The sequence below is a fragment of the Amblyomma americanum genome, chromosome 1 (genome assembly GCF_052857255.1).
Source record: "Amblyomma americanum isolate KBUSLIRL-KWMA chromosome 1, ASM5285725v1, whole genome shotgun sequence".
NCBI classification, from domain to species: domain Eukaryota; kingdom Metazoa; phylum Arthropoda; class Arachnida; order Ixodida; family Ixodidae; genus Amblyomma; species Amblyomma americanum.
This window is the reverse complement of record NC_135497.1, coordinates 158,199,874-158,605,355: the sequence shown is the minus strand read 5'-3', so window position 1 is coordinate 158,605,355 and position 405,482 is coordinate 158,199,874. Positions and strand designations below refer to the sequence as shown.

Genomic DNA, 405,482 nt, shown 5'->3' with positions numbered 1-405,482 from the left:
AAGTGCCGCGCGACGAGACCCCCGCCTCCTCGTCGGTTCCTTTGTGAGCATCACGCCGCCGGCGCGGCGCTGCTGCTCGCGTTACGCACGACGGTGAGGAGGGAGCGTCGCGAAAAAAGCGGTTCACTGGCCCACGCGCTCGACGGAAGCACGCTGGCGCTATTCTTTCCGGACGGATATGCGCGAATGGTGCGAGCCGGTGTGGTTCGCTGGCTCTCTTCCCTGAAGAGCCAGCAGCTCGTCCGCCGGCCACACAAACCGCGTGTTCTCACCGAGGGTGAGCGAGTATAGACAGTGGTGGTTTGCGAGCGCGTGGACGTAGGGCGTGCGAACGATGGCAGGGCTCGTGTAGTCGTGCCTGCGTAAGCGTGCAGTTTAGCCACGATTTGTTTTGACCACTGTTCGCGCTGCCAATCCTGATGGCAAACAAGATGATAGCCAGCTATTTGGAAGTAACGGAGTCACTTCACGTTCGAAAAATCTTCGTTAATCAGGCCCAAGAATGTATAGCAAATGAACCAGGGACTCTGGCTAACTACGAACTCACCTAGCTTGCGAAAAAAATTGCCGAATCTGCTTTCTCAGGGAAAATTATACCAGTGAATGCGCTCAATAGGTGTAAAGCGAATATACCCGTAGAATATAGTTTTTCTTTCTCTCGCACTACCCTTTTGTTTTTATGCCACGTGAAATAAATTTCTATTCTTTCTTCGCTCTTGTTTTTCCTCTTTCTCTCTCTCTCTCTCTCTCTCTCTTTCTTTCTTTCTTTCTTTCTTTCTTTCTTTCGCGTTGCATTTCACATCCAGCAGTCCTTCTGCTGACACAGTCAGGCCAAGTCGTCTTCCACGACGATTGAAAGGTTCTCTCGTCTCAAGACTAACGCCGAGAAGTTTTCTGCATGCGGCACGCTTTTAGTGTCTTCCGCAGGTCTCGTGCACAATGTAAACATGACCGTGACAGATGCGCTTGTACCTCGCCCACTGATCTCAGGATTTGACCCGGGGTCCGCTCTTGCTGTTCCGAGTCTGCGCAGAGTGGAAACGGCGCAGGAAAGAAAGGATATATTTGTTGAGGCAATTTCATTTAGCAAATTTAGGGTACCCTGATCCTCTATAATGTTCATGGAGGTACGTATGGCAAAAAAAAGAGGCAGAGAGGTATGTGTTATTCTCTATAAAGAAATTCAGCTGAGCCGTAGGTGCACCTGAAGTCCTCTTCAAAATAAGAACTTCATACCGTATGTCTGGTGCAAGAATTCCAGGCACCTTTTAGCCAGTTTGCTCCTTAAAGGCTTAAATCGCACTCACGGGAACGAAAACTGCGTTTGAGGCTCGAACCATTTTACGTCCACGTCTTGGCACCGCAGTTTCAACACAGAGAGAGGAAAACGGGTTCCTAGGCAACGGAATTAAGTCTTAATCATTTTGAAACTCTCTCCCCCTGTTATTCAGTTTCGTTCACCTTCTCCTTGTGGTTGCGAACAACACCACGGCATATCCGTCTTTTCATCATGTTTGCATTTTTCAAATAAAAGCGCCTTCACTTCTTTTTTTCTCACAGGCCCCGCAAGCCCACCGCTGAACATCACGGCTCGGCCAACCGGTCCGAACTCGATCAAGATATCTTGGGAGGTAAGATTCAGAATTGTCCTCATCAGACCTGAGCAAAAGTTCGACTTGCCTACGTTATTCAAAATATACTTTTCAAGTCTGGGCGTTCCCGTGAACGTATACACTAAAAATGTTGCAGCTGTGGATCCAGCAGCTCTTTCTCTACATATATGACCTTTCTACACGCTATGCGCGACTTGTCTCTCTGAATGCTTAGCCTCCATGGCTACTAATGGATCCATTTAAATACATGCGCCACCGAAAACTTATCTGCGCCGTATTTACAAATAATCTTGCGGTGAAGCAGCTGGGAGCAGAAATTGGGAGGCTTTTAAGAGTACCGCTGTGTTGCTACATACGCAGTTCTTTAAAAGGTGACCACGTGGGAGTACAGTGAGCACTCTGTGACTTCCAATGGGGCTTAGGCTCCAGGAATGATGTACTTAAAAAAAAAACGCCGTAAAAGGACAGATGGCCGTTAAGATGTACTTGGGGTCCGACGAGGATACGCTGCATATGCTCATTAGTTGTACAATATTTGGATGATCCGCATGTTATACTCTTACCCGAAAATTTAGCTTACGCCTTCCACAGAAACCTTTTGGTCTAAAATCGATTAGGAGCCTTATGCTCAGACGTGGGCAGGAATGTGGAAGAATTGTTCAGCTCCTGGTAGGCGTAGTGTGTAAAAGTAGTAGTAAATTTTTAATAATAATAATAATAATAATAATAATAATAATTATAATAATAATAATAATAATAATAATAATAATAATAATAATAATAATAATAATAATAATAATAATAATAATAATAATAATAATAATGGTGATGATGATGATGATGATGATGATGATGATGATGATGATGATGATGATGGTGGTGGTGGTGGTGGTGGTTAAAAGATTTTTGCTAACCCCGGCATCTGCCATCACTGTGGCGGCGGCATCTGAACTGGGGCAGCGGAAATAAAGGATAGCAGGCAGTTTGAAGAAGTGAAATGAAAGAGGTGAGGGGACAGAAAAAAGGACGCAGGGAGTGGTCATATATACACTATTTACAGGCGCAAAACAGACGGGACGTCAAGCCCGTCGGTTCGAGAAATTCACAGAGGCTCACCAAGGTTCGCTCACGGGTGCGCGCACTACCCTGAGGCCACAATAACGTCTTGAGCGAGTCTGGGAATATGCCCAGCGCACTGTAGGCCGCGAGCATATCACGACGGCTTAGTGTAAAACAAATGCGTGTTACGCGAACTACCTCGCTACAGTAATTTCCATTTGTCGTGCAGTTTTTCAGCACGGTTTGGCCAATATAAGCTGCTTCTTCACAAATATATTTTTTTGTTACGAATCTCTCCCGGCTCGCACCTCCTACTTCTTTATTACTTAGCAGATATGAGCACTTTTCAACAAAGCCACTGCTGTATTGTGTCCGGGCTTTGCCTCATTTTTACAGCTCAAAGTTAATTGACAAAAAAGCGAGCTCCTTGCCAAAAAGCAGTTTCGCAAACTTCCTGGCGATCATCTGAGGTTTATCTAGCGCACATTTCAGTAAACGTCGCAGCTGGTTGTCTTTGGCAGAATTCCCAAGCTGGGCAAACAACACGGGAGCGTGCAAGCCTTGCTCTGATAGAGGCAACGGGAATACAGACTTCGAACAGACGCAGTGTCGTCAAGAGCACTGCGATAGCGCTCGAATTTGCTAATGTCACTGAAACATTGTGAAATGGGCGCGTCATCTGTTCAAACTCCGACAGCCCGTAGCTTAGTTTCTCCTTCTTTCGACATCGCTTTGCAATGTCTGAGACTTTCGTACGTGACGCTTCCGTTGTGACTACTTTGGCTCGAACCCGGTAATAAAGCTCGTCAGGAATCCCCTCTTTCCTATAGCTGTTATCATTCCGATAATTGCGTATTCAATAGCAGAATACCGTTGTAAAAATAACCTGCTCGCAATTCCGTTTTCTCTGACTGTTCTACTTTTTTTACTGGCTATTCTCCCGAAATGCAGTCAGTTACGCATTCCAGTGACATACAGTGGCAGTGAATAGATTCAATATATATATATATATATATATATATATATATATATATATATATATATATATATATATATATATATATATATATATATATATATATATAAAAGGCAGTTTCAGTAGCTGTGGAATGCTGCAAGCTAAACTTCTATGGCAGAAAATAGCCCATGACATACTTATTCGAGAGCAGCGACAGCTGCCACAGAAAGTGCTCTTTTGTGGCCAAAAAAAAAAAAAGGCTGGAAGACGGTCAGCCATTAAAAATACAGAATTCACGTCGGGTCCAATTTTGCAGCCATGGAAACTCCAAGTATCAAAAGCAAGCAGGCACGTTGCCGCAAGATTATAGATGGCACTTCTTGTTTAATTCGCAAGTACTTCGTAGCTATTTATCTCCTCTTTTTTCTTTGCGGTGACAAGTTCTCTCAGCGTAGCAGCGCCATTCTCGAAACATTGCTTCATCCCATCTTTTGCTTTTCTTTTTGCCAAAAGTCATCGGGTGATAATTCTGTGAACGAAAGAATAAATGGTTTTTCTATCCGTTTTTTTTCCCCGCGCGCCTCGCATCAATGGTTCCGTTCCTAATTGAAGGCGCTAATTAGTGGACACTGGACAGCCATGATCGATACCGGAGAGACACGTTCAGCGCGCAGAGTGCAAGTTGGTCGCGGGAGGCTTTATTTCTATTTTTTTTCTTTCAAGCGCTCGAAAAGTTTTTCAGTTAGGGATTAGCACTGTCGGAAAGCGGTCGAAAAACGAGTCGCACTAGGGGCTCCTTTTGTCCAGTGCTTCAAGTTAATGAAAAAATGCAAGAAAGAAACGGACGCGTTAGCTCGGTTTGCTGAACGGAGTAAACATGAATTTTCGCGCATTAACATGGAGGATGGAATTTAGTCCGCGCATTGAAATGTCAGCGATTGCTGCAGGTGACTTTTCCTCTGAAAAAAAAAAAGACGGGGGGGGGGGGGAGAATTGGAGGAACGTACGTGCAAGAAGAGCTAGCTTCTCTTTTAGCGATACATTTACGTGTCTGGTAATCGACAGAAATTAGTGTTACTGCTGACACATTTGCTTCTTATGCTATACCTTGTTTTCAATCATTTTTATACACTGGCACACTGCGTAGAGGAGGGGGCGTGGCCGTCATTGTGAAAGATGCGTGGTCTGTATCAGAAATGGCACTTTCCTTTTTGCGAGCTTAAGTGGTTGCGTTGCAACTTTGCTCATCCAGCTGAGGTGTTAATAGTTGTATTGTCTGTTTACCGCCCCCCTTGTTACAACGTTCGGCTATTTCTATCAGAGCTTGATATAGCATTATCATCCCTTTCTCTCGACGAGCATGTGTGTATGTTAGGCGATGTCAACATTGATACCCTCCGCCCTACTCTGCCTCAGGTCACCGAATATCTCGATATTCTATCGAAATGGGGATTAGAAAGCTTAATTCATCAGGCAACACGTGAAGAATTTCTTTCAGGAAAGTTGGTCAAATACTGCACTGACCGTATTAATGTCCGGAGCTCCAATCTTGAAGCACAGGGAACTGTTGTAGAAACCGAGATCGCTGATCACTATTTCGTCTGCTGTCGTCTTTTAGAATATGCCAAACCTCTGATTGCCAGCAAAATGAAAAAGGAAACTTCCATTGTTTATCCCAGGCTCTTTGACGAATGCATCACACAACATGACTGGCACTTCCTTGTGATGTACGGTCTCTACAGCTAATTTATACGACCATTTTGTTCAGATACTCCGTGATTATAGGAACAAATGTGCACGCTCCTTAAAAGTCTGATTACGTCGCGAAGCGAAGAAATAGTTATCATCGCAAACATTAACGGCAATTAAGGAAAAATACCTTTTGTGGGCTCATGCAAAACGGGCTCCTAACCGTCCCGAGCTGCTGATGAAATTCAAAATATGTAGAAATCGAGGCAATTCCATGATCCGCTTGGCTAAGCGAAATCATTTGCGCGGCAAATTTAAGGAAGCTCGTTCAGACATAAAAAAAGACGTGGTCTCTCGCAAATGAATTAAGGGGCGTACACAAACGTGGAAGGAGCCAGCTATCACTCTTTCCACGTTTTTCTGCACACAGGGGAAGCGTTTCAAATGAACTTAACTCGTTCTTCTCACGCGTCTGTGGTACCCTGATTTCTGCACTTTAAGAAACACCGCACGTGAATCTGCTCATCTTCCTGCTCTCTCTCTCTCTGATCTAGATCTTAGATCAATACTTTTTAACTTAAAATCTAATAAATCACCTGGCGTTGATGGTATTTCCGTGGTCGAGCTACGGAGAAGTTTTGGTGTTGTTAAGTATGTGCTTCTGTCATTGCTAAACGATGGTCTATCTAGGCGTATTGTCTCAACAGAATTGAAAAAGGCCATAGCAATACCCCTGTTCAAGGGAGGTGCGCGAAATGAGCATGAAAATTACCGGCCAATTTCCGTACTGCCATGTATCTCTCAAATATTAGAAAAACACCTACTGCAAGTCATGACTAAGTATCTCGATGTCAATACCATTGTTTCTAGTGCGCAGTACGGCTTTATACCAGGCAAAGGCACACAGGCTCTTCTAGAGGACATTTCAGACCTCATAAATTCAGTTTTTGACACCAGTCAGGTTGTATGCGCTCTCTTCCTCGATGTTAGCAAAGCTTTTGACAGTGTATACCGTAGTCTTTTAATAACTAAACTTTCATTGATAGGGTATCGAGGGCCTATTTTAAAACTGCTTATTAACTTTTTAGAGGATAGAACGCCATTTGTTTCCATGGACAGTACCGTAGTAACGTAACAATGATAAAAGCCTGAGTACATCAAGCATCACTCTTAAGTCCACTTCTTTTTAACCTATATGTCAATGACCTCGCTGCTGCTATTCCTGCCTCTACTTTTCAATATGCACACCATACTGTTATCTTATCTCAAGGTTCCCGCTTCACAGACGCAATCTCCCACCTGCAAAATGCAAAGGTTAGCGTTATGAATTGCTTTCCTGAAAATGTGGTTAGTGTAAACGTCCCCAAAACACAGCTTACCTGTTTCCCCAATCCTTTGAAGAAAGTTAGTTTAACTATTCCACTACTGGTGAACGCTTCATCTTGTTCTCCTTGCACTTGTTCGCCATATGTCGCATTTATTAAATACTTGGGTGTCCTACTTGACAGTGACTTCGCTTGCAATTCCAACCTGGCCTATATATGCCCACGGCTACGTGCAGTGTCAGGCACATTATACAGCGTTAGATACTGCATGTCTTTGTCCGTTCGTAATATACAAGCACTGGGTTATAGTATACTTCGCTATGGGATTACTGTGTTCGGTCATTGCACGTTGCGATGGAAAAACAGAATAAACACCTTTGATCTATTTTAAATATTATTAGCTATGATTTAGGATTAGTCTCCGGCACTGACCTTTTTAAAGCCTTACGATTCTCGAACTGCAATGCCCTTCTCATAGCAAATGTTATCATGAGGCATTTTTGGTCTAATAAGTACAAACTATAATATGTTCCCGAGCGTTCTCTGCGGCCTAAAGACCGCTTTCGGGTGCCTCGCCGCTGTTCCTGACACGGACGGCGAACTCGTAGTTATTTCATTCCCTTTCTTAATCAGCTACCAGCAAGTGCTTTTCGCGCGAAAACGAAGCACAAACTTTAAAAAATTCTTCGTCACATTAACCTTTAATATTCCAGCCCTCGGTATTTTTTTTCAGGCCCATTAAACTCATATAAACGTATGAAATCGCAGTCTAATGGGACGATCGAAATTTCCGGAGCCCTTCACTGCGGCGTCTCTCATAGCCTGAGTCGCTTTGGGACGTTAAACTCAACTAAATGAATGAATGCAATATTTTTCCGGCCACTTGATTAAACAGTTACTGACTGAAATAATTTTTTTTTCATTTGGTTCTGTTGTTCTGTGCCTTGCTGATATCGTATGTAAACTCTTGCCTCGTTTTTCTTGTTCATTTCAAATCGCGGGCTCTTAGCACGATAAAAAAAATTCCAGGGTTTTAGTGTACATAGCAGCATGGTCAATTCTCGGTTGTTGTGCATTAGGAATGCTTCCTCATAGTGCATTTCAGTGTAAGTTACGTGGTTTGTTTTCCTTTCTTTCACCTCCCATTGCTGTTGGTGCTACTTCGTTTTGTATGTTTCCTGCTAAAAATGTTTTCATGTTTTCGCATATTTTGTAGTGTGACATTTCACATTGTGAACGCTGCCTGTTGGCTCTGCGTTTCAAGCCCAGTGCGGCTTTGGCAGGCCTATTATGTATTAGTAGTGATGAAACTCTCAAAGTGATAAAGTATTATTATTATTATTATTATTATTATTATTATTATTATTATTATTATTATTATTATTATTATTATTATTATTATTATTATTATTATTATTATTATTATTATTATTATTATTATTATTACGTCTTTTATCGCGCTTGCTATTTCAGAAACTACGGACGCATCTGTGATCAGTGCGTAAGCCATATTTAGCTCTGCAACTCCAAGGTATTCTGAAGCAGCGGATGGAATTTTACGGCGTGTTTAATGATTTAAAAGGCAGAAAATATAACTGCAGCGTTAACATTTTCAAAGCAGCGCCGATCCGGCTTGACGCGTGCGCTATTACAGATAAGTAAAAGAAAACGTGCTTCTCAGTTTTACGGTATTTAACGGTACATATTTGGCCCCACTTTGTGAACCACTGATGCTGGTTCATCACTTTGTATAGTTAAAAACACTGCATTTGTAGAGGACAGCGCTCGTGGGGGTTTCTACTCGTAGTAGCCAAATCACCAAAATAGCTTCAACGCTTGGAGGCAACGGTTTTCGCACACATTTTTTGTCATGTTTACTCAGAACTCAGTTAAGTCACGCATTTTGCTGCTTTTCGACATTGTCGTAGTGGAGGCCCAAAGCGCGATTTTTTTTCTCTCTTTCTGGATTTTCTCCGCACATCCTAGGAAAGTACAGTAGCTGAGCCACACAACAGCTCAATCTCTCCAGACCGCCACAAAAATTACCACACCTGTCCCTAACACAGACCATGTAGACATATATTAATATTAGTTTATGCCGCACCTTTATGTTCCTGGCCCAAAAATGTGACATCACGTTTGAGGAGAAATGTTTTCGTAAAGTCCTTCAAATGGAGCCTCAAAAGCTGAACCGCTAATGGTGCGCGACCTAGAAGGCTTATTACTGCTTTTTTTTCACCTGCTGCTCATGCGACAGTGAAGGGGCAACGCCAAAGCAGAGGTTCCTGTAAGGAGGGAAGGCGTGACACGCCGGGCGCTGTCAGGATCTCGAAGAAGCAAAGTTCATTTAACGCCAAGTTAAAATGCGCGCTTCATTCGTTTCCCGAGCTCGCTGGGGAGAAAGAGAGTCCGGTTTCCCTCAGGGCGCCCGCCGGCATTTGCAGAAGCTCTGCACACTGTCATTACTGTGGCGTGCGCTGGGCGTTGCGCCCGAGCAATGAACGCTGAGTTATCCGCCTGCCTCCGCCGGCGGCCGAAAGTAGAGTGCTCACGCGCTTCCCGCAAAAGAACCCCTGCACCTTGCCAGGCGGCCATCGATTTATTGAACGCTCGGACGTGTTCATGACTTCTCGCACCGCACCGACTGTTGGTCCCTCTGCCCAGCGCGTTTGTCAACTTCTGGTGTGTTTGTATACGCGAGTATCTGCTTTAGACTATATGGTAATGGCTCAGTTCGAGGATAGAGCGGGTCACAATGAGGTATGTGGGGTTTAACGTCCTGTTGATGCACCTGGGTAATGAGAGACGCCGTAGCAAAGTGGTGTGGGTTAATTTTCGACAACCTGGAGTTCTTTAACGTGCACTTACATCGCACAGAACACGGCGAGTTTATGCAGTCCTCCTCCATCAAAATGCGGATTCGATCCCGCGACCTCGTGCCCAGCACCAGAATGCCATAGCCACTGAGCTACCGAGGCGGAAAGGGGGGTCAATATGTCAGTATCGCTACAGCGGCAGCTTGTGTGAACTGTAAAAGTGTTCTTGAGAACCCACCTGTCAACGCCACGGACGCGGTTCGGCATGTTTGGCGTATTTCGTAATGAAGCTACAATAGAGCGCCTCTATATACGTTCTCTCCCTTGGAGATGCCAATGCTGCTGCTCTCCGGTCATTTATGCTTTGCTGTCTCGGTCTTATATACGTGTTTTCAGCGTGCCTGACCATAACAGCACTTGTAAACACAAGCAGTGAGGGCAGCAGTTAAATTATGTTTTCCCAAACATGAGTCCTTTTTCATGTTCTCTGTGGTCCACAACTTTGATAGCACCGGAAGGATGCGTTCAAGGCGAATTTTATTCTCACATTGGAACACTCAGAGAATGATAGCAGTGTCTGCCCAATAATACCAATTCTCCGAGTTACAGACGCACCAGGTTACGTTCGTAAACCAGCGAATCTGCATGCCCTCCAAGGGCTGGTCTCGTGAGCCAGTAGTGAACAGTCCTTGCGTGCGAACTGCTTTGAGAATTCTGCCGCTGATTTGCGGACGCCAGCTGTAAGCAATCGGCACCAAGGCAGAAACTACATATACCTTCGTTTCCCACAGATGATCATCTCTTTTGCCCTACCGAAGCTTTCTTAGCAATAAAAACAAAAGTCGCCTCGAGACACAGCCCCGCCAACGCCAGTTGAATGACAGCAAAATGTGCAGAACTTGCTGTTCATCGAGGTGGCTCAGCAGTCAGGTCTTTCTGCACTGGCGCCGCAGGTTATGTTCCTGGCCGTTTGCATTTCGTTGCAGTCCAAACGGACCAATTTGTTTCAGCAAGCGGTGAACAGGCCCTCAGAAGGTATCTCAATGTCAATAGGTCCCTAGCCATTCGTGAGAAGGAGCTCGATAAAGGTACGAAGTACTTCTCGCGGCGTCCCTGTCCCTTTCCTAATGAAAATTCAGGAGGGGTGGGGGGGGGGGGGGGGCACTTTGTTGACCTAAAGTGCGGTGAGGCGAAAGCCTTTAGCGCGGTATTCCGGCTTGTGTCACTGAAGTGTGGTTAAGATGTTGAATAAGTACCCAACTGTTTGTGAATCTGAAATGCTGGAGACACTGGAGGTCATTTGGGAGGCATCCGTCTGATTGGACGCCTTTCCGCACTCTCCAGCGTCCTAGACAAGGAGAAATACATATGCGTTGGCAGAAAGTAGCGCAGTCGTTAGCACGCTCGGCTGTGGAACGGGAGGATGGTGGTTCGAATCCCAACGGGCATAAAGATTATTTTCTTATCGAGTTCAAGAGCGTAACAGACGGACGGACGTGAGCATGAGCAATTAAATGCTTTCGCCTTAATATGTAGCGACCGCGACCGGTCACTCGAGCAAAGCGCTCATGGTGAGTACGACTTGATGCGCAGCCGCCCAAGGAGGAGGACTGGAATGGCCACCTGAAGGGCTACTACATCAGCTATCGACCGGTCGGCTCGAGTGAACAGCACTACCACAAGACGGTGGAGGTGCACAACCCACACCAGCGCCAGGAGATACACCTGACCAACCTGAGGTTGTCCATGTCGTACAGCGTGGCCATACAGGCTTTCACCGGCAAGGGCACGGGCCCCATGTCGCGCGAGGTCCTCGTCAAGACCCTTGACGACGGTGAGTGGCAACCACCACTTCCTCCTGAGCGAGGGACCAGATCGGTAATGACAGCACAGTTCCCGGCTCGTTTCAAGTAATGCTAATTCAGCTCACACAGCCGCCCATCCTAGTGGTGGCTAGTTGTCCGATGGAAAATTTCGCCGGTGTATAAATATTAACGAATGCGGTATTTTCTTTGTAGCTACATGCAAAGTGGGCACGCCGTAAAATCGTGAATCACAGATTATGTCGTACAGTGTCGCGCACCCTGTGCATTGAGCTTCCACTTGTGTGTTGGAGGCTTCCTAAGCGTACTCATCGAATAGTACGCAGTTATTTTCTTAGCACTTTCTCGGTTATTCTTTTAGCTGGACACTTATCGGTGCCCTCATCGGTTTTAATGGTCTCGAAGAGAAAGGCTATAATCGCGTATCTTTCATATTATGCAGTGAACGTCTTATTTCCTCTTTCTTACACCATCGACAGCCAGACGCACGCTTACGTAGCCTAGTACAAAAAGTTTTGCCTGCATGGGTCTCCTGTTGATAAGAGAATTAGGAAAGCTCGAGGACGTATTGAGAATGTTAATGCGGAGGGGGCAGAGTTGGAGTTTCCGAAACGTTCGAGATGACGTCAGCTATATTCAGTGAAGTATGCTTAGAGATACTCAGCGAGTGCAGATGAGAGAGCAATGCCGCAGCGGAGTAGCAAAGTTGATCTTGTGAAATCATCAAAAGCTCACTCAGTATTCTCGCGTATCTATGCCGCAACGTTTTGCTTCTATAGACAGTATACAGCCTTTTTAAGCTAGCACCGAGGATCTGGTTTTTGGTAACTGAATATGGTCGAGGTTATTTCTAGGAACAGGCTGCCGCGTGGCAACGGGCGCTCACGATTACAGGCAAGAATTCTTCCTTAATGAGCTTATTTGGCCATACGGTCTAGGTTCTGCTTGTTTCGTGTTCAGTACAAAGTATTCTCTACCACCGCAGCAGTTTTTTTTTTTGCGTTTATCAGTTCAGTGAGAATGACCCCTGCTTCACTGACCTAGCAGGGATAAAAAGGGGCCTCTTTCTTTGGTATTTATTTTCTCTCAGGATCCACAGAAATATGCCTATGGATTCCGTACGCGCCCTCTGGAACGCTTGGAGCATAGGCATCAATTAAGCCTTCTTAAAATCTCTATTTTTTTTACGGAGTAGGCGCTATGGCACCCCCAATGTGCATCAGGATCGAGTAGTATTCCAGCGGCCTTGCTACATGCACGCTTCCTGTAGCCTCACCGACATGGCGTGCCACTTTCACTGTATCTCTCCGCAGTACCACCGAGCCCTCCCAGCCTCGAAGTGGTTTCCGTATCCACAAGCTCCGTCACATTGGGATGGTCGCTGAAGACTTCTTTTGGGAACCCTGTGACAGGTAACCGCGCAATCTATCCTCTGGCGCAAAGGGCGCCTCTTCTCGAGGCGGAAAGCCGCATGAGCCACTGCGTCTCCCTTCGCCTTGGACGCAGAGTACGTGCTCCACCAGCGCAAGGAGGCCGACCACTGGCAGGAGACGCCCATCTCGACGACGCAGCCCGTGTACACGGTGCGAGATCTCGAGTGCGGCACCACGTACCAGTTCTACATGACTGCGCACAACTCACTCGGCCGCAGCGAGCCCAGCGACGTCATACGCGCCAAGACGGACGGCGCCGGTACGCAACGCTGCTCGGGCACCTGACACGGGCAAAAAGGATAGGAAGAGGGAGAGAGAAAGCCGTTCATGTATAACGAAAGGCACACGGCTGGGCTCGAAGGAGACATGAGGGGAGGGTCTTAAGTAGGCTGCTTTCCGTTCCGGTGCGACCTGTGGCTCCCAGATTCACTAAAACGGGAGAACCACAAAATAAAAAAAACGGAGCGCGGGTTAGCAACTCTTGCTTCCTGGAATTCTGTATTCTTACGCACTATTCATATGCATCCCCTGCGACGCACGTTTATATCAGTAGTATAAAAAAGTGGATTAGCTGGCAACTCTGCAAGCAAATCGTATCCCCGCCCGTACGTCTGCACTTTCCGACTCATTCCTTCACACTCTGCACCCAACGTGACTTGGGGTTGAAGCAGTGCAAGTGAGATAATATAGATTCCTGCGCATTTGCGCTCTCAACTTTGTTCTTTAACAGCTTAATATTACAGGTTCCTTGATCAGATCTGCACTGGTCACAATATTATGCGAAATTTTCAGTATAATTTTTCGGCAATGACCACCCTGCTCCCAGAGCCTTATGCATTTTCCCTCGTGCCGTATGTAGCGCTCAGCACGTTGCTATGACCGGTTCCTCTCTTACTTGCAAAAAAATAATCTTGCGCGTGCCAGAACGCTTTTGTCGCTTTCCTCACGTTTTTATTCGATATTTTATGTGCAAACAACCGGGCCTCGATGTCTCCCCAAGATTACCTTTTCGATATCTGTCCCAGTTGCTTCAGTGAGGAAAAAAAATTAATGAACGGATCTGCAAAAGAGCTTGTGGAGTTCGTTTAAGGGCCGACTAGAGGCACGTGCATATGAAAACTAAGGTCGCTTGCATTAGTAACATTCTAGAAAGGTTTAAGGGTATAGATTAAACTTTGATGGCTCTAAAAACATCAAACGCTGGAAAAGTGAATCGAGCCAGCACTTACTCCGCTATCACGACAGAATGAACCGTGAGCATGAGCAAATGGGCACGTGGCCGGTTACGAAGCCTTCTGAGGGCAAGGTTGTGCAACGACGGCATGATGCAAGTTTTGCGACCGCAGCATACGTATTTAGGGAACCGCATATACGTTGTACCTAGTCGAAAGCTCTCGCAATCACGCATGCTATTGCGAGCACTTGGGTGCACCGAGGGTGCACCGCCGTTGGCCTTTGATTCCAATCTAGCATCCCGTTTAACTTTTCTCGCTTTCTCGCTTGAATTCGGTTAGTTCGCCAGCACCGGACAAGGTCGCCCAAGGGCAGCGATAATCGACCACGTAATGAACGTATAAAAAGAAACGCTCCAACGCGCAAAGTGCGTAAAACGCACGCAAACAAAAGACTCCGAGCACACTTGGCTGTCCTTGCCTTTTCTTGAGTAACGACTAGGAGCACCGTCCTTCAGGTTTTATAGCTCCGCCGTTGGGGGTCTTTCTTTTTCTTTCCCACTGACGTACGATGTACGAGTTTCCCCTGCGGACGGGGGTTGCGGAAATCCAAATTTGGGACGACCTTCCTTCAGATGAAATCTGGAGAAAAGTGGGCAAACACGCACACACTGGTGAAGAAAGGGGGAAGGAGGAAAGAAATTCTGGAAATAGAAAAAAAAAAGAGGAGGGGGGAACCGATGAAAAGCGGCGCGCGCAGTCAATAATACAGTGCCTTGGAAGCCATAGCTGCAGCCGCGGTGGAGCCTGTCGCGTGTTCTCCTCGCAGCCACGGGCTGTGCTGTGCTATCTCGCCCACCCCCCACCCTCACCCCCACCACCCGCTTTGCACCGGACCGCGTCGCCACGAGTCCCCACGCGGCATACGGCGCGTCAGTCGCCACTGCTGTGTGCGCCAACCAATCTAGACTGTTGGGTCGATGGGCCCGCGCCGCGCGTCGCGAATTGCTCCGGGGACGGGCACAAATAAAGTACAACGTCTTGGAAGTGCTCGCGTTTACTTCTCTTTTCTGTCCTTCTTTTTCAGTAATTCTTCCTTTTCCTCGCCACTTGCTATAATCCGTGCGAGACAGTCGGACGCGCCGCCACGCCACGGAGGTTTGGGCTCCAGCCCACGGTTAATGTATAGAAAACTCGGTGCCCGTAAACAGACGTTGTTCGCCACCAGAGTTACTCGCGTGCACACCTTGTGACGTCCGCTTCATCTCGCTCGGTGCGCCGGAGTTTTCGCCGCCTTAATCTCACCCGGAAGCGCGCTTGACCTGGCAGCACCCGCCAGATGAGCCAAGACGAGATCGAGCAATGCAGCGATGTTTCTTTTTCTCGGTGCCGCTGATTCAATTATGAGCTGCGCTGATTTCCACGTCCTTTATCGAAGTCCTTCAATCTGCCTATAGATTTTCTCCGCCGGCGTTCCCCGCGTAGTTCTTCCCCTTCGCTCCTCCTTCCCGATTTCTCCTTCCGTTCCCGCGCGTAGTACGCCTGCAATAATGTCGCATTGGGTGCACGTGGACCGTTAATCTTGCGAACCTAGACGCAAAAAGTGTAATTGTTTCGAAAGAAACGAAAACACAAATACGGCATGTAACGCATTCAGGCAACGGGCACGCTGTTCTTGTATCCGGTTTAGTGGCAGCGATGTTAAGCGAAGGCCTTTGCCCCTTCCCTGCGCTTTCAAAAGGAGTCGCTAATTGAGATTTAATCTGCAGCACCTGCGCGGCGGCGTAACCAGCGAGAGCCTTTCGGCGTCATTGGTACGCAAGACGTAATGCGCCAAAGCTTTCACGCGCTCGCGCTGTCAGCGCCTAACAGCGCGGCATTACGCGGATGTTTCCATTGTTAACCCGTAAGCCGGCGTATGTTCTCTCTTAATGGGGAGTTATGGTGCAGGGAGAGAAAATGCCGGAGGTCTCCCATTTTGCTCCTTAAAACAAAAAAAAAATGAAACGAAAGGAATGGCAGAGACCAGCAAGGCAGGCGTGTCCTGTCATGACTCTTGTTGTTCTGCCATTACAGACGCCGCTCATGGCATATTACATTTTCCTTTTTAAAAAAAATACTCGTCCTGTTCGCATAGAAAAGCTCTCTATTCATTGCCTCGGCTGTTCTCGCTTCGAAACAGGTTGCGCTGCGGGCAAGTTTAAGCTCCGGTGCTCGTAATTACACGGTGGCCCAGACAAAGGTACGTGCGGCAACACAAGTACCGAATGGCATAAAATATTCTAAGAAGAAAATGAAACTACGCTGCGACTATCGACCGACGTAATCTTGAGTTGGAACTGCATTTCTTCCTTCCCAAAGAGGCAAAGCGATAGAATTTGCAAGCTCTGACCACCTCACTTTTGTGAGCGGGCTTGATATTCGCGCGGAGGTGAAATCGGCGCATGTGCAATGAACTATACGCTAGCTGCGTTCTCGCCCAAGTTTTGACCGCAAGTATACTGTTGACTTTAAGTGCGAAACACGCTTAGTTGACAGAGTCACATTTTGCCTACGGACGTACTGAATTCTTTCTTCTTCGCCGCCGCGGTGGCTCAGTGGTTATGGTGCTCGGCTGCTGACCGGAAAGACGCGGGTTCGATCCCGGCCGTGGCTGCTGAATTTCGATGGAGGCGAAATTCTGGAGGCCCGTGTACTGTGCGATGTCAGTGCACGTTAAAGAACCCCAGGTGGTCGAAATTTCTGGAGCCCTTCACTACGGCGTCCCTCACAGCCCGACTCGCTTTGGTACGGTAAACCCTCATAAACCATAAATTCTTTATTTTTATTTTTTCTCGCGAGCAGCGCCGCTGTCCCCGACCAAGGAGGAGTTCATCCAGGCCTCGCAGCGGCACGCCAGCCTGAGCCTGCGCAGCTGGAAGAGCGGCGGCTGCGAGCTGCTCGACTTCACGGTGCGTCTGCGCCAGGGCCCCGCGCAGGCCTGGTCCACGGTGGCCGAGGGGCTACCCGCCAACCAGAGCCAACTGCTACTGCGAAACCTGACGCCCGGTGCCACCTACAACGTACACGTGGTGGCCAGGTCCACGGCGGGAGCCACCGAGGCGCAATACGAGTTCACCACGCCGAACGGCACCGCTCGTCAGTATAGTGCACCATTCTTGGCTTTAATTTCTTTTTCTTTTTTACTCTGACTGGTATACGAGCATAGAAACAGAAGCAGCCAGAGCCATCTTTGTCGCTCACAGATACTATCTTCCCTACTTCCTTTAATTCCGTCGGGTTCATCACTGCAAGGAAAGAAATACATACAAACCGATTGTTCGAATTCATCTCTGCATAGCATAAGGCTGCACCTATTTGAGCGTCCCTTCGTGCTTCCGCTGCCACTTTATCTGAGGGCCAGGGACGCCTGAAGCCGGCTTAAAACTGTTTTTCCTTTGCCCCCCTCCCCCCTGTACACCTTAATGAATGAATGAATGAATGAATGAATGAATGAATGAATGAATGAATGAATGAATGAATGAATGAATGAATGAATGAATGAGTCACTCCAAGTCTCGTAAAGCACTATAAAACTCGTACAACAGACATTGCCTTGTAGTTAATGCTGTGACTCGGAGTACTAAAAGTCTATGCAGCGAATACACAGCAAGGAACCCACAAACTGCACCACAAGCAGTTCACCGACTAGTGTAACGAATGACGCACGAATAGAGGAAAACATGGCGATGCGTCATGAACTGCTTGCTGCTGAAAACCACCACCGCGAAAGTATTTATATACATAGCACATAATTCTGTTTCGTGTCATGTCTTCTTATTTATTGAACTATGTGCGCGCCGTCTGCTCGTGTGCGGGCAGTGCTTGATAATCAGAAAAAATTTGGCGTCGCTGACACATGTGTGAGCTCGCCGATAGCTCCGGAACGATTTCACGTTGCGTGACACTTGAGATTTGGCAGCGTAAGCCTGGGAAAAAGGAGTGCTGCCGCACTTTTACCCATGCTGAAGGAAAAGTCATTCGTTTGGACTACCAACAATCCTAAGCGGTAAACGTTTTACGTTGACACAGTATAGTACAGTAAAACACTCAGCCGTAGACCTTCCATATCGTATCCAGCTCACTTGCCTGCCTTACAACAAAACAAGAAATGAAGGAGAGAAATCGTGTATCGTTCGAACGGCACCATTCCTTAAAGAGTTTTCGGTGTTGTGTTGGAACTCAGGTAGCGTGGCCGGGCCGAAGAATGGACAAGGAAGATCGGAGACGTGGTTACGAGGAAGACACTGGAAAACTTTATACAACTGTTTACATCATGTACACGTAAGGAGCAACTAAGAGTGTCTCTCAGCAAAAGGGAACGTCTTAGCAGAAGGGAGTCTCAGTGAGAGAGAGCTTCTCGGCCGCATTCGCTGCCGTGTTTATAGAGATTTCCTTCCCTGAAATCCCTAGTTGGAGGCCGGGCCTGCCGAGGAAGGAGTATACTGAAGAGTTGAAAAGTTCACTGTGGCACTGATCACTCACTATCTCATTAGGGGATACGCCCCCGTCACGGGTTGGGCTTGAGGGTGAGGAGTGTGGCATCTATGTTGCGCAGACGCCGGAAGGTCCGCTAATAACGTTCCCGCGTTCTGAAGGTGGTCGCACGTGTGCCCGCACTTTTTCTTCATCAGTGTAAGGCCACAGGTTCAGGGCTAAGGCTACGTGGGGTAAACCGCTCGCCGGAAACTTCTCCTTTGACGAGGGATGCCGCAGTCAAACACGGTGACTGGACCCAGCTGACACCCGGGTCCACTATTGAACGTCCATTACGACTGGCTTTAGCAACTATCTTCGTCATGTAGATGACGGTGCACTGGCAGAGCTGCGCTGGCTGCTTTCAGGGGAGGCTTGCTGTCGCTGCAGCCGTGACTACGCCGGACGAGTCTCCGTTTTAATCCACTTGGGCTGGAGTGCATCCCGGGCATAACAGTTGTCCGTACACGAGATGCCGTGCAACAACAGATCAAAATTTGTCAATTACTTTTCTCGTGTCTGCGACAGTTTTCGCAGCTCCTGAGACGAGCCGGCCCTTTCGACTGCTGTTCTCAAGGAGACCTAACAGACTCTGCCCATCTTGACCAATATCTGGCATTCGTAGGCAGCGCAAGCCGTTTTAGCGCCGGTGCTAACTTTTCTAATTACGATTCCCGTGCACTAAGATGAGACGATGAGTTGGCCGAATATAAGATTGAACGGGCCAGTCTTCGCTGATCATGAACAGGTGTGGTGTGTCCATTTCCTTCTTGTTGGGAACTTCGTCTACCGAGACAACATACGCGCATCCGAACTTGGAACACATAGGGGTAGAGTAGATGCGCACGTCTAAAAGCCCCTTGCCCGAATGCGGCGCTGTCTTAGGCCCATGTCGACGCGTGCTCGCAGACGTGGCTTCGGTGGAGGCCACATCGTCGCAGCCCAAGCGCTCGTCGCTGCCCAGCATGACGGACCTGGAGATCCTGGTGCCCATCCTGGTCTCCAGCTGCGTCGTCCTCATCGTCATCGTGGTCGGCTGCATCCTCTGCTCCAGGGAGTCCCTCTGCTCCGACAGGCACTGTGAGCACAGCGTCCTCTCTCTCGCTCTCTATTCGCACCCCCTCTCGCTTTCGCTAAAAGTGAAATTGTCATGCAAAGGCTTAAGACGTAGCGTTCCTCTTCCTGTTTGCTGGTTTTTTTTTTTAACCGCGTAGTGGTGGCAACCGTGTCTCTTGAAACAGATCCGCATTTTGAGCTAACTGGTGTACGTTTTGTGATTGGGCAAATTGGGGCAAATGACCTTCGTAACCTGAGACGAAACGCCAACGGCCACGGTGGCTTTCAAATCAAGAAAAGGAAGATCCTTGAAAGGCGGAAAGCCGGTAAAAACGACGGCTATAGGCTCGAGCTCACTCTTGTAAGCTTCTGGCCCTTGCATAAAAATATAAAGAAAATGTATGAACCAGTACACGTTTTTGTTTCCAAACTTGCCCCCTGTGATCCAGGAAAACGCACTGATCCAGGTCAGTGTGCCCGTAGGATACTTTGCTGGCCAATGCTTCATTGGAAGCAGCCAGAAAAGAGAATACCTGGAACACATCGTTTTTCTGGTAGTATAGAGTTTCGATGAAGTGCCGCCACATTTTTGCTCCGCAAAGCCAAGACGAGCCCAAGTTCGCGGGTTCTATCCAGGCCGGTGAGGTGTGTCTGGGTTTCCGAGCGCGTTTGTGTATGGTCTATGAGACTCCTAAAGAGCTACCAAGTGTTGCGGCTCGACATCTGTCTTGCTGCGCTGTTGTATCTATCCACCCAGTTATTGTCAGCGAGCTGGGCAGCATACTCGGCAGTTTGCTGGGGGTGAGGTCAGAGATGCGAGCGCGGAGTTTGCGATTGTGTTTTTGCCGCCGCCATCGTTTAGTGAGGCTGCGCCGAGCTACCCAGAGGTGCAGCAGGTGGTTATCCACGTCCGATGCACGCTCCGTGAATTAATAATAATAATAATAATAATTGGTTTTGGGGGAAAGGAAATGGCGCAGTATCTGTCTCATATATCGGCGGACACCTGAACCGCGCCGTAAGGGAACGGATAAAGGAGAAAGTGAAAGAAGAAAGGAAGAAAGAGGGGCTGTAGTGGAGGGCTCCGGAATAATTTCGACCACCTGGGGATCTTTAACGTGCACTGACATCGCACAGCACACGGGCGCCTTAGCCTTTTGCCTCCATAAAAACGCAGCCGCCGCGGTCCGGTTCGAACCCGGGAACTCCGGATCAGTAGCCGAGCGCTCTAACCACTGAGCCACCGCGGCGGGTCAAATCGCTCCGTAAGCTGGATCTGCTTTTCGTGTGAACGGAGTGTTTGCATGAGTCCGTGTGTCCAAGTGGAGTAGTCTTGCTCCAAGAGAGAAGTTACTGGGACGGCCTGGCGGAAAGCATTCCAGTCGGGAAGTATGGCATGTGCAAGGGGGCGATGTAAGGGTCGAGTGTAAATGACAGTGTTCAGTATGCAGTGGTCGCTACCGAGGGTGTCCTCAGTGTTGATCCACTCTGCGTGTCGGATGTGTTTCGTGAGGGTAAGGTCGGGGCAGGTGTCCCGATTGACGGAATTCCCTCCATGTGTTGGGTGGGCAGGGTCGGTTAGAAGAGTGATGCCCAGCATAGATATAAGTTCCGCCAACTTACGACCACGCGGCTCTTCCTTGCGATAGCCCCATATGGGACAGGAGGCGTTAAAATAGCCCACTATCATGAGGAGGTCGCGACCCACGATCCTTAGCGCTGCGCTAAAGATGTTAGAAAAACAATGTTTTTGAGTTTCGGGGGCCAGTAGATATTAAGGATGTGTGCGGGGCTATCTGTTCGCTGCAGAAGAAGGGCAGAGACCATCACGTACGAATATTCCAGATTTAGGTCGAGATTAACCTCCTGCGCTGTGTAGGCCTTATGGGCTAGGAAACAGGTGAACGGGTCTCGTTGAAAAGCACTATAGCCCGGAAGCTTGACCGCATCCCCGGTTTCTTGCAACGCAAAGACTGCGGCGGGGTGTTCGAGGTTGTCGATGTGCGCCCTTAAGTTGGCGCGTTTGTTCCTGTCTTTGAAACCCCGACAGTTCCACTGTATACAAGGGAAAGAGCTTGCTGTCTTTGCGGGGGGCGGCGCCCTCTAGAGGGTTGGTTGGGAGGGGACGCAGCCATGGATGCTGATTTGAAGGGAGATTGCCTTGGAGAGCCGGCACAGGTTCCGGCACCTGCAGCGGGGGCGGTTCCGGCTCCTCCGAGAGTTCGGTTAGATCAGTGGGTCAGTTGAATATTGATGAGCGGTTCGCTTCTTTGAGGGGTCACATTCGGTGGAGAAGTCGAGGGTTTGGCTCTAGCCACGTCTTAATGTTGGCTGTCACGGCGGCCGTAACTGTGGCCGTGACTGCCTTGAGCCGGTTGTCTTGGATTCGGCCAAAATTGGACATCTGAGTCGTTAATTGGGCGAGGGCATTTTCGAGGGCGGTGAAACGCTCGTCAGAGCTAGAAGGTGTCGGGTGCACCGGCACTTCTTGCATCGGTTCCGGAGCAGCCTGGGCAGTGGGCGGGGAGGACCGAGCCGATTCTAGCGCGTGAATTTTGGCGTGGAGTGTAGCATTTTGTGCCCGGGGAGTCTCGAGCTCGCGGCGGAGGTCCGCGACGTCAGTTAGGGGGAGGGGGGGGAGATTTGGTGAAGGAGAAGGTAGGGGAGTATGGGGAGGCGGAGGAAGCCCATCTCGTCTGCCTACCTTGGACGGTGATGTCTGCTTTGGCGCGCCAGGCGGAGGGCCCTTGAGAGCCGGAAAATCACCGTTTTCGAATGCGGGGGCGCCTGGATCACGTGACGCCTTCTGGTTAGTTGATCTAGGAGGCTTGGGGGCACGCCCGGACAAGACGCCCGCCGATGGCGCTTGTCCCATTATGCCTTGCATTATCTTGTTGCTAGGCGGGGGGACTTAAAAACCCATTGACCCGAGCATCGCAGAAAGTTCGCTGCCATCCCCCCAATCAGCGACATAAAGGAGAGGGGAAAAGTTTATACACACCAAAGGTAGCTGTAGAAATCGAAATCTGCAAAAAAAAAGGGGGGGGGGGGGGGGCTTCAGTTTGTCCACACTCTTCGTTTCAGTCGTGGTAGTTGTGCGTGCGGTGTTCACACGTTTGGGAAACGTATTCGCAGGCACGATCGACCAACGGAGACTGCGCCCGTACGGCGTCCACAAAATGCGTTGCATGCCTTGTGTTTCCTAGTCAATTTCAAATCCCTACGCATAACGACTAAAATTTGCGCCACCGTATTCTATAGGTTTGCCTCCAAAATCTAGCGACTTCGATCGATGTGCGTCAGTCTGTTTACCTGCGGACTTGTTCTGTTGGTGGCAGGCACGCACCTCACGCTGTCCTCGTAGTGAAGTAATGCGGCTCGCTCACGCATGCACTGTCGGCGAATGAATAGTCCATCTTCAGGACGCTATTCAGGTGCGCCAACGAGTCATGGGTATTGGCATGCTAGTACAATAGTAGTCCGGGAATTTAACTTCCAGTAAGCGTTATTGCTTACCCAATGTAAAATGAGTGCGGTCTCGTGGCGTGACAGTCCCAAATCATATAGCTCTCAACGCGAGGCACATTATATTGACCGCCTTGCAATACAGCTTTGCGATGCGTAAACTATTTCGGCAAGAAAGCCCTTCTAATAGGAAATAGCTTAGTTGGAGAGGTACGAACCTGGCATTTCCATTTACGCAAAGACTGTTTTCTCTGTTCATGAGTGCTTTGTAAAGGCCACAGAGGTGGATGCCCTTCCTAGTAATGCACCGGGCAGCGAACTAATTAACAGCACGCGGTACCGAGAGCTAAAAGTTGTCGATTGCCAGTGAGGCTAGTTCCGGCTGTACGCTCGCACGATGTTATTTTCTTTGTATACAGTACTTTTTGATGAAGCCATCGCAGTAGACAGGCAGGAAAATATAAATTCTTTTAAAAAATTCTCTTTCATAAAAAAAACGCTTGTTTGTCAAAGTATTAATTGCCGTATGTTAACATGAAAAATTGCGCGCGTGCGAACAATGCTCCCTTGCAGCAAGAGCTCCTGGCAACAGAGTGCAAGAGCTGACAGCTCTCTCGAGGGTGGATCGGGGCAGTTAATTCCGTCAGCGAGGTCGGTCATTTCTCTGGAACCTTTAACGGGCTTCCAGTTAGTCCTTTACTGCCCCTTGCCTCATTATAATTCAAGCTATACACAGTATATGAAGTACCAACTCGGCCAAAATGCTGCGCTTCTGACATACAGCTGAGCCGGCGACGACAAGGGCGTATCGGCTTTTTTGCGACTGAATGAAGGAGGCACACCTTTCAGGGTTATTACCTCGGCGCCATAATATTTTCTTGCAGTTACCAACGCAAGCAAGAGATCTGCACGTATACTGGCGCCTTTTAAGCGGCACCTAGCGCATTGGCGACTTTATTAATGATCGATCTCTCCACATCTTTGAGAAAAATGCAAGCGCTTCACCAGTTTAAGCAGAAAGTTGTTCATTCATTCACGCTCACTCGATTACCCAGTCAGATTTAACTGCTCAGTGTGCTTCAAATGCTATTAATACGAATCACGGATTGCATTTTGATGTAGGTGCCTACTAAGAGCTTACTCCAGCGTCCTAGAGGTACGAGGAGCAACGAGGAAAGCAGAACACTGCGTAAAAGAGACGAGCCCATTTCGAAGTCCACGCTCTTCTAGTCTCGAGGCGACCGCGCAATGAGAAGATAAAAATTCAGCTTATAAACAAACAAGAAAAAAGGCACGAAGAGTTCTTTTGTGTGTGTGTGTGAAGCACGCACCGCTTCAATAAGAAATCTTATGGGCGGCTCACGCAAGCGTCAGATGCCTCAGGGATATGTAGGCGCCACCCTCAATGAAATGATTTCCCCTTGCGCGAATCAAGATTTCAAAATATACCATGGGCCTTTCGCGAGAATGAAACTCGGGTAAAACTCTTGGTGATCACCTGGCTCTATCGGTAGTATTTTTTCCTCCGTTTAATCAATCAATCAATTAAGACATACTGATCAACTTTAAAGCCGCTGAAGGTACGCGAACACTTTCACCTAGGTATAAGCGTGGAGCGCAGCGCAGTTACGTAAAAGTAGTTCTAATCTAAATTCTGCTTTCCTGCCTGCCCACCCAACGCGTTGAGCCACGCACGCGAAACTCATTGGTTGCCCAAGTTTGCGGCCGCTTGCGTGAGCTGATAGCGACTGCGACTGTGCCGTCGAGCGCGTCAAGGCAGAGGCCAGAAAAGGTGCGCAACCGGGTGCGGGATTTTAGAAGGCGCTTGATGCCCACATACGCCATATCCCCTCCGCTATCGCACTGCCAATATCCCTCACGATAATGCCTGGTCCTCGCAGGCGGCCGTCCCGACCTGCGCGCCACGTACTCGGAGGAAGTGGTCGACATGAAGGACCTGGCCAACACGGCCGAGTGCATGGCCCGCTGCGAGGACGGTGTGCACCACTCGGCCTCGCAGATGAACAGCCGCTTCCCCGCCGGACAGTCCATCTACGCGCAGAGGCCCGGTAAGGTCAGCACCACGCTTCGACCATACACGCGACACTCTCCCCGCGGAGCCGCCAACAAGGCTCCGGGATCGGATTGTGCCTTGCGCACTGTCTGCTATACCCCGTGCAGAGTCAGTGCGCAAACTATAAATGCCGCGGTGCGGTTAGTTAAAGAAATTCCGAAGCCCAGAAAGCGCTCCTCGGTGGTGTGTACAAAAGCCCGGACGAATGTGCGGCTGTCATTGAACGATGTTTTCTAGCCAAGTCAGTCACTTTCCTTCAGTACTATTTCCCCTGTAAGGCAACACCATCAGCAGCACAAAACGTGTGCGCTGTACATTTTCCTGTCGTTAAAGTCACTGTTTGTACATTTAATGAACTCTCCGACTTTCTACCCCAGTGCAAGCACTGCCAGTCGTCACTAGAGTAAAATATTCAGTCTTATTCCCTGCTCGGGAGGAAATGGTTCGCCGGACTTCTTCGCAACTTGGAAAAAAAACAATCAGGGCAATCCTTTTTCTTTTGCAGACAGAGATTCGTAACGCACTATAACTTTGTTTGAAACGTATTGTGTTTTGAAGAGTCTAGATGTTAATTGGTTAACCTTTACTAATAATTTAGATACATGTGAACTGAAGAGTACGCCTGCATGTTTTTGTCGACCGCTAAAAGTACTGTTTCAGTTTGTTTGTTTTTTGTCTGTTTTTCGCAGCATGTGCTAGTGTTAATTTCTTAATTCCTGGCTGTCATGTAGCACACCCGGTATACACAGAACATTTTTCCTACCTGTAACAAAGTTGTAAAATATACTGCTTTATTTTGCAAGAATAAAACTTGAGCGGTAATCTAGTGCAACAAGTAGCTTTTTTTTATTGTAGTCAGATACAACTCGAGAACTAAGCAGCAGATGCCTAACAAGGAGACCCTTCGGCCAATGGCGTCGACCGACTGTCATGTCGTCATGGTTAATCCTCTTGGACTTGTTAGTGTGACATCTCAGAGGGCGACAGATGAAAGGGGATTAACCACGGCTTAACTGGATTAACTGAGGTGCCGTGAAAGTCAGTGGACACCATTGGCTAGGGCCTCTTTTTAGGGTCATCTACCGCTTCATTCTTGAGTTGTAATCGATTATAGTTATCTAATTATTTGTCTAGGACTGCTTAAATCTTTTATTTATTTTTTTTGGGGGGGGGGGGGGGCGCTTGAGACGTATGACAAGATTCATTTAGAAAGTCATAAGTCGTCAAGAGAGATCAATAAGACAAACACCACTTAGCGTAATTTTAGAGAGCGTAGCTTTACACTAAATTTTTGTAGCGAGAGCTACGCTGGGCTACCAGTCGAGCATTTCGCGGTACATGGGAGAGGAAAGTTGTGCGCATGCGCCGTTACCATGGCAACCGAAGAGGAGCAAAGTGCGGCGTGCGCTTCGCCGTCGCCGCGGTCGCGCGCCCGCTCCACCGTCAAAGCCGAGCGTGACGTAACGCGGATGAGCAGTTGTGCGCATGCGCCGATACAATGGTAACCAGAGAGACCCCACAGCTGCGCCGCGTTCTTCGTCGCCGCCTCGCGGCACGCCGCTCTATCACCCCAACCCCGCGTCGCATGCGCAGGATTGCGTATAAAAGGCGGAGATGTAGTGGCCGTCTGTATCGCAACGTTTGACACGCATGCGAAGAAGGAGAGTCCAGCCGCTGCTAAACGCCGGTATAGACAAGAGGAGATTAACTCTTCCGATCCCGAGGTTGTCGTCTGGCACTTGGCTACGCAACAAAGAGAGAATGAGCGTAAGAAGGCGAAGAGAGCAGCCGAGACGCCCGAACACATAAATTAACGGCTTGCCAAACGGAGATGCCAGACTGCCGAGCGTAATAGACGGCGCATAGCCGCCGAGATGGAGCCCAATGTCTGTCATTGCTAAACATACAGCGACCACAAGCTCAGCCAGGGAAACGTACCTCTCGCTACGTATACCCTGGCATAGCCTAGCTAAGCCACTGCCAATTTTGTTTTCTTGTCTTCAACTGAGCGCGTGATACCCCTGAGGTGCCCTAGACTGAGACCATACCCGCACCAGCCCGCGCGCTAAATGAAGGAGACGGCGGCTGACTTGGGAGGGCCGCGGAATCGTGTAGTAGGTTTGTGCCGCGAGACGCAGGACTCAGTTTTGAAAGCAGGCGCTCATGCCGCAGATGTTTCGATTTTCCTGCACATTGTTCCCAGGCGCAATTTCTTTTTTCTTGCTCTGAATATATTGGCCGTTAACTATCAGGCCGTTCGGTGTTTCTTGTGACAGTCTAGAACTTCACTAGAGCCTTGTTTCACAGTGCAGTTAGAGTGGAGATATAAATGGGCTTTTTTAATCAATCAATCATTGGACTTTCTGGGTGGCAATTATTGCCACGCATCTCCAGGGATTCACTTTTAAATTAATTACATTTTATTATTTCTCGACTAAAGTACACATTTAATTAAGATATAACAAATCATTTTAAGTCCATCAGGAAATTGTCAGGAATGGCGCATTATTGTTTCTTTTTTTTGCGACATGTATTGCTTGGTTTCATGTGGTTCGCATTGCAAGCACCTGCAACGATCGCGGCGCTAGGCATTGTTCGCGCTGAGCAATCCACAGCCTGGCCGCTCGGAGCCTGAAGGTATCGCTTGACATCCTGAACGAATGCGGAAACATTACGTAACCAATGATACTATATATATATATATATATATATATATATATATATATATATATATATATATATATATATATATATATATATATCGTTTCGGACAGATGTTGTCTACTCTCAAGACTTTCTCAGGAGTCTTGAGAAAGGACAGGCTCTGTCCGAAACGTTGACTCAGAATAAGTCTCTGTCTAAATGAAGCGTTTCTCAACTTTGCATTTTACCTCTAGCAACCAATTATGTTTATCTTTATATATATATATATATATATATATATATATATATATATATATATATATATATATATATATATATATATATATATATATATATATATATATATATTGCGGGGAATGTATAAGCAGCAACGACAATGCTGGCAGCTGGGGCTGTCCCGTACACAGCCGAACGGCCGCTGACCAACACTCCTGGGCGTGAACCACCCGCTGCCCGTTGCGTATTGGGCGGGCTTCTTCATGACACAACGCTGCCCCAATTCGCACGCGCAGTAGTGGAAACCGAGGACGACCGGCACCCGTACGCGATGCCCTACGACGTGCTGCATGGCGGCGGCGGAGGCGGCGGAGGCGCAGCGGAAGGAGCCACGGCGGATGAGGGCACGGCTGACGGCGCCAGCTGTCAGAACCACCTCGATGGCAGGAACACGCTCAAGAGGCGATCGGATCTCAAGGATCACCGCTCAAACAACATTTACATCAGCCGGCAGGTGCGTTCCTCCTCCGTGCCTCTTTGTTGAAGTCGAGAGCCCAGATGAGCTTACGCTGTGCGCAAGGAAACTCAAAACGCTGACAAATCAGCGAAAGAGTTCCTCGCACATCAAGAAGTCAGTAAGTGCACTTTTTCGCCTGATTGTCGACGCCTTTTATTCTAGAGGTGTTCAAAAAGCTTGGTACAATTGAAAGATGTTAAATTCAAGCGAAAGCCTGAAATTCCTTGTCTGAGAACGTGACCTCACTATAGACGAAACTCTTCCGCTACTGGAGCACTAGAATCTGCAAGCCGTCGTAGAAGATTGAGGTTGGATGTGGACGACACCATCGGTGCACTGCGCTGGTGACCTCTTTGTCGTACAGCCCGTACCTTTCAGTTTCCTCGGCAAATACAAAAAAAAAGCTTTAGCATCCGAGACAAAGCTTGCTCAACACGTATCCCTCGCATATTAAGCAATACCTTGATATCCAATAGCTGTTTCATATTAGAAAAGAGTCCTGCGCTGCAACAAACAACACAGGCGAAACGATGGCAAATATATACACGCAGTACTAGCGCTCACGTACAAATTACTTTTTTCTGCTTCCTGCAACCGGTCCGTCCTGACACATATCAGTACGTCACTGTAATATCAGCACGGGGACACGAAAGAACAGCACACGACAAAACAGCATGCGTCAAAACAGCTCACAAAAAAAAAGCACAGCGAAAAAACAGCACGATTACAGCAACGGTACACCGTACTGCTCTGCGCTGTTTTGTCGTCGTGCTGTTTTTCCCTGCGCTTTTCTGTCGAGGTGCTGTTTTTTCGCTGTGCTGTTTTTTGTGCGCTATTTTGACGTATACTGCTTTCTCGTGTGCTGTTATTTCATGGCACCCGTCAGCACAGCAGTTCCAAACATGATATTCGAAGAACGATCTGTACAAAGGATTTCTTAGTGTATTACTGAACCGGCAATAACAATGCATCAAGTGCAGTTATACAAGCAGAGTGCGCGAAGTAAGTATGGCTGAGGTTTTTGTCCAAAATTAACAGGTAGCTAGTCAAGCAAAATGCTTAAAGATATAACAAACAGTTTTTAAGATGAAGTAGCATAACAATTATTTGCATCTCTACGTCTAGGCGCTGCTTCCTTTCCTTCTGCCTTTTAGTCGTGAACGTTCTTTCCTCTTGTGCTGAATGTGACGGAGCTGTGTCATTCAGTGACAGCCATACTAGTATTATAAGCGCATAAAGAATGCTACTTTAATATCGCTGACATTGATGCAGCTGTGTTAAGTTTATAGGAAGATCTGTCGTGTGGCTAATTAATATGGGACACTGAAGTACGTTTCTAAGAAGCAGCTGCTGTGAAATTTGACCTTTGAACTGCTGTGCGAGTAAAGCGAATGACTGTATAGAGGAACCAAGCTACAGGCATCTGTCTTCTTCTGATGTGAAAAAAAAATTACCGTTTGCAGTGCATTTATTAGACGGGAAACGCATAGTTTGCTGGCCGCTAACTGCTGTTTGTTCACAGGGGGCACTTCAGCCAAACCGAAGTAGTTACATGACAGAATCAGCAAGATGTCCTTACCCATTCCTTGAATTCTAATTGCAAAATAAAGCGACAGATGATACAAATCAAAAGATAGCAGTACATCCTGTCGACGCACTATCAAGATAAAGCATCGGAAAGGATCTCCTATCTTAATATCCCCACCCACTCTGTCCCATGATGGGGTACCTCGAGGCTCTAGTCTTATGAACTGTCCTTGTTTGCAAAAGACGGCGTAAGGGTGGCCGACAGTGTATCAACCCACAAATCGCTCGAGTTGCTCTGTGACAAGGTCACAGAGCCATTGATGCAGCGTGTCAAAAAATATATATCTATATATCCACGGACCAGATGCTGTCTTGCTGCAATCGGAGCGTGCGAGTCAATGGATCGATCCCGCCGGCTTTCACCGGCCTAGCCGCGGAGAAGCCGCCGAACCGTTAATGGGCGAGGCGCGATAGGCCCGCGCGTCGCACTCAGCCTCGCCCGCAGGAGCTTCTCGCTAATATATCTCGAAAGGTGAAGGGTGAAGGCTATATACCGAGCGATCATCGCGGGGATGCCGAAAACTTCCGCTCGGTTAGTAGCGTGGCACTGTTCCAAGTATACCACGGAGGTCCAGAGATTTTCTTTGTAATTCGTCACGTATGGAGGTAGCGGCCGTAACGATCTTCTGGCGACCTGAGTTCCCGCGAAAGCTGGGCATGGACGGGAGCTGACCGCAAGTAAATTGCTTTTGGCTGATATGGTACGGGGCGGAAAGTGAGTGCAGTGCAGTCAGTGCATCCCTTTTCTTGTCGGCTTGAACGCGCTCTTAACGGTCTTGGCTTCCATCAAACCCGCACCATTGCTCGTATGACTCAACTCCGAAGCTTCCAACACACCGCTTTCCATGCCCTGCTGCTTCTTTTCCCTCGCCTGCCGCCAAATAAAAAAAAAAGGCAAAGGGTTCCACGGAAAATTGGCATGAACTGTGTCGTAAGACTGAGGCCGGCCGGGAGCAAAATAAAGTATAATTTATCGCACCTTGGTTTACATGCGCCTTCTGTTGATTCAATACTGAGGTTCACCCATACCGCTCTTTTAAAGTTTCAAACCCTCCTACCTTTAACCCTTTGTAGGACAGCGGGACAACGTACCATATTTTTGCGTGCTAAACACTAGCGAACTATCAGACAATTCAGCGTGTTTTTATATTTTGCTAATTGGCCTCCTTGGCATTTTGTCTGTTTTTACAAGTGCGGATGTACAGTTCGACGCGGCCCGTGCTGGCGGGAGAAATAAAATTTTAAAAACTGTTCAGCTTTCGAGCCTTTCCCATCAGTGAACTGCCTCATAATAATTCTTTAAGCAATTTTGAATTCTAATTCAAGCTTTCTAATTCGTCAATAACGCTTAAGTACTGATATACGTACAACATTTGAGGTATCTTTTACGAAGTCATCGGTATAAGTATGTAAGCTTTTTTTTTCTACAAAACCGGTGGTCGAACCGGCTTGAAAGCGATGCCATGCAATTTCTTGAGTCACTCTGAGTGCTATTTTTTCGCCATTTGTATGTGTATATGTCAGACATGCATACAACTTAAAGGGCAAGGGCTTCAAAGGGCAAGCTGGCCAGCGCATGGAAAGCTGAAAGCTCTTTTCTGCAGGCTTTCTCGGCTTTCAACTTCGCTAGCTCGTGCAGGTGACCGCTAACACGTAACAGAGTTCCGCTGAAGTTTATAGTCCATCACTTCGCCTTCATCTCCAGTTCTCTCTCCATTTCCTCATTCCACCTGCTCAATTTACGACTTTTCGCTGCGTTGATTACCCACCACTAATTTTCATTTGTTGCTGTTCCCTCTCTTCCTCCTCATTTTCCCTCTCCGAACGCGCCCTGAAACGGTGCCTGGGTCCTCCGACCTGTACCGCCATCGTGTCACTGCCACCCTGTTGGGTGGGTACAGAGCCTGACCAGGACAAAGCCACGGGAGCGACCCTACGAGTCCCTCATGGTGAACATGAACCCTTACCCGGCGGATGGCACAACAACGTCCACACTCTCTAGGAAGGACCAGGAAGACATCCAAGTGTGACCCTGGGATGGACCCGGAATGCCGCTCTTGCGCTCGGCTGCCTCATCCCGCAGTTCGCTCAGGCCACTGGACCCATGCTCAGAGAAACAAGCGTCAAACGAACTCGACCCGTGCGAGTGAAGCGCAGCGTTATGGTTTTGCTCCCGTTGCAGATATCGCCATTCAGCTTCAGTTGGTTCCGTCCGTTGAGCAGGACAACAAAAAAAAAGAAAAGAGGGTGTCTAGTATTACACCCCGCAAAGAAAATGAAAAGAATCCTCAGGTCACTTCGTCGCGATTGTTTTGTAAATAGTTGCCAGCGAAGAGATCAGTTTCCTCTCCTGAACAGAACTTCATGTCAATACAAGCCTACGCGCTACGCATGTTCAATTTATTTCTAGCGGTGGCGTCGGCGTCATTGAAAGGGAAACTCAGAAAGAGTGAAATTGCCGCGCTCGCTGACTTAAAATAAGTCATCTTATTACACTGAAACTCATTACAAATATATGAATAATGAGGTGCGTTAACATTCTATCGAATGCCTGTAACTTTGAAAACAATAACAAAACAGGCTCATTTCCGATCGCACGCCTTCGCTGCGAATCAGCGATAGCTTCCCAATCCGGACCCGCATGTCGCCTTTGGCGCAGACAGCCTGTCGGCTGCATCCGCTCTTTGAAGGCCTCAGCCATTATTGGCTTTGTGGGTAGAAATTTGGGAGAGTTGTTTTTATAAGCCTGCAGCACCTTATTTTACGTAACGGAGTCAGCCGGGAGCCTTTTGTCGTCATCCAAAGAAACGTAGTTGTGGAACTATGAGGTATGCCTGGCGCTTCTTTCCTATTTGTACAGGGACCAGAAAAGTTCAGAAGTCTAGTTTTCCTGAAAGTTACTTCCGCGAGTAAATGAGTGAATGAGCAACTATACATACTGCACTATTAGCGATAAAAGAGGCACGAACGAAACTGACTCATTCTGGATGCTTTTACGAGACCCTTTTACGTCAGCGTTTCTGTACCCGAGGAAGCAGTTTGCCCTCTACTGTATAGTGCAACACGCTGAAGTTCTGGGGACGTGGAATACGTTAAATTAATGACAGAATTAGCATGAACCAAACATGCTTCAACAAAAGTGAGGCAGCACAACAGTGGATCATGATCCGACCTTTGTACGAACATTGCGCAAGCTCTTCAGCAACTCCGATCATTAGATTCGCATAGTTTCTGGAAAAGCTACGCTGTCAGCCTCTTCGAAAGAGTATACGTCCTGTCCGAAAAAATTTCGCGTGCGCACCGTCGCCGCTGCCATGAGCCGCTCTAATTAAAGCCCAAGCCTAACCTTGTACTGTACCCACCAGCCCCGGTCGCCAGGCTTCCACAAGGAACACTTGTCAAGTGGGTTGCACTTACGGACATAGTCGTGAAGCGTGCGCGTGCGTGGCGTCCACATTGCGTGCGCGAGAACCGTGAATCAATCCTCTGTAATTGGTGACTCTTGAATCAAAACAATATTTTGTCTCGAAACAACTGCTCTCCAAGCTCCCACCTGATGTCGTAACCCACTGCCATGGATTCCTAGTCTTTGTCTCTGACTTTTGACAGCTTCGTAGGTGACCCCTCGGAATTGTTGGAACAAAATAGCGCGTTTTTGTTTTTCACATGACCTGGCTCCGACCAACTGAGATGGACTGAAGAGTGCGTCAATCTGAGCGCGCCTGCGGATGAGCTACAGCGTCATGTTTTCCTGTGAAGGTGTCTCTGCCACCGCGAACTGTGATCTCGAACAGCTTTTGACGGCGCCTCGCTCCTTGTGCCGAGTGTGTCGTGCGTGTCGTCCACACTATCCAACGCTTCGTCTCGACGCCCGCCGTGTGCCGCGTACGCTGCCGAGGTCATCGGTGCCTGGACAGTGGTAGAGGTGAAAGCGCCCAGAGAACGTGGACAGAGAGGCCATTCGAATACAGAGCGCAGCCGTGTGCTTTGGTACTGTTTTGAGTTCGCTACATAGTTAATTTAGAGAAACTATTTCCTACCATTGTTAATATATTCCCGGAGATTGAAAATGGTTTTATATGCGGTTGAAATACCTAATAAAGATATATTGGACAAAGCGTTTATGCTTGTTTTAAATTATAGAGATCGTATAAGTTTCTGAAAGTGGCAAACCACTGAGTAGTTTTCCCTGCTTCCAGCTTCTTTCTGTTTTTTTCTTCCGGGAGAGGAAGGAAAGGGGGGGGGGGGCGCTTTCGAGCCTTCTTGGAGGGAAATAAAAACAAGAAAGATAACGCTCCACACGTTTAACGGGTTCTGCGTGCGTAAGGCGTGCAAGTGAAGGTGTAAAGCTACCTTCCGGTGCTCCACAAGTTTAAAGTGGATTGACACGATGCACCGTTGGCCCGCGAACCAGGCGTCACGTGATGTCCCACCTCCGCTCCCTGAGGTCAGCGCTCGGTCCGCGCAGGGGGAAAGGCTGCGCGCATGTCTAATCTGCTTACTCCCACCTCCTGCGACCTTCGCCTTTGAGGGCGCCGATAAGCTGATCAGGCATGCGCAAGGTCTTTCGCCGTGGCAGGCGCAGACGTCACGGAGCGGAAATGGGACGTCACGTGACACCTTTTCTGCTAGTCAATGGTTCGTTGTGTGGATCCATCTTTAGGCGCTTTGTTCGGAGTCTTTTAGCCTCGCTGCGCGTTACGTAAAGCATACGACACTAACAGGGCACTCGATTTCCTTCAAGATCTCGTATCTCGGTTACGGATTGGTATGCCCGTTTCGTAAGTCACAAGTCACCCCGTGTTTACCCTTTTCCGTCCACGGCAAACGCCCCGACTTAGCAAGCCATGACGACGTCTTACATCGCCGTATATGCGGGACAAGGGGCAACATAAACTCGCGCCGCTCATGCAGATCCTCCACAAGCATGCCGCGCCTCGTTCTACACGCTGTGAGCGGGGGGATCTCCTCCGCACCGTCGTGGCCGGCCGCTTTTCGTCCAACGAAAGCGGCCCATCCCCGGCCCTCTCGCCGACTTTCGTCCGGACACTGCGGCGGCGGGCCCCTTTGTGCACACAACCCACGCGCGCCACGGTGTCCATTCGCAGTGCCCCGGTTAATTGTACGCACGGCCGGCGCGCGCTATGCATCGCGGAGCAGGCTTCTGGGCGCAGCTGCAGCAGCGTCGCCGGCGGTCGCGGGGGCAACACCTTTAGCCGCCGTTGACCTCTCGGCGCGACCCCAATGCGCCCTTGCCCCATTGTTCGTCATCAGTGGGACGCACAGGTTGCTGCTCCCAAGACGTATATCGAGCAGCGAGGTTATATATAAAGCGGACCGCGCTCGGTCGCCTCTTGCACATTCATGAACGACCACTGATTCGGTGCGCCGCCGCATACTCGGGTGTGTGTCCGTGCGCCCGGTCGCAAGCGTGTCATTCGTGGCGACAACTGCTTCGGCCTCGGCGAGTCATGTGAACATCGCCTCGTCCTTGGATGCCGCTGTCGTACAGCGAAGAGAACCGATGGCTTTCCTCTGGTTACCAGTGAGTAGCCGCTGCGCTTGCTACGTATACCATTTGCTGACTATTCCACGTGCGCGCTCTGCCTGTTTGGAGCCTTTCAAAGACCGCTGAGAGGCATCAACCGGGCAGCGATTTCGTTTGCTTCTTTTCATTTTCCTACCTTTTATCAATCCATCCTTGAAGCCGTCTATCCCCCCTCTATTTTTGTATGCTTTGATGTGCGCTACGAAACATTGGACAGAAAGCATCTTAGCTTTATCAGACGAAAGCCAAACTAATGCATGGCACCCCATAGCTTTATTGCTCTTTGCGTGTGTCTCCAGGCGCGGCCATAGAGTTGTAACAAGGAGGGAAATTTTCTTGATCGCTGATTTAGAATTCCTCAGCTGTAGCATTTTCTCGCCGTCCGAATGCAAGACTGTCGGTGTGTTAGTGTACATGCGCACTATACCAGGTGTTTCAGGGAAGGCCGCCACTAAATTTTAAGACTTGGTTTTTTTAGGCAAAATGGCACTTTTTCTGGCATATAGTAATACCAGTGTTGGCGGACACGAGTCATGTTATTAAATAGTAAATTGATTAACTAAATTTTGACAGTTGCCAACCATTGCAAATAGGCGCCTGGTTGAAATTAGTGATTTGTAGCTAGCTATAAGTATATCAATATTAGCTTTTTTAAATACCGAAAACGCGATAGCCTCGCCGCTTTGGTTCAACAAAGCGTGGCCATGCATCTCTCGCGGAATTTCAAAAACCGCGCGCCTGCACACTGCGCACCCAGCGACGTCTATCAAACCGTGTGCGCACATGCCACGTGACATTCCCTGTCCCGCCTGCGCCGCGGACGTCGCTGTGCGTGCACCGCAGGCGCGCAGTTTCGAATTGCGCGAGAACTGGCCTAAATTTGATGACCCACGTACACAGGCGACGGTAATCGCGTTTTCGAAATTCTAAAAACTAACATGGCTGATATACGAATAGCTATAAATCCCCAATTGCGAGCAGGTGCCCATCTGCAATAGTTAATAAGTGAACTAATAAATTTGTTAGTCCCTATGCATGGCTCACCTGTTTTCTGGTGTCCATGAATACTCTCATTACTGCGCCTCAAACAGTGTCTCTTTACCTCAAAAAACAACCCGGCCGCGGCGGCTGCGTTTTTATGGAGGAAAAACGCTGAGGCGCCCGTGTGCTGTGCGATGTCAGTGCACGTTAAAGATCCCCAGGTGGTCGAAATTATATTCCGGAGCCCTCCACTACGGCACTTATTTATTCCTTTCTTCTTTCACTCCCTCCTTTATCCCTTCCCTTACGGCGCGGTTCAGGTGTCCAACGATATGAGACAGATACTGCGCCATTTTCTTTCCCCAAAACCAATTATTATTATTATTAAAAATTGGTGGCGGGCTTCCCTGAAACAGCTGGCACATCTATCAGTAGGCTGCACACGAGCTTATCCGCAGATGCCCACTGCGGCGTCTTTTTAATGTTTCAACGCTCCTGTGGTTCGCGCAGCTTTATGAACGTAGCGGTTTTTGCACACACTTTATTAGCCGCATTTTGATTATGTTGCTAGGCTAGAAAGATCCGATAAGTTGGTGCAGTACTTATTATATTCAGGAAATTTCAACAAAAGCAAAGACCTTATTTTTCTGTTTTTCAAAGTCTGACATTTACAGAAAAACAGGTCTTTGTTTTTAAAACCACTTCATCGTTATTGTCATTACAACCATTACCATCACTACAAATTTGTCTAACGGTGACTCATCATGCCTGGAAAGCACGACAGAACTGCCTCTCTAACGATCTTTTTTCTTCAACTGTTCTAAGTCATTCTGCGGATGTCTAAACGACCGTGTTCTAGAAGATGCATTTGTTTTCATTTCCTCCGTCAAACTGCTTCAGAAAGGCTTCATTAGTCTTATACTTCCGGTAAATTACATCAAAATAAGGCAGAGGCAGTAACAAGTCACTTCCCGCACTTAATCGGTTCTGAAGATCTAGCATGACATGGCATGGTGAGTGCGACATTTGCAATGCATCGTGTTATACGTTTACGATCTCGAAAGAGCTCAGCATATGTTGAATTTTCTAGAACTCGCAATAATAATGTGAAGTCTCGCATTCCGTGGCAACACATAAGGCTAATACAGGCACCACAGTTTGCTTCGATCGCCTCTTACAGCACGCTGAAATAACAGCGAAGAAATATAACAGAATTTCGCCCTGATCAATGCGCGCCTTCCATGGTCGAGTATCTAATTTACGACATTAAGCCGCCGCGGTGGCTGAGTGGTTATGGCGCTCGGCTGCCGGCCCGAAAGACGCGGGTTCGATCCCGACCGCGGCGGTCGAATTTCGATGGAGGCGAAATTCTAGAGGCCCGTGTACTGTGCGATGTCAGTGCACGTAAAAGGACCCCAGGTGGTCGAAATTTCCGGAGCCCTTCACTACGGCGTCCCTCATAGCCTGAGTCGCTTTGGGACGTTAAACCCCCATAAACCATAAACCAACCAATTGACGACATTGGTACGACAAATACAACGCCTGTTGTTTTATACCTATGGACACTGCGCATATGGCCATTTTGCTACGCAAAGCACAGTAAAGCAAAGTGAACTTTTTCTCTTTTTCTTCAAAAAAAGTTATTTTGCTTCCAACCAATAGCCAATTTTGCTTCCAAGCTTCTCCCAGCTTGGAACTGCCGAGAATCCCTTTACAGAAAGGTAAAAATGGTTTCAAGTTGATCGGGCGCAGTTAAAACTGAGCCTCTTCCTTAATTCAGCATAATGCCGCCAAAGGAAGATCACCTTCATCTGACTGCTTCTGTTGCAGCATAGTATATCCCTATTATTTTAACATCCTAAAATTATTTTTTAATTATTATTATTCCTGTTCCAAGCGAGCACTCTAATCTGCTTCATGTGTAATGTAAGCGTCACGTGCCGTAATTCGATATCTTTGCTATTAAGCTTGGCCTGGTTAAAACTATAAAAGCCCCAGCGCCTATTATTTAAACTTGTGGTCTTATCATCCAGTCGACAGCAAAGGAATAATTTTATACTTCTACGCCGAACATTACCCCATCCAGGCTCGTTCGTCAAGCATATGGAAGTTTTTGTTTGGCAGTGACAAAGACCGCAGGTTTTGGGCGGCAACAAAGCAGCTGAAAAATAAAAATGTAAGTGAAGGAGGGGTGTTCGGGCCTTTTAAATGCGCCCTGAACCACACAGCCCAACGTGGTGAGTGTTCAGATTCAGCGAATAGGCTGCGCCGCCGTGAAGGTATCAGCTAAGCTATGCGGTTCTACGCGGTGCGTTGCGCTCACTAAAAGAGCTCAAGAATGAGGTCTTCTCTTCTTACAGTTCCTTCCTTTCGTCATCATGATGTAATACGACAGCAGTCCTTGAGAGGTCAGCGTCCGCGCCAAACCGGGAAGGCACCAGCGCCGCCTCTCAAGCTACATCGCCGGATGCACGATGGGGGAAATGGAGGAAGGAATCCGGGGTGCTGGAAAACCCTAAATATTGCGCATTCAATTTATGCGCTCATCTCATGCGTGTAGAAAAAATTATTTATGGGCCAACGTCGCTAGTCAGGCGCCTTGTATACAGTCTCCAAGGCATTTCTCGAGGTCAGAAAAGGGTTGGGTCAGGGCATCTTTAATGTTTTACACGTGTTGGACCTATAAGCAGCGGAAGTTACGACCAGCACTAAATAAACGTGAGCTCCAAGCCGGAGCCAAAAGAAGATTTTTGCTAGCTGATATCATCCCCAAAAGCGCAACTCTTAACAACTTCTCAAAGATATTCTACAGCATGTAGTTCCGACCACAATGCATCTTGCATCTTATCGCCCTGATCACGGGGGATATGATGCTCTACTTCGTGCACATTACATTTTCATTTACAAAGGCACTGCGGTTTCTTTTTTTTTAAGCGAAAGCATTACTTGGATCATTGTGCGAAAACCCCGCCGTCATCAGAAACCAGTGGCCGAAACGCGGCACGCAAATGACGTCATCGACTGGGGTGTGTACTGACCAGGAGGAGGAGGATAAACTTTATTTACGTCGACCAAGGTAGCAGTTGGTGTGGGGTTATAGCCCCATCAAGTGGCCATGAGCCCGTGGCGTTCCGCGACATCTAGGGCTCTTGTCACAACCCGGATCTATGTGTCCTATTCGGAACTGAGCGATGCGGCCTCCCACTGGTCTGGATTCGAGAGCTGCAAACCTCGCGGAAGGGAGTCCTGAGGGCAAGCCCAGAGTATGTGGGATATAGTGGCATGTTGGCCACATAGTTGACAGGAGGGAGAGTAAACCCCAGGGTATATGCTGACCAAACTAGCCAGTTATGCGCCTTTCCTTCCCTCTGACTCAAGGGAGTCTATAAGCCTTCCATTGATTTTGGGAAAAGGAAAGGCGCATTACTGTCCAAATTTGTAGGTGGACGCCACCGCCTACTCACAGCGCGAGTGAGGCGAGTACAGGACGGGTGCTCCTCGGCTTTCTTTGTCCTGTCAAAACGCTACGTTTTTCGTTGAGCATAGCCCGTCAGTATACTCTGTTAAATGTGAAGACAGCATAACGGATGGTCGTTAAGGGTAACGGAGTGGATTCCAAGAGAAGGCAAACGTAGCAGGCGGCGGCAGAAATTTAGGTGGGCGGATGAGGTTACGAAGTTGGCGAGGATGAGGTGGCCACAGGTGATGATGATGTAGGAACGCTGTCAAGTATACTTTTTCGGGCGCCAGCTACGCCACTTTTGTCGCTGCGTTCTTCCACTGTCGCGTGCAGACAGAAGAGAGTGGAGAGATGGGAAAGCTTCGAAAGCAACGACGCGCGCGCCTCGCAGCAACCGCATCCGTTGGAACGGGCCACACATTGCCGCTCCGCGCAGTTGTTGCGCGTGGCACAAACATCCGCGGTCGGAAAGTTCTGACGCAATCGTTCGAAGTTATCCGGTTGCAGGAGCACCAAACATAGCCGGAACCAGTCCACCGCACGCCGGGTGCGAGTGACGGAACGGATTCGTAAGCATCTCACGCTCGAATTCACAGGTGGCGCTGTTCCCCGCTGTACACATTGGCTTCTTACCGCCGGTGGCGGTACGTCTCCCTCCAACGTTCGTCAACGCCGCTTCTCGTTGGCGCGTTCAACACTCCTCGGCACCCAACGGCTTCCTGCATGCCCTTACCATGACCAGGCAGTTCGGCAGAGGTCTGGACGCGGCTAAAACTTCGCGCATAGCGTCCGCACTGCCGCTTTCGACGTTCTCGCGCAGCAGCGGGTTGCAACTGATGGCGACGCTAGGTCAGTCCTCTAAGACGATAAAGCATCACGTTCGCCGCGCGCACGGCGAGATCTTCCCTGAGCAGGCGCTGACAGTCTCGCTGCTGAGAGCAGCGACGAGCGGGGACTGCCGCTGCTGCTTCCTCCACTTCCTCCGGTTGCTGTGTGTCTGTCATGGAAAGTGCAAATTGGTTTTTGAGGAAAGGAAATGGCGCAGTATCTGTCTCGCATCTCGCGGTGGACACCTGAACCGTGCCCTAAAGGAAAGGATAAAGGAGGAAGTGAGAGAAGAAAGGAAGAAAGAGGGGCCGTAGTGGAGGGCTACGGAATAATTTCGACCACCTGGGGATCTTTAACACAAACTGACATCGCACAGCACACGGGCGCCTTTTGCGTTTCGCCTCCATTGAAACGCGGGCATTGTTCGAGAAACTACTGCGCCAGCCGAACGCGCCTCGCGCTACCGTAGTAGTCTGCGGGTGTGGCGCGCGCTCACCCGTAATCGCGTGCTCACCTGCGGCGCCCCTGGTGTTAGGCGTGCGAAACAGCGTGACGAAACTACGCGTGCCTTCTTCGCGGAATGCCTCACATGTTCACTGTAAAATGCACGTCCGATTTCCTACAGAGTGCTTTGCTAAAGAATTTAAGGTGTGAAACATTTTAATGTGTTCTCGTGTTATGGCAACAAAAAGAATAGTATAGTATGAATCCGTCCAAACAACTTGCACTGAACGGAGCTATAACAAGTTGTTTTTTTTATTTTTCGGCATACAGTAAGTGCCAGTTCGCGTGCAATACAGCTGGCCGCAAGTACATTTGAAACATTGGCCTCGATAATGCAAAGGTATCTGGAAACTGTTTGGCTGGCCGCTTAAAATCTAGTGTGGCTGCGGCGACGAAAAAAAAGAAAAACTGCAGATTTTGCACCACAAAATAAAATGAAAGAAAGGAAAGCATGTACATCAGTCACTGTTTAGAAAATTCACAAAAACGCCGCCTAGCAACAATAAAAAGAACCTTCCACACCACCCTTGCGAATGTTGCATTAGGCAATGTCAGTAATGATCCGGAAGCTTTGGAAGTGCACCATTTCAGACGCGACAAGCAAGAATTCGCCAGGTCCAATACCGTCTACTATAGAATACAAGCCTCAGAAAAGGTGACATTGCTGCAATTTGACGAACATAATGCACATCATGGTCGTCTTTTTTTATTCATGTAACTTGTGGCGTTTAACGTCCGGAAGACGCACATGTGCTATGGGGACGCCGTAGTGGAGAACTTCGGGTTAATTTAGGCCACATAGGGTTCTTTAACGTGCACTGACATCGCACTGCACACGGGTGTTATTGCATTTCGCCTCCATTGAATTTCGGTCGCCGCAGCCGGGATTATATCCCGCGACCTTGGAATCAGCAGCCGAACGCCAGAGCCAATGAGCCACCGCGGCGGGTGTCTTCCTTTCTATATTTGGTGACAGAGCCACAAGGTCACATTTAAAACCAGTAAGCACTGCATCAAACGCAGAGAAACATAACCCAGCCGAAACGAAAAAGGAAGCGGTCAGTGTTTTTATCATGCACAGCGCTTATGCGCACCCTTGCCCCCTTCCTCTTAAGTTTCCTGCTAGCACAACCCCGGTCTCTGCAACTGCGCGCAAAACCTCCTCCAAAATCACGAATGTTGGATGAACCCCTGCTCATCTGCGTGCATCTTCTTTTTGCAGGTTGGGCTGGTCTGCATGGCGTTAGTGCAGCATTCACATGGCGGCGAACAACGTCACCCATCCTCGTTCGAGATGTCGTCGAGTGGTGTCAGCAAGAACCAGCTGGACCTGGCTAAAGAGTTGCTACGTCTCTTCAACCTTCACCATGTGCTCGCGTCCATGAACGTTTCCCGCAGTGCGCAAATGAAGTCGGGCAGCGAAGGCTCGTTCGTGCCATCGAACCCGTATTGGATTCTGATGAATCATACACAGCGACGGCAGCCAGCACCGCAAAGCTTTGTGTCTGCGGCAAACAGAACTCACGCAAACAAGCCGACAGGATACGACACAAAGATCCCCTCTCGTGCCGGGAAGAGGAACTATACCACCGGGGACAAAGCATCCCTTACATATTCCATGCTCAAAGCCCATGGACCGGAAAAGCGTCCCTCATCTGAGTACCGCCGCAACTACACTGCACCACGCGCGAAAAATCAAACCTTTGTTGCGCCGTTGCCAATGGAAAAATTCACATTCGAAGATGCTCCCAAAAGCAGACCTCTTTTGCATACGCTTCACAAGGAAGTGCTCGACGAGAAGATTGAGCGGGCCAAGACATCTTTCCCGACGGAACGTACCCACGGCGCTAGGGCCAAGATAAGAAGCAGCGAAATTGACAGCGAAGCTGCAGCGTCAGACTTCAAACTGCAGCCTGCCATGAGGATTATAACGTCTCCAAGCAGCAGTATCAAGCACGAGATACCCGTCTCTTTTAATCACGCTTTTATTGTCCTAGGCCAACCGGCGGAAAGGAAAAAGGCGCTGGCGTCTGATTACGAAGTGTCTGTACTTGGAGCTGTTTTGGGAGATCTAATTGACCAATCCGAATCGGGTCACAAGCGTGATAAAACACGTCAGTATAAACACGTGTTCAACATTGGAGACAAACCAGTCATTCAGATCACCGAGGTATCAAACACACATTCGGAACAAGCGTCTAAGTTGAACACTTCTGCTGTTAAGGAAGAGCTATCGATTAAGTCAGCAGTACACAAACACTGGTCGAGCCCTCGTATGCTCGCTCACAAGAAAGTGGCTGCGAGCGGTGTGCTGACACTGTCCCACTCATCACCCACCGCACCACACGGAGACAAAAAACATCACTTTGAACAACCCTATAGCAAGGTCATCACACCTAGAATGGGAGACATTTCCTTAGGTGCAAGCGCCTCTGAGCTTTTTCAGACGACGTACAAACCAATTAGTCAACATCCTTCTTCGCAGTTTGCGTACAGACGACTGAGGCAAGAAAGCGCCGGCACAGGTCCACACATATTCAACTTAAGAAGCCAGCACGATGCCCCACAATCACAATGGATTCCGCTGAAGAAAAGTTTCGTGAAACGAGACGTTTCTTTGAAGAATGACGCCATTGCTAAGGCGCCAAATGTAACTGCAGCTCTGAGTGCTCTCCTCGACGACACCAATACAATAAAGCCTGGAAAGAAATGGCGCGGAATTCTCAAACCGAGGTACTACGAGACGCTCAACTTCACCGTGCCGAAGCTGTTGCCCGAGGTCATTTTTACTCCCGACTTGCGTGGCACACCGATATCGTCCATATCACCTTTTGATGAATCGAACATTGGGAGCGTGCACCGGGTGGTGACAATATACGGGAAGAATACAAACCATAAGCCACTGGCACCTGTCACTGTTGTCGTAGCAGAGGGCTCCCAGCCGGCCTCGACGGTGATGCAGCAGACGTCCCTAGTCAAACGACGACACGACGAACCGGACCCGCCGAAACCAAAGTACATCCACAGCCTGTCGGACAAGTTTGGTGAGCGGCCGCCCCCTCCGGACCGCAAGGACGATTACCTGCTTCACAAGCGAGCTAAGGGCTTCCGAGGAGACGGCGAAGCCGGCCGGCCGCCACTCGGCGGTGGTCGCCGTCAGTCGCCGCTGGAGCCCAAGTTCGACCCGGAATTCGAAAGGTCGCGCTTCTTGAAGCCTCCGCCTCTGTTCCCAGAGAGGGACCGACCAGCCCACCATGGGCGTCACCCGCCAGATGATCACCCTCGTCACCGCGACGGGCCGCCTTTCACGGTTTACGGACACAGGCACCCGGACAAGCACTACGGGAACGGCGAGCCTCCCTACCGGCCTGGAAAAAGGCCTTACCACGACGTGCCAGACAGGAGCGAAGGCCTCCCTCCGAGGGAAGACGGCGACTTCGAAGAAGACCTGGACCCGTCCCGGTTCGACGACTACGAGGCCTGGAGGCACCTAACACGGCCGCCGCTGCCGGCCAGCGGCTTCCAGCCGCCCTTCATGCCAGGCTTCGGCGGATACCCGCCCTTCCGAGGCCCTCCATTCCCGGGCGGCGGTCCACCTTTCATGGGCAGTCCCGGCATCGGCACCATTCTGCCAGGAAAGAAAATGGAAAAATTCAAGTACCTCCTCAAGGGAGGCTTCCGCGGCTCCGGGGGCCTCCGTCCTTCCTTTTTTGCTGCCCCTCAAGGGTGGTACTGCCCGTGCAACTACTATCCTCCGGCAGGGCGGTTCATCACTCACGGTTACCCTAGCTTCTGGGGGACAATGCGAGGAGACTAGGTCGCTTTCGTCCTCAACAGATGGGCTTTCGTGCACGGGACTTTTTCTTTCCCTGTTCATTTACCTTATCCTGCGGAATTCCAAGCTTTCATTAGTGCATACGCAGGCGAGCACAACAAAAAGTGAAAACGGTCATTTCATATTACATAAGACGGAATACGTTCCTTTTCACCGCAGCCATTGAGAGCAATGAAGACCAATCATCTCCACCCTTGCATACATTCAGAGAATCTGCGTGCCTAATTTCAGGTGGCGAGAAAGCCTTGCATGTCGGCGATGCGCGAGAAATAAACGCTATATATTTTTACCTGTAACATACCGTGGACACGGCTATTCGCACCTTGCATTCGTGAAGACTCATGTGAATAAAGGTCATAACAGGACTGCTTGTTGTTTGACTTCTGTAAAAAAAATAATTAATGGAAAAGCAAGAAAATACGTTGCTTCGTGCATGACGTACTATATAACTAATATTGCCAACCTTTTGAGAGCTGCCACAAGGAGTGCTATATGGAATATTGAATTGCACATTTATTATGCGCTGAAAATTTTTTTTTTATCCGGGCTGCAGTCCTCGGAGACGCAGTCTTTCTCAGAAGTGTATTTGCCACAGCACGTCACTGGTACGTATATATCGGTCGAATGGCTTTCAATGACCATTGAATGGAAATCGCACGTAGTGCAGAAACAACCTTACGCCTTCTGATGATAAGGATTTTTTTATGGCGCAAGGGCATATGCGGCCAAAGAGCACCACGGCACAAGCCTATTTTCGTTTGCTCAAGGTGGGGTCAAAGACCCATTTCCCAAACATTTCACCCTGTTTAAGCCGAGCGCCATGCCATGGGAAGCTTGTGCCCATTGTATCACCGGTGGGTACCCGGCGGCACTGGGGATCGAACCCCTTACCTCCCGCATGCGAGACGGATGCTCAACCACTAGGCCACCGCTGCTTTTTTTTATTGCCAATTTTTACAACAGTCACATCACTCCACTAAAACACGCTGACCGCGCTCGGGTCAACGCAGCAATTTAAAGCTTCAGAGCAGCACGTTCATCCAACACGGGTAGCCATTCAGGTGGCTCTAGTAGGGCACGGTAAGCTCCCCGCACGTACATAACACTTTATATAAAATAAAGTCTTGCTGGGCAAGTTAGTAACTGTACTTCTTTAGTTACAGGCTTGAAAAACAGACAACACAAGGCAGAAAGACGGGACGGGCGCTCCGTCCCGTCTTTCTGCCTTGTGTTGTGTCTGTTTTTCGCGCCTGTGGCCAAAGATGTACTTTCTATAAAATTCTCTCTCACTGGCCGAACGTTCACATCAGCATTTCTAAATGCCACCCTTGTAGTCCATAAACTATGCAGGCCGAGTAGCATGATGAGGTCATAAGGGAAACCCCCTCGTCACCTATACAGGCAAAAACCGGATCCCATACGGTGTGATTGGCAGGTCTTTAACGTCCTTTGAAGGATGTCCCAATGAATGGTTTGGTTTAAGGGGGTGTAACGTCCCAAAGCGACTCAGGCTATGAGGGACGCCGTGGTGAAGGGCTCCGGAAATTTCGACCACCTGGGGTTCTTTATCGTGCACTGACGTCGCACAGTACACGGCCCTCTGGAATTTCGCCTCCATCGAAATTCGAGCGCCGCGGCCGGGATCGAACCCGCGTCTTTCGGGCCAGCAGCCGAGCGCCATAACCACTCAGCCACCGCGGCGGCTATGTTTTGACTGGAAGTGTGTTGCTATGGGGTTGAAAGAAAAAGCTTTTAACGCAGGGTTTTACTGGCATTCTTTTAACCCTTCTGAGAACATCCTGCCTGAGCCTGCACAGCTTAGCTGTCGGTACATTGGTATGGGTAGCATGGCATCCAATAAATCTTTATACAATTTCGTTTTTGTTACCGAACTTAAGTACTCTAAAGAAAAACGCAATTTCAACAAGCGAAAAGACCAAACTTCACGCCAAAATCCTTTTACCCTTGCACTTCTTTTAACAGAACATGACACGATGTACGCGGGCAGAGCATTTCGCAGATGTACATGGATGAATGTGCGCAAAAAAATCATCATTCTGGTCTCGAAGAAAGAAAAAACGCGACACAATTTGCCTCAAATATAGGTGCACAAGACCCACACCACCATTACGAAGCGAATGGAACAAATTGCTCCTGCTCGTACGTTCCCATGTGCTACGCCACACAAAAACAGAAAACACTATGTATTTTTTGTAAGGTCACACGCGACATAAATAATACCTGCAGAACATACCATATCTTTGCGACTAGAAAAAAATTAGCAATAGTTGCACGTGCGAACATGGAAAGATTGCGACCGTTCCATGCAAGCGTTTCATCCCGAGCACTTTCTATTTCATCCTTCCAGTATTGATCACTGTCATCATAGTGCTGGAGGGGCACACCAAGATATTTCAAAGGCAGCGCTGTCCATTTTACGTTGTCAAACACTTCAAGTTGTTGGTCCCACTCGCCATGCCAGAAACCTACTGACTTGTCCTAGTTAACGCGACATCCTGTTTTATCGCAGAAATCACCCGCCGCCTGAACAGCTTCTTGAACGCTGGCTCGATTATCGCAGAAGATAGCGACATCGTCCGCGTACGCAAGCACCTTAACTTCTGCTCCCTCGCGCGTGAAACCGCGAATCCTTTCATCACGTATCAGGCTTAAGCAAAAGGGTTCAAGATATAACGCGAAAAGCAAGGGGGACAATGAACAGCCTTGCCTCACGGAGGATTTTACAGTGATACTTTCGCTAAGTCTTATTTACAATGAGGTGCGCAGCACACTCAGAGTATGCCATTTTGACACCTTTGGTGATAATATTCCCAATATTGACATATTCTAAGAGCTGAAAAAGGATGTCATGGGATACTCGATCAAACGCTTTCGCCAGATCGAGTTGCAACATAGCAACTCGACCTCCGAGAGCGTCCCAGTACTCGAGAATGCTTCTCGCCACGTGTACATTGGTGGTAATGGTGCGCCTTTGAATGCCACAGGTTTGATGTGGACCTACCAGATATTTTATAACGCCTTGTGTCCTTCTTGTCAGCACTTTCATAAAGACTTTATAATCGACGTTGGTGAGGCTTATCGGCCGATACGACCCCACCAACAGTAGCCTAGTTGCGTCGTCACACTTCGGAATCAAGACAGCATGAGCCGTCTTAAATGTGGGTGGCAGTTGTTCCGTATCATCAGCCTCCTTGAAGACTCTATGCAAAAGAGAACTGAGCTCTCCTTTGAAAAATTTGTAGAAGATGGCGCCTAGGCCATCAGGTCCAGGTGACTTTCCTGCACTTAGCTGCTCAATCGCACATTCTATTTCGGTTACACTGATTGGCGCTTCCAATCTTTCTTTAACGTTGTCATCTAACTTGGGCATTCGCCGCAAAAAATCAAGTTCGAAACCTTTCTTTGTATGCTCCTTTCCCAGTACATCTCGATATTGGTCAACAAATGCGGCTTCTATAAGATTCGGGTCCGTGGTTTCCTTATTTCTGTACAGTATTTTGTGAACTTCATTTTTGCGGGCATAACTCCTTTCGTCACTCAGGGTTCGCTTAGTGGGCGTCTCTCCCAGCCATAGTCGCTCAGCGCATGCTCGCACCACTGCCCCTTTATACTTATCTTCATTTACAAGCTCGTTTGCTTTTCACTTCCTTTATCTGCTTCATACAGAAACCAGGCTGCGCACTTTCGATGTTCAGCAGTAACTTCAGCTGGCACTGCACACCCTTTTCTTTTTGCTTTTCCTTGTGTTGCAGCACAGTTGCTCGCTCGATTGCTTTCAGTTTTACGTTGGCTTTAAAGCCTTCCCAGCTGGCTGCAAAGCTACTATAATCATTCGCTGCAGTGTGCAGCAATTGTTTTACATCGTTTACAAAGAGATCGTCTTCTAAGAGTTTAGCATTTAATTTCCAGAGTTCCCACTTCAATTGCGACTTCCTTACTTTGGAACCCAGGCTGAACACAACGAGGCAATGATCAGAAAAAGATACTGGTATAACGTCATAGCTTTCACACAAAGTGCCAAGGTACAAAGGTACAGTAACACTTTGACCTCTTACTGGCCGACCTTTGGCTCGGTGCTCTGGCCTACAAACACAATTAAAATCTCCAAGAAATATAATACTTCGCTTGGATTTCAGACACGGCTCTAGATTTTCAAAAAACACCTTGCGATCACACTCTTTGTTGGGTGTGTAAACGCACACTACACGCCAAAGAGACCCAGTAAAGGCAAAATCTAGGACAATAAATCGGCCGTTTTCACAAACAAAAGCTTGTTCCTCCACAATTCCCACACTCCTGCGTATAAATAGCGCGCAACCTGCAGATGCTCCTACAGCATGAGAAATGCACACGCTGTAGTTGGCAGTGAAAGCCTGCACCATGCGGTCCGTCTGCTCTTGGCTGCTGACCTTGGTTTCTTGTACTGTACGGCAGCGATGTCAATGCCGTTTTCAATGAATAGGCGGCTAACCTGCATGGTACTACCTACGCCTACTTGCCAAGCCTCTCGTACGTTCAATGTGGCTACACGTAGGGCTTTCTTAAAATTCGCTGCCATGTTTTATCAGAGCAAAAGGGCCGCATGTGGCTTACCTCGATATGTAGTACCATAAATCATATACGTCGTTTACAGAGGCAGTCGACCGTCGCTCCCGCCGCGCAAGAAACGCCGACTCCCTGCCATGTTGCTGGGTCTTGAGATGCTGCCATGATGTACGCAAATGTTGGTTGCTTACGCTGAGGGACAATAAGCCCCCGCTTTACGTGGGCTCCTGGTTGACCGCTTTGCGGTCGGGGGGAACTGTCTGTTTGGGCTTGAAGCCTGGCCGCCGAGTCACAGCTGTTTTGGGGGGGGGGGGGGGGCGGTTCCACGCTGGAGCTGTCTCCAGCACCCTCCGTCTCCTCATGCACTCTTTTTGCTGGCCCTCCGGTCGTGGCATCCATAGGTTGCGCTTTTTCTTGCTCGTCCACCACCGAGATGGTTTTCGTAGCACTACCGGAGTCATTCTCAACAGCCTTCTCGCTGGGCAGGCTTTCACTCACATGAACTTGTTTACCAGTGGTAGCACCGTTATTTTCCTTTGCGCGGTCAGGTGCGTCATTGGCTGGGGCCCGCGCTGGTTCACCTGCCGCACTCCTGGAAGTCTCTTCCGCATCTTGAGCATCCATGACGTGCTCTGCCACCAAATCAGTCTTCGGTTGGCTTGTGATGGAAGCGTAGGTCTTGGCACACTGGGTATCGTCGTGCCCAAAGCGTCGGCATCGCGAGCACCCTGGCACCTTGCAGTCTCGCCTGATGTGGCCCGTGTTGCCGCACCGTAAACACAACGGAGCCCGATTCGGCACCACCACTAAGGCAACCTCACCTCCGACACGTTGCTGTTGAGGCAAATCGTCAATCGTGCTTCCCGGCCTCAACTTCAGGGCAACTAGCCTTGTCGTCGACGCCCTGTCGCTGATGCCGCGAACTCGCCATTTCTCTCGGGTAACTTCTGTTACCTTGCCTTAAGCTGCTAAGGTAGCCCGCACGTCGTCGTCGCTGACTTTGTGAAATAACCAATGAAGTTTAAGTCTCATGTCATGGTTATCCGGATTAAGGACAAGGCACCGATGCTCCTTGACGACGAGCTCCCCTTTAGCAAGCATGCGCTTTGTTGCTTCAGCTGTCTTGAGTGTTACCGCCCAAACATGATTCATTTGGTACGCCCCCAGCGTGATGACGCCGGGGAGCGCACCAGAATCAGCTAGAGCATCCCTGAAATCTTCGACACGGAACGGCCGAGCCCTCACATCCCCGTGCAAAAAGACGGTATTCAAAACTATCTGACCTGAGGGCAGTTGCGGTAGTATAACTTGGCAGTCCTGTTCAGCTTCATCAAAAACCCTGTCACCGCGGCCAGAAACGGCCGCTAACACCGCTCCGTTAGAGCACATGATAAGCACGTCCGCTCGCTAGCGCGGCCGGAAGTCGAATAGTAGGTCACCGCTGCGGTACTAAACTTTCGTCTACTATTGACGAAATCCAACATTTATTTGTCTAATAAATAAGCTGAATTCTTAATAAAAACTAGGCGAGCAGTGTGATACGGTATGGCCCGGTGACAGGACAGGCAACTAAGTGACTTCGCAAAACTACGACTTGGGATGGCAAAGCCAAGAGAAAAAAAAAAACTAAGCAAAGAGCGATGAAGCAAGATTTCGTCGCTAAATGATGTGCAGAGCTAGCATTAAGAAAACCAAATCCAGCTGCTCAGTCTGTTCTTCAATTTAGGAGTTTGATCTTGTACTTCACTTAACGGTCAGGTGTCCCGCATACAAATTAAAGATTTTGTGATCATTGCCCAAGCTGCTGGTACCTGTATCATCGATTTGCATATTGCTTGGCTTCTTGCTAATTTTTTTCGGAGACCAAACTCCACTGTATAGATGACCACTTGCTTTTTGAATTTCTGCGCGATTTTAGTCGCATTTAGGTTCTCTAGTGACGATGACAAGATTGTGCATCGTGCACATATGAATCCAACTTTATAGTCTGTATACATACAGGCCTTCGTTGTGGGCATTCATATCCCCTGACAGTACACTCACTGACTTGTCCCCAAACTTATCGACATCTTCACTCAGACAGTGCACTATACGTTTTCGCTTTCTTTGCGATTGTTACCAGTTCACAATAAGCGATGCCGAGAATTGTTTTTTTCTGTTTATTGCACCTGAGATCCAGAGATGTTCTTTATATGAGCTTTATGCTTTGCCATTTCACCTTTTCATTAATTATTATACGTCGCCCACCATTTTATTTCCTCCATATTTGCTGCAGCCTGCTCAAACATGCAACGTTTACTAAATGGCAGGTCTTCGAAGTCTGCTGGGACGTGCCTCCCGAACATCATACATATTTCTCTTCTTTTAATAAATGTCGCACGAGGATCCACCGCCGATGCGGTTACCCGCATAGCTTGCATCTGATACCAAGTCCGCAGCACAACTGCAAAGCTGTCCAACGCCGCGGCTCTACGAACTCACCCGAGCATTTCACAAAGATCAGCAGAATCCAAAACAGCCTGAGACAATACCATCAAATTATCAGCGACCAATAGTAGACCACCGAGGAATCAGCCTCCAATAGGGACAATCCTCATACAGCGCAAGGCACAGAGAATGACCAGTACGAACAATGACTTTCGCAGTGCCAAGTACAGCGCTTGCGTCCGCACTTGATGGATCGTAGTACAAGGCTGGCGCATGATGTTGTAGCGTATGGATGAAGTCCCTTCCTTATCTGGTGCACTGGAAGTCCGGTGGAAAAAGCCGAAAGCCATAAGAGCCACGTGGCCGGGGGTGCGAGTTCTCGAGGGAGGGTGATGTACACATAGGTTGCTTCTTCACCCGCGTGGATGGTGAGAAGTCTGAGCGTTTTTATAAAAGGCGTTTCAGCGAAGCTCGCAAGATTTTTTTTTTTTAATCGGCTTTTTGAAGTCTAACCAGTGAACTGGTGAACTAAATTTTATAGATGACTTTCAACTGTTCTGTTTAAGTGCCTGGTTGTATAATAAAGGATTTGTAGCTGGCCGCTAGTATCGCATCAGTTTTCAGAATTTAGAAAACGTTACTGTGGTCGTCGCTGTGGCTAAGCGAATTTAGGCCATCCTGCGCGCCATTCGAAAGCCGCGCGGAAGAAGCGGCATAACTTATATCACGTGACTTTTTGTCCTGCCCGCACGGTAACTGGTTAAGACGGTAACATTTTATTTCATGCAGGCTGCAGCATGTAGATAAAAAAATATATAAAGGCGTCCAGAGAACTCGCCGGTTTTCAGCAGGCCCTTCACTTCTCAGTAGGCACTGCAGCAGTAGTGCGGCCAAGCCAAGCCAATGGAAGAAGGGAGGCTGTCGTGCAAGTGATAAGGCTACTGTCGCTACTGTGGTAGCTGTGGTGCGTGTTATCGAGAAGTGGTGCAACTAGTATCTTGTCTATGGCATGTACCTCTGCGACAAGCAGGTAACCTAACCGCATTACGCTGTTTGTTACATTATTGATTGGCGGAGTGCTCCACCTTTAATTCAGCAATGGCGGCGCCAACGGACGCGGAGATGATCGCGCCAGTCGAGCAGCTGAACGTTGCCACCAGCCAACAGGCGACTGTCGTCTGCGGGGAGGCTTCCGAGTCGGACGACGAGGATCTCAGCGTTGCCACCACAACGGTCGCCAGCGACATGAGTGTTTCGTCTGTCCCCGAGAGCGTCACGTCGAGTGAACGCAGGTCCTCGGAGCTTGGCCAGCACAGGACGCTGCTGCACCGAAAGCTCCGCGAACGTAACGGTAGCTTACGGCGGAACTGCATCGAAATGGTGCGCCAGCCGTACCAGTACGCTGTCCGCGAGCTTGGTGGAATTTCTCAGAACCTTGTGCGCTCCCAGCAACTCCTACAGGAAGTTTCGGCTTCCCTCAGAAAACTGACGAACGAGCTCTTCCAGATTGAAGACAAAATCGACACAATACAACACTGCAATGCCATTCCGGAAATAACAATACCGTCGTCGAATCTTAGTGCGTCGCCGGAATGCCATTGATGTTATTCTTTCACCGGCACTTAAATAACCGTTTCAGATGTCAGTATCACACGGATGCCAAGGATTTTGCTTCCTTTACACTGGCCGAGTTTCGGTGTACTCAAAACGCTGCACGCAGGAACGCATGCAGCGATTTGTCGGGCTTAATGTTGCATGCCAGGGTTGCTTTTGCTTTAGTATTGAAGAATATTGGGCTCACAAACCACACATATGTGGCACAATCCCTGCAGCTGCTGCACTTACGACTCGTTGACTGCTTGCTCATCTGCTGTGAAAAGAAAAAGCTCCAGCTGCATTTGGCCCATCAGCCAGTGCCACACAAAAAAACTTTCTCCAAGCCTACTGAAAACTGCAGCAAAAATTGGGTCAAATGGCACAATCTGTAAAAAAATGTCAATTGCAATCACCAGCCACGCTTTGTCACCAGGATGTTGCTACAGAGAAGCCTGTACCACTTCTTGTGCAGGGATGGTCAGCGGTTAGATGAAAGCAAGTGCAGGAAGTCGTCTCTGCTCACACCAGTGCTTGTGAATTACTTTCAGTTGTGCCAAAAACAATTCTGTGCTCGCACCAGCTTTAGTGTGCAGCTCTTGCAGCTGAGTAAACTGCACATAGTTGTGTCTACACATGGCAACAGTGTGAATCCATTATTTGCCGACTTGCGCAGTCAAATCAGCATCTTTCTTTTGCTCTATTTGTGCACGAATAACGGGGCACCTCCCAATTTTTTTTTTTCTAATCCACTGACCCTAAAGTGCTCTATTAAATAAACTAAGCTACTGCATGTGAAAAATGGTGCCCATGGGGGTATGACAACTTAGCATTGAGAATGAATTCTTGATGCTGGATCTCACCTTCACTCAGCAGGTTATCCACAACTAATGATGTGAACAAGGTGCCTTGAAGCACAACTTCTACTACGAATTGGTTCACCACTGACCAAATGAAAAAAATGTGTTAGCACTGTGTGGCCACTTTATTTTTTTGCAGTTGCAACATCAGCATTTGATTAAGTTAGATCATTGCATCACTGCACCCATTTTCATGTCGTCAAAGCATTACTTACTCTAAAGGTTCTTCAGACGATTGAGAAGTGTGGTACAGCAGTTGCAAAAGGTATTCCATTATTGTGTTGCAAACTGTTGTGCAAAGGTAGACGTGTTATTTTTTAAAGCGAAATTTATTGCCCCAGGGCATCGATGATGGGTGAAGGTGTGATGAATGATGTAGTAGAGATTAAATGAATGGAAAAAGGTTAGCTGCTTTGATGAAGTCCAGTTGAGAACGATGGTATGGTCCCTGCGTCCAGGCAATGTATGAAGCAGGGTTGCTTGGATCCTTGTAGGCTTGAGAGCTGGGCAGTCCCACAGTAAGTGATGAATGTCTGCCTCAATGTCCTCGTGTTTACATATTGGACACCCTGGCCGAGGAAACGAATCTCGGTACTGAGGCCACTTCCGAGTGACGGCTGGTGTGAGGGCAACCCCGACCCGGATCCTCCTAAGCGCAACCTCCTCTGCACGGGTAAGACCACGGGGGAGGGTTACCACACACGAAGGGATGAGAGCACGTGTGTGGCCCTGGAGGAGTTCCTTTCTTGATGAAAGAAGGGTAAAATTGTCCAAATGAAGGAGCCGAGGTGGTGATGAGTTTGTATTTGCAAGGTAGGTCGCTAAATCTGCCTGGCTTTGATAGGTCAGCAGATCCCGTGAGACCCACTCAATACGTACTGGCTGCGGGATGCGTGCCGCGAGCCGGTGGATGTCCTAAAATATCGTTGGACAGCAGCTAACACGTCATAGCAACCGAACAACTTGAAGGGCGTCGGTGCGGATGGCAACGTGGGCCGCAGGGAGCATAGCTCTGTCGGCCACGGAGCAGAGTGCTTCTTGAACTGCAACGAGCTCGGCACAAAAGGACGAAGGGGGTTCCGTAAGCTGAAACCAAGAGGTTTGATTCAGGGCAGGTCTGGACGGGCAATAGATAGCTGTTGTTGCTTTGCAGTCTTGTATGCTTGCGTCTACGTAGACAACAATGGATCCTTCAGGCACGCAAGCATCTTGTTCCTCAAATTTCTGGCGAAGCAATGATGCCGAATTAGCAGATGTTAGCTTGTTGTCGCTGAGCTGCACAAACTTCCATGGGGGAAGAACTGGCGTTGGCGGCTGAAGAATCGAGTGTGACGTTGCATAAGACCTCAGTGCATGCATGGAGTGTGATATACTGGCCTTAAGGCTGCGTGATTCACGGCGCTGCTGCACCAGCTCATCAATGGTATCGAGCTGCGCATTCTCTTGTAAAGCTATGACCGGTGTGATGCGTGGAAGGCACGTAATGGTCCTCGTAGCCTCTCGGTTCATGGCTTCAAGGCGATCCGATTGGGCTCTTGTAAGATGTTGAAACTGGGCTTGATAAACAATACGTGGCTGCAGAACTGCCCTCACCAATTGCCGTGCAACGAATGAGCCTGCACCACCAGTTTTAGGGGCAATTCTTCTAATCAAACCCAAAGTCTGAATAGCTTGCCTTTTTGCCTGAGAAAGCCATGCAGTCGCTGATCCTGATTGGTGAATCATTAAGCCAAGGATTTTTACACTTGGGACTTTGCTGTAGTGGGGTGCCCGATAGACAAAGACGGATTGGACTTGCAAGTTTAGGGCGTCCCCAGCGGTTGGCAACTGAAGTGTATGTTGTTTTATGCATGGATAGCTAAGTCCGATGGATGATGCGTAATTACAGGTTACATCCAAGGCAGATTGAAGACTTGTGTTATTCTATGCAGCACGTTTGCACTTGCGTGCAGTAGTCGTGCCTTTTCGTAATGAATATTTTTATGCAGAAACAAGCAGGTAGATATGTGGTTAATGTCCCAAAATTGCAAATAGGCTATGGGGACACCATTGTATAGGGCTCGGGACTTAGTTTAACCAGCTGCAACTCTCTTGTGTGCACCAACATAGCACACCTTTTGCCTCCACTGAAATGCAACTGCTGTGGTAAGGAATTCACCCACAGCCTAGGGTTTGCAGCCGAATGCTACAGCCACTGGGAGACCACAGCTGGCTGAGTGGCTGTAACTTTGTATGTTCTTCCGTTACAGTCTGAAGGTTTCTGCTGCGTTAGGTTGTGCCTCTTATGTGCCCGTCCACTCCATGCCCAACTTGCATAACAAGAGGAAAGCATGTAACAATTATTAAAACGTTTTAATTGATTGTACAAGATCAACAGCTTAAATACAGATTTTTTTTGTGCGCAGTTTCCATGAACACATCTTTGGCTGAGCAAGACTAGCATCACAGTTGGCAGACACAAACATATGGGACAACACTATTGAGCTGTGTGTCGACGTCATTAAAAGCACAGAGCATGCATCAATAGTACCAGTGCATGTAGTCAAATGCCAGACATGTTTTGGGTTGGCAGTGCTGCAAGCTAATGTACAGTCTTGGTAGCCTTAGATACTTCTGTATTTTGCACATCAGGGAGATTGGAACACATGACACCATGTGCTGTAAGGCAGCTGCTTAAAGGGACGCTTAAGACAAAGAGACCACTACTGCCAAAAATGAAGCTGCTATAAGCTAGAAAGACGAGAGCTATGCTCTACACTGCCATTCACTTCAAAACAGCGGTAACCCATCCTTTTTCTATAAGGACATTACTAGCTTGAATAGACTGGTGGGAAGATTTTTAAATTGAATTTTCTCGGCAATAAAAGTGTCTTCTGCTGCCGGGCAAACTTCAGCATACCCAGAAAGAGCCAGCCTGAATTTTTACTGAAATCAATACTGAGCGGAGTAGTCCTTAGCATCCCTTTAAGTGTTACTACCAATGTGTTTCTGGCTTGAGGGAACTATCAGTATTGACTAGGGTGTTTTGCAAAGCTGGACGAAGCAACTGATAGGCCTTCAGCTTTTCAACAATTCTCTGAACAGCCTTGCAACTGTAGCTCTTTGTTAGAGACTGGCCTCCCAAATGTTTATACACCACTCTTGCAAGGCTTATGGTAGCGATTCCAGGTACTTGAAAGCCATTAGAACAGATGCTAAGCAGTACCCTTCCTCTCCAAGCATGTACCTGCAAGAAAAACAAATTTTAGCCACAAGCATCTAATGCTATGGTTGCACCTTTGAGAAAGACACTGCATCCAAGCATGACCGCAGCATAGAAGTGTGAAGCTGTGAAAACTGTTTTAGTATAAGTGTGTGAAATTTTAACAGATAAATTCCCATACTGGTGTCAAGCATCCACAAAATTCAATGCATAAAACATCACCCGTGCACATACAAAAATTTTTAGGCGGAAGGCAGCTTTCTTTTCAAGAATGCAGCATATTTGTATGTGGCAATTCACTGTGCTGTACCCTTGCTTGAAGCAATGCTGGGTTGGCATGTGTCATGCGTGCCTCAAGTTGAAAGTTTGGTTTTTTATGGTCTTGTGGGGCTTAAAAAAGCAACTCTCGCTATGAGGGACACCGTAGTGGAGGGCCCCGAATAATTTCGACCACCTGAGGTTCTTTTCAAGTTAAAAGTGATCCTGAGACCAATTTTCTCACGATAAGTGACAAGGATGCCACACACCAGCAGACCTATTTCAGCATGTATACTTTGCTAATTGCAAGGTGTTCACCATACGGTAACAAAATAATCACTTCCTCTGTGACAATGGAACACAAGGAACAAATACAGAAGAGACAAAGCCTCCGATGAAGACTGTAGTCTCCTTCTCTGTAGTTGACGTTAACCTGTATTAGCACCAGCCTGAGCCATTTCTGAGGCAACATTTGCTGTTGCTTATGACCACCAACATGCAGCAGCCTCGTAGAGCCAGTAGATGATGGCTTCAAGAGGCCCTGCTTCTTTGATACATTCAGGCTCCTGAAAGCTCGAACAGGACTCGAGGCATGGTTACAACAATAATGGAGCTGGCCCCCATACTTCCCAAGTTCATGAGTAAGGAAAAGTGGACAGCCCAAATTGCTTGCAGATCTCTCTGATGGGATTAGCTACTGCAGAGATGAAGCCAAAGTCGGTGCCCATCAGAAGGCTATGGAAGGCTCTACGAAACAAACATTACGAAAATTTTGCTGAGATAGTGACAATTTCATTTTGGGCAGTACACTTGCCAAGTGTTGGCTGGTGTCGGAGAACTATTTCAGATATGGTTACACAAATTCTGGAGCACATAAAACTGTTTCTGTCGTATAGCACATACACAATGAGCTTTGATGCCAAAACAAGAATTTTGCCTCTTTAATTATGGCAGAATATTACTTTGCAACAAATTACATGAATCCAACATTTGTTAATGATGTGTCCAGTTTCAAAGTAGCACTTGAAGGACATTAGAGCTTACCTAGAGTCCAAAATTTGCTCAAGTGCAAGGTACTCGGAGTACAGCTGTGGTACCTTTGATTGAACCAGGATATAACTTAATGCAGGAATAAGGTCATCGGCTCCTCTGCAAATAAGCAAAAAACAATGTGGAAGGTCAGCTTTACAGGAGTTCAGGTGCCCATCAATCTGCCTTTCACACACAACTACTTAATAGCTTGCAGTGACCACTAGTTTGGTCACAACCATGCAAGAGACTGCATGCACAATGCGCTGCAGCCACTAGGCATTGTTGGAGGGGAAAAAAAGAAGAAGAAAACGACCCGAAAAAGAAAAGACACAAATGAGCATTCACCAGCAACTGGATACATTTATTGCATGAGCACATTAAATACATGTGAAAAGGCAGGCACCGAAGCAAAACAAAAGCCACTCAGCTGCTTAGAGACCCAGTAAATACAAATAATCAAGATCAAATTTAACCTCAAGGCAAATTCTATACAGAATGAAAAAGATGGGTTGCTTGTTCCACTGCACTCACTTCACAAATTTTGCAGCAAGGTGCAGAGCTCTTAAAATTAAATTTAGTCAAGAAAATATTTTTGGACTGTACACCTATTCCAGCTCAACATGCCACTCGCACAAATACAAAGTAATATACTCCCAGCACATGTGCACTTTTGATCCTGACTGAAGTTAATTTCAAGCACGTGAGGCATGCAGCACTGCTATATGGTTCCGATTCAATCCTCTGAAACAATATTAACGGGTACACTGTCTCTTGTTCCTCCCCCACTACGTGCCCCTCACTATGTTTCACCAACTAGCCCGAACCACTACCATCACTGATCGATGCGGCTGCCACTTCGAAGTGTCGGAGATCGCAGGGACCTCTACTGGCAACAACAAGGTACCGAAAGTATGTCATACCAATCCAACTGCAGCATAAATCCACCTCAATCCAAGATGGCGCCTTTTGCGCTGGCGAAAAGCCAATAAGATGGCCGATCTTGAACCGCAGTCGACTGAAATTAGTCCGAAAAATCAAACTTTTGGACTTTCGAGGTCCGAAATATCCGTCACGAATATGTACGCGCTTCTATGGGGTGACTGACGGTGCCTCATCGAGGTCCGAAATATCCTACAAGTCCGAATTACCTATCGGCTACTGCAGAAAAGTCAAAAGGTGTATGTACATACACATACATACACACGCTTAACACATATCTGAGTGTGTGCAGCAACTTCTTCAATCACTGTTCACCTAGGTTGTGCTCCATTTTTACATCACAGATTCTGAATCATAAGTAAAATGTACTGCACTGCTTGTAATCTGATGATTTGTTCACATAAGAGATTTGGAGACTAATTACTCAGCTTTTATGATTCATATCTTCGCTTGCAAGAAGTTCTGTACAAACCAACTGCGTAACTTGCTCCCTCTTTCATATGCACACATGCGCACACAATAAATTGTTAGATTAGTAAGATTCAGGACAACTTACATCAGCTTCTTTTCGTGGTCATCTTCGCTTGCAAGAGGCTCTGTGCAAACCAACCGAGTGATGTGAACTAGCAAAAAAGAACAAAGAAAACAGACTATCAATGAAACATATTTCATCTTGCACTATTACCTTTAATAGCACAGGAGTTGCCACAACTAAATGTACATATGACAAATAACATCTTTTCTAATGAAACCAACTGTCTTTGGTTTGCAGAGAAGACTCATGTCATCAGCAACTTCTCCTAGTATACAACAGCAGTTAACATCACTAATTAGCAACTTTTTCAAGAATTCACCTAATGGTCGAGATGTCAATTACACAGTTGTAATGAGCATGGTGAAACACTCAACTGAAATGTTTTCAAAACTCCTCATGCATCATGGAATAGGTGTCACTTCCCATTTTTGCTGCTGTGTGTACAAAATCAAAAGAAAAAGACCAAGAAGGCCAACAAAACACAAAGCACTTTGTGAAGAAATAAATTAGTGACAAGGTAAGCTACATTCTTTCAGAGCGCATATGTAACGGCAACAAACATAGGATGCATATATGTAACACAGCAGCAAATTTTTAATTTCACAAGCTTTCTTTCAGCATTTCAACTAAATGTGCCTCGGCAGTCCATGCAAGTTGCTAGCCTCTATTAATCAAGCACAATAAAAAAATACAGAGAACCAGGATACACCACTGGTAAAAACACTCTTGGTTTAATGCGTGTAAAGCCCACTGTTACCTTGATATTAGATGGGCAGTTATTTGACATAACTACAAAAACATAATGAAGCTGCTGGTACTTTTCAAATGAATGCTTTAGAGAGAGGCGGACAGGGGAATGTGAAGGACAAACTTTAGGCACAAGTACAGTATGGTTTTGTTCAAGTACTACCTAAGTGCAAGTCACTGAAAGGACAATGAATTCAACTTCTTAGGATTTTATTCCTTCAGTGCAGTAAATCCTTAACAGCCAAAGTAGTGGGTATGTGCATTATATTTGTTCATTACGCAAGAAAATATGACAATTTTCACTGTAGCCCAATGTTTTTCTCACTTCGTCCCATAATTACAATTACACATGCACAAATTGCTGAACTGTTCTGTATTGCACTATGCTTGTTTTATTGTATCAACCATCAAACAATTGCAGAGCATCATGTCATTTTACTTTTTTTAGCAAAATTGTTTGGCCCATTCCCCTAAATGCTAGAGCTCTTATGAATGCTGAAGGAACCTCCATAAATAAGCTCTTTATGACATGACCTCGGTTGATCCAAATTTCTTAACAAAACTTGAGCAGCACAGAAATAGGATGGAGAAAAAACAACAGACTACGCTGCTAGCATGTACCAATCAGCCTGCATCAACACTGTGTTAACGTACCGAGCACACGCAGCTTGTGACTGGGGCCAAGACGAGGCACAGTGCGGAGCATGCCCACAGCTTCACCCAGGGCAGGGCTTCGACTAAGGCACGGTGAAACGTGCATCTCCTGGGCTGAAGCTGAGGCCAGCTGGCTCATCACAGTTGCCACACGCTGTTCACCTGAGAGGTTTTCCAACCTGCAAGCATGCAACAAAAGCTCGATGGCGATTACAATGATGAGAGCCTTGCAATACTGCAACAGCAAGACCCGAAAGCTTTTCAATTTTGATATGAAAGAGTTAAGTGATCAAATCAATTGCTAGTTGGCCAGCACCCCATCCATTTACTCAGTTCTTGAAATTTTCCAACCTCATCAATCTATAGTATTAAACACGGGTATGGAGCATTTCGGGAGTTTTAAAAGGTTTTCAAGGTGGCACGTTTTTTTTTTTTTTGTGTCAGCACCTGCACGCTACACAGAACAGCAACTCTAGTCTCTCCACAGTCTACCACTGCACACAGGTATTGCAACCACCAAAACACGCTTTCCTAAAACTCCATTGACTTGGTGTGGCAGCAGTAATTCCTGATTGCTTTACATCCAATTCAATGCTATAGGAGTGTTCAAAATGAAAGATGAACCAGAGCATTATGGCTTCTTTGACTATTTTTATCTGGACTACTCTCATTTGCATTGTATACCTGTAAGTGTTCATAACTAGAAAAATGCAGAAGTTTGGCCAAGTTGCTTGATTTCAATATAACCAAAGTATGAAAGGCAAACGAGGTCAAACAGAGAAAGCAGAAATACAACACACTTTGCCAAGAAAGCCAGCACTCCATTTGTGCTTTGCTCAAACAATGTATGCAGCTCTTTGCTACTGTTTGGTTTTGTCTTATGCACTGCAATTATTTTGATGTAGCAACAGTCCAGCATTTTCAGTAAAAATTAAATTATCATGTTGAACATGTATTCATAAATGCGGTTTTAATCTACCTTTTTCACAAGATGTGGTGCCCTTCGGGAGGGGAGGGGAGGGGGGGGGGGGGCGTTGAGTGAAAATGACTCCTACCCAAAAAACTGGTTGAAAACAAACACACATGGATGCCACAGGTGTGATCCACTTGCACAAGGTGCCAATTGCGCATGTGAAGTGGCAGGTGCGTGCTTGACACCTGCTGCCATCTATCACTTGCAACTGACATCAGCATGAACTGCGGCGCATGCTAGAACCTGGCGGCTTGTTTTCCACCAGTGCAACTCGGAAGAGGGCACACAGGAAGCAGCGTGGGTGCATGGAGTGGCCGTGTAAGAGAGGCGGATTGAAAACCATATTTATGAAAATAGTGTCTCACTTTAGCTCCTCATGCTCTGAACACCACTGCTAGAGTTAGTTGACAAAACCATGGCAGCCAGTCACTTGGGTACTTGCAGGGTATCACCCCTAGAGATTAGGCAAATTTTAAAAAGAAAATGCCTTTAATTCACAGGCAAGTACCTCATAATGTCCATCAACATAATGAAAGATATAGCAGAGCAAAAGCATCTTTTCTTTTTTGTACCAGTTCTTGTGCTCAACCATCCATAAAATAAATGCAGTCACACTGGCTTAGCCCACAGGAATTGAAAACTATGTCTTGGGAATGCAAGCTGAGTATAATGCATGCCATGCTATGCAACTTACATAACTGTATAACTGCAATAAATCAGGCTGCAAATATATCTTCTTGGTGTTCCTTTCAGAACAGGATCTCTGAAGGCCACTTGAAAATGATAATTTACAACTGATGCTCATCCCACACAATGCCATGCAGTTTAAAGCCACACCTGACAGTCGCCAAAAGATGCGGCCACAGTGGCCAGGTGAAGTGGTCCTCTAGTACGCTGTAACAAACTTCTTGAGCCTCAGGGTCTTTTAGAGGCTCAAATGTCAGCCCCAGCAAAAACAGTGCAGTTTGGAGAACACTCTCCACATGAGCACAGGCCACAGATCGGTTGCTACTGCCACTTGTAGGCTCCCTGGGTGCTGCCATGGCTTCCACCAGATGACTCGCGTTGTCCAGAGCTTCAGCTATTTCTCGCTGCAAGGCCACACGCTCCTTAGCCAGCCACTGGCTCAAGGGATGCTTGGAGTCTCTGCAAGCAAAAGCCAATGCTGCATGCCTTCAACTGCTCCCAAAATATTTTACCTATCAAAATAAAGCATGCAGCAATTATTTTATAGCAACTACAAGTACTTATGCAAAATTCAGCCACTGGAGCTGGTATCAGGAAGCCTTCCCAGGAAACTAGTGCATGCAGATATAATGCTAATAGGTGGGCAAGTTGGTGAAAGTTCAGTATTAACCACAGTGCACGAAAGGCACGGGTGACACAAATGAAAAGAGACGGGTTTTGTGCTGTTGAAATGTGCCTGATGCCACCACTCGGACAGCAAGAGCTTTGCTGTCCTTTGGCCGTGCCCCTCTGAAGGTTCCTTGAAACCACAGACAGCCAGCACATCAGCTGGGACGAGCCCATGGCTCAGGTGCCAGGGCAGAGCTCTTGCTTTGCAGACACATTTGGCACTTACTGACACGACTCCTGGAATGGTTAGGTCAATGTTAGAAAAGCTATGCAAGCCCGAAGTACTAGAAAAAAAAAAAAACTTGCATTAATGCTGACAGTTGGGCAAGTTGATGAAGGTTCACAACAGTGCTTGTCCAGTCTTTTTGTTTGTGTCACATCTGCCCACTTTGTGCTCTTGTTAATAATGCATGCAGAATGCCATACATGCCAGCAAAACAAAACGTTGCTACAGCCTTTTACCCACACACAGATGCGTGGGTTAAAGGTAACCTCCCGAGAGAGAAACCAGAAAAAGAAACACTCATCATACATCTGTGCTTCACTTACCCAAGAATGTGCATCACAATGTGTCTGGCAGCTTTTGGATTCTTTGGGTGAGATTCCAGCATGTCTTGAAGAGCTGATGGCCACTCCTGGTGAAAAAAGTAAGAAAGGCTTAGGAAAGGTGAACAGTTTATAAACCTACAAAGAAGAAAAAATGAATTCTTTTAATGCATTTTTGTTGAGCTAGCACATGCCAAACCAAGCAGCAATTTTAAATTTTTTTGCAATCTGCCCTAGGCACCTATATTTTCCATAACACCCAATTACAGGATTTCAGAAATAAGACTTACCACTTTGTAGACACAAATAAAAACCTTCCAGCAGAGTAAGCCTGCAGAGGCAAGACACCATTTCTTGTCTACTTAAGTCAGGTGGACGCTTGCCCACATGGTGTTGCAACTGCAGCATGCCATGGCACACGCAACTGCAATGACACATCATGACATAAAAGTCCAGTGAGATGGGCAGCACGTGTGTTGCTTCTGCAGGCTTATTCCACAAGCTATTTACTTTTGGTTCTACTTCTACAAAACGGTCTGTCAAGAGAATCAGTACAGGCTAATATTTACCCTTAGCCATGAAAATCTTGGTAAAGGTGCAGTGAATTTATTTATGGCAAGTCAAGTTTACTGAACAACAATAATACAAGCAAAATTATTATTTGAGGTTACAATTGAAGAGAGAAAGCTAATTTCTTACAATTCAGTACACAGGACATGACATTTAACTTTTTATCCAAATGTACACATATTCATGCAACCTCTAAAGTGTGCTCTACCCTCTGTGTCTCACAGCCAGTTATGCATGCAGTGACACCATTTAAAATTGCACAGAACAGGACACATAAGATGTTTGGTTTGGTTTATGGGGGTTTAACGTCCCAAAGCGACTAAGGCTATGAGGGAGGCCGTAGTGAAGGGCTCCGGAAATTTCGACCACCTGGGATTCTTTTAGGTGCACTGACATCGCACAGCACACGGGCCTCTAGAATTTCGCCTCCATCGAAATTCGACCGCCACGGCCGGGATCGAACCCGCATCTTTCGGGCCGGCAGCCGAGCACCATAACCACTCAGCCACCGCGGCAGCTTGCATAAGATGTTTAAAAAGTTTTAAATGCTTTAGATGACCAATAAACACATGAGAAGATGCAGGGAAAAGACAGAGGTAAAAGCTCACACGCTTGCTTTCATACTGCAGAATTCTGGCAAAAAGCTCTTGCTGTCGCTTCTCTTCTGCCGTGACACACACTCCGGAGCCCTGCAGTTTCCTGTACAGCAAAAACAATGCATTGAGAAGCCCTGTACACAACCACCAGGATTAAAGGAACAGCAGCTCACCTTGCAGCCATTTCAGCTGTCTTCTTCTCTTGCTCTTGAAGGTCCTTCAGGTACTAAAGAAAAAAAATAACAAGCCGCACTTTACTCTGTGCACATGTCCCTCAGAGAGGCATGTGGACAAATCCCATGCAGCTCCAGCCACCGCAGCTTTCTGTGCCAAGCTTCTGACCCCCACTGGCAAGAGAGTAACAGTAGAGGGCCACGGTAGCAGCTGATATCGCTGGAGCTTATCAGAGTGTGCTTTTCTATTTTTATTGACACAGACAAACAATGAAAGGGGAATACAGCAGATAGTGTCTTCCTTCTTCTTTGCCAACTGAAACTTAAGGAAGAGCGAATTATCCTGGTTTGCTGATTAACCCAGTAATAAGGCCAATCTCTCAGTCTGATGACGTCAAAAACTAGACTTTACTTTTTCTTTGTAACTGCAGCTTGAAAGATACACACAACAGATATACATGACTGTGTACACAGAATACAAGGTTATCATGACAACTGATGTGCTCACCTCGGCCTGCTTTTTCCTCCCTGCCATTAGATTATCCATAAGCCGACGCTGAAGTTCAAGACGCTAGAAAATAAGAACAAAAAATCACCAAGATGTTTTTGCTGGCTTTTAATAGAAACTGCATGTATGAATAGAATTACTACCTACTATTTAATTCCAAGGAGGAAATAACATCCCTGCTGTACGGGAGCTCTACCACTCAAGCCCTAACGTGCTATGGTGAAAAGCTATAAGTCAAAATGCACCCTCACCCTCGATACATGCATCACATAACGGCATAGCTGGCATTTCTCAGCACTTAGCAAGGTGACCAAACAAAGAAAGCCTATTTTGTGTGTATTTTTCTTTTCTCATCTGAATAACCTGGTAAAAACGAGCATTTTCAAAGTACCTTCTGCAGTAAGAAAATTATTTTGACACACATACATACTACAATTGATTAGCCCCACTTTCATAGACTTGAATAAGCGTCTTCACAAAATGAGTTAGGTATACATGAAATAATGTTATGGCTATTCTGATATCATATTCAGGGTGTGCTAGATAACATAAGCAAAGGGTTTAAAAAGAAAACCCCACATGTACTACAAATAGCATTCATTAACTAAAAAGTTTGGGTTAACCGCAAACGCACACCCAGGTCAAGAACCAAGCAATACCAGATTTTGTTTGGCCACTGGGTCCACAGCTCTTTGAATAAGAGCCTGGTAACGTCGGCACACAGCTGTGTTTTCTTGCTCCATCTGCTCCATGGGGGACAACACCCTCCTGCATGCAAAACAGGAAAGTGGTTTTATAATGCTGCCTTTGTGCAGTACTATGGGACTAAGTATTTCTATTTGTATCTTAAATACAGTGCAGCATACAATAGGCATTTTGGAAACAACCTGCAGAAACAAGTGTGCAAACAAAGAAAGCAGGACCTAGCAGTTCTTTCAGATGGAAATTGCTCTCAATTCCTTGTGCATTACACAGATTAATTTTCTGCTGGAAAAGTCGACAATGCTCGTTTGGACCTTTTTTCTTTTCGTATGTTGCAGAGTGGTCCCTTCTGAACAGTAGTATCATTGCCAGCTCGCCCTAGCAGGCACCTGGTGGTTCGTGTGTTCATATTATCTGCCACACATTGACAAATTGTTTGTATTACCCAGAACCGCAACATACTGTACATAATGGACTCTGTCCGTGACATTTTAAACATTGGTATAATCACAAAATTCGGATAAACTGTAATCATATCATGAGATTCTGCTGTATTTACAAGGTGCCATCTACGAGGCGTGTTCGAGAATCTGTTAACTTAATTTGTATACACTGCTGAAACATAGGAATCTCGACTTAACGAAATTTGCAATGTAACAAATTTTTCTGCTGCAAGCAGAACTTTGTTATACCCAGGTGCGACTGTATTTCAACAACAAGGAGAAAAGCCTGCAGTGGTGCAATTGTTTTTTAACTGCAACCTCATTGTGAAAGTGCCTTCCAAAATATGAACAAAATATGCAATATTTAAAACGTGAACAGAGGCAAATTTTCAAAATACGGCATTTAGATGTTATCACAAACCAGATGCTGATGTGCTGCACCAAAATTGAAGCAGCCACACTGGCTATAACCACATGCACAAGGCCCAAACCCTGCGCCATGCGCACAAGGTCACAACAGTGCACTCCTCTGCGGTGCAATTTTTTTAACTGCAACCTCATTGTGAAAGTGCCTTCCAAAATATGAACAAAATATGCACTATTCAAAATGTGAGCAGATGCACGTTTTCAAAATACGGCATTTAGATGTTATCACAAACCAGATGCTGATGTGCTGCACCAAAATTGAAGCAGCCACACTGGCTATAACCACATGCGCAAGGCCCAAACCCTGCGCCATGCGCACAAGGTCACAACAGTGCACTCCTCTGCGGTGCAAATTTTTTTAAAGGGACACTGAGGAGAACTCTATCATTTTTTTTTGTCAGCAAAATCTGATAGTTCGGCATTTCATGGCTTTGTTGCCGCTTGTCCGGGCACGAAAGAAGCATTTATTTCAAAGAAATTTGGATTCGAAGATGAAAAAGTTTTTCCCGCCGCTCTGATTCAAACTCAGGGAACTCTTATGACGCCACGGCAACTCTTATGTCTCAGAACGGAGTGACGTGATACGCGACGTAAACGCAGACTCCGTGATTTCTGCCGGCTAGCGGTGTGGTGCGCAACCTTCCTTTGCCAGCCTCAGAGATTCGTGGCTTCCATGAAGTAAGGAAAATTCCTCCAATGTGGCGCCTCTTCTCCTAGGAAGTCATCACGCTTGTACTTGCGAGATTGGCCTGTGGCGGCGACACCTGTATTTTGGTTCTTGCTATTTTCTACATTACAAGAGCTTTGTTTTCAGTAAGAGTGGCGTTTTTGTGATCAGGAGGTGCTATTCTATCGATACAAGCCAACTTCAATTTCTCCTCAGTGTCCCTTTAACTGCAACCTCATTGTGAAAGTGCCTTCCAAAATATGAACAAAATATGCACTATTCAAAATGTTGTGAGCAGATGCACGTTTTCAAAATACGGCATTTAGATGTTATCACAAACCAGATGCAGATGTGCTGCACCAAAATTGAAGCAGCCACACTGGCCATAACAACATGCACAAGGCCCAAACCTTGCACCATGCGCACAAGGCCACAACAGTGCACTCCTCTGCGGGTTAATGTGCTTTGTTCAGAGGGTGAGAAGAGAGGTCAGTCAGATTAAAGGCAACTTTTTAAAAAAGTAAACATGTCACACATCAATATTTAACAACCTGAAACTTCCCAATGAAAATTTTCTTATATCTCTAGTATCAGTTGAAAAATGTATAACTTCTGCCAAAAAATGAGGTTGCTACAAAACTCCAGTTTGAATGAGGCAGCTTTCAATGATTCCCACAAAGTGTCCCTAGTCTTTTTTTTTTAACCTTTGGCTCATGAACGGCTGCTAATCTCTTCTAGCTGGTTGTCACGAAGTCGCAAAACACAATCTGTATACATTAAAAGGGGTACAAAAACAGCACAGCGACAGGTGCCAACTGTGGGGGGCGGGGGGTTGAAGGGCTCGAGCCTCCTTACCCCAAAATTTTTCTGGGGGACTTCTAAAAGCACTCCGCTGCTTTTAGAAGTAATTGTAGCTGCCAAAAACATCAGCACCGCGTCAAGCGCTGCTACATGTTGTGGATGAGGTAGGGAGAGCCTGCCGTCATTGCTGCCGGACATGGGCCTCTCCAGCCCCGCTATGGAGTTCGATCACGAATGCTTGGGCCAGCATTCCTGAGGAGCTCACCTGTAGTTATTTCAAGAAATGCTAGATATCAAACACGCGTGATGGTACCAAAGATGTGTTTCTATGGAAAAATATCTGACAAGGACTTCTTGGAAGTCAGCACATTCAATAACAGTAATCCCTAAGGCTCAGATTACGGACACTTCTGAAGCACGTGCACCAGCGTGTATGCCGGAACTGGTGTGCGAATGCTCACAGCGCAGGACGTGGCACCTCTGTACCTGCCGCTCGTGCTACATGCATCGTATTGACTATTGAGCTGACTGGCTTTCCTTACTCGCATTATACGCAGATGAAAACTTTTTGCCATTTTTGCTAGCCCCAAATTACACTTCGAATTATATGCGGGCCCGTATTTACGCGGGTCTTTATGGTAACCTGTCTATAACTCTGCCCATTGCTTTTCGCATGACGGGTGCCTCACACAACTAGTTTTGCTATCTTATCCTCCGTTCTTGAAGCTCAGTAAAGGCTTGCTCCTGGGGACTAGAAAGACATAGTGCAACCTGTCCTAGACAAAATACATCAAGAAGGTCGTCGCTGCAAATGCTATCTAAAAGGAATTCACGGACCTCATGGCATTATATAAAGATTACAACAGTTTCTTTAGAGATGGATCAAAAAGCCCTGAACATGTTGGCTATGTTGCCACAGAAGAGAGTTTACAATTGATCAGAAGAATAAACCCAATTGCACCTATTTTGCCTGCAGCACTTTTCAGGTTGCTAACAACTGTAAACCATATAGCCCAATGCAAACACAGAAAATCAGCCGTGTTTACAGACTCGCTCAGTTCTGCGTTAGCTCTGCACTGCGTCACTTCTTGGAAGCACCTGCTTGTTACCTTGTTATGTAGAAAGGTTATTCATGCCCAGAAAAGCAATCTAGTCATTGTATTCTGTTGGGTTCCAAGCCACGCTGGAATAGGCGGCAACGAAGCCAACCAAGCTACTAGTTTTCAGTTACTTTTGTTTATTTATTTATTCAGTATCTTATGAACTATAGGGTCATTCTTTTTTAGTTTTAGCATATTCTCTCAACTCGAGACAAATAAAACTGATGTTTACATATACAGCCTCTCCACCAGTATATATCTCTTGCCGAGGAGCAGGCTCATGGAAAGTGGGGGGGGGGAGAGGAACGAATGAAAAAGAGAGTGTGTTAATTGCACTTCACTTCCAACCTTGCCAGAGATATTTGGTACAAATGATAAGATGATGAGAAGATACTAGAGCAAAAGTTACAGTGAAACGCATGGGCTTCAAAAAACTGCCCAAAGTTGCCCTTTTAAAGCATCACCCACTAGAGTCAAGCCATACTAAGAACAGAGTGCAAAAGACACCTTTTCGCCTTGGTTTCCATGAAAGTACTGGATGCTACATCGAACATAGGATTGGACAGCAGTGCAGCATCGGAAGTGGTATCCGAGTTCAGCTGCTGGGGCAACTGGCGGGACAGAATCCGAGGAGCCACAAAAGCCACAGGTGGCAGGCCTGCCCCGCCAGTTATCTCAGGCGTACACGGTGCTTCCAATTCAACAATTGCAGGAGGACATGAATATGTCTCATTGCACTTTTCTTGTTCAGCATAGAACTGGTTCAGTGATGCACCTGAAAATGAGAGAGATGTTCGTGTCATGCAAACAGCACTGCCTGCTAATGAGCTACAACTTTAAAAACCTGAAACTAAGAATTAAACTAGTGACCCACTTAAAGGGGCTCCCTGGCATTTTTTCCCAAGGCTGTTTCACGCACTACAAAGGGCTGCGCCTCCATTGCCAAAATCAGTGCCAGAGCAATAACTCAAATAGGCATGCACTAATCAGTTATTCTATTAACGAAATTCAAAACAGAAGCAGATGAGAGACTCACATTTCACTAGCCTAATGGCAAAATGGGTTACTACTAATCAGTGTGATACCTTCCAGATGAGAACAGAACCTGGCATGCCAAGGTTGCTTCGCCAGGGTCATCACACAACCTGTGCCACAATGGCTGCTCTTTGAGACAGAGTCATTCCGAAACTCAGGTGTAATGGCACTACTGCCTGGTCAGGTGCAAACCCAATGGTGCTCTCTGATCCCTGCCTATAACCCAGTAGGTACAAGTACAGTTGGAAGGCTTTGTCTCCCCATCCCAACCTCCACCCTTCTTTCACTTTACCTGTTTTTGACTGTGAAGCCTATTGACATTTTTTTTATTTTACAGCACATGAACATGCATGCACAGCAATAATAATGATAAAAATGCAGGCCCTATTCTATTAAATAATATTTTTTTTCTCTGCTTTCTACATCACTTCAATTTAGTGTGAAACTCCCCAAATCAATACATAGTGATTTTACACACTTGAATTCAAGAACAAATGACGGTGCTAAAAGTCAACTATTCATGATAAAATTGTTCAGTGCAAAAAATCTACTGAAATTATGTCACATATAGCTGGAGCAGCATTAGTATTAACTAAAAGGGCGATATTTTAATAGCGAAAAAAGCATCCATAGCTGTGACAACGTTCAGAAAAGCTCCATGCATTGCACACAGTGTTGCAGACCAAGTTTTGCAGACCAAGTAAATATTTAAACATGAGGAAAGCTCTAACAACACCTTCAGAGCATTTACACATCAGGATCTCTCCATAATCCTAACTACTGTTGTGGCCAAATGAAACATGAACAGGATAACACAAACAAAAATGCAAGGCAAAAAACTCAGTTTATGGGTGTCATATAATTGTCTAGTTGGACTGTTCTCCTTGCCAGGATCTAACTATGCCATTAATTCCTCTTCACAAAATAAAAACTTCCCTGTTTTCATGTCCTCATTCAATACTTTCCTTTTAATGTTATTTGTCAATAGCAATAGATTGAGATAAAAAATAAATGTGCCAACAGGAAAAAGAGCTGCACTCACAGAATATATAATAAGATAAAAATAAAGCACATCTGTGCTAAACTGCTCCTGCAAGAACATCATGGACAGGCAGACAGTGGGCAGCTTTGCAGTTTGCAATGGATAACACACAACTTTTTTTATAATTAAAAGAATATCCAGAAACATGTCATATTATCAGAATGCAAGCAACAGTATTTCCCGAACTCGTCAATTTCATTTACCAATTGATATGGATGCATGAGACATACCTAATATTTTTTCCACTCTGTCTAGGCATTGCCTTGCCACTGAAATCACTTTTTTGGCATTGTTTACAGGCAATGGAGTCTCTGGCACACCTGTTTCAGAAAAAAAGAAATAATTTAGGAGAAACACAGGAAACTAATATGCTGTGCACTGAAGCAAGTCGCAAAGCCTCAATTTCAAACGTGAACAAAAAAATTGCCTAGCCAAGCTAACTTTTTTTTTTTCGAAACTATTTACCATGTTATGCGGTCTCGTGATCTACCCACACTTTGTTTACCCACAGTAGTTTACCAAATGGTGTCATTAGAGAATTAAATCCTCCTGAGGGATACACTGAATGTCCACTTATCAGAATAAAAAGATGCAAAACACGGAAAACAGGATAGTAGCTTTCATGGAAATTTCTTCTCATTTGAACCACATGAGCACTAAGTCTAACAAGAAGCACAAAAATTATTAAAAAAACCACATAATTTCAGAACCAGAAACTTCCCAGGTAAGTAAAGCTAGATTTTACCCCTAACTACTTGGCCAAAAGCTTGTCTGCAATAATGCCAGAAAGGCATTACAAAGAAAGTGTGCCCATTCTGACTAAAGTGAAGGGGACATCATTACATTCTGCATCAACAAAAGCCACATGCTATTGCTGGCTGCGGCATGTGCGCTCTTAGGTACAAAAAAAGACTGATAGCTAATGCTACGTTGCAGCCCTGCAGAGTCATTTTTGGAGTGGGCACCGAAGAAAAAATTGGCACAAAAGCAGTCATTCACTTAATTTGATCAGAAAATCAAAATTATAATGAGCAATGAACTCAGCGCACTACACACAAGCTGACAACACACTTCTGCAAAAAAAAAGTTTTGTGACAGCTAAATGTTCTTGCGGAAAATAGTCATGTAGTTGAATATCCATTTATAAACCTGTAGTTTATACCAAATGGTGACAATAAGCAAATTCAAAGTAGGAAAGAGATAAAAGTGTTTTATGTGTGTGTGAAAAGTTTACAGTTCCTGCTACACCTTCTGATGTGCAAGCCTTCGTTTCTCAGAGCAGTTTTTATTAACATTAGGCTATTCCATTTCCATTGCAAGGCAGCCATTTAACAAGATCCAATTAGATTTGGTTTGCCAGTAATATGCGTTATGTGGCTAGTTGGTCCATTCTCAAGAGTTCTTGTTAGAGCACACAAAGATAACAAAGGACGACGGTGGGTTTTGGCTTCCTGCCCAGCATGTGCCGATGTATCTGATCATCCTTCCTCCTTTTGGGTACATAGGTCACCTGCTTTTTTCGGAATAAAAGTTGCAAGCAGTGCCCTGTCCTGTCTTCCTCGTCCTTGACTGTGTAGTTTTTTTTTGCACTGAAAAGAACTTAAGACATTTGGTTTGTTTAGTTGGTTTTTGTGGCACACAAGCAGCCAAGGCTATCATGTGCCAAAAACAGGGCTACAAATGTCTACTGCTCTGCTAAAGGACTTGAAAGTCTTCAAATAAGTTATAGTTTATTATCCAAAAAAGGTTGCACACAAAATTAACAACAGTGCTGAAGGGCCTAACTTTCAAAATAACTAGCATTTTCTCAATCGTTAAGCCAGCTAGCTTCATTGTAACGCTGCGTGCCCATCGTAATCAAAGAACAGCCAATGTTTAAAACAGAATATACCCATGTAGTGAGTCAGCTAAAAGATTTAGAACATGCCAACGTGGTTTGTGTGATGACAGTGCATTTATCTGTCAAACACTAGAATTTGTGTTCAGCACTTCATGTGCACCTGACCGCCAACGATGCTATTTCTTGGGCAAGATGCAATGCGAGAAATGACCTCATTAAAAAGAAATGGGTATACGTGCGGTTGTATATGGTAAGCATCACTTACATGTGAAAGTCTTTGCACAGTGAGAGGCTGGCTAGAGTTACCTCCCAAAAGTGTGCACTACAGTTCAAACCTTCATTTTACAGAACCAGTTTTGAACATGCCATCTTTGTGGTTAAGAAAAAGTGTGAAGTATGACTCACAAATGCTTTCAGAATTTTGTCGACAACAAAACAGTTTGACAACATGTTGATAATTTTATGAAAGTAAGCATGAAGGCGGTTTCCTCTGCCTTAGATGACTGTCTAGGAAGCAGAATACTGAACAAAATATAAAGTCAAAATGAGATGGTTTTATGGGGTTTTAACGTTCCAAAGCGACTGAGGCTATGAGGGACACTGTAGCAGAAGACTCCAGAAAATTTCAACCACCTGAGGTTCTTTTACTTGCACTGACACTGCACAGTGCACAGGCCTCTAGCAGTTTTCCTTCATCAAAATGTGACTGTCACGGCTGGGATCGAACCTCTGTCTTTTCGGTCAGCAGCTGAACATCATAACCAATGAGCTACTGCAACGGCACTAAAATGAGAATACAGTGATGCATAGTGCCTGTATTATGCTCAAACTGTTTTTAAGTTCCACTCTCTGTAATTAAGTTTTGGACTGCACTATGTGTGCGTGTGTGTGTATGTGCATGCATGCGTGTGTGTGTGTTTGGTTTATTGGGGTTTAACGTTCCAAAGCAACTCGGGCTATGAGGGACGCATGCACGCACGCGCGCACACACTCTCTCTTTCTCTCACTACTGTCCCAGGTCTTGCACACACTAGAAGAATTTTAACAGCATTACTGCCACACTTACCATGGGCATCATAGTCTTTTAGAAGGCTGGCAGCAATAGCATCCAGACTCTTGAGGTAGTTCACATAGGCTTTCTAAAAATATAAAAGAAATGCTCCTACATCTTAGTCAAGAATGTGTGTGTGTGTGTGTATGTAGACAAGTTTTTACTATGATGATCAACTTTGCTTTCTGAACGCAAATGGCACCAGTGCATTTGTGCATTTGCATTTGTAACTAAATGCACTTCAACAAAATGCCTACATACCAAAAGTTCTTTCAACATGCAGATGCATATAACTAAATCTCAATACTGAACATACAGTATTTTTCCTACAAGGTCAGGAAAGCTTGGTTGGCTTTCAAATAAACTGAACTTGCAGGAAAGACCATAATGACCACCAGTAAAGCCAAATTGAGTTAACTTGTTCTAATGCTTTCCTGGATTGGTTTAGAAGAGACTGAATTTTTTAGCCTAGGGGAGCCTTAGTGGCTTTCAGAAAGTGCCAAGGAACCCCACATGTCTTGGCTTCCATCCGTTCCTGCTTAACGTGCATGCAGATGCAGACGCAAAGCCTCTTAAAAGATGCCCAAATTAAATAATATTGACTGAGTATAGTGGAACAGTCTGCTTCAAGCAATTACAGTATGATCAGTCCCACAATACAGCCCAGCCTACTTATAAGGGCTCGAGATATAATGAATGCTCGCTCATTACAAACGAGTGAAGTGCTAAATATATATTAGAGCAACAGCAATTTGTCTGATACAATGAACAACCGTGGCCTCACCACTCGGTTATAGCAAACGAGGAGGCACCGTAGACTCACCCTCGAAGTTGAAAAACACATCCTTCTGCCCGGAAAGAACATGTTAACCCAAAAATTAAGAAAAAGGCGGCACTGAAACCGCACAGGTAACCGCCGGCCAAATGCATGTTGATGGCCTATACGGTCAATCATTGCCTGCATGTGTGCCGGCTGGGCGAAGTATCTCAAATGGAAGCAGAAGCGCGGTGGATGTGGGATAGTGACAGCATTCAAGGCAAACCTATTGTGCATGGTCATGCATCAACTAATGGCAGCGATTTGAAAAGTCTGAACGCCTTGCACTCTGGTCTTCTGGTATGCACTACCTGGCGAGTCGGCTTCACCTTTTAAGCTGCTACAGCAAAACCTTGTTACGAGACACACTCAAGGAGCCCGGTAAAGATGTCTCTTGTAAACAAAAATTCTGAAAGCACCAAGGAGTAGAACGAGATCATCTTACTGGACATCAGCATATAAGTGCATTTAAACACATTAAAAGGAAATTTCTCAGAATGTAGAAGTCCTTCACAGTAGTTTTTTTTTTCACCGCAAATTGTATCAGCTTCCTTCCCAACTTTGAATATTAAATATTGCACCTGTTTTTTTGTTACAACTACATATTTCCCTCACTTCAACATGACTTTTAGACAATTGAGTTTGTGACATCAATACGAAACTACAGCGGATGAATCATCAAAAACAGAACTGTGTCATGGAAACATGACGATAGCTCCGGCGTCCAACTACCGGCATACAAAGCGACCAGTGCCATGGGCACTGTGACGGAAATCCAACTCAATGGTATTCTGTCACAGAGTCGGTGTGGGAGCATGACTGTGATTATAGAAGCAGAATGACAGAAATTTCGGTGCAATTAGACAACAGTCACAACCATGCAAGGCATGATATCTGGCTGTGGAACGGAACAGAATCAAACCAAGGGAATGAATAGTGAAGCACAAACAGGTTGGTACAACGTCTGCCACGGTGCACGAGTGTATCTGGGTTTTGTCTCATCTAGATAATGAAGAATTTACTCAAGGGACCTAAAAAGTTGCTCTTAGTAACAATGTCTCTTGCAACGAGATTTTACTGTGCCATGCGCAGGCAGAGCCAAATAGCAGACAGTGCAGTTGATATGATCTTTGCGCACATGTGCTAAGCTACTTTCGTGACTGCTGCAGGGATGATACACGACGATGTCAAAAACATGTATGATCAGATGCATATAGATTTGCGCCAACAAGTCGCTGATGCACAGCTGGCTGGATGTGGCCTCTGAAGACTACGTTCGTGTGAACATCACAAAGCTGTGTTCTGACGAAGCCGTTGTATGCAAAGTATGAGCAAACCACTACCACTAGGAATCTGGGTCTCCACTTATTACAAATATGAGATAGAACGAACGCAATCTGCGTGACTGTCAGGTTCATGATAAGTGGGCTTGACTGTAATGTCATTAGAATGGATGGCGACGGTGATAATGGCATGCATGAATTTAGGTGCCCAGGGAACCCAAGGGTTACACGGAATCCACTCTGAGAACCCCAGCTTCAAACACAAACACAAGCAAGTTTCCTGTGGCACTCATCTGAAAGAAATGTGGTAGTTTTATCATGCACTAGAGTAGGAATATATTATGCACAGTGTGACACAGACCCTCAGAGATATCTCTGTAGGCTAATATTAGAATTTTCTGAATGATAAACCCTACAGTAGTTGTCACCAATACAGGTGGATGCACCTGTGCTACAAAGCATCCCATAGTGGAGGACTCAAGCTTGATTAAAAATTAAAATTGGTTTTTAGGGAAAGGAAAAATGGCGCATTATCTGTCTCACATATCAGCTGACACCTGACCCCACTGTAAGGGAAGAAATAAAGGAGGGAGTGAAAGAAGAAAGCTTGATTTCAACAACCAGGAATTCTGTAATGTGCACAGATATCTCAGTGCATGGACATTCTGCAAACCACCACTGTCAAATAAGGACTGACTAAAAACAAAAGTTGGCACTCAGCAGCCCATGCAATGCCACAGCTAATGAGCTACAGCAGCAGAGAAAAAAAAAAATACAACTACATATTTAAAAAATGCAAGTGGAAACCAAGCAAAAAACATCTGGAACCCGAATGGAACCATTTGGTTCCATTGGTTCCAAATGCACTTTTGAAACTGCTAGCTACTGGGGGTAATTAACTCTCAGCAACAGGATGTCACACCTGTGTGGAATTTGGATCGAAGTTTACATTCTGTGCAAGCAATTAGCAATGTTACCCCATGTCAGCTCAATTAAGCTGCATGATCAACTGACATGCCTGCTGTAAGCGCATATGCCTGTAAACTGTTTGCAAAATGTACAAATTATAGATAAAAACTGAGGCACTTGGCTTCACCACTACTGAACGGTCTACAATGCTAAACAGTACATAATTCTTTCCACTGTCCAAACTGAATGTTTACCCTTTTGCAATGAATCAGCGGATCCTTTTTGAGCGCAGGGGCACCTCGGCAATGGATCGCACTTGCATCAATACGACTGTCACTCCAACACACTGCACTTGGTACACATATTGATAAGGCTGTGCACCTGTGAACATTTTATTTTTCATTAAATAAAAACAAATGTAGTTTTTACCAGCTAATAAAGCTCGCTTAAACGCCGTGATTTTTAAGGAGTGAAGATGCACATGCTTCCACTGACAAGCGGTCACGCAGACTCAAGTGTGCGCCTTTCGCGGAAATATCCTGGCATTAAATTCACGCCTGTAGTGGATAGCAAAACCAAGGGTTATACAGACGATGCACACAGGCACAGCTGTTCGCATCAATTTTACGAAGAGTGCAGGAAGTGCGATCGTTCTACGAACGTTTAAAACTACTCAAAATTTTACACTTTCGAATGCCACACGAACACACACGCCCGAATTTAGGAGTCTGCACAGCACCGAATTGAAAGTGTAGTACTATATGCCTCGGAGCCTACGACGCGTGCACGGATAACCTGGTTCAGCCGCTTACCTCATACTCATTTCGATCGTCTTGGCCAAGTGCCTGCGATACAAGTTGTAACACTAAGCTAAATCGATCACACATTATAGGTAAAGTGGCCTGCACGCCCGTGCGATTTTGCTGCGTACGCACAAACGAAACTGCGAGGGGGAAAAAAAGTGCAGCCGTGGATTGACGCCCTGCGGACGCACTCGAGTGACGCGAGGCGCAAGTCCAAAGGCCAGCAGCCGAGGTAGCCAGGTGTTGCCATATAACAAGCAACGACTCGACGCCCGATCGTCTGCCGCACGCGAGGACACCGCCCACGCGACGAAGCTGCAAAATCGCAAAATGCTAAAAACGCCGCCCGACGTCACAGGCGAAGAAACCACGGCAACAGCGCGCACATTGTACCTTGCTGCTTTTTCGCCAGACGTCGCCAGCAGACGGCTGCTAGTGATTGTAGGCCCTCAAATGCTGTGCAAAATAGAAAGCACATGCGAACTGAAGTCACTGCAAGTGCATCAGTGTTACGAGGATGAAACGGATCGAAGACTGGATAACCAGCACATGCCCATAGGCCACGACTCGGACGGACATGGGATGCTGGATAGCAGCGCTCGTGGCGACGCCCGAAGCAACGAATCACGGCAACGAAAACGGGCTCTGGACCAAGCCTCAGTGGGACGAAGGCAGCAACGGCGAAAAATGGCGGATAAATCTGAAGTAGGACTGGATGGCAAAACACTGCATTCACTTCGCGTCGTCGACCTTAGATCTGCGCTCGAGAAACGAGGACTACCGAAAAGCGGAAGCAAGAAGGATCTTGTTGAGCGGCTGAAGCTGGTAAGTCGCCTGGCCTCAGTCAGTAAAGCTGGCTTTCTGGCGCGCGAAAACTTGTGGCCGCGGAGGAGATCCTACGAAAGCAACGTCGTTGCTACGTGCGAGTGAACCCGACCCATCGCCGCTGCAGCAGTCGTTGCAGCCCCTTTGCTGGCATTCAACAGCGTATGTGTAAAACAGTTTGCCTCCAGTTCAGAAAAGCACGTGCAGTCAGCCTTTGTAAACAAACACACCAGCGCCTCTGAGAAGCATCACTCAGTTTAGTTTCGGTAACACCTGCATCCTGTGTGCTTTACCACGCGCTAGCTCGAAGCTCGCGAGTAGGGTATGGGAAAACGTAAGACGTCTCTGTGAATTTTAAAGTCGCTAAAAGATTGTTTCGCTGCGCTGTAATAGCGGGCGACTTTGAAAATGCAGCTGTAATTTTGTTAGCTGCGTAAACTAAACGTGTGTAACTTTAAACTTTGCGCGTTTTTTTTTTTTCAGCAACTTAAGATTGAAAAACTACACGAAGAGTCTGTAAAAGCTGAAGGTGAGTTCATATGCCCCAATACCTTAGAAACTTCCGTTCATGTAATCATGCTTTTAACACTTGGTTCCCTTACAGATCGTGTCCCCAACCTTGATGTAAGTGCGCAACTTCACGCATCACTAGATTGTACATTGATTTCGCCTAAAATGCTGTGAAGTACCTTAGATTAATATTGTGGCTTTCTTTAAAAAAAATCATGGTCTTGACAGATCTTGACAGGTATAGATTAAAAATGAGCTCATTAAAGGGCTATAACTCCCAATATGAAGTCTCGATCAGTAAAGATAGAGTATGCAGATTTTACCAAAAACAGAGCTCAGAAAAGGAAAAAATGTCAAGTGCCCATTGCAACTTGCTACACACTTTTAGAGCATTACGACTGATGACAATTCTGCACTTAGCAACTTTGACTGGTTTAACATCCCAAAGTGACTCAGGCTATGAGGGACTTTGAAGTTTTGTTCGGAATAACATTCTAGAGCCAGCTAGTAAGTGGTCAGGCAAAAGAAGTGGACAGCACAAAAAGCATGAAAATGATAGAAAAGATGGTCACAGTGGTGTCCCACATGTGGCTGGCTCCCTTGTGGCTCAAATTGGCGATGCCTTGCTGACATCACAAGTTCAGTGGCTATTTCAGCCAGTTGCAAGTTCTTTTAAGGAAAAAAAAACTTTCTGCTTTCTGCCTGAATGAATGAAATATTGCAATGAAGCCACCTTTTTTGACTGCACTAAAAAAAATAAAATGGTCATGAAGAAAGTTTATTTTGATAAGGCATAACCAGAAGAATGAAATTCTGTAGTCTCTCCAGAGTTGACAGTGAAGCAAATATAATTGCATATTTCATCAAGGGGACCTATTTCAAATTTGGAATGCTATGAACCCCCCCCACAAAAAAGTATGAAGTATAGAACTACAGACCAGCCAACCATTACTCTTTTAGCATTCTAGCCCCCTCTAAGAATGTGTGAGCTTGGCAGCAAGAAAATTGCAAGCATATCAGGCAAGCCAGTTATGAACAGTATGCATTCACATTACAAAAAAAAGCAAATGTCAAAATATAAAATTTTCCAAAATAACATGAAGAATTTCAAAAGGAGTACCCAATGGGGCTACTTTGAAATTTTAATCGTGAAAGACGCAGCTTGATGCTGCAAAAGCCCGCCACAAATTTGCTTTCTTTTAACCTTTAGCCAGGTAGTAATCACGCATGCCATCACTTTCTTGAACATACCTCATCAGGCTTGTGTAGTGTGCTTGAATGGTGTGCTGTGGGTCATGGAAAGCAACATCTCTAGCAGCTGGATTGCCGAGAAAGTGCTTCCGTTCAAATGCAGCTGACAATACACAAGTCCCACTAAGCACACAGCGAGCTCAGGCACTCTAGACAAGCCTGACTAGGTATGTATGTGGTGAGTCTACTTTGTCACTTGTTGCAGCTTCAAGATGAGCTGGCTGGACAGAATGACTTTGTCAGGCAGTACTTGGCAGCCCAACAGCAAACGTATGCCATGCAACTTAAGGAGCGCAGACTGGCTGAGAAGCGTAAGTGGATAACCTAGTCTGAATGCATGCATCCAAGCAGTACGAGGAACAAGCTTACTTTTGCTCGTGTTGTTAGCAGTGAAACTAAGCTTGCATCTCAGCATCTTTTTCTTTGTTAATTAAATGCGCTAATGTCATTGGTGTTTGAGGCATCAGGAGAAGAAACGGCAACTACAGTTGACGCTTTTCCTCTTTTTGCACTTTGTGATTTCTGTCATGAGGAATGTGTGCTTACCCACAGATAACTGTTTTCATTGGTAGTAGTAAATTGCAATCGCAATTAATAGGCTCCTGAAACTCGGCATGTTAACTGGGAGTGCAAGCTCCACCTGCTACTGATCATCAACTTGGACAGAGCGTTATTAGTATGTCAAGCATGACAACTGTGCAGCATAATTAGCTAGGTTGTTCAAGAACATCATCTGAAAACATACCATGGCCAGGCAGTTTTGCTGGAAGTACTGTGTTGCTGTACAGGTCTTAAATGCATTCAATGGCAAAGACAAACAAAAAGCCAAATGCCCAAAGCTGCTTCTAGCTTTCTGCATTCATAGCGCTTGCACATGTATAGCACAGCTTGTTTACACATTTTTAACTAGTGCCAAGACCAACAAATGCACTTTGCAGGTGTGTGGTGTAGCATGCATGTAGCAGGCGACCACGATACACTTTAGCAAGTGCAATACGCCTGCCACACAGGAAATTTAATACCATTTTCACCGCAGCAGTGGCCTAGTGGTTTGAGCATCCGCCTCGCATGCGGGAGGTGCGGGATTTAATCCCCAGTGCCGCCGGGTACCCACTGGTGATACAATGGATACAAGCTTCCCCTCCCTGGTGCTCTGCTTCTTTAGGGTGAAATGCTTGGGAAATGGGTTTTTGACCCCACCTTGTGCAATGAAATCTATCTTGTGCCATGGCGCTTTTTGGCCACAGCTGCCCTTGTGCCATAAAAATTCATCGTCATTTTCATCAAATGACATTAGTTCAATCTAATGCCATTTTTTTACGGTCTGCTACATGGCCAAAACTAATGACGTTTGCGATGCACAAAAAGTGGCACAGATAAAATATTTTAGTATGCACTTTGGTATTTGCGAAAGTTGAGTGAAAACAGCTTAAAATCTTTACTGAACTTTTGAATGCCTTGTAAGCAGCTTGCAAGCATATTTGCACATGACTAGCCATCACGAGCCAAGCAAAAGTCAAGCCAGCACTCGAGCGGCAGGACCTTGAGACAGACAGTGCATCGCATAAAGTTGATTTCCAATTACGGCAGTGTGACTTTATTGCTGACCTTCTGTTTACAGACAGCTGCTGCAATGTGACAAATGACACGGGCACACTTCAACGTCACCCTCGACACTGCCACTTCACAAGCATGCTCACACAATGGAGCATATAAACAAACATAGCCACCCAGCCATTTGGTTGGCTAGTAGCAAGAGTGCCCCTTTTACAACGCTGTTTGGCATGTTTCAAATGAATAACTGAATGACTACAAAATTCTATAGCCAAATTAATATTGCAGTGCCTCCGATGCTTTCGTAATTTATTTTGGATGGATATTCTCACCAAGTCTCTGGTGTCGAGATAGTACAGTTGCTCGGAGAGCACAGGCAAATGGGTTATACAAACTCATCCAATCCGCAATGTTTTCATTGAATGTCATGTGATGGGAATGACATTGAATTTGCCGTGTGGCAGAGGTATTAGAGGCATATTGCACAAATCTACATTGTGTGAATCTGTCGCACAAATGATTAGTTCTGTTATATTTTTCAGTGCTTAAGTAACGGAGCTCAGCATGAGGGCAGACAGGCACAACCATCAATAAAACATAGCTGGCAAAAAGAAAAGCACCACCACATAAACAAACATTGCAGAAATTAATTGCTGAAATATGGTTAAAAATTCTACCATTCATTAATTATTCTTCAGCAACATTATGAACTACAGTAACCTCGTTAGAAGTGTTCACAGTGAACATTTAATGGTGCGAGAGGAATAAAGAGCACGTAAACAGATCGACACATTTGTTCATACTTCTGTCTCCCAACAGCCTACATTTGTAAAAGAGCACTACTGAATGCAACTCATCTCCATAGTCACCTCAGCACAGTCATGTTTTCCTCACCTACTCAGTTACTTCACAGCTTCTGTTGCTACTACACATTAGTCATCTGCGTCATACATAATGCAGGCTGTGCAGTGCAAACAAAATATTTTAATTATAGCAGTGGTTTCAACATTCATTCACAATAGGGCAACATTTTAAAGTAGGATACAACTCAAGAAAGAAGCAGCTGATGCCCCTCAAAGGAGGCCCTCCAGCCAATGGTATCGATAAATTTTCATGACACCATGGTTAATCCGATTAAGCCATGGTTAATCCCCTTTCATCTGCAGTCACCTGCGATGTCCCGCTATTGGGTCCAAGGGGATTAACCACGATGTCGTGAGGATCGGTCCACGCCATTGGCTGGAGGGTTTCCTTTGAGGGGCATTTGCCACTTTGTTCTTGAGTTGTGCCCAACTATAGACTAACCTGGTGCTTTCTACTAGTTGGCGAAAGCAAGAAATAGCCCTACAAACAATACATTTGAATGGGTCTGGCTAAGATAGATCCTTGTTTAGCTGGTATTGGTGTTTATTTGATCAAATTTATACCGTACTGTACACACCATAGATCGTATTTTTTGCTCATTGCATGACTGACCACAGAATCTCACTTTTAATAAAAAACTTGTTCTCCTATTTATGAAAACTGCAAACATTTACTGGTAGGGCATTCAAAACTCCTGACATGCCAATGCCATCCATTCAGAGGGCCCTGCAAGCAAATTTGAAGAAGCTTTTTTGCTTTTGAAGGGATACTGAGGACAACACCTAATTATTGTTCCGAGTAATGCCTGGCTTATTCTGGCTATGCTGACATTTGTGCGGTAGCAGACGACACATTTATTGCCGAGAAAATTGAAAAATCTTCCCGCCACTCGATTCAAACTCGTCATATTCTTACCGAAAAAGGACAGGTTGCCACTGTTTTGAGGTGAGTAGGGGTGTAGCGTAACCCCTCGGACTCGTGCTAAAATCGGTGCCGACGCATACGTTTTGCTTGCAAAATCAGTCAGTGAGAGCGAAACCTGTATTTCCGTTCTTGATCTTTTCCAGCTTATAAAAAGGTCCGTGTTCAGTGCGAGCAGTCTCTTTGTAATTATAACACGGTACCCTGTGGATACAGGCCAACCTGTCTTTCTCAGTGTCCCTTTGATATGATAGTTAGTGCCACTCCACTGTTTCCTGAAATGAAAACTTATGTGGGGTGGGGGTGGGGGAGGGGGTGTCTGGTCTTGAAAACAAAATTTTATTAATGTAGTCACAATTATGAAATCTTCAGGCAACATGTATTTTTGTGCGCTGATTCTAAATATGTGATTTAATTTCATGTGAAACAATTTCTTGGGCACTTATATAATTTTTATGGAAGTATTTTGTGAAGAGACTTCAAGAAAATTTGCTGTGGGAAACTTGCTGAAATGTATGCCATTGGATTCTCTTGACACCAAGGAATGCAATAAAGGTAAAATTATCATCCTGGGTATCATAGAACTTGAGTTATAGAGGGTATTGAAGCTGCCACTTCAGAAACGGGAATACACAGTTTTTTTGGCATTCTGAAACAACAACTGCAAAACCCTACAACTTAAGTTCTACGATAGGCAGGAATACAATTTTACCCTTATTGCATTCCCCTATGTCACATTTCAGCGTTTCCCGCAGCAAAATTTCCTTGAAAGCTCTTCACAAAATACTTCCATAACAATTATGTAAGTGCTCAAGGAATTGTTTTACATGAAATTAAATGACATATTTAGAATCGTCACATAAAAATACATGTTCCCTGAAGATTTCTTAACTGTGTCTACATTAAATTTTTTTTTTTTTCAGGACCAGGCTCCCCTCTAACTCGAGCAGATAAAAATGTGTTCTTTAGTGCAACTGTGATGGTGTGGTAAATCACAATTGCTTTTGTAAAACATCAGCAGATGATATCTATTGTATATGAAGACTGCATTGCTGCTACCCACATATGTGCAGAGGCCTGCTGCAGTGCCCCAGAACAGATGGACAGTGAAGAGACCACATCAAGGCCAGTGGTTTTCAGCTCAACTGGGGACGAGGAGGGCATCCACCAAGAGTCCTGGGAAGATCCGTGTGAAGGCCGCACCTGCCCATCCTCCATAGACCCAGGAGGAGCTGCTGGCCACAGCCGGACTCAAAGCAAGCCACCAGTGGAAGCAGCAGATCCACCAGTGGAGACTTGCAGGAGCCGCCTACGTCATCGGAGACCATCTCCACCAGGCTCTGTCAAGAGGGGACGTATCAAGCCAGCAGGACTAGGGGAGCCAAACCAAAGTGCCCAGCCTGAGCCCAACATTTCAAGTGGTCAAAACGAACCCAGCTTGGATATCAAGGTGCAAAGGGTAGTAAGATCGCCTCGAAAAGGTGCTGTGGCACCTGCCATTTCTCCGCCACCAATTGAGGGGCATTATGGACAGCGGTACCCTTCCAGAAGAAAGAGACAGCAGTCTGCCAGTGAAGAAAGTGCAAAGGCTTTACAAAGACCTGATGAGCACACAGTAATTACCATCACTGGTGAGGAAGTTGAGCATCATGTGGCAATACACCCTGCGACACCATCTACCGTGCAGCACGATAGGAAAGAGTATGCAAGGGAAAAGCGTGCTCGGTTGGCAAGGCAACCCAAAGAGCTCGGAATTGGGCATAGAACACGGAGAGCAACTAACACAACACCTGCTACACCAGTGACCTTGAGTAAAGACACCACTAATGAAGCAAGCAGCCTGACATACTGCAGTGAGAAATCCTCAAATAGACCAACTTCACCTCAGTGTTCCTCATCAAGAGTTGCAGAGTTGAACTATCAAGGGACCAGCAACCTTGTTCAGTGCCCTGTGGTAGAAGGAAGTGAGGAAAGGGGAAAGCCCTTGCGCATGCTTATAACAAGGACTGGTACAACAAAAAGCGGCATTTCCTGCAGCCGTGTAAATATGCAAAGTGAACTACTTTCAGAAAATGCCGCTAAAGCCCACCCAAACACCCTTTTTACTCAAGTGCCTTGTGATGCGCTAAGTGGATCAACATTACAATCATCTGTAACTAAAGACATCAAACAAGACCAAAAAATAACACCCAGCTCAAGCAGCTTGCCATCGGCTCAAGTTGCGGATGACCTTCATGAAACACTGAACAAATTACACATAACGACAGAGGCAACTGACTGCAAAGAAAACATCTCAGTGCAGCGTGGTGCGCTGCCAATGCAAGAAACTGAAGACATTGTACCTAATTCTGCTGAACTAGCCCCGAATGACGAAACCTTAATATACGGCTCCACTTTTAGAAAATGCACTATAAACACTGGGAAAGTTGCTGCATTTCAAAAGAAGGAAAGTGTTCAGCTGACAGTCGCTGCTACTCAGGAAGTTGAAGTAATGGCTGCAGAACGAGATCTGAATGCCTCTCCAACATCTCCTTCTGAAGGGCACAATGTTATTTGCACTGACAGCATCACGGCAGATACATCCACCATTTTTGCGCGACCATCTCCACGTAAATCCCCGACAGCCACAGAAATGACAAGCGGTGTAACACACACTAACTCGGTCTTAAAAAATGACTCTGCTATTGAATGTGCTGCAGACACCAAGGATACTGCCACATCGTCAGTAGAGAAAGAGTGTATCCACCCAGCAGCTATTACTGCACAAGAAGCAGAACTAGCAGTCCTACAACAAGAAGAGTTGAATGTCTCCCCAATATCTGCTGATGGAGGTAATGCCACTGGCACAGGCAACATTACAGCAGATACATCCACCAGCCCTTCACGGCCATCTGTACGGAGGTCACTGACAGCTGCAGAAACAACAAATGCTGTACAATCTATTCTTCAAACAACAGAAGAAATATTGGTGAGAAGTGAACACTGTCATGATGTCCTTGATGCTGAACCCAACTTAATTGATGAAGATGAAGTTGGTAGTGCTACTGACAGCCTTCTAAAAGAAATGAGCATTGGCGCTGAAGATGGCAATGATCTTCAGTTCACCACCACATGCCTGGAGACACCAGAACAAGTGAACACCGACGACATGAGTATGACAGGAAGAGAAGCAGAAGAAGCGGCAGTAGCAGCATCATCCTCAACCACAACAGCTCTATACGGAAGTGACAGTAGTGGGAACAGAAGCAATGCTATAGAAGACACAAAAACTCCGAAGTCGCCTGACAACACACTATGCTTCCAAAGAGAGCCAGGTCCATATAAAACACCCAGTTGTGTACCACCCACAGGAAAAATTGAAAACACCAGCATGCCTCACAAAGACGAACTTTTTGGTCAAGAAAGGCCACCAGAAGTGTCACTTCTGCGAGCAAGGAATTTGGTACAAGAAGCAGAAGTAAAGAAATTCAGTTATTTACAAAGCTCTGATGCTACAGGCTTTGTTTTGGAGGCCAATGCAACCGAATCCTGTTCAAGCTTAAAGGAAAGCACTTCCCAGCAAAATGCTTCTGAAGAAAGTATTTCAGAAAAAAGCATGAGCACAGCCTCTGCAACAGACTCCTTAGTAGTTATAGATTCTGCGAAACTATTTGAAGACACAAGCCGTATGGTCTCCAGTGGAGCTTCAGTACATACTGAAAAAAGGAAACCAATGGGTGGCACTGATTGCTTGGAACATGCAGCCTGTACATTAGAGGACCAAGGACTGCCTCCTGCCCAGAAGGCAAAAGAACAAGGAACATCTGCCAAAAGTTCACTTCTAGACACACCTGCTGCTTTACCTACCATGGCTGAATCTAAGGTGTGCCTGCCTGAAGGTCAACAAGCTATAGAGCAATTTGACACCGGGTGGACACAGAAGAGGAAACTGCGTTCAGATTGTCCTGCATCTGCATCTGAATCCAGAACAGCACTGGAAGCTATTCAGAATATATCACCTTTCAAAGTAGAAGTGGGGCTCTCAAGCAACCAGCCACCTTCAGACTATCCTAATGCTGACACGGCATGTGGCACTACCGCATTTTCTTTGAAAGGTTTGCAAGAAATGCACAACTTATGTGCAGATGCAGCAAAGAAAGATGCTCCTTTAGAAATACGAAGTGCTACATTGCACTTGAATAACACTGAGGTGACAAACTCAGAAAAGCTTTCTTCTGATGATGCGGCAAAATCGGCGGTGGCAGCGGAAACATCTTTACATGATGAGGACAGGCTCTGTCACAGCGGAGGAAAGCAGCCAGCCAAGAATGCAGAAGCAGTGGTAAAATTTCCCTGCACTGATACACACGTGACAGCAAGATATGAAGGTTGTTCAACTTGTGCCACAGAGCCCAGGAAAGACACACGAGTGGATACTCCTGCTCTTGCTCTGGAGCAATCAGCACTGCTCTGCAATAAACAAGATGCACACACAGACACCAGCCTACATCATGGCATAAACGACCAAAAGCTGCCCATGGAAGCTGATGCAGTAGAAGTACCATCACCAAGCGGCAGTGAAAGCATTGAATCCAATGGCCGATGCTTCAATAACTCAAAAGAACCGTCATCGCTGAAAAAAAAAAAGGATTTAAATGAATGCATTCAAGAGAGCACAGCCGAAACAGAAGCAGCCTCGGAAGCCTTTCCTTCAGTTTCCACAGGAGACTTACAAGTGAAAGATGAAGATTCGCTTGAAAGTTCAAAACTGCCAGAATGTAAGGAAGACGTTGGGCATGAGATACCTGAAAAGGCAGCAGTAGTAGAAGAAGGAGCGGAAAGTAAGTTCTGCAATGTTGTTGGAACATCAGATGACAAGTACCCTGACAAAAGTGGAATATGTTCACTCGCCTTGCCACAAGATACTGAAAAACAAGGTAAAATTCCGCGAGAAGCCACTACTTTGGACCACAAAATACTTCTAAAGCAGGAAAAACCAAAAGATAAGACTGCGATAGCCACATATAATTCAAGCCATGAAGCTGATCATGCCAGATCCGAGTACACTCAAATTCTTGATAAATATGACCCAGAATTCTCTCCAGCTTTGGCACACAACAGAGACGCCTATGTGAAGCTGGACAACTTGCATTGCACTTCAAACACAAGTGTTTCAGATCGTGCAGTCACAAGTTCAATGCCAATGATCACTACATCAGTGGCCCAAGTGGATTTGTCAGCAGAGTGCTCTGCCTCCGTATTATATGATGAAACCACAACACCTCATGAGTCAGATGCTGGCTTTAGAGTCGCAGAGCACCAACAGCAGTGTCAAGGCACTTCAAGTTTCGGAAGCTGCGATTCAACAACTGAGTCTTACACAGCATCACAGCAATCCAGGGCTACATCGCCCTCACAAATTAAACAATTGGTGGACACCTGTAATAGCACTAATGCAGTACTAAGAACATCAGAAATAGCAGAAAACTCTGGCGATATTGTTCCAGCACCTGACAGCACAGGGATAGAGGGCAGTCCACTACAACATGCAGGTTTTGCCGACAGCTGTGCAAATGCAGTCAGCCCAGCATGCTTACATTCAGCATCAAGCATCCAAGGCACCAATAGACCGACTGTTGACATTACACCCTGTTCACAAGCCGTGGAATCTGCTGCACCTTGTCAGTTCTCCCCACCACATACAGTAACAAATATGCCTAGAAGCGCTACAGCAGTACAATATGCGCAAGAAGACTCTCAAGTGCTGACAACTCCAGACAGAGGAGCTGTACCAAAACAAGAAAGTGTGGCTGCTTCTGTAAACAGCAATGAAGGGACTGTACACAACTCTCCTTTGGAACCACAAGTAGGTTTTGCAGGTGCACTTGGCAACTGTGGTGCTGTAGGGAGCACGTTTCAGGAAGAGAATCTCAGCAGTGCAAAAAAATCTAATTTATGCCTCGATGAAGATAATTTTGCTAGTACTGGGCAGAAAGTCCCTGTGATTACAGAAGTGAAAGAAGACCTAAAACGTTCTTTAGAAAGAGATAAACAGAGTCCCCTTCCAGTGCACAATATTTCCTGTGAATCATATGCTGCAAAACTGAAAGAGGCAGCTAGTGATGGGGCAAAAGAAGTATTCTTTGGTGTTGTGTCAGATGAACATGAATATGATGGCAAGGGAATCAAATGTGAACCAACAGCCAACACCCAGATGAATATAAGACATAGTGTCAAGGACAATGCCTCAACACATTCTCCAAAGGTAACAACTACAAGCGATGATGGTACCACGAATGAACCACCTTTAGAAAGGGAGGAAAGTGATCCTTTTCAAGCTGTAAAAGAACACGCAGTTGTTAACAGCAGTGAAAACAAACAAGTGAAGAGTAATGGTAGCCACCTCAGCACTGCAGCATGTGAACATCAGGTTTTCACTGAGCCTGTAATTATGGTCAATACCGTACATGAAATTGCTGCACCATCACAAGATCTTTTACAGAGATCTGTGGACAGTTTTCTACCTGAACACTCAAAAAACCTTAAAGCTAGTGGTCAAGAAAGTATAAGGGAATGTGAGAATACAAAAGATTGCACATTTCAAATTTTGTCATCAAAGCTAATCAGCATGTCAAATGAAGAAACGATGTGTGCAACTGGATTTAGCAACACAGCTGTGGACACCAGTCAAGCAATCCGTGAAGCGGTCAAAATAGGAATCCCTCTCGGTAATGCATGTAAAAATGATGATGCTTCAGCACATTTGCATTCAGCTGTTCCAGAAGATGAAAACAGGTGTGAAGAGATTGAAACAACTGCAGAAGTTTCACAGCTGATGGAAATAAAGCACAGCCATAGAAACCCAATGAATGTGATGACCACTGGTGAAGCTACATTTGGACTCTGCACTGAAGACTGCACTGGTTTCCATTCAATAACGAAGGCATGTTCTTCTCAGCCAAGGTTAACTCTGAGGCATCTTGCAGAAGATGAACTGCCTGAACCAAGCAAAATAGAAGCCAGCAGAAGTGCATTTGTTCTTAAGAACGGGGACAGCCAGAGGACTGCCGGTGAACTAAGCTGTGCAGACATTCCTGACGACAAAATATGTCTCGAAAGCCCTCCGAGAACGCAACCATCTCTTGCAACGGGAGCAGTTCAAAGAATTCTCGCCAGTGAATGCGCACTAAATTTACAACACGAAGACGTTTCCATTACCAAACAAGTGGTGGACAAATGCATTTCGAAAACGGCAGACAGCGATTTCACCTCTCATGAGCACAGTTGCACAGAAGTTACGAACAGCTCAGTTGATAACGTCAGTGCTAAAATGAGCAGTACCGATCATTGTGCAGTGTTAACTGCTGAAGATTCGGCACACGGAATACGGAAGATGCGGGATACGGAATGTGAAACAGGCGTGCCATCTGTCAATACGAGTACAGGAATTCACTCGGGCATATTCTGCCTTGACAGCGAAGGGGCAAGAGAAGAGACAGGTGAACTTAAAGGATGCAATTTAAGTGCACCAGGATTACGAGCAGACGACATGGTAGTTGACGCTGCTGCAACGCGCACTATGGAGATTCGAAGCAGAGTTGAGCCACAAGAGGACGATGCATCGTCACATACTAATGCTGCACCGAGTTCACTGACTGGTTCCACTGAAACCTCAGCGTGCTCGGAAAGCACCGCCGACAGGCTGAGTAACTGTGGCGTCTATGAGCCTTGCAGACAAGAGGTGTCCAACCCCTTCCGACAGTACAGTGGCACGCTTCCCACTAGCACGTGTCTTCTTCAGTGCGACACAGTAAGTATACACCGTACGCTACTTTTCATTACCTCCGATCTAGTTCAGGTGAACGCAAATGCTTCTGTAAGTAGTCTTGGCTAGGCTACCTACAAGGGCATATTGAACGCGTTGCTAAATTCAGATTAGCGGAATACTCACAGATTTTAAGAGCGCTTGCTCAACGTTTCTGTTGCTGTAACCAGTGGGCAGCACGTGCCTCGTGAGAGCGGTCTATCGTTGTTGTTGTCGTTCATGCTTCACGCAAAACGCGTTCTTCTTAGTACACTCATCGTTCTTTTCACTACCGTCACTTATGCGGCGTTCCTCGCTTCTAGAGAACGCTGTTCTTGATCGAATCTCGTTTACAGCCGCGTTGAAATCTCCCTCACAAAAAGGTCATGCACCGATTTCAGGGAGAGGTCTGTTGTTGCGCTAAGAAAAAAAAGTTCCGAGTATTGCGTCGGCGCTGCAGTATGGTCGCTTGTGTTGAGCATGTAGGCGACTGAAGTGTTGCTTAGGTGGCGCCACACGATGTATTGCCACATTAGGGTGGCTAGACTGGGAAGGCGTGAAGATCGCGGCGCTTTCCCTCGGCCGCGCGTGACCCCTCTGCGCACCGATGCCGTCAGGGGGAATGCGGCGCTGCAGCTAGCGGCGCGGTAAGCTCAGCCGCTCAGCCGCGTCGGCCTTGCACACGTCGTTGCAGTTTTAGTCTTTCAGTTTTTGCACACGTCGTTGCAGTTTTAGTCAGTCCTGTTCGTTTCGTCGCCTGTATTGGAGTGTCTATAGCAGCGTTTTTTTATGCGAGGGCGAGATGCCTTCAACAGCAAAAGTGGCTGCGGAAAAAGTGGATGTGGCTGTAGGCCATCACAGCTGTACGTTGAGCGACAAAGCGTGCGCGGCTGATATATTACATTGCAGGCTATGTGGCTAAGAAGGGTGTTTTGACAACTCATTGTGAAGCCTGCAGAAGCTCCAGGGACTCCGGAACAGAAGGGGGGGGGGGGGGGGGGACGGTTGCCCCCCAGCATTTCTCCAGAGGGGGCAGCGCCCCCCCCCCCCCCCCCACGTCTCCAACTTCTTGCACTCAGATGCGATTTCTGACAAATACTTCAATTTAAGGACGTCATAAATGTAAAGAACAGTGAGGCTGAGCTCGTTCGCTTCATACCCAGCCTTAAAACGTTTAATATCAGCAACCTAAACCAATCATGTCCCAGCAGAAATGGTTAATTGACTGAGCTCTGTTCATGAGCATGACTACTAGCATTGAACAGGTATGAACAAACTTTTTTAATGCAGTCGATCACTCCTCATCTGTACATTTTTATATATATGTAAACTTGCCCATTTCAATTCAGGTTTTATATGCATTACAAATATACTTTTGAACAGCGAAATATGATAATATTAACAAAAACGAAATAAAATAATTAAAGATTTAAATAAAAGATGGAATAAACAGACAAACAACTAAAAAACTCGAAGACCTGCCCACCACTCGAAAAAAAAAAAAAACTTCCGGAGTCCCAGCAGAACAGCATGTCTCTGTGATAAAGTCAGCCTACCCAAAAAACTTCCAGCTGAGGCAACTAACGAGTTGGACCCTGGGGGCCTTTTACATTCGTCAGTCTCATTTTACGATCTTGTCAACGTCCTGGAAAACAAACTTGCGTTCAGCCAAGCGCTCTTGCATGCCGAAGCTGCGGCAGAGATTCTACAGTCAATTGGTGATGTGCCAAAAATTGGTTGTTCTGAGCATTCTGTTGCGCTGACAGCATCAGGTGTACGTTTTTATTGCCTGACAAGTATTGAGCTCTTGCTTAAGGGTATGAGGATAGTGAGAAGAAACGGAAAACACTGAAACCTTGTGTGTTGTAGATCAAATTCTGCAAAAGTCCCCCCCCCCCCCGCCCCCGAGGTGAAAATTTGTTAATAGGATTCTGCTTTCTAATGGTTTCATCTGGTCCCAGAAGGAAGCCGTAGATCTGGTTTGCTGCTGGTTGAAATGGTCCCTGTAGGGCACCGAATGGTGTTTTACTTGTATCTACTGGTCCCAGAAGGAAGCCTTCTGGTTTTGAGCTGGGGTCTGCTGGTCCCAGAAGAGAGCCAATTCTGGTTTGCTGCTTGTTGAAATGGGGCCTTCAGTTGTAAATCAACAATTTCATGGCCAGATGTGTTGCTTCACTGTCTAGAATCGTCGGAGATTGCTAACAGCTTACATGAGCGTCAAGATGGCATACATGCTACAGGCGGCGACAAAAACTCGTTTGTGTGTGTTCGGGCGGCGCTCGGATACTGATCCGGAGTTCCCGGGTTCGAACCCGACCGCGGCGGCCGCGTTTTTATGGAAGCAAAACGCTAAGGCGCCCGTGTGCTGTGCGATGTCAGTGCACGTTAAAGATCCCCAGGTGGTCGAAACTATTGCGGAGCCCTCCACTACGGCACCTTTCTTCCTTTGTTCTTTCACTCCATCCTTTATCCCTTCCCTTACGGTGCGGTTCAGGTGTACAACGATATATGAGACAGATACTGCGCCATTTCCTTTCCCCCAATTATTATTATTATTATTATTATTATTATTATTATTATTATTATTATTATTATTATTATTGGGGCGCTTTCAACCAATGCGACTGCAGTTGCGAGGTCCTACGGCACGCGGTACAACGTGCTCTTCTCGCCGTAGTGGCTGCGTTTCGATAGCGGCGCAACGCACAGAGTCAGTGCACATTAAAGAAACCCAGGTGGTTGAAATCATTCCGAAACCTTCCACTACGGCGTCGCTCACGTCCTGGGCATCGTCTCGAAATGAGCACGCACAATACGCGCTTCAGTCCAGCTGCGCAACGCAAACTGCGCTTGTGAAGCAGCATATTTCACGGGAATAATGATGCGAGTTCACGAAACATTATTTTATGGTAAAGATTCATTCTTTGACACTCGCAGAAAACTCGGGATTAGCGAAACGGCCTCATTTTCGCCTCAGTGGTAAAAATTTAGCCTACGCGATGCGCTCATTTCGGCTGCGCGCCTTACCGCGCCTCTGCTGTCAGCGCCGCCACACGGCATCGGCGCGCTGCGGGGCCATGCTTCCCCGGCCGGTTTTCACACCTGCATTTTGGTTTTCTGCATATGCGGCTTGGCCAACTCGGCGCTGTGCATTGGTTAGGCTAAGTTGTCGCGGCGGCTCTAGCGTGTGTATGAGCTTTGCTTGTGTGCCTTTTACTTGAAGCGGAAAGAGTAAGTGTTTCAGCTTTCTTGAGGGCTGCATGCTCGATGTTTTTGTGGAACTGATTTTTCTTTTCATCGTGTGAATTCAAGAGCATTTGTGCCGGGAGCCTGCTTCGTCTTTGGTTTTCTTTCCTGGGGTAATCAACTTGTTAATTTAAAAGCTGGACACCTTTGGTATAACATCTCGGAGGCTGAAGGTGTGATTGAGTTGTACTGCACTATTAGCAGCGCATGTAGAGTAATAACAGCAATTAATAGAGCACTGTCAGTATCGTTCGTGTCTAATTGGACGGACGGCGTCCTTACTAGGCCTACCGCTTATTTGTATTTTTTGTGGCTTCGTTGGCTGTTTAATGCGGCTTGCCGCTGTTAAATCGCATGAGCGGATTAATTTTTCGGTAAGAAGATGTATGTATAGGGAGCATCCACTGCTTGGTTCTCTTGGCTTTGGCCAGCTTTGGCCAGGCTTAGCTTTGGCCATCGTGTACTTTTAGGGCCGACATGGTGTGATCAAGATTTTACCTGTGCGTATTACACAGGAATCGAAGTGGGAAGCAGACGTGATCCCAAGTGGGGAAATAACGCATATTTGTCGCGCGCTGCTTCATGCACGCGTCATAATGCGTTCCAACGCGCCGTTTCCCGTTCATCTGACGCCAGTTTGCTGGTTTTTCGAGTAATTACTGGTTATAACGACAGCTTTGTTGGGCTTTCAATCCGTTACCCTGATCGCTCCCTTTCCATTATCATTCGTAAGTGCGCAGCACCTATAGAACGTTAGCGCAGTAGTTAGCGTTTGCAGCCGTTATAGGTTTGTGAAGTGCATTTTCTCCTTGTATGTTTCTTGTTCCTTGCGTAGCGTGTTGCGATGAGCTTTGCAGTAAATCTGTGCATCAATATTTATATAGTGTAGGCAGAAAATGCGATCTGCTTAGTAGCAACAAGTGTGATCTGACCCAGCTTGTTGCTGTCAGCACTTGCATTTTGCATCGGCTGCTTTTCGTTTTGGAAAAGTTGCATGGGCTGAATTTTCATCTTTGGAGTAGTAAGTGTAAAGAAAAATGCTTGAAGCACATGTGATGTCAATTTTGTAATGCATAAAATTGATTTTTTTTATTAATTGATTGCAAGGCCCAGTGATGATTTTGTTAAGGAAGCAAGCTTTGCACCTGAATGAATTAACTTGATAGGATGAGTGCGAGGCACTGTCTGGCACATTCCAACAGTCGTCTAAACATACTTGTGGTGAATAAGCACTAGTAGAGGGCACAGACTTTAAAGTTCGTCATTTCGGTCCACTTATCTCAAACTATTATTTACAAAAGTTGATGCAATTTCTCATACATGCATCTTGTAATGCATGGTACAGTCGTCAGCACGCCTGTCTATAGCGCTCGAATGCTGCCCTGTCGCACAAAGGAAGGGAGATTTTTAAGGAGTACATAGTTTTAGAGAGACTGCTTGCATAGGCTCAGAATTTGCCCTGGTAGTTGCTTTGTATCGGCAATAGATGAGCTGAGTAAAGATTTCAGTTTGTGTTTGTTCCACAGCACGCTGCTCCAGCGCTCTGACAGGCTTGATGATTACTGTACAGACAAGGTGCTTAGTGCTTACCGCCAAGTGCTGGGTTGTGAGAATAAATCACGGCTCTAACTTGTTTTATTACTAGTGTATAGAAAATCTCTGAAGCAGTGGAAGTAGTTGTGGTAAAAAGTGTCAGTGCAGCTGAGGTGCACTATGCACAATTCTGTTGCTCACTGTGTGGTCTTCTGAAACTGGAGATTCACAATCTCAGAAGTAGGCCATGATCTCCAAGCAGTAAATGGTTTGTGCTAATGTCACAGCACCTGCTGTGTTATCAAATTGGAAGCGCAGCTAGCACCTGCACATTTCCATGATATGGTGGCTCAGTGGTTATGGCGCTCGACTGGTGACCCGAAAGACTGGTTCGATCCCATTCACGGCAGTTGAATTTCGATGGAGGCGAAATTCTAAAGGCCTGTGTACTGTGCGATGTCAGTGCATGTTAAAGAATCCCAGGTGGTCGAAATTTCCGAAGCCCTTCTCTACGGCGTCCCTTATAGCCTGAGTCGCTTTGGGACCCATAAACCATTTTCATGATCTGCTTATTACCACATGGCCCGTTGAAACAGCGACAATATTCAGGCTTCTCCTCACTACGTCTGAGCAGTGCAGAGAAAATCGGGATGGCATCATTGTCAAAATTTTAAATTTTCGTTGCCTTCACCCACATGCTACCGTGGGTCGCCCGACGCCGCCAGGCAGCATGGTTTTTACCTTCAATGGCATTGGCTTTCTTCCTTCAAGCAACCGTTCCTTCGCTGATAACGTAGTGTTTTGCATACATGGCATCATCATTACGGCCCCTGCCCGGAACTGTGTACTGCAGATGTGATTTCATTCGCTATTACGTCACTATTTCAAATGCTAGCGCAAAAAGACTTCGCATTCTTTAGTTGCAAGTTTCACAAATTCCCCTTAAAACCTCATCAGTTTCCCTTTAACTTCATCATTCCACCTGAGCCTCTTTATTCCTTGCATTCACTCTTGTATTCCTTGCATTCACTCAGCCGCTCCAGGAGACTGCTTACCCGTTCTGTGCATTACGTGCCCTGCCCCAAGTCCATTTCCTCCTCTTGATTTTGTCTAGAATATCAGCGTTTTCTGTCAGCAGACTTCTCATAAAAAATTAAGTCAGATTTTGTCTGGTCATATGGTCAAGTGCGTGAAGTGCTCAGCTACATGGAGGGCTGTCGTTTGTTCGAATTCTAATGGTAATTTTCTTTTTTGCTACTTTTATTTTACAGAAGGAAATGCTAGCCTGTAAGTTCCTAGTTCTGAATTTTTTTTTTCCAAGTCATGCTTTACCATCCCAGCATTTTGGTTTGTCATGTCCAATGCCACACTGGGCCACGAATCACACATGGAACTAGGACACTGGCTCCCACTAGTGCTTGGTTTTGCAGTAGGTTCCTGCAAGCCAAAAAGAATGCAATGCACATACACACACAGACAGAGCTTCTAAAGCATGCAGCAACGAAGCCTATGGAATTGCGAGCAAAGTCCTTGCCTCAATCTTTATTGGCACACATCGGGGGAGGCAGGCATGGGACATGCCTTGTTACATATGTAGAAGCACCTGGCTGCTAAAAAAGCGTTCGCTCTCACAACACATGAACAATATATGATTTTAAACTGCATGTGCCCAGTGACTTCTGCTTCAACAATCTCAGGAAGGGTGCACTGAAGGCTTCTGAAAAAAGGAAAATGCTAAAAATTTTTCCAGCACCTCAGCCTAGCGTCCAGCAGACACAAGGCAGGCTTGCCTCTCTGACGTCAGTGGTCAGATGTTGCCTGACCAGCAAGCTGTTTGCAAAACAAGCGAAAGAAATTTCAGTTTTTAAGCAAGTTGCACTGAATGAACTTGTATTTAGCAGAATTGTAATTTGGCTTGTGGGTAATATAGTGCAATGAGTAGTTTTGTGTTCAAAAATTGGGTGTCATGGCCCCTTTGACACTTCTTGGGCATGGAAATTGTATTGTTGCTCAAAAGGCAGTTGTGCCTGCTTGGTTAAAGTTATTACTTTTTTCTTTTGTTACTGGTACAGTGCACTATATAACTTCTCATATTGTATTTAATGGCAAGACAGCTATGCATGTAGTAGTCTATGCCATGAATGAATGGATGTGTTCGTTCACAGCATCCCTATCGTGGTGCCAACTGCTGTATTTATTCACGTATTGGTTGATATGTCACATACATCGACCGCCAAATTTGGCAGCCAGAAAAATAAAAGGTGGAATGGTGTATAAGTTCTGTAGACACCTCAATGCTGACGCTGTATGTTAGCAGTAGGAATCCTCCATAGTGCACCTAAAGCTTGAGATTGTTATTGCACAAGAAAAAGCACTCCTCGCAGTTTTCAGCAACATAGAACTCAATGGTGCAGCAGAGAAATTGTTTTTTTCGATGAGGTCACATTTGGCACAGTGACAGCACCACACAGCAGTGTTCCATGCTTATCGTGATACCACCTTTATCTGAGATCCTTGTGTGGTTCTGTTGAAAGACAAGGTATGCCTGAAACTTTTGTGCGGTAATGGTAGCAACTACCACACTTTGTGAAAGTTCAAAGGCATTTGTAAGGCAATTCTGCAGTAGCATTGTCGGCATCATTCTCCAATATCCTTTTCTGTGTTGTATCTGGATTTGTGGCTTACCAAAGCCATGATTTGCGTATTGGTCGACCCCCATGTTTGGAGAGCGCAATTCTGAATAAAGAGGTCGATATATATGCAAGTAAATATAGTAGCGACTGCTCAGGGCTCCCATGTGCTTACTGTGCTTTGTTTTATGAAAACACCAAGCATCCATGCTTAGATAGCAGTTTGTACTGCATGCGACAGGAGGTAGTTGGTAGACAGTGCACTGTATACCACTTAATGCATCTATGTTCCTGTGCAAAAGGCAGCCAGCAAAAGTAGGCTATTTGCGCTGGCTACTTTTGCACCCCATCATTCAGCATGTCTGGGAAAATGTTGTGAAGCTAAGTTGTTGCCTTCTCAAAATTAAGTCAGAAGCACGACACTTTTTTTATCATGCTTGTTGCACCAATGGGGCACCATCTCAGATTCAGCATTGCTTTAAAGTAAGAGCATTGAAAATATTCACAGCTGGTGACTCCGGGAAACAAGCTGAACAGTATAACATATTCTGCAGGGTGATTCCAGAGAGCTCTAAAGCTGTCTGATCGGTTTTTTAATTTGCCTCATTATTTTATATGTTATGCACACATTATTCAGTAGGCCAGTAGTGAGTTTAGTTATGTGAAAGTGTTAATATTTCAGGAGGCAAAAAAAATTATGAACAATGCCTTGGCAGAGGCAGTGTTTTCGTGCCCAGCTATTTCGCAACTTTGCAATGATTTAGAGATGAGTCAAGATCAGAGTTGTACGTAATTGATTACTTGTAATTAATTACATTTTAGTGCAATTTCGGAATCAGTTGATTACTTTTTAAATCGGTAACGTTTTTGGTAATTCAGTTATTGCTTTTCTGTGATTGGTTACCGGTAATCAATTACTTCTTTGCTAAAAAAGCCTGCCGGGATGAAGCATCCTTGACGATGTAATTAAATAGTTTGGCCACGCACGAAGGTGCGCATGGCTACGTGACGTGTTGCGCTTTCCACGGTATTCGTTCCTGGTGTAGCTGGCGCCATCAGTGGATGCTTCCTGCTATACATCGGGCCTAGATAATGCGTTTTAATAAAAAAATCTGCTTTTTCGTTGAACTCTTAGAAACTGTGCAAAGATGGTGTGGACGATGAGGAGGAATACTTGCAAGACGGGCACTTGCTACTAACTGATTCATTTAGCTTCAAAGGCACATATTTTATAGGTACAACCATCACCCATGCACAACGTCTATCACACGATCAAGCTATAATCCATATTTTTCTGTACAGTAATTGCTTACTAACAGCACACGCCACAGTTCTACACAGCAAAAAAACAAGAAGGTTGATGTAAAACTGGCTTATAACCAGGAATAAACAACAAATAACCTGTGTTTATCAACATAGAATCATATTCTCTTAGCCAGACTGTGTGAAAAGAGAAAAAGGGAAATGGTGAAAACAAGGAACCAGTGTAGACAAAACCATTCGTAGCAAAGCAGTGTCAAGCTAAAAAGACATCCCAGTCAAAGCGTAATCACGACCCATCAAAATCACAGAAAAGACTGCAGGAATCACCTTCCACAAAAAAACAGCCTACACGTGTACATCCAGAAATCGCAGCTCTTTATCAAGGAGTGAAACTAAGGGTGTGCTGACACACTTCTTTCCCGCTTTAGAAGTAAGGAAAGCTTGGATTATCTCTGGCTCTACTTTGTCTGACTTATGCAAGAAACTTGGTTTTCTTGAAGAGTGGCATACAGCCACAGCTGTTACGATGGTATGCCGCCAGATTTATTTTTATGCTCAAGTTGTGTTCTAAGGCCTTATTTTTATAGCATCTTCTCGTTTTTCTATTGTAAACACTATTGCAGGTGAGGGGTAGCTTATAGATAAGTTTGCTCCTGCATTTTGTGTACTTGGTGACGTGCTATTCAGAACATGACTTGTGCTTTCGATCACCAAGCATTGCACGGACCTTGCCAGATTTGTACGGGGCAGAGAAAACCACGTTGATCTGTTATCTATTTGCCATCTTCTTAATATTGTGCTACAGCCCGTGGAAATACGGAAAAATGTGGCTCGCTTCGTGCTTCGCTTTTCTGTCACTGTTTCTTAGCAGGCTTTCACAATGCTGGAAATAAATGTACTTGGATAACCAGCACTAATTAGGCAAGCCACTTGGTCATTGAAGCTTTGACTCAAAAGGTGCGGACAAGATTTATTGAGAGCTGGCTGAAGATTAGTACTACAGTATTTCCTGCTCAATTTAATCCAAACTCCAGAATATTTAATCTGAGTGCCATTCAATTTAATCCAGGTGCCACAGAAATTAATCAAAGCACCAAAGCATTTAATCAAATGCCAGTGAATTTAATCCTCATCCATTCTCACACTAGACCGCTCAAACTTAAGACGTGGTCTACAAATCCCAGACGCGTTATCGATGAGTTGTTACTGACGAAGCATTAGGCACCCAATGAGCAAGTAATAATAAGTTTTTTTAATCATAACAAATAAGGGCCGGGTATTTATACCACCCACCACATCAACCGAAGTACAGGGTGAACGCAAAGCATATTGCAGATATGCATCCCCAGTGCCCTGCAACTCGCATCATCATGTCACACCTTTATTATCCCACTAAGGAGATGACTAAGATAAACTCCCTATGATCAGCCAATAGTTCACTCACATGACTTCGCATGACTTGCAACATGACATCCCACATTCTCAATCAAAGTCATGAGGGGTATGGAACGAAACGCTACGTCGAATGTAGTGACGCTATCACTTCCACACACCTTTAGCTAGCACATCCAATGTGTTCCTACATGGCACTAATAAACTCCACAAAGATGTGCAATTCTTCCCGCCAAATAAAGTCACGTGACTTTCAGCAAAGGGGAGGTACTTTCGCGACCCAACAACATTGGTATCGGATTTCCCTGGACAATACCGCTGTCCTTTGCACTCAGTTATTTCGTTGCGTCCACTCTCCGGTCTCACACGACTTGCAGTATCATGCATCACATCAAGTCGCTATTGCAATGTTATCGCTAACTCTATAAACGCTTTCGCTGCGTCATTACAAATGAGGTCACAAGGAGCGAATTTCATCATGACGGGACATTATGGAACCCTGCAGTGATGGGTATCAAACCAATTGGTTTTTCCTGTCTAATAAGGCTGTCGTGAATATGATACATTTTCCCCGAGTCATCATCCGTGGTCACGTGACTTGCAGTACCACGATTCACGGCAGGTCACTTTGACAACCCTATGAAGTTGGGTGTCAAACCAACCGTTTTTCCTCGTGTAATAAGGCTATCATGAAGATTATACATTTTCCCTGTGTCATCATCGCGGGTCACGGGACTTGCAGTATCGTGCATCACGACAAGTCTCTTTGGCAACTCTGATGTTGGGTGTCAAACCAATCGGTTTTACTAGTGTAATAAGGCTGTCGTGAAGATAATACATTTTCGCAGAGTTCTACAGTGGTCACGTGACTTGGAGGATCGTGAATTATGACACTCCACTTTGGCAACCCTATGAAGTTTGGTATGAAACGTATAGGTTTTCCTAGTGCAATAAGTCTGCCGTGAAGATTCATTTTCGACGAGTCATCATCCATGGTCACATGACTTGGAGGATCGTGAATCACAAGGCGTCACTTTGACAACATTATGATGTTGGGTATCAAACCAATAGGTTTTCCTAGCATAATAAGGCTGTCGTGAAGAATATACATTTTCCCCGAGTCATCCGTGGTCATGTGACTTGGAGGATCGTGAATCACGACACGTCATTTTCACAACCCTATGATGTTGGGTATCAAACCAAACGGTTTTCCTGGCGTAATAAGGATGTCGTGAATGATACATTTTCGCCGAGTCATCATCCGTGGTCAAATGACTTGCAGTACCACGCTTCATGACACGCACGCAACTTTGGCAACCCTATGAAGTTGGGTATCGAACCAATTGATTTTACTTCCCGAATAAGTCTGTCTTGAAGACTACATTTTCACCCAAGTCATCATGCTGGGTCATGTGACTTGGAGTATCGTGAATCGCGACACATCACTTTGGCAATCCTGTGAGGTTGGGTTTCAAACGAATAGGTTTTCCCAGTGTAATAAGGCTGTTGAGAAGATGATACATTTTCACGAGTCAGCATCCGGGGTCACGTGACTTGCAGTATCATGTATCACCAGGGTTCCATCCCCAGTGCCGCTAGGTACCCACCGGTGATACCATGGGTACAGGCTTTTCCCTGGCCTGGTGCTCCGCTAGTAACGGGTGAAATGCTTGAAAAATGGGTGTTGATCCCACCTTGAGTAATCGAAAAATACCTTGTGCTATGGCGCTGTTTGGCCCTAGGCGCCCTTGCGCGATAAAAATTCATAATAATCAGTATCATGCATCACGACAAATTCCTTTGGCAACCCTCCAATGTTGAGCGCTGTGGGTACTGAATAAATGAAATGAATGAATCAAACATATCGGTTTTTCGTGTGGAATACGACTATTGCTACGTCTAAACACTTTCGCTTCGGCATTACGAGCTGGGACATCACATGGAGCAACTTTGATCCTGACAGGACATTATTCCGACCTTGCAGTGGTGGGCATTAGACTTCGGTTTTCCGAGTCTTATAAGGTTGTCGTGAAGATTATACATTGTCGCCGAGCCGTCATCCGGGGTCACGTGACTTGCAGTATCATGAATCACGATAGCTCACTTTGGCAACCCTGTCATGTTAGGTGAGAAAAGAATGGGGTTTTTGTGTGGAATAATCCTATTGCTGGGCCCAAGCACTTTCGCATCGTTTTTAGGAGTTGGCAGGTGACATGAAGCAACTTATCATGATGGGCATATTAGCGACAATGGAGAGATTGGGATGAAATGAATCGTTTTTATTTTTAGAGTAATAAGGCTGTCGTAGGGACGATTCGTTTTTGTAGAGTTGCAGACCCAAATGACGTGGTATCGTGCGCCATAATACGTCACTTTTGCAAACCTAGTATGCTTGTTATGAAATTAATCTGTTTTCAGAGAGTAAATAAACTGTTGACAGTTCTGCACCACAGCATTTTTGTGGAGGCAGCACAAATTTGTTCGCAATATGTATTGCCGGTTCGGCGCAGAGTGGATGATTTGAATGACTTACACACAGAATAATCAAGAATACTTCGCCACCAAATCAGCGTCATAGTGAAGTATTTGCCTTTCATGGATTCACAGGAGTTCCATAGCTTTTTTGTAAACCTTGTATATATTCATCTGCATGTGAATTTGATGACTGAGCATGCGCTCCGAAACTGGACAAATTTATTCGTGGGAGACGAGGCAGGACTGGCTCCTTAGCCAAGAGAGTGAAATTACTTCCATACGAAGAGTGATTTCATTGCAGTTCATAGTGGAGGTGTGTGGGTCACCTTGCACTGCGAGTTCCATGTCACATCATCACAATTCAGTGCGGGAAAAACGAAGAAGTTGTGCCTGTCGTATGCGGCGCACTCGGGAGTAATTTGCTGCAAGGATCCTTCCACGGCACTGGCCAGCACTGCGCCTATGGGCTTTCTTTGTGAGATTCGATGGGGTTGTCAGCAAATCGTGTTCATGCTCACGGAGGAAGCCTTTTACGGAGGATTTGAATTTTGAAAAAAATTGTGGGATTGAAAAATGGGCTGTAGAGGAAGCCGCCTCAGAGTGGTTTTCCGCAGCGAGGATTGAACTTTCGGCGTGGCTGTGCGCTGGCCCATTGTCGAATATGAACACTGCTTTCCTGTGTATTTGGGTCCTGTTTGCGTACTTTTCGCGAAGCCTCAGCAAGGAAGTCGTTGAATGTGGCCCAGTGAACTTTGTCCACTATGCTGCAGTGGAGCAGTGCTGACGACATGCAAACCAAGATATTCAGATTTGCGCCTTTCGTGCTTGGCACGAGTCGCACAGCTGGCACGCCACGCTGGGCTCTCTCGAAGCTTCGCGAGCACCAAACATTGTCGTTCGTTTCATCCATATAGTAGCGGGTCAGAGCGGTTCCTTGGTTCTGCAACCATTGCGCGTAATTTCTGCGGGCGCGCTTCACGTCAAGGCAGTTTCTTTCAGCTGGCCTTGGCGTTGCAAGATTCAGTGTCTAGCCGTGCCCGTCGAGAAGGTGATCAACAGTGGACTTGCTGATCTGAATCTCCGGGAACTTCTCAATTAGAATGTTTCTCATCTCATCCAGTGTCGAAACAGAATTGCTGTCAAAAATGTCGCACAAAGCCTTCTTGACAGTTTGGCCGAACTTTTGGGTTGAGCTACGGCGTTCCTTTGCCTCTTTTTTATCAGTCGCTGCAATCGACCGAACAGTCTTTATACCAAGTGCGGCATCGAGCTGGTTGAGGTCGCCACCGCGCCTCGACACATTGACGATCCTTGCCCGGTCTGTTGCGGACACCGGCCGGTAGTTTTTCTTCTGCTCTCCAGGCAGTTTTCTAGGTCGGCCTCGTTTCTTGACGCTCTCCATCTCAGTCGATTGTGGAGTGTGCTTTCTGTACTGTCGTGCGAACAGTTGGCTTGAAGCTTCACAAGAAGACCGCAACAACGGACAGTACAAATTGCGCTGCCAGCGGCACTTCTGTACGTCTGCTTACACGGGCACGCGAGAGAATCCGTACACTTCTGCTTTAAAAGGTCAGCACTACGGATGAGAATGATGAGAAAATATTACACTTTTCTTTTACTAAGTTTAATAGGACAACTTTAAGTATTGCCTTGTTTTGTGACACATCTCGCTTTTACTGCCTAAGCAGAAATCAGTTGTCGCTGTCATAGGTCATCTGCGAGTGAGAAGAAAGTAACGAAATGAAATGAAGGGGTGACGCTCGTCGTCTGCTTCTCGCGGCGCCATGGGCCAGGCCCAAAAGCACTTCGCGGCACTTGCTTGCGCTTCAAGTTCATTAACGTATTTGGGCATTCTGCTTGAGCACCATCATCAGGAAAGCCTGGAAGAGTGGAGCGATCAGATTCTATGGTGGTGTTAACTTAATATGTACGTATATTGTGAGCATTGCTGCATCGCCTTGATGGCTTTGGCAATAACAGTGACGAATATCTACGCAGATTCCCTCCCTCCTTCTCCTTGGTGCCTCGGCAGGACCATTTTTTTATTTCTTTATATTTGTATTTCATTGCAAAGGCCAAGCACTGCGCGACTGTCCTCTAGCACTGTGCGCTAATCTTGGTGGGTAACTAAAAAAAAGTGAAAAAGGAAGGAAAAGGTGTTGTAGGCACAGACAATGGCACCGTCAGCAGTGCTGCACATGCGCAGGGAGAAGAGGGGGTGAGATCAAGTTATAAAAGCCTCTCCTGTTTAAGTTTTGTATGGAGGTGATATTAGTGCCGTCCACTAACCATTTCAGGTTCATTTCATTTCGTTGCTTTCTGCTCAGAGCAGCAACTGATTTCTGCTTAGGCAGTAAAAGTGAGATGTGTCATCAAAACGAGGCAATACTTATAATTGTCCCATTAAACTTAGCAAAAAGAAAAGTTTGTAATCTTTTGTCATCATTCTCATCTGTAGTGCTGACCTTTTAAAGCAGAAGTGTACGGGTGCTCTCGCGTTCCTCGGTAGGCAGACGTACAGAAGTGCCGCTGGCAGCGCAATTTGTATGGTCCGTTGTTGCGGTCTTATTGTGAAGCTTGAAACTGACTGTTCACACGACGGTACAGAAAACACACTCCACAATCGACTGAGATGGAGAGCGTCAAGAAACGAGGACAACCTAGTAAACTGCCTGGCGAGCAGAAGAAAAACTAGTGGCCGGTGTCCACAACAGACCGGGCAAGGATCGTTGATGTGTCGAGGCGCGGTGGCGACCTCAACCAGCTTGCTGCCGCACTTGGTATTAATATAAAGACTGTTTGGTCGATTGCAGCGACTGATAGAAAAGAGGCAAAGAAACGCGGTGGCTCAACCCAAACGTTCGGCCAGACTGTCTAGAGGGCTTTCTGCAACATTGTTGACAGCAATTCTGCTTCGACTCTGGATGAGATTAGAAACGTCCTAATTGAGAGGTTACTGGATATTCAGATCAGCAAATCCACTGCTGATTGCCTTCTCGACGAGCACGGCTACACACTGAAACTTACAACGCCAAGGCCCATTGAAAGAAACCGCCTTGACTAGAAGCACGACCGCAGAAATTACGCGCAATGGCTGCAGAACCAAGGAACCGCTCTGGCCTGCTACTATATGGATAAAACGAACTACAATGTATGGTGTTCACGAAGGTTCGCGAGAGCCCAGCGTGGCGTGCCAGCTGTGCGACTCGTGCCAAGCACGAAAGGCGCAAACCTGAATATCTTGGTTTGCATGTCGTCAGAAGGACTGCTCCACCACAGCATAGTGGACAAAGTTCACTGGGCCACATTCAACAACTTCCTTGCTGAGGCTTTGCGAAAAGTACGCGAACAGGACCCCGGTACACAGGAATGCAGTGTTCATATTCGACAATGCGCCAGCACATAGCCACGCCGAAAGTGCAATCCTCGCTGCGGAAAACCACTCTGTGAGGCGGCTTCCTCCATACAGCCTGTTTTTTAATCCCACAGAAAATTTTTTTTTCAAAATTCAAATCCTTCGTAAAAGGCTTCCTCCATGAGCATGAACACGATTTGCTGACAACCCCAGTGAATCTCACTGGAAGTAAGCCCATTGGCGTCCAATGCTGGCCAGTGCCACGGAAGGATCCTTGCAGCAAATTACTCCTTCCGAGTGCGCCGCATACGACAGGCACAACTTCTTCATGCCTCCCGCGCTGAATTGTGATGGCATGTGACATGACACCTGCAATGCAAGGCGACCCACTCACGTTCACTACGAACTACAATTAAATCACTCTTCGCATGTAAGTAATTTGACTCTCTCGGCTAACGAACTAGTCCTGCCTCGTCTCCCACGAATAAATTTGGCCAGTTTCGGAGCGCATGTTCAGTCATCAAATTCACATGCAGATGAATATATACAAGATTTACAAAGAAGCTATGGAACTTCTGTAAATCCCTGAAAGGCTAATACTTCACATTGACGCTGATTTGGCGGCGAAGTATTCTTGATTATTCTGTGTGTAGTCATTCAAATCATCCTCTCTGCGCAGAACCGGCAATACCTATTGTGGAACAAATTTGTGTTGCCTCCACAAAAATGCTGTGGTGCAGACCTATCTACAGTTTATTTACTCTCTGAAAACAGATTAATTTCATAACAAGCATACTAGGATTACAAAAGTGATTTATTATGGCGCACAATACCACATGTCACTTGGGTCTGCAAGTCTGCAAAAAACGCATCGTCCCTACGATAGCCTTATTACTCTGAAAAAAAAAAAAGATTCATTTCATACCAAGCTATTGTTGCTTATGCCCATCATGATAAGTTGCTTCATGTCACCTGACAACTCGTAAAGATGATGCGAAAGTGCTTGGACCCAGCGATAGCATTATTCCGGACGAAAACCCGATTCTTTTCACACCTAACATGATAGGGTTGCCAAAGTGAGGTATCGTGATGTATGATACTGCATGTCACGCGACCTCGGATGAAGATTCGGCGAAAATGTATAATCTTTCCGACAACGTATAAGACTGGAAAAACTAAATCGTCTAATGCCCACCACTGCAAGGTCGCAATAATGTCCTGTCAGGATCAAAGTCGCTCCAAGTGACGTCCCAGCTCATAATGCCGAAGCGAAAGTGTTTAGACGTAGCAAGTCTTATTCCGCACGAAAAACCGATTCGTTTGATTCATTCATTACATTTCATTTATTCAGTACCCACAGCGCCCAACATCATAGGGTTGCCAAAGAGACTTGTTATGATGCATGATACTGATCATTTTGAATATTTATCGCGCAAGGGCGTCTATGGCCAAAGAGCGCCTTAACACAAGGTATTTTTGATTACTCAAGGTGGGATCAGAGACCCATTTTCCAAGCATTTCACCCCTTACTAGCCGAGCACCAGGCCAGGGGAAAGCTTGTACCCATTGTATCACCGGTGTGTACCTGACGGCACTGGGGATGGAACCCTGGTGGTGCATGTTACTGAAAGTCGTGCGACCCCGGATGCTGACTTGCGAAAATGTATGATCTTCATGACAGCCTTATTACACTAGGAAACCCTTATTTGTTTGATACCCAACTTCATAGGGATGCCAAAGTGACGTGTTGTGATTCGCGATACTCCAAGTCACGTGACCCCGCATGATGACTCAGGTGAAAATGCATTGTCTCCAAGACAGACTTATTCTGCCCGTAAAACCGATTGGTTCGATACCCAACTTCATAGGGTTGCCAATATGACGTGTCGTGAAGCGTGGTACTGCAAGTCACGTGACCACGAATGATGACCCGGCGAAAATGTATCATCACGAGCCTTATTATGCTAGGAAAACCGATTGGTTTGATACCCAACTTCATAGGGTTGTCAAAGTGACGTGTCGTGATTCACGATTCTCCAAGCCACGTGACCACGGATGATGACTCGGCGAAAATGAATGATCTTTATGGCAGCGTCATTGCACTAGGAAAACCGATTGGTTTGATACCCAACATCATAAAGTTGTCAAAGTGGCGTGTGATGAAGCGTGGTACTGCAAGCCACGTGACCACGGATGATGACTCGTCGAAAATGAATAGTCTTCACAACAGCCTTATTGCGCACGTAAAACCTATTCGTACAATACCCAACATCATAGGGTTGCCAAAGAGACTTGTCGTGATGCATGATACTACAAGTCACATGACCCTGGATGATGACTCGGGGAAAATGTGCCATCTTCACGACAGCCTTATTACGCTAGAAAAACCGATTGGTTTGACACCGAACTTCATAGGGTTGCCAAAGTGATGTGTTGTGATTCACGATACTCCATGTCACGTGACCCCGCATGATGACTCGGCGAAAATGTATCATTCATGACAGCCTTATTAAACTGGGAAAACCGAATCATTTGATGCCCATCACTGTAAGGTAGCAATAAAGTCTCTTCTTGATTAAAGTCGATCCATGTGACGTCACAGCTCATAGTGCCGCATCAAAAGTGTTGTCGACCTAACGACAGCCTTATTCCGCACGAAAACCGTTCCTTTTCGTACCCAACATCATAGTGTTGCGAGAGTGACGTGTCGTCATTCACGATACTGCAAGTCATATGACGCCGAGTGATGACTTGGCTAACACATATCATCATCATGACAGCCTTATTACTAAGGGAAAACCGATTGGTTTGATACCCATACTGCAGGGTTGCCATGACGTCCCGTCATGATAAAAGTCGCTCCTTGTGACGTCACAACTTGTAATGACGCACCGAAAGCTTTTAGAGTTAGTGATAGCGATAACATAGCAATTGCGACGATGTGATGCATGATACTACAAGTCGCGTGAGACCGGAGAGTGGGCTCAACGAAATAGCTGTGTGCAAAGGATAGTAGTATTGCCCTGGCAAATCCGATGCCAATGTTGTTGGGTCGCGAAAGTGCCTCCCCTTTGCTGAAAGTCACGTGACTTTATTTGGCGGGAAGAATTGCACATCTTTGCGGAGTTTATTAGTGCCATGTAGAAACACATTGGATGTGCTAGCTAAAGGTGTGTGGAAGTGATAGCGTCACTACATTCGACGTAGCATTTCGTTCCATACCCCTCATGACATTGGTTGAGAATGTGGGATGTCATGTTGCAAGTCATGTGAGTGAACTATCGGCTGATCATAGGGAGTTTATCTTAGTCATCTCCTTAGTGTGAGTCGCTCATCTTATCAGGATAATAAAGGTGTGACATGATGATGCGAGTTGCAGGGCACTGGGGATGCATATCTGCAATATGCTTCGCACTCACTCTGTTCTTCGGTTGATGTGGTGGGTGATATAAATACCCCGCCCATATTTGTTATGAAAAAGTTATTATTACTTGCTCATTGGCTGTCTAATGCTTCGTCAGTAGCAACTCATCGATAACGCATCTGGGATTTGTAGACCGCGTTTTAAGTTTGACCGGTCTAGTGCTGAGAATGCATGAGGATTAAATTCGCTGGAGTTTGGATTAAATGCTTTGGTGCCTCGATTAGTTTCTGTGGCACCTGGTTTAGATTCAATTGCACTAAGAATAAATATTCTGGCGTTTGGATTAAATTGAGTGGGAAATACTGTAGTTACAGCCTGTTTTACCAGCTTAGAATGAACGCTATCGAAAAGTAGTGCACTTTTCTTGGATTGGGGTGGTACATCCAACACACATGTAACTCAGAGAACTTAACGAGGGCATCTAAAAACTGCATCACGTTGTCAACAGGAAACTTACAGGTGAACTTCAGCCCACTTGGCTATGTGTTGTAGATGCATAGGATTTCATTAGTGGTAATCACCATGCTGTCAGGTTGCACCTGTAAGAAGGCAAGGTAGGTAATTGTCTATGCAGTGGTACACGTTGCTTACATGTAGGCAGGTTTTCTTCAATTCTTTGGTCCATCGCTGACAGGTATATCTCACACAGCACTAGAGCAGCTGAGAAACCTGTGCATATTCCGGGCTTCTGGACATGAAACTGATCACCGAAGCTGATTGCTGAGGATTCTAGATAGTTAAAGTATACCCATAAGTGACCCGAACGAAGTGCGGCGCTTTGTAGAGGACGTATAAACTAGCATCGAGTCATTGCGCAGCTACTAGTGCTTAAATCGAAAATGTTGTGTAGTGATTGATGTATTCATGAGGAAACGTTGCAAAATCAGCTACAACAATTTTGAAAACAACTCCTGTTGAAATTTAATGTGTAAAAAAACATCAAGCAAGCCACAGTAGTTTTTGTAGGTTGCGTGAGTTCATGTTATGGCAATAAAGTTCAAATAAAAGTAACGCAGTAGTAATCGATTACTGTTCTGTGATTATTCAGTTACTTTTCGGGTAGTAATTGACCATTGTAATCAGTTACATTTCAGGTGCAGTAATCGTAATCGGTTACTTATTTTCTGTAGCGTGTGCAAGACCGGTCGAGGGGTACAAGCCATGATGGATATATTTTCTGGGCTAAAAGTAAAGGTTTGCGGAAGTTGCCATTTCTAGAGGGAATTTCAGAAACTTCACAAATCCCAAGGGAGGCTATCTTAAGAATTTCTTTCCTTGCTGCCATGAGGCATGAGGCACACTTTCTAATTTGCAGAATCGATAGGTATCCATGGTTCTGCAAGAGTGTACCGATCTTAATTGTTTTACGAGAAAGGTAAGAATGAGAAACACTGTCCAAAATCTGGCAGAATATATAAAGAAAAAGGAAGAAAAAACACAGCCCTGATTTTTTCTAAAATTTCTAAAACAAGATTTTAGAGGAAGGCTTTAAAGAACACGAATGTACCTATTGCATATTTTTTTTCGACAGTGTTATCAACACTCAAACCTGTAGCTTCTCAGCATCGGCAAAAGCACCTAATTACGTTACAAAAGTAGCAAATGCTCCGTCGACTGTTCTAAATTTTCCCTCATTCGAAGACTGAAACCTTTTAGAGAACATACCTTATTACATTTTATGAACCACCACCGCAGCTCAGTGGCTCAGTAGATATGGCGCTCAGCTGCTGACCTGAAAGACGGGGATTTGATCCCGGCCACGGCGGTCGAATTTCGATGGAGGTGAAATTTTAGAGGCTCGTGTACTGTGCGATGTCGGTGCACGTTAAAGAACTCCAGGTGGTCGAAACTTCCGGGGCCCTTCTTTGTGGCATCGCTCATAGCCCGAGTCACTTAGGGACGTTAAACCCCCATAAAAACTAAACATTTTATCAACCAACACTGATCTGTGATGTAAGCAGGATGCGGTGCCACCCACTGTCACCGGATGGAGGTGAAAGCTGAGGGTGCAGCCTATAGTAATGCATGTAAACAAAAGGTTTTGATGCAATTATTTTACTTCACTGTACACTTGTGATGCCATGTGTGTCTGCAGGCTCTTCCTTTTGTCATTCCACTGCAGGCATAGAATGCCTCATTTTCTTTTCTAATTGGCCTTTGGTTTAAATGTATTTTTTTACCCATGCTCATTCATTTTTATTTGTTTAGGCCTGTGATAGCTATGGGGAGGCAGGCATTCCATCATTTTTTTTATTATCTTTTTGCTTTTGCCTATCACAAGGACTAAAAAATGAGCAAATGAGGTCCTGCATTGTTAACTAAAGCAGACTAGACTAGAGCACGTAGTGAAAGTTTAAAACGTCTCTGCAAGCACATTGGGGTGCTTTAAAAATACATTAGCTTTGAAATGACTCTTAACACTTCCACATTTTGTTATAGGATGTAGCCGGCATTTTTTTTAATGAAAGACGACCTCTTAGATACACTGTCAGATAGATCAGAAAATTACATCGAAGTTTTTGTGTACATGCATTCCTGTGGGCTGCACCCCCAGCTGTTTGTTACCTGCACCTGGTGATAGAGATGCTGCGCCACTGCATCCGGCTTCAGTCAGAGATAGGTGGGGGCTCTTTCTTGACGAAAAAGGTCAAGCATGGCAATGGGGAAAAGTCTGGAACAACAGATGGCGGATTTGCTGTTTTCGCATATTCATTTAGGCGCTTTTGCTGATGCTCAAGGAGCTACAGGTTTGAGCATTGATAACATTGTAGGAAACAATGCAGCATGTTCTTTCGTATTTTTTTTTCCTCCTTCTAGAGACTTGTTTCAGAAATTAAAAGAAAAATTAAGGATTTTTTTTTAATGCCACTTTTGGGACAGTGATTCTTCTGCTTAATTTTTGTACATAACAGTGAAAGTCTGTACACTCTTTTGTCACCTAGATGCCTATCTAATCTGTCACTTTGATGGAGGTGTGTTCACACTGCATCAAAAGTGAATCTCGACAGAATAGCGCTAACAGGGACTGAACCCAAATCCATAGTTCTTTCTCCATGACCTCCAAGAGTGCAAATGACGATTGCATAGACAACTATAGTATAAATGACTGCATTTACGGAGGACCTACCGCCGCAAAAAAGGAGGCCTGATCAGGGCAAAGGCTATCTTCAAAGTTTAGGAATGAAAGATAGAGTGAGTGCTGTATGTAGAAGGGGTGCAGGAAGCAGCAAAAGCACTAAGCAGACCCATAGCCTAGGCAGAAAACTGCTCCTGAAATTCCAGTGCCGGATACATGACAAGGTGCAAGGAAGAAAGTTAATTTCCTGGTGTGGCCGTTTCAGAAAGATTACAACGGTAACTTGCATATGTGCCTAACAAGGCGAGGACAAGTAAGGAAAGTACAGCTAAAACGTTAGTTCTGCAAGCTCGTCAATCTTCACCAGAATTCTTGATACTGTTTAGACATGCTGATACCTTGGAACAGACAGTGCATTTCGTTAAACAGCGATATTGCGTGATTATGGTCATGACTGAATGTTATGGAGAGTCCATACTAGATTGTGGTTTCCCGGGCATGTGCAGCATCCTTGAATACCTGCCTCGGTGCAAGTGAACTTTTCATTTCAGCCACGTGTATTTTTGTTCCGGTTCGCTATTTGCAGTTATTTACGCAATCAGTGCTTGTTTACTAAAATAAGACACCTAACTATATGATAAAATTACCACAGCCTCATTCCTCTTTATGGCTGCCCTCTTGAGAAATAGGCAGCTTAAGAGGCATCTTGTATTAGAGCAACATTTGCACAGTGTCCAACCTCAGCAACCTACTTTAATACACTAGCGTAAAACTGAACACCTCCTTTACATATGCATAGTCTTTGTAGCACTCGCGTGTGACATGTTCTGAGCAAACATGCACTCTTGGAGTTGGGGAGCAGTCAAGGCGCTACTCGTGGAGTGCTTTGTTGCTTCGGGAAGGCACTCCAGTTGTCTTTTCTGATTTGCGTGCATTCTGTAATCCATACAAAACCATAACTTGCAAACTGCCGGCCAAGGACTACAGGTGAACTTGTGAAACCTGTTCGTTGCCAGGAGCTGGGCCACTGTCTCGTCTGCTCCTTGCCAGGCCATGTCAAGTGTGATATCATAAATTGCCTGTTTGACAGAGGGAGGACTATCTTCAGAATTATTTTGCAAGAAAACTGGACTCTTAGCTCTATCATTTGTCTCACACAATCTTGACTTTGAGAAGCGCTTGCAATACAAATTTTACAAATGTGTTTTGAACCTTGCGTTTCAGGGGGAGACATTTAAAAATGTGCTAGGCCTTGGTGACTCGAGCAGGAGTAGTAGCAGTGATACCGATAGTTCCGAGAGTGAAGAGCATCAAATGGCTCGCCTACGAGGTCGTGGTGTGCGCAAACAGGCAACCACCCGAGCTACCAAGGAGCCTTCCGAGGCATCATCTGATGGTGAAGGCAATGAGGCCGGGAACCGGCGACTGCGGAATGGCCGCCGTGCGACACCAGAGGAGCCTGTTGTGACACGACGCTCATCACGCAACCAAAAGGTTGCCGCTGAGGGCAGCCCGAAGGAAGACTCAGATGCAGCCACCGAGCCAGAGAGCCCATCAGGGAGCCCGCCAGGGAGCCCGCCAGGGAGCCCGCCAGGGAGCCCACCAGGGAGCCCACCAGGGAGCCCACCAGGGAGCCCACCAGGGAGCCCACAGCCAGAGGAAGAACAGGAATTGAGCCCTGTGCAAGAAGAGGAACAGCAGCAGCAGCAGCAGCAGCAGCAGCAGGAGGAGCCGGAGCAGGAGCAGCATATGGGTAAGAAAGCCAGCTCAAGCTCGACATCAGAGTCTTCAGATTCATCGGATGGAGAAGAGGAGCCTGTGGGACGGAGGGGTCTCAAGGGAGTGTTGGTGTCATCCCCTGGGCGACACCAGCCAGCCCCTGAGCAGCCCTCATCGCCCCCTACCAGCGAACCAGTGCTGGAGATAGATACGAAGGAGCAAGAGGATGTCAACAACCTGGGAGCACCAGCTGAAGGGGACAACAGTCAATGTGACCAGTCTCGTGACCAGTCTCCACCAAAGTAAGTCTCTCCTGGGAGAGCCAGGTAGAAGTTCCTTTGGGAAGTGTTAAGTGTTTTAGTTTGCACTATTTCTTGAAATGTAAGTGTTGTAGCTTTCACACTTCTACAAGCAGTTTTTTTATTATATTTGTGACTCAACTTTGGCCAAAATTTTGCAGCATTCTCTTGGCACAAGCATTGCAAGTACAGCTGTCAATACTTCTTTGCATTGTGCCGCCGCGGTGGCTGAGTGGTTACGGCACTCGGCTGCCGGCCCGAAAGACGTGGGTTCGATCCCGGCCGCGGCGGTCGAATTTCGATGGAGGCGAAATTCTAGAGGCCCGTGTACTGTGCGATGTCAGTGCACGTTAAAGAACCCCAGGTGGTCGAAATTTCTGGAGCCCTTCACTACGGCGTCTCTCATCGCCTTGAGTCGCTTTGGGACGTTGAACCCCCCCCTAAACAAAACAAAACAAAAACTTCTTTGCATTGTGTTTTCAAATATTTGCCCGACGAGTCACTAGTATGCTGCATTGAAGATTTTGGAATGTTTTGAACACTATTAGCATATGTTATTGTCATTGCTACTACTTTCGAGTGCTGGCTGGAGGAGTGAGCATGGGCCACACACATAACATTTGATTCCTCATAGAGTACTTGCAAGCTAAAGCATTCGATTAATTGTACAACCATGTAAAACATATGCAACCAGCACCAGATTAGAGCAGTCATGGTAGTGGTATGCTGCAGTAACTGTATACCTAAAATGTTTGATTAGAGGTCATAACTCTACGAGAGTTATTGTACAGCAATTCTTGCTGCATAGTTCTTGGTGGAACGTTTTATTATGAAGTGAGATTAGATTCCATGGTTGCATGTTGTTACTTTGGTGGAAAATGTAGATAGAGATTAGCGGTGTGGGGTTTGAATTGGGGAGATAAGTATGTTCTCCCCACTCAATCGTGGCTGACACGGTTCAAAGCCGCCCGAACCCCACCCTGTGGTCGCGTACGCTACCGAGCGCTCGCCGACCACGGCGGGCCTTGCTCTGGGGGAACAAAGGAACGACACATTGGCTGACACAAACAAACATTTATTGCTACAGAAACAATAACGCCAGCTAGCAACAAGGTACGCTAATGAATCAAGGTCGTCCGACTCACCAGCAAGGTTCCGAGCGAATGTTCGCCCGCGCTAGGGCAAGGGATATAAACTCCGCGGGCCGGACGGGACGAGTACGGGAGCCTGTCTCCCCGTCGCTTCTTCGCCCCGCTGGTGAAGAGAGGAGCCGCTCGCGGCGATTATCCCAGCCGAAGACCCTCTCCCGCGCGCGGGCTTTGGCAGTCTCCGCGCAGCGATGCTGGCGCCCTCTCTTGCCAGTTAATGTAACTCACAAGGGATTGCGCTCAGCCTCGAGGTGAGACCGCCGCTGCACGGTGCCTCGCGGGAAAGCAAACGCAGGGGACAGCAGGGCAGGTCCTCACAGCCTGAACCCTACTGCACGAATGCCACCATGCGACCACGTCGCAGTGCTCAACCCTCCTTTCCGTGTGAACCAATTGTAGAAGCATGCTGTGTGGCGTTGTAGTGAAACCTCTGTTTTTGAAAAAGTCATAGAACAAAACTATGTCAAGCCATATTTGAGCTTCGTGACAATTATTCCAGAACTTTTTGAAACTTGAAAACATATTCGCTTTGTTTCAAATAATTTTGAAAATGCACTATATCGCTTGGTTTGTTTAGCACATCAAATGGGATGATTTTGATTGGTATTCGAAAGGTTCGAATATTCGCACACTTCTAGTAGAGATATAACACTATTCATACGCTTTCCATAGCCGATAATGCAAGTATAGCAGGGATTCGGAATTCTGGGCCACGTGTACATGCTACGAGTCTTCTGGCTGTGTGGAGCACGTGACTTAGTGCTTTTGCAGAGTTGTTACTCTGGTAGTGAATAGCAAATATGTTAATTTAGCCTTAAGCATTTGTATGGTGGCTGATGATTGCAGTGTGAGCTTTGGTTTCTTTCACATTTAGGGAGGACATATCAGCCAAAGAAAACGCCTCTGAAGATGTGGAAATGAAGGTGGGTTCTAGGGACTCAATCATGAATTGTGAACTTAAGTTTATTTTTGTGTCTACTAAGGATGAGGAAGAGAAAGAGCCAGCATCCGAGGCTTCAGCACCGAAGTTCAAAACGAGAAGGTTGTCAACTGCAGGTGAGCAGTTCAAGCTTTAGTCACAGTACTATCTGTTAGCTTGCATCTGGGACAACCTATAAACTTCTTTTTTTTCTGTCCGCTTATTGTTGTTGTTATTATTGAGAAGCAGTCACTGTGATGAATGTATAGATTCTTCTCCTACCTGAAATGCTCACTGCATTTGCTCAAATGTAGCGCAGTATGTTTGTGTACTTTTTTTTCTGTTTTAGGCCCATAAAAGAGATCCTCATATTAAGTTGTGGTTATGCTACATTAGGTTAAATATGGTACTTATATATCTTTAAGGTAAAGTAAGATGGTTTTCATATTTTTTTCTAAGGAAACAGTTCCATTTGTCTTTGTGTTTGTTGCATAAAATTTATCGAGGGCACACTGTGAGATACACACATTCTATGCAAATTAAGTGATTAGTGTGAAGTGTGTTTGAAAGCAGGTTATGTTTTATTTCAGCATTGAAGAAGGATTCTGAAGATAAAGAAGAGCGACCACAGCGGAAACGCAGATGGGGCTCTACGAATGTTGTGCTTGGTCCCTCACTGAGCATATCTACTGCTGCATTGAAGGTTTGTTTTGTGTAACTGTTGCACCATGTATGCAGTTTTAGTTCTTCCCTTTTCATTTGTAATTCTGAAATGTGAAGCATAAAGAAGTAGCAGCATTTTTAATATTTACGACATCATTGGCTGAAACATGGATACATTCACATCCTTGTGAGCACCATCTCAATTGAGCTCCATCCAGCACATGTGAATCTGTCAAATGTCTCACATATTTTCATATACATGTTATTTGAACCAGTGGTGCTCCAGTTGCACCTTTTGCACCATTTTGATACATTTACATTTTGCTGTACCAGTCTGCTCCAAAATCAGCAAATTGATCAATATTGTGCCTTAGCTGCGCCAAAAAGAAGACGCAATCATGGGAAAACAACTATTTTTGGAATCGAACCATTCAGGCTTCAAGCTGGCAACCTACAAAATGTGTCCGCAGTTAGCAACCTAAGGCGCTGGTGGGCTGGCTCGTAGTAGAATTTAGCAGCCAGTTTATTCGCGCTCATGGAGGAAGGAAAGAACTCGGGAGAGGCTGTTATGTCACTTTTGAAGCCGGCTTCCTTTCTACTTGGCCGCCGTCTCAGCGTGCTTGCGCATGCGCAGCAGGCCTTCTAGCGGACGACGCTGAGCCTAGCGTTAATAATGGCTGCGCTGTCAAAGACACCCAGTAGTAAAAAGCGCATGACCTGCGGCGCACTTTTTGGCATGCAGCTTGGATAGCGAAGGCCTCTCCCAAATTTTCCTTCCTCCATGTTCGCGCATCATGTCAGTTGCATCAAAAAGTTGCATCATGTCGGTCAACCCGGAAGAGGGCTGAAGAAGTATCTTCTGGGGTGAAGAACAAAAGCTTGGAGCAGGCCCAAAGAGGTCAAGCTTTGTTGGAACAAAGGAATTTCAGCCATGCTAATTTACTTTTCAAGCTTGATGAATTTGTAAAAAATTCGAAGAACCGTCGAGATACAGCTAAGACTGCATGTTAGCCGCCGCGGTGGCTGAGTGGTTATGGCGCTCGGCTGCTGGCCCGAAAGATGCGGGTTCGATCCCGGCCGCGGCGGTCGAATTTCGATGGAGGCGAAATTCTAGAGACCCGTGTACTGTGCGATGTCAGTGCACATTAAAGAACCCCAGGTGGTCGAAATTCCCGGAGCCCTTCACTACGGCGTCTCTCATAGCCTGAGTCGCTTTGGGACGTTAAACCCCCGTAAACCAAACCAAAACTACATGTAACGAAGCTCCATATGGCGAATTCATCTATATTACGAAGTTCCTGAATTCCCCTGCGCCGCCTCCATTGAAGAGTGTATTTCAGACCTCCATGTAGCAAATGTGTTGCAGCGGTTGACCTTGATGTAACAAGCTGGCTATGTCATTTACCGTATTTATGTGTGTAATTTGTGCACTTTTTATCCAGAAATTAGGTATCCAAGAAGGGGTGCACAAATTACGCGGGGATTTCGCAAGCGCGACTTGAAAAACTCCACAAAGGTCATAACGCGCAGTATAAGTATAGTATATGTTGCTCCATATACGTCAGCACCTGAACCCGCACCCCCCCTTCCCCCTTTGCGGGATGGCATGAAGGTGCATGCACGAAGCTCAACAAGAGGCTAAAATGGCGCCATTGCTTGCGGCCCAGCCAATTGTTCGGTAGTTCCGGATTCCGTAAGTTTGCTTTCGTAACTTCGTCCGGGAAAGCAACCACAAATCAATAAATCAATTATCACACCACACACAAAATGTACACCTGGCCAATTCTTTCACAGTACCTCGCGAGCGTCGACCGAACTGGTTGTCAGCCGCCGCGGTGGCTGAGTGGTTACGGCGCTCGGCTGCTGACCCAAAAGATGCGGGTTCGATCCCGGCCGCGGCGGTCGAATTTCGATGGAGGCGAAATATTAGAGGCCTGTGTACTGTGCGATGTCAGTGCACGTTAAAGAACCCCAGGTGGTCGAAATTTCCGGAGACCTTCACTACGGCGTCCCTCATAGCCTGAGTCACTTTGGGACGTTAAACCCTCATAAACCAAACCAACCGAACTGGTTGTCAGTGCCTTATCAGGGCACGGAGTGGCGAAGCCAGCGAGAATAGCCACGTACGCACAAGTTTGCCGACGCAGCGATTGTTGTCTATGGGCAAGCTTGTGCGCATGCGGTTATTCTCGGTGGTTTTGCCGTGATAAGGCGCTAACAAGCAGTTTGGCCGACGCTCGCGCAGTACTGTTAAAGAATTGGCCGGGTGTACCTCTTTATTGCACAAACAACCTACTTTAACTAGTCGGAGTCGCTGCTGGAAAAACTTGACTCCGAGCCATCGCTGACAACATCGCGGCCGTTCTCACCACCATCACTGGCGTCCCAAATAGTGTCATCCTCAGTTCCGTCGAGTGCATTTGACAGGCCAGTTTTCTTAAAACTGTATTGCACGATGTTGGGAGAAACCGTATCCTATGCTGCTAAGATCCACTTACAGACTGTCTCCAAAGGAGGCCTCTTTATCCTTCCAGCAGGTGTGAGGGAATGTTCTCTGCTGGCCATCCATTCCATGTACAACTTGCGCACATTGTCTTTAAAGGGCTTGTTCAGGGAAACGTTCAAGGGCTGCAGGACTGATGTTAGGCCGCCTGGGATGACAACCAGGTTTGTTTTCATCTCCCGTAACTTTGCTTCACACTGTCGACGAGATGACGCATGAAGCTATCGAGAACCAACATTGATTGCAGCCGCAGTAGAGCGCCTGGTCGTTTTCCCCACACGGTGTCCAGCCAGTCGAGCATTAATGCTTCGTTGACCCATCCTTTGTCGTGGACACGGATGTGAATGCGACCTTCACTTTCGGCAGCGTTTTGTGCTTAAAAATAACGAAGGGCAGTAGTTTTCACCCATCTGCAGTCACCGCCAGCATCACTGTGCACCTTTATTTTTCGCAGCCGGTTGTTTTCACCGCGACAGATCGGACCCATTTCTCGCTCACTGTAGTATTGGGTGGCATGCCAAAAGTCAGCGGCGTCTTTTATGCATTTCCAATCTGCGACATGGTGAAGTTTTTGGTCTTGCGCAGCGCAATCACGAAACAGTGAAACGGCAGCGCCTTCTCTTCATAGTCCGGGGGCAAATGCTGGCAGAGGATCGTCCTTCGTCTCGTAGACAGATTATGCCGTTTCGTGTAGTGTGTCACCCACCCTCTGCTTGCCTTGAATATTGCAGCAGGGACTCCTTTTCCAAGTGAAATTTTTCTTGCCTGGAACTGAAGTGTATCGCACGATACGGTGATACCGGAGGCCCGATGTTCTATAACATACTGTACGAGTTCCTCTTCAACAGCAGTGAATTTGCCTTCCTTAGGTCCCCTAAATGCTCTTCTTCGCAGGTTTGCATTTTCCAGCTGAGACTTTGCTTTCGCCAGTAATGAACGTGGCTCTCACTTTGTACTGCTTGTCGGCGGCGCGGTTCCCGTTTTCCTCCACAAGCTGCATTACCAGCAGTTTGAAACTTTCTGTGTAGTTGTGATAGCCCATCGCAAGACATGACCGAAGAACCAAACACAAGCCATCAGAGCGACCAACAAGAAAAGTGTAGCCGGAAGTCGAGTCACATGCATCAGCCAAACAAACAGTGGTGTTGGCTCTTTTATAAGCTGCCGATCCTCCGCGGGAAGCGCTGCCAGCTGTTCCGAGTGGCAATGCCACTGGTGCCGCCGCGATTGTAACAGCGGCCCCCGACGCCACCATGAACGCCCAGTGCACAAAAGATTTAAAAAACCTTCCGAACAAATACGCGGAATAGCCGAATGCTACTGGGTAGAGCCACAGAGTAGAGCCCGCGTGCATCAATCGTCAGGAATAGTACGACAAAATAACAAGCTCTGGTACACACAAGAATGCAGAGAAGCAAAAAAGAAATAAAACAAAGCCTGGGGAACTTTCCGAAGGTACCCCATACACAACTTCATAATAAGGCGAGAGCAAAAGCACGGTACGTACGTCGCAATACTGAGAAAACTTCATGGAAAAACTCTGTGTCGTCCATAAATAGTTCAGTTACATCGAAACAAATGTGGGAGCAAGTCCGCAAACTTAATGGCAGCTTTACTCCTTTCACAATTCCTTTCCTAACAGCTCCGGACAGCGAACAGGCCGACAAACTAGGGGAACACTTAGCCACAGTTTCTAGCTCCTCACACTACACACATTTTTGAAGTACAAGAACACAACTGAAAAACGACTGCCGACAAGTGGCAGTGCAAATGAACATTACAATAAATTAATTACACTACAAGAAATCTGTACAGTACTTTCGGCCGGCAAACAGACAGCACCAGGCCCAGACGAAATCCATTATGAAATGCTTGCTCACCTCTCCGAAGATGCTATGGAAGCTCTTCTGAAATTCTTCAATAAAATATGGCAGTCTGGAAAAATGCCAGAGGCGTGGAAAAGTGCCGTGGTTGTGCCATTCCTGAAATCTGGAAAACCGCCAACTTCGGCTGGTAGTTACAGGCCAATAGCACTTATGAGTTGACTAGCTAAAAGTTTTGAAAGTGTGCTTAATATTAGGTTAATGTTCATCCTTGAACCGCGCAAACTTCTTGATATCCAACAATGTGGATTTAAAAAAGCATTCTGTACAAATGACCATCTCGTCCGTCTTGAAAACACAGTCCGTGAAGCATTCATACACAAGCAGCACTGTCTGGCAGTATTTTTTTACTTGGAAAAGCTTATGATACCACCTGGAGGTTTAGGATTCTTCGTGACCTCACGAATCTAGGTATTCGTGGCAGGATGCTAAACTGTTTAAAAGACTTCCTCTCTGACCGTTTCTTTCCTGTATGTCTAGGATGCACGCTTTTGAAAAAATTAATCCATGAGAATGCGTACCGCAGGGGTGTATTCTAAGTACCACACTCTTTATTGTAAAAACGAACTCAATATGGCAAATAATTCCAAAGCTCATCATGTATTCCGTATATGTTGACGACCTTCAAATTTCATGCACATCTTCCAGTTTATCAACATGCGAAAGACAGGTACAGCTTACACTGAACAAACTAGCGACTTGGGCAGACCAAAATAGATTTAAGTTCTCTCCACAAAAAACAGTTGCCGCCCTTTTCTCACTGAAAAGAGGCGTGCAGATTGATCCCACCCTGCACTTGAATGAAACTGTTCTACAAGTAAAACGAGCATAAATTCCTAGGTTTAACTTTTGACAGAAAGCTCACATTCTTACCCCACATAAACACCCTCAAAACGAAAGCTTCCCGATCGCTAAATGTACTGAAGATACTCTCACGGAAACACTGGGGGTCCGATAGGCTATGCCTTTTACAGATCTGTCGCTCCGTAGTACGGTCCACTTTGGACTATGGATGCATTGTGTATGGGTCTGCAAACCATCATACCTAAAAAAACTGGATCCTATACAAAAACCTGGGTCTCCGTCTATCAACTGGTGCATACAGAACATCCCCCATAAACAGTCTATATGTTGTGGGGTTTCCTTGGGGAGATAAATACGTTCTCCCTACTCAATCGCAGCTGACACGGTTCAAAGCCGCCCGGACCCCACCCCGTGATCGCGTATGCTACCGAGCGCATGCCAACCACGGCGAGCCTTGCTCCGAGAGAACAAAGGAACGACACATTGGCTGACACAAACAGGCATTTATTGCTACAGCAACAATGACGCCAGCTAGCAACAAGGTACGCTAATGAATCCAGGTCGTCCGACTCACCAGTAAGGTTCTGAGCGAGTCTTCGCCCGCGCTAGGGCAAGGGATATATACTCCGAAGGCCGGACGGGACGGGTACGGGAGCCTGTCTCCCTGTCGCTTCCTCGCCCCGCCGGCGAAGAGCGGAGCCGCGAGCGACACGTCCGCTCGCCCTGACAATCCCAGCCGAAACCCCATCTCCCGCGCGCGGGCTTCAGCAGTCTCCCGCGCAGCGACGCTGGCGCCCTCTCTTGCCAGTTAATGTAACTGACAAGGGAATGCGTTCACCCTCGGGGTGAGACTGCTGCTGCACGGTGCCTCGCGGGAAAGCAAACACAGGGGGCTGCAGGGCAGGTCCCCACATCCCCCCAACCTTAAATAGACCCACGTGCCTGAAAGTACATGCTATGGAGGAGTCTCCTGGTCTTCATGTCCTTGAGGCATGTCTTGCAGCGGAGGTCACGCCGACAGCGTCCACGCAGTCTTCCGCGGTGTTCCGAAGGCAGCGTGAAGGTCTCCGCTGGGACGACTCGCATGGCCCGCGGACTACCGTGTCCGCAGGACCGCGAATAGAAGGCCGGTGGGAAAACTGCAGGCCAGGATTCTGCAGTAGTCGCCAGGGCAGCAGCAGCTGGAGGTGACTGCTGACTGGTCTCGCCACAGCTGCCCCGGATGGATGCGGCGAACAGGATACAGGCCGCACCGTCGCAGCAGGTGGCAGCGAGACGATGTGCACCGGACAGCAAGCCTGGGTGGCTCCACCGGATCTGCAAAATTGCCGAAACGCTCTCGGCGTGCCTTTAACGTAGGTCACGGGAGGGGAAACGGCATCCGCAAGGGTCTCGTGGCACAATGCCTAACTTGCTAGCAAAACATGTCGGCGGCTGTGCAAACGTAAAGTTCGAGTGAACAGAGCCCTTTCTTGAGTTGAACGAGACTGCTCAGTTCGTGCGAGGTTACAAAAAAAAAAGGCAGACAGCAAAGTGCGCCCCCTCTCAACACCACGGTCCGATGGTCGTACCTCTTCTGACGTGGTGCAGGCAACTCCGAAAAGCATTAGGCCTAACTACCACTCCGACAACGACCGTGAACACAACAAAGACGCGAAACGGGTTAAGTGTGCGCGGCCGCGAGGAGACATCAGCTTTGTGGGATGGTCCTACGCCGCTGACTGCACAAAGCAGCTTCTGAGCGGTCGGCGCCCACCGTATCGGACGGTGTCGGAGCGCCCGGTGCCGAGCTGCAATACCAGCGAGCTCATAGCGGCACCCGTGGCCCCAGGCCACCCGGCTCCCGGAGCCGCGATTCCCAGAGTCCAAAAAGAGGCAGTAGAGAAAATATATACAGAAACTCTGACCACCTACGCAGCTTCCGTACTTACTCGCTTCGGGCTCAGCGACTCGGCGGGCGCTAGGCCTCGCTCTCCCTCGATGCGGACCAAGTGATTCTCGCGAAGAAACTCCAGGGAAAAATGTGCTGAGCATGTCGAAAAGTTCAAACATGCTGCAGCGCAATACACCTCGCACTCAAGAAAGCATGCCGCAGGTCCTAGCGATCAAAATTCACTCTAGGCCTAGCACTTGTCAAGTCCGGACAAGGAGCGTTCCTCGAACCGAACCGACAGTCGTCCAATGTTCCAAGAGCGGGCCCTACGTTGGGCTGCCAGATGTGGGGTTTCCTTGGGGAGATAAATACGTTCTCCCCACTCAATCGCGGCTGACACGGTTCAAAGCCGCCCGGACCCCACCCCGTGATCGCTTACGCTACCGAGCTTACGCCAACCACGGCGGGCCTTGCTCTGAGGGAACAAAGGAACGACACATTGGCTGACACAAACAGGCATTTATTGCTACAGCAACAATAACGCCAGCTAGCAACAAGGTACGCTAATGAATCAAGGTCGTCCGACTCACCAGCAAGGTTCCGAGCGAATGTTCGCCCGTGCTAGGGCAAGGGATATATACTCTGAAGGCCGGACGGGACGAGTACGGGAGCCTGTCTCCCCGTCGCTTCCTCGCCCCGCCGGCGAAGAGCAGAGCCGCGAGCAACACGTCCGCTCGCGCCAACGATCCCAGCCGAAACCCAATCTCCCGCGCTCAGGCTTCAGCAGTCTCCCGCGCAGCGACGCTGGCACCCTCTCTTGCCAGTTAATGTAACTGACAGGGGAATGCGTTCATCCTCGGGGTGAGACTGCTGCTGCACGGTGCTTCGCGGGAAAGCAAACACAGGGGACTGCAGGGCAGGTCCCCACAATGTAGAAACAAATGAACCATCTCTTGCAAACAGAAGAGCAATGCTTACCTGTGCATATGTACTGAAAATAAGATCCTTACCAAAACACCTTTGTTAGCCCATAGTTACCAAGTGCACATCTAGAAGACTGTTCAATAATAAACCACAATCAATCAGACCTTTGTTATTACGCTTTGAAGATGCATGTCATGAACTGGGAATACTAGATGCTCTACCTAAAATTGCCCCGAGACATGATCCATTGCTGCCATGGTACTGCCTTCCCGCTGCATGGGACTTGACTCTAACACAGTTTCGTAAAACAAACATAAACACCTACTACAAGAATACTTGGCTTTGAAAGAGAAATTTACAAGCTATATGGAGTTTTACACGGATGGCTCGAAAACAGCGGTGTATGTTTGAAGTGCCGTAGTACAGGGGAAATCGGAAAAAATAGTAAGAGTGCCAAGTTATGTATCAATTTTTACTGCTGAATGTTATGCAGTCTCTATGGCTGTGGACAAATAGTACATGAGAACACCTAAAACACCATAATATACACAGATTCCCTGAGCCTGCCACAGCACTGCAGTCAAGAAATGCAATTGAACCCTTAGTAGGCAGCATCATACACAACAGAAAATTTCACAACACGAGGACATACGATAAGCTTCTGCTGGGTCCCGAGCCACATCGGCATAGAGGGTAACGAGAGGGCAGACGCAGCAGCAGTAAGAGCTCAAAATGGTGAAATAAAAAATGTGGACATAACTTTTAAAGACTGCATGAAGTTGATACATAACAAATTAAAAAACAATGGCAGAAAGAGTGGGATAATGAACTCAACAAACTACACTTCATAAAGCCCACCTTGGGGGAATGGATGTCATGCAGACACCAGGAACGTTTTGCTGGAGTAATCTTATGTCGTCTTCGCATAGGACACACACACACCTAACACACAACTACTTACAAAAGACAAACCTGTTTGTGAAAGATGCGGAGACGAGCTCACACTAAACCATATCTTATTCGCATGTTCAAACCTAGAAAAACTAAGGAAAAAGTATTTTACTCAATTTTATAATCAATGCATTCCGTTTTACTCAGTGCTAGTCTTGAGTGATAATGCAATTGTTGGCATTTCTGATGTTTAACTTTTTGCGAGAGGCTGGCTGTCTTAATAAACTGTGAACGCCTCACTTTTCTTTGATACACCTCAGCCACTTTCTCACTCCTGAGAAGAAGGCTAAGGCATGTTAAAATCAATTATATACTTTTTTTAAATTTTTTAATTGATTACTTTTTTGAAATAGCAACGTTTTGGGTAATTCAGTCACTTTTTTTTTAAAAACTAGGTGTAACCAGTGGTACAGCTTTGGGAACCTCCACCTGGTGGCTAGCACTGGTGCTGAAGGGAATGTTTCCTTCTTGACAGAGTGAGAACGATCGAATTGGCTGTAGAGAAGCATCGCACACGATCATGTCAAACTGCTAGCGGGTCACTACTGTCTTCTACACTAGTTCCTATCCCGAGAAATACCGTATTTACCAGAGTCTAACGCGCCCCTGATTCTAGCATGCACCCGATTTACGCAACCGAAAAAAAAACAAAAAAACTGCAAGACCCGATTCTAGTGCACACCAAGCTCCAGTCCCCGCTTCTAACATGCATGCAGTTTCCACAGAAGAAAAAAAATGTGCAAACGTTTTTATTTTTATATTTTCAGGTGGAAGTGGGCTGTTTATTCACCTGAATTTCATTCACTGTCGCTCTCGGACAGCTCCTTGTCACTCTGTCCACAACATCTCGTCCTCAGTGCTGTCCATAGCATTAGAAATTCTGCATTTCTTGAATGCCTACACATCCATAACAGATGAAACCCAAGCCAAGCTTTGGCCGCCCACTTGGCCATTTCCTTGATTGAGGCACACTTCAGCTTATTGCTAGCAGTGAAGGTGTGGCAGCCATTCGTTAGCCGCTCACTGTAGAGTGCCTGAATGTGGCCCTTCATGGGTTTGTTGATGCACACATTCAGTGTACATAGTTGCAAGGGCATTCACCACACAGTATCACCACAAGGTCCGTGGTGCAAGCTGCAAGCTTGTCTTTGACACGCTGGTCTAGGTGGCACTTGAAGGCATCGAGAACAAGCATGGAGTGGAACCCCAAGTTAGCGCCTGGCCTCTTGCACCTTACAGTCTATCCAGTCAATGACGAATTCCGAATCCATCCAACCCTTCTCGTTGGCGCACACTATAACGCCTCATGGAAAGTTCACAGACTTAGGGAGCATCTTGCGCTTGAATACGGGAAAAGGAGCCAACTTGCCACCAACTGCTGTACAAGCCAGCATCGCGGTTACCTGGGCCTTCTTGTTGCCGGATGCAAGCACGTGAACTTGTTTCACCCCTGTCAACTCTACTGTGGTACTGGCAGGCATATCGAAATAGACAGGAGTTTGGTCGGCATTGCCAATCTGCTCAAGTTGACACGTTGCTGTGTCGCAACAATAGAACGTATCACTGAAATGAAATCAGCTTCTCCTTGAATGCTTCTGGCACACACCAGTCCGCCTATGAAGCGAAAATCCTTTGTGCTTCATGAATCTTGTGATCCAATTTCGGCTTGCTTTGAATTGGCTTCTTGAGAAGCCTGATTACTAGCAAGCTCAAGGGCCTTCACCTTGTGCACCTCGGTGGTCATGGGCATGTGATCCACCCACAGCTGTCTCGTGAAGTCAGCCAGCTCATCTTCAAAATCTGGAAACCTCCCCGCTCGCAGACTGTGACAACCTTTGCTTGATGCCTTGCACTCGAAGATCGACTTTTTCAGTCTTCGAGAATTTGAGAATACCTTTTAAAACTAGTAAAGCACAGGGCACTCAACGCATGGTTGTGCCTCCGTTCCATGGAGAGGCTACAGTATTGGATTTTGCCTCTGAGTGTGGGTTGGCTTAAGACCGTTTTCTCAGGCATTTTACCGCAGAAGAGCAGAGCACCACGCCGGGGTAAACGTACCCATTAGAATATCAGTCGGTACCCAGTGGCGCTGGCAATTGAACCCAACACCTCCCAAACGTAAGGCAGATGCTCTGGCCACTAGGCTACCTCTTTGGCGCTCTCAGTGACCCAGGTATCCAGTGGGTTCTTCAAATGAGTACAAGCCATGGCCCGGCCTGATGCTCCTGGGTGCACGGCTTTAGAAAGTAGCCCGCGCCATCAAATTTTGCCGTTGTGAGCGATCCTCGTGCAAGCCTCATGCCTCATCTCATGGACGTTTCATTTACTGGCTTACTGTCTGCTTCTCAAGATGTGCTATTAAGCCGTTGGTTGGTTACGAGAGTCGGTTACTGTACGGGCTTTTGGCTTGTAGAGCGGAACTCTGCATAAAAATATTGCATTCCACGATGACTATTTTAAGAATATTGCAAGCTCTTTCACAAGTTGGAGCACGTTGACTCCAGCCCACAGCATTAACACACGATAAGCACACTCTTACAACCTCCCACATGTTCCAAGCCCAGGTAAACGCAGGCAGAAACGGACGTTAGCAGGCAGTATTACGGTGGCGTTGGTGATGTACCCTGCAGCGCCAGTGGTGGCAGCAGTTAAGCGAACAAAAAAACAAGTAAAAACAAAGCTGGCACATTAGCACAGCTCCTCATGATAAAGTCGCTCTCTGTTGTGGTACAGAGGGCAAAACAGTCAACCCGCTGTGGGCACGGAACAAGAATGGTCACATCGGGGGACACACACTGCGACTGCTACGGGTAGCAGGCGCGTCAGTGCCTGCGCCTCCGCTAGACGTAGCCTTGACGACAGCCATGCTGGAGGGGAGTGATGAGCGCACACACTGCTGCCTTCAGTCCGGCCATGCTTTGACGACATGACGACATATTACTTTGAAACCCGCATCCACAGCTGCATTTCGGTGAAGCACATCACCTCTGCAGGCACACACTTCAGTGGTCTGCAAGACACACCATAGACTGGTTTTTGCGCTGGGAGTACTAGAGCTGGGGCCCTTTGCATATCAAGCATAGGTATCACTCTGCAGTACTGCCCCATGGCTCTGAGGGGCCCTCGCTTCACCGGTTTGTGGCAAAATCTGGATCTGGTATTGTCATATAGCACCCCAGAACATTGAATTGATTAGGGCTGGTGCACGCCGCCGTTTCGAATTATTCTGTCAAATTACTGGGCTGTAGAAATTCTTTGAATATTTGGGATTCCGAATTAACTGAGTTTGAATTGTCGAGGTTTTACTAAATTCTTAGTTCGTTGAGCTGTTTTTGGTTTCGTGGATTTTACATGCAATCCATTAGTTCCACTTGCATAGAAGGCATAAAAAATAAAAGGAATCTGCAACCTTGTATTCATTGATGGTGGAATACAGTGGTGGGAATTCTTCACCATTCGTTCTTGACCGCACCATTGTATTCAACCTCCTCTTTGTGAAAAATGTGGAGACGAGCTGACACTAAACCATATTTTATTCTCATGCTCAAGACTCGAAAATCTCGGGGGAAAATATTTTGCTGTATTCTACAATGACCAGATCCCTTTTCACCCAATGTTACTCTTAAATGAAAGCGTACTTGTTGATCTGTTGCATGTTTTTAAACAAAGCAAATGTCTTAGACAAATTATGGATTTCAGAAATTATTACAACAGACTTTTTAACCTTTCCTTTGGCACATGATTGCCTTAGCTGCTTATGTTCCACAAAAAACAGCACATTCAGCCTGCTGCATGCTGCTGCAAATGGGCGATGTTGATCCACTTGTGGCAGTGCCACAAATAAAAACAATTCCAAGGTCCAATAGGAGCCACAACCAACATCTGGTGGCAGAGGCTACCACATTGTTCATGGTTACGGCACACTGGTTTCTTGAGTTGAAGTGGGACTGAAAGAATCGCTAATAGAGTTCAACCATATTTTCATTTTGTACTCAGCTGAGAATAAGGCATACGGCATAAGTACTCGGCACGTTCACACCTTTTTACTAGAATGCGAGAATTACTGTGTTCAGAGTGGTGCTAGCCTTTCAGTGCTTCATGTCCTCCTGCAGTGTCTGGCAATAGAGACAGTATTGAAAACATTTCCCGCAGATAAGCAGCAATCTCATTCCAGAACACTCGACATTCTTTGTAGGTGGCCATCCATATTTAGCTTTGAACATGTTTTATCCTTTTTATCTGAGGCTGTCTTTTTTCTTTTTCTAACACAGGCAGTAATTTTTTTATCCACATGACATACCATTGCAACATCAGCCTGGCCCTAATGACTGAGGGCATGACTGAATGTGACGTGTGCCCAGAGCCCCATTTTCATTTCCCTTGCCAAAGTAAGAGGTGTGCAATGCTGGGCAAACAACCTGACATCATATCTAGGGTTTCTGCCTTTTAACCTTTTTAGGGCCTATGCTTCCATTTCAGTTCTTTATATATGTCACATTACTTCATGCATTTCTGCTGCAGGTTTTAGATAAATTCACCACTTGAACATAGTTCTTGTGCTTTTGGGCACAGCTGCCGAAAAAATTCCAAATCCATCGTAACTTTCTGCCTGCTGTTAGTACATGCTGCGATCATCATATCTGGTTGTGTTTTTATGTGTGTCTGCGTTGCTCTGCCATCATATGCTTCAGGAGTTGTGGATTCTTCAAGGTTCCAATTTCCTTGGCTGTTGCCATTGTTCTGCACTGAAAATAGGATTGAATTGAAAACCTAGTTTGGTTATGTCTACAGGGATCAGTAACAGGACCTCAGACAAGAGGGCTGTGAGTTTAGTCTCAAAGGAAGGAGCTACAAAGTTCTTGGTTGCATCTCTCTTGAGTATTTCTTACAAGTAAGTGTAGATGCATCAGTGACAAAAAAAGCCAAATGCTCAGCAGTGACATGGGATTTGTACCATTTCTGAAAAGGCATTTGCCTAGCATCCTATTATGAAAGAATCTGCAAATCAGTATGCGGATGGTAAGCACTTCAAAACTGGTGTTTTTTTGTTTGTTTAATTTGCACATTAAACAAAATTGTTTGCTGATATAAGAAAAGGAGGAAATAGTGGTTCTACATCTCTCTCTTCTGTGTGCAGGATTTGATTCCTGATATTGAGGAACCGCTGTCAAAACCAAAAGATCCTGAAGAGGAACATGTCAGTGCATCCGTTGGCGAGTCCCCAGTCACTGAGATTGAAGAGGCATCTGATGAGCCACCACTTAAGCTGCAAGTTTTAGATGATGAGCCTACTAGTGAAGATGTGCCACCTGGTGATGACAGCACAGAAAACGGCAAGGAAAGAAAAGATGATGATGAGGAGCCTAGTCAAGATGAAAAGTCGGCCACAACTGAACAGGAAATTTCCAATGATGACGGGCCATCCAGGAGTGAGAGGTTTTCTCGAGATGAGGAGAGGCCCTTAGGCCGAGATGAGAAAGCAGTCAAGGTGGACAAGCCCTTGAGGGAAAGCGAAAAACCAGAAAGGCTTGATACACATGCAAGGGAATCTAAGCCAGCCCGGGATAAGGCATCACCAATTACAGCTCCTGGTGCCCCTGGTGCCGAGCGAAAGACACTCCGGGTGATCTCCGACAGAGCTCCCTTGTCCAAAAGGTAAGCATAATGAACTGTTGAATAATTCCTTTCAGGTAGGGAGCCTAATTTGCGAGTACAGCAAGTCCCAAGCGCCCAATGTAAGGGTTCTGGCGCTGGCGCAAGCAGCTGATATTTTTTCTGTGGCTTAATTGAGCAATATTTACATGGCCAATGTATCCCTCTCGCAGTGAGGTCGAGTGTGCGTCACATTTTGGGACTGTCTGACTTGAGAGGCGGCGTTTTGATGTAGGCTTCGGCAGTGGGAGGGGGGAGCATTTTTTTGGCCGGCAAAAATGATTTCCTTGCGGAGGATAGGGATGTTTTCTTCACGTGTCTTGCAACTTTGTGGTTCATGCAATGCAGATGGTAGTTCTTTTGATGGTAGTCATGTCCCTCTCTACTGACACCAGACGAACCCATGCAAAGGCCACCAGAACTGCTCTGCCCATTGACAATGTCATGCAGATCCCTCTCCCGTCAGGCTCACCCACATGAGTGCCGCTTTAGTGGTTGTAGTGTTTTTCTTTTTGAGCACAACTTCGCAGGTTTCTTCCTGGGCACACCAGCAACCCTAGGTGTTTAAAGTGACGTCAGAGTCTTGGACTCAAAGCCCACTGTTGCTTTAGCACATAAAAACTACCATACATATATACTTATGAAGGGAGCCAACAGTCACCGAAACCAAGCTGCATAGGGGAATGTTTAATTTTTTTTTAATGTGTAGTGCTGATCAGTGGGATAATAATACTTCGATTAATCTATCACTTAAAGAAAGTTACTTATAAAGCAGCAGAAAAAACAACCATGCCGCCGGTGGGATCTGAACCCACAACCTCCAAATATCGCGTCCGGTGCTCTACCAACTGAGCTACGGCGACGGCTGTCCAATCTGCTGCTCTCGTGGATATTTATGTTTATTGGGTGTAAACGAACCTTGAGAGTGTTCACCAGTGCCACCCTCGTCCATAGCGGCGGACATAGCACGTCTTCTATTACCGCGAGTGTGACGTGGAACATCATCTAACAGCGAGGGCGGAAACTGTGCGAGAGCCCTCTTATGGCACCTATGGCATCAAGACTGGCAGAACCGAGACCCTCGTTAAGCTATTAGCAGACAAAGTTAAGGAAATGAGGGGCTCGTTTGATAAACTTATGAAGGGAGCCAACAGTCACCGAAACCAAGGTGCATAGGGGAATGTTTAATTTTTTTTTTAATGTGTAGTGCTGATCAGTGGGATAATAATACTTCGATTAATCTATCGCTTAAAGAAAGTTACTTATAAAGCAGCAGAAAAAACAACCATGCCGCCAGTGGGATCCGAACCCACGACCTCCGAATATCGCGTCCGGTGCTCTACCAACTAAGCTACGGCGACGGCCATCCAATCTGCTGCTCTCGTGGGTATTTATGTTTATTGGGTGTAAACGAACCTTGAGAGTGTTCACCAGCGCCACCCTCGTCCATAGCGGCTGACGTAGCACGTCCTATATTACTGCGAGTGTGACGTGGAACGTCATCTAACGGCGAGGGCGGAAACTGTGCGAGAGACCTCTTATGCTACCTATGGCATCAAGACTGCCAGAACCGAGACCCTCGTTAAGCTATTAGCAGACAAAGTTAAGGAAATGAGGGTCTCGTTTGATAAACTTGTGAAGGGAGCCAACAGTCACCGAAACCAAGGTGCATAGGGGAATGTTTAATATTTTTTTAATGTGTAGTGCTGATCAGTGGGATAATAATACTTCGATTAATCTATCGCTTAAAGAAAGTTACTTATAAAGCAGAAGAAAAAACAACCATGCCGCCGGTGGGATCCTAACCCACGACCTCCGAATATCGCCATAGGTATGCCATAGATAGCATAAGAGGACTCTCTCACAGTTTCCGCCCTCGCCATTAGATGACGTTCCACGTCACACTCGCGGTAATACAGGACGTGCTACGTCCGCCGCTATGGACGAGGGTGGCGCTGGTGAACACTCTCAATGTTCGTTTACACCCAATAAACATAAATACCCGTGAGAGCAGCAGATTGGACAGCCGTCGCAGTAGCTCAGTTGGTAGAGCACCGGACGCGATATTCGGAGGTCGTGGGTTCGGATTCCACCGGTGGCATGGTTGTTTTTTCTGCTGATTTATAAGTAACTTTCTTTAAGCTATAGATTAATCGAAGTATTATTACTGTTGGCTCCCTTCATAAATTTATCAAGCGAGCCCCTCATTTCCTTAACTTTGTCTGCTGATATATATACATATATATATGGTATAATAATATACCATATAAACACATGTAAGGGCCGCACCCTGTTTTTCAGAAGGAAATATTAGCAAAAAATAATATCCTTGTAAGGGCCGCACCCAAACTTTCCACACGACCCACCCGGGAATAACCTTCAAAATGCACGCGCCGTGGCCTCCGCGATTAGCTCGGAGGCAACGCATGTGCACAGGAGCTTCCAGGTGCCGCCCATAGATGGCGCCAGAGGCCGTGGCTCAAAGAAAATATCTATGATAATTGTAGGGGAAGCTCTTTGTTGTTTGAGGCCAGGACTGGAGTTTTGCGGACTAAGACATATAGAGTCAGGTACCAAAAAATAGACACGTTGTGCGTTGCGTGCAGAGAGGCGGAAGAAACGGCTGAACACTTGATACTTTTCTGTAAAGGGCTTCACTCTACAGTGGAAAGCAGCAGGGCTGATTTATCCAAGGCATTGGGGTTTAAGGACAGCGAAAGGAAAGTAGATTTTAAGCGGGTAGAAGTAACCAAGCGAAGGTTATCTGATTGGTGGCTAAAATCAAGACGAGTAAAATTTCACAAGCCATGTCGAGGTGGCTTGAGCCACCGCCCGATTTAAAGGGTTCAGCCTTATCCATCCATCCATGATGATCATCGTCAACTTTTTCCTCCACCGCGAGCTCCCGCTATCCATATCGGCCTCAGTATCACCAGCTCCAGCATTTTGTGGCTGTCAGAGGAACGAGAGTTGTGGCCACCCTAGTTGTGGTTAGTTGTGGCTTTCGCGTGCTGCCGCCGAGCGTTGCAGTTTTAGCACGATGGGCAAGCACCTTAATTGCTACACGGCTGGGAGTTTGCTGTCGAACACGGCAAGCGCGCGGTGAGCAGGAAATTCGATGTGGCCGAGAAGTGCGTCCGACGATGGTGCAACCAAAAGGATCCATTGAGGAACACAAACTACAAAAAGTGCACTTTCTGAGGCAAGCCGTGCAAGTTTCCCGAACTGGAAGAAGAGCTGCTCTGCTAAGTGATGGAAGCACGGAACTACGGCTACGCATGGACTGTGGACGTGCTGCGCGACATTTTGTGGGGTGAGCGTGCACCGGAGCACAGCACCAGCTCGGAGTCTGAATACACCGCGAGTGTCGATTGAACATAGAATAAATGCCACCGAGTTCCTGGTTGGTGTGTTTCTACTTAAAAAGAATTTTTTTTTTCGCAAATCGCGTGTATGGGTCGCACTCCGAAAATTGGCCCTCAAATCTGGAAAGAAAAGTGCGGCCCTTACACATGTTTATACGGTATCGCATTTTCTCTATGCCATTCATATTTGATTTCATTTGAGTTATTTAGTTAATTTCATTCTATTTATTTGGGTTCATTCACAAGTAAATAAATTTGAATGGCGCAAGGGAAAGAACACAGGAAGATAGAAAGAGCGCCTATCATCTATTTTTCTGTTTTCCTGTAATCGTTCCCTTGTGCCATTTAAATTTATTATGAACCAACTAGTGCAACAGCAAGTACTTCTACTTCAGTAGCAAATGATGGGGACCAATATATAGGCTGCTAATTTTCAGCTTGAGTGGTTCATGCCCCCCCCCTTTACATATTGGCGGACTGGTGGCATAGAACACTTCAAGAAAACAATGTTATACCAGGGTGATTTAAATGGCATTTTTCATGAGAGATGAGTTCTGATGGTGTCAAAGTTTGGACGTCAGTGCCGACTTCTAGGTAATAATTTAATAGCCTTGGTGAGGTGTTTGCGATCATTTAATGGCCATAATTTGTGCATGTGAGCCTTGCTTTGTATGTTGTTTGTTGTGAGGTAACTGGTCTTATTTTTTAGTCAAGAGGCACTTTTCCATTGTCAGGTGCAAATTTGTGTTGTTTTATTTGTCTGCATCTGGCTCCTGCTACCAAACATAAGTCACTCCATATTGGTTTCTTGTCTGTTGCAAAGCCCGCATCAAAAAGCTCTTGGTCTCTTGCACAAAACCATCTATAGTGGGCTTGTTGTGCCGGTGCTCAATTCAGTATTTAGCTTCAGTGTTGCTGTGTCGTCTCCATCCTAATATCTACTGCAGCATATATCCAAATAGCTACTACAGTGCTTTTTGGGTTTATTTGCTGGGTATTTCTTGTAGTGTGTATTCAGTGTAAAGATGCTAACATGTTAAAGTGATGTGTGTGTCCTCAGGTCTGGTGCAGGCAAGGATGAGGCAGACAAGCGCAAGCTGCCAAGCCCACCGAGAAACCCCAAAAGTCGCGTCTTGTTCGTGCGCAATCTTGTGCGCCCATTTACTTTGAACCAGCTGAAGCAGCTGCTTCAAGAATTTGGAGACACTGTTGATTCGGAGTTCTGGATTGACAAAATCAAGTCCAAGTGTTTTGTGACGGTTAGTATTTAGCCATGCTGACCTATTACAGACATAGGCCTCTCAGATTTTAATGCCAAAATTGAAATCAGGATTTTGGTGCTATAATGCTTACACATGCCTTTATTTCTTATTTTTTCCAGTATGTGACAGAGGAAGATGCTGTCAAAGCTAGGGAGGCTTTGCATAACCTGCGATGGCCACTTTGCAATCCGAAAATATTGCATGTGGACTTCTCATCACCTGAAGAGGTATATAAAACTTATTCATGCTTTGCCATCCAGCGATTGCAGCAGGAACAGCAGCAGTGTTATGTGCATGAATGTTAAATATTTAGATTGCAAAGCAAATATAAATTATTTGTTTTAAACTTAAAGAAATACATTTAATACAAATAAGTTTAACAGAAAAGGCATTTTCGTTTTTTTTTTAAACAAGCCGAAAATCACCCTGACGACTGCCATCACCGCATCGTCAATGTTGTATTGGCTAGTTTAATGGAAATGGTGGCTTTGCAAAGGCTTGAGGGTTACGAGAAGACTGCTTTCTGCAGGAGTGTCATTTGCGATGTTCTCTGCCTCTTCTGTGTTTGTAGCCAGGTCTGCACCTTATCTTTGGTTTGATTCGCACTCTGGTCAACGTCGTTTAGAGGGGGTGTTTATGAAAACAGGTCAGCCTATGCGTGCATAAACATAGTAATTACATATTGTATGCAAATCCAGCTATAATGCATGATTTCTCTTGTTAGGCTGGAGGAACACATGTTAACAACCCTGTTCAGAAGGTAAACAATGCAACATCCTGGTCCATTTTTATTTCTCAAGATTTTGAGCATGTGAACCAGGAAATCATACAAACCAGAAAGAACAAGATTCTTCTGCATATTGAAAAGTGATGTGCCTTGAAAAAGGGGACATCCTGAGCTTTCATATGAACATTACGTGTTGTAACTTGATCACATGTAGTGCCAAGCATGAGGTTACTATAGTCCGATACAACTCTAGAATGAAGCAGCATTCTCCCCTCCCCAAAAGGAGGCCCTCCAGCCAGTGGTGTCGACCAGTAGTCATGACATTGCAGGGGCGGGCAGGTGAAAACAAATTTACCATGGTTTAACCAGATTACCCATGATGTCATGGCAGTCAGTTGATGCCATTGGCTGGAGGGCCTTTTTTAAAGGGGAAATGCTGGTGTTTTACTGACTATAGATGTTAAGGATCTAATTGCATTGCAATCATCCAGTGTGCGCTGGTACCCATCATAGACTTCAATGCACCTAATAAAGTGTACTTAATTTTTATTGATTTGCTATAATAAAGTGGAAACCTCAGTTGGTTCATGTCGGACACCTTGCAAGTCATATTGAGTGTGATAGTACCTGCAAGCTGCGCACATGTCTCAATAAGCAGAACACCAGTTTTGGGATTTATGAGCAAAGGTTGATGCGAGGCCTCTAGAGGGTGGAGCTCTTAGTCTAGGGCCCCATTTGCGTTAGCTATGTTTAGTGTGCAGTTTTTGGTTCAAGAAACGGTGCCTTTAAATCATATTTAGTGATGGCCATGCACATCAATTCTGGGCTTTAGTCAAAAACTGAGAAGAGTTGGCTGGAACATGGTCAACACTGCTCATGAGCATTCTATGTCTGTATGTACTCAGTATGGAGATTTTTCTGGCACTGATGTGGAGATCACAGCAGCTTCCAGCCAGTCTGGAACATATTTCTGTCAACTGTATCCCTACACACTGTTCACCCTTTGTGGCAGAGCTTTTTGAGGCTATTGGATTTGCTGAACAGCTTAACAATAAAAAATTGTAGATTTTTATTATTCGTAGTCACTACATTGTTGCTCATGAACGCCTATACAGCTAAGTATAGTTAAGTATAGGCAGTATACAGTATAGTGCCTATACAGTTAAATCTTTTAACGAAACCTGGTTTTACGAAGTTCTCGATCTAACAAAGAAATTTTGATTCCGTGGCAAGTACCCGTAGAGTACAGTGTGCTATATGACCCGATATTGTCACGGCTTGCTTGACGTAGAGGCCGGCAGCGAGCGCAGGTGAGCACAGCACAGCAGGAGGACAAAAACAGGCAGGTCCGCCAGCAGCAGCATCGTCGTCTGCACGCGGCGTTTGCACTTCAACTTTCTTTTCGCTACACTACCTCTCCCTATAAAGAAGCATCGTCCTGATGCTAACACGAGAGCAAAAACACGCGGCGGAAAAACAGACGGGCCCAGAAAATCCTGCTGGCCGATGTAAAAGGCAGTGGGAAATACAGGCGATTATCGCACGTAATACGGCTTAAGTCGGACTACGTGCACAATTTTAGGGTGGGGGGAACAACGCTATGACGGTCGCATTCCTTCGGGCAGCACCTCGTAGTTCAATTCACCGATGCGGCGAAGAACCGTGTGCGGGCCGAAGTAGCGCTTCATGAGTTTGTCGGAGAGACCTCAACGGTGTACCGGCGTCCACACCCAGACCTTGTCCCCAGGGTAAAAACATATGTCACGTCGACGGAGATTGTACCTACGACCGTCTGTATGCTGTTGGTGCTGGAGGCGGAGTCGAGCGAGTTGCCAAGCTTCCTCCACGCGTTCGCAGACTAGACGGTCATCATCGACTACGTCGACAGACAGCTCGTGTGGCAACATAGCGTCAAGCATCGTGGTGACCTGTCTGCCATGCACCAGTTTGAAAGGGGACGTACCGTATAAACACGTGTAAGGGCCACACTTTTTTCCCAGATTTGAAGGCCAGTTTTCGGGGTGCGGCCCATACACGCGATTTGTGAAAAAAAAAAACAAATTTTTTAAAGTAGAAACACACCAATCAGGATGTCAGCTGCATTTATTCTACGTTCAATCAGCACTCGCGGGTGTATTGTGACACCGAGCTGGTGCTGTGCTCTGGTTCTGGTGCACGCTCATCCTACAAAAAGTCGCGCAGCACGTCTGCTGTCAACGCGTAGCCGTAGTTCCGCGCTTCCATCACTTAGCAGAGCAGCTCCTCTTCCAATTCGGGAAACTTGCACGGCTTGCCTCAGAAAGCGCTTTTTTTGCAGCTTGTGTTTCACAATGCATCCTTTTGGTTGCACCATCGTCGGACGCACTTCTCGGCCACGTCAAATTTCCTGCCCGCCACGCACTTGCCATGTTCGACAGCAAACTCCCAGCCGCATAGCAAATAAGTTGCTTGCCCATCATGATAAAACTGCAACACTCAGCGGCAACACGTGAAAGCCATAACTACGAAGAACCACAACTCTCGTGCTTTTGACAGCCAACAAAATGCTGGAGCTGGTGATACTGATGCCGATATGGATAGCGGGAGCTCGCGGCTGAGGAAAAAGTTGACGATGATGATCATGAGCCCTGGCCTCTGGCGCCATCCATGGGCGGCACCTGGAAGCTCCTGTGCACATGCGTCGCCTCCGCGATCAAGCGCGCAGTTGCTCGCAGCCGGAGCTAATCGCGGAGGCCACGGCGCGTGCATTTCGAAGGCTATTCCTGCGTGGGTCGTGTGGAAAGTTTGGGTGCGGGCCTTACAGGGATGTTATTTTTTGCTAATATTTCCTTCTGGAGAACAGGGTGCGGCCCTTACAGGCGTTTATACGGTACCTCCTGGACAGCGGTATTATACGCGAATGTAACATAGGGCAGTACCTCGTCCCAACTGCGATGGGCGACGTCCACATACATGGCGATCATGTTGGCAGTCGTCTTGTTCACCCTCTCCGTCAGCCCATTGGTTTGCGGATGGTACGCCGTAGTTCGGCGGTGGCTGGTGCAGCTGAGACGGAGGATCTCCTGTGTGAGCTGTGCCTGAAATGCTGCACCCCAGTCAGCGATCAAAACGGCAGGGGCACCGTGACGGAGCATAATACCCTCAATAAAAAATTGAGCTGCCTCAACAGCCGTCGCCGACGGAAGTGCTCGGGACTCGGCGTATCTGGTTAGGTAGTCTGTGGCTATGATAATGTACCTGTTACCCGACTGCGACGTTGGAAATGGGCCGAGAAAATCCATTCCGATTGTGTGGAACGGCGCATGCGGTGGGTTGAGCGGCTGGAGAAGACCAACTGGTCATGTATAGGAGGTCTTTTCCGCCTTTGGCATGCTCGACAAGTTTTTACGTAGTGACGGACATACTTAGGAAGTTGCGGCCAATAATACTTTTCTCGAATACATGCAAGTGTTCGGCTGTAGCCTAGGTGACCAGCTGTAGGATCATCGTGACAAGCTTCGGCCACCTCGGCGCGCAGGTCTTCTGGTACAACAAGGAGCCATGACCTCGGGCTGCTGTCAGTTCTCCTTGTACAATATGCCTTGGAGAATTCAGAACGTTGGCAGAATACGCAGGAAAACGCGGGGCACCACGTCTTCATTGCCTTCCAGGTGTGCCATCAGGTGACAATTCTGAGGATCATTGTGTTGCCGAGCAGCCATATCTGCCGTGTCCAGTGCCCCAAGGAAGCCGTCCTCGTCATTATCGCCCCCTGGTGCCGGATTCACGGGGGCTCGAGACAAACAGTCGGCATCATGATGTTTGCAGCCAGATTTGTAGATGATGGTGACGTCATACCACTGTAGCCGCAGGCTCCACCGAGCAAGGCAGCCTGCGGGATCCTTGAGATTGGCGAGCCAGCACAGCGAATGGTGGTCGGTAACGACACGAAAAGGGCGACACGTACAGATAGGGCCGGAATTTGGTGATTGCCCAGGTGGCAGCGAGACGCTCTTTTTCAGTTGTCAAGTAATTGCCCTCCGCCTTCGCAAGAGCTCGGCTGGCATAGGCCATAACCCGCTCAGCGCCGTCCTGGAATTGTTTAAGCACTGCCCCTAGTCCTTTGTTGCTGGCGTCCGTGTGGAGTTCAGTGTCAGCGTCTTGATCGAAATGGCCTAGTGGTGCTGCGATCTGGGTGAAGTTGCGAACGAAACGTCTGAAGTACGCGCAGAGGCCGAGAAAGCTGCGGACAGCCTTCTTGTCGGATGGTGGAGGGAAGGATTCGACAGCAGCTTTTCTCTGGATCTGGCTTCTCACCCATTTCGCTGACGATATGGCCTAAGAACTTCAGCTCACTGTGTGTGAAGCGGCACCTTGAAGGCGTGAGCGTAAGTCCGGCGGTCAGGAGGGCTTGATGAACCGCTTCAAGGCGCACAAGATGGTCAGCGAAAGCGCTGGAGAAGATGACGTCATCCAGATACACGAGACACGTCTGCCACTTCAGTCAGGCAAGCACAGTAGCCATAACTCGTTGAAGTGTTGTGGTCGCTGTACACAGGCCAAGCGGCATGACCTGAAACTCGTAGAGTCCATCTGGTGTTATAAATTCAGTCTTCTCGCGGTCGCGCTCATTCACTTCAATCTGTCAGTATCCACTCTTCAAGTCAATGGACGAGAAATAATGGGCATGACGGAGACGGTCGAGAGTGTCGTCGATGTGAGGTAGTGGATACGCGTCCTTCTTAGTCACCTTATTGAGTCGCCTGTAGTCGACGCAAAATCTAAGGGTCCCGTCATTTTTCTTGACCAGCACTACAGGGGCGGCCCACGGACTGTTGGATGGCTGGATGACATCGTCAATCATATCGCGCACTTGCTCTTGTATGGTTTCCCTTTCCTTCAAGAAAACGTGGTATGGCGGTTGGCGAATCGGGGGCATCGCGGTATCGACAATAAAGCCTGTTTCACATGCAAGCGAAAATGCTCGCAATTCCTGTCGCCGCGGCATAAAAACCCGTTCCGACCCGTCGCGGCGGCTCGGCCGGACAGAGCGAAGGGGTTCCAACAAGTTGGAAATTTTTCGCAGCGACAGTACGGTAGCTCCGCCCTCTGACGAATGACAGCACGGCGGAGGTATTGGCGATGAAGAACGTGTGTGGAGGGTCAACTTGTTCCTCCCTACGTCGTTTACAGTGCCATACTCACGGGGAAAGTCCATGCCAAGAATAACATCCTAGGAGCAATTCTCCAAGATCACGCATGTTGCGAGACACGTCTCACCGTTAATCTCTACACGGGCGGTGCACTTGCCAACAGGGTTTACGAGGTGACCTCCCGCGGTACGTATGGGCGGGCCGTCCCACTCGGTGGTAACCTTGCGAAGACACCGAGAAAAGTTGCCGCTGAAGACCAAGTAGTCGGCGCCGCTTTCAACAAGCGCCATTACGTCACGACCATCGATTGAAACGTTTATATTGCTAGAGGCCACAAAACAGTCTTCGCTTCCAAGGGTGCCATCGGTCGAGCTGGGACATTCCAACGTAGGCGGAGGTTCTTTACTGCGTGCAACACCGGCAACGCCACCTCCAGGCGTCTCCGTACTTAGTTTTCCCGAAGTGGCGAAAGGCTCTCACAGCGAGGGCCGCGAGAAGGGGGTGATGAGCGGCGAGAGGGCAGCGACCGGGAGGTGCGAGGTGGAGCTGATACTGGCGATGGAGAGCGTCGAAGGTAGCCCTGTATCTCGCGGGGCTGTTCACCGTGGCGGGGGCACGGATCAGCCCGGTGAAAACCTCGAAGGCCGAGTTCTCGGTACGGACAGTAGTGGTAGATGTGGCCTCTGGTCTGCAGTCGTCCAGATGTCGGTTTTCCTGCGGCCCAGCGGTTCCAGGCGTGCATCAGACGGGGGGCACGAACTCATGGCGTCGAGGTCTGGAATCGGCAGCGTTCTGGTACTGACGATGGACGGGAGGTGGACGAAGGACGGCGGGGGCTTAGCTCAAGAGATGGCTGGTCGGCTGCAACTACAATGGGTACGTCTTCGACCGCCAGCGTGTGTCGCAGTTCGTCCAGAACAGCCGTCGCGATGGAGACAGATGCAGGCTGGTCAGGAGGTGGAAACAGCCTTTTCAGCTCCTCTCGGATGACATCTCAGATAATTTCGCGAGCATTGGCGAGGCCAACACCGCTCAAGCCAGACGAAGCTAGACTTGAGATGACGGGAACGGCGCTCAGTTGCTGAAAGTGACTGGTTCTTGTCGCCAGTGCATGCTCGATGTTGGTCGCTTCAGCGACAAAATCGCCTACTGTGGTAGGAGGATTGCGGATGAGGCCTCCAAAGATGTCATTCCGGACACCCCTCATCAGGGCCCGCACCTTGTTCTCTGCAGTAGCCCGAGGGTCAGCGCGGGCACTCAGGCGCAGTACGTCTTCGCCGAAACTTCACACGCTCTCGGTGGGAGCCTAAATACGAGCGTGGAGCAGATCTTCAGCATGCTGTCGCCGGTGCTGGTTTGCAAATGTGCGTACCAGTTCGCTCTTGCAAGTCTCCCATGATGTTAGCGAAATCTCATGGTTCTCGAACCAGTATTTCGCTGTGGTATCTAAGGAGAAGTACAGGTTCTGCAGTCATTGGTCTGGTGTCCACCCATTATGTCGAGCTACCCGCTACCCGTTCATAGTGCTGGACCCAGTCTTCAACATCATCAAGGCCATCGCCATGGAACGGTGCGACAAATCTTGAAGGGGCAAGAATAAGACAAAACGGAGCAATAGTGGTTGTCACAAGGTGATGTAGTGATACCTGTTTCTGTTGTTTCCCAAGCCACAATAGTATGCTAAGGGAAACAACAGAAACAGGTATCACTACATCACCTTGTGACAATTACGATTGCCACAGTATGCATCGGTATTTACTGCGGAGTGTTATGCCATTTTTTTAGCTGTAGAACAAATAGTAAAACAAAACAAAAAATAGCATCATTTACACCGATTCACTGAGTATGCTCAAAGCGCTGCATTCTACAAATGCTTCTGAACCCATAATAGGAAAAATCATACATAACATAGTTAAAATTACAAAGCAAAAACATAACATTATATTCTGCTGGGTCCCTAGCCATGTTGGAATTTTAGGTAATGAGAGAGCAGATGCTTGCACAGCACAAGCTAGAATTGGCCATATAAAACAAGTTAACATACCACAGAGGGATTTTTCTAAATTACTGCACAGTAAACTTGGGAATAAGTGGCAGATTGCATGGGACGAACAGACAAACAACAAACTACATTCTATAAAACCCGTTTTGGGAGAATGGAGATCATGTAAACATCAGGAGCGTTTCATAGCAGTTATTTTGTGTCGACTATGCATTGGACACACACACCTTACTCACAACTTCTTACTGACAAAAAAAGACAAACCTCTCTGCGAAATGTGTGGCGATGAACTCACGGTAAACCACATTTTAATTGTATGCACAAAACTGGAACAACTGAGGAAAAAATATTTCACAACATTGTACAATGAATACATCCCACTACACCCCATGTTACTTTTAGGAGATCAAGCACTGGTTGATTTTTCAAGCATTTTTAAGTTTCTCAGAGAAGCCAATGTTTTATACAAACTTTAGGTATAAAAAGCGTAACCTTTAACAAAAGCTCTAACCGTGTGTTTGGCGCATCATAGCCTCAGTTGCTTTTGCACCATTAAAATCAATATAACTAACTAGTAGTATGCTAAGTTGCGACTTTCATAAGCACACAACATGACAGTGAACATAAAAGAGCTTTAGTTTGGGTGAAATTTTTGTTCTTCAAAATTGTGTTCATCAGCACTGTAGCATGCATTGTTGGTTGCTGCTTTGTTCCCATGCAGATGACACGCCACAAGGAACCCCCCACACCGTCACCTTGGCCAACAGGTGCAGCTACAGGGGAGAGGGCTGCGCCTGCATTCCAGCGGACTGTTGAGGTGGATCCTCATGTGCCAGGTGGCAGGGAAGTCTTGCGTGACCCCCGAGAACTCTTGAGAGACCCAAGGGAGCCCAGGGATAACCGGGAGTCTCGAGAACCTAAAGACCCTAGGGAGGCGCGGGGTTCCTTATCTGGACCTCCGTCACGCACAGACAGGGGCATGCTGGTCGAGAGACAGGCAGCTGGCAGGCGGCCTGGCATGCCTATGCGTGAGTGGGATCGAGACAAGGTACGTCAAGAGACACCACCTCCACCACCAGCTGAGCGAGTACCGGCCCCATCTCGGAGCAGACCTCACTCCCCCCCTGAGAAGAGAGAGCGTCGAGACAAAAAATGTAAGCTTTTGTGGTGAAATGTATTTGGGACCATTCTGTGTAGAACTTGGGGCCGGGTTTGCTGTTGTGTCCATAATTTGCAAAGCTCCGCACAGTCTGGTCATCTGTTCATCCTCTGATTTAGGCTTGGACTGTGTGATGCTTCACAAGTTACAATTGTGCTGTGTACTATGCTGAGATGGACAGGTGATGCCATTTGGCACATACAGGTATGGCCTAGCACTGTAGGCAGTGCCAGCCTCTGTCTCATTGTTTCCCTCCCTCCGTGGCCGTGGTGACACCAAGCCACGTCGGCGTGTTCAGTTTTGGCTGGCCACCACACATTACCAATGCATGTGCTGCAAATTGTGTTTTTTATAGGCCAACAAATTAGTTACCTGGAGAGTGAGAATCACTTTGTTAGACAGGAATTTTCACTGCCGGGACATTAACTATAGTTGCATTCAAAATGCATATGAAAGATTGGAGTCTGGCGGGGCCCCATGGCATTCTGCGATATACAGGTCATTTTGTTGTACAGACGTTCGACTATTTCAACGAGAGAAAAATCCCCATTAATACGAATGGAAGATAGCGTGCAGTGGTGAATTCAAACACACTGCAGAGTTGAGTTGCCCTGAATGCCGAAGCATGACAATATGCTGCAGGTGGCCGCACGAAAGTGCAATAAACTGACCATGTTGTCTTGATTTTCCGCTGGTGCTATGTGCGTTGCTTACCATTGTCGCCTGTGGCTATCTTCTAGTAATGTACACCATTAACCACCAGCCGTGTTCTTGCAGCCCAGTGGCACTATCAGGAGCGCAGCAGATGCACAAATTGCGCCATTTTGATAGAATTGCATATTTCCACGCTTACCTGCATCAAAATGCCCTAACAAGCTGCAAAATTCTTCAGTTGCGCCAAATTTAGCGGAAAAATAATAGCCCCATTGGCAACCTGCAGTTTTGATAGTGTATGAGATGTTGCCAATCCAGTCTAGTCACGGAGACGCAACAACGAAAAGGCATGTGCGTGCATGGAGGAAAAAAAGCTTGGGAAGAAGCGCCCTGTGATAACCTTGAAGGGTAGTCTTAAAAAGAAGAAAGGAGAGAGTCTGTTGTGCAGAGATAGTGATCACTGCTACGTGCTCATATACGTAGATCAGCGCAGCAAACTGACTGTAGCTGCTTGTGACATTGGCTGCACCATCCATGGGCCACGCAGATGCGCACAATAAAGCATACAGACACAAAAACATTCGGGACTGACTTGGATAGTTAAAAACCATCAGCACTTGGCTTGCGAAGTCTGGCCACTTGACATCATGCTCTCTCCAGAGTTTTTTTCCTCCATACGTATGTGCTTTATTGGGACGCCGAGAGGCAGTTTTATTTGGAGTTTTTTTGTGTGTGTGGTTGTTTGACAGGTGCTGCAGACACTGACGCCACCTATTCGGTCTGGCATATCGGCTGGCAAAATAGACGGCGCCATCGTGTGCACTACTTAGTTGAAGCAACAAAGCAGACACACACGAATTAGTGGGTCGTATTAAGTATGAAATGCTTTTAGCTCTTGTTGTTGGTGTGCCACGGGCGACCTTGAAGCCAGGACGGAGGGAAAAAACAGATGCGAACCTTAGTAAACGGAGGTGAACCCTCGCGAAAGGTGGTTTTATGGTTCGTAGCTTTGTCACATTGCCGGGGTTAATTCTAAATAACCGCTGTAAATATTCAGCTTTCTTGTTCCAAAAGTAAGCTTTCTTTCATGTTAAACTGCTCCATAGTTGGAATTTGGTGCTCCAAAATGGAGTTTTTTTTCCCCCTGACGTGCTCAAAATGGGGATTTCCTGCTCCAAAAATAAGGTTATCCTCCTCCGAAAATTGGAATATTCCAAGTCCTACTTCAGCTGTTACTCCCCTGCACTATGCACAACAGTTGAACCTCGCTACAACGAAACTGACGGGGCGCGCGAGAAATTTCGTTGGGGCAAAAACAGCCAAAAAGCACTGTCAGGTTGGACAACATAATCCTAAAACATAATTTATTTCCGAAGAAGTGGGTCAGCTTCTTCTGCTTCTTTTTTTTTTTTTTGCCACTAGTGCCGTGGCGCGACTTTCACACTCGGTGAGCAGTTGCATCGCGACGTCGTCATCGTGAGCACCAATAAGTCTGCGGAGCACATCAAATGCTTCCATAACTTTTAGTGCAGATGGTGGTGCTAAATCCTCTGCGTCACTGTCATCATCCGCTGATGCGTCGCTGTGGCGAACGCCCTCAGTTATGGCTTCATCACTCAGCTCCTCGGAAGAAAGGAAATTCTGCTTCCTAGACGAAGTCGCCATGCTCTTGTTGATTGCAGTGCACAAGCACGAGTGAAAAAAACTAGGGCAAACGCGCTGCTGCTGTTGGCAGGCTGCTGCGTCCTTTGGCGGCGGATTGGTTGAGGCTCTGGCTTGGAAGAAAACGGGAGCTTGCACCCGCGCCTTGTCGCAAGGCAGCCAGCTCGATTTTCATCACCACCAAGCAATGGTGGTCTTCATGTATGTTTGAATGAGTGGAATAATTGGTTCCAGCAAAAGTTTAGTGAAACAAAGCAGCGTAGACCTACGGGAGTACACAGATGGGCCATGATATGCTTGTTTTATTTTAAGATAGGTTTTTAAACCCAGCTTCGCATGGTAAAAATTTCGTTGTGATGAAAAATTTGTTTTATTACTTTCAGTGGCGAGCTGACGGGAAATTGGAAATATTTCGTTGAAGCGACATTCATTGTAGCGGTGTTGATCTGTATTGTAAGGGAGGACAGGTTAATTTGGGCAGTTGCAAGGAAGCAGTGGTTGAGGAACACCAATGTGGTGTCACTCAACATTGAAAGTAACTCCAGATCCGTCAGTTATCCTAAATGCTAAGCAGCCATGTACCGTATTTGCACGATTGTAAGTCGGCCATTTTTGAAAATCTAAAGTTGAGGGGTCGACTTAAAATCGAAACCAAAGTATAGCACCGTAAATAAAGGTGAGACAAATGAGATATCAGGCATACTACAGCATAGTTGCAATTTTGCTGCGCGGCTCCGTTGCATCGCTCTTGGTGCTGGTCTCGAGCAGCTGCTACGTCAACGCGCAGAACCTGCATCCCCACCCCATGCGAGGCGGCCGATGGTGGCTGTCGATAAGCAGCTAACTAGCACCAGCCCGCTCCCCACATGTGGCCGCAGATTGCGGTTGCTGTTAAGCCGACGCCGCTCATGTGTAGTTTCTTTTTGGCTCTGACGCATTTGACTACTGCGGGCCGCGTTTCACAAGTTTTTAATGTAGTCCTTCATCTTTCGTTATTTGTGCTCCGGGTCCGGTAAGCGACCGGCGCTCGTTCACGGCTACATTCGAGATGGCTGTCATTCTTTACGCCGAAGAAACGAACAACTGCGTGCCGGGCTGTAAGTTCGACGTTTTCAACAGGTGATACAGGTGTGGCAGCTGCAGCGAGGCAAAATTTTCAGCTGTTCCATGCGATGTTGTGATGTGGCTGGTTGCGAAGTACAAAATTTCACTGCACGACGACGTTAAAACGACGAGCTGTGGGACCGCAGCAACGATCACGACAGCAGTGCTATTGAGGACGATGGCACAAGTGTGGACGAGTACATAGTTGAGTGACTAGTACATTTTCGTTTCGGAATGTGCCCATGGGCATGTCAGCACGCGGGAGCCGATAGTGGCTGGCGATAAGCGGAGGCCGCAGGATGGTGCTATCGTGTTCTTTTATTAAAGGCCAAGTGTAAACGACCTCCAAGGTTTTTTTTTTTTTTTTCTGAAATGTGATGTGGGGGGTCAACTTACAATTGTGTAAATACGGTACGCGTGAAAAGGCGTTGTTTAGATTTGAACAAACTTTCAGTTCCTTTTGCATTCGAGTTGTGAAGATTGGAGTTTAGTAATAACAGTGCTCGCCAAACTGAATGCAGTAATGTCTGAGTGGTCTCTAACCACCTTTGCTCTGTTTTTTATTAAAATGTTGTTTCACAGTGGCAAAGCGCAAGCCAGAGGAGGACACACCCGCTAAATTGCTTGATGACTTGTTCCGCAAGACCAAGGCCAGCCCTTGCATCTACTGGCTGCCTCTTACCGAGGAACAGGTGCGACATTATGGTTCATGATCTCATGTGGCCAGCATAATCTGGTAAATGCTAAACAAGGAAAAGTGCATGCATGAGTTATCAGAATTATGCTTAGCTTTGTATTTTGTCGAGGACCTTGCAATGTATCTCTTTACATGCCCAATTTTTTTGTGCTTAATGTTGCCATGTCTCAGTGGTCTGTTCTCCATTTATGGTTTCTTTTAGATGAGTGAAACGATGGTTCTGTTCAGTAAAGTGCATTTCCTGTGCTTGTAAGGAGAATGGCAGTGCAGTGTTTGGTATTGAAAACTTTAGTAGAAAGCTGTCTGTGAAAGGACGGCTGTAACCTTGAGTCGTGCAAGTTATCGTAGAATCTCGATAATACGGTAGCCGACAGTTAATTCGGACTCCAATAATTCGGACTTGTAGGATATTCCGGACTTCGATGAGGCACCGTCAGTCACCCCATAAAAGTGCATACATATTCGCGACAGATATTTCGGACTTTAAAAGTCTAAAGTTCGATTTTTCGGACTAATTTCAGTCGCCTGCGGCTCAAAATCTGCCACCTCATCGGCTTTTCCCTGGCGCAAAAGGTGCCATCTTGGATTGAGATGGATTTACTCTGCAGTTGGATTGGCTTGACATACTTTCGGTACCTCATTTTTGCCAGTAGAGGTCCCTACGATCTCTGAAACTTCGAGGTGGCAGTCGGATTGTCATCGCCGTCAACTTGCTTTTGTCGCCAACTTTGCCCGGGCGGTTATTGCTTGTTTCATACATTGAAAATTGAAATTTGGTTGTTGGGGAAAGGAAATAGCACAATATCTGTCCCGCATCTCGGCAGACACCTGAACGGCGCATTAAGGGAAGGGATAAAAGGACTGAGAGAAGAAAGAGGTACCGCTGTGGAGGGCTCCGGATTAATTTCGACCACCTGGCGATCTTTAGCGTGCACTCACATCGCACAGCACATGGGTGCCTTTGCGTTTCGCCTCCATCGAAACGCGGCCACCGTGGTCGGGTTCAAGTCTGGGTACTCCGGATCAGTAACCGAGCGCGCTAACCACTTAGCCACCGCGGCGGGTCTCATTTGTTCGCCATTCGCCATTTCGTCACTTTGATTTCTCCGACCGCGTCGACCGAGTGGCGCTCAGTCTTCACGAAGTTACATCCATTCACCGTTTTGTGATTATGTCCGGCGGTTTCACCACTTTGAGCGACAAGTGCCTTGTCTTTGCATGTGTTAGGCGAGCGGTGTGGTGCACACTCGGGTTGTGGACAACATGGCCCGCCGGTGCCGCCGGGTCCGTCAAAGAATTACACTACTAAACGCCGTGACCTTGCTGACTAGCGTGTACAGTGAAAGCACAACTTTGGCGCAAATACAGGCGCAAATCGTCGCTAGCAAGATAAATTTGCACAAGTCTGGGTACTCCGGATCAGTAGCCGTGCGCGCTAACCACTGAGCCACCGCGGCGGGTCTCATTTGTTCGCCATTCGCCGTTTCATCACTTTGATTTCTCCGACCGCGTCGACCGAGTGGCGCTCTGTCTTCACAAAGTTACATCCATTCACCGTTTTGTGATTATGTCCGGCGGTTTCACCACTTTGAGCTACAAGTGCCTTGTCTTTGCATGTGTTAGGCGGGCGGTGTGGTGCACACTCGGGTTGTGGACAACATGGCCCGCCGGGTTCGTCAAAGAATTCAACTACTAAATGCCATGACCTTGCTGAGTAGCGTGTGCAGTGAAAGCACAACTTTGGCGCAAATACAGGTGCAAATTGTCGCTAGCAAGAGAAATTTGCTGCAAGGTAAAATCAGTGACTTTTTAAAGCCGATTTCATCTCAATAAATGATTTTTTTTTTTGTACTTCACGGATTTTTCGGACTGTTCGATTATTCGGACCATTTTTCGGGCTCCTCGAGTCCGAAAAATCGGTCAGCGACTGTACAAATTCCACAGGGTCGCAGAAAATATTCGTATCATCCAGAACGAACAAAATTCATATGAAGAATTTGCACATGTTTTTGGCTGACAGGCTTTCCTTACGGCCACACGCCATCACTGACTCGCGATGTTGGTGCTGTGCTGCTCGTGCGCCGCCACTCGCAAGTTAGGGATGTATGGGCCGCATGCCACTGCTCTTGGTGAGCACCGCGTGGCTGGCGATCACGGCATCAGCGATGTATGGGCGCCATGCTGCCGCTCACTCCTCGCGGCGCGTATCGCGGGACTGGCGATCGCAACGTCTTGGTGTGTGAGCCGCAAGTACTTGGTGCTCAGAGGTGTGGCCGCAGCTTGCGCATTTGTATCGTCCGCAGTGGGGCGGGTGGTTGTTCTTAACATCAGAATTTCAGCCTATTGCACACAATGCACTTTGACCAGGGAATTTACGAATTCAAATCATCCCGAAATTCATATCATCCAGGATCGCATCATCGAGATTGTACATATTTATCAACACAAAACCAATGTGTAAGTTACAAGAGATGCAGGAGGCCGCTGCAAGATAAGTACACTAAAATCTTGATCATATGAATCTCAGGGGGTCACCAAAACTATTAGTGTCATCCGAAACAAACAAAATTCGTCGCACTGTAACATGAGTTTAGACGAGCAACTCCAAGAAAGCCAGGGTGGTCTGAAGCAAGTGTCGATGTTTCATGTTTCCACTTTGATACTCGCCCGCAGTAAACATTTTCCCAATCCTTCTATTTGATTTGAAGGCGACCCAGTTCTGTGGTAAATATAAGCCAAATCTGTGGAATTCTTTCATGTGCAATTGCACAGAGCTTATTCAGCAATTTTGCACACTGGAAATGGTGCACTGGTGTCGTTTTGTCAATATTGATCTAAAATCGACGAATTTTACATTGTGGTAAGCGCATGCTGGAAGCAGGAAGTGCCGATGCTATGCGAGGTCAGCAAGGCGACTGAAGGCGTGGCCGGGAGCACGCATTGATGTCGTTTGTGGAAAGAAAATGAGACATTTTGTGTAATGCAAATTGTCAATTATAAATTTGCTAAACGGATTGAAAATCAAATACAGTCGAACCTCGATTATACGACTTTGAGGGGACCGCGCAAAGCCGTCGTATAATCGAAAATGATGAATATCAGCAGTTGCGTTCACACTTGCCCGAAAAACTGGTAGCAACCGCCTGAATAAGCTTGGGCAAGAATCGACAACACTAAGAGAGGTAGGTCAAATTATTTTAAAAATGTCAACACTCAAGCATTTGTTCGGAGGAAGTGTGAGCAACTCTTTATTCTCACCTTTAAAAGAAATCTGTGATTTTTTTCTGGACATTTGCCCAGCTGCGACGCATTATTTCCTCTTGAGAGTTGCAACATCTGACAGCAGGTCGGCGTCTTCGTCGTAAGCACGAACAAACCGCCGAATGTTGTCAACGCTGCGCAACACATCTGCGTAGGTAGGAATAGACACGCTAGCTTCCGTAACATCGTCTGTGTCCTCCTCGTCGGAAGTGCCTGCAGCATCAGCGCACACACTGTCGATGATTTCATCCATCGAGGATGGTTTTCAGAGACGACTCGGGAATATTGAGATCGCGGGCGATGCTGGCGTTCATAGCTCCCTTCCGCTTCACGGCCTCTTCTGTTATTCGAAGTTTTTCTCCCAGAGTCGGTGACTTTCAACTCCTCGACATCGTGAGCTGCACTGGTCACAGCCGAAAATACGCCAAATTCCACGCAGACTAAGAAGGAAAGCACTTTGTCGGAACACTGCAGCACAGAGAAGCAGTGGCCCACGCCGCATAGAGCAAGTGGTGGCGCATTCCAGTGCACGTGTCAGTTTCGTATCTGAAAATAAGACTTATCTGTTTCCCATTTAATTTTTAATATTTGTAGTGATAAATGTGCGGTGATAAGCGGTGATAAATGTCCTTGCAGAATACTTCTTTGCCATCACAGATTTGATCCTGCTTTTTTTTTAATAGCTGAAATGCAGTAGTACAACATTCTTGCCGCCAGAGGGCTTGCCATTAAGAAAGAAAAAGAAAAAGCAGGCACGGTGCGCGGCTGGCGTGGCCTTTTTTTATGCCACGGCTACAGCTGTGGCTGACGGGAGCCGCCTTTCCGAGCGCTTTTGCTTTCTTTTTTTTTTTTTTTGCTTTCTTTTGGGGAAGATTATTTTGCATTCATTATCAGCTGGCTACAATATGCCTGCGGGACAGTCTGCGTCTGCTTAGAGCTTTTTTTTTTCCTGCACTGTACCGGAGCCGTCGTACGAAGCGGAATCAGCTTAAAGTTGCGTCGTATAATCGAAGATTTTAATACATTGTCTCTATGGGAGTTTTGCTGGGACCAGACAGATTCGGCGTAAAATGCGGGTCGTCGCGTAACCAGGGGCTGTATCGAGGTTCCACTGTATATTGGCTGTATCGCAGAATGAAAAGAGGTCTCATATACTGCATGGGCTGTGATGCACTTTTCAGTAATGCAATCGTATCATCAGTTCTTGTAGCATTATCGCACGATGAAAGCAAATCTTTTGTTGCTGCCTGTTGCTGCAAATGTCAAGGCATTGTTAACGTAAGCAGAATGCTGCTTGCATCTTGTATCAAGCAAAGAACATGCTATGGCTTTCCATGAGGGGGGGATGCTAGGTTGAAGAGTCGACGTTTGAACTGCTGCACCAATTTTGATTAAATCTTCAGGGTTGGTTGACCTTCTTGTAATTAGACTAGGTTTGAAATTTCATCACCCTTGCATTAACTAAAAAAAGTTAACTTCATGTTAAGTGATAAGGTGTGTCGGCTTAGGAAAACTATCATTTAAAAAATAATGAATATGTACTAATTGTTTTGTCATTTCTGTAACAATCTCATCACTTAAAAACGAACTTACTGTAAAAACCCACGTATAATACAGACCCGCAATAATAAGAGGTAGAATTTTGGATAGCAAAAACGAAAAAAAGTTTCCATTCGCATGTAATGCGAGTGAGGAAAGGCAGTTAGCTTGAAAACTTCGGAACTCGCAGAAGCCGAATGCCCTCCAATTACAGTCGACCGAAAATTCGGACACCTGATTTTTCGGATATGCTTGATTATTCGGACTTTTTCGCAGCACCGCGACATGGCGCATAGAGCCAATGTATAAGAGAGCTTGAAATTTCGGACGCACCGGAACTGACTGCTCGATTTTTCGGACCTTGTTCGCACTCGCCGCCAATACCCATATACCGTATTTACTCGCGTAATGAACCCACTTTTCTTCCAGAAAAGTTGACACCAGTTTGGGGGACGGTTCATTACGCGGGGAAAAAAAGTGTCCAACAGGCACGCATTTTGTACACGAGGTTAAAAAAGACACAGGATGGTGACGAGTGCGTAATGCGAATGACTATGCCTTAGCTTACAGTATACAACGTCTTGGCGCTCTGCCAAGTTCGCCAAGAGCGCCGCGCTCTCGCCTCCCGCCGCACCCCTTGCATTGCAGGAGCTCTCCTCAAAAAATAAACAAGTGGTGGTGTTATCAGCGGCAAGCAGCATCTTGGTGCGCTGCCCCCCCTCCTTCCGGCAGGAGCTCTGAAAAGATAAACAATTGTGATGTTACCAGCAGCCGGCAGCATCTTGGCGGCGCTGCCAAGGTCTGTGCTGTGGACGGCGCGAAAACTGAGGAACCAGCCACAAAAGGCTAAAGGCTGAAAAAAAAAAAAGTAAATTCTGACCGGCAAAAGTGGGAGGGGGGGGGGGTTCGTATGCGAATGGGTTCATTACGCGAGTAAATACGGTAATGCGTACAGTGGAACCTCATTAATTCAAACTGCGGGAGAGATCGAAAATTTGATCAAACAAAACTAAATTCAAGGAAGCCTTTAAACTTCAGATGCTGAAATTCTGCGCGAGTGAGTCGGTACACATTGCGCCTGCATGGTTTTGAATTCGTACTGTTTTTGAATGTCTTCCGCCGCACGAACTTGAACAGTAGTAGTCAGAGTTCGCAGGACTCATCTGCGCCTACTCTTTCGTCCTGGATACGGAAAGAGGTAGCAGCGAAGCGCGTGGGAGGCGCATGGCTGCATGGAAACGGCGAGCGCGGGAGGAAATGGTGGTGCATTTCAAAGCGAGGTCAGCGTACCCGTGCCAAAACGCACCGCAACCCTGACTTTTCTATCGTAAAACCGTCAACAACTGGCGTTTTGATGACAGGCAAGACTCCTCTCATTTACGTGAGCCACCGAAGAGCGCATATCGCTGGATACGATGCCGATTTCGGCTCTAGTCGCTAGGCCTAATGACGAAGGCCAACGCAACGCCGATGGAGTGCTAGCTTCGGCTGTTTCTCGGTTCTTTTATTGTTTCGCAATCTTCGGGTTCTCGTTCCAGGCCCATCGTACTGCAGGTGCAGCGCAGTTCCCGCAGCGGCGTGTTCGTTTTCACATTTAGACTTTATCCCAACCTGTGTTTTCATCGGCAACATGCCGCAGGCATTACAGCCAGGCCGAGCTCATGAAAGCGTCGCCGTCCTCGTCCGTGCACATGCCGCGCGGCGAAATTTAGTCACTAGGAGCTTTAAAATGTGAGCAATACAATTGATGCCTTCCTCCGGCATATTGGCAATAAGTTCATGATTTTTTTTCGGTGAAATTTTGACTTTCCTGACTGCCTGATTTTTCGGTCGTTTTCGTGGTCCCTAGAGAGTTCGAAAAATCGGTCGTCGACTGTATTTGTGTACGCCGGCGCACCGGATACGATGCATGTAGTGTGAGCGGCAGGTAGAGGTGCTGTGCTGGCGCCACTCAAGCCTTCTAGCATCCGGCGCCGTGAGCATGCGCAGACTGGTTCCGGCATACGCGCTGGCGCGCATGGTTCGGAAGTGGGAAGTGTCCGTAGTCAGGAGCTTTTGTGGTGATCTTCGCCGGATGTGCTGTCTTCCGAGAGTCCTTTCTCTGAAATATCTTTCCATAGAAACATGTCTTCGGTACCGTCAAGCACGCTCGATATCCCACATTTCTTGAAATAACCGGCGAGCTCCTTGGGAATGCTGGCACAAGCGTCCACGATCCAACTGCATGTCATGGCTGGAGAGGCCCGTGTCTGGCAGCAGTAAATGCAGGCTCTCCCGGCCTCATCCAAACCATGTAGCAGCACTTGACGCAGTGCCGATGCTTTTGCCAGGTACGATTACTCTCCTTTTAAAAGCAGCCGAGCTGCTTAAAAGCTGCTTTTGCGGTCCCCATACCATGCGAGGTGCGATCATACTGGGCATCGCGAGATCAGGCTAGCATAGTGAAATGGCATCGAAATCGAAACTACCGATGTACGCCACCACTAGATAGCGCCTCCTGTCGCTGAAAGTGTGATGGTGATCACGCTCAATAATGAAACCGGAACTGCAGATTTTGGCCGAAAATTGTTCTGATCCTCATATAATACAAGGTGGAAATTTTACATGCTAAAATCTGGAAAAAAATCTCATGTCTGACATGTAACAAAAAATTTACTGTAAAAACCCTCGTATTATATGAGGGTTTTTACGGTAATTTTTTATTATATGTCAGACATCTGAAAAATTTGTGTGTTAGAAAAGATTTAGAGGTCTAAAAATCTCTTTGAAAGCAGCTTTTTTAGTGTAGCAGTTTGGAAATAATAGTTTTCCTCGTGATCTTGTTTTTCCAAAAGTGCGAACTGAAAAAATAGGTTTAAAGATTTCAGAACGTGCTATTTAATTTTACGGCCAAAAATAAAGTGACCTGCTGCATAGGTCTGGCCCTTCTCTTCAACACAACGCTGTTCTGCAACAGTTGCTTCAAGTCGTCATCTTTTTTTTTTTTTTTTTCAGCTTTAGAGCTGTCTAGCTAGCGTCCTTGTCTGTGCTCGTGAAATGCTGTCTTTGGTTGCTTTCTTGACTCGCTTCTTCATTTGGAGTCCATATTCTAGCTCCAGCTTGTCGAGCACTCTCCAGATGCCACGTGCACCCTCGTTGAATTCTAGCACAGCCAAGGCTACTGCAGTCTCCACTGTTCTCAAGGTTGCAGATTCAGTCTTCTGGCAGCAGGAATAGGCCTGGCGAAAACATGAAGAGACGTCCACTACCTCGCGATCGCTCGGTGCTGCTTCGGCCTCTCAGTGCCTCTGTGCGTTTTCGCTTCCCGAAGCTTCTCCTTGTCGAAGACTTTGTTGCAGGCATCTTGCAATCACACCATCGATCACCCGGTCATGGCAGTAAAAACTCGCTGAGGGGACAAGAAAGGTAAAAATAATAATAAATACTGTCAAACACAACGAAAACGATGTCTGGTTTAGCGCTACTACTAATGGCACAAAAACAAGTTGGAAGGTCATGTGCTGGGTTTCTGCCACTCCAAGCTTCTGTTTCAGTTTGCCAGCGAGTCCGCAGTTGCCACAGCCAAAAATATGCCTTTTTTAGTGGTCTGACGTACTCTCAATAGCAATTCACCCGTGATTAGAAAGCGCAAAAGCAAACTTTCTGACAAAGGCATTCACTCCGCTTTTGGTTTCTTGCTCCCTGTGTGGCACCCGGCACCGTGGCTTAGTGGTTAAGGCAGTTGTCCACTGAGCTGAAGTACCCACGTTCGAACCCGACCGCGGTGGCCGCGTTTCGATGCAGACAAAATGCAAAAGGCGCCCTTGTGCTGTGCGATGTCGTGCACATTAAAAATCCCCAGGCGGTCGAATTTATTCCGGAGACCCCGCTACAGCACCTTTCTTCTTTCACCCTCTCCTTTATCTCTTCCCTTATGGTGTAGTTCGAGTGTCCACGGAGATATGCGAGACAGTTACTGTGTCATTTTCTTTACTCAAAACTAATTTTAATTTTAATTTTCGCTGTGTGGCCGTATCTTGAAACTTGTTCATAGGCGCTTTCGATGGCAAATGCACACACCACCGCCTGGTGAAAAACTTAATTTTCTTATTTTCCACATCGCAGATAACAACCAAACTTCGTGAAAAGTTTCTTTAAAGGGGCTCTGAAACACCTTCCGAGCAGAGGACATCAACTTGCTCAGTCAGTGCATTGTGTTGTCATGAACACCTGAGCCAATAATAAACTTCTACAAACAGAACAGCAGAGGACCCACAATCGCGCGAAAGTTGGCAAGCTTTCCGGGCGACTTTTTCGTGCTCGCACCCTCCTCCGTCGCTCGCATCTACATATACATGTTGAGAGATGGCTGTTCGTTAGATTCTTTCAGACGTCAGGCAGCTACCAAAGCTAATAAGCCGCGTAGCTCCGGTGGGTCGGGAAGCTCTCCGCCGGAGGTGGGAAAAGCACGAAGATGCTGAAATTCAAATTTTGAGTAGAGATAACTCTGTTTCTACAAAGCGCATTAAAAAATTCTTCCTGGACAATATTCGTGAAATGGCGTGCTTTAACATCCCAGGCATACAGCAGCTTTGTTAGAGCCCCTTTCAGAGCCCCTTTCAGAGCCCCTTTAATAAATCAGGAGCCCAAAACAACACAAATTAAAAAGTTCTTTTGATGAAAATCTCGATTTTAACCCCGCATCTCCCCATACCAAATGTGTAAACAAACATTCGTGCTATCCCTCTGAAATCCTCATCGCTACTTGAGGAGAGTGTGCTCTCTCTTGGTAGGAACTAATTCATGGAGTATTGCCTTTAAACATTTCTCCAGCTAAGTCACTATCTGTTTGCAAAGCAGATACCAACAGCGTTAGCTGCGGCATGCACAGAAGCTGAAACAGCTGTGTCAGCACAGCTGTGGGTGGAGCCAAGTCAGAGTCGATTCCTATTGGTCGAAGTGAACGGCAAGGCACAACGACGTCCTGTACTCTGATTTCGCATCGTCTGCTGCACTGCCACTGCCACTTATTTTTTGGTGCTTTGCTGAGCAATGAACGCACATGAGAGCATTTTCTGCTGCTCAGCTCTTCACGAATTGCTCTGCATCACTCGCATGTTGGTCACTGATAAGTGCACATGAAAACGTTGCTTCCCATATCGTTTCACCACACACCGCTAAGGTTTTGCGCATGCAGAGATCACTCGTGCAAAAGGCGGAATACCAAATTCGCCTGAGTGCATGCTGACGTGGAGATCGCCTGTTGTCTTCGGTGCCGGTAAACACGGAGCATAGTTTTTCTTTGTGCTGCTGCCTATTTTTTGCGCATTTTTTTTATTAACGTTGCTTTAACTTTGTGATTGTTCACGCAAATGTGACCAAAAGTGGCGGGAAATTCAAACCAGCCAATAAAAGGTGCCAATTTCGCCCCATGGTAGTCAAGTGCAAGGCTGCATCTTTTTTTGTTTTTGGCATTTTTCTTAGTTTTAAACAGGCTGAGCAGGTGTCTGATTGGTGCGAAAGAAAGCTGGCGAGCTGCACTGTGGAACAAGACCAAGCGGAGCACATTATGGCAGCTGGTTTTAGATTGCACAGGCACAGAAAACTGGCACATTTTGATGCACCTTGGCAAGTTCCGGCACCGTGGCGACACAAAAACTAAGCAAGTCCAGGGCTCCAAACTTCACTTGCCGGGAGAAAAGAACCTTGTGAATCCAATTACAGTAGAATCTCAGTGATACAAACACAGTCGATACGAATTCCTAAAATTCCCCGGCCGGAGTGCATTGTGTACAGTGTGCATAATTTCGGATGTTCCGAACTCTCTTCCGCGCCACTGGGGGGTGATACAAATGCGTGAGCCGTGGCCGCAACCTCGAGCACTAAGTGCTGTCCGCACATCGCCAACGTTGCGCTCGCTAATCATGTGATACGCATCGCGAGCAGTGAGTGGCTGTGCGCAGCCCACACATTGCCAATGATGGGCTCACTAATTCGTGCGGTACGCATTGCGAGTAGTGAGCGGCGGTGCGCGGCCCACACATCGCCGACGTTGCGCTCGCTAATCGTGCGGTACGCACTACTGCACTGACGTGAATAAAACCAGTCAGCCATAAACAGATCTGCGTGAATGCATTTTTCATGCTTCTGCCTACGAGTTTTGTTCGTTTGTGTGGTTTTTTCGTGACCTCTTGAGATTCGTATCACCGAGATAATATTGTATGACAAAATTGAAAAATCAATATTTTTCACAAATTTCTGGCTCTACACACCTATGTTCCCCCTTTAATCAGTGATTGAAAGCAGCCTTGAAATTTTGCATATTTTCAGGTAGCACGAAAGGAAGAAGAGCGGAAGCAACGACGGCAGGAGCGGGAACGTCGGCGGCAGCAGCAGCAGCTGCAGGAGGAGGAAGAGCGCCGCAAGCGCGCTCTTTCACGTGACGTCACTGCAAAGACTAAGCAGGTAAGGCTTTTATTTTCTTAACCTGCCAACGTGCAGTTCGTAGTATACTACAGTCGAATCCTGCTGCAACGAAATTCACAGGACACCTGAAAAACTTCGCTCAAGCGGAAGCTTCGTTGTCATGAGATAGGCCCAGACATACTGTATATACTCGTGTAAGGGCCACCCCTGTGTACGGGCTGCACCCCCAAGTTGGCAGCCCATAGTTTGAAAAAAAAAAAAAATGCCGGCCAAAAGAATTTCTTCATACATGCATGATTTCGCCCACATGGTACGTCTCGCTGGGACCTGATAGATTCTAACTGCCTGCAACACCCTGTACGACCACGCACGCGTCGTTCCGTGCACAGAACCCATGTTAGCAGCACGTTTCCTTGTGGCGGCGCACTGCCCGCATCATTGTAGTGTTCGCCCGGTTTCACTAGGCCTAGCGTGCTCCGCGTCGAAGCTGCAGCAAAAGTGCTCTGAATCTAATTACAGTTCATTATAAAAGGTATAACCTCGTTACTAGTTTACCATCACACAATAATCTCACATTAAAGTAAATGCATAATTGACTTTTGCAAGGCATTGGACAGTGAAACGCGCCAAAAAGCAGACCAGGCTAATGCCACCTCATATTGACGGCCGCTGGCTGCACGCATGGCGCACCGCTGCGGCCAAGGCATTATTACCTTGATTTGAGCGCCAGATCATCGGAAGATCTTGATCGTAACTTAGAATCATGTGACATTTGCCATTAAACTGATTTAGCAACCTGTCTTACTTATATGGGTAATTCACACTGGTTGTCGGGCATGCACAATCATTTGAAGGCTTAGCCGGGACTGTGCTAATTTGTCATAAAAATGCATGTTGGAGCATAAAAAAGGCACTCATAATCAGGGCTTCACTATAATCTGAAGAATTTTATGGAAAATGCCACACCCCATCAAAATCGAGGAAAAGTGCAGTTTTTACACAAGTATATACTGTAGCCCCACCCCTGTGAAAGCCTAAAAGTGCCCCTGCTTTCGTCCTTTGACATTCTGTGCTGAGACCACATTGCCTGTGGACATTTCGGCATGGAAAAAGACTCATTTGTGCTCACGTCACTGTTGTTTAATTAGGGGTCACATGCACTTAAATATCAGTGCTTTGTATGACATGTCATAAATGAGGTTGATCCGGTTTTTCAGACATTTCGTGATGCAGTGTACCGTATTTACACGACTGTACGTCGACCTATTTATCAAAATTTGAAAATTGGAAGTGTGGGGGTCTACTTAAAATCGAAACCAAACCATCCCACCATAAATAAAGGCGAGGCAACAAGACAAATGAGATATCAGTCATGCTATAGTGTCGTTGGATTTTTGCTGCGCGCCTCCGTCGCATCGCTCTTCGTGCTGGCCTTGAGCAGCTGCTATGTCAACGTGCAGAACCAGCATCCCCACCCCGCACGAGGCGGCCGATGGTGGCTGTCGATAAGCAGCAAATCGCACCAGCGCACCCCCACACGTGGCCGCAGATTGCGTCTCCTGATAAATGGTGGCGGCCCGATAACGCATTCACATTCTACTTTTAACAGGCATCGTCCAAGTTTTTTTTTTCTTCTTTTGTTTGCTTTCAACAGCGCACTTGGCGCTCCCTTGAGCGCCAATAGTAGATAGAAGGGCCGAAGGGCCGCTATTCCAATGGAAGCGACACCCCACTCGGAAACACAGTGGCGCCGGAGTGTCGATCGCCGACGGAATAGCCAACACCACTCACGCGTAGTTTCTCTTTGACTCTGACGCATTTGACCACTGCCGGCCGCGTTTCACAAGTTTTTAATGTAGTGCTTTGTCATTCGTTATTTGTGCTCTGGGTCCGGTAAGCAACCGGCACTCGTTCACAGCTACATTCGAGATGGCTGTCATTCTTTACGCTGAAGAAACAAACAACTGCGCGCCGGGCCGCGAGTTCGACGTTCGTAACGGGTCATCAGGTGTGGCAGCTGCACAGAGGCAAAATTTTCAGCTGTTCCACGCGATGTCGTGATGTGGCTGTTTGCGAAGTGCGGGATTTCGCTGCATGACGATGCTAGAACAACGAGCCGTGGGACCGCAGCAGCAATCACGACGGCAGCGCTAGTGAGGACGACGGCGCAAGTGTGGAAGTGTGGACGAGTAGTCCAATGACTAATACATTTTCGTTTTACAATGTGCCCACGGGTGATTCCACGCATGGCAGCCAATAGTGGCTGGCGATAAACGGAGGCTGCAGGATAGTGCTATCGCGTTCTGTTATTAAAGCCCAGCGTAAACGACATCCAAGTTTTTTTTTTTTTTTTCAGAAATGTGAAGTGGGTGGGTCGACTTAATAATCGTGTAAATACGGTACGAACATACTGGGGGCATGTCGTTCAGTTGAGACTCCGCCTAGAGCCACCGCCACTCTGCCATATTCGCAGCACTGCCTGTACTGGGTGCGCCATAAAAAAAAAAAATTCACGGTGCTCGCTTGTGGCTGAAAAGCGAGACGAGATTGCACCCATGCCGGCGGCATGCTTCTGCTGCATTCCGGCATGCCGGGATGCCAAACACAGCAGATTCTTGCACCTCTAATGATCACAGCGGTGGCCAAGTGGTTGAGCATTAACCTCGCATGTGGGAAGTACGGGGTGCGATACCCAGTGCCGCCGGGTACCCACCGGGTGATACAGTGGGTACAAGCTTTCCCCTGCTCTGGTGCTCGGCTTATTTAGGGTGAAATGCTTGGGAAAAGCAGTGTTTACGTAACGGAGAAACAAAAAAAAGGTAAAAACGAACGGGATGAGTGGCAAAATCACAACTATACAAAGCACGAAATGCGACAAGCAGGCGACAAACGTTAACTCATCCAACTAGGGGAAGAACAATGGAGGCATACAATAAATTAGAAGTAGAAATAGACAACATTACATAGGCAAGAAAAGGGAAAGTCTGGCGGACAGTCCACATACGGGGGCCGACGTGACTGACGACTCCGGTTTGGGTGGCTGTCGATGCGGCGATGGCTCGAAGGCGGCGGGCCTTGTGCAATGGAACGCGAGCCTCGACGCGGTAATTCGGACCTCAACACCCGCACGCAGACACACCTTTCGACTGTCCACAGCTTACCATAATCCTGACAGGCCGGTAGGGCACTTTTTCACTCCCATTATCGGGACACTTTCCTCGTCTTTCAACGCGCTGACGACAGGCATAAGGGACGCAGTAAGCCGCGAGGCTCCCCTGGTGCCCGCCAGAGAGCTGCACCGTGTGGGAGCGCAAAAGACTTAGGTTTTTCGTGGCAACTGTCGCTAAGACGGCCAGGCCTGCACGTTCAAGTTTCAAAAAACGGCACTCACCGCCCTTGAAATCGTTGAGTTCCAAGAGGGACCTCGACAGATCCCCCGCTAGTAGCCGTGCTGCGACCCTGTTATTATTGCTCTATGTAAACACTCTCTTCTGCTCTCTCCTAATGGGCCACGTCCTGTTGGTCTGTGGCATGCATGCATGCTAAAAGTAAAGGAGGGAAAGAGTATGTCCGGCTTATTGACTCTTCTCGGAGAATAGAAGTTTGTTTTTGTATGGAGCGCTGTCCTCAACGGGCTTTATCAGTGCACTGGATGTGCCAGAAGCTCTCAAGTGATAGCTTTCTTTTAAAGGCCAGTAAGTAAAGGTGCATAAATGGTGCCTTGAGGCAAACATTTTAGCCAGCTGTTTTTGAAGATGATCTGAAACTTCTGAACTGACTCTTGAGTCCCCAAAGCCAATATTTTAAATGTTAGTGAATCAGTCTTCACTAATTAACTTTGAGGAACGAAAAAAATGCTGCAGCTAGGCCACATGACTCTTAGTCATTCTCAGTTTCACTAGGCTAGGACAGTGTTTTGTTTTGCTTTTTTTGTTCGTTTGTTTTTTAAGCTTCTTAAATTAACAGCTTGCCCCACTGCGGTGGTTCAGTGGCTAGGGCGCTTGGCTGCTAAGCCATAGGACATTGATTCAATCCCGGCCTCCACGGCCACATTTCAATGGGCGTTGCTTCTATACGTTAAACCCCACAGTTTACAATTCACAATATTTGTAGAAAGCAAGCTTAGGTACCTTTAGTTGGGGGCATCTGGTTTAAGGGGGGATGAGGGGATCGGAACGAACTTTTTTATTTTTTAACTTAGAGTGATGAAATTTGGCAGACAGGTTTGAAATAGCATCAAAGAGACAGCTACAAAGTTTCACAATAATATCTTCAGTAGTTTTGATTTTATCATTATTTATATATTGCTCACATGTTGCTTGCTCGTGGAAAGCCTAGCGTGACAGCAAAATGGGTCTGTAAATGTTTTTAATAGTTACTAAGAAGTATAGTCTAAGTCAAGATTCTCTTGATTTCTTTTTAAATTTCTCTGCTCTTCTTCTAAACGACACAGTATGCACCTTCTCTTTATGTTTAGAATGTATCATGCTCCAATTATTGTGTAATAAAAAATGGTGAGCCTAAATGGTAAATCTGAGACTGTCTTGACATAAGGCACACTTCAGCAATTGCAACAAAACAAACAGGATTAAAATCCGAGCTCTCATTGCCGTGCTATGCTTTCCACGAGCGAGGTGATAAGCCCAAAACAAACTTTTGAGAAAACAAGCCTCAAAGTTCCATACTGGCACACACTGTCTAGAATGCTCCTGCGTTGTAAAATTTGGTGTCCTTGGCAGCAGGTGACTTCTTAGCCCTCTGTCCTTTCAGGAGATGGACTTTGTGTGCTTTCTTCATTCGCTGGGAATCTTTCTCGACAGCCCGCTGAAGAGAGAGGGCACCAGGGCGCAGGCCCAATGTTGTGCACAGGTCTGAATAAGCTTTCAGACTGCCCGAGTTGTACCTTGAAATTGCCTCGTGCACTGCTGTTTCCACGGCAAACAGTGAGGCATGCTGGTCTTTTGATATTAATGACCATATCACTGAATGGAGACTCTCAGCCGCGTTTTGAGTTTTGCCTCCTTTGCACCGGGCCAGCAACTGAGGGTCTGAGAGGCGCTGGTACACAGGCAGAAGTGCTTCAGCAACTTTAGCTGAAAGCTTGTACTTGTGAGCTGGTGCTGGCTGCCCTTCTGCCTCAGCTGATCGGTGGTTGCACCAGCTAAGGGGGCCAGGGGGACACAGCTCATGATGGGGCTCACCATCTGTTGATGTGATGTGGTAGTATGTTGCCATTACTGCCCTTTGCATTTCCTCGACTTCTGAATGGTTCCGCAGAGCAAGGCCATAGTAGTTCGTCAGTTTTTTGATGAGCTGCTGTGTCAGGCCCCCCTTTCCACCTAGTGGCTCTCCTTTCTTTGCCTTGGCTACCAAAGAGCGAAGTGCAGCCCCCATTCGTTTTTTCACATGATTTATGCAGTCTTCTTTAGACAGCTGCACAAAACCATAAACTTCTTCATCACACAAAGTGCGAAACATGCGGCTGTCCCCATCACAAACTATGTTTGTGTAGCGCAAATCATTTTTGCTCAAGGAGCGCCTGAAGAGTTGTAGTGCAGCCTCAACCTCCATTCTTCCAGAATTCACATCAGTGTTTTTCTGGCACTGGTGTTGCTGCTTCCATTCAGCATAATGGGGGTTACTTTCTGCTGGCTGTCGGCTGCACCCAAGGCAGAAGTTGGACAGAACTACGCAGTCCAACACAAGTCCTGTATGAAATTCAATTATACAGCCTACGCCAGTATGGGAGCTGTGACCGCGTGTCAACCATGTGCCATCATAAACTACTGTGATGTTCTTTGAAAATGTCCCCATTTCAATGTACACCTTTTTCACTGCCTCTACAGCATCTGTGAAGATGTTGTGTGCAGCTGCCGCTGCGGCAGGCTTGAAAATTTTTTTGAGGTGCTCATCATATGTTTTGTGGTGTAACCCACGATGCGAGACATTCATGGTGGCCCAGAAGTCATTAAGAGCAGTTGGTCCTTTCCCAATGCTCTTTATTGCTTGCATAGCTCTGATGTTGACCTCAAAAGCTCTAGAGCCGCTCTTCCTTTGCGAGGACCACTCTGACTGTAGGGTACCACAGGAAATGCATGAAAGTACCATCTTCACAGCTAGCCCCAGTTCAGTCTCGCGGTGCACTGCTAGGCCGGGCTGCTGACAAGTTGGGCAAAGCGTGGAACCAATCAGCGAGTTCAAAGCAGCAACTTGAACAAGCATAAACTCCTCTTCTGGAGGTGCGGGAATGGCATTTTCCTGTGAGCCAGTCAGCCCGAACTTGCGCTCCGTTGCTGAAACCGCGCGAAGCGATTCACGAACTCTCGACGCTTGCAGTTCTGCACTTTCCGCGGACACAAATCGTGTTTTTAGGTGAGCTTGAATAGTGCGACGTTCTCTGGGCGAACTGTCAACACTGCGATGAGCGGCAAGGACGGCCGCCGGCGCATCCGCGGCATCGAGCGTGCGCCCGCGTTGCAGCACCGTCGAAGCGCCGGAACTCGTCGATGGCATGGGACTGCCTTCACTGGCGGTTGTTGGCTGCGGAGACATCTCGGCGTGGAACGATTCACCGCGGAAGCGCGTCTTTGATGCTCTGCAGTCGGGCGGCGATGACCGCTGCAAGCCGACTCCGTTATCTGTGCTGGACGAAGTTGCGACGGGACACTCGCGTATGGTGGGACGCTCGCGCACGTCGATCGTCACCGGTGCAGTAACACTGCGCCCGCGCTTCGACGGCAAAAGATCATGGTTCGTCTCACTATCACTGGCTGGTGCTCGACTCGGCGGAAGATCCCGCAGCACGTTGGGCGAGAGATCGCACAGCACGTTGGGCGCGTACTCCGCCGATTCTGAACGGTCGCTTGGCTCGGCCGAACCACCAGCTGACAATAGCCGCTTCTTCCTTGCTGTGACGGGCTTGCGTTTCCGCTTCCCGTAGGCATGCTTCGTCCGGTACTTCTTTTCGAACGTGCGCGGATCCATTGCACGTGGTCGAACTCCTCGAAACACAACAGAAGGAAAGGCCAGAAAGGCTTCCCAGCAGACGCTCCTTGCCTCAACCGCCATTATGGCGCGGCGTCGGCCAATGAAGAGGCACCTAACAACGCGCCGCGGCGCAGAGCCAATCGGGGCGCGGCAGTCATTGGCTGCTCCGTGCTGCCACCCTCCGGTTTTTCTTTTTTTGTGCGCTTGCTGGCTGGCAGGGGAGGAAGGGAAGGGTTGGGAAAAAGAGTCGGGCTTTCCAACGATACCAAAATGGCGGCGCTCCGTGGCGGGAAATCCGAACAGTCGCGCCTTGAACTTCGCGACTTTTTCGCGATTTCGGGCGGATGCGTGGACGCCGGCACCGACAAATATATTTATTTTTAGTGCTTAGAGTTTGTTTTTTGGTGAAATATTTCAGTACAAGATCGAAATGATGCTGTAGATTCTGAAAAGCGTACTTTTCAAAAATCGATTTTTTTCGCGAAAATCGCGATCTGATCCCCGCTTCCCCCCTTAAGAAAGGAAAGCATAAGCAACATTGTTCCTGCTCCGGCATTTTTGAGTATTCTAGTAGTCTTTTTCAAAAATGAAGAAAAAAACCCTTATTTTTTCTTAATTCTGGAACAAGTTGCTACAAGGAGATGAAAAATAATACCGCAGAACACATTGCATTATATTATTTTCAAAATTGTTATCTAAGCTCAAACCTGTATCTTTTCGAGCATCTGCAAAAGCACCTAAATGAGGGTTCGAAAGCAGCAAATAGGCCACCCACTGCTCTAAATTTAACTTAAATGCTAAGAATTGACCTTTTCGGTTGAGGGAAAGTATACTGAATTGCTAGGAGTGTGCGAAAATCGAATGTTTTCTAGTAATTTCGAATATCATTGCAGGTAGTTTCAACAAAAGACACTTCCACAAAACACAGCGATGAAAAGAAACGAATTGCAAACAAATTTTGTTTTCTTCCACTAACGCTATTGTTCCTTCCATGCATGACTTTCCAGTGACTTCAATGCCAGAAATAGAAATTAATGCCGATGGAATAGCCAACTTAATTAACTCCCTCAAACTATCGTCGTCAGCTGGATGTGACCAAATTAGCACCAAAATGTTAAAGAATACTACCGCAATATCAAGTAAAATACTATACCTGTTGTTCTCACAGTCCCTAAGTACCGGCGAAGTTCCTTACGATTGGAAAAAAGCAAAAATAATTCCTATTTACAAATCAGGAGATCGGTAAAAACCAAACAACTATCGACCAATTTCGCTCACCAGCATCCCGTCCAAACTCCTTGAGCACGTAATAGCATCAAATTCAATCGCTCTTCTTATCTTAAATCACTAAATTACTTTTACCCACACCAACATGGCTTTCGAAAACTACTATCATGCGAAACACAGCTCGCCGAATTCACTCACGACATCCTTCAGTACATGGACAATCGCCTACAAATTGATGCCATCTTTCTCGACTTTTCCAAGGCATTCGACCGTGTTCCGCATAATCATCTGCTAGCTAAACTTGCTTTACTTGGAATCCCGCAAACATTACTTATCTGGCTCGAGCACTTTCTTAAGGGGGGATGAGGGTCTTGAAAACTTTTTTTTTATTTCTTAACATATCTTTCTGAAAATTGGCATGCAGATATATCTTTGAATGCTAATCCCAAATATATATTCAGATTTTATATATCTCATCTAGAAATGAAGATATGGCAAAATAATTTATGCCACTTAGGTCTTTTCTTACGGGTCATTATGGTGGTTTCTTAATTAAAAAAAACTAGTTTTAAAGTAATGCTGTCATTCTTAAGGGCCCATTGCACATCCTAAAGCTAAAGAAATTTTTAAAAAGTCATCACATAGGTCATGAATGAATAACAAAGTAGGAAAAAAAAAACAATGTGGGAGTAATTAGCTTACATCTGACCTAATTGCTAGTCTATTGGGTTTAATGAAAATTGGAAAGCTTTAGGATGTAGCTGAGGTGTTGCTGAAAAAAATGATACCTACTTCAATAAAATCAGTCGATGCAAACATTATGAAAAGTTCCGTAAGGCAAAGGCATTTGATCGAAAAAGCAAAGCTGAGAAAATTGCATTCAAAGTTTTGCTTACTCTGCCATCTTTGTTTACTGATCATATGGAAAAATTTAATCCTTTAGCATACAGCCCAGTCATCGCTGAACACAATAACACCAAATTTACAGAAATCTGTTCATGTAAAGATTGTGAAAACCTCTGTATTGCATTGGCACTTGACAAAAAAAAAGCTCAGAAATTCACTTGCTATTTTCTTTTAATCTGCCACACATTCACAAAAGTCCTGGGCAGTAGTCCTGGGTGCTGTCAGGCTTGTGCTTCTTGGCCATCCTCTTCTGCACCTTTTCAGCATTGGTGTGACCCTTATCAGACCTGCACAGCCTCTGTTTATCATTTTCAAGGCTCCTACCAATGAGGCAGCTCCCAGGCGTGTAACCAAGCTGTGCTGCAACAGCTCTGCTGGTTGTTGCCATTCCTTGGTTGAAGCGAGAAACTGCTTCTTGCGAGGTTAAAAACAGGACAGTGAGGAGTGTCTAATGCGAATGTTCAAGCTTCAGCTTAGAGCGCACAACGTCTTGGCGCTCTGCCAAGTTCGCCCCCCCCCCCCCCCCCCCCCCCCCTCCCTTCAGGAGCTCTCCTCAAAATATATATCGGCAGCGGCTTGGCGCGCTGCCAAGGTCCACGCTGCGCGTGCTTGTCGAAGCGTTGAGCACGCGAGCTCGGTTCAGCCGCGTCCATCTGCACGAAAAGTCGATGTTAGGCTTAGGTCAGCGGCTCGGCCGCTTCCGACGACACGGAATTCGAAGCGGCTTGCAGCGTATCAAAAGTCGATATTTTCCACGGGCTTAGTCCAGGCACATCCACCGGCACTGCAGAGACTTGCGGTAACACCGAAGTTGACGGCGATCGGCATTGTCCAGCCGCGTCCACCGGCGAAGCTGTTGTTGGCGAGCTCAGTCCAGCCGCATCCACCGAGGGTACAGCAGCTTGCGGCATCACCGAAGCTGCAGTTCTCGACGATGCAGCGCTCTACTTATTCCATGAGCGTCTCTTTTTGCCAACTGCTTTTCGCGTGCTTAATTTCAAGCGCGTGTCTCGGGCCATCGTGACACACGGAACAAGGACACCAGGCAGGCAAATACACGCAAAAGCACGAAATTCGAGGCTAAAAGAAGCGATTCAATAGCCAAAATATCTACAATAACGATAAGGAAAAAGGCAGAACGAAAAATACTAGGAAACAAAGAGGAGCGCGAAAAATGACGGGCGTGCAGGCGAAAGCAGACGACGGGAAGGAGCCGTACAACGCGGCCGCGGGGGGCAAAGCATGCGTCACGGCCAATCAGAGGGCTGCGCCTCGAGGAGGCGCCCGTTTTACCCAATCGGCGGCCGTCTCGCGACGCTTTCCCCCTTGCGAACGGGTGCTGATAGCTCCGCTGTGCGAGGGTCTACAGCATATTAATTCAATATGCTCCCAGGCCTCGCGCACTCTTGGTTATCTGCGACGGAACCTAACATCAGCACCACCTGAAATCAGACAACTAGCTTATCAGACATACGTACGCCCAAAGCTTGAATACGCCTCATCCATCTGGAACCCTTCACAAGCATACCTTACAAATGAATTAGAAGCCGTTCAAAATCGAGCTGCACGGTTCATCATGTCACAGTACTCGCGTGATAGTAGTTTCACTGCACTAAAACGAGCCCTTTCCCTCCCAAGCCTCCAACCACGTCGCATCGTATCACGCCTATGCCTCCTTCATTCCTTTTTCTACCGCCCTATTAACAGGCATCCTTTGCTGCAGCCGCCATCAAGAATATCCCCTCGCCTAAACCACACTCATCCCATAGCTCCCATTAAAGGCCGCACATCAGCTATGAATGTTTCATTCTTTCCAGATGCAATAGCCCGATGGAATGCCCTACCTGATAATATTGCTTCTTGCACAGATCGAGCAATTTTCCGCACTGAATTAGCGAATCACCTGTGTCTTACGTGATGTATTCAGCTTCATCAAGTAATCTGATCCTGTGTTACTATCTCCTTTAATGTTTTCGTTTCATTGCTTTTTGTTTTTGTTTTTGTTGAGCTGGTACCATATGTTGTACACACTGTTCTTGCCCCCGCCTTATGTAATGCCCACGGGCCCTTAAGGCTTCAATAAATGAAATGAAATGAAATAATTTACTATACCTGTAAAGGCCTACGGCATTAAATAAGGGAGGGAGAATCACATATTAGTAGTAACAGTAATAAACCTTATTTTGTAGACCTTGTCGATGTGACCAGTGAAAGATGCTTAAAAGCAAGGGCCGTTGAAAAAGCTGTGATGGTTGGCCGCGTCCTCAGATAAACAAGACATTTCATAATTTCCGAATATTAAGAGGAGACGCGGGTCTTGAGATGAGAATTTTTATTATTAAAGATATCGTATTGAAATTTGGTGCATATATGTGTTTCTTCCTGTTTTCAAAAATATAATTAGTTTCAGTATATCTCAGTTAGGTGTATATGTGTTTCTTCCCGTTTTCAAAAATATTAGTTTCAGTGTATCTCAATTAGTTACCATATGGTAGGAAAATAACTGAAGTCTAATATTGTTCAGATCGTTAGGCACTTTCTTTCTACAGACTTTGGTTTCGGTTGAAATGAGGCTGTAGCCAAATACCTACCCTCAGGAGCTATGCTAAGTATATTGTTGCTGAAGTATATCATCATAAAAAATGTTAAGTTTTGTCAAATACACATAAATATAAAGTATAGTTAGCTGACATTATGGTTCACAAAGTTTGAAATGTTTGACTCAGCGAAAGAAAAACGGCATAGCTTCAATATTTTAGTTCTTTCTGGATTCAATGGTATAAAATTAATTGAAATTGCGCCATAACTCTTTCGTTATCGCGCCACTAGGCATCGAACACCGGTGTTCGAAAAATTCAAACTGCTACGCCAGCGCGACTGCGGCCGTTACGGACTTGCCGAGTCATCTGGTTTGTTGTTCACACATTGAACTTTCATTTCCTGCGTAGCTTGTATTTTTGCCGCAAGTTGGTAATTTTTGAAATGCACTTGAAGTTGAGCGTGCGGCGTCGAACGCTCCGAGCAAGGCATCATCAAAGTGTGGAACGGCGCGCACTTGAAACAGCCCTGTTGCACGCAGTTCTGCTGCGTCCACAGTATTTATTTTTGATGCATCAAGTAGCAGGGACTCTGACCACGATGTTGCATCATCAGATTTTGTTTCCAAAGCTCAAACTGCGCAACCAGATCCCACAACGTTGGCCTGTTTGTTTATTTTGTTGTTCCCGGTCGCTTTGCGCAAACCAGAGGGCTCCTGTGGAGCTGCTACGTTGATGTTGTGCCTAGTCTGTTCTTCAGAAACTAGTTTTGTTTTCTGCGTAGACTGCAATTTTCTCATGAGGCCCGAATTTGTGAAATGCCCTTGGAGCGGAGGCTACGGCGTAGGGCACTCCCAACGCGGCGAAGGTGCGTTCTCTCAAAAACACCGCAGCACGTGATTCTACTGACGTCATGTCCCAACATGACCTACATGATGCAGTGCGGGGACCGCGCAGTGGCCCAGGGACCCAGCAGGGTCTAAAACTCACTTGCAGAAATAGTTTTCCTGTCTGTCTGTCTACTGCATCTGCAACATATATTTTCAATGCATCGAGTAGCAGGGTCTCTGACTGACTGTGATATCACATGGTCAGATTTTGGTTCAGTCGCTCAGAACTGCGGAAACAGAGCTCAGAATGTTGGCCTGTTAGTTTCGCTTTCGGTTTCCAGAACGCTTGTGCGAGCGGAGCGCTGCTATGAAGCATATGAAGGCTCTACAATGATGCGGTGCCATCTGGTTTATTTTTCGGAAGCTAATTTCACTTTTCTCTGTAGATTGCAATTTCCCCACGAGGCGCGAATTTTTGCAATGCCCTTGAAGCTGAGGCCACGGCGTAGGCCGCTCCAAGCATAGCGTCGAGCGCTGGGACAGTGTGCACTCACAAAAACCCCGTTGCATGCGATTCTACTGCATCAGCTTAAGATATTTTCGATGCATCGAGTATCAGGGCCTCTGGCAATGGGATTTTGGTTCGGAAATCATTTTGGAAATGATATTAGTTACAATTTGTATTTTTAAAAGGCACGCTTATCAAGCTTTATTTTGGCGCATAAAAAATACTTCCGATTGTTTTTTTTGTCACTGTAAATGTCATATCAAGGACACACTGAAGTCAGCCTTTTCAAAGGGCGTAAAGAAAAAATGTCTAGCTCAGAAAGTGTTTGAGTTATCACTTATACATTTTAGTGCCAAGTTATAAAAAAATTTGAATCATTTTGTAATTGCTAGAATTTTTAAATACATTATTTTGGAGAGTTATTGTCATGTAAATAGAAATTTCTTGTTCCTCCAGTTTTTTGCTGCGTTTCAGTATTTTTTCACAATATTAATATTAAGTATTTCTGTTGAAATAAATTTGATTAGAAGGTGCATTCCATTCCAATTATGCATTTTGTATAATTTTACCTGTTATACTTTTTCTAGAAAAAAATGTTTGTCTGAGACATGAAAAACAGTCCTTTTTCTCGTAACGAAAGAGTTAAAATGCAATAACTTCCGTAAGGCTAGTCATGTTGGCAAAAAACACAAATCTGAGAAAATCGCATTTGAAGTGCACGCGCCAGCCATTCGGAGGTTGTTGTAGAGGCCTCAAAACAACACTGGAATGCGGACGTTCCAAAAATATTTCACAGGAGTGAGCAACGCCAGGTAGTGGGGAAGGGGCCCAGCTTTTAAACAAAACCAAGGTGGCGGCCATCGGGGACGCGGTCGTGGAAAGGAACGGGCAGGAAGTCCTGCCAGATTTTGCTCCGAAATCGCCATTTTTGGGCTTCGTAGGCACAAAGTATATAGATGTTTTAGTAGTTGGAGGTCGAAATTTTCACATTTTTTGTTCATTTCAAAACCCGTGTCTCCCCTTTTTAAGGGTCCAGTACATCGGATAATAAAAGTGCAGTGCGAATCGGATAGCAAGCACCATTTGCAAACTATTCAAAATTTCAAGTATTCATCCATCCCTATCAGAACCAAAAAGCACATACTAGGTGAAAGATAGTGTAGCAATCGATTAGCAATCATGGCATCAATGATGTACTGGCAGCGCTTAGTGCTCGAGAGTGCAGTCGTGGTTCACACATTCGTATCACCCGTAGTGGAGCAGGACGGTGTTCAGAACATCCGAAATTCTGCACATTGTACACTGTGCACCCCAGCCATTCGTTCATATCATCGAGATTGTGCTGTATAATCCAAGTTTCTTGGTACCTTTGTTGAATACGGCTTTTTTGCATTTTTTTGTTCAGTGGTGCTTTTTTGCTTCTTTTTTTTGCAGGAGTCCAAGCGCAGTGGCAGCCGTAGCCCTGTAAGGCGGCGTTAAAAGGCACCCTGTATTTCCCAGTGGGCTTCAGCAGCCAGTAGTTTGCCAAGGGTTGTCTCTTGGCTTGCAAGTCCATGTGGAAAGCAGGCGGGGGACCCCCAGCGTCATCATCTTCGTCCTATCTGCCTGTCACCAGCATGTGCCAGGTAGTAGAGCTTTCTTGCGGCCCCACCTGTTTCCCCAGCCCACTCCTCTCCTTTTAGTGGTTTTTGTCCCTCTGGTCATAGTGCTTTTTCTTTTTCTTTGGGGTTTGTGGGAATGCATGATGGTTGCTTTTTTTTGTGTGTGAAATTTTTAGAACCATTGTGTGGAAGGTGACAAATGTGGACTCATGCTTAGTTGTCAATAGGTAGTTTCTGCCTGCTAGCAGATGATGGTAAGTATGAACAGGATGAGGTAGACATGTCAAAACCAGAGGGACAAGCTTCTTTGCTACTCCTTGCTTTCCCATCCCTCCCGTTTCCCACGCATTGAGTTTTGAGCTGCGCCAGAGGATTCCGGCCTTAGAGAGAACCAAGCAGCAGCAGCTAGGACCAGAGGGGCACACATCACAACATGGCAGTGTCTTCTTGCAGATAAATGGGGAGAGGGCCCTTGGACTGCTTACGTGCGGGAGCCTAGTTAGCTGCTGGCTAAACTTCCGAGGGTTCGATGAGCCGAGGCAGGAACACATCGCAGATGCACCACAATGCCCCAATGCCTGAAAAAAAAAAAAAAGCTGACCTGCGTGTCCTGTCATCGTCGTCATTTGGAACTGATCTCTGCTGCTCTGTTGAGGAGGATGCTACCTGGCAAAACGTCTCTGTGCTTTGAGTCAAGACCGCACCCAGGACTGCATCAGAGAACAGCAGCTGATGCAACACTGCTGCCTCTGCTTATAAAACTTGCAATGGATTACGTCAACTTTGTTTTGAACGACGTGGCTCTGTATTTGACATTTTCATTCATTCATTATTGCCCAGAGCTTTGAGTAAATGATTCCATGAAGCTTGTGAAGTTGAAGTTCCCATTGACTCTTTGTTCATTGACATTCTTGTTTTGTGCTCACAGAGTGAACTGTTATATCAATAAAACAGCATCAGGATTCGCCTTTGTGTGTGTTTTTTAACCTGTGCATCAAGGTTGTGAAACCTGCATGCACTGGAGTGACACACTAGCCTTGGACTAGGAAGTTCGCCATAATGGCACAACAAATTGTGTAAGAAGACTCAGTTTATTATATGATCCATCTGAGCATGTATAAAATAAAATGAAAGCCACCGGGTTCACATCACTGGCAAAAATGTGCAATATTATGCACAAGTAAATTATACAGGTTAATTCGCAAAGGTGTACAGAACAAGTTGCCCCCCCCCCCCCCCCCCCCCTTCCTCCAAAATGAAACCAGACTACGTAGGTTATAGCTTGCATAAAACTGAGGAAGCAGACCCAAACAGCTGTTAGATCTACTTGTGCAGGAATTGTCAATTGTCATACTGCGAAGTGGTCGTGAACAAGCATCAATATGAGGGCATCCACTTTGTGTTTGCTCGGCAATGCTGTAGCACTGTTAATGCCTAAAACAAACTACTCTGGTTGTAGTACTGCTGTAATCCCTGTAAACAAATTTCAGCTGCCACATCTTGCTGCTCTGCATACTGGCATACTGTTAACAGCTGCACATTTGGACACCACTGACCAAACAGAGATGGTACTTGACCTGTACACACAAGCTGTAGTTTCTCATTGTGTGCCTTATGTCGCTGTAGGCATCTAAGTGATGGTGAAAACTGGAAAGCAAAAATTGCCCTCTTTGTTCTCAAATATTCTGCTGCTTACCATTGCAGTGTGCCATATTGTGGACTGCAATTTTCTCAAGTTAGAGGTCGTGCCAACAGTTTGCATGCAACTATTACGATATGTACTGCCAGAGGAATATCTGGGTCACTGTTGTTTTGTAATCTATTACTATTGGCTGTTTGTGGGGACAATTAATGGCTTGGAAAAACCATGGGTGGCAAAAGATAAATTTCTACAACTGCATTTCTTCATTCGTTTTAAATACTGCAATGTAGCTTGGATACCAGTACGCTAGCTCAGCGACGCTTAAGTGAATGACTCGTCCATCTCTGCATTCAGTACACCGAAATCTGCATCGTTGAAAAATTATTTTCGTCACATTCTATCCCCCCATACTTCAAATTAACACTCAAATTTTAGGAACTCGAAAGTAAAGCTAGGCTACCATGAAGTTGCAGCTATGCGTCGGCAGATTTCATTACTACTTCCAGTGCAAGTGTGCTGTTACTGTGATGCATAGCTAAACTTCGTTGGTCGTGTACAGCACTGAACATAGTTTGTTGCTTCCCTAGTAATTGGCATAATTCTGAGTTCTTAAATATTTCTTGCACCTAGGGAGTAATTCTGGAGTTTCATATTTACCAATCTCTTGGCCCAGTAATAAGACAACTTCGTATTCATTAAACCAGTGCTAGTGACAGTATTTTGTTGAGACAACTATGTTTGGTGAGGTACAAAATTAAATGGCCACTACACCAGGAGAGATGCAGTGAATAGAGACGTCCACTGTTTTTGTGAGGTTTCAACTACTACTGAGAAAAAGTTGTCTGGCAGGTCCAGTAATCAAACAATTTAAAATGTTCCCATAGTTGTGCAGTCCATCTACTTTGGTTCGCACTGTAGCAGGTATAAAAAAGGGAAGGATGTTGCGTAACAGGATTGCGATTCTAATAACTGCATTCTGGGTAATATTCCAACAAAGTTATTTCTTTCGCCTTGAAAGTGAAGATGAAGGATGACTCATTGGCATTCACTTGCATATCTAGTGTTGGCTTTATATGTTTGAAATTTTGAAAAGGCAAGAGAACAACCACACCTCTTGCTGTTTAATGCACATGTGTAGAAGCTAATAAATCTGTGTGGTGTGTTGGTGTTGAAAACAATGCAGTCACATGGATAACTCCACAAAGCCCATTTGTTTTTACAGCAGGTGATGAGCATACCAACTGCATTATGACAGATACATGGCAAGCAGTGATTCCTCACTATTATGCATCGGTTCAGACTGCAGTGGTGGAACTGCTGCGCCAATTGCGCCAAACTGCGCCAAATCATAAATCCTGCTACATGCTGCCACAAAATCGATTTTTTGCCTACTTTTGCGCCACGTCTGCACCGCCGCTGAATAACTGCCGAGAGCAAAACCGAAATTCACTGTCGCGGAACCCGACATCTCTCGGCAACACTGTTCAAAACCTGTGCTGATTGGAAGAAAATGGTGCAAAGAATGTGTCCATCTTCATTCATGCTGGTCATCGCTGCTGGAGGTCATCGCAGCTCACGAGGTCTCCGCCCTGATAGATGAGTTTAGTCTTTGTGTCTCAGAATATATTAGCCAGACAATCCGAACGACTTGACTTCTGGCAAAAAATTTTTGAACTCAAGCAAGAGGATGGGGCTCGAAAATATCCCTTGTTGGCGGCACTCGTAAAAGCACTTCTGTGCCTCTCGCACAGCAATGCTCATTTGGAGAGGGGCTTCAGTGAAAATTGGCGAGTCCTAAGAGGGCGATCGTCCTTTTCAATACAAATTGTAAATGGGCTTAGGTCTGTAATGACATATTCCCAGCGTTTCGGCTGATATCCAGCTGCCATTCCTATGACACAACGATTAATCAGAGCGCTGAAAGTATCGCGGAAGTGAAAGCTGCAGTGGTTGGAGGCAGATGCAACAGAAGAGACACGTGCAAAACAAGCAAAAGAAGGCTGATGCACTGGACTAAGACACCCAGAAAAGAGGTCAGAATGAAGAGAAGGTACTGAAAAAGATCAGGCTGGCCAGGAATATGATCACCAATGCTGAGCTGCTTTTTGCAAAAGGCGTCAAGTCTAAAAATTTTGCAGTTGTTGCAAGCCCTTCTGAAGAATGGACAGGAAAGGCTCGCAGCAGCGCTGTCTGAGCTGGAGTCATCAAGGAAAGAAAAGAAATAGTACCTTAAATTTGCAGTTTTAAGAATGATATAATTTCTTATAGCTTTGTTGCATATCTTGTTATGTCGTCCATCTGAATAAAAACGGCTTTATTTTTAGCAAAATTTCCTGCTCGCATATTTTTGCAGCTTTTTAAGGAAAGAACAGACTTTAGACTAAATTTGGGCTTGAAGCTTGTTTTTGCATGGCTATGGTCGTCAGAAACATCTGGGCAATTGACTGTTCCAGAAATAAAACAAGCCTTCTTTATTTAGGTGCTTCGAGACATGAAATTTTGCTAAGAAAGTTTTTTCCTCCTACAAAAGCTCAAATATCTGCTGCAAAATGCCATTTTTCCTGCTACAAACTGCGATTTCGTCTGCTACAAAACCTGCGACAAGAAACCAGTTGTCAATTCCACCACTGAGACTGGGAAGGACAGTGTGACATATGGCAACTGCTCAACCTCGCGGCAAGTTAAGGTTGCTTAGATCCACAAAAAAAAAACTGCATTCACATTGCCCAATATGCCTGCAATACAATCGTGCTGCACGACAGCTTTTGTACATGAAAATGCCACTGGAAAAGCACTTTCCATTCTGCGCCGAATTGTGCTACCCTGCACTGTGCAAATCCAGCAGCATTTCTACCAAAGAGAGCACACAGATGACAGAAACCTAAACAAGGTGCACCTTATGTAAATGCACAAATCGTACATTTCTAATTTTGTGATGCAAGTTGATGGAGAGCAAAAGCTTGTGCTGTGTCGCCTGGCAATGCCTTGAGCTCGGTCTCATGGGCAAACACTTGCCACAGTTGCTCAAGCTCTCTCTCCAACTTCCTGAAATAAAAAAATATATATACATATATATATAGATGATTCAGTTGGAGTTTGAAGTTCAAAACACAACAAGGGGTAAACTGCTGAAACAATGCATATTTAACCTGGGATCATTTGGCACTGCTGCTGACTACTAGGAATCGAAAGTGAATCCACAGGCATTGGCAAGTTCTGTAGGGTACTCTGTAGTAAACTGAACTGTTAACACATTACAAAGCGTAGATTCCCAAACCTTTCAATGTTGGGAAAAGTGGGAAATTGCCAGTGAGCGTTTTCCTCTTCCTTTCATCGATTATTGCTGCCATATGTAGCGTACCGTAAATGCCTACATATAATACAGGGATACATTGGAATGCTAGGATCTAAAACTAGGTATTACACGGGGATTCAAAAAAATTTTCATTTCTGCATACACCGTATTTACACGAATATAGCGCGTTTGTTTCATTGGTTCTACAGTGCATCTTGCATTATATTTGGAACCAAGGTGCAAATGTAACGCAGTTTTTTTTTTTTTCTTGCTGCTCAAGACTGCAACCTTCACCGTGAGCTTTAGGGAAAGCCAACTTTTCGACGGCCTTAGGGCCGCGCAGTGCACAAGAGGGTGGCTAGGAAAGTGGAAAGAAGGCATTGAAAGAGTCTAGTAAGGAAATAAGGGCGAACTGGCACGAAACGCAAGGCAGCGGAGGCACGGCAGTGACTGAGGCCACTGCTGCTGCATAGGAGACTCCGCGCGTTAACGCATCTGAGGCTTTGCGGCTCTGTGATGTCGCGTGCATTTCTGAAGTGTTGGTTCTAAAATAATACCAACGTATCTTTTGCTTCCATATTTTTGTGTGTCACCACTGTTTTTTCCATGCCCTTGCCTGTAAGTTACATCTTGAACAGACTGGACTCCTATTATAATCTTAATACAGTACAGTCGTGTCTCGTTAATATGTACACTTTTGTTCCCAAGCAAAACTGTTCATAATAACGAATCATGAAAAAGAAACTAAGTTTTGCTTCTGTGCATTGTGGTATCAGTGAACTGGAAATCAGACGAAACCTTGGGAGCTCGAAGTGGATTATTCAGGTCACAAATATCTCTCAAATATTGCAGCGCAGTTTGAAGCCCGTAGTGGCGCATCACATGCGTGATGGCTTCTCGTGGCATGATGGCAAATCTACTATAGCTGCATTCAATTCAGCTGTGGTTCACTGCACTGCCTGCACCGGCTAATGGTGCGCTGCACCAGAGCCCTCGATTCACAGCGCCCTCTGCATGCCATCCGCTATTGATATGGGTGCAGCCATAGTGCCGCTTTGGTGCAAGGAACCACGGCACCAGCCGCCAAGGAGGTGCAGAAAAGTTGAAAGCAGACGACACGCAGACGATCGACGCTAACATGTTCGTAAATATTGAGGATGAATTGAGGGAGGTATTCGCTGTCGTTGATGGGTACGGTGTCATTTTGCTTGCAAATGGTGCAGAAATTATGCGACAGCAACTTTCAGTGTTTAGTGTTGTAGCTGCCATGTTGTGACGGGCAGTCTCTTGAGTATGCAAGTTCACAAAAACACTTTTTTTTTTTTTTTTTTCAGACAGCGCAACAATTAATGGTGTGGGGCTGTTGGCAAACTGCGGGCAGGGCAAATCCGAGCGTGTTTTGCTACAACCGGTGCCGGTACCTTTGCCTGCTGTGCTAAGCATGCAGGCAGATGCTGCTGGTTTGCCACTGCCTAGCCATTCTGCTGGGCTGTGGGGACGCCGGGGCTAGCGCTAAGCAGCGAGGAAGCCCTCTGGTGCTGCTGAATTACTTATATTTCTTATAAAGCGCTAAATGAGCGAGATGGGTTCTCTGCAGTGATTTGTGGGCGTCATCCCCTAGGCGTCGGGAAAATATACAAGGGCCTTGAAGCGCACCGGAAATTTTTCCAATGTCTCTCTAGAGGTCTGAAGGGTCTCGTGAATTCGAAATTCCACGCTTTTACAGTACTTTGGAATTCGACTGGTTGGTCCAAACAAGTGAGTTGCGGCAAAAGACGGCACAGAGTCGATTTTCTCACATTCACTGTCGGAAGAGTAGAAAACTCCATAACAAGGAACTATGCGATTTTGTCGTCGTCAACCATGGCCAACTCCATGGCTGCCTCAAGTCTCGTTAGGCACGAACGTGACTCCACACAAAAAATACACGCGAGAACTGAAAACCTCCATGGCAAGCAGACAAGACCTGCCTGCATGCGCTGCACCTGCACCACGGAACTGGTTCTGCACCGTGTTGGCACCAGCAGCACTTTTTCAGGATTGGTGCCTTAAACAAGCTCTGAATCGAATGCAGCTTATGCCTCTTCACCTCCCATGAACCGCTAAGTACATGTCCATACTTAGTCACTGGCAGCTGTTGAAAGCGGCTTCACATCAATTCATGAAATAGAGCTAACCATAAGGAACATCAACTGGGCACCTTGGCACTGTAAGATACGAAAGCACAAAAATAAAGGGCTGTCGCTAAGACATTTGCACTTTTGCACTGCCTTTCACTGCTGTTCTGCTTTCAAAATACAGGGAAGGAAACATCTGGTTGGGGCAGGCAAGATATGGCTCTCATCTCTGTCCATTTTAACACAGCAGAAATACATGGGCTGCAATGGGCTCTATGCATTTTTACGTTGTCCGGACAGCGAGTTTTCATATTAAAGAGGCGTAAATGAATTGAAAAAGTTTGGTTCCCAGAAAAATTGTCCATAATTCGAGTCCTTCACATTAACAGAGGTCATATTAATGGAGCACAACTGATTTTTTTTCGTCATTTTTGTGTGGTCTCTAACTGCCCCCTAACGTTATACTGATAGTCGCATTGTATACATGTAAATACGGTTATCTCCAGCACAGTGCGGAAGATGTCACCTCTAGCGGATAGGCAGCAAAGCACTGCTTTTTCAGATGACAGTGGAACTGCTGACTATGATCGCTGGTGCTTGGAGTGTCGACATAATTTTTCAGGAAGTAATTGTTTGCAGTTGCTTTATACATGCAATAAACTTTAGCAGTCGCGACAGGAGTGCATATTTTTTGTTTTTGTTTTTTCAGTATTTGTGAGCTTAAAATGGAGCCTAAGCTACATAAGTGCAGCATCTAAAAAAAATTGCAGGATTTTTTTTTTTTTTTTTTTTTTGCTGAAACTGCCTTCCTGAACCTTCCAAGATTATCTTCAGCCTCCTCAAGCAGTAGTGTAAGCTTTAACCGGAGGCCTTTTACAATAGCTTTTGCATGTCTATGTGCATACATGAAGTGTGGTTAGCCTGGTAAGCTGCTCTCCATGTTGGAAATAAACATGGAATGCTCTTGCTTCGACAGGAGATAAAACTTCACGCAAGCAGCAACTGCATGAAGAGCCAAGCCAATTCACATAGTATTTCACACCAATTGTTATTGTGCGTGGTGGTCTAATTTATGCCGTGTATCTTTCCTTTTCTTTTTTACACTGGCATATTAAAACTCCTAATGATTAGTTTACCAAAACTGGTCAGAAAAGCTGTTAAATTGTTTAAATTCGTAGCTCTGCCTACTGATCACCTCATAGAACTGCAAAAGCAAGTAGGGTAAGACAAGCACATTTTTCCTTTCGCTGCAAGACGCAGTATGTCATGAAAGGATTGTACTATTATGTAAGTTACACAACGGAACAGCATACTGGAGCCTTCTGAATTGATGTTTGTCGCCCGACGTTTCTTAATATGCATCGATATCTCGCTACACAAGCATTTTGCATTACATCTTTAAACCCGCTGCAGTGGCTCAATGGCTTTGGCGTTCGACTACTGATCCGGAGGTCGTGAATTTGATCCCAGCTGTGGCAGCCATATTTCGATGGAGGCGGAATACAAAAATTCCTGTGTGCTGTGCGACGTCAGCGAATGTTAAAGTACCCCAAGCGGTCATAATTAATTCGGAGCAATTCAGAGCCCTCCACTACAGCGTCCCTCACAGCCCATGCATCGCTTTGGCATATTAAGCCCCACAATTTACATATTTACATTTCGTCTTCATTAAAGTTTGGCTTCAGCAGCTGGGATTAAACCCATGAGCATGTAACAACATACCAGGTGTTTCAGCAAGCACATCTGAAAATTCCTAAAAAGAGGGAATTCCAAATAGAAAAACTTTTCAGGAACAAACTGTCAGCCGCAGCGGATGTCAGCTACCATAAAAACCATCTTGAAGTTAGCTAATGAACTTCCAATTAAATTAGCACAGTCTGATGGCTAGTGCTAATGGGAAGTTCGAAGGCATGGAAAAGAAAATGCCATATCAGTTTTTGACACAAATAAAAAGCTGTTCTCAAAAGCTCTGCAGCTGAAGGAAATGCGGCGCTTTTATACACAAAATTGAAACTAGGCACTACCACCAGACTTAAAATGGTGCTATTTTATTTAATTAGCTTTCTAACTAAATTTTTTAGCAACTGAGAGTTTATTCCTGAAAATATTTTCTTTCCTGTTCACACTCCCTATTTTTTTAAGTTTTTTTAAATGTTTGCTGGAACACTCAGTATAACCCGTTCAGACAAGCATTGTGTTCTACCATTGAGAAAAATCTGAAAATTTGTGTATGTATACCGAGAACCCTATATTTCACAAAAAAAAAAACACATGAATAGCTCAATAACTTGAATTCACGCACGCCACACGCTTTCACGCTCACACTCATGAAATTGCAGCCTTATTTTTCTAACACATTTATGCCCAATTATTTTCCTTATAATCAGAACCTGTTTCCACAAAGAAAACTTGGGTACAATGTCCCTTAGTAAATCATTCCACCGCGTCCTGAGAAGAAAGAAGTGACAACACAAAACCACTTCCTAAGTGCGCCATACAACTTGGAGACGTTTATCTCTATTTCTTTGTTTGGAAAAGCGATTCTTATTTCTTAAGCATGAAATGGCCCTGCCATTCTGTCCAGCAGGGATTTTAAATGTAGCCAGCATCACTGACTTCCTGAAAACAATGAGAGACAGATTGAGAAAATTTTTGAAAAGGGTTCCACAGACATGGATGCCATGCTGCAAGGGAACAATGCAGACTGGTTTTTCCCTTCTGATAGCACAGTATTACTGCCAAGATTGGCCTGCAGTATGAAGTATTGAACAAACAAATGTAAAGGAGATAATTTTGCTTGTTAGGATAAATATACAAAAGAAGCCAATAGCAGTAACAAATAGCAATTAGCCGATATGTGAGACAGATACTGCGCCATTTCCTTTCGCCAAAAAACCAATTTTCATTTTCAGTTGAGACCAAGGAAAGCATAGAAGAACATTGCTATTTTTGTGGTAGTGTTGAGTACAGAAGGACCTGCTGCGGTGGCTCAGTGGTTGGAGTGCTTGGCTACTGAGCCAGAGGACCCCAGTGAAATCCCTGCTTCGGCGGCTGCATTTCAATGGAGGAAAAATTGCTCATTGCAGATGCCTGCGAAATACAAAAAAATACCACGTGACATGCCCGCTTGCGCGAGCACTGCAGTCGCGGCGCGTAAGTGGACATGTCACGTGGTATTTTTTTTGTATTTAGCGGGCATCTGCAGCAAGTGAAAAAAAGCCGATACGTAACAGATGGAAAGTTAGAAACTGTTCAATCGGACCATTTCGCGGACCATTCTACAAGTTTCTCATTGGACTTTTTTGCCTATCTTCATTGCTTGCGAAGTTGGTTAATGAACCTCAACTAACGATGCAATTAAGCACGATACAAAAATTGTGCGAGTTGCTCCATACAATAGCCAGCAACATGCATTTGGTCGCGTTGTCTTAGAGTGCCGCAGCATATTTTTAAAGCCTGGCTAAATTTATCTGGGACACCCTGTATATTATTTTATAACCTTTGTATCTGCTACAAAGTGCACCTTTTGCATGCTCAGTCTTAGCAATGGAATCACCAGTCATATAATGCCTCTAAATGCACAGCAAAGCAACAGTTATAAGCAAATCAGAAGTACTGTTCTCCCACTAGACAAATGTCCAACATTGCTTGTGGAAATACATGAAAAAATTGAAACAACAAATAGCAGCACATCTATTGTATACCAGTATACAGCACATTCCATATTTATCGGTCCAGGTTGTAAAAAATTTCGCTCAAACTACTGGCTATTTGGGCTCAAACACTGACCTCAAGGCAGCTTATGAGGGCCTAATTTTAGAGTTCCTGCACAAAAAAGCGGTGTCCTATATGTAGGACGCTAAGCATATATGGGTTAATGTCGGTACGGCTCCGTAACCAGAGCGCTTTTATATTTATTTTGCCTCAAGCAGAATGTATGGCCTAAACAGACAATAAAATCTCCAATCAATGCAGTAGAGCTGCGTCAAAACTGGCAATAAGCCCCGTGGTTTGCAATAATTATCCTCACAAAACGGCTACACGCTGAACATTTTGCAATGAGGGTGTCACAACAGATAAACAATACATCGAAGGCACTTGTGCACTCAGCAGTTGAAAGTGATGTGAGCCTTTCTTTTTGCCGCTTCCACAAACAATGGCTATGCAGTTGTCTTCACGCCAAATGGCGAGCAGAATGACGGCGCTCATTGGGTTCCAACACAACTGCGAACCCCCGAAGCCACGGACTGAAGCAAAAATGTCAGTAGTGTGATGCAAAGCACAAGGCACAGCGATCAACGTCAAAGGCACTCGCAGCTTCTATGTTACGGTGTGAAGCCACTTACCAGGGCGACATTTCTTTGCCTTGTAACGCCCACTACAAATCTTTTGATAAATTTTTTTTCTTTTCAAGCTGGACTGTTCTGTGGACGAGTTCCAATTTTGCAAATAAACATTATCTCTAACACAAAAATTTAAAATTAACTGCTTTTGTTAACTAATTAACTCTTTCCTTAGCGCGCCATAGGCCATGGGTCATATATCACTTGGGCTGTGAACCTGGCGCTCCTAGACAAGCTGCGCCATCTAGTTTGCTTCTATAACACCATTTCTTTGGTTTCAGTTTTTTTTTTATTTTGTAATATGAGATGACGTGAAAAATGAAACTTTGACTGGATGTAGTCCGCCAGTTGCTGATCATGGTGTCCATTTTGCTGCGTGCTCCTCAAAGGCGAAAGGCTACATTGAGCACTTTTGTTGGTTCCTATGCTGTCTTTTTATTAAAGCAGTAGTGGTGAGTTAGACAACTATGTAGAATGGTTGGATTTCAGTTTCGATTGCGAGACTTCGTCTCAGAGGCCCAGGGCATCAGCGCATGCTCCTACGTGTTTCGTTATACCGTTCATGTTGTATTTCATGCAGTGTGCTTGATTTTTAAATGATGAAAGTGATTTTATTTGGTGCTTTAGTGTCTTTGCAACATACTGGCAAGATATTTTACCAAATGTGCCTCCAGATTTTTTTATTATGATGATGGTAAGGAAGGTCACTCCACCTTTTCACCTGTGGAACCCGTTCACTACCAACCAAAAAAAAAAAGCAGGGGGAAGTAGGAACTGCGAGCTCTGCTTTAAAAAAAACAAGAACAATGTGCAGCACATCCCACACCTACCTCCACTTCATGACCTCATGCTACTGCATTCTCTAGTGGTACAACGGTCATATTGCCAGCTTGAAAGGCTGCAGAAAGTGCAGTGTATTATGTACGCAGCTCGAAATTGCAAGAATGGTTGCTAAGAACATGTGCAACGCTTTGTATATTTTAATTTTTTTGCAGTCAATTTCTGGCTCACTGCAGTGGCTTATTTTTGTTTTGCTGGCATTCTTTTTTTGTGTGTTACCAGCATATTTAACCAACAGATTTTCGACAGACAACTCTGGCATTTTTTTTTTTTGTCCGGAAGTGTAATCAATAAGCTACAGTTTTATGTATTATAATGCTCAGTGCATTCAGCACTTCTTGAAAAATAATTTTTATTTTAAAACACCCAAATTCGGCCATTTCTGCACGGTAAGGAAAGAGTTAAATCATTCTGCCTCTTTCTGGTGACTGCCACAGCCCCCAATATAGCCCCAAGGCTGAAATAAATCTAAACCAAGTTACCTTTTATTTTAAATTCTGGACCGTCAAAAAAAAAAAAAGGTATATGTGTGTGTCAGCCCCACATCAAGGAAAAAGTTTACCAGGCCAACGTGTGGCCCGAATTTTTGTTTTGGGAAAATGGGCCTCACACACAGACATCCTGGTGCACATTCAAATGCTAACAAACTTTGTTTCAGCCAAAAAAAAAAAAGCACTCGAACTCCACACCCTCCCTGAAGGGTGAAAAAGTGACAGTGGTAGTAGTACTGCACCCCATAAATACGCCTGCTTCCGGGTCCACCTACCTATAGCATCACCACAGATGGCATACATTCGAGAGCACCCTAACCCCAGGCCACATCCCTGATGGCTCATTCCCACTCAGACAATGCTATAATTTTGTTACAATGGCCACAGTGATGCCAGTTACCATGGGGAATGTCCTGTACACAACTATCACTACAAAACTTCCACTCTCGGCTCTTAACGCAATACCCAGTTTTGACCCAACTGCACAGAAGCATACCAAATAGAATATGAGGAAAAAAAACAGCAAAAAATGAGTTGCTACAAAGAGCGTGAATCCCCAAGAAATCCTGTAGTCCACAAGATACACAGCACCTTTAGACCACACTTTCCCAAAAAAGCAACCAGCTGTGAATATGTATGTTTTTATTTAGAATGGCCCTGCTCCTAATATGAATGAAAACATAAAATAACAATAAAAAATGAAAAAAATCTATGAAACAATGTCAATTATGTGGGCATCACACAAGTAGTAGTACTTCCTGTTTGCATATTAGCCGAATACTTGGAAAGATCAGCGTGTCATTGGAGATTTGTAAAGGTCACACAGTGCTATAGAACAGCAAGGAAAACAACAGTAAAGTTACTGCAAATATATTCCCATATGAAAGGACATTTCTTTCACGGAGTTAAATAAATGTATTAGGTTCATACTGCCTCATAATTGCTGCACTAAGCAGCATCTATAACTGACTGCTGCCATGGAGTTCCCAAGATCAAACAGCTGTAGTTATCGCAATGTGTGCATGCAGCCACACGTTCATGCTTTGTCAGCATTTGGTACACACTGTTTAAAAGATGGAAAATAATCTTTCAGGAATCAGGCACCCTCTAAGATTACCAAGGCATGCTTCTTTCAATGTTTTTTTTAACATTTTTCAGTCTGATATAAAAATAATAATTCAGTTCATTAACAGATAAAAATTCCCATAATATGCCCACACATGTAATTTTCTAAAGCTTTGTCCTCTTGATTTGGTATGTGCTGTATATATGCAACATGGCTGATGCTATGAACTAGCTTATTTTTATGTGCCTATAATAGATTACAAGAGGCCTTCATCTTTTTCTCCGTTTATGGGCTTTTCTACAGTTCTGCAGGCCTCCTGGCTAAAGGCCTTTATGGTAAAGGTCTTAAGGCCAAATGCCGTTGGCACATACGGAACTAGTGCTACTGCACGATATTCCGTGCTTAGCCAAGCTAAATTGTCTGCTATTTTTTTTTTTTTTGCTCTCTGAGATAGCACCACACTTCTGAGCTGCAAAGAGAAGCCAATTTTTCGGCACCCTAGTGTTGCAGAGGCAAAGAAAGCACATGGCACACACAGGAAAAACAGATCATGGCTATGAACATGGAAAGAAGTCAGAGCGGACCGTTGAAAAAGGAAGGGCAGTGAAAGAGCCATGAGGAGTAGGAAAGGGGAAAAATTGACAGGACGGTTACCGCAGTGTAATGATTCAGCAACATTGTCAAGGAATTTATATTTTACAGTACTTTGAGGTAGAGGATATGATAGCGACTTCATAATTGTATAGTTCTAGAGCACTCTATTTAGTTTTCCCCGCATACTCGCTTTTCGACAAGGTTTTCTCTCCAGTCCGCCGCTCTATGCACACGGCGTCACCGATGAACCACTCAGGCGGCGCATTTCACAGCAGCTGCTGTAGATTAACCATGCTACATTCTTTCATTTTCCCCATACTCTCCCTCCTCCCTCCACAGCAACCACCCTCTGGACAGTTCCCGTGGTAACCACCCTCCGGTTACACAATCCTACACTCACACCAAACCCTCCTCATTCCACTGTAACCCTCCTGCTCCTCCCTTCAGGGTAACTACCCTCAAGGTAGCTCGCACAGAAACCGTCCTCTGCTTGCGCCTTACAGTCTCCCCATACCTTCCTCCTTCCACGGTAACCACTCACAGGTTAAGCTTTTCCATACTCTCGCCCTGCCCTCCTCCTTCCAAGGTAACTATCCTCTGGTTGGGGATTCCTTAGCTCTCACTACATCTTCCTTCTTTCAAGGTAACCACCTACCGGACGGTTCTTGTGGTAGCCACCTTCCGGTTACGCCTTCCTATGCTCTCGCCATACCCTCCTCCTTCCACGGTAACCATCCTCCGGTAGGGGATTCCTTCACTCTCACGATACCCTCCGCCTTCCAGAGTAACCACCCACTGGTTATGGATTCCTCCACTCACGCCATACCCTCCTCCTTCCTCGGGTACCCCCCCCCCCCCCCCCCCCCCCCACCCCCCCCCCCCCCCCCCCCCCCCCCCCCCCCCCCCCCCCCCCCCCCTCGTGTGGTTCCCATGAAAACACACCCACTGGTTATACCGACGATTACGACACACGACTACTACTACTACTACTATGATGCAAAACCCAGGACAGGTGCTTAACAGCTATCACTGTAAAAGGGCGAACACACAAACCAGTGTTTACTTGTGGGAGGCTTTGGCACTCGCGATTTTGTCACATGTTTCATATTGTTACCAGCCGAAAACAAAGTGACAGTCGGTGCTCTAGGAGATGACAAGCTGAGAGTGGGTGTTCATGAGTGTTCTCAGGTTCTAGAGTACTTCTCAGTGCTGCACAGCTCTTTGTGGAGACCTACCCGTAACATATGGTATGAGGTGTGGGGTAACGTCATCACCTGCTGTGCGCCCACTAGTTGGATCTACGTAGTGGCCGTCACCTTGGTACCGTTGCGATGACTACCGCAGCAGCTCCATCCACGCCATTAGCACCGACTGTCATCGTGATTTACCCCCATGAACCAAGCACCTTCTGTGGTACTGACAACATGGATATTGAGGACTGGCTCTCGCTTTATAGGCGTGTCAGCAAGCATAACAGGTGGGACGCTATGCTTGTGTTTAAAAATGCGATATTTTACCTTGCCGGAACCACACAAGTACAGTCCAAAACCCACGAAGATCTCACATCCTGGGATATATCAAACAGAAGCTCCGAGATTTGTTTGGAAAGCCTGTTGAATTGCAGCTCGCCGCTAAGAAGGAACTTCTATCGAATCCTAAATTTCCTATATTTAAGACATCTTGGCCCTGTGCAGAAAAGTTGATAAGGAAATGTCCGAGGCAGATAGGGGTCCGTATTCTGAGCTTGTGTCATAATAAAAAGCGTCATAATCTGCCGCAGCGGCCGCACCTCATTGGTCGAAACGCCTGAAGCAGATGTGGTGGTTCGGATGCAGCGAAAAGTGTCGAAGAAACCGGACCGGTGACGTCAAACACATAGCAGACCATGCGCTGCGGCAACCAAAATGCAGTGACATCCTGCCGCCGCTCACAGTCGCAACCGAACCTACATCCGCTTCCGGCGTTTTGACCAATCAGGTGTGGCCGCTGCGACAGATTGACGCTTTTTATTATGACAAAACTCGGAATACAGCCCAAGGTGTTGCAAATACTAAATGGCATTGCTCATGACGCCTTCAACCTTCTCCTCAGTAAAGACTACTCCACAGTTGGTTCCATTTTACAGGTGCGCCGATGCTTCGAACAGGCCAGACACAGGCCAAACACAGCTGCCAGGTGCTCGTGCGAGGATCTCCTGACCCTGCAGCAGCCCTCGAACCCTGAAACTTTGACTCGGATCATACACCATGAACTAGACGCCCTGACAACCACTGCCTCCACCCTGCCTTTGCCGCACAACATGCTGGCCACTATATCCCTCAATCAGGCCACTGTTCGCCAGGAGGTTGCAAACATGGGCATGCCCTCTAGCAGCACACTGGAAAACCCTCTTGTGGTCTCTACCACTACACCCACCAGCACCTTCACTGCACGTTAGCAGTACCGCAATCGTGCGGAGTTGTGTACCCCAACCACTGGCCCTTCTGTTTCACGTGCTTGCGGGTCAGTCACATCTCTCGCCACTGTCGCAGCCAACGGTCCCTCTCCACTCCTTCCCCTATGTTAATCGCCACGCCAACTATGGATCCCGCCTCTTCTCGCCTGGAGCCACCCCACTCTGCCAGCTCATGGATCCAGCCGTTCACCTTCCCCGCAAGCCCGCCATTCTCATTCCCCTCTTCCTCGCTGCAGCTCCTCCCATCTTCCACCAGCCGCTTTTTGGGAAACTAGCTGATGCAGCTCCGGAGGCAACGCTGCTTTGATGCCCCTGACTGCAATTCCTTTGCTGACCACTGCTTTTCCCTCTAATCTCCTGGACATCCTTGCAGATAGTGTTCCTGTCCCTGCCCTCATTGACATTGGTACTCAAGTATCAGTCCTCAGCTCATCTTTTCGCTGCCCCCTCAAGAAAGTGATGACTCCTGCCACTTCATCCATAGTTTGCGTCGCTGATGGCAGTACTGCTGCTGCTATTGGAATGTGAACTGGTCGAGTCACCGTTGCCAGTCATCACATCCCGGTTCTGTTCACTGTCCTTAACCAATGCCCTCACAACGTGCTCCTCAGTCTGGTCTTTTTAACAGCCCACTCTGCCCTTTTGGACTGCTCCAGCAGCCTTCTTCGACTGGACCTGCCCGTAATGCTCCGACGTCCCCTCCAGCCTGCCCACCTGACTCTGCTGTCTACCTCACTGTGTTGCCTTTTGCGCCTGTTTCTCACGGCGACTACATCACTTGCCCCATTACCGATGTTGTTCTCCACCATAACTTCATTCTCCCACACACCGTCATGCCCGTCACTCAGAGTAGCACCTACTTTCCTGTCCTTTTCAGCCTGTCTTACCAAGTTCTTCCTGAAGGCATTTCGCTCGCTGATTTGTCACTTCTGACTGACTGCCCCATTTCTGCCCCACACCTGCTCCACCTTCGGACGTTCCTCAAGCCCCTCCACCACCCATCTCCGGTCAAACTCCTATTTCCGGGATGATTAAGCAAGATCTGAGTACGCTGAGTACCAGTACGCTGAGGATCTTCACCACCTTTTGGTGTCCTACTGTAATATTTTTTACTTTGGTGCCCGTCCTCTGTGTCAAATGTCTGTTGTGACTCACTGGTCTGACACCAGCAATGCCAGTCCTATGTACCGGAGGCTGTACTGTGTATCTCTTTTCGAGCACCACTTCATCAAGCAGGAGGTCGACAAGATGTTGGCCAACGACATTACCAAGCCTTCGAACAGCCCTTAGGCATCCCCTGTCGTGCTCGTTAAGAAGAGAGATCAGGGTTGGCACTTTTGTGTCGACTATCTGCATCTGAACAAGATCACCAAGAAGTATGTCTATCCTCTTCCACGAATTTATGATGGCCTGGATTGTTTACACAGAGCCCGCTACTTTTCCTCCATGACCTTCATAGCGGCTACTGGCAAATCCCTGTTCACGAAAGGGACCGAGAAAAGACCGCTTTTATCACACCAGATGGTGTCTATGTATTTAAAGTAATGCCTTTTGGACTTTGTAATGCCCCTGCCACATTTGAATGCATGATGGACTCATTGTTCTGCGACTTTAAGTGGACAACTTGTCTATGCCACTTGTATGACGTGATTGTTTTCTCGCCCACATTTGAGAGCCACCTTCTTCGACCTTTGCCCATCCCTGTGCTCTTCTGCTGTGCCAGACTTCAGCTTTACTAAAAAAACGCAGTTTTGCTCGCCACGAACTTAAATTCCTAGGCCACTAGGTTAATGCTGCTGGCGTTCAACCCTACCCCAACCGCGACAAAGTTCACGCCATCAGTGCCGTTCCCATTCCACGTTTGTCCAGTGATGTGCGCAGTTTCGTTGGGTTATGTTCTTATTTTCACCAGTTCGCCCCCAGTTTTGCGGAAGTTACGCGCCCTCTCACCAATCTGCTGAAGAAAGACGTTCCCTTCTTTTGGGGCCCTGAGCACGCTGACACTTTCTCAAACCTCACTGCTATCCTCACCAATACACCACCTGCCTTAGCCCACTTCGACCCTTACAGAACTTCGCACAGACGCCAGCGGCCACAGGATTGGCGCCATCCTTGCTCAGCGGCAATGCTGCCACCACTGCATGATTGCCTATGCAAGCTGCCTCCTTTCTTCAATGGAGAGAAATTATTCCATGGGAGCGCCTGGCCCTCCCAATGCGAAATTCCACCCTTATTTGTTTGTCCGACCATTCACTATTGTTACCGACCACTACACTTTGTCCTGGCTCTCTTCCCTCAAGGGTCCTATGGCTGCCTTGGGCACTGGGTGTTGCACTTTCAAGAGTATACCTTTTCCATTGTACACAAATCCGGCCTGCTCCATCAAGATACAGACTGTCTGTCCTGTCATCCCGTTGATCCTCCTTCACAAGCTGTGACTCTGACGCCTGTTTCTTGTCTGTCTCGAACTTCTCTCCCACTACCGACAAACAGCGCATGGATTCCAACTAATCCATCATCGACCATCTCAACGCTGATCACCCTGATTCTTCGCTTGCCATGTTCGTAATCAACGGGAGCACGCTATATCGCCACAATATACGCCGTGATGGCGCTAAATGCTTGCTTTTCATACCCCAACACCTGCGCTCTGCCATCCTCGGACAATTACATGATGCTCCAACGGCTGGTCATCTTGAGGTCTCTTCGATTTGGCTGCACTCGCAGCAGTACTTCTGTGAAGTTCTGTGGCGGTGCCGTCAGCGTGCAGCGTCAGTTCAAGTGCTGCTTGGCACTGGCTGCTTCCAAAACGAATGGTCAAGTGCAGGCCTGGTCATCTGCTAGCCTTAGAGTTGCCACAAAATTACAGCCAACTACGTGGAGCCGACATCAAAGTGCACCAAAATCTCGAACCATGTGAAGAATTTTCAAGCAGCAAATCGCAGTGAAGTGTTGCCATGAACCAGTCCCAGGAAATATAGTTTCCTCACAGATAAAAAAAAAAAAGAAGTTGTTACATGTATACAAACAGACGATTTACGAATAGGCGCTGAAATGCTGCCCATGTGGCTTTGCTTTATAGTTATGATGCTAAGAACAGTTACTCACCACCTCCTTTCAAGAAAGAAATGTCATCAATTCCTTAAGAGACAAGTGTCATATTTTCTCAGCTTCGCCTATTTACATATGGGCACCACCACATTCCTGCACCACAGCTGCATTTCCACTTTGGAAAGTGCAAGCTAGCCAAGAACTGGTGCTGCACTAGGCTTGCACTTGTGCGAAATGAAGTCGGAAGTGCAGTGGGTGCACGCTGCACTGGCAAAATGAATGCGACAGTGCTGCACTCCTTGAACTAGTGCAGAAAGTGGAGCCAAATCGAAGAGACCTTTAGTGTCGCTCACAAGTACACCAGCGTTCACCGGTGTTCCTCCTAGCCTGGCCTCTATCACTCCATCCAATGCTATGTGGCCGCTTGCAAGCACTGTCAACACTGGAAGAAGCACTTGGCTCTGCCTCCCAGACACTTGCAGCTGGTTGCCACTCCGGCCTAGCTGTTTTCTAGTGTTGGCCTTGACTTGCTTCGGCCCTTTCCAGGCCACCTTGGGGAACAAATGATCGCTGTTGTCACCGATTATACCACGAGGTACGAGATCACGTGCACCCTCCCGACCTGCTGTGCTAGTGACATGGCTGACTTCCCTCCGCACAACATCCTACTCCACTATGGCGGCCCCCCGTCAACTGCTCACCGACCGTGGCTACTGCTTCCTCTCCTGAGTGGTTGAAGAAATTCTAAATTCTTCATTCATGCTCCGTTCGACACAAATTCACCTTGGCTTATCATCCTCAGACGAATGGCCTTACGAAATGTCTAAACTGCATGCTCACTGACATGCTTTCTATGAATGTTTTTGATCACTGGGATTGGAATGTTAGCCTACCATTTCTGACTTTTGCTTAGAACTCTTCTCGCCATGGTACTGCTGGGTACTTGCCCTTCTACCTTCTTTTTTAGATGAGAGCTATTACTGCTCTTCCATACCTTACCGCCCGCCGCCAACTCCGTCACTACTTATGCTTGTGATGTCATCGCCCGAGCCGGCACTGCCCGCCAGGTTGCTCGTCACCAAGTGCCTGCCTCCCAAGGTTCTCAAAAACATCGCTACAACAGTAACCACCATAATGTCCACTATTCTCCAGGCCCCTTAGTTCTACTCTGGTTCCCGTACTATTGTGTGGGCTTGAACAAAAAACTTCTGCCTTGTTACACGGGCCCTTACCATGTTTTACAAAGCCAAGTCACCGACGTGACTTGAGAGATCGCACCACTCCAACCCAAGACCCCATCCGCTACACCTCCTTCCAAAATAGTGCATGCTGTCCGCCTCAACGCCTATCATTCCCACTCCACTTCACTCACCTCGCACTCACTGGGACAGTGACTTCGACATGGAGGTAGCGTTACCAGCCAACAATGAAGTGCCAATCGGTGCTCTAGAAGATGACAACGATGCTGAGCGTGAGCATGCATAAGCGTTCTCCAAGCCTCAGGCCATAGAGTACCTCTCAGCGCTGCTCAGTTCTTCGTCGTGAACTCCCCGCAACAATATATCCTCTCACGAACTGGCAATAAAATATTTTTCCAATATATTGGACAATGGAATTGCAGATGTGACAGCCATGGAAGGAGGCATAGAGTTGTAAAAAGCTCTTTCTCAGTTACTTTTAGAACTTGTGCTGCTACTTAGCGAGTACAGACAAAGCTGTACTGGTTCCTTTCCCTTCAGGATCTATTAAAAAGATAAAAGTCAGTGACAGCCAAGAGAATCAAGAGGATTCATGTGCAGTTACAGGCAACACACGCCCTTAAGCACTTATTAACACTCGTAACAGTGCAACCAACCACACATGAGCACACACTGGAGTAAAGAGGCGACTTTTTCTTTGTGCTTCGGAAATTTCATAAGTGTCTCCATATTGGACATTTCACAGCACAGAGCCACAAGTCTGAAATGCAGCAAAACATATTTTCAAGATGTTTTGGAAAAAAAATGATCATATCATATCTTATGGAATCAAAAAGAATCGGTGACACAATTTACACTCAGAATCCAGGAGGATATGTTGCACTGACGGCACGGAAAATTATTCAGCGTTCATGCATAGCTCTAGGCTATGGTTGCCGTGAACAGGTTAAGATGGATTTATTATCATAACATTACTTTTTTTCATTTTCATAAAGGCTCAAGCTTTCTTCTCGTGCCACATTTATGGTCATGTTATAATCGTCCAAATATGTTAATTTAGCAAAAACAAAAAAAAATTGTTTTGCATGTCTCAAGGATGCATTCAATATGTCAGCCTTCTGCACCATTTGTGATTTTAAAATGTGTGAGCTGTACCACAGCCATGCCCAAATATTTTACAAAACTGAAAGTTCCCTTTCTTTCCCATTCGTAGGCAATCACCTCAGTGCTCCTACCAACTTAGGCATGCAGCAATGTCTTAGTGGCTTGAAACAACCACCAGCTCTTGCAGTAAATTGCTGTACGAGTGCCCAGTATGTCACCAATCATCACCACATGCCACAACTTTGATGGAACTTAATTCACTTCATCAGGACAGAACTGAATTATGCACAGGTTATTTACAAAATTAATGTCTGCGTAAAAGCGAGATACAGCCACAAATTCCTGGCTGCTTTTGAATTTGATATGCATTGTGAAAACGGTGTTGCAAATGTTTGTTCACGGTTAGCACAGAACTGCTGTAATCCAACAACATATCCAAGTGATCCATTCCTCATTTTCATGTAGACTAATTGCTGTTTCTATTTTTTTCACCTGCAGCCAGTTCAGTAAGTTCAGAAAGCCATGGGGCAACAAGTATATGACATATGTTGAACTCAATTGTGACACTAGATACAATGGTTTATCACATATTAAAAAATATTGGCTCAACTACATAAAGCAAAGCCAAATTGCATTATGCCTGTTAATTTCACCTCCACATTACAAATAGCTAAAGCAAGAAACAATATATTACACACAACAATCCATTTTCACAAGGTACCTTTGCAACTCCCAAGGGCACATTACAGTGCTGCAGGTTTACTAGTGACCAGCTTAATCTAGCCTTATCCAAACCAGCGCTGGAAGACAGACAGAAAGGTAACAGACGCACACACACACGACACCTTTGTGTCCGTGTCTTATAATAATTATAAGCACAAGTTAATAAAAGTTCAATGCAACTTTAAAGAGGAATGGAGTTTCTAATTATGTTGAAATGAAAATGTACTTTCTACAATCCATGGAAAGCCTTTTGTTGAACATAAAACATCAAAATTAAGTAAGCTTATAACTTTTTATAACTGAGAGACTGCATGTTTTCTTACACACTGAATTTACGACATGTAACTTACTCATGTGAGTTGTACTCCTCCTTTTTGGCTTGTGAATTGTGCTTTGGACCCAGCACTAGCCTTATAGCTACAGGTCCAAGCACCATTGTAGGTAGGGGTATTGTAATATAAATAAAAAATACTTAGTAACAAAAATTTAGTCACAGGAGTCATCAAACTGCCTGACTTAAAAGTGGCTGCTGAAAGTAGCTTTTGTTTTCAATTGAGCATTTGCTAAGTGCATGCCATGACTCTTGATCTCTAATGGCTTCTTTTTTTTTGCACATTATTTCTCAATCTTGGTATGTATTAGATTTTTGGCTGCAACTGTTCGTCACATTTTGCCCACTGGCAAATGCTTTTCAGCACATTCAGCACGTTTTTAATTAGTACTGTTTTTGCATTCCACTTGCTTGTATCATATTAGTTCACATGGTCTCTAGAAAAGCTAATGACAGTGATAGCTCCTGCGGTCATATACAGTATCACAGTTAATACAAAGCACTACTTTTCAATATATGGCAAGTACAGGTTCCATACTCTGCACAAAATAACAGCAGCTAAGCAGACCTTTTTTAACTAGGATGAAAATTTTAAATATTGCAATGGTGCCTAGATTTCCTGTAAATTACTAACATTGCTCAGGGACACATCTAACATTTCAGAGACAGACATAAAACACTGCTACAACACAAGAGCTGCCAAAAAAAGGCTACAAAATATTTTGTTAAACATTTTGTTAAAGAGATTCCACTGTCTTTACATCACACGGTTATTAGCTTACCGTTTCTCTCGGTGCACACTTTCTAGTTCTTGCTGTTTCTGCTCCACCTTTGAATGCAGGTGAGCAATCTGTTGCTCATACTCTTCTTGAAGGTTTCCTTCCACTTCTCGCCTTCAAAAACGTGAGAATAAGCTTTTCTGTAGCAATGCGCTTCTAAAGTATGCAAACTATTTTTCAGTTAAATCTTGCAAAGCACAAGATACATATACCAAAAAGAGTTTGTTTTGTCTGCACAAAATTTGGTGGAAGACTTGCAAAGAATTTATTATGCCGAGTGAAGTCACAAAATTTATCTAATCTTCAAAGCAAGGTTTTACACAATAAGCAGTTTACTTGGTAATTCTGGACAGTCTACTACTTCACAAACAATAAAACTCGCATAAAAAAAGTAACTTATCAGATCTGAAGCCTGCACTGAACAGGAAACAATTAATACCCCTCAGTACATGAGTACTGATCTTAGCCTTGTAATAAACATGATCTTATCCCTGTGATAACCTTGTGATCTCACCGATCTTAACCCTGTGATAAACTGTAACAGTAGTTGCTGCCCGGGTATTGTGACAGACAAAAGACACAAACTGGCCTCCTTTTACAGGGATCAGCACTGGTAGTGAGAACCCATTAAACATCTTAAATTGTAGGTACAAGCAGTACAGAATGCCAGTGGGGGTAAGCCTATGTCGAAAATGACCACAAATGCAGCAAAAACTTGTTAAATTGATCCCCGTTAATTCAGAAATCCAGATCATTCGAACCGCCGGCTCGGTACTGGCTAGCGCCCAAGTAAGTCTATGGAGTCACGCGCTCGCTAATCTGGACACTGCAGGTCTCGTGCCCGTTAATTTGAATGGGCTCCAAAAGGGAGGCCGCATCCAAGTGTAACTTGCACAGTAAAAGAACGTCAAAATAGCCCTACTCAAAACCTGAATTCCATGCTGCAGAGTTGCTCGCACACCTCTGACATGCGTGCAACGGGAGACATGATGACGAACGGACGATCTCGTCTCCGAGAAGTCCAACCACTTCGGTTTCGCTTTTCTGAGCTTCGCATCAGCCCGCAGCAAAGGCGGCTTGACCGGCCAGCATCAGCCAATCAAGCTAACCAGCTGAGCATATTTCAGATGCCATTTAGCTTGTCGCTGGTGTCTTCTTATCCCCAGCCCCTTTCCCCCCTTTTTTTCTCGCCCATTGGGCGCTGTTTGCTTCATTTTTGTCCGCGTGGCTCAGTTCTTCCAGTGGGCCAAAACTGCGCGCTCATCATATGCCATTCACTGTTTATGTGGTGAATCAATAAAACTTGTCGGGCTAGTTGGTTCATTTAGATGCTTTTGAACCATTTGCACAAAAGGAAAAGGACAGCGAAACACTAACGACACACACAAATGCAAACTACCAACTTTATTGTGTGAAGCCATACAAAGCGTATATATGTGATCTCAGCAGCTCATTTTCTATCTAATCAAAAGAGACCAGCATGAGAAAAGTGACAATCATGCTGAACAAAATACAAATCACGCAAAAAAACCTACCATCATGTGATGGTTGGTTCATGGTGATGGATAGATGATGGCTGTTTTTTTTTGTGCATGATTTGTATTATTTGTTCCACATGACTGTCATGCGTGTGCACTTTTCATGCACTGGTGTCTTTTGATTAGATTGAAAATGAGCTGCTGAAATGAGCTGAAAATGAGCATATATACACTTTGTATGGCTTTACACAATAAAGTTGATCGTCTGCATTTGTGTGTGTTGTTAATGTTTCTTTCACTGTCCTTGTCCTTTTGCGCGGCTGTTTCAAAAGCATCATGAGGTGAAGCCTTCTCACACACGATGGTGCCGCTTATAATGGGTGCGACGCAGTAGCAGTGGAGCTCCACCTCACTGCACCGTGAAGGATGCGGGAGGCCCTTACTATTTTGGAGCAGTTCTGCTTCGATGCTCCCGGCAATGCACACGCAATAAAGCTTTGATGGAAAATTGAAAAGCAGTAACTGCCAAGCTGTAATATCCAAATCAGGCAATCATTGCCCAGTCTTTCACTAAATAAATTCACCATGATGCATGCAGTTCTGCACAGTTTTTACAGTGAAAAGCTGTTTTAGCGAGCTCACCCACACCGGAAGTTCGGTACTGTCAGAGACGCGCTCACCCTGCCACGAAGGCACGAAAACATGCGAGCCTCCCACTGGTGGAAGACATTCTGCCGGCCATTCCACATGCCGAACTGTTAAGTGCGAAAGAGAGGGGATGGACATTGCAGTGCTGCCGCTCTCGGATTCACAATTCATACAGGTAGCGGGGAGCAGCCGAGAGGGACGACCAAAGCGGCCGGATTGCGGAGACAGAGCGCTAAAGGTCGAAAAGGAAAGAAGGAGCCAAAACAATACCCCCATTGTTGGGGACTGGGTTTTGCTGGTCTCAAGACAGCAGAGGCAAAAAAAAAAAAATACAGGAGGGAAAAAAACAACAGACCTACGAAAGGAAGGGAGATAACAGAGAAATGAAACCCAAACAGGAGGAAACAAAACACAGAAAGACGGCAGCGGGCCACCCTACGCATGCTGCCAAAGGCGAAGTACCGCCACATCTCCCGGCAAGACGGGGACTGACCCCATCGGCGGTGGCTGCCGGAGCAAAACTGGGAACTGCATCACCGGGAAGCCTCTGGAAGGTGTGATGTGTGCGCAGTCACTTAGAGAGGGATTCCATCACCCATGTGAATACCACTTAACTAACACCCCGACATACGCATTGGCCAGACTGGCACATCTCTGTATCTGCATTTCGAGCCTTACCCCCTCCTTCTCCCCACTCCCCGTCTTCCCCCCGCGGGAGGCTCTCATGTATTCAATTTGGAGCACTCCGCCTTCTGTCCCTGCCCAGCACCCTTGAAAGGGCAAATTCGGGAGAAAAAAGCAGCCTCGCCGAGCAGGAGTAAACAATGCGTGCTGCTCTGCGGTTGCTATGGGCTCATTTGCAGTCGACTCGCCGATGCCGCTGCTGGCTGCCTTGAAAACATTCCTAGAACCTGCTGCCCAGGAGGATGTGGGGTGAGACTCGAGAGCGGCTGACTGTGCTAAGTGCACCTGTTCACTTAGGCACCAAAATAATGCGGTTACCATGTCAACACTGTGCTAGATCTAGCGATAGTGTTGTAGGAATGTAGCCGCTCTCCGTCAATGTAGTAAAAACTATTGATCATCATTTAAACCTAACGCACTGAATTTAGTAGGGGCCACTTCATTCGTCACTTTTCAAATTCCTTCTGTGCAAAAAAAGGCAACGGGTCCCGGCTGGCTCTAGAAAGTCGCAACTGTTATGCAGACGTTGAACAGCAGTGGGAACGCCACCGTGGGGATAGCTTTTCACTGAATTGTTTGCTTTAAGGAACAGCATTTTTTGGGGTCATTTGATAATTACAACTTTCAGATAATTTGATCATTTTTTTCGGTCCCTTGTTGACTAAATTAATGAGTTTTTACTATATCACAAAAGTTAATAAATGAGCATAAGCAGCTTCAATGAGGCTAGTTACAGGTAAGTTGTTCATATGGCTTCATTTTGGGAGGAAGGAGAGGTGCAGTACTGAAAAGTAGGACAAAGTAAAATGATTTGTGGACAAAGTGCTGCATTCTGTCATCCCACTCAGCCCCATTTTTCAGCACTGCCACTCTCCCCTTTTTCATGATTATGCACCAACCAGCCCAATTCAACACCCTTCTGATGTTCACTCAGGCAGTTTTTTTTTCTTTTTTTGCACTGCAGTTCATGCTTGTTAAACTGTTTAACTCTACAAGCCTTTTAAAAGGCTTTACACCCTCCACCATGCAAAATTTTTTACTTTCTTGCCACCTCTGCTTATTTTTTGTTATTTTCTTGCCATTTTTGCTAACTCCATCTCCCTGTTTTGGGTCCCCTCTCTGGCTGGTGCCATGCACTTTTTCCTACAGTGTGCTCACTGTCTGAGCTTAAACTGATCATATACATCCATTGGTGAGAGTGGAGTGGCACTACAGTGACCAAATCCAGAGTGATGTGATTCCATGGAAGTGCAAGATTGTGCAGAAACCTGTCGATCACTTTCTTTAGACACTCAGCAATTAAGAAGTTCATATGAAAATTTTCCTTAGGGCTAAATTTGTTTCTTCAGGCTGCCAAATTTTTTGGATGCTTGAACAATTCCTGCTGAGCCTGAAAAATCAGCATGCGTGGCCTCAAGCAATAAGAATTTTATGACAGTTGATAATCGAATATGGAAATTGTGAAAGGGCACTCATGGAGCAATGGCAAAAGCAGCTCAAGCCGACTAATTTCTCAAAATTGTAACTGTTCATGCACAAATTAGTCCAATTTGTCAGTGCATTGGGCTAATCTCATAGCAACAGAGCTTCAATTTCAGTTAATTTTCTGAGGAAAAACTGGTACTATGTCCATGCGATACAAGTAATTATTTTTTTTCACTTTTGCAAATGCTTTATCTGCTTAAAAACCCACCTCAATTTTGCTTTGAACTTCTCATCCTCTGTTTGGTCCTGCATGTTCTGGTAAAGAAACAGAAAATAAGAACTATCAGAATCAGGGCAGCACAGATAAGGCAGATAGCTTTTTGCACTGCAGCAGCTTTCATTGAGTTTGAAATATATGCTACAGCTTAAATGCTGAAGATGCACATTAAAGAGGTCCTGAAGCATGGTAACTTCTTGAACAAGGTAAACAAATCAACCAAATCATGTAACATGTGATCAAATGTTGATGAACATCTTAGCCAAATGCAGCTGCTCTATGTACAACAAAGGCCTAAATGCTTCCTCCAAGAACTCTTTGCCATTCCCTATGTTTTTTCAAATACTCATCTTTTTTCAAAGAGCAAGGAAATGGCAGCCATTGCCAGTTTTCAGCTTCACAAACAGCATGTCCCAATAGCAGAATGAAAACAACAGAGAAAGCAGGCAATGCTAACAATGCAGGCTGCACATCTAAGCTGGCTGTGCAGGCTGTTTCGCACTTAAAGGAAAGCTGGCAGTGCGTGGCCACCGCGCTTCGCGAAGCGCTGCCGCCGACACCAGGGGAGAATCGGCTGCAAAGACGCATGCGCAAAACAAGCACGGCCGGTTGCTCTTTCCGTCCATGCGCATTGAGGCACCAATCTCGCCCGCAGCATTACTCGAAGTGCAGCGGCCACGCGCTCCCAGTTTCCCTCTAAGTGTGAAAGAGCTTGTACATAACTGTATTACGTAGATGAGGAAAAGAAATATATACAACACACTGAGTGGGCACGGCATTGCTGAGGGGAATTACTGATCACTGATAATTCTAATGGCACAGGTTGCCCTTGAAAAATTTTTGCAGTAGGTGGTTTCATAAACAGCCACCCTTCTTACTGACCACATTGTGCAAGTTTGATAAGAGATGTTTCAGGGCTGCTTTAAGTGTTAATCCATCTGCAGCACAAAGAAAAGAATTTAAGCTTTAATCTGTATCCTCAGTCATGCCACCAAGTTGCCCATTAAGCTCATGCTTAACATGCAAGTGCAGTTTCAAAAGTTTTCTGACTTCTGAGCAAATGAATGGGATTTGGTTTATTGCATGAACCTGTATAAAAAAAGCAAAGTGAGTAATAACAGAAAAAAAACGTAAGCAATGAGCAACTAAAGGAAATTTTCTTTGCCAGCAAAATTAAATTTTATTTCCTCACGGAGGAGCAGCATCAACACATAGTACGTGTCAATTCAGTTGTTAGGATTCATTCATCAACTTTTAAACCATTGGAGATATGTGAAGCGAGGAAATCATAAAGTTGTACAGCATTAAAAAAGACCACAGGTGGTGTCTCTTTCACTACAGTAGCATCATTGCTGAATTGGTGTCTGCACTGCAAACACAATGTGTAATGTTTGTAATTTTCAAACAGAAGTTCCGATTTTCAGCATCCCACACCCAGCAGCACTCTTGTACTCACCATGTCATAGACAAGTAAAAGAGCACTTTTCATTCACTGCAGTCCAAATTTATTCTAGCTAAACTCGAAATTCTCGGCAACTGTCCTTTTAATTAAAGTGTGGTCTAAACAGCTCCAATAAAGGCATGCACACAAAGCATAATACAAAACTGCAGCCTCCTAAAATAAGTGCAAGGAAAACTGCAGTACACATGCACAGACATGCAGACACGCACTGATATACATAAAAGCTATTTCTGCTCTGTACAACAGTGACAGCATATATCAACAAGTGAGCTGCTGCCTCAAGACAATGCCACAATGCCAGCTGAAAATTATTGCTACTGCAATATAGTGCTCCCAGAGTTGCATTTCCGCATCAGTACATATATAATATGGTGGAGCTGCCATAAAAAGAATGTAAACCAATAAGCTCCTGCCTGCACAATCCGCATCAGTACAGTAAAAATCGTACATATAACTGATGCAGGGAACACTGAGATATCAGGCAGTCCTATACAAAGCAAGTGCTTAAACTTCTAGTTGCCGCCAGTGTTGCCACACCACACTGCCATGCAGTTCCAGCACTGTTCCCCTGTTGTGTTACCTCATGAATGTAGCTGTATACATACAGCACTTTTTGGGTAATAAAACCATTTCACAGGCCTCATGCTGAAGCCTCTCTGTGTCTTGTCAGCGAGTTGTTCAAACCAACTCGCCCAGTTCGCAGCTTTAATGAGTTGTTCAAACATCCATGCTATAATTTGTGCACTACAGAATATGGTTTATTGTTTATGGGGGTTTACATCCCAAAGCGACTCAGGCTATGAGGGACGCCATAAAGAAGGGCTCCGGAAATTTCGACCACCTGGGGTTCTTTTACGTGCACTGAGATCGCATAGTACACGGGCCTCTAGATTTCACCTCCATCGAAATTCGACCACAGCGGCCGGGATCGAACCCGCGTCTTTAGAGCCACCAGCCAAGCACCATAACCAATGAGCCTCCGCGGTGCCTTGCACCATGAAATAGGAGCCACCTACACATCACATTACTTGCCCAGCAATACGTGCACAGCAGTGGCTCAAGCCCTACAATGCTCTACCACCACAAAAAAGCCGCAACTTCTAAGTGTATGTACACTACACCATTATACATACCACGGTATCATTTACATCTCTCAATATGCAAGCAGTCTGAGATGTTGAATTTTGGTTGCATTTATCCAGAGCAGACAATGTACCCAATCTTATTAACCAATATATATTGTGCTATGAAACAAGCCCACTGGAATTGAGTAAACGTTACACATATACGTGGGTATTGCATCCTCTGAAAGAAAGATAGAAAGAAGTAATATACAATAAAAGCTCATTAATTCGAACTTCAAAGGACCCAAAAAAGTGTTTGAATTATTCAAAAACTTGAAATATCAAATGACCCCGAAAAGACCGTCAAGAACTGCTTGCATGATGATAAATGTACTTGGTGAAGGACTGAGCAATGGGTGCCAGCTTTTAAGATAAGAATGGCGCAGCAATTACTATTTTTCAGGTTTCCACCAATGCTTTGTTGCGTGCATACTATCGAGAGCGTCGAAGCAGCACTGCTACAAAATCGTGAGGTCCTCCCCGGCATCCTTCATGGTGCGACACGGTGGAGACACACCGCTACTGAATCTCACCGCTGACAAGCAGCACTGTTGCATGTGTCAAGATTTCAGCACATGAACTGAGAATGGCACATGGCAAGAGCGCGCAGTGGCACACTGGAAGAACGGAACCACATGGACAGAAGTGAAGGAAATGCTCAGTGGTGCCAAAGCAGGGAGAAGAGAAAAAAAAGTATTAGGGGGGGGGGGGGAGAGAGAGAGGATATAGGGGCAGGAAAACACCAGCAACACGCCAATCAATGTTCTGAACAGAAACGAAGCATTCAGACTGTTCTCGGAGATGGGGTCGTCTGTTCGTCATCACATCTGCTGTTGCGCACCATAGTCACAGGTGCGTGGCCCGCGAGCAACATGGCTGCATGGAATTCCGGTTTTGAGTAGGGCTATTTCCAGAAGCTTGGAAGAATGCTAACATTATCTTAATCCATACGAAAGGAAGTGCCAAGGACTTGAAAACTTACAGACCGATCAGCTTACTGTCCGTTGCCCATAAGGTCTTTACTAAGGAAATCGCTTATAGAGTCAGGACAACCTTAGGCTTCAATCAACCAAATGATCAAGCAGGCTTTCATAAAGGGTACTCAACAATAGACCATATTCACATTATCGATCAGGTGATAGAGAAATGTGCACAATATAACCAAGCCTTCACAGATTACGAGAAAGCATATGACTCAGTCGAAACCTCAGCAATCATGCAGGCATTGTGAAACCAGTGTGTAAAAATACTGGAAGATATCTATAATGGCTGCATAGCTTCCATAGTCCTTCATAAAGTCAGCAATAGAATTCTAATAAGAAAGGGTGTCAGGCAGAGAGACACAATCTCGCCAATGCTATTCACCGCCTGTTTACAGGAGGGATTCAGAGGCCTGGATTGGGAACAGATTGCTGATGACATTGCCTTGCTAAGTCACATAGGAAATGAACTGTAAAGCATGATCAATGAGCTATACAGTCAGTCAGTACGGTCAGTCTAAAAATTAATATGCAGAAAACCAAACTAATGTTGAACAGTCTCGCAAGGAAACAGCAGTTCACAATTGGTAACGAGGCACTCGAAGTGGTAAGGGAAGACGTATACTTAGGGCAGGTAGTGACCGCAGATTCGGATCACGAGAGAGAAACAACTACAAGAATAAAAATAGAGTGGAGCGCATTTGGCAGGTTCACTCAGATCATGAATGGCAATTTACTAATATCCCTCAAAAGAAAAGTACATAGCAGCTGTATCTTACCTGTACTCACCTATGGGGCAGAAACATGGAGGATAACGAAAAGGGTTCAACTTAAACTGAGGACCACACAGTGAACTATAGAATGGAAAATGATAGGTGTAACGTTAAGAGACAGGAAGATGGCAGAGTGGGTTAGGGAACAAAGGCAGGTTAATGATATCCTAGTCAAAATCAAGAGGAAGAAATGGGTGTGGGCTGGGCATGTAATACGAAGACAAAATAACCGGTGGTCTTTAATGGTGTCTTCGACTGGTCGCTCCCGCGATCCGGTTAGGATCTGGCAGAGTGGAAGCCGCTCTCGCTCTGAGCACATAGCGAGACTAGTCAAGCCGAATGGTCAGCGAGTTTTAGAGCGGAAGCGCATGAGGCAGAAGGGGGACGCAACTTCCGGAACCACTACGCGGTACCGCTGCTGATGTCAACAGTAGCCGCACGTAAGGTCCCTTGATTACCTTTAGCCGCACGTGGTCGCAAACAGTTTGCGTCGCGGTCGCCGCTTAGCCTGTATAGATCGCTACCCCAGCTTTCCATCCCACGGGACACTCATTTTTCAAACATCACCTTGTGGAGAGCACTGTCGTCCTTGTCTGAGCTGCTGCTGGAATCGCTGTTGTCATGCGACAGCAACACAGACCACGTTCCTAGCGTAGTTATCCGGCCTCTCTTGGACATCTTGCCTCACACAGCGTGGCACCCGCAAAACACAACACAGCAAGGACGCTGCTACTGCGTCAAAAGCCTACACTTGCTTCTGCCTACGCACAGGGGACGCCGAGGCCTCGCACCGCTTTTGCGAAATGGCGGAAGTGGCTCTGTCACGTGGACTCATCTCGGAGCCGCTCCGACTTTTTTCTTGGAGCGCTCTGACGCGCTCCGAGCTGGAGGTGAGCGCTCAGAGAGAGCCAGCCGAATGTAGTCAGAGCGGCCAGTTTCGACCAGCCGAATGTGTGGTCGCCTCTCAGAGCTCTCTAGAGCGATCTAAAGCGACCAGTTGAAGACACCATAAGAGTAACGTAATGGATTCCAAGAGAAGGCAAGCATAGCAGGGGGAGGCAGAAAGGTAGGTGGGCGGATGAGATTAAGAAGTTTGCGGAGACAGGATGGCCACAGCTGACACAGAACACGGTTAATTGGAGAGATATGGGAGAGGCCTTTGACCTGCAGTGGGTGTAGTCAGGATGACGATGATATTTTATATGATCCCTTGCTGCGCTATTCATACATGGACGCAGCCTCCCTTCAAAAGTCCACTCAAATCAACTGGTGCAAGACTTGTAGCGTATGAATTAACGAGTGTATGATGCCATAGACTTAAATGGGCGTAGGCTAGGACCGAGCCAGCAGTTCAAATTATTCACATTTTTGAATTAATGAGGGTCAAATTAATGAGCTTTTAAAGAATGCTATTATTAAGTACTAAAAGTATACTAAAGCACTGTTCTGAAACGCACCTTGAGATACTTGTTCAGCTGATCTATATCCACATTATGCTGTCCCAGTAGTTCTAGCATCCGCTGGCACTCTTTCTCTTTTTCTTCATTCTGCAACAAACAAAAATCATATGAGAAACTTGAACCCTCTGAAGTCCTCATTGCACTGGATACGCTGGTGGTTTTCACCAGGGAAAAAGTGATAAAATGAAATGTACAGGTACTTACTTTCCTAGAAAAACGAACAGCACAATGTATTCTGCATATTCTGCATTTTTTTTAAAGCATTCACCTGATATGGCTTGTGACATAATACTGTATGAACACCATGACCATAAACAAAAGCTTACACGATGGACACTGGCAGAAGAAAATTTATTTCTGCACGATCGGGCCAACCAGTTGACTGAAAAGCCTGGAAATGTGAGGGGACGTGTATGCTACATTCATTGGCATGATTACCAGCTGGCTGGATAGTAGACAATGCAGAAATCACTTTTTTTTTTTTCTGCACAACTACATCTTGTAACATCCCGTCCATGATTGTGCAGTACACAGTATCCAAACATTGCGGTGCCCCTGTTTTGTTATTTTATTTTTATGTCCACTGCCATGCCACAGATTTGGTTTTTTTTAGAGCTACAGCATCATTATATTCATTCCTGCCAATGGTTTACTACAATCAAAACAACACAAAAGTCAGCACATCTCAGCTGTGAGGCACAACAAAATCTCGAGTGAAGTTTATTACCTTAGAAGCAAAGTGTTGAGTAGAAGCCCCAGTAACTCAATGATGCCTAAATAAATAGGTGTTTTCTTTTTTTAGGGTTTAAGTGCACATTACATGTGAAAACTTGAAATTATTAAATATGACGACAGTACCTTTAACTACAGCCCACAAGACTACCTAGCACATGATTTTGCAACACTATATTGTCTGCAAAACTGCCATACTCCATGTTTTCACAATTTTTCTGAGCATAAACTTGCACAACTAATTACATAATTTTCTCAATACAAAACCAGGATTGGCAAACAGCAGTGATACATCTAAGAACAAATATCCTTAATTAGCTTAATACACCAAAACCCTTCACTCACTTTTATCTCCAAGCTGTCACGCTCAGACACAACTTGGTGAGCCTGGTAATAGAAAAGAAGAAAATACAAGTTTGCTTTACCTGCAACCTAAATAGCGATTCTGTGCAAATTCAAGAAACTGGGCACCTGGTCAGATATTTAAATTGTGGCTTGGGCACCTTTCACCATAAACTGTCATAACGACAATGGCCAGTCACGGCCCACCTATAGCATGGCCTGCTTTCCAAGTGCTTCACTCATGATATACCCCACACAGTAAGTAAAATTTCTTAATGTTCTGAAATAATTAAGCAATAACTAAAGATGGCCACAAAAGTATCAACAATAAAATCCGCAGCTTCCATCTCGCCACACCACAAGGTCTTTTATTTTTAGACTCCCTTTCTGGCTTTTCATATACTTTTAACCTCCTACTGTCAAGCTATAACAACCCACCGTGGTGGCTCAGGGGATTTGGTGTTCTGCCGCTGATCCCAAGGTGACGGGTTTAATCCCGGCCGTAATCGCCATATTTTGATGGAGGCAAAATACAAAGATGCCTGTATGCTGCACAATGTCAGTGCACATTAAAGGTGCACTAAAGAGGAACCTGAACTCGTCTTTTTACCACGGGAACTCTATCTACATATTCCGGGCATTCTTAGAAACTTCGAATCACTGTCCTGTGTTGTGGCCGATTGCCCTAATTAAATCCGATGAAACATCCCGACTCCAGCCTTTTTTTAAAAACTCAACGCAGTAGGTAGGAGTCAACCAACACGTCAGCCAGTCCCGTGGCGGCTTGCCGCTCTGCCATCAGCAGAGTGATACGTAAATCAGAGTCCACGTTTATTTTTATTTCCGTGGGCCTAATTTGCGGCTATATGGCCTGTGACTGAAACTGTTTATTCACAGAAAGCTAAAAAACAAAATAAAAGCGAAAGCGAAGCCGCCACTGGACTGGCTGAAAAGGCACTCCACGCGTTGGTTGACTCCGCCTACCTACTGCGTTGAGTTCAAAAAAAGGCGGGAGCCGGGACGTTTAATCCGATTTAATTAGGGCAATCGGCCACACAGGACAATAATTCGAAGTTTCTAAGAATTCCCGGAACATGTAGGTAGAGTTTCCGAGGTAAAAAGACGAGTTCAGATTCGTTTTTAGTGCACCTTTAAAGAACCCCAGATGGTTTAAATAATCCGGAGCCCCCCACTATGACATCCTTCACAGCTCATATGTATAATTTTGTCATGTTACAACAAAAGCACCTGAATTGTTCATATATTTGATTTTCAGATAGTTTGCAAGCGTCAACATGCCAAGCACTCTGCATGCATGCGTGTACAAGGTGTCCCATTCATGAATGGCTGAGCACAAAAACTATGAGGCACTCCATCATATAAGGCAGCTAAGGGGGTGCTGCACCATTTCTGCAGAAATGATCATCAAGTGAGAGGTATTTGCTGCTGAGAATGCTTTTGAGGATGCTGTTCAGGATGCTCTACAGTATATGTGTGGCACAACTGGCATGCAAGTAAATGAACCTAGTTCATGTGTGCATAGTGAAATTTACTTGCATGCATGTTCTGTTGCAGCATCACTGCTTTGTGGCCACTAAATTACTATGTGATCACTGTAAAGTTCAGAGAGAATGGCCCCACTAGAAATATCGCTCACCATCTTTTAGGGTGAAATATCTAATCTACTAAAAGACCCCAAACGTCGCCCACACCCTAAAAACCGTGTTAGCTTCAACGCCTTCAAAAGCCCGGGAAGCTCCTTCCGTGAAAATGTGCACCATCCTGCTACTTGTCCGATTTCAGTGGTAAGATGAGTGGGGGGGGGGGGGGGGGGATATTGGAAAGTTTATAGGGAAGATAACTGTCCCGGTAAATGATAATTTCCGAGAGCCGGGATAAGAGGGGAAAGGTAGTATGGGAAGAACAGAATAGCGGAGAGGTAAGGGGAAGATAAGGGCAAAGTTCATATCCAGGGATGGATGAAGCCGTTTAAGGATGCCCTGAGAAATCGCTGGTCCTCTTTCTTGTGGGAAGGAGCAGTCACCGCTGAAGGAAACCTTAAGAACTTGTTGTGCCAGAATGTTATAAGCTTCTTTTCCGAGGCTTGGGCGGCTCTTTGAGAGGATACCTCACTGGTGCCCTTTAAACAGTGCAGCATCTGCACACGTCTTGGTGACTATGAAGATGGGGAATTCGACTACCGTCTGGCCTCTGTAAGCAGCGAATCAGTGGTGGGCCTATAAGCTCAGGTAAGCATGGCGGATGAAGCGCTGCAGCTCCTATTTGATACCGACAGCGATAAATGCATCTCTCAATGGTTTCAGAGGTGATGAGTGAGAAAATAAACACGGATGTACCGCTAATGTGACAATCGGGCAAATTTTCTGGCTTTTGGCACTTGAACCAAAGTTCACCCACTGCGTATTTTTTTTCTTCATACCTCTTTAGTTTGGGTGAGCATTCTCTCGGAACTTTATGATCCAAGTAGTCTGTCATAAATGTTCCATAGTAAAATGGGAATCTTCTGTAGGCAGGAAAGGAGCAAGGGCATAAATGTGAGGGCACGAAGTGCAAGGGCGAAAAGAATAAATGCATCATCAAGAATTCTGCAAGAAGTGTCACAAGCAGCTACAGCTATTAAAAATATTAAATGCCTTCTCTAAAGATGGGCGCTAAGCCCTTAGAGGTCTTGTCAATCATGTAATAGTTCACATTTTACATTGACCAGTAAGCTAACAAGCATTAATAAATTTATAAACTACTTAAAAAAGGTCACCATTTTAAATCTGGAAGTTGTATTATTTTTTCAAGTTTGTGAAGATAACTAATCAGAAAAAAGCAGAGTGTCAGGCAGAACATACGATTATAAAATTTTCAAGACAAGATTATAATTGCTGAAGTTCAATCCATACTAAATGGCAAAAGGAAGGAGAAGACCGGCCACACATGTGAGTATGCGAATGAGTAAGCTTACTACACACAACAGTCAGATGCTTTACCTTCACACGCATTATACCCAAACAAGGCATATCCATTTCTCAACGTTCTTCAGTGTCTATGAAAGCTCTTCCTTCAAATCATCACAGCCACATGTTTCGTGAATGCTTTACAGAATTACGGTAGACCTTCTCTGTCTTTTATCATTATTTTCAAAGGTGGTTAATAGATTTGTTTAAAAACTAAACTAAAAGTTTCATCACCACACCACTGCAAACTTGAACACCACCCGCATTTTTATCGCTGATTTGTGGACTCTAAATTAGAGGAGGCATTCAGAACCAAAGATCCTTTCATTTTCAGACAACATTTTGCTTTTACGGCCAATTCAAGCAACCCAAACTCAACAGCAAGACTATGTAAGTCATTATTAAGCCCAGAATTTTAGAGATTTGCACACACAGCTGAACCTTGTTAGAACGAAGTTGAAGGGGCCCACTGATTACTTCGTTATAGCCATGGCTTTGTTATAGCCCTGCCGACCAAGCTTCCAAGGGGTATCATCATTCGTTCGCTATATCCATTATTTCGTTATAAACCATTTCGTTATGATGAGCTTAGACTGTAAATGCCTATAAATACCAAAATAGTGCATACTTTTCTAAAAAAAAAAAGATACTACCCATCCGTGCAGATTTTGGGAAAAATTTCTTGCACTTCTCCTCAACCCCTCCTATTGGAGACAAAATGGCAAACATGACAAAAAAAGTATGGCACTAGCGATTGCAGCAGTAACAAGCAGCGAGCAAACATCTGACTCTGCAGCAAGCAACCCCTGCATTGCATGCAGGCAGCAAAGCCAGCAAAGGTGACTGTGGATAAACACGTGAACTTTGCAGGCACAGTAGTCAGGAGACCGAGATTCGAGGCCGAGAGTATTAGCAATAGTTGATGGAGAAAATAGAGACCTTGTGACTGTTTCGAACATCAGACGAGTGCTATGCAAAGATTATATGGTTGCTCAGCACAGATCAGTCGAATCTGTGCCGAGCTTTAATAGCTGCCCGTTAACTCAGCATTCTCTTCTTTCATGTTCACACCACAGACCTTGTGTGACATGAAAAGAATTTTTTAGAAGAATAAGGCTATGCTTCCAGAGGACAAAAGAAGTGTCTAATCTGGGAACCAATTAGGATGTCAGTTATTTTAGGGCACATTCAGGAGTCCATGCTATACTAACGTAACAGTCAAGCACTATTCTTTCATAACAGTAGAATAAAAATACTGACTACCGAATTTTCTCTTGTCATTGCTATTTCAGTTTCCTGATAAAAAATAGCAAACATTGCTCAAGTAACCCTTTTTGGGTATTTAAGCACCCATTTTTTTATCCTTTGTAGCCTAAATGCTTGCTTATTCTGGACTCCTTTTGCTGCCTGGATTTCCAGGCCCTAGTCATTATCACCTCGCTATTATCACTGCAGGCACATATGTGAGGATAAGTTCAAGAATTCTATATACCACTACCACAAGCATTTTCACCTTTCATTTTTAAGGTGTTTCAGATTGTGAACCGTGCACATAGCTAAACGCAGAAAAAACAGACTGCATAGCACCATCATGTGAAAGGAGGTATAATGCTGTCCTGGACCTCTGGCAATTTTAATTCGTTTTTAAAAAAGCTCAAGGCTTGCTTTAGTTATTTCAAATGAATATTCATATTATGCTGGGTGCCTAGATTCAGCTGTTTTCTTTTTTCTGAATTACAGTTATCAAAACTCAAGAAAAATTCTCAGAATCAGAGTGCTTAAATCCGCCTTAATGTGGCACGGCACAGCGTCCTATATTTTCTATGCCCGGTCATTGGTGCTAAGATCAAAGGATACCAATCATTGTGCCTAGTTCCAGCGCTCACATCCCACACTGCCCGCTTGCGTGTTCTGCTTGGTTGTGCGTGTGATCCCAGCTTTTCTGGGGTTCGTGCACTTTAATGGCTGGAATCATACCTTACGGCATCGGTGTGAGGAAGTACATGAAGACAATTCAGACAAATGTAAAGGAATGCGTTTCGCGTTCCGGCAATGCAGAAAAATACACAATATAGTGGAAGCTCCTCAACAAACTCGTATTATGACGGACATTATGAATTATTATTGAATTATGATGAACATGGCATTACAGAGGTCAATAGGAAATAATTTCTTGCTAGACTGCTGGATTATTGCTCACTTAGGACATCGCCTTCGTCTTAAATATATTTTCGCCAGGTTGCTTTTTCCTGTCTCCAGCACACATCACAAAATTTGTTAATGTTGGGCTTAAACGTCGTTAAAAGCATTTCCAAAAAGTTTTGGTAATGCTCAGGCAACGAAGATTTTTATATCTTGTACTTTCACAAGACTTCAGCCATGTATCCACCGCTTTCTTAATGAGTTTATTCAACTTTCTTCTTTTTGTGCTTTTTTCAGATAGTAGAAGAAGACAGGCAGCTTTTCTCCGAAGGACTACGGAAGTCCTCCTTTGTCTTGGCACTTGACCAGCGAGTCTGACAGTGCGACTAACCTGAAACACTGCTCACAGCATGTACTTTTGAAAACAACTTGCAATTTTTTTATGTACACTTCCTGCAATCAGCCGATGCATCTGACCAGTACATATGTCACCTCTCACCATAGCCTTGTCAGTGCCATTCATCATCAGCTTGCACCTAAACCCCTCTTCTTTGGGCAACACATTAAACCATTTTCCCGCCGATGTTGCCGTGACAACAGATCACTGCTATTCAAAATTGACTGTCAGTCACTACCATCGCCATCCATAATCATGTCTCCATTTACAATCATGTCTTTTGAAGCTGCCACTTCAGCCAGTGCAGTGGCTCAGTGGTTAGGTGCTCGGCTATTGACCCCAGACATAGGTTCGATCCTGGCCGCAGCAGTCACATTTCGATGGAGACGAAATGCCAGAGGCCTGTGCATGTACTGTGCGATGTCAGTGCACGTTAAAGAACCCCAGGTGGTCAAAATTATCCGGAGCCATCCACTACGGCACCCCTCATAGCCAGAGTCGCTTTAGGACGTTAAACCTTATAAACCAAGTTGAAGCTGCACTGTAAGATCCACTCCTCATGTATAGCCATGTGACAGGCCCCTTGGGAGAACACTTAAAATTAGAGGGGCAGTGCAAAAAAAATGTGGTCTTATTCAATCAAGTTTTTTCATTCGTCATTCTGCACTGACTGAAGAGCTGCACTGAAGTTATCTTAGTGAGAAAGGAAACATTTGAAGCAACACCTCAAAGAACGGCGTCGAATGCTGCCGAAGTCTTGCATAAGCATGAGATATTGAAATGTCAGTGCCACAACAGCACCAAAAGTATATAGGGCTCTGCTTTTAATGGTGTTTTCCCATCCCATGTTCACAAATTTTGCAGTGCAGGTGACAGATGTGGCAAAGATATTTAACACGAAGCCATTCTCCCAAAAGGTGCGCAAGCTGTGAGCAATAGCCTCACAATTAACTGATAAATTGCTTCTTGTTGGCCTCTGCAATACCGTGTCAGTCTTGATCTCTACATTTTAATCATAACTGCTTATTTCGGTCCTCTGAGGTCCTTTCAGACCAAATTTATTTGGCAATGTATTGCACACCTATATATGAATGCCTTTTATATATTGAGTAAACGTTGCTCTGAATTGGGCAGCTGTAGAGGGGTGGTAAGCATTTTCTGACCTGACTGCTTTACTTCTGGGGCCACAATCTATATGGCAAACTTTACTCACATTGAGCTAGTTCCCCTGAAACGGCCGGCTGCATAGACAATGAATACCCGCTCCAACCCAAAGGGAAATAAATCAAAACCACCCGTCCGTCCTGCTTGTCTCATACATACTTCACCTTCGAAACTCTGTAGGCCGTGCACTAGCAATAGCAAAGTCGCACTCAGATCATTTTGTTCCCTCGTAAGCATTTGGTATTCATGTTCATCCACTGTAAATGGTTCTTCCATACGTGCTCCTTCCCCATAGCTGCACACTCCATCATTTTACAACGTTCTGAATATTGTATGCTAGCGAAATAGGTCTGAACAGAGAGTTTGTTCCGTCCTCGTGTTTTTTCCGTGCTGTTTTACCATGGATTGGAATAAGAGCAAACCAGAATGTGCCCATAGGCACACAGTGAAAACCATTTTGGGATGCGAGTGCCCCTTGCAGGAGAGGTGAGAGGAGGTCAGGAGAGGGTGTTGGACGGCTGGACAAGATCAGATACCCCAGCCCTAAAGAAAAAGTTTAAGGCTATGGATGCATGTATAGGTTGACATTCAACGAAAATGCATCACTTTCATCCACATGCAATGCACAAGTCTGCTTTAAAGGGGTCAAGAAACACCCTTTACCAAAGTTGTAAAATATGTATGGTGTAAAACCCTTGTGGAATAAATTATGGCAAAACTTTTTCAAGAAAATTTGCACCAGCGCAGTGCACTAGTACAAATTGCAAGAGCGTCACCCAGGGACTACACTCTACTTATTTTTTTTCTTTGCACACGTAATCCCATTACTGCCAGCTTAGGCATATGACTTAGGTACTCATCAGCCAGTTTTCTCTGGTACTCTGTTTCCACTGGCACCTGCCATTCATGGCACTAAAGCAATCTAACAGTCTCCATTTCTCTGCTGCGAGGTGACAGCGGCAGAAATAATGAAACAGTAATACAAAATAGGGCAGATATTCAAAATTGTGCAAGAATTAGCAAGCAATTTTCAGCATAGATTGACAGTCCCCTGCTGCATGTGAAGCAGCCATGTTTGACTCAGATTTCCATCAGTATGTATTTGATTGATTAGGCAGGATTATTTATCATGATCAAAGAGCATTCCATGGCTTGTTTAACCCCCAACGGACACATTTGTTTTAAAAAAACGGCACAAAAATGGTGATTTAGCACCTGTGCTGCCATATGTTGGGAAACCAAAAAAATTCTTTGGATTAGCCCTACCTGCCATAGACCGGACACAGTGTACCAAAAATCACACGACAAGCTGGGCTCGTCATGAGCCAGGAATGACGGTCAGCTTACGATGAGCCTGGGTAATCCAAGTCCGCTGGGGGTTAAAGCAAGCTTGTGCATTCTATGAGGATGAAGGTTTACTTTGTTGGAACGCCCTGCATACAACATATTGCCAACGAACAATACCTGTTACTGCTGAAAAAGTTTCTTTAGTTCAATGCTTTGTTCGAGTCTCCTGTATCCGTATTTTTCGTCCCCGAGCCATTTTTTTTTTGTCATGTGCCAACTCTCCCAAATTTCTGCTTCAATGTGCTTTCGCTTGTTCATATTCTAATCTTGGCTTGATAGCTTTGTGAGCAGTCATACTGTGCTTGATGCTCACACATTACCTTGCACTTTTTTCACACATGACAGCTTCTGGAATGCATTACAGGATACTTCAGCCTAAACCTCCCAAAAACTCAATAATGTAGATCCTTGGTTTACAAGTCCAGAAGCTCTAATTTGGCCTCATCTTCACCATGCCCTAGTATAAGAGGTATTCATGTGACATCAGGGGCACCATTTTGTGGTAAAGCGTGCAGCTTCAGCAGTGCAAGCCGGAGCAGCTGGCAATAAGCCAATTAGACATATACGTGGCTTTTCACCAGGTTCTATGTACCACCAAATGGCGGCCACTGCGATGTCGGTGCAAGCTCCCGATAGCTCAAATAGTAAATTAACAACTAAATATTAGGTGCATGTATGAGCACACAAATATGCATGTATTAACCACAGTAATATTTTTCACTAAAAAAAAAATCAGAGCAAGTAATATGACCAGCTCTCAGTGAGCATTCCTTTCTACCTTTCCTGGAGCAGCTCATATGACTGAGTTTTCAGCCACTCAGCTAAATACGCTTGCAGTGACGGGCTGGTGTGCAAGAAGGGTGTGGACAGCACTAGCAAAGCCATGACCACATGCAGGAGCATCCACACCATATGTGTAAGGTGCCGAGTTTGAACCCATGCACCGTGAAAACCTACCATTTTTTTCTTTTTTTTAATAGGCATAAGCATCCCCCAGCTTTGTGCTTGGCTGTCCCCAGGGTGGAAATCCTTGGAAAAGATGCCAATCAAGCTCTGCAACCAATATCTCAACCGTTGTTCTGAAAGCCCTACAAAACTGTTTTCTCGCACTGTAATACCAATTAGGCTTGACACCAGCTACCGAACTTGAAACTTTTTGATCACCTCTAGCTCGTTATTGCAATTACAAATGTAAGCATCTACTAATCCACTGCCCAGATTTCATGGCTTTGCTACTCAAAAACAAAATTAACAACCATTACATCCTCGCAAAGTCTTCAACATGGTGCTTTAATAATCTGTTTCCACTATATGTATGATTTAGGCTGCCCTTCACAAAAAGTTCTCATATACAGCCCTGCCTCATATGAATGGTTGAGGGCAGCTACAGAATTTGCATCCAACCTCTAAACTTCTAATTTTACTCACTCCTGCATTATACTTTATCTAGCAATTTTAATTATTACAAGCAGCTTAGTCTTGTTAGTCATTCACGCAGCTTTTGTCAAGTTTTCCTTATGGTCTGCTATCCATAAAAGCTGAAAACTGACGTACAGTGACAAGAAGTGATGACAGGAGTGAATGCATCTCGGAGTCATCATCCTGAAGTTCGCGGAGGTGGGTGACCAATGTGTGGTTTTGGCGCACAGCTCGGCGGTAGGCACCTGACAGAGCACTGTGGTCACTGCGCAGCCATCCCACTTCTTCTTCCAGCTGAACCAGTTGCTGTTTCAGCTCTTGCCTCTCCTGCTCGGCTAGCTGTGCAGGGAGCAGGCACAAGACATCTGTACTGTCTGCACAAAGCAAATGACCAATGCGGTCACAGCCAAACTAGTAGTCAAGCTTTTGTCAGGTGGCACAGAAATAAGCATGTGGAACAGACGACCAAGAAATATATGAATGTGGTGGAGGGACGTGGCGTCAGACTGGACTATCTCGCTTTGAGAAGTCATTAACGTAACTTTTTTGATTTCAGAATGAGTTAATGAAGCTTGTGTTTAACTAGAAGAGCTTTTTCTTTATTCACTGGCTATCATATTGGTTAAACACCTGGCCCTTAACAACACCTGCCATTTAAAAATTTTTCCAAAGCTTTTGTTGCATGGACAGCTATGTGTGCATCTAAGCAGCACATGCCCACAACACACTCCTGCAATGGACACATTTAAACATTCAGTAAACTGCAAATCATTAAATCAACACCATCAGCCAGACTACGCCCACTGCAGGGCAAGGGCCTCTCCCATATCTCTCCAATTAACCCTGTCCTAGGCCAGCTGCAACCACCCTACCCCCCAAACTTCTTCACTTCACCTCTATGCATCTGTCAATCATATGGCACACCCAGAACCACTAACAAACACGTTTTCAGGCTGATTTGTTCTTGGTGTTCACCTTATTTTTAAATTATATTCTAGCCTAATGCAAATCTTCTTGTTCTGCCTCCTATTGTCAATGCTAACGAGGACACGGTTTTGGTAAAATACCACACCAAACTGTCCCTCTAGTCTGGCCTCAAATCTTTTAACAGAACAGCCTATTCCACATTAATAATGCATACTTTATATTTTCCAACTATTTGTGTACCATGCTCAAGCTAAATGCTGTTGTAGAAGAGGTTATGAATTGCATTTTGCACACTCCTTCCTCTTGTCACTTAGACCATTCCCTCATATCAAGAATCATGCTTTGCCTTCACAGCCACCAGGTGATGAGATGTGCATTAAAACTGGGATGCTTGCACCAAGCCTTCTTGCTCAAAGTCGGTGAGCAGTGCAGCAGAAATCACTAATTACATGCTTCCATATTGCAACATCCACAGCCCATCGCAGCATTTTCAAAAGCAGGGATGACTGTGTGGTGTTTCCTTAATGACCTTTTGTATGGCATTCAGTTGCCTCGAGTACAGTGTGCAGTGAGGCAGAGAGGCATGAAGCAGAGCTACTGGCACCAACTCACCTGGACCTTAAGCGTAAGATTTTCCTTGTCATTCTGGTACTTCTGTTTGAGCTCTTCTAGTAGCCTAGAAAGCAGAGAGTAGAGTCACAAAGTTACCACACAATGAAGACGAAGGGGCCCATTTATTGCTAGGGGCAGCTGTACTCCAGGCGGGGGGCACACCTCTTGACTTCAAGCATGGCTGTTGTGTGGAACTGAAAGGAGACCGAGTTTTGTGTAGAGATCAGCAGCTGGTCATGCTCCTGCTGCAGCTTGGCAAGGGCTCCCTCCAACTCCTGCTTCTCCCGCTCCAGCTGGCTCACCTGCTGGCTCAGGTGGTCCACTGCACAACACAGCCAGACAGCACAACTGAACACATCATTCCAAGTGCATCTGAGCCTGAATGCTGTCACAGCTGTGGCTCACTTTTGAAAACCAGCCAAGGAGGCCACAAAACAAGCCAAGGAGGCCACTCTACACCGCATCAGTTAAAAGCAGGAAGTTGCAAGCCCAAAAGGAAAAAAAAAATGGGAAAAAAAAATGGGAAAAAAACTGATTCTACGCTCTGGACAAAGTATGCATTATGTAATCAGACCTCTCTGTAGGGTGCCTTGAAAGAGGCCTTGATATAAAGTAGTAGTAGTAAGTGGTTTTATTAAAATAATAATAAAAAGGAAGGAAAAGGTTTTTGCTAGTAAACCTTACTACAAAAATGCCACATACTATACTGTCCAACTACTCTCATTTCCAGCACTCTTTCCCACCAATGCTTACTGTACACAAGTAATTATTTTTACAATAGGAACTCCAGGCTCTGAAGGCAAATATGAATTCTGCAGAATAAATGAAAAAGACAACAGAGTCAGCTTGACAAAGTCACAGGTATTGTATTTCGGGCTTCATACACTGAGCAAAACAGCAGAACCATTAAAATAAGGAATGCAACACAGGAAGTAGAAGAGTAGCACTGGAAGAATAACGGCAGTTGCACCAAATTTTACAACGAAGGAAGAGATGCCCTTGTCATAAATGCACCCGCACTGGCTTGAGCCATGCTCTACAAATAATTCTTTCTTGGCAAGGATCACAAAACGCAGCTTCTTTTACTGCCACAAAAGGCCCTTCCAAAGGCTTTAGTGTCCTAGCAGCAGCAAAGTGAGAGGACGAGATAGCTTTTTAACAGTCCTACTGCAGAAGTCAACAAACTAAATACAACACAGCCACAGTCATAATAAATTCCTACCTTATGTGTTATGTCCTATATAATGTCCTGAATAAGGTTTCAACAGATGTTATCTTAAATAGATAACCTTAATGCAGGACTTGGCAGCACTCACCATCATACTTGTACTGTGATTGTGCATCTTTCAGCTGCTCAAAAAGGTCATGCTTCTCCTGTTCCGTAGTCTTTGCCTCTGTAATGCTAGAAATATATACATAAATAGATACCAAACGTTAAAGAGAAATTTAAGCTTAATCATTACGGCTGGCACTTTGCACATCAAACCTGACAAGAGGAGACGACACCATAGCAGGCAGAATAGAACACCTCACAAAAAATTAAATTGCAGTTTACATTCAAGATTTAAAAGGCTGTTTAACCACCTTGAATTTCCTTTGTTTTTAACGTTTTCTCTCTGCTCAACATAACTAGCAAGCAGAAAACTATACTGGTACATACCGTATCTACTCACATAATGAATGCACTTTTTTTTTTTTTAAATCACTCAAAACTTGGGGAGTGTGTTCATTATGCAGAGTAAAACATTCAGAAAACATTTGAAGCTGTAAAAAAGCAGGACAGAAAGTAGGCTGGCAAAATAAACATTTCATCCGGTACGATTCACCTTCTAAATAATACAAAATACACTCTTCAGCATGGCTTCTGTGTTCAAGAGCATGGTCAAGAACCTTTATCTTACTTCCGCATGTTTCACTGAAATAGCAGCCTGCATGCTGTCCAAAGAGAGTGCCACTGGAGTCCACTCTAGCACAGCTCACACCATTTAGCGTGAAGCTTAAACGTTACAAGTTGTCACAATCCTGGCAGACCGAAGACGAAAACTCTTTGTCACTAGGCGTGGTTACTATTGGTTCTCGAATACCTCACGAAACATTCCTACTGACTGTTCATCCCATGGGGTGTAGTATAGAAGTCTTCACATTCGGCAGATGGTGCTGTTGTTTCGGCAATCAAAAAGGGTGCCGGTAGCATTCACTATCATCACCAACCAGGGGCTGAATCCACGAAACGGTTCGCTTTGGAATCAGTTCGCTTCCCCACTGACCGCCGCCGCGCGCGATTGGCCACGTGTCGGCACCGCCGGCGTGGTGACATCCCGCGAAGGCAGGACCGCGGTTTTTGTACACGTCACACCAGCTGTCAATCAAATGAAAGTGAACCGGTGCACCATCCGTTCGTGGAACTGAGACGCTGGCGTTTGCTTCATTGTAGATGTGATTCCTCCGTTTGCCTCCTTAATGTGCGCGCTATTGAGCGATGGTTATCGACGGCCGAACGTACTTGAGGATCTCTTCAATATGCCTGATGATGCTTTTAGGCGACATGACATGCTTTCTAAGGAATTGGTAGACCGGCGGTCCATCTAACAGAGGATCAACAAGGGCCGCGATTATGGAAGAGAAATATCATCGGCGCGCTTTCGTTTTTTGTGACCCCAGTCTACCGAGTGGGCGTTAGCAGGAAGACACTGGGCATAGCTCGGCGTGAGCATGCTGACAGCTGGCTTATACCTGCGATACGTGCAGAAAATGGTGGAGAAGGGCTGTTGAAAATCTGCCTGTGCCTCTTCGAATGTCACCACGCATGCTTGCTGAGTGAAGAATGGATAAGAAAGCGCTGTCATTAAGCTCTGTATCAATACAACGCGTCGTCATGGCACGTGTTATAAGTTTTCTTCAAAAACTTTTGCTCTTTCGCTGCGGCGATAGCAGAAGAGTCCACATCGTTCTACTTATCATGTAACACTGCTGCTTTTCTCTCAGCCGTACTCCCTTTCTTTGCCAAAATAAGCATGAGACGTGGTAGGTACCCTGCGTCTACGTGGTTGTAAACGAGCTCCCTTTTTTTGCAGTAAACTTTACCAGCATCAGTTGTGTTAACATTAGTCTCAGGAGTGCGTAAATAAAAGGATGCTCCATGCTTGTAGCTAAAACTAGCATTTTTTATAACCAAGGGGAAGTTTTACTCGCGAGCTGATAGAGGAGTACACCATCAGAAAAAGTAACAGTGAATGCTTGGTTTGTTTTATGAAGTTTAACGTCCCAAAGCTACTCGGGCTATGACGGACATTGTAGTGGAGGGCTCCAGATAATTTCGCCCACCTGGGGTTCTTTAACGTGCACTAATATTAATTAGTATGTGGGTTTCTATCATTTCGCCTGCATTGAAACATGACCGCCGCGATCGGGATCGAACCCACGCATTTTGGGTCAGCAGCCAAGCACCATAGCCGCTGTGCCACCGCGGCGGCTGGGTAGCGAAGGTGGCAGCCAGTCATCCATAGTGGACAGCTACTAGGTGCAATTTGTGGATGCTATGTGAGCTGTAATGCCGCGCTACTTTGGGTGCTGTCTCCTGCTCGTCTGTTTTCTTTTTTCATTAGGTGCCATGTAAATATTCTGTGATATCCATATTAATATCTTGTCCACGCGGGTCTTCGTCCCACATCTGTTTACGAGCACCGTTTCTTCTGCATTGCATGTTCGCCAACTAGTCCAACTTAACTATACTGCTCCATGAACTCAATTAGCAGCTCCCGCTGGCGCATCGAGTTGTGCCGACCCAGACAGCAACCTCTGCGTGCCGGTACTGTCACCGTATCACACGAAAACGACAGCAACGAAAGTTCTGCGATATCACAAGCTTCCCGCGCAAGTTCAAAAATGAGTGGCACCCTCTAGTCAATGCAAAAAAACCTCGCATGATCACCGATTGGCTGCGGTTTCCCACCGGTCCTCCCACAAGGTTCGCCCCACCCATGACCATGTCAAAATGACGTAGCAACAAAGCGAACTCGTTCCAAAGCAAACTGTTTCGTGGATTCGGCCCCAGTAGACTGTGCAACAAAAGAAAGGGTGCGTTTATTAAGCAAGGAAAAAAATAGATTGTACTTTTTGACAGCCAAAGTAAGAAGTCCATTCATTATGTGGGCACGTTTATTACACAAGTAAATACGGTGTAACCAAGTATGTGCAAAGCAAAAAGATCAAAAGTCAATTTGAGCAGAATGTGTCCTCTCATACCCATATTTCATTTCATTTCATATCCTCATCAGATCTAGCATATATTGCAGTGTACATCTGCTTTAGTTTTATTAAAAATGTGCCACTCCTGCAGCCTACATGCGGTTGTAAATCAAAGTGCAGTTATCGTATTCCCCGTTGTAACATCAGGGGTGCTTGTAAAAGTCTCCCAAGTTAGTTGCTTCACCTAAACAAGCTTTCAACTAATGGAAGGCAAGTCAGTGCCAAGTTAACACTTCACAATGAGAAAACCTGTGATTGTGGTTTGAGGACACATTCTGCCAGGTATGCTAACTAAGGAAGTCCTGCAGATATGTGCACAAACTGGTACTGATGATGGCAGGTGAACGCGTCCCCAGAGGCACAGAAGAACTAAAAGGATTCAGGGCAACTGAAGGCGCTCGTCATTTTTTTGTAGAAGTACACTGATCTGTACTGAAGCAAAGGTAGAAATGAAAGTATACAGTTTTTTCATCAAGAACTAGATGAAATGATCTCTCTCTATTGCTTTGCCTGCATATGGCCAATTTATGCACTGTTCTCTTAGTAAAACACTATTTGCATAAACCCGCACATGCTGTGTAGAGTCAGACATTCATGAAAAATTGAACTTCTAGTACGCTGAGCAAGCTTTTATGTTCAAGTCTGTATCAAAAGGAGCCTCCTATGTTTCTAAATAATAAGCATATGCCTCTCCTATCTGCTCATCACATCAGACATATCTAATAAGCTGTACAAATTTATACAGCACATTTCACTTCCAAAATCATAACAGCCATTCCAGTGCAACTAACATCAAGTTATTGTTAATGCTCAAAAATTTACTTTCCAATAGGTGGTCCCAATATTTTGCTTATAGCGAATATAATCTACAGCCATCATAAGTCCACACTGCCTCTCACCCAACCACAGAGCACTTCACATGGCTTACATGGTAATAAATTGTTAACACATGCAAACTATCAAGATATAAAATGAATTGATCACTTTCCTGCCAATATGATAACTTTACCTGTTCTATCGCACTGCATAAAATGATTAAGCACGTTGATGATGTTGGTAACTAATCAATAACATCCTAATTCTTTACATGTGTCAGTATAATGCTGTTCTTACATGTTTTTCTAGTTACCTGGTATATGGCTTCATGATCCCAAGAGTTGTATCATTTATTTTGATATAGTCTGTTACACTTTGTGCCATTTCCTGATCCACATTATGTATAACTGCTCCCTCTCATGTGCTGTTCCAATTTCATAGCCTGTGAGGTATATCAATAGGGTGGATAGCTGGACTCCTTGGCACGTTCTTCAGATTCAACAGCATAGAATGATACAATAACAAAGAAGCAACAGAACAGACGAAGACAATACTGCACTGGCAACCTAAATTTTATATGAAACGCCCATGCTTCGAATTTTCAAATAAAATAGAATTTCAGTTGCCAGCACAGCATAATCCCTGTCTGTTCCTTCTTTATTGTCTGAAGATTGTGAGGTATGTAAATAAATAAATAAATAAATAAATAAATAAATAAATAAATAAGCCTTTTTCAAGGCTTCAGCTAATGTTAAACACATGTAAGCATTCCAGGACAAGCCTTTAAGAAGGCATAGCACAAAAGTGCATTATGGAATCTAAAGCACAAATCACAAACCTGACCTGTTGCAATTATTGTGAAATTGTAAAATGAGGCAAGCATGCATTATAACCTAACCTTGCATAGGTGCAGAAAATAAATTACCCTACATGCCAAGCCATAATTAAAATTATCATTTTGTAAATATGCAATGTGTTCTGAAGCATAGAGTGTTCCCTTCTATACTCCATTTCATACCTATTCGCACAGGCGAAGTCCGCACCCAAAAAGCAGTTTGTCAGTAACCACAGACAGTGACCACTGCTGACAATTACACACTATGTAAAAAACAAAAAGTTATACTGGTTATTTCAAGCTTTATCTGAGACTCCTACCCATATATATGACAACTATATGACAGATCCCCCAATTAGGGTTTAAATATGATAGTCAAATATGATAGCTAACACTAGCCCGAGTTGTAAAAGTCTTGCACAAGATGCAAGTTCATGCTAGTCATTTACGTGCTTAAAAACTTATTTCATCTGCTTTATTAAGAAGTGCATTCCAACTGAATAAAGCTTGAAACTGGACTCTTCACAATTTTTTCTTTTTACAAGCAGCCTTAGGTGGTGATGGTGCTCAACTTTACTCACAGGTTGCCTCTGCTATAAATATGTGGTGGCGCACAGAAGAGAACACAAATATGTGCAGCGTATAGTACTTGGCAAATTCCTGCACTTTGGCTTTTTTTTATTAATCCCAAGGAACAGCATGGATTGATGAGAAAATACTATAAAATAATGTAGATAAAATTGCAGGAATTTTCCAAACTGCTGCAGGCAAAAAGAGCCCAAAATAGAGATTTTTCAGGTCTAAGTAAAGTAATATTTCATTATGGCATGAAACACCACTGCAGTACTTACTACAAAACACTACAAGCAAGTTAGGAACAATAAAAGGGGGTCACACAAAAAAATGCCAGTTAAAATGTACAACAAACGAGAACAGGCTTCCACAAAAAACTTACCACTTTTCATACTGCTTGAGCCTTGTATTTTCTTCAGACACCCTCTCAACACTCAGCTGCAGGTCTTTCATTACTTCCTGCAACAACACAAATGCACGGTTAATGTTGCTTAACTTTCTTTTTTTTTTCACTTCTAAGCAATGTAATTACTGTAGAATCTCGATGATACGAATTTCAGGATGATAGGAATTCGTAAAATGCCTTGGCCAGAGTGCATTGTGTGCAATAGGCAGATATTCAGACGTTACGAACGACCGCCTGCCCCACTGTGGATGATACGAACACATGAGCTGCGACTGCACCCTCAAACACCAAGTACCGTAAAAACCCCCGTATAATACGAGGTTTTTTTCCCATAATTAGCGTCCTAAATTTGCGCCTCGTACTATTTGCGGATCCGAAAAAAAATTTTCGAAGTTGCTCGAAGTTTTGGTTTCATTATTGCGGCGTGGCTACGGCTTGGCTTCGCTACTTTCGACAAACGACGTCACGATGTCCTTTCTTTGTTGGTGATCCGTTGGGTGTGCCAGGGGTCGTGGTGTGCCGTGTGCCTGTGACAATGCGCGTGCTCGCATGTAAGCCACGCTTCGTCGAGTGGATGTTTTTTTGGGAGCAAGATGTCAGGGCCTCGAAAACAGTACTCAGCTGCTTTGAAGCGAAAAGTGATTTTAGTTGCGGAGAACATCAGCAACAGAGCGGCCGGGAGGCAGTTTGGTGTCGTCAAGGGAAGCATTCGCGGATGGCGACGACAGGAAGAAGCCCTTTTCGCGTGCAGCGGAACACGACGAAGTTCGTGGCCCGAACAATGGCGCATTCCCAGAAATTGAACTTGGCCTGACGGAGTTCGTACGGCAACAGCGAGCCGCACATCTAGCTATGAGCATGGCAGGCAAAAGCTAGAGAGCTTGCAAAAGAAAAAGGGATACCGCGCTATGCCTTCAAAGCGAGCAAGCACTACATGTGCCGCTACATGTATATATCACGACAACATCGCTACATGAGCCGTGCAGGCTTTTCACTACGCCGGCAGACCTCGATTTCACAGAAGCTGCCTGAAGCGTTCGAATCTGCTTGCGAGTTTTCAGCGCCATATTATTTTTTTGCGCTAGTCAAAGAACTTTCTGTTGGGACTAAATACGCAATGCTGATAAGACGCCGGTTTACCTGGACATGCCATTGCCTCTCACCGTGCACGAGAAGGGGTCTAAACAAGTTAGCGTCCGGTCCACTGGCTACGAGAAGACGCGAGTTACAGTCATCATGCACGGCAGATGGCTGCAAGCTCCCCCGTTACGTGATCTTCAAGAGGAAAACAATGCCGAAAGGTGAGGAGGTGCCGAAAAATGTCATCGTGAGATGTCATGAGAAAGAGTGGATGAATGAGGATCTAGTCTTGGACTGGGTAAAGTCCGTGTGGTGTAGGCGACGTGGTGCACTGTTGACTCTGCCGTCCATCCTTATGCTGGATGCATTTCGTTGCCATTTGGCCGACTAGGTGAAGAGGCTGCTACGTGACTGCGGCACTGAACTCGTGATTCCGGGTGGGATGACGTCACAACTACAGCCCCTTGATGTTTGTGTAAACAAACGCTTCAAGGACGCAGTCAAGTGTTGCTATGCAGAGTGGATGCGCTCAGGTAGGCCTGCAGTGACGCCAAACGGGCGGCTGAAGCAGGCTTCGCCAGCCACGCTATGCAAATGGATCATGGACGTGTGGGAGGCCATCCCAGATCTTGTGCGTCGTTCTTTTAAGAAGTGTGGGATCTTGAACGCCCTCGATGGCATGGAAGATGGGTATATTTGGGATGATTTGTCGGACAAAGAAATGTCTTAACAAAGCAATGCTGAAGATGAAAGTGATTGAAGTGAACAGCGGGATGTGATTTGAATGTCTTCTCTGAGCTTTCGTCACTTGTATTATATGCGGGCAAATTTTTTTCCATTTCGCGTCTCTAAAACTTCACCTCGTATTATATTCGGGTTCGTATTATACGCGGGTTTTTACGGTACCTGCTGCCTGTACATTGCCGATGCCGGGATCATCAGTCACGCGGTGCGCACTGTAAGCAGTGAGCCGAATTCGCGATCGCCGAAGTCGCGACCAAGAGGCCTATACGTCGCTGAAGCCACAATTGCCAGTTGTACGGTGCACACCGCCAGTAGTGACAATTCGTGTGCTGCGAGCAGGCATGCGCTGCAAGCAGTGAGCAGCAGCACGTGACCAGCACAGCACCGACATCGCGGGTCAGTGGTGGCACACCTATAAGTAAACCCCCATCAGCCGAAAATAGATTTGCGTAAATTCTGCATACTCGTGGCTTGTAAAACATGCACACCATGTACCTGAACACTTCCTCCCCTCAGCTCCCTCTTTCCCAATATATTCACAGAACAAATGCACTTACCGAAATTCCTTCAAACTGCTTCAGTTTGGTGGTAAGTGACTTTATCCGATCCTTATATGTCAGGAGTTCATGCTTCATAGCATAGTTGTCTTGGAGTAATGATGCCAGTTGCTGACAATTGCACCCTATGTAAAAAACAAAAAAGTTAGACTGGTTATTTCAAGCTTTAACAAGACTCCTACCCATTGTGCAAGGCATTACAAAATAATAAAATATATCTGGATATGAATCGTACTAAATATTAAACATTAACTTATTTCTTTACATTAAATTTATATACTCAATTAAAAATCAGATTTCATTACAGGCTTCTAGTGCTCTTGTAAGCCATATTTATATTATGACAAATCAATCACCAATTAATATACAATGACCTTATTTCAGTAAGATTCAATGCCAGCACACCTTGTGCAAAATTGTGCAAGTAGCACCTTCTCCGCACAGCTGGAACACACCCCTATTGAAGAGCAGCACTCATGCAGGTATAAGGAAGTGCATGCTGCTCTCACCTAGTCACTCTCGACTCACAAGCCATAGCTTGATTATTTCAGTAAGCTCAAACACCATTATTTTACAGGATAGAACAAGAATTGCACAGAAGCCTGTTAGCAGTTTCGTACAGGTTATAGCAGTGTGAAAATTTTTTCAGATGCAAACACACAATTTAGGCTGTGCTACTGAAAAAAATGCCACACCAATAAGGCTCCTAATAAAATATCAATAATTTCAGGAACTTTGGCATCTAACTTAGCTGGCAGTGTACGTTATGCTTGCAGGTTTTTTTAATCACATTTGTCTTCTTGTTTCTTCAGTTGTTTTTCATGTGCTTTTTGCTATTTATTCTGTACACTTCCCAGTAATAAATTTCAGTTGTGAGACAGCGCTTGTCTGTGTTCCCTTGCTTCTGTCCCATTCTTCTTTCACGCTGGTTTTTTAAAACATGCATCCTCTCCAACTTGCCCAATTTAGCATTTTTGTGCAAGTTATGCTTACATGGTGGTGGTGCACAAGTAAGCTCGTGCTGTTATTAGACAATTTCAGCTCAAAACCAAATACCGGATATCATCATTTTCATAGAGAAAATTACCCCCTTACTCCTGTGCCACTTCCAGACTCCATGCTAACTGTGCCTAGCAACTGTCATTTGTTCGCAAACGAGAAGGTCCACATTACTGTTAACTGCTGATTCATCACACAAAGCACAAAAGCCCTCAGCAGTATCCAGTACAAACAGGCACCATTTCTTGTACGCATTAACGATGCCCCTACTACATATACACTGGCAATGAACAACGAAGCATCTGCAGTAAAGAGGAATGAGTTTTATCTTACCAACAAGAAAAAACGATATTTTCACATTAGTTGCTTCGCATAATTTTAGTACATATTTTGATGAAGGTTTCTGATTGTGGCTCCAAGATACTTTTAATTACAATGCCTAGCTGAAATGGCTACCCTTTTCAATCAGTTACAGGAAATTTTGGCACTCTTGGGAGTATTTACTTCATATTGCTTTGCATAAATGGAAACTTCTGCTAACACAAGTGAACTGTGCACAAGTCTAAAACTAAAGTGCACTTCATAGCCCTTGCAATGGCTTTAAACAGAAGAGAAGTCGCTCAAACACACCTCTAATAACAAAAAATGTAGGGCACACAGAGTAAACACAATGCAATAGGAGTACAAGGGCCATCTCCTTTCTATATACACAGATGCAAGTGTAAAATGGCACAGTAAATCACTTACACAACAACTAGATGCAAAGCAACCAAAACAAATGTTTTTTAACGCAACATATACTTATAAACATGCTGTACTCAATTCCACACCACGGTACTTACCAGAACTCTGTGAGGGCTTTGGAGGACTCTCCTGTGATATATGCAGCTTCCACAACTGGGGACCATCTCCTTTGCCATCTCCAAAATCCTTTGAGCCTCGGGAACCTTCCCTCGATTTTGCCTTCTTGGGCTAAAGAAATAAAGAACTTTGCTACACATTGCAAACAGGGATCTCCCCACGGTGGGCAGTCGTGGATTTACCGCCCACCACTCCGCCTGGCCACCCATGTCTACGATCAGCGCCCACCACTCGATTAGGTCATGGCTGAACAGGAGGGCGCCTAACTTGACAAGTGCAGAACTGTCCTGCTTAGTAGGCTCGCCCGCCATCGCACCGGCTGCGGGACATGCAGGAAAGGATTTAAGCACAGCCACGTCATCGGTCGCGCTGTTGCCGCGCTGTTGCCGCGCCTCTGCGTGTGACGTGAGAAAGAGCAATCTTTTTGTTTTTCTTTTACTTCGTCCTTGTTTCTAGCTTAGAATTTAGGTGCAATCGCCCTGAATAAGAAAGCAGCAAAGACAGCAATTAAGCTGCTGGCGCTTCTTGCGCACTCTCCACAAAAACAAAACTATGCAGCAAGAGACTGCGTGCGGGCACTGTTGGAAGAGGTGCTGCAGCACAGGCTGGCTCCGAAGCTTTGGTTTCTTTCATCCACTTTTTCTTGGTTCCTGTGGCTTAGATGACATTCCCGATTATGAAAGATGAGAACTGTGTGGGATTAAAACAGTTGTCGCAACAACAGCGTAGGAGTGTGCACGTGTGTTGCAGCTTCGCTCCCTCCTGCTCTGGCAGCTGCTCTAGCAGACACGAAGAGCCATCACACAACATTCAAGAAGTTTGGTGCATGCAGAACTATTGCAACCAACAATCGCACGAGCCAAAAGAGTCTCAGAAATTTTAGAAAAGCATATTGCCGCTAGCAGCAAATAGTAAAAAAAAAAAAGCAGGAGACAATGATGTACAACTTTTTCAGGCTCTGAGACAGAAATGACCTTGGGTTCAATCCAGTCCTAGAGCTTCAATTTTCAATGTGTTTGGCTAATCTGTTTCACAGCTCTTACGTACCTTTTTTCCCCCTGGGACCCATCAAGAGTGTAATAGCGGAGTTCTACTTTATTATTGCTGTTTTTAATAAGAAATTGAGTCCTCACATAATTTTCGCATAAGTAAAGCGCCTAGATTCCAGACCAAACTTAAGAATAAAAGGTGATTCTCCTCCCCCGGTCAACAAATGTCCACCTTTCAAGAATGACTGCAATCAAAACTACCTGGCCAAAATGGTCATGTGAAATCCTGCATGTCAAACAAAAGAAACTTGGTGCAAATACCACTATAGTTAAGTCTCCTAGTTTTCCACAATTCCGAAAAAAAATCGCAGGTTTAGCAACCAGGTTTTAATTTTTTGATGATATTTTTTTTGTGGACATAAGTAAAAATAATATAATGATAGAAACAAGATCAATTAAATTGTCTATATTCTCTTCACAGGTAGAATCTGTTAATGAACATAGTTGTTCTGATGCCTTGACATGTTTGTTTCCCCATCCGCCCAAACGAGCTAGTGCGTCACGCGTTGTGGTTCTGGCGGCAACACAATCACACGGTTGTACGGGAAAAGTTACGATAGTGGTTCCTGCAAAAAGCGATATTACCGTTTTTGCACGTCCCCTTGCCTGTTGCCTCTCCTTTCTGTATGGGCCATCCTGACCTCTTTCATGTGGTCTGGCAATGCCAGGCCATCCCTACAATCTCTTCTATCCCTAATCACACTCATGCTTTGAGAGGAGAGACCCACACACTCTACTTGATCAACCAGGCAGACTGGGTAGCCACCACACAGTACTCCACCCAAAGGTCAATAGACATTTATTTACTCATTCATTCAAGTATAGTCGTGCCTCGTTAATGTGGACATTTTGGTTCCCGAGCAAAATGGTCCTTAAAGAAAGTCTGTAATAATGAATCGCGAAGAAAACAAAATGTTTAATAAACAACACACTATAATTAAAGTCTGCTAGTGTGCATAGTGGTGGCCAGTGAAGTTGAAATTGGGCATAATTTTGGGACCTACAAGCCCATTATCCTGTCGCCATTATGCCTGAAATAATGTGGTACGGCTTGACGCGCCTAGTGATTTATGTTCGATATGCTTGATGGCATCTCAGGGCTAATTGACCTAAATCCTACTACAACTGTTCACATCACACGAACCACTCACTACTACACATCAGCACTCAGTCAGCTAACAGCTGCTAAATGCAGCGTTCTGAGTGGCACCAGCTACAGAGTTTTCTTCGCAGCGATTCATGTAATATGGGAAATGGTAAGATGCATCGACTCGGCAACTTTGCACTGTAAAGCATGAAACCACAAAAGAAAAGGGTTATCACTCTGTCATTTGCATTTTTGTTCACTGCATTCTTCTGGTGTCCTGCACTCAAAATGCAGGAAATGGAACACCTGGTTGGAGCAGTAAAAGTTTGTTGTCATCACCATCCATGCTAATGCTACAAAAATACATGGGCCCCAACGGGCTGTGTGCATTTTCCCTTTGTCCATTATCCACACAGCGAGTTTCCACATTAACTGAAAAAGTTTGGTGCCCAAAAAAACTTTCCATAATTCAAGTCATCCATATTAACTGGGGTCATATTAACAAGGTACGACTGTACTTCCCTTCGTTATTCATGATCAGAGGCAATTCTGATAAGTTTTGTGACATGCAATCTCAGGCTGCTGAATACCACATCCTGCTAGATCACTGTCCACCCACAGCTTCTGCCGACTGTCAATTTGAGGTATGAATAACACTTGAGTTTGCTCTCCCAGTCAATTAACTGCCTCTAAGGCAAAAATATAAGCCAAGATCATGTGCTCACTCCTCCCCACCCTTTCTTTTCTTTACTCTGCACTGGCAGCAATGAATGAAACGCGAAAAAGAAAACTGAGGTGGCAACACAAAAACACCAACATATTAGCTCATGGAGAGGAAATACACGCGAGGTAAATTGAATAACACTTCTGAATAAAAGTCTTTGCACCTTCAAAGTCAAAATAATAGGAGCTAGTATTGAGCTTCCTCTGGCTAAGAGCTGTGTATTTTGCTGTGCGTGGTTCAGTTGTCTTGCTCGCGTTTCATATCTTGCTGATAGTACACCTCCCACAATGCAGTTTCCGTCCGTTTCAACCAAGGCAGTTGCATTTCCTGTTCACAAGACTCCTTTGTGTGAGAGCTGCTGTACTATTAGTAGCATGTGTATACTTGTATCTAACATTGACTACCTAAATGACTGATATACTCATTAAATGCAGCAATCGAGGCCTCAATATGTCCTCAAAATATATGGAGAAGCAGTAATGTCATAGCCAAAACAGTGAAAAACTTCTGGTTCATGACAACAATGAAATAACATATAGTAAACCATTATGGCTAACACAGTGCTCTTAAATCAATTTAATTACTTTCTACTCTAAATATAAAGTTCTTTTCCAACTGGATGTACTACAGAAGATAAAATATTTAATAAATTACTAGCTTTCAACAGCTTTCTAAGGTGGTTTATGAGTCAAATCTGAAAAAGGCAAGATTAAAAATTGGCCAGAAATAAATTAACTGTAGATATAGCATTACAGAACTGCTTGACAACTGAAATTATCAAGATCTCTGGAACATGCTTAAAACCATTCAAGGCGCTAAAAATGCAGCAATTAATCTAGTTAAAGCCTAAACTAAACAAGGCATTTATGGCAACACATATGCCCGTCATCAATAACCTCAAAGCAAAAAATGTAACTGCATCAATTGCAAATGAAACCTAAACATTCCATTAAGCAAAAAGTAAAACCCACAGCTACAATTCTGGGCAACAATTTGTGATACCTTGTTGTGATGCACAAGTACTGTAACCTTAACAGGTGGTACTTCCTACCTTAATTGGTTTGGTGTAAAGAACTTCAAGCTGTTTGGGAGGCAGAGGAGGAGGTGGCGTTCCAGGACTAGATCCACACTCGTTCTTTGGCTGAATTGTAGAGTAGCTGCATTTGTACAAGAGTCCCATGAAATTGCATGGCCCCACATGTCATCCAACAGTGCAATAGAAAAGCCACAAAAAGGAGCACTTACAGAGCTTCCTCCGGAGCCTGCTCCAAGCCGCCGTCAAAGCTGGGGTTAGTGACAATGTTTATGGCTGAAGTCCGCCGCTCTGGCGGAATTGGAATGTCCACAGCAATGGGAAAGCGAGGACTCTTGCCCGGCGAGGGCCCTGACATGGCTGGGCGAGCTGGCTCCAGGCTGGCTCCTGGCACTGCCAGCAGGCTGATGGCAGGTAGCAGGGCACACGCCACAGGTGAGCGCAGCAGCTGCACACAAGACAGAAGGCCTTAGTGAACAAAGCTGTACCAACAGCGAGATGACTGCAGCCTAGCTGCTACTTTTATTATGCCCTCAAATTTCATGTTGCCTGCGGGTAATAACACTCCCTTTAGTCTTTCAGGGTCATTTAAAATAATGGCAGCTGCTGCAGTCAGATCGCGGTAAGATGCAAGAATGCTGGAGTAAGACTTCAGTACAAGCTAAAGAACCCCAGGATGCTTAGCTTGCTCCAAAGTAGACAATCTAGATTAATTTCAATCAGCTAGGTAGCTAAACATATGAGAGGTCAAACGAGGTAAAGCACTTGTGACCCATATAGTTCAAAACAACAAGGTGAAATGAATCAACAAAAAATTTCGCATTTATGCATACTATGCTGAAGAGCATAAGAAAACAAATTAACAAGTGTGCTATGGAATTAAAACCTTCCTCACAAGCAAAGCTGCTCAGATGTGATGTATAAAGTTTTAACAATGCATAAAACATGCTTTGTGCACCAGAGTACTAAACACATTATGAGTGGACTCTAAATGATGACACTAGTCGAATGACTGCTGAATTATATGTGTACAAAGTTCATGTTCAAATTTAATTAACAACATGGCACTGAAATCCTAATTTTGCTGATAGCAGTGCATCAGTGCTTTGCACATCAAGCAAGAAATGTTTATTTCAACTTAATTGTCTGTAGGACTTGTGAGACCTCACTTCGTTTTTGGCAAGAAACAGAATCACTCCCAAGTGCTTGCAACCCTGACCAGTTTATCGTGTCTTGTTTGCCACAGCTAGCCATTCATTTCAAGCACTCTTGCGCCCATCTAGCCAGATGGTGTGCCTCTGATTGCGATTTGCTGGATATGGTTGCATTATAACAAAGCCTTGCAGCTAATTCTACAAATCAGCACACTTTGCATTTTTCACACTGCCATTTTTTAAGAAGCGTAAAGGATTGGGAAAGTTGGTCAGACATGCTTAACGGAATAATGGCGCAGATCAAGTGACAGGACAGCAGGAGATGGCGCTTGTGTGTGTTTGTAATCTCCTGCTGTCCTGTCACTTGATCTGCGTCATTATTCCGTTGAGCATTTTTTACGCTCTCGTTCAATATTTTTACTCGGCTTACATTGCAGTTCTCAGTCTACATCAATATGCACATTTCTTTCGCATTCTACTCATGCACTCAAAGAGCTGGTGCGTGCATTTAAAACCCAGCTTTTTTTTTTTTTTTCAACCCGCCACAGTGGCTCAATGGTTAGGGCGCTCGGCTACTGAGCCGGAGTACCCGGGTTCGAACCCGGCCAAGGCGGCCGTGTTTCGATCGAGAGGGAGAGAGGAAAAAAAAACATTTAAACGGGGCGAAGCGCAAAAGGCGCCCGAGTGCTGTGCGATGTCAGTGCACGTTAAAGATCCCGAGGTGGTCGAAATTATTCAGGAGCCCCCTCAACTACGGCACCTCTTTACCTTTCTTTCACACCCACCTTCCTCGCTTCCCTGACGGCGCGGTTGAGGTGACCACCGAGAAGTGAGACAGTTACTGCGCTGTTTCCTTTTCTCAAAAAACCACTAAAAATTTTGTTTCCATTATGCCACTCTGCATATCAATAAGTTTACTTAACTGTGACTACTCGCACCCAACTGCATGCAACCAAAAAACTGAACACGATCTTCACATGGTGTGGCGGAGTACCAAATGTGCCCTGAACCTCTATCAATCGCGGCACTTAATGAGCTCGTAATCGATGCAAAGTGATTGACAAAATCGTTGTTTATTTTTCGGCTGATACTGGCGCAGAAGCGGAATGTAAATGCAAACCGCCTGCGGCAAAAAAAAAAAAAGATCGATATCATTCATTTTTCTGACGGAGAGGCCATCCGCATTAGCGCAGTCGCGTGAAAGCCGGAGAGGCTCCACGGCAGATGTGCGTGGAGGCTCCAACCGGTGACCGCAACTCGATGCGGACCAACTAATTGATTAGGAAAACACGGTTTAATTACACTGCCCAACATCCGCTCTTTTTTCCTGCGGAAGTGATGGCTTGGAGCAGCAATTGGCAGTAAAAGCGCATCGATCGAAACTGTACTTCCGCATCACCGTCAAGGTGCTGTGCTGCGGACGCAGAGGCTAAAAGCATAGTCCATTACTGCTCCTGCAACCCATGCGTACTTCCACAAGTTTCATGAAACGGAAAAGTTCTTCATACCTTTTCTTGTGCGCGCCTTTTCTTTTTCGATGTCAGCGTCGGTGTGCAATAAACAGCTCCCTCCTCCATCACACAAATCCATCACACCACCTCGGAAGCGTAACCATGACGACGAAAACAATAAATTAAGTTTACAAGAAAAAATCCTGTCGTGATCCTCCCAGCAGCCAAGCAAAGAAAATCTCTTACTTAAAATTAGAAAATCATCATTACTCCACTTTTTTTCTACAAATTTAGGTCAAGTTTTGAATCACGCGGTGATGAAACGAATGACACACGGCATTTGTCTATGCGTGCCTGTTTTCTCACGGTGCGGGATTTCACTTTCGGTTTTCAGACACTTCCCCAGCCAGCCCCAGAGGTAACGAAAAAAAAAAAGCGTTTTCCGGTGTAGCTTACCTTGAGTATACTTTGATTTCATATACGTATTGACGGAGTAAAATTGGTTTTTCAGGAAAGGGAATGGCGCAGAAACTGTCTCATCACAGTGGACACCCGAACCGGGCCATAGGGGAAGGGATAAAGAAGGAAGAAAGGTGCTGTAGTGGAGGTCTCCGGTATAATTCGACCACCTGGGGATCTGTAACGTGCACTGACATTGCACAGCACACGGGCGCTTTTGCGTGTCGCCTCTATCGAAACACGGCCGCCACGGTCGGGTTCGAACCTGGGTACTCCGGATCAGTAGACGAGCGCCCTAACCACTGAGCCACCACGGCAGGTTTGACGGTGCACATTGACTTCAGCTACTTAATTAAGCCAACGTTTTTTTAGATACTTAAGCTAAACGTTGCTTGAGCTGGCATGCGAGGATTTTAGTGCGCTTTACTATTCGAACATCCTAAACCAACGTTTATATATCTATAAAGGTTGTCCTAAACATTCAGAAATCGGGAAATTTTTGTTCACCTGAACGCGCGGCGCGCGGTTAAACAGCAGCATTTCCAAATGGCACTCACTTCTTTCGTAGAATCAGTTGCTAGCACGCGGCGAAATTCAGTGCACGCGCAGTAACGCTATAATAGTAGTACGCTGAAAGAACGGGCGCCTCTGCTTAACGCCGTGCTGCTATCGTTTGCAGTCACTACAAGAGACGCGCACGGAAACGGGAACTCGCGTGCGTCGTTTCGCAACGACGGCGTTCATCCTGCAGTTCCCACGCTAGAACCTAGAACCTGCGTATTTTGAGGCACAAGTGATCATGAGACAAGTTGTTGTTGTTGTTGAAAACTTTTATTGTCCAACAGAGAAAGACCACACCGCCTGGGCCGCTCTGTCTCACCCCCCTTTACAGGGGAGAGGACAGAGGACTTAGGAGCGGCCCAGCCGCACGGGATGGTCGCATTCGATGCTGGCCGGGTTGGTTTCGCCGGCAGCCTCTTCTGCCAATTGGACGGCGGTGATTTGGAGCTCAGGGTCCGAGCTCCGCAACAAGGTTTCCCAGGCTTCCCTACTGCTGTTTTGCGCCCTGCCTGGGGAGTAAGCGCACTCCCAAATTATATGGTCGAGGGTTCCTCTCGCCCCACACTTTTTACATTTATCGTCCTCGCAGTTCGATCGGATATGTTTGTTTAGTACTGGGTTTGGGTATACTCCAGTCTGCAGGCGTCTCCACGCCGTCGCCTGACTCCTATTTAACGCCGTGTTTGGTGGGGGAAAACACCTCCGGCATTGCTTGTAGTGTTCTGTAATCTCTTGATACGAGATTAATCGCCCTTCTCTATCATGTTCGGCCTGAGCCGACCCATCCTGTACAGCACGGAGGTAGAGATCTCGAGCTGCACTGTGGGCCGCCTCGTTACCGCTGACAGATTCGTGCGCCGGGGTCCAGATGATGTTGATCGTCCTATCAATCACTCCTTGTGTTAAAATTTTGGTGGTGAGGGGGTTTGTCCTCCCTCTGCTGAAATTTTGGATTGCAGTCTTACTGTCACTAATAATATATCTAGCTTTGGTGACAGCGCAAGCGATCGCTATCGCGGCTTCCTCCGCTATCTCGGTTTCTTTCCCTAGTATGGTGGCCGCCGTGATGAGGGTGCCCTCCCCATCTACCGCCACTATGGTCATGTATCGACTATGTCTGTCCCCTGCCGCATCTACGTAGGCGACTTCATTTCGGGGTTTACCCCGATATATTCTTTCTATCGCTTCCGCCCTTTTCTGTCTCCTTTCCTTATTAAACTCAGGGTGCATATTCTTGGGTAGGGGAGGGATTCTTAGGTGCGCCCTGATTTCCCTGTCAATGTCGACCCTTTCCTTTTGCCCCCTGTCTGTGGCCATTCCAAGATTACTTAGCGTAGCTCTTCCCACTCGCGTCGTGCTGAGTCTTTCAAGTTGCGAGGTTTTAACCGCCTCCGCGATTTCTGCAATCGTATTATGCAGTCCTAGGGCCAGTAGCTTCTCCGTCGATGTACAGATTGGGAGCCCTAGGGCCTTTTTTATGCATTTCCTCGTCTCGTAAAAATAACTTTTGTTCCACTCTCAGCCCCCCTCGCTGGGGCTTTTCGGTATTGTGGCAGTCTACCAGCAGGTCTCGCCCAGCACGTTAGTCGTGCTGGACAACATCCCGAAGTAGGATGATGCACAGCCTCGGAGTGAGCCCTTGCAAGTACATCTTGCACAGAGCGGCCCGTGCAACGTACGTGCCTTGCGGCGTACTTTCGCTTTCAATGCCATCTGGGCTCGCAACGCGGCGAAATTGATTCGCAGGGCTAAGCGAACTGAATCTCGTCGAGAACGCCACGTCTGGGGCGGCAATCTACACAGCCCACACTTCGCCTTCAACTGCCGCGAAGTAGCCCGGAAAATTTGATCCCGCTCGCGTTCTATATACCTGAAGCTGCCGCTCTTCGTTTCTTTCGCGAGCCGTCGATCTCTTCGCGTCCAGACAGCAATGCGCCGTGCCGCTCCGCTCCTTATTCCACGTCCCTCTACCAGCAACCCAGCACGGAAATATCGGGCAACTCCAGAATGCATCAAATTATAACCTGCTGTATGCATCATGTATGCATCAAGTTAGTGGTATATCAATTTTTTTCGCTGAAGTGTGCAATATGTATGTTTTCATTGTGTAGTGACAATTTTTTTGTTTTTAGTTTAAACTACATAGGTACATTCTATTCATACTCGATTCGATTCGCAACCAATGTTTGTTCTTATATTCGCTTTGCAGTTGCAGTTATCCACAGCACGCGCCTTTTCGAGAACCGAGAAATAACAGCATGAAAGCTTCAAATGTCCACTAATGAACTCCCAACCTCCCAACACTTCCTGGTTTAAGTGTGCAGTACAAGCAACGAAAGCCGGTCGTATTAAAATATGCCTGCAGCTCCTTGTGGCATCATGCGAAAAGACCTCAACAAAGCAAAAACTGGTTTCAGCAGGCCCATGCAGTCAGATTAACAGAAACAAAATGTATATAATTATAAACTTCCCAAGACGCAGCACATGCCTCCTTACCTACGTTACAGTTCACTGCATTGTAGGGCGTGTATATCACAACCAAAACGCAGCATGAACAAATTCTGGATTATTCGACTGTCTCACCTACCATTGCAAGGTCATTTACTGCACTTTTTATTTTTGGCAAAGGGCCAGCACTATGGTTCCGAGTAAAAATTAGGACATAGCTACATTTAAACACAGCTACTATTACTGCAGCCATGTCACTCACCTTCATTTGCTACCTTTGATCAACAAATGCGTGACGAAGTAACAAAAATAGACGCCCGGCCCTTTATGATAGTAGGATGCTCTACTGCAATAGGGTACTTTTTAGGGCCCACTTTATTACCTGCAGTGGGGCCTCCCTTTAGGCCACTTTGGTGACTTCTGTGGCATCAAACTTTGACGCACCATCGCCATGTACACATGCACTTACTGCTGCCACTGTTGCCAGTGCAGAATTTTCATGGTAACCACACTACTTTGATTGCAACTGTGCACTCAGGCAGCGTCACTCTTATTGTTGCAAGAATTAAATGAGAGGAAAGGCGCAATAATTGCCATGCCAAGCACAACCCTTGCACTCAGGCACTCAAGCTCAAATTTGGTTAAATTGCTTTTGAGGACAGGACAGATGCCGTAACTGCCTGATTTCTTAGAAGCCCAAACCACGCTGAGAAGGAAGGAAGAGAGAAAGAGGCGTTGTAGTAGACTGCTCCAGATAAATTTTGACCACCTGGGGACGTCACATAGTTTCGCTTCCACAGAAATGCGATCGCGGATCATTGCGAGGTGGTTGTGAGGTAAGGAAAAGTATGGTAACTGTCACGTAAGGTACTCCATTTCTCCTCACACAGTGCTTCACGGAACAACTGCTAAGAGCTTGAAAGTTCTGCGGCACCAAGCGAAATGACACACCTGACATGAAATCCTGTGAGTGTAGGCCACACAGCTATTGCTGTAAAACTGTTTTTTAGAGGTCAATGCATATTTGTTGCAAAGTAGGCACATCTCAGTGTAGGCACTGCTGTATTGCCATTTATTTGTATGTACACACAGAAAACCCAAAATGCTTACTTCTAAGAGCCAGCAGAGGCACATGCCCCACCATCTTCACTCTCATCATCACCCTCTTCATCTACCTCCATGTCTTCAGACTCTGAATCGGAGTCATCTGACCCCAGCCATTCCTGCATTTGTGGATCCAATGGAACAAGCACCTTCCATTTGTCCAACTTGTGCAAGTCGAGTGCATACATGTCAGAAAGTGTGAACTGCCGGTCATTGTCTTCAAACATTCCACCGTACAAGTAGAAGATCCCATGCTTGATGGCCAAGCAACTGCCCATACGAGGGACTGGAATGAAGGATTCCTTAGGTGCTTCTGAAGTTGCAGCTTCCTGACTCATGGCATCAGTTGTTTTTTCCTTTGATAGCCCAATCTTAACAGTGAAGACGCCATCATCTGATGTCACAACCTGAAAAAGTGTTTCAGTAAAGAACAATGCTTTAAAGCTCCAGCATCACTCTATATCAGAATCTCCACTAGAGCCAACTGGTCCAACAGGCTGATTTTGTGCAAAGAACTAGGGCAAATAAAAAGTGCATTTGTTGTGTTTTAGAAAAATAAACTTAGTAGGTTTGTGCTAGTCCTGATTCTCACCTTCTGATGGTTTACCCTTGTCACCTGTGCTGTGTTCCCAAAATGCCACTCTAGCAGGCACATCTCAAGGCAACTTTATTTTACCAAACAATCATAGCAGTCCTTCATAGCCTGAGTTGCTTTGGGACATTAAGCCTCATAAAACCAAACCATCACAGCAGTCATATTGTCAGCTCTATTAATTTCATTGCTGCTGGCTGTGTAAAACTGGTTCAAATCACTTGAAGACAGAATCAAATGGTGTCTTGGAAACCTGCATGAAACAGTGTTCTTGCTCACTAGAAACATTTGATGGTCTCTTCTTATACTAGGACATGGGCGATGAATTAACTGCCTTAAAAGATCAATAAGCACTCTCAAGGTGAACTATTTTTGGTTCAGGCAGAGCCGGAAATACTATAACTGAGACAGGCAAGCGGGCACAGCTGCCAGCGGAGTGCATATATCAGCTGCTGCGGCACTCGGTAGTTCAAATCCTTAAATGCTGCCTTAAGTAGCACCATACTTACAGGTTCATCGATGTGGAGCTTATGCAAGTCCTCATGTGGCCCTTCCTCCTTGGTGCCACCATCGCCCAGTTGTGCATCACTCTTTTCCCCAGAGGCGCGCAATGTAACTGGCCGCCAGAAACCCCTGTCCATGTCAAGGCACAGCAAGTCATTAAAGAAGTGGCCAACCAGGGTTTCCTCCTCCTCCTGATCTTGGACGCCTCCAAAGAAATAGGCTCGGCAGCCTTGTGGCTGGACAGCCACCGACATGCCACTTCGAGGACTTGGCCGGCAGCCTGACTGCTTCACTGTGGACCACTTCCACCTACCAGGGCTATGCACTGCAAATAAGGAGTCCCTTTACAGGCGCCCACTTACCACTGCACAGTATCTCAAAGCTGCAAGTTCATACAAATCAGCAGTTTTCAAAAATTATACGAGGCACGTGCAATCAAGGTCAACCACCACTGAGGCAAGTGCCACATTCATCAACAAGTGTTTCCCAGGCACTTTCGGGCCACGAACAAGCTCTGCTTATCTGCAGTTATTTGATGCATTTCTCTGTGCCATGGTTAAAACAAGCTAATTTGTACATTTTTGACATGAACATGTATAGCAGCATGCATTCTCGTTTCTTAGTTGCAGCACTCCCAACTGGTTTCATTTTGGCTCACTGTCTTCACAGCTAGGGCATAGCAAAAGAATTAGGCACTTGAAGTCACATACTGAAACTATGAACTTGAGAAATGAAGCATCTGTCAGCAACAAAAAAAATGACCAACTGGTATTAGCTTTGTGAGTGCATCTCTGAAAGTAATCTTTCATAGCGACATCTACATTACTTTAGGCTCTATTGTGAGCCTACCATTCACAAAACTGAGTGCAAACAGTGCAGAAAGTGTTTAACATGGCCAATTATGTGAAATGCCAGCACTTATGGCCAAACTCAAGAGGTAGTCAGGTCTAAGAACTACATAACACTGCTAGATGCAGCATTCTGTTTAATGATCAGCAGCTCACTAACAGCATGTGAAACTTATCCACAAACAGTGTTGCTACAGGTGAAATGCAATTTGGAGCACTTTGGAGCACAGGAACACCAATTTACGAGCAGTCTAGAGCACTAAATTTTCCAATCTGGAGCAGCAGTTTGGAGCAAAACAACAATTGATTTAGAAAACATGTAGCTTTCAATTTCCAAATCCCTTAGGTTGGCAAATAATGCTGCTAAAAGAATTCGAGTGTGATGAAAAGATGTGCTACACCTGAAATGTTTTCAGGTATATTTGAAGAGGAGATATCTTTGCCAAATATATCACACAATGTTTACTTGAAGAGCACATACTTTGCATACAATCACAAGCACAGCAGCTCAAATGTGCTGATATATGGTTCTCCACTTTTCTTTACAAAGCTGAAAAGGCTGTTTTAAACCTCCTCCACATTAAAACCCCTCAGATTTTTCATTTATGTCAGCCAGTTCTGTCCCATTTCCTTGCACACTCGTGCTTGCTCACTTAGAAGCAATTAACAGTCGCCTCCATATCCTTGTGAGCCAGACCAGTCTAGATCAGTTCCTGTGCTGGCTGAAGCATCATCTTTGACAATTCTGTCTGGAATGTGCATAAAACCTGCACTAATGTTGCATTATGTAGTATAACGCTTCACTTTACAGCGAAAGCCAAGGACTCCAGAACTTTTTTTTTCAGTGGAGAGGCAGGACTTCGAGTTTGTTCAGTTATTCCATGTTTTATTTACTGTATTGTTGAACTTCTTATATTTCAGTGTTCAGAAGTGTATTTGTTGACGCATATAAAACTTAAATTGAAATGGGCAGCTTCATGAAGAGTAATCAACGAGGAGTAATCGACTACATTAAAAACGTTTGCGCACGGTCTGTTCCAATTCTGCTAATCATGCTCATGAACAGGGGTCAGTCAATCAAATGACCTCTGTTGGGACATGATTGATTTAGGTTACGCAAATTAAATGCTTTACGAATGGCTATGAATCAAACTAGCTCAGCCCGACTGTGGTTTACATTAATAGCACCTTAAAATTGAAGCATGGCCCCCTGCTCTGAAGTTCCTGAAGAAAGCATTATAGCTTTGGTTTAGCCATATAGCCCTGCATTCTTCTGTGGAATCTCTGCTATAAGACCTTAATTACTTGGATAATTAATTTAAGTTAATGGAATATAATTTAATGCAATTTGATTGCCAACTGCCACGCTTGGCAGGTGGCAAAATGGGAGAGGGCATCTGTGAGAGGGACGAGAGAGCCAACAGGTGGCCAGAGCAGATTGCGCTAATTTGCATTAGTAAGGCTAGGCTCTCTATTATGGCCGACTATGTAGATTCCACGACCAAATGCAGGGCTACATGGCTAAACCAAAGCTATAAGAGCTTTCGCTGATTAATGCACTAAGCCGGTAGAGCTAGAACATTTTTGAAAACAAATAATGGAGTGCCGGGGTCACTATGTTGCACATTTGAAATGAATGGCAGAGTGCAAATAAAGCAACTCGTTGTAGTTGTGCCCATTTACAACTAACGCTGGCCAAGTACAAATGACATCAACGCGGCACTAAAATGCGCATTACGGCTACTGTACTCCGCCTTGGATAGAGCGAATGCCTCCGGACGCAGTGCTGGGTTGCAATGAAGACGCAGGCACTGGAAGTCTACATGCAGGAACAGGCCGCGCAGCTGCCATCTTCATCGCGAACGTACATACATAAGAACAAAAAATTTTCCGTGCACAACGTAAAATGATGGGCATTGCATGTATGCCACAGAAAGCAAGAAAAAATCCTCCACGTGAGACCAGCAATGCCCTGACTCGCAGACACTCCGCTGTGAATCTCGGAGGACAGATATGAAGTGGAGCCAGACACTAACGTAATGCATTGTCAACGTTTTTTGTCCTTCCCTATCACCCTCCCACCCCTAAAACAGAAAAATATGCGTGCTATTTCACAGCACAGGCAATAAAAGATTTGATAGTGCTTCAACCGAACTGCTGGCTATATTATTTTTTTTTAGCGCATTTGTCAGTACCGCTAGATGCCACCCGAGCTGCACACACTGGTCGCGAATCACTTGGAATTGAGATGAAGCATTACACAGCTGAAAAAAGCTTACCGTCGCACCTCTGCAACTGCATCTTAGCCTAAAGTGGACTGGGGGAGCGAACTTCGCTGCCATTTTCGGCACAAGCCACGCTACCTCGGAGATTCTCACAAGCTGACTTTACAAGAGTAACTTCCACTAATTTTACCCAAAAATATGACTGCACAGCGTGCAATGCTGTCTCCACGTCACCGCTGTACCATAGCGTCAGTACGGGCTCTTCCTACGAGCTCTCGCTCATCAGCACTCGGCAAAGACCATATTCTGGCAGAGGCAATGTGCCATATTCGCATAAGTCGGCATATCTGCACAAATGAATTATACTACCAAATGATATTTGCATCATAATTAAACTCAACCTTTGATCATTTGACAACTTAGGCCTAACCGGCCAGTCAGTCGGAACTGTGCCGACGAAAGGTACGTTCTAAGGACAAGCAAGCCTCAGGACGTCGATCAGTCTCCATCTGGACGCGTGTGGGGTTGGCGCTTTCTAAGCGAGAGAGAAATGGGTGCCCCAAAACTTCGCCAGACTGAAGGTGGCTCGCGCATATGTCATAAAAAGTACACCACGGAAGTCAGCGTCGCGACATTAGTTTTTGTGAGCCCATTTACTACAAAATTTGGGACATATGGAATGAATGCCACGTGATAATCATGATCGTTATAAGTGGGCTTCAACGGACCTTAACATTTTTAAATGGCAGCGGAAAAGATTATTTTTGCCCGGATAGCTCGTGCAAGTCGCCACCCATTTCGAAAGCAGCGAGTCCGCAGTAGTTTGGTGCAATTTTCCCAATTTTTATCAGTATGGCACATCTTATCTGGTTTGGAGCAGTTTGACGCAATTGGTGCAAGGGTGGGGTCACTGCATAAACTACATTATGCATTACATTTTCTCAACGGCTTAAATTTCCTTAATGTCATTTAGTCAATGCTAACAGAAATAACTTAGCACAACACCTTTCCATGTATGGGACCAATGGCTATAGGGTTGCATTCAAGTAAAAGCTACCAAATTGCAGGCTTTTCTCTCCTTATGCCATTATCCAGTGATATTTGAATGCTGACTACAGAAAAAATTGGCTGTGGTTTAGCTCTGGTTAAACCTGGTTGAATTGCGAAAGCGGCGATGGAATTCGCGTGTAGCTGATGCCAACTGAGTCACTTATTTGCACAGGTTCTTCAGTAGAAACACACATTTTCCCTCCTCCGCTTTTCAAGACGTTCGGCCCGTTGTTCTTCTATTTCCTCGGCACGCCGTCATCTCAGTTTCATTCCGTCTAGCACGACTAGACTCATTTTCTAAAGTGGCTCGCTCGCTTAGCTGCTTCGGCTTCTCGTCGTTTTCGCAATCGTTCTTCTCGTTGTTCCTGTTTCCTGGGCACATTGCAACCTCTTTCTCTCATTCTTCCTAGCTTGCTTAGCTTTCGCCTTAGAATTTAACTGTTCCGAAGCAGTAGAGCAACTAGATTCAGATATAGACTCTTCGCCGGTAACTTCCATGGCGAGACTGATCAACCAACGCGTAGCGCACCGCTATATATCCCAGTGAAGCAGCCATGGAGCGAGCGCAAGGCGAGGAGGTCGTCATATCAACGAAGAAACCACCTGTTATGTGCGGCGCCGGCTCGAAGGCCACGGCACACGCGACGAGCGGCTCCCTTCTAGCTGCGGCGGGGAGCAAGCTGACGTCACGCGTCATCATAGCAGCGGAGAGAGTTGACGTCACACCACCTGCTAAGCGCAGCGCCGGGTCTGGGGGGGCCACGGCATACGCGACGAGCGGTTAGACCTGGAGTAGTATTGCTTTCGCAATAAAACCAGAAATGAAATCAGCTGATCCTATGTCACAAAGAGGACGCCTTCACTGATAGCTACAATAAAAATCTTAGCAAACTCTTTTACAAAATTAAAGGGGTACAGACACAAAGCTTTTTGGTGTTTTTTTTTGCCTAGAAAGAGGCCTACAGGCCTATTAATCGTGAAAATGAGCTCAAAACACCAGTGCACAGTGTTAATAATTACAAACTATTTTGTACCATCACTTTCGGACTCAGTCAGCACCAGCGCTGAAGTGCACCATGATGTCAGTTAACCGGCCAACCACCTGGACTACTACATTTCTGATGACATCAGCATCGCCGAAAAACAGTGGCTGTTCCTGTGAACAACCAGTGGGTTCGGTGACGTCAAAATAATTGCGGCAAGTGCACCTTGACCTCACCCTATGTGGGTGGAAATGCAGAGTGGCTCCTTGGACAGCATTCAAAATCACGGTAAACTATGTTTCTCTTGTGCGCACCTAATACTTGCACACTGTAAAACACTGGTGCTGAACAAATCGAAGCAACCAGGAAGCAGGCAAGGCTCCACCTCTGCCAGCAGTCTGCAGCAATGTTGAGCACTGAGAACTCACCATCAGCTTGGAGAAGGAACATGTCAGTGTGCGCCTTTCCCTGGTCCAGATCTTTCTTGACCTTTTCACGCGAGTAACCACCGTACAGGAGAACCTTTCCCTCAGCTACCGGCAGCAGCTGGCAGCCAGAACGTGGTGAAGGACCAGAGTTGCTGCATTCCACTTTGGTCCACACTCGGTGATCCAAGTCAAACAAGTACAGATCATTGAAGTAACGATAGTCCCTGTCAACATAAAAGCAGAAAGCACAAGGTTGCATTGTTTCGCTATTGTGGAGCAGCACAAACAATTTGAAGACACACAAAATACAAGCATTAAGATTGAATGTCTAGCATTCTGAGATTAAAGATATATCACTTTTACTGAGAACAGTTTTATTAGGCCAAAAAATAATGTAAAATTGAAGAGGTACCTGTCCAATGCTGAACTCGGGAACCAGCTCACTTCACATACAATGTGGCCAGTCACAATTCGCCAAGACTACCAAACCGTCGAGGATAAAAATGCAAATCAAGCTGAATTTAAATTTTCCTACAGAAATAAAAATACAAGAACTTACAGCTACACCATATTTTGAAGGGCCCCTGACTGCCCTATTGCTGAAAAGTTGTTATTCCTTGGCAGTTGTCAATCATCACCCCTGGGACATGTGCAGGGGCCCTGGTACAGGGGGGGGGGGGGCTGCTTTCCAGAGAAAGCAGCCCCCCCCCCCCCCTTGTCTCCAACTGCTTACACTAGGATCACATTTCTGGCAATTGAAACACTTCCGTTCTAGGACTCTTTTAATGCAAATCACAGTGAGCTACTTGGCTTCGTAGCCAGATGTAAAGCATTTCGTATATGAGTAACCTAAACCAGTCATGTCCCAACAGAAGTCGAGTGTCTGACCCGTGTACATGATCGTGATTAGCAGAATTTAAACAGACTATGCACAAACCTTTTAATGCACATGATCACTCCTCCTGCATAAAGCTTCCCATCTACAAGGCTTCCCATTTCGTTTCATATAGCCGTGAATCTGCACTGTTTGTTCGTTCGCACTCAAAACAACCGGCATGTGGCTTTAACATTTTGGTTTGTAATGCGAGATGCGACCAGACTTATCATTGATCGTGGCCACGTGCAAATGCTTCCACATTTTTCAATATTGTTGTAGCTGCTTTTGGTTCTTTATCTAGAAAGTTCCTTGCCAGCTTTAAACTGAGAATGGCCAAGAACTGCAGGCTTTCATTTCGATGACCGCCGAGCACGCTTGTGGCTATCGCCGCCATCGAGTCATCAGTTCTTTTTTTTTTTTAAGCGAGATTTATTGCCACAGGGCATCAATGATGGGCGCAGGTGTGATGAAAGATGTAGTAATGATTAAATTAATGAAAAAAGGCTAGCTGATTTTATTAAGTCCGGTAGAGAGCGATGGTATGGTCCCTGCGTACCGGCAATATATGAAGCAGGAGGGTCGCTCGGTGAAAGACCCGCTACCTTCAGGTGCCGGATCCTTGTAGGCTTGAGAGCAAGGCAGTCCCACAGTAAGTTGCGAATATCGGTTTCAATGTTCTCGTGTTTACATATCGGACACACAGGCCGAGGAAAGAAATCTCGGTATTGAGGCCACTTCCGAACGACGGCAGGTGTGAGGGCAATCCCACCCGGATCCTCCTAAGCGCAACCTCCTCTGCATGGGTAAGACTGCGAGGGAGAATTACCGCACACGGAGGAATGAGAGCACGTGTGTGGCGCCGGAGGAGTTCCTTTCTTGATGTAAAGAGGGTAAAGTTGTCCAAATGAAGGAGCCGAGGCAATGATGAGCCTGGAGTCACGAGGCAGGTCGCTAAATCTGCCTGGCTTTGAGAGGTTAGCAGATCCCGTGGGACCCACTCAATACATACTGGCTGCGAAATGCATGCCGCGAGCCGGTGGATGTCCTGAGATATCCCTGGGCAGCGGCTAACATGTCGCAGCAACCGGACTACTTGAAGGGCGTCAGTATGGATGACAACGCGGGCCGCAGGGAGCATAGTTGTGGGGGCCACGAAGCAGAGTGCTTCTTGAACTGCAACGAGCTCAGGAGAGGGCGATCAAACACACGAAGGCGTACGAACTGGTTGACCAGACGGGCGTTAGGTGTGTTTTGTTTCGTTCGCTGTTGTTATGTTCCGTTCGCGCACGAGATGCTTTGTCCTCCTCGAGCGTACAAATGTGGTTGCGCTACAATGCATATTTCTTATGTCTGTAAATAAGTGTCAATACAAGCAAATACACAAATTCTAGAAATGTAAATGGCTATAAAACAAAGTTGTAATGTATATAGCAGCAGACACATGCAAAGTATTGTATATGCTATTGCTGTAAAGAGTTGTAAATATATATGCAAATAAATGCACGTGTACGTCCCCCTCTTTCCTACTAACGAGCTTAAAATTTCCCACACTTCACACAAAACTTAAAGCAGCAGCCATAATTAACTGGTGCCATTTTAGTGCTGCTGCGAGGACACCTCGTCAGCGTCGCGGACCACACCATTTATCCGTGCCAAACAATTTTCGTTAATCATGGTGCCACGAAACGAACAAACGTAACAACTTACAACGCTCTATTCGTCTGGCAAGGAACAGCATTCTCAAGTGATAGGCAGAGCGAACGCCTGAGCACACCTCTGCAAACGGCGAGCAAAGCTGCTGCTCCAGCCTATTGTCATTAGAAAAAGCGCTGCACCGCGGATGAATTGAGAGCTACGCAAGAAGGGGTACGAAGCAGGAATCTGACAGCCGCGTGGTGTAGGTCTGTTGCATAGGAGCCGGACAGATAATGCAAGCACCGAGTGACCGTAGGCACGCATGACGCAAGCAGTTCAACCATCTGGGTAGCGCCGCAGCGCGGCTACTAACTGAAGTGGGGCGTACCGGCGGCTCCCATTGCGAAGCGGGCAAACTGGCATTGTAAAAATAGAGGAGGCGCTGGCTGGAGTGTCGTTACCACAACGCGACAGTTTGTATCAACCTGTGAACATCAAAAAATAAAATATAAATATAAAATTTACTACACAAATAAGCATTAAATAAATAAATAACAAAATAAGCTCGAAGTCTTGCCTCCCCCCCCCCTCAAAAAAAAAAAAAAGTTCCGGAGTCCCTAGACATGTGGCTACAAAATTTTTAACAGTGGAATTAAACCTGTCACCATAAAGGGCTTTCGTCACACTTATCTACTATACCCCCCCCTGAGGCATTTTCCTTCACATGCCGGATGAGCAGCCTCTGGAAACGAAATTTTTCTGTTGCTATCAGGCGGAGACGCAGAGTATGCGAGCTGCCAACATCATAGCCCTACCTTGCTAGGTATTTTTCATGCGTTTTGCTATTCGCTGTTTTCCCAATGGCACTTCCGTGCTCCTTGTTTAAGTGGTGGCTAAATAAGTTGGTCATCCCTGCGTAACTTTTAACGATCATCCTCTACATTACAATCCTACATTGCTACTTCCATTTTCCAACCAAGGGCTACCAGAAAAAGGCCTTACAAATTTACAATGCTACATTTCATGGGTTCATGTGTGTGCAATTCTGATAGCTTGGAAGCTAAGAATGTGCACTGCTATTTGCAGCTAGGATAAGCGTTTTAATAGTGAGGTTAACTCATTCTATCACGTGCTGCTAGCACCATTGCTAGCACGACAACTCATTCTTGTAACACACATAATAACTGATGCTTTGTGAATACTCAGAAGCATTTTGGTGAAATAAAATCAGTGAAGCTCAATCCAGTGTCCTTGGCAAGAGTTCAAACTCCAGGGGCAAAAATGAGGTCCATCATCACAAAAGCGTCTTTGTGAAATGCACAGCACAGTTTCAACCCCTTCTGCTTTTACCATGTTCTGGCATGGTATCCCGATTGCTTGAAAGACAGCTGTGTCTGTCTGAGCAACCTTCCTTCCTCCATCTGTGACACCTTCCAATTCACTCAAAGCAGTGGAAGCTAGTACATCGCAAAAATGGTGTAGCTGCAACCACAGTGCAAGGGTGACTGACTGAACTGGGGAATAAAATCAGGATTTTCCTTCGCTCTTTTCCCTGCCACAAAACCATCTCTTTACTCAAAAAAATAATGCTAAGATGCCATGAAGGGTAATCTACCAACATAACCCAGTGTCTCACTCTATGCACTCCAGCTGCATGGCAACACAAAAAATTTAAGAGCACCATGTTCCTTTAAATCAAAAACACGCGTTTTCCTTCAAGTCGAGACTCATCACAAAAATTCTTATAATATTGTTATGTGGCGGCCAGCTGAAGAAAGAGACGCGATGATCGATGGCAATGAGGTGATTTTAATGGCCGCTGGCCTAGCGCGAGCGCTCTTGCTCGCGCCACCGCACAGTTTGCAGTCTTCTTCATCACACTACTCGGGGCCACCGAGCGATCGTCGCGATCTGTGACAAAGAGACACGCGAAGTGGCTACGGGATTAAGAGAATGGTTGGACAGGAACGAGGAAGTGGTGAGGTGCTGGCCGCCACGATAAATGAGATGGTTGAATGAATCCTGGTCTACGAAGCTTCCGGGCCGCAGGTCGCCAGGAGCCGATGGTCGAGACCCCAGGACGCGCTGAACGGCCTGGGCAGGGGAACGGTGTCTTCCGATGTAAGCGGCGTCTCGGGTGGGTGGGGTCGGTAGGTCAGGTCCTTGCGTCGAGTTCAGTTCATCGTGTTGAGTGGTCTGGGCAGGGGACGGGGCGGGGGGGAACAACGGTGAGGTCGTTTCGGGTCTGAAAGGCTGGGGCAAGGCCGAGTGACGCAGGCCAAGAACTCACGGCCGACGACCATGGCTGACATAGGACGCTGAAGCTCCTGGACCAGGATGTCGATGATCCCCGGCGTCTCCACCAAATGTTACGTGGTGGCCAGCTGAAGAAAGAGACACAATGATTGATGGCAATGAGGCAATTTTAATAGCTGCTGGCCTAGTGTGAGCACTCCTGCCCATGCCACTGCACAGTTCGTCGTCTTCTTCGTCACAATATGTTTTGTTCTTCAAGTGCACCTGACAACTGACGCAACAAGGCACTGCAGTCTAATTGCTGTTTCATGTAACATTGCAGATGACTGATGGAAGAAACTAATGACTCAGTGGATCTAGGAAGACAAGTGTATGGTCGAGAACGTGAAAATACAGAGGACAAGATGCCAGCATAACTGTGAAGCATTGCAGCATTAGAAAGCTTTTGTAAAACACTAAGTGCTGGCCCATAAGGCACAACCGTAACCAACTGCACATAAAATTGACCTTCCACACCCTGCTCTTTTCATTAATCTATACTCCCTCTCATCACAATATAGAAAATGGAAGAAGTTGGGCAGGCTTCTAGCTGCGGTCTAAAGAGAGATATCCCGTTCAAATATAGTAGTTAACATATATTGACTATTTTAAATGCAGCTATTTGTGCATAAGAACTTTTTCCATTTAATGTTTATTAATAAACAATTTTCTTGATTAACTTCACTTAATACGATACTAAAAAGGGCCCTTGACCGACATTTAAACATGGGTTACTGTCTCCTGCATAGTGTGCAGCAGCGCTGACAAATGGGACACAAAGCCAGGCTCTTTTTGACTTTCTTATAGCAGCAGCCTTTCTAGCAGTTTCCCACCAGCAAGATAAAATGAATTCACAGCCATGGGCATGGCTACGCACCAACGATGAGATACACACAGAGGCCCCTGTGCTCCTTCCACTGGTCAATTGTTCAGGTGTCATCAGCACGAGATATGCACACCAAATATGCTCACTTGTACTAAAATCCCATGCTCTACTCATATTAATAAACAAAATTTGTTGAAACAACAGTCCTCAAAAACTTGGGGGCCTTCTTAACCACATTCTTAAAGGGGCTCTGAAAGGGGCTCTAATAAAGTTGTGGTATGCCTGGGATGTTAAAAGCACACCGCTTCACGAATATAGTCCAGAAAGAATTTTTTAATGTGTTTTGTAGAAGCTGAGTTATCTGTAGCCAAATTTTAATTTCAGTGTCTTCGCGCCTTTTTCTCTCCTCTCGTCACTCTTTGCACGCTGGAACATCGGCGCTCCTCCACCGGCCCCACACCAGGGGGCGGAGCTTCCTGGCTTGCTGGAGCGACGCGGCTTACTGGCGGCGACCATGGTAGCTGCCTGACTTCCGAAAGAATATAACCAATAGCCAGCGATGGAGGAGGTTGCGACCATGAAAAACTCGACGGAAAGGGCTCACCAACTTTCGCGCATGATTCTGGGCCCTCTGCTGCGTGTAGAAGCGTATTATTTGGCTCAGGTTTTCATGACAACACAATGTGGTGATTGAGCGAGTTGATGTGCTCTCCTTGGAAGGTGCTACAGAGCCCCTTTAAAGAAGAAATGTGACAACATTTAGGTTGCCTGCTATGGTGTCTAGACTGAATGCCTAAAGTTCCTCTTGAAATTTTCCCGACAAAACTATAGCTGAAACCGGTTTCATTGCCTTTATATGGTATACACAAGTCATCACCTTCTAGAATGTTCAAGTATAACTTCCACTTGATTATGTGGGATTACACTAATCCTACCCATCATACCATATAATACTAATGCGCACTAATCTACCTTAATCCATTTTCTGGGGTGGGCCTACTCCCAAAATTTTGGATGTCCTTTGGAATTTTTGAGCATGGGCAAACTTCAATATTTTGGGGGTCCTCAGATTTTCAAATTTGGCAGTGCCCTATGATTCGTCCACAGGCGGTCATGGGGCGTTGATGATGTCACGACCCTCTCAACTGCACTCAAAGATCACGGGGATTTCTCATACCACAAGTGGAGCACTGGTCCAGCAGTTAAGTGATGTGACACTGCCCCAACAGATGGCTGTTTCAAAAACAGCCACCAATGGGGTTTGTAAGACCAAGGTTGCTCTTCCCGAGCTCCCTTAAGGCCCACGCACAGTGCCACGGGGGGCATGTAGCTCACAACCCAGTGAGCAGGCTGCCATGTGCCATGGTGGCCAGGCTGCAATGACATTGCAAGGTCACATGGCATCTCTCAACGAATCACTAATTTAACTGCCACCCGCCACAGTAGGCAGTTTGCCCATAGCCCGGTGGGCAGGTTGTGATGATGTGACAAGGTCACATGACCTCTCTCAACCAATCAGGAAATCTCATGGCAGAGAAGCCGGAAATTTTTTGCGAGATGTTAACCTTATATGACAACATTAATATTTAAAAATGATGCACTTTTAGTGCGTTAGCACTTATACTCAGCATTCCCCGCATTTAGCACATTTAGCCATCCTGTTAGTTTGTTAGTTTGTTTGCTTGAAGCCTGCTTTGTGACAGGCTACTCACCTGCTCGCCAGGTGGTGGTCAACCTGCCACCTGCCCACCGGGCTGTGGGTGACCTGCCCAGGAGTGCATGCGTGTTTGCACACACGCACGCACACACACACACACACTAGCAGAATGCCCACTGTGGCAGGTGGCAGTTCAATTAATCGCGAGAGGTGGCTTGGAAACAACAACCTTCCTGAGCAACCAGAGTCTCAATTCAACCCAAGTCCCTCCAATGGAAACACCTGCCACAGAAGGGCAGTGGCGCATCGCTTAACTACTGCACCACTCCACGAGGAGTGGTATGAGGACTCCCAAGGATCTATGAATGCAAAGGAGAAAATGACAAATTCCGCATATATGGGCATTAACCCATTATCACTATCTGCCATCAGTGAACACTAGGTCTGAACACTGGAACTGAAGTGAAAACTGAAGTGTTAGCGCACCTCATTCTCATTTGGCCTAATTACACAAATCCGCCATTTTTTGCAGCATGCGACTCTCATCGTCTCAAGCCTGCTTGAACGTGCCTGCCCTCATCCTCTTGCCACCATGCCTGCCAATTTGCTGGCACAGTGGCCAGTGAGTGCACCATACAGCTATTGTTTTGTTTCCCAATTTCACCAAATACAGGGGTTTTGCATGCACTTAATAAGCTCTTTCCTTCCTTACTGCCGCTGCCAGCCTTGTACTTGGTGGTTTTGCATGCACTGCAGTAAAGAAGGAAAGAGAGCTTATTATCACTAGGTGTCACTAAGGACAACGTAACTAGACGAAGCTATTTACATCAATGTACTCGACCCACAGGACGTGTTTATGCTGTCTTGCCATGCTCAAAGGGTGGTTCAGGGTCTCTTCAAAAAATGCCAGTACTAATGAACCTCTACTGGCTTCAACGTGCTCTCCCCAATTTGAATCAGCTCTTTTCCGAGATGGAAACTTTAAGAAGTTAATTTGTGTGAAAGGCACCTCTCAACTGTGCTTTAATGACGCATAGCATGGTCATGGTCAAAATCCCAAGCCCAAGTGCAAATGCCAGCATCCAAATATTTGTAAACACCATGACTATGCTCACATTGATGCAATGAAATAAAGCTACACAATATTCTATAAAATGATCACAAGGACTCAAAGAAAGCAGCCACAGACTCTTGCAGCCTTGCCGGCCGGACGACATGCCACGTTCTCAAAAGAAATGCTTACATAAAACATTCATACTTCGCCACTCAGTACAAAAAGAAAATGTTCAACACTGTTGCTAGACGGGCAATTTGATGACACATTATTAGGGAACAGTGCGAAAAATGTAAATGAGAGGAAGATAAACAGTGCTCATCCTGTGTTTATCTCCCTTTCATCTACGTCTTCCGTACTGTTCCCAAATAAAAAAACATGACGGGGGTAGTAAATACCCAAAGCAAGCAAAATGAGGCCACTGAAATACGCACAAAAAGGCCATATTTACTGTTTACATTTCAATACAAAACTCTGTTTATATATATCTGTTCAGGAATTCTCATGCATTCAATGCCCATAAAAATATTTAGTTCATCAGCACAAATGCCAATAGGTAAGTGCAGTTGGCATGCAAATTATCTTATCAGTGAGAAGCAAGGCTGAGCAGCTGACCTGACACTCTCGTGGAAGCCACCAAAAAGCAGCAGCTGACGGCCCACATGCACCATGCGATGGCCGCTGCGCGAGCTGGGCCCTCCGGGTGCATTCACGTGTTCCCAGCTCCTGCTCACCACATGGTAGACCCACAAGTCCTTGTAGTGATAAAACTGGGATCGAGTTGGGCTGGCAAACTCTCCCCCAAAGAGCCACATCTGACCCCCTCCTTGAGGCACCATCACAGCCTGAATATATGAGACGAGTGTGGACAGGAATTTTCAGACAAGAGGCCCAGATTGCAGTCCTCTCCCACAACACACATGCAGCTGAGTAAATCACTCTTTCGATTCAGAGCTACGCTGACTCGGTGCTGTGTAACAGTGGATACCCTTCTAAGTAGGACAAAACAATTTAGAAAGTCCTCTTACAATTCATGACCCATTCTACAAGTGGCAACTAGGAATATTGCAATGTGATGCCCATATCATGCATAGCATAGAGGTTACAAAGGCTTTTTTGAAATTACAGCTCATATGAATTCAAACATTCACATATTAGATGCAAAAGTTACCTGGTGAGCACATCGCGGTGGTGGAAGGTTTGGGGTTTTTACAAGAAGCCAGTTGTTCTTCTTGATGTTGTACACATAAAGCTCATTGTACATAAATGTCTGGAAATAAAATGCAAAGAAAAATTCGCTGGGTGCAAAAAACATGTCAATCACCAACAACGCCTACCATCATCAAATGTACTGTAATTAGAAGGAAGCTATCCCTTGATTGTAATTCTAGCTGAATTTCCCGCCTAAATCTGTCATGCATAAAAACTCTCACAGGAAGCCACTGCACTGATACAAATGAGGCTTGTTGCATTGAAGCAAAGCAGGACAATTCTATTCCATCTGCTGATGAAAGAAGAATTTTGCACTAACTCTCTGATGGCTCATAAAAATATCTAAAAATGCAATTTAAAAACTTTGTGATGCTTACAGCAATCCAGCTGCATAACACAGGAAGAAATCTAAATTTTGAATAGTATGCTTGTTTGAGCATATCATATAGACCGAACTGATGCCCTAAATATTAATCCGTACACCCATTAGTGTACAAGAGACACTTCGCAATGTTAAATGTTCTGTTACAATGCTAAATAATATAAAAGTCTTATTTTTATCAACATGCAGTTTTCACAATTTCTATCTGTTCTGGTTGCACCACTGCAATGCTGCTTAAGAAGAAAAAAATGGCATTCTCATGTTTTCAAATTTCATGGTTCAGAATTATCCACAATAATATTGTAAGACTGGCCTTCTGCTTTGGAATCTTCAGAGGCTGGCGCTTAACGAAGACGACGACGAGAAGCGCCGAACACTCCGTCCCTCGTGCGTGCTCTGGACTGACCACTGCCTCTGGTCTGTACCTGGACTGTACCGCTGGTTGTTCGTGACGCAGTGCTTTGCAAGACGTTCCTTATTACAAGCGGCGGAGGTGCCAACGATCCCCTTGCCCTGGAACTTCACACCCGCCCATTGCCTACCGCCTCTGCAATGCCCGAGACCGTCACCCAAACCGCTTCACTGCTTCCGTCGGCCGTCTTCTGTTCCGGCGCCGCGTGGCAGCGTGACCCGGCCATGTTCAGCGGCACAGATGACACGGATGTGGAGGATTGGTTGGCCTCCTATGAACGCGTAAGCGCATACAATAAGTGGGACGATAGCGTGAAGCTCACTAACGTTATCTTTTATTTGAGCGACGTAGCCAATCTCTGGTTTCGAAACCACGAGGCTGACATCTCAAACTGGGCAGCTCTCAAAACCAGTCTGACAGAAGTCTTTGGCCGCCTCGCAGTGCGTAAGCTTTGCGCCGAGCAATGCTTGCGAAGTCGAGCCCAGCAAACAGGTGAAAGATTCACCAGTTATATAGAAGATGTCGTCAACCTCTGCAAGCGTGTCAACCCTTCTATGAGCGAGGCCAACAAGATCAGACATATTATGAAATGCATTGAGGATGATGCCTTCCAGATGCTCGTCGCCAAAGATCCCCAGACTGTCTCCGGTGTCATCGGCTACTGCCAAAGCTTCGATGAGCTGCGCAAACAGCGCCTTTCTACCCGGCGTGCTGGCTATCAGGAGGCTACACTTTCCAGCTTGGCTCTCCCACAGGACGGTGCTCTGGACCAACCATTGCTCCTCCAGCGCATCCAGCAGTTTGTACGTGAGGAAGTCGCACACCAGCTATCTTTGTGTGCCTGCCCGCCTATGCCTGCACCATCGCTCACTCCCAACCTACAGCATGTCATTGAGGAGCAGGTTGCTGAAGTCCTGCCACCTCCTCCTCAGCCACCCCTGATCGCGGCGCCTCTGAAGTACGCCGATGCCGTGGTGCGGTCGCAGCCTTCACCTGCTTCCCCTGTCTACAGGCCACCTGCCCGGCAGTTTGAACCCCAGCAACCTGCAACCCCACCTTAGCGTCCAGTTGCCCGCCCCCAATCACAGACGCAGCCACTTAACCCCTGGCGCACACAAGACAACCGCCTATTTGCCCTATTTCCCCTGATCATTGTCGCCGAGGCCGCACCGTTGTCGACACGACCCGCCTCAAACCATACTACGACCCTGCCGTCGCCACATTGCCCTAGGCCGCCAGGATGGCGCCTTTTCGCCCGGGGGAAATTGTAAGACTGGCCTTCGGCTTTGGAATCATCAGAAACTGGCGCTTAACGAAGAAGACGATGAGAAGTGCCGAACACTCCGTCCCTCGTGCGTGCTTTGGACTGTACCTGGACTTTACCGCTGGTTGTTCGCAATGCAGTGCTTTGCAAGACGTTCCTTATTACAATATCAAGGTTCCAAATTGAAATTCCACTTTCATGGGTTGGAACAATTTGTGTTACTTTAAATATAACAAACTTTGTACAAATCACTATGAAAGATCGAAAGTAAAGCCATATGTGCAGTCATATTTTGAGGCAGGGGTGCCAGGGCTGAAGTTTCTCCATAGACACAATACCATCAAGGTTCTAGAGAGCTTCAGAAATCAGGACCATTAAAAAGCAGCAGGTATTTTATCTTGTGTCCCAAGCTGTATGGTAAGTCTGAAGGCTTATACTGGCACATTTAAGCATAACATCAGCAAACATAACTGCCGACTTCACTGCAGTGGATGCTTTACGTGTGACCGGCTTCCATCTGTTGCTTTCTTGTTAGCTCAAGATTTCTTTTCTTTTCAACTGTTAGTTTGGTAACCAAGAACTGCTTCATTACGTTTAAGTCGTCATCGATGTTAGAATGAGAGGTGCTGAATCACAGCGGTCCGACATCAACACACGTTACGTGCAGTCAACATTACGTGCAAACGGTGTGGTACCGTACTTGCGAGATATCATTTAGCTTTAACTTGGGATTTTTATAAGTGCCAAATCTGCAAGTCTTTGGCGAATTGCGCCAATATAGCCTTGCAGTGCTGTACGGGGCAACAACCCTTGAAACTGCAGGCATTTTGAACTGTGGGTACATCATTACCTTTTGCCCGTTGAAGTATTCTCCGCCGAAAAGTAAAAGCTGATCTTTTTCAGGGTGTACACACAATGTAGCACCACTCCTACAGTAAAAAACAAAAGAAATACGAAGATACACACGAATGTCAACCTTAGCGAAGCACACCACAGCCAACTATATTCTACGAAACGAGCAAGTTCAGTACCTACAGGAGGGAGGTCCCACGAGCTCTTCAGTTACAGCTAGTCTTTTACGATCTTCTTCGACAAACTGTGAGATCATCTTCTCAATGTCTTCCTGGAAAGTAAAGAATAACAACTGCCTAAGATTGTCAGCGAAAGACATGCAATGCGGCTTAATACGCGACTCGTACAGTACCTCGCCCTTTGCAGCCAGTTCCTTTTTCAGCTTTTGCACTGCTTTTTTCTCCGTTTTGGCGATGGTTTTTTCCGCACCCTTGCCTTTCTTTTTGTCCTTTTTTCCCATGGTTTCCAAGAGGTTAGACTGACTGTCAAGCACCAAAGCTGTGCGAGGTCCGCTACAAACTGCTGCAACCACACCAACCACACGTGAAGCGGAACGTTACTAAAACGCACCTCCAGCCGACAACCAACATACCCATGGAGGAATGACTGATCAGCGAGGCACTGGACTGATCTCAGAGCGAAGTTGGAGATCAGTGCTTCCCATGCATTCCCATGTTTCCGTGTTTCCACTGAGCGATGCGATGGTTCGCAGAAACCTTGTTCTGCTGTCTAATTTCACAAGTCGCGCTTTGCAGCATTTTGTTTTTTTCACTTGACAATAGAAATGGATAGCGGTAGAATCTATTAGCCTTATTTTAGCAACCAGCAGAACCATCCAGAATTATCGCCCAAATTTAAAAAGCGAAATTCAAATTTCCCTTTTGAATTTTCTTGGAGTGCGATAGCTTAACCAGTAAGATCTTTAGCTAGTGTGCTAAACTTAGTCTGACTGGTTAAAAACTCTGCGATGCATGGAAAATTGAGAGCTCATGTAATGGACTGTTCCTATGGCAACTGCGCGCACACACGAAACACTTCCAGGCGCGAGCTTTCTGCGGAACGCAGAACGTGTGTAAAAAGCTGTACTTAACTCCCTGCACATCCAGCTGTCTGCACTGCGCAATCTGGCTCCAGGAGGATGGACTCACGACCGACAACGTCGACCTCTAATAGGCCTCCATCTCCTAGCATGCGTTCATTCACGGCAGCCACACAACGCAGCAGCCTCTTAGGTTCGGTTAGCCGCCTCAGCGGGCGACCCAGCACGCGCACAGGTCCTCCAACTGCGATGCTCTCGCAGATGAACATCCTGGATCGGCCCGTGACTCAGCACGGCCTTGTAGCCCCAAAAACTGGGTTAAAATCTTCGCAAAGACACGTCCAAGACAAAACTTATTTTATTGGCTTGCTGAGAGCAAAAATGGCTGAACTGAACGCGGAGACTAATCGTCTCCAGCGCGAAAATGAATCACTTGCACAAGAGCAAGCTACTTACTCGTCGTATGAAAAGAAAGCAGAAGCTTTGGCTGCCGAGTTGAAAGAACTGCAAGGCGAAATGGCAGACTACAACCTGCTGGTGGATAAGCTGAATACAGACGCAGACATGGAAGATGTTAAGGAAGAGTACAGAGAACTTAAGGTAATGATTTTTTTTTTCACCTAGCCTGCAAACTTAATTAGGCCACTAAGTTGTCCTGTAACATCCACAGCTGCCTTGTTCTCAATTGTAAGCCGCATTCATTTTTTTCCCCCAGTTATTACTCCTTGTGTGTCTCCTATTTTATTAACATATTTTATAAGCAGTGGTGATAGTATGTAACGTTTTCCCCGGTGAAGATCACATGCTGAACAAGATTGTTTGCAGTTTAAGCCATGTACATTGCATATGTTAGCTACAATCATTTAATAATATATATATAGCCAGCAATAAGCACAGAAATAACATGACTTCTGTTGCAATAATCAGTCATGGCACAAATAACTGCCAAGTTTTCGTTAGTATATATGCATAGTTGAACGTCAGAATCAAAGTCTAGAATTGCATATCATGGTCAAAAGCTAATGTGCAGTACTGCATGAACCAAAGTGAAAACTAATATCGCACTGCAGTTTCCTAAAAAGTTCAGTAATGGTACTATTCAATAGCTTTAACTAAGTTTATGTGAGCTCCACATGTCATTTTCCTGCATATTTTTCAGAGCCAGAATGACCAAGAAGCAAATAGTGTAGAACTGCTCTTTGAGCAGCGGCAAGACCGCGAACGGCAACTTCGACAGCTTGAAGAGGAAATTGAGCAAGAAAGGAACATGGCAGACAACATAATAGCAGCAATGCAACCAGAGCTTCGTCACAGGTGCAAATGGCGATGGCATGAGATGGGCTTTGCTTCAGTATTTATCTTGGAGTTAACAGTTGAGTGTTTAGTTTTGAGCAGTTAAATTTCACAAAGAGGGCATAAGGTGAACCTAATTGTTTATGTGAAAGAAATCATTAAAGCTTTTAATAGCTTTTCTCCCAATTCATTAGTACCAAATCCTGTCATAGCCTGTCATGAAAACATTTCACCAAAAATCCTTCCTCCTTTGTGAATTCGTGTTGACATTAAAATCTGCTTAAAAGTTCCAAGGGAATTCCTGTGGGAAATCCTCAAACATGCAAAGCATAGTGACCCATATTGATTAAAAGGAATCATTTATTATCAAGGCCCTTCGTTTTCAGGTAAAACCTGACTTCACCCTATTCTTGAACCCCGAGCAGATTTTGAAAACTTGGGCTAAGCACAAATTATACCGAAAATGCATCATCAAGAACATAATTTGTAAGAGCACAAAGTTGAAGGTGTCATATGGGTACTAGCAGCTGTCTTGTACATTCTAGAGTAGTGGTCCTAAAAAATTATTTTACAGTTTTTTTAACATTTGCTATTGGTGTATAGTCTGAAGATGTTCAAAAAGCATGTTTCAGAAGTGAGAGGCAAGAGCACAAGTACTGTATGGGAGTCTTACTAACACCACAATATGAACTTTACTCACACTAACGACTGCCTGCTGGCGATGAGAAATAGGATTGAGGAATGACAGGAAAGTTCTCCAAGGCTACTGTGCATATAAAATGGCCACTTTGGTTGCAATTGAGTGTTTATCTGAGTACAAACAAAAGCAGGCAATATCCGATTTGGCAGAGAGTTTCTTGATGTAATTTTGTTTGGTTAAGAAAATTGAACAAAAAACAGAACATTTCATGGACCGCTTGGAAATGATCGAGCACCAATATTAAGTGATCATTTCTGGAAAAAATTACCCGAGAAAACCGAAATCATAAAACTTTTGTTCAATAACTTGATTTGTACTTGAATTTGAACATGCAACATAGCACTTGATTTTTACCTCCCAAATTCAGAAAAAAAAATCTTAAAACGAAGGGCACCATTTATTATGCACACAATGGCTACCTGCCTTCTTAGCAATGTGCACACTGCAAGCAATGAAGGAAAACGGAAAAATTTACTGATTGTTTTAATGTGGCACACAGCAAGCATGAAATTGCTGTGCATCTTGTATCATCACGGTCAGATTTAAAGTGGGGTGAGGAAAGGTCAAGTGAGAAATTTTGCACATAAAAACCACATTGGTATCCATTTTTTTCGATTATTATAATAAAGTTCAAGAAATGCTCTGTGCGAATATGACCGCAAACTCCCACCTCCCCACCAGTCCCCTCCAAGGGTTGCGCATAAATCTGCCCCTGCATTTCATCAGTGTTCATAGCGCCAGATGTCCCCTTTCGCTTCTTCACAGCAAGCCCTTCCTCACTGGTCAGCTTATGCAAGGCATAATGGAATGTGACTGACTGGCTGACCGGCTGACTGAATGACTGACTGACTAACTGATTAAATCCTTTATTCAGCCAGAAATTGTGGTCTCTTGGGTCTACCCATCGGACCAGTTTAGAAAAGGGGAAAGGGGATGTGGGTTAGGGCGTTTTGTCAGGAGGTGTCCAAGGTCTTTGGGATGGTGAAGGAATTCTAGAAGTGGGTCCCAGAGGAGCTTCTGCAATTGTGGCAGATGTCGTCTTGGTTAGAATAGAATGGAATATGTGTTAAGACCGAGAGCGTAGACTTGCTGCACTTCACTCACTGTGTGAAAAAGAAGATAAGCCAACGAGAATTTTAAAATGCTTTTAAAATGTGCTTACAATTCGACCAAGAGCTTACCACTCATCAGAGAGGTGTAAACTGGACACAGCAATGGAGTCATCTAGTGGGAAAATGTGTACTAACACCTTGAGATATTTGTATTATAACAGGAATTACAGCCATTCTTCTGGACCATACCACTACCATAAAAGCCTGTGTAGTCAGCATTCAAACTACAAGAGGATTTTCTTCACGCGATCAAATGCACCCTAGCTGGCTAAAAGATATGTCTGTGAAAAAAAGAATCAGCTCTGGAGCTTGTCGTCACATCATTACCCATTTCTTTATTCAGTCGATCCACATCTCAGCCCTAGACTACTACCCAGTCTTCCTCGTCACCTAGGAACTATTTATCATCGACTCGAGTGAACAGTCTGCACTGCAACAACTACGGCTCAATCGAAATAATGCAGCATATTCTGTTTGAATGCTTGGCGTATGCCGACGAGCATGCGTACTATGGAGTCGACCCAAGAGTCTGTGCATTGCCTTATGCGGCAGAGACGTGCAATGAACTTTTTTTTGCCTACTTAGGCAACGTTGGTCTACTCGACAAACTGTAATACTCTAGGAGGAATGGCGCGACAGGGAAAGACATGAACGAAAGAAAGAAAACACACACTGCTCAAACTCTGATACCTCCTTGGATCTCATCGTTATGCACTTTCTTGTGGTGAACTTTGTCACCTCTTTTGTAGGACACTGTACTTCGCAATTTAATGCCTTCTGACATTATTCACTGGTGCACCTCAGCCCAAAATCAATACCCATTTTTATTAATATTATTATTATTTTACTTTATTGTTTTCTTTTTCTTTTTTCACTTTTACTTTTAACAATTTCTGCATCTCTCTTCTTGATTTATTCACAAATGAAAATTGGGTCACTGACCAAGTCGAAAGATGAAAAATGACGTTTCGGGTCCCATACGGGGCCCTTGTTCTCTCTCTCTATGTATTAGCATTAATGGGTTCTTCTTGTGTTTTAAGAACTGCAGTAGTCAATTAACTACTTTATGTAATGCATTTACACTTTATATGGAACAAGGATCTGAAAGGACACCCATACATCAACTTCATTAACAGTAAACAAGGGAAAAATGGCTGTTTAAACAAATTTGAACAAGAGGATCCATGGTAGAGACAGTGCAGGAAGATGGAGTTCTTGACAAGAAAAAACAAAGTGAGAAAGGGTTGAGGGGGAGCTTAGTGTTCTTAGCCAAAGTTTCGACAAGAGGACTTCTCTTCGTCTGGGCAAAGCATTCTTCATAGCCGGGGGTTAAATAGGGTCATTGCTCTGAGGAGGAAGCCCCAGTGAGGGGAGGAGGGTGTGATATAGGAAAGGTACGTAAATAGTGGGGTGGGGAGCATGAACTTGAATCTGCTGTCCAGGCAGGATGGCTGCTAAAGAGGATTAGACTGGTTGACCTGCAAAACTGTGATAAAGAAAAATGCCAGCGCAGCTGAATGAAATCATGAGTGGTGCGGGTGGAGAGATAGTGGGTGTGGACTTGAAAGGCTGTGTGTCCAGGAATGGAGAGCTGTGACCGGTGGCATGGTATGTACAGGGTGGACCTAGAAAAACTAGGATGAAGCATTTGAGCAACACAGCAGAAAGAAATACACAGAAGTAATAAAAAAAAGGAGAGAGAATGACACCAAAGGAGAGGGGAAGGAACGGCATAGAGAGGCCTGTTTCGTGTCAGGGAATCTTTAAAAAAGGAAGGGAGGAAGGTGGAGAAACAGTGGAAGAAGTGGGGGAGAGCACAAGAGCCATGGGTCCCTGAGAAATGACAGTAGAAGGAGCCGCAGAGGGGGTGTAAGGTGAATAATAAAAAAAAGGGGGGGGGGGGGGTAGGATAAAAGAAATGATAAAGAGGGGATATGAAGTACTGTGAAGGCCGGTGCAGTGTGTCTTTCTCTTGTGTTATTTTTGCTCTGACCAGGTGCAAGATCTATTTGAAGGATTACGTCAGTGCTGGAATACCCAATAGATTCTGAGTTGCTTTTGGAGATGTTTATCCCTTTTGGTTGTAAGGTTTTAAATCTATGGATTAGGAGTGCCTCTTTGTATCTACCTCTTGCAGACTTGAAGCCTGATTGGAGAATGAATAGTTTAAAGTTCATCAAAATTGTCAACATGTTGATTAAAATTTTACGAAACTGCCTTTGGGGCATTCTTTCCCGCGTCAGTATGGTGGCCATTCAGTCTAGCGCTTATTGATTGTCCTGTTTCTCCTATATAACTTTTCTGACAGGAGAGATTGAAGCATGTAGATGACATTGGACGACATGCAGTTAAAGCTAGTCTTTATATTGAAGATGAAGTCGCTTGCCATGCTTCTAACAGTAGTGTCTCTTTGTAGATGCGTGAATCTCTTACACATTGGTTGAGAGCATGGGCTTATTGTCGGAGGGTTTCTTCTTTTCTTCTGGTTTTTCTAGGCCTTCCCAACGTGTACATACCACACAGCTGTTGCACCTGAGTTGAGTTGAGGTGTTGAATGCTACAGGTGGGATTAGCCTTGCTTATTCTGCCGGCAATTACTCCACCGTAGCATCACTTCTATGTTTAATAATGCCCTAAAACCTGTCGGATCTACTCCTCTATGCGCACAGTCACTCATAATAGCACATATTCCACTCCCGCAGTCACCATCTATGCACACAATCCACACAGTCCACATCACAGTCCACTCCAGAAGTCACCATCTATGCACATATTCAGTCATAGTAGAACATAGGCCATTGCAGTGCCACAATCAATACACACATTCACTCACAGTATAACAATATAGTCCACTCCAGAAGACACCATCTATGCACACATTCCATCACAGTAGACCATAGTCCGTTCCTGCTGTCACCATTTAGAAACAAGATCAGTGTCCTGCAGAAATGTTAAAAGAAGGCGTGCAGCCTCCCTTCTGCCCTTCTGCATGTCTGGTTTCCACTCGGGTAGACAATGTCCTGAACTGTACTTTGAAGGGTTCCTGTCTTGAAGGAGGTGAACATCACATACCTTTCCGCATTGTACTCTGGGCGGTACATAATATAATGTTCGATATTCCCGCACACACCACATAAAGGACATAGTGGAGACGATGCCATGCCCGTCTTATGCATCCAGGCAGGAGTGCGAGCAGAGGCCATGCGAATTCGATGTAGTAGAGTGGCCTGGGATCTTCTCAGTCCCTTGGTCACACATGGCTTGTGGGGCGCACTCCACAGGGTACTGAAATGATTGAGCACCGTTTTCCTGTAGAGACTTTTTCCATCTTGAGGTACTTTTTTTGATGGATTGTTTGACAGAGCTTTATGGGCGAGACTGTCTGCCACCTCATTGCCTCTGACTCCTATGTGAGGGGGCACCCATTGGAAATATAGAGTAAAGCCTCTGCTGTGCAGATTCTGCACCAAGCGTAGAGAGCTTATAGACAAGGCATCAGTAGGGAATCCGCGTTCTGACCTCTGAAGGGCAGATTTTGAATCAGGATGACAACAGGTTGAGCCGAACAAGACCCTAACTTCCGTAAAGCCGCCTCAATAGCAACACTTTCGGCCATTGTGGAGCATACGACAGCAGTAAAGCGTACAGACCACTTACAGTCCAAAGAAGGAATGTAAAAAGCCGCTGCGCTAGCTTGCTTGGCCTTGTCCACAGAACCATCCATGAAAATTTGAAGATGGCGGGCATACACATGGCCTTTCAAATCCATGCTCGCCATCTCTCCACCCTCCCCACCTCCCAGATTTCATTCTGCAGAGCTGGTCTTTTTCTTTATCACAGCTTTTCAGCTCAGCTGTTGTAACCCTCTTTACCAGCCATTCTGCCTGGACAGTAGAATTTCAAGCTCACACTCCCCATCCCACCACCCTTCCACATCACACCCTCCTCCTTTAACCGGGGATTCCTCCTCGGATTGAAGGCCCCATTTAACCCCCACCAGTTTTAAATGCTCTGTTTGTTCTGATGAAGAAAAGTCTTCTTGCTGACACTGAGACCCCCCCCCCCCCAGCTCTTGTTCACTTTGCTTTGTGTTGAACAAGACGAAGGAGGGATGCCTCAGTCTACTAATCAAAGTTTCAACAAGAAGGCAATGTCCTCTCACTGAAATGTTGATCAGCAGTCTTGGGCTATCTTTCCTCTCCTTGTTCAAGTTTGTATTCAATTTCATTAATATATCTTTACTACCACTTGCTCCTTCTGCAGTGTTCTGTTCTATGAAAGTCCAGCCACAAAATTGGCATCAACAAAATCGGAGGTGGTTTCTCAATGTCATGTAAAAGCTCTGCAGATCCAACTGATTTTGTGGTCAGTTGCTATCTGTGATAAGTGTGTTATCTGTTATGACTTGAGCTAAAGCAATTTCACCTAAACACTTGCGCTGTTTTACTAGAGCAATTAGACAGATGTGTACTTACAAAATATAAAATGCCATAAGAGGCATTTTTTCTGCAAGCTTAAAACACCAATGCTAGTCATTTTGTTATTTGCTCAGCATACATACTGCAATATTTTTTGCATAAACTTACCTCTTTTCTTGCTGTTTTTTAGGTATGCTGAGCAGAAAGAACTCAACCAATCACTTGTGGACCAGCTAGATAAACTGCAGCAGCAACTTCAAGGCCTGCAGTTGCAGAAGAGTGCCTTAGAAGAAGACATTTCGCTGTCTTCGGTAAGGTGTGTTATTGGTCACTGCGATTTATATTTGACATCATTGTGGCCTATTTGGCTAACAAACTAAGCAGCTGCTCTGTTTGATGGTGCATGCTGCATGAGGCTAAATAGGGCTGTACTTAAGTATTACAGAGCACATGAACTCTCTGAAAGGTGCACCCATATAAAATTTTTCTGTTCATTGCATGAAGTACAGCCTCCCTGATTTTTAATAATATAGCACGAGTATTGACCAAATTGCTGGTCAGCGCCTTATAACAGCGATAAGCGTGCAGCACAGCAAGAGTTGGCGCACACGCACGAAGGGAGAGCGTCGTCTGCTACACTGTTACGATCACGAGGACACACGTTCTGCCACAACATCTGTTCGCAAAAAAAAAAACGGCGGGCAGTAGAGCGCATGTGCATGACTGAGATGTGACACTGAGACGTGCTCCCTCTTTTTTTTTCTCCTGTTATGGTAGGCCACTCTGGCGAAGCAGAGTTGAGATAAAAAAAAATGAAAGGAAGGAAATACAGCAGCACGTGGAAACCATTGCCTGGAATGCGAACCTTCTGGTGCCCCTTCTGTCGTGTTCCCACCTCGTTGAGGGCTGCTCAAATCAGAAGGTTCGCATTCCTTGAGTACATACCTCTTGCGTAAGCTAGAATGATGTGTACTGACATGCAGTGTTGATTGTATATCAGTATTTATCAATCACTTGGCTGTTTGTAGTTCCTGTAATATGCCTTCCTGCCGGTACATAGTTATGCTTTATTTATGAATCCATACTGCCTCACCTATATCTTTCTAAATTATTGTGTAGTTATTCAAAGTTGATCTTGTCAGGTGCTGAAGGCTGGTCACACTTGGAGCGTGCATATTTCTTAACTATGTACATTTATACCCACCATGATGTACATATGTAGTAATATTTAGCGCATGTATTGCACTGGTGGGTCACACTGTTGTACTGCTTCAACTAGGCCATTTTTGTAGTGTTGGAATGGCATATTTCAGAAAAATAAACTTAAGGGAACACTATTTGTGCATCTGATTTCACGAGAAACAGCCAGTTTATGTGCTTGGTAGAATAGCAGTGACGGATTGGCAGCTTTTTACTGCTATGCATCTAGGGTAAACAAGTGCCTCACATAGGAAAAGCAAGCCCACACACTGGGGAAGGCTATCCCTAGTAAAAATTCTGATAGAGATTTCTACAGGTCCTATAGGAAACTCTATACAGGACCCATAGGAACCTCTCTAGGTCTGATAGAGGGTTCTACAGGTCTAATACCTCTCTCTATGAACATAAACACAAAAATTGAAGACAGTGTACAGGTTGTGCATCTGTCAATACATGTATCCGCCCAAATGAGGTCAGAGTAATGGTTTGAAGCCATCATATTTTACCTTGACTGACCATGGAAGCCATTCATGCATATATCATGTGCTTCAATGCAGGGTGCAAATAGAAGCTCTCCAGTAATAAATATATATCTGCTGCCGCGGAGGATCAGTGGTTATGGCGCTCGGTGGCCCGAAAGACGTGGTTCAATCCCGGGAACAGCGGTCGAATTTCGACGGAGGTAAAATTCTAGAGGGCCGTGTACTGTGCAATGTCAGTGCACATTGAAGAACCCCAGGTGGTCAACATTTCCGGAGCCCTTCACTATGGAGTCGCTTATAGCCTGAGTCCCTTTTGGATGTTAAACCCCCATAAACCATAAACCAATGTCCAACCCACAATCACAGATACAGCAGATGGTATGCAACATCTTATTTGAAAAAAAGCTTTGGAATTTTAGTAATTTAAGGATCTTTCTTTTCTCAGAAAAGTGTTGTGGACGTACCTTCAGTATGCCACACAAAACATATATGAGTTGAACATTAGCTAGCATTAGTTGGAGGCTCAGTGCACTGCCAGCGCTATCATCAGCTCAGCATATAAAAACATTAAGTTTCAAGAAAAAAACAGTCTGTCAATATTTGTTTGGCGAGAGGTGCGAAGTGTATCACCACTGGGCCACCAGTGGGTCACCCTATTAAGCCTTGGGGTTGCTGAGAAAGCTTCAAGCAGCATGTGCATATTACCACAGAAAAGCAGCTATAGGTGGTTACCTACAGGTGAGTTACAGCACACGAGAAAAAAAGCTGGTGACTAACCAGTGGGTCATTATGCACGTGGTTCAAAGCCCCAAAAGAGCTTGTGAAGTTAATGTGTTGACAAGAAAAAGCTTGCGAAGTTATTGTGTTGACAAGGAGTGACCACTCTGGTTGTGCATCATCTCCACTGCATATTTAGCACGACTCAGTAAGTTAGGTGGCACATTTATTATTGCTTTCAGAATCAGGTTGCTCCACTTGAAGCTGATCATTATTTTACCATAACCTAGTGCCATGAAATAAGTAACTAGTCAGTATAGCTCTTCTCCAAAAAATATTCTCATTTCTGCTACCTCATTCCAAAACAGCATGCTGAAGAATGCCAAAACCCACATGTTATAGCTACAGTAACTTGTATTATACACCAGGGCTCGCACTGGTAGCAAGCACTAGCCCACTGGGTATCAGAAACATCATAAATGGTCATGGGAGTCAATCAGCAGTGATTTATGCTTTTTAAATATGATGCTGCACTTTGATGTGCTAAAGGAATTTTCCCAAGGCTGAGTAGAGTTCAAGTTGTTGACTTATTCAGCTTTGCCTTGTGAACTGCTGACCATCCTGGTTAGCTTAGTCAGTATACCAAGTGGCTGAACCCACTGCCCTCCACTGCAACATCCCCCATAGCCAGCATGCTGCTAATAAATGCATAGCACCATCGAACTGTTGAATTGAGTACACAGGTGGCTCAAATATATTATTTATGTATGTGCAATGTAAGTGCACTTCATTAAGCAATTTCCAGTGAAACTTGGATGACAGAAAACATAGCACAACTGCGATGAGACACCTTTATGCATGTAGTTGTTCCCCAGAGGGGGGCGTCTGCAGCTTGCAAACGTTGGTGAGTGGCGACACCACGGCTTCCTGAGCATCTGCAGGGACATGCCTACAGGAGGATGATGGTGAACAGTGCATCACCACGGACCCGAGCACCCGCGCTTCGCCGTGCGTGGCATCACCGTGTCCGGGGAAAAGGGGATCCTGGTGGTTGAGCCGATGCAGAGCGTTTGGACCTTTAAGGCCCCTCGGCGGAGGCAACACACCACTTTGGCCCCAGCTTCCTGTAGACGGCACCTCCGGCCTGACCCAAACGGGGGAAATCGGCAGTCGCCTTTTCTTATCCTCCCCTTAATCTTTCACTTTCCTATCTTCTTTCTCACAACTCTCCTATCTCCTACTCACTTCTTGGTTTTTCCTTTTCTCCTGGCGGCGAGGGTTAACCTTGTGTGGCGAACTATCCTGGATTTCGGCATATCTGGTTATAGTTGAGGTGTATAGCTGGAGTGGGCAGGGCTTGCTTGCAAGTTCCTGTCCTGCCCCCTAATTGGGCTCCATGGTGGGTGGCTAGCACCGCGACCGAACTGGAACTATATTTGATGGCTCATTTTTTACTTTCCGCTGATCGTTCTCTAAAAAGAGGGCGCACCGAAGTGACTGCTCAATTCTTTGGCGCAAAACAAATTTCCCGCGCTGCCATGTAGTACATAGCGAAGACTCTGAAAAAACTGCTCGACTTGTGTCACCATTCTTCGTTTCAAGAACCCTAACTGATGCCATAGGGCAAGGTTACAAAATCAAAAAGTTAGCTAGTGGAGACCTGCTTCTGGAAATTCTGTACAAGCATCAACACAAGAAACTCTCAGATATTACATCCTTTGGAGAAATTCCTTTAACAATCAGCCCATACCAATCACTCAACACTGCACGCCAAGCTATTCCTCAATCCCCTGGAATAGTAAAACAAAATCACAAATACTGGTACATAAAAGAACGTAAAGAAGCAAAAAAGAAACAAAACAAAGCTTGGGGCACTTTTCGCAGATAGCCTACACAGGAGAATTTTATAAAATTTAAAAAGACGAGAGCAAAAGCCTGGTATATTCGTCGTAGTGCCGAAAAATCTTCTTGGAAATATTATGTATCGTCGATAAACAGCTCAACCACATCAAAACAAATGTGGGAAAAGGTCAGAAAGCTAAATGGCAACTAGTCTTTGTTTAAGTACCCCTTCTTACAGCTCCCGTTGTACAGACGAGTCTGGAAGGACAGGCAGATATTTTAGGCGAATATTTTTCTGGAGTTTCCAGCTCATCCCGCTACACCGATTCATTTCTAAAATACAAAATCACGGCAGAGAAGCAAAGACTGCCGACAGGTTGCGGTACAAATGAACCGTACAATAGTTTAATTACAAGACAAGAACTCCAAACAGTACTTTTAGCCAGTAAACATACTGCGCCCGGCCCAGGCCAAATATATTACCAAATGCTAGCCCTCTTTCTGAATCTGCTGTAGAGGCACTTCTAAATTTTTTTAACAAAGTTTGGGTATCAGGAAAAATACCCAGAGCTTGGAAAGAAGCTATTATTGTACCGTTTCTTAAACCCGGGAAGCCACCAATCTCTCCTAGCAGTTATAGACCCATAGCCTTTACCAGTTGCCTCGCCAGGTCTTTTGAAAGTGTCCTAAATATAAGATTAAATTTTGTCCTTCAATCCTGTGAACTTCTCGACAGCCATCAATGTGGTTTTAAAAAAGGATGCTGCACTACAGATCACTTAGTCCGCCTTGAAAATACTCTCAGAGATGCATTTATACACAAACAACACTGTCTTGCAGTCTTTTTTGACTTAGAAAAGGCATATGACACAACCTGGAGATTTGGCATTCTTCAAGACCTTGCCGAGCTTGGCATCCACGGCAGGATGTTAAATTGCGTAAAAGACTTCTTGTCTCACCGCTCATTTAATGTATGCCTAGGGTCAACCATTTCAAAGAATTTTATTCAGGAGAATGGGGTACCTCAAGGATGCATTTTAAGTACAACTCTTTTTGTCGTAAAAATGAATTCTATTGGGAAAATAATCCCAAGGTCCATTATGTATTCTGTGTATGTTGACGATCTTCAGATAGCATGTACATCCTCCAACATATTCACATGCGAAAGACAAATACAGCTAACAATAAATAAACTGGCAACATGGGCAGACAGAAATGGTTTCCAGTTGTCTCCGCAGAAAACAGTGGCCTTACTTTTTTCACTGAAACGGGGCGTGCAGACATCCCACTCTACACCTAAACAAAGCCCAGTTACCTTAAAAAACTGAACACAAATTTTTAGGTATAACTTTTGACCGAAAACTAACTTTCCTGCCTCACATAAATGCATTGAAAAAGAAAGCTTCTCGATCACTGGATATACTCAAAGTCCTTTCACACAAACACTGGAGTTCTGACAGCGCAAGCCTTCTACAGATTTATTGCTCTGTGGTATGATCCTGCTTAGACTATGGTTGCATGGTGTATGTTCAGCAAGGCTATCCTACTTGAAACGACTAGATCCAGTGCATAATTTGGGTTTGCGTCTTTCCACTGGCACATACAGGACGTCGTCCATAAACAGTCTTTATGTTGAAACAAGCGAACCATCACTTACAGATAGAAGAAGCACGCTTACATGCTCATACGTTCTAAAAATCCGTTCCCTACCAAAACATATCTGTTACGAAATAGTTACCAAGTGTCCATCCAGAACACTCTTTAACAACAAACCGCAAACCACCAGGCCACTGCTCTTGCGTTTTGAAGAGATTTGCCAGAATCTCGGCGTACTGAACACATTACCTAGCATTGCGCTAAGACGAGATCCACTGCCTCCATGGTACGATTTTCCTGCATTGTTCGATTTAACTCTTACACAGTTCTGCAAAAAGCAAGTTCCACAACAACATATAGTACAAGAATATCTTGCACTTGAAGAAAAATACAAGGGTTTCACAAACTTTTATACTGACTGTTCAAAAACGGATACGTACGTAGGAAGCGCAGTAGTGCGAGGGATTTCGGAGAAAACAATACGACTTACACAGTGCGCATCCATCTTCACTGCAGAATGTTATGCAGTATGTATGGCCATAAAAAAAAAAGCTAAGCGAGAACCTCAAAAACGCTACTATTTACACAGACTCTTTACGTGTACTTACAGCCCTCCACTCTAGAAACGCTATCACTCCTATACTTGGTGACATCATACACCACATAGTAACAGCCACAGCTCGAGGACCAAACATTAAACTCTGCTGGCTCCCGAGTAATGTCGGAATAAAAGGCAATGAGAGAGCAGATTTCTGTGCTGCTTAAGCTCATGGCAAGGAAATAAAAAAGTAAATATACCCTTTAATGACTGCATGAAATGAGTACAACAGAAATTAAGGAAAAAATAGCAGTCGGCTTGGAACAGCAAAGTGAATAATAAACTACACTTAGTAAAGCCGGTTTTAGGTGAATTTAAGTCGTGTGCACCAGGAACGTTTTAAGGAAGTGATTTTATGCCATCTCCAAATAGGCCACACGCACCTTACGCACAACTTCCTGCTAACAAAACAAGATAAACCTGTTTGCGAAGAATGCGGAGATGAACTTACGGTTAACCACATTTTAATTTCATGTGTGAAACTGGAAAAACTAAGAAAAAAGTACTTCTTAATTTTATCATGAATGCATTCCTTTCCACCCAACATTGTTCTTAGCTGATAACGCCATTGTTAGCATACCTTCCATTTTTAGCTATTTAAAAGGAGCAGGCTTACTTGAAAAACTAATTTTTGAACCACTGGTTCGCTTTATTACATGATACACCTCAGCCACTTTCTCATTCCTGAGAAGTTGGCTGAGGCTTTTTATTTGATTGGTTGGGAGCCTCAGGATCCTTGCCTAGCCAAGGATAGCCGCTAAGGCTGCCTGACTTTCTTTAAGGCTTTTACCATTAGCCATTTCCAAATTTCTTCTGCTACGTTATTACTAGCCAGTACAATCTTTTTAGGTCATCTACACCATCGACGATTTTTCATATTCCTAAACATTCTACAGAAAACCAATTCTATACCTTGAGCTTGTCGCATGATGGCCTTAGCTGCCTATGTGCCATAGAACCCAACACAACACAACATGCATGTAGTTGTCATTTCTATCTCATTTGTGTGCATGTGTTGATGCAAATGCAGTCCCTTAAATCTGGTTCACTGATGGTATTGCCTTGCTGAGTCACTCAGGAGATGAACTGCAAAGCATTATCAATGAGTTAGACAGGCAGAGCAGAACGGTGGGTTTAAAAATTTATATGCAGAAAACAAAAGTAATGTTCGACAGTCTAGCAAGGGAACAGTAGTTCACAATTGGTAGCGAGGTGCTGGAAGTGGTACAGGAATATGTCTACTTAAAGCAGGTAGTGACTGCTGATCCGGATCATGACAAGGAAATAACTAGAAGAATAAAAATGGGGTGGAGCGCATATGGCAGGTTCTCTCAGTTCATGAATGGCAGTTTACCAGTATCTCTCGAGAGAAAAGTACACAACAGTTGTATCTTACCGGTACTCACCTACAGGGCAGAAACGTGGATGCTAACGAAAAAGGTTCAGCTCAAGTTAAAGACAATGCAGCAGGCTATGGAAAGAAAATTGATAGGTTTCATTAAGAGACTGGAAGCGGGCAGAGTGGGTAAGGGAACAAATGCAGGTTAATGACATCCTAGTCAGAAGCAAGAGGAAGAAATGGGCTTGGGCAGGGCATGTAATGCGAAGGCAAGGTAACCGCTGGTCCTTAAGGGTAGTGGAGTGGATTCCAAGAGAAGGCAACAGTAGCAGGGGGCGGCAGAAAGTTAGGTTGCCGGATGAGATTAAGAAGTTTGCATATGGTGGACACAGCTGGCAAAGGACGGGGTTAATTCAAGAGACACAGGAGAGGCCTTTGCCCTGCCGTGGATGTCGTCAGGCTGATGATGATGATGATTCTCTCTGCTCTGCTTTCTTACTATCCCTCTTGTATTTATTTCATCCTACCTATTACCCTTGTTAGCTCCTTCATTTTCACCAGTGTCCAAGTAACAAGTGGCAGTTTCCATGGCATGGAAAACATCTTTTGGTTTTCTTGTTGGTATTGATTTAAAAAAAAAAAACAACCACTACCACCACTTCATGCATGTATTTACCTTACGTTGTTGCGAGGTCAATGCATACAAAACCGCCTGATGATGAGCTTAAAACTGAGATTTCCTTGGTGACGCAGGTAAAGCAGGAAGCAGTGAAGTTGTATGAGCGATTGAGAGAGCTCGGAGAGAAGAAAGCAGCCTTGGAAGAGGAGCAGAAACAACGTGGCACCCCAGCCCAAGAAAGGGAGCGACTGCTGGCTCAGGTGCGGCGAAGTATGCTGTTGTATCCTTGTATAAACACCCTAGATCACAGTTATTGCATTCCAGCTCCACTTGCGCAGATTGCCTGTTGTGAGCACAATGTGTAGGCATGAAAGTGTCCAAGTGGAAAGTGAAAATTTAAGTATGTTAACTTACTATGCAATGAATGCTTTCATTTAGTGTGAAAATAAGCTCATGAAGACGAAACTGTAGTCTTTTGATTGCGCCTGTCAGGCATCAGTTTTTCATGCTGTCACTTACCCAGGCAGAGTCAATAGAGAAGGGTAGAAATTTTCATGGCTGTAGGAACTATATCAAATGTCTCCAGCACTCAGTGGATTGCTTCTGCCAAGCTAGCTAGGGAAATGAGTACAGATATTTCGTGTTGCATTTTAATGTCCTCAGTTCTAAGCTGGCTAGGCTAGAGCTGGTGAGCTTGTAGTAATCGCTACAATTCTGTTGCAGTTTTTAATTGTATGGAATATATTTGCATGTTTATGCATGTGGAGATAGAGCAGGTGGTGGCCTGCTATGATGCCAGCTTTGTTGGTGCATGTGGTTTTCATGTGGCATTATGTATTTTTGAGTAAGTTTACATGCAGTTCCTTGCTTGTATAAACTGAAACCACGAAGTAAATTACTCGGGACATTGTGGTGCATATGATGACTGGATCCTGCTGTTTTTTTGAAAGCCTACATGTTGTGCAGTCAAAGAAAACTATGTCCCAAAAATTTCATGCTGCTGCTACTTCAAGAAATTATAAATTTGTACTTGAGCTTGCACATGTTGCCATTTAGCATCTGCGGAAAATTTATGTCCACATTTTTAAAATTTATGCATTTCTTTTACTGCCTGGGGAGAACTTACAATGTCAAGGATGTGGTTCTGAAAAAAGCACTAATAGGTGTTTTGTTGGATGTTATAAAGCTTTGATGAAACTTTTGACTCTAGTAACAGGAAAATTGTTGGTAACTTCAGGTAATTATTTGGATAATGACAAAATAAAAATATGCTTCTGCTTGCATGAAATGGCCTCCAAAATAAGAGTATAAGTTTTAATCTTTATTAAGTTTATTCTGTACAGTTTTCCTTTGTAACTATATTGCTGTGCTTGGGTAGATGTTAATGAGTATAATTACTCCTTTATTTCAAGCTTTATTATTGCAGAACGTTTTTTTTGTTCCTCACAAGTTCGGTCATGTCCAGCTGGCACACCCTATGTACACGTGTCAGTCATCAGTTTCCATGATATACATGATACACCTTCTGCATTATTTGTGGTGCACTTTGTACAAAAGTGACTAACTGACAGTAGTCAGATTATTTGCTGTTTCCTAGGGGGCTGCTTCCACCAAGCTTGCTAGGCTTGCAAGACAATGGACAGCAGCTTAGTATAAAGAAAAAATGTTGCAGAGCCACTGGGGAGCTTTGCAGTGCTGAATGCTAGCATGGTCACTCAGCAGGAACTGTGCTATCCAGCAGTACATGCAGTTCACAGAAGAACAATTGAAAAAGCAGCAAATGAGAAGCAGCTGTGTCAGGAAATTTCAGTGATGACAGAGAGAGTACAGGTCATGAATGCAACATGTGACGTCCTGTAGGCCACTGAAGTTGGCAGATGTTGAATTCACCGTGCGGCAAAAACAGTCAAGTTGTGCACTGATTTAGACCCTCTCCAGAGGCACGCAAGTCTTGCATGAACGGAGAGTAAGTGAAAGGAAGTGAATTAAATGTTTTTTCGAAGAATTCTTCAGGGAACACATTTCCTGGGAAGTGCCTGAAGTGCTTAAGTTCCTCCTGAAACATTTAATAGGCATCCCCGAAGGTCACACATGTTTCGACACACTATAAGCTGATTGCCTGCGGCTTACTGATGCAAGTGTAAAGTTGGGAAACCCATGGAAAGCTCCATAATAACTGGACAGCAGAGTGTGTCAGTATTTTATTAATGCCAAGGGTCGCAGGTTAAAGAAGACAACAGTGAGCTGTCAAGCATGGAGAGGCAAGCATCTGAGGCACGGGAGCGCCTGGGAAAACTGCAAGAGGAATTGGCTCAGCTTGACCAGGAGTTGGAGGAGCATAATGGAGAGCGACGCGCAAAGTATCGGGAGCTCCGCAAACGTGAGGAAACTATGGATGCTTTCCTCGAGAGCTTCGAAGGAGCTCGTCATGATGAACACAAGCGCCAAGAGAAACTTCAGGTTTGGCAGCTATGCACTATACTGTTCTTTCTTTTTTGCCTACCAACTCCTAAATTGTGGGCTGCACCTCCCATGCAAATTAAGGCACTTTTGTACTCTGAAATATGGTATTATTGAGTAGTATCTGAACATAGCTTGAACAAGGGCAGGGGTTTTGTGGAGATGATGTTGGTACAAATTTTTATGATGCCCTTTTATTGCAATGCTTCTTTGTCACATTTCTTTATGGTGTGGTTTTATTTGTGCACCTTAGTGCAAAAGTGATTCTCGGTTTAACAAACTTTTTGAAGCCAAGAATACTTTGAATGCTTTTGGTATGTTGGCTGCACAAAGAAAGGCCTAAAAATGCTGTTGTGGTAATGTGCATAGACTGGTGCAGTGGCTGCACTGGTGGCTTTTACTGCTCAACTACTTTTACTTTGACAGCAGAGTGGATAGATTTACTATGGAGGCACAGAGTGTCGCCACCCCACTGCTGAGAGATCTCCAAAGTTACTGCATCATTAGCACTGAGCAAGGCCACCTAATACTGTTATGGCATGAAACCAGAGTGCTGTACAAAAGTTTGGTTGAGCAAGAGCAGCTACAGCTGTTTGCAGTCAGCTTTTTTTTCCCCCATTATTTAACCCATGCATAAACACATTTGGCTGGAATGATTGGACCATGGACTTAAAAAAAAATGATGGACAATTTAGCATAGTTAGCCCAAATGCTAATTTGGTGATCTAGCACTTTAGTTCTCACTTCGCGGTTTCACTTCATTATCTACCGCCTTATTATAACTCTAATGACGACCACCTAAAACTCCAATCATACCTTCACCTTAATAATGACTGGTGCAACACATGGTTAATGACCTTTAATGTATCAATGTGCAAAACCATCTCGTTCAGCCACAAATTTTATAATTCTAACTACACATATGTACCATATTCAAGATGACTTAGTGTGTCACATATCCTATTACAAATACATCAAGGTTAACCTTTTTTCAGATCTTTCTTGGTCCTTCCATATCACATCCATATGTGCTGTCACCTCAAAGTGTTTAAGGTGCCTATGCCGTAATCTCAGAACTTCTGCAAATATTCGTAAACAAGCTTACCTTACATTTAATGCGAAAGCATTAATTGCTGGTCCCATTATGAGAAAAGCCGGCAGTGTGCGTGTTCGTGTGTGCGTGTGTGTGTGCGCGTGCTCGCCAGGTGGAACAAAAAATCCATACAATGGGAAGAAAAATAGCGCAACTTCATCAAGCAGCCGTATGGTGCACACAGCAAGCCGAGCACCGCCATTTCAAACAACCATATGCATGTTGTTCCTCTATATATACTCCCGACTGGCCAGCCTCAGAATGGCACCAGTTTTCCAGGCAACAATTGTACCAAAATTGTGATACAACCATTAGTCATACAGCGTTCCAGGTGGTGTCATACGATTTCTCATTGCATATAGCTTACATGTGCTAGTCAAGTTCGACGTTAGCTTGTGACAGGGATTCGGACCAACGACATATGCACCTTCAATTATACACCTTCCCAGTCTCCTTACCTCTTCCCTTAAGGTGTGGTTGAGGTACCCACTGAGATGTGAGATGGTTCCTGTGCTTTATCCTTTCCTCAAAAACCGATTTTTGTATATAAATTGTGATGCAAACGTTCATTGTACAGCATTCCGGGGGGTGTCATACACACGTGTGTGCGTGTAAGCAGGAGTCAATGCACCCACTGACAGTAATGCTTTCGCATTCCCACACATAAGCAGTCTGAAGTGTCTCTACCGAATTTTTGTTCGTCCACAGCTTGAGTTTGCTTCTCCCATTTGGTCCCTCTATCATAGCAACATGGTCACCATGTTAGAATCTATCCAAAACAGAGCTGCACGATTCATTTCAAACTTAGTTCAAGTGTCACTCAGATTAAAACTGATCTTTCGCTACAATCTTTAGCCATACACCGTGCCATCACTCTCTTAACTCTACTTCATAAGTATGTTCACTTCAATAGATAATGTCCACTTCAATAGATCATATTTGCTGGACCTTGATGTTCCATCTCGCATGACTAAAAGATGGCACAATCACCTCAGTTTTACATGAATCTACGGCGATCAATTAGCTTTCAATTCACTGGCATTTCTTCAGCCCATCAGATTATATAATGACCTACCATGCAGATTCATTCCATCATCAACTCATCACACATTTTACTGTAGCCGTTGCTTAACATGCCTTCGTTCACATCTTTTTATTTTCCGTTTTGCTTTGCTACAGCTGTTAAGTGCCATTTTGGTGCTATGTATATTTTGTATTTATGTTTTCATTTCTTTTTTTTTTTCATATTTGTAGCATTTTGCTTGCCATATCCTGAATTATTATTGTTATTATTCATAATAAAATAAAAAAAACGGAACGAGAAGATATTGCTAGCCGCGGTACCTGCCATCAAAGCCTGAAGCACCTCAGCTGTGGCTAGTAGAAAAAAAAAGGGAAAGGGAGAGCGCAGGGAGGGAAAAAGAGCGGAAGGATAGAAAGAAAGGACAGGGGTAGGGTGACACTGTACACAATATATAAAAATATACAGGGATATCATGAACTGCACTATATTGTGATTCGTTTGATTATGCACTGATAATAACATGAGCCACACGCATTTTATTTTATTGGTGTGCTTTAACCTGTATAGTGTATTTCTCTTTTTATTTTTCCGTCATTTGGTTTCCTCCTTTGTACTCTAGTCATGTGTTCAAATATTTTTTACTATGTATTGCTTTTTTTTTTTCTCATTCTGTATTACTTAGAGTGTTTTCAAATGCACTGCTCAAAATTTAATGCCCCCTTACACAATGCCCTATGAGCCTGTAAGGTATTTCAGATAGATAAATAGACAGACGGACGGGACCAGACCGGTCCAGACGGGACGGGACAGACGGATGGACGGACGCGACCACTAATGTATAGTCATATACTTTGTGGCCATGTATAGGGTAAACTTTGGTTGTTCAGGGTTAGTAATGTTATTGCTTTGTTTAAATTAGCCTTAGACTCCTCTGTATATGCACCACCCTTTGTTGAAAGGTGGAAGAGTTCTCTTCTGCCAATATTTACACCCAGAAAAGTTTTTGTAGTAAACTTAGGTTAACTCTGGGTTATCCCCACCAACTTGCATTTCTCAAAAGAAGCTGAGGGCACGTGCAGCGGCTAGTAAAAAAAAGACTGCTTTCAGACTGGGAAAATTTTTGTAATAAAATCGGGACCACAGTTTAAAGTCTTTTGATAAAGATAAAAAGTAGACATTTCAGTAGTCTTCTATTGTTAACAGAAATTTCTTTTATACCATTCTTTATTATCTAATTCTTTAACTTTTGTGACCACCAGTGTACATTCACTGCAGAGTAAGTTCTAAAACAACAAGTCAGAACACAGTTCTCGAGAAACGTGTGTCATGTCAGTATGCTTCCCATGACTACGGGCTAAGCTTAAAGGGACACCAAGGACAAAAAAAGTTGGTCTATGGACAGGGTACCCAGTTCTAATCACAAAGAGACCACTTTCACCGGAAACAGAGCTTTTACAAGGTAGAAAAGGCCAAACAGTGAAATACAAGTGTCAGCATCAGCGATCAATTTCACAGGCAAGATGTGTGTATGGATACCAATTTTTGAGTGCGGATCTGAGAGGCTATGCAACGCCATCATTCACTGCAAATCGGTGGCAACCCATCCTTTTTGGTAAGGTCACGAGTCTGTATCGACTGGCAGAAAGATTAAAAAAAAAATCAGATTTTCTTGCCAATAAATGCGTTTTTTGCTGCCAGACAAATGTCAACATAGCCAGAAAGAGTCAGAGAATAAATTTTTACTGAAAACAATGATTGGGTGGAGTTGTCCTCAGTGTCCCCTTAAAGAGCACTTTGCTTCTAGTCCATACTGCAAAGAATAAGACCATAATTGGATGATGTTCAAAGTTCATCGTCATCATCATCAGCCTGACGACGCCCACTGCAGGACAAATAAACATCCTAGAATTTCAGGAAGTTCTTTTTTACATCACTCTGGCTGTCTTTGACGACACTCAGTTATGACATTAAACAATTTTGTGTCCCAACAAGAACTGACACTAATACAGACTATTGTGCTATTAATGCACAAGAACACACTGAGGAACCCGAATTTCTAACTGTTTCCAGGACAGCAGAATTTCTCAATTGTCATTTTTTTACCATCTGAATACTAAAAGCCCTAAAACGTACGTACTGTAGAGTACATGACTCTGCATGCATGCTCACTGTAGAAATAAAGGCTTGGGCGAATCACCATTGGTATGACTTTCTTTATCATTGCAGGTGGAAATTGTACAGCTTCTGGAAAGTTGCTCACGCTCGTTACCACATTTTTTGGCTTTACCAAGCCAAGAAGAAATGGCTGTACTCAAGGACGACCTGATGTAAGTTTATATATATGCAAGAAAAACTGACTTATGCAAGAATTCAATTCATAACCTAGTTGCATTATAAAACTGCACTTGCTGCTATATGTGCATTCTGTATGTAGCAACGATAATTAATGCATCTGATGAAGTAGAAACTGCATCAGCCAAAATTTTTAATTTCCTTAGGGAAATTTTCGATTTCCTTAGTCGGTGTGCCTAACATTGTCTGTTGACAATTCAGCATGCTATGGTGTTGTGGTTTATGATATTGTATTCAACCTGCAGCAGAGTCAACTTAAAACGACTGCTTAAATGAACTGCCAACTACCATTAACTCTTTTGAACTCTGATGTTAGCCAAATTCTGTTAATTCGCCTTTTCCTAATTATAGATCATGTTCAGAAGTTCTTGCAGGTTGTAGGCTTTATGGGAAAAAAAAAAGGTTGTTAATCTAAATTTGAAGTGTAAAATGTCAGATAATTCAAAATAGACAGAATCACTGGCATATAAATTACAAGCACGACTGACTATGCTGCTAGAAGTACTAACAGAGATATTTCCTATTGAATTAAGTTGTGGGGCATGTGCCAAGAACGGTATGTTTGAACTGGGTGCTTCAAGCATGTTTCAGACACTCGCAAAGAAAAAGCTGCAGCCACAGAGAGGGGAAGGATTCATAGATGGAGCTGATGAGTTGGTGTTGCCAAGGGCGGATACATGGCAGGTGTAACTCTGTCTCACTAGTGCAGTGTTGTGAAAGCTGTGCCTAAGGTCAGCTTAGTATCTGGCCCAATTTAAAATGTTTGCATATGACAGCTGTATGTGGCTGGCTGCCTGTGTTGTTGTGGGTTGTCGAGATTCATCAGCATATGAGTTTTGGCCAGTGAAGTGGTGTTTCTAATTGCAGTCTCTTGTAAGCTTGGCACCTGATCAGATAAAGCACCACTAAGCAGTTTTAGTGAAACAGCAATGGTGACATTGACCAAGATGTCCAGGTATCACATGTGACCGTGGCTGAAGTGGAAGCTTGTTCATTGTGCAGAATAGTTCTTTGCATGCAAATATCAGCCTGCCTGCCAGGTTTTACACTGCATTAATACCATAAGGCAATTTGCAGAGTGCTCATTTCCAAGTGGGAGTGCATATAGATAACAGCAGGTGTTTCAAGTAATTGTATAATTTGCTACAAACACTTTGCATGTCTTTTATTTTGAATTTCAAATATTTGAATGGAAGTTGCGTGTTATAAATAGGGTAGAATAACTGAAGTCAACTGTATTTAAAAAGACAAAATAGCTATATAGATCTTAAATTTAGTAGCATGCATCATCTGTATGTGCTTTTTGCAGAAGCTTTCATAATTATGTGCTTAATGTTTAATGAAAGCTATGCCTAAAATGTTGAACTGTTTCAGATTCAAGGAAAATGAAATGGAAAAATCAAAAATGACTTTGTCTGCTCTGGGTATGGAGCAGAAGAAGTTGGCAGTAGATTTACAGAAGGTAAAAGGAAGCACCTGCACCTCAGTGTTATCTTGGAGCATAACCAGGCGCTAAAGATGTTTCGCGAGTCTCTTGGTTTAAGGAATGGCACCAGGATATTTGCAGTGGTGTGGCGAAGGAGGGGGGGGGGGGGGGGGGGGGGGGGGGGCATTTTTGGCCGGCATGATGCCTTCATAGTGTTTCTCCTCATAAAGATCGACACCATCTTCATACATTCTCTTACCAGCCATAATTAAATGCAGGAACCAAGATGTTTAGTGCATTTGTTATCAAATAAAAACTGATTAGACTGAAGGAAGCACTTGACAAATTTTTGTGGAGGCACCCACCACCCCTCGCCTCCCCTTGGCGCCGTCACTGCTAGGCTGGTAAATAACATTGTAGTTATTTCAGTCCATATATTTTATCCAGCAACAAGTTGTCTTTGTGTATTGAGAATGCTGTGAAATTTTGCTTCATAAGACTAAAAGTTGCGGTTTGGCATTTCAGACAAGCAATCTGATTAGTAGTAATTTTGCTGCCGCGGTAGCTCTTAGGCTATGGTGTTCGGCTGCTGACCCTAAAGATGTGGATTCGATTTGGCTGCTGCGTCACATTTTGATGGAGGTGAAATGTTAGAGGCTTAGGCACTGTGCAATATCAGCACATGGTAAAGAACCCCAGGTGGTTGAAATTATCTGGAGCCCTCCACTATGGCGTCCCTCATCACCTGAGTTGCTTTGGGACGTTGAACCTCATAAAACAAAAACCGATTAGTAATTTATTTCTGTATCCTTGAATTAGCTGGACTAATTTCTCAGTGCATTCTTGTGTATCTATGATTCATTTTTTAAATTACTTTCACATCAACTAGCCAATATCAGCCTTGCATTGGCAGTGGCACTTGTGGGCAGACATTCTATGGAAGTTGTCAGGTGGCGCAAGTATTATGCAAGAATGCGCTGATTTAAAAAGTTTAGATGAGCGTGAAGTTGGACTAGTAGTTAGTTTATAGCACATAAAATTAGCATGAAAAATTATGGAGGGCACTTAAAACTACTATGGTTTGAAGGCGAAAAATTTTATTTTTTTCATTCCTTTCTAAAGACACACCTACTTATTAGCATGAAGTAGTAAGGCAGTGCACTAGGTTCACCTTTATTCACCATCAAGCAATGTGCTTTTGTGGCCTATAGGTTGCACGATCTCCTTGCAAAGGTATTTAGTTCAATTCCCTGCACCTTTGAAAGAAATTTTTTTCTTTGCTAATGATGCCAGTGAGGTTTTGTGACCACTTTTTCTGGAAGCCGGGTTTCATTGCTGATGAGCCATATAAGGCTTTCACCTTAATAGAACAGGACTAAAAGGTGCAAAGAATACGAGTGCTACTAGGAAGTGAAAGTTTACTGCGAGCGACGCAATAAATAGGAGTGTTCAGAACACAAAAACACAACGGCAAAGATAGTGGACACGAAGCACCAAAGACACCTGAACACTTATGGTGTTTGCTATACTATAGCTGTCAAGGTATGCAATCTCTCTTGCTAGCCAGGTGACAGAGGGTGGAGGGTGCGCTGACATAACTGATGCATGAAATAACTGAAGCTTTTATGATCAGCAAGAAGTTCCAGATTGTGTCAGCCCTTATTGTGCAGCTTCAAGACATTAAACTGCACATATCATTGCCATGTCTGGAAAACTGTGCGTTGCTGTACATGCAAGCTCTCTAGAACATGGTTAAGTCTCGTCAAGCAAAAAGTTAATTGTTTAAATTGGCAGGAGCCATGCCCTTAGGCTGGCAACACAATAACTTCTGTATTTTGTGCTATGCGAAATGACAGCAATATGTACAGGGAACAAAAGTTATAAGGTCAGATTGGCTCTGCCTGAGGCAAGCTGTAAAAGGTAAATATTACCATGATGAAGAAAGAAGAATGCTGGGATCAAACTTTCCTGCCGATGTTCATTTGTTTGTCAGTACGTACTGTGGCCTCAGTGAGGCTATTGCAGTAGTGGGTAGGAAAAAAAAACAACAGAAATCTCAAACAGAATTCAAGCACAAAGATCAAAATATTAGCAACAAACAATGGCTTTCAGGCGGCAAATGCCAGAGTTAAATGATGAAATAAAGAAGCTGTATTTATACATGTCAGTGTGACAATAAATAGGAGTAAAGTTAAGGCTGTGAGAACTTATAGTGATGGCAGGCTTATTAAAGATCAAGTAAGTACTATTTAGTGGTACAAAGCATTGAGAATGAACCAGTGTGTGTAATAATTTTGGGAATTCTGTGCGGTTACAATGTGACCTAAAGTTGCAAGACCTAAAGCTGCATAATGGGAAGATGGGGAAAAATATCTGCCATAGTTGTGGGAGGTGGCATATACTGATTTCTTCTGAACTGATTCTAACTTTTCATTATTGGATTTCTTATGAGGGTTCCAGATGACACAGCTGTAATCAGAAATGGGATGGACGACCGTTTTGCATACAACAGTTTAGTTTCCTTTCGGGCCTTGTGTAATGTGCACTGCAGGTATCCGACACATTTTAAAGCTTTGCTACATGCGAGAGCGGTATGTTTTGACGATTGCGTGCATATCCGGGAAAAGTGGGAGTATGCGAATGTTGAAATTTTCTAATACAAATCGAATGCGAAAATGAAAAAAGAATGCCTTCAACTATTAAATCGAATATCTGTCTAGTGTGAAGAAAAATTTCAGAAAAAGATATGTAGGCAAATGCTGTTTACCTTTCTTTTTTTTCAAGATATTGGGTGGTCTTTGCACCTGAAATAAAAAAAATCGATGAATGACACATGACTGCCAAACAAAAATAACGTGATGGGTAGCAAAACCTCGTTAATTCGGACTTCAAGGGACTTGAAAATATGCCCCAATTATCCGAAGGTCGAGTTACCAAATGCCCTGCCCTTTGAAAACAAAAAATGCCAAAAATTTGAAAATGCGGTAAAGCCTTGTGAGGAGACCCCATCGCACAAACAGTGGAAAGCCCGTGACGAGTGCAGTTCCGGCGTGCTGGAAGAACAACGTGAACATAAGAAAAGAAAGCGCATATTGTGGTCGGAACAGTGAGACTGCTTCTAAAGAGGAAAAAAAAAATGCTGATGGCCTAGCTCTGTTAGGCCAGGATGTACGTAGCGAAAGCACGCCGACTTCTGGATCAGAAGAGTCAATATATGAAACCCGTGCATTCACTAGATGCGCCTTTTTCATGATTAAACCTTGAGCCATCGTGGCCGAGTGGTAGCGTCTCCACCTCAAACCCCAAAGGCCTTGATTCGATTCCCAGCCTCGACACAGGTTTTTTGTTATTCAGTGAGTGTACGGGGGTTTCAGTGGCTCCCATAGATGCCGCCACTGAGTACGTTGGTTAGCGGTTAAGCCCGTAAAGGCGGGTAAGGGCGGTTCTGTGGCGAGGCGCACGGCGTCCGCACAGCTGCGGCAGTTGCTAGGCAACGACTCAAGTCTGTCTGTGCCTCCTCGGAGCACCGCCACAGCGAAATCGGAAGTTCGTGGCCAGTGTAGCTTTCGCTACAAAAAATTATTATAGCGATGCGCCAGTAGGTGTCTGAAAGTGGCGCGCAACTGGATTCGGACGGCTGGCGGCTAAGCTCAGAAATCGAAACTACGCGGCCAAGATATTTTTTAGCCTAGCGAACGGGGCCCTCCTATCGTCGTCACGCCTGCCATTAAGCGCACGTCAAAGGTTCGCGGGTACAACGCACTATGCAATAGGTGGGATTTTTACTTGATAACTTACCGTGCCGGTGACACCTTGACTCGGCCTCTCTTCAGGAGTCCGATGCAAACATCCGCAAGCGGGCTTTCCCGCATATCATAGCTGACCAAAACGAGATGGCAGAGCTCACGCCAGAAGCATAGAGTACAGTAAGAAACTCTATGTGCCAGAAGAGTGTGGGCTTTACTTATGTAACACATTATGGAAGGATCAAACAAAAAACTGCGCACTTACGTGTTGCGGTTGTCTGAAGCGGGTAGTCGGCCATCTTGTTCTCATCACGTGGGGTATGTGGGAAAGCCCACTTGCTTAATTTCGCACGAGGTCCCAACGTGTCAGCATCCGAATGTGACCGGTCCACGCGATAAACGACAAAGAAAGCGAAGAGGACGCATTTGTACTGTTTAGCTTTAAACTTGAAACTCGATCTTCGGATAATTTTCCCACTTATTGTGGCTTTACCACGGTCGGATTCGTGAAATTCATCGCGGTATTCGATCGCGATGCCGAATTCCGAATGCCGAATTTGAGCAGCATGCCGAATAATACGAAATTTTCGAATATTTGAACGTTCTTGAATATTAATTTCTTGAATTGGATATGAACTGCAAAACAAATATATTTGATTCGCATTCGAAATTTTGAATACTCGCGCACTCATAGAGAAAAGTAAAGCCCGAGATATTTATATTCTGATACTCTTTGTAAATCCTGACCGCGAAATGAGTATGTGAAAAGGGAGGGAGATGTGCATCAAGAAAACGGCATGAAAACAGTTGTAGAGAAATTGATGTTAATTTGTCATTCTCTGCACCACCTACAAAATATAGCAAATGAGTCGAAGCCCGTGTACTGTGCGATGTCAGTGCCCGTTAAAGAACCCCAGTTGGTCGAAATTTCCGGACCCCTTAACTATGGCGGCTCTCATAGCCTGAGCCGCTTTGGGACGTTAAACCCCCTTAAACCAAACCAAATGAGTCGAAGATAACGTTGAACACAGTCATCTTTTTACAAAAGTTGTGTCAGTTGAGAACTGGAAAACCTGTTATATAAGGAATAATTTCTACTGCAAACGCCTGTCCCATTTTGGAATTCGATTATGAACAATTCAAAAACAAATGCTGAAATCATTAAGCATAGATATATTAAAGCATTGAAGCAAACAAAATAGATGCCTCTAGTTGCACTATAGTTATACTCGTGAGGCCATAATTTTGCAACTGCTACTACTGTTAAGCCTTCTGTTTCCAACAAATCATGCAGAATTCAAACAATTGTTTAACTAGGGTAGTAGCAAAAATTAACTATCAAGTTTTTCTAGTTAACTGATTAATTGGGACGTCTGATGTACAAAAATTTTTGACTCATGTAACTGAATGCAAACTGCACAATTGTTTTTTCACCTTTGAGCTAGCTGTTATGCGAGTTCACAATGGCCAGCTTGCTGTTGCAAGACTGCTCTCTGAACTTGTAAATAAATCCTAGCCTCCCAGAGTGTATGGGTCATGTTCTTTGTGAATTCACCTCTCTATGCTACACAGCCTTGGTTATACTGCAGCAAGCGTAGCATATTTTGTAAAGAATTTGATCTGTTTCTACGCCTTCCGCACTGCATATCACATTTTAAGCCAGGAAGTGTGCCTATTGTTTTTCTCAAATCACTTTTCTTACTGCAGATAGCACTTGCATGTTTCTAAATTAGGTCACATGTCCAGAAAAATGTGCAGCGCTATTTCTCGGCTGTCTTGTGCTTATGCATGCCCCTTTTGTCTTGAAAAAATTGAAGAATGTGGCTGAAATCTTCTCAGCTTTAATCTTGGGCTGGAAGCATATCAGCTCCACTCCACTCATATGGTTTGAAGAAAATGAATTTTCTTTGCAGATCGAACAATTAGAGAGCAAAGTTCAACAGGAACTGGACACCCTCAGGCAGAAAATCAAACAGATGGAAGAAGACATGGTTGTCTTCAGTGATATAGACAAACTGAGAAGCTCTTCAGAGCACAAAAAGCAAGAACTGATAGCCGAAAAGGAAGCTCTGCAGATAAAGAAGGGGCCAACTAGAAAGGTAAACTGCTTTCAAAAGTTCTTGAGTGCTTTCATATCAGGGTTTACTTAGGAACTGTCATACACATGTGTGCCAGCTAAATACATTTGAGAGATTTACATAGTAACCAGGCTCGCTTTTAAGCCTGTTTAGAGGAAAGTACCTCAGGGTCAGCATAATATAGCAATTCCATTTTGATTCCATTCTGTGTACTCCTTTTTCGTTCTTTGCGATTGCCCCAAGCAAAGCCCCACCCCTACCATCACTGGGCTTGAGCCAATGACGTTGATGGAATGCAGGGTGTGGCATAAAGTCAGCCACAAAGAGCAAAGAAAAAGGGGGCAGGGGATAATAATGGAATCATTACAGTATATCAGCCCAGGCTTGGTAGTTTTTTTCCACAAGTTTAAAATTAAACTTGGCAGCTGTTTCTGGTCACCAACAACAATACTTTTGAAAGTCTGAGGAGACCATGCTCTCAGTTACGCTGAGTGAGGATCTAATGCTTATCAGCACACTAAGTCTGCCTTTTTTTTTTTCACTTCAAACTGTGTAACACATTTTAAACTTCAAACTTAAGGCTTGTCAGTTAAAGGATGTGAAAAGGGTCTGTATTTTTAGAGGACCAAAATGCGTTATTTACAAATAGAAATAGCTGTACTTCATGTTTGTTGTAGGTAGGAGTGAGAAGGAAAGCCCTCATTGGCTTCAGGTTTTTCCTTGTGGCTTTTATCTCCTAATTTCCCATGCATCCTCACTGAAATCAAGAGTTGGACGAAAACTCGTCTGGTCGCGGTGAATCATAAAAAGTGACATTAAAGACGCCGACCACAACAAAGAAAAGAACACACAAAAGACGTTTCGGCTCCCATGCGGGAGCCTTGTTCACAGTAAAAAACGTGAAGTGGGTGCGCAAGCTTATGTATGCTTGAAAAGGGGGCGCAGAGAGCGTGCGTAAGCAGTTGTCAGATTGCCGCAGTTTCGGTTCAAGGTGTGACCGGTCGTTTGTATAATGAAAGATTCCAGGTGAAGGCGAGAGAATTTCCTCTTTTCTGCCGCATGAACTTGTGCCTTGTCCCAGTCGATAATGTGCTGTTTTGATATGCAGTTTTCGGCGATAGCACTGAAATCCACTTTCCTGTTTTTAACGTCGTTTTTGTGATCTTTTAGGTGCCTTTCGAAGTTACCAGTTTCGCCAATGTAGATGCAGTCGCAGTCGGCGGGTAGAGTGACTGCAGTCGATGACGAGCGAAAAAGGCTTAATTTTCTAGGGCTGTCAGCTTCTGTTTGCACTCAAGTATCCTTGCTTGAAGAAGGGAACGTTCAGCTATGGTGTGATAACACTGTGTCCGAAACTTGTGCAGACAGGACGAATCAAGTGAAGCGAATGAGGAATAAGGGCTAGAGACTTGCAGGTGAGATTGAACTGAAGGTGGCCTTTGAACGATGCCACGATGCCTCAGTCATTAGTGCTTTTCGGTAGAGGGTTACGTGCCAGGTTTTCTCACTATTACATAAGCTTGTGCTTTGAAGCATCCATTTATACCACTCCAAATGATTTAGCACACACAAATAGTAGTACCCTTTAGCATTCCACTATTGCTGAAAACTGCTCTGCTTGTGCTGTGCCATAGCTGCGCTTTAACCGTCTTTCAATTTGAGCAGTCTGTACGCATGCCACAAGGATGGAAGAAAAATATCTGGGCAGTAATAGGTCACAAATTCAGTAATACCTGCCCTCATAGGTTTTAATAATGTGCTCCATGAAACATTTTCATCTGCAACCTCTAATTTACAGCTTATATGGGCATAATTATTGAATAGAGAATGACTGAGATATTAGTTTACAGGCGAAAAATTCCCGTTTCAGAACATTTATGATACGGTTGCTGTAAACTACTGCCAAAAACTTTCATGAAGCAGAAGTAGGGCCATCAAAACAAGCTAAAAGTATAATGTTTACCTGTGTCATTGGTGCCCACAGCAGCTTTAGATAAAAATTTAAATTTCTCCATTCTAAACAGGCAGCTTTAAAAAAAAAACATCTATTAGATTTTTACTAGAATCCAACATATGGCAGTGACAGTTACATTGCAGTTTTTTTTTTACAATGGCATGCACTATGCCACACCTAAGATGTTCTGCAGTTTTTAAAAATAGGTTTTAGAAGAGCGCTTTTTTTTGCATAGCATTGTCAATGCTGTAGTGCATCAGAAGACATGCTAACTAGTAGGCTGGTTAACTAATATTGAACAGTTAACTTTTTAACTATTGCTGTTAATCTCCTTTCTTATTGAAAGGTGTGTGGCCCACCATAAGTAATATCCTTATTAGTTTTTAGAATTTAAAAAACTCAGCTACCCTCGGCGCTATTTTGGCTATTTCGAAGAGTTACATGCATTGGAGGGCTAGCTTCGCCTGCAAGCTTTTTGAAAGTGCATGTATTTTGGCACGATGTAGATATGCCAAACACCCAGTATTTTCTGGTCTATGGGTCACGCTATCGTCCAAGGCCTAAACTGCCCTCTTCCATGAACTATTGCCCAGCAGACATTTCAGCAGAATACTCCTTGGCATCGATGCCCAAGTCCAAGAAGTCTGGCCATCTTGCACAGTTTGCTCTGGTACTTACAAAAGGCATACAATCCACAAGCTTGCTGATGTTGTGCCAACGAATATTTCAGAGAAAAAAAAGCACAAATCATACACCTTAGTGGTCATAGGAATGCTAAGAAAAAGCTGGTTCCCATCAGATGTGTAGAGAGTTCTAGAATGCCCTCTTTACATTTCTGTGTTTTAGTAGTTAAAATGCAGAGCACCTTTCTCCGTCACTGATGATCTGACACAAAGCAAAAGCTTCCCTCATTGTGAGAAACGTCTTGATAATTGTGTTTTGTGCCTCATGATGAAAGGCAGAAATATGAATAAGGTTTGATGCGTGCCTGTTTACCTTCTACTCAGCACCACAGGATGTTGTGTAAAAGTACTCTTTAAATATACCCTGCCTTTGAATATCAAAACAGGAGGAGCATGGATGATCATATAGCTCTGTTTGCCCAAGCAAGCTGAACAAGCTGGAAGTCCATTCACTATTAGGCAAGATTTACACTTAGTACAATGCTGCCAAATGCTGGTGCTTAAGGGTGCCCCTGCAATCATCATTGCTTGTGCTGACCTCAACTGAACAGCCCTTCACAAAAAGCACAGTTTTTGCATTTCATCATTTATCTTACTTGCCCTTATATACTGCTCCTCTCTCTCTCTCTGGAAGGTGGTGGAAGAGTTGCAAGCTCAGTATGATGAAGCAAGAGCTGTACTGAATGAGGAAGAAGGCTACACACGCTTAGTCAACCTGGAACGTCGTTGGCAACATCACGAGCAGAACAACTTTGCCGCACAAGAGTATGTCGAGGCTAAACTCGCCGAGTACAACTACCACCCTATCAGACAAAATGTGCAGGCACTGCTGGAAGCTTACAATGCTGCATTGCAGGAAAGCCTAACAAAGGCATCTTATAGTTGAAATTGCTGCAGTCATGTTGTTAAAGGGGCCATAAACCACTTCTTGAGGATAGCTAATGAACACGTTTGATAGGTAGAGTACATCGCTGTAAACACCTCTGCCAAGTTATAAGGTCCAACACAGCACATAACGTTTGCAAACGAAATGAAAAGTAAGCTGTCCTTTGTCTCTTAGGCTTGCTCCTTCAACTAATTTATGCTGTCATAGAGCAACCACTATGCGATGTTAACAACAGTGGGCCCCCCAGGTGGCCATAGGTGCTATTCATCAAGGTAATAATAAAAGCAGGGTTGCCACCGGCAACATTCACCAGCCACAGCCTTTGTAGGTAGTACATCACTCCCAGGGGTAGTTGAGAGAGATATAATGGAGGAGAGTTTAAACTGAGGGAATTGCAAAAGCTAACTACTGCACCTCTGATTTCTCCGCTTGTGTAGCTGACTTGAAGCGTTCTTTTGGAATGACATTGATTGCAAGGCACTCAACCGATCCCCAAACATTTCTCAGTCAGCCGAGAGGTATTTCAAGTCTTGCGTAGGGGTTTGCACATGGGGGAATTTCAGCTTAGCTTTAAATTAAGCAGACAATTTCACTTACTACAGAAGCAGAAATGCAGGCTAGATTAATGATGCACAGCAAACATTGACTGAAAGAATGAAGACTGGTCAGGAACCTAACTGCAGACAAAAGTGTCCTCAACACTTTGCTTGCTCTTTTTAGTTCCTACACAAACTTTTGTTGAATATTTTTCAGTATTTTCACTTTCCAAGATACAATGCATGAGAGTAATTTCCCTCTAACATGATAAAAAAGAAGAGAATTATTTAGTTTATGTAATACCAAGCTGCAATGCTGGAAAATACTAGCAGGTGTCCACACTTGAAGGGGCTATGAACAAACTCTGGTATTATCACCCCAGTCATATACACTACCCTACATGGTACATAGCATTCATGGAGTTAACTATAGGCTCTGCTTCATTTCTAGCAGAAAAAAGGTTAGTACTGCACAAATGAGACACGACAGGACAACAGGAACACAAATGACAACACTGCGCCTGTGTTGTCGTTTTTGTTCCTGTTCTCCTGTCGTGTCTCATTCGCGCAGCAATAACCTTTTTTCTGCAATGAACCAACTAGCCCGCAAGATCGTTCTACTTCATTTCTAGCTCTGGGTCTTTCGATTTGTGTCGTAAAACAATTGTTGGGGGCCATCAGTGCACCCAAACACTGACATTCTGCTTAACAACCAATGTAATATGAGCAGGTTTACCATTGGCAATAGCAGATGGATGCAGCCTTGTTAAATCCAGCGCTGCTCTCGTGAGAAAAGGGACAAAAGAATCTGAGTGGAGGGTAACACAAAAGAATAATGTCATACCCTGAATTTCTCCACGGTTGCTGGAAGTTTAGGAAAAATAGTAAGCATTCTTTGTGATCAACAAAAAGGCGCTCATACTTTAACAGTACACTCATATTTAAGTGATGTTTAACAGTGAGAGCACAAGATGACAGAAATGATGGCCAATTTAGTGTGGTTGGTCCAAATGTGAATTAGGTGCGCAAGCACTTTGGTTTGGTTTCGGTTCAAGGCTCGCTTTTAAAGGTCAAGCAGGCTTCAGACAAAGATCGGCGAAATTGGACTTCATCTCCGCCTTAAGGGCACGATGCAAAAGCATTAATGCCTATATATACAGAATTGGTCATTCACTTTACATTTACAGATCGCTGGCAGTCCTCATATGACTTCTGGTGCAGTGGTGCAGCAGTTAAGCAATGCGCCACTGCCGTGCAATAGCAGGTGCGCCACCAGTGGGGCTTGTGAGACCACCTCTCATGACCAATCATTAATTAAACTGCTGCCTACCGTGGTGAGCGTTTGCTCACAGTCCGGTAGGCAGGTTGTGATGACATCATAAGGTGACGTGACCTAGGGCCTCTGGGGGGCCACCCAGGAAGAGGCTTTGGACAAACATCAGCGATATCCGAGAGTGGGAGTTATAATGCTAGCGCACTTAAAATTATAGGGGACACTTAAGATATGCCTTAAGGGTATGACGCGATAGCGTAATGGGTTAATGTCCATATATGTGGGATTGGTCATTCTCTACTTTACATTCATAAATCCCCGGGAGTCCTCTAACACTCCTGGCACACTGGTGCGGCGGTTAAGCAATGTGCCACTGCTGTGCGATGGCAGGTACTGCCACTGGCAGAAATTGTGCGACCCAGGTTGCTCTTCCCGAGCAACCTCTCACGACCAGGCATTACTTGCCACAGTGGGCAGTTTGTCCACAATCCAGTGGGCAGGCTGTGATGATGCCACAAGGTTACGTGGCCTAGGTTGCTTCTCTGGGGATTTCTTCATGGATGTTTCGCTTACATCCAACGACGTCGATGATGACACAGGCGATGACACCTGCTTTTAATCCAGTGGGCACACAGAGGGACTGTACAAACTGCTAAGCGGCTGAGTGGAAGCTTTAGTGAAATCTGCTCCGGTCTCCTTTTTTTGAAAAAGTTTATTCTCCCTCTCTGCGACGTGGGCTCCTTAAAGCTATTGCACTAAAAAAAAAAAGAAAAAGGATGAAACATGCAGAATTGGTTTCCTAAAGGAATATGGTGCAACAAAAGAAGATGTCACAGCCTCCAAGGTTGCAGAAAAAAAAAAAAAACTAGAACCACACGCCTGAGAGGTCACATAAGTATAACTATGAAGCCAACAGTCACCGAAACCAAAGTACACAGAGGAATGTGTCTCTTTTTTTCTTTTTTATAATTTGCAATGTTCACCAATGGGAAATTAAAAAATAGTTTTTTAGGAAAGGAAACTGCGCAGTAACTGTCTTACACCTCGTTGGACACGCTGTAAGGGAAAGAACAAAGGAAGCAGTGAAAGAAGAAAGGAAGAAAGAGGTGCAGTAGTGGAGGGCTACGGAATAATTTCGACCACCTGGGGATCTTTAACGTGCACTGACATCACACAGCACACGGGCGCGTTTTGTGTTTCGCCTCCATCAAAACGCGGCCGCCGCGGCTGTGTTTGAACCCGGAAACTCCGGCTTAGTAGCCGAGCACCCTAACCACTGAGCCACCATGGCGGGTAATGGGAAATTAATAGTGTAATTATTTTATCATTGAAAGATAACTGATTACAAAGTAGAAGAAGAAACAACCACATGCCGCCAGTAGGATCCGAACCCACGATCTCCGAATTTCGCATCCTGTGCTCTACCAACTGAGCTATGGTGGTGGCTGTCCAATCTTCGACGTTTGGGGGTATTTTATGCTAAATGTTGCCTAACCTTGAGAGTGTTCACGAGCGCCACCGCCACCCTCGTTCATAACGGTGGATCCCACCAGCAGCATGTGGTTGTTTCAGTTATCTTTCAGTGATAAAATAATTACGCTGTAAATTTCCCATCGATAATACCACAAATTAAAAAAGGAAAAAATGAATCAAACATTCCCCTATGTGCCTTAGTTTCGGTGATCGTTGGCGTCCTTCATTTCTGTGTCATAACGAGCCCCTCATTTCTTTACCCATGTCTGCTCGATAACAATCATAGGGTTTAGATTCAAAAGTAAAAACCTGCACTCCCATACATAACACAATTCCCCAATACAGATAGTACACACAGTCAGGCTATTTGGGTCATCACTGCCACACAGCTCTGCCTTGCACTTGTGTATATGTAGTTTTTTTTTTCTTTTTGCTTCGAAAGTGTGCCTCTGGTAAATAAAATTTTTGATTTGCTAAGTGCTTACCCATGATCCTCTGTGTTCACCCCATGTTTCTAGCACTAAAAATAAAGGCTTTAAAAATGGTTCCCCACCCTTAGCAGCAGATGAGCAAATTTCTTTTAGCACAATGCAGCTTGTTATCTGAGCATAAAAAAACTAAAGAAAATAGCTAAGCTACTGAAGCTTTAAGACCTGACAGATGCCTGAATCTGATTCGGGTTACAATCTTTGGGTGGTACACATTTCACTTAAAGCTTGCTCACTGACAAGTTGTTAGATATGCACTTCACAGTCAGTATGTCATGTAGATCATACACAGTGAAAAATTGCTGAACTGCATCAATAATGAAACCGATTTAATAAAGAGTTGCACTTCCCTTTTCTATGCAAATCAAATCTTGCCTTAAAATCTAAAAGGCATTCTAATCCAAATGAAAGTGCTAGGTGTTCCAGTTTGCACCTTAAGAGCAGAGATTATTTTTTAAAAGTACTTTCTTCACTTCATGGTTACACAACAGAGTAGTTCAATCCTTTCAGCAGGTGCTTACCATTGAAAAGTATTTTTTTTTTCCCACTTGAACAGTCTATGCTGGCCTCAAGAAAGCCAATTAGTCAGGTTTCCAATGCAGAACACCAACAGTTAAAAAGTGTCACAATGGCTGGAAATTGTAACATCAAAATACTGGTATTTGTGAAATGAGTACTCTAGATATCAGGGAATCACTGTGCCCTTTTTTTTTTAAATGCACATGATGCAGAAAAAATTATAGCGGGTGAAAAATCTGCCTACATGAGTATGTTGAAGGATTTGCTACCAAGCTCACTGTTCCGAGAAATATTATTTACCGTGTTCGCTTGCAAATGTGAAAAAGCACCCCAGCTGCGATATGAAAAGTGCCAAGTTCATCTGAAACAAAAAAATTACTGCTAGCTACAGAACACTTTCAAATATGAGCTGCGAATTTGCAATGTAAACCATACTGAGCAAAGTGCCTGGGAGGTTAAATTGTGATCTATTGACAATAAAGGTAGCCACGACCTTTTTCATTAAAAGGAAACCGCATGGGATTTTTGGACACTGAGCTGATCACATTATATTTCTCAGACCTCCCTTCTTTAGTTGAAATAATTTTTTTTTTTATGAGCAAACCAATTTCAGACAGCAAAAAAATCAGGAAACCGAAAATGGAGTCTAGTGATTACAATGACCCACATGACACCACAAATGTTAGCAAAATGGCTGCGTGCATAATTCATAATTAATGGCTAAGCTGGCAACTGTAGCAATAACCAAAATCATGAAATGTCTGCAATGATTGAAAACAAGCTTGAATAACACACTTGTTGAGCCGTCATGTGGATTGCATTCGTTGTATCCGAGGTACGTAGTAAGTGGACTTCTCATATTACACCTAAAGATACAGTTCCCAGACAGAAGTGGCATTCATTTCTTAAAGGAGTGTGTTATATGCATCTATTCCTTCAAAGCAGACATTATCGTGGCGCTTTACAATCTTCTCAGTATGGTCATGTTCTTCTAGCCGAGACCCTCACCACAAACCAGCTGCTTTAAGGATGATAAAGCTAAATGCGGTAGAAATATTCATGGCAGCTTGTTGCTGGTAGGTCTTTCTAACCAGGTTCCAGGTGGTCGCAAAGTGCTCGTACTTCGCGCATGATGTCTTCACCAAAGCACGACAATGCCATATTGAAGTATGCACCAACATCTCAGTTGGCATACACCCAGATGTGCATCAGGCACGTTGCCACAAACTCCTTGTGACTAATCGCGTGGGTTTTTCGCCGTGTAATGTGACTAGGCATTTAAAGAATCAAATGGCAGCCCTATTCTCGAACTGACCCGGCGTTGCAGCATGTGCACTTTCACTGTACAGATATCTGACATGGCCACATATCAGCGCCGAGTCCGCGTCACTTAGGGCGGGCAGAAAGACATGAGAAGCTCCTGCTTGTATAGCTGACAACAGCCACGCTGCGGAAGGAGTGGTATAGAGAGAGAGCAAACTTTTATTTATGTGATTAATTTGCAGGAGCCGGGTGGTTGGGGTCCCTAGTCCAGGGCTCCGCTGGCGGCAGCTGACTTGAGGACTAGCTGATAAATCCAGGTTTGCTGGTCCAGGTTATCACCGGTCAGGGCCTCCTCCCACTGCTCGTGTGTTGGGTGTGGCACTATTAATTTTTTCTCTGTTTGTCGTGGCATTCCCAAGATGTGTGGTAGAGTACGGGGCTTGCTCCACACCAAGGACAGCAAATGTGAAGACTTGAATATGTGTCTGTTTGTATTCTCCTCCAGTCAATGGCATTATTTGAGGAGGACAGTTGTTTGTGTGCTGGTGAGAAATGTCGTCTTTCTAGCTTAAGGTGTTCTAGCCTGTCACCATACGGTCCTAGGAGAGGGGTGGCATAGGGATGGGGATCCACCCGGTTTGTGAGAGCTCGAGCTAGATCATTCGCTACCTCGTTTCCGGCTAGGCCTTTGCAACCAGGTGTCCACAGAGTGGAGTTGTACAAGAGTGAGAAAGGTGGCCATATGCTTTCAGAGCCTGTGCCACATGACTAGCCAGCTGGGCACCTTTGGTATGCGTAATGCCATTTGGAATGGTAAAGAAAAAAAACATACAGTGGTTGCTGCAGAGGGGAGGGAAAAAGACCGCAAAAAAAGAAACTAGACCAATGCTGTTTTCAAATAGGATGATGTGAGCTCTTCCACACACTCACTCTTAAGCTCTCTTCATATATAATACTCTTTCACTGCAAGGTAATTTTATTAATTCTTCTCGTGTAAAAAATTTCTTGACGCACCTAGCATGCTCATATAGCCTTTTTGGGGGACACCCCTGACAAATTAACTTCTGATAAGATGAACAAATTTTCATGGTCCCTTCAAGTTCATCTTTAGGGGTTTCAGTGGAGGTGAAATGCAAAAGGCACCTGCATACTGTGCAAAGTCAGAACACATTTAAGAACCCCAGGTGGTCTAAATTAATCTGGAGCCCTCAACTACAGTGTTCCTCATAGCCTATGTGTTGTTTTGGAACATTAAAGATGGCAATTTACAATTTTTTCAAAGGGCGTCTACAGGAATAAGTGATGCCATCTGAACCCATTCAATGGTCAAAAAACAATTTAAGTGCTTGTTTTTTCAATGACATGTGTCATCATTGTTAATGGTGAGGTCAAAAGCTCCACGGTGCTCTGTATTGCTTATATGCAAGACGCGCACTGCTTAGATTGACAGACAAAGTTAAAGACAACAACACGAACAGTTAACCATTCATGTTGTCGTCTTTAACTCTGTCTTAGTCAATCTAAGCAGCGCACATCTTGCATATAACTGTTCCAACAGCCCAATCTTAAGCACTTCTTATCTGCATTGCTGTTTAGCTTTATAACAGTGCTTGACTGTATACAGGGTTCTTTTGACAAAAAGATTTTTATACTAATATAGTACAGCAACAGCATGGTGTACAGAGCAAGAGCTCATGCATTCCTACACCCTGCAAGTCGTACGTTTACACATTGCTTCTTAGCTTTCTTATCAGACTAAGCTGCAGAAAAGCAAATGGGACATGGACTCAATCAATCGATTCCTTTATTGAGTCCCATGATCGATTGATCAATCAATCAATCATATTGCTTCCATTATTGAAAAGTAAACAAATTTTGTTAGTCACAAGGTAGTGGCATATAATGCTGGTCCAAGCAGGTAGTCAAAACCTTCACGCATCTCACCGATCAAGGTCTCTGCAAGCACCAGTACTCAAAATTGTTTCTTTAGGCACACTATTAGCTCATTATGAGGGCTGGTGTTTCCTATGAAAAAACTGCAGTTGCTATAGGCATGTACACAGTTTTGCTGCGCTCACTACATTCAGTGAATTAATGGATACCATGTTCCTCTCCATATGGTAAGAAAAAAAAACAAACCACAACCCTAATAATGGTTGTTTTCTATAGTTGGATACAACCTAAGTCTGCAGTGAAACTCCGCCCACATTCAGGACCGGCGCACAGAATTCCTCCACGAAAAAAAAGTAGTCTGTTGTTAGAACTTTTCTTGTTACTTAAACAAGAAGCTAATCACAAGAAAAAAATTTACTAGCTCTACAATTTTGATACCGGGCTTGTTTAATAAAGTGAAACACTAAAAAGCTGATTTTGTTTACTTTTGTGACTGGCTAGCGGAGTAATACAGTACGCCGCGGACCATGGCCCTGTGTTAACGATTGCTGTTTTTTTAAGTTGTATCCTACTATAGAGAATGTTTTCATTTTTTTCTCATAAATTTTTTTTTTTTTCAGCAATGAAGCAGTCCTTCCTACTAAAGACCTACAATTTAGTCAGCAGTTACCCAACATTTGTCGACACTAGAAATGCTAGAAACTTGCAGCTTGCAGCAAAAATTTGCTGACAGACTGCTAAAATTTGTTTGATTAACGACTCTGGTACCTGGAAATTTTTATGTGCATTTATTTTATCAGTAAATTATGCATATGCTGCTATGTGCTAAAATAAATATTTATTCAAAGGCACATGCAGAAATTAGCACGGTGTATACCTGTACAACATGATGCACTGACTTCCATTCCCATGACATCATGAAGGTGAGTCACTTCGTAAAATAAAAATTACCTTCACAGATTCTTCATCATAACCCATGGTCATGGAAGCAACTGGATAAGACTTCCGTGGATAGTGGAATATAAGCAACTTAGATATTATTTGTCTTTGAGAAAAGATCTGTACAGTTTTTCATCTTCAGGCGTGCTGAACTTAGGAACAAAGTTGATTTTTACAATTTCAAAGAATCCCTCGGACAAACATGGCTCTTTGAACTTGGACCTGAAAAATGATGAGAGAACACATTGCCATCGCAAGCAAGTTCTGCTTCATTTTAACAATTTTGAGACTTGTAACAGAAACAATGAATATGTAGCAAGATTGTAGCAGATTTTATCATAGGTGCTGATATAGCTGAGTGATGACCAGAATGCTTAACAAACCCAAGTGAGGCCCAAAAGTTAAATGTGTACACTAGCACAAAAGCAATAAAATCCCTCTTTTTGGCTTCCAATAAGGGAATGAATACAGCTAAAGTAAATGTCATTAGCAAAACAGGAAACTAGCTGGTTCTGTCCAAAAGTGTCAAGAGGTTTAATAAAGGTACTTACCGATGACTGTAGAGAACCATATCAGTTACAGAAATATGAGGCTGTCCTTTTAGTTTAATTTCTCGAAACTGCAATTATAAAAGCCACAGTGAACAAGTGAAAAAAGCATTCAGAATGAAACAAACCTGATTATTATGCTTCGCCCTCTCCAAGGAGCAGTCAAATACAAAACATCTGCACTCACAGCCATGTTTCTTCGCAATGTCTATAAACCTAGAAAAAAAATAAAGATTGTGTTGGCAGTGAAATCATTAAAAATATGCCCAATGCCTTTCCTTGAAACATTTCACACAATGAAACAATGCTCACTTCATATTTCCATATTGAGAAAATGAAAACAAGATTGATTGGCCAATTGATTTGTGAGGTTTAATGTTCCAAGGCAACTCAGGCTATGAGGGACACTGAAGTGGAGGGCTCCGGATAATTTCGACCACCTGGCGTTCTTTAATGTGCATCGACATGGCATAGTATATGGGCCTCTAGCATTTCGCCTCAATCAAAATGCGAGTGCCACGCCGCGTTTTTCGGGTCAGCAGCTGAGCACTACAACCACTGAGTCACCGTGGCGGCTTTGAAAACAAGATCATACAATGTAAATGCAACGAGTTTTTATGGTTCAGCTAATACGCACCTGGCGTCCACAGCAACTCGATAGCAGGCCGCAGCAGATGCGCACACGAACAAACTGTTTATTCAAGTTTGTTATGTTACTCAGCCTGATGTTTATGTTTTCAAGAAGAAATATTTTAACAAATATTTTATTTTACAAATTCCTTTTTCAGCTATACTACACTAGGGCCATTAAGCAAGAAATGACAATAGTCACTAGTTTGCTGTAACCTCCAGAGCAGTTTACTGTTATACAGTACAATCACTAACAAGCCTAACAAACAATGACAAAAACTGGTACACATTCAGGAAGTACCGACACTAGGCCAAGCAACTAAGGAGAACCTCAGAAGTAAAGGGCAGTGTTACAAATGGTCCTCTCACATGCAGCCTTTCCTTGTCCTCTCTTTCTCCTGCCATTTTTCCCCTTTCCCCCTATTTTTGAATTTTATTTTGTTTTCTTTTTCATTTTTATTTTATTTTTCATTTCTAGATTTTATTTCATTACATATATGCTGTTTATGAACTATTGCTCAATAAACTTTTATATTTTTGTTTTATTTACCATACAAATTATACTGGCATTTCGTGCAGACAACTTCCGTCCACAAACTTCTGTCAACAAGTTCCATTCACGCCACTCATCAGCCGAGAAAGGCTTACGCCTTAATAATGATCAGTGCACAATACAGGGTGTCTCACGTAACTTGAACCAAGGATTTAAAAAAAGTGGTGTACCGGAGCTGGATAAAACCAATGACATACTGTTTCCTGTCATGTGGCGCTCCTCAGAGTATTTTTTAAATTCCACTTTATTAGTTAATTAGCTAGGATCAATTATGCAAAATTTCTAATATTCACTTTCGTGTCACGTTAGTTTCATGAAGTTTTTTAAAGGGGGTTAAGAAAGAACCAATAGTTTTTTGTAGCAACATACCTCCTACGTAGTCCTTTTTTCCGGCATTTAAAGAAAGCCTGTGAAATAGGGAAAAAAAAACCACATGACTGCGCTCATGCACTACCATATTCCAGCGCTCAACTGTGTTTTAAACGAAAGAAGCGTGCATGCTGACCGTGCCCAAGTGAGCGGCCGCCGTTCAGTTCTGCGGGCTACAAAATGATAAAAAAAAAGGTGGCTACCTTGAAATACAAGACTTCACTGTTTTCCCTTCCGTATTTGTTTTGTCTGTGTAATGGCTCAATAGAAACCCCTTCTGAATAGGGGTTTCTATCACTTATCACAGACCATGACGCGTGCTTTTTATGCTGAGGAAGAATGTGCTGACACACTTTCAAGACTATGCTAAGAGCGGTGTCGGCCGCTGACTTCGAGATGGTGAGCGTGCACGCTATGTTCATTCAAACCGCACTTGGCAGCGCTACAATATGGTAATGCAAGAGCGCAATCATGTAGTTTTCGTATTTTGCGGGCTTTCTTTAATGCTGAAAAAAAAAAATACCACGTAGGAGATACTTTCTTACAAAAAAAGAAAAGTGCATTGGTTGTTTCTTAACACCTTTTACAACTTAAGGAAAGCATGTGACCCTAAAGTGAATATTAAAAATGTTGCATATTTAAATGCAGATAATTAACTAATTAAGCAGAATTAAAAATACACTCTGGGTATTGCCACACAAAGGGAAACAATATGTCGTTGGTTTTACCCAGCTCTGCTGTAACAATTTTTAATGCAAGAGCATTTCTTGACTTGCTGAGTGAAAACTCCGCTGTTGCCAGAAAGCCATGGCAGGCACACACGGCAGAAACGCAGCCCATGAATGACGCCATCACCCCTCCTGGAGCAATAGGCCATCACAAGGCACGGGTAGGTCGAGAAAGGCAAGTCGACTTTAGCGGTAAATAAAAACAGGATTGGAAACACCTCTCCTCCTTCCTGCTATGGCTATACAATACCCTCTCAGCTGGATAACAAAGCAGACTGTGCTTAAGAAGGGGGCGATTGGACTCCTCCCTTGCGTGCACTGGGCCAGCAGTCAGACCTGATGTGGTACATGTACACAGTGGTGTGCCGGCTGTGTTAGATGCACTAGGAAATACGATGCCCACTGTCATATTCATGTAAACGCAGCTTATAGAGTCTTCATCATCCGAAGTTGAATCGCTCGCATCTACATCATCAGGCGAGACAGCAAAGTGTGGCAGGAGGCAGCAGTTCACAGCCAATGAAGTACGAGACCATCGCAACGCAGCAAAACGGGTGAAGCGAGCTGCTGCAGCGAAACAACGTTCACCCCCAAGACCCCAACAACTCAGCGACAAGTATAAATGCTCTCACATTTACACATCACAAGAATTACTTAGGTGCCCCCATAATTTTTTTTAACTCCTTGGTTCAAGTTACGTGAAATACCCTGTATAATGATGACCCTCAATGGCAAGGCTACATATTTCAGTGACGCAATATGACAACTAGAGTTAATTTAATGAGTCTTCAAAAATAACAACGTGCCAGCCATGAAGTACTACCAGTTTTGATGTTGCATTACACACTCCTTTATCCTCAGGAGAATATGCTCAGGACAAATATATTTGGTCCTTCTAAAGTCCTAACAACACAGTGGTTAACAAATTCTAGACAAATAATGAGAGCCTGTGAATACTGATGATTTGTTCCTGTTTTTTGAGTGGCACTAATTCAAGATAATGCTGTGATCACTGTAGCATCAAAGGTACTGCTTAAAATAACGCATTGCCAAGATATGATGCAGAAAAAGAACATAAAAACAGTTGACTAAGCGCTAACCATCTATTGAACAGAGCCTTGAGCCACTCATGCCAGCTCTTTTATTTCAACTCATGCCATCCTTTCAGCACTAGCATGCCACTGGTAGAGCTGTGAAAAAAAAAAAAAAATGATACTAACACTACTACCCAGCTTCACAAGAGGAAAGAGAATGCATCTGAGGCAAAAAAATAAAAATAAAAATGACAGCTTTGATGACAGGTGGCCGTATCCCTTTAACCCCCTAGCAAACATGGACGAGCCACACAATCTGGACTTGGGACACACGAGCTTGTCGTGTGTTTTCTGGCACTCTATGTTCGGTTTAAGGTGATTAGGTCGAGTCCAAAGCAGTTTTTTGGATTGCCAATGGATGGCAGCATAGGTACTGAATGGACTATTCTGGTGCTATATTCGGAAAAAAAAAAAATGTGCCCATTGCGGGGTTAACTCCATCTAACTGCCACTTTACCTTTTTCGGCTTTCAGGATCTGGGTTCGTATTGTCTATGACTGCACTTCGGTCACGCTCCAGTGCTTTTTCGCATTCTTCTACACACTTCTGCCACGACTTTAACATGTCCTGGAAGCACATAAATTAAATGTGAGCTTCACTTGAGCCTTGAATGGGCATTAAAGAATAACCAAAAATTTACTTACACGGTTAATGTGAACATACTGCTTTGGCACAAGGTACTCCTTTGCAAAGTGGCTCTTACCAGCTGTTGGGAAGGCACAGCAAACATCACATACCATTCTAAGCAATAAACAGTGGTACTTGCATTCAGCACTGGCAGCCATTCAGGCACACAAACATAGGTTCATTTTCTTAACTAGATTTTAAGCAAGCACACCACCAGAACTATACTTTCTCATGTATTGCTTTGGTTTCACTCGCTATGTACAGTATGCGTCACCCTTGTGTAGAGCGCTCGAGCAACCCACTCCTCTACAAAAGGTGACATCTCGTCGCATCTAATTAGTTGTGGAGGCAACCATTGCTCAGAATTGGAGCCGCACAGACGTGCAAGCAACGTGGGCGCCAGTGCTTTGCTTGGAAATCATAGGCTGCTGTATAATTTTAGCCATGACAAAGAAGTAGTCTGCTGTCAAAGCTTTTCTTGTTACTTAAACAAGAAGCTAATCACAAGAAAAAAACTTACAAGCTCTAGAATTCTGATACCTGTCTTGTTTTATAAAGTCAAACATGAAAAAACTGATTTTGTTTACTGCCACGACTGGCTAGCAGAGTAATACAGGACGCCACGGACTGTGGCCCAGTGTTAACAACTGCTGTTTTCTTAAAGGAGTATAGACACTGGGTGCGAGTTTTCTAGTTTGTAATGATGCGTAAGGCATTATTATATATGGATTACCACCAGGTATCCTCCTACAACTGCTAAATAATTTATAATCAAATTTATTTCTCGTGCCGTTTCGGTTTCAACAGCTGAACGATGACTGTGACGTCAAAGAGCGGTTATACGTCACGTGAGGCATGAAAAACTGCAGTATGATCGCTTCTTCCTCATTCATCGTCATTCCGGCTCTTGAGGAAGGCTGGCTTCAGCACTGCACCGTAGTGAATTCAAACGATGCAGCAGCTATTATATAGACATTTTTAGATGCCTCACGTGACATAAAACCACTCTCCGACGTCACAGCCACAATTTGGCTGCTCAAACCGAAACAGCATGACAAAAAAATACGTTTATAAATTATTTAGCGGTCATAGGTGAATACCACATGGTGATTCATGCTTAGTAGTGTCTTCTGCATCATTGTAGAGAAGAAAACATGCGACCAAAATTAGGTGTCTATACTCCTTTAAGTTGTATCCTACTATAACAATCCCCCCTCCCCCACAAACACATATATAAGTGTGTGTGTGTGAAGGAAGCCAACAGTCGCCAAAACCAAGAAGCATAGGGGAATGTGTTTTTTTTAATATGTGGTTCTAATGAATGGCAGGTTAAGTGTAATTATTTTGTCACTGAAAGATAATTGATTAGAAAGCAGAAGAAAAAACAGCCACGTCCTAAGTGACACTCGTGGTAATACAGGATGTCCTATGTCCGCTGCTCCAGGCGAGGGTAGCGCTGGTGAACACTCTTGTGGTTAGCTTACATGAAACACAAATACCCTCAAAAGCAGATTTGACAGCTGACGTAACTCAGTTGGTAGAGCACCAGAAGCGAAATTCAGAAGTCATGGGTTCGGATCCCACCAGTGGCATGTGGTTGTTTCTTCTGCTTTCAAATAAATTATCTTTCAGCGATAAAATAATTACACTCAACTCACAACTGATTAGAACGACATATTATAAAAAGCATTCCCCTATGCTCCTTGGGTTCGGGGACTGTTTGCTTCGTTCACATATACATCATAACGAGCCCCTCATTTCCCCTTCCCTTGTGTGCCCCCCCCCCACACACACACACAGTCGAGCCCGCTTATGAGCCTGACGGTCACACTAATTGTGTTCGTTGTACTCGATGTTGGTAGTAAGTGGATGTGGACTCTTCATATTACAGCCAAGAAAACAAAGTCTGCCAAAAGTTGCGTTTATTCCTTAAAACTTTGCCATGCACGTCCATTTCTTCAAAGCAGACTTTACCACTGCGCTTTTCAGGCTCTCCAGGCCAGTCATGTTCTCCTCGCCCAGGTCCTTGCTGCCAACAATCTGCCTTAGGGATGGAATAAAGCTAATCGTGATTGAAGAGTGTAGGCAGCTGGTAGTAGGATGGCCACAATAATCAGATTCCTAGTGGCAAGGAAGTGCCTATAGTTTGCGTACAAAGGCTTCATCAGGAAATGGCTCTGCAATGTTGTCGTCCGCACAAACGTAGCCATTCAAGGCCACATCCGGCCAACTATGCATTAATGACTCACTGCCACAAATCTACATACGTTTGATCATGTGCATCTTCGACAGCGTCACTTATTGTTCCTGGGCCCACACAGCGACGAACATAGTGCAGTGCACGTGCACAAAGTATGTAGCTGCTGCGTTGTCAGCTATCTGGCTTTGCCTCCACGTGGTAGCAGCATCGAAGTTGAAGCCAACTGAGCAGGCGATGCAGTATACCATGTGACCAACGTAGCCAGGAAGGCATTCAAACCTTTCAAATCGCTGCTGTTAGTTGATCCATGAACATGCACCGTGTCTTCACTTTCAACGCTCCACTGTCTAGCAGCCGCCGCGTTTCTGCTTCCATTTGGGATCTTCACCCAACCGTTCTACATGCAGGCAATCACTGACCTTATAGGACACTGGAGCACGCTTGGCCAGTCGTTACCTATAGTTTGAATGCTGCATTTTTCTTGTTTTTTTTTGGAGTTGACATGTTTTTTCTGTGTGGTATCACACAAGCCTAGAAACACTCTTCGCTTCTACTAAGCTGGAAGTGCGTATTTCACAACTTTGAGGCAGAGTTTATGGCCCCTACTTGTTCACTATAATCAAGTGGTGCAGCCACAGTTCTTCGTCGTATCCGAGACGAATTGTCATTGCCCTAATGAATATTTTGACAGTAGCACTGCACTTGTTCGTAATAATCAAGCGTTCATTTTATCTGTGGCCGTTATAAGTGGGCTCGACTGTACACACGTCGATTACTTTGTATAGCTGCTATCTGCAAAGTGGTAATTCCAACTGAGCAGTGAATATAAACAGTGAACACTCCCTGAAGTGAGGAACGTACACACGTGAGAAATCTGATTTCTTCCCAAAAGAATCAAAATGTATGACCAAGTAAAGAAACATACAGTGCAGCACGCGGTATTAAACATAAACAATTACTAAACAAAAAAAACTTGCGAAATTCACTACTGTGCCAGCGCAGCTATCATCGTAAATTCTTTTGACCAGGAGATGACAATAAATCTGGAGAATTCCCTTTTTTTTGTTGTTGCTGTTCACAAAATTAACAGATCAAATCAAGTTTATTTTCAGCACTGTGTACAGTGTTGACGGCCTCCCTGGCAGAAAGCTACTGTTCAAATGTCTTTATGATCTTAAAAATTCATAATCTTCAAATTTTCAGGAACTACCACTACATGTTTCAATTAATGCTGTACTTCCTAACAAAATTTTTGTCCTGTTCCAAGATTAACAGCACCTGCCACGATTAACAATGTATAACTGTAATTAATTGCTTGAAGTATAAAAACACTCATGAGTGTAGGAGGATGTTCGTTTTAATTAGAACAGACAAACTGAATAGGAGGTGATGTATCCAAAGTCACCAAAGGTGACTTTGGTTACATCATCGGTTATGCCATCTTCAATAAACATGCACTGCAGTTGCCCCGAAACCACTGTGACGCACAGGGGTCCATGGTAGTGAAGCCCTATGCACATCAATGCAATTTATCAAATACAAATTTGCGCGCCGTTGTGGTTTATGCTATTAAATATGTTCACTGCATAACCACTTTATGGCCTAGAGTGACATACACAAGTTTAACCAGGGAAAAAACAAGTACTTACATGCAGGATATCCAACAAGCACCACAACCTTAGGAGCAAGAAACGGGACAAATGTTAGCGAAGAGAGCACAGTTTTTCTCGTCTATTTGAAAGTACTGTGAGCTTGGAACACGTACCTCAGTGTGGCCTGCTGAGAGATCATCACCATTCAAAAATTTACTCCTATTAGGCCCTGTAGTGGCTACAACTTCTGCAAGCGGCAGATCTGGCACTTGACGCTATAAACACAAAAAAAGGAAAATTGTCAATGGCAGTGAAATTCTGTGAAAGCAGGCACTGATAGCAATCAGCGATGTTACATTCATGAAAATTTTCAATACGAAATTGGGCCTATAGGAAAAAAGGGAAGCAAATTAGCAGGGAAATGAGAATTTTTTCTAGGTCAAGATATTTTTGGCTAAAAGTAAAGATTATGACCAGTGCAAACAAAAAAAACCTTTCTTTCAGGTCGCCTTCTAGCCTTCTTGAAGTACACAGTGGTTACCACTGCTACTTCGCAAACGTTCCATCCCCTCTTTTAGAGACAACCGCTGAAAGGAATCCGAGATAATGCTGGTACAGCGATGAGCACCAAGTCCCACTCTGCCATGTTCTGGCTGATAATGCATCCATATTGTCATCGATTCATTTTTCAATAATTTACTAACATTAACATAAGACTGCATTGACAATCTGAACTTTTAAGTTGTTTGCTGAACATAAATAGAACGAAAGGTAGGCTGTTCCATTTCACATATATCGTTCTCTTCTATATATTTCATTCTTACACTTGTCTTCGTGCTGAGCACAAATACAACGCTGTCTCCACTGACACGTTTCTCACAGTGCCGCTGCAACAGCGATATGCTTGCTGTGCTGGGCACTTTAACTGCATATTTGCAGCTTAGAGCTCTCATTAGGCAAGCTGTCCTGCATTCCAACCTCAATTTTATATTTTTCCAGTTTACGAAGCTAGGGAGTCAACCATTATGACGGATCACCAAATTTGGGAGTAAATATGGCAGTCAGGTTAACCTGGCACTAGCTAAAATTGCAAAAAAGTCGCGCATGACATACGTGTTCACGCTAGTCATTTATGAGCGTGTTTACTCTGGTTTTATTAAGAAATTCATTCTGAATGAATAAAACTAGAAAATGAATTTTTAGCCACTTTTTCTCTTAACAAATATCTTTAGGTGGTGATGACAGCCAATTTTTCTCACTGTCTGCCTCTGCTTCAAACACGTCGTGGAGCTCAAAAAAGAAAACACTAATGCACAGTGAGTAGTATTTGGCAAATTCCTGCCCTTTCTCCTTCATTAATCCTGACGGATTTCAAGGATTAATGAAAACAGTACTTTAAAGTAACACAGGGAAAAATGCAGGGCTTTTCCAAAGGGGTCAGGAAAAAAGTGCCCAAAATAGGGACTTTTTGGCATAAGTAAGAGAATTTTCAGTTTTGGTATAGGATTGGTTTATTAGGATTTAACTTCCCAAAGCGACTCAGGCTATTAGAGACACCGTGGTGAAGGGCTCCGGAAATTTAGACCACCTGGGGTTCTTCAACGTGCACTGACACCGCACAGTACACGAGCCTCTAGAATTTCGCCTCCATCGAAATTTGACCGCCGCGGCTGGGATTGAACCCGCGTCTTTCGGGTCAGTAGCCGAGCGCCATAACCACTGAGCCACTGCGGCGGCTAGTTTTGATATAGAACATCACTGGTAGTACAGTAGACTCTATGATACGACCATGGCTGATACGAATTTCGAATGATATGAATTCATAGAATTCCCTAGCCGGAGTGCGTTGTGTACATGTGCAGAATTTCGGACATTCCGAATACTCCCCTGTGCCACTATGAATGGTAGGAATGCACAAGCTGCAACTGCACCATCGGCTAATAAGTGCTGCCCGCATATTGCTGCAGTCATGAGTGTGCATTGGCGGACAGCCCACACATCACCAACGTCGTGGTAGCCAGTTGTGCTGTACGTACCCCGAATATTAATCAGTGGCTGCGCAGCCGTAAATACATTCTGTCAGCATAAACAGGTCTGCATGAATGCATTTCCCATGCTTCTGCATATAGATTTTGTTCATTTTGGATGATATGAATTTTTTCGCAACCCCTTGAGATTTGTGTCACCGAGGTTGTACTCTATTACATAAAGCAATTGATAATGCTCAATATTCTACAGAAGTCACATAAAATTAAACAATGGAAGAGCGCGTTCTGATTCAATTGCTTCTGCTGATATCCTTTTAAGCACCCACCTCCAACTATGTACTATCAGGAACAAAGGACTCCAGGATGCGTGAAGAGCAACCAAAGTCGATAGCTCTATCAATAACCGGTGCCTTAAGACCATATTGGCGGAGGTGAAAGTCTGACTCCCTTGCTTCAATGTTTGGGAGTAAATAAAATGACTGTGGAAAGATGGGGAACCTATGTGTCCAGGTTCCTTTTTGTGCATCGAGAAGGCTTTTGTGCCAGAAAGTACACGAACAGCACTAATCTCCATGACAGCTTATTTGCATTCAGGAGTACTTGTGCATGGCATGGACGGTTTTGCACACTTGAAAAAGACAGCTCCTAGAACTATTCATGGTATTGTAAATCATAAGATAAAACTTCTCACCAGCATGCATAGCTCATGGTGTGACAAAGGTGCCTAAACGTCCCTCAGTTTGTTTTTTTTCATCACTGCAGAATTTGAGTTAGGCCAAAGATCAGGAGCAGACTTATGGGGAAGGGAGGGTAATTTTGCAGAGGAAAACCATGCTGAACCCTACTTTCTGATGAAAAAGTCGAAGAAATACATGGTTAACTGGAACTGCCTCCCCCCAACCACACTTCCTCCAAGAGTGACCCATAAATCCACCCCTGCCAGAGATATTATACCATTATATTCCAATTCGAAAACAGGCAATCGCAGTGAAGTTTAATGCACTTTGCTTCACTCTTCTATACTTCACAATGGCCAAGCACAGAATCCTTGGGCACGCGCGCATGCACGTGCGTGTGTGCGCGCACACGCGCACACACACACACACACACACACACACACACACACACACACACACACACACACACACACACACACACACACACACACACACACACACACACTCACAAATAAGTATTTCAGCGCTGAATGTGGTGCTGCAAACATAATTTGTTTGATAAATTCATTAAGCAATGAACCAAAGACTTTTCAACACAGAAATCAGTCAAGCATCACTGCTACCAGCATGTTATGAGAATATATCAGCATATTATAAAACCGAACCTCATTTGAAGACTGACGCCTAACAGCATTGTACAAAACATTACAGCACGCAAAAAGGTACAAAAAAATGTTCTCTGAGGCGACATATAGTCAACTGTGCATGCTGTTAACCATTTTTGTCAGTAATAAGCGTTTAGTCAATCACAGATGGTTTTTAAGTAACAACCAAAATTAATTTTATAACTGAGCATTCACACCATCATTTATTTTAACAAGGTTACCGATAAAAACCGACAAAGGCTTGTTGTCTTCTGTGCTGCGAAGCATACAGCTATACTTACGGGGTCGAAAGCTGGGAGCTCAAACTTAGCTGCAGGGCGCTTCAAGAAGAACTCTTCTGGAGTGTAAAATGCAATTCCAATATTCAGAGCAAACTGAAATAAAACACAATGCAATTCTGGCAACTTTAATTCTGCTGCAAGCACAATGTAAATAGTGTCAAGTCAACAATGCATAACATTAAAAAATATACAATATGGCGCGAATTTTACACTGGGCTTACAGCACTTATCATAACGCCGTGAATGATTCCCTTTAGTGACACTGAACAGTTCATGATTGATCTCTCCTTTTTATTTTCCATGTACAGCCATTTAACACAAATTATTTGTGTTTATGACAAAAACTCGAAAGTCGTGACATGTCCTCTACGGCTAAAATGAGGTATATAAATGCTGATAATTATGCTGAAATCAGCATGCAGTATGCTGGCCCGGGGTAATAGGTATTGCTGAAGAAACAAATTGGTTGGACATGCAATCAATATATATGTTATGGATAACCACTCCTGTCCATGTCCACGTCAAAATAAGTGGCCGAGCTCCTGTAGAGATTCTTCAGTACAGATGGGCAAAATAATATGAGGGCCATTAAGCTGAATATTGGTGATGGGTCTAAATATGCTTCAAAATACACAAGTTTCACATGGTGTAGTATGTGGAGTTAGGTATCACGCAAGTGTGCAGAGACCCATGACCCTGCACTTTTCATTTTCATGTCACCCTGTATGCTATGCAATTCAGCCAGTTAGCCGAGTCTTTACATTTTATCCAATTATTCATATGGTTTATGGGGTTTAACATCCCAAAGTGACTCAGGCTATGAGGGATACAGTAGTGGAGGGCTCCAGGTAATTTTGACCACATGGAGTTCTTTAACGTGCACTGACATCGCACAGTACATGGGCCTCTAGCATTTCACATCCATCAAAATGCAACTGCTACGGCCGATATAGAACCCGCATCTTTCAGGTCAGCAGCCGAGCACCATAACCACTGAGCCACAGCGGTGGCCCAATTATTCATATGTTCAGAAGAGTGCTCACTTCATGAAGTTATACAACCACAAGGGTTGAATCTCAGTAGTGGTCATAGCATATTTCAAAATCAGTAAAAAAAAAATGCCATGTACTATAATTAGCGGTTGGACTTGCCAGATTAAACTGAAAAAAAAAAAAGATAAAAGCAATCCGAATTCAGTTTTCAAAATTCAGTTTTAATAAAAAAAAAAGTAAGTATTCTTGGCACGCAAGGTACAGCTGGCTGTCTGTAGAGTTTCGCCCAGTCAAAGTTGAAAACTAACTAGGTAGGAAAGCCACGGGTGTGATGCGATGGCAGTACTAGATAAGCAGCGCAGTTGTCTGATTAGAGATATTGCTCCACAAGCTTACATGTTTCAGAACGTAGACCAGCAAGCACCACCTCCTTGCACCACCTACTAGCAAAGCACTGTTTGTTCACTATCATCACCCACTTAGATCAGTTAGCTGGTTAAGTAGGTTTATCAACTGCATGCATAGGACACTGACACGAAACCATGCATGAGTGTCATGAAAAAGTATCACATTCTGACTACCACGACTATTGGGCGGTGGTTCCATTGCTGCCATCAATACGTAGACCACAAGATGCCCTGCCCTCTCACCCAACCGAGCGTGATTATCCAATGATAACATGTCAGTCTAGTTTTTAAAAGTAAGCTTCCACTTGAATTTTTGTCTGCCAACTATCTCATTTAACTTGCGTTACTTTTAATGACAATAGATATGCGGCGGCGCTGGCATCGCCAGCAGCGCTGATGAAGAAGATCTGCCTCGCGCATCAGAGAACGCTCTCATCAACTGGGGCCTAGCCAGCCACGTCAACAACCTGCTCCGCCGGCTCACCAGCTGCGGCTACCGGTGCGTCAAATACATGTGGACTTCCTACCACATCTGGTGACACCGGACGTGATCTCGGACGCACACAACACCGCTCCCACCAGCTCTGCGCTCCTGCCCGTCCTGTTCCTCCACTTGGCCTTGCCGCTGCACGGCCGCAGTTCGCACCCGGCTTTCGGCAGCCTCTCGCCGCCATGCACACACCTCCCATCACATCCGGTGAGCTCCTTCAGCCATATCAGCGCCCCTACCTTCCTCGGCTGCCTGGCCTGCCCGCTTTTTACGCCAGGTACCCCGTTTTGTGGCTGGCGCTGCTGGACTCGCACTTCCATATGAACAACGTGTCCAGCCAGCTGCTGCGCTATCAGCACGCCAGCCACGAACTCCCACCCCGTCTCCTAGCACAGCTGCAGTTGCCGCCTCCCGGCGCCAACATATACGCCGATTTCAAGAAGGGCCTGACGGCGTATTTTGGCTTGGAGCTCCCACTGACTCTCTACACTCCTGTTCCCGACTCCACTGCGGCGCCACTGGACCCACCACCCCTGGCCGCATTCCCTACCTGAGCTGTTTCGGTTTTTCCCCCGACCGCTCCTCCGTCGGCGCCCCCTCCAGACACCGGTCTCTCCACTGTCGCCGCACCAAATGAGCACCCATCCACAGTTTGGCAAGTGCCACGTGACCACGCGTTGGCCTCTTGCCCACCTTCACACCCAGCTGTCTCGTACTACACCCCCGTCTCTCCCAAGATTGCTCCAACGGCCCCTATGGACGGCCATCCACCTGTGAGCTCCCGTCCCTGGGTGCTTCCTGTCCAGCCCTGCTTCTCAGCTGTGGCGCCTGCCGTTGGGCCATCACCGGCGGCACCCTCTCTCGACCCGGGCCTCAATTCGCTTCTAGTCCCAAGTTCGCCTGCTACCTCAAGCCCCACCACAGTGAGCTCAACTGCCCTTCCTGTCGCGCGGCACGCATGGACGCCTCCCCAGGGCTTTGTCGCGCCTAACGCGCCACCTGAAACGCCTGCCGCACATCCCTGCCCACCTGGCGCCTTTTCCAGTGCCTGTGCCTCTGCGACAGACGAGACAGCCTCAGCAGGTGGTGGCATGCTTGCGATGCATTGCAGCGTGCCCCATCCAACACCTTCTATGGACTCGGCCCTACCGTATCCTTCCCATTCCTACAAATACTCCCCTGATTTGCTTCTTGTGCCCCCAACAACCGGTCCTAACGCCACAGTGAGCTCACTTTTGCAGCCATCTGGTACACCCCGTCGCCCGTTTCGAGTACTACCTAACAAGGCAGCACGTGCCTCACGCCGCAGACCTCACGCTCAGTGCCGTCCGCCGTTGTTTCGTCATTGCCCGCGGCCGAGGCATCGGCTCCACTTCTATGTCTTCCCCACGCCATATCTCCGTCCGTACCAATTGAGCCAGCGCAAAACTTCCCCCAACCGCCGGCCTCACCCGTAGGCTGTCCGACTGAAGAACGCCTAGCTCGCCTCCCATTCCTCGATGACTTTTCCCACCTTGCGCTTCCGTCATCCTCATCTTTTGGCTCCCCTCGCCCTTTGCGAAGCAGCCAGGCTCGACCGCCAGAGCTCTTTTCTTCCGCCCGACAGCCTTCCCCAGCTCTGACACGGCCTTCACGAAGCTAACTGTGTCCTGGACTTGAGAACTTGTACAAACTTTTACATACTGTTTTTTCTCTTTTATCGCGCATAGCGCTAGGGGGAGAGCATCTGTAGCGGTGCTGGCATCGCCAGCGGCACTGATGAAGAAGATCTGCCTCGTGCATCAGAGAACGCTCTCATCAACTGGGGCCTAGCCAGCCACGTCAACAACCCACTCCGCCGGCTCACCAGCCGCGGCTACCGGGACGTCAAATACATGTGGACTTCCTACCGCAGATATTCTTTCTACAAGCGCAGCTTCAAGCAGTACCATTTTCACTTTGCTTACTGGTAAATAAATTGTTCATGCTGACAAAAACGCCGAAACAGACTCCAAGTGACTTTTGACCCCACAGGATTGTCACTTTAGATCACCCAAAAAACTCAGTAATCATTCATCAAAAATAATAATTGCCGAATAAAAACAGCATTCCGAAATAAACACAAAAAGTCAGCCAAATTTTAAAAAAGTTAAGCCGAAAAGTCCAAGCCCTAACTATAATATGCTCAGCCAAATTGCAGTGTTCACTCATATGTTTATAAATTTTTTGGAAGCTTTTTCTGAGCAACACTTTTCAAAATGCATGGAATACTAAATAGATAAGAAAAACCTCAAATGTTTCTAGACCACACAACACTATGAGACAGACTATTTCAGAGATGACCTCAGTACAGTGGTACACAGAATGGGCTTACAGCACAGCAGCTTGCACAAAAGAAAAGGTTAAACATAACAATATGAACAACTCTGAGCGTGAAAAAAGGAAGCCAAGGTGAAGACAAAAGGTACCATGGAAGCTAGCAAACAGGAATATACAAAATAAAAATTCTGCACTACTGAAGGCAAGAGCTGTTACTAACCAGCCTGTCTGAACATGAAAAATCTTTCTTGCGCTTTGGTTCCCAGTTTGCTGGTCTCCCTGCAGCATCTGAATAACAGAAAATCCAAAAAATATGCACACAACAAGAATATCTTGTATCTTTCAATAATAAGCCAAAAATAACACTTTCCAAAAGTAGTCATTATGCCACTTCTGTGAGAACAAAAGTACACTCTAAGAGTATGGCTCTGGCAAGATTAGGCTTCAATGATTAAAAAAAATACTAAGAGCAGTACACAAAATTCATTATGGTAAATGGGTTATGCAGCCAAGCGGACACAAACTGTGAGAAAAATTGTCATCATAACCTCAGTAATTAACTAAAATTCATTACCTAGCTTTTTATTTACTGCAGTTAGTGTGTATGTTTATATTGAAAACTTAGAGGCAGTGGTATTCAAAGACTATTCTATGTCGTTAAATTATAGTAACGCATTTGTGTCCTGAGATATGCACGTCTAAATTTTCAGCCCTATCCGTCTAATTACGCATGCGAGATTGTGGCACTTGGCATGAAGCTCCTCCCTGATGTGATGCAGATGATGCGTACAGCGCTTCAACTAATAAGAATGTGGAGTTACAGGCAACGGTTATAAATTTTTGCTCTTCGCCAGCAGTGTGGTATCGCTGCACTTGACTGCATGTGAGGTCTAGAGCAGCACCACGTCTTATCATCCGCTCAAGAAACAATTGCTCAAAGAAACAACGCTTGCCCCACACTGCTAGCACAGTGATTCTTTAGTTTTGCTGGCCAAGAACAAAAAATTATCACTGTCACCTGCAATTCCACATTCTTGTCAAGTGGAGTGCCATATACAACAGCTGTATCACACCTGGGTGGAGCGTCATGCCGAGTGCTGCGGTCTTGCATGTATAATTACACGGATTGAGCCAAAATTCTAGATGTACATATTTCAGGACACAGGCGCGTTGCTGAAATTGATGATGACGAATTTTTATGGCACAAGGGCATCTGTGGCCAAACACCGCCATGGCACAAGGTTTTTGCTTTTACTCAAGGTGGGGTCAAAGACCCATTTCCCAAGCATTTCACCCGAAAGAAGCCGAGCACCAGACAGGGGGAAGCTTGTACCCACTGTATCACCAGTGGGTACCTGTTGGCACTGGGGATCGAACCCTGCACCTCTCGCATGCGAGGCGGATGCTCAAACGACTAGGCCACCGCTTCGGTGCGTTGCTAAAATTGTACAAAACAGAATAGTCTTTGAATGCCACTTTTCAATATAAATATGCACGCTAACTGCAGTAAATAAAAAGTTCATCAATAAATAACAAACAATTACTCAACCTAGGACAACAATTTTTTTCACTGTATGCGTCTGCCTGGCTGCATAACACATTGGCATAAGCCATTGGTATAGTTTTTTTTTTTAAACATTAAAGCCTAATTGCGAACACCCTCTACACACAATGGCACCTAAACAACTTCAAAAGTAGAAGGCCAGAGTATACAGTCATATGTTAAAGTAAATCTTTCATGAAAATACCTGTAGCATGTACAATTCTAATAACTACTGGTGCATGTACCATGTTGCCCAGGTCAAACGAAAATGCTGGTCAAGATGTTACACTTGTCACATATGCGAGATCATGCGTTAACCCTTTTCAAAACTCCTGGCACAGCTTTTTGCACCATCTAACCTTTCCTTTCTCTCTTTCTCTATCTGTCTCTTTTTTTTCTGCTATGTGGAATCATATGACTCTACTAACGTTCCTTCCCAGACTGGCTTGAAATTACCACTTGACCATGCGCACAAAGTATACCTACCTCCAACATAAAAAGACTCCTCCAACTTCACAGGGATGCCTCCATTTCCTTCAGCTTCCAGGTGGCGCCATATTCCTGGTGCTGGCTTGCGATAGAACCCATGGCCAACAGACACATAGACTTGAGCTGGCACAGCCAGCTTCTTCAGAATATGCTCCACTTTGGCCTTGAAATCTGCTTCATGGCTGTGGCCCTTAGCAAGTCCTCTTTGATTCGTAATGATAACAAGCTTGTAGCCCTCTTCTATGAGGCTACGCAAGCGTGCCTCACACTGTGGCAGCAGTATACTGAAAAAAAAAAAAAAAAACGGTACAAACCTTTAGCGCTACACTACAATCTGTTTCCACAAGCAACTACTGTGGGCTATTCTCATTTGATGAAAATGGATATGTTATTCAACAGCTTTTATAATGAACTAAACAATCTACTCATGCTTGCCAAGGTAGGCACAGGAAAGGGACCTTGATGTCAACAGAAAATGGCATTTTTGAAAAACAAGAAAACTGTTATAAAGTTTCTCCATAAGAATTCCGGTGGCTAGGCGCACAGTATGCTAAAAACTTCTAAACACGCCCTAAAGTAACACACAAGTTACATACAGGAGCACGAAAAAAGCAGTGAAGGTAATGAATGGCACTGACAAAAGATCATATTTCAAGGCTTCAGAATGTGCAAGCTCACATGGATTTCCAAAAGAATTGTAGCAATAAATACAAAAGAAATTAGTACAAGACCAAACTTTTGTTTTGCACAAGCCACAGGAAAGCATTATAACAGCTGTGCTTTGAGTGGAGCTGTAGCATTTAGGTATTCACTAATTTATATTGTGCCACAGTGATGCCCTGCACGATGAAAAGAACACAAGGCGGATTAACCACTCATTCTCCAACTTGTGATAAAGTGTTATAAACTTTCCTTTCGAGAAATCCAGTCACTGTATGCACTGACAAGAACAATTACTGCACCAAAATTAATCAATACAACTAGAAGGCAAGCCAATATAATATATAGTTGCAGTGCACCATTAAGCACAGACAGAAATTCGTGAAATGCACTGAAGGCATTGTTTACGACATCCCTCTCTCTTGTGGCAAGCGGTATGTTGGTCAGTCTGGTCGGTGCTTAAATGAGAGACTTCGCGAACACAATAATAATTTGAGAACATTTACTGGCAGCAATCTGGCTTTACACTGTAAGGAATGTGGTTGTGTGCCATATCTGGACAAGTGCTCGATCGTCGCCAGACACGGGGATCAGTTAACTCGCGAGATTATAGAAGCAGCTCGCATCGCTGCCTTGCAAGATAAATGTGTCAGCAAGCCGTCTATCTCCTTGTCGAAAAGAGAGCTGGCCTTCTTAAAGATTAACTGAGTTGTGCATGTCCGTTGTTCCTCATTCACCTGGTTTTCTTTACCTTTCCGAGCACATGCGCCTGGTTCCCCTCACGGTCCACGTTCGTTTTGGTCGCCTAGGTTTCTTTCAGTCGGAAGTTAGCGCCTGTGTTGTCCGTCTTTCTTTGTCCCTTGTGCCATTTTTTGCGCTCCCCATATACCATGGATCATCGTTACCGACTCGCCCAAGTTTCCACCCTTGTGAATTACGTTTCTAGTTCTTCGGGCGTCTTTCTACGTTTCCCAAGGCCCTTGTGCGACCGTATCTCTTATTGCTGCCACTGTGTGCAAAGCACGTTCTGCTGCTTTTTGCCTCCGCTCCGGTATTCTACCTGACGACGTCAGAGTACTCTTTAATGGTCTCAACCCATCCATTGGGCATTCGCGCAGAATATGCAAGATTGTAAAATCTGAATGTCATCGCTATGCACGTCTTCTGAGGGAGCACTTAGCCGTGCAACTCCAACAGGCACTGGAACCTGGGGCCGCTCTTCATCAGCTGCGAGCGTATCTGCTGCTGGCGGACCAAACAACTGAAGCCATCTGGCAACTCCAACTCAGGAAATTTCGATCCCTCTGCCCACCTAAGGGGTCGAGAAAATGCTACAGCATGGTTGTCTCCGAAGGAGTCATCCTCCCCGAGCACGTCAGCCAGGTGTTGGCCCTTGGACCCAAGTTTGCAAGGGAGACTTCGAAAACTCCGCATGAGCTGCTTTCCATGGTGCGACGTGTATCTCGTTTAGCCGACAAAGAGGACTCTGGCCGGTGTACCTCCGACGGCGTCGACGTCCTATTGTACTGTAAGCCTCGCCTGTAAGCCTCGCCCTTCAAAAGTCAGTGTTGATCGTGTCGTGTCCTACCTAGCTGAACGGTCTCTTTGCGTCATCCCCTCTGACAAAGAGGGCGGTTTTACAGTCTTTCCCCACGGTGTATTCAACGAAAAAGCCAATCATGCCGTATCAGAAGTGTTTAAACGTGGAAGAAATGTTTCACTTCCCAAACTTAAGGCGCAAGCCAAAAGACTGTGCCTCAAGCTCAATCTCGAAAGAGTAGTCAGTAGCATTGAAAACAGTAAGCACCTCTTCCTAGAAGTGTTCTTTAGCGCAAAAACGCATAAAACTGGCGTACCCTTAAGGGTAATCATATCGGAACAGGACACTAGGCAAAAGTCAATCGCTGTGCTTCTAAATGAAAAACGAATTGTTGACGATTAATGACCCATTTCTAGTACATAGTTCAGACGAAGTGTTAAGTGCTGTGAAATCGCTTTCTGGTTTCTCAATTGACGTGAAAGATCTGTATTATTCATTGCCCCATCACAACCTGCTTACAATAGTTGAGGATTCCATATATCATTTTGGCGCGGTGTCATTTCAGAATGAATCCGGTCTGTCCGTCAGCGGTTTTTTAGAATTGCTAAACTTTTATCTCCGCTCCACTTTCATTAACTGGCAAGGCGATGCTCACATTCAGAAACAGGGAATATGCATTGGGTCTTGTCTGGCCCCTGTACTTAGTGACCTGTATTTGGCTCATCTTGACAGCAGTCTCCAAGAGAGGCTTGCCAGCCCTCATGTAGTCAGGATTTTCCGTTTTGTTGACGATTTCCTTTTTCTGGTTGAGTGTACGCCATCGTGCTTAGAGTAGGTTGCATCCGGTATTTTAGCTAATGTACAAGAGTGTTTTTCACCGCTGCTATTGACTAACGAAATGCCTACCAACAACGAAATTCGCTTCCTTGATATCCGGTTTAAATTCCTAGAAAACCACGTGTGTTGGAGCTATTCACCTCGAGCCAACAAACCTTTACTTCCCTACACATCTGCCCATTCAAAACTCATTAAAAGAGGCATTATCAATTTATGCTTGAACAACGCTCTAGAAAAGTCATGCCCCCATCTCATAAGCGAGAGCTTTCACAAACAAATCGCAAGGTTCCATGAAGCAGGCTACCCAGCCGATATTTGTGTTTCCGTCGCCAAACGAATACTGAAGAAGAAGCACCAGGAAAGTCTACTACCGTCCGGGCCCTCAGAAAGAAAGAAAGAAAGAAAGAAAGAAAGAAAGAAAGAAAGAAAGAAAGAAAGAAAGAAAGAGAAAATTGCTGTTATTCCTTACATCCATTGCCTGTCCCATAACCTCAAGAAAATTGGAACAAAAGCTAATGTTCGTGTCGTTTTTTCTGCCCCTGACAAACTAAGAGCGCTATCCAAAAAAACTTTGCCCGCCGATAAACGTCCCCAAAAGATGCAGTGCACCATTAAGCACAGACAGAAATTCGTGAAATGCACTGAAGGCATTGTTTACGACATCCCTCTCTCTTGTGGCAAGCGGTATGTTGGTCAGTCTGGTCGGTGCTTAAATGAGAGACTTCGCGAACACAATAACAATTTGAGAACATTTACTGGCAGCAATCTGGCTTTACACTGTACGGAATGTGGTTGTGTGCCATATCTGGACAAGTGCTCGATCGTCGCCAGACACGGGGATCAGTTAACTCGCGAGATTATAGAAGCAGCTCGCATCGCTGCCTTGCAAGACAAAAGTGTCAGCAAGCCGTCTATCTCCCTGTCGAAAAGAGAGCTGGCCTTCTTAAAGATTAACTGAGTCGTGCATGTCCGTTGTTCCTCGTTCCCCTGGTTTTCTTTATCTTTCCGAGCGCATGCGCCTGGTTCCCCTCACGGTCCACGTTCGTTTTGGTCGCCTAGGTTTCTTTCAGTCGGAAGTTAGCGCCTGTGTTGTCCGTCTTTCTTTGTCCCTTGTGCCGTTTTTTTGCGCTCCCCATATACCATGGATCATCGTTACCAACTCGCCCAAGTTTCCACCCTTGTGAATATATAGTTATTTCCAAATGGCAATTCCACCACAAGGACCTAAACAGATTCCTGTCACATTTCTACATTTATGCACGACGCTTAGAACAAAGATATCGAGGTGAAGCAAAATGAAATATTGACCCTTACCGCCAATCACGCGAATTGACAGGAAACACCTTGCCAGACTTGGTAGTGATAAGGGTTCCATCAAGGTCGAATGCAGCAATCTATATGACAAAGAATTTCATTTAACACCCTCTTGTCTGCACAGTTTATGAGATATTTTAACACGCAGGAAACTAACCAGGTAGCATGCACTAACCGTAACTCATTTCAACAGAAAAAGGCAGACGCCGACCAAGGGTTTTTGTCAAAACGGACGTTTCAGCCTCCATACGGAAGCCTTGTTCACTAAATTTTTATTGTAGAACCGCGACGCTTAAATTTAAGCGTCGCGGTTCTACAATAAAAATTTAGTGAACAAGGCTTCCGTATGGAAGCCGAAACGTCCGTTTTGACAAAAACCTTTGGTCGTCGTCTGCCTTTTTCTGTTGAAATGAGTTACTTACTACCCGACCAGACAAGATTTCGTCAGACCTTAGATTTCATGCACTACCCGTGTTACAACAAGCATGGCGTCCTCGGCCTTACTCAGAGAGACAGAAGTACTAGGCAAGAATGTCTTCCTTTGAGTAATATAGGCTTTTGTTTAACACATACAATCATCAGAAAATTAATTTAGCCTTTATAATATACTTCAATGCAAAGGTAGGTTCCTGTAATTCTCTCATACACAGAAGGAAGTACAAAGCTGACATCTCCATGCTGAAACATGCTACAACTAGCACAAAGCTGTAAAACCTTTCCTTACTGCAAAGTTGCAGCAATTTGTCTAGCGAGAGATCCAACCTGAAAAGTGGCTCAGGTGTAACTACTTGATTATCAGTCACCATGAGAAAACAAAAGCATCCGCAGCTATAAAACGTGCCATACATTTTTACCAAACAGCTTTGCTTGGTTAATGCACATGGATGGAAAACTTATTTCTGATATTAGAAGCATGGTGTACATATATATCACTATATTTTGCAATCGAATGCAACTGTAAGCCAGTTAGGTAATATCTACCAGTTTTTACTCTAGCACTGTGAAGGTTGAGACAACCAACTCCAATAATTGCAATCGGCCTGATGGCCTTGCTCCGTACTTACCTTCGACTTTTGTTCAAGTCCATCGGAATTATACATCAAAACATGATGGTCTCTCAATTCCACCCATCCACTCTTCACTGGGTTCACTGGAGGTAGGGTACAGAGGCTCGAAGTTGCACCTTCATTCGGTTTAACCGATTTCTCATGGTTACGGCGTTCTTTGAAGCTATTCTGCATGTGTTTTAATTTCTGAGAAACTTCTTTTACGTGCTCGTCACTCTCATCACGCGCGTCGGCGTTTGTATCTGCAAGTTGAGACAAATAATAAAACAAAGAAAAGGCACTAAGCTACTTCAAACAAGCTGTCATCTACTTACGTTTCTTAGGTAGCGGCATATCTTCGCCTTCAGTTTTCCTCTTCGAGCGATGCTTTTCGCCACAGTTTAGAGACTTTAGAGACTCAGTATGAGTAGCCGAGGACGGTATGCTATGATCAAAAGACTTTTCAAACACCACTTCATAGGGCAGCTCCTCCGCCAGTAAATCAAACTGATCGCCGTTATGAACCGTCACCGTCTCCCTTGCGGCTAGACGCCTGCCCGATACCCGGCATGAATTTTCTCCAAGTTGCGTTACTTCAATCGTGCCGCTGTCGAAATCTGCTCGCAGTTTGACTGCAAAAAAAAAAAAAAACCTTACTTCCTCGTTGGTACGGGCACCGAGAGAAATGTTTTCCTGCTGGGCTTTCTGTGAAAACATCCTTAATACATGCGCTCACCTTGACATCTAGAGCAGCGCTTGTTCCGAATTTGAGTGCTGCGGCTTCTGCCAACAACGGTGTCTTGGTTATGTGGTAGTATAATGTTAGGCAGGGTAGCAGATTTGCTCCGGAGCATGCAATTCGAGTAACGCATGCCTTCGGCTCAAAGGCTGCGGTCGCAGTGAACGTTAGACTCTAACGGATTACAAAGGCTATGAATGCATCACAATCAGTTTCGACCACGGTAAAGTTGTCACGTTCACTTCTACCAAGGCGCTGGTTTCGACTCGCCTAGGCTACGGCCGGCCCACTACCGGGCTACCGGCCTCGTTATTTCCACCTGGGTCGTAATAACGAAAGCGTTATTTTCACCCATGGATTATGAATTGGCTTGGCGTCATTTGTGATTTGTGGATCGCGGTCGCGCGGGCGATTTGCGTCTCTTGCTTGTTCGATCGGCCTCTGGATGCTCTGGATGTGTGGGGTTGGCAGTGGGCACATTCGTTGTGAAAGGACTCTTGAGTGCTTGCGTGGTTTGTGTGCTCGCACTTGTGTAGTGCCTGTGCCTTGCCGTAATTAATTGACCATATGAAAATACGCTTTCATTTCGCGTAATTTATAGGTTCGTCGAGTGGGCATATGGGCATTTTCCTCGTTGGTGTGCGCTCATCCGTTTCGAACCTGCATCCAGATATCCGCGGCAAGTTAGTAATGTGAATTCATTACAACGTGTTGCAATGGTCAGAAATACGATCAAGCACGGTGGTTCTGCAGTCCCCGAGGCATTGGTCAGTCGAAGCGAGCAGCGGTCCCATACGTACAGGGTCGTCCACCCTGAACACGCGAGTGCGTGGCTACGCTCTCTGGAGGGCCGCTCCGTCCGACACGGCCACTCATCGCGGCCGAGTGGCGCAGAAGTTGGACCTGGGCGTGGCGCTTCGCGCCATCTGCCACTTCGCTTCGATGCACAGCCATGTCGGACGCAGTGGCCCTCCAGAGAGCGCAACCATGCGCTCGCCTTACGACAAGAGAAGAAGGTTCCTAGTGGCACGTCGACAGGACCAGATGGTATTCTGATTATGTCAATAAAAAAGCTGGGACCGAATTCCAAGCAAACATAAAAAGAGGTAGTGAACAAAATGGTAGTGGATGGCAAAGCCCCCAATGAATGGCGATAAAGTAGAATGAACATGATATATAAAGGAAAGGGGGACAAAGCTGACGTAACTACCGACCTATAACAGTGACGTCTATGATCTACAGCCAGGGTGGTGATGCAGATTATAAAGGACAGACTGCAGCCTTGGGTGGAGAACGAGGGGGTGCTAGGGGAGCTATACAAAATGGGTTCCGGAAACAGGAGGTTGGAGAAAGGAACACAGACCCCTATGGCTAGCATTTCTGGATATCAGGGGAGCCTACAGCAACGTTATTCAAGAGGATTTGTGGGACGTACTGGGCATATTGGATGCGGAAGATGGAGTAATTAATCTTTTAAAAGGTATATATAAAAGTAGTGGAGTGCTTATAAAATCTGAAAAAAAAATACAGCGGGGGCTTGGGCAAGGATGTCCTCTGTCTCCTTTGTTGTTCATATTGTACCTTCAAGGGTTGGGAGACCAAACTAGAGCTTTTTTCAAGCAAGGAGAATGGATTCAACAGTCATTACCGAGACTAATGTATACGGATCGTGTAGTGCTAATGTCAGATAACAAGGAAGATTTGCAGAGGTTGATAGACATTTTTGGTGCAGAGGGATATAGATTAGGCTTCAAGTTTACTAAGGAAAAATCTGCAATCATGATATTTGATGAGGGCGGCGAGCATAGAATACAAGAGTTCACACTAGAAGTGGTGGATGAGTACACGTATCTTGGGGTGCGGATAGATAACAGTGCTAAGTATCTGACAGACCATGAAAAATATGTAATGAATAAAGCTAGTAGGAATGCAGCTGTCATGAAAAATAGGGCTCTGTGGAATTACAATAGGTATGAAGTGGTAAGAGGGATCTGGAAAGGGTTGATGGTTCCTGGCCTGACTTTCGACAATGCGGTCCTGTGCACGAGACCAGATGTTCAAGCAAGGTTCGAAATCAAACAACGCGGCGTAGGGAGGCTAGCTTTGGGAGCGCATGGTAATACACCAAATCAGGGAATACAGGGCGATATAGGATGAGCGTCGTTCGAGAGCAGAGAAGCTAGCAGTAGGATAGCATTTGAGGAGCGATTGAGAAAAATTGGGGAAAAGTGGTGGGCTAGGAAAGTTTTCAGATACCTGTACGTAAGGAATGTTGACACAAAATGGGGAAAGCGAACTAGAAAATTGACAAGCACATATCTGGACAGCAGTCGGGGGGCCAAATCAGCAATTATCGGTTAAGAAAAAAAGTTTAAAAAAAACAGAGCTCTGTGGAAAACGGGGATGCTGACGAAATCGGCACTGGGAGCATACCGGATTTTTAAGCAGGAAATTGCCAAAGAAAATATCTAAGATAATTGCAGGGGAAGCTCTTTGTTGTTTGAGACCAGGACAGGAGTTTTGCGGACTAAGACTATATATAGAGTCAGGTACCACGAGATAGAAATGTGCATTGTGTGCGGAGAGGAGAAGGAAACGTCTGAACACTTGATACTTCTCCGTAAAGGGCTTCACCCTGCAGTGGAAAGCAGCGGGGCTAACTCATTCAAAGCATTGGGGTTTAAGGACAGTGAAGGAAAAGTAGATTTTAAGCAGGTAGAAGTAACCAAGCGAAGGTTATCTGGCTGATAGCTAAAATCAAGACAAGAGTAAAATCTTCTTCACTACTGGTGCGATCCCACAGCACGTCGATCCAGCATCATCGTGCAGCGAAATCCTGCACAAACAGCAAACAGTTGCATCGTATAGCGTGCATGGTGCATGGACTACAATGCACTATGCAATAGGCGGGACTTTTACACAACAGCTTGCACTGCCAGTGACACCTCGACTCCACACCCCCCTTTCCCTCAGACACCCCATGCAAAAGTCAACAAGTGGGCTTTCCCGCATACCTTAGTTTACCAAGAGAAAGTGGAGCTCTTGCTAGAACTGTGAAGCCGATGAGACGAGTGCTGCGAATGTGGGCATTAAGAATGTATCACATTATGGATAAAACAAGAACTGTGGGCCTTCGCACTGCGATTGTTCGAAAGAGGTGGTCGGCCATCTTATTCTCATCACAGGACATATGTGGGAAGATACACCAACAGAAATGCGCAGGAGGTGCAAGCCTAGCAGCGTCTAAATGTGACCGGCCCACATGATAAACGACGTGAAGGCAATGCCTTTGTAGTGTTTTCCTAACATTTGCTGCTTGACTGATTTTTTTATTGACTGTACAGAGGGCAAAACACTCGTCTAGAACGACTGTACTGTGTTTTTCATCTCCCAAAGGCTCTGCGATGAGGAAGGCAAAAAATGACAATGAAATCCTACGAGTTTAACTGCACACAATGTTTAACTGTTCACACCATTTTTAAACAAATGTTATCAGTAGATATCCCGTGCTCAGCCCGAAACACGCCCAGAATGTATTCTAGGGAAGTGTTTTGCCCTCTCATCTGCTCAGGTATTGTGCTTTTTCCACATCTGTAATATAACAAAAAGCGACTATCTTTTCAGTGTCTGTCAGCATTGCAATGATCCACCAGCTGAAAGCCTTCCAGACCATATCAGCAGTTCCATGATTCACTGGAACAACAAAGCTCTCAACTGCACAGAAGTCCACTACACAGAGCAATGCCAGGCTCTGCACATGCAGTCGAGCAACAAACGGTGATGCATGAGTGCACCTCATCACACTGCTGTCACTCTAACAAACAACAATGCGCATCCACTCCAAAACTGTGCTGCATCCATGTGTCATCTGCTTGTTGACTTTGCACCTATGGTCAAACCTGTCCCAGAACATGGTGAGCATTGTGCACTATTACACCGCAGTATATTTCACATGCAACCACCATGGCGGTTCAAGGCTAACAACCTAACAGCAAAATCCCTCTCCTGTAGTTCTGCTGTGTAAGGTATGTAGTGGTATGCGTGTGAGCACTCAGTTAACATCACCCATGGTGATGATGCATTTCAAAGTTGAGAGGTGTACGCTAAAAAAAGTCACTCGTGCATTGTGTGGAGTCAGAAACGATTCCTCTCGTGTCGAAATTTTAAAACAACAAACGGGATCCCTGTAAGAACCATGACCATAATGATGCTGCATACCAGCTCTTTCTCCTAACATGCAAACTTGAGCCAGCAGAACTCAAAAGCACCCGATTTGCTTTTTATGCACTCGGAGAGGGCATGGTGTGTACAGAGTTGGCACTGTAACTAGTTTATTTTATGGGGGTTTAACGTTCCGAAACAACTCAGGCTATGTGGGACGCCGTAGTAAAGGGCTCCAAAACTTTTGACCATTTGGGGTTCTTTAGCGTGCACTGGCAGCAACAAGTACACAGCCCTCAAGAATTTCAGCCCCATTGAAATTGGACTGCCGCAGCGGGGATTAAGTCCACGTCTTTCGTGTCGGCAGCCAAGCACTATAATCACTAAGCAACTACTGAGCCACCATGGCGGCGGCTCAGTAATTGCGATGCGCTTTGTAATCATTCTTTGAGTACACAAGCTATAAATTCTTTGAGTACACAGCTTAACTTGTATATGCCGAAACTTCAGCGATCTGAAAGCAATCAAATATTTTTCAATACAACCGTTTATTTCACTCCCAAATCAGAATCATCCTTTCACTGGCAGAAATATTTTGATGAACACCAACTTTCCAGCTGTCCTACAATGCAGGATATTCTGCAGATTCACAACCTGTCAAACATTTGACATAGACTCTAAAATCGCATTTCTCATCATACGCGGTGGTTTCCTTATGACAATGGACAGAAATGATTTGTTTTTATTGCAGAATTACAATGTATTTGACGGACTCAAATTTCAAAACTGGTGTCCAAAGAAGACTGTTCGACCTTTCTGAACATCAAAATACATAAAGTAAACAAACTCAATACAACCCGTGCACAGGAGAAGGTTACACCCTCTTGAACCTACGCTAGCCAGCACAAGTTTTTGGTAAATAAACTTTCAAAGTTACTCCACACGGTGTCCTGCATGTAGGACGTGAGGCATATATTGGTTAACTGTGCTTGAACTTCAAAGAATGCGAGTGCAAAGCATGGGGAAGACTGCACAATGTGTGAAAGAGAAGAACAGGGGTTATTCATTTGAAAATCACCTAAAAGTTTGCTCATTGATCTTTATTAGAACGAATGCATGCAACGGCAGGTAAATGCACAGTGGTTGAAAAAATGAGAATTTTGAACTTTTCGCCAAAGCAACCAACAAAACAACCACAAGTTCTTGTACTATTGGTAATGCAATGCTATCAGACAAAATAGCCTTGTCGTGGGGAACAGCACTGAGTGCTGAAGAGGGTCCTGACAGCAATCGAAATATAACACTAAAAAAATGGGAGAAGCAGCTTTTATGAAGCAGGCTAGCCAAAGAACTACACTGCTTTTGAATTTTAATGAAAACTATGTCAGTTAAGCAAATTTTACAAATATCCAGAATGCATTCAACATTTTGCAATAGAAACGAATAAAATACTAATGTGCACTAAGCAGTTTCACACAACTGACCTAAATTATGAGCTTTATTTACACTAAAAGATTACAATGTTTTTCGAAGGCACTAATCAAAGTACTTTTTGTTTCAGCAGCCACGACCCTTGTGGCTTATCATGAGCACCTTATGTAAATAAAGAAGGCTTTCTCAAGTAACACCAACATAACAAAGAAGCTAGTGCAATGTGAAATGGTCACAAACAGCTGGTATTCTAACAGACAAAATAGATTAAAGATGGTGAGAGAACAATGCTCCATAAATATTGTGCCATTTATATAGGGCAGAGACAGTGCTCTAAGAAATGGTGATGCAGATGTTAAGTGAATTGTTTTGTCGGCTCTTGTTCCAAAGAACACACAACTCCAAGACAGCAAACACAAGACACATCATTTTGAGGCTGGACACCTAATTGTCCTCTCATTCCTGCCACTAACACTGCTTTAAAAAACACACAAAGATTTTCACAGCAGCAGCTTTTTCTGTGTTGTCATAAAAACAGCAATTTGTTCAGTGATATTAACAAGTGACCTTATAGTTAAGCTCACAAAAATTATCTTGCTCAGGCTTCAAGACTAAAAGAAATTGTTGTGTGACCTTCACCCCCCAAAATCTCTTCACTGAGGCAGGGTGACTAGTGCCAGAAAATTCCTCAGTACGTTTTTGAAAGTCACTCTCCAACAAAAAGTGATGCCATTTATGCATGACTGCGATTTCATTTCCATTATGCAAGTTTAAGAGCATAGCAGGCTCACTCTCCATTTTCAGGAAAGACTTGGAGCGACAGCGTGGGTGTTGTGCAAGGGCAGAAAAAATGTCATTTTCCGAAAAGTTTGTCGCAATAAACAAAACTTGCTAATGTAATTAATGATGAAGGTTAGTTACCAGCACCTTTCATGGGGTATTCAGTTAGAACCTTGTTAGCAAGTATATCAATTGGTAGCAATACACATATACTAGGGGCATCACAGACTACTGCCATTATTTATGAATAGCCTCCTTGTGTTGTTTCAAAGCTGACCTCCGTGCAAATGCCTTTTGGCACAAGTCACATTGGAAGGGCTTTTCGCCCTTATGGGATCTCTCATGCCTCTCAAGGCCTAAACGCGTCGTAAAAGCCATGGGGCACAGCTGGCACTGAAACGGTCTTTCACCAGTGTGGGTACGGATGTGTAGCACCAGGTTCTGCTTCTGTGCAAAGGCCCTACTACAATGGTCACAACGGTAAGGACGTTCACCAGTATGAGTCCGCTGGTGTCTCACCAGGTTTCTCGGGTTTGCAAAGCTGCTACCACAGTGGTTACAATGCTCAGGACGCTCGCCCGTGTGGGTGCGCTGGTGTATCTTCAGAGAGTCCTTTCGTGCAAAGCTGCATCCACAGTCTTTACACTGGTATGGGCGGTCGCCTGTATGAGTGCGCCGGTGACTCTTCAGATTGGGTATTTGTGAGAAGCTGATTCCACAGTCATTACATTGGTATGGGCGGTCGCCGGTATGGACTCGGAGATGCACCACAAGCTCGGATCTTGTTTTGAATCTCTTGTTGCAGTCGGTGCATTCATGCAGCTTATTTCCTGTTGGTTTACCCCTGTGGTTACCCATGCCAGAAGGAGCAGACTCCATGCAGTGGCTCACAGGGTGTCTTTTACTGGTTGAATCTTGCATGGGAGGTGTGCCATGGGCGCTCTGTGGGGCTACTGAACCTGTGTTGTACAGACAGAGTACTTTAAATAAAATGCAAGAACCAACAATCCACAGTTCGCTTACAGTTAGGAAAAAAGTTGAATGCGAAGAGCACACTGATCAAAGCTGTGGATGTTTATCAGAAGTTTTATTCCACAAATCAGGCCTGAAACAAGATGTCTCTACTCTTAATTCTGCACGCAGGCAAAAAAACATTTAGGCTGCAAGAAATTTTATCACAGCCAAAAAATAGGGCACCCTTTGAATTCACCCAAGTTGGTGCATTTGATCTTTGCACTTACATTACTGGCATTAAGAAAGACACTGTCCGAACTCCACCCAAGTGAGCTTAATAAATAAACAAGGGAGTCAGCTATACTTAGCTCAATGCACAATGCAATTTTTTTTTATTTGCTCCTCAGATAGTATCTAAGGAGGCCAAGGCTCAAGTCTAAAAGCATGGCAAGGCCTTGGTCCCTTGTACAATTTTTTGCATCAATAAACAGAACTCACAGTGGTGACAGTTCGGTGAGTAGTACACATATCACAGAAAGCAACTTTCCAGAATATCGAAGGCACATATAATCGTCATTCATCACAGTTCAGTAAAGTGAAGCTGCTGTATCCTTGAATCTATTCATTCAAAGACAGTCTTCAGGAAAGGATATATGGAGAAAAGGTGCCGATTCTAACCTGGCGAGTTATGTCCAGAAGGTACACCATGTTCGTGGTTTCTGGAGATCAGACCTGCATGTGAAAAGCAGATTACATCCACTGAGACAAAAGATTACACGTGCAGCAGCTCATGTTGTGGTATGTGCATGACACTGTGAATATGGAATACAATCTCGTAAAACAGCCTTTCAAGGTTGTGTAAATTCAACAGGGAGAGCCTGAAAAGAAGAGTTCCAAAGCAAACATTCTTGACTTTTAACTATGCATGCAGATGATTGCTGCTCCTAAGCTCATGAAAAACTGACAATTGCCTACAAATTAGAGACCTATTGGAACCGAGTCAACAGCCATTACATTGACAAATGATGTTGCACGTTTTCTGGCTTCATGGGAAGGACAGTCTCTAGACAGGCTTAAGAACTAATGAGTGCCCGTTATGTTTAATGACACAAAACATTGATACAGCCATCATTTCATTATTAAACCATTTAAAGCTAATGAACTGTGCAAAGGAAAAAAACTTTCAGAGCATGGCTACCAGGAAAAACATCCAGGTTACAGCTGCCTATTGATGTTGCCAATATGCCCAACACGATGTTCCGCCTCCATCGTCTCCAAGAGTTTAATTAATCAAGTCAGTAGAACCACATCTAAACTGCACACTACTGTTTTTTGAGTAAAGTTAGAGCATTCGATATTTACTCGTTTAATGCCTGCACCTCCAATTTTTGGACAAGGAAAAAATGAAGAAACTGTTATGACCGAGTTTCACAATGCACTTCTAAATGCTGATCAGTTCACCAATGCGCTGTTCTGAAAAAGGTTTAAGGTTACCAGCTATTCTAACACCATGGATGGCACAAAAGAAGCCCATCTCTGGGAACACACTGATGAGGTGAGGTCATTACAACAGCAAGACTAGGAGCCGAGGATGACAATGGTGAATTTTCATGGCGCAAGGGCAGCTCTGGTCAAATAGCAGCATGGCATCACGCACTTTCCTCTAAACAAGGTGGTTCAAACACCTATTTCCAAGCATTCCACCCAGCAGATGCCAGGGACAAAGCTTGCGTTTTGTAGCACTGGTGGGTATCCAGTGGCACTAGGCATCCAGTACCGCACATCCTACATGTGAGGTGCATGCTCCAATGGTAAGACCATCATTGTAGAGGCAGTGAACACGGCGACAGGTTGCGAATAATAGTGCGACTTGTCAGCTTGTCATCAGCTGCTGCATTATTCTGAGCATAATCGCAGCACTACACTGGTTTTACAGAAATTTTGTGCTTCATGAAGGCTTGACTCATACAGGGCCCTAGTCGGGCAACTAAAGAAAGAACACTGCAGGTCATCAAATCTGGTAAAAAGGGTACTACCTTGACAAAACAGATGCGCATAACAAACAGTATTACAAGAAAACTGAAAAAACTTTGTTACAGAACACCCCATAGAGCATAATTTTACCTGCTCTTAAAAAAAGTCTTAAAATGGAATGTAAGATGTCATAATGCAGGCTAAATGCACACAGCAAGAAACACTGTTTCGAAATAGTAAGTAATGCTATGCACATCACAAAATGAGGTCATTCACTTGAGACCAACCACAAGGAATCGTATTGCACTCTTCAGCAAAGCTAAAAAAATGCCTATAAAGCAGTGAACAGCTGCACATACATTAACATATAGAATAAACCACACGATACTGATAGCACAGATAGTCTTCACAAAGCCTCAACCAGAAGACAAAGCAACAGTGTGAAGTAATGGAGTCAAGGCCATACAGCACAAGAATATTGAAGTGTCAAACACAGATGCACCAAAAGGCTAATTCAAACGCATGCAATTTTCACCTTTTTGACGTTTCAGCTCTTAAAAACAAAGAAAAAGACAGCATCAATGAAAAAATCAAAATCAATGTGCATGAATAACATAACTATCATATAGCATCAATGAAAAAATAAATGTGTATGATTAACATAACTATCACACAATGTCCACCATAATTACATTTTGTGCTCCTTCATATGTCACATTAAGTTTTTCACAATGACCATCACCTCCGTTCCGGAGTTCTTGTTTTGGTCTCTGCATAACAAGATGGGTTCTGATTTGTCATATTTTGCACCAAAAATAAAGGCATCATTTTCTGCAATTTGCATTTTTATTTGAGCATAATGTTTTGGAACTAGTGATCTTCCTTTATCAAAGCTGAGCTCAAGATGCTTATTTTGTTCAATTCTCCAAGTCACAAATTTACAAACAGACATGCACCATCTAAGTGACACCAGCACAAAATTTCTTCCAAAAGTATGCAACATTTCCTGTATGTAATAACTGCCCTAAAATATTAACCAGTTTGACCCACTGTCTTCTGGAATGCCCCACAGCCATTAAACCTCCTTGCCTCTCCACCCCCTCTTCATGGAGTGCCTGGCTTGTCCAGGAAAGCTGCAAGACCAGCTGGCGCTTGTTCGTCAGGTCCCGCTCCCTCCATGGTCCTTGATTTTGAGTGACCAAATACAGTGATTCTAGTACTAGTTTGGTTTGGTTTATGGGGGTTTAACGTCCCAAAGCGACTCGGGCTATGAGGGACGCAGTAGTGAAGGGCTCCGGAAATTTCGACCACCTGGGGTTCTTTAACGTGCACTGACATCGCACAGTACATGGGCCTCTAGAATTTCGCCTTCATCGAAATTAAACTGCCGCGGCCGGAATCAAACCCGCGTCTTTCGGGTCAGCAGCCGAGCGCCATAACCACTGAGCCACCGCAGCGGCTGATTCTAGTACAAGTACTGCTAAGCGCACACCACAAGAGTATACACAGGCCGGAGGTTGCATTTAATTGCGGTACGTAATCACGTGTTCTGTATGTGCCATGACTGAAATGGGAATCTCATTCAGAGCCTCATTTAAACTGTTCTACCAATGTATGCCAATGTTTTCTGCTGCACGACTCTCGAGCTTAAAAAAAAAAGGAACCTGCTGCCCCCTCAGCATCAGTAACACATGAACAGGCCACAATGCAGCAATTCATTATTCCCGTTATTCCCTCTCCTTTTTCAAGGCAGTCATTTCTGTGGAAAAAATTATACTGTTTACAAAACGAGTCCACTAAACAAAATTTTTCTTTTGAGGACGAGCCCATATTCCTCGTCTAGATCCCTGTAATTACAACAATTACATCAAAACCATTTTCATCTCACTTTGTACATAAACACAATGCACTGAGATCACTGCACATGCTATTTTTCAGGTTATGAGCATCAAGCAATGAACACATGGAAGGCTGGCAGGCCGGTACTGAAGGTTTTTTTTCCTCTGGAATGTTGTACATCTTGGCTTATCAATAATGGCCTGCAAAATAACAGAGAGAAAAGGAGTGTCACTTTAAGAAGAACAGAAATGCCACAAGCACCAGCACTTGTGTGCTTTTTTGTGAACGGCAATGCACAGAGCAGTAGCGAGCATTCCAAAAATCATCTAACAGATTGCATCATTTTCTTTCTTCCCTAGGCACAAAATGTGAAAGGATAGGGTCAGAACAAAAAGTGCAACTGGCATTGTATTAAAGTATGAACTAATATTTGAAACAAATGTTTTCTACCAGCTAAGACGCAATGTCAATAGTGTTATATCTAACACAGCTGGTCTGGATAGTTCTCTAGGCAAAGGCAGACGGATTTCTGTGAGCCTAACTTTGCACATGCATATGTGATGGTATAGATATGCACATGTTCTCACGAATAGATTGCTTTCGAAGGTTCTTCCTCAGGCAGGATGTACACTTTGTCCTCGTAATAGTGCTCCTCATAATTGTAAAGTCAAACAGAGCATAATAGCCTAAGCAGAAGTCTGTAAAGCCACAAGCGAATTGGTCATATGCTTTGTGAATGCAGCACGTAAAATGCAGTAGGCACTTCTGTATTTGGTTGTGTTTATGGCTTAATGCAAGTACAAAGCCAGATAATACTACTGGGGATGCAAATTTACATGTTTTCAATAGTTAGACACCTGTGAAGTAAGAGTTGGAAGCATTTTGAAAGGTTAATGCTTGGCAGCTTGTAGTACCAGGACTCCATTTGTCTGTGACATCAAGCAGAGCAAGACAGAATAAGTATGCAAAAACCCAATTTCTAATAGCGGAGGTGCCCACGCACTCTATATATCCAATAATCACAGATTTTTTGCAAGTGCTGAGAATCGGGCTTGTTGGTTAGCGGCTATATTCAAAACAGAGCAAGGACGGGGCACAGTGAGGAGACACGAGCACCGAGTACCAACTGGTTTTATTCCAAGAAGCTCAGCGACACACGTTATATAGGTTTGGCAAGCTAAGAACAACAAAAAAATAATTCCAAAAATTGCATCATGAATGAGAGAACGGCACGTGCCCAGCTCGGCTACTGACAAGATCTCAAAGGGGAAGACACAAAGAGCAACAAAACAAGTGTAAACACAGCAACAAAAAAATTTATAACAATGTAAATGCAGCTAAAATCTAATGACAATGCATGCACCAGAAACATGATGATGATATCAGAGGGAGCCACAAAACGAGCAAAACAAGTGTAAACAAGTAACAACAAAACATTCATAACATTCATAACAGTGTACAAGGCAGCTAGAATTTAGCGGCAGGACGTGCGTCATAAATCCGATGATCTAGAAATGTGATTTCCTAGGGAAACAGGGCGATAGACGGTCGGCTAATAAATGATGTTCTTCCTTCTTAATCATGAATGCTTCCCATATATATGCCAAACCTATGTGTGTTCCTGAGCTTTCTGGAATAAAACTAGTTAATAGTGACGTGCTCACAATGCCTCCTTACTGTGTCCCGTCCTTGCGCTGCTTTAAATGCAGTAGATTGGCATCCCAGTATTAATTGCAATGGCAGATTACCTAACTTCAACAGCCACAGGTAATAACAGTTATTTGCACGGGAGCAGTGCTTTTAAGAGCGAGAAGTGCACTGGGTACCAGATAAAAATTTTGTTACAGGAGCCGGGATACATTTTATCATAGTATGAAAAGGGTTGCAGGTGACAGGGATGATTTCCATGCTTGAAAGTTTGTTTTACTGCCTGTACCAAGTTCCAAGAGCGGACCCAGAATGGTATTGCACATACTTTAGTAGGCTTTTCCTGCTTGTCATATTAACACCGCACCTGGTTGTACCGGACACCGCAGCAAACTCACTTCTTCATTGGGTGTGGAATTAGGATGCCACAGAAATGCATACATGCAAGAATAAAGTAAGCACAGTGTCTGTTTTGCCAGCACCCAAGAAGATAACCAGGCCAAAATTCACCTAGGACATGCAACTGATTAAGTACTTAGAAAAATGTGCGAACAATTTGCTTGTCTCAGCCCTACATTTTCAAAACCCCTGCTTATTGCAGGAACAGCAGATGACCTTGGCAGCAAAAAGGCTGTCAATCCATACAGCTCAACACAGGCAAACGCGAAAGCAATGAGCACAACAGAAATGCCACAAAGGGTCGTAAACCTTAGCTCTCCAAAATGGCCTGCACCCCATATATAAATGCTGCCAAGTCAAGACCCTCTATTCGTCACAAATTACCCAGAAGGATTCTGATGTGCCTAACTTGGCACACAGTTATCAGAAATAGAAAGCAACAGATACACAATTTGAAAAAATATGAGCCATAGGATATCATCTGCAAAGTTTGCCAGCAGTTGTCCATAGAGATTCCTCCAGCATCCAGCACTCCTCCTGAGAATATGCTTGATTTGCCTGCAAAATGACACACAGAAAAGCATAATATGCACAAGGGAAAGCCTCAATTACACAAAAGCAGAGTTCAATACAGTAGCCACTTGTACATGGGGAAGGTGTGGAAGGCAATCCACATTTACTGGATGTTCCAGTATCCGCGGTCAGTGAACCGGCGGAGCGGGCTGTCGGCGTTGCTGGCTAGGCCTGTTGCCAAAAGCGGTCTGTGTTGCACGAGCGAGAGGTTCTTCTTCAACAGCGCTGCTACAGATGCTCCCCCCGTAGTGCGATGCGCAATAAAATAAAAAATAAAAATGGTATGTACAGGTTTCATGTCGGGAGGTCAGGTCAGAAGTCGGGAAGGCTGTTGGGCGGAAGGAACGACCTCGGGTGGTCGAGGCTGGCTGCATCGCAGAGGGCGAGAGGAGCCAAAAAATGATGACAGGAGAAACAGGCGGGAAATGTCATCGAGCAATGGGAAGCGAGCTAGGCGTGCTGCGTCGTAAGGTGAACTGGTGGGGCCGGCAGTGGGGTTGAAGCAGGCCAGGAAATGCCAGTGCCGAGAATGTACCCGCGCCATTATTTACAGGCGATATGTGCTGTGCACTGGCTCAGTGGGTGCAGGCGAACATACGGCGTGCGGAAATCGCCGCCATAGAAGGGGATGCCTCAGCAACTGGGGACGGTGAAACGATGGCGCACGGCACTGAGCTGGAGATCTGCTGCGTGGGACTCGGGCTGCCGTGCAGGGAAGTGGTCGACGAGGAGCACCGGCTTTATGCAAAAACGAGCTCACTATGGCAGTGGGACGGGTGGCTGGGGGCACAAGAAGCAAGTCCGGGGCGTAGTTGTCGAAATGGGAAGGATATGGTAAAGAGCTGTCTCGTCTGTTGCGGAAGCACAGGCACTGGTGAAGGCGCCAGCTCGGCAGGGATACATAGCAAGCATGTCGGGTGGCGCGTTAGGCGCGAAAAGGCCCTGGGGTGGCGTGCATGCGTGCCTCGCAGCAGGAATGACAGTTGTGCTCACTGTGGTTGGTCTTGAGGTAGCAGGCGAACTTGGGACTAAAAGCGGGTCCGGACCTGGTTCGATAAGAGGGAGCTGCCGGTGATGGCCTAAAGGCAGGTGCCACAGCTGGGAAGCAGGGCTGGGTAGGAGGTGCCCAGGGACGGGAGCTCGCAGGTGGATGGCCGTCTGTAGGGACCGTTGCAGCAAACTTGGGAGAGACCATGGTGTAGTACAAGGCAGCAGGGTGCAAAGGTGGGCAAGAAACCGATGCGTGCTCACGGGGCACTTGCCGAACCACTGGTGGGGGCATATACGGTGGCGGCGATAGTAGAGAGACCGGTGTGAGGAGGGATGCCGACGTAGGAACGGGCGACGATGAGGGCGAAACAGTTGTGTTAAGCAGTGCTCACGTGACTAATCCTGCATGCTGGAATAAAACACTTACTGAACTGCAGCTGCAAAAGCTGCAGACATGGTACTCTTCTGGCACGCCAGCAGAGCTCTGAACAATGGTGCGTAGATTTCGACCATAATCAGTGCTGTAGCATCGATAAGATGGATAATCAAGTCATCAGCAGAGCGCCTAATCATGCATACTGCACTATGTGTGATACATACAGGTGTAAGAGTTGCCTAGAGCCACAAGTCATTGTATCACAAAAGCAAGCAGATTCATCAAAGCCTCAGAGAAACATTCCTCATGTGTCCAGAAAAGGGTTGTGGCACCGAAAAAGACAACACATAGCAAGCAAGACGGGACAGGTGAAACTTCTAACTGTTTATTCACCGCGAATGCGAATGAATATAAGGACAACAATCAAGATGAGTAGCAAGAATCACACAGGCCCGCGAGGCTTTTACAAAAAAAGTGAATAAAAGATAGGTGAGGCACACACGTATCTCACCCCCGTGTATCTAAAAAAGCAGTTTCATTCTTATAAATGGGGATAGAGGGGGCACTAACTCAAATCGCTAGTTTCCTTTAATATAGAAGGCCTCCAACAGTTCACGGGCTGTCTGGTCCTTACTTCTGTTTAAAACCTTTGCTTCTTTCAGCCTTGCCACACACTTAATCTTCCTTTCTTCTCTGCAGGCTTTACAATGATGCAGCAAATGAGAACCAGTGCCATTTTGTAAATGCCGTTTATGTTCCGCTAATCGGCCGTTAATACAGCGGCCGGTTTGTCCAATGTACTTCTTTCCGCATGTGAGAGGAATCTGATAGACGACTCCCACAGCACATTTAACAAGCGGAGCTGCATGTCTCTTTTTACATTCAGTTTTGTTTATCTTGTTGGGATCACTTTTAACGCACAAGCCAGCCAGTTTCTTTGGGGTGGAAAAAACCACAGGAACCTTATATTTTTTGCCACATGCTTCAAACTGTGTGCCACCTTATGGGTGTACGGGATGACAACCGGTCTACTTTTGCTTTTGGTGACCTCATCTTGGCCACCTTTTTTACTATGGCCTTTCTTCAATTTTCGCAGCAAAGCTTCAGCTACGGCGCTTAAGATTGATGTTAAAAACCCTGCTTTTCCCAACTTCCGAATCTGGGTTTGAAAGTTTTCCTCTGCTTTATGGCAACATGATTTCTTCAGCGACACTTCCAGGCACATCTGAGCAATGGCACGCTTTACTGTCTTTGAATAGGAGGAATAGGAGAGTAGCAATATGCATTCATGACCATTAATTTGGATCTTAGCAGTCATAGATAGTTATATGTTTCTGAAAACTATGATGATATTACCAAGCATGGAGGAGATAGGAAGCTGTGAAATAAAATTTGAACATTGCTACATTATCGCTGTGACTTACCAGAAATATTAAATATTATCCCACAGCCTTAGCTATGACTGATCAGAAGGCGGTAATGCTTCCTAGCCACATTCGCAGCTGCAGGGACATCAGGGGATGATGGGGCACCGCCAAAATTACAGTTGTTTATCACGCCACTGCCGGAATGGCAGCCTACTTTGCGACCCTGTGCTCCCTCACAAAAAAATTTTGACTTCCGAAGACATATCACTGTATCGATATGTGGTGGATTACACTGTGTCATCCAGCCGCACTGGCCAGATCCATGGGGTATAACAATAAGCGCACTGCAATACAGGTGGCTCTTCCCACGCCAATCACAGCATCTTACAACTCGAAGCATGGTGCCACAAAATGGGATACCAAGAAAAACATCAAGTGCAAGATACATATGCTTCATAGAAGAGTGGATATTGAAGCACAGTTGGCTGGTGCCAGTTATTTCAGTAAACTTGACGCCGATCATGGGTTTTATCAGATGCTATTAGACGAACAATTGTCCAAAATCTGCACCTTCAGTACACTGTACAGGCTTTGGCTTATGCCGTGCATCAGAAATATTTCAAAGGGAAATCAGTCAAGCACTAGATAGCCTGCCTGGTGTGAGAGTGTACAAAGACGACGTATTGATCTGGTACGCCACAAAGGCCAAGTATGACAGTAATTCGAGGGCAGTGCTTAAGACGATTCATGAAGCTGGTTTCACCCCGAACAAACAGAAGTGCATCTTTGGTGCTCAAGAAGTCAAATTCCTTGGAGATGCAACCACAAGGAAAGGAATTCCGACGGATGAAAATCTCATTCAGTGTGTTAACTTTCCACCCCCGTTACCCAAGTATGACGTGCAAAGGTTCTTGGGAGCAATGAGTTACTTCAGGAAATACATTCCATCTGTAGAAAAAGACGAAAGCTCTGGAAGGCTTAATCCGACAGAACTTCGCTCTTTTGAGTCGAACAACATGGCTGTGGAACATCTAAGTTTGTGAAACCGAGACTGCCAAAGCTAGTGCAATTGTTCACGCAGGCTAAGTCTGCACCCAAAAGGCTGTTTGCCATACAACCAAAGTGAACACAAGCATATCTCGTTGCGACAAACCATAAGTACCGTGGCTGGCACCTCCTGGAATTTGTGTTACCTCTCGTCACAATTTCACCCTGTGACTCATCCAGCAAAAACTGCATGAGGCAATATGATAAGAGGCTTTCAGGGCAAATCGCTCCAACTGAATATGTGCCTGAAAAGTAGTTCACTCAGTGAAAAGAATAGCCAGAAGACCTGAATACTGAGCGCCTCTAAGTTCTGGCCATGATTTTCAATGCTAACACTTCGTTCTATACTACTCTTAGTTTTCATCCAAATACTCAATAAAGTTTTGAGAAGAATAAATTATATGTGGCAGAGAACGGTTTGACGAACACACCAATTCCGCAGGCTCCGCAGCGTTGCCTGCTATGTATGAAACGGAGTAAAAGTGCATGAAAAAAAATGTGAACAAAAGATTCAAGGCGTGAATACAGAGCTGGTAAGAACAAAATCCAGAAGGAAGCGCTATATAGTAATTCAAGAGTCAGTACTCATGTACTTGAGGCTAGATCAGGTTGCCTTAGAACCAGGCAATACAATGAAGCAAGTACAAACATGGAGACAATTGTGCATCAAACAGGAGCAGTGCAGAAAACATTAAACATGTTCTGGTAGACTGTAAAGCCACTGAACCAGATACCTTAGAGAACATAGCCTTCCAGTAGCCTTGGGATTCAGAGATAGTGAAAGCAAAATTAACAGGCGATGTGAAAGCAGAATGAAGAAATTCCACGAAATGCCACAGAAATCGAAAAAGAACAGAACTTAGAACATGAAAAATAGCAAAATAGCCATGAATAGCAAAAAAAAAAACAGCAGGATTCAGTCTGAAAAAAGGAAGGGGCAGTACAAAACAAAAAACAATTCACCACTTTAACTTACTAGGCAAGGCGGCACTCGCCACCGGCCTGATATAAAGAGGATGTCAATAGTTATCTATCTAGGGGAGATTTCTTGGTGTGTGTGGTACAAACACACATTCCTCAATACATTGTTTTACTGGATAGGAGCATCAAGCAATGGGTCAGCATAGCTGGCTCCAGTTCCTCTGGAATGTTCTTTCCCTGGCTACTGGTACTCCTCCAATGCCTACAAAACGAGAACGAAAAAAACAACAGCATTGTTCAACACGGGAAGTAGTCACGAATTTTAAAGTAGACCATTTAGTCTGATCGAAGAGTAGCATGCATTTTTCATTCCTGTATAGCGGCTATTGAGATGCAGAAAAAAGGATTGTATACCTGTATTATATATTCTAGTTCACTGTACCTGTATGCCATGCTAGCATGGATAAGGAGGCGACTTCCGTATACAAAAAAAAGAAAGCCTGGTGATATGCCGTAACTAGAAGCTGTACGTACCAGTTTTCGGCGTAAACAGGTACTGCCATCGCGATATGGTTCACCAGCTTCCACAGGTCACGATAACGCACCATGAACAAGGTTCACGGCAAAACTATAGATTGCAAAAGGGCTAACTGTTGCATTTGCTTTGCGATTACGGACACAGAAGAATGCAGACATACCAGAATGGGCCTTTTTTACGTTGGGAGAGCGCCCCTAGCGGCGGCCGCCAAATCACAATTGGTGGTTCGGTTGGTCGGTCGGTTCGCGTCGCGCGGTCAGCAGCAGTCAGTTTGGTCGGTTGATCATTTGCTGAAGTTTTCGTGCTCATCTAAACATCGCTATTACGTTTCAGTATGCTTTTGCCTTTATTACTGTGAACATTTTCTTTCTGTCGAGCTGACAATGTTTTCGCCGATGGATGTAGCGTAATTTTTGGATGCGAGCAAGCATTGGACCAACGATCAGACTTCTGTGCTGCCGGTTAATGAGAATGCGATTGACATGCACTGTGGCGCACCGAACCGATGGCTGCGGAAATAATGGGGCTTCAAAGAGGAGAAATACATTCACCGCATTGCATGTCGCGTTCCGTCAGCACTCGTCCGAGGGCTGGCTGGATGCGTAGAGAACGGGCGACAGCCCCGATGCGGCTATCATTCTTGTGTTCGAAGATCGATGGCACGTAATCCGGATGGTCCCCGAAACCCAAAGGCACCCCTGCAAAAAAATAAAATGTAAGGGAAGTGCACGTCAACCTGACCTTTATTAGAACTGTGCACTCTCGATCGTCACTCTAATCACTGCAGTTTCAGGAATAACAAACGGAAAGAAAATGGATTGAAAGCCCAGTTGAGATACCTAGTCGAGCGTGCTCGTTGTTTGATAACAAGGCAGTGCCAGGGTTGTTGATGATGTGCAAACGATCTCACAGCTTGCTACAGTGCTGTGGAGGCACCGAGCAGCTTACTGACTGGCGTATTTGGCTTGGCGTATTCAGCTGGCTGGCGAGTGCACCAGAGTTCCGCTGAGGAAGTCAACTCGCATTCGCATAGTCCACTCCACTGAGATGGTCTGAAATGGGCACAGTCCACTGCAGCAAAATATGTCGAGGCGACTGCTTTCGCAGGAGAGTTGCTCCTAAGCGGAAGGTTGTTGTTGCCTCAAATACGATGGCACAAAGGAAGGTATCCGGCATTCTCGAGCCATCGTCGTTGTTGTTGCCTGAAAGATGATGGCACATACCTACATTGGGGGATTGGCAAGGGTTTAGTGCAGATCCAAACAGGGAATTTCTAATCCAAGTGAATCTCACACGGCTTATCAATTAAGAATATTTTGAATGAAAAGGAAATCCTTAATTAGATTGAGCATGAAGAAACCAAATTGGAAAGCAAGGAACCAAAGCGGTGCGAGTAGAATTACTGAATTTTGAGGTTTGATAAGAAGGCAAATAATTTTGAGAGAGAAGAAAAGGTAACGAGAGGTTAACACAAAAATCTCCCGGTTGCAATGATATACTTGTGGAGTATCTGACACACCTGCCAAATGGCATGCCCTTTGATGGTTGCACCGAATGAGAGGAGGACGGGAAGAGTAAACGGCAGACCTAATTGAGCGAGAGGATTTACCAAAAACTGAATTCTCTGCCGTGCAAACCTCCGGCAGTAGAGGATGAAATGATCTATTGATTCAACGTCCCCACATGACGCACACAGATTCGACGGCATGAACCCCGTACGGCATAAATATCGATTAAGGTGAGGAATCCTACAGAGCAGCAGCATCATAGAAACCTCACATTGTCTTGATGCGCAGTAACGTATATTCCATGATGACTTGATGACTTGATAAATATTGCTGGGAACGTTTTGAAGGGCCAAACCACGTTTTGAAGGGCCAAACCAATAGCGAGAAATTCAGTAGTGAAAATTGGTGTATAATCAGGGATCCGGAGAGAATAACGCCTATCTAGTGTTTGTGAATAAACACCTACTCCTGCCTTTTCGGCTTGTTGAGAGGCATCTGTGAAAATTGCAGCATGGCTCAGATACTGCAATAGATATTCCTCCAGAAGACCATTCAGCACGTTGGCAGGTAATTGCTTTGCGTAAAGCGGCAGCACATCGTCGAAGCAAACAACTGGTGCAGCCTGCAAATCGCTGAAGCATTGCACAGACCTAAGCAAGACTGAAATTCTAGACAAAAGGTGCTCGGTAAACACAAATTGAGGCAGTTTGTAAATCGGCCAATGTTTATCTAGAAAGAATGCTGGGGTTGTAAAAAAAATTGGAGGAGCCACTCCAGGCATTGGCTCAAGTCCCCGTAAGAAGGTGCGCACTGTGAGAAGTTGGAAGCGAGAGTTCAAGTCCCGTATGCGAGCTTCCAGAAAGAGGACACAATTCGCCACTGATTTTGGTAAACCCAGGCATAGCCATAGAGCACGCCTCTCCAAAAGAATCAGCAGTTGAATTTTATATCTAGGGCAACCGGAGAGCAGAACGCAACCGAGCTCCAAAATTGGTTTTACGTAAGTTTTATAAAGAAATAAGAGAGTGTCTCTGCGCATACCAAACTTCCTATTGCTGATTGGCATAAGGCAACCGAGAGCTCACTCACCATTTAAGACTATACTTTTGATATGAGGTCACCAGTCGAGATGAGGGTCGTAAATGACACGTAAATACCTTAGGGACTCCACTTGCGGGATTTGGGTGCCACAATACTGTAGACTTATATAAAGAGGGGACGCTGGAGGAAAAATGAGAACTGAAGATTTGTTCACGTTTAGAGTTAAGTGTAACTTTCCCAGCCATACTTCCAGTGCATTGAGGTAGGTCTGCAAAAGCTGGTAAAGTGAGTGTATGTCTCTAGAAGAAGCGAAAAAGGCATTGTCGTCCGCATACACATACACCTTGACGTCACCCTGAATAGGTATATCTCGCACAAGTATGTTAAAAAGTAACGGAGACAGCACGGAACCCTGTGGCACACCTCTAGTCTGTGAAAAAGACTCTGAAGTAAAGGAACCGTCCGAACAGAAGAACCGCCTTTCTTTTAGGAATTCCTGAACCCATGCAAGAACATAAAAAGGCGGCCGAATTTCGTCCAGCTTGTGCAATAAAATCGAATGCTCTACACTGTCATACGCTTTAGCGATATCCAAGGTGACTAAAGCCGCGACCTCTTTCTTCTCTATTGCCATCCTAATTCTACTTTCCAAATCCAAGTGTGCTGTCCAAATCGAGCACCCCCGACGAAACCCTATCTGAGAAGCACTGAAGGCTTGTACTGCTAGAACATGATCTGTAAGACGGCTGTGCACAATTCGTTCAATAACTTTAACTAAATTAGACAAGAGGGAAATGGGCCGAATGTTGTCAATTTCTAAACCCTTTTTTGGATCCTTGAGAAGTAAGATTATTTTCGCAATTTCCCATTCAGGAGGGAGCCAAGCTTTCTCCAGGGACACATTAACCATATGCAATACATCCAAGGTAAATTCTTCCACAAGCAACTTCAACATACCAATAGAGATCCCATCGCATCCGAGAGCTGCAGGTTTGAGGCCATTAACAATGGAAAATAATTCATAGGGTGTAACCGCAGTGAAGTCTGCGCGTGGAGGGGGTAGTACGAATGGAACCACCAACCGCGCCTGAAAGCGCAAAGCAAGGCCTTGTGCTATATGGCCAAGTTGATTTTTTGCATCCTCTGGTGCTAAAACCATGGACTGTGCAGCATGAGAGGTCGGTGTTTTATGGGTGCGTTCCATGAATCGGCTCAAAGCTTTGCGGTTATTAGGGCTGGAAAGATAACTTCAAATTCTCATTGTACTCCTCCTTTGCTTTACCAATGGTCCTCCTAAATGAAGCCGCTAGAAATTTGTAATTAATCCAATTCCGCGGGCAGTGGTTATAAGAGAGGGGTTTCCAAGCAGCTTTTCTAATGCAATATGCTCTCTCACAGTCATCGTTCCACCACAGGGAGGGCTGTTTGTTCTTGACCGTAGACTGCACCGTGAACACGGAACGCTCAGAGACCCCTTACACAGAACCGAAAACTCTGTTAGTGCGATCCAAGTTATCCGATGATACAATGGAGGAGAAAGAGGATTGCACAAGTTTTTTGAAAAGTGTGTGGTTTACGAATTTTTGTGGAGATGCAGTCGTCCTTGGGGGAGAAGCTGCTATTGTGAAAGATATCGGAAAGTGGTCACTGGAAGTACCACAGTCCACTGTGGACCACGAAGAAACCTGCGCCCCGTTCACAGCCAGTGTTAGGTCAATGATAGACCGAGAGTCGGAAGGCAAGAAAGTTACTCCTGGACTGTTACAGCAACGCACGTTCCTTGCCGACATCGATGACCATAGAAGCTGGCCACATGAATCAATACGAAAACCCCAAATCACGTGGTGTGAATTGAAATCTCCAGCAATCACCACTCTATTGTTGGACCGCAAAAGAACATTTAAATGATCAGTGTTGTGTACACCTGAAGGAAAATAAACATCAGCAACGGTAAGGGGAGCACACTGTGGAATTGCGATATCAACAGTCAACAATTCGCAGTCAGGTGTTTGAATTTGGTGTGCTACCTGCGCCCGATGAACAAATTTAGAAGAAATTAGTGTTAACAAGCCACCATCCCAACCATAATTGCGATCGGCTCGGAATATCCGGAAATTTTTTAGAGAGAATGACCTAATAGAAGTAAGCCAAGTTTCCTGAAGTAGAATTATATCGGGATCTAAATGTGAGGCAAGGTGGTGTAAATCGTGAAAAGAAGATACCACTGAACGGCAATTCCACTGTAGTACTTTTAACCCCGCCATTGTTACTGTAAAAGCAGAGAGGCCGTGACAGCCTCCTGTAACAAATCAGCTTTATGTGGAATTCTGGGGGAACCTTTCTTGCTTGGGAGGGCAGACTTCGAAGGAGAAGAAGCAGCACGACGCTTCTGGGAAGGACTCCCCATCTCTACGTCCGTAGTGCAAGCAGTAGAAATGCTGGTATCCCCGGTACTACGTACAGGCACAGACGAGGGTTCAGCAGGCATAGGAGCCATGGGAGAGACACCAGAGAGGCTACGAGAAGAACTGGTTGATTGAACAGTAATGTCAACAGCTGGATGAACAACCTGATTTGCAATAACCTGGGACAGAGATTCAGTGAATATAGTCAGCATACGGTCCGCAACACCTGCAAGCGCCTTCTCGACCACTGACACCACGGACTTTGTCAGCAACACTTCAGCCTCAGAACCAGCTGATTTTGCCATGCCCACATAAGAGTGCTTCTTTCTGCCTAGTTGTGCATAAGCAACCGCCCTAGAACACCTTCTCAGCTGAATGATGTCCAGAACATTCTGTTCTTTTGAACGCTTGGGACAGCCAACATCATCATGCAGCCGAATGACTGCCGCCACATAGAGTACAAATGGGACTTTCAGATGCACAGAGGTCTGCGGAATGGTGCTCCCCGCATAGTCCGCAACGCGTCGTAGATTTGCAAGCTTTACCACTGTGACCAAAGCGCCAGCAATTCTTGCATTGCAACGGACGAGGATGTAACGGGCCGACGCGGTACACTATAGGCCAAACCTTTAGCTCAGAAGGGCACGAAGATCCTGCAAATGTAGCGATCACAGATTCTGTCGGCGCACGTGCGCCATTAGCATCCCTGGTGCAGCGGTAAACAGATATCACGGCAACACCGGCGTCCTGAAGGTCATCAAGTAGTTCCTGAGGAGGCGCCGATGGGTCCACGCCGCGGATGATTCCTTTCGAACATGCAAGTTTTTCTGGTATAAAACGTTTGACTGGCAATGACGCCCCAGACAACACCAAACATCCTGAGACGTCCTCAAATGGTCCAAACGTCCTCGGGGCCTCTAAAACATCCTCAATATGTCCTCATAATGTCCCAGGTTGGATTGTCCTCAGAACGTTCTCAGGTCATACCAGCAGCTTTGTGGTCTTCAAAATGTCATTTTGAGGACATATGTTTGTGAACACGCATGCATGAAAATTATCAGAAAAATAATGCTTATATATATATATATATGTGTGTGTGTGTGTGTGTGTGTGTGTGTGTGTGTGTGTGTGTGTGTGTGTGTGTGTGAGAAATTTGATTTCTAAGCATTTACTTCCATTAAGTTTTATTTGTGATGCAGGACTGCGACGGCGCTCTGAAGTTTTATCCCATTGACAGTATGCATGCAGTTTTTTTCAACGACAGCGCGCTTAGACCGCAAATTGCTGCACGCGGAAACGAGAGAAACCACCGCCTTTAGGTGCCAACGACAGAGAAAAAAGTTTGAGGTGCGGTTCTGGTAAGGCTCGTGCAATGCCGTATTCAGCCACCCGCATCGCTGCTGGTTCATGTCCTGAGAAAATCGATGAGTTTTGGTCTACCGTAGTTGTGATTGCCGTTTTTTTATGTGACGACGCTATCGTTTTCCTTCATGCAAGGCTACGTGTTGTACGCAATGCCGCTAGCTTTTCCTTTGGCGAAGGAGCACGATTTTAGCCCGATCACAGAAAGCGGGCTTGAATCCCGGGGCCCGTCTGTGTGTTGCTGGGTAGGCAAATTACAGTGCTTTTTATTTCAGTAAAAAATGTTCTTTTTCACAAAGTCAATCGTTCCGCAATATTTATTGCCTCTTAACATCGCATCGCATGATCAACATCATCATTACCGTGTGTTGCTGCTTCTCGTTTAAGCCAAGCCAAGCCTGCATCCGCAACGTCGTGATCGATCACCGTGACGGCAAAGCACGCACACTACTCGCACGTGCGTCTTATTCCGCGATGGATGCCTCTCAGAAACGTGAGTGACGCCTTTTAGATTTGCACGATGTCAACGGAAAGTCGTGCGCGAAAGTTTCGCCGCACTAGGAAAAGACGGGTTGACGTTAGCCTGCAGCTCCCCGCGTGTGCCGAAGCTGGTGCTGATCCATTGTCAGAACAGTGCAGCCAGCTTCAGCGTGATGTGTGTGTGACCGAACGTTTTGTGCTCGATACTGAGGATGTGCCGACCCCAGACCCCACAAGTCAAGATGCTGAAGCTGGGACCTCATCGGTTTTTGTAGATATAAGCTCCGATCAGGACCTTTGTCCTCAGGTTGACGGCAGGTTTGATTACGAAGCCGATCATGAACGCGCTGACGAGGACGTAGCGACTTTCCGCCACCAGCTTCAAACTTGGGCAGTGGAGTCTGGGTCGTCGCATGCTGCTGTCACGTCACTTTTGAAAGTGCTCCGCAGCCACAAGTGTTTTTCTTCTCTCCCATCATCGGCGAGAGCGCTGCTACAGACACCGAAAAAATCGAATGAACTTTCCGAAGTTTCGGAAGGCCAGTACTGCCACTTCGGTGTAGAAGCAGGAATACGGGAAATCCTGGGACAGTGTCGAGACCTGCCGCCGGAACTGAAACTGACTTTTCATATTGATGGCCTACCATTATCGAAAAGTTCTAGAGGCCAGTTTTGGACAATTCTCGGCCGCATAAGCAACCTCAAGCATGCGGCACCATTTGTGACGAGTGTTTTCTTCGGTGACAGCAAGCCGAGAGATGCAAATGAGTTCCTATACAGCTTTGTTGAAGAGCTAAATATTCTTTTATCTACAGGAATTGCTGTTGAAGCTTTCACAATACCTGTAAAGCTAAAAGCCATTGTGTGTGATGCGCCTGCAAAGGCATTTGTTTTGCGAGTCAAAAACCACACGGGCTATTACAGCTGCACGAAGTGCACTGTTAAGGGTGCGTACATTGAAGGAAGAGTCTGTTTTCCAAACATTAGCAGTGAGCTGAGAACTGACTGCAGTTTTAGGCAGAGGTCGCAGGAGCAGTATCATACTGGAAGCAGTATTGTAGAGCAGCTGCCAATAGACATTGTGAGGGATGTCCCGCTAGATTATATGCACCTCGTTTGCCTAGGCGTGGTGCACAAATTGCTTGTATTGTGGTTCCGTGGCCCGAAAGCTATAAGGCTTGGCAGCAAAGTCCGCATTGAACTGTCAGTGAGAAATGTCAAGGCCGCACCGTTTGTTCCTTGTGAACTTAACCGAAAGCCTCGTAGCCTCACAGATCTGGATCGCTGGAAGGCCACAGAGTTTCGTTTCTTTTTTCTGTATGGGGGACCCGTGCTCCTGTCATCGCTTCTTCCATCACAGATGTATGAGAATTTTCTAGCTTTGCATGTTGCTATTACCATTCTTTCAATGCCTAATGGCACAAAAAGTGAAGTGCAGTATGCAGGGCAGCTCCTGAACCATTTTGTTAAAGGCTTTACGAAGATATCTGGCAAGCAGCATGCTTCGCACAATGTGCATGGACTATGCCATCTGGCATCCGATGTTGAGCACCTGGGGCCATTGGATTCATGGAGTGCGTTCCCATTTGAGAACCACATGTTTGCTCTGAAAAGACTGCTCCGAAAACCAGAGCGACCACTTGAGCAGCTCTTTAACAGACTATCACAGCAAAAAGCTGTACTGAAGGAGGCTCAGCAGATGCCAAACTTCCCACTGCTCACTGAACATGAGTCTGGGCCCCTTATTGCTCCATGTCAAGGGCCTCAGTTCAAAAAAGTGAAGCTGCCAGGCAGTGTAGTCCTTGCCCCTGGCAAGAGGACAGCTGCTGCATTCTGCAAGATGGATCTATAATTGTCATCGAGAACTTTGCACATCTGCCAACTGGAGCACCTTGCGTTGTAGGAAGAAAGTTCATTCAGCTCGAGGACCTGTACTCCTCTCCATGCCGATCATCAATGCTTGGCATATATAGAGCATCACAACTGTCTAGTCTGCGTGCCTGGCCACTAGAGAATGTTTCACGCAAAGCTTTGAAACTCTTTTTTAAACGCGATGCCATTATTTTTCCCCTCCTTCATTCAGAAATATCAGCATAACTGACTGTATAAACCATGAGTTTATGCCACAGTGGCAGAAGCTGAAGGCTTTTTCTATGGCGGGTGGCATGTTATCTTTTTCCAACTCCAAATGGATGCTTTCAAGCAGTATCTCTCATCATTGCATTTCAACTTGGCCAGTACTATTTATGTGTGCTACAGAATTATCGGCGGGATTTTATTAAGTTTTACTGAGGGTTTTCTCAGTTTTCTGGTTCATGTCAGTGGGGCATTTGTACACAAAAGACGAGAAATTCTCTATTTACTTTAGGAAATGTGTGAAACAGAAATGTAATGCTTGCTGAGGGGCTAGTTGGTGCATATTTTCGTAAAAGGACCTAGTGCCAAAACAGACAGAATGCAGTAAGAGAGAAGGAACAAGCGCTTGTCTTGTATTGTTTGCTGCCTGTTTTGGTGCGGAGTCCTTTTATGAAAACATAAATGTAAAGAGGAAGGGAGTGAATAGCTTAACGAAATGATTGACTGACCAGTTCACCTATGGCTGTTTTTTTTCCTTTCCTGCGCCTGCGCATTTGTCATTTTTTCCAAGTATTTATTTCGCTCTCGCACTAAATACACTCAGTTGTTAGTCAGCGCTCGAGTTTGTCTTTCTTGTCCTGTGTGTTTTCTTTTGCACTGTTTTCCCTCTGAATATCTCACCAGCTTGCCCAACAACACACCTTGATATGGCTGGATGTTTGTGTGCCTTTTCTTCCCAAATATACACTTTACTTATGTGCAAGTATTTATTATTTGCATGAATTATTTCCTTTTTGGATGCACAACATGCAAAATAATAACATGATTTGCCTGTGCTCCGGTGTTCTACTATGTTTTGGTTTTGTAAATGTGTGTCCTCATAAATGCATATTTCATCTCTGATTTTCCATCTCTATTTCTGTAGGCACCACAGAAGACAGTCGCAGCTCAGAAGAGCAGTAAAGGAGCCCGTGAAGCACACCGGGATAACACCAAATGGCAGCAAGCAGCTGAGGAATTCAATGAATAAATTATTTGCACAAATTTTTCGCGTTTTTTTATGCAGCTTGACCAGTTATAACCTCCTCAGAATGTACTCAAAACATCCTGGCGCATGATAGCCTTAGCTGCTTATGTGCCATTAAACCCAACACAACACAACACAAAACATCAGAAATTGTCCTTTTGAGGCTATTCTGAGGATGTCTTGAGGCCGGACATGAGGACCTTTCTAGTACATTTTGAGGACCATTTGAGGATGTCCTGAGGGTAAAGAATGTCCTCAAAAAAACATCCTCAGTATGTCCTCAGGATATTTCAGTGTTGTCTGGGGCGAAGGATATGTGCATTGCAGCAACTCAGACACGCACTGCACATCCGAGGATCGGCACAATATGCCTCTACGGCCGAAAGGGCGCACTTCGGAGATTTCTAAGTGGCAGTTGGTTACAGCCTTCAGCTGCTCCTGGATCAATTTTGAATTTTTCAGTTTAATTGCCCCGTCTCCAAAGGGTACAAGCGCCACTGGGATGTCCGTGACACCATTTCTACCAATTTCTACCAAAAGCATCTGAGGGCAAACTTTGGGCCGGCAGGCTGGCGAACCAGGGTGCCGGACGCCCACCCGGGAAAGCTATAACGACATGCTGTTAGGCCTAAGGGGACATTGCCCCTAAATATCGGTACAGCACCAAAAAAAAAAAAACCTGGCCAAAACCCCCACACGTGGAACGGCCTCACCGAAGAAGGAAGACAGCAGTCCGCGTCGGTCGACCCTCGGAAAACTGCTGAAGATAAGTTTGAAGATCCTTCACGTCCACACGTCAAGATGTCTGCGAGCCGTTCGAGTCCACTCGCTGTCAATGCGCGCCGAAATCGCTGGTCGCGCGCTCCCCTCGAGACCGGCCCTGCCACGGCGCGCGCGTTTCCGTAGGCGTACTACATTCCTTTTACCTTTTACCCTATCTTTTAGGCTCCGTTCTACTGGCATGCGGCACTGATATTGTAGTTGCAATGAAAGATCAGCGCGATCGAGTCACGGACGGCGAAGAGCCAAAGACGCACACAAACGCTGTCTTTGCCTGTTCGCCGTCCGTGTCTCGTTCGCGCAGATCTTTTCATTTATATAAACCAACCAGCCCGACTAATTCTGCTGAAGTTATTATTATGCCCGGGGTGCTAGCAGACAGTCCCGCGCAATTTGCGCTCATTTCTTCATGCAGCCACTTCTGCTAGCTACGCTAGCAAATGGACAACAGAGCTAGCGTCGCACATTGAGCTTCGCGCTACAGTACAGCTTCTTAGAAAATAGAGTGCAAGAACGAAGAAAAGGAGTTTTTACCTGACACAAAGTCGTTGCTGAAGACACGAGTTGGCTGTTGGCTGCCAAGGAGATCCATCAACATTCACACGGCACATTGCCTGCGCCCACTGCTCTTTTAGCTTCATGCTGGGATGCTGCAGGGAATCTAAACAATCTGACTTTTTCCTGGGTTTCGCTAGAATTAAAGCATCCCACGGCAGCGCATCGTGGAGGCACCCCGCCAGCGATTTCAGCAGGCACGCAAAACGCACAGTTGGCGACAGCTACGCAGCAGCGAAGCGCCGATCGCGTGACGCAACCGGCCGCAACGCTCAACTGGCTATCGTGAACTGGAACTATACAACTGGCCGACGAAACCACCAGAAAACATGGCGGTCGCGCGCTTCCCGCAATGCACTGCGCGCGCATGCGCAGAGTGCCACCATGAAAAAGGCTTTGTGAACGGCGCGATCTCCATCACCAACGTGCTGTCTTTGCTAAAGCCTGGTACAAGAGAAATAAGGCGTGGAAAGCTCACTGGCGACCGAGTCAGTGAGATATGGTCAAGGCTGAAGACACACATCTAAAGATTTTACATAAATTGGCGCCAATTACAGCTCTTCAGCCTATTGCGTCTACTTGGCTATACTGATGCAAGTGTTAAAATAGCAGGTTTAGAGGAATAACTCCAGAAAGCTTCAACGAAGCAAATTTGTCTGCTATTGTGGTTGTACACCTCTGAGGCTTTCATGTTACTGGTAAAGGCGTTAGCAAGCCCGAATCTTTCGAGACTGTGCGGCGACATTTGTGCAAGCCCACAAAAAGACGGACCGCGTCTCCACATCACGCACGCTACAAAAGTGACGTTCACCGAGTCGAACCATAGCCTCATCTATTTTTTTCATGCCCGCTCAACCGCGAGGAACGCCGCTGTTTTTTTTTTTTTTTTTTTTTGAAGCGATGTTTATTGCCTTTGGGCATAAAAACTATGAAGTGAAAGATGAGTAAGAACGGCGCCGCTGTTCGCGCAAGTACGCGAAGCTGCCGACGAGTGGCGCGCGCAGCACAGGATGGCATTCACTTCTGTGGTGCCACTGGCAAGAGGGTGGGTAGTAGGATAGGTCGCCAGGCAACAGCTTTTTTGGGGGGACCCAGAGCTCTGAGGGAACCAGTGTAGTGAAGGAAGAACCAAGATCAAAGGGACGATGGAACCATAGGAGAAGAAATAGACACAAGCGCCAGGGCCAAGTTAATTCAGATATAGGTTTCATTAACTTGCAAGGTGGCAGGAATAGACTGAAATGGGAGGAAATAGAAGAACAGTTAGGGCAGGAGGAATTAATGGTATATGGTTTAGTGGAAACGCATCTTAGAGACATGGAGCAACCACCCTGTAACCCAGACTACGCATGGGAATATTGCAATAGAACAGAGGGCAGCAGAAAGAGGGGTGGAATTGGAGCATTCATTCATAAAAGTAAAAACTTTCAAAGGGTTAAACTGGGATGCAAGGAACATTTATGGCTAAAAGGAAAAGTGGCAGGGCAGCAAACACTCCTTGGCTTTGTATACCTGTGGACAGGAGCTAATGCCAAAGAGGAAAACAGAAATATGTTATAATGTATTGCAAGCGACATTGATGAGCTAGGAGGTCAGGGCGCGATAATTATATTAGGCGACATGAACGCACACATAGAACACCTGGATGGGTACACAGATTCGACAGGAAGCATGCTACCGGACATGTGTGACAGGCAGGACTTAGTTGTATGCAACAGTACCGAGAAGTGTGAAGGGCTCATAACATGGGGGCAGGGAGTCTGCACTCGACAATAGATTATGCGCTAATGACACAGAGGATGTATAATAGATTAAGGGTAATGAGCATGAGAAATCTAGGTATAGTGACCACAAGTGTATCAAGTTGAGTTTCAGAAGAGAAACCAATGTAGGACTGAAGCGAGGTGAACAATCAGAGGGGAACTTTTACTCGGAAAAGCAATTGGAAGCAGCAGCCAAACAAATTGAGAAAGTAATTTTTGAGGAGAGTGAAACAGAATGGACTTATACCAAATCAATTCGATTACTGGAGCTATAGCTAGCTAAGGTGGGAATAAAATAGGTAAAAGGGAAAAGACACAAACGTTGGTGGGATGAGGAGGTCAAGAGGGCGATAGAGAAATGTCAGGAAGCATCCAGGGAACACAGATATTCCAAGAAGAGGGGGGAACCAGAAGTTGAAGTAGACAGAAAATGGGATGCCTTCATAAAGTGTAGAAGGGAAGCATCCTATTTGATTAATGAGAAAATTAGAAGAAAGTGTGCCCAATGGATGTCAAAAGTAAATAAAAACGATAGAAAAGCAGCTCAAAAATTCGTTTTCATTGACGCAGTGTATAGAGATTGCTGAAAAGGAACACAGGTCCCTATGGCTAGCATTTCAGGATATTAAGGGAGCCTAAGACAACGTTATACAAGAGTATCTGTGGGACATACTGGGCACATGGATGTGGAAGATGGAGCAATTAATCTTTTAAAAGATATATATAAAGGTAACAGAGTGCTTATAAAAGGGGAAAAAATGTATCAGAGCCTGTAGAGATACAGCGGGGGCGTAGACAAGGATGTCCTAGCTCTGTCTCCTTTGTTGTTCATGTTGTACCTGCAAGGGCTAGAGACCAAGATAGAGAGGAGCGGACTAGGGTCAACCTTTCTTTTTTCAAGCAAGGAGAATGGATTAAACAGTCATTACCGGGACTAATATACGCCGATGATATAGGGCTAATGGCTGAGAACAAGGAAGATTTACAGAAGTTGATAGACATATGTGGTACAGAGGGAGATAGATTAGGTTTCAAGTTTAGTAAGGAAAAATCTGCAGTCATGATATTTAATGATGAGGGCGGCGAGCATAGAATACTGGAGTTCACACTAGAAGTAGTGGATGAGTACAAGTATCTTGGGATGTGGATAAATAACGGTGAATAAAGGGGTGATGAAACGATGAATGAATAAAGCTAGTAGGAATGCAGCTGTCATGAAAAATAGGGCACTGTGGATTTACAATAGGTATGAATTAAGTGGTAAAAGGGATCTGGAAAGGGGTGATAGTTCCTAGTCTGACTTTCGGCAATGCGGTCCTGTGCACGAGACCAGATGTTCAAGCAAGGTTAGAAATCAAACAACGCGGCGTAGGGAGGCTAGTGTTGGGAGCACATGACAATACACCAAATCAGGGGTACAGGGTGATATGGAATGGGCGTCGTTCGAGAGCAGAGAAGCTAGCAGTAAGATAGCATTTGAGGAGCGATTGAGAAAAATTGGGGAAAAGCGGTGGGCTAGGAAAGTATTCAGATACCTGTACGTAAGGAATGTTGACACAAAATGGGGAAAGCGAACTAGAAAATTGACAAGCAAATATCTGGACAGCAGTAAGGGGGCAAATCAGCAATTATCGGTTAAGAAAAAGGTTAAAGAAACAGAGAGAGCTCTCTGGAAAAGAGGGATGCTGACGAAATTGGCACTGGGAACATGCAGGATCTTTAAGCAGGAAATTGCCAAAAAAAATATCTATGATAATTGTAGGGGAAGCTCTTTGTTGTTTGAAGCCAGGACGGGAGTTTTGCTGACTAAGACATATAGAGTCAGGTACCACAAGATAGACACGTTGTGCGTTGCGTGCAGAGAGGAGGAGGAAACGGCTGGACACTTGATACTTTTCTGTAAAGGGCTTCACCCCACAGTGGAAAGCAGCGTGGCTGATTTATCCAAGGCATTGGGGTTTAAGGACAGTGAAGGAAAAGTAGATTTTAAGTGGGTAGAAGTAACCAAGCGAAGGTTATCTGATTGGTGGCTAAAATCAAGACAAGAGTAAAATTTCCCAAGTCATGGCTAGGTGGCTTCAACCACCGCACAATTTTAAGAGTTCAGCCTTATCCATCCGTTCATCCACTGTATTCATACTAAGGGTGGACGGCCCTGTACATTGTAGACATATGCGAAGGGCACGAGTCTTCGAAAGGCACTAGGTGAATATTGCCCACGTGCTAACTATTAAATTGCACAGGGATCTTGCAAATGTTAAAGATATGCTCTGCCTCGTTCGAAGTTCCTGGAATCGTTTACAAGATACCCTGCGATGATTGTAACTCAGTCTACAGATCGAGGAGACAGGAAATCTACCAAGGCGGCTAAGAGCACTGCAATGATTTCGGCAGGAATCAAACAGCCTCAAGTGCTGTGTCAGAACATGTGAAACAGGGCGTGAAATTGCTTGCGATAATGTGGAAATCGTTGCCACTGAAAGAAATTCGTAAGCGTGGCTAGGCCTGGAATTCCTAATACTACAGACCATGCTGAATACACTCAACAGAACAAAGGGAAGCCTTCACCAGGCCTATGCAAAGTCATTGCACCGATTAGTTAAGGCTACATAAGCTTCTTCTTTCAAGATCGGTCCTTCATTGTGAACAAGAAACCTGTAAGGGTTCCAAAATGTAAATCAATGTGTTCGGCATGGTCAGTGACCTAAGTGTCATTCTACCTTTAACGCAAAATGGGAACTCCATGACTAACAAAGGGTGCCCTATGCACCTAAGCTAACAGCAGTTGAACCCTGCTCCTACAATATATTCCACAACTGATGTCAAAAAGCAGGTTCGCTGGTTCAGAATCCATTTTGTATACCACTTCTCTTAAGCTGTCCTGCCTGAATCCATGCACTTTTTGTGTTGACAGAAAGCACGGGTGGCAGAAACAACATTTCAGACAATTGGTGTACTGCAGTGGTGTTCTGTGGGGATACTTCTGTCAAAAGGTCCTACTAGATGGCATTTCAGTGGAGTATGCCCCCCCCCCCCCCCCTTTAAAGCACATTCACTTGCCTGTGGGACTGAACTTCTTTTAAGAGATTAGGATACTGGGTATAATAGTGTAATAATATGAGCAGGAAATAAATTGCCAGTAAAGCTTTGTAGGAGGCTAGTTGGTTGTGCATACTGAGACTGGGGAGCGCTAGATTCTAGACAAGGGAACAACACCACATAGGAAGACCACGAGACACGAGTGCTCAGTCTCATTATGAAATAAATTGATTTGTTGCAGCTTATTTATCATATTTTCATTCCTTGTTTGTGTGTCCTAACTGCTCAGACTGATATGCTTTCTTCAGATCTAAACCAACTTTGTCAATAATAAGTCACATTGTAAGAAATGCATATAAGCAGAAGTAATTGTGAAGGCATGTTTCACTTTACCATAAGTGTCACAAAGATAGCCAAATTTGCAAATTCATATTGGTTGGCATCAAGGAAAAGCTTTTATTCATTTTAAAAAATCTTACTACTGTGTCAATATTTATGTATGGTACTTGCTATTGGAATGAGGTCCTCGACATGCGCATGGGCAGCCACAATTTCATGTCACTTTGTACACTAACTTTGTGCTTCTGTTAAGGTTTGTTGAGGTGCTGTTAAAAGAGCTAGGATCACGTCTTGGGACCAGCTTAACGGGAACCACTGGAACTTACAGAAGCACAATGCATCCTTCAAATGGGGCCATTTGATTTTGCAGTTTAATGATTATTTTAATGTTGGATAGTTGTAATGCAGCTCTTTCTCTCTTATTAATATGAGTGGTAGACACCTTTGACGATGCCCTAAAATCTAAAAATGGACAATTCAGAGGTATGATCATGTTATACGTAAAGTGTTTCAAACTGTACTTATAGATATTACAAGTTTTTAAAATATTTTATTAGTCATTGCCATTGGCAAAGCAGCAAAGACTGATATTAAACATGGATCAAAATAATTATTTTACTGCACATTCTAAAATTGTTCACAATTCTTGCTGAAATCTGGAAGAGATATTAGGATGCCAAAATCTTTTAAACATTACAAATGTCCTTCAACGCCAAATTTGTCGTGACTGAATATTGATATTTCTTTTGCTTTAATATAAATTTTTGCCTGTTTTTTTTTTACTATTCAATTTTGAACACTACAGTCAGTCTTGTTTTCTGTTTTACAACATTTACTTATTTCCACTTGTGCACTGATGTCCAGCTTTTCATGAGCACTAGAATGAGCCCCACATTTTATCACGTAATGATCACATGTTTAATGACTGTTATCTCATGTCATACTAATATATATTCTAATTCATTTTTTGAATGCACAAGTAACAATTGCAAGCACCATTTTTGCCTTCATTGCTGTGATCGTCAATAACGCCACCTTAAAGAAAGCTGTAACTGATTTGTTGTGTTAATAATTTGTTCTGTTCACCCATTTCTCTTAATAATGCCCTTGAGCCTCGAGAGTAAATAAGTAAGGTGATGAAACGAAATATTTTAATACATAATGTTTTCAAAATCAAATTGAATTTTCTTCTCGTGCAAGGAGGGAGCAGCCACAAAAAGCTATTGCTCTCATAGGGGCTTGACGAAGTGACCCAACAGGTGATAACGAATACAATGTATACACCAATAATCTAAATTAAAAGCATAGTCAAGCCGCCGAGGTGGTTTAGTGGTTATGGTGCTCAGCTGCTGACCTGAAAGATGTAGGTTTGATCCTGTCCCTGTTGGCCTCATTTCAATGAAGATGAGATGCCTACAGGCCTTTGTTGTGCTATAAGTCAGTGCACGTTAAGCAACCCAGGTGATCGAAATTATCCGGAGCCCACCACTACAGTGTCCCTCACACCCTGAGTCACTTTGGGATGATAAACCCCATAAACCAACCATAGACAAGTGTGGGCTAGTTAAACTTGGACATAAACTGCACACACATACTCATTGCTTGCATATTGAACAGCAGAACAAAAGCAAATGATCAACTGTCCTATATACGGTACAAAAAAGAAGTAAGTGAATGAGCAGCATTATTTAAAGACATCAGACAAAGCAACAAATCATCCATTTAATTTGTACAGAGGGAGGAAAGTTTGATAAATGGCACCCATCAAGCCAAAAATAGACAAGCACTCCAATATAATCACCAGTAAAAAAAATATATTAAGAGGAAAACTATGTTTCAGGCAAGTTATTTTGATACTTTGGACGTAGCTGCAGCACAAACATCCACATTCCAACTAAGGAAGACACGCATGAATGGATGCTGCAGCAGCCATGTGTGCGTGTGTGAGGGAAAGAGAAACAGCTTTATTATGACACAACATGAAGCGCCATGGGCATCCTGTGCCAGGCTCACCAAAGCCAACTGTTCAATATCAGCTTGTCTGAGGCTCTGGGTAATGCTGTAATTGAAAGGCAATGGGGCAGGAGGAAAGGAAATGTTCCAGGTTAGTATAGGGATTGGTGCTAATGGAGCATGCAGGGAAGGCTCTGAGATGGTAGACGAAACAATGGCCAGGGGTGAGAGGTGTATCTTAAAGGGACACTGAGGAGAGCTCTATCAATTTTATTTTGTTAGATGAAAAAGTTTTTCCCGCCGCTCTGATTCAAACTCAGGGAACTCTTATGACGTCTCAGAACGGAGTGACGTGCCACGTGACGTAAACGCAGACTCCGTGATTTCTGACGGCTAGCGGTGCGGTGCGCAACCTTCCTTTGCCAGCCTCAGAAATTCGCGACGTCCATGAAGTAAGGCAAATTCCTCCAAGGTGGCGCCTCTTGTTCTAGGAAGTCATCACGCTTGTAGTTGCGAGATTGGCCTGTGGCGGCGATACCTGTATTTTGGTTCTTGCTATTTTCTACATTACAAGAGCTTTGTTTTCAGTAAGAGTGGCGTTTTTGTGATCAGGAGCTGCTGTTCTATCGATACAAGCCAACTTCAATTTCTCCTCAGTGTCCCTTTAAAAAGGATGCACTGAAGAATATGAAGTTGGGGGGCAGTGAGAGTTTTGTCTGGAACAGGAAGGCTACAAAAGAGATCCTCTCATGTTGCCACAAGATGATTATTTTGTGTCGGCTTTATGTGAATCTGGGTGCTTGTGCTGCAGTTGTATCTGAAGTATTTTAGAAGCCCTTCTTAGACATAACATTGTTTTAATGCATATAAGGCATTATTATTATTATTGTAACTGTTATTATTAATTGAAAAAAAAAACCCTGCAAAGATGTCACAGATTAGCCCCTTCACGGAAGAGATAGGGTCTCGCCTTGCACCGATGGTTTGCTGCGTGATCCTGCATAAAAAGTTGATAATTTCAGTCAGTGTTTCAAGCTTGCAGCGGGATTTGGATTAACTCAACACAACAACATCTGCATACTAAAAAATCCTTTACTTGGTTTAACGTATCTTCTGAGGCTCTCGAAAGGGAATCTGGCCAGGTTAGTGCAGTTTCTGGTGAAATAAGCCCGCTTCACTGTTACCAAGGAATCATCGTGCTTTTGCAAACATTGATATTTTTGATTGATGAGGTTCAGGAAAATGCTGTAATATGATCTGTAAAGTTTCTATATGGGTCCCTATTCATGGGAAGGCAAAAGAATGCATTGAGAACAACTAATAAATTTACTTGTAATTGATTCCATCACAAATACTAGAAAAATTCCTATTTGAATGCATGACAAAATTTTTTAACATTCTCTGTTCTTTCGAACCGTCAATATGACTATATTACAGGAAGGGGCATTGCATTAATTCTTGTAAAATTTGCATATGCGCTGTATTTGTCATTTGAGAAATTGTTTAACTGCGCTTTCTTTCTCAATGTTCAGAAAATCATTGATGCGGTGAGCTATGAGATTTTACCAAGCAAACTGTACTCACTTGGCTTTTAAGGTCCCTTTTTCACTATCCTTAAGAATTTTTTGCATGATCATTTATTATTAGATTAAATAACCTAACCGAACCTGGTGATTGACTGCCAATATATAGAGGCTGGTAAACCACTAGATTCTATTTCACCATCCGTATTCTTTAAAAAAATTTAATAACTAATGATTTCAGCTCAATAACTTAAGGCGCTTGGTCTTCCAGTGCATGGACAGCACAGTTGTGCTCACAGATCAAGCACACTTTGAGACAGCAATGCATTAGTCGCAGGAGAACGTAATTTATGTGAATAAATGGTCTTCTGACAATGGAATTTCAGTTCACAAACAAGAAAATGATCCGTTTCAGGAAGGCTTGTAGAGTGGTATTTTTACTTCGCCATGGTTCTTTCTCCTGCAGCTGAATACCAATAGAACATGTGAACTGAATCAAATATCCTGGCATATTCTTTGATACTATAGTAGTAGTTTAATATGACGTGACCACTTCATTTATGTTTCTGTCACATTACGGAAGATTCCATGGTTGCTCTTTAATCTGAAGTCTTTGGCTAGTATTTGTGAAAGAAAATGCAAAAATTCAGACATAGTACTCTTAGATAAGGTATTACAAAATTTTTTCATATCCTTCATGTTGATATTGCCATGTGGAAATTATAGCTTGAAGAATTTTTGAAATGTGTTTTTTAATAGCTATCTTATGTCATCAATTGCTCGCATTTTCCTGTTTCTACATGTTACATCCTTCCATTGTTTTTTTTTACAAATAGGTACTCATCAGCACTTTTAGAAATCAACTTAAAAAATTACTTCTCATTGAAATTTGGGGAACTGCAAAGCTTAGCTAGGTACAGGAAGGCAACGCACTGGATTTTATGTACCTGACAACTTTGATGGGTCACCCAATCAGCTCTTTACTGTAACATCTGTGCACAGCCTGAAGGTGAAATTGAAATTGATGTATTAATCTTCAGTGTTTTACTGCATTAACACTCGCAGTCTTCTGGCAGTGAAAAAGCTGCTGTTGTCTGTGTGCATGTGTGTGTGGAAGGTAAATGAAAGTGCCTTTTCCAGACGGCATCTTTGGAAAGAGCATAGCTAAGGTGAGACTGAAAATGTTTAACCACGGCACAATACAAACCATGTCATGTAAAAGCAATTCTACTTGATAGCACACTTCTTGCAAAATCACAAATCACATTCCCACTGTGAGTGCACTATGATCAGTTTGACTGCAACATTTCAAAAAGAAAAAAAAAACTGTATTTGCTGTGCCTGGAATAATTGTTTCTGGTTCTTTTGCTTCTTTTCATTCTTCTTTTGCTTCCGGTTGCAGTAATTATATAGTCTGCCTTATCTGATGTATCTACAATCTGCAATTTTCAGACTGGGAGACGAATAGGAGAGAGGTCTGGTACATTGTCAGGCATATCATGCCTTTTCATCAATGTATAGACAGCACGAGTGAAGTACATTTTATTTTGTTCTGCTCAATAAATGACCTGATTTGAAACTTTGTATGCAAGCAGTGTTCCAAACATATTGATTTATGACTGATTTATACTGCAATCTGGGCATTTAAATTCTTCTACAGGGACTACTGGCACTTTTCGTGCTGTCTGCATCAGTTTTGCACTGAGAACAAGTTCATCTGATGTATATTCTTCCATGCTTCACCTTTAATGGGGTACAATGTATGCTTTACATAGTTTTCTTACCTCAGCAGCTTTTATAACAACAAATGTCAAGAGCTTTCAACCTGACATCTTAATAATAAGCAAATTATTTCTACTTCTATTTAATGAGAAAAGATCAGCTTTGTGATGCTCAAGTAATCATATGACCGATGTCCCGCATTACAGTTTACTCCCTACTGTATCTTTCTGCTTGATAAAAATTCCATCCCTTTCATTGAAAATGAAGTGGGTCTTATATTGCTACAGCACTTGAAGGAGCTTTAAATATATTTATTTCTGCGGTCGAGAAGGTATGATATAAGCTAGTTAAGGTGAAATATAATTTGTTTTCACTGGGTAATTGCCATCTGGATTTACATACACGCAAGGGAAACATCCCAAATTGAGAATTTGGCATAGTTTGAGCTCATATGAACCAAGATTATCCAGTCTCAACCAGAAACCTGTTGGCCACAGTTTTAAGCAAAGAATCATAGTTGTTTGCCAATATGTGATGGCACACCATCTCTTCCAAAGCATTGTTCCAGCTGAAAATAAGTGAAGCTATAATAAAAACTGAGGTGCACTTGAAACATGACGGCACCTAGTTCCAGTAAGCGACTTAATAGAAGCTAAATGCTTCTGTCTTGGACCAACAGTCGGTTAACTTCATAAGCATGGCAGATTTCAAATGGTTTCCAGCTATGGAAACCACAGGGTTCTGTGTGGTCTCAGCTCGAATATATGTCAGATTAAACTGTCTACATTTTCAGTTGGTACCAGTCGAAAGCCTGCAGGCATGCATTGCAGCTGTGTTAAGGCTTCTGCTGTAATCTTTCTATGTGAGATGTGTGCTAGTTTTGATTAGTTCTTCTTTTATAAGAAATAGCTCTTAAAGAGATCTCCTTTGACACCGGCTGAACTTGAAAAAACAGTAACAGGGAATAAAGTGTATACACTTTAGTGCCTGTGGCGGGAACTGCTAGAGGAGATAGCTGGGTACGCACTTGTAGGTGTGGCTGCAAGCCCTTCTGGCCCATGCGGTTTCGCCCATTTGGCCACCGTAAACTCATTGCGCTGCAGCCACAACAAGAATCATATTTTGAAAAATCTAAAAACTGATGCAGATATTACAGTCAGCTATAATTAACCTTTTAATAAATAAGGCACATCACTGTAATTGGTAAAAATTAAATCTTATATATTAGATTACCAGCCTGCTGGTTAAATAACACATGCTAGCTTTATTCTGATGCAGTCTTTTAACACAAAAAAATCTATTTAAAAATTGTCACGTCTTCGGAGAAAGACACAGCAGACCATCAATTTTTGAGTGATTATAGCATGTAGAGTACCTTTTAGAAGATAAATTAGGCTCGGCATATATATATCCTCCAACTGAAAACTCTCACATGCACCTGCTGAATGGCATTTATTGTTTTGTTTTATTTATTTATTTATTTATTTATTTATTACAACCTCAAAGGCCCCATTAAAGGGGCATTACATGAGGGAGTGGAATTCAGAGCACATAGTTGATTCAATGGATTGTTTGAATGATGATGGGTCGGAGTGAAGTACGACGGCATTGGGCAAGTCATTCCAGTCTTTTGCAGTGCGGACAAAAAACGATGACAGATGAGCACTAGTCCAGGCAGGGGGAGGGTAAGCGGCCTTCTGTTGGTTTGTGCGGCTGGAGATGCAATGGGCAGGGCTGATAATAGACTTGATCATGGGTGCAATACATGCCTTACTTATTTTCTCCTTCCGTAACTACTACATTTTTCACATAGCAATAAAAACTAGTTAAGCTGCAATTGTGAGTGCACATACTGGGGTGCATTTCCCTAGTGATTATTTCTCTGTTGCAAGCGATCAACTTGCATCAGCTCGCCCTGTTACCCATTATTCTGGCTGAAAACCTTAGCTGCAGCCATGGAATCAGCATTCTTGGGCATGTGTGACATCTGTGGTCATATCACCCGGGTGGTGATGTACATGATTTGTGTGCATCTGGGAGAGGATGGCCCTATGGGCCATGTACACCTGATATCTAAATTTATGATTTTTTGGTATGCTAATGTGCTGAATCATACAGATAAAATTTGGTATTCCAAAGATGATTTGATCTCATTAGATATGCAGCAAAACATTAATTATTTTATTTAAAGTTCCAGAGACAATATGAAGTTCAATTTTTAAGCTGCATGAGAGTTGAGTGTGCACTCATGTTCATATACAATTGTTCAATGCACCAAAGCGTTGAATGCAACAGAACATTATCGTCGCGTTTTTCATGGGACCGCGAAAAGAAAAGAAAAAACAACAGCCAGGAAACGTAGTAGCCGAATGTTTAGGGTGAAACAAATTGTGCAGCGTTGCCTGCAGTTTTTTATTATTGTGACATATATGCACCATATGCCTCTCTGGAATTAGCAAGGCTGTGTGGTTCTCACGATCGTTCTGCATGTGCAAAGCTTCAGAAACGCACTGCGATGAGTCTCGGTTAGCCTGAGCAGCTGTCTGTGGAAGAGATTTAGCAAAGAAGAGGGAGCATGCCTGGAGCGTGCGAAGATGTGGCACGAGTGCGCTTCTTCGCTGCTATCGCGGTGGCCGCATTAATCCCATAGAATAATCGCTATATTGGAATCTAGAAATTGTGTATTTAAAGGTGCAGGTGACAAGAATAAAACGGATGGCAGAAACAAAATTGTCGGAGCGAACCCATGCAAGCGCATTTCGTACATCGCTGTTTGTGCCGCCTGCCGCGGCATAGTTTCGTTTTTGTGCTGTCGTTTGCGCTAGCGTCGCAGCGGCGATGTAACTGTGCCAACAGACGCACAAAAAATCACATGGTCTGTAATTGTGTTGGCGTTGGCCTGGGTGCTTCCAGAAGTCGCCGAACGCAGCGGCGAACAAGTGCCTATATAGAGTACGTGTGTACTCTCGCTTTTTCTGGCCGGCGTCGCCATTACGCGCGCATTGAACGAATTCCGGGACGGTGTAAACTACCATCGTGGGATGACTTTCGCGACGTACGACAAGGGAATTATGCAACAATTGCATTATGTAACAGATATAGGTGATCAAGTTTCAGTTGTAGGGGCTTCTGTACGTGGCAGCTGGACTATCTGGCTCATATGAAAAAAACAAAAAACGTAGCACCGGGAAAAACGCAGCAACCGCAAACGTAACAGAGGGTTCTACTGGATGTTTGTTTTGCAAAGGGAAAAATTAATCCTGCCTCGTTTCATTGTGAGGGCTAGAAGAGCCAGCTGCGGAATTCCATCTCATATATATCGATATCATCGTTTCGCTGTGTCGCATGCAAGCACGATGATCAGTGCGTTTAGTGGTAAAACCTTTTATGTGCGATCCTTCCTCAAACACACGCTCACACAGTGAATTCTCGTTGTTTCGTGCTCGCTTTTATAGCTCAAACTTTCGGTCAATCTAACTGGAACTGAATTAAGAGCGCCAAGAGGGCATGTGTGCGGCGGTGGTTTTGTAGCCGTGCTCCCTTTGAGCAGTTTTATATATAAATTTGACGCTATAATAAACTTTTGAGATTTGCGACGTCTTTTGAAGATGGACAATATATCCAACGGTCATTACGTTTAGGGACAAATTGTGCGCGCGCCATGGGAGGGAAATATATATGTGGCCATGTACCAATGGTCAGGCATTCGATGCATCGATACTTCAAACTATTAAGTGACCGAAAATTCGTTCAAACTATGCTGATTAGAAACAAAGGGTAAGGGGACCGAAAAATAGTTCTTTACGCAGAGTTAGGAATAAAGAGAGCCCGACCACAGGGGTTGGTACTGGTCTTTTCATTCTTATGCGACCGCTCATCAGCACTGTCAGCGGCGCCTCATAGATTCCACTCGATAGGCCCCGCATACGGTAACATAAACTGGTCCCACGTCGTGGCAGGAACAGGAGCGCAGCTAGGAAGAGAAACTGCACTTCGAAAGCACCGTGTGACAAGGGTATTAGACGAGTGGTTCTCCACGATTGCCGCATGCAGCACGCTGCATTGCCATGCTTCATCGGTCAGGACAGGTAAGCTGTACGGTCGTTGCGTATGGTTATATTACCGGCCGCTTTGTCGCACTGAAATACGCGATTTTGACGGGAGCGAAGTGCCAGTTTTTAAATACCGCAGATTTGAATTAAGCGATTTCTCTGTGTACAGTACACACCTTACATACCCCACTGGCAATAATGGCCCTCGATCAGAAGCTGAGGAAAGTTAGAGAAAAAAATTAACCTGACATTAACAGGTGATGCGAATTCACTCAGCCACCTAGCTCAGCTGGGCCACTGTTCTGCTTGAGGAAAGATAGGTCGCAACAGTAAGAGAAGACTATAAATCAAATTTAGCAAATATTTAGGGCCTCTTGTTAGCAGTTAAGAGCCTTATATTACCCAGTTTGTGCACCCGAAGCATAAATCATGAAAACCAGGGTAAACCCAATTCCTGCTCAAAAAGTGCCTTCAAGAGAAATGTAATTTTCCAGCAACAGTATGAAGCTACCGTATAGAAACTGGCAGATGTCTTGAACCTGAAGGCAATGGATAAATTGGCCATGTGATGGTTTCCATGTCATGTTGCAAGGCATGAATTACTGAGAAAGACATCGTTTTCTTTATGCTCTTTTACAGTGCAGTTTCGGGTAATGCCAATTTCACAAGCTGCCAGCAAGAGCCCAGTGCTACAGAATCCGCCTCGTTTGCAGCGAGTTGCAATCCCAGTAGCACTGCTAGGACTGTTATCTTGCCTTTGTAAAGTACCTACAAAGAACATTCAATTCAAACGGCTTCCCTAGCACTGTCAATGCTCAAGTGCTGAATGAGGTGGTGGTATGGGTACAAGCATCCCACTCAGTGATGATGTAATTAGAAAAGGCGCTACCCTCCTGTAAGAAAGTTGAAACTGGCCCCTCCTATGCATTAAAAGTAGGCACGTGCAGTGCCCACAATCATCCTGCTCATTCCCTGATTTACATTTTTAGTGGGCTTCAGCACCCGTTTAGCAGTTGTCTCAAAGTAGTATGTTGGTGAAATTTTTTTCTTCATAAGCTTTGTGGAGCATTTTCTGCTGCAATGGAATAAACAGGAAGGCAATATGCGGTTCTGCAGCAACACTTCATACTGTGATGCGACACACGGCAAGCACTTGTCTCAAAGATGAGTAGGCTACTCAGAGGAAACAATGTGGTGGCTGGGTATGGTCTTTAAAAAAAACTGCTTTTTAACACGTTTTCCTATACGGCCAACGAAGTTGTTACTCATTTATTCATACGCTTCATTAATTACTGACAAGGCGTGTCGGAATATTTTATTTGGCACGGAAGTCCTGGCCGACATGGGTCTAATGCGACTGCCTGTAGGTCAAGGTGCAGACTTATGGGCATAATCTTGAGCCAGTAGCCTGGAACGGGGAATAGGTGCCTTGGACCAGAGAATGCCATGCCATGCAAGGTCGGCTGCTGCAATCCCTCCACTAGTATCAGTCATAACAATAAAATGCAACTAATAAACCACTAAGAGAAACCCACAAACATATACAAAAAAATTAAATGCATACGAAAGAAAAAAGATAAGGACATCTCCCAACAGGCTACAGCAGCAGCCCACGCACTCCTATAGTGGCTTTGCGTATGGACATTAGAAAGATCCTCAAAAAAAAGGATAAAAGGAACATTGTTCAAGATGTGCCAGAGAAACCACACACAAAAAGAACTGTGTACAAGGCAGAGACCAAGATGAATGAAAATAGTCAAGACAAACAATGAAAGGGTTCCTGAAAGGCTTCTGACGCTGGCACACAGGAAGTCACAAGCTCCATATGCTAAACCCAAAACCTTAAAGAGGCGGAGACATCAAATTTTTGGTTGCAGTGTTCATAGTTTCAAACATTGCATACTCCCACCAGGCGCGTGATAGGTGCTCCGCAATTCAAATATGCACATTAAATATTATCACATTATTTATACTGAGCGATTTCGGTTTCTGAGTGTCAGGGTGCGTTAAGACGTCACTCCCGAGGAAGAGCAGCAACCCTGGTCATGTGGGCTCCAAAAGTAGTACCACAGGGACTGCTGCATCGTCTGCTCTCGTACACATGCTGTGCATACCAGGGCCTTTTGAAATGCCGGCCAGTACTGCGATATGTTTTATTTTCGAGTAGTTCAAATTATAAAACAGATATTTGAAATTACAATACAAACATGTTTCCACAAAATGCAGTGATGAAAAGAAACATTTCACACAAATATTTCATTCCTCTTCATAGTTTATCACATCCTAAAGCTTATTTAGCATCTCAATGAACGAGGGAAAATCATGTGGAATGGTAATTTGTCTGAGCCATAACTGTGTTCAGGAAAAAACATCACAGCTTGACTTTGTAAGCTGCCGAACAACAATCGTTCGGCTTTTCACTTCTCGGCCTTTTGGCGAAGATCATAGCACCGAAGCATGGCCTTGAGGTAGAGCATCCGCCTCACATTCGGGAGGTGCTGTGTTCGATTCCCAGTGCCGCCGGGTACTTATCGGTTTTAAGATTTCCCCCACCATGGTGCTCGGCGCATCTAGGGTGAGATGCTCGGGAGAAGGGTCTTCGACCAAACCGTTGCCTTGACGGAACAGAGACAAGTTCCGCCGTCAAGCAACCCTAAATCCACCTTGTGCGGTAGAAGCCCATCTTTTTTTTTTAACCCGTCATGCACACCTGCCGATGCGTGTGAGCCAGCCACAACGGTAGCAAGCAAATACCGCTGCACTTTGCTCGAAGAGGGTTTGTGAGCGGAGAGTGCTATGGCACCTCTTTGAGGCTAGAGAAGTGAATGTTTCATGAACGTTGTAAGTTTTGTAACTGGCACATGGAGGGAGTTTCAGACTGCGGGTTTTAACCACGTGGAGTCGTTTTTGTTCCCGCATTTGACGGGAATTTTGAGACGCAGGCTATCCTTCCCACGCAGTGCACCCCTGGAGAGCTGAGCACTAGGCCGGGGGACCGCCTGCTCCCATTGGATTAACCGGCTGGTGGACCGGAGGCCGCAGGAATCGTACCCACGACCTCCCGTAGCCGAGGCGAGCACTCAAGCACGAGGCCGCGGCTGCGGTGGAGATGCTCTTCCTGTCACAGTTCAGACATTAAAAGGCGTATGACGTGATGTGGCATTGTTGAGAAACATTAATGCCACAAAAAATCGATGAACAGCAGCTTAAGCTACAAGAGTGAGAGCATTAACAAGACGACCTCTTCCACACTCCCTTGTGACACCTCCTGCTGTGGAATGCTGCCCCAGATGCAGCATTCTTGATGGACATGGCCTGCTTAACTGTTATGTATGGGTTTCACCACACTGGAATCCCTGGCCGTAACAGACCCACAGATGCTGGCACATTTCAACTAGGAATCTGTGGAGGAATTTCAGCAGCCGTTTTCCTTCTCGCTAGATGAAAAGTGCCTGGCTGATCCGGAGTCTTAGATTTGGAAGTTTGTTAAAATTATACTCACAAGCTTTTGCTTTCTTTTAATGGTTCATAAGAGTGGTGGCCATATGTGCTGACATTACATGTGCTTTCACAAAAGAAACAAACAACTACACTTTGAGAAAATTCTGGAAAATTTCTTAACGGAACACTCTGAATGCTTTCAGGGGCTCCATACTCTGCTCATTGTACTGCAAAAGAATATTTCAGGCTTTCAAGAAGGAACCCTTGAATAACGGCCTGAGGGGCGAGTTGGTGCATGATGAAATGAACGGCTGCGCAAATCAGGACACAGACAAGAAAGAGACACCACATGTGCTCACTACCAACTGTTTATTCTATGGAAAGGTGGCATATTTAAACAGTTCTGCTCAAGCATGATACTCATCCCATTATCACTTCGAACCCAGCACGTGGTATGAAAATATGAAAAGCCGCTACATCAGGTTAACAGACTATATACTGCAGATTAGACTAATAGATATCTCTGATCAAAGGAATTAAAAACGAAAAAAAGGGCCATCTCTTAGCAAAAGCAGTGTCAAACAATCGTAGCAACAGCAGAGTCATACCCTTGAACAAGAACCCTTGAACAAGAGGGCTGACAAAGGTTGGTTTGCTCATCACTGAGAAGCACTGCCTTTTACTGCCTTTCCAATGAAGGCACACTCTGGCATCCCTTTCGATAGCAGCAATGCCACAGGACAAGCACCAAGCGATTTCCACAAAAAAGTAAAAGCTTTTTACGACCTCGTCATCACAGCTCGAACCGCAGGGAAACTAGCCTCTATTTGTTTGTTTCTGCAATAGCCTACAAGATTGACGAGGCCTGAGAGCAAGATTTACAGATCGATTTTGAAATCGATCTCGCATCACGCACCTCGCATCAGTACACTGAAAGTGCATGAATTCTGCACATTACTATGACTACGGCTTATTCCACAGAAAATACTTTTGAACGTAGCTGTGTCTATTCATATGCACCAGACCAAATTTAATGAGGAGTGTGGCAACCTGTACAGAACTAACCAGTATATACAATGCTCACTTAATCGAAGACAAGAAAAAGACAGCTAAAACAGACAGGCTGCCATGCCTAATACTCGTTACAAGCAAAAATATGTCATGCCAATAAGAACAAACCGTGTGCTGGACACTTACAGTATCGTTAAAACTCGCAGCACACCTCTGCGTTAATTTCAGCCCGTCCTTTTCCCAGACTTGACCACTTTCTTGATGGTATCCCTCACAATTCCTTGATTTTTCCAGGTAAACGAAATTCCTCTTGACAATTCTAGGTTGCTAGACACCCTTTAAAACCGCCACAGCCCTTCAAAGGAATACAGTAGAATCTTGCTGTTCTGTTCTTGGTTCGTGTAATCTGCAGTATCACAAAACCAAAAATTATGCGTGTTGTGCTATTTTTACTCACAATTAAAATCCTGGATAACTTTTTGAAACGATTCCCTGGTATACATGTCCATAATTTTGCCAAATTCTGACCATATGATGCATTCAGAGACCGAGAAAATGCCAGCCAAGCTAGTCATCATTTTTGGATGCTTCGCCCAAATGCACCTGAGCACTGCGGAGAAGATGTCGCTGCTGCCCTGCACAAAGGCAAGGACACAAAGCATCTTAAAGGGGCCCAGAAACACATTTTCAGTGCATTGTTTTGCCCGTTGGTTGCATAGAAGGAGTTATAGTGATGCTATTAGCATCGGTTGTACCACGTATACTCGTTTTTAATATTTTAATTAGCTCGCAAAAACAAATTCACCGGCGCTGACGGTGTCACCATACAGTGGCGGTTTTTAGCATCGGATATGACATCACAGAGGGCGAGCTTTATGATTGGACAAAAGTAAATATACTGCAAATTGTGCTCATAACTAGAGATACGTTTTTTCAAGTTTTTGTGTTTTATATTACATTACAAAACCAACTTTTTCGCCCTAGATAAAAGCACTGTAAAGCAAGTAAAACAAAAATACGCCACTAGAGGCTCTGGCTACTTTTTGCATCGACGGACTTTGCGCCTCTCTGTAAACATCCTACGACCTAGCACTAACACTTATGGGTACTCTCTGCGTATCTGAGAGCGGCTTTATAGAGTTGATCCGATTGAGCCATTGCACTCTATAAGCGTTCGTTTCGGTCACAAGGAATGATGCGTTCAGTTCACATTTAGCAGACAGTACGCATCGTCAGCTTGTGGAGGATCACTGGGTGGCGGCGCCAGATGCCACGCTCCCGTCAACAGCGCGCGCTCCTTGCTCGCTGTGACCAACCAGCGCGCTGGGGGCGATGGTTGGCGGTAAGCAGCAGTGGTACGCGCTATGCTAAATGTGTCTGATATCTTGCGCAGGCTGTCACACCGTCGCAGTATCTCACACTCGAGATGGGATCCATAAGTAAGGGAATGTCACTGATCAGTGTTCCCTCTTGCGCCGTTGTGGTGACGATGAAGCATCGCTGGATCAGCTGGGCGTTCACATGGTTGTTGTAACCATGCAAACGGTGCCACCAACCTTGGCATGAACGAGTTAAAGAGAACAGGCAACCATGGAGTGTAAACTTTCGCCACGTGCTAAGATAGGATGTTTTGATTGGTCGCACAGTGTGTCGTCATTGGGAGAGTGAAATGGGAATGGGAAGCTGCGCGAAAAAAGAGTTGAGGGCAGCATTTTGTTTGCTTGTATTTTGAAATTTCTTCATTGAATAACTCCCGTTCCTATGCATCGATTCTTGCAATTCTTTTTGAGTCAGCATCTGTACGACAAAGAATCCATCTGAAGTGTAACCGGCATCCGTTCAAGCGGTGTTTCGCAGCCCCTTTAAGAGCAGCTGCGGCTCTTCCACAATGCACAAGTGTAACGGGACAAAGTATCTGAAAACGGTAAGAAATAGTTGACGGACTGGACATGCCATGAAACTTCAGCCCCATCAAAAACAAAAATATGGAAACAACTTGCAAGCGCTAGAAAATGAACTTTTCAAAATTTGTGCCAGCACATTCACAAAAGTTTTAATGAAGTGAAAGTGCCAATAAATGCCAGGGACTAGGAAATGGTGCAAAACCTGAACATGGAGACAGTCACGTGCAGACCAGCAAAAAAATTTTTCATAGGGGCTAATTCAAGCTTGTTGCTAAAACACTGCATTCATAACATAAAAAAAAATATGAAGGGGGACAGGGTAGGGGAAGGGGACAAAAAATAAAAGGGAAGGTGGCACAAACCTTTGCCTTAAAAATGCAAAAGGCCTTGTTGCGTACCATTTGCAGAAGCTATCATGTCAGGATTTCACATTCATTGAAAAGCAGTGTGCAATGACCTTGAAATCAGTGTGTGGCAGACTAGCCAGCAATTAAATTACTGTAGTAAAATTACAGTAATTAAATTACTTTTCGCGATAATTTCTAATGTAATTTATTACTTTTGTGGCCTGGTAATTTAGTAATGTAATGAACTACTTTCAAGCAGTAATTTCACGGAAAAGTAATTAATTACTAGCGATATTACTTTTGCTGCATACTGAGTCCATGCTTCTCCTCGTATCTGCCATGCTTTGGCCTCGCGTTTGTGGAGATGAGCATATACAAAGCAAAGATGCAGTTTATGGGGGTTTAACGTCCCAAAGCAAGTGACTCGGGCTATGAGGGATGCCATAGTGAAGGGCTCCGGGAATTTTGGCCACCTGGGGTACTTTAATGTGCACTGACATCGCACAGTATGCGGGCCTATAGCATTTCACCTCCACCGAAATGAAACTGCCGCGGTCGGGATCAAACCAGAGTCTTTCGGGTCAGCAGCCGAGCACCATATAACCAATGAGCCACCGCGGCGACTCCCAAAGCAAGAATAAATTATGGAGGGCACTTGAGACTACTTCCATGCTTTGAAGGCGAAAAACATTCACTTTTTAATTTATATTGTTTCCTTCCTTTCTAATGACACACCTACTCATTAGCTTACAGTCATAGGACAACACATACATTAAATCAATCATTACTTGCCACGAAGCAATCTAGTTTTGTGGCCCATGGGTTGCGCGATCGCCTCGCAATCTGAAGGCCTTTGGTTCAATTCTCTGCACCCTCGGAAGAAATATTTCTCTTTGCTGATGATGTCATTGGGGGTTGTAGACCACTTTTCCTGGACATCGACAACGACGCCGGGTATAGATGTTAATGTGCCACTTAAGGCTTGTGCCTTAAAAGTGCGCAACCAGTAATAGCCAGCACCCCAGGGAAGCGGCGCACGCGGACGAGAGGTGATGTGCGAGCAGGTGTCAGCACTGCTTTGGTGAAGAGTCTGCATATCAGTCACAGGACTGCTACGCATCTTCCTGCACTGCATACGTCTTACACACAAATGCACTGCATGGCCACCAGGAGAGCTCCATGACCAAGGCATGCCATATGATACCTTCGCGTAGACATACCGCGAGTGCTTGAGCAAGTACTTTGACGTCGCTGCACTGACAAGAAGTTTCAACTGACACATCTAAGAAAGTTGGTCATGAGTTGTCGGGTTTTTGCGGCCTTATTTCTAACTCAAGGGCAACACAGGCAACAGCGTCCCAGCGACATGCAATGCATTTCCACCAACTTGCCTCCAGAACAAATCAATTGAACAGCAGAATTGGCAGCTTCTTGCACCCCTCTGCACTTCTGGGATGATACGTGGATAAGCAGTCAATGCACTCCTGCTGTTTACGTGGATGACAAATTCTTCAAGATCAGGATGGTGGGACCATATTACACATTGAACGATGTACTTCTGATTGAAGAGCGATATGAGAAAGATCTCATCTACATCAGCAAAGCGGCTGTTCAAATTTACTAAAGAGGGGCAATATTTCTGATGCCCATTTTCAAGCCCAGTGGTGGTGCAAACAAAAAACTCTAGAAATTTTGCACAAGCTATGACCAATGCGCAACATTTTAGCATCGAAACTAAGTAATTTTCATTACCTAAGGCAGGTAATTGTAATGTAATGTCATTACTTTTTGAAACCAGTAATTTGTAATGCAAATTAATTACTTGTGATTTCTAGGAAAGTATTTAGTAATGGAATTCAATTACTTTTCAAAAGTAATTTTGCTATGTATGGTGTGTGGTCAGCGGCTGCCTAGGAAACTTCTCAGTGTCCTTAAGTTCTTACGCAGATGATGATATACCCCCCAGTTTCCTACATGTGACAATGGAATATTGTGACGAAGACGACGAAGCTGGCAGTGGCACGGTACAGAGCACTCGCGCTATGCCAACGGCCATTAAATCATACCTCTGCCATCGTTTATCCCGCCTCACTCTTTGGCTGGCCACCACGCAACAAAATTGTACACCACACAGCATTTGCATTGCAGGGAATGGCCAAGAGCATTTTCCATTTGGTTTTCTGCGTGCTAAAGGAGTATAGACACGTAAATTTGGTGGCATTTTTTGTTCTCTACAACGATGCAGAAAATACTACTACGCATGAATCACCATGTGATATTTGCCCATGGCCGCTAAATAATTTATAATTGAAATTTTTCTGTCAGCTGTTTCAGTTTAAACAGCCGAACAATTGCTGTGACGTAAAAGAGTACTTTTGTGTCACGTGAGGCATGGAAAAATGCCGATATAAGCAGTAGTAAGTTTATTGAAAAATAATAATAAAAAATGGAAGTTAAAAGATTTTTGCTAACCCCGGCATTTGCCATCACTGTGGCGGTGGCACCTGAGCTGCGGCAGCGGAAATAAAGGATAGCAGGCAGTATGAAGAAGTGAAATGAAAGAGGTGAGGAGACAGCAAGGAAGGACACAGGGAGTGGTCATATATACACTATTTACAAAGGGTAACAATAAAGTTGCCCAGGTTGTGCGCATGTACAGTCAAGAAGGAAAAAATAAAAATAAAACACGCGCACAACTCTTTGCACACAACAGCTGGGGTGGGGCGCCCAGCTGTTAATCGTCCTAGGTAGTGCACGCGGAACGTTCGGTCACTGCGCGTCACTACCTGGCCCGATATAATCGCTGCTTCATTGTTATAATTTACTACAGCGCTGAAGCCAGCCTTCCTCAAGAGCCGGAATGACAACTAATGCGGAAGCAGCGATTATATATGGCAGTTTTTCATGCCTCACGTGACCTGTAAGCACACGTTGGTGTCACAGTCCTCATTCGACTGTTGAAACAGAGACCGAAACAGTACGAGAAAGAAATGCGATCATAAATTATTTAGTGGTTACAGGAGAATACCAGGTGGTAATCTATGACTTAGCGATATCACCTGCGAATCACAGATTACTAAGGTGTTCTCCATTAACTCTTATCCCCAACTCTTCCCAATCCAGGCCTCGTAGTAGAGCAGGTATTCCTAAATACCTCCTGTTTACAGGAGGTATTTTGTTGCAGAGGAGGCATTGTGGAGACTCATTTTTTTGCATGATTGGTGATGTATTAGACACTGCAGTCCAAGACTTCTTCAGCACAGTTTGGTATTGACACTGTAGCTTCCATCATTGGCAAAACGGCATCCAATGAAAGTAACGCCTACATGGAAGCTGACGACAGCTAAACCTGTACTGTTGGAAAAAACTGCATGCGTGCTAGACACTTGCTTGTTCACTCAAATACGGCCTAATAGAGCAGATGGGACACGGGACCTGCATGCCTTCGAGGCTGCACTCGTAGCTATGTGATTAAAAGGTTTTGCCTGCGCATTATTAATAGAGCTGCTGGGACCCGGGACCTGCCTTATATGCCTTCGAGGCTGCGCTAGTAGCTATGTGATTAAAAGGTTTCACTTGCGCATTCTTTGAAATGCCTCAGGTATCATCTTTTACCTGGTCAACGGATATACTCACGCTGCTTTCAGTTGAAGCATATTGTTACGTGGCAACCAGCCGAATAATAAGCAGCGATGAACGATGGCAGTGAGGTGATTTTAATGGCCGCTCGCTTATAGCGTGACCTTTCTGTTCCCGTGCCACTGCCAGCTTTGTCGTTATCGCGACACTACCTGGGGCTGCCGAGCGATCATCCCGATAGTGAATAGAAGGTGCCGACAGAGAGACGTGCTCAGTGGAGATGGGTTGAGAGGACAGTACAACAGAAATGGCATGGGGGGAAGTGCTGGCCGCCACGATGAAAGATATGTGTGAATGAATCCTGGTCCACGAAGCTTCCAGGTCGCGGGTCGCCAGGAGCCAACGGCCAAAGCCCTTGGACGCACCGAATGGCATAGGCAGGGGGGTGGTGTCCTCACGTGTGGGCGGCATCTCGGGTCGCTCGGATCATGGGTTTGGGTTGCGGCAGCGTCGTCACGTCAACGTGTCTTGTGGTCGGGGCGGGGGACGACGCTGGGGTGAGCGGCGAGGTCGGTTCAGGTTTGGCGGGCTGGGGCACAGCCGGGCGGGGTGAACCAGGTGCACACAGCCGACGATCACGGCAGGCGGAGGACTTCGAAGCTCCAGGACCAGGACGGGGATGATACCCCGCATCTCACGCCAAATGTTACGTGGCAACCAGCCGAATAATAAGCGGCGTTGAATGATGACAGTGAGATGATTTTAATGCCCGCTCGCCTATAGCGTGACCTTTCCGTTCCCGCACCACTACCAGCTTCGTCGTCTTCGTGACAATATTGCTGCTTTGCACAGTTTTTTCGCAGTGCCACGAGGTACGCCTTAACGAGGTTTTACTGTACCTGTGAGTACTAAGGTGGCTGAATTTGATGCGTCTCAATGTGAAATCTGAACAGATTCATACACCTCCTGCAGTAAGGCCCATAAGCCAACTATAAAATTGAAGTTCTGATCTATTGCTATGCAATGCATTCAGTACAGGTGCTGCTGCCCTTGATGGTCTCACAGATAACTTTGACCACAATGGCAACACAGGCATCAAAGGTTGCCTCCAAACTATAGCTGTCCACCACTCGTGGCATGTTTTCCGCTGCTCTACTGTCTTTTTCCAGTGGCCCACTCATAACTCATTTCAGTTCTGACTGCGGGGCCAATCCAGCAAACAATTCTTATGCAGTGCTGTTCGAATGGACCTTATGGCCATGCCACTGCTCTAATTACACCACACCACTTTCGCTCAGCCCCATGGTGACATTCCTAACAGAGGTGGGGGAAGGAGGAAGTTGGAGCAAAAAAGCCAAATGCACAAGGACGCAGTGCAGTGGCCTCGCTCAAAGCTCTTGCCCTGAACTCAAACAAGGCAGGTACTTCTGGTTGAGCTTACAACTCTGTTATGCCCGAACTGACAGCTCACCAGGCACACACATCGAAACAAATTTTTAATTACACATGCACACAATGCCACATCTATTAAGATATGGAAGATGATGTTAAGCCATCTATGCTCTAACCAACCCAAACTTCTTACCACTGTCAAGTAGATAACCTCGATTCTCTTCGGCAATACATCCAGCTCATTACTGTTCACAGCTATGGTAAATTGTCATTTTGACCTCTCAGATTTTCTCATCAAGAGGCACAAGGGCAATTGGTTAACTGTGGTTCTTGGGACCAAGCGCCATTAAGCAATCATTACAAGCTCTGGGCAAACACTCCCTGAAGGGGCCACCGAAAATCTTGCACCAAAGTTGCAAATTATACTATTTGAAAGGGCACTACTTTTTTTAATCTACTTGTACCTCAAAGGCCCACAAGGAAGTATTACATGAGGGGTAGGCTGACATGTATTGAAACCTCCTGTCACAGAATTTTTTAGAAAAGGCAAACTGAAGAGCTAAACTATTCATCTATATCCTTGAGGATTTTTTTCCTCCCATAATCCCTACTGCACTAGAAGCCATATGCTGGTGCTTGAATCTGAATGCCACACACCCATATGCATGCAGCACACATCCTCTACCAGCATAGCACCATGTAAGATCATGTCAATGCCTCATTTGGGGACAAGGGGTGCAAGCACACAGAACAGTAGGAACAAAACGCAAACACTAATGTTGTGTGAGTCACTCCTGCGCTCTGTCTTTTGGGCTGCATGTCTAAAGATGAAGAACAGCCCCCTCACCATTTTCCTCAAAAAGTGAAACTACAACAAACATCTACTCCTAACTTGTGAAAACAAACCAACAAACATAGAAGGAAGAACATAAACATGTCTCGTCCTTGTCTTTCCATGTATTCTTCAATTATGGGAACTACTTTCTTGTTCAGCTACCTGTCCTACCTACATTTGTCTGCGGCTTCCGGCCTCTCGCCACTGCTTGTCTCTAAGGGCACAAACATTGCCAGTTTTGCAGGAGGAGGCCCACTTTCAAAATTATAATTTGCTAGATCCTTGACAGCCTAGTTGCTTTGCTCACTATACAGGCAGGCTTTGTTCAATTGGGGTCTGCAGGTGAAAGCTGTTGTCTTAATAGTGAATGTTTCCACATTTCCTTTTTGTTTCTTCTTTCTACGTAATGGCTAGGACAAAAAACTGTCGCCCACCCAATGCAAAGGAAACAGCCATATACAGTAAAATCTCGTTACTACAAACATCAGATTAACGAAATTTTCAGATTTACATATTTTTTTTTAAATCCCTGCCAAAATGCCTATATTTTCAATGTAAAAAACTTTAAGTACTACGAATTCCAGATTACCGAATATTTCAGAATAACGTATGCAATTTAATCTCGCAATCGTCGCAAGACGCTTCGTTATTACGAAGTTCCATCGCAGTTTCGTGCCAAATCCCTGAAGCTGACGCCCATCATCATCATCCGAAGCAGCAGCTATGCGCTGGGGAACCCATTGCAACGGATACAGCCCCGGCAGCATCGGCATCAACGCGAGTGTCGCGTTGAATGAATATAGGCTAGGCGGCGCAAGCTGCCGCCCGATACAAAGGGTAAGGCCATTATCATCCATCCATCATCCTGCGTGTGGTCGAATACTGCGCCGTAGTCATAAGCGTATTCAGTGCAGTGTCACCATGTTGACAGCGAATGGTAGGATCTGCAAAGTTATTGGCGCTGTGATTGTGCTTTGCTGACAATGAGTTCTCCTGGCCCCCGCGTTAAAAAGAAACGATTCCAGTTTTCGCTTAAAGAAAAAGTGGACATTCTGTTGCAGCTGAATGCTGGAAAAAAGCAAGCGGACTTGTGCAGGGAGCTTGACATCACACCGTCAACAATGGCAACGATGCTCAAAGATCGGGACAAGGTCATAAAACTACATCGAGAGTCGCAGCTGGCTCCCTCAAGAAAACGTCTGCGGCTGGGCAACTACCGTGGACAGCGACAGCGCGGCGGCTACATCTGCGGAGCTCACCACCGAAGACATCGTGAATCAAGTGCGTGAGCAAGAAGAATGTAGTAGCGACGAAGACGATGCCGACACTGGATCAGCACACGAAGAGGAAGAGATGGTTTCCGGCTCGGATGTCCTAGTCTTTCTAGAGAAGAGCCGATCATTCCTCGGGCGCTGTAAAGATGTCCCCGATGACGTGCACAGGAAGGTCGAGGATGTGGAGGCGTTCGTCCTGCAGCACTTGTCGTCTACTCGCCAGAAGAAGATAGAATTCTTCAAGCAATAAATTGTAGTTAAACTGTGCCCAGCGTTATCGTTCATTATTTACTTACCAACACGTAAATCTGCTGCAAAGGTACATAATTTCAGTTCTTGTGATGCATTAATGACATGAAAATAATGGTTTTTCAGTACAACAATATTTCAAAATAACCAATTAAATTCGGCGGTCCCGTGAAGTTCGTTGCAACGAGATTCTACTGTAACCATAAGGTCTCTTCCATTTGGCTGCACTTTCATCACTAGTTCAAGAAGTGCAGCACAAGTTCGAGGCTGGCTTGCACTCACCGAAATGGAAGCGCAGCTGCGGTGCGCCAATATGGCGGTGCCCACGTGTAGGTCAAAGAAGAGGAGAAGGTATGGCACTAGTTATTTAATGAAATGATGACAGTTATTTGTTGAAAGGTTTATGGTTTATGGGGGCTTAACCTCCCAAAGTGACTCAGGCTGTGAGGGAAGCCATAGTGAAGGGCTCTGGAAATTTCGACCACCTGGGGTTCTTTACCATGCACTGACAACACAGTACACGGGCCTCTAGAATTTCGCCTCCATTGAAATTCCACCGCCGTGGCCAGCATCGAACCAGCGTCTTTCGGGTCACGGGTTTCAGCCTGGCCGTGGCGGTCGAATTTCGATGGAGGCGAAATTCTAGGGGCCCGTGTACTGTGCGATGTCAATGCACATAAAGGGAGCATAGAGACTTAATTTTGGTGGCATATTTTATTCTTTATAATGATGCAGAAGACACTACAATGCATGACTCACCATGTAGTATTCGCCTACGACCGCTAAATAATTTATAATCGAATTTTTCTGTCATGCTGTTTCAGTTTCAACAGCCGAATGAGAGCTGTGACGTCAAAGAGAGGTTTTAGGTCATATGAGGCATAGAAAAACTCCGATATAATTACTGCTTTATCGTTTTAATTTACTGCAGTGCTGAAACCAGCCTTCCTCAAGAGCAGGAATAAAAACAAATGTAGAAGCACCAATTATATTGCAGTTTTTCATGCCTCACATGACCTACAACCTCTCTTTGAGGTCATAGTCATCGTTCAGCTGTTGAAACAGCGAGAAAGAAATTCAGTTATAAATTCTTTAGCAGCCGTAGGAGCATGCCACATGGTAATCCGTGTATATTAATGCCTTACGCCTCATTACAAAAAAGATTGGTTTGGTTTATGGGGGTTTAACGTCCCAAAGCGACTCGGGCTATGAGGGACACCGCAGCGAAGGGCTCCGGAAATTTCGCCCACCTGGTTATCTTTAACAAACACCGACATCGCACAGTACACGGGCCTCTAGAATTTCGCCTCCATCGAAATTTGACCCCCGCAGCCGGGATTGAACCCACGTTTTTCGGGTCAGCAACCGAGCGCCATAACCACTGAGCCACAGCAGTGGCGTAATTACATTACAAAGAAGAAAAAACACGCACCAAAAAGTTAGGTGTCTATGCTCCCTTAATGAACCCCAGGTGGTCAAAATTTCCAGAGCCCTTCACTACGGCGTCCTTCATAGCCCGAGTTGCTTTGGGACGTTAAACCCCCCCATAGACCACAACCTTTCCGCAAGTAACTGTCATCATTTCATTAGGTAACTCGTGCCATACCTTCTCTGCTTCTTCGGCCTACACATTGAGGAAACCTAAGCGGTCAAATCGAGTCGCATGGGCAGCATTTCAGCGCTAGTTCATAAGTCGCCTGTGTGTATACATGAAACGATTTTTTTTCTTCTGTGAATAGACGATTTCCTAGAGCAGGTTGATGGTAAAACTTCATTGAGATTTGCTGCTTGAAAACTCTTCCAAGTGTTTCAGGATTTTGGTGGTCATTGGTGTCAGCGGCATGCAGTTGGCTGCAATTTCGTGACGACAGCAAGGCTATCAGACATTCGGGCCTGCACTCGACCATTCGTTTTGGAAGCAGCCAGTGCCAAGCTGCATTTGAACTGCCTGAACTGACATTGCACGCTGCCGGCACCACCATGGAACTTCACAGAACTAGTGCAGAGAGTGCAGCCAAATCAAAGAAACCTATCATGACCACAATCTTAACAAAGTGGTAGTTTGGACTTATTGGTATAGCATATTAGAAGACACAGCGCAGCACAACGAGACAAAGAAAAGGAGCACACAGGACGAGCCCTTATCCTGTGTGCTCCTTTTCTCTGTCCCATTGTGCTGTACTGTCTTCTAATATCACCACAATGACCTGTCACACACTGCAATAGTGCCTTGTGAGCTTTATGCACCTCACAAGCTTCCAAACAGTCAAAGGACATCAAGCACATTGTCCACAATGTTCATCTCTTTAAGGCCTCTTCACAGCATCAGCTGTAAAAAGGTCTCAAGATTCGAAGCCTTAAAAGGAAGCTTGCTTTTCCAGTTCCCTCGTGCGCTCCATACTAGTTGGCTGCCTGGGTCCAAAAACCTTCCCATGTAAAACCGATGCTCGGTGCAGGTGGCACAGCACTCATTTTAAAATTCTCACAGAAGGTGGAGGGCTCACCTTGTGGCGCCTTAAGGCCTTTGCTGCCTCAACATTTTAACGTCCCATTTGTTCATCCTCTGCGCCAGCAGGCGAACGTCGGACTCGAAGCAGGAATCGGGAAGGTCCGTGCATACCAGAAAACTGCCTGTCAGTACTTCAAGTGCTCTTTTCTGATATAAATATGAATTTATTAGAAGTACGCTTCGCTCTGCAGACACCAAAGCGGAATCGCTTATCTCGCCACAATTTTTGCACCCGTTTTTAGAAAGCGAATTGTAACAGCAGCACACAGTTGTAAAGTGCAGCATTAAGTCAACACTCTACAGACTTTCCCAGCCGCAGGGCCACAAAAAATCGGACCGCGTACAAAACTCATCGCACAAACGGTTAGTTCAACTCACGACCGGATTTATTAGTAATAAAGCCAGTCGGTCGTGGTTCAACTGGACTGTTGTCTTAAGTTTCCCGCCTTTTTTCGGAAGCACACGAAAGCTGGTAATTATGTGTGTTTTACATGACCATGAGTTACGTTGGGCTGGGTTGACAAAAGATATAAAAACCAGCTCAGCGCTTGCTCTTTTCCGTAGACCTGCACAGAGCTTTTGAGCAGAACTTACGATAAAACAGATGAGTCTTTCCCTCCGTGCCTTTGGGTCCACTGCCGGGCAAGAGGGCTCAGTGCTAGTCCTGGGCATGGTGGTCCTGGGTTATCTGCTAACAAAATATTCGGGCGCAAAGTTGACAACGGAATGCCGAGTGTCAGATAACAGGCAATCATTCAGTATGTGCATACCAAAAGATAGAAAGAACAAATTACTCACGTGCAACACGATCGCACGACCTTTCCGCCAACCGGCCATAGTGCTACTGAAAGCAATGCTCGGCTCGACTCAAACATGGCCCAAACAGCAAAAAAAATTGCCTGACGTGACGTCTTTCTACAAACCGGATGAGACGTCATGGGTTGAAATAATGCTTGCGTTATTTCGAATTCGTTTTGGTTGCAGCAGTCACTGCTGTCCGCGTCAACTTCGCCATGCCACGCCATGCCATGCAGCCGCACTTACGTAGAAGTCCAGAAAACAAGGTCGATGTAGTACCATTTGTACCATGGTAGTACTTGAAAGCGACGCCGAACAACGCGCTTACTCGGCAGAACGCCTCAAGCCGTAAGTTTTTAATGAGCGTCCGAGAGCACACGACCGGCTTGAAAGCACTCGATGTATACCAGCCCGTGCGGTCATTTAGCTCCACGACGGATATGGTAGCAAATGCTAACTACGAAATTCCCAGATCGAGCTAAAGTAGAAAGGACCACAAACACATTCTTGACAGGTTTTATATTTTTTAACAGGCGCATAAGGGGTCATTTTCCTTGGTTCCTATAGTCAAAGTGGTCAAGGCAACCGTTTGTTTGCCGAGTCACCATAGTATAATTTTGACCTTACATGACAACAGTGCCTAATTATATATACCCGGTATTTTTGGAGTGTCCACTCCTTGCAACCTGAATGCAAACCTAGTACAGCACTGTTAAGAGTGCACAAGACCTTTGTTTTGGATTCGTGTCGAAAATTGCCCTGCTTCCTTCTCTTTTCGAGCAAATTTTCTCGAAGGACTATACAAACCCCCTTTATCCAGCGAACAAAGTTATAAAACAATGCATCTTACATACAGGACTACGCCTCTGCTCCATAGCCTGCTCCAAGAGTTGCCCATAAACCTGCTCCAATGGATTTATGGAAGCACTGCCCATACACTTCACTGAAAACATGTTGGCAATACTGTCATAAATCCATGATGGTAAGCTGAAAAACAAGAAAAATTTCTGAGTGGCAAGAGATGCAAGAAAACAGCTCTAGGGTCTAGTACAGCGATTGGTCAGCATGCACAACAAAATGAACCAGACGGACGAGTCCGATTCATTCGTACATGCGTGTAAAACTCGCTAGAACAAGTTTATTCTCTGAACAACAAAATGACATAACCAAGTTTAAATAGCCTCGTGCAAGAAACCTTCCTGGCACCACAGTGAAATAAGTCCCGACATGGCAAAGTAAGTCAACTCTGAAAGGTACAGTTGGCAGCTAACGTTTACAGGATGCATGTGCACCATAACGAATATACCGCAGCGCTTCCTGACAACTCAGTTGCCAGGTATTTGCACCAGCAAAATGCCCCATGCACGTCTCCTCATACTTGCAGACGTTTCTGGCAATTAGTTTCAGTGATGCCGCCGAAATTTTTTTTCACGCACCAGCATCCCATAAACTTCTGGGGCCAATAGTACATGCATTGTATGTAAAGTTTTTGCCTTTGCATTGTGTTTTGGCAACAAAGCTTCAGCCAACTGAATCCAGCCAGTGCTTAGCTCAAGAGAGCAACTAGGATGCCTGACAAAGAATGCTAGCACCACAAGTTTCATACAACCATATATTGAAAATTTACTCCATTTCATACATACACCTTCAATAACTTCTAAAAAAATGCTACCTTTGAAGCGAAAAATGACGAAAGTTCACTTAAAAAGTACCTGGATATATGGTTGGTGCAACACAGCATTGAACTGGTGCAACACAGTAAAAAAAAAATGACATTTATTTAAGGCAGGCTGTGCAAGCAGATGCACCCACGTAGTTATACCATGGCTTCTTGTTCGAAACACTGTGTTCTATATAAAAGCAACACTGGAATTTTGAGTTCACTGTTTAACAAGACGGCTAGGGAGATGACAAACTTAGAACCAGCACCTTGAAGAAGCCAGTCCTTTGATTTTATTTGTTTCCTGCAAGATGAGTAGATTCTTGTGCACCTAGAACCATATACTCTCACGAAGGACACACACAATGCCTTAAGTAGCGATGCACAACTTGCCAATGTAATCTCCAGCGCAGTGACACTAAACCCAGTGCACTGCAAAAGCACTAGCATTGACTTATCCCTGCATGCAACACAGAATAATGCCATCCAGTGAACACACATACACAGCCACAACTGCTGCTGCATGCTGTCCCAAAGTGTCACAAGCTGAGCATACGAGCTACGAAAGCACCAACGAGAATTGTGGGACATGAAAAGGCTAGCAGGAGTTGAGATGCAGACCACAAGTGAGTTTTTTTTTTTTTTTTTCTTCTAAGCCACTGTCTTTGCATCATCCTGTCCAGCACATTCTGATCACTTGTACTCATAAGGAGGAGGTGGATCCTGCGGCATGCTTCCATAAGGGTAGCCAAGAAAGCCTGGTGGGGGTGGCTGGCTCTGGGATGGTGCTGGAGGCTGGCTGTAGGGAGGGCTGTATGGTGGGTGTGAAGGCTGGGCCATGGGTGCTGGTCGGGCCCCAGCTACAGCAGGCCCATACGGCACAGGCCCTGTGCTGTGGAATGGGTCTGCTGGGACTGCTGTGGTGGTAGCTAGCATGGCTTCCCTGCGCCGGCACTCTCGGCAGAAGCAAGCACAGATTGCTATGAACACAGCAAAGCACACCAAGGGCCCAAGGAGTGAAATCTGTCCTCCCAAGTTGTCTGAAACAGAGAGACAAATTTTTATATATCATACAGCACTTTCCACACCAACATTTCACAGTAAGGCAACTGGGGTGGTAATTAACTAATTACAAAGACAGCAGAGGGAAGAGCAACCAAGTCAAATGTGTGTGCAAAAAAAAAGAAAGAGGGGGGGGGGGGGCCCATCTGAAGAGCCAGAAAAAAAAAATTGTTAGCAAAGCCAGCTGGTTACATCTTATGCTGAGGGCACCCTACAGGGTTATATTCTGCACGATTCAACGGGATTGCATGTTCATAGACATACTTTTTGATAATTACAATTGCAGCTGCTCGTTTCCTGAGATGCCACAACCGATGGAAGCTCTTCTGCTATTCACATCATTCCAACATAGGTCCAAACAACAGACTGGGTCAACAAACCCTGTGAAAGATAGTCGTATAGCAAAATTTTATATGACACACTGGGCCATCGGTCACAGCTGTTTATTAACGGTAGAGGTTTCTATCTGGAACACAGAGGCAAAAAACCTACATTTTTGCATGATGTGTAGCATCTATGTCAACAAGGCCTGTGATGGGTGCTAAGCTTCATGGAGGCAAGTGATGAAAATAGTACCAATGACCATAAAGCTTCCATACTCGCAAAGGTTGATTTTTTCAGAAATACTGCTCAAAATTAGAGAATGAACCTATGAATGCACCTGCATGAGTAAAGGAAGTTCCCAGAACACTCCAGAGCACCAAACTGAAAAATGTTTAGAAGGGTGCAATGACTAATAACTTTGACCGAAAAAAGGATGTTATCTGAATGGTCAGTGATGCTACAAGCACCTGACAAGTTCAAGATGATGCATCTACAGCATCAAGGTCTCAAGTTCAAGAGAATATGTAGTAAAATAAAAGGTTTGTCACGTGCAGACATTCATCTAATTTTCTGAAAATATGGCTGAACCAATACTCAACCTAGTTCATTTTATTCTAAGTTCCAAACTAATAAGGCTAAACAATATTTTCTTTTGGACTGAATGTTGTCACTCGGAGTGTCAAGTACTAGTGCTAACCACAACTAAACTGCCGGCTTGTTTCCTCTCTTATTTCACGCAGAGGTAGCAACTGATAGCGAGTTTTATTTATTACATTTTGGAGTGGTACTTGCGTGTGTGCAGCAAAATAAATCTAAATACAACAAGATTTCTGTACTTAATATAAAGTAATCTTAGCAAGTTAAATATAGAAAAAAAATGAGAAATGTTTTCAAAACTTTGTTTGACAATTCAAATCATATATTCTTATATTCGGGGCATTTGAAACCTGTCAACCGAACAGAAAAAAATGTAGTAAAAAAAATTCCAGAACAACTAGTTAAGAATTGTTATTTCACTAAGAAAATATGTTATTGTTCATGCCACCCTCAGTACAAATGACTGTACAAGTATGAAACTGCACCTCTTTGGCCTGGCAATCTAACACTGAGGTTTTTTCTTTTATATAAACTATTGCAACGGCCGTATCACAGAATTTAAAAAATAACAGCGCGGAAAACGGGGGCTAGAGGGTAGAAAAACCCTCTAGTCACCACTGTTAATTTTTAAATATGTATCACCAACTCGCCCGCCTTGCTATCGTGTTGTATCACAGAACTTCGGTTTTATTCCGACACTGTGTGCTCGGAACAGACACAGGAAACAGTGCTGATCATTTACAGCTTTCATCTGAAAAATATAAAGGTGCACAGCACTGCCTTGTCAGTAAGTTATTGTAATAGAGACTAGGATGTCAACAGTATTCAGTTTATTTAATTTCTCTGCACGACAACGGCAAAATTCGAGTCATAGCATAGCAATAAGCGGGAAGCTAGCTCAGTACAAAAAAAAAAAAAAAAGCTGCATAGTTTTCATGAAATAGTATATCACTGTGCCAGCCACACTAAACGCTATCCAACTAATCAGATAAAAAGGCTGTGCAGATTAAACTCGCAATGAATGCTCCACTCACCTTCATATATGTGAGCATGGACAGGCGTCCAGATGAACAAGAGATTGATCCAGGCGGGCAAGCCGGTCCTGAAGATCATGACGCCCGATTGTGCACAGCTGCCTGTAAGCACGTCAGCGATTCAGCACCCCTGTAGTACAATACAGCGTACAGTTTGCAGAGATTCCGCTCTCAAGACAGTACGAGAACGCAGCCGACCTTGATGTGAAGGCTAGCGTAAAGGATTTGTCGCGCGTCGACTCCTTTTTCCTGTCCGAGAGCAATGCTCCGTACGCTCTACTCGTGCAACATGAGTGGCCGAAATTAGGCAGACATGGTAGCAGTGGCTGTCATGACGTCTTTTGGCCAGGCTACCACCGAAGAACATAAACATGCTGCGCAAACGCGCACGTCCGTACCAATTTTTGATGCAGATTTTTCAGAAGCAGCTGCATTCGGCACGGTTTCTCGTACGACACAGCTAACAGGTAAAAATTAAAAATAAAGCATGGCGAGGGGGGGAGGGGGACACAAATGCCTAAATATCAAGTGTAACAGGACACAGAACACAGTACCGAGCTCACCTGAAGAAAGCAATTCGCACTCGGTTTCCGACCGTTCAGTTGACAGTACCAGACCCAGGCGCAACACGGGCGCACTGGGTACGCGTATTGTTCCCCTGTCTACTACCTGTTTTTCAAGACCGCATGAAACACTATTACCACTGCGACGGATGGCAAATAGCTGAGCGAACGCGCAAACAGCGCAAACAGCGCATACGCGCAACGCACCACTCAGTCTCGCAGCCTAAATCCGCCTTGGCCTAGCCTTTCCCTTTCGCGAGATCGCTCGCGCAGCCAGGCAGCCAGCTCGGACAGCTTTGGCTATGGCTCTGGGCTCAAGCACAGGTTGCCAGAACGCACGGCTGTTGTCGCCGGCGGGTAACTGCAACCATGCTGTATTGATTAGAAAACACACAGTGCAGTAAACTTTTCCCGAAAAACCCGACATGCATCTTTTTCTTCCTCCATGATTCCAGACAGTAACTACAGCCAGTGCTATGCACCTCGGTCTGTACCGATGATACTGATCGTACCGATTGAAAAACGCGGGGGCGGCGCATACAGAGAAACGTACTGTGGTTTCGCCTTGCGGTAGTAGCTGCTTGTTCGCCTTGCTTGCCGATGTGATGGCGTTTTGCGAAACTCAGTGGGAAACATGCATGTCACTCAAGTAGCGTGTGAGCAATGATTTTGCCTAACGAAATGAAGGGAATGACGCTGTCACTCTTGTCCGGACTTCTTGCTGCCCTTGCCTCCCTGTGCGGGAAATTTTCGATGGCCGGTGGGGAGACCTCCAGTGCCTGCCAAGCTGTGTTTGGGCATTGGCTGTCCGGTGCCTCAGCTCACTATTTGTGCGGCAACGTATGTATTCATTTCTTTTTCTTTAAGATGTCTTACAGGTGTTGAACAGAATGTTTTTGTACTATTTTGCAGCTTATCGCGGTTATCAGAGTTGTGTTCTTCCTCCTAATGATCGGTTGCAATGCTGTCATGTGGACAGTGTTCACAAAAGCGTTGCGACTGTGCACAACAACCCTGGAAGCTGCGGTAACCAACACGGCATCGAATTTTTTCTTCACCGTAAGTACCCGTTCATCGTTTGATTAATCATCCCGCCCCAGAAGCCATATGAGACTGCGTCCTCACGTTGCACCTGTAGAGATCAGCGGAATCATCTTGCTAACGGCAGAACGAGCTGTTAAACCAGTTCAGGTGGGCAGTCCAAAACCCTTTAGTAGTAAGTGTTTAGGGTTGTCGCTCATTATTTCTTCTAGAGGGTGTTTAGTGCGGTTAGCGCATAGTACACATGCATATGTGCATGTATGCATGCTTGTTATTTAGAGATTAAATGCTTCAACATGCTAATTATTTTGAGTAGTGCTTGTCATATACTCTGCCTCTGTAGTGAACCAGTTGTTGCTGCTCCCAGCCTAATCGGTTGCCAATAAAAGCACATATTGTTTATTTATGTGCAAATATTGCAAATGGAATATCATGTACAAGGACAGACACACAGTTATAGTGTTGTTCATGGCTAATTTACAGATTCATTGAAACATTTCATCGTGGTTTTGTTACAACATTTTAGTCCAGTTTCCACTACATGTTATCCTTGTGCAGCCCTTAGTAATGTGGCATTCACTATTGTCTTGTTTTTTGAAAACTACGTTTTTTCGATGTTCAGGTGAGCACTGATCTAGTAGTCAAAGCTCTCTAGTGCTTATAAAAAAGTAGTGCAAGGCCTCATACTGATATTTTTAATTGTTTCATTCTTGTTAAGTGCTCACACAAGGCAATTTTTGTGCAAACTTTGTTTTTCTGATATGAAAGAACCTTCATACACACACTCCCTACTCATCGGGCTCATAGACAATGGCTGATCTGTTGCTCATCGTTGTTGGTTGTTATCTGTCTTGATGTTTCTGGAATGGTTTCATCTAGTTGTTTATTGGTGTAGTATTTACTCAGATAGTAAAAGAAGCTGACTTTTATTATGCAAATAGAATGACATGCCACTATTCAGATTAAGCTTTAATTCAGCCCATACTCTGGCTTTCCCATTCAGAGGCATGAGGTAGGCAGAAATGCTCTCCCTTGTGTTACACTGACTGTATGAAACCTGCTGCATTTTAAAGAAATTAGATTGTGGTAATGTTGGAAGAAATTTAAATAAGTCCTTAGTTTTTGTAGAAATCACCCAAGTCCAGAATATTAATATCTTACATAATTTTCATTCCTCTGAAATTGGCAACAAAAACATTTTTAGATTCTGGAAACCAGACTTGGCAGAATATATAAAAAAAAATAGATATCACAAAATTGCACTGCATGTGAAATTGCTACATTGATTACATCTTTCTACAGTTCTGTTAATGTAATAATAGCACAACTCATAGTTCATTTAAACTATCATTTTTATCTTTAGGCACTAGCTCTGTCAAGTGTAGTTAATGAAGTACTGGTTTGTATAAATTAAATTTAGAAAGCCTGAAATTCAGTTATTTTGACAGTATTTTTGTGAAACATGGTGCAGTTTTCAAAATGAATCTTCCAACACCTGCTACGTTTGAACTTGCCGTTGTAAATGAATTAAGTCCGACCCAAATAAGTTTAGTCTTTGTTCTCAGATAGCAGCCTTCTAGGGAATGCTTTTGTTTAGTGGAGAATGAATGCTTTCTCAACATGCATTGTTCGGTATCCTGGGTGGTACAACTTTCTGAAAATTTTTTGCTGAAGTGCTCTTTTATAAGTAGTACTGTGTTAAGGAGTTTCTTGGTAGGCACTTCAAGCTGCTGCGTTTATTTAGAAAATTTGGCTGCATAATGCTCTTCTTTTCAAGGCACATATCACTTGTTTTTTTATTTTTTATCTATTTAAGCATACTGTAAGCCTAGTTAGGCTCTTACAGGAGTGGGCAAAATAATGGGACAATTATACAAAACAATAGCATATCCAGTATAACATACACAAGATACAAAACATGCGCCTGCAGTAGAAAAGACCATAGCAAGTAGGCTGAGACCATCAACGGTCAAAGGACATGCACATTGCTATACACGTTCATTTCAATGCATTTAAAACACTGGAAAGGAGAACGCCGAAACCACGAAGCGATACAATCAGGTCAACACGATAGTCAAAAAGGCACAACTAAGAGAAAGAAAAAATGATATTAAACGGAACACTCGCGGTGAATACCCCAAGACATCGTAGGAGTTTTTTTTTTTGCTACATTAGAGTCCTCTACAATCTACCATTCACACCTTTGTTTTCATCATTTTGTTGAAATACAATATGTAATGTGTTGAGGTGCCCAGGAAACCAGTCTAAACATGTAGCTACGACCACTCTTTTCCGTGTGATTCAAAGTGCAGCCCTTAATGTCAGACAATGCCTCTGGGCAGTGAAGGAAATCAGGTTTTTTCTGGCTTTCTTGTTCTGAAAACTTCTGTGTGCACCTGTACCTGTTGCATTGTTTGGTTTAGGTAGAAAACAGTAATTAGCATTGCCTTTGTCCTATCTTAAACTCTTGCAACAAATTAGGCTTGGGTGCTGAAGTGCACTACAGTACTTCCTAGTATGTGTGGGGTTAAAGCGCATTTTATTTTTTGCTATACAATGGTTTCTAAGCACCTTTTCAGTCACATTTTGGTCCAAGCTTTTTACTCTTGTGGCATTGTCATTTCTTGAACTGTGTTGCAGGCAATCTTTGGCCAGACTTTGTTTGGTGAACAGTTAACACTACTTTGGTGGCTTGGCACTGTGATGATTCTCTTTGGGCTGCTGCTGATGCACCAAGCAAACGTGGACTCAAAAGGACTGCATACAGTGCGAGGATCCTCTCGCTACAAGAGCAGCTGAACACATCAAGTTTTGGCATTGTGATTGTACGTGTGACATTGAGTGGCCTATGCATGCAACAATATTATTGTATGCCTTGTTCTTTGTGGCCTGCAATGTATGTGAGAAAAAAGTGGCCACATTTAATTTGTAAGGTACTGTTGTTAGAACATGTGCTTTTTGTGATGTAATGGTTATTTCATAAACTGAATCATTACAACAGCTTTTAGAAGTGTATTTTGAGTGTGTACTTCTTACCCATGTGCTAAGGTAGCATCCTTTTGAGGAGTTTCCTGTGATTACACCTTTGTTGTATGGGTCTTGTAGGAGCAGCTTAAGGATGGTAGATGTCTACTTTGAGAAGGCATTTTAATTTGAGTGGTTACATTGCTGCTAAAGTTCAATCCTTTGACCTGGTGGTGGTAGTTGTTTGATTAGTTTTTTATATAGCCACAATGTCACCTGGCTTGCAGCATGTTGTTCTTTTTTTCCCAGGTCCGGTACGGTCAGCCTGCTTTCTCTTATGTGTATCACATACATCGTATATTTTGAAGCATAACATAACCTAGTCAATGAATTCATTGGGTTCTTTTGATTTCTATCCCAGAATGCTGTCAAAACTGGTCCCAAGCAATGAGGACTATTCATATTTTTCTGTAAATGCATTCAAACTACTTATTTCAAACTACTTTGAAATTAAAATTATAATTTAAAGTTAAAACTACTTAGCTTTGCTACTATTTTAGTTTTCAACATAGATATGTTTTTAGTAAAGAAAAATTCAGCGCTGTGTGTTGTGTCTCCTCTTCTTTGTCCCGTCTGTCGCGCTGTTATGGATCATCG

The 405,482-nt window shown here is 45.0% G+C and overlaps 12 protein-coding genes, 5 long non-coding RNA genes and 1 pseudogene across 28 annotated transcripts; 10 read left to right on the top strand and 8 right to left on the bottom strand.

Moving 5' to 3' along the window:
* The first annotated feature begins 186 nt into the window (after positions 1-186).
* On the top strand, positions 187-45,236 carry LOC144114481 (uncharacterized). Its single transcript, XM_077648247.1, has 10 exons — positions 187-277; positions 1,561-1,631; positions 11,054-11,294; positions 12,597-12,695; positions 12,790-12,975; positions 16,733-17,026; positions 19,313-19,483; positions 24,826-24,993; positions 28,175-28,392; positions 42,526-45,236. The coding sequence occupies exons 1-10, from the start codon at positions 187-189 to the stop codon at positions 45,118-45,120; spliced, it is 4,134 nt and encodes a 1,377-aa protein (XP_077504373.1). The 3' UTR covers positions 45,121-45,236.
* A 7,806-nt stretch (positions 45,237-53,042) lies between these two features.
* On the top strand, positions 53,043-54,526 carry Blos3 (Biogenesis of lysosome-related organelles complex 1, subunit 3). Its single transcript, XM_077647487.1, has one exon. The coding sequence runs from the start codon at positions 53,230-53,232 to the stop codon at positions 53,731-53,733; it is 504 nt and encodes a 167-aa protein (XP_077503613.1). The 5' UTR covers positions 53,043-53,229; the 3' UTR covers positions 53,734-54,526.
* Positions 54,527-56,917: 2,391 nt separating this feature from the next.
* Positions 56,918-79,903, bottom strand: LOC144114037 (VPS9 domain-containing protein 1-like). Of its 2 annotated transcripts, XM_077647474.1 has the most exons (15): positions 79,602-79,728; positions 79,044-79,170; positions 75,796-75,868; positions 73,120-73,209; positions 71,320-71,587; positions 67,333-67,441; positions 66,674-66,736; positions 66,166-66,218; positions 66,005-66,095; positions 64,830-64,915; positions 63,762-64,070; positions 61,952-62,130; positions 60,572-60,638; positions 59,089-59,193; positions 56,918-57,810 (listed from the first exon to the last, which is right to left on the bottom strand). In XM_077647474.1, the coding sequence occupies exons 1-15, from the start codon at positions 79,610-79,612 to the stop codon at positions 57,735-57,737; spliced, it is 1,707 nt and encodes a 568-aa protein (XP_077503600.1). In that variant the 5' UTR covers positions 79,613-79,728; the 3' UTR covers positions 56,918-57,734. The 2 variants fall into 2 exon arrangements, with proteins under 2 accessions (XP_077503600.1, XP_077503601.1); XM_077647475.1 differs by lacking the exon at positions 79,044-79,170 and having other exon boundaries at positions 79,602-79,903.
* Positions 79,904-80,030: 127 nt separating this feature from the next.
* On the top strand, positions 80,031-179,564 carry LOC144114035 (uncharacterized). Of its 2 annotated transcripts, XR_013310942.1 has the most exons (17): positions 80,031-80,417; positions 80,901-80,946; positions 81,022-81,041; positions 82,384-82,489; positions 86,591-93,306; positions 116,919-117,715; positions 119,735-119,783; positions 119,844-119,916; positions 120,370-120,482; positions 134,518-135,035; positions 139,458-139,656; positions 139,779-139,886; positions 148,242-148,674; positions 152,682-152,791; positions 163,906-164,040; positions 178,431-178,621; positions 179,051-179,564. XR_013310942.1 is itself a non-coding variant. In XM_077647472.1 (16 exons), exons 1-16 carry the CDS (start codon positions 80,046-80,048, stop codon positions 178,473-178,475), a joined length of 9,840 nt encoding a protein of 3,279 aa, XP_077503598.1. In that variant the 5' UTR covers positions 80,031-80,045; the 3' UTR covers positions 178,476-179,564. The 2 variants fall into 2 exon arrangements, 1 of the variants encoding a protein (XP_077503598.1); XM_077647472.1 differs by having other exon boundaries at positions 178,431-179,564.
* LOC144116389 (uncharacterized) lies at positions 168,381-171,163 on the bottom strand. Its single transcript, XM_077651155.1, has one exon. The coding sequence runs from the start codon at positions 171,067-171,069 to the stop codon at positions 168,700-168,702; it is 2,370 nt and encodes a 789-aa protein (XP_077507281.1). The 5' UTR covers positions 171,070-171,163; the 3' UTR covers positions 168,381-168,699.
* Positions 179,565-182,670: 3,106 nt separating the features above from the next.
* LOC144114038 (uncharacterized) lies at positions 182,671-242,816 on the bottom strand. 5 transcript variants are annotated; one of them, XM_077647478.1, is made up of 16 exons: positions 242,661-242,816; positions 240,211-240,446; positions 240,017-240,122; positions 236,087-236,216; positions 234,246-234,370; positions 231,841-231,917; positions 226,303-226,388; positions 225,149-225,308; positions 224,987-225,050; positions 223,583-223,786; positions 214,016-214,057; positions 212,936-213,025; positions 207,131-207,177; positions 202,631-202,741; positions 201,868-201,934; positions 182,671-183,284 (listed from the first exon to the last, which is right to left on the bottom strand). In XM_077647478.1, exons 1-15 carry the CDS (start codon positions 242,727-242,729, stop codon positions 201,868-201,870), a joined length of 1,614 nt encoding a protein of 537 aa, XP_077503604.1. In that variant the 5' UTR covers positions 242,730-242,816; the 3' UTR covers positions 182,671-183,284. The 5 variants fall into 5 exon arrangements, with proteins under 5 accessions (XP_077503604.1, XP_077503602.1, XP_077503603.1 ...); XM_077647476.1 differs by lacking the exon at positions 201,868-201,934; XM_077647480.1 differs by lacking the exons at positions 182,671-183,284; positions 201,868-201,934 and adding an exon at positions 188,612-188,741.
* Positions 242,817-242,940: 124 nt separating this feature from the next.
* LOC144114044 (uncharacterized) lies at positions 242,941-245,871 on the top strand. Its single transcript, XR_013310944.1, has 3 exons — positions 242,941-243,021; positions 243,115-243,196; positions 245,839-245,871. It is a non-coding gene; the product is annotated as an uncharacterized LOC144114044 (long non-coding RNA).
* Positions 245,872-247,116: 1,245 nt separating this feature from the next.
* On the bottom strand, positions 247,117-266,856 carry LOC144114040 (kelch domain-containing protein 4). Of its 2 annotated transcripts, XM_077647481.1 has the most exons (8): positions 266,624-266,856; positions 266,451-266,542; positions 266,270-266,348; positions 263,321-263,419; positions 262,765-262,994; positions 253,806-254,029; positions 248,277-248,596; positions 247,117-247,582 (listed from the first exon to the last, which is right to left on the bottom strand). In XM_077647481.1, the coding sequence occupies exons 1-8, from the start codon at positions 266,729-266,731 to the stop codon at positions 247,184-247,186; spliced, it is 1,551 nt and encodes a 516-aa protein (XP_077503607.1). In that variant the 5' UTR covers positions 266,732-266,856; the 3' UTR covers positions 247,117-247,183. The 2 variants fall into 2 exon arrangements, with proteins under 2 accessions (XP_077503607.1, XP_077503608.1); XM_077647482.1 differs by lacking the exon at positions 266,624-266,856 and having other exon boundaries at positions 266,455-266,479.
* Positions 266,853-309,161, top strand: LOC144114041 (intraflagellar transport protein 74 homolog). Of its 4 annotated transcripts, XM_077647486.1 has the most exons (10): positions 266,853-267,910; positions 268,470-268,624; positions 275,024-275,144; positions 283,361-283,486; positions 285,450-285,686; positions 290,030-290,130; positions 291,530-291,617; positions 297,241-297,426; positions 300,677-300,807; positions 308,994-309,161. In XM_077647486.1, exons 1-10 carry the CDS (start codon positions 267,410-267,412, stop codon positions 309,061-309,063), a joined length of 1,716 nt encoding a protein of 571 aa, XP_077503612.1. In that variant the 5' UTR covers positions 266,853-267,409; the 3' UTR covers positions 309,064-309,161. The 4 variants fall into 4 exon arrangements, with proteins under 4 accessions (XP_077503612.1, XP_077503610.1, XP_077503611.1 ...); XM_077647484.1 differs by lacking the exon at positions 300,677-300,807 and having other exon boundaries at positions 308,994-309,087; XM_077647485.1 differs by lacking the exon at positions 308,994-309,161 and having other exon boundaries at positions 300,677-303,588.
* PNKP (Polynucleotide kinase 3'-phosphatase) lies at positions 309,147-333,900 on the bottom strand. The gene is made up of 14 exons (XM_077647473.1): positions 333,617-333,900; positions 333,216-333,512; positions 332,899-333,143; positions 331,835-331,914; positions 327,481-327,767; positions 325,672-325,739; positions 321,265-321,357; positions 317,827-317,928; positions 317,711-317,738; positions 313,879-313,940; positions 313,692-313,801; positions 309,989-310,076; positions 309,864-309,931; positions 309,147-309,534 (listed from the first exon to the last, which is right to left on the bottom strand). Exons 1-14 carry the CDS (start codon positions 333,750-333,752, stop codon positions 309,411-309,413), a joined length of 1,788 nt encoding a protein of 595 aa, XP_077503599.1. The 5' UTR covers positions 333,753-333,900; the 3' UTR covers positions 309,147-309,410.
* A 215-nt stretch (positions 333,901-334,115) lies between these two features.
* On the top strand, positions 334,116-337,512 carry LOC144114043 (uncharacterized). The gene is made up of 2 exons (XR_013310943.1): positions 334,116-334,302; positions 337,244-337,512. It is a non-coding gene; the product is annotated as an uncharacterized LOC144114043 (long non-coding RNA).
* On the top strand, positions 335,300-336,367 carry LOC144116388 (uncharacterized; annotated as a pseudogene).
* Positions 337,513-338,311: 799 nt separating the features above from the next.
* Positions 338,312-341,716, bottom strand: LOC144114034 (uncharacterized). The gene is made up of 2 exons (XR_013310941.1): positions 341,624-341,716; positions 338,312-340,950 (listed from the first exon to the last, which is right to left on the bottom strand). It is a non-coding gene; the product is annotated as an uncharacterized LOC144114034 (long non-coding RNA).
* An 8,318-nt stretch (positions 341,717-350,034) lies between these two features.
* Positions 350,035-364,111, bottom strand: LOC144136624 (uncharacterized). Its single transcript, XR_013315646.1, has 2 exons — positions 363,830-364,111; positions 350,035-353,314 (listed from the first exon to the last, which is right to left on the bottom strand). It is a non-coding gene; the product is annotated as an uncharacterized LOC144136624 (long non-coding RNA).
* Positions 359,328-362,532, top strand: LOC144114033 (uncharacterized). The gene is made up of 2 exons (XR_013310940.1): positions 359,328-359,425; positions 362,414-362,532. It is a non-coding gene; the product is annotated as an uncharacterized LOC144114033 (long non-coding RNA).
* On the top strand, positions 359,432-361,404 carry LOC144114032 (uncharacterized). Its single transcript, XM_077647471.1, has one exon. It carries the CDS (start codon positions 359,453-359,455, stop codon positions 361,262-361,264), a length of 1,812 nt encoding a protein of 603 aa, XP_077503597.1. The 5' UTR covers positions 359,432-359,452; the 3' UTR covers positions 361,265-361,404.
* A 32,587-nt stretch (positions 364,112-396,698) lies between the features above and the next one.
* On the bottom strand, positions 396,699-401,130 carry LOC144114030 (uncharacterized). 2 transcript variants are annotated; one of them, XM_077647470.1, is made up of 3 exons: positions 400,821-401,130; positions 400,258-400,387; positions 396,699-398,280 (listed from the first exon to the last, which is right to left on the bottom strand). In XM_077647470.1, exons 2-3 carry the CDS (start codon positions 400,334-400,336, stop codon positions 397,934-397,936), a joined length of 426 nt encoding a protein of 141 aa, XP_077503596.1. In that variant the 5' UTR covers positions 400,337-400,387; positions 400,821-401,130; the 3' UTR covers positions 396,699-397,933. The 2 variants fall into 2 exon arrangements, with proteins under 2 accessions (XP_077503596.1, XP_077503595.1); XM_077647469.1 differs by having other exon boundaries at positions 400,258-400,359; positions 400,821-401,099.
* Positions 401,131-401,372: 242 nt separating this feature from the next.
* On the top strand, positions 401,373-405,429 carry LOC144114029 (transmembrane protein 42). The gene is made up of 3 exons (XM_077647468.1): positions 401,373-401,660; positions 401,733-401,879; positions 404,502-405,429. The coding sequence occupies exons 1-3, from the start codon at positions 401,484-401,486 to the stop codon at positions 404,658-404,660; spliced, it is 483 nt and encodes a 160-aa protein (XP_077503594.1). The 5' UTR covers positions 401,373-401,483; the 3' UTR covers positions 404,661-405,429.
* Positions 405,430-405,482: the final 53 nt, after the last annotated feature.

What these genes read in the sequence shown, in the direction of transcription:
- LOC144114037 (XM_077647474.1), bottom strand. An exon ending in ACAGCTGAAATGGCTGCAAG is followed by an intron (nt 66,096 to 66,165) that starts GTGAGCTGCTGT and finishes TTTGCTGTACAG; the next exon opens with GAAACTGCAGGGCTCCGGAG. An exon ending in ATTGTGATGCACATTCTTGG is followed by an intron (nt 64,071 to 64,829) that starts GTAAGTGAAGCA and finishes TTTTGCTTGCAG; the next exon opens with AGACTCCAAGCATCCCTTGA.
- LOC144114030 (XM_077647470.1), bottom strand. Translation starts at nt 400,336, where the DNA reads ATGATCTTCAGGACCGGCTTGCCCGCCTGGATCAATCTCTTGTTCATC. An exon ending in CCATGCTCACATATATGAAG is followed by an intron (nt 398,281 to 400,257) that starts GTGAGTGGAGCA and finishes TCTCTGTTTCAG; the next exon opens with ACAACTTGGGAGGACAGATT.
- LOC144114040 (XM_077647481.1), bottom strand. Translation starts at nt 266,731, where the DNA reads ATGGGAAAAAAGGACAAAAAGAAAGGCAAGGGTGCGGAAAAAACCATC. An exon ending in AACTGGCTGCAAAGGGCGAG is followed by an intron (nt 266,543 to 266,623) that starts GTACTGTACGAG and finishes TTTACTTTCCAG; the next exon opens with GAAGACATTGAGAAGATGAT. An exon ending in GGCTTCCACGAGAGTGTCAG is followed by an intron (nt 254,030 to 262,764) that starts GTCAGCTGCTCA and finishes TTATGTTGACAG; the next exon opens with GGACTATCGTTACTTCAATG.
- LOC144116389 (XM_077651155.1), bottom strand. Translation starts at nt 171,069, where the DNA reads ATGGCGGTTGAGGCAAGGAGCGTCTGCTGGGAAGCCTTTCTGGCCTTT.
- LOC144114029 (XM_077647468.1), top strand. Translation starts at nt 401,484, where the DNA reads ATGATTTTGCCTAACGAAATGAAGGGAATGACGCTGTCACTCTTGTCC. An exon ending in CTCACTATTTGTGCGGCAAC is followed by an intron (nt 401,661 to 401,732) that starts GTATGTATTCAT and finishes ACTATTTTGCAG; the next exon opens with CTTATCGCGGTTATCAGAGT. An exon ending in CATCGAATTTTTTCTTCACC is followed by an intron (nt 401,880 to 404,501) that starts GTAAGTACCCGT and finishes ACTGTGTTGCAG; the next exon opens with GCAATCTTTGGCCAGACTTT.
- PNKP (XM_077647473.1), bottom strand. Translation starts at nt 333,752, where the DNA reads ATGCGTTACTCGAATTGCATGCTCCGGAGCAAATCTGCTACCCTGCCT. An exon ending in TATGCCGCTACCTAAGAAAC is followed by an intron (nt 333,144 to 333,215) that starts GTAAGTAGATGA and finishes CTCAACTTGCAG; the next exon opens with ATACAAACGCCGACGCGCGT. An exon ending in GATCCTGAAAGCCGAAAAAG is followed by an intron (nt 310,077 to 313,691) that starts GTAAAGTGGCAG and finishes TTTTTTTTCTAG; the next exon opens with GTTTATAGACATTGCGAAGA.
- LOC144114481 (XM_077648247.1), top strand. Translation starts at nt 187, where the DNA reads ATGGTGCGAGCCGGTGTGGTTCGCTGGCTCTCTTCCCTGAAGAGCCAG. An exon ending in CGATCAAGATATCTTGGGAG is followed by an intron (nt 1,632 to 11,053) that starts GTAAGATTCAGA and finishes CTTGATGCGCAG; the next exon opens with CCGCCCAAGGAGGAGGACTG. An exon ending in CATCTACGCGCAGAGGCCCG is followed by an intron (nt 24,994 to 28,174) that starts GTAAGGTCAGCA and finishes TCGCACGCGCAG; the next exon opens with TAGTGGAAACCGAGGACGAC.
- LOC144114041 (XM_077647485.1), top strand. Translation starts at nt 267,410, where the DNA reads ATGGACTCACGACCGACAACGTCGACCTCTAATAGGCCTCCATCTCCT. An exon ending in AGCGCCAAGAGAAACTTCAG is followed by an intron (nt 285,687 to 290,029) that starts GTTTGGCAGCTA and finishes TTATCATTGCAG; the next exon opens with GTGGAAATTGTACAGCTTCT. An exon ending in GTACTCAAGGACGACCTGAT is followed by an intron (nt 290,131 to 291,529) that starts GTAAGTTTATAT and finishes GAACTGTTTCAG; the next exon opens with ATTCAAGGAAAATGAAATGG.
- Blos3 (XM_077647487.1), top strand. Translation starts at nt 53,230, where the DNA reads ATGGCGGCGCCAACGGACGCGGAGATGATCGCGCCAGTCGAGCAGCTG.
- LOC144114035 (XM_077647472.1), top strand. Translation starts at nt 80,046, where the DNA reads ATGCTGTGCAAAATAGAAAGCACATGCGAACTGAAGTCACTGCAAGTG. An exon ending in CTGAAGATGTGGAAATGAAG is followed by an intron (nt 119,784 to 119,843) that starts GTGGGTTCTAGG and finishes GTGTCTACTAAG; the next exon opens with GATGAGGAAGAGAAAGAGCC. An exon ending in GAGAAGGTTGTCAACTGCAG is followed by an intron (nt 119,917 to 120,369) that starts GTGAGCAGTTCA and finishes GTTTTATTTCAG; the next exon opens with CATTGAAGAAGGATTCTGAA.
- LOC144114032 (XM_077647471.1), top strand. Translation starts at nt 359,453, where the DNA reads ATGTCAACGGAAAGTCGTGCGCGAAAGTTTCGCCGCACTAGGAAAAGA.
- LOC144114038 (XM_077647476.1), bottom strand. Translation starts at nt 242,729, where the DNA reads ATGGAGGAGGGAGCTGTTTATTGCACACCGACGCTGACATCGAAAAAG. An exon ending in GCCATGCTTGAAGTCAAGAG is followed by an intron (nt 225,051 to 225,148) that starts GTGTGCCCCCCG and finishes TCTGCTTTCTAG; the next exon opens with GCTACTAGAAGAGCTCAAAC. An exon ending in TGTCATCACTTCTTGTCACT is followed by an intron (nt 214,058 to 223,582) that starts GTACGTCAGTTT and finishes TTCTATTACCAG; the next exon opens with GCTCACCAAGTTGTGTCTGA.